At 41.0% G+C, this 565,121-nt stretch overlaps 3 protein-coding genes, 2 long non-coding RNA genes and 1 other non-coding gene across 11 annotated transcripts; 2 read left to right on the top strand and 4 right to left on the bottom strand.

Annotated features, from left to right (window-relative positions):
- Positions 1-20,758: 20,758 nt before the first annotated feature.
- Positions 20,759-20,895, bottom strand: LOC111757927 (small nucleolar RNA SNORA2/SNORA34 family). The gene has a single exon (XR_002792174.1). It is a non-coding gene; the product is annotated as a small nucleolar RNA SNORA2/SNORA34 family (small nucleolar RNA).
- A 107,174-nt stretch (positions 20,896-128,069) lies between these two features.
- On the top strand, positions 128,070-129,228 carry LOC111757870 (sperm motility kinase X-like). Its single transcript, XM_023566521.1, is given in 4 exon segments — positions 128,070-128,097; positions 128,100-128,257; positions 128,259-128,451; positions 128,648-129,228. Coding segments are annotated over 4 exon segments (960 nt in total).
- A 57,415-nt stretch (positions 129,229-186,643) lies between these two features.
- Positions 186,644-521,320, top strand: Frmd4b (FERM domain containing 4B). 6 transcript variants are annotated; one of them, XM_063260238.1, is made up of 25 exons: positions 186,644-186,783; positions 288,092-288,218; positions 395,420-395,485; positions 397,422-397,516; positions 403,861-403,953; positions 419,433-419,517; positions 451,771-451,827; positions 452,641-452,663; positions 474,320-474,403; positions 476,546-476,611; positions 479,217-479,274; positions 481,189-481,275; positions 496,464-496,540; positions 498,104-498,242; positions 498,660-498,801; positions 499,745-499,878; positions 499,971-500,090; positions 501,021-501,237; positions 505,109-505,162; positions 506,631-506,778; positions 509,569-509,688; positions 511,110-511,924; positions 515,146-515,278; positions 518,396-518,475; positions 519,605-521,320. In XM_063260238.1, the coding sequence occupies exons 3-25, from the start codon at positions 395,420-395,422 to the stop codon at positions 519,721-519,723; spliced, it is 3,012 nt and encodes a 1,003-aa protein (XP_063116308.1). In that variant the 5' UTR covers positions 186,644-186,783; positions 288,092-288,218; the 3' UTR covers positions 519,724-521,320. The 6 variants fall into 6 exon arrangements, with proteins under 6 accessions (XP_063116308.1, XP_063116305.1, XP_063116307.1 ...); XM_063260235.1 differs by lacking the exons at positions 186,644-186,783; positions 288,092-288,218 and adding an exon at positions 335,983-336,386; XM_013156387.3 differs by lacking the exons at positions 186,644-186,783; positions 288,092-288,218 and adding an exon at positions 363,503-364,225.
- Positions 314,474-316,065, bottom strand: LOC100732310 (actin-related protein 2/3 complex subunit 1A-like). Its single transcript, XM_063260239.1, has one exon. It carries the CDS (start codon positions 315,934-315,936, stop codon positions 314,824-314,826), a length of 1,113 nt encoding a protein of 370 aa, XP_063116309.1. The 5' UTR covers positions 315,937-316,065; the 3' UTR covers positions 314,474-314,823.
- LOC106028454 (uncharacterized) lies at positions 383,520-386,380 on the bottom strand. The gene is made up of 3 exons (XR_001202073.2): positions 386,033-386,380; positions 384,405-384,458; positions 383,520-383,803 (listed from the first exon to the last, which is right to left on the bottom strand). It is a non-coding gene; the product is annotated as an uncharacterized LOC106028454 (long non-coding RNA).
- On the bottom strand, positions 477,218-530,254 carry LOC106028453 (uncharacterized). Its single transcript, XR_002792125.2, has 4 exons — positions 530,115-530,254; positions 524,960-525,123; positions 504,263-504,353; positions 477,218-478,186 (listed from the first exon to the last, which is right to left on the bottom strand). It is a non-coding gene; the product is annotated as an uncharacterized LOC106028453 (long non-coding RNA).
- Between the last annotated feature and the right edge of the window lie 34,867 nt (positions 530,255-565,121).

The following is a 565,121-nucleotide window of genomic DNA, read 5'->3' as shown; positions in this document are numbered from 1 at the left end:
GTGGCATTTGAACTTAAAAAACTCAGAGGTGAAGTCCTGAGTCTTTCCAAGAAGTACTATGCAATCATGGGTATGTCCCCTGATTCCTAGAAGCCTCGATTTCTCCATCTAGAAAAGAGATTGAGAAACCTGTTTTAAAAGGTATTGTAAAGTCAAGTCTAAGAGAAAGTGATTTGTAATGAGTTTAATTAAAGCTTCTCAGTAGACATCGATCTTCAAGCTACCTTTTTTTTTGTATTTGATCTTGAAACTAGGTTTACAGAATAACTTTCAGAAGTGATGTTTTTTCCTTCCAGAAGTAATAAAACTAAATGATCTTTCTCATTATTTGGGGCTTTGTGCCTGAAATCACAACACTGGAAGGCAGAGGCAGGAAGATGGAAAGCTAGAGCTGAGCCTAGTTACTTAGTGAAGCCTATGTCAAAATTAAAAATTTTTAAAAGCGTTGGAGATGCAGCCCAGAGCAAAGGGCCTGAGTTCACTTTCCAGTATCAATAAGTTAAATAAATAATCATTCTAAGAGGAGATGCCAAGAAGGCTACCCCGGGGATTAGGAATCGCAAGAGTTGCCCTTTTGTGCATGTTCCCTCACAGTGAAACATTTAATATCTCATCAGGAAAGATCTTCAGTAGATGAGCTGGTTTCAGAGCAGAAGATGTCAAGGAAATGTGGGAAAAGTGCAGGGGCACACTGTATTGCAGTAAAAGTTACCAAAACCCCAAAATGAAGTTTAGTGCGTAAAATACTTCTGTATGTTCCTTCACTCTGAGCACTAAAATATGACACAAAACTTGAAAACAGCCCCAGGGAAAGCATAATATTCCTTGATAGACAAATTACTGGAATTTAAATGTTCACAATGACTACCAGAGGAAAAAGAAAAGTAAAATAGGAAGGGAACATGTAATCCAGATTTCTAATCTCATTAAGGTTCTCCACTATCAGTGCATGGTATGCTGGATGAGAGATTGATTTGCATAAATTGAAGCTGATCTAGCGCTCAATGGGTATGGGCCAGAGAAACTATACATTCTCCACAATAACAGACCAAATGTCAGTAGCAACTCCCCCAACAAACACTAGAGTCTTCTTAAACTTATGGCTCACCAGAACCCAACTCCTGCCCTTATAATGGAGATTGAACCCAGGAACCTTGTACATGCTTACTTAGGCAGGTACTCTACTATTGAGCCATATCACACCCCCAGTCTTCTAAATTTTGAGACAGCATCTCGTGAAACTGTCTGGATTGGCCTCAAACTTGTGGTCCTTATTTCTCAGCCTCCCAAGTGAATGGTATTACATGAATGCGTAACTATGCTTAGTATCAGACACTTTTAATCTGAGGAAAATAATGAATATTTTAATATGGACTTCTTAGGAAATCTAGACAGAAACAAAATGCTGTGTACAATTTTGATCTCTGACCTTTTGAAGGCCATCACAGACATCATGATAGAACTGAGGATTATAACCTCCTTAGAGCTATAACGAATAGTCTGTTATGTCGTTCATTATATTGAACAGGCACCTCCCAAATCTGTCAGGAAAGCTGGGACTGCTAAACTATCTCTAAGGGCACCTCCCTGAAAATCTCTGGGGTGCAAAGCTCTGAGTTAAGGTGTACACAGATTAACTGCTGTTGTTTTCCCTAAACCTTCCCAGTGTTTTCCACTACAGTGCTATCTGGAGTGGGTGTATGACTTTATCCTGACCAATTAGCAGGCCTCATTTGCTTGACACAGGGTTTCCTTTGGACAAAGGGTCCTAACCGTAACTAAAAATCTTCCTTGAGATTTTCCTGCTAGAGCTGCTGAAGAAGAAGATCTGACTTGGGAAGCATGATATTGGAAGGAAGAAAACACAGAACTCCATACGCTGGCCAAGTTGATGGAAGATATAAGAGAATAGGAATTGGACAAGAGAAACAGAGGCCAGCAGAGCCTAAGCATTGGCAAGTATAATAATTTTGCTTCAATTCTTTATTCCAAGTATACCTTAGACTTTCAACACCTTTTTATTAGAACTATTTTGGGCTTTTTGTCACTTGTGGCCAAAAGGGCTTTATTACAGCACCATAAAAAATCTTTCACTCCTTTAAATGGATAATTTTCTACGGGCTACCACATCATTGATCTATATAATAAAAAAAGTTTACCACTTGATAGATTTCCCCTGTAAATTTCTCTTCATAATGAGTTTAAAAACTTAGAGTAACATCTCTAGAAATAGATAGTAAATCAATAACTTTATACATTTAAACTGAGGACTATAACTATTAAATGTATAAAAATAGTTACTAGATATTATACTTTTTTTTTTGTCTTTTTCTTTTTTATTGGTACCAGGGATTGAACTCATGACCACACACTTGCAAGGCAGGTGCTTATGCCGCTGAGCTAAATCCCTAGCCCCTAGAGATTATACTTAACGTCACTAATTTTATTTGCAGTTGCATAGTACTTTGTATATAGTTGTCACACAAACCTCCTGTCTTAGTTACTTTTTCTTGTTGCTGAGACAAATTACTCAACACTCAAAGTTAAAGGGGTAAAGTTTTATTTAGCTCAGTTTGTAGAGGTTTCAGTCCATAACTGGCTGGTTCCAAGGCAGGGTGGCACATAGCAGAGGGACAACCGGTCATGAAAATGGAAGACAGCAAAAACAACAGTGGAGGAGAGGTCTCTTTTTGGCCCTTATATTATAAGCAGGCTATCTTCCCTGCAGCAGGTATAGCATTCACCCCCCATTATCTCAACATTAAACCATGACTCAATCACAAACTAGATTTCAGCCATCTCTGAAAAGTCTGCCCCCTATCTGCATGAGGTTTTGGGGGGAAACCCAGACACAAGCCATAACACCTCTTTTTGAAACTGACATAAATCATGCAAGGACAGATAAGCAAGAATTCCCAAGTTATATGTGTTGAACATATACTAGGTGTGAGCATAGAGTTGTTAGGTACTTGGGGTACAAAAAAGTATTAAACCCTTCCCTTTTGAGGTACACAGTCCAGGAGTTTAATCAACACTTGTGTAACACAGTGAGGAAAACCACATACAGCAGCAAGCCTAAGCAGCAGATAGCTGGTTGTGGTATGTGCTTCCATAGCCAGCTAGCTCAGGAACAATTTATGAAGCATGTACTTTATGCCAAGGACAGTGTGCATTAAGTATGGAGGAAAGAATGACATATAGACGGTCTCTGTGCACATGATTTCTGCCTTTTTTTTTTTATTGGTACCGGGGATCAAACTCATGACTGCCTGCTTGCAAGGCAGGTGCTTATGCCGCTGAGCTAAATCCCCAGCCCCTATTTCTGCCTTTTTGGAAATAGGAATGGAGATATTTAATCCATAGGGTACATTAGTATTTTTCCATTGTTGGAGCACAGTATCCTTAAATACTTGCAACTTCAAGGAAGAAAGGATCATTTGGCTTGCAGTTTCCTTTGGGTTCAGTGTAAAGTCAGCCGGCTCCAAGATAGAAGTACATGGTGGAAAAGCTACTCCCCCACAGCAGTTAGAAAGCAGATAAAGAAAGGACAAGAATACAACTTCCTGAGTCACAACCCTACTGACCAACTCTATCCACGCTGGACCTCCTAACAGCTTGTGCAGCTACTGAACTCATTATAGATGAATCCACTGATGAGCATGGCACCCCTATGATCTAATCACCTTACATACACAAGTGACTTTGGGGAGACACTGTAGATCTAAACTATAACATAAAGGGAATGATAGCTAGGTAAAGGCAATGTATGCCTAAGAAAAAAGTGCCAAGGGTAGAGGTAAGTAATGAAGAATTCTTGGGGAAATTAAGACAAAGCTAGATCTTAAAAAGAAAATGAAAGGAAATAAAAAAACCTAAAGTGTATGAAAATAGAATGTATTCAATACCCTAGAACTAACCACAAATTTACAGGGAAAAATGAGCAAATCAACATGATAACAACATCACAAGGATATAGTCAGATGACCCAGAGATTTAGAAATTCTATGGCACATTAAGAAATTCTCCAAAAATAAGTAGTATGAAATAAAGGGGAAGGAAGAACTCTTATAGTTTTTAAGAGATTTAAGAGACATATTAGGCTTGTGGATTTTAGCTTAATAAAAATAAATTTAGGGACATAAAACTTATCCCTTAAATACATTGTATGGACTATATTTGAAGCCTCATTCAAAAAACCGATTATAAAAATCCATTTGGAGGAAAACCGAGATATTAACTAATACGCTGCTTTTAATTAGTTTTGGTAATGGTAGTGTTTATTTTTAAGTTACCATCTGTTAGAAGTACATACAAAGTATGGATGAGATAATATAAGCTCTGTAACCACCATTAAATTACTCCATTTCCTCTCTTTCACTCTCACAAGGATAAGGAAAAAGGAAAGATGAAAAATGAGTGGCAAAATTTTGGAACTGCATGATGAGTTATAGAACTCACAGTAATATTCTCTCTTCTTTTGCATAAGTTTGGAAATTTCCAAAATCAAGTGAGAAAGCAAAGAAATAAGCACCTGTTCTACTAATTTGTAAATGGCTTACCACTTATGATGAAATTAGATAAAAATTCATGTCATTCAGAAAAGGAAAATGAACATGAGGAAGATACAGAGGCATGGTTGAACATGGTATGTTTGGGAAAAGAGGCCAATAGAAATTGACTGTGGCTGGTTTTAGCAGAAAGGAAATTATTGAAAATGCTCTGAGTAGCTCATGAACCCTCAGTAAGGGCCACTGAACCCAGCATAGCTGTGCAACTAGGAAAAAAAATCTCAAAACCTAAGCCATAGATGTGGTCTATGTGAAGGCATCACCCACACCCCCACTGTGACACTAAATTCACAGTTTATACTTATGACACTGGATACAGGATGCTGTTGAAATGCTGCCTCTGAGAACTGGATATGTCCACAACCACTGACTGCCAAAATGGATTCTGCAAAGTGACCACTACTCTACCTCTCTATCTTCTAGTCCCAACTCAAAGCTTGATTTGAGTGGTGGATCCAGGTTTTGTGCTCAAGCCCTAACTGTAAAAGATGCTAACTACATGAATCCAGTGAGTACTCTCTTTGTCTCTATTTTAGAGTCTATAAAACAACAAAAAAATTATGTTGCAGTCCCCCTGGCAGCAATAAATTCAGGCATTTTTGCAAAAACCTATAAATCTTTTCATGCAGCCTCTTTTTAGCATATTTCAATTTTTGTTTGTGCTATTTGAAATATATTCTAATGAGCACAGGAGTGAACAATAAGGATAGTCAGCTGCTGAAGAAAGAGGGTGAGAAAGGCCCAGATGAAAACCCATGTAAATACCATAAAATGCCAAGGGAAAAGGCTGATGAGGACAAAGGGCCAGCAGGCGCCTTTTCTGTATCTCCTCCTCACATATGTTCTTCTCACACTTGCCGAGGCAGTAAAATCCATGCCAAGATGGGTCATGACCCAAGAAAGCAATTGAAGTTGCACAATGTTTAGACCTGAAGCATATCAAATGGGAAACTAATTCATTTTCAAATCATAAATCTATTTAATAACATTGTAGGATTCCTTTAACATTTTGGATAGTAGATGTTCTTCAGTCATCAGGTGGAAGTTGTAAACCTTCTTACTGGAAAATAAGTACACACTCAAAATGTCCCTGGCAGCTCCAACGGTGGCAAGGACCACTCTGCAGTCACCTGCTCTTCTAGGAGCCTGTGGCTCCAGTACATCACTTCTTCCCATATTGTTCTTGTAAGTGCTGTAGAGTGTAGTTTTCTAGAGCTAATGGAGAGGTAAAAGGACAGGGAGAGCGAACTATGTTGTGCAAACTAGGAGAGAAATACGTTGCCCTTTCTCAACATACTGCCCATGAGCGGTAGTCATCAGAATTACTTGGAGGTGTCAGTTAAACTGCAGATTGCCACTCCCAGAGCCAGAACTACTACATCAGGATCTCCAAGGAGTGCGGATTAAGAATGTGAATTCATAGCAAGGTCTCCAGCTAGGTTTTTTTTTTTGTTTTTGTTTTGTTTTGTTTTGTTTTGTTTTTTTTTTTGACATGGAAACTTTAGAGCTACTATTTTAAGGAATGTCATCCATCTAGAAGAAGCACAACCAGAGGAAGGCACGAGCATGAGGCTAGGAGAAAGGTAAGAATAAGATAATTCAAAAACAATCCAAAGTAAGATTCTGTGGGCTTGCATTCAGGAGGCAGAATATAGAGATTAGGAAAGCACCAGCTGAGGTCTGGAGGGTGGTTTAAATGGCTTCAGAACAATACTCTGAGGAGTTTCTCTGATTGCAGTGGATCAGTTGGGAAGATTCAACAGGGTTAAGGGGATGATTTACCTTCTTCAAAGCAGGTAAGTGCCTTTGGAAGCTCATGAACCCAAAATCCAAGCAGTTGGCAATAGATATATGTCACCAATCAAGACAGAAGAGAAAGAATGATTTGACCCTCATGTGGTCTTGGTGACCCCAAACCTAATGCTTAGAAATAACTGAAGATCCTGCTTTTAATTCTTGTTCCAAAGTGTCTGAAGTCACAGGAATTAGACTAAGAAGGGGAAACACAGAGCATGCACAAGAAAAAATACAAATTTCAAAGTGAGCATTTCTGCTTCCCTATCTTCCTTTTAACAGTTACTTACTTTCATGTAAAATATTTTAAAGACATTTATTTTCAGGTTAGTAATCACATGTATTTTTAAAAATTTTAAAATCCAGATAAGCAAAAAGAAACCAATTTAAGTATGCCTTACCCCACTATCCAGAGATATCCATACTTAAACATGTTAATGTGTGAGGGGCTGGGGATTTAGCTCAGCGGCATAAATGCCTGCCTTGCAAGCCGGCAGTCGTGAGTTCGATCCCCAGTACCAATAAAAAGGAAAAAGACAAAAAAAAAAAAAAAAAAAAGACAACTCAAACATGTTAGTGTGTGTGTGTGTGTGTGTGTGTGTGTGTGTGTGTGTGTCTGAAGAAGTAGCCAAAAGGTCACATAGAAAATATTATTTTGCCACTTACTTTTCCCTTCCATATATTTACTATGAATTTCCTTGTCAACAAAACTCTTCTAATATTTTTAAATGTATACATTGCATCATAGAAATTTGCTAATATTTATTTTTCAAATCTCTTTCTTGTTAGATCTAGTTGAGATTGCCACTAAGTTATCACTATAAGAAATAAAGATAATTTCACTATTTTTCTAACAGGTGAATATTTTCTCTCATCCACTGTAATTTCCTAAAAATTCTATTGCTAGGCCAAAAAGAATTCATGTGCTTACCAATTTTTGCCTAGAGAGATCTTTCTGGAACACAAATCTCACCTTGCCTTTTCCTTGTTTTAAGCACTTTCTAAACTCCTATTGCTACAAAAATAAAGGCCAAGCTTGCTTAACCCTGAGGACCTAGCTCTCAATGTCATGAGTCCATCTACCCACACTGTATCCTTCAAATCATCCTCTGAGTTTCATATTATGCAACTCCAATTACCCTGATCTACTTGAAGCTCTAAGAGAAAGCAAGCTGTTTCTCTCTGCTCTTTCATTTCTCAGCCCATTAAGCTCAACACAATTATTTGGAATTTTCATCTCAGCTCAATTTTCCACTTTCAGGAAGATCTGCCCAGCACATTCTCCTCATTTACCATATCTCCAGATGGATTCGAGAGCCCAGTTACTAAATTCCCACATATACTGCTTGCAATCCACTGTCTTTAATTGTCTGCTTGCTTTTCCATTCTCATTCACCATCATTGCCACGATGGTATACACATCCTTAAATAGGCCCCTCCCCCTCCCCAGAGCTCACTGATGTCTGGCACCATGTCTGTGATAAATAGTCAACAGATATCTTTTGAATAAATGAATAGATTACTCATATGTAAAAGAAATTAGTCAGCTTTTCTTGATCATAATGAGATTCCTGAGATAAACAACTTATAAGGAGGAAAGGTTTATGCTGCCTCACAGTTTCAGAGGTTTCCAGAATCACTTGGCCCTGTTGCTTTGGACCTGTGGTGATTCAGTACGAAATGGTAGGAGTCACCTGACAATGGAGGCCTGTTCACCTCATGATGGTCCAGAAGCAATGAAAAACAGGAAGGGCCAGGGACTCAATAGCCCATTTAAGAACATGCCCCTAATCACAAAATTCCTTACAAAGTCCTAACTCCTCAAGATTCCACCACTCCCAAAAGCTCAACAGGCCGGGGACAAAGTCTCTTTGGAAGACATCCAAATCACAGCTGTCACATTTGCTCATTTTGTGTTGGTAACAAGGACAATACCAAAGAAAATGGGATTTTTAAAACTAGGTTTCTGTTGTGTTCATGTGTACAGCAGGCAAATATTGTTTGAACAAAACAACTAACTTCTCTATCAATAGAGCCTTATCTTAGTCTGAATTGATTTATCAGGGTAGAATTTAGCCTGTGTCCCTGTAGCACTACTGACAAGAAGGCTGAGATCTCTTCATTAAAACAACAAACAGGCAAGTTAAGACTTGCTACTTGACGATTTGGAGAAATAGCACGCTGGAAAATAACTGAATGAAGCATTTTTAGCACTTATTAAAGGAACTAAAACTAGAAGCAGAAATAAACCAAAATGCAATGCAAATTTCCTGTTGTGAAGGTACAGGGATTAAATCTCAAAGGATTTGCTGTTCCCATCCAAATTAATTTAAAAAACTGTCAGAAAGTTTTACAAGACAAGCACTCATACGTAGGTAACAGATAAAATGTATTTACCTTTCTTTTCCACTAGAACCTAGTAATTATGGAATCAGTGCTTATTCTAGTGCTGTTGGATTGACTTACAAAAGCAGTTTGCTGAACTATCAAGAACCAAATGCTAAAGTTGAAGAAAAAGAAACTAGAGCTGTATCCCTGGCCCTCAGCTGCAACATTTTATGTAGTTTAACTTATTTCATTTCATTACTCTCTACCATTCCATTGTACGAATACATTTTGATTTAATTTTCATAAACATTTCTGGTTCTAGGAGAAATTCTTAACCTACAGGGCTACAAAAGAAGTATTTTTTTTTTAATTTGCAGGGAAGTGTATACAAATGTAGTAAGGAAGGATAAATAGCTATTGATCATTGTTTGATGCCAAATTTAGCACTAGTATTTTAATAATCCAAACAATTTTAGTCATCTAAATAAGAAATTTGTGGAATAATTCTTACCTCTTTTCACTGCCAACATAGTCAATTGGCATCTTGAGTGTCAACCAGACTAGTCTTTCTATCTCACCAGCTTTTCTTTTCTTTTTTTTTTTAAATTTTGAGACAAGGTCTCACTAAGTTGCTCGGGTTGGCCTCAAACTGCCCATCCTCGTACTTCGGGCTTCCGAGTGGATGGGAAAGCACGTGTGCACCACTAAGCCTGGCTCTGACCAGTCCTTTTATATTGTCTCAGGCATGCTGCTTCTCTTTCTTTCATACAAAGATCAGTACAGGGTCTGGAAAGGAAATAGATACTCTCTAATAGAATAGTTTTTCCTATGATTAAACCAAAGCACTGTTGCAGACTTAGTAGTGTTCTCTTAACATTTAAGCTGGTTGGTCATATAGGAGTCTTGAGCATCCTCAATTCCCAACCAACTGGACAGCTCAGCTCTTCCCACCCTGTCCCTATTTCAGTAGGACTCACAGGTTAGTTAAGAAAGTGGGACTGAAGTCGTGTAAGTGGTGAGAAATTAATTAAGAACAAGAATTCCATCTCTTACGGAATCCATACCATAGAAACATTCTTGCAAAGATGCAAAAGTATACATATAAGAAGTTTCCTTGCAATATTTTTCATACTATTTTAAAACTAGGTGCATAACATGGAGGTTATAGATACATTATAATGCATCCTGAAAGTTGAGTTCTAGCAAATCTTGAAAGAATGAAACTGAGCTCTAGGAGCTGATATAGCAAGATGTCCAGGATAAAGTTTAGACATGAAAGGGCATGATGCAAAACAATGACTGCCAATTCTATTTTCATTTGAGAAATAAAATCTCTCTGTGTGTATGCATGTAATGTTTATAGATTACACCATGTACCATTAAAGCATGTGCCATGGGGCTGAGGAGGGAAGTGTAAAGAAATTTGACTTTCAAAGACATAAATTTTATTAATATGCCATTTAGGTCAGTGACCAGAACAATGATTGTGTTGACAAAAAGTTATAAGTTACAGACTTAACTTTTATCCTAGATTTATATATTTGTGTTTACTGCTTGATATAGGCCCTCATATATATATATATATATATATATATATATATTCTTAAATTATTTGCACTCTTGGTCAAAGGGCCATGAAAATCAGGTGGCATAAAAATCAACAGGTAAATACTTATCTCCAAACTTATCAAATCATATACCAGAAACATATAGCTTTCTATGTGTCAATCATATTTCAGTAAAATAATTTTTTGGAAGCTAAGCAATAAGTGACTAGAGAATATTTTTCTTTATTAACCCTAATATCTTTTAAATTTTTCACAGATATATTAATTTTTGAAGAATTAAAAAATACTATAATAAAGAAATAGAAAAATTTATAATCGACGTACCAGAAGGAAATGCTTTCAGTATATTTGTACTGTAGTCCAATTCCTAGTGTTACTATACACACAGATGCATAAGCACACAGACATACAGGCACACAAACACACACACATCGTTCTCTTCTACAAAAAAGAAATCATGCTATGTACATTATTTTTCATATACATTGTTTTGCAACTTTTTTCACATTATTTTAAATAACTTTTTATATTTAATATATTCATATCATGATTATGCCTTCCCTTTAGTTCATTACGTTAGGAATATGTAAAATGATTACAAAGTACCCCTAGATTCACAGGTAAACTCTTCATGGATCTGCACCTTCGAAAATATTTATGAGACATTTTATGCTAAATGTACGTGCATTTTTCTAGAAAGAGAGTACACTACCTCTTCTCTATTTCTGCAGATTTCTGTCATTAAAACAATAATGTCACTGGGTGATATGGCTGTGATTTATCAAAACAACCCTTTCACTATTTCATTATTACAAGTGAATTTATGCATTTTCAATTTTACTGCTCAGAAAAACATGAAAGGCGTGAAGCACTGCTGCTGTGGTGCCTCCGTATGTTTAAATGTTGGTACAGACGTACAAGTTCTACCATCCCTTTAGTAGGCACCCTGACTGGCACCCACCGGCACTTTGATTCCATCAGTTTAGGAACATAAAGCTAGCCAGTGGCTGCTAATGTTGTACTATTTTTCAAAAAACATTCATAGAAGAAAAGTAGATGGTTGAATAAATTCATAATTGAAGAGAATGAGAAATATAAGCCAGAGAAAGAGGAATTAGTCTGAAATCCATTTTAAAATGTTGTTTACTTCCTTAACTCCTATCTTCCTTCTGTCCTTCATGGCCTGAAAGAGCCTGTCTTCACCTGTGCAGAACTGCCTGGCTCCTTCCCAGATGGCAGTGGTAGTCAACAACAGGACTGACTCCCTCTCCTCAGAGGAGTAAGCTGCTGACCTAAGCTAGACCAGGAAGCTGAGTCTCCTACTGAGAAACTCTTCTATCTCAGGAAGCTGAATCTCCTACTAAGAAACCCTAGGAGAGAAGGCATTTGCAACTGAGTTACCCTATAGCAGCTCCCTGCTGAACTGACCATAGGTTCCTGCTGTTAAGATCAGCTGTGGTTCCTGCTCTTGCCCAGACCTGATTGTTTGACTACTATGCCTGGACTCTGAACCACACAACATTCCCCCAGTTAATCTCTTCTTCTTGCTTAAATTGGTGAGGGCTAGGGTTTGTTATTGAAACAGAAACCAAAATTCTAGTACAGTTCTAATTGGACCCATAAAGACAATTAAAACTTAAGGTCCATCCAATGATTTTTGTTGATGTAAATAAAAACGTAAATATATAAATAAATCCAAATAGCATCAAAATGCTTCATGAAATTCTTGTAAGTCTTTAAGAGAGGTAGAACCAGACACAGATCCCCTCTAAGTAAAATATGGAATTCTTGCAGACAGACACTTGTCTTGATTGGAAGTGGAAATTTCTTTCCTAAAACAGTAAGAAGTACAAAACAGCTGTTCAGTAAATGGTTTTTTCGATGTTATGTCATTGTTGTGTTTTCTGACTGAAAATCAAGGATGGGTATTCAAGATGTCGTATTAAATAAAAAAAGCAAGGTGTTAAGTACTATATGATTTGTGAACCAATTTTTATAATTTTAAAATATCCTGTGAAATTTATAATCCTTTATATGAAAAATGCCTCCGAGTTATGTTACCCACACCACTGGATAGAAGCACTCATCTCTGTCAGGAGAGGAGAAATGAGTAATTTTTTAAAAAGTATTTTGATTTTATTTGAATTTTTTGCAGTTTAAATATATTATTTTTCATAGTTATCAGTAGCTGGAATTGAGATGTTATCTCACTGTGGTTTTGATTTACATTATGGTGATAAAAATGTTGAGTATTAAAGTATGTTCTAAGCTGAGGATTTGGCTCAGTGGCATAAGTACCTGCCTGGCAAGTGCTAGATCGTGAGTTCAATTCCCGGTACCAAAAAAAAAAAAAATCCACACATAAAGTATTTTCCAGTCACAAAAATGTAGGTGAGTGTAAATATGTTTACCACCTATTTTAATCAGTATATGTCTGTGATACATAATAATTATATTCATTTTGATGAATTGGTACACATAAGTATTCAAGCTTCATTACATTTACTCTTCCCATTTATTTTTTAAATATTTAAAATTAAATTTATTTTAACTGATACATAAAAAGTTTATTTTTATGGGGTGCCATGTGATATTTTCATAGATGCATATGTTAATGCTTAAATAATGATAAACATATCTATTTCCTCAAACATTATAATTTCTTTGTGGTAAAAACATTCACTTCTAATCTTTTGAGATATACAGTACATAACTGTCTTCTTACTTTGCAGTAGTTACCAGTACATTTTACCCCTTTCTTCTTTTTTTTTTTTTTTGGTCTTCTTCTTTTTTATCGGTACCGGGTATGGAACTCATGACCACACACTTGCAAGGCAGGCGCTCATGCTGCTGAGCTAAATCTCCAGCCCCACCCCTTTCAACTATTACTTAGTACCCACTGAAGAACATCCTTATAGACTTCTGAAACAAATAAACCCACATCCATGTAACTGGATTGTTTCCACCAGAAATACAAGGAAGAAAAATATTTTTTCAACAAGAGTGACTTCAAGAGACAGATATATGAAATGAAGCTAGTTATGTTATTGACAATGAAGTTCACAGCTACATAAACCTAGGATCCATACACATCTAGGGATATTTCACCCCAATATCCAGTGAGTCTTTGATCTGTTTGCCAGGAATGTGATACTTCTTGCAAAGACTGGGATAACAACAAATAAGTGAACTCTTTCAGCAAAGCATGAACACCTGAGCAAGGGTCAGGCTGAGTTAATGCTAGGCTTGGAAGGAGTCCCTTCAGGGTTTTTCTGTGTTCAAGTCTGGCTCACTTTACCAGCTGGCATCCAGCATTTGCAGGATGTTAATAGGCAGTCATGTTGAGATTCACCTCTCTCTGTGAAGCAATAGAAGTGGCAAAATCTGTGTCACCCAGTAACGTTCTACAAGTGGATACAATTTCTGATGCTGCAAAGATGAACTAAAATTAACTTTTACAGTATCAGAGCTGCTTGATGTTCAATTACTTCGATATTTTAATTAAGAGGCAGTTACAAACAGATGCAAAGACACACATCCCAGAGAGGATAGGGAGTTAATAGAGTGATTTCATAACATATCAAAATTTGGAATACATCACCAACTGTGGGTTACGTGCAAACATTTAGTTGAATGATATTTAAGATATCCTTGAGATTAAGGATATAAAACGAATCTTTTTGAAGTGCAAAGTTATCTAGATCAGGTCACAAGTAGCCTCTTTCTAATCATTTCCTCCAGGTTCTAGAGAGAACTGATAATGTTGGTAATCAAGATTTGATGAAACAAAGCTAAAAAAAAAAAAAAAACCTTCTGAATCATCGAGTTGTAGCTGGAAAATATTAGCCAAGAGTTGCAGAGTTCTATGAGTTTAAAATTATCTTTTTTACTTTTAGGCTGTTCTCTTGAATTTGACTGTGGAACTACAGTGCTCCTCATCTTATAGTTCTTATGTTTACTTTTTAAAATTTTTAAAAACATTTTTGGTACTGAGAATGGTACTCAGGACCTTGCACTTGCCAGGCAGGTGCCTGTGCCACTGAGCTAATTTCCCAGCCTTAAAGCTCTTATTTTTAAAGAGAGAATCACACTTCAAACAGAGGCAGGGATAACATGTTTATCACAAAACTTATGCTTGTATCATCTACAGAGAGAGCATCCAGCAGATGACAGTACTTAGTACCCTGTATCAGTTTACTGTGAATCTAAATATACTGCAAATTATTAAATTTTTACATGTTTAAAGTAGAAGACACATTGCAATTAATCTCCCTCAAAATATTCTTGCTCTCTTTAAATACATTGTCTCATCGTTCTTACCATGTTAAGGAGTAGTTCTGAATGCCTGCTTTCACGAGTATCATTAGTTGAGTGGTAGTGGCTGCTTTGATGTCTTGAATCAAGTCAAAATGTTTACCTTTCATGGTCATTTTGACTTTGAGGAAAAGGCAGAAGTCATATAGTTCCAGATTCAGAGAATCACGTGAATCAGGACACATCATGATGTTTTTATGAGCCAGTCTTTCTGTTGGATGACACTTGTCAACAGCATTTGTAGTAGTTTTGATCGTATCTGAGAAAGGCACTCATGAAAAGGACATCCAGACCCGCTTCAGAAAGTGAAGATGATGGAAATGATGAGGGGATTAATAGCAATGTGGCTTTTACTGTAATAATTTTTAAATTGAAACATTCACTGTATAGTTTGATCACCCCTTGTATATGGTAAGGCCTTGCTAAGCATGTGCCATTTACGCTCAACTCGCATGCTTGTCTCAGTGAACGGATTGCTAGCCTTCAAAGCTCTAAAAGGTTCATCCATCACATCCCGCGGAATACCATTCCTCAGGCTCTTTGACTTTCAGGGATTTGGCCACTGGGAGATGCTGGTGCAAAAACCAAAGGACAAGCAGAGGACAAAAGCCAGAGGTCTTCACTCTGTTTCAGGGTGCCTTTGGCCATGGATGCAATCCTTTCTGCAGAAAAGACATCAGTGGAGTTCTGTTTCTGTGGGGCAGACGTCTCTTACTCAGACTACTGTATCCTGCCTAGTGACCTATTATGATTCCTGCTTCCAGCAGCCCTGAATCCCGGGCCATGGTGCCTTCTGCCTGCTCTAGTTCCAGTTCTAGCTTCCTGCTCTTGCTAATCTCATATTCCTGCTTCGCTTTTCACTCTCTTTTCATGAAGAAATGGTTGCCGATTTTCAGTCATGTCTGAGATATCTGGAGCCCTTGCAATTGCTTTGTTTAAATCCTAAATGATACAGGGACCCAAAAATCACACTCTCAATTCAGAAAGTCAAAACTAATAAAATTATACACATAAGTGGGTATATTGGGTAGTCTAAACAGTGTTCACACAAAGCAGGGGTCAGAGAGTTTTAGAATTTGAGCTTGCCTCTGGATCTTCATTTTCCAGCATGACCTTTCTTCTGTCTTTACCTTTCATCTTCAGCTTCTTTAAGAAATAACCAGGGCTGGGGATTTAGCTCAGCGGCATAAGCACCTGCCTTGCAAGCAGGCAGTCGTCAGTTCAATCCCGGGTACCCATAAAAAAGAAAAAGACAAAAAAAAAAAAAAAAAAAAAAAAAAAAAAATAGAAAAGAAATAACCTTTCACTCTTATTCTTTCACAGTCAATTTGCTGAGAAAGCTCATTCAGTTAAGCAATCCTTAACACAGTTTGCTTGGTTAGTTTATTCTTTGGTTTCTTTCACTCATGGTCTAGTTAATCCTGGCTAAGAAAGGACTGAATCGAACATAATCATAACTGACATTAATTGAACATTGACTGTGGTGCAGGGCCTTTCATGTATTATCTCATTTAATGTGAAAAACAACTTCATGGTGTATGTGTTACTATCATCTCCATTTTAATATGGTGACCTTGAAGCAGAGAGATGAAATATTCTGCCTCCAGACACAGTTGCCTACTACTTCATCTTCTATAGGGATTGCATTTCCTAGTGTCCTCGTCTCTCTTAGAAGGGAGAGGAGCAGGTAGCCAAGAGATGGAAAATTCTAGTAAATACCGAGGCTAGTCATAGTTATATAGGAGTGAGCCAGGCCTTGAAGGCCTTGTAAACTTGGACCTGGAGGTACATTTAAACATTCATTAGAGTCTCCATGAATGGAATGATATTAACATAAAAGATAGTCTTTGGGAGTTAGTGAAAATTGATTCAATTTGGATTCGTTTTTATAGGACAAATCTTGACCTACTTCTAGAAAGATCTAAAGGCCTTTTCTTGTTTGAAGTAAACACAACAACCATACTGTGCTAGTCAGACCTACCAAAAGAGCACTATTATTATTTGAGGGTCATTTATAATTCCTATGATTAAAAAAAGCAGAGTTGCTAGATTTAGAAACCGAAATTAGCACACCCATCTGAAGTAAACATCATTACCACCGGCCTCCACCTCCACATAAAATGTATAGAAAAACAATATTGTTTGTTTTTATTGGGTGTCCTAACCACAGTTCAACACATTTTGATGATCTTGCCTGCATATTATGTTGAAAAGAGTAAATATCCAATTCTTACATACAGTGCTGAGTAAAACCGTCTTCCTATGTAAGTATCTGCTAAGGGTTGTTTTATTTGGGGTTTAGGTTCTTTATTTTAATTGCACCTGTTCAAAGTTAGAACCTCTGAGGTTTTCAAATGTGTTAGCAAAAAGAAAAATTGATTCCACAGTCCCTCATAGATATAAAATTACACACACATACACACATACACACAACACACACACATACGCACACACTCAGGTGCATGCCTAGACTTGACTCCTTTGATGGAAGGCATAAAATGCCAACTTGTACCTCCACCCAGGGATCTACTTTTTAAACAAAAAAATGTAAAAATACTGCATGGTGAGAACAGCAGCTTCTGTGCGTCCAAGCTGCAAGGGATAAGGACAGAAGATGAGGGAGAAAGAAGCCACAGACTCCCTTTGGTGTTGACTTGGAGAAAAGCACTCCTGCAGAAAGACAGAGTCTTATGTTAGAAAATAGAAAGATGCATTTTCCTATTTCATGTATGTCAAAACTCACAAGAGAAATGTCTTTGCTTCCCTCATAAGCAGAAAGTCTTATTAATGTGTCGTGAGTCAATTTGAGCATCTTTGTCTCAGAACTCAAATACAACAATGTACCATTTCTCACGCAACGAGTTCTGAGAAAAGCTCCAAGAAAAGGTGCTTCTGAGTCTGGTTTGGGTTAAAAAACAAATCCTTTTCCTTAACTTCCAGTTTTTATGTTGCAATAAAACATTGTACGTCTGGAAAGCTCAAAACTTCTCTCCAGTTCTGCGCTTTTGACACATTATTGGGCTGAATTTATAAAACGTATATAAAAATACTTGCCTGATAGATACAGAATACAGGAATGCCTCCTCTCACTGCCCTTTCACCTGTTCTCAAGTCCCTCTGGATCTGCACATCTACAGCCCCTGAGGAATTGGACCTGACCTGGCAGGGAGTCCCTAGAACCTTGCTCCACTGCCAAGACTAACTTAGGTCCTGAATTGTTGATGGTGCTCAGCCAATATTTATTTCAAACATCTCGTTATGGCGGGTCATGGAGATAAAACAGCATCATACAAAAGGATGGGCTTCATAAATTGCTAAACACTCTACAAAGGTGAAGTGCTATCCTAGACAAAGGTTGCTCCTTGTGAAATCCCACACTGGAGTATTTGCTTAGGCAGAAACACAGCTTGAACTTTGTTTTAGCTTCCAACCCAGTGGTATCTATAGAAAAGATATTTTCCATTCTGCAAAGGTAAGGAAGGCATGGTCCCTGCTGCCTAAATTTCTGGAGCTGAGTCTAGAGGGGAGACAGGAGCCAGCCAGAAAGATCTGGAACAACGTGAGCTGCAAATTGAAAAACCATAGCACTCACTGGATTACAACCCAAAGGATAAAATACAAATTTATGCTTCTACAATGCCTCAAATAAATTATGGTATAAATAAATAAATAAATAAATAAATAAATAAATGGGACAAAAAGGGTTTGTTTTCCCATTTGAATAATGCAAATTATGTTTATAGAGATTTCCCCAACCTATCTCCTAACATCATTCGACAGGATTTTCCACTTTGGAAACAATTGTACTAAAGAATATGGGACACTTGAGGGCTTGTGGGTGCATGTGAGTGGGTGAACCTGTGAGGATGTCTGAGAAATGTACATGTGGGAGAACACGTATGCTAGGTGTGTGAATACGTGATAAGGTCTGATAGGGAACGTTAGGGTGTGTGCATGCTAGACTTTGCCAATATACTTTTAAAGCAAAATTGAAATGTGCAGTTTTTCCATCATGATATTCCCTAAGGTAAACTGTTATTTGATTTCTTTATTTCCTCATGAAAATTGCACTCTTCCAATGAATACTTTAAATTTCTCACATTTTCCCTTAAAGAAGAATCATGAAACAACTGTCTACGTGGAATAAAAATTTCAGCATAGTTTTCTGCCTGCTTTTGTAGCTGTAGTAATGTTAATACAGTGAAGGTTAATGGAAGAAATACCAGAAGTTACCCACTTGGCAAAAATAATAATTAAAAAGCATACATTAAACTCCTTCAGATTTAATGATTAGAATGATATGATATATTTAAGAGTTGAGGTTCTGCCAAATTTTCCTTCTTATTTTTAGGATTTAAACTGAAAATCCAAGGCACTGCCGTCCTTCAAATAATTCTGAATCATCTTCCAACACGCAGCATGTTATTAACACAATTGTTTTCACTATAATAAAGTTAGGAATACACTGCAAAGGAAGCATGATGAGACAGATCCCAGAAGAGGGAAAGACTTTGAATTTCCAACATTGTGTATGTCCTTAACTTGGTCTATAGGATGGGAATGTAGCCAAACAGGTCCCTGAGATGCTCATTAGTACTAATGGGAGGGTTGTGGCCAAAGTGCCTAATAAACATGTACAGCGCTTGAAGTGTTAGATTATTTGGAAAGGCCAATTAATATCTCAGTGATCAACATTTTAATGCTTGTCTTTTGAAAACTCTTCTTTTTCAGAATGTCTTCCTGTCATTTTTAGTTGGTTTTTATGCCACTGTTTGAAAGCAGAATTCTTTCCTACAAAAGGATAAAATTGTACGTTAACTACATTACAATGAGCACCCAGTGGGAAGAAAGAGCCGAAAGATTCTTAATCCCTTTCCATGTTGTCTTTATATTCAAGAGTAGGTATGTTTAAACAAACAAACAAACAAACATGTGATATTGTTTAATAATCAATGGCAGACTCATTTGGACTTCACTGTAGAAATTTGATGACAAAGATGACTCTTCTGCCAGATACTCTGATTGATCATCAGAGCTTGGATTTGGTGCAGGCCACTGTTGGCAACATGATGTTGGACCAAATGAAACGGATGATCCAACCCAAAAGCACAGATGGAGCCAAGTTTTCATGTTCTGATGTGACCACATGACTCACGGTGTGACCTTAGATAGCCTTTTTCAAGCTCCACTTCCTAATCTGTTCAATGCACAACAAATTCATGCCATGGAGTATTGAAGCTTAACTAGTTAGTGCACATAAACCAATATTGGAACAATCTTTATATTATTTATCATTTAGATAGTTGGATCTGGAAGCAGGGAGAACGCAGCTCACAGAACACAGAGACAGAGACTCTTCAGTAGTTTGTAAGTACCACAAATAAATTTGCTGTTTACAATTTTCTGTGTTTTAATAGCTGTGTCAGTGGCACTAGCCTTCAATGCAAAGCCACTTCCACTGATGCATCTAAGCGATCAGTGCTTACCCTAACTGGCACAATGATGTTTTTCATTAATCTAAGTGATCAGAGTATGCAGTTTTTAGACTGATACTACCAAGAGTTCAAAACAGGAAAACATCTATGTCATGAATTTAGTGAAAAGAGTAACTATACTCTAAAATATGCTTTCTTTTTTTATTTTTATTTTAATTTTAAAGGAGGTAAAATTAAACACAACAAAACAGAAAAAAATAGTACATAAGACAGCAATGTAAGTGATACAAATTTCAAAGCTAGACGACCTGAGATCTTCACTGTCTATCATATTGTCTCTTATTTTCTACCAAATAGTTGTCCATGTCATCGCATACAGAGAACTCATACAAAACAGCATAGTATAAAACTGATCTGAACAGAATGAGGAAGGTGTTTTAGGTCTTCAAAACCAGACAATAGGGAAGTCACTAATGGCTGTCTTGGAGTCTCTCCTTCTCTTCAAAATAGCTGTCCATTCTTTCATGTATACTGAAGTTCGCCAAAACAAAGCAGGCTAAATTAACACCATTAATTAGAACAAAGCAAAACAGGGATAAAGGTATTTCCCTTTCAAAGAGATGGTAGAAGGAAATCCCCCCTATTTGCTACATTGCCTATGGTCAGCCTCTCAAGGGATGTCCAGATCACTGGCTCCCACTTGCTAACTGAGGTGGGGGGTGTGGTAGGGGGTGAGGGTGGGGTTGCTTCAAGCTGTTTCTTTCTAATGAATTGACCATTTCACTGCCCAAGTTCTGGAATGGCCAACAGACCATAGAAAGACATCTCTTTAGGTTCCTGCTTGAAACCAACAGCATCAGGAAGCTGCAGGCCTTGATTAAGGGCCAGTAAAATATGCTTTCTAATACTAGATATCTAACATTAGCATTTTTGTTGTTGTTGTCATTGGTTTGTTTTATTTTGTTTGATACAGGGTCTGTCAATATAGCTGAGCCTTGCATCAAATTTGCAGCCGTTCTCCCGCCTCAGCCTTCCAAGTGCTAGGGTTGCAGGTATGCACCACCAAGTCCAACCTAGATAGTATATATGAAAAAATATCAGATGGAAAAATTGACTTTAACTGGCTGTTTTGTATAAATGTCCAAAGTGAATTAGACTTCTCATTTTTAGGGTGTGTGGGTGTGGGTGTGTCTATATGTGTGTGTTGTCACATACATTGGTTGAATTTGCTAAGGCTAAAACTCTTCCATAAGTACCAGAAAGGTCAAGAAGTATGCTTTTAATGTTCACTGAATAAGAGCAAGTATTTAGTGGATGCTTATTAATAGTTTTTGTTATTTATGTAATAAATAATTGTAGCTTTTAACATATTACTAATTAAAACTGGTTTTTCTGAGGCAAACATGTATTGGCTCAGTGCTCTGGAGTCCTTGACAAATGCACAGGAAGATTCTTAATCATCTCACTAGCTTTTGATTCAGAATCCTCCCCTTTATCTCAGTGCCCAAATTCAGCATAATGGTGTTCCCATCCTATTCCCCCTATCCAGATCAGGCCCTGGGTTACCTATTAGGCAGCAGATAATCAATAGTGCCACTCTGTCTGCTACTGGCTAATGTCTGGCCCTGTGTCAGCCTCTAGTTCCTCAGCCTTCCCTTATGGACTCTCTGGTCTCACTTGGGATTTCAGCTTTCCAGTTTCACAGGCCAATCTGGAACCTGGTCAATCGTGATTTCCCTAGATGGGATGTGGTGACTCAAGACCTCCAATCATGAGGAATATTGTTAACAAAGGTCCCCAGTTGCTATATTCTGCAACACGTCACTGTACTAGCACCAAGATTTCCACCACTGTGCGTGAGCATGGCCAATAACACTGAGGCTCACCCAGTCCCAGGTGGTATAAGACACCTCTGATGGTTGATCTGAGCTTGAGGACTCACCAGTGGCTTTGTCCAACTTTCCTTGTAACTTCTCTAATAACTTGTCTTTCTTCATCATTGGCAGCAGATTTCCCCCTCTATGTCTCTTAACGAATGAATGTACATTCCATCTTTTTCTTAGCATCTGTTTCTCAAAGAAACTATATGTATGTAGAGAAAGTGGCCTTTTATCTTAGTGATGTAGGAGGTAGGGCATGACAAAACTGGGTGGAGAAGTGGGTGGAATCTGTCAATTGCTCTATCCCAGGGTGGTGCCAGATGATTCTCAGGACTTGGTATGCAGAACATCTCCCAGGAGACGTGGATAGCATAAAGGAGACCAGATACCAGGAGGAGCCTGCTATTGTGACTCTTTGAGGTAGTCTACCCAGAATCCTCCAGGGTATACTTTTATTTTCGTTCTTTTTCACATGTGGTCAGCCCAAGTTTGCTTTGCAGAGCCAGTTTTTCACTTACCCCTTAATTCCTCATTTTTAAAATAAACTTTTGGCATCATTTTTGGCTTGTCTCATCCAATCCTTTGTTTGAGGCAAAAAGAACCTGAAATACTTTTGATTGGCAAGGCATTTTTAAAGGGACTACCTGACAATCCTAGGAATGGAAATTCTCATATAGCATGTCAGTCCTGTCAGTTTAGGAACTGGAAATTTCCTGTGGAATCATCCCACTCTCCCAATGATATGGTCATCAAGTTTTCTTTTGAGAAGGTCTGTGAGGCCATTAAGGTTGTGGTGAACACGCTGCCCTTTCTCCTCTTTGTGCCCATGATGGATATTGCTAACCGATTGTACCTGTGTATGAAACACCACTGTGCAAGTTGGAATGTTTGCCATGAGTGCAAGTGGTTATGATAGAACAGATGGCAGGTACTCGCATTATGGTTCAAACCTATCAGCAGGATCAAAGTGTAAAACTGGGGAGCCCTAAGAGGAGGTTCTTCCTTCCCCAGGATCCCTTTGTCCTGGGAATGTGTGCGTGTTCTGTGAGTTGATGCCAGTTACTGTCCCATGAGTCTTCCAGCTCAGCATCCTGGCATACTCACCACTGTCGTCCTGTAGCAGACCATCTTCTGCCACTTCTAAATTTTTTATTATATAATTTTTAATTTTTATTTAAGGAATGTATATGTATGTTTTCCTTTCTTCCAGTACTAGAGACTGAACCCGGGTCCTCTCCATGGAGCTACATCTACAACGCTTTCTTTACTTTTTATTTTATTTTGAGACCATGTCCAGGCTAGGCTCAAACTTGTGATACTCCTGCCTCAGCTTCCCAGAGTGCAGGGGTTACAGGCCCAGCTTATGTGTTTTCTTTAAAGGTCTAACAAGCAGTCTTTGGAGGTTTTTAAAGAAAACCAGCCATTCTATAATGCCCTTCTTTTTCACTCCCCCAAATCACCCTCTACTAAATCTTCCTCTACCATTTACTTTTGTATTTCTAAAATTTTACATATATTGCCATTTCATGGTTCATCAGTGTAAATCAGCCACTGACTTCACTATATTATACACAAGGATTTAGTTCACCACGCTTTCATATCCTGCCATTCCCCTTTTTCTTACACACTAACATAGTCTTTTGCTTCATGAAACAAATAGTTAGCATTTATATTTATATGTGACTATGTAGCTACTGCTCAGTTTAGTAGAATCATGCCTCCTTTTGAGTATAAGTGTGTCTTTCTGAGGGAGTTCATAGCTATTTTATCTATTGTTATCCCTCTTATTATCATTCATTTTCTTGGTTCCTAGAGCCCTCCTTACTGGAACTCTCAGTCCTCCTGTGCTATGTGGGCTGCCTTTTCTCTTAGCTTGCTGGTTAGCTTCATTCCTAAGGATGTGTCTGGGGTAACACCCTCTACCTTCCTACACTTCATGTTTCTCTTTGTCTTCGTTAGTGCTTCATTTTACTCACTCTGTGCACATACATAATCCGCTGCTGTTTCTCCTTGTCCTACTTTGCTCCAATGACTTCCAAAGAAAGATTGAGCCAGATGTATGTAGACTTACTGCGAACTCGTCTTTAGGAAAATACCTTCATGCCATCCTTGCATTTGTTCTGGCAGCAGCCAGATTTCCATCACTGCAGTAAGTACAGCTTACACAGAGAAAAGGTTGCTTTGGGGCTTGGGGAAGGAAACACTTGTGTGTGACAGAGCAAACTTCTCACCTCAGCGCCAGAAGCAACACAGATAAGGGGAAAGGGGCTGAAGTTCCCCATGCCCTTTTGAGGGCAAGCCTCACCTCCAGAAGCTCCCCCACTGCTGGGCAGCCTTTAACATCAAGGTCTTTGATAGACAGATGAAACATATATTTAAGGATAAGATCTAAATCTAGAGAGGAAATATTATCTCCTTGCTATTTAAAATGTACTTTTCTGGATTCTAATACCACTGCTGAGAACTCTAATGTCATTTTCTTTCCTGTTCATTTGTTTGACTGTTTTTTTCTCTGTGAAATACATTTATTCCCTCTGAATGCTGAGTGCTGAAATTTTAACCCCAGTATGCCTTGGTATGGTTTTAGTTCGGGCTCAGAAGCAGATTGTTGTGCAGGAAGTTTACCAGGACCTGCTCTTGAAAACATTTGTCAGGGACAGGCAGAGTCAGAAGGTCAACTGTGATCCAGGTGCTGCAGAGACTTCAGCCAGTCCCAAGGTGAGCTCTGGAACTGGAAAAACCCTTCAGAGTGGGTTGAGCTGAGCTGAGCTGAGCTGAGCTAGGCTTTTATGCCCTGTTCCTTTGTTAACCAATCATGAATTCAGGGAGTTCCTCAAAAAAGATTGAGCCTGGATTAGCCAGAAGCTTGGGTCAACAGCAGTTGCCCAAAAGAGAATCATCAGAAAACCAGCAGTTAGCAACGTACTCTTAGTATGAAGAAGTATGTGCCTTGGTTCTGAAGCAAATTCTGTGTGGCACACAACAGTGTTCCAATATGGTTCTTTTAATCACTGTGCCAAGTTTTGGCTGAACTCATTCATTCTGAACAGCTACGTCCTTCAAGTTTGTGAGGAATTTCCTTGAGTTAATTCTTTGATAATTTCTTCTCCTTTTTCTTCTTTCTCTCCTCCGCCCTGGATCATATTTTGTTCCTTTGGGACTGATCTCCTCTTCTGCTACTGACCATCTTTTGATCACTCCATTTTATATCCTGCAATGTTTTTTTTTTTTTCTTCTTTGTTTTACAGTGTGTTTGCTGTGACCATCTAAAGGTGGGGAGAGTCCCAAAAAATGTAAGTGGGCATCAACCACATCTGCTGTGTGTATTAATAATTTACGTAACCTGTGCTGTCATTTTGGAGAATTTGGGGAGGAAGCATCCATAAATGGTACACGATCTATCAAACAGTTGACACAGAAATTATCAGACACAGACTGTTTTACTCAGCCTGTCATTGATTCTCCTCAAGACCCTTCACTTGATGCATAATCAGAGACTGTCTACTCAACTCAAAGGGAAAGCAGAGAGCAAGCTGTGCTGCCTTTGGGACGCTTTACCAAAGACCTCATAGTAAGGAAAACGCATCACCACACAGAGAAATCTAAAACTAGCCGTTAAACTTGGTTGCTCTCAGAGGCTACGGGTCTAATTCATTTCCAGAGGCATCATTTGGGTGTTTTATTAGTCCCCACTTTGCCTCATGTTTCGGGACATAGTTCACATATTCTCATTTAGGATTCTTTGAGTACGTGTCCCCTACCTGTGCCTACAAGAACCAAAGTGAAGAAAAAGTTTTCCTTCTACATCTAAAATCTTAGATTTTCCAAGAAAGTCCTTATTTTTAACTCAGGACTGACATCTTTCTAGGATGACTTTCTGCACCTCCAAGATCTTCAATAAGGTTGTACATTCCAAAATTGATTTCATGAAATCTTTCTCAGCACCACTGTCAGATACTAACAGTTCAACATAGTTCAGGAAAGCACAAATAGCCTATGATCTGAACACTGTGTCCCCCCAAAAAAGGTGTAAGTTGAAACTTAATCTACAATGTACCTGCATTAAAAGGTGGAACAGCTGGGAGCTGATTAAGTCACGAGGGCTACACTCTTATGAATGGTATTAGGGCCCTTACAAAAGAGGTTCTCGGGATCTTAGCTGCCCTTTCCATCATATGAGGACATATCATGAATTTTTTATGAGAAAACTGGGTCCTCATCAGACACTGAATCTGCTAGTGCCTTGACCTTGGCCTTTCCAGCCTTTAGAACTGTGAGCCACGATTTTTAAATTGTTTGTAAATTACTCATACTAAGGTATTTTGTTAAGCACAGACTGATACTGTGATATTTTGCCAAGCAGTATGAATTGACATAATAAAGAGGATATCATCTGCTTCATTTTGAAAATGAAGTCTTCACATTCCTCCTGCCATTTTGTATTCTTGACTCTCCTTCTCCAGTGGGCAAGCATTGTGGGAATGATATGAAAGTCAAAATTTAAGACTTCATAATTTACGTATTTGTAGCAAACATATACAAGTGCACACATGTATCCACCAAAAAAAGCCAGGCAATAATATAGAAAGATTGTAAAAATTATAGTTTGCAGAGATGAACATTTTCATTGAGCAGCATAGCTTTATCTCTGCAGAACAGTTAAACTCTTGAAACCATAATTCCTCCAGAAAAGAATCTTCTATCTTATTTGTATAATCAATACTTTTTTCATACTGAGAAACACTTAGCTACAAAATTACATCATCATCCACCTTCTGCAAACAGAAAAATGGTTCCATTTGGGAGAGCTGTAAAAGTAGGATTTATTTTTCTGGGCATGAGTGCTTCATATACATAGTCACTATCAAGACAACAATGGGTTCACATCCCAGCTTTTCCTAATACTGTGTTCCTGAAACAGCTATTTAATTTTTTTGTGCTTCAATTTTCTCATCCATAAAATGGACATAGTGAACTTACCTCAAAGAATTGTTGCTGAACGTATGTAAGGAAATCCATGTAAACGATCTTCACACATCTTTTGCTTAATGAAAAAGAAAGTGTCCAGTAAATATTAACTACCATTGTTATTCATTCAAGTGTGGCTGATTTTTCTCCCTCACGATTGTAATATGGTTAGTCACTTGCTATGTTTAAAGATAGAACACAAATGATGTAACTGGAAAAATTCAGACTGTTATATGGAGATTACTGATTCTTAACTCCCAGGTCCTATGTTGCCTCCTTATTTGGTCTGAATCCCTTATTTCAGTTATTTGACAGAGGATCCCTGAATTCTGCATCTCCGTTCTCTCCCTGACCTGAGGGACAGGCTTCAGGAACCCTTGACCAACTTAAAGCTGATAATTGCCTGCCAGACTTCACTGTTCAAAAGATGAGTAGTAATGAGCAGCCTCCTAATTACCAGGGTTTCAGCCTTGTCAGATTATACATCTCTTCATGAGATGTAGCTAATTGGTATTGCCAAAGAAAGAAATTTATAAAGACCTAGACAATAAGCATATAGTGCATTCAGTTAGGGTGGCTATTTTCTGTTGTTTTCATTCACAGTCCTCTTACATAATAAAACTTTCATCTCTCCGTTCACATGTTGGAAGAAAGGGAAATGTGTCTTTTTGAAGATGTGTTGGTGAGATGGGAGCTTAGTGGAAGGTTATTCTTGCTTCTCACTGCTGGAGCGTGTTTAATACCTCAACCTGAACTCCATAGATAACATTCAATTAGGTGAATCCTTGACTTCGAGATCAGGTCAGTGAAAAGAAGTTGGCTTTTTCAAATGTAAACTGAGGTTTCACATCCAAATCTGTTACTCATAATGTTTGTAAATGTCTTCCGTCATTTTTCAGAATCTCAGTTTCTCAGTAAAAGAAAACACACTGATTTCACAAAGGTTTAAATATTAGTTAGATGGAACCGTTAAGTATGGTGGCTGTGCACAGTAGATGGTCAGTAATTTTTCTCCTTTCTTCCTCTGACTCTCCCTCTCTCTTTCTTTCTCCTCTTTCCTTCCTCCCTTTCTTTTTCCCTCCTTCTTTTTCTCTTTCCCTCCCTCCCTCCTACTTCTTTCCTTCTTTCTTCCTTCCTTTTCAACAAAATAATTACAGTTCTTCTTAGGTATATTTTTAAACTTTTTGTTATACAGATTAATGGATTTCATTTGACAGATTTGTATGTGTACATTACATATTTTGTTCATTTTCACAGTCATATCCCCCTTCTCGAAATACCCTTTCCCCTAGTTTCACATTTGGGGGGTTCAATGTTTATAATATATTTTGCTCATATTCATCCCCCTAGTACCATCCTTTCACATACTTTCTCCTCTTCCTTTTCCTCTTCTTGTTGTCTAATAGTCTCCCTTCACTTTCTTCTCATCTTTTTTAGATTCTACATATTAAGGAGAACATGCAATATTTATCTTTCTATTTCTGGCTTGTTTTACTCACTATGATGATCTCCAGAACTATCTATTTTCTTAGGTAGAGTTTTTAAAATAAAAACATCAGGTACTTACATTACTAGACCTTGTTACTAGTATAAAGCCAAAGAATTATACTTGAAAAAATATTTACCTGGAAAGAGGTTATTTCAAGTTCCCATCTGTGACATGAGAAAATAAATTTGAAATGCACTCTTCAGGTATAATTGCATATGTAAGCAAACATTTATGATCAAGTATACTTCTATGACACACAAAAACACATACATAGTACATTAGAGACTGAGAACCTAAACATCTTTCAATAGAAACAATATTCTTAATGAAATTAAAATATTATAGACAGTAAAAATGATTAAATAACTATATTTGGGCATCATAATTATCTCAAAGATAATATTGAGTGAAATACAGCCAGTCTGTATGTTTTCCTAGCTTTAGTATAAAAAGGAGTTGACACAATACTCTTGTAAGCTATAGATGGGAGAACAAACAAAAAAATTTCAAATATGTATTTCCTCTCGGAGGAAACTGGAGGATTGGCATATCAGAAAGCAACTTGCTTCTGTAGACTATGAATTTATAGAGGCACACAATTATTTTAAAGAGAAAGAAGAGGAAAAGTTTGAGATGATTTGTAGAATCTCTGTCTTCAGGAAACTTTCTTGAAAATGTCAAGGTCCTAGAGTTGAGAAATTTCAGAATTGGCAAGAACTGTAAGCTTATCTTTAACATGGAATCCAATCCTGGACACTTACTAGAATCACTTGCAGAGTGTGCTAAACATACAGGTCTGACAAATCTCCAAAAATGCTGACACCCAAATGAGGCATGTGGCAGAAAAATATGTGGAATTCACATTTAAAAGTAACATCATTGCTTTCAGATACACAGACAGTTTTGAAGATCACTTGTGTAGGGTGAAAAGTTCTCTGTAGTTTTCAAACATCCTGGTATTAGAAATACCTTCAGGTATCACACAGTTGATACTCATGGTACATGGCAGGGGTAGCATGATGGCAGAAAAATGAAAGACGGTAGACAAGGCTACAAACAAACACAAAATTCTGCTTTCCACGGCCACACACCTGGAGACTACTGGCAATTTCCTTTAATAAAGGAATTTTACTGCTAAAAATACTTGAAAATGATCTTTTGCATTTTAAGAAAAATGTGATGGCATCCCTTCCAAGTGATAGTTCAGCTGTAGGTAGACTAAGAGCCATATTTTCCTTTGTTCCTTGTTCTCCCAACATGTCTGCATAAATATGTACATGGATGTGTGTAAATATATAAACAGATTATGTGTGTACATGTAGATATCCTGCTTATATGAACAGAATTATTTTCATATGTATATCTTCCATCAAAAAACTCCAGTGAACTTTTTCGATAAAGAGCAAGAAAGTACATTTTTTTAAAAAAATTCAAGCCAATCTCTCTCTCACCCACTCTGCTATTATAGCATAAAAGCATTTCTAAGTAATATTTAAATAAGCAGGAATGGTTGTGTTTCAATAAAAATTCATCTAGGGGCTTTGAAATTTGAACTTCAGTTCACTTTCATGTGTGATGAAATACTGTTCACTTTTTTATTTCTCTCCTTCCATTTAAAATCATTCCTAACTTGTGGCATATATATTAACGAGTGATAAAAAAAAACCAACAAATCAAGTGAACACTGGAGTGGAGCATAACCCCTCCCACCATCTTTCCGTTAGATAGGAGTCCAGAGAGACTCTAGGTGAGCACTGTGGAATACAGTAGCCCCTCCAACCCTTCTCTGCCACCACAACTGAGTGAACCACACTGGAAGGCCCAAAGAACGACCTCTCTCTTCACTACTGCCATGACTGAGGTGAACTGCTTGGGAAGGCCCGGAGACCAGAGGGAAATGCCAGCTGCATAGAAGGGTTCCAGCAAGGGTGCACAGAATGGACAGGCGAAACTAATGGCGTGAAAAGTTCAAAGCAATATAACAGTATGAGCCGACAGGTGACTGAGGCCTGCAGACCAACTCAAAAAGAAGCCCAAGACTTGGTAACTGCCCTTTTATCTCAATTTATTTTATACTTTCTTATTTTTTGGATTTTTTTCTATTTCTTTCTCTTCCTTTTCTTTTCTTTTCCTTTTTCTTCTTTTTTCCCTCCTAAATGGCTGGGGAAAATTTCAGCCACAGAAAACTAATCTCATCCTCCAAATCCAGAGAACAAGTTTGGATAATCCTTTGAAAACCTCTTTATTCTTTCTTTTCTATCCCCTTCTCTAGTTTCCCAAGCCTTGTGTGATCATACTTTGTTCTCTAGCCTTGGTTCTACTTCCTTTCCAGTTATATTTGTTTTATATACTGTTCTCCCTACAACTTCCTAACACATGGTAAATGCGCACTACCAAGGGGAAACACTTTACATAAAAACTCATAATTTGTGATTAGTTCTACTATATAACTCTGCTCTTATGGACTGAAGTTCAAAATCAGTAGTTACTACAGTTTCTAAATTGTGCTTGATGCTATTGTTATTGCTAATTTTACCTAGATTGATGTACCCAGCAAAACTATCTCAAAGTTAATGGAGAAATAAGATACTTTTATGACAAAGAACAAGTGAAGAAATTCATGACCACTAAACCAACACTACAAAGGGTACTAGAAGATATTCTAGACAGAGACAAAAATGACCACAATTCCAACAACAAGAGAAAGAAACCACCAAGCAGAGCAAACAATTAAACAGAACAGAAAAGTAGAGAACCAACAGTAAGAAAATATCATGACAAAGACAAGCTAATATGTATCTGTTATAACCATCACTGTAAATGATCTCAATTCATCAATCAAACAGACTGGCAGAGTAGATCAAGAGACAACATCCAACAATATGCTGTCTATGAGAAACACATTTAACTCAAAAAGAAATCCATAGACTAAAGTCAGAGGATGGAAAACAATACTCCATGAAACTCCATGCAACCCTGAAAAAAGTAGGGGTAGAGCCAGGGATTTAGCTCAGCAGCATAAGCACCTGCCTGGTATGTGCAAAGTCTTGATCCCTGGTACCAAAAAAAAAAAAAAAAGAAAAGCAGGGGTAGTAATTTTGTCTGCAGACAAAGTGACCTTCAATCCAACAATGATCAAAAGCAATAAAGAAGTCACTATATACTTGTTAGAGGAGAACTTCAAGAGAAGGAGATAACGATTATATATACATATAAATAAGCAGGAATGGTTGTGTTCCAATAAAAATTCATCTAGGGGGCTTTGAAATTTGAACTTCAGTTCACTTTCATGTGCTTACACTTTCATATATATATATATATATGCCAAATACAGGAGCACCCAAATATGTAAAACAAATATTAATAGACTTGAAAAATCAACTAAGCAATAACACAATTGTAATGGGAAACCTTAGTATCCCATTGTCACAAAGAGATAGATCAACCAGATGAAAAATCTGCAAAGATAGCAGAATTGAGCCAAACCTGCAAACAACTTTACTTAGTAGATGTTTACCAAGTGTTCTACAGAGCACAAATTCTTCTCAGCTGCACAAGGATGTTCTTTAAAACAGATGGCCTGCTAACCTTCATACTAAACATACTTGTAAATGCAGAGGTATTCAGATTACCCCATTCATATTATCTGTCCACAGTACAATACAATTGGAAACTAATGACAAAAGAAAACACAAAAACTCCATAAACACATGAAAGTTAAATAACAGATTAGAAGATGCAGACACAACTACAAACCTATCCAACCACTTTACCATTTGCAAAGGAGCCAAACATATCCACTGGAAGAAAGCTAAGCTCTTTAATAAATGGTGATGGAAAAGCTGGCTTTCCACATGTGGAAGACTATAACTAGACCCATGTCTAGAATCGTGTACTAAACTAAAAGTCAAAATAGATCAAAAATTTAAATATTAAAACAGAAACACTGAATCTACCAAAAGAGGAAGTAAGTAGAAATCTAGAAGACGTACAGTCAGAAAGAGAGTTCCTGAAGAAAAACCAAACTACCTGGAAAGTACTTCAAAGAATCAAAATCTGGGATCTCATCTTATTAAAATAATTTCTGTACATCAAAAGAAATCACAAAGTGAAAAGAAAACACATGGTGGAAAAAAATTTTAGCTAACTGTCCCTTAGGCAAAGGACTTCTATCTAGAACATTAAAAAAAAAAAAATTGAAAAAAATTATCCCCGGGGGCTGGGGATTTAGCTCAGCGGCATAAGCGCCTGCCTTGCAAGCAGGCAGTTGTGAGTTCAATCCCCAGTATCGATAAAAAGGAAAAAGACAAAAAAAAAAAAAAAAAAATCCCCCCAACCAAATTCGATTACCCAATCCAAAAATGGAAATGTGAGATGAATATACACTTTTCAGATGAAAAATATAAATGGCAAATAAATACATGAAGAAATGTTCAACATCATTAGTCAATCCAAAAAATGAAATTCAAACAACACTGAGATTCCATCTCACCCCAGAAAGAATGAAAATCATCAAGAAATCAACCAATAATGAATGCTGGTGGGAGTATGGGAAAAAAAGGAGCCCTTCTCCATTGTTGGTAGAAGTGTAGACTGGTACAACTATTGTGGAAATCAGTGTGGAGATTCCTCAAAAAATTAGGATTGGAGGTCCCATTTGACTAAGCTATACTTCTTTTAGGAATTTTCCCAAAATAATTAAAAACATTATACCACAGTGATGTATGTGTACTGTGTTTATAGCTGCACAATTTGTAATAGCCAAATCTTGGAAACAACCAGTCTTTTCTTGTGAATGTCTTTAGTCAATGTCATAGCTGTCTCAATGTCTTGAATTAGTTTATCTTTCATGGTTATACTACTATTTGGAAAACCTAGAATTTGGACCTGGTGAATATAGTTGATAAGGACACATCATAATATTTTTACAACCCTGCCTTTCTGTTGGATGGTACATAACAGCACCATTCACCATATTTTTTGTCATATCTTTTTTTTTTATTTTAAAGAGGGTAAAATTAAACACAACAAAACAGAACATAAGAAAGCAATGTAAGAGATATAAATTTCAAAGCAAGACAATCAGAGATCTTCCTTATCTATATTGTCTCTTGTTTTCTTCCAAATAGTTGTCCATATCTTCACATATAGTGAATTTATACAAAACAACATAGTATAAAACTGATCCAAACAGGATGATGAAGGCAGTTTAGGTCTTCAAGACCAGATAATAGGGAAGTCAGCAATGGCTGTCATACTGTCTTTCATCCTCATTCAAAATAGTTGTCCATACCTTCACGTATATTGAAATTAAACAAAACAAAACAGACTAAAATCTGAACAAAGAATAATAGTATTGCTAGATTTCATATCATGACACTATGGAATCAGCACTGGATACCGTAGTGTCTCTTTTTTTCCAAAGTAGTTGTTCATTTCATTGTGCATTATATAATCAGTTCTCATAAACTGTTTATAAGTTCTACACATGCATGAGTCTCTACATGTATGTCTATTCTTTCTGTTTTAGAGGGAAAAACAAAACAAAGCAAGACAAAACACAACAAATTCCTAGAAAAACATGAAAGGAGAAAGTCATACAAAATTGCAATACAAGGTGATTATTATGATGTCTCTTGTTATCTTCAATAGAATTGTCTATATCATCAGGTATAGCATAATTGAATATAGCAGTATATAATAATATTAATAAAAATGAAACATTGGAGATATTATAAGACTTCAAAAGCAGGTAATAATCAAACCAGAATGGGTATCCTAGTGAATCTTGTCACCTTCCGTGTAGTTGCCTATACTCTCAGATTTGATACTATCAATCATAACAAATTCAAATAAAATCGGTCAATACAAAACAGCAATCTAACAAACCAGATTCAAATAAGATCAGTCATAATAAGACAGTGTAAGTTATATAGGGCTTCAGATTAATTAATAGGAAATTAAGGATGATTACTGTACTATATCCTGCTATTTTGGGGATAGCTGTCTGTGCCCTCAAATCTAGAACAAGTAGACAAATTGGAACAGAATATAATCCATCTAAACAGAGCAGTGAGAGTAATGTGAATTTTAAATCCTGATACACTATTAACAATATCCTCTGCCTTCCTTTTATAGACAATTCCTCCCCTTTCACTCCCACAGGGTACACTGCACATTTTGGGTCCCACCAACTCCCTCAGTTTTTAGATTGGAGGGGCAACCTGCTATTTACCTAAGTGGTTCCAAACCTTCTCACTCCTGGTCTTGATCTCAAGTTGTATTCCTTTAGCTAAAAAAGCCTCAAGGTTTCCCTTCCTTATAGCTGAGTAGTTCTCTACTGCACAAAAGTATCATGCCTTTTCAACCTATTTGCGGGTGCTGGTCGAGTTGCCCCTATTTCTCTCTGGTTCCCTGTCACATAGAGTGTTGTTTTCTTATATTTGATTTTCAGTCCATAAAGTCTCTTTCAGGTTCATTATATTTCCTATTCAGAGCATCTCGATATACCCTACCTCCTGATCTACTCTGCCAGGGCTTATTTTGTATCAAGACCATCTACATTAGAGATTACAGTCAACCTTCTCTGCCTCATTTATGCTATGCTATTTTTTTGCCATTGGTTGTCTACTTTTCTCCTCCATTCCACTGTCTGCCCCATTCATTGAGGCCTCTCTACACTGTTTCTGAAATCCTGGTATTTCTCTCTCTCTCTCTCTCTCCTTTCATGTTTTTCTCTTTCTCTCCTCTTCAGTATTTTTGTAGGATTGGATTAGTGGTCATGAATTCCTTTTTGTCATGGAAGCATCTTGTTTCTCCATTAATTTTCAGAGACAGTTTTTCAGGGTAAATCAATCTGGATTGGAGATTATTTTCTTTCAGGGCTTGGAATACTTCAAGTGATTTGGAGTTTGACGGTTTGTATCAAGAAGTCTGCCATAATTTTGATGGCTTTTGCTTTATAGGTGATCTGTTTCTTTTCTCCGATGGCTTTAATATTCTGTCCTTGTGATGAATTTCTGGGATCTTGATTATTATATATCTGGGTGTAGCTCTGCTTTAGTTGTAGGTGGCTGGAGTTCTGTATGCCTCATATATCTGAATATCATTTCCTTTTCTTGTGCTTGGGAAGTTTCCCTAAATTATTTCTGTGAATAGCCTTCATATTTCATTTGTGTTTACTTCTTCTTCACTCACTCTGCTTTTTCACTCACTTTTTTTATTCTTAAGTTATAGATCCTCTTGTGTCATCTAGCCTTTGTATTATTACTGCCTATTTCCTAAGTATTTTTAAGAGATCTTTCCTTTCACAATCAGCCACTGAAAACCTATCTTCAAGTTTTGTTAATCTATCTCTAGTTTCTGCCAGGCAATTTTTCCAGCTTTTGATGGAGTTTTTAATTTCCTGGTAATCTCTTTAAATCTGTTTCATGTATTCAAAGTTTACATTATATTCATACGTTACATTCATTGAACGTTTCTCTCCTTTTTTTGTGTTCCTCCATCCTTCCATCTGTGTCTTCTTGAGAGGTGCTTAGCATTTTTTTATTAATCTTCTTATATCTTGCTTTACTTGAATTAATATTTCAGTTTTGAGCTCATCTATGATGTCATGAAGATATCTCTTTATGTCCACTGAGGCTGTGTCTGATATTGCATGTTTGCTGCCCTCAATCTCTTCTGTATTTACTTCTCTTGGCTCAATATTTGCAGGGTTGGTGGTTGCAGGGTCTCATTTTTCTTTATTTCTTTCTCTTTCCATGTTTTTGGTTTCTTCCATACAGGTGTATAGTGGAGGTCCCAACTCCTTTCCTTATTGTTTATGGTTCTTCTGAAGTGCACTGGTTAGGGATTTCTGCCCTCTCCAGTTTGCTGTTGGTCACTGAGGTACAAGCAGGGGTGGCATGTGCTGGCCCCTCCCCTCTGAGCCAGTCTACCAGTGGGGGCCTTCACCACATTAGAATGTGTCATATGTATGGAATCAGTTTGGGACAACTCACTGGACCCTGACCAGGGGTGTGACCCAGGCCAAGCAGATCCCACCAATCTGCTCTGGGTAGGGAGCAAACAACTGAAGTCACTGCCATTCCTTGTTCATGCCTATCCTGCCCAATTCCAACATGTTGCCCAGTTGGTTGCCACTTTCCCGTGGGAGGGTCATATTCCAAGCACTCATCATGGGTTAGTGCAGGTCTTCATGCTGGCTCCATTCTCTGTTGGGCTCGCGGACAACCAACTTTAGTGCAACCGCAGCTCCAACAGCGAGTGTGCCACAATCACGAGTTTGGGCTGCTCCACCAAGAGCACAATGGCCGTGAATCTGAGCTGCTCAATGGTAGCCCTGCAGCTGTGCATATGACCAGATCTTCTCCCTTTAATTCCTTCCTGGGTCAAGAGGATCCATCTCCCACTGTCTGATCCTCTCCAGGATGTTTTATTTCAGCATCTGAGTGGTTTCTCTCAGGGAGGCTCTGTGTTTTGCTGTTTACTGATCTGCCATCTTGAGCTCTGCCTGTCACATCTCATAAAGACACTCAGGAAAGACTTTCAAAACTGCTTCCAAAAGGGGGCAGTAACAATGGGATAAGTAGGTCTGATGCAAGAGGTAGTACTTTGAGGGGGATTAAAGCCAATGTCTTTTACTGTGACCAACTAAAATTTAACATTCATCACATTTTTTGATCACTCCTTATACATTTCCTCCTTTTAGGAAATCTATTTGAAGCTGAGTGCCTAACCACACAAAGTTTAAAGTATCTCCTTATCAATACCAGGCACTCATCTAACATTATTATGGGTAAAAGAAATCCCTTCTTACCTATGATCTTACCTTAGGATATATCTAGGTCACCCACAATATTCTCATCTTTTTCTTCAAATATTTTCCTAGTAACATTCCTGGACCAATGTCTGAGATTCAATAAACACACAAAACTACAGGCTATAAACTGTACTATTAAGGATAGCAGTATTGACTTGTCTCATTCTTGGAAATTTGCCCTTTTTTATTCATTAAAATGTGCACTGTCTTTTTTTTTCTGTTATGCCAGTTGATCTCATTCTTTCCTGTTTTCTCTCTGTCTGTCTCTGTCTCTGTCTCTCTCTGTCTCTCTCTCTCAATTGTTTTCTTTTTTCTACTCTCTATCTTGGTGATATATTGAAAGTCACCAAGGCAGTATTTGAGACAACTGAAGTTCAAGTTTAATTTTTCTGATTTGAAAGTACATTTCCACAATACTTCAGAGTGTTTATTCATTATCTTATTATACTTATCAGCATGGATCTCTTGGGCTCAGCTTTGATCCAGGTATAATGTATTAAGAATAAAATGATATTTAGTCCACATGTTTAAAGATCTCACAGTCTAGTGAAGAACACAGTCAATTTAATTATAGTATAACTGCTATGTCCTTTTAGACCATTTTGGGTTGCTGTAACAAAATACACAAGATTGGATACTTTATAAAGAAAAGAGGTTTATTTATCTCATAGATCTGGAGGTGAAAGAGAGTGGCTGGCATTTACTTTGCTCTCCTGAGAGCCTATGGCAGATGGCATAACAGTGGGAGTGAGGGGAGAGGTATCACAGGATAAAACAAAAGGCAAATGACCAGAAGGCACCAGGCATGCTCTTTACAACAGCCTGCTATTGAGGAAATAAACCCACTCCTGCCAGATTTGGTTCAGTCTCAAAGGGCAGCATTAATCCCACGTTTGAAGTCTCTTCCACCTCAGTTCCACACTGGGTACCAAGCTGATAGAATATGAAATTTGAGGAACACACTCAAAACATATCAAGCCAGAGCACAAGAATATGTTGCAGAATTATACCTAAGGCCCAGATCTCTCACCTGAACTCCAGGGCCCAGCTCTTAGATCACCAGGATCATTAAGTATTTTTACTCACACGTTGTTTGCATTATCTATTTCTGTCTAACAAAACACCCAAAGTGTATTGGCTTTGTCAACAATGATTTATTTCACATCAAATTTTGGACCAACTGAGCTCAGCTGGGTGATTCTTCTGCTGAGGTCTCTCCAGTGTTACCCTTTAGCTAGGAGCTGGGCTGGAGTTGTCATTTCATGTGCTGCCTCTCTGCCCATCCACCGCCTCACAGGACTCCAAGGGTAGAGCTTGAGCTTTCTGACAGCATGGTGGCTGTTTCCAAGAGAGCAACGCACAACCACTCTTTGAGCCTCTCTATGCTTATAGCATGTGAATATCTAATTGCCAAACAAGTCACATAACTAAGCCAGTGCAGGAAGGAACCACACAAGAGCATGAGGACCAAGGCTGTGGGTTCAGCCTTCCCATCAATGTCTTTGACTGAAATAACCATATCACTTCAAAATAACCTCTCATTGGTATTTTTATTTCTGGTATTACTACTTTCAAACCTAGAAGTAAGCAACTATGATATCTACTCCAACTGTCTTAGTTACTTTTTACTCATAGCTGAGACAAAATACCTGAAGCCCAAGTTGGGAAAGGAAAGGTTTATTTCTTACAGTTTTTGGAGGTTTCAGTCCACACTCAGTTGGCTCCAAGGCAGGCGGGCATGGCTGGGCCCCAGTTCATGGCAGCTGCAAACAGCAAGGAACCAGCAAAGGGCAAGACACACCTTCTTCCTGCCATTACATCACATCCTGGCTCCACCCCTATGTGGGTGGAGCACTGACACTATCAATCCAAGCACTGGACAATGAACCATCACAAATGAACAATGCAAACTCATGAGGCCTTGGGGACACAGACATAAACCATGATACCAACCATCTCTAGTTAGTTCCTGAACCCTTTCAACACTCTCCTCTCTTTGTTTCCTCTTTTCATATATACCACTGCACCACTATCTAACTCAGTGTCCTGAGTGTGTGCCAGTGCCCACTGCTATTCTGTAGAAATGTTCTAAGTGGAGGAGATCATGATCCTTGTGTGAGGATTCAGGGGGAATGTAGTACCCAGCACAGCTGGAGTCTGAGCTGCTGATCACTGCTCACTTGCTCTAGCGAGCGCATTTTCCAGATGAGCTGTAATATGGAAAATACTGTCATAACTGAGTTTCTCATTCTCTGTTCATCTTTTTTTCATCATGCCTAAGTTCCAATTCATATCTTATCCTTCTTTTAATAAGTGTCACCTATAGCTCATAGTTCAAGCTGATTGATATTCAAGTTACTGAGTTGAGCTCACTATTTTGGCTTTTGCTCATTTTCCCACAAAAACAAAGCAAAACAAAGACAAATAAATGAACAAAAACTATTTCTGCCAACCTGCTCAGATGAGCACCTCCTAGGTAAGAATGTCTTACGTTTTCCAATTCTGTGTCTTAGGACAAGCCTATTCCCTTAGGAAAAACTTCCAATGTCAGTTCTCCTTTAAATTTTAAGTCCCTCATGCACTATGAAGGCTACCAGAATGTTCCAGTCCATAGTGATTCTTCTGACTTCCAAGAGCATATCTTCAAGAAGGTACTATATACAGTTACCTACTCCAATAGTGGCCACTTGTTTCATATGCCTATTTAAATTTAAATTAATTACCTTGAAATAAAAATTAAAAATTTAGGTTCTTAGTCACTAACCCTATTTCTAGTCCTCAGTAGCCATGGAAGGTTCAAGGCTGTGTACTGGACAGCAATGCTATGGAGACATTTTCATAACCTCAGAAAGTCTTCTTGGACATTTAGGTCTATATCACTTAATTGGCAGTAAAATGTTATTTCTAACTTCTGATTGGCTTTGCAACAGCCAAATCTCAGCTCCTTAATTTCTTAGTTACCTCCTATTATATAACCTGAAACCTCCAGATACTTCCTTTTCCAGATTCCTCAGCCAACAGCAACCTCAAGGGATGCCCATTGGGAGGTTTTCAAGGCAGGAACTTTTACATGATAAGGGAGAGAATTACATAAGGAGAACTGTCTCACCACACACGCTTTTGTCTTTGGAAACAGATATGTGAGAATGTTTTGTCCAAGTCTACAACAGCCATCTTGTGACTGTGAGGAAAACACCAAGACCATCTCAGACATCTGCCCTGGGCTGGGGATTTAGCTCAATGGCATAAGTGCCTGGCTGGCAAGCGTGAGGTAATGAGTTTGATCCCCAGGACCAAAACAAACAAACAATTGTGCTTATAGAAACCTAAGTGGGATAAATCAGACATCTATCCAGAACCCTGAAATGGTTAAGCAACTGAATCAACCCAGGGACCACCTACTCTAAGACATCCAAATATAGGGTTAATAATAATATCATATTCTTTAAGCCTCTTTAGCTAATTTTAGGGTTATTTTCAGCCCTTAAGCATTCCTACTAATAAAACCATATTAATGCAGAGAACCCATATGGAACTTCCTACATAGCCCACTTTCCTGACCCATGTGGAGAGAGACAGTATCCCCAAGGATGTCTGTACAAGTGACCTTGGCTTTGTGCTCAGAGCTAGGCATTTAAATGAAGCTGGGAAATTAAGCCCTAAGATTTGGAATTCAGGCTTAGAAATTCCAGGACATATTCAGTTTTTTTTCTTCTGAACAGAGAGAATATATGTTTTGGAATTGTAAGGTGACTTGTTATACCACGGGGTATGGGGGTTAGAATATGAGAAGATAAAAGCAAAGAAGAAAAGCATTCTAATAGAGCTGGAGTTTTAATCTGAGATTAAGCCTTCAGCACCAGTGTTTTGGATATTCCAGGGTCTATTCCCATGTTTTAAGTTCTGCTCCTACAGTATGATAAATTCCTCGGTAAGAGATCATGGGGAGCTTTAACACTTGCAGTTAAAACCTCTGAATTCTGATGTATGATCTGCATTGTTAGTAAACTGGCCTGTGTTTATGGCTTGGCTCTTCAACCACATTGTGAATATATAAAGAACATCTTGAAATCAACCATCTCTTGGACACACTTGCAGCACATAGTAGATGTTCAGTAAAATCGAGTGAGCTGATTGACTTTTTCCAGTTTAGAAAATCAGCAATGAGGGGCTCCTCCGCTGGACCACAGGCTTGTGAATTTGTTTTTTGAAATTCTCTAATCTTAGCCTATGTGAAGAAGTGTGTCATTTTAACAACAGCAACACTTCAATCTATATTTGTACCTGAAAATTACACTAGAAAGGTGAGAAAAGAGGAAATATAGTTCTTCATCATTACTTCCAACATACGCCTAAGACAGATAAATTAAAATTTTTTAATCTGGTAGTGTAATGTCAGTGACAATTTGAAAGGAAGTCCTTGGGTCTCACTGAAAGCTTTGCCAAGCCACCCAGTCACACTTATATTTGAGAATCGTTTGCAGTGTATGGTGTATGGGGCATGGTGTGCATGTGTGTGTGTGTTCTGCTTTATGGTTTGTTGTCAAAGAACTTAAACTAAAATAAAATATTTAGTTTACTTATTTGTTTTCATTTGCCTGCTGTTTCCCAATGCCTAAGCTCTAGGTCCTGAGCCAATAGTGACTCTCATTTCATTTATTTATTTAGCATCCTTAATCAAGCCCTAAGTAAACACTAAAGAAACAGAACTGAAGATGCTATGTATTCTGCTCCATTAACATTTTCATGGTGCTACTATCATTTAAAGAATCACCTTCAGTCCATGAGCAAGAAAGGCAATATGGAGCTTGTTCCCAGCTCGTGTTACATGGGCCTGTCTAAGGCTAGTCGTGACTTCCCCAGTGAAGACCACAAAATAAGGCTCAGAGCTGAGCACTTGATTTCCAAATGCTGGTTCTCTCCACCTGCCATCTTGGGAGGTATTTCAGCACAAGTGTGCAAGACCTTGTTTCTGGCTTTGGAGCCAAGATCCCAGATCAGTCATAGATGAGTTCTATGGCAAGGGTGTATTTCAAAACTGGTGTAAGCCTTCATCCCTCTCTCTATAAAGTGGGACAGTATTGGATATAGCCCACAGAGTTGACAGGATTGTACAAGATCCCATCTTTTGGGTGAGCATACAGTATGAGCTCACTAAATAATACACAGCTTCTATAGCTTCAGTTAATGTGAACCCGGATGTGTGGGCCAAGATGCAAAAATGTCTGGAGGTGGCTTGTGCCTTCAGCCCAGATGAAGTGGACAGCAAGCTAGTTGGCATCAGGCCAGAAATATCTTTTTCTTCTCCAAGGAGATGCACTGGAGCACAGATTTCAGTGGCCGCAAGCCTTCTTGTCCCGTATGAGAAAGGAAGTAATATCCCACCGGTTCCCAGGTCTCCCGGCATGGAGCAGCTGGCACTGCTGATGACCCTTCCTGAAGTTCTTCTCTCTGAATCTAAATGCCTCGTACTGAGAAACCCATGGCATCCTTGCATGGAAGAGAACATGACAGAAGGCTCTAATCTGCACGTTCATGTAGGATATTGAGAGAATGCAGGTGCATGTTTCTTTTGCTAGGCCTGCTCTGTGGAAATCTCCCTTTCCCCAACAAAGGCTCTTCTCCCAACCACGGTATTTGTCCTGGACTCTAGTGCCCGACAGGACACCTTCTCTAACAAGTTGGGACACGACAAATGCTAACTAACTGGGTGGTGATTGAGCTGTAAGAGCCTGTGTCTGAAGAAAAACCAAGCATGCACTGAGAGAAAAAACATCCAGAGAACTCTGGCAACTCCCCAGAGAAGCTCATCTGCTGTTTCTCACTCTGGGACTATGTTCACTTTCATACAGAACTTTTGTGCTGGAGATTGTATATTCTTTATCTTAAAAGGGATTCCTCCGTGGCACTGGTTTTAAGCTCCACAGACCTTGATTACATGTCATTTCTAGGCAAAGGGAAGGACAATGCTTGCTCAAATGTTGCAAATGGAGTACCACGGTGCTATCTAACCTCCTTGCTTTGCACATGAGGAAACTGAGGTCTGGGGAGAAGGGAGTTATTCTTGCTTAGCCCCACAACGAAGGACAATGATGGAACTTTAATATCCCCTCACATCTCTAGGCAATACTAGGGAAATAACACTTCGTTTCCTTCATTCTTCCTCTTCCTTCTTTCTTCCCAGTAGACAGGTAACACTTCCGAAGCAGTGTGGCAAATGATTAAATGTGAGCCCCTGGAACCAGACTGGTTTCAGATCTCAAGGTCACCACTTGCCAACCAGAGACTTAATCTCTCCCTGCCTTAATCATTTCCTCAGCTGCAAAACTTGCTAAGATTCCTAAGAAAATTAAAAAGAGATAAGCCACACACTGTGCCCATTTCCAGCTACACAAATGCACACCCTTCTCTTCACATCCAAACACGAGATAACCATTGGCGCTAGACAACGAGAGGACTTTGATAGTGACAAAGCCTGTCTTGCTCCACCCTGCTAGTCAGAAGTTTGAGGAAATGATTGATTTTGATTTTATACCCTGGATGAAACTGGCTGGAAGACATTCAAATCAAACTCCTGGACTAATGGTGTTTTTTTTAAAGCATATTTTCCCAGATCTTTCCATTTCTCTGCAAACAGGGGTTCCCTAGAAACGGTTTGTCTTTAAATACAATGAGGAAATTTTTGGGGAAAAAAGAAAGACTTGAACAATGAGGTGTTCATTTAAATTCATTTCTATCAAACTGCTTCAGATTAGGCTTCTCTTGCGAACCTGGGGCAGCTAATCAATAAAGACGTAAGGTCCAATTACACCCAGATATCGTGCAAAGGAAGTAACTGGGTGGCTTAGTTTTTTGGGACTTGATTCCTGCTTCTCTTCTGCTTTCTGCAGGGGTTTAGAAAAATTCTGATCTCTCTGTCTTGATTTCTATCTTATAAAAGGGATTATAGCGTGTTTTCCCCATGCCTTGGGTGAGCTGTGGGAATTGGTTAGGATGTGGCACAGGAGAGCCTGAATGGGATGATACAAGCCTTAGCTGCAGAGGACAAGTGGGGCGGGGGGACAGTTTCCACTCTGCACAGTTTTGGCTTCAGTGTTTAATGATTCTTTGTCCTTATCTTTCAAAATCCTACATGCACATCTCTCCAGTTAGATTCCTTGTGGCTTGAGTTGAGGGTGCCAATATGCAACCGCAACCTGAGATGTATGACAAGTAACAAATTTCATTTTTAAAAAGTCTGGCCCTAGGGGCTGGGGATTTAGCTCAGCGGCATAAGCGCCTGCCTTGCAAGTGTGTGGTCGTGACTTTGATCCCTGGTACTGGTAAAAATACAAAATACCGAAAAAAAAAAAAAAAAAAGTCTGGCCCTTATTTCTCACAAAAACAAAAGCAGATGAAACAGTATAATAATCTCCATATATTTCTCATCTAGCTTCCATGATTATCAGCTCATTTTTCAGTCCTGTTTGATTGATACTCCCATCCGAAACAATTTGTTTCTTCCTTTAAAAAAATAGCTAAATTCAACTGCTCACCCCCATCAAGTCACACTATCAGAAATTCAATTCCTCTCTTTGGGTTGTTCAAAAGTCCTGAGGTCTTGATCAGAATGAGTTGTTGGAAGAGGCACCTTTGGAGTTTGTTCTGTATGGGATACTGCAGAGCTTCTCATTTGTGACAACTGAAAAATGCTTATTTCTTTGGAGTTGGGGTTCTCTGCTCCCCCTGCACATTCCAGAGCAGAAGAAATGTTGATGTGGCCACAGATCCCAGGATAAGAGCCTGGGTGCAGCTTCTCTGGGGTCCCTACAGCCGTTTCCTGCTGAAATTTTGTCCTGCTACATTCCCTGGTGGAGGGCGCTGCCCACCAGCGGGTGTGGGTCCTTGCCATAAGAGTGGGACACAGTCCTCTAGCGCTTTCCTAGACATCTAACAGCAAGTGTGGTCAATAAACCATGACCTAACTGTTCTTTCCTGCTCTTGCTCACTGCCTTTGCCCCCCAAGGGATTTTATTCCACACCGTGAGTACCAATCTGACCTCCTTCTTGGTTTCTGGAGCATGAACCCTGAAGAGACAGAGAGTCTGTGTTTTATCACAGTTCTAGCCCTTCCTGGCCGTGTGACTCAGTCGAGTTACTTAACCTCTCTGTGCTCATTCTCCGCATTTATGGAATACCACAGTGCAGACCTCAGGAGGTTTCTTTCAAGAAGAGCAAGTTAATATATAAAAAGCACTTGGAAAAGCCTAGAATTCAGTCAGTAGCTGATTATCGCACTCAGCCTTCAGCAACCCCAGGAGGTTAGCATTGTAACACTAATTTTATAGACTACAGTAAGGATATACTGCTATTCTGGGAATTGTGTAGACACTGATTTCATTTATATTCTAGTATTTTCCCATTGGGGCTTAAAAAAGGATATTTAAAAAATATCCAGGTTTATTTATAAAGCTGGAGCAAATTATTCTGTAAGTATAATTAAGCATTTGGAGAGTCCAATAGGAAATGATTATTCACTACTAAATGGTAATCTTAATAATTCAAGATAATTAAAAAAAAAAAAAAAGAACTTCCTCTGGCTGATCCTTGGGGAGGGACACCTTTCTTGAATAGCTGTGAGATAGTCTGTAAATCCCAGGTAATGTTATTCCTGTAATTCATTATTTATTTATGTGCAAGGAGGCGCTGACTCAACAGGCCAGAGTTAGGCAATTGCTTCATTAATGTCTCCTTGTTAATCTCATTACTTCCAATATCTCCATCCTGGTGGCAGGTTTTTAGATTTTCTGGGACAGTTCTGATTTTAAAGATACTACATGTTCTTCAGCAAACCATCAAAGTCCCTCTCAAGGAAGCATTAATCTTAGTGTCACAAATCACCTTGGCCCCAGACAGTGGTACCCACAAGAAGCAGAATCATCCTTTTTTGCGTTTTAATTTTAACATAGAAAAGATCTTCACAAGCTCCATAGAGAGCAGAGGTGTTCTGCTCAAGAACATGACTGTCAGAGATGTCTCTCTGTAAGGAGAAAGCCCTGATAATTGCAGGACAGAGGACCTGCAGTACGATCCTCTGGTTATTTCAATGTGCTTAATTTCTGGAGGCTCGGGTTTGTATTTGGAAGGTAGCAGCCAATGGGTGCCTACATTTGTTCTTTTCTACTTTAAAGCAAAATTCCCAGGTTCATCTACAGATCAGCACGGGGGGAAAAGGCTGAGTTTGTTGCATAGGCTGAGTCACAAGTTCTTGGCTGAGATGGGTCTGCTAAGCATCTGGGATACACTGGTAATACCAGCTGTCTTTCTTTTGATTAGGCTAGTCTGAGCTATTGTGTCTTCTTGTGCTCATTCTGTATCAAATTCTAAGTCTCTGAACCACATCTCTCCACTCCCATCACTCCACTCCCAGTTACCAAGGTTAGGGCTGCAAAGCTCTGAAGTCAGAGACCTGAGTTCAAGCGTTAGCTCTGAGATCATAGGCAAGTCACTGAGCTCCACTGCCTCCGCAGTGTCCCACCCGGGACAGTGGGGACAATGGTGGGTGCAGCTCAGCATTCAGAGCAGCAGTGCACACCCAGCAAATGCCTGCTGCTGTCCTTCCAGTGGGGGCCGAGGAACCTCAAAGTCCTTTGTATGAAAAGGAAATAAAAATATTTGACTGAAGGAAGGAACAAGGGAAAATCCAGCAATTAAAACTCACAGATACAAAAAGAAGAATATGAAGAGAAAGAAAAGTAGGAGGAAAAAGAAAAAAATTGGAAGCAAAATTGTTTGCTTCATCAGTGAATATTTATGGAATCATACCCATATTTGAAAAACTGCAATTTAACAATAGACCGTGACAAAACTATATTGGGAAGTGAGTAATGGAAAGAAAGATTTTCAAGAGTAAAATCCTCATAGATCATAAAAAATAGTTTATAAACTGGGAGTTGTAGTGCATGCCTGTAATGTACGCTACAAAGGAGGCTGATGCAGGAGGATCTTCCAGTCTGATAGCACCCTGGTCGACAATGCAAGACTCCATCTCAAAAGCTAAAAAAAAAAATTGTGACACTTCCGAAACTAACAAAGAAAGAGAAGCAAGAGCATATTATTTAGAAAAATGAACACAAATGTGGAAATTGGCAGGAAAGTGTGTTACAATAGCTAGAGAACAGGATGTGGGCATGGAAACTGCTTTATTTATTATTAAGTCTCTTAGAACTGCATTAATTAGAATTACAGCAGGTGGAAAAAGCACAAAATACACACAAATAAAAATAATTTTGCAGTTGTTTTTGGATGTGTGTCATCACTCAAAGTTTCATGTGCTGGAAACCTGGCATAACACTGTTGAGTGGTGGGGATTTTCAGACCAAAAACCTCAAGCAGTGATAGCAAACCTATCAGAGGCCAAGAGCCAAACTGCAACCCCAAACACACTTATTTATTGCCAAGTGCCAATATTGCTGTTAAACCTGAATACTGAGGTTTTTATTTACAAAAAAAAAAAATAACTTTACTTGAACACCTTGTGTCTTAAAAGAAAAAACACAATACATGCACGTCATAGGTTTGCCACCACTGGTCTAGTGGAAGAAGTTAAGTCATGGGACCTGAACATTCATGAATGGATTAATCTGGTCCGGACATGGTGGGAGCTTGTAGGATCAAGTCATCCTTCTTAGAGTGAGTTGTTACAAGAGGCTGCCCTACCTGCCGGGTCCCTTCTGTGCTCTCCAACTCTCTTCCTGCTTCACCATCATGCTGTGATGCAGCCAAGCCTCCCTTATCAGGGTGCTGCCATGGTGTTTGAACCCTGCAATCACCAGAACCATAAACCAAATGAACCTCTCCACTTAGAAGATCACCAGCCTCAGGGATTTTGTTATAGCAACACAAAACAGACAAGCTTAAGTAAGAATTTTTTTTCCTGGTTCCTGTAAATATGCATGGGGAGGAACTCAGCATTGGTGTGGTAGATTTGGTCCATGGAGCACGGAGGGGAATAAGAGTCCTCCTCACAGTTCAAAGTTACCCTGGCCAAGCATAGTGGTACATGCCTGTGATCCCAGCATTTGAGAAGTTAGGACAGGAGGCTCACTGTGAGTCTGAGGCTAGCCTGGGCTACAAAATGAGTTCAAGGCCAGCTTGAACTGCATAGTGAGACCTTGTCTCAAAAAAACAAAACAAAACACCACTAATCTGATCTACCCCAAGTAAAGATGGGACAACAGAAGATACAGGCTACTGGCTTCCCTAAAATGTTTCCCTGAAGCAGCTGTGTAGCAGCTCTGCACACAAGCTGTCACCCAGAACCCAGCACCTGCCCACATGCCTCTGCAGGAAATCCTGGAAGCACAGCCCTGTACCTGCCTAAAAGAGCTCCAACTGTGTGTGGACAGATGAATGGGGTGAGGGACAGCTAGAAGTTTTTCCTGTGAGCATTGCTGATGGCTGAAATACTCTTGCATCTCTTTAACTAAAGTATACTCTAAAAGCAAATCAAACATAAGGCCATATGTTAAGCGCTGGTGATGAGCTCATGCTGTAAGGTCAGAAACTTGAGGCTTAAAATCCTGAGTTTTCCCCTCACCAGCTAACATTTGGGTCCCCCTTTCTTTACTTGGAAAATGAACATAAAAGTAGGACCAGACACATAACTTGTGGTGGTTGGTAACTGGTGCTGAGTGTGGATGGCCCACCTGAGCACCATTGCCAAGATAAAAAGCAGAACTGGAGAGGAAGAGTTGTGTTTTGTTGGTTCTCCTGTTGCCAGTGCCTCTCCTAGAGTAGCTTGTCAAGCTTCTTTCCTCGTGTGAACTTGGCTGTTCTAATCCTCAGAGGAGCTCTGGACACTGTTGTTGCTAAGAATGGCTGTGATTCACTTTGGGGAGCTCTGGTCCTTATGGTAAACGTTGCGTCCAGGCTCCGGAGGAGAAAATGGGCATGCTGCTCAATTTCCAGGAGAAGCTCATCATGCTGGTTCCCTGATGTGAACTCGGCTGTCCTCACCATTGGAAGAATTCATTGTCACTGAGGATGGCTGTGGTACTTTTCAGGGGAGCTCTGGTTCTTACCTTGAGCGTTGCTTGCTGGCTCCAGTGCAGATCCCTCAGCCTACTGGCACAGATCCTTCATTGCACTGGTACCAACTGTCTAGCTGATCTTGGGACCTTCCCAGTGCAGATCCATGACACTGACTTGTATGGTTCATTGTGGGCTCTAGGCCTCTAGATGGACTTGTGGGAGGCATTGTCACGGGCTCAGGTCTTCAGCTGAACTCATGCAGGATGTTGCCATGGGATTCAAGTCCTCAGCTGGATTCTCTAGGACTTTAGGATGTAGATAGATTTCCTGCACATTTTTGTATTTGACTCTTTGGGTGACCATTATAAATAAAACTATAAATTACATGTCTTTGTTCTCCTTGTAAACCTTAACTACAGCATAACTGTAATGCCAGCTACTTAGGAGACTGAGGCAAAAGAATCACAAGTTCAAAACTAAACTGGGCAAATCCTGTCTCAAAATAAAATTTTAAGTAAATGTTCCAGGATATAGCTCAATGGTAGGGTGCATACACAAAGCCCTGAATTCTATCCCAGCACACAACACACACACACACACACACACACACACACACGCACGCACACACACACAAAGGAACAAAATTCTCAGATGTGATAACTAGAGGAGTTGATGCTAAAAGGCACTTATGGTAATTTCTGGCTCTGAGAAGCATTTGTAAAGTGTTTGTTATTGTTATCATAAATATTCTACTATTATTAAAATAACCAAGTACCTCAACCTCAGCCATCTGAGGAAATCCAATAAAAAGAAGATTAAAATAAACAGATCCAAGACCCATATAAACCTTTAGAGAATCATTCAAACAAAGAGAATGGAAGATTAACACATTTAAATGAACAGCTTTAATAATATTCAAGAAAAGAATTGCATGTATAAAACAAGAAAATGGTACATAAAGGAGGCCAGTCAGATAGTATTGTGATAATTATCACAGGGAACACACAACCTCAGATTCTCTGAGCCTCATCCATGTCTCTGGGGTGCAATAGCTGCTGGGCCTCAGTCTCACCCAGGCTGCAAAGCTGCTGTTATGCTCCTCCAACCTGAGCCAACCCCTTGCACACCCATAGCTTCTGGCTCCACCCTCAGCTATGGATGCACCAAGAGTATGGGGTTTCCCAAGCTGCTGCCCAAGAGATTAGATGAAAACATGCTTTGGCATGAATTAACTTCTATTTAAACCAACTTTGGAGCCACACACTGAACCACAGGAGATGGAATAAATTCAAGGTAAGACTATAAAATATGGTGACTACCTAAATTAAACAAAAAAATAAACTATTACAGTAAAAGATGCATTGCCATGAATCCCTCTCAGAATACTTTCCCCATTGTTCTTTGCCACTTTCTTACACAGTTCTGCAAGTCCTGTTTCCTGTCTTCAGTTGTGCTGTTGCGGCTGCCTTGACGTTCTGAATCAATGCAAAACATTGACCTTTCATGATCATTTTGACTTTGAGGAAAAGCCAACAATCGCATGTACCAGAGCTGGTGAATAAGTGTTTACATGCCTGCCTTTTCACTGGATGACACTCAGCAACAACATTCACTGTATTTTTGATCACACCTCAAAAAGATATTCATGAAAGAGCTCTTCCAGAAAGCTTCAGAAAGTGATAAGTGTGATCCTGTGATAAGTGTGTTCAAAAGAAGGAGGAGTATCCTGAGGGGGGATGAATGGCAATGTGTCTTTTACTGGAACAATTTTTTAGATCTCAACATTCACCATAGGCTTCAGTTACCCCTTTTATGTAAAGTATTCATCATAGGGTACTGCTCTCTGATCAGGTCATTTCTGCCTGATCTGCCTGTTGCTCTTCGAGGTTCTGCCTTGCAGTTTCACTGAGGCACTTCCCACCTCACTCAGTGTGCTTCACAGAAACTCTGATGAGAGTCTTTCCTCCATCAACTCTAGGTCCAGAGATTTTCAAAGACTGCTCAGTACATCCCGGTTCCCACCTTCGCTTGTGATTCAGAGCCTTACCTGAGTGTCCACCTGAGGAATGGAGACACCATTACTAGATGAAGCTCAGAATTATAGGGAGGGTCCGTGGGATGATTCACCTCACATGCAGCACAGTCAGTTCTCAAAAGGGGAAAACTAGTGTTGGTCATGTCACTACAAAGAGCCTTGTCGCCACCTCCACCTGCCATTTTGAATTGAGCAAAAAGAGAAAGGTTTGGATATACACTCAGGCCAAAGACTGACTCCTTGAGACTTCCCACGGCCATCAGAAGCAAAGCTGTGGTCTTGTGTGTCCCTTAAGGCGGCCAGCATCACTAGGATGTGCTGCCTCCCTGTGGAATTTCTCAGACACGGTCAGGAGACAGGCAAGCCTTCCAGCCCAGAATATCAAGGCCACTCTGTTCTCAGAACATTCCCTGGGCTTCCTAGTCATTTTGTTTACACATTATTATTAGTCAAGTCACAAAGGAGCTTCTCCATGAGGCCTAGTCAGGCTAGCCTGTTGCAAAAGCAACTCTGCCCACCCACTCCAGCCTCTTTCAAGCTGATCTAGACTTTCTCTTTCGCTACATCGATCACCTTTTAAAATATTGTACAATTATCTGTTCTCAGGCTTACTGTTTCTCTCAGCTTTTCTCCATTACTTCACAAGGGCAGGAGGTCTTGGTCCAATTTCATCCCAAGTGCCTAAATCCGTGCACAATGAACCAAAGGTCCATTTAATGAATAAATGCTTTCTCTTGTAACACAATAACAATATACTTGGGAGCCTACTGTAGAAGACACTGGATATTTTTTTTATTGTATTGAGCATGTGGATGGAAGACCAAAGTCCATGTTGTTCTTTTCTGACACAGTTCAAAGATAAGACAGATGTCATTTCAGCAATAGTCATTCCCATACATAGGACCCAAGCAAACATTTGTACTTTATTGTCAATAAAAATGCAGCAGCCTACATGCAACTTTAGTTTGCCTTGTCCAAGTATCCTGTGTGTGTGTGTGTGTGTGTGTGTGTGTGTGTGTGTGTGTGTATGCATGTGGGGTGGGTGATCCACTCAGAATTTTGAAAATATAAAGTGCACAAGGAAGAACTATATTCTTTTTGAATGAGCAGAATTTAAAAGGTGAACGAATTTGATGATTCTACTAATCCAATATTCTATAGTTTTAGCCGACATGACAAATACCTGAAACCAGGGCTTCAAAAAACACAGACCAAAATGGGAGGGACAGATGCAAGAACTGAGTCATTTTCTAATATCACAAAGTTGACTACAGCATGCTTGGTGTGTAGCCATCAGAATTGGGCTCAAAGCACACCTTTGAGACCTCATACTTAACTCCTCTAAACTTCAATATCCTAATTTACCTATGTAGCCACTGAGAATTAAATTAGATAGTACAATTATAATCCAACCATTTAGTCTTCCCCAACCCCTAACACTCAACTCTTTAAGTAATTTTCCCTTATAAAAATTTCTGAGCCAGGCATAGTGGTGTATGCCTGTAATCCCAGCACTCTAGGAAGCTGAGGCAGAAGGATCCTAAGTTCAAACCCAGCTTGGGCAATATAAACAACTTCTCAAGACCCTGTTTCAAAATAAAGATGAAAAATGCACTGCATGTAGTTCAGTATGAAGACTCTGGCTTCAGTTCCCAGTGCTAAAGGGAAAAAGTTTAGTCTTCACCTCTTCTACACCTGAATAAAAGGTCTTGTGATGTGGCAGTGGAGGAAAATTAACTCCCAGTAAACACAATCGTGTGAACTCACCTGTACTTAACATTGCAATAGACACCCCCAAGTTGAAGCGGTCACTGCTGGAATTTCTCCCTATCTTTACCTCCTGTTCTCACCCAATGAGTCTTTCTAATGTTTTGCATTTTTAACTCTTCAATCCTCACCCTAAATTAACGCCTACCTTGCATTTCCAAAAGCAGGTTGAAAGGCTGTGCTCTAGAAGTCATGTAGCCAAGGACCTTCATCCTCTAAAATGTCAAAGGAGCCACCTAGATTTAGGGCATTCTGTACATTTTTCTTGCTTGTGTATTTATTTATTTATTTGAAGATCTATGGATTGAACCCAGGGTCTTCACAATGAGCTACACCCCCAACCTTTTAAAAAATTAATTTTATTTTGAGAGTCTCACTAAATTGGGCTTGAAATTGTGGCGTTCCTCAGCCTCCTGGAGTGGGGAATTACCTGCCTGCACCACCATACCTGGCTTGCGTTCTTTAACATGACTAAATTCTGAAGTCTGTCCAGTTTTTCCTTTTGTTCTCTGCATAAAAAAAAGAGGAGGTAGAAAGTATTTTTACACCAGTGATATGACTTACAGCAGTATCATAAGGAGGAAGGTCTAAAATTTGTGAGCCATGTTAGGCTTGCATTGTTAACTTTTTCCTCTTTGAACATTGCCTGACACACGGTTTGTGCCTACTAATGGAAACCTTCATTATATGCTCATCTTGGCCTGAGGTACTTACTCATAGTCCTAAAAATAAAGGGCAGAATGCAAAGCCATGCAGATCCCTTAAGATTAACATGGTAAACAATGGGTGCTTTCATTGGGTTTCACACTGTGGGACTGGAAACAAGGATTTGGTGTAGGTGATTTATTCAGAATCCAAGGAACAGGAGGAGGCAGCAGGGAGGGTAAGACAGGAAAAAAGGATCCGAGCCAACTTCTTTTAGAGAAGAAAAAGAGGCAAGTAAATGCTTTGGGCAAATGGGGCTCAGTAATACTGGGGATCCTCTGAGGCACCAAGACAATAAACCTGGAGTCATTTATCCAGTGACTTCTCACCTTTGTTAGTGGCAGGTGGTGATATGTTAGCCCCTCTCCTGCCTGCACGTCCATGTTTGTCCGGCCGAAAGTAGAGTCACTTCTACCCACTATGTCACAGAAAGTCCTAAAGCAGAGAGCTGCCATTGAAGCCTTCAACTGTGGGACCCGCTCACACCTAAAGGCTTCAGCCACGGCTGCCACGAGAGAACAGAGGGCTGCGGGAGACGGGCAGGTGCAGATTGGCGCCTATGCTGAAGGTCACACTAACTTAGCTATGGAGGACTGTTTGACTGTAAGGACTCAGGTTTTCTGTGCCTTCTACCTTTCTTTTTCTACTATGAAAATGGGAAAGCAGCAGCAATGATTGCAAGCACATACTCTATGCTAGAGCATTCTGGAATTCCCAGGAGCTATTTCCACCTTCGTAAGTATCCAGAGAAGTGATGTTTTTCTTCATTTATGGACAAGAAAACTAAAGCCAAAAGGTGTGTGCCTAGGGCCACTCAGCCACCAAGCAAAACCCAAACCAAACCGGAACAAAACCAAAGCCCAAACTTTGAATCTAGCCCCTTAAGATTCTAAAGCACTCCTTCCTACACAGATGGAAAGAGGAGGGCAGTCACAATCGATTCTACAATAAAGGGCAGCGCTGCTTGCAGAACACTGCAACTCACAGGAAGCAAAAGTTCTCTCGGAGTATCTCAAGGCTTGCTGTGATTAGCAGACCGTCCTTCCTTCCTCCTTCACTCATTAAGCACCCTGCTCAGAGCCTCACACCACCTTGGCTGCTTGCAACACCTGCAGTGAGAAGCAGCTGGTATTTACTCTCGGCCCCCACCCCCCACGGCCTCCAGCCCTCAGCACTGCAGGGGCCCAGCCAGGCAGGCAGACTGAGCACTGGGAGTTGGGGATCCAGGGAGGCTGGGAATTAAAGAACTCCTTTGCTAAGCTGTGGGCAGCTCCGCGTTTATCTTGCTCAGCTACACACAAATACACACACACACACACACACACACACACACACACACACACAGGCCATCTGCCTAGCCTGCTCCTGCCCGTGGAACAGTGGAGCAGCCCCATGCTGGATGCAGCATTCACAGCTCACCCCTGCGTCTGTGACCACATAGACCACAAGAAACCTTCTGCTGGCCGGGACCCCAAACTAGTAGACTTCATTTTCTTTGGAAGCCTCTCTGTTTTTCTGTCACTTTCTTTTTTCAGGGGTATTTTTATGACTCATTTGCTGGCCTTTGTTCTCCTAAGTCATCTGATTTGCATTTAGAGTTTGCTCCTGCTTCAAGACACATTTTCTTGTAGACCCATTTCAGTGGGACGTAAGTCATCTGCTGCGAGCTCTCTCTGAGGTTTTGTGTGGCTGCTTGTTTTATCAGTGCTGAGTGTTTAAGATACGTTTGACTTAACTAAGTCTATTTTGTCTCACGTCCTTTCTTTTTCCTCACTCCCCTATTAAGTTTGGCCATCAACTAACTTTAAATATTCTTGGCTACTTCACTTGGCTAGGTATTTTTTTTTCCAGTGAAGTTTTTATTTCTCAATATGCTTTGTTCCTATCTTGCTTTGGACATCACTGAACAGTGTGGCTTTTCAGTCTCCCAATAAGAGGTTTTACAAGTAGATCGTGTGTCCTCACTTGCTTCGACAGCCCCCCTCTGGCCCGCAGTTCTGGTGCGCGGCCCAAGTATCCTTTTGAAGAGGTCCCTGGCTGGGAGGGATTGACATGGTCACCCCCTCTGCAAGGTGCTGCTCCATTTAGCTGAGCACACTGGGATTTCATCTACCTACTCAGATCTCCTCCGGGACAGATGCATTCCTATACCATGTTGCTTTCTGGGTTTAAACCTGGGAAAGTCCTGTTTTCCTTTCCTTTTCCTGAGAATATACGTTAGGATAAAGTTGTTGATTTACCTTGTAGTTAAATTTAAACTTGTGATTGGGCCCCTGGGTAGAACACAGGAATGGACTGAGGGAGGCACCCGGATAGGCACGGGGTGGGGTGGGGGGGAACCACAGCTCACACCTGTGGATTAATATGGTATAAATAAAGTGGATGTCACAAAGGGCGAGGTTCCACTTCAGCGTTTTTCATGAAAATAGGGAATCCCCAGGGCCCCTCCTTGTGCTCCTGTATCCAAAAGGGCTTTGGATGGTTGATAGGGATTGATTCCAGTTTCAACACTTGGGAAGGATCCAGTCTTGGACGAATTATTAAAGCTCTTCACACCTTCCTCCTGCCACTTGGAAATGTGGATAAACAAATATTTGATCTCTTGGAATGCTGTGAGGCTTAAATAAAGATAACATGTGTGGAACTAGAGAGAGGCCGAGTTGCTCAACACTGTAATTAGTAAATGCCGCTGCTGCATGTAAACTTTAAAATGGTGAGCCTTATGTTTCTTGAATTTCGCCTAAAAAAAGAAGAAAAGAGAAAGCATATGTGAAAAATTCTAATGCACAGCAGGTGCTGAGCAGGAGTTCATGGCCCTTTTGTTATGAGCAGAGGGTCAAGGCCCTCTCTGACAGTTTTCAGTTGGGCCTGATTGTCACAGGGCCAGGCCTGAACAGCTCCAGATGCGGCTGTCCCCTCCGCAGAACGAGCGAATGGCGCCCCCTGTCGTCGTGTCGGCTTAGATCAGCTCACAATGAGGATGGTTTTCTCTGGCATTCCCAGGGAGCACAGAATGGAAACAACACACAGGTTTCACTGTTGGAGAATCCGATGCAAGAACTCTGCACTGGAGCTGCTCACGTTTGTATTTACCAGTGTCCTTGGGTGAATCCTATACATGTTCAGATGTGAGAACTGGGTTAGACACTTTTACCGCCTTAGGATGTTGTGATCACTTTGAAAACTGACAGCAAATGCTTTGGGACGGATGATAATGCCTTGTGTCTGTACAATTTATCAGGGCACTTTATAATTACTCAGTCTTCACAGGGCCATTCTCTGGTTGGCCACACTGTTCCCATTTTACTGATGTGGAAGCTGAGAGGCAGAGTCATCACGGTTCCAGCCCCAACAGAGATAGAGTCAGAGCTTGAGTCCTGATCTGCCTCCATCCACTGAATAAGACTTTCTTTCTTCTGAAAATAAAATTATTCTCATTGTCTGACACAACTTCCTACCTTCATTCTCCTTTTAGAGATTACTGTTATCATTTCTTTTATTTTCTCCTTAAACAATTGTCTTTTCCTCAAATATCAACAGTCATCCTTCTTCACTTACAATCTATTTTCCCCTAATAGAGCACTGTGGGAGGGCGGGCGGGTGTCTGAGTGACCAGCCTTTCTTACACAGAAACTTACAAAGTCATAAAGAGAGAGGAGAGGGCGGCTTCTTACACTGAGACTCTAAAGAAATAGGACACAGGGGAGCATGCTCGTGTGTACAAATTTATGAAAGTAATTTACATATTGACAGAAAAGATGCAAAAGAAGCTTCACATGTGGTAGGGTGATCAGCCACTGAGACTGCCCACAACTGGGGGGTCACAGGAAACAAGACTTTTGATTTATACACTGGCAAAGCAGCAAGCAGAGAGCACTGCATTGATCTCCGTCCCTGTGGACCGTGGGGGGAGCGGGGTGTTGCCCCTGGGCCATGTGGAGCGGCATCTCCTTCCGCCTGTACCCTCTCCAGACTTCAGGAAATCGTAGGAGTTGTCCTTACTGTAAACTTTTGAGTTTAACTGCCTGGTATGGGACAATGAGAATAATTTTATTTTCAAAAGAAAGAAAGTCTCATTCAATGAATGGAGGCAGATCAGGACTCAAGCTTTGACTCCATCCCTGTGGAGCTGGGACCATGACGACTCTGCCTCTGTTTCCACATCAGTAAAATGGGAACAGTGTGGCCAACCAGAGAGAGGCCCTGGGCTTTCATTATATACCCAGTAAAATAGCACTAGTGACAATAACTACCTTTGCACAATCCAGAGAACTGAAAGCATTAATGTGTTAAGAATATTAGTTAGGGGGAAAAAAAAGAATGTTAGTAACACACAATAGGTCCTCAAATTGGTAGCTATTATCATATTCCTGTGCTCTTTATTCTATCGATAGTATTAACTGTATTAAGATCACAAAGTTATTGCTTTTTATTTCATGGAAGTAAGATTTTAAAAAGGAGGACTGGGAGTATAGCTCAGTGATAGAGGGCCTGCTTAGTATGGTTCATCCTCAGTACTGCAAAGAAAAAGAGAGAGAAAGAGAAAAAGAAAGGAAAACTACCCAGATGTGGTGGCACATTTCTATAATCTCAATACTCTGGGAAGCTGAGGCAGGAGAATCACAACTTCAGACCCAGGCTGGCAACCTAGTGAAGTAGCTATACCTTGTGTGACAAATTTATTTTAAATAGTTTTAAAACGGGCTAGGTGTATGTAACTCAGTGCAATTCCCAGGACTGGGGAAGAGGAGAGGAATGAAAAAGAAAAACCCTTTGGTAACCTAACTCTGTTCTTTTTTTTTTTTTTTTTTGGTCTTTTTCGTTTTTATCGGTACCGGGGATTGAACTCATGACTGCCTGCTTGCAAGGCAGGCGCTTATGCCGCTGAGCGGAAACCCCCAGCCCCCCCAACTCTGTTCTTATGTCTTTGCTGTGACTATATCTCCGCATAATCCTCTGAGCATCATTTTCCAAATGTTTTCACAACTTTTCTCTTCTAGGCTGTCATTAAATGAGCATTTTAAGCAGGTTTCACGATGGCATTTGCATACCTGCATGCAGCCCACTGTGCTCATATCCAGCCCTCATTCCCTCAAGTGAGTCTTATTTTAGTTTTATTTCAGCTCTCAAAACACAAAGTAGCAGAGCCCCTCTTTCCGTCACACAGAGAAACCAGCCTAGCACCCCACATTCTTCTTACTTGCTATTTAAACAGTGTCTGTCTCCCTTATTCAATAGGATGGGATGTTTGACCAAAACCAGCAGAATTTCACTTTACTTAACTACCAGCTGTGGCGTTTTCTTTGTCCAAAAACCTGTTTCTCACCCAGGGGTGCTTTGAGCAAAACCCGACTGGGAGACAATAGACTCATTCATGCCGCTGGTCGGGTGTGTTTGCCCTTCTTTTGTGCAGGAAGATGACCTGTGTGCTTAGCCCCAGGTCCCCGAGAAACCAGTGGGGAAGAGCTGCCAGCACGTAAGGTCCAAAATGTGGGAGAATTGCTAGACTCGGTTCCTCAAAGATTCCTGCCTCCTAGCCTCTCCAAGTTTTCAATGGGACCCAGGAACTTAAAGTTAGGAAAGTGTAACTATTTATTCAAGCTAACAAACATTTACTTTTTGTAATGGAACTGCAAACACAACCGTTTTTCTTGGCTTTGCTGCTGCTTTATAGACAGCCTGGCCGTAAGGCACAATCGGTTACATTCTTGGGCTCTCAAAAAGATATGGTTCTGTTGGCTTTATTTTAAAGCCAGTATAAATGGCACCTGTGCATACTGCCCCGTTTTGTTCTGTTTCCTTTTCATCAACTTGCTTTAATGCTGCTAAGGAGATGGCGATGGGGCTGAAGGGTGGAGAATTCTAGTTTCAGAGAAAACTGGGATCACGTCCCAGCCAGGCTCTGTGACCTCGCTGGCCTCTGGTTGCTATTTTATTTTAATTGAGCTATTTTATTTTACAAGGTTCCAAAGGAACAAGTAACATAATAAACATCAAAGTTTAAAAGCATGCCTGGTACACAATGAAGCAGTAATCTCAACTGTAAGTGTGTACGGATTTCTAACAGAGTGCAGCAGAATCCTGGGGACACTTGGTAGTGGCAGGAAGTGGATGCCTAGCCATTCTAAGGTGCAACTGCCCAGCACCCCAACTCCCTCTTCTTGCTAACTGACCTCCTCTTTTGTGAGAGCTTCTCTGACAAGTCTCTTCTCTGACAATGGGCTTACGCAAATTCACTGACCCATGCCTGCCCAATCAAGTCATTCTCCTGAATTTTATATAAAATAAATAGAATAAATCTGTGTTTTTTTGATGCAGGATCTTGCTGAATTGACCAGGTTTCTCTTAACCTTGCAATAGCCCTGGCTCAACCTACCAAGTAGCTGGGATCACAAACATGGGGCACCACATCAGGCTCTCCCTCTACTACTAAGAGATGATCTGATTGTGACAATGACAGGGATAATGAGAAAGGTAAGCTCTTATAGCATGTACCCTGTCCCAGGTCTCATTTGACCCCCATGACCCCCAAGGAGGGAGATACTGTGATTATCCCCCTTTTCAGATAAGAAACTGAGGCTCAAAGAGATGACACCGCTGGCTCATGATCACACAGCTGGTAGGACAGGAGCCCTTCTTCTCAGGGCCACTTACCCGCTCTCTGTAACCTCTGTTCCTGTCCCAGAAGTAAAGGGGGGCCAGCATGGCACAGGGATTGTATCAGAGATTTCAAATATAGGGGAAATATATTTAACTTTCAGTCTTTTAGATGTCTGATAGGCCGAGTTCGTTTTCTCTAAAATTGAAGAATGACTTCTAGGAGTAACAGAGTTTAAGAGTAGGAAATATTTACTGAGGACAGAAAGCTCCTTGTTATGGTTGATATATTGTGTCAGCTTGAGAAGTTTAGAAGTTTAACTAAGAGACTCAGCAGGGAGCCAAAGCCCTTATTTTGTAAATATCCTCACCCTGTGCAGAGATTTTGCCAGTGCTGCATCTGCCCAGGGGGTAGAGGGGTCCCCTGCGTACATTATAAGGGAGGAAAAGAGGCTTGCTCTTCCCGGCTTTTGCTCAGTCTGCTGCCTTAAAGGACTGCCCCTGTGCCATGCCACCCTGGCTTGGAGTCGGCTCATTATGAACTGAAACCTCCAAAAACTGTAAGCTAAATAAACCTTTCCTAATTTCGGGGATGGGGTATTTTGTTCAGCAACGAAAGGTAACCAAGACACTCCTAGCTGAGCAGGACAGGAGGAGTCACACAGAATGTGGGTTGCCCAGGACCCTACTTCTTTTGGGAAGTTTGATAGAGCACACCCACGTGCGTACAGTGTGAGTTATAGCTATGATCAACCAATAAAATTATAAGTATAATAAGTTAATAAGGAAGCAAGTCGTGTAGCAAGCAGGCATGGAAAGTAGATATTGGATCCAAGGGGCCTTGGTTGCTCACTAAGATGACTGAAGCCGATCTAGATTTTATTAGACCAAGTGTTATCACTTATTTATCCCTTGGGATGAATGTAGGCCTGGTCCTTTTGTTGTTATCCTGAGGCCTGGCCTCCAATTGATGCCACAGTTGTGAATTGTGGTGTGTTTTCACCTATTGTCCTGACTCTGCAGTACCCAGCCTTACCTGACAGCCTGTAATATTGCTATGTTAGTTGCCTATAATAAGGGAAAGGCGGCCCTTGCTGGTGACAGAAGCCTAGATCTTCCACCTGAGTGGAGTCTGAGAGGATTTTGCCCTAAACACTGCAGTAGTTGGAGGCTGGGAGGTAGAACCAAGGGGCTCTATCTTGAGGTCACCTTCCCCGCCCCTAGGCTATTTACTATGGCTTGAAATGAATTCCAATGGGCTACCTGTGCATCAGTAATGCCCTTTAGGCACCACTCCAAACCTAAGCTATATGTATGCCCTCTACAACACGTGCCTGGGCAAAGAGAAAGCCAGACCTCAGTGGTGGGGAGGCTTCTCTCTCTCCGCATTCTTAAAATAAAGGCCGCTTTATTTCATATTTCTATTTTTTTAGCCATGCCAAAAATTCTATCAGAGTCTATGAGCTGCTTTGCTGCCCTGCTGCACAGAAAGAGGCCACTGTCACAGGAGAGGGTCGGTTGATATATTGTGTCAGCTTGAGAAGTTTAGAAGTTGTACAATGTACAAAGGAGAGTGAAGGGAGGAGACAGGAAGAAAGGCACAGAGAGAAGCTTGGTGACATTGTGTCTGTGTTCCTGAAAATGGTGCGTAAGGTCATCATCTCAGTTTTGTGAGATAATGAATTCTCTCCTTGACATCCTTTCTAAAATGGTTTTATTTGAATAAATCTCTTGCAAATAAAGATTTCCTGATAAATTTAGGTAATAAGACATAAGTTTTATTTTCTGTTGTGATATAATACACATAATATAAAATTTACCGTGCTATATAACACCACACTGTCTAGTTTCTGGACACTGATATCACCCTGGAAGGAGACTGTGTATCCATAAAACAGTAACTCACCATAACTCACTCCCCACAGCCCTAGAAGACATTAATCTCCTCCTCATCTCTCTGCGTATTTCACATAAATAGAATTATATCACTGCGAGGCTCTCTTTGGTGGGTAGCTATTTGCACTTTGCGTTTTTTTGAAGTTTATCCACACATGGTCTTTTGGTCTGACCTCTGTCATTTAGCACAGGGTTACCAAGCTTCATCCATGATCAGTATTTCACTGACATCCTGAGAAAACTACCCTGTTGTATAGATACACCACATTCTGTTGGTCTGTTCAGCAATTTTGTGGATGTCTGGGTTGTTTATTTTTGCAGGTGATTGAGAGTAGCACTACAAATATTTTTGTACATATATGTGTTTGAACGGCTGTTTTCAAACCTTTTGGGTCTATATCCAAGAATGGAATTGCTGGCTCATATGCTAACTCTTGAATACACTGAGGAACTGCCAAAATTTTCACAGTGGGTGTACCTTTTACTCCCACTGGCAATATAGAGACATAGTTATTTTTAGGCACAAGAAAAGTTCCCTTAGAGACTTTGTGGATTTGCTGGCTTGAGTAGCCACAGAGGAACACATATGTGGATGTGCAAGCTGGTGTTCCACGATTAAGCATGGCCTCTGCAAAGCTCTCAGCCCGCTTTCCAGGTGGTATATGTGGAACAAGAATGTAGTGGCACAAGCTTGTAATCTCAGCACTCTGAAACAGGAAGAGCACAAGGGCCAGCCCATGCCGGCCAAATTAGCAACTTTGCAAGATGCTATCCCAAAGCAGAAATTAAAAAGGACTAGGGATGTAGCTCAGTGTGAAGGTCCTGGGCTCAATTTTCAGTACCACAAAAAATAAAATTTACAGAGAAACAAGATTCACTTGAAGCTTTAAGGATCATGAGATATAATAGATGCTATCATCAAATGGTCACCTTTTAGGTAAAAAATAAAGTTAAATAGGCAATTTCATGTATATCACTTGACACATAAGCAGTCCTATAAGGTAAACTTGTGTTCTTTGAGTCTTCAGTGGTGTGCTATCTTTATATAATTTTGCAGGCTAATGCACAAAATGAATGAAGAATGCAGTTAGCCTGAAATAAACATTTTTCCAGGAGGGTTTACCCAAAACATGCTAGATGTGGTATAAGATGAATACAGACTCATAAGCCTGCCTGGTCTAGTACAAAAGTCTGAAGAAGGAAGCTTAGCCTCTAAGAATATTCGTGAGAGAGCACAAGAGAAGTGTGCTGAAAATTTAAAATGTCTATCTCTAGGTTACTAGCTTTTGGGGTATTTTACATGATTTCTCCTTTTTATTCTATTACATTTACTAAGTTTTTTAGTATATACTTGTACTACTTTAAGAAGATAAAAAAGATATAATTCTATAATTTCCCGTCCCAGGGAACTGTGGTACCATCCAGAGACATTTTTGATAGTCGTAACTGAGGAGTGCCTTCACTCTGGCAAGCAAAAATCCAAAATCAATTTGTAGTACAGATAAATAAACGTTTTATGACATTATTATGATCAGCTCTTATACCTATAGAAAGGACATTTGGAGTACTTTTTGTTTGCTTGTTTTGTTCTGTTCAGCCCAATGTAATTGCCAGGCTATTAATCTTGAACATTCTTTTAAAGTGTTTTCAAGATATGGCATCAATATGTCCCAGTTTAAACATTGTTCACATATATTCATATTCTTGTATCTTCTAATGCTGATTTATATGAGTTATTGTTTTGAAGAATGTGGTTGTTCCAGTTAAAGTCCTTAGAATAAGAAAGTCCTGCTGTGAGAAGTGTGTGCTTTATTTGATTTCTCATTTTGATGCGAAAAAAGCAATTCAGAAGTTCAGTAAGCACTTGTTGATTATTACATAAGTGCATCTGAATGCCAAGCTTTCTTTGAACACCCATATTACTACCTATAGAGGGGCTACTGCCCTGGCACTGGACACTGGCTAGCTCGTCATACAGTGCAATCCCTCAGGTCACAGTTCAACATTTGAAGGCTCCATCGACTTTTTTGAGGGGGATGAGTAAGACACTGGGGCCCAAACTTGGCCTTTGAACTGAGCCACATCCCCAGCACTTCCTTTATTTTTCAATTTTAGGTCTTATTAGGTTACTAAGTTGCCCACAAGGGGCTCAAACTTGAGATCCTTCTGCCTCAGCCTCCCAGAATGATGGGATTACAAGTGTGCACAGCTTCGCCAACTTCTTCTCCTTCTCCTCCTCCTTCTCTTCCTCCTCTTGCTCTTTCTCCTCCTTCTTCTTCTTTTGCAGTATGTAAACTTTTTGTTCTTCATATAATGTCAAAACATGAACAATAAGCTCTTTATAAACAAGAGGTACAACTAGACAGACAGACAGCAAAGCAGAACTGTCTGCTCCCTGCCCACCCCACTGCAGCTTGTGGCCAGGAACAAACATCACACAAGAACCCTGGGCTCTTCTAAAGTCTTTTCTGAAGATGCACCTACCCGGGCATATGGGAGGCTCATTATCAAGAATGAATGGAAGATCATTGTGGGTAAATAACCCCTAAAGCAGTTCTTGTCGCTTTACTAGGCTAAAAGTATCCTTCTTTGGAACACGGTCACTCCCCGTTTTCTGCCAGTGCAGAGTAGCCAGCCTACCAGAGGATCCCTGCATGGGGAAATTTGCCATTGAAAGATTTTTGCCTGAGATAGGACATTGTAGCCAGTGGAAGCTTGGAGGCAGAACCAAGGGGCTCTATCTTTCCTGCCCCTAGGCAATTTACCTGTGGTGCGAAATGAATACCAATGGACTACCTGTGCATCACTAATGCCCCTTAGGCACCACCCCAAACCTAAGCTACATGTGTGCCCCCACACCACGTGTCTGGTGGAGAGAATGCCAGACCCCAGAGGGTCAGGGGGTCTCCCCCCACATTCTTAAAATAAAGGTCTCTTTTATTTCATACTTCTTATCTTTTCAGGCATGCCAAAATCCTATCAGGTGGTTCCCTTCCACTCCGAAAATTCTATCAGCCATGTATTCCACAAACAAACCCAGGGCTGGGCCAGAGGACAGATACTTCATCTCAAAGTTAAGCCAAGCAAGGGTGGCGGGCAGAAGGGACAGGCTGGTGCAACAGCTCAGTAAATGGGTGGGAGCCACAGAAAAAAGCCACAGAAGCTTTTTCCTAAGTATGGGTATCGCCCGAGGCACAGTGCAGCCTCCCAATTCCAGGTAAGCCAACTGCTCCAGCATGGCCTAGGCCAGGCCCGTGAGCAGGGCAGTCCCAGTCCTACAGTTCACCAGAGGTTTTTGTCCTAGGGTCTTCTAATATGGTTCAGGACGAGGGGAGGATGGCAGGAAGGCTGAGGGCGGCAGCTTGGGCAGACCCTTAGCTGAGGGGTGAGGGGTGAGAGGAAAACAAACAGCAGAATTCTTCAACCTTCATTCTGGGTCTCTGACAGAGCCATCTGTGTGCTCAGCAGGAGGCAGGGGAGAGGTCTACAGCCGGAAGCTGTTGACTCCACCCACGAAAGGCACATTTTAATTGGTTTCCAAAAATTCAAACCCTGCCAGAGCACAGAGTTCTGGCATCGGGAAGGTAACAAGAACAGACCGGAAGCTTGATCCCCCAAGCAGCCTGATGCCCTGACCTGGCAGGGCTCACACATCACAGTGGGAACTTGAAGAGTTCAAAGGGGCTCCCCTGTACCTTCACTCTCACACCTGACACCCAGCAGAAAGCCTGAAGAGGGGCAGGAGCAGCACAGGCAACGCCTATCACCTACTCCATCCAACTGCGCCGGCTCCACAAGATCTCAAGGCAAAAACACTCATTAGACCGAGCCACGCACGCCCCCTGCTCTCGGGGGGATGAGCGGTGCACAGCTGAGAAGTAGGCACCAGGCTTGCACACAACTTGGACAAATGGGCAGCTTGGTCCCTATCCCAGTCCCAATAATACTAGACCCCTCTAGGGGCTGGAGAGAAGGGAAGAGGATGAGGGACTGCGTGGGGAGGGATGGCAGGTCATCCTTGGCAGGTAAGAAAGTCTCTGCTAGCAACAGTCTCTCCCAGACCCACCAAGCCGCAGCCTCCTCCTGCTTGTCTTGAGGACTAACTTCTTTATTCCATTCACTGGGGCCCTCAAAGCTGGAGAGCAGGAAAAGATTCAGGTGGGAAAGAGCCAGAGCCCTCACAGACACGCAAACCCTACATGGAACCTCATACCTCCAGTGGGGGCCCAAGGCCCCTTTCAGAGAAGCAGGAGTAGGACAGTAAGGGGTGACCACGGGGATGGGTGTGATGTGCTACCAGATGTGACTATTTTGAGCTTCTTCAGCCTACTTTTCAGAGCCCTGCTCAAACTGGAGCAGGGACAGTGCTGAGGGGCTTCACGGGCCGGGGACTGGATCTGGGTTGTGGCTCCTCAGCTGGCCACATTGTCAAGGGCAGAAGCACAAGTGGAAAGCCTGGGGTGGCTGCAGTGTGGTCCTCCCTGAATGGGACAGGGGACCCTTCAGAGCAGGGAGGAATCGTAGGAGTCCGGGGCAAGGTGGCTCCCCCAGGGGTAGAAAGGAAGAGGTCAGGGCCAGGTTCCCGGCAGAGGAGAGCATGGAGGGCCAGGACCTCCATGGTGGCAGTTGGCCCAGAGAAGGGGTGGGAGTGGTGGAAAAGCAGGCTCTGGATGTGGGAGGCTTTTCTGGACCAGGGTGGATGAAAGATTCCCTGGATCCTGGAAGCAATGTGGATGAGAGGCTGGAGAGATCTCATTCTCTCTCCTTCAGACAAATAGGGGCTCAAGGCATGTTCCTCCAGGTTCACAGATCAGCCTACTGATGGGTATCTGAGAGAGGCCTGAGGGCCTCTTCTACTGGCTACTGGCTCTGGACCTTAAGGCCTTTTCTCTTTGGAGGCCCCCAGATGTGCTAACTTGAAAGAGCTGAACTCCATGAATAATAACATGGTGGAGGGACAGACCCCTCAGGGCAGCTGGTGGCCTCAGCCAGGCTGGCTCTGCACTCAGGGATCTGGCATCCTCCCCTGACTCTTCCAGGCCTGGCCCACTCAGCAGGGCTCCAGGACACTGGCTGGCTGACTGCTGCACTCAGGTTTCTGCCCTTCTCCTTGGCTTGCTGAGGACCCACAGAAGGAACACTTCGGGGAGTGTCTTCTGCTTCCTTTATCCCTAGTGACTCAGCACCCCCCCCACCCCACCTCTCCTCCTCCTCCTCCTCCTCCTCCTCTTCCTCCTCCTCCTCCTCCTCCTCTGGAGAGTGCAAGGGCATGAGGAGGCATGGTGGCTTGGCAGGACTTGTCAGATCCCTCTCTCGGTTAGGCTCTGCCTCCAGCTCTAGCTGATAAGACCCTCGCACCCTGTGGAGTTCAGAGTTTTGGGTGATCTGGCTGTAGCTGGGGAGAAGTTAGCCCATCAGACTCTCCCCAGAAGACTGGTGAGTCCATCTTAGCTGCGGGAGAAGTGGTGAACACATCACCAGGCCAGGAATCGGCAGCTGTATGAGCTGGTGGAAAAGCTGGTTTCCCTTTCAGTGATCCTCTATGTCTTAGCCCCCAGTGGTGTCATCCAAACCAAGGAGCTTCTCCACACATTCATGCTTCTCGTGAGCTACAGGGACTTCCATGTATCTGCTGGACTTTGCCCACCTCTACTTTCCAGGGCCAGTCGCTCAGTCTGGTGCTGAGGCTGCGGCTTGCAGGTACAGCTCGAGGGCAGCACACAGTTCCTGCTCCAGTCAGACACATTTGAGCTCCGCTGGTCCAGCCCCAAACCCAGAGGAGCCCTGGACTCTGGCCACATGATGTTCCCACTGCTTTCTCCCTCAAGGTCTCCTTGGGGCTCAATTATCTTCTCTGCCACAGCTCCTGGGCCTGAGTTGTGCACACAGCCACAAGCCTGCAGTCAGCAAAGATGTTGAAGGTTTTCCCATTCAGGTTGGGGGGCCTCCCAGGGGAGGGCAGGGAGGCAGAGCTGACCCTCAAGGCACTGGGGAGGAAGGGAGCAGGTGAAGGGGAGTTTAGTGTTGCGTCAGGTTTTGCTCTGGAGGAGGTGAGAAGTGGGTTGGTGACACTTGAGAATTCAGATGAATTGGCTTCTGCAGTGGCAGCAGCAGCAGGAGAGGAAGCAGCTGGGAAAAATATTAGTGCTTAGCATGAGAGCAGCAGTAGGAGCAGAAGTGGGGGAGCTGGAGCCCAGGGGACAGGGGAGGCGGTGAGGAGGCTGGGTTCTGAGTTTATTCCTTGATTCTCTCAAGCTAAACCAGCTATATTCTTGGCCTGTTCCTTCCCGACTGAATGTGCTGGTGCAGCCTGGGGAGCACCTTTCTCCCACACAGAGCTGCAAAGCCCCAACTCACTCCAAATCAGGCCTTGGTGAAGAGGCCCGGGTGGGGTTTACTCTCCTTGTGCTGTGCTCCTCCTTCTCCATCACAGCCTCAGAGGAGGCCACTGAGGGCAGCACCCCGAACTGGCTTCCCCCCTGGGGCTGATGCCTTCTCCTCCACTACCAGCACTTAGGTGAACACTCAGGTCCAGGCAACAACCCCGACCGCTGCGGATGCTATGGCTGCGGTGTCCACGAGGGACTGGGGCTCTCTGTTGTAAATACAACTCTCATGGACACAAAGGGAAGAGCAGGGCCAGTATCCAGGTGGCCCCGGAAGTCAAGAGGAGCCCGGCTGTCTGTCTTAGTCACTGTAGGTCCTCTTGTGGGTGAACAATTTGGAGGACTATGTAGGGTCCCAGCCTGCTTTGCTGGACAGCCAGCTGCTATGGTTCAGCAAGTGGAAAAGGACCTCAGCACCGGGACCCTGGTAGGCTGGCAGGTGAAAAGGTCTGTCCCTGGGTTAGGAATGATTTGTATAGTTCGTTGCGGTGGAGACTTTGGCTTTGCCGTCTTACCCAGCTTGCTCAGTTAGGATCCTTCAGGCACTGCTCGGGAGGCATGCAGGGGCAGTTCCAGGTCATACTTTGTGCCCTTCATCTTGTGTGTCCTTGTCCTTGGCGGGGGCGGACCTTGACTTGTCTTTCACAGACAGGTCAAACATGCTGGGCTCAAGTTGTCACAAGGGAACTAACAGTAACTTGGATCATCTGTATTCCTTCTCCTGCTCACCTGCTCTGGAATGCAGGTTGTGCCACTGTGTGTGTTCTGGATGCAACATGTGTCAAAGACCTTGTGCAGTGCCAACGAACTGTCTGGAGCCAATGAACAAGGATGTATGGTGGTGATCAGCACCCGGGCAGTGGCCAAGCCTTTGCGTACTTATTAACCATGTTCCTAGTAGAGGAAAGAAGCAGGATTTAAATTCCAATCATAGAGACTCCCAATCTGAGGCTTTAACTATTGTGGAATGGAATAATGCACAACAATTTTAAGCCCATCCCACCATATTAATATTTCAACTCAGACAGCTCTTTGCTGTGGACGGCTGTCCCGTGCTTTGTAGGATGTCTGGTGGCATCCCTGCTTTCTACCTACCCGATGGCAGGAGCCCCCTCCCCCAGTTAGGACAACACAAAATGTTTCCAGGTGGTGCCAAAGTTTCTTGGGGTGGCAGGAGGCATTGAAATAATACCTGGTGTAGAAGGAAAATGGGCAGTTTTGAGTTTTCATTAAGACCCACCTAGCAGAATTTCACAGTTATCAAGAATTTCTATGTTTTATTCACCAAGTTGCACAACTGCACAAAGTCAGATGCGCACAGGTTTGGATTCAGCTGACTCTGTGTGGTGGATGAGGATACAGGAGGCGGAGTTGGAGCTGTGCTCACCCTTCCCTTCACACCTCCCATTGTCAACTACACAGCTGGCTCAGCCCCAAGCAGTAGAGTCATAAAAAATATTGCTAAACCTCACAAAATGTTAGAAGTGTGCAATCTTGTAGGGGTGCACTACCAGCTGTCCAGGGTTGCATGCAGCCCATAGGACCATGTGTTGGACGCACACGCTGTGCAGCTTCCCAAATGGTGACAGTGACTGTAAATCTAAGAATGCTAAGACTGAGCTAGAAAGACTGCTCACACAAAGACTGCAAAGATCTTTAAGGAAGATCATCACTGTTACAAAACTTCCTTAGCCTTGGGGACTGTGCATCTGCTTTGTAACTCAAAAAGAGGGAGAAGTCCCTCTTTTTGTTCAGAAAATCCCACCAATCTGTGTGAGTGGGTGCATCCCACAGAAGGGCATTTTGCATGGTTCTTGGGCCTGGTCCCAGCTTTGCCGTCCACCTGCACACCCAGCACACGCGCAGCCTTCGCCCTTGCCACTGACCTCTACAGACCTCAGGGCCTGGGCATCAACAGTGCCCAGATGCTGCTGAGCATCTCTGGACAGGGCTCACCAAGGACTGTAGTTACCAGTGGGCTCCAGATCAGTGCTAAACAAACGCAGGACTCAGAGTTTAGACTTGTCAGTTTTTATTATCTCCACCGAAGTGAAGAGGGAGAGTGCTGTGATGGGCGCTTCACCAAGAAAATTAAACTAATTTAGTTTTAATATGTAAACCGTGGCAAGGATAGGGCTCTGGGCTTTTTAATTTGCTGATATGACACCAGGCAGATGGTTAAATGATAGAAACAATCACTTTCTTAATAGGGGATTTAAAAAAAAAATCTAGAATTGACACTTCTAACTTTGAGGAAAGTATCCAGTTGTTTTGATAGCTTGAGATGTTATTTATACATCATTAATATTGCAACATAATTCTAATCTGAATCCCAAATTTTACTTGAATTTAAATAACTGAATTATATTTTTGATGAGCCCAAAGTTGCATTTTGGTAATTCACCAGCAGATGGCAGTAGGAGACAAAGAGTTTTTGCAATTCGGTTTCCTTCCCCTCCCCCATGCCAACAACAGTTGTTTTCAAAAGCAATGTTTTTTTAAAGGTATTGCTTACTTGTTACCATTGAGTATTGCAAAGTAATCAGGTGTGGTGAATTAACTAATGGGCAACTTGTGACACCCAGTTGAACTGAATCAGTGTGGTTCTGGGAGTAGAAGGCCCACCTGAGGATTGTGGCAGACATCATAAAAGAGGACTAGCCATGAATATGGTGAGCTGTTGGTTCTCAGAGAGAAGATGTCATGTTGGTTTTCCTGATACGAACTCAGCTGTTCTCATTGACAGAGAAGCTTGGGTCTTCGCAGTTGCTAAGGATGCCTGTGGTTCTTTTCTGGGAAGCTCAAATCCTTACGTTGAGCTTCCTGGCTCCAGGGCAAATCCCTCAGCCCACTGCACAGATCCTTCTCGCTGGCATAGACTTTTGAGCCTTCCCAGGGCAGATCCTTGATACAGGCTTGAATGAGACAGTGTTGTAGGTCTTCTGCTGGACTTGCACAGGACATTACCATGGGATCCAGGCCCTCAGATGGATTTTTTAGGTCTCTAGTGTGTGGACCGATCTCCCACATTCTTTTGCATTTAACTCTTTGGAAGAATGTTATAAAATAATCCTATAAATTGTGTGTCCTGTATTAAATTTTTTCCTTCGTAAACCCTGGCAACAACACCAGGTGTTTGAATCCTTTGGAAAAGTAAAAATGATTATTTTAACTGTTTATTTTAAATTAAGGGGCTCAATTTATTTCAATAAATTGGATTAATTATAGGTTATTACAGATACAGAATTACACAACTATAGGTTAATTTATGGTAATATGAATGAATTTGCACCAGTGAAGATGGTTTTAAAAAACTAATTGGACAGAGCCATTCTCTCCTTTCTCTTTTGCCTCATGAATTTCCAATAACAATACTATTACATTTTGCTATTATTTCAATTCAATTTACTATTACTGTATGCCAGGCAATAAATCAGACTCTATTTAAAAGATTATTCCCTTTCCTGTGAAAACCAAGTGCTAATAAGCAGAAATAGAAAAATTGAGTTGTTAAGAAGAATGTAGAATCTTTTTATTCTGGCTAGAACCCCAGTTTTACGTACCCTGATTATAAAATTATTACTACTTTCTTAATATCTGCTTTTATTTATTTTATTTATCTGTTTCATTTAACCTGTGTCTCAGGAACTGTGCTTACACGCATTACATCTGTAATACACACGAATACTACAAAAGGACACCATTTCACCAAGAAGTTCACTGAAGATCACCCAGCAGGAAGGAACAGCTTGATACAGGCCAGGACTTCTCTCGTGTAAGTGTGTAACATATATTCATTAAAAGCTACACTGAGAGCTGGGGACAATAAAAAACGATGCGTCCTTGCCTTTTACTTTAAAATCCAAAGAAATGAGAGAGATTCAGAAAGAAGACACAACTTAAATAAAAATAGGCACAGATCAGTTGATACAAATGACATAAAGAGGCAACTAGAAGAAATCACCTATCAGATTTCGGTTCTGCCAAAGAAAACAATATATAACTCAGGATTTTAGAAAACGTACTGTCGCAGATACACCTTAAAGTGACCCATAGTGATCTGCGCCATATGTGATTCCCTCTCCGTGAGTTAGCCCAGGACCTGTGACTTGCTTCTAACCAATCAATAGAACACAGCATAGCTAACAGGTAGTCACTTCTGCAATGACGCTGCAGAATCAGGGGAAGATTTCCTGCTGGCTTTGAAGACGCAAACAGACATGACTTCTACAGTTGCAAGGAAATGAATACAGCGGTCCCTGCTTATTGGTGCAGCATAGGTTGCAAGACCTCCAGTGCGTGCCTGAAACCATAATAATACTCTTTATGTGTGTATTTATCATACAGATTAGGCACAGTAAAAGACCAATAATAATCAAATAGCACAATTATAGCAGTAGACTGCAATGAAATTGCCATCATCACTATTCTTATACTTTGGGGTTGTTATAAAGTAAATTAAGGGATACTTGAACACTGGCATGGGATACTGTGACAGTCAGTGTGATAACCGACATGGATACTAAATGACTAATGGGCAGTTAGCATATACAACATAAATACCATGGTCAAAGGCACAGTTCAAGTCTTAGGCAGTGCGTAATAAGATGATGTAAGATTTCATCATGCTACTCGGAAAAACACAAATAAAACTGGTGCATTATTTCTATAATTTTCCATTTAATATTTTCAGACCACAGCTGACCACAGATGGCTAAAAGCATATAAAGCGAAACCACGGATAATGGGGACCACTATACTGCCAAGAACCTACGAAGTCTGGAAGCCAACTCTTTGCTAACTGAGCCTCTGCCAAGATTCCAGCCCTTGGACTGCACAAGAGCAGGGAGCCCAGTTAAGTCATGCTCAGTTTTGATACACAGAAATGGTAAGAAAACCAAGTGCGTTGTTTAAAACTGTTCAGTTGGTTATATTACATAGAATTGACAACTAATACATGCACAAATTTTTCAGGAAATGCTTTGGGGTTCTGATACTTTTACCTCACATTTTCTGTGACTCTTGCCACTTGACTATGACCCCATGATGTTACATTCTTCAGGCAAGAAAGCCCAGATGCCTCTACACAAACAGGAAATCTTTGGGAAGATTTTGCCAAAGCAATTATGGAAACCCAGGATCCAAAAGATTTTCTGCTTTAACCTGAGATCACTAAGACTTCAAATAATGCCAGATTTCCATTTCCAAAGGACTAATTCAATTGAAATTACTGTTCAAAGTATAAAACAATGCTTCCCAAAGTGGACTGAGCAATGTACTAGTTCCTGAAGTACTGTGTAAAGAAAAGATAGGAAACATTTCATATTATAGCCCTTGTTGGAGATTGCCAGCACATATTATTATATTAAAGACCTACATAAAATAAACCTCATGACATTTGTTTTATGAAGAATTTCGCAAATTTAACCTGCGATCCCTTCCTTTTTTCATATATTTTCTGCTGATCTTCAGGTCGTTGGAACTTACCCTGAGGAATGCTAGTAATAGGCATGCATCAGATGCTTAGGTAAGCTGGGCATGGTGGCTCACACCTGCAATCCCAGCACTCATGAAGCTGAGACAGCAGGATTGCTGCAATTCTAAGACCTGTCTCGGCTACACAAAGTGAGTGTAAGGCCAGCCTGCACTACATAGTGAGACCCTGCCTCAAAAACAAAAACAAAAGACAGACCCTTAGGTAACAGGAGCGGGAGAAGGAGTTCCATAATATTTAGTAAGTAACAAACATGTTCATTATTTGTATAACATACGTAACTCACTGTGTAGTGGACCTGTGCTTTACAACTTCTTAAAAAGCCCAAATAATCGATGTCGGACTACTCAGTGTGATAATAATAGGTTGTTTCGAGTGAAGTAGACTCACAGGAAATAATTATGTGATTATTATTGAAATAGAGTTTACCATATGCCAGATGCCATTCTAAGTAATTTATAGGCATTAAAATCTCTGCAGTTTGTGTATCGAAAAACTGAAAAACAAGATTAATACATGAGGAATTTCCTCTCAGTTATATAGCTAGAAAGTGGGAGATCTGGAATTTGGAACCGAAAAAGATATAGAAATCTAATGAATAATTTTTATATTGATTACATGATGAGAGGGTTATGTCTTATGTAATTATGAAAATTAAATGCACCCTGTTTCTTGTTGCTGTGTTTACTACGGCTCCTAGAACATGTATAATGACACCTATGGCTCACATTCTTGCTCAGTTGGGCACCCGTCTGCCTTCTGTACAGATGCATATCTCATACATGTTCTCGGAAACTTCAGTCCTAGCTCAGCCTCTTCAGTACTACAAGGTGAAAGGAGAAGAATGACCCCATTTCCTGAATTCGGGTCTCCCCATATTATCAGGGACTGGCCCTCCACTGGGGCTAGAAAACTTGCAGAAAGCTTCTGATGCCCTGAGTCCTAACTGCGTGTGAGTAAACCCCTCCAGCTATGCATCTATGCCACACCAGATGCTACTGCAGTGACCTGTGGGAAGCACATGTGATCCCACTGCCTACATTTGGTGACTCTTTCAACCCAGGAACAGAAACGAAGGCTGTGTCAAAATGTGGCAAGGTCTGGAGCTCATTTCCCCCTCCAGGGCATTATCAGGATTTATATTTCCTGTGATTCACACCGTTTCCTATCCACACCCAACCAGCTTCCTAGTCCCTAGGGCAGCAGCCTGTCTGTGAACCACTTTCCCATAATGTGTACTTGTTTCCCAGGAGCCAGAGGCAAACCCTGATGTTTGCTACTCCATCCTGAATAACATCTGTGATGGTTAGTGCTGAGAGGCTCCTCCCAAAGCTTTGTGCAGCCATGGATGGGGCTTTTTCAGAGGTGGCTGAATCGGTACTGGGGATCGAACTCGCGACCATGCACTTGCAAGGCAGGTGCTTATGCTGCTGAGCTAAATCCCCAGCCCCTGAATCTAGAGTATGTGACTGATTCATGGTGTAGTGCTAGAAGGTGGACTTCTTAGTACTGCTGAAACTATTAGGACTTCAGCAACTTGTGGAGAATTTGAAAGAGATGGCTTTTGCATAAAGGGATATGCAAGAATCTTGGTGGGGGAAGCAGGAGCAAAATGTTATGGCTTGTGTCTAAATGTCTCCCCAAAGCCTCATGTCATGATAGGTGGGGCTTTTTCAGAGGTGGCTGGATCTAGAAGGTGTGACACTGGAATTGATTCATGATGCAGTGCTGCAGTCAAGGGCACTAGGATTCAGGGTGTGAGTACTACCTGCCTTAAGTAGCTTGGATAAGATCTAAGGGATAGAAACAGCCATGGTCTTCCCTTGCTGGCTTTGCCATCTTTGCTACTGCCATGAAGTGCTTCTCCTCCGAGATGCCTGTCTACTGTGCCGCCTAGACTTTGAACCAGCTGGTCACTGACTAAAACCTCTACAAACTGTGAGCTAAGTAATCCTTTCCTCCTTAAACTTTGGGTGTCAAATATTTTGATCAGCAATGAGAGAAGTAACTAAGACACTTTCCAAAGGCCTTTCCTCTGATACATCACCTTCAGATTCTGATTTCCATGCATGAATTATGACAGACATTTTCAGACCCCAACAGTCAATGAGAAGCTAATTTGTTTTGCTGCCAATGATCAATCTAGTATAATGAAAGCTCTGACATCTGGAAACATGAAGAGGTTTCCATGCCTGGCTTCAGGCTTCTGCGGTGACTTTGATGGTGTATTCCTCCCAGGGACAGCCATTGTCCCCATAGCCTCACAGTGGTTTGATGGTTGCCTAATGCTTGGCAACCTCCTCAGTGACAAGAATTGAACTTGAACTGCATGAGGATGTTAGGAAATCCTGCCCCAGGAGGAAATCTCTATGGATGATGTCAGAACAATTAGATAATAAAAGTTGCCAACTGCACAATTATTAACAAGCTTAGGAAAACTAATTAAAAATTGTCAGTTGATGCTCAACATTAAAATCCTTTTTCACACCTAAACCTATTTTTATTTCCAGGTTTTTTCCCTCCTTGAAGTTCTAAGAGTCTTAAAGATAAAGTTGCCTGACAAGCATGAGGTCCTGAGGTCCTGAGTTCTGTCCCAGAACAACAACAACAACAAAAAGATAAAATAAGTCAATAAGTTAGGCTTGTACTTTTTCCCCTAAAGTATTAATTCATAGATTCCACAGACTTCAACTCTGAAGGAAATGGCACTATTAATTTGGAATCACATCTCTAAACTTCAAACACACAAACGATTTGCATCTTAACCTAGTCCACTAATGGGTAACCTGACAGATGCTAAGAATGCACATCCGAGCTCAGTGGTGGCAAACCTTTGCCTCACATAGTGCAGCAGGCTTTTTGTTACCATTGAAAGATCTAAATTTTTACCATCACTGTCTTAGATCATTATCTTGAGGACACCCCCAAGACCACACAAGTATCCCCTATCCTGTACCATAATGTAGTTGTAGGAAACAACCTGGGTGAGTCCTCCTGAATGCAGAACAATTGCTTCAGCATTAGTTAAACTAAACCCTGTCTCCATGCACTGATATGTACGGAGCTGGCTATGCTATTTCCTTCTCCCCTCAATTGGCTCTAAGTAATGCAATAAGGCTAGCTAAGGTACTGATTGGTTGAGCCCAGTGGGATGGCAGAGCCAAATATCTCCAGGAATGTCAACTGGGTTTAGGCCACAAGAGTTTATGATTTCCTAGGGCACAAAAGTTTACATATCAGAAACTGAAGCAACAGCCTCCTAAAACCATTCAAACGCTACCCTAATTGAGTTATGCACACTGGTCTTTCTGCATATCATTCTCCCTGCATATTGCAGAGGTATTTGCTCTCCATCTGGCCAGTTCAGCTCACCTTGCTCATGTAATTCCCACCATCCTCGCTGTCACTCAGCCTTAAGCCACTTCATTCTTCATGAGGTAATAAATTCCAGGGAGGCCTTGGATCAAGGCCTTTGTTCTGTGTATTCTTTGGTGGACCTGACTCAGGATCTCTTGGCTGCCCATAGTTATAGATATGTCTTAGTGTCCTTAGTCTCTCCATGAGTTGCACTGGAGATGGTAGATTGGAGTTAACTGGACAGATTTCCAATAATGTATCAGTGGCATTATACAGCAAATGTAACTTTCTAGACTGTAAAGTGCATAGGAAAAGGGATTATAACATTTGGTTTACAATATTTTAAGGGATTATAATATTCAATATTACAATAGTGGTCTCCTTCTGGAGCTCCTGCTCTCGTTTCTGAGTGCAATTCTTTGATCCTAATAAACTGCCTGTGCCTCTTACAGATGTGTCCTGAAATGCTTTTCTTTTTCTTTCTTTTTTGGTACCAGGGATTGAACTCACGACCTCATGCTTGCCAGGCAGGTGCTTATGCCACTGAGCTAAATCCCTGGCCCTGAAATGCTTTTCTTGACAAGAGTTGGTAAACGTACTCTGGAGGGGGGAGGAGGAAGGTGATGACCCCATCTCTTCTTTGGAAGGACCTCCTTGCACCCTAACTGATTACAACATCAGACTCCAAATATGGTGAGTGTCACAAATGATGCAGACGCAAATGCCTGAGAATCCCTGGTCCCGACTGACACCAAGCGTAGCTACCATAACCTAATGCCGTGAAGTTCCATCAGGTTTTTTCTAACAAAGACAAGCCCTTGGAATTCCTTCATAACATCACAAGACCTGCAAAGAGTGCCCTACCTGTCCCTGCCTTATCCCCACAGATGTCTAACAGTGCCGGGTATCTAAAGATTCTCAGGCTTGCATACACACAGACTTGCATAATGCTAATAACAGCTGATGCTTTAAAGCCTATTTGACAGGTTAGTTTTCCCTCAATTCTACCAAAAATGTAATCTCCCAGAAAAGGGAGACTCCATGCATTGAAGAGATTAACAATGACTTTTATATGTAACCTTTGAATATCATAAACTGTTTCACGCCAGAAATTATTTGTATGTAAGTAACAAAATACACATACAAACTAAATAGATTGCAGAACCCCTTGAGGAGTTTTAGTTTGTGTTTACCCCGTGCCTGGGGTAAAGTTCTTTCACTTCCTAACAGACCTGATGTCCTGGTCACATACTCAGGTTCAAGAGTGTGAAGACACTGGCTCCCAGTCTCTCTTTGGCCTGATCTTGTTTGTACCTGTTTCTTTTAAAATATTTACAATGGAGAATTTTGAATAAATGTTAAAGTTGGGAGAATAGCTTAATGTATGTGTGTGTACTCCTCCAATTGTTTCCAGATGGTATTTCATTTATTCTACAGTAAATCCCACAGGTCGCGTCACATCACTTCATAGATATTACAGTATTATAATATTTATGTCAAAGCAGTTAGGCCTTTAAAATGTAATCTCAGTGTTATTATCTTGATAATAAAATGAATAATAGTTTTTTACTGTCATCAGATATCTAAACAATGAAATTTTTCGAAAGGTCCTATTAGAGTGACACTTTATAAAATGTGAATCAGTATCTAAACGGAAACTACCTATTAAGATTGGTTAATAAGCTTAAGTTTTAAAAAAAACTTCAAATTCTCCCCATCATATATCATATTCCTCCTGACGTAGTTCAGAAAGAGTTCTTTGGTTTCTACAGATGATGGAAATAACTTTTCATCATAAAACATTTTCACATATGTTATATTGATGCTTTGTGAACCCTATGCTATGCCTCAGTGTCCGAATGAATGACAAATTAATTTACTCTTTTTTTGACTGCTATGTATACAGGTACTTCTTTGGCCTCATGGAAAACACTGCGAAGGAAATACTGTTATCTCAACTTCATAGCTCAGGAAACAAAGCAATAGAATGGTTAAACTGTTTGTCCAACATGTAAAGGAATGAGCCAGGTGCTCTGGTTTGACAGGTTGTGTCCCTAATTCTCAAGCCATAATACCTCTCAAATGCCTCCGGGGACACACCACTGAAGACCCAAGTCATAGCTCTAGGCGCATATAGAGACTTTTCAGGCTTTCTGTTTTCATTTTGTTGATAAGTTTTACTTATCCTGGTTTTACTGAAAGGTCTAGTTTTTCTCCAATTTCAGCCTGGGGCAGAATTTACAGCCTGCGTGTTATCCAATGAGCACTGTCTACAGTGATCAGGTGTGTTTCCTAAGCTGGTTCAGTGAGTCGTGAGCTTTATGAGGATACTACGAGGGTGGCCCTTTTCCTCTGGTTTGGAACTGCTGTCCCCATCTTACTGTCCCTTACAGTCTGAGAAGAGAAGTAATACACAGAGGATAGCTGAGCCAAGTTGGAGAGGAATGAGGGCCTAGATACTTTGAGCCCTGGACAAACCATGCCTGAAATTAGATTAACATTGGTCTTTTGGGTTGTATGATTCGATAACTTTCTTTTGGGATGAATGTAATTTACTTGAGTTTTTCCTTCACTCAAAGTAAAATTTACCCTGACAGAGAACACCATAAAATCAAAACAGTAGAACAACTTCATCCACTTCTTCCACATGACCTGACTTTCAATTGGTGGGCAGCAGAATCACAGATAAAATTCTGGCTTTGTGTGATATTATCACACACAAAGACTAAACAATCTGCAGGCAAATAGCTCATGACTCCCAAAATACTGTGCACATCTACCAAAGCACACACATGTTATTGCCTGTATCTTGTTGCCACTTTGAGATATGAATTTAATATTTTCTTGCAGTGGATGGAATATTCTTTTTACTATGTGGCTAATTCTTTTCCATATCATTGTCAATGTAAGCACTATTTGGTCTTTGAGTAGATCTTAAGTAATGCAGTCTGTCCTGAATGAGTCACTGTTCATTTGCTAAGCATGTCTTGCATATACCTCACAAGGTATATTTTGATTAGTGTTGATTTTTTACACTTGCAGGGCTATACTATGGCTTTTGTGGGCTCTAGATACTTCCACCTTTATGAGCCTTTCCTTCATAAAAAAGCAATAAAGATTATATTTGATCACTAGTTGAGTATTAAGACAAACATAATTCAAGACTATATTGATTTTATAATCTGATTTTATGAGAAATTACAACATTTCACAGTCTCCTAAATGTACCCTGGGCCATAGGCACTGTGTTTGTCATGCTTCATGACAAGCCTGCCCTGCACACTTATCAAGCACTAATCACTGCAATTCAGAAATAGTATGGTTCCTAGGCCTGGAACCTAAAAATGATTCCCTCTACATACTGTACACTGCCATGATTCAGCAGACATTTCTCTTTTCTTGGTGTAAGGAGCAGGGACTTTGCAACCAGATCAAACTGAGTTCCAAGTACCAGCTCCCACAGTCACCAGCTGTGAAGTTTTCATGGTGGCTTCAGAGTCTCAAGTGTACCATTGGAGATCACAATGGTGCTGACCTTGCAAAGTTGAGAGTTAGAAAATGGGATGCACGTAGCTGCAGATTTGGCCCCCTAAAAAGCGCTTCATCATAATCTGAGTAGTGTAGCACCTGTGACCACTCCACATGCACTTAGTGTGACATGGGACTGAGAGTGTGGGCTTCAAGATCGGGCTGCCAAGATTTGATTCCAGTGTCTGCTCCTAGACAGTAAAATGACCATGGGCGAGTAACTTAATCTCTCTCTGCCTCTGTTACTCTGCTTAAAGAGAACATCTTTCCAGATGGCTCCTGTCTTGGTTTTCTCATTGCTGAGGCAAAATACCTGATGACCAAGATTAAGGAAGGAAAGTTTATTTAGCTAACAGTTTGTAGAAGTTTCAGTCCATAAACAGTTGGCTCCAAGGCAGGGTGGCACATGGCAGAGGGGCAACAGTTCACAGCAGCTGAACATACCAAAAACAGTAAGAGCAAAAGGAAGAAAGCAAACCTCTCTTCCTCCCTTCTATTGTATGCAGACTACCCATCCTAGGGTGGGTATAGCACTCACACCCCCAATCCCAGCACTAGACAATGAGCCAATCACAAACTCTAGATTCAGCCATCCAGGAAAAGCCCACCCTTCCCTTGACTGTATGAGACTTTGGGGGAGAGCCAGACACAAATCATAACAACTCCTCTAAGAATAAGAAATATATTATTACAGTGCTTGGTATGTAAGTGGTGGAATATAACATTATTTATTTTACTATTTTTAATATTCTATTTAAAAACATGGCTGGTCTCCCTCTATAATTGTTCAAACTTTCTAAAAATAACTTTAAAAAACAATTTTATAAAAATAACTTTGCCAAAAACAATTTAAAAATGTTCTGGATATCCTTCTCTTGGACTTCATCACTACTATCTTACATTGAGGCTATCTCCTGGGCTGTATGGTTCATTTCCATTATCATTAGTGTTTTGAACCTGAGAGAAAACCATACGGAATGTCCCATTGTCCTTAAATACCCCAGTGTATAATTGAGAAAAACAATGACATTCTATAAAATTAGCATCCCACTCTCCCAAATGGCTCAGTGGATCCAGTATGCAGATCCTTTTCAAATTTTGTCAGCTTTGCAGTATGTTTATTTTCCTTTCTGGTCCAGGGATTTGTTTTGCATCTAGCCTTCATGTTTTGGACTCTTCTGATCTAAAATGGTCTCTCAGTCGCTCCTCATATTTCACATCCCTTGCACTTTTAGGGAGCATAGTCTTTTCACTCTGTTTGGGATCACACAAAGTTTCCTCATGATAATCTCTGGCCACACATTCCAGACTGGAATATCTTGGAAAGGATTTTGTGCTCTTTTGGGTGCATTACAAAAGGAGACCCATGATGTCAATGTGTCCCTTCACTAATGACACCAACTTTAATTCGTTGGGTTAAGTTGCTGTCTATGGTTATTCCACTTTAAGTTCACCACTGTAATTGATTAGTATTTTATAGGTGAGGTTTCTGAACATTACATCTAAATCCCATTTCTTACCAGATCTCCACTCACCACCACTGGTACCCTTCCGTGAGTCACACTGCAGTGTTTCATCTCTACCCTCTCATTTATTATTTGCTTACGTATGTTGCTATAGAGCTATCAATCCCTATTTTATTTGATAGATTTTACTTTCTTGTCTTCTTTGTTTTTAAGCTCACCATCTGCACTACTGGCAAGTGGCAGCTCTTGAATTCTTTGATCCAGTCTTCCTTGATATTTACTTACATTCTGGCATAACAAGATGTTCCAGGTTTATCTTGAACCTTCTCTGTCTCAACCCTGGAATCAGTCATTTAACCAGAAACACTTTGGAAACAGATGACATTTAGATACCAAGATCTGAGCACTCATTGACTCACTGCTACTGGGGTATAGATGCTTGTAGGCTCTCTCAATAGAGCTAGAAAATGTACATACGGATATATATTTATAAATGTCAGTGTATATCATGCACATGTCCTAAAACAATGGGTTAATACATGAACTCCAATATTTCAATTTCAATCTAGCACCACTAGGTTCCATCTAGGCATCCTCCACACCATAAGGAGCTACTTGGGCAGTAAGAAATTAGGTTCCCATCACCTTCAATGTGGTTAATTTATTTACTTTTCCAGCCATCATGCTGATTTCAAGCCATGGAAGAAAGACAGAAGAAAAGGAGGGCCTGGGGATTTAGCTCAGGGGCGTAAGTGCCTGCCTTGGAAGCATGCAATTGTGAGTTCGATCCCCAGTACCGTCTCCCCCCCCCCCCAAAAAAAAACAAAGTAGAAGAAAAGGAAAGGAAAGATAAATGCTGAAGCTGGGCATGGTGATGCACACCTGTAACACCAGCACTCTGGAAGGCCAAGGCAGGAAGATCACAAATTCAAACAGTGCCTATGTAACTTAGTGATTTGGCATGACCCTGTCCCCAAATTAAACATTTTATTTATTTATTTATTTTTTTAATTTTATTTAAGGATAAAAGAAAAAAAAAGCAGGGAAAGGGTACAAGTTATACAGATTTACAGAAAAAAATGAACAGTAGGAAATCACTAGTTAATGGATTACATATTGTCATCTTAGAAATAATTGTTCAAGTCACAAAATTAAAGCTTGTAAAGTGGACATTCCATCAATGATACTGCAAACAGTTCTGTTCATTGATCCAATAAAACTCTGTGATATCATTTTCTATCTTATACACTTAAATATACATGCAGTTATATAGTTTGGAGCACTTTCTTTTCCTCTCTTTTGTACCATGACTATTACACATTTTGGGTTTCATTGCTCCCACGGTTCTTATTACTTTTTTGGAAGAGAGTAAAACCAAATGTGATATAACAGAACAGAATCGGTCAAGTCAAAAGGGTGGACATAATAGATAATGTAAAAACATAATACAAGGTGATCAACAATGGTTACCATAATGCCTCCCGCTATCTCTAATAGAATTGCCTATATCATTAGTTATAATACAATTGAACAAAACAGTAAAGAATAAAACCGACAAAACCAAAACATTGGAGACATTGTAGGTCTTCAAAAGTAGATAAAAGTCAACAAGAATGGGCGTCATAATGAATCTCATTATCTTCACAGCTGATGCCTAAACTTTCGAACCTGATACTATCCAGCAAAACAGAATAGGGGAACATCAGTTAAAAACCAGATGGTGAGAGTAATACAGGGCTTTAAATCAAGGTAATGAAAAGTCAAAGTGGGTTACTATAATATATCCTGCTATTTTTTTTCCTTTAATTAAAAGGATAAAGATAAAAAAGTAAATAATGGAGTGGAGATTGAGATAAAAGAGGGCATAACAATGAAACAGCGCAGATCAAAACATAACCATTTAAGCAGAATAGTGTTTCACCACCAGATAATCCTAACCTAAAAGTAGTTACCATATTGTTTCTTTCTTTGAAATCCTTGAGTACAACTTCGTATACTGTAGCATTAAGTATATCAAAACAATGTAAAACCATTCAAGAGAATGACAGCATTACAGAGTATTTAGAATCGACTAACAAAATGAACAATGGTTTCTGTATAATCTCCTTGTCTTTAAAAGGTTTTTGCTTATACTATCGTACATAATAAAATCCAATAAGATACAGCCTATTTAGACCATTGGAGACAGAAGGACAAAAGCTAGATGAGACTTCAAAACAAGATGATACTAAATCTGTATTACCTATTAAGATGTCATTTTCTCCAAAATAGCTGTTCCTATCATCCAATCTTCTCTGCCTCATTTCTGTTAAGCTCTTTTTCTGTCAGTAGCTGTCAGTTTGTCTTCTTCATTTTGTTCTCTGCTCCATTCGTTGTGGCCTCTCTGCCATTATTTCTGCATTCTTTGTATTTTTCTTTTTTTAGAATATCCTGCAATACTCTCTGTAGAGTTGAATTGGTGGTTGCAAATTCCCCCAGTTCCTCTTTATCCTGGAAGCACCTTGTTTTTCCATCAATTTCCAGGGACAGTTGTGCAGGATATCTCAATCTTGGCTGGAGATTATTATCTTTCAATGCTTGAATTATTTCCCCCCACGCTCTTCGTGATTTGATGGTTTGTGCAGAGAAATCTGCTGTAATTCTGATGGGTGTTCCCTTGTAAGTGGTCTGTTTCTTGTCTCTTACAGCTTTTAATATTCTGTTCTTGTATTGAATTTCTGGAATTTTTATTATTATATGCCTGGGTGTAGCTCTGTTTGGGTTGTAGGTAACTGGGGTCCTGTATGCCTCATACATCTGAGTATCTTTACCTTTTGCTAAATTAGGAAAATTCTCCTGGATTATTTCTGTGAGTAGCTTTTGTAGTTCACTTGTTTGTGTTCCTACTTCTTCTTTTATGTTCTTAATCCTTAAGTTATGGATCCTCTTATCATCTTCTTGTCTTTGTATTATTGCTGTTTGTTTCTTTGTTATTTTTAAGAAGTTTTTAATTTCATTCTCCCATATTACAAGTCTGCCCTCCAGTTCAGATAGTCTGTCCTTAGTTTCTTTCAAGCTGTTATGCCAGTCTTCTATAGACTTCTTAGTATCTTGGTAGTCCCTTTGAACCTGCTTCACGTATTCTATGCTTTCTCTGTATTCTCCATCAAACAATTCTCCCCTTTTTTTCTGTTCTTCCATTCCACCACCTGTTTTTTCTTGGGTGGTACTTAGCATTTCTCTAACTATTCTGCATACTTCTAGCTTCAGGTCATTGATAACTTCATTCCTGAATTGGTCTATGAGGCTCTCTATATGGTGCCTTATGTGTATTGGTGTGGTGTCTGCTATTGCCTGTTTCTCAGAATTGGGGGCCGAGGAGCCTTTCTTGTTGCTGCCTCTTCCCATGCTGCCTCTTCTTCTCTGTTCCTTATATATGCAAGCTTATATAAGAGGCCCAGCTTCTCTCCCAGTCAGCCACAGCCTGATCGAATTGCGCCAGTTAGGTGTTCCCGCTCACTGCTGCGCACCAGGGAGTTACGGACCAGGCAGCCTACGCGTCTCCCCTCCCGGCCACCGTCAGGCTCTGGGATCTGGGTTGGGACAGCCTACCAGGTCCGCTGGCAGCGTCACGCAGGCCAGGAACTTTTTACCAATCCCGCCCGAGAGGGGGATGTGTGACTGGAGTCGCCACCGCGCCCTGCTCCCGCAGGACTGCTCGGGCCCAGAAAGTCCTCTGCTGGAGTCAAACTGTGGTAGAGTGTCAGTTTCTCTCACTCACCTCACCACAAGTCAGTGCACACCTCCCTGCTGTTCGCAGATTGCCGTTCTCAGAGCTTCCGCGCGTCTCTCTCCTTGCCGAGCCGCTGTAGAGGCAGCCAGCCGCCGCGCGGCGGGAAACCCAAATCGCCGCTTACAATGGCGCGGTTCTAGCCTCCACACCGAGTCTTTTCTGTTCCTGTTTTAGCACCAGGACTGCATTCCAAGTTGGCTTCTCTCAGCCCAGTTCGTTCCTGAGTCAGCAGAGCATATCTCCACCGACTTATGTCTCCTTAGTCCGCACCATTCCTGGCTTCTGAGCCGAGTCTTTCAGAGAGCCTCCGGTAGTTGCTGTTATCTGTCTGCCATGTTCTCCCGGAAGTCAAAATTAAACATTTTTAAAAAGGGTTGGGGATGTAGCTCGTGCAAACACCCTAAGTTCAATCCCCAGTACTGCAAAATAAACAAGCAAGTGGACAAATGAATAAGTAGATGACTTGTGACTTCTTGAATTCAAACTGAACAAATCCTAAATTCTACGGGAAACCTGAGGGTACATCTGTCACATCTGGTTTGAAATTCTGCCTCCGAATGTCTCAGTAAGAAAGGTGTTCTTGGGCCAAGGCTTTAGCTCAGCAGCATAAGTGCCTGCCTGGCAAGCGTGAGGTTGTGAGTTCAATCCCTGGTACCACAAAAAAAAAGAAAGCTGTTCTTCACAAATGGCAAGTATTATCTTAATGAAGTAAAAGAGAGAGCGGATTCATGTCAGCCAGTGTGGGAAGGGCATTTTCTTCGATGTGTATGTAATGTTTCATATTTCTGGGAAATTACTTTGAGAAAGTCTGATCAATTTCAATAGAAATAAATATGATATTCCCAAATAGTGCTCTTATGGAGGCTTGAAACTTTGTTTTTCAGTTAGAGAGTTTTTTTGATTTGAGAGAAAAGTCAGAATATCTTTAATTATAATTTAATATCTTACATATTCAATATTTACTATAAATATTATAAAAATTTATTGGCATATTAGTAAAATGATGTTAGTAAGTCACTGAAAGATGACTTTGTTCTGAGCTGTTCACCTCGAGGCCACTCCTTTTCCAGGAGGTTGGTCCTCATGGGTCCAGGGACCCAGGACTTTGTGATACAGTTGTACACGTTGGGCACTGCACATCTTCAGAGAGCCATCATTCACATAGTAAATGATTTTAAATATAAACTGAACCCCTGGTCCCCAGGAGATGCACAAAGCTCAACCTACACAGTTGCACAAAATGGTCCTGGAACTGGCCAGTATTTGATACTCGTTGAGTATGTATATATGTATGTATGTATGTGTGTGTGCGCATGCATGCGTGTATGTACTGTACTCTCTTTGCCTTTCTATGAAGCCTTCCTGCATCCCTTTGGCCAATGGCAGTGAATTATGCCCACCTTTCGTATCTGAAAGCACCACTGTCCACACCAGCATCAATCAGGTCCTAGAAGCAGAGCTTCTGGATGATTAGCATAACCACTCTATTATTCTGTTGTACTTTAAATAAATGTTTTCTGAGGGTGATAGGTTTTTACAGTTACAGGCTCTCTAAGAAACACTCATGATAGAGCAGGACGGTGATTTGTGCTTTGCTAATAAAGAAAGTCACATTAAAAAAAAGAAATTCCTTTCTTCAGAGGAGGCAGAAGAGCATTGTCTAGTACCAGGCCTATAAGACTGTAATCTCCAGAAGATATGCTCTTTTAAAAAAAGAAGAAAACAATAAAATTTAATAATAAAAAACCAGTGTTTTTTTTTAATTTCACTATTTACATTCCATAGAATCTTGTGGATCAGAAGCAGACTGTGTTTAAGAAAGACACATTCATGCTTAACTCTGCCTGATGAAGAGGTGGACTGTACTTAACTCCATCTTGCATTGGAATCCCAGGTCTCGCTCCTATCAGCTACACAGCCTTGGGGACAGCGAGTGTCTGAATCCAGTCTCCTGCTCTGTAAAGGGCCTAATAGTGCCCCATTGCAGAGTAGGAGGAGGGTCAGATGAAGCCGCCTTAGTCTGATCACACTGCTCCAACAGAACACCACACCCTGGGCAGGGTGTGAAGAACAGAAATGTGTTTCCTGTAGTTCTGAAAGCCAGGAAATCCAAGACCAGTGCGCCAGTATTGGTGTCTGGTGAGAGCTGTTTTCTGCTTCCCAAATGGCACTTTGAGGCCACATCTCCACATGACAAAGGGCAGAAGGGCCAATTTCTCTGCAACCTCTCTCATAAGGGGAACATCCACTCATAGACTCAATCACTCCTTCAAAGGCCTCATTTTTTTTCCTTGGTACTGAGGATTGAACTCAAAGACTTAATACTAAGCTACATCTCTAGACTTTTTTTTTTTTTAAGAGAAAGAATCTTAGTTGCTAAATTCCCCTAATTGGGTTCAAATTTTTTATCCTCTGCCTCAATCTCCAAGAGACCTAAGATTATAGATGCATGCCACCATGCTTGGCCCCAACTCTTAAGACCACAGCATTGGAGATTAAGCTTCAATAAAAACTGGGAGGAGAGAAAATGCAACATTCAAACCACAATACAGGTAATGAATGAAAGTACTTAGCATAGAGTTGAGAGTACAGCTCAGTGGTAGAGTGCTGCCTAACTTGTGTAAGGTTCTGGGTTCAAGTCCAAGTATTGTGCAGTAAAAAAAAGTACTCAATGCCATACTAGTCATTAATATGTGCTTAATAAATGATATTACTCTTATCACAATGTTCTTGCTCATCTCCATGTTACCTCAAGTTTTTGGAACTGAATTAGAACATCATGCCCAGCAGCAACATTCCAGTAAAAGGCTTACGTGGCAGAACACTTATCCTTTATTATATGAGGTTACAAACTTAACTAAATTTAGATGGAAGCTCTCCTCCTGTGGGTGACTCACTCGCCTCCTTTCCCATCCAGAACTGAGCTGCAACGAGCAGATAAAGGAAGACTGCAGAGCCAGAACCCAGAGCCTTCAGAGCCACATGGATTTCCTGTCCCCTTCCATCCCTTCATCTCCAAGCAGATTGTTTCCTTTTTATTTGTCCATCCCTCAAACATACACATACCATCCTCCTAAAAAGCAAGGTGGAAAAATAGCTGATATTTTATTTGGAGAAAAATAATAGCCCATGAGTTTGGGGAAAAGGAAATCCTTGATAAGGTGGAACCTAAGCAACCATCTGCATCCTTCAGCTCACTTTTAAACTGCTTTTTAGAAAGCATAATCCAAGTGCTATTTGCAAATAAGTGCTTCTCCTTAGAATACTCAAGGTGATGTTAAATATGGAATTTAAAGTCAAGAAGAACCAGGCTTAAATATTGCCGCTATTGTGTGTGGATCCCAGAAAAGTTACTTCATGTCTCTAAGCCTCGATTTCTTTATTTGCAAAATACAGCAAGTCTAACATGATGTTACTGTTAATCATGACAAAGTTTGAATGGAGGAAGAAATGCCTGGCAGATCAGTAAAGCACAGTTCTGGGTGTGTCTATGGATGACTGATATATTAGCCAGCAAAGAGAGAGAATGTCGGCCTTAAAATAAGTGTTAACAACCAAAGGGTTTGTAGCCTGGATGGAATAAGAAGGGAAGGAAGGAGGAAGTATGCTTTTTTGAAGCGCTCTGGTCTTCCTGAGCTGGAGTGTATTTTGCTGCTGCATCCTGTGGACTTTAGTCTCCAGGTCTCCAATTTCTTAAGATTTCAAAAGCAGACCCTCACTGGGGACCCTCTTGCAGGTTTCCAGACCTTTGATCTTGGGGTGGTGCTGAGTCCTTGATCCTCTTGTCAACTGGCTTCTATCTTCTTGATCTGAGCAGTTACTGCATTCTCCAGCTTTCCTGAGTACATTTGCCTATTGTGGACTCTCCCATCTCTGATCGTATAAGCCCAGATAATGAATCCCCTTGCATAATTATACATATAATCTACTGATTATACTTCTTTAGAGAAATACATAAAACTAATCTGCAGAAAGGATACCAAGGTGCTTCGTGACAGCGTATATGAGCAGTTTGTGCAAAAGTACCCTATAGACTCCACACTCAACGCAGAACAGCTTTTGCTCTTCTCTCAGCTCTTTATCCCTATTGTTTTTAGAGTGTCCCTTGAAAAATCCTCAGGTGATTGTGTTTTTTAGATTCACCTCAGAGGCCTTCAGTGATATTGCTATGAAACTCTGAGGCTTTAGAATGAATTCTGGATTTAAACACTGGCCCTGCTACTTAAAAGCTGGGGTGGCTGAGCAGTCACTTAAGCTCTGTGAGCTAGTTTCCCTCATCATACTGTGTATCACGTTTTCCCTAAAGTGTTATTAGAGGTAATTGAGGCCCCGTGCAGCTCCCAGGATACACTGAAAGCTCAGGAAAGAATAACTGATGATGTTGATGAGGAGGAGGAGGATAGGAAAGATTATTCTGATGTCTGCATCAGAATAAGAGTTTGGCTTTTAGTTATGCCTCACACATTCACTACATATTACATGTGCTTGAAGACAGGGCCGATACCTGCTTTCCATTTTAGTTGTTGCACTTAGCAACTAAATTACAGTAGGTGTTCAATGAATTTGGTTGAATCGATGAGTTGAATAAATGGATTGTTTGGTGATAGAAAAGGATGTTATTTCACGTATGCATGACGCTAGCTGTGAAGTTGGACAAACATGTTTTTGTATCTTGACTCAGTTGAGCTCTGTGTGAACGTGGCAAACTTGCTTGCTTTCTCTGTCTCAGATTCCCTACCTGTACAGAAGGAATGCTACTAGAATCTCTAGATCCCTGGAGGGATGAGAGAGTTAAGTGACATGATGTATTTAAAGACCTTAACATTGTACCTGAACCACAGGTGGTGCTCAGTATTGACTTGGAAGAAAAAGTAGTGCATAGAAAGCTCCCCTTTGAAATAAACTCCCAGGGAAAGATGGGCAGTGGAACTCCCCCACTGGAACTCATGTCGTGTTTCCCTAATTTCCCATAAACACTCTTCCACATTGGGCTGCACAAACATTTAGGAAGACTGGCCATCTTCTTATGTGACCAAGACAGCAAAAATAAATGTAAGGACCAGTTACCTTTCTAAAGCACCATAGCCTCCACTTGATAATTCTGTACCACTCACTGTACCATTATTATGAAGCGTGCAAGTAGCCGGTTTTGGATTCTTGTCATTTCTTGAAAGGATGAGCATTTCAATCTGCTGCTGTTTGCATCCATTTAGATAATGACACTAATGCCAACAGATCCTTTCAACTCTACTGTGCCTTCCATTCAAGAACTGGGCCTGGAGGTGCTTTTAGAGACCACATCCATAGACTAATTCTATCATTAAGGAGCTAGAGAAATCCCTGGGGCAGCCAGAAGCAAATGCTAACTTTTGCTAGCGACAATACACAAACACCAGATTAGGAAAGTAAATGGCAAATAATTCACTCCATTGAAAATGCAAAGAAAATTGATGAAGCCAAAAAGAAAGGAAGAAAAAAACCACAGTGAGTGGCACCATAATTTAGATGTTAGCATCAAATAGCGAAGAATCCACTAACCAAAATTACCTCCTGTGGGCTCTGAACATCATGGAGGCACTGGGGAATGACTCAACAGTAAGAGGAAAGAATCTAATTGTTGGCACCTACCTCTTTCTTATCATTGGCTAAGCTCGAGATTTGTACGCTACTGGGGTCCAAATTGATCTGAACTTCTGGGGCACTCACATCTACTCTTATTCCTTTCAAAAGCCTTCATTCCCCTTGGCTTTATTTTTTGTCATGCAGCAAAGAGCAAATAGGACTTAGCTTTTTGAGGAGACTCAATTATATCGGAAATTTGCAACCTTACTATTACCTCATAAATACCTTGGGGAACACGAGGGACGCTATGAACCAGTCACCTGTATAAATGTGTTCACAAACAGACACACTCAGACTCAGTCAGTCTCAGGTTCATTTTATAGGAAATGTATGGCAAGCTTGCTTATCTCAGTATCATGCTAGCTACTGAGAAAACAGGAGAAATAAAGCTAAATTCATCCTCTAGATGTTTAAAGATGCCATTTCACTTATGGTTGATATGGAGATATAAAAATGTACAGAACATATGCAAGAGAAATCATGGCTAAATCTGATTCAGGACTACAGTGGAAGGGATTGTTGACCACAGCATTCAAGATCCATCAGCTCACCAGGGACCTGGAGGATCATGGCATTCCTTTCAGAGAGAAAAGTAGTGGCAGAGGGTTGGAGTTGGGAAACACAACCAGCATACGCTATGCAGCCCTCCCTGGGTATGCAAAAGGGACTGGGGTTAGGATGCCCTCAGATGGATATTAATTAATATGTGCAGATGCTGAAAGCCCTTCTATAAAAGTCATAGCACCTGCATGTAACAGCATCTCTACATGGCTTACCATACCTAATACAATGTAACTGTTACTTATAGATTATAATAATGACAAAAAATCTGAAAATATTGTACAGATGCAAGATTTTTTAAAATACTGTTTCTGATCTGAGGTTGGGTGAACCTTCAAGGCAGAGTCCAGTGACCCAGGGGGCAGACTATGCTGTGAGTCTGCTGTGAACACAACAAAGTGGACATAAGGGAGAGACACACTGGGAGGAGAAGGGAAGAACACACAGAGTTTGTAAGTCATGTGTAAGTAAAATTTGGACTTCATCCTGTGGGGAACAAATCTTGTGACATCGGTGAACAACAAAATCAGATTTATGTTTGCAAAGATAATGTTATGGTTCCGTGTAGGAAAAATAAACCCAAGCCCCCATATATCACAGAGACTATCCTCACACTCTATTTGCATGTGCACACACACACACACACGCACACACACACTCACATGCATACATGTGTGCAATTCAATTTTCAGGTCACTCAAAAGCCTGAATGGAAAAGGAAGTGTATTTTTATAGGACGGCAATGTCTAGTTCCCAGTGGGGATGAACTGGAAATATGAACAGATGATGACGTGAGCTTCACAGATTTGTACCAAAAAAAAAAAAAAAAACCAGCCGCTATCTTTACTGAGTCATGAATAATATCTAACACTGGCTGATGGCATTTGTGGATCCTGCAGCCATGGGTGAAAAGTACGGAAAGCGATCCATCATAATCACGGGGGTGGGGTGAGGGTGGGGGTGAGGGGGTGGGGAGGGTGGGGGGAGTGAAGATGAGGGAGGGAAGATGCTGCCTAAAGCAAAATTGGATGTAGCCAAAATTACAGTGGAAATTCCTTAAATTACCCATAAAGTGCAATTCGCATATGCAGTGTAGATTTGCATTATTTAGAAAAGCAATCTGTAGACTATAAGGTTTCTAAAAGGGTGCATGTTGAGACAACTTTTGTACTATTTGCACCGCACTAATGCACACTGAATTGGCATGAGCTGAGCGCATGTAAGATGTGAACAGCACTGCAACATTTCAAGGGGCAAAGTGCTCAATGAAGTGGATTTGTAAAACTTTAATTAGAATTTTGAATTTTTCTCTTCAAAAAAAAAAGCAATAAGAACTGTGGGAGTAATAAAACCCAAAATGTGTAATTGTCATTGTACAAAAGAGAGGAAAAGAAAGTGCTCTAAAGGATATAACAGCATGTATATTTAAGTATATAAGATAGATAACCATATTACTGAGTTTTGTTGGATCATTGAACAGAACTGTTTGCAGTCTCACTGTTTGAAAGTCCACTTTATATGCTTTAATTTTGTAACTTGAACGATTTCTGAGATGACAATATGTAATCTATTAACTAGTGATTTCCTACTGCTTATTTTTTCTGAAATTCTGTATAACTTGTACCCTTTTTCTGTATTTTTCTTTTTCTCCTTAAATAAAATTTTAAAAAAACCTTAATTAGAATAGCTTCAAGGTTGTTCCGTTGTTGCTATTACCGATCAGAAACCTCATCAGCTGTTTAAGTGGTAAGCAGCCAGCACCACCAGAACTGGGGCAAGTCCTACAAACCTGAAAGGCTTACAAGCCAGACCCTGTCTTGTGCCTCAGGCTGTAATTAGTACTTGGTACTTCTGTATGGTTAGTACGTATCATGAGGATCCCAGACAATTGTAACCTTTTATTTCTTTTCTAAATATTTTGGGTTTCAGTCAGAATTTGGAAAAATACATGGGAGAATATATTGTACTTTAAAAGCATTTGTCATGCTTGTGCACGGTGACATGATTGCAATTCCAGCACTCTGGAAGGCTGAGGCAGGAAGATTGCCAGGCAGGCAATTTAGCAAGATCCTATTTCAAAATAAAGAAAAACACGAGGGCTGAGGATGTAACTTACAGTGCTGGTTTTGGGTTCAATTACCAGTACAAAAAAAGAGTCACATGTCCTATCAATAGAAACTGACAATAATTAGTAACTAGGGCTTGATAACTAAGCCTGTGACAGAGAGTAGGATGCCAGGGAAATTGACAGGAAATTGTGTACAGTGAATGCCCTGTCTGAGGTAACAGGGCAACCTGAGCGTCTCCATCTGCCTGCTCTGTGGGTCCCTGACAGGTCACTCTCACGAGCCTCCTCCCCAGCACAACCCCCAGCATCAGGCCCACAGGTGGCTGAAGTTCACCACTGCCTGGTGGAGGCCTGAAAATCCCGCTGGGCAGCCCCAGGGAGACTCTGCTGCCAGGACTGCCATGGCCGTGTCACTCAATTTCAGGGAATAATATCTTTTTCTGAAATTTAGGAGGTGAACTTCAAAGGCTTGCTCTTATGTAAATTTGAGTTCAGGGATACCTGGAAGCTGATTTTGAAAGTCTCTTAAGGAGAGTGTTGTTGCCTCTTACTATAATTGGTCTGTCAGCTACAGAGAGGCTGATTCAACTTGAAAAATACAACACCGTCTCATGCTCAACTTTCCCCTCCTTCCCAGCAGGGCTGCTTTCTGTACACACCCACATCGCCAAGTGTGCAGAGTCTGGTCCTAAATTTCAATGCTTTGAACTCTAACCCCTGCCAGGGCTGCACCAGGTCCTCACAGTCCACCTTGGTCATCTGTGACCTGGGGACAATAATGCTAGCCTGTACCTCCTGGGCTTGTTCTGAGCAGTTAACAAGAATATATATATATACTGTGCCCATCACAGAGCCTGTCACAGGGAAAACAATAGATACCCTGACTTCTTATTCTTGTTATTTTCATTGTAGTATGCCAATTTTTAATTAAAATACATGCTGTGAACATATTACATATTTTCATTTCAAGTTTATCTTCTAAGATATAAGATTGGATGGTGGCCCAAGATTCTGTTGTAAAGGAAGCAAAATTAACAATATGACTTAATGTCTCCTTCATTCTGTCTCTTTTTCTTAGTAAATGAGAAGAAACATTACTCAGCCTTCAATATTCTTGGTCAGATGGACCTAATATAAGGATTTGGTTTCTTTCACTGCATTTTGATGAAGAAGCAAAAGCTATTTTTCCTAAGTTACTTTTCACTATGGGCCAGTACGGATTCATTGCAAAAGATACAGTTTTTGGCTTCCTCAAAAAACTTTAACATCTGTTTCTGTTTTGTGCTGCTCCACAGAGTATCACAAACAGTAATTCATAAATAACAGAAGTTCATTTGGCTCTGGAAACTGGGAAGCTTGGAAAAGAGGCTGAAACTGTGAAACTAGCCAGTCATGAAGGAAACCTCAAACTGTGAGCCAGAATAAATCTCTAAGTTGATTATCTCAGGCGCTTTGTCACAGTTGTGGAAAGCTGACAGACATACCTGATCTCATTTAGATTTTGCTGCCTCTGCAGCTATTGCTGCTAGTGCTGGGCAGCCTATTAAATAACGACAAACTTCTAGGATAGGAGTGTTGATCTAGGAGTTTACACATTGCCCTGGAGCTACAGGGCCTGAGATTTGGAGCCCTCCAGAGGGCAGCACAGTGAAGACCTACAGGGTGGGGCACTTGTGTGTAGAGTAGACATGGGAAGGCAGGCCCTGTCTGATTCAAGGATGTCCAGACTGCAGACTCCTGTTCATCACCCCGTGAGAACTCAGACCTGGGTCAGGCCTCTTGGAGGGACTGGTCCGCCCCTGCTCTAAAGAAGGAGCAAACTCTACAGGTGATACAGTTAGGGAACTCAGCAGCATAGACAGGTGTCCCCTAGGCCACTCTAGAGAAGCATGCAGGCCACTTCCCTGCTTTCCAACATGGCCTGGACCCAGGTTCCTTGTGCCATGGGAGACTCCTGGGCAGAATGAAGATAGGCTGGCAGCTCCTGATGGGTCAGTGACAATGGCAGCTAGACAAGGTCAGCATCATGCACAAGGTCTGCATTTCTGCCCTGTAGGCAGCTAGGAGCCTTGTCCCTTCAGATGCACAACACTGCGGGGAGGCTAGCCCTGGGGAAAGTGGAGGTAAGTGTGGAGGGCAGAGAACTGGGTGACTGTAGTCCCGTTCAGGTGAGCCTCCAGGACTGAGGGCTGCAGGCAGGGAGGGCACTTTTCCTCCTGAGGAGAGTGCAGCACGCACAGGCTGGCACATAGGGCAGGAATGGCCCTGAGTGCTAACAGATATTTTGCTCAGTGTCTCAAAGCCAGGGACCACAGGGGACGGGGTGTGCCACAGGTGCGCCTCCTCAACGGGACTCCGCTGGTAATGAACAGAGCAACACTTGAGTCCACTCTGCTGCCAGGCACTGTTCTGAGCTTTTTCTGTGTTGTGTCCTGACTTGTGGCCAGGTGTCAGAATAAGGAAGGCACAGAATGCACACAGCTACACACACCTGTATGTATGTGTGTGTATATACACATGAAAATGTGTGAGGTTAGCATGTGGCAGAGCCAAAGTCTGAGCTCTGGCTTGACTCAGGAGTCCTCTCTTAGGGACAGAAATCCGCCACCAGGTCCTGTAGGTGCAGATCTCTGCAGCTTCACTGTCAAGTGGTCTCTTTTCATCTGTCCAGCCCTGCCAATTTTCCTCCGCGGTCTTGACAGCTGACACCTCCATGGAAGGTGTAGCCTTGTTTAAGCATTGTTTATGGAGGCAAGCAGCCAGCTGCAGTTTACTACCTCTGCTCGAGCATTCAGTTCTGTTTTTCTCCTAATTCATTAAAAACTTATGCTGAGATTTGTAAACAGCGACATTCAGCCATGGGCACTGGTAAGACTCAGTGGTCTACTCACGAAGTCGCGTGCCACCATCGCTGTTTCATTTTACAACATTCTCATCAGCAGAGCACACAAACCCCAGCGCCAATGAGTAGTCATTGCCAGGGATCCTTGCTCATCAGCCCCTGTCACCACCAGTCTCCTTCCGGTCTCTATGCCATTCCCTCTGGCGGACATGTCACAGGAGGAATAGACTCATACAGCCTGAACAGCCATCTGCATGTGCAGTCTTCTGTGGTGGCTCTGTCACTGAGCATGATGGTTAAAGTTCATGGGTGATGTAGCAGAGTATTTCTTTCCTTTTTATTGCAGACCAACTTTCCATTGTGGAGGTGGAACACATTTTATTCCTCCCACTGCAGGCCATTGGTCACACAGGTGTGATCCATCAGCTCCCCTCCACCTGCATATTCCATCACCATGTACACTTTCTCCTCTGTTTCACTGACTTGATAATGTTTGGATGCTGCAATCATCTCATGATGTCGACCTCCGACATGCTGTGGTTAGGATTCTCTCCCTTTGGCAATACTTTGACAACAAATGTCATTCCAGTAGACAAACACTCACCAGTATTACCTTGGTAAAATTGCCCTGGCCAATTTTCCATAAGAGATGGTAATGATCTTTGCACTTATGGGGAGAGCTGGTTGGGAAGCTCAGCTTTGAGCTTCTGAAGTTTCGTAAAACTGATAGCATGGACTGTGGAGTCATAGGAAGTCAACTCTAAACATGGCCTATTTGTTTCTGGTCTAGCCTTAGTTTCCTAGGCCAAGGCTGAGTCAGGGCCAGGAATCTGCAACTTTTCAAAGGACTTTAATAGTTCTGATATAGGAAGTTTGAGGGTCATATTTATTTCTGAGTAGCAGTGGCTGGGGAGGGGACCACTAACTAAGTATTGCAGTGTCTTAATGACGTGGAAGGTACCCATAATGGTGAATGCTCATGTTCAGGCTTGAGGACATTTCTTTTTCCAGAATCCTCACCTTCTCATAGACTGTATACCTATCTCCTTCCTACATCTCAGACCATGGAAAAGGCAGCCTGCGGAACACTACCTTGGTGTCCCAGATGAAGGGTGGGAGCTCCAAGCTCAAGGCTCATATCCAAGACAAATCTGCAAAGTGGGCTGAGGGGTGCTGGGCAGGTGAAGTGGAGTCTGGGTGCCTGTTCCTGCTCAGGTCATGGAAGCACTGGGTATGGAAAATGGCTCTGGGGCACAGTAACATTTATTTGTTGGTTTGGTTTACTCGAGTCATGAAAAATAGGAAAGTCAAGTGGAGGTTCCAGAGGTTCCAATTCTCAATTTTAAGAGGCTTTCCAAAGCAGCAAGATTCTCCACACGTAGTTCATTTTCAACTGGTGCCCTATTGCAACACAGGGACACGCCAAGGCAAGACTCTGTCAGAACATGGAGCCCCAGTGTTGCCCCTGCCATCTTTCCCTGTGCCCCAGCAGAAGCCGTTACACTGGTTACAAGGTGGTCCCACATGTGGAGGGCAAGTCTCTTCCCACATCCTCCCAGCCTCACCCAGTGTCTGCGTGATGGGAGGGGTGTGTGACCATGTCCCATTCTCAGCAGGTGGGAGAGACAGCCAGGAGCAGGCCTGGCCCAAGTCCTGGTTCTTTCCCAGTCCCTGTGGGTAGATGTCTGCCAGTCCAAGCTTCATCTGGATGATAGCCCTGAGATCTTTCTTTCATCTTTCTGGTTCTGAAACACAAACAGGAGGATCAGGGAACTTGGTCTGCCACTGAATTTTGTGAAGCAATAGACAAGACAAATCCTCAGCTGACCCATCACTGTGCTTAATGGTTTAGCCAGTAGTTGAAGCGTTCTGGAGGGCTCATGAGACCTGTTATGTCACAAGGGCTAATCCTATAGGACCCCTCAGATACTATCGAGAGAGTTTGCCTATGTGTGGTGCTGGGGTAGGATTCCTGCTCAGCTAGAAAAAACAAAACAAAACAACCATTGTCTTGCCCCAGTAAGTGGAATTCCCACTCAGTCTGTTGTGCTATAAAGCACCTTCCATGTTGGTTGAAAGTATTGGATATGTTCCTTTTTCTTCTTTTTAATGTGTCAGAGATACCATTCACCATAGTGTTAAGTGAAGAAATCCAGGGGGAGGAGCAAAGAGGGCGGATAGATAACAACTGGCTACAGAGGCTCTCTGAGACAGTCAACTTAGAATTCAACATAATACAGAATGGGGAACCCCAGAGAGAGATGAGTTCTCTCATCCCAAGAAGAAATTAAGGTGACTTGCCAGCCATCTAAGGTCCTGCCACAACTTGTTGAGGTCCTGCTGCGACTTGCTGGGGTCCCATCGTGACTTGCCAAGGTCCTGCCGCAACTTCCCAAGGTCCTGCCACGACTCACCAATGTCCCACTGTGATTTGCTGAGCCGTCAGAGGTCTACCGCTTCGACTCATTGGAGGCGCAGTTACATTGAGATCGGGGGTCAGCGAGCTGAACAGAGGGCTGAGTTGGCAGGGTGCCTACATTGACCTGTGGTGAGTGATGGCACTGGAGCCATTCCATAAAAAGGGGGGCTCCGGCGGACGACATTCTGGGACCAGGCAGGACTGGTAAGTACAATGGGCAGCAGTGACTTCAGTCAATTGTTCCCTTCCTGAACGGGATTGGTGGAGTGAGGTAGGCCTGGGTCACGTGACCTGGATGAGCCCCAATAGGTTATCTGTGGTCAAGTCCCTGCGGTGGTGGCACAAACTAACCACAATGGCCCACTGGGGCCTCAGAGGTTTGGCTGGTCTGGAGGGGAGGAGGCGCAAAGTGATACAGTGCAGACCACAGCAGCTTGACTGATCCAGAGGGGAGGGGCCAGCATATACTGTCTCTGTCTGCAACTCACTAGCACACAGTAGTGTGAAGGGTCATCTAGCTAGAGGGCTTCAGAAGAATTGTAACCAACAAAGAAAGAAACTGGGGCCTCCTGGAAGAAGCAAAAAAGGTGGGAAGAGGAAGCAACAACAAAAAGTTCTCGGGCCCCAACCCTGAGAACATTGACTCAGGACAGGTAAATACAAAGGAAAATGAGAACAGAAAACATGCAATATCAGACACAGTGCCAGTGGACATAAAGAGATATATTCAGGACCTCATAGACGAGTTCAAAAGTGAAATATTTAGCCAAATAAAGCAAGATATAAGAAGATTAATAAAAGAGATACTAAGCATCCCTCAAGCAGACACAGATGGAGGAAGGGAGGAACTCAAACACAGGAGAGAACCATTTGGTGAAGAATAAAAAAAATATAGAATACATGAAGCAGATTCAAGGAGGTCACCAGGAAAATAAAAATTCTATAGAAAAATGGCAAATCAACTTGAAAGAAACTAAGGATAGATTATCCAAACTGGAGGACAATTTTGCAATGTGGGAGTATGAAAGGGAAAAATTTTTAAAAATAAGGAAACAAACAGTAACAGTACAAAGGCTAGAAGACGACAAAAGGATCTATAACTCAAGAATAAAGAATGTGAATGAAGAAGCTGTGATACAAACAAAGGAACTACAAAGGTTATTTACAGAAATAATTAAAGAAAACATCCCAAACATAGGAAAAGGAAATGATATTCTGATATATGAGGCATACAGAACTCCAGCCACCTACAACCAAAACAGAGCTCCACCCAGGTGTATAATAATCAAGAACCCAGAAATTCAATATAAGAACAGAATATTAAAAGCTGTTAGAGACAAAAAACCAGACAACTTACAGAGGTAGGCCCATCAGAATAACAACAGACTTCTCGACCCAAACCATCAAGTCAAGAAGAGCCTGGAGTGAAATATTCCAAGCCCTGAAAGGAAATAACCTCCTTTCCAGATTGATATACCATGCTAAACTGTCTCTAGAAATTAATGGAGAAACAAGATGCTTCCAAGACAAAGAGGAACCTGGGAAATTTGCAACCACCAATCCAACTCTACAGAGTATACTGCAGGACGTTCTAGACAAAGAGAAAAATACTAGGATCCCAGGAACAGTGGCAGAGAGGCCTCAAAGAATGGAGCAGAATACAGAATGAAAAGGATAAGCAGACAACTGATGGCAAAAAAAAGAGCATAACAGAAATGAGGCAGAGAAGATTTGATTCAAAACTGATATGACTGATAGTATCAAGTCTGAGAGTATATATAGGCAACTACACTGAAGATGACAAGATTCTACGATACACATTCTGGTTTGATAACTGCTGGTTTTTGAAGTTCTATACTATACACAAAGTTGTGTTTTTATCAATACTGTTATGTACTGATATATTCAATTATACTATATCTGATGATATAGCCAATTCTATTGGAGATAACAAGAGACAACACAGGAACCATGGTAGAACTCTTTGTACAATGGTCTTACATGTTTATTTCATTTCATGTGTTTATAGGAATATGTTTTGTTTTGCCTTGCTTTGCTTTGTTTCTCCCTCTAATAAAGGATATAAATATATGTTAAGACTCATGCATGTGTAGAATTTATAAACAGTTTATGAGAAGTGATCTTACGACATATGATGAAATGAACAGATACTTTGAAGAAGAAGAGACACTAAAATACCCAGTGCTGATCCTGGAGTGTCATAATGTGAAACCCAGCAATATTATTCTTTGTTCAAAGTGATATTAGTCTGCTTGGGTTTATTCAATCCCAACATAATTGAAGATATGGATAACTGCATGTATGTTTAAGTGTATAGGACTGATAACCATATTTCTAAGTTTTTGTTGGATAGTTGAACAGAACTGGTTGCAATCTCACTATTTGAACCCCCACTTTATGTGCTCCACGGTAGTATCTTGAATAACTATTTGTAAGAAGACAATCTGTAATCATCAACTAGTGATTTCTTACTGTTTATTTTTTTCTTTGAAATTATGTATTATTTCTACCCATTTTCTGTTTTGTTTAATCTTTCTTTAAATTAAATTTTAAAAAAAGACACTACAGTACCCAGTGCTGATCCCAGAGTGTTATGATGTGAAATCCAGCAATACTATTATTCTTTGTTCAGAATGATTTTAACCTGCTTTAATTTGTTTAATCTAAACATCAATGAAGATATGAGTAACTGCATGTATGTTTAAGTGTATAGGATTGACAACCATGTTATTAAGTTTTTGTGAGACAGTTGAACAGAGCTGTTTGCAGTCTTGCTGTTTGAATTCCCACTTAATATGTTCCATTTTTGTATCTTGATCAACTATTTGTAAAACGACAATATGTAAACATCAACTAGTGATTTCTTATTGTTTATTTTTTTCTCCGAACATATATATTATTTCTACCTATTTTGTTTTGTTTAGTCTTTCTTTAAATAAAATTTTTAAAAAAGTGAAGAAATCTGAAAGCTTTCATTGTTCTATTGGCTCAAAGGAGAATGCAAGGATCAGACATGTGTTCAGGTCATCAGGGATGTTGAAGTAAAAACTGCCAATATCCACAGAGCAGTGAGCAGCTGTGCCTGTAGCAGGGACAGTGCATTTGCATTTCTGCCCAGGGCATCATTTGCAGGCATGGTGCCTGCCTGGTGCCTCACTGTGCCCACAGCAGTCATTGCTGGTCAGTCCTAGCACCCTCCTTTGCTTGGTGCTGACCTGCAGCTCCTGCCAAGTGATCCGCACAGCTCTGTTAGGCGACAAATGTGCAACCAACATTGAGCGCTGTGGGGTTAAGGAATCATTTAGTCCATCCAGGGAGTGTACAGTGGGTCACACTGGGATGGCAATCTGCCCATCAGGCTGCAGGCCTTGTCCTCATGTTTGTGACTTAATTTTACTTTCCAAATATGCAACTTATTTATGTGACTCAAAGTCAAACCTAGGTTAAAAGGACACTCAAAATTTGCACTTCTGTCCCTGTCCCCTCTGGTCTCCCTCATCCCCTGTGGGTATCTGTTTTGCTTAGTTTTCATCTTACTTTTTCAGTGTTCTTTTTATAGTACTTGGCAAGAATGATGAAATTCTTAAGTTCTCCCTCCTTGGCAGAACAGAGAGTATATATAGTTTCTGTCTACCCTTGCTTCTTTTGGGCCTGCACAGAATGACCACCTTTTATTTCATGCAAACCCCGTGATGGACATTCTGGCTGTGTCCTCACTCTGGCTGTTAACACTGCCGCAGGCAGTGGCTCAGGGCCTCTAGTTGACACAGAAATACATCTTCAGTATCCAGTCTAATCAGGATACTGATTTGTACAAATAGTGACTATATCTGTGATTCTAGGAGACAAGGCCACCTTCTGTTCCACAGCAACTGCACTATTTAGCCATCTCCGGCAGATATAAGAGCCCAAGTTTCTCTACAGATTCCTCAGCAGATGTATGGTTGAACTTAGGAGCTTTTGCGTACTATCAGGGTACTTGGAATTTCTTTTGTCCCTTTTTGGTAAAGATTGAGATGCTGGAATAGCGACACAAGGAAACACATTGTGTCCTTCGGGACCCTGTGGCCTGGTCAGGGAGATGGATGCCCAAACTGATCATTCCCCCTCCGTGCGAGGCTCATCAGGAAAAGCAGGGATGGAGGAGTGAGTGGTGTGTCGCCAGGTGAGAGAGGTGGCAGGAAAGCTGAGCCCTGTGCTGTGGCCACAGTGAAGAGGGGCAGGGACAGCAGGGCAGCCTCTACAAAGGCCTGGGGAGGAGAATGTGCAGGACACTAAGGAGACGGCATTGCCTCTGTCCCAAGGGCAGAGGGCACCGTGGAACAGTTTATTGCAGAAGGGCCCAGGTGGGTCTGTATCTCAGAAAGTACCATCTGAGAGCTCTTGCAGGGGCAAGTTGACAAGCAGAGAACTCTGTGGTCACCTCCCTGAGACTCTCTGCAGCAGGAGATAAGCCAAGCCTGAGAAGAGGTCCAAAGCAGGGCTGGGGAGCTCTTAGGGTGACTCCCTTTCCTCAGCACCTCAGGTCTGTGCTGGAGGAAGGTGTCTACAAATGGAGTGGCCCACGGAGGCTGGATGGGAACGTACTGTGTTCCACATTGCCCACCACTGCCATTCGTCCATGCAGTAAGGCCTTCAATGGTTCCCCTTGGGAGCTTTGTGTAAGGATTATTTTCATTCTTCATTTATTTATCAACAATGAAGGATTCTATGGGTTTACTGGGTGACTCACTCTTTAATTCCAAACGTAATGATTGTGTACCTGCCATGGACCAGGCACTGTCGGAAGCTGGGCACAGAGCAGGGCCAAAGGCTTACCCTGGATGCCTGTGCAGACCTCTGCAGAAGGGAGGAAAGCACAGTGGAGCTAATAATGGGGAAGGAAAGCTCTCATGGTTATGCCAGCAAGGATCCTGAAGCCTGCATTTTCCTCAGTCATCTGATATAATTCCTTTTTGGATTCTTTGTTGATTTTAAAGCCACAGAAGCATTGGGATCAAAGTGCACAGTCAATGTGTGTTCTGCACTTACAGCGCGTGGTCAGCCCTGCATCAGGGACCTGTCTGAGGGGCTGTCATCTGGCTACAGTGTGTTCTAGTCAGCAGCCCCTCCTGTGGACTTCAGTTCGGTGCTGGCTACCAGCTATGATGAGTAATTATGTGAGGAACATGTGTCTGCATGAGCTTGTTTTTCTCTTATCTATTCTATTGAGAAGGTTAATCCCAGAGGGGAGTTAAAGGGAGGAGGGTTTTTTAAGATTGTTTTCCAAAATAGGCAAATCAGTTTAGATTCCCTGCTCCCAAGAGCCTAGCAAAGAGGGTGGACTTAATTCTTTCAAAAGTACCCTGACATCTTAGGGTTGTGAAGACTTAAATTGAGTGCTGCCAGTGAGAAGATCAACTCCTCACTCCATACTGGGTAAGGAGCTATGGCCTGGATGCCCAGCCCTGCCCACCACTGCCTCCTACAGAAATGCTGAGTCTTCTCCCTTTTCCTTTCCTAGTCTGTGGACCCTTCTTGTGTTGCCATGGTAACCCTGGACTCCTTAAGGAGATGCTATGGGAAGGAATCCCACCTCCCTGGGTCCTGGAGGCCTCTAAGTTTTTCAGAATGTCACCTTCAAGGACATGGGCAGTATCAGCATGAATCTCTTCTTGGCATTTCAGGTTATGCTACAGCTAAGAGAGACGCCTCTCAGCAATTCCAGGTTTAATGCTAGCGTTGCAATCCCAGAAGAAGATAAGACATCTTTCCCAATGGATTTGATTACCAAGTCCTTGGGAAGTGCTCACCCCCCTGTCAGGGATCTTGTTTCCCTTCTTGGAAAATTCCTAAACTTAGAAGCTGCAGAATTACTCAACTAGCTTACCCCAAAGCCCCCTTCCAGCTTAAAAATTCTAAAACTAGTCTAATGTCATTTGTCATTTCCTGTTTGAGTTAAAGTAGACTTTACAATTGGAAACAGTAGGAGCCAAAGTGTTACATTAAAAAAATTAGCACATAAAATGCCCCATTTACTACAGAAACCAGCAATATAAGTATAGTAAGCCTCCAAAGTCACTTGGATGCAGGCTACAACAGGAGATAGAATAAAGTCAAGAGTTCTTCCAACCTTACTATGTTCATGAAAGGAAATAGTAATACTAAAATATCTATTGTGATAGAACTATATTGCCAATAAAATTAGTTTACAGAAATCTTAATTTGCCATTTGATATTATATGCATGTTGATAACTTGTACTAGATCTAGTCAAAGGAAAATCCTAGCTTTTTAACAACCAAGTTTATTGGTACAATTTAGATTTGTACAATGACCACATTCATCATAAGGAATTTGTATCTGTACATAATGTATCTTAGCTCCTCTTTCTTCCCCACCCCCCTTCTCTCTCTTCAATGCTTCTTCCCTCCTTACTCACAAAGATTTGTTTTCCATTTTATCCTTTTTTCCTCATTTTTCCTTTTCCCTTCCAGTCTCCTCCCATCCCCCTTTCCCTTTGAACAATTATTTCCCGTTTCACAATATCTCTTATGCATTTTGGTTCTTATTTACACTTTCAGTTTCTCACACCAGACAATGTGATATTTATACATACGTGTCAAATTTATTTCACTTAAGAGCATAGTCTCAAGATTGATCCATTCAGCTATAAATGTCTCAAGTTTATCCTTCTTTATGGCTGAGCAGTACCATCGTATGGGGAGAGAATAAATAGCTTTCTCTTTTGGGCAAATCCTAGTCAACTGGTAATAGTTTCCAGGACGCCCAGATTGTGAAGAATCTAGAGGCTAGAGATAAATCTGTGTTGATTGGAGATGTCTGCCACAGATACAGAGAGGAGGGGTGGTGTGTGTGCTGGTCATAGTTTAGGTTGCTTTTGCCTTCAGATCTAAATGAAACACCAGATATCTTTCAGAGTCATATAAGAAATATTAAAAGCATAAGTATTTTACAAGTCACATAGAGGGAACTATTCAGTGAAAAATTTTACAATTGAAGCAGAAGTAAGTAACAGTTACTGAAGGAACTTTCATAAACCAAATGCTACAAATGTCCTGTTCATTCAGTACACGTTTATTAGAAGCCTACCTTCATTGTATATTATGTCAGGTCCAAGAGAAACCAAAATTTATAAAATTTTTTCAGTTTTATAAAATTATAAAATTTTTTCTGGTTCTATATAGGCTAAGACTAAAAATGCTAAAGCTTTGCATATGTATGTATATATATATATGATATGATATCCCAGTATATATATATGATATCCCTGGTCTTAGGTAAGTTTGAAGGTCATATTGTAGTTCACTAATGGTGAGTAATAAAGCTCCAAGCTAAAGAAATAGCAAGGAATTGACTAACCCAAAATGCATCTAAATGGCCACAATAGCTTTCTGTTCCAAGACTGCACACATTTGGCAGAAGCTCTGCAGGAAATTGCATGTACACAGTCAATTACCTTCATAGGTACAAACTATCTTTTGCTGTGCTCTCTAATGAGAATATGACTTATGTTTACTTGAGACCCATTATACCCTCTAGCAGACACGCTGCTGGATGAATTAGCATTAGCTCTTAAACTCTGACAGCTCGTATGCTTCTGTTGTGACATATCTCACTGCTGTGCGTTACAAACAGAAGGAATACCCAGGGTAGTCTTCATGCCACTTGTGCCGTATGCGGTGGCTGGTTTCTACATTCTAATTAATATTTTGGATCCTTGTTGTAGGTTTGGCAAAGATAAAATAGCAACCCATATTTGATAGCTGTGATTCCGACTGGCCAACTCAATTATGTTGGAAGAGAATACTAGTTTCCCAGCTGGTGACGTGGTTTATGAAGTCTCTACCTCCCACACCATAGTAGTTATACAGCATGTGTTATTTCACCTTTGCAGTAGTCTTGCTGAAACCTGAACATGCACAAAAATGTTTCCAGAATGCTCAGTTGAGCCAGCTGTGCTTATCTATGTCCCACTATTTGGCTATCATAGGGACAGACATATAATAAACAGCAGGAAAGATAATAATATTTTTGAATCTTGACTCTTTAGCTGTATTGTCTGTTAAGTTTTTCCCAAATTTTTATTTATTTATTTATTTATTTGTGGCTAGAAGGTGGCATGCTTTGAGGAAAGGTCACCTTTTTGCAGTCAAGCTGGTATAGATTCCAACACTGGTTCCCTAATTACCAGATGTGTGCCCTTCCACTGGATTCTTAAACGGATGAGCCTAGTTCCTCAGTATAAAAGGAGATAGACTTAACCTGACAGGGACTTTGGAAAGGTTCAGTTATATCCTATGTGTTATACGTTTGGCATCATGCTGGTCTTCAATAGATCATTTTCTCTTTCTTTTGGATCTGTATCATTTTGTAGAACTCCCACGTTAAGGGACATTTTCGTTGGCTCACCAACTCTTTATGGTTTTTTCAATGCCTTAAATAACTAAAGACTGGTTGTTTACTATACAAAAGCAATTAAAACATGGGAGTGGAATGTTTTAAGCATTTTGTTGTATTATTTTTAACATGGCATCTATGATTATTTGTCCTGCCTTGCCCTTCTGCTCTTGTATGTAGACAAACCCTCAAGCAACAGGCTTTTATGAGGTGTGATAAAAACTATGATAAATGTTTAAATTTTTAAAAATTGTTACAGTAAAGAGCACATTGCAATTAATCCTCCTCATTCAAATAAACACTTACCCATCATTTTTGCTACTTTCTAAGCACTCTGAAAGTCCTCTTTCCTGAATGTCTTAGTTGCACTGCCATCGCTGCCTCAATGTTCTAAATTGTTTCAAACAGTTTATGTTTTATGGTCATTTTGCCTTTAGGGAATGTTCAGAAGTCAGATGGTACCAGACCTGTCAACAAAGTGGCTGAGGATATTGTAATGTTTGTGTGAGCCTGCTGGCTGCACGGGGCAGTAACATTCCCCAGATGTATAATCACACCTCATAAAGACGTGAAAGAAGGCTCTCAGAGCGGCTTCAGAAAGGGGCAAGAAAAATGGGATAAGTAAATTTGAAGTAAGGGGGTGTTTTGAGAAGGATTAGTGGCAATGTGTCTCTCACTATAATAATTTTTAGAAATGTAAGATTTAACTTACATCTTTTATATTTCTCACTTTTCTTTCCAGCAGAATGGCTTGCCTCAAGTGTGACAGCAACTGAAAAGAACAGACCTGGTCTTTCCACCCAGTTCAGGACTTCTCTGTCTTCTGGTCAGTAAATCCAGCTGCTGTTTGTAACTCATTGTTGGGCAGAGCTGGAGTGGTTTCGCAATAGCAAGCAGAAACACTGAAAGGACACTCACAATTTGGAGGCAGGTTTAATTTACATCAACAGGCACTGACCAGGGTCATTCCCAAAACTGTCAGGCCTCGGAGGCTCTGGGAGGAAAGTTTTATCAAATTGCAAAGGGGAGAAACAGAGGCAGAGTACTTGGCTGTCTTTGATCTGTTCCTACAGCACGCATCATAATTACCAGCTAGGCATGCATCGCAGTGACCAGTCATTTCTAGGAGTTAATAGTGACAGGAACTATTTTCTGGGCAATCAACAGATGGGCTAGGGCAGGGGACATTTTCTGCTACAGTTTCAGAACTCATAGGGGAAATGCAGGTCATTTGCCTTTTTTATCTAGTTCTTTTGGGAAGCCAAGACCATTTTTACTGTGGCAAACAGAGCATTTCTAGGATGGACCATGGGGTGCTTCCACATACAGCTCCTAGCTTCGACTGGTGCTCATCCTCAGAAAGCCCAGGGAAGTCATTTCAGGTGAAAACACTGAAGATAGCTGTTTGCTATGACATGGAGAGTTCAAGTCTCTCTTAGCGTAAGCACCAGAACTTTCGCTCATGGCCCCAAATAGGCCATGTAGAATTACTCAAAGGGCCCAAGAGGGATTGACTGTGGCTTAGTGACTACTCTGGAAGAGTAGGAAAGATAGGGAGGGAGGTTTCTAAAGTATTCCAGGTGCAGGGGGAATGTGAGGGACCCTCAAACACATCCAATTACAATTCTTCTTGGTCTCCTCTTCCTGTCAGCTTGGGTGTGGTCAGGGGAGGGAAAGTTTTTTCCAGACCCTTGCCCACATAGGAAAACATCTTAAAACATCATTAGGGGTCAGTCAATTATTTACTTTCAGTGAAAAAAGAATTCCTAAATTGTGCAATGAATTGTTTCTATTTTAACAAGAATTCTTCAGGAGAAATTTCCTTCCAGTGGTCTTTATTTCTCTTTCCCATCAGTGCTTTGAGAAGCAGGGTATGTATAGTTTTTCACATTTTAGTAAGTATAGCTTAGATTTCTAATGTGCTGTATTGGGCTGTCAGAAAGTTGTTGCTGTAGGCAAGCAGCCCTGAGCAATGGAAAGAGTTCAGATTTTAAAGCCAGAAGGATTATGCTTCAAACCTCAGCTCCTGGCGACTTTGCTATGTGTTGCTTTGGCAAATCATTCCACCCCTCAGGAATCTTATTCCTTGAGATTCTTTGTCTTGATCTATAAAATGGAAATAATGTTACTCGGGAGATTCACATGGTTTGTATATCCAAAATCCTTCCCTTGGGGCATCTTTTACACAACATTTTGTAGGATTCAAGACAAATGAATCCATGTGGGTCAGAAGCTGACTTGATCTCGGTCAGGGGTCTCATCTTCCTGACCATCATTTGTTCAGGAATAGATAGATACACAATCCAGGCCAGGCTCATGAAAGTCTGCCAAGAGACTTTTCTCCTGAATCCATGGGGGAAATGCCTTTTCTTTTTCTGGGAATGCAAATGGGATGACCAACTCATTCACATTTTTCTGTTATTTTCTTGGTTCTAGTATATCCCTGGAAACCTCTCTATCACTGCAGGATGGTTATTCACCTAACTGAAGCTATGAGGGAATTGTGGGAATAGCTGTCTCCAGAATGGATGGCACACACAGAGGACAACAGAGTTAAAAGGTAGAGACAGAAAGATCAACTGGGGACCCTGTTCTTAGCTGTGCCGTAACTTAGACATGTTAAGCAAGCCTTCCCAGTTAAATGAATTTTTGCTTGAAATTCTTGTCTGGTATCTCTGTTATTTGCAATCAAGAATTTTTATTATCATACTACAGGATGATTATCAAGATCTATCCTGACTTAGGCAAAACATCTAGCACAGACAGAGGCTCCAGGATCATCAGAGCTCTAACCAGTAACTAAATGGTTACTGCCCCTCCTTGTGTCTGTGTCTGTGTCTGCTACCACAGAACCCTGGACTGACCTCGCACTCTGACTTGTCATTTCTCTTGAATATCAGGAGGCTGGCAGGCATGATACTTGGGAAACCACTTGCTCTGACTCTGTCTTCCACCATCATGAGAAGGCTATGCCTGAGCTGATCTGTTGGAAAATGAGACCCGTGGAGCAGAACCTATCTGCAACAGGCAGGGGAATCTCACAAACACATCAAGCAAATAAGTGTTTAATGATGCTAGCTTTGGCATTTTGGGGTGACTTATGCAGCACTATTGTGGCCATGGGTAGCTGATAAAAGGGCTAACATTTATGGAATGTTTGCCATGTGCAGGGAACTATCCTAGAAGCTTTCTGTGTATTACAATCAGACCTCTGTATTCACAGCTTTTGTATTCATGTATTCAAACAGCTGAATATGGAAAATATATTTAAAAGAATTATGCCTGTATTAAACACAGGCAGACTTTTTTTCTTGCCATTTTGTGAACAGCAGAGTATAAGAATTATTTGCATAATACTCACATTGCAGTGGATACTGCCCACAACATAGAGATGATTTAAAGTACAGTGGAGGTGGATAGGTGATATCAAATACTATATTATTTTATATAAAGGGACTTGAGTGTTCACAGATTTTGGTATTCAAATAAGGTCTCAGAACTGATTTCCTATAGGCACTGAAAGATAACTGTATTTCATTTAATCTTTATAAACCTCCATGGTATATTATTAATTCTCCTTTATAGACGAGGGTACTGAGCACAGTTAAGGGAGGAAACTTGCCTTTATGCAGCAAGTCGAATTCCATTATGGACATTCTGCTTCTAGAGGACTTTCAACCAAGGTGCCCGCTCCTTGGTCACTGCTATTCACCCCATTACAGTTGCAATATAAATCTGTGTTTTCAGGACTGTGGGTCATGGTTCATTAGTGAGTAATGAAATTGATGAGTCAATTCTGTACAAACAGAACAGAATAGAAAAACAAGAATATTAATTCAGGAAACTTTGATGTGTTTACATGTATTCATATTTATATTTGTACATCTCAATTTATAATGCAAAGTGTATTTTTCATTGTGAGTTATGGTCAGCAAACTCGAAAGCCACTGCAATAAATATTTTCTATTCCTATTACTACTTGGAAATAATATTAGTTAATAAAATAACTATTGATACCAAGGTGATTTTAATTTTCTTTTTTTGAAACAAGGTCTTGCTAATTCATTAGCTTGCCCAGGCTGGGTTCAAACTTCAATTCTCCTACCTCAGATGCCCAGAATACTGGGATTACAGCTATGTATCAACTGCACCCTGCTACCACTGAGATTTTTGTCCCACTTCCAACATCCTCCACTGGTTAGTTCTCTAGTCATGGAAGTCTGCTGCTTTGCTCTCTCTGGAACATTGGTGGTAGTGTCTTGCATACCTGCAGGAGCTGTCATGACCTGGATGCTCCACTCTGAGACAGCTCTTTCTCTTCTCAGAGAAAGAGAGGACGTCCTGTTGCTGAGTGAGCCAGGAGATTCCTCTGTATGGAATGACTATTGCCTAACAAACCCAGACAATCACAGCAGGCAGGTAACTCCACCCCACAAAGTTCGTGCGTTGGCTTGGCCAGGTGTATTTCTAAGTTAAATGAGATTTTTAGATTGCTATTGTCCCTCAAGAAGCCTCTAGTGGCTTATACATAATAATCAGTCAGAGAATCTGTAACTAAAATTTATAAGCAGTGATCTACATCTAGAGGAGTCATTAAGATCGTTGTAATTAATTGGCAGTGAAGGATCATTTTGGGCACATGATTTTGTTCATTTACTCTCTGTTAAATAGTGCCAGCCAAGCAGAAAAACAGGAAAAGATGTGAAAGGTAAGAAATTAGAACATAAATAATTCTCTACTGTCCTGGGGTCTCCTCTTCCCTAGACTGAAAGGGCTATTGCTAGCACTTTTTCTCTTCATTGATACTAAATCTTCTCTTGTATATAAAGCTATTTGATGACTGTGTTTTGAAGTTCAGTTTAGACCAGTATAATGCATATATGATGGCAAATGTAGCATACTGTCAGGATGCTGTCTGCATACGGCATCTTCCTGTGGAAAGCTATCAGGGAGATAAATGAAGTTGCCCTAGCTTCCTAAGACAAGGTGTTTTGACATTTACACTGACAGTTACATAATGAAACACTGGTGTTTTGGTGGTGATCCAGGCAGTGGTGGTGACCTTGCACCATAGCCATTTCAGTTTTGATTACCTAAGAGAATTATTCTGCCTGTTCGCTGCTGTGTGGTAATGGGACTGACTTCCATCTAATACATATCTTTCTCAGCTTTCACAAGAATGTGTTGGAAGGATTCTATTGTCATCTGGGTTTCCTCTGAGTCATCTGAACACGTTCAGGAACAATGGCTGTTTCTTGGACAGAAGTTAACATTCTATTTGATATTCTCATTCTGCTTTCTATAGACCAGAATCCCATTTTATGTGAGATTAAGAAAATTGTATCAAGAGAAAATCCCTTTGAAAGATCTCTGAAATTAGCCATAAGGCATGCTGTTTTCTAGCCTTCATTAAGGCCAACAGTTAGGTTTTCTTCCAATCCTGGAGCAGATGGCGATTCTGTGGTTGACACCAGATGAAGTAGTTGGCTTACACCGACAGGCCATGTTGCTTGAGAAATATATAGTTCCCTCCACACAAATCACACCTCAGGACAAGAACATTCTCACTCTCACGGCCACCGCAGGAAAAGAAGCCAAATGAAGGATATAGATTAGTGTCAGCCGCCTCGGGCTTGTTATTGTTGGGCAGTATTCACTTAGTGATTGTTCATTGCTTTTAAATTGTTCACCCCCCACTTCTTCCCTCATTTTTCTCTAGTCCAGCACAGCGGTGAGACTCCACACAGAAATTCTGGCAGCCTTCAGAAGAATTAGAAAACTCACCATGACACTAAACGTCAGGAACAATTACAACACCGTCACCTCCACATTGGAGGTCATCTTGCAGTGTCTAGAGGAGTATGTTGTTACCACACATAATGGTAGCATCATGCCTCTCTTGAAACGCAGTCTTCAAAGGACTATCATGAGTCCCCCAGAGAGAACTGGGTTCCAGAGACATATTTCTCATGTAGTCTTCAGTCAGCCCAGCTTCCTTTCAAGTAATAGTCAGTAGTAGCTGGTAAATCAGCTAGCTCTTTGAAGAAAACATAAAACCTTTTTTGCATTGTTTTCTGATTTGCATAGTATAAATACCCCTAGCAAGGAGAATTTGATGCTACCACTACAAGGTCCCTGAACATGAATTTAAAAAGGGATGAGCATAATTCAACCTCCTGAGCTGGCTACGGTAGCTACTGGCTCCTTTGTCTGGTCTTACAAATCAGTAGACACAGTGTTCTTGATCCACTCAGCTTGGTGTGCAGGTGCTATAACAAATATATCTTTTAGATACTGAGCATGATTTCACAACAGATCTCTGTATGCTCTTTAACACACAAGCACTATTTGATACATGAGCTGAGAGTCATTGCCCTGGGGAGTTGCTCTTTGAGCTGTTCTAAAATTAACTTTGGATCAAAGCAGAATGGCACATAACTGGTCATCTACTGTGACAGCCTTCTCTGAAGAACCATCCAAAACTGTCAAAGGAAAAACTGCACATGTTAGGACATGCACGAGGCGGCATCCTCTTTACAGATCACTTGGGGAAATTGTCATTGGTACTCAATAACAGGAATGGTTATTCAACTGAGCAATTTCCTTTTTCACGTTATAGATCTTGATATGTTTTATTGATCAGAGCTCTAAATTTTTAGGGGCAGCCAGGAAATGTGGTGTCAAATTTTCACTCTACCTTTAATAAATGTGTTAGTTTATTGTGACATGTTTTCCCTTGGCTTTGGTGCTGCTTCCTGTTTGATACATTTGTTCATTCAACAGATATTCAAGTACGTGTGTACCAAATACTGCCCGAGATTGAGATGTTCTGTTGAAAAAATGTGCCCTATCCCCTGATCCCCTGAGACTTTTGGAATAGTGAAATCAGGCATTAAGCAAATCATCATATAACAAATACGTAATTCTGAATGGAACTCTACCTTAGAAACAAAACTCAAGATGCTTAGATTGGGTTATCACTTTGTACCACTGTCCTTGGTTTTCTCCCTTGCAACCTCATTATTGACTATTGGGATCATCTATTTTATGTACTTATAAGTTTTAGAATTTTGTTTGTTGAATGACTAGATAAATTAATCTAACTATCATAGTAGATTCCATTTAAATGAAAAACACTATTCTTCACAATTTGACATGCATGAAATGGATTATAATGAAAATAATTTGCAATAACTGGTACCACTTTAGCAGAAGATACCCCACCCCAGCCAGTATACTTCAGTTCATTAGTTACCCAGGTAATAGTTCCAGATTTCTTGTTACTTTTGTTTCTTAAAAACGACTGATCACTGTGATGCATAGCTGGTCATATTGTAAGAATCAATCCCTAACTGACAAGCCATTCTACCTCTGTGCTTCCTGCTTGCTTATCCTATATAAGCCCTAGACCACCAGAGATCAGAGCCTGACATTCTGGGAATATCCTGTGATCCTGATCAGTACTCATCAAATTAATAAATAAATGTGTCTCCACATCCTAGGGGGTCATTCTGGTGTTTCTGCTTGTCATTGTACCTGACCACATACAGCCCTTCCCACGTGCCATTCTAGAGAAGCTGTGCTAGGCTCCTGGCCATGCAATCCTATCATAGGGCTTCTCCCCAAGAGTCTGCTCCCTCCCATCTGCTGAAGCAGAATCCAGCTGATATAGTGTAATCATGGGAATGACAGCTCATCCGTCCCTTTCTTCTATTCTATTGGTTAGAAGCAAATCTCAGGTCTGCCCATACCCAAAGGGAAGAGATTATACACAGGTGGCAAAGCATTGAGGGTCATTCCATATAGATGTGCAAAAACTATCCTTGAGATTCATGCATCATGATGTTGATGGTACGGCCCAGAAACTAGCACTTTTAACAAGTACTCAGAGCTGCTCATGGTTCTGGTGGGCCAGAGCCCACATGGAGAAATAGGCAATACATTTGTCCCAGGTACACATACAGAAATTCTTTTTTTCTCTCTCCTTAGGGAAATTTTAAAACCTCTGATTACTATTTATTAAAAATCATCCTATTAAATATTTTGCCTTTGTTTTTGTCTTCCTTGGGACATTAACCTTGTTTTCAAGTTTAATACTGGCGGTTAATAGCAATCTACTTTGTAAGTTGCTTCTGATATTTCCCCAGCATCATTTTGCCTAAGGCCTGAATCTAAAAATTTGGAAGTAGTCTCTGCTATGGGAAAGAGTTTAAAAAGGACAACCTTCCCCAGCTGGTGCTCTGAAACAGAGACAGAGTTAGCCTGGAACTGAGGGACAGGACTTTCCAGGCATAAAACTCAAAGGGTAAGTAATTGAGTCATCCGTCACCCTCCTGTTTCTAGTGCATGGAAGTTTGAGGAACAAACAAACAAGTCCAAGTTTGTTGGGGACGGAGGGTTTTCCTGGTGTGTAAAGTTTTTAGGGCTAAAACCAAGATAATCATTGGTCATTATAAGATGTTGGAAAATAGTGCTCCCAAAATATTTATTCTCTAATCCCTGGTACCTGTAAACATTATCTTATTTAGAAAAGGGGCTCTAGAGATGTGGTTAAATATCTAAAGATGAGATTATCTTGGATCACCTAGAGGCAGAGATAAAACTAATATGGCCACAAACCAAAGAATGTGACCAGGAAGAGGTGGGACTCTGGTTTTCCTCTATAGGGCAAGAGACTTTTTCCCCATCTTTTGTCACTTTTACTGCTTTATATTTTGAAATATATTTTACCTTTTAAAAATCCTTTCTAACTGTAACATATTCTGAAAAGTAGATGCAACCTAAATGCATAACTTAGTTATGAAGCATCTCTGTAACCAACACGAGTCAAGAATTAGGGCTTTGTCAGCAAATCAGAAGTTTACCATCTGCACAGTGAGATACTTCACATCCACTAGGATGACTAGAATCAAAAAGTCAAGATAGCAAGGTCCTGGCAAGAATGTGGAGAAATCAGAACCCCTGAACTCTGCAAATCAGCATGTAAAACGGTGCAGAAGACTTGAAAGACAGTCTGGTGGTTTCTCAAATGATTAAGCACAAAGTTACCATGTGATGCAGAAGTTACACCCCACTAAGAGAAATGAAAACATCTATCTGCAAAAGAAATACACACGTGAATATGTGTGGTACTTTATTCATTTAACCAAAAGTTGGAATAAGTGGATGTACAAACCAAACACAATGTATCTAAATAATGGCACGCCATTCAGCCACAGGAAGGAATGAAATACACATGCTACCACATAGATGAACCTTGAAAACATTGTTAAGTGAGAGAAACCAGTCACAGAGATCATGATTCTGCTCATGTGAGTTATGCAGAATACAGAAGGAAATCGAGACAGACAGAAAGTAGAAAAGTGCTTGAGTATGTGTATGTGTGAGGGGGTGGCATCTGCAGGGTATGAGATTTACTTCTGAGGTGAAACAAATGTTTTAAAATGCATTGCATATGTCTTTGAATATACTAAACACATTAAATCGTACACTTTGGATGATTACGTGGAATGTACACTGGAGCTCAGAAAAACTCTTCGAAATGTGTTTAAAAAGAATAAAAAGAAGTTCATTGTCTATTGCCTGTCAAAATACTTCCCTCCTACCTGGAGTGAGTGATACCTATTTCTTTATCCTGCTTCTTCATGCTGCATTAGTCGGGAAACTATAGAAAATATTGTTTTCAGTGATTACTTACAATTTTCACATATAAGTCAAACGGTAACATCCCAACAGTAGGAAGTTACGTAGCATCTCCATCCTCCTAGAAAACAGAAAGGGGCATCTGCACCCTTCCTTGCTGCTGTAACCCCTTTTTAATTGAAGGTGCCTTTAAATGTAAATATGCACTAACTGTACCAGCACCCTTGTACAGTTTCCGTTTGTGCTAGCTTTCTGCAGCCTACTCTTTCCTTGGGGTGTCGTCTGTCTCTTCCTAAAGTTCATTCATTGATAGGTCTCTCAGTGAGGGTCCATGGATGTAAAGGCTTCCTGACTCTGAATGTGTTAGACTGAATTATTCTCACTTGGAAGGTGTTTAGTTGAGTATAGGACTCTAGGAGGACAGTTATTTCCCTCGTTCTTTGAAAAATAGTACTTTCTTCATATTTTTATTGATCTTTTTTCCTCCTAATTCACTTTTACTCAGCAGATTCAGCTGTGAACAATTCTCAGCTGCTATCTTTTAAAATATTCTTTCTCCTTTTTATCTTTGTTGTTCTCTAAAAATTTTATGAGCTGCATATCAGACATCATTCATCCATTGTCCATGTTTCAATTTCTCCTTCAATGGTATTTATCTTGGTTTCCCTGTTCTGCATTTTCTTAAGCCCTCAGCTTATCTTTTAATATACAAATGTTCTCAATGGCTAGTCACTGAGGTTATGCTATTTTAATAACTATGTTGTTCCTTTGTGTGATTTCTAAATTTTCAAATCCTCTTTTTGTTGTTCCATTCCTTCCTGGTTTCATTTCATAATTTTTGAAGTGCTTTTTCCCTTGAAAATACTAAGCATAATTGTTTTAAATCTATTTATGGATTTCTTTACTATTTCTATTCTGTATGAAATGGAGTCTCTTAACTGGATTTCATCATCTGTCCTGGTGTCTCTTTCCTCTTGTGTTTTGAAATTTGGTCTTCAAGCATACCTTCAGTGGGAAATTTTTTAAATCTCCATGAATTTATCTCTGTATCTATATCTATGTATATCTGTATGTGTATGCTTTTTTCTTTTCTGTTATTTATATTGTTACCATGAAGCAACCTCAGTTCTTCTAGCCCACATCAGGGTTATGTTGTCATCTGTGTTTCTTGTTCTTTAAAGATAGAACATACATATCGCACACTCAATTTTCAAGCTTTCTCAGGTCGTGGTTGTGAGCCTGAGTCTGCTTCTTGCCATAGCTCTGGGGTTCTTGTCTTCACGAGAGCTCAACTTCCATCCTTGGCAGGGTGATTAAGGTGGCCTTCATCTGCTCCTGGGCACATTATTCTATTGTGTACCTGTCTTAGTTACTTTTTCCCCTCGCTGAGACAAAATACATAATGCCCAAAGTTGGGAAAGGAAAGGTTTTTATTACAGTTTTTGGAGGTTTTAGTCCATACTCAGTTGGCTCCAAGGCAGGGTGGCATGGCAAGGCTGCAGTTCATGGTGGCTGCAAGGTGGAAACTGGCAAAAAGGAAAGACACACCTTTTTCCTGACATTACATTGTATGCTGGCTCCACCCCTAGGCAGGTGTAGCCCTGACACCATCAATCTAAGCGCTAGACAATGAACCAATCACAAACACACAATGCAAACGCATGAGGTCTGGGGGCCACTGACATAAACCATGACAATACCATTCATATGACTGTCTCTCTTAGTAGACTGAATTTCTGGAGAAGACTGTGACTTAGTCCTGTCTTGCACAATATCTAGATGTCTTATGTAACTGAACCAATCAAAAGATGCATAATGGGATAAAAAGTGGTAGAAATAACTATTACCTTTACTGTTTTATGATTATGCACTATGAACAACATCTAGAATTCGCTTGACTCATAAAATGTCAACCTTCCTAAATTTCTTATCATTGCATAATATTACCCTAGTGTTGCATATAGAACAAATGATTTTTCCTCAGTTTTGCAACATTTTACCAAGTGAATTGATGTTACCTCTTTCATTGTTTCATAAAATTTCTAGGTTTACTGAGGCCAGGATGTTGGAATTTCAATGAATGTTATCAGTGAAACAAAGTCCAGATAGAAAATTAGTTTTCTAAGAATAGTAAATTAGTAGTACAGAGCAGCTCATATACATGTGGGACTTTTTAAGTAGGGTTGAACGCCAAGATTTCTATGAATTTTGTCTAAATAGCCAACAAAATTTTTTATTTTCTAGCCAGATTTGCTGTAAGTAGTAAAAGCCATTGGATCGTTAGGTGTCTTTGGCAAAGATCTCCCAGAAAAAAACAAGTGCTTAAATTTTCCCAGAATCCATGTGCATGATAAAATTGCAGCCAAATCTGAATGCATCAGATGTAAACTTTTCACACTCAGTGGATTCTAAGTGTGAAATGTCTTCATCCTTCTATTTTGCCTTTAATCTGAGCCCTGATAACTTTGCTACCATTAGGGAAACATTATTAGTTAAAAATAAAGTTGAGGATTGCTTTACTATTTGTTTACTTATTGTCTCTCCTCTTTTAAAAACTGGTGGAAAAAAACTGCCATGGAAGTAAGAAAAATTGTTAAAAGTGTACTTTGATTCATGTTTGAAAACATGATCATAAAAACATTTACATAAAAGTTCAGAAAATTTAGAGTTGTATTACCTGGATATTGAATGGACACTAGGAAACTGGATGATCATTTTAGTTTGATTATGGGATTACAGCTGTGTAGGAGATGCCTTATTCTTAGGAGGTAAAGGCTGCCGTGTTTGTGGGGAAAGAATATGCTGCCTAAAGTTTACCTGGAAACAGTTCAGTTAGAGAGGAAAGAGAGGAGGAGGGGAAGGAAGTGAAAGAAAACAGAGAATAAAGAAAAGACTGATAGTATTAAATCTATTTGATGAATAAGCAGGGTTTTGTTGTGTTATTTTTTCACCTCTTGTGAATGTTTTGAAAATAGTAAATAGATTTGAAAAAAAGAGCAGGCATCCTGGAGGTGAGCCTGCCTTCCAGCTCTGCTACATAGTACCTTCATAAATTATTTCAGTTAGTTTGCTGAACCTTGATCTTCTCACCTGTAAACATAGAATCATCATAATTTTCATTCCATAGAATTGTTTAAAAAGTACATGAGATGAGACTAAAAGTGCACGTGAGGGATCAGTTCTCCCATGCATAGACAATTTTAAAATAATAGTAGTAATAATAGGTTGCCTGTTTTCCCCACACACAGCAGGAACGTGGTACCTAAAACATTCAGCACCCTACCCTGCCCAGTGGGCTCCCACAGGTGGATGGAGGTACTCAGTAATGCTTAGCTGAGAAGGGCAGAAGGAATGAAAACCAGTTCTGTGACAAAACTGGAAAATGACATGATTCTCTGGGAGTCAGGAGAGAGAAAGAGCACCCTCTGCCATTTCTGTTGGCAGACCTGAAACAGGCATCCATGATTAGAACCTGCAACTGTGCCTTTTTGGCTGTATAATAGGCAAGAAAAACCCAAGAAGGAAAGATAAGAGTCCTTAATATTTACCCTCTGAACCTATCAAGGTAACTGGATCCACAGAGGTCTGCCAGGAGGCTTGAAGTTGTGTCACGGGTTCCATGGACTTTGGGTCACTCCAATGTGTCCATGCAGAACCATCATTTAGACAAGGAGTTCTTCTGGTTGAGGGTGTTGATAAATGGGGAGCTGTATGAGAGGGACACGGGGACACATGGGAGTGTTCCTGAACTTTCTCTAAATAGGAGACTGTTTATTTCATTGCTTAAATCAAAACATCCCTTTAATAATTTCAACAACTCCACTTTGGGAATGCGGAAGCACCACCAACCTGTACTACAAAATCTATATTTGATAAAACTAAAGACAGAGAAACGTAATTTTTAAAAGCAGGATATCACCATGATATGATATTAAAAATTTGGTGGAGCAAATTTGTTGCTCGTCTTTGAAACTGAAAAAGTTCCATTTCAATTATATTGTGCCAAACCCAGGAAATCTTGGCAATATCTATAAGCCTTGTCAATCTACAGACAGGAACAAGGATTTAGGGAAGTTAAGTCACCCAATGAAAGTTACTGAAAAAGATACTAAATTCGCTGCTTTTAAAATAAATTGTTTGCTTCAAGCAGCTTTGAATAGCGTATTATTATATACATTGTTTGCTATGAATTTTCATATTAAAGAGTTTCTTCTTAATTGTATTAATTACATTCTAATCACTCATTTCTCTGGTGTAATGCTATATTTTCTTTCATTGAGTATTGTATTGAGTACAGTATTGTATTGCCCAGCCAAATACGACAGTCACACAAAGGGGAAATTCACAAATAAATCACATAAAATTAAAATTCATAAATAAATCACATAAAAATTAAATATTCATGTCAAATCAAAATAGGCGCCTATTACTGCTAGACAGGTATTTATATTTCATCATAGTTTACAGTATTTGCTAAAATAGCTCTTCTCTCTGTTGCATAGCTTACTTCCAAGAAGCCCTTGATTCTTAACAGCATTCATGAGGGTTACAATGATTTTTCTGTGTTCAAGATTCTGCAGAAAACAGATTGCCTAAAATGTAGACAAACTTTTAAGTTTTGTTCACTGGGACTAATTTTGTTTTTTTTTTTTTTTTTTTTTTTGTCTTTTTCATTTTTACCGGTACCAGGGATCAAACTCACGACCGCCTGCTTGCAAGTCAGGTGCTTATGCCACTGAGCTAAATCCCCAGTCCCCGGGACTAATTTTCTTTAGATGTTGATCATCTATTTTTAATAGCATTCCAAAATATTTAGCAAAAGATTGAAAATGTCTGAATATTTTGCCTAAAAATGGAATATAAAATTTCAAAAGATTACTAAGAAAGCTGATTTACCCCATTTAGGTTTAAAAACAGAATATAAAGCATCAAGTTACAAAACTACCACATATCCTGAAGTTGGCAACCCAACATTCAGAAAGGTTCCCATGGCCCTTGTTCTAGCTCAAGCTTGGGGATGTGTGGACACAGAAGTGCTTGGTTTAGGTCTTAAGGGATCAGACCAGCTGCTGTCCGTTAACTGTTAACCCTAAACTTCAAACTTCAGAGTTCAGGCCTGACTCGGGGGTGCCTCCATAGAAGGCTTTCGCTGACAGCTAGAATCCCATCTGTGGAGACGGGAGCTGGAAGTACATGCCCAGTAGGTAAAACAGGCTGCAGGGACAAGGATGGAAATAAGAAGGGCCTGTAGGTGTTGGGCCCCAATCTTGGGTGGGTTTAGAGTCTGCCATGCAGTCCCTGCCATCAGTCAGGTCCCAGATCCTGCAGATGGTAGGAATGGAGGGTGGCCGACAGGTCTTTAAACCAGCTAAAAGCTCTGGAGTGGGTCAAGAAGTTTCTTAGAAGGCTGGCAGGCAGAACCCTGGGTGAAGGCCCAAGAACTTTCTGTAGGAGCCCAACATCTCCAAGAGGCAGCCCAGTCCTCAGCACCATCAGTTCTTCAGCCAGGAAGCCCAGGAAGGCACTACTGGTGGAGCTAAGAATGGCTGCCACTTACATCAGATGCCAGGCCACAAGGCCACCAGACACACTACAGTAGCCACTGGGTCCTCTGTAGGTACTGGTAGGTGAAATGTCCCTGAGGTTGCCTTTCTATACTGGGTCCCCAGGTGTACCTCCAACTGCACCTGAGTCCCACATTCATGCAGAGTGGGGATGTTCAGAGGATCCAGCCACCAGGCTAGTGGTTTGCATTGCTATTAGAGTGCCTGGCTCTGCATGGCACTGCAGCTGGGGTGCTTGTGGCTGGGGTTCTTAGACAGTGGCCATCAGGGCTTGTTGTTCCTGGGTTGGGGCCAAGCCCAAAGGACATACAGGATAACTGGGTATCCCATGGAGTACTGAAGGGCTCAGAGGCTGGAATGAAAAGCAAGTGGCCAAGTTCTCCAGGTGGCTTCACAGGTCTGGGGATAGCACCCCGGGTGTCCTGTGGCTCTAGTTGTAGTCAGGTGTAGTCTAGTGTAGTCAGTCCTCTGGTGGCTCCATCAGCTGCTGGGCTGAGGACAGGCATAGCACTCATATTAAGAGACACCTGCAGCAGGTCTGGTGCTACAGGGACGGGGTGTATGATGCTGTGTCTTGGGGCACTGAGCTTCTCTGCAGCATCGTATATTTGACCCTGGGAACTCCTTCACCATGGTCACTTGGCAGCTCCAGTGCTTGAGAGCTGTGCGGAACTGGTCCAGCAGCTGCTGGAAGCTGCTCTGCAGTTCACATCGCACATCTTCCTGCTGCGCTGTGCAGGGGACCCAGTGAGGACCCTGGTCAGCCTCTGCTGGCCTTGGTTCTGGGATGCTGGGGCAGGTGGATGCTCATAGCTACCTGGTTCCTGTGAGATCTGTGGTCCCAGTAGTGAACACTGCCTCGGTCCTGCTCACTTGGTGGTTTCCCCTGAAACTAGACCCCAGTCATATCCACCCCACTGCATCAGGATGGATCCCTGAGAAGAAATCCTGGACCTCAAGGGATATCTTTCTGCATTTATATTCTGTCCAGTGGGTTCTAGCCTTTCTCTCCCGTGCAAAGTGTTCAAAAGTGCCTCTCCTGAAGTTTTGACTTAATTTTGCTTTGAACATAATCCTGCCCTAAAGAGATAAAGTATATTTTAAAACAATTCATCTTTCCCTACTCCTGCATCTGAGAGCCAGGAGTATAGGGCTCCCAGCCTGAGTTGTGAATCCCAGCCCCATTCTAAGATCCAGTGTCTTCAAGAATCGGTGGGAACAGACCTCTCTCTTCTTGGGCACCTGCAGCAGGAAATCAATCTCAGAGAGCATCTCAATAAACAGACAAGGGCAGACCTACCCTGGTCCAAGCTGGAAAGGTCTGCATTTCTCCCTCTCTGACCCAACCCCTTCCACGGGCCACCACTCGGGTGCTCTAGCACCCTCGGGAGCCTGGTTTCCAACTCAGTCCTTCTGTTCCTATGTGTATACAGCAGGGTTGTGCTGAGATGGATACTGGCCCCAGGTTGCCCTGCACAACAGAAATGCAAAGCAAACCAACACAAGTTTACTGCCTTGAAAAACTGATGTCAATGAGACTAATTTTTAAGTAAAATTTCTTATTTCAGGCAGTTTTACGTGTACCCCAAAAGTCCACAGAGCATAGCTTTCCCCTTCACTCCTGTCCTGCCTTGCCCTGCCTGCTGTCATTAGCCCTGCCCACAATATCCCTCTGTTACAAATGGCGGACCCCCATTGACCTCACAATCACTCAAGGCCCAAAGGTTACAGTGGAATTCACTCATTATCGTGTACAGCCTGAGTGAGGACAAACATGGACTCACATTACAAGGCCACACGGAATAGTGTGACTTCCTTAATTTCCTCAGTAAGTGTTCTGCCTATTTCTATTCGTTTAAATCCCCATGTAAAAGCCTTGTATGTAACTTTCAGTCATTCAAAATATCTGTGGCGCATCATGATGCCATTCTACACACAGCAGTGCTGGCTTGTGCAAGCAGAGGTGTCCATTTGTCTAGCAAGTTTACCGGAAGCCGTAGGCCACTTGCTACAAAGGTGTGGGACAGGGTGAGGGAGCTTCTAGTAGCTTCTGCTCCAGAAACCAGTCTGCATACTACTGAGGACTTGACAGAAACAACTTCCCCTGAAGGGGCTTAGAATTTGTGGTATAAACAACTTCCCTTGAAGGGGCTTAGAATTTGTGGTGTGAAATGTAACATGGGCAGTTTGGACTAGATGGCCTCTGTATGCAACAGTCCAATTATTTGAGGCATTAATCAAGAAATAAAATTAACTGAACTGCTGGCTCAGGAAGAGGGCAATTTTAGTGCACATACTACTCCCTACACACTCAAAGGATGAGCAGATATTCTCCCAGTATTTGGGGAAGCTTGTAATTTTCTTTGTGCTTCAATGAACTTCTTTCATAGTGGGGCTATTTCCTCCCAGATTGAGGTGAGTAACAGATACAGAGCTCCCTACTCAGCAGGATGTGGGTGAATCTCCAGGAATGGCTTCAAAATTAAAACAATGGATGACACACTTGTCAGGTCTCTGAATTAGACCCCCACCCAACTAGGAGAGAAAAACTCTCCCAAAGAGATCTGTTATTCGCACATAGTGGGCATGGCATTCAACAGGAAGCCAGCAGCTGACCCTGCCCAGCTCAACCTGTAAACAGCTGGTTCCATGAAAAAACCACAAGAGTCATGCTGTGCCTGCCAGCATCCCCTGTTCCCAACCCTGTCTGACATCTAGTCTTAGACCCCTACTCAGAGACCCAAAATTTTGTACCCCTCTCAGCAATACCTCCCTCCCCTACCTAAACTCCCCTATAAAACCATGTCCCCATCCATTGCTCTTTTCACCCTTGACCTGACCACACCCAGTCTTTGCCTGCCTCAATGGTCTCAGTTGTGCCTTGGTTTAGTGTAACAACACTCAGAATAGAATCACTATGAATAAGCCATTTCCTGTGATTGACTGTTATCTATGCTTGATTGTTATCTTCTTGCTTAACTGAGCTTTTGTTCACATGTCCCTCTTTGTCCTCCTGTACCCTTTGGATTTAAAATCTATTTTGTCTGGCAGTATAGCCACTCTTTTCTATTTTCATTGCAATTTACCTGGAAGGTCATTCAGTCACACTTGCCTGTTCCAGTTTTGGCCTTTGGATTTGCTTGGATCCTGTTTTCCCATCCCTTCTCCAGGCTCCGTCTTCCAAGTGGAAGGTGGTGGCTCCCTGGGAAGGAAAGAAGTTAGTGCTAAGGAGGAGCTTGCCTTTGTCCTTTGGTTGTCATCTCCCACCCACCTCATAATTCACAGTCCCTGGTTTCTTGAATCATTCTTTTCGGAGGAAAGTATCTGAATTTCTTTTTCCCTTGTCCATACTCTATAGATATTTCTTTTGAGGATACCATGGACTTTACATTGAACACCCTCAACTCACAATGCTTTGATGTGAACTTGTTCCAGCTAAACTCAGAGACCAATAAAATGCTGCTCCATGCCACTCCCACATCCATTCCCTGTTGGGTACTGAATTTGTAAAGTTTCATTCCTGTGGGTCACATAGTGTGTTTAAAAAAACATATAGTAGTATTTGAGTTTTAGTTTTTTGATACATGAACCTCTTAAAGCATGTAGCAAATAAAACTAGTCCCGACTTTCATAAATAGCCATGTATTTAGCTCTTATTATTTATGTCTTCAGAGAGCTTTGAGTTCCTGCCTAATGTCCTTTCTTTCAACCTCAAGGATCCCTTTATGCCCAATAAGTCTAGTAATAGGGAAACAAATTCTTCAATACTTGAATGTTAGAATGACTTAATTTCTCCATTTTGTAGGGAGAGTTTTCCTGGGTATAGAGAATTTGTAGCTGACAGAGGTTTTATTTTGCTTTGCTTTTTCATCCAACATTGCACATATCAACCCATTTCCTTCTGACACCCAAGGTGCTTCTATGATAAACTTAATGATTATCTTCTGGGGAGGTGATGATGAAAGATATTTGCCAGCTGATTAGGTATTAATATGCCTTACTGAGTTTCATAAAGAACATCCTCTACATTATAATGTCATCCTCTACATTGTAATGTCAGCGAGGTTGTAAAATCAGTTTGAGACCAATCAGTGAGAATTTAAAGAAAAAGGAATTATTGAGTGTAGATATAATAAGGTCTTTCAAAACAGAAGGTATCACAAATTATCAAGCCAGATATAAAAAAGACTTTTCAAATATTCCAGGTTTTTAATTCTAAGAAACTTAAGTGTCAAGCTCTGTAAGCCATGTTAGTGAAAAATTGTTATAACTTCTTTTAATTATAGCATGAAAAGTCCTAGGGACCAAAAAGTGATATAACTACACATATTAGAGACAGCCATGACCAGACCATTTTGTGCTCTGGCCTCACAAGGAACCACTGTGAGGCCACTTGAAAGGTAAATTTTGTAAGGCCATGACCAGAGGTTTCATGCCATTGTGAAGTCCCTTCAGAGGTTATAAATAAGGCTCTGGCTGGGGTGGCTTTTTTGGTCCTAAAGAGATCTCTTGTTTGAGGTAGCCTCTTAGATAACTTGCTCATTTTAGGGCTGTTGTCGTACAGAGATTGTAAAACTTGGTAATCCATCATGCCTACATTTGGGACTGAGCATAGTGAACTAACATCAGCTCTAGACTTCCGGGTCAGCTCTCCCCATTTGGAGACGCTCAAAGACCAGTATCATATCCTATGGAAGATAAGCTAGAGAAGTTTTGCTAATGTAGTGCTGGCCAAGCATTTGTCCACTGGAATGACAGTGCCCATCAAAATACTGCCAAAGGGAGAGACCGCAGCGTGTCGGAGGTCGACATTATGAAATCATTGCAGCATCCAAATATCATCGAGTTACTACAGGTTATTGAAACAAAGGAAAATGTGTACATGGTGATGGAATATGCAGGTGGAGAAGAGCTGACAAGTCACATCTGTGAGACCAATGGACCTACAGGAGGAGGAGGCCAGAATATTTTGGCAGATCATCTGTGCCATACAATACTTCCATGAGCAAGGCATCGTTCACAGGGACCTCAAATTGGATAGCGTCTTGTTAGACGAAGATGGCACAGTTAAAATCTGTGACTTTGGATTAGGGACCAAGATCACTCCTGATCAGAAACTGAAAGAGATCTGCAGTACATTTCGCTGCCAGACACTGTGGCTGAAAATTGTTGCACAAAAGACAGCTATTAGCTGGGGACATTTGGAAGCTTGGCATTATCCTCTATGAGATAATGGTGGGGTTCACACCATTTAAAGAGCTCCGTCCCTTGCATCTGAAGCAGCTGATCCTGCATGGAAGGCACTACTGTCCCTGTTCCTTCTCCACAGATCTGCAAAATCTCATTAGCATGCTTCTCACCACTGACTCACAATGGCCAACACTAGAGGAAATCCTGTGGCACGCATGGCTCTGCCAGAGTGAACCACCTTCTTGTCCTCCTCCTGATCTGCTTCCAGAATATCCCAAACCTGAGATCCTAAAGTTGATGTCAGCCTTAGGACATAACCCTGAAGAAATCAAAGAATCCCTCCGGTTAAAAAAATATGATCACCGGATGGCCACTTATCTTATTATGGAGCACCAAGCAAGCCAGGGAACAAACATTTGCATCAGAGTGAAGCCAGAAGATAAGGGTGTTACACCATCTCCACACCCTACAGATCCCACCACCTCAGCTCTCCTCCAAAACAGTGGTGAACCTGTCTCCAACAGTGACTCCTTTCTCTCAGGGAATCGCTTTGACAGGAAACATGAGCTCTGCAAGACCACCCAATCCAGCACAACCCACCAGCTTTGCCCTAAGTCAACCCCCTGCAGCTCCTGTAAGAAAAAGATGTGCTGGGAGAGGATGAACAGGGGGATTGCAGCATTCATGCAGAAGCTGAACAATTGCTGCCTGCCAGCCTAGAAAAAGAACCATGTGGTTCTAATGTAAGTATGGTATTAGACAGCAGAGACATGGACAAAAATAAGTGACAGGGTGGTCCAGCTGCCTGTTCTGTATTTTATTCTATTTTCAGAAGCTAGAGGAGGGAAAGGTAGGAAGGAAGGAAGGGAAAAAGATAAAGTGTGATAAGATATGATAAACAATAAGACAGCTCAGCTGGACTAAAGTCCAGAATTTAGAGGGTGGGAGAGGAGAAACCCCAGTCCATGCCTGGATCTCAGTACACAAAGCCCCACCCCTCAGAGATAGTCTGGTGGGTCAAACAAACCCAGAGGAAAGCTGTTGTTCCCACGTAACTCTAACCCAGGGGCCCAAAGAATTAATAAGTAGAAGCGAGCAAAATGTAATTGCTAGGCTCCATTGCACCTGTCTCCAGGGATTACAGGGGACAAGACACAGGGGAGAGAGGAGATTTCCCCAATACATATAATTTTAACAACAACAACAACAGTAAGCCACCTATCTCTCCCACGTGCATTGGGAGTACAGTATAAGAAACATTCAGTATGTCGGGATATCTTGTGGTGAAACACTATGTTGTTTAAATCGTTATGTTCTGACCTGTGCTGTTGTGTTGTTATGTCCTCTTTTATCTCAATTTCCTTATTTATTTATTTTTAATTAAGGGAAAAATAAATAAAAATAGCAGGACATATTATAGTAACCATTTTGATTTCCTGTTAACTTGATTTGAAACCCTGTATTGCTCTCACCATCTTGTTTTGACTGATTTTACTCTATTCTGTTTTGCTTGATAGTATCAAGTTTGAGGGTATAGGCAACTACTTTGAAGACAATAAGATTCACTATAATGCCCTTTTCTGGTTTGACTATTGTCTTCTCTTGAAGTCCTGTAACGTCTCCAATGTTTAGGTTTTATTGGTTTTGTTCTGTACTGCTGGGTTCAATTTTATTATAACTGATGAGATAGGCAATTCTTTTTAAGATAGCAAGAGGCATTATGGTAAACATTGTTGATCACCTTGTATTCTGTTTTTACATCATGTACTATGTCCATCCTTTTGATTTGACTGACTTTTTTTTGGTCACATTTGGTTTTATTCTCTTCAAAACAAAGTAATAAGAACTGTGGGAGTAATAAACCCCCAAATGTGTAATTGTTATTGTAAGAGAGGAAAAGAAAGTGCTCTAAAGGATATAATTGCATGTATATTTAAGTGTAGAAGATAGATAACCATATTACTGAGTTGTGTTGGATCACTGAACAGAACTGTTTGCAGTCTCACTGTTTGAATGTCTATTTTGTATCCTTTAATTTTGTAACTTGAACAACTATTTCTAAGCTGACAATATGTAATCTATTAACTAGTGATTCCCCACTGTTTATTTTTTTTGAAATTCTGTATTACTTGTACCCTTTTTCTGTTTTTTTTTTTCTCTTCCTCCTTTAATAAAATTAAAAAAAAAAAAGAAAGAAAGAAACGTTCAGCACCCTGCCCATTTCGTCAGCAGGCTCCCATGGGTGGATGAGGGCATCCAAAATGTCAACTGAGAAGGGCAGTTTTGCCACAAAGTCAGAAAACAATGCTGTGACTCCTGGGAGGAGCTAGAAGAGAGAAAGAGTGCTTCTTGTTTTTATGGGCAGACAGGAAACAGACCGCAGTGATTGATATCTGCTACAGAGCCTTTTGACAATATTATAGGCAAGAAAATCCTGTGGAAGGAAGACTGGAAAAGTCTAAAATATTTATCCTCCAAATTGACCAAGATAATCAGTTGAGTCCATGGAGTTCTGAAGTGAAGCATGACTGGAGTTCAAAACTATAACCTAGTTAGGAGAGTGCAAGGGTCCTCAGGCCTCCTGCTCTGAAAGCTCTGGATCAAGGAGTAGCTGGAGCCCAAACTCCTGCAGATATGGTAAGAATAGTGAGCTCTGAAATGCACTCTTTGTCTTAAACTAAGCTTCTTAATCTTTGCAGCATAAAGATTCATGGTTGAAATATCATCTATAATTTCCCCACCATAAACAAGTGGAGCATTATTGTACTCATTTTATATCTGAAGATAGTAACTCTCAGAGAAAATTATTGCAGATGAAAGATGAATTTTAAGTTGTCTGCAGTCCTTATTATCAAGCTGTATGCCAGCATTTCCCACAGTATGGTCCATGAATCTCTGAGGAGAGATATTGTGATTCTTTGAAGAAATCCAAAAAGGTAAAACTATTCAGTGTAATACCAAAGTGATATTTGCCTTTTCTACTCTCAATCTATTGTAGAGTAGTAGGGTTTTCCAGAGGCTTCATGAATTGTGATGATGTCGTTTCCCTGACATTAATGGAATATGAGCTAGTAACACACCAAATTTTCTAAGGTAGGCTCTTTAAAGTTTTAAACACTAGAGTGCTAAGGGGTTCTCAGACCACAAGTTTGAGAACTGCTGCTCACAGCTGCACTGTGTGATCAAAACCCTCCCAGTACTAGCAATAAAACCTTTATCTACCATGAATAACATGGAAATATCTTGCATAAATTGTATGTCATTACCATCTCATGAAAAGAGAAATGAGTAATCCACTAGATTTTACTTTTATTGTATAGTCTTACCCTGGAATTGTAGAACTTTTGAAATTTAGAAAACAGGAGACCTTTTCTAAACCTCTTGGGTTCTAAGTTTTATATTACTTTTATGGTTGAAATAAAAACTGTCCAAGATCAGTTCTTCAGAACAAGCATGTATATGAATGTTGAGGTTTAGCTGAAAAACGTACTCCCCACTGACACATGCAAACCTCCTGAACTCAAAGGCAGGACTTACAGAAGGTGCTTGGATCGCGAGGGTGCTTTCCTCACCAGTGAATTAATACACTGATGAATCCGTAGCTGACTCTTGTAGGGAGGCGGGACTTGGTCTGAAGAGGAGGTGGGGACATGTCCCTCTCTCCATGGCACCTCGCTTCACTCTGTTTCCTGGCCTCTAGGACAGGAGCAGCTTCTCTCTGCCAGACACTTCCATTAGGACTTCCTGCCTTGGAGCCAGCTGACCGCAGACTAAAATCATGAGCTAAAATAAGCCTCTCCTCCTCCTGTAAGCCGTGAGTGTGGGGAATTGTGTCTCACTGATGAGAAAGCAGCTAAAATGCGAAGTGAGCACAGTAAGCCTGGCTGTGGGCAATAAAAGGGACATTTTCTGTCAGAAATTTAAAATGATAGCAAAAGCAACTAAAAGCTGTCTCCTTTTTATTACTATCATAGTTTAACAATTCTAAACAGGGTCAATGATCAAATATTCCTCTGATCACTACATTGAAGTGAAAAGTACTTGGATCTGCAAGGCTTCCTTAGAGTCTGAACTGGTATCAGAAGTCCTGAAGCCCATCCCAGCAGGGTGGTGTCTCTGAAACCACTTTCTGGGCTGTTTGCTGGGGAACCTCATCAGGATCCCCCAGCCTCCATGTCACCTCTGTGCCAGGCTGCAGGACATTCCTAATGCTTATTTTAGCCACCATGGAAATGCCAGACCCACAGACATCAGGATTAATATCTGTCAGGTACCCAGATACAAATTGCAGAGTCTCTGAGTGTCCTGTCTTTTCCCATTCTCTGGTTTAATTTCAAGCCTTTTCCCTGGCTCAACAGGCAGTGGGCGGGCGGGCTTCCTCTGGATCCCTGTGCGGGCAGGGCTCCTACCGCAGGCCTCGGCCCATGCTGTTTCTCTACCTGCCTGGCTGCTTCTCATCCTCCAGGCTTCCACTGAAATCTCATTCCCCAGACCCCGCCTGACAACCCATGGAAATGACATTCCCACTGTGCACTGTCCTCATATCCTTCACCCCTAGGCCACTTATCCCCAGTTGTGCATTGGCCTGATTCTTGTCTATCTTTGCCACTAGATTACAAATTCCTAAAGCTCACTATTTCTCATCCTCCCAGAAACACATGTGCTTGGCACATGGTAGATGCTTGGTACATATTTTATGAGTGAATAAATAAATGAGTGAATGATTTTTTTTTCTCCAAAGAGAGCAAAATTTGGACTTTGTGAGGAAAAGACCATCTATTTTTTCAGTATCTAGGCTGCTGTTAGATCTCTTAAAAATCACAGAAACTAGAAATTCATATGATTTCAATCAGAGAAGAGTTGAGTGAAAAGAAATCAGCCAATAAGCACAGTGGGGCATCCCTGTAATTCTGGTACTCTAGGAGGCTGAGGCAGGAGGGTTTCAAATTCTATTCCAACCTGGGAAATTTAGCAAGACACTGTCTCAAAATAAATAAAAGGCTGGGAATGTAATTCAATGCAAAGGTCCTGAGTTCAATCCCTGACAATATCCACACACAAAGTCAGTCCGATGTCTGCCTCCTATGGTAACATAGACATGATTTCATAATGTATGAAGCATGATCAAAAAATGAATAAATGTTTAAATGTAAAATTTTATTACAGTAAAAGACACATATGATTTCCCCCTCAAGACACTACCTTATTTCAAACACACTTCATCATTCATGTCACTTTCCAAACCAGTTTACAGTTTATGTTTATGGCAATTTCTGTCACATAAAAACATTACAGTGTGTCTTCATCCATCTTATCACCAAATCTGGCACCTTATGACTTCTGGTTTTTCCCTAAAGTCAAAATGGTCATGAAAGGCAAAGATTTTGAATCAACTCAGGACATGAAAGCAGTTGTGACTGCACAAATGAAGACACCCCTTCATTCCAGAACTGCTTCAGAAAGCCCCAAGGACCATCGGATAACTGCCTTCTAAATGAGAAGAGAGTACTTTGAGGGGGATTAATGGCAATGTGTCTCAGTAATAATTCTTTTAAGTAAACATTTACTGTATATTTTTATCACACCTCACAGATTCTATTTATAAAAAGTTCAGAAACAAAAAACTAAGTGAGAAAGGGATGAAAGTGTGGTTAAATCTTGCAGAAAAGGTGAGTGAGTCTTCTAGGTGACTGGAAATGTTTACATCATGATCTGATACTAGTTATATAATTATAGGAGGATATATAAATATCCATAAAACTGCACACTTAGAATTTATGCATATTGTGGTATGTGTGCTATAACTCAGTTTTAAAAACCTTTTCCTAAACTGACAAAAGATTTGATCAAAAAAAGCTGACCTGAAAAAATTGATGCTACTGGCACCAGGAAAAAAATATCAACTAAAATCCATTAAAATTGTCCCTACAATGTATCACATCGTTTAGGTATCTGCTTCAAGAAAAAGTATGCATAATTTTTAGGGATTAATAAATTCAGACCAATATATAGTAACCAAGAGGAACTCTGGTCTGAAAGAAATAATTTAGTGATCACTCTTGAAACCTTTTTCTCTTTTCTCAAAGAGCAAGCGTACATAGCAAAACTTTGAACTTGTACTGTTCAAAAGAGAAAAACTGCAATTCAGTGACGCCCTCATTGCTTACAAACAAAGTGCATCTCTGGTAGACAGGTGGCTCATAAAGTGATCTTACATGCAAATACATTGCACATTATTTTTCTCAGGATCAAAGTTGTAAATGGAAACAAGTCATTGTATCATGACGATAAATTATTATTTGTGAACACTGAAGCTGAGAGAGTGACTTGCCTTCATAAATTATTCTTTCTCCATGATTCACTGAATTATTCCCAAACTGTGAATAATGACTTCCCTAACCTCCTACAAAGAGGTGGACACATGAAGACAAAGCAAGAATAGGAGGGGCTAGGGGAGAATTATCGAATTAGAAATTTACATTTTTACATAGCAGGTTTATGAAAAATGTTCCTTGGAAGTCTACGTGACAGCAATATGAAAAATAGCATAATTTGAAAAATAGCCACCTGGTACCTCTTTATTTCATTTGACAAGTGTAAATGCTATTATTTTGACAGTAGCACTGTCTACTTTTTTGGCCTGCTTGTTACATGAAAAAAAAATGGCCTTTCAGAAACTCATATGTTCATAGCATGTGCCTCTCAGCCATCTTTCACACTATCCCAGAAAAAGTCTGGGTTTTCTCTCAACTCACAAATAAGCATTTTAAAGGGTATTTCTGCTAAAATCATAAAAGGTTCAGAGAACTGAACTCTAATCTATAAAAAAAACCAGTCAACAACAGAAAAAACACTGTAATTAAGTGTAGTCTATGAGTTTATTATATGATCTCAAGAAGGCAGGAAAGAAATGCTGAGCATTTTCCTTAAAATATGTACCAATAAATTCATTAAAAATTGAGGTGTTAGGGTCAGTTTTTGTTTCCACTAAAGCATCAGACATGCAAGATAAGCATCAGCAGAAGACAAATGAATAACACTTTTATAAAATATTCCTACCATATTTATGATGTTAGTAAATTCTTATAATGTCATGATCATTTCTAATTTATAGAAGACCTGCAATAAAATAAAAAACAAAATAACAATGAGGTTTCTTTCCTTTTAGAAGCACTGTTGAATCCATTACAGAATTTCATTTTTTGCCAACAAAGGGAAAACAGATGCAGTGAAGCTGAGACCCTTTGTAATGAAAAAAGATCATTTTTCTGTTCTTATACCATACTATCTTCATCTTTCAGGCTCTGTTAACTTGATATTCATCATCATTTAAGGAAGTGCTCAATTAAAGTTTTCCTTTATGGTTTCTGATTTAGAATGCATTGGAAGAGCAACCTCCTGATTCCCAATCTTACAACTCCCTGTTAAAATACAGTTGAGAACATGATAACAGCGTAAGAAATTAGAGCAATAAACCAAACTAGGGAAGCTGGTCAATCCTGGGCCACTAATGTTACATAAACTCCCACATAGAGTAACGACTAACAAAAACTAGAAGAGCATTTATGTCAGATCCCTTGAAATACCAAATAGATTTACTAGTAAAGTACACATATGTCCCCTTCCCTGAAGGTATTTCTACTTGAATCAGTCATGTTGGTAGTGGTATCTTTCCATGTATCCTCACTCCCTTCTTAACCCTGTATAATCCAACAAGAGACCAAATCTCCAGTAATCAAATGGACAAGAAGCTGAGAGTAATGACAAGAGTAGACACAGGAAATGCACCCTAGTGCTACCTGGGAATTGTAGTTTTTTCTGTATCTTATGGTGGTAATGGGATAAGATCATATTGCACCTAAGGAGCTGCACTGGAGGAAAATTTCCAAGTCACAGGATGAAGGTGAGCCCTGGCATAAGAGTTTGTTTTCCAGTGTTGCATCTTAGTTCATTTTAGAAATGACTTTGCACATAAGACATTCAGAGTATAAGTGGACATTAACTTGCATGCTAATACGAGATGCAATCATATGATAAAATTTAGATTTGTTAGCAGTCTTCATACCTTGGAGGATGCATGGAGGATCAAGTTGAGACGCCCTCCCAGAAGTAAAGGACGGGGACAGTAAGATAACTCCATGGATTCAGAATGGGAGTTATGCCTAATCCTTAATAGATACCACTGAGGAAAAGCTGGAGCATGTTAAAGAGAAGCATCCTGAGAATGAAATAAGCCTCTTATTGTAGAAACAAAAAACCACGCAAAACCCTGCCTGCACAGGTGTGAAAGGGGTCACCACTAACAACTCAAGGGAGTCAGCAGAACATTTAACCATTCTGGAAGACTTACAGGCCTGTGGGAGGGGTCGAACAGCAAAAATAGAGGAAGAAAGCTAAGTACAAAACAGCAAATTGAGTTAAGCATCAGACTTGCTTCCAGCAGTAAAGCAGTAAATATCACCGTCTGGTCATTTTATGGGAAAGTATGATCTATCACAACATCAGTCCCCAAGGAAAAACAGGAAAAATGTCCACTTTTCTTTTTCCTGTAAAGGGGATTAAAACTAGGGCCATCTCACTGAGCTACATCCCCAGTGCCTTTTTATTTTTTTGAGAAAGAGTCTCACTAAATTGCTGAGGCTAGGTTCAGATTTGTGATCCTCCTGTCTCAGCTTCCTAGAGAGGGAGGGTGTGACCACTCCAGGCTAAAACATAAATCTTTATTAACTGTTCTTTCAAGTTTCAGAGGAATCTTCAGCCTTGCCAGAAGAGGGAAGATGCAGAAAAGGGTGGAGAGCAGAATGGTTATTATTTTCCTGACAATTTCAGTAGCCTGTTTGGTATAAAATTTGGAAGGAAATGCTTCCAACTTTTGTGTTATACAATTCAGTTATGGTATTTTCAGCACAAAAACCTGAGACTTTGTGTCTTCCACTCTGGTAGTCTGAGCAATTCTCCGTTTGGCTTTTGACTCCAGAGCTAGTAATACGTTAGTTAACAGTGCTTGGTTCTGATGAGAGCGGCAAGGAAGTTCAGGCCTGAGCTCAGGGAGCTGGGCCAGTTTTAACATGAGTGGGGCCACTGTAATGCAGGGTAGTCAAACTGATCATGGGATCAAATTGATCATAGATTTGACTGTGGTTCAGGCCACCCAGTTCCCTGTGTTTCTGAGTCTGCTTTCTGGACTTGACTTTACCCAGTTAATTCAGGAAGCTACCTGTCTCTTCAGGGAATCTCTTCCTTGCCTAAGGAAACCAGATCTGGTTCCTTTGCTTGCAGCCAAGAGTATCAATAGAAACTCATCTTTATCAAGCTGAGCTGAGCTACAGCCAGACACCACCGTACTCTCCAATATTAAACCAACCTTGCATTACTAGTGTAAATCTCACTCGATCATGATATATACTTTTTATATGCTGCTGGATTCTACTCTTGTCTACTCTCTTAGCAGTTTTCAAATACATAGTGTATATCGACATGCATTATAGTCACCAGGTTGTACAGTAGATTCCCTGAAATTATTTTTCTGCCTGGCTGAAATTTTGTATGCTTTAATCAGCGTGTTCCACACTGCAGCCCCAAACCTGCAGCCTCTGGCAGCCCTACCTGCTACTCTCTGTCTTATGAGTTTGATTTATTTGCATTCCTCACGTAAATGAGACCATGCAGTATTCGTTTGCCTGGCTTATTTCACTTAAGAGGATCTCTTCTATGTTCATCTATATTGTCACAGATGACAGGATTTCCCATTTTAAAAGCCAGATAATAGTCCTTTGTGTAAAAATGTACCACATTTTCATTGGTCACTCATCCATTGATGGTCACTTTTGTTGGCTCCACGTCCTGGCGCTGAGGTGTATTGAGTATGGAGTCCAGGTGGATTTTTTGACATATCAGTTTTATTTCCTTTGGCTGTATTAATTCCATTTCAGATTTTCCTCCAATTTTTTCTGTCTACCCTTCATACTGTGTAAGTTCTTTTGATCTATCTTCAAGTTCGCAGATTTCTCCCGCTATCTCCATTCAGCTATTAAGTCAATCTTCGATCAGTTATTATGTTTTTCAGCTCTAGGATTTTAATTTTTTTTAGTCAGTGCCTTTAACAGTACTCCCTTGTTTGTGGGGAGGGGAATTCCGTGTAACATGCATGCTTAGCATGCAGGAGGCCCTGGTTTGAATCCTAGCACTGCCAGAAAAAAAATTTATTTGTTGAATCTTCTTGTTATTCGTTTGTTTTTGTTTTTGTTCTTTGTGATTTCTTTCAATTACCTAAAATGTTTATAATAGATTCTTTGAAGACGTCTCTGTTAATTCCAACATCTGTGCCCACAGATAGTTTTTCCCCTGAATATGGATCATGAGCTCCTATTTTTCCAGATCTTGTAATTTTTTGTTAAAAATTTGATATTTTCAGTACTATATTATAGCAAATCTGGATTCTATTTTCCCTCAATAGCTTTTACTGTTACTGTTTTAAGTAATTTACTAGTACTTATTCTGCAGCATCAGATTGTCATGCCACAGTGTGAACCTCTGATGTCCCTGCTCAGCTTTTCTCTAACTTTTAGTGTGTCTGCACAACTCAGAGGGCACAAGTGACTGCCATGTGATTGTGCTCAAACACTCCGATCCCATAAGGCTTCTGCCCTCAGCTGGTGGATCCGTGTTTGGTTTGAGGAGGACATTTAAAGGCTGGGCAGTTTCCAGACTGCTTCAGTATTTGCTTTTCTCCTGGCTCAACCCTCCATTATACATACACATAAGCCCGCAGACAATCAGGGATTGTGGAATGCTTACCCAGCTTCTCAATGGCAAATGCATCTCTCAGTTTCATCTGCTACTCATCCCTGTTGGGACCACAGCAGCAGGCTTGGATTGTGCACAGGCTTTTTCATTCACCACAGGGCACACATTTCCCCTCTCCACTCTAAGGCACTGAGGTCCCTCTAGCCACAGTCAGTCCTGATAGCACTGGATGTGGCGGTGGCCACAGGCAAGAATGTCCCACCCTTCTATTCTCCAAAGTTCAGGAGCCTGTAGTCACGGGTATGTTTCTCAATTTACTGTCTCCTTTCTGTTATTTCTAGAACTCTGAAATGATTGCTCTTATAATTCTGCCTGGTTTTATAATTATTGTTTGGCGAGAGAATGGAGTTCCTTAATCCTTCACCGTTTGATTCCACACCACCTCCATCTCCCCGTGCTTCATGATTGTTGCTTCTAGGTTCCTCAAACCCTGGCATTGTCCAAGCAAGTCCTAGCTCACCAGTGCTTTTGTAAATTGTAAACTCTCTCTCAGAAACATTCTATTACTTCTTTTTGCTTCCCTAGTGACTGATATAACCCATTAGAGAGCACCACTGTATCCAACTCTTTCAGTGTACCCTTCTCTGCTCTCCCTGCACAAATAAATGTCAATTTTTCCCAAGCAGAAAAGAATAATTGGACATGTATAGATACTTTTTCAGGGAAGACTGTAGGGAAGAAAGAGCTATTATTTTTTTAAAAATGCACTTTTCAGCAGAAAAGAAAGAAAATATATAATAAATCTCCAAGTGTTAATATTTTAGATTTTATTGAGATATAATGAACAAAAATTATATTTACTCCAGATGTTTAACGTGATTAATTTGTTATTTGTATATATTATGAAATGATTGCCAAAGTCAGTCTAATAAACATATCTATCACTTTGCATAATTTCTTTTTTGTGGTGAGAATATTCTCAGAAAATTTTAAGTTCGTAATACATCATCACTATTACTAGCATTACTATTATTTTTGCAGAACTAGGGAATGAACCCATGGCCTTTGCACTGAGTAACATCCTCAATCCTCGTTTATTTTTATTTTGAAACAGGATTTTGTTAAGTCACTGAATTCCCCAGGCTGGGTCAGAATTTGCAATCCTCCTGCCTCCGGCTCCCAGAACGCTGGGATTATAGCCATAACAGCAAACCTAAAGTCATTCCCAGAAGAGAACTTCCAGAACTACTTCAAAAAGTGATAAGAATGATGGGATGTGTGTTCAAAACAAGGGGAAGTGTTTTCAGAGGGAATAATGACAATGTGCCTTTTACTGTAATACACACTTTTAAAAATTTAAACACAGCCCTAATTTCGGACCACACTATATAATTCCCTTTCCCTTTAGAAAACTTCTCTAAAGTTTGCAACTGGCTTAGTCAAAGCATGTTCTCAACATGTCAAATCTCTTTACAGAGATTTGTTACAGATGAGTCAAGGAGATAAAAATATTTTCAACTATTTGGCACTTTTACAATCACATTCTACCACTTTACGTTTGATAATCAATTTTTTTAACTTTGCTAAAATCTTGAATCCATTGTCTGTCTGTAACCCTAACATTTCTCTCTATTCTTCTCTACAAAGCAAGGAGTTTTTATATCAGCATGTAGAGCCCTTGTTTGTGTACCAGTGTTCTTTCTACTGCATTTAACTTAATGTTTCTGGCTAGGTAGGCAAAAATCAAAATCTGGTCAAATATGGTGGCAAATATCACTAATCCCAACACTCTGGGACACTGAAGCAGGAGGATTCCGATTTACAACCCAGCCTGTGCAAATTGTCAAGAGGCTGCCTCTAAATAAAAACGTAAGACGGACTTGGTGTATAGCTCTGTGCAAAGCCCCTGAGTTCAACCCCTAGAATCACAAACAAAACAAAATAACCTCAAAACTAAAGACCTTGGCAGTGGAGGCTGTTTTTTTTTCCCCCTGTGTGGTGGCAACATTAAAATCAGTGTCAAAACTGGGCGTGGTGGCACACTCCTGTAATCCCAGCACTCGGGAAACTGAGGCAGGCGGATTGTCACAAGTTTAAGACCAGCCTGGGCTACAAAGTGAGCCCAAGGCCAGCTTGAACCGCATAGTGAGACCCTGTCTCAAAAAGACCAAAAAATAAATAGTAAAATGAAATAATAAAATAAAAATAAAATTGCAGTGTCAGGCTTCTCTGGATTTCTGTTCAAGCTTCAAAAAGTTCTCAAGAGAAATAATCTGATTGGCTGGCTAGGTTAGATCCTCCCCCCAAAATAGACCAATCACTCTGAAGTGAGATACAATGAGTGAATCAGCCACTAAAGAAAAGGAGAGGAGCAAGTAGGGTGGATAAGAAGCGTGTACTACAGTAAGGCTGATGTTTCTGGGTTTTCCTGGGTTGTGTCCGTATCTCTCCTCTATAAATGGCTCCTCCTTTGAGTCTTTAGTTTTAAAGCAATTACTTGCAACTTTATAATTTTATCTTCTCTCTCTTTTTCCCCTTTACATCAGAATGCTCCAGCAAACCATCTACTCCCTAAAGAGGGCACGTATGTATTATCCCTCTTAACCTTCTTTACTATGTTAAACCCTAGTCCTTACCTGAAAATCACATCTGCATCTGACACCTGTTTTCCCTACTTCTTCTTCTGACCAACATCTTCTGAAGTACTGTTAGCTTTCAGGAGAAAACATTGTTGAATATATTAAATGAATACTGTTCACTTGCATTTGATTGATTGTGGAGCTTGTATTAAATTTCTTTATTTGCTTTTGTTTTATAGCTACCTGAGAGTGAAGAAGAGTTTAAGCATGCTTTTATATTTGTATTCAAGTCAATCCTGAGTTCCTGAGAGAACGCTTCTAAAAAAATCTAAGACTCAAGAATTATAGAGGTGAGGCATAAATGTATCACTTTATCACACAATTCCTGTTAGCATACTTAACCTCACTGAATATGTTCTCCAGAAACTGGTAAACTCTTGGGAGGTAGGAACAGTGGAATCTGTACTTCTTTGTCTATCCACCTCCACAAATCCAGTAGTACCTCAAAACAATGTTTTATTGAGTGAACACTTGGGAACTATTTTTGAAGCTCTAAGTGCTAGGGATTATGTTAAATTCTTTGGATAAAGTACTCCATCTCCAAAACAAGTTTATAGAGTCTAATATAATTAAGCTAGCCCTTTATAGTTAAGAAAACAGCATATTTCAATAAATTGCCCAAGGTCAGATACATGGTAAATCCAACAGCTGGGGTTGCATATAAAAAATAATTGTTAGATAACTGAAAGGAAGATTCTTATAGTATAATTCACATGATAATTTAAATCCTTTGGTATCATATTTATGTTTACTTCAATCCCCAGTCTGTAAAAATGTTGATAGTTGTATCTTTCCCCCACTGGATGTTTGCCAAAGTGGAATAAAGTTAAGCTAGTGTTTCTGTAGTCACAAATAGCATTTCCCCTAGATTTTCTACAGAGTTGTTCTATCCTTATCATTAAGAAATTTATACTCATGTAGTAGGACAAGTTTTAAAATGTTTAACTCTGCATGTGATAAGAGGATATTTTAATTCCTCAGTCTGTTTCATAATGTAGGAAATGCTGTGCCAACACATCGTTAATAACATATTTCTGCCCACTGACTTTCCATCCCAAACAAAGAAATCTTGTGTTGTGGTGATTACTGTGCAGAAAGAATTAGTGTGAATTATGTTTCAAGCTGTGAGTACCTGTGTAAAACACACCATAAACAAAACCTTAGCTTAAATGAAATGGGCATGTCTCAGCTCAATCTTTGCCTGATAGTTACTATACTTGTCAATTTTCAGGCAGTTACACATTATAAAAAAATAATTCCCACAATTTTACCTCTCATTGACTTCATTTCACCTTCCTGAAGGTGGGAGTGAGCTAATTGGAAGAAGAGGGGCCCATGTGGTTACAGGATGTTAACACACAGTTTCATCACACTTGGGTTTTTCAGTGCCCACGGCTGTTCCCAAACATCTGGTCAAAATCTCTCTGGCCTAGTAGCGATGTGAAGTTTGGAGGAAATAAAGTGATCTTTGATCTAAAGAGTAAAGAGAGGATTAACTTTCTGACTTGTAAAGGGAAAGTTCTTAGCTGAATCTACAAGTTTCTACTTGTTGGAGGCTGCTGTATCAGCGTGGGAGGCACCGTCTACCTCATCTGGCAGCCAGCTTGAAGAATGCTGCTTCCAAAGGAGTGCAGTGTACACCTGCGATCCCACGCTCCTCAAGGCTGCAGCAGAAAGATCACTGAGACACAGTAGTGAGATCTTATCTAAAAAAAAAAAAAAAAGTTGGGGGAGATAATTCAGTGCGAAGGCCCTAGGTTCAATCCCCAGTGCTGGAGAATGGGGTTAGGGAATGCATTTTCCTCTGCCTGGAGTTTTCTTCCTTAGATTTCAGCTTAAATGTTTCTCCTCAGAGAAAGAATCCTCAATCACAGAGGCTCACTGCACAAGGAACCCTTACTCTCCTACTCACTGGCATTTGTAAGTAGAATTACTTACTGTTAGAGCAGTCTCTGTCTCAGTCAAACTAACAGACCCTCCTTTAAATTAACCAATAACAGAAGCAGGGGATGAGAGAAAATGAGAAGGGAAAATGATTTAGTTGTCTAGGAAAAAACAGAGACAGATGAGAGAGAGAGAGAGAGAGAGAGAGAGAGAGAGAGAGAGAGAGAGAGAGAAATGAGAATTATTGCTAGAGTTTCTAAATGTTACTCGCACATCTTTATTTGTTAGAGACCATTAGTATTTCCCAGAACCCCGACTTGTTTATGGACTAGAGTTATGATACACCCTCAGCCTCCCTGACGTGAAGCAACGTCATGTGACTGAGTTCTAGCCAAGAAATGCTGATAGAAGTTATACATGCCACTTTCAGACATGGCTCCATCTTCTCCCCTAGGCCCTTTAACCTCTCTCTCTCTCTCTCTCTCTCTCTCTCTCTCTCTCTCTCTCTCTGTCTCTTTCTCCCACTGTCTTGCCAAAGATCATCATCCAGCAGAAGACTCAAGGCCCAGGAGAGCCATCAGCCAGAAGCAGCCTGTGTCCTTGACCCATCTATGGAAGGCCACCTGGTGAACACTCTGTTGTTCTGTGAGGTGAGGGAGAGGAACACCTTGCTTTGTCAGGCTGTCAAGATTTTTTCCCACTATTTCTTATTTTGAAAAAAGACACTTTCTTTTTTTAAATTTTTTTATTTTAAAAAGCAAAATAATAAAGGATAGAAATGATACAGAATTTCAAAAAATAATAGAAAATTAACACGAGTTAATATATTGCATATTGTTATCTTAGAAGTAGTTAGGTTACAAGATCTAGGCACCAAAAATGATCAAACCAACAATGACACACAAACTATTCTTCCTGATGAACTAACGAAGACCAGTAGTATAGTTATCTGTCTTGCATATATATATATACACACACATACATTTATATATGTATACCTTCATACATATAATCTTCTCCTTTCTTCTTTTATCCTTTTCTGTATCCCAGTTGATCTTTCCTTTTGAGTACTTTCTTTGGAGTGTAGGCTGGTGCAACCACTGTGGAAATCAGTGTGGAGATTCCTCAAACATTCTGGGTATTTTCCCAGAAAAACTGAAAATGTCACACCACAGCATTATATGTGCCCCCATGTTTACAGCAGTGCAATTTGTAATAGCTAAATCTTGGAAATAACCTAAATGCCCATCAACCATAGAATGGATAAAAAAGATACAGTATTTTTTTATACAATGGACTGTTAGCTATAAAAATGATAATCTTAAAGCTTTTATAGGTAAATGGAGGCAATTTGACGCCATACTCATAAGTGAAATAAATTAAACTCACATTTATAAATATTGTATTGTCTCCCTACTGTAAAAAAAAAAAAAAAAACTGAAAGAGCAATAAGATCCAAAATGTATAATAGATAGGGGCCACCAAGATTTTAATTAACGCCTATTGTAGAATTGTACATTACTGCTATCAAAAGTATGTGGTTTTTGTTTTTCATTTTGCTTACATAACAGGTGTGCATGATGCAGAGCTGAGAGGACAGGAAAGCATTTGGATCAAACAATGCATGTTTTTCTTAACTCTTCTCTGCAAGAGACAGACTTTCTGTCTTAAAGCTGAGAGAAAATTAGCTTCTTTTGTATCCTTTCATGCTAACATTGAAATATATATTGTAATTTTATTTTTATGCATCACACCTGGTATTTGCTGGTCTACTTTATATTTTGTGTGTGTATAGCTCCATATAAACAGAAAAGAAAAACTACACTGGCCGATTTTAAAGCAAAAAGGAGCTAAAGCCGTGATGCTTTAAAAATCAAGTAAGTTTGCATTGAACTATATAGGCTATGCTAATTAATCTAGATCCATGAGAACAGGATTTGTAGCAAGGAGAACTTCAACCTGAATCCAACTTTGATAGCTTCCAACTTCATTTCCACTCTCCTGGCAGGGATTCTAGGGATCTTTTCCTCCTTCCTTCCCACTCCTCTGATTCCTACTCCAAAGCAAAATTTATGAAGCATCAATGCAGTGTGTGTGTGTGTGTGTGTGTGTGTGTGTGTGTGTGTGTGTGACTGGGTGTGTGGTGTGCAGGTAGGAAATGGTCCTAAGGAGGGTGATGGGAGGAGCAGGCCACACAGGCATCACAACGCACCGATGGCAGTTGTGCTCTGCTGCCCGGTGACCACCGCAGCATCCTCTATCCCACCCCACCCCCAGGAGCCTATGAAATGCATCTCAGCCTCAGCACCACGTCTGCCAGGGGGAAAATCGAGGACACGTTTCCTCCGCAGCACCCATCGCCCATTGTGTTCCCTGCTCTTTCGGATTTGTTGTTTCTTAATGGTCCCGAGGCGAAGCTGTCTGGTTGCACAGACGTTAATTATTCACCACTGCTCTTAATTAGTTGTGTGAGTTATTCATTCTGGAGCTGTGACGGAAAGCCTCAGCGATTTGGTCCCTGTAGACATCACCCGGAGAGCTTGTCAGGAGGTGGTTTGTGACCCCTCTCCCATGCTGTCTTCCCTCTTGAACCTGAACACTGGGGTTTGGGCAGGCTCGTAGAGGCCAGCCCCTGTGCGGACCTAGGAAATGAAACGCTAAGGATGTACATAATTTTTCAGAGCTCCTTGCACACACGCACAGAACTGCAGTTTGGCTGCCCGGTGAAATGATTCAGCTGGAAGTCAAGTCATATGTCTGAAGAGGGACCTGGCAGATGGGGTGGGTGTCTGGCCTGGAGCTGACCATTCGTTTCTCTTTGACGTGTAATTTCCCTTGCTCCCATGATTTGTGCGTCTCTCTGAATCATGTATTAAGCTCACTGGCTGTCTTCAAGATCATCTAAATAATTAAAGCTTTATTGAGGAGAGCATTGCACAGATTAGTGCATTAAATACGAATCTGCTTGATCATTACTTTCCTGCACATAAAACTGGGAGAAGGACTTGTTCTCCACTGTTTTGTCCGGCTTTATAATATCTAATGAGATGGACAATTCCTTTTAAGGAAACAAGAGACAATGTTGATAACCATTGTTGATGACCTTGTACTCTGTTCTACATCATGTGCTATGTCTATCCTTGGTTTGGACTTACAGCTTTGTTTTGCCATATTTGACTTTATTCTCTCCCCCCCCAAGAGAGTAATGAGAACTGAGGAGTAATAAAATCCAAAATGTGTAAATTTTGTTATAAAAAAGAGAGGGAGGGGAAAAAAAAAAAAGAGCTCTAACGGATATAACAACAAGTGTGTTTAGGGATGTTAAATAGCTGACTATATTAATGTTTTTGGATCATTGAACACAGCTGTTTGCAGTCTCTCCGTTTGAATGTCTACTTTGTATTCTTTGATACTGTGATTTGAGCAACTATTTCCAAGATGATATTATGTAATCTATTAACAGGTGATTTCTTACTGTTATGTTTTTTTTTTTTTGTAGTTCTGTATTATGTGTAACCTTACACTGCTTTGTTTTGTTTTGTGTTTTTCTCTTTTTCCTCTTAAATAAAAAAAAAAAAAAAAAAAAACTGGGAGAAGGGGAGGCCCCTACTCATTTAAATTATCTGCTGAGCACATAATACTCACTTTGATGAATTTGCTTGCATAGATAGTTGTTTTTGAAAGTTTGTTGAAAGATACTGCTGATCTATTATTTATCTAGAAACTCTACTTCTTTATTTTTCTCTTTCTTTCTTTCTTTCTTTCTTTCTTTCTTTCTTTCTTCCTTTCTTCCTTTCTTCCTTTCTTCTTTTCTTTCTTTCCTTCTTGTCACACTGAAGACCAGCTCCAGGCAGGAATAAATGTAGCACACTCTAGCTAATGCAAAGAACAGTGACTTCCACTAGAGGTAGAGGGGAGGAAATTAATCAGTGCTCATTGAGGAACTTCAGACTGACTTGTTTTCATGATCTGGTATGAGTGTCTTGACTCAGGGGCAAAGGCGATTGTGAGATACAATAATTTATTTTTTCTTCCTAAATTAAATTTTGCTAGTAAAATTTGCAGTACGTAATGTTTACATTCCTTGTGTGAATTTGGACTTCCACATAATACATCTTAATCCCTTTTCACTTTTCCCTCCTCTTCCTACCCTTTCCCTCCATCTCTTGATCCCCTTCCTGAGAATGAAACCTCCCTACTTCTTATTGTCTATCTTTTATGTTTTTGTTTGCTTATGTTTGTGCTGTTTAAACTTGCATCTGATTTATTTCACCTGTCTGATTTAAACTGTTTTAGAGAATAAACTATATAATGAGCTAGTTGTGTATCTCTTCACCATGGAAAGATATCTGTAAAATAAAAGAATAAGCAAGGAACAAAGCAGTTAACGTAATATAATCCTATTTGTGTGAAATTCTTGAAAAATTTATACAGTGTATATATGTGTTTATAAATATGTCGATACCTGGAAGGTAATACATCCACTTGTTTTAACATTTCCTTTGGGAGAAGTAATTGATATTAGACGAAGGGATGGAAGATTTTTATTTGTTATTTTACACCAAGAGGTAAAACATAAACTTAGAGACAAATCAATGTTTTAAAATTAGCAAAATAATTTTTATTGCAAAACATGACAGCTACAGTCTTTGCAATAAAGAAAGGAACTATAGAGAAAATAGAAATGAATTTTATAATTTTGAAAAACTCTTAGGAAAATGGAACTTATCAATTTTAAGAATGTCAAACTTCAAATGACACTTTTGCTTGTTTTTGTTTGTGTGTTTCCATTTTGATTTTTTTTTGTTTTTGTTTTTGCAAAAAAAAAATCTCTCTCAGGGAGATTCCATTGATATTAAAAATAGTGAACCGGCCATGATGATACAAACTTTTAATCCAGGCTGTCTGGGAGATGGAAGCAGGAGAATCACAAGTTCAAGCCCAGCCTGGGGAATTTAGTGAGCCCTTGTCTCAAACTAAAATATGAAAAAGCGGGGGAAGGATGTAGCCTAATGTGAAACCTCTGTGTTCATTTCCCAGTATTCCAGAATGAAAAATGAAAGGAAGGAAGGAAAGAATTAAAAGAAAACGAAGAGAAGAAAGAGAAATCGTTTAAAAGGAAGCATTCGTGGGCTTTGGAATCAAAGAGAACTATGCCAAATCCTGTGTACAGCACTTACTGTGGACTCAGGACAAGACACTCAAGCAGTAAAGCCTCCGTCTTGGCATTGTAAATAGGGAGTGAAGCAAAATCGGGTCACTGCAAAATGTAATGAAGACAATGTACAGAAAGGGCTTAGCCCATTGGCTGGTGTAACATAAGCACAGAAAAATGTCAGCTATTTGTAGATGTGGTAGAGTAGCAGATAGGACATACTGTTGTTCAAAATAGGCTTCAAAGTATGCCTCCCTGGGGAAGTTTACATCTCCCAATTCTATCCAATGAAACTTGGCCAAGAGACTTCCACTCAAAAGCACCTAAAGAGCCAGTTTGTGGCTCACCATGTTTCTCTCTGGTCTCGTCCATTGTTATAGGTAACTGAGTTAGATAAAATTATCATAGGCAGGGTCCAGGAATTTGGCACACAAAGTCATGAGTTCAATCCCCAATACCAAAAAAAACAAAAAACAAAAAATTATTGTAGGCAGTCAGACAGAGCTTAGCCCTCAAAGGAGCCAGTGCAAAAAGCCAGGTATCTTACAACTGTTGGGGAGACAGACACCTCAGCTGTGAGCTACTGCTCAAGACAAAAGATAAATCAAATAAACCCACATACATCCTAAGGATAAGCACCAGGAATTGATATTCTAAATAGGTCTCTATCACCCTGAGGAAGCCAGGAGTCACTATCCCAACCCCCTACAGGGAGACTCACTGTTCTGTATTCTTGTCTGCTTGCTACTAGACTGGCTTCCCTTTTTGTCCCCAATTTAATTAATTTTATCCAACCAATTAATCTTATTGGTTGGTCGCAGCTCTGTTCCGCCTCATGCCCGCCTTGTGAGTTCCCATGTCTTCCCCACCTTAGACCTGCTGTTTCACTTTGTGGCTTTACACTGTTAAAGTCCCTAGAAATGACACAGTCTTTGACAACCTAATGGGGACCCCTTCTCTTTCTTTCTCAGACAGAAGCTTTCTTTCTCTCAATAAATACATTCTTCTTTTAATCTCTGCTGTTCCTAAAATTCATTCTTCAGTTTTAGAGAACATGACTTCGTATGGACATCTAGTAGGTTGGAAGTTTCATTCCCCTATGTCACCATGACACCATCAACAAAGACTTTCTCCTACAGCTTATATCCTTGAGCCAAGATGGGCATGGAACAAAGAGCCAACCTACAAAAATGAGAATGTGTGGGCAAGAGGGGAAAAACAACTGTGCAGGCATTACACACTGAGATATGGGATCATTTATTACTGCAGCTAAACCTAAGCTAGCTGATTAATATATCCACTTTCCCTCTTGATGGCTGGACATATAGCACAGGACTATAATCCCAGCACTCTAGCAGGCTGAGGCAGGACGTCGACAAGTTCAACCCAACCTGGGCAACTTAACAACTTAGTGAGACAGTGTTTCAAAACTAAAACATTAAAAGGGCTTGGGGATGTAGTTCAGTGCAATAGCCCTGGTGTAAGCCCTGGTATCACAAGTAATAATAATAGAGATAGTTCCTGAGTGTGTGTTGTGCTGTGATTAGAGTTCTTAGTTGTGAACATTAGCAATGTCTCTACCTAGTTAAGCAGACATGGATGGAGGTTATTGGCAAGTGTTTGATAGCTCACTCCACCTCTACATGACCCAAAAATGAAGTTTATAGACTGCATATCCAGAATTTTATATTATTTTGCAAGGCTGCAGTAGTGGAGCGAGCACAGCTAATGGCCCTGGGCTCAGCCTGTGTAGCTTGTAGTATGTTTGGGCCTGGTCTGGAGCTTTTGATCGAACCCTCTGCCACACCTGCTTTTAGAAGCTGAAAGTATCTACAACCACCTCAGCCAGCTAGATCACACCAGCTGCCTGCATCAGAGGGTGAGAGCTGTGTCACAGCCTGCACTCAGACCCAAGGGAGCCTGAGAAAGTATACTCCTGACTTCCACCTAGGCGAGATGCCAATGTACAGACTAGAACATTCTTCAGGTCTATGAGAAGTGCTCCAGTGTGAGGATGGGAAAAAAGGAACTGACATATATCCACAATGCAGCACTCTTAAGAGATGTACAGCTGGCTACAGTATAGACTGTGGGGCCCAAAATAGTAGCCACTAGCCACATAATTCCATTTAAATCTAATTTTAATTAAGTTAAATTAAAACTTCAGTTTTTCCACCTCCCTAACACATTCAAGTGCCTCAACAGCCACCCCTCACTATGGGTAATACACTGAACAGCACAGTTAGGAAACATTTCTGTCATTGCAGAAAGTGCCTTTGGACAGCACTGATAAAGAGAATTGAGTTTGATAGTATTCAGAGCTAATTGGCCTGAGAGAACAGGACTATGACTGGTTGAGGGGCCAACGTAGAGACTGAGACTCCAGTTTCCCGGGACAACACTACCTCTTTTCAATCAGGCAGATCTCTTAGCTTTTTCAGAATTTGATTTCCACTTCTGTCAGACACAGGGGCATGTAATTGTAATGGAATAAGTCCCCTTAGGCAGCTCCCAAACAAAACTTCCCTAAATTGGCCTCCTGCTGCCACTTGTTCTGGTTACAGCTCTGATTCACAGGGTGATGTTTTAAAGAGGAACGGGGTGAGGGGCTGGATTTCCAGTATACCAGTGAATCCTCATTGTTTACCAAGATTGTCACCTTGGCTGGCTTTCTCTTTCAGGCAGGTACCTTTGACCCATTTCCCCTGCAGAGCTGAAGCTATCGCTTATTTTAGCTAGGTATGAGGAAGTTTCCAGACCTGCAGTTCAGTCTAGATAAGGTTTACAGATTGAACATTACAGACTGAACATTCGTAATCCAAAAGTTCAAAATCTAAAAAACTCCAAACCAAAAAGCATAATGCTACAAGTGGAAAATTCCACACCATGAAACTTTGGTATATGTACAATATTATCCATGCAACATATCCATGCAATGTAAACACAAAATTCACTTATGTTGCATGGATTAATTCTAGTATATTTTATTACGTATATGCAAATATTCCAAAATCTGGAAAGAAAACCTCAGAAAATTGAAACACTTCTGGTCCTAATCATTTTGGGTAAGAGATATTCAACCTGCATTATCAACCACTTCATCCAATTCTCTTGGTGCAGATTTCAGGCTTCAGTGTCATTAGCCTTGTTTCACTCCCTTTTTCAAAATCAGGTGCTTTCAAGGGCCTGCTCGGTTCTTTCTTGCTAAATCACCTGGCTGTGGGTCCCAGACAAAGATCTTCTCCGGTACACTCACCTGAAGGTCCGAGGTCCTTTCTCCTTTGAGTATCAGTTATCAACAAGGTCTCCAAATAAAAACAAGAGACAGTTCTTCCAGCTCAAATTCTGCACCCATCCTGAATCCATCCATCCATTTCCCACCATATGTCCTGCCATCTACAAACCATCATTGTCCTTCATGTGTACAGTTAACAAATAAAACCCTTAACAAGTGTTGGTTTTGTATATCCAAGCGCACGATTTTGCCCTGTTTTGAAAGTTATTGCTTAACATAACATTTCAGTCCCTTGGTCGAATCTACATCCCATAACAATTTGTCCTTCACTCAGTTGCCAAAGTGATCTTTATCAAATGGAAAAGGCATAATGTGCTTCTCCTTGACTTTAAAACCTTCTCATAGTTTCCTGTTACTTTTAAGATAAAACTGACAGTCACTATGCAGTTCCAGAGGTCATAGAAGAGCTGTGTGCTAACTTCTTCCATCTCACCTCCTGGTATTATTCTCCTGAATTTGTGCTTCAGTGGAAAAGTATACATTATCTAGATCCTTGAGGACATTCTCCCCAGGCTATTTGAATCTGATTTTGCAGATGTTAGATTGCGACAACTGTAATTTTACAATGCAAAATCATTCTTGGCTCTAGACGTGTGAATCTGTCCTGTCCCATAAATGTTCAAGGGCCACCCCTTCCCACCCATCAAGAAATTGTGTTACCCCACTTGTGTTAGATTTCGATATTCACTTACTTCATATAAATCGATGCAGTTGTGATTTCTCTTTTGAACACCTCCCAGGTTCTTTCACTAATAAATAAATTATTTTTAATTTTTTGTTAACATATAATTATTGTACATATTCATGTAGTATAGTGTGGTATTTCAATACAGTATATAATGTATGCTAATCTGTAATTAGTATTTACATGCCCTTATAATTATATTGTGCTTGGAGCCTTGGAGTGGCTCTCTTCCAGTTACTCATAAAAAATAAAATAGTTTATTGTGAAGTGTAGAGACCCCAATGTATTAACAATGGAAATTATTACTTCTACTACTTTGGTACCCATTTTCCTATTCACTATTCTATATTGTGATTGGCACTTTTAAAAACCACTCACTGATTAATAAATTAAAATCCATAACAAGTGTTTACTTTGCATCTATATGAGTTACACTCCTGCTCTTTTTTGTTTTTTGTTTTTTGGAGGGTTTTGGTACTGGGAATTGAATTCATGACCTTGCACTTGCCAGGCAGTTGCTATGCTACAGAGCTACATCCTCAGCCTTCCTTCTTTCTCTCAAAAAAAAAAAAAAAACAAACAAAAAATCATCCTTTAACACTAGTACTAGTAACTTTGTGTTCTTTTTAATCAAACATTCTGGCTGGTTTGCGCCTTGCAATCTCTGTGCTTGTTTTAGGAGTATAATACTTGATGGGCAAAGTGACCTCAAAAGCTCAAGGTCAGGAATCAATAGGCACATGTCGGAACTCAATAAATATGTGGTGATTCCACATATTTATTGAGACCATTGTGCTAAGCACTTGGCAAGTACTGCAGGCACCATGGACAACAGGAGGAAGGTGGGTTCTGCCCCCAAGAAGCTTGCAGTCCTCACCATTTCTTACAAGGCAGAGATGTGAGTGCCGGCTCCAAACACGCCATAGCATACTGCACTGCCTCAGCCTTGGGAGTTGGAAAGGTTTGCCAAAAGGAAGGTGAGGTTTGAAGAATGAGGAATGGTGACAGCTAAGACACTGTAAGCTCCTTAACTCTGCTGGGTAATGAACTGGGCATCTGACATGTTTTAACTTGTTCATCCTCGTATGCATTAGCTGAGGAAACATTAATTCTTTTAGTCAAAGTCACACGCAGTAAGAAGCAACCTGGCCTGAAGTCCACACTTCTCTAAGATACCACGAGGCCCCCAAGTGGAGTTCATGAGGCTGGGGAGGATGGAAGAGCCAAAACAACACCATTGAAGCTGTGGAGAGCACAGGACACCAGACTGGAGTTAAGGAAATGTGGTGGGACATTGATGAGAGAGCCTGGCAGAGACGACAAGGTAGGGGAAGCTCTCAGACAAGGGCAAGTGCTGAGCATGAGCGGGCAAAGTGACGTTGGAGGGCAGTGCCATTTGGGAGGAATCTTCTGTTTTTGGGTTTCATTTTATTTTGCTTAGTTTTGTCATTAGACAAGGTCCTAGTAAATTGCTCAGGCTGGTCTTGAACTCATGATCCTATTGCTTTAGCTTCCTGAGTGTTGGGATTACAAGCATGCACCACTATGCCCCACTAGAACAAATCTGTGAGCCAGAGTGTATGCAGCATGTGTTCCTGAACATTCTCCACCCACACAGCCAAAGCAAGTTCTTTGTAAGCTGCAATTTCCTTTGCTCTCAAGTTTCCACCAGTTCTGTCCTTTGTCTCCCATTCCTTCCTGGTAGCACGAGCTTCTTCCATGGCAGATTATTTGGTAGTTAACAGCACAGGCTTGAGACCAAACGCTGTTTTGATTTGCATCTAGAGTGTGTGACTACCTACTTGAGCCTAGGCAAGCATTTCAGCCTCTCTGACTTTCAGTCTCCTTAGGTCAACGATGAGCCAGATAGCTTGGAGTTGGGGGTCTGGGGGAACCTGAGTAAGACAACGTATGTGAAGAATTTAGCCATTAGCTAGCATGCAGGCAGTACTTAATAGGTCAGGACTATTGGCCCACTTTACTGTAGCTTGGTTCTTTCCCATGCTTCAGCCTCTCTCTGACCACCTTCAGGGAAATTACATTAGATGTCATGGAAATTTAGGTCTCTGAATTTGAAAAGCCAGTCCTTGTTATCAGGTGTGAAAAACTTGCATCCTGCCTCACTCAGGACATAATAATGAAGCATATGTGAGACATTTCTCCCTAAAGTGTCCCCAGGACAATAGATCTGCCACTTCATTCTTCATAATTATCCCAAGGTCTTTTATTCCTGGGTCTCTACTCTGGGTACATCAGTACCTCAGAACTAAGTCAGCAGGTAGGACAGAAGAAAGTTTATTTTAATCTTCGTGGAGTAGAAAAAATTTGTGATGATAAAAGGACATTGGCAGATGAGATAGGGAGGAGGTTTGATGAAAGAGGAGTTGAGTGTTTGGAAAACAGCTTGATGGGGTGGGGGAACTGACATCAATTTTCATTTCAAAGTCAAGGCTAGAATTTAATATGCTGTAAATCCATCTTTTGCTCCCCAGCAAGCATATTGAATAGGACTAGTTGTGTTCCTAGAAAGGGAAGCATATGGTCACGTTCCCACTCTGAAAACCCTGGCAGCCAAGAGAAATAAACGTGAATATTACATCTGCAAGTAATATGTGAGGACTTGTACTTCTATTCTTCTTTACAAGCTTATGATTCTCAAATACAATGTAAATGCTACAATCCTGCCTTTGTTCCAAGTGTTCCAGCCTAAGTGAACTTTTTCTCATATCTAAGTATTCATGTTATTTTCATGTCTAAGTTCCATTCCATGATAACACAGGACTAAATCCGTGTACTAATGAGTTTAGAGTATCACTATTACTATGAATAAAATGAATAAATAAAATTATATCTTTCATACATGTTTATTTTCAAACTTTCTTAAAATAATATATTTATATGCATGTTTATTTTCATGCTTTCATCCATAGAACATAGCTTTTTGATGATGGGAAGATGAGGAAGAAACGAAGGTGTCTGGTTGGATTTTGTGTTTTGCAAAAACAAGGTAAAGAGCACAGAGAAAATGCCACTGAGCCTGCCGCAGTCACTTTCTGCAATTGTAGTTACTGATAAGCACACACTCCCTGCTGATATGTTGGAAAGGAACAAGGGTCTCATCCCAGGGGCTTCTTTTTTCTCTCTAATCAACATAGCCCTGAACCTCACTTCTTGGGTCATTTCCAATGGAATTTTGGTCCTCACAGTGACCTCCAGGATGCATCATATATTCCCTGCATCAACATTTTTTTATCTGTAAAACAAAATGAGAAAATTGAATTCCTTGTTTATCTCAGCCCTAAGTCCAATTTTACATGATGTCTTTTGTTTACTTAGATCTAAAAAATATAATTGTCTATCATTTGAACCAGAGTTGAAGGGTTAGTACAAAGGAAAGCTTTTATATTACATTACTTTATTTTAGATGCTATGAAAAAGTCTCTTTGCTTTTGTTTCTTGTTTTTCTAGTAATTTGTTTTGTTTTGTTTTTCCCTCTAACAGAGAAAGGATAGCTGTACATGTAGAGGCTTACACATGCCTAGAACTTCTCCTAAGCAGTTAACAACAATCAATTGTATTATACGTGATGATATGAACAGCTACTTTGAAGAAAAAGAGACATTATGGTATCCATTGTTGATTTCCTGTCATCATGCTGTGAAATTCAGTAATGTTCTTATTCTTTGTTTAGAGTGGTTTTAGACTGTTTTGTATTATTTAATTTCAACATATAAGAAGGTATGGACAGCTATTTTGAAGAGAACAAGAGACATTATGGTAGACATTGTTGATTTTCCTATTGTTTGGTTTTGAAGGCCTGTAATACCTTCATTATTCTGTTTTGATCAGTTTTATACTATTTTGTCTTATATGAATTCATTGTGTGTGAAGATATAGACAACTATCTAGAAGAAAACAAGAGACAGTATGGTAGCCAATACTGATCCCTTGTTGTCTTGCTTTGAAACCTGTGCCACTTACATTGTTTTCTTCTGATCTGCTTTGTTCTGTTTTGTTATTACTTGTTTTATCCTTTTTAAAATAAAAAAAAAATTCCACAAAGTAAGCAATGATGATATAAATCATCATATAGCAGCAATTTAAAATAACACTTATGAAGAGTTTTAGGAGTCTGGAAGAATCTTCTAGTCAAGCTTGTCCAACCTGTGGCCCACCTTATTTTTCCCTCTGTTTTTTTGAGTGAAGAGGAATTATCTTGGGCTACATATAACATATATGAAATACTTAATGCACATAAACTTAAAAACCTGCCTTTTCATATTTTATACTTTTATATTACTTATAAATTATAACATTAAAAAGGCAGGCTATAGGTTGGACACTTCTGCTTCACTGCATGTATAGAATCATAGCAATGAGGAAAATTCTAGAAAAAAAAATCCCTGGCTATATTTTCACATGATTGCCTTTTGTAGGCAGAATTACAGCTAAATTCTTTTCTCTATGTTTATTTTTCTATACTAGTCTGTACGCTAAATATTCTTTCTTATATGCTGTATATTCCTATCAGGAGTATATTCTTTTTCCTCATCAGAGGCAAGGGTTTTGAACACTTTTCCCTAGCCATGGGTGATAGATTTCTATGTCTGGAGTCTGCAGTTCCTTGTGACAAACGACAAAAAATTTATCTCCAGCTGGCTTGAAGATAAAACCTGTGGTCATTGGGCAGAGCAAAGTCCTCTCAACTCAATAGCCATTGAATCCCTAGCCTTGGTATTGTTAGAGCCATGTGCCACTCAAAGAAACTGCCATCCATAAACAATGGTCAAACTATTAAAATTGAATAGATCTGTTTCAGCTGGAAATAGGCCATTGACTCTGGGTGGTGAGCTAGCAATACAGGTGTCTCAAAGATCTTATTTATAACAATACTCTTCCATTTGTCATGAAGAATAAATAGTGCCACTATTAAGTGCCAGTCAGCATTTATTACATGTGAACACTGGGCCAAGCTCTGTACCAATTACCGAGACCATGGGATGAATAGGACCCAGGTCTGCTTATCAAAGGACTCACTGTCAGATTTGAACTTAGAAAAAATAATTATTAGACAGTGCGAGACAGGATGGTGGAAACAAATACAATGAATTAGGAGAGATCAGAAAGTAATCTCTAAATTAGCAAGAGATACTGGAAAGTCTAGAAATTCTCCCTAGAGGGAGCTGAGCCTTTAGCTGAGCTGCAGAGGATCTGAGAGTAAAGGGAAGTACAAGTGGCGGAGGGAACAAAGTAAACAAAGCCTGGGGGGTGGTGTGGGGGTGGTGACCCTACCCATTATGTAGTTCTGCTGCAGCTTAAAAGCAGGAGGCAAAGAGAAGAAAACAATGAGAAACAGGGACAGATCAGTTCATGCAGGGCTATGTGTGTCCCCTGAGGGGAGAGTTCAGACCAGGAACCAGCAAGTAGGTGCTGCAGGCCTTATCTGGCACACCACTGGTTTTTGTAGGTGAACTTAAATGGCTTTACCATTTTAAATAGCTATCTACTAATTGTTTACATAAGTATTTACATAATATCTTTAGTTTTGCCTCTTGGTCTATAAAGCTATAATATTTACTATTTGGCTTCTAAAAAAGAGTTGTATCCACCCTGGACTAGTGTATACCCTGAAGATAATGGGGAGCCATAGAAGGGCAGGAACTTGGGTGGGCCTGGAGAATGTGATTATATCCAGGGAGATAGCCGGGGAGGCTGCTGAGGTGAGAGACAACATCTGCTTTAAGGCATGGTAGAGGAGGTGCAAATGGATTTCTGCATAAGCTCCTCAGTTCAGGTTTGAATGTGTTATCCCTGGAATGAGTGTGGAATGTGCCTGGAGAAGGCCCCCATCCACTGCATCTGGAGGTCTGAAGTGGTTTCTGCAGAGGCCAGACTGGAAAGTATCAGCACATAGGTGAGGCCTAGAAATGCACAAGTGGATAAGATCACCCAGACATAGTGTGTGGGAGAGGTGAGGAGGGAGAGGGCTGAGGGGAGGACTTTGTGGACAACATCCCGAGTGCCAGAAAAGGATGAGGAAGTCACAGAGAGGCCAACAAATGAGTGAGCAAAGAGGTAGGAGAATCAAGCACATTTTAAAGAATTGCAAGAAGCTGAGGATTTAGCTCAGCGGCACAATGCCTGCCTGGCAATCATGAGGTCCTGAGTTTGATTCCCAGTGTGCCACCCCCCACCCCGCAAAAAAAAGAATTGCAAGAAGGAAGTGAATTGACACATATTTCCAAAGCAGCAAAGATTTGCAAAGAGTTAAAGACTGAGCACATATCCTCTGGATTTAACAACAGGCTGATATTGCAAATTTACAGAACTGCCATGAAGTCTAAGGAAAAAGACTGAATGAAATTTTCCTCTAAAATTTCTTTCTAGATTCTCGAAGGTACTGGTTGATCTTGAGGTTTAGAGAGTGAAAGAATTTGTTTATTACTATTTGTAAGATGTGTTTGAAGGCTACCACAAAAAGTACTGAAGCGTCCTGGATTAGCAAATGGATCAAGGGTATGAATCATTATTTTGGGGATTAGTGTCAAATTACTATCATACATGTGGTAAACTCCTCATACAAAGATAATAACTTTGATAACTTACCTAAAGCACAATTTAAAAATATTACTTAAAAACAAAATAAATATAAGATGGTATAAACCAGAAGGCTACCAGCAGTAAATTCTTTGAGAAGAACAAAGAAATAACCAACATTAAGAATGCGATAATAAATTAAGTTGAAAATAATAATTAAGAAAGCAAATTGGACAGGAAGGAGATTGGAAACTAACAAGTAGAATAACTTATGAAGAAGTTTATTTATTTATTTATTGCTTGCCCAAAATCCCATCCTGAAATAAACCCTAAACATCCCCTCTGGGGAGTCATCTTTCACTCAGTCCAAGAGAAACAGATGCCATTTGTAGGACCAGGTAGAAATGCTCAGTTTCCAGTCAAGGAGACCCCTCAGGCACAATGATTGGTTCAGTAATGAGCTTGAAATCTCAGTGTGAGTCAATGGGAATCGGGCATGGGTTCTTCCCTGGCACTAATTGGAAAATGGCCCTCTCAGCACTGCGATTGCTAGGCTAATAGAACAGATGCATGGAGCCACCACTGCAGGCTGAATTTATCACTACAGTGGCTGCCTGAGAATGAAGCTCTAGGAGAAGCAAATGAAGTGGAAGGAGGGTGTTTTCCTAATGGCATCATTTAGGTCATGAGATCTAGCCATTCTGAAAGTGAGCCTTGGAAATTTCAGTCACAGAAGCCAAAGAAATTTATTCTTTTTGTTTAATCTGGTTTAATTTCAATTTCTCATTTGTAATCAAAATTTTTCAGACAGAACACGCTATGGGTATTTGGTAATGTTATCTACTGTAATGAAACCTAAAATTATAAACCTTGTGTGTTTTCCAAAATATGGCCATTAATTTAGTCAAAGATTGTTTAAGGCAGCAGCAATGTACTCAATTTGTTCAAATAATAAGGAAATTTCTGTATCAAGTCAAGAGTGCTAAAAAAAAAAAAAACCTCAAAAAGTCAGGAGTGCTCAAAAAACCCAAGGACAAAAATTAAGGCTGGACACTACAATGGAGAATAAATGGCCTCTGAAAGTCAGCAGAAGTTGAAAGAGTGTCTTTCAGGGTTCACAGGGCCGCTGTATTGCTCCATGAACATCCCTTCCATCATCTGTCCCTGGCACCTATGAAACCATCCCAATGTAATTTCATCATCTACTGAGGTATACTGTCATATAGATTCAACTCTCAGAAGAGATAGAACTGACCCAGTCTTTTCAAGTCCTAATTCTAAGAACCTGGGGTGGCGTTGAGGGGTGAGGAGAATGAATGAAAGGAATTTGATTGGCCCAGTTTAGGACAGATGTCCACTTTTGATTCAATCAGCTATGGCCAGAGGACAGTGTGACCAGCTCTGGTGCTCATTTATTGGGCCAAAGCAGTTACTACTTCCTAAACCTCTGAATGAGAACACGACAAAGAAATGAGGAACATGGCACAGTAGAAGCTCCTGGGATCCTGTCTGAGTTCCAGGCAGGATGAGCTGAGTAGCTTTCAGGAGCCCTAAGACTTCCGTCGTTTCCTGACAGCATTTTAAAAGTAAAAGAATATAAAGTAAAGGTGGCCTTTATTTTAAGGATGTGGAGAGAAACTCCATGACCGCCGGGTCTGGCTTTCTCTGCCACACACGTGGTGCGGGGGGCATACATATAGCTTTGGTCTTTGCCCTAAAGGGGCATTGCTGATGTGCAAGCAGTGGACTGGAATTCATTTCACACCACAGATAAATTACCTAAGGGCGGGGAAAATGACCTCAAAGTAAATGTCCCTTGGTCCCACCTCTCTCTGCTGTATTGCCCTATCTAGGGCAAAATCCTTTCATTTCCTACAAATATTTCAATGTATTCTAGTGAATGTTATATAAATGCCAAAATTATAGTGAGTGAGCAGAGTTGCAAAACACAGCTTTGAAGTCAGACATGGAGATTTCAAATCCCAATAGCTAAATACCTTCACCTGTGTGAAGTTAGGTACACTCTCTGAATATCTTTTCCTCAATGCAGACAGGAATAATAATAATATCTGGCTTATGCGGCTGATATGGAGATTAGGTATAACCTAGTCCCATTTGCTGATGTGGCAATGTGGGCACCTGGCTACTTGGGGAGTGCTGGCCTAAAGTAAACACAGGACCTTAGGGGTAACGGATTCCTCCAGCCATTCCTAGAAATCCAAGTACTGGAACACCCCACCCCTGACAGTGCGTAAGCCCCGAGGAGACCTGTGGTCTACCCTGCCTCTCTCCACTGTGTCTGCTGTGTTCCATCCATGAGCGGGGGAAACAGGTGGGAATACTTGCTCTCCTCCCCCTGTGCCTGTCCCAAAGCAGGCTGCAATCCCAGCTAGTGTGGGTTCTCACTTGCCAGTGGACAAGTCTTGCAGACAGCTGTGAGAACTAGGTAGGCAGTGGGGCTCTTAGGCTGAGTGTGGATGCAGCCGACAGAGGCTCCGCCCAGACTCATGCAAGGTCGTGGGCACTGTAGACTTCATTGCTAGAAAGAACCTGCCTGGCCCTGTGCCAGGCCTGTCTGGTCTGATTTGACTGCCCCATTTTCACACAGACACTTATTTCTTTCTAAAAAGAACTGACAGTGGCACACAAGAGTCAATGCCAGGGAGACAGGGCATGACAGACTTAAGCAGTGGGGTGCCCTTCTCTATGGAGAGGAATGTCTGGGTCCATGCTATAGGAATTGTTGGGCAGAGGATGCATGGTGCTTGTGTGTGGAACTGTTTCAGAATTCAGGCTCAGACAGACCTGAATGTGTTCTGTATAACTGTTATATATGATTTATACTATACCTGTTGGCCACCCTGATGAGAATAGGCTATGTTAGTCTCTTGAGAGAGAGCAAAATTTACACGGGATCTGACTTTCTGGAGGTCATGAAATGTTTTATTGATATAGTGGTGCAAGATGCAGTTATGATGCCTGATGGATTTTTAAAGCAAAAAATGTCAACTTGCTTTAATCTTCATCACTCTAATCCACAGCCTTTTTGTGCTCCATTGTTTGATTGAATCCAAGCTCTCCTGGAGGGAGCTGGTGTGCACAGCAAAGGGTCTTGAAACAGAGTTACCAGAAATCATGGATCACAATTTTTGCCAGCTGCAAAACTCTCATGAGATGAAAGATCTGATCCTAGCAGATGTTCTCAGGGCATGATCATGGCCACAGGGTCGGGAAGTAGGGCCGGGAAGAGGCATTCAAACTTCACTAACTTACTAAGAAGGCATATGATTTTGTGTGTCACGATGACAGATCTTCTAAGTTTGGCGCTTATTTTCCCACTTGAGAAGTAATAATATATAGTGTATTTAAGGTAACTGGCCTGTTTTAGTTGTGCCTTTCAGCTTTGATGGTTTAAAGGATAATAAAAGCTCATAATAATATTCAGGTTTGGTTATCAGCCTGAATAGCTGTGGTTTCTCCAGAAGTTTTTTTTCTTCTACTGAAGAGTTGTGTGATTTTTATTATGTAAATTGTATGCTTTTTTTGCATGTTTGATGTTCTTTTTTTTCTAGTTTTCTTATAGTTTCTTATGATGATACTATTTTTTGATTCTGATGCTAACTGCAAATTATGTTTGTCTCTTCCATTTATTTTATTTATTTTTTATTGTATTTTAAGGGCAAGTATAAGTCTTGACCAGCATTTTTTTTTTTTTTTCTTTTGTACCAGAGATCTTGCGCTTACTAGACAGGCACTTGAGCCACTGAGCTAAAAACCCCAGCCCTGTCTAGCATCTTGCAAAAAACTTACAATATTGCTCTGCTTCCCCTTTTTGCTGATTACACTATAAATTGATAATTTCTGACCATACAACATAATGTAAAATCAAACTATTTTGTGGTACATTATCTCCTACTTCTGTAAATTTTAATAAATTTTGTCTATGGCTTTCTACAGAGAGACAGAGAGAGAGAGAAATGGGAAGGCAAAGCAGAAAATAAATTAGGTGTCATGTTTGTGATACCTAGCCATGCTCATGGTATTCAGTGAATGTTAACTGTTATCTTTACTATTTATTAAGTCACACTATTATTACGTATGTCAAGGCAAGTTCACACTTAATCTAAAAAAAGAAATCTATCATTATAGTAGTTCATATAATCACTTCTATCTGAAAAAAGATCAACAAAACCTAAATTCCCCTTAAACACTGGTTGTTTTGAACTTACAACCTTGCACTTGCCAAGCAGGTACTTAAGCCACTGAGTTAAATCCTTAGCACTATGCATTGGTTCTTTTTTTTTTTTTTGGTACTGGGGATTGAACTCATGACTTTGTACTTGCAAGGGAGGCACTTATGCCACTGAGCTAAATCCCTGGCCCCTACACACTGGTTCTTAATCAGCAGAAATACCTGGAGATCTTTTTAGGTTTATCAATGCTTGGGTCCCACCAAACCAAATCTCTGAGACCAAGGCCCTGTCATTTGTACTTTTTAAAATTCCAGTGAGGAAGACTAATCAAAAGCAAAAGCAAAAAATAGCCCACTAAATTGTTTGTAGAGGGATTGAGTATGTGAATGAAGAAACAAATACATGCATAAGGGAGAAAACACTATTATAAATAGAATATTCTATAATAAATTGGGGCAAAAGTTTTCCTTTCTATACTACACAATTTATGTTTCAAAAGTAGATTTACATACACACACACACACACACACACACACACACACATGTGTGCGCGCGCACACACGCACACACACAGTAGCAACCCAAAAGTAAGGGTTAGGTTGGATGTATCAAACCGTAGCCACTTGTTTTCCCTTAAATAGTCTGTGTTTCTGCAGTTAGTTAGATGTTGCCTGAAAGCCAGATGTGGCTGGTGAAAAGCACATTACCACGGTGACATTTGCTCCCAGGAGGGAAACACCTCCTCTTGCTGGCTGTTGTCTTCGCTGCACATTTGTTTGTTGGATCCTCATGCTTCCCTCACATTGCAGCTGTTGACAGACAAGAATGCCCCCGACTAATTATACTATGAGTGCTTCCTCCTCCTTCCTGATCACGTACTTGAAGTTCATTTACAATTGGCATGCAGTCCACTTCTTTCTCAAGCACGTAATCTACCAAGTACCACAAGTCAAAATAAAGTTACTTGCAAGGAAAGAATTCAAGAGGAAAGAGCTTTATATAGACCCACCAGCTCCATTTAACCCATAAAAGGTCAAGGAGGAGAAAGTCCTCACATCGTCACTAATCAGAAGTCTGAACTATGAGGTAAAATTAATGTGTCCTTGCTGAGCAGCTCCCAACTGCAGCTGGAGAGAATGAATATTCTCAGGCTTAGCAGCATATGAATTTCAGATATGGAGATCCTGAGGAAATAAGCAATGAATTAGAAAGACTTTCAGATGAAATATAACATAGGTATAGTAAGAAGAATAAAAGGAAATCGGTTTCCTTTTATGGAAAATAAGTGAGAAAGTTGGTCTCTTAGAAGGAGATAGAAAGCCAGAAAGATTAGGATAGTAAATTAAAATGAACTTACAAATCACTCTTTAAAATTATTGTATGGTTGAGTGAGAAGGAAAGTAGGATTTAAACCTACTGGCACTTATCATCTCAGGGGAAGTTGGAAATCCAGGTGTTTCTGTGTGAGGATCACCCAGCTTTTAAATATTGACCACAAATTCAAATATTTTAAGTACACTAAGTTAGCAAACAAACAAAAATGAACTGTGTCCGTGGACTATACTGACCAGTGGGCCACTATTTTAAGAATTCAGGAATAGTAGATCAAATATGCACAGGCTTTGGATCCTTCCAGAACTGAATTTTAAACCAAGTCCACCACAAACTAGCTATGAGGCAAAGAGAAATGAACAACTTTATCTTTCAAAACATTGGTCTCCTCATTTATAAAAGAGGGACAGTCACTTTTTCCTTCTCTGATAGCCTGAGAATCTTATACATGAACCCAGGAGGGCAGATTTCAAGGTTGGGTGGGAAATTGAGGTGCTGCACAGTACTGATACAATGTGCTCCTAGTTCATTGTCACATCCCTAGAAGTCAGGGAAAGAAAGTTTTTAAAATTTTCTGAGGCATAAAAGAATAATTTTTAATTGTTTAATCAATGATTAATTATTTGCAGTAGTAGGGGTTTGTTGTAGACAGGGGTTGCAAGGTCAAGGAGGTCACAATCACATAGAGGACAGATAATTTATAGTATTAGCTATAATAATCATCCAAGGTGTCAAATACAAAGAAAGTGCAGGAAATCTGTCCACAATACTAACAACCCAGAAAATCCAGTTGAGGGCCTGGATTGCATGGCAACAGCCTGCATGAGTTCAGCTGAAAAAACCTATGACAATGATTCATGCAAGTCATTGGGTCTGTGCTAGAAGGACCAAAGGTCAGCAACGGAAGATAGAAAGTCTGTGCCAGTGGAGTGAAGGATCTATGCCAGCAGGCTGAAAGTTCTGTACTGGAGTCATGAAGCAATGCTCCAAATAAGAACTAGGGCTCCCCTGAAAAGTACCACAGCCATCCTCAGCAACAAGGAGGTCCCTAGCTCCTCCAACAATAGAACAGACAAGGACATATGGAAGTACATCAGGAAGCCAGCATGACAAGCTTCTCCTGGAAATTAAACAGCATACATCTTCCCCTCCAGAGCAAGGAAGAGATGCTCAAAGTAAGGACCAAAGCTCCCCCAAAGTGAACCCCGGTCCCTCTTAGTCACAAGGTCCTGAGCTCCTCTGATGACAGTACTTAAGTTCGTATGGGGGAGCCATCATGACAACCAACAGCTCTAAACAACAACACTTCCCACAATGCTAATTTCCTTTTTATTCTGGCCCCTTAGGTGGGCCATCCACACTCAGCACCACTCTGATTCAGTTCAGCTGGTGTTTAAGTTGACCAGTAGTGGATTGTAACAGGGAATTCACACTGAGTTACTTTCCCAGTACTTTAATTTTTTACTTTTTTTTAAATTTGGAGGTAGGGCCTTAATTTACCCAGGCTAAACTTGAACTTGTGACCCTCCTGCCTCTGCTTCTTAGAGTGCTAGGATTACAGAATTTTTAGCATCACAGCATACAAAAACAACTATACAAATTAAAAATTTCAAGTCACATTTTACTGGATAACTGTAAAAAAGTAGTTCAGAAAATGTTGTCACATTTGAAAATAAAAACAATGAAATTCACTGGGAGTTGGTGATGTTTTAAAGAAGTGTTTCTCAACTTTTTTCCCGCATAATTGCCTACTAAGGAAACTTTCTACACATTTTTCTCTCTAACCACTACCCCTCATAAAAATTTAATACCCGAAATGCACTGCATCTCTGTTTGAGCTCTATCTATATATCTCTGCTTTATATGTAAACAGAGTAAGTCCTCTCCTTTCCCCTAAGCACATTTCCATCCCTCTGGGGATGATATATTTTCACTGAGAATGCCCATCTCAAAGACATCCACAAAACAGATTGCGTTCCAACATTTTTGCCTCTCTTTCTGATTAGCAATAACTCTCCTTGTATAGTGTGTGGCAGAGAGCAGATGCTCAACAACTGGCAGTTCATGGAGTGAATGTTAGTAAGACACCTGGAGAGTTGACGGGGTTTTTCCACAGCGCCCTGGTTCTTCTGCAAATGTGCCTCACTTCCCTGTTTTATTGCTTGGCTCTCAGGTCTTTATCTCCAGCAGTCTCTGGAGAGATTACTTCCCAGCAAACTATGTTGTTCTCCAGAGAATGTTAGCTGCATTACGTTGCATCCTTCCAACTCTCAGAGTACTTGTGAAATGTCAGGGAGAAATAGTCTCAACAAATATGTCAAGTATAAGAATCATTTTTGCTAGTATTTATCTTTAGCTGCTGTCTTAGACCACTGAGGCTACTATAATAAAATGCCATATACTCAGTGGCATATAAGCAAAAGGAATTGATTTCTTATAGTGCTGGAGACTGGGAAGTCTGGGATTAAGCTGCTGACAAGAGTGTCTAGTGAGGGTCTACTTCCTTGTTTATAGAGGGCACTATTTTAGCTGTGTCCCCATGGTGAGCGGGACTGGATAACTCTCTTAGTTCCTTTTACAAGAGGACTGATCACCTTCTGCTATGGCTTGTTTTTAGATGTTCTCCATCATGGGGTTGTAAGTGAGCTTTTTCAGGGGTGGTTGGATCTAAAGTGTCTGACACTGGTATTAATTCATGATGTAAAGCTAGGATCAAGAGCACTAGGATTAAGGATGTGAGTGCTATCCACACTTTAAGTATCCTGGATAAGATAAGAGATAGAACTGGCATCGTTCCTTATTGTTTTGTTTTGTTTTTTGCTACCTTCTGCTCAACAGGAACTGTTTCTCCTTTGAGCCAGCCCTTTATGGACTAAAACCTCTGAAAACAGCAAGCCAAATAAGTATTTCCTCCTTTAAATTTAAGTGTAGGGTATTTTGTCCCAGCAATGAGAAAAGTAAGTAAGAATTTGGTACCAGATAAGTGGCGTCATTGCTATGACTGTACATGACTATTGGTTTAGGAGCCTTGGAGCTGGCTTGTGGGAGGAGGAGAGTTACCAAATGTTTTGGAGATACTGACTGAGAAAGTAGAGCTGGAGTGCCTTAGGCTGCTCTGTATGGATGATTCTGGTCAGAATATAGAAGACCAAATTGCTGATAGAAATCCCACTGGTAAAGACCAGGCTTGGGGCTTTCTACAGGGAAGGACTGAATTGGCTGTTGGACCCCAAACAATGTATATTATGCCTTGGCAGAAAGTTTGTCTGAATTTTGCTCATGTCCAGAGACTGAACCTGAGATTGAGATTAAGAGTGGTGGGCTAATCTGGCACAAGAAATTTCAAAGAAGTCTAAAGCTAAGGCCAAGGTATGACCACTGCTGGGGACTTTTAGCCCTATCTATGTTGAGAATCAGGAGTAAAAAGTTCAGCAGAATGATTTAAAATCTTTTGAGTTTGGCTGGAAAGCTCCAGTAAAGTTTTAGCCTACAAAGATGAAACAGAGGAGAAATTGATTGCTGAAAAATCTGGAAGAAAAAAACCAAGAATTTCAGAACAGGAAAATAGAAAAGATGGCCTAAGGACACCATAAAACCAGGAGAATTCCACACTTTGCAGCTTTAAAATTGCAAAATAAAAGAATTTGCTTTGAGAAGAGAACCCCTAGAACCATATTCCACAATGGATTTAGCCTAGGTAAGGTTTTCATTGGGATTTGGCTCATAGGCACTCAGCCCCTACTGCCAAGAGAGAAAGAAGCCTGGTTACTGCTCTAGTTGGCAGCAGTCCCTTGCATCCTCTGTGTGGTACTGGTTTTAGGTGACTGCAGAATGCAAGAGCTGTGGGGTCAGGAAGGCATCCATTCAGACTTCTGAATAAGACCTGGGAGATGAGGCAGTGTACCCCTGAGAGGGCAGTGTGTAAAGCTGTGAGTGTGAAGCCAAAGATGCAGTGGAGACCTCAGAAATTTGGAGACACCAAGAATGTAGTTTGTCTGGGGATAACTGCAAAGAAGGAGCCAAGCCAGCCCCAGAGAGAAGCCATGGGAGCTATAACCACACACTGTGCCATAGGGGCAGACCTACACAAGCCATTTGGAGTGTACAACTTGCTACATATTGCCTTGGATGATGGAAATGGAATAGTAAGATTTAATATTTGTCTTGCTGGATGTTGGTCTTGCTTTGTTCTTTACTACCCCCCTGTTGTAACTTTTGGAATATTAATGTCTATCTTGTGCCATTGAATATTGGAGTATTTAACTTTCATTAGTACAGGGGTTTGCAGCTAAGAATTTGCCTTAAATCTCAGAGGAAACTTTGGATTTGGACTTTTCAGCAATGCTGAAACTGTTAGGACTTTGGTGACTTTTGGAGGAGATGGACTAAATGCCTTTTGCATAAAGAGATGTGCTTGAGTTTTTGGGATCCAGAGGTGGAGTGTTAAGGCTTGTGTTTTGATGTCCTCCCAAAGCCTCATGTGATCACAGGCAGAGATTTTTCAGAGGTTGCTGAATCTAGAACGTGTGTCTCTGGAATTCATTCATGGTGCAGTGCTAGGATTAAAGGCCTTAGGAGTAAAGGTGTGAGTGCTACCTGCCCCAAGTAGCCTGGATTAGATGTATGGGATAGAAAGATCTGTGGTCATCTCTCGTTGCTTGCTACCTTCTGCCTGCCGTGAACTGTTTCACCCCTGTGATTCCTGTCTGCTGTGCCACACTGCCTTGGAGCCAGCTGATTATGGACTGAAACCTCTACAAACTGTGAGCTAAATATATCTTTCTTTCTTTAGCTATCAGGCGTTTTGTCTCAGCACCAAGAAAAGTAACTAAGACACCTTCCAAGCCTTTCCTCTGATATATCATCTTTGGGTTAGGACTCCATGTATAAATTATGGCAGACATATTCAGACCACAACAGTTAGTGAGAAGCTAATTTGTTTTGCAGCTGATGGTCAATCTAGTATAATAGAACCTAACATCTAGAAATGCAAAAAAGTTTCCATGCCTGGTATCATGTTTGGCCATGCAGTGACTTTAATGGTCTATTCCTTCCAGGGACAGCCATTGTCCTCGTAGCCCCACAGTGATTTGATGGTCTGTGGAAGGGTTTTCACCTTAGTGGCCTAATGTTTGGCAGCCTTCTCAGTGGCAAGAGTTGGACTTGAAATGTGTGAGAACATTAGGAAATCCTGCCCCAGGAGGAAATCTCTACGGGTGATGTCAACAATTAGATAATAAAAAGTGCAAACTTCACAGTTATTAACAAGCTCAGGAAAACTAATTAAGAAAGATGAATAGATGCTATCTGACTTGCTCAGAGGTACAGTTTGGCAATGAAGACCCCAGTTAGAGAGTTGAGGAGATAACTATGAATTTTCAACTGGTCTAATGGGTGAGGCTGCAATTGATTAACAGTGCACATTCAGAAGACACTTGAAGAGTTCTTGTTCTGGGGAAACATCTGTTCCAGCTCTCATTTTTTATTTTAATCACTTATTTTATTTATATCTCATTTTATTTTTGTTGTTGTTGTTCTCAGCCAAATTCAAAACTCAAGGTTCAACTGTATCTCACTGTTTACTACCTGGTGCACTGCTGTTAGTAAGGACTTATTTCAGTATTATTATTAAACAAATAAGTCTTCATTACCATTGACAAGATAGCTGTTAATATTCCCTTCAAAAATGTAAACTCTCAGATTAAATGAGTTGAATTTGAACCTACGCTCTGTTGTTTATTGCCATGTGGCCTTACACTGGTTACTGCAGATGTGCGTGTTTTCTCATCTGTAAAATGGAAGTAGAATTCCTCAGAAGATTAAATAAGTTGATGTATATGAACTTTACATTGTAATGTGTTTACCTCATTGTGATATGGTGCAGAGAAGATACTGAATACTTCATAGTTATTATGACTACAGTTATTACTTTAATTATCAACATGGTTTATTTTATAAGGACATTTTTGGGAGTCTAAAAATACAGAACAACATATATGCTCTGTGTTTTCCCTGAAAATCCATTAGTTTCTTTTACATTGGCAGGGCTCAGGCTCCTAGTGTGAACAGACTGCCCCCCACCATCTGATGCACACTGGAGCTGCTCCCTGGCCAGTGTCAGCACCCACCATGAGGAAGAGCGATCTCTCAGTTCAAGGAAGTGGCCACCCCAGCTCTTCAGCCCCAGAGAATTCTAGAAACTGCAGGAAGAGACAGAGGGAGAAAGTGAAGAGCAGCCAGACAGGGAATCACTTGTTGGGGAGCTAAAGATTTGCATACCAGTGACTCACAGAACAAATCCAGACAGCAGATATTTCCTTTGGTCCAGATAGTGTTAAAACTATTTATTTTTAAATTGGCTGCCAACGTCTGAAAACCAGGAGATATCTTTTTAAGATTCAAGTTTTTGGCTTCCCTTGAAAAAGCAGAAGTTTTGGCTATGCTAGGCCTACAGTCCCACATCTCCCTAATTGGCTTCAGCTGAGTAGCAGTTGTTCAGATTAGGTAAAAATCTTTAGTTTATCAGAGACCCCAGCACTTCTTATTATTACATTTATATTTGAGTATCAATACTACAGTTACACTTACATGCCAGCATGTGAAACACAAGTGTTATACTATTGCTTTTCTGTCTTTGTGTGTATGTATGTGCAGTGTGTTTTGTTGTTATATGTTTTGTTTTGCAGTATGAAGGTTTGAATCCAGGGTCTTCAAACTGAGCTATATCCCCAAGCTCTTTTTTAAAATATATTTTATTTTGAGTTAGTATCTCACTAAATAGCCAAGCTGCCCAAGCTAGACTTGAACTTGAGATCCTCCTGCCTCAGCTTTCCAAGCACTCTTGCTTGTTTTTCTTATAGTAAGGAGAAGAATAAAATGTTCCATGTACTGATGTATTTATCAAAGGCAGGGAATAGAAACGATTATGACTCACGACCTCTTTTTATTTTTTTTTTTTAATCTTACATCCATCTACTTTTGTTCATATAATGTTCAGCTAAAACACAATCATGAGGCCCTGCCAGTATTTAAAATAGTGAAACACTTCTATATTTGGCAAAAACTTTTGCCCTCAAGTCTCTTTGTCCTCTGCTGCCACAACCATTCTTGCCCCTCTCTTGGGAATCCGTGACTAGTGTCAAGGCCCAGGAGAGGGTCCTTAGTGCCTGCTCCTGTGCTGGGCATCCACAATAATAGTCCGCAGAGAGCAGCCGGTTCCATGAATATATATGGTATTGACTCCTATTCCTTCAAGAGGTGTCTTATTTCTGGCAAATTCCAAGCTGCTAATCAAACCCTTAATGCTTTGGCTTAGCCTAACTCTCCAATCTACAGCCCTCAAGAGCTGCCTGACCCTCACTGACAACTACACTGCTTGGAAAGTCCTGAAAAGAGGGCATTTCCAGAAAATACAGCAACAAAGTCCCCAGCTTCAAGGAGGAAAGAACCAACGAGTATTCACTTGAAGACTCACAATTTAAATATGCAACTTTGCCTCTACATCTAACTATTTCTAGTTCCCATAGAGGGCCCCAGTTTGGGAGCACCCCGTCCTCCTACTGCCAGATCCTGAATTCTCACCAAGCTCACTCCTACTTAGCTTTCGGCGCTCAGGCTCAGTGCTGCCTGCTGCAGGCTCAGCTCCCCAGGGTGGTCAGAGTCCCTCCCCACCCTCACTCCTGACCCAGAGCTGCCTTGCGATGCCCAGGTTGCTGCACACACTTCACGCACCCCAACCCATGGCACGCAGTAGAAACTCAATAAGAGCCTATTCAATGAAGGATTATCCAATCAACAGTGTCTTCAATTGCACAAATTGCTCTCGTTGCCACACTTGAAGACATTGAAGCAGCAGACATTGCTGTTGCCCTTAGATCCCGGCTACAAGTGTCTGCCTCTCCATCTCCAGCTCCTCCCAGTGGCTCCTTCTTCAAAGGATTGACTGACTGCCAGAACTGTAAGCCTTTCCCAGATGGAAAGCCAATGTGTCTGGAAGTTTCCACACATCCCAGGAAGCTAGCAACAGCCTGGTATGGAGGTAGTAAAACCTGGCTCTACTGCCACTGAGTGGGATGACACCTGAGGCCGAGAATACAGTCTGGGATCCCCCTCTGAGTCAAGGCTACCACAAGGGAGTTTGCTCCCTGGCCTGGGCTTGTAGTTTTTCCTGCCCGCCTTGCTGTGACTGCCTTTGTGGTTTTTCATGCCAACTCTGTGTCTGCCTTGGGAGAAACTTGTCCAAGAAAAATCAGTTGTCTTGCATTTGAGGATGTAGCTAGAACATCGGTCTCAGATAATGCTGCCTGTCAGGCTGGCTTAACTTCATTTCCTCTAGGCACATACCTTTAGGGACAGTTCAGCCCTAAGAATATTGGACTCCCAGGATGAAGTCCCAGAGAAAGTGACAGCTCTGAAGTTCCTTGACGACTTTTTCTGGAGGCACTTTGTGGGCTATAATTACATGGTTTTCCCAGGTACAAAAATAGATGAGTTATTTTGAAGGGTCAATAACAGAGGCTTGATGCTGGGAGGCTCAACTGAGGAAATCATTGATTTCCCCATTAATATTTTAACCTGCTTGAAAGATTAAAAAAGGTGAAGACTGAACTTATTTTAAAAATACTCTCTTAAAAACTCTCTCAGGCATACACACATCTCATTCAGTTAAGGCTGATGATAAAAGTCTTAGATGGAATTCCTCATTCAACCTCAGCATTTGGACATGTGGGGCTGGCTGCCTAGGTGGGGGTGTGGGGCCTCGCCCAGGCACCGTAGGAGCTTTGCAGGACCTCTCCCCCCACCCGCCACACACTTCCATTTGGGCAATTGTGACCACAAAGTCATGTCCAGGCACTGTAAGCGTCTCAGGGGGACAAAATTCTTCCTCATTGGAGCAGTTGATGATAACTAGGATATCCCTTAAACCTATGGCCATAGGTGGGGTGGAAGTAGAAATGTTTATTTATGTTACTTTAAGCATAATCAAAAAGAATAAAAGATGCCACGTGGATTATACATAGAGCCTTCCAGAAACTGGCACCCATGTGAGTAGTTGAAATCTATCCCTAGACCATGCTGTGTGGTGTTACAGAGTCCTCCTTCACAGAAGAAGTTCACCTTGTGAAGAAGAGTATTTTAAAATGTGTGTCATGATTCACCTTGAATGATTAAGAAATTGTCTGGAACTCAGCAAATTGATCAAGTTGCTGATGAACCACATTTTTTCCTAACATGTGGAGGCTGGTTCCTCTTGCTGACCAAAACATGCACACATGCACGTGCACACACACACGCAGTTTGCAAACATCTGTTTAGAGTCCTTGGAAACTTACAAAGATGAAAACCAAAAATAAGAAAATAAACAAGTTTCTTTGGCCATCTGTTTTCTAACAGTCTCTCACCTCAAGTTATTGCATTTGTGGAAAAGGACAGAGATATTAAGTCTTTTGAATTCCTGAAGGAGCCAGGAAAGAGGCCTTTGTGGATAACTTTAAAGGCTGTGAGGATTAAAATAAATCTTTTAAAAATCCCATTCAAAGCCTGCATTATATTTTCCTGCTGATATGCATGTTTCAGTGATACAGTCGGTTTGCAAAATAGTCTGTGCTATGTCCAGCCTGTGGCACCCTAGATAAAATCTCTTAGTTAAAGAGAGTTTAGCCTAGAATCTAAAAACCAATGTGTGGATGTAGTGGTTTATTATTGAAAATGTCAAGAATCACCCTGAAAGACACATGAACTTTCCTTATTTTATTTTGATACTTTTAATGGCATAACAGATAAAATGGTCATCCTCTTTAGACCAACCAAAAATCAAAGAGCAAGTTTTGCCCCTTTTTTTGTTTGGCAACTCATGCCTTTCACACTGAGCTGCATTTCCAGGTCCTCGTTTTAAAATTTTTTGACTACGTTGCTAAATTTTCCAAGGTGTGCTCAAAATTAAAATCCTCTTGCCTTGGTTTCCCAGAGCACTAGCTTTATGGGAGTGTGCTACTATGCATGTGGTTTAAAGAGTTAATATTTTCTAATACGGCTTTCTTTCAATCAGTACATAAACTTTTTTCTATCTTTTTTTTAAAAATCTCTGGTGGAGGTGAACATTTGTCCTTCCTCATTGAACTATCAGTGTCTCAAAAGGAGAGTAACACCTAGCTGTTGTATAAGTATATATTTTGTCTAAGTTTTTGTGAAGTTGATTTACTTAACCCAACCCTACCACATAACACACATACCCAAAGCTGTAGGTCTGGCAGGTCTTATATATAGTAGGGCCATTATGAAATCCTTTCAAGTGTTCCTGTGACTAACCACTTTGTATGTTAACTCTTGAATCCATTCTAGTACTTAATTGTTTGTGTTTTAGACCTTGCTTCTTAGATTCAGTTCTTTATAGTTAAATGGTTAAATATCCACTCTGCTTTGTTCTTACCGAACATGACTGATGTTGGCTTGTTTCTAAGTATACTTCATTATCAGCTCCATCTAAGAACTGGCAAGGCCAACAGCCAAGTGAGCTGCTGGGTGGTCTTAATTGTCTGGGTAAGGTTTCGTGCACTTTGAATTCCAAATTCTAATCATTATTTGATAGTCTAGCAAAGGAGACAGACATTAAGCAACGAATTACACAAATGAATGTAATATCACCAGGCTGAGTAGAGCAGGTTCCTCCACCTCAGCATCCACATCGTTTTGGGCTGGATAATCCCTTATATCAAAAAGCTCTCCTGTGCACTACCCTGTGTGTTGTGGCATTTCTGGCCTCTACCTACTTGGTGACAGCAGTAACTGCTGCGTATCTGTTCCTCAGCTATGACTATCAAAATGTTCCCACACATTGCCACATGTCCCTGGGGGACGAAGTCAACCTAAATGAGACCCAAGAAAGAGCCAAGAGGAGAAAGAGAGAGTCATGGTATCTGAGTGTACAATCAGATGCTAGGACAGAGCGTGAACCACCAGGAAAGATTTCCTTCAGGCTATGTTCTGAAATCCCAACAATTATTAGGAGCTCAAACAAGGAGAGAACAGATAGCACGTAATTAATTCTTTCAAGTTCTTAATGACTACCTTCTATGTACTAATTCTAGCCTAGCTGCAGATGATACAATAAATAATCTCAAGGCTCCCTCCTTACAGAGTTTCACTAGGGTAAGATAGTAAAAAACCAAGCAAATAAGGCAGAGAATGTAAAAGGCTGCTGGATCCAGGCAAATGGAGAGTGGTGATGAGTCTCCACCTATTCATCCCATTGCTCTTCTGTGTGTTAAAAAAGAACACACAAAAGAGCTGTCCCTCTTATTGGTCCTCACATAAAAAGGCAGAGGCAGCTGGGCAACAACTTGGGAGGAGTGAATTCCAGACAGGGGTAGCATGGCAGCACATGCATATGTTACCACAGGAAAGAGTCTGAGAATGTCCACTACCAAACCTCCTTGCCATCCATTTGGAATCTTGACCATATGATTAGAAGCTAAAAGTCAGAGCTCTTTAATAAATAACCAATTGCTTTACCCATTCTGATTTCCATCAACGTACAAATGAACTTGAACTTTTATCACTGTTGACACAGCAGAAATCAAAGATATATTGTTAGTGGAGTTGGCATTACTGTATTTTTTAGGATGCTTCCTTCAAAATCATATAGATTGAGTGATCTAGAGAAGCTTTCATTAGCTGTGTCTGTTTTGTGGCTAAAAGAAGAAACTTTCATTGGCTATTAATCTGGGTCCCTTTCTTGAAGGTCAAATTTACCAGACAGACAAACAGCCAACAATTCCTGTTAATAGTCTATAAGATTCTAATGAGGAAGGAAATTGGTAAGATCATTTTAAAAAGTCAGGATGGTAAAATGATCCAGTGACTATGCTTTCTAATAAAAAGGTTGCTTATGATGATATCTGATATTTAGTGGAGTGCTTTCAGTGTTTATTTTTCCTAAAATAGTAGTAACTTCCAGACACTCACCTACCCTCATAATTCAGCAAGGACTCTGATGTCGGGGATGTCACAGGATTTTCAGCTAGAGAACCCCAACTATCCTAATGCGCAAAGAAAGGAACTGAAGCTCAGAAATGTCAAATGACTTATCCAATGTGACAAAATAATGTGTGATATTGCCAAGACAAGAGCATCCTTCTTCAGCCACCCTGGTCAGGGACTTTCCTGAAAGAATGCAGGCCTCCATTTTGTATAGATGGCCCATTGAAGGAAACTTGTTACAGATGGAAACCCACACTTTGGGTGCTTCTCATCATTTTAAACCAGTGATTCTCACCTGGCCAGATTCCTCCTCTATGAAGGGCATACTTTTGATAATGTCTGCAGACATTTTTGTTGTTATGACTTGTGGACAGAGGGAGATCACTACATCTAATCAGTAGAGGGGAAAGATGGTGCTAAATATATACTGTCCTGCACAGAACAGCCCCATAACAAATGCTTACCCAACACAAATGTACCTAGTGCCACATTTGAGAAACAGCACTTGGGCTTTTGCATTATTGTCAAATTAGCGGGAATTGGGGCTTTTCTTGGCCTGTTTTTTGTTTTTGTTTTTGTTTTTCCCCACTACTGGCAATTTTTCTTTGCTGTTGATATTCAGTATATTCTCATTATTTAACTTAATTGTAAGTCACAGTAAAAGATGGCAATTCCTTAAAAGCGATGTTAAGAGGCACAGCTGACCCAGGCCTAATGATGCATGCATGCCTGTAATCCAGCTACTCAGGAGACTGAAGTGGGGGATTGCACTTTAGAGGCCAGCCTAGGCAACACAGTCTCAAAATAAAATAACAAAGTAACAGAGAGCAACACTTCAGGAAGCCAGTTATTGTTTTTCATGGTAAGTGGGAGACATTTAAAAGTAGTGTTTTTTTGTCCTTTTTGGGTGGCATAGATATGGCTTCCAGGAATCTTGCAGAAGATAGGCATTCTTCCTCTAGAAAAAAGAAATTCCATCGTAACAAATGTTTCACCACTAGGCCAGTGGACTTCCTTCAGTGCTAGAGGGATGAGGAGTCCTGGGCTTAGAAGAAAGAGTAGTGTTCTCTGTCTTATCCTTTAGACAACACATTAAACTACTATTTTAATATTTTTTGGTCATTCTTTGAAGGAAAATTGCTTCCAGTTTAAATATTTTAAAGTAAAATTAAAATATTGGAAATGTCCTACTAGCCATCTACTGAAATAAATAATATGTAATGTATCATGCACTAGTTTAAAAAACGAGATTCAACCCACCAATTTAGGTAAATTTTTACAAAGCCGTCACTAAATGAAACACACTGGCTGTAACATGGTACCCTACATATTGTCTGATACCATGCATATATTTTTAAAAACAAAGATAACTTAGAACATGTCCTATTTATGGTTATTTATATTTATTCAGAAGTTTAAAAGGAGTCATACAAAATTCATAATGGCAGTTACTTCTGGAGAGTTTGAAATACAAATAAAATTGGGAGCAGGAAACAAAGGGAACTTCAACTTTTCTGTACAGTTTCATTTGTCTGATTAAAAACAAAGAACAATGAGCATTCCTGAGGGTGGCTGTAGGGGTGTTTGCTGGTGTGTTCTGAACTGATCTGTATTCTTAAATTTTTTTCTGAAAAAGGAAGAATGAGAACAATCTCAGATACATAATGGGAGGTTTTAGTTACTAAAACGCCTAGAAAAATTATTTCTGCTCCTTCTCCAAATGTCCTGGAGTCCTTGAAAGTTGACTGTGTATTTTGTTTGCTTTGGCAAAACAAGCAAACTGCCCTGCAATCCTTCATATGCATGGCTTAGTTTGTACAGTCGTTGATTCACAAGTGTATTTTTCTTTTTGTGCCCACCTAGTTCTTATTCATAGCAGAGTGGGCAACGTGGTTCCTCTTTAATATTTTACTCTTCTCTATATTTGGCCAGATTTAATAACAAAAAAGAGACAAATGGAAGTAGAGATGAAGAAAGTTGTACATAAATAGAAGTAGAATTGCACTGGCTTCATAAAAATTAGAGCTCATTTACATAATGTGATCATGTGACCGAAAAATCATTTACTGTAAATTACATTCGCTAAAGTCAATGAATATTATCATCTTTTAAACAATGTACAATACTTGAAATTATGTAATTAGGAACATTACTTAGCAAGAAAATAGAAGCAGATGGCTATATTGGAAAAGCCCTAGGCCAGAAAACAAGCATCTCAGATTCAATTTCCTGTAATATTATTGTATACTCTTATGCAAGTCACCCTTTTATTCTCTGAACCTCAGTTTCCTGATCTTCAAAAGGAAGAGGTGGCAATGGATCAGCAGTTGCAAGCTGGGCACTCTTGGGTCCTACTAGGCCTGCATGTCTATTTTTGTTTAGCTAAGTAAACAAAACATAGTTTCTTCTTCTTTTTTTTTGTTTTTTTGTCTTTTTCCTTTTTATCGGTACCAGGGATCAAACTCACGACTGCCTGCTTGCAAGGCAGGCGCTTATGCCGCTGAGCTAAATCCCCAGCCCCAAAACATAGTTTCAATAGTTGCTAACATTCAATTATTAAACTAGTCTTAATGAACATGTAGATTTCTGGCTTCTTGGGAAAAACAAATCTGCCGACACTCTCATCCCGATAGGGGGCTGTGATTGAGTAATGGGGCACACTGTGGACAGAGCACGCGCTCTCCAGTTCACCATGACTGCTGTCATTCTCTGCTGTCATACTCCGACCCACTGTGCTCAACTTATGTTCTTGCCTGTTCTCTCTAGGCAGTGGTATTTGTAAATTTTGGGCCCAAAGTTTTCTAAAATCCTCAGGTTTTATCAATTTTTTTTTTATTCTAAGAGAAAAAGATGTGCGGCAAGCCAATAGGATGCCTGCACTGAAGCAGGCCTATGGAGAACGGTAATAAAGCCATCAGTGGATCAGAAGAGCACCTGTCTTTATTTCTGAGTGTTAGGGAACACTTTTGTTTCATTGGCTTCTTATTTTTTAAAGAAAGTCATGCATTTTTGATGAAATAATCCTAAAAGTATGAAAAGGAGGTCTTTTTTTTGAGTCAGGGTCTCCCTGTGTAGTTCAGGCTGGTCTTGAGCTCACTTTGTAGCCCAGGCTGGTCTTGAACTTGCAGTGAGCCCCTTGCCTCTGCCTCCCAAGTTCTGAGATTACAGGCACGCACCACCACGCCTGACTCTTGGATGTCTAGTTTTATAGGGTGACATGTTCATAGAGAATCGGCACATCTAGAGTAACATTATAAATGTTCATGAACCACGTCACCCTTTAATAATTAGAGCTATTTTTCATTCTCCCTCAGATGGATGGACTTGGGGACATGATTAGGAAGAATTCCAGGCACAGGAGGACAAACACCACATGTTCTCTCTCTTTTGCAGAATCTAACGCCTTGACATAGCGGTACAGGGTAGAATAACAATTACCAGAGGCTGGGGAGGTAGAAATGGAATGAGGGCAGTGTGGTCAACAGACACCAAGTTACCGTCAGATAGGAAGAATTAGTTCTCATTTTCTTTTGTAGGATGGAGTGAGTACTATTAAGAGTTATGTACTGTAAACTTCAAACTAGCTAGAGAGGGTTTTGAATGTTCTCACCAAAGAAATGACCAATGTTTCAGGTGATGAATTTCTCATTCCCTCATTTGACCATTATACATGGGACTCACATTTCAAAATATCACACTGTACTCTACAAATATGTGTAATTACTATTTGTCAATTAAAAATAAAATTTAAAGCAATCTCCTTTTAGAAATAATGATATAGCAGCAAAGGTCTACATGACCTGGATTTTGATATTCCCTCCAAAATGAAGCACAGGTACATACAAATTCACATGTTTATGTTAAAAATCTCCAAATTTGAGCCATCAACCATTAAAAAAAATCCATACTGCCTGAATTGCATGCTAATTTTCACCCTCTCTAGTGGAAAGGAATCCTTTCCAGTGTTGGTACCAAATTATTCCCACTAACCATTTGGGGACTTTGTGACGAGGTAACATGGCTGCAGAATAGTTGAAGAATATTGGTTTTATTTCTTGGGGTGTGTCCTTGACTGTTGGAAAGAAAGATACTACTCTCTCAATACTTTGATTTAAGGTTCCAGGAGCCCCCAGCACTCAGGTCATCCACTAAGGGACTGGATTGCATACATGGCCTCTTTCCAAGGCATTTTAGCCAGTTAAGAGCCCAAAGGACATTATTAAAAAGCATTTTCACATGTAAGAAGACCTTAGCGATAGGCCCTTGTGGGAGTTATGCATTCATTATGCTAAGGCTCACTCTCGATTATATTGCTTGTGTAATAGGAAGCAACTGAGACACCTACCCTCATGACTCAGGTTCATAGTCACAGGTGATCACCAGCAACACCTGGTACTTGACCTTTAAACCACAGAATGGCAAGTTCTTATTATTTAACCTAATATCAGCCTTTGTTTAAGTGTCATTAATTTTTCTTATTTTCTTTTAACTTGAGGGCATCATATTTAGTGATCACCAAGAATTTATTTCATGTTTATTTGTATCATGTGACATTCAGATTGGAGATGGTGACTTGATGCTTCTGTGCTGCATTGGAATCCAAAACACAATAGTGTTGGTTAGGCTAGTGAAAGGAGAGGCTTGGATTTCACCTCAATGTATGTGAAAAGCCCTGGGGTTAAATGGATTGACATGGTCTCAGGCATGACAAACACTCACAAGGAGGTAGGAAGTCTGTCTTAGTTACGTTTCTTGCTGCTGACAAAATACACAATCCCAAAAGTTAAAGGAGGAAAGCATTATTTCAGTCCACAGTACTTTGGCTCCAAGGCAGGGCAGAACATCACAGGGATGTGGTAGAGGAGAAACAGTTCACAGCAAAGCAGGTGGGAAACAGAAAGTAGTAAGCAAGCCTCTCTTTCCCTTTTATCCCATCAGGGCTACAAAGCTTTTGGGTGGTGCCACCTACAACCAGGGTGTGTCTTCCCATTATCCACACCCAGAACTATGATAAACCAATTAGTAGACTAATCCAGTACTATACACCCTCACTTCCATATCACACAGCCTAAATTCAGCCACCTTCGAAAAGCCTTAACCATGAATGCATGGAGTTTTAGGGGAACAGATAAATACAAGCCATAACAAAGTCACAGATCACTCTTTTGTCAACTACATTATGTAAAGTCTTGGGGTTCAGTGTGTCCGGAGCTTGCCGAGAAATGTGTGAGACTATGTACTCTTGGAGAAGGGACAAATAACCTGGAGTATATCCATGATGGCGCTATTCTCATCAGAAGCTTTTAGTTTTATCTCAAAAGTGCTTTAACAGCCAGGCATGGTGGTGCATGCCTATAATCCTAGCACTTGGGAGGCTGAGGCAGGAGGACTGTTGCAAGTTCGAAACCAGCCTGGGATACAAAAGTGAGTTCAAGGCCAGCCTGAACTGCATAGTGAGACCCTGCCTCAAAAGGATCAAAAGAAAAAAAAATGCTTTAGAATCTATGATCCTAGCATTTAGGGGGCTGAAGTAGAAGAATATAAAGTTTAACAACAGTCTGGGAAAGTTAGTGACAGTGAGACCCTGTCTCAAAAAAAAAAAAAATGCAAGAAAATACAACTGACTTTGAACAATAGAGTAGCTATAAGGTAAGGTTTTTATATGTACCACATTGTGATTTGTTCTTTAAAAAAAAAAAAACTCCCTATTGAAAACCTACAAATCAGTGAAACCTACCCAAGCCACTAGACTACTAAGAAAAATGCCAAAAAAGGCTGGGTTCCTGGGTAGAGAGATAGAACTTCCACTGAGTCAGACAGACCTGAGATCAAACCTTAGCCCCTGACTTGTTGGCTACATGAGTTTGAGTGAGTCATTTCACCTCTCTGCTTCTTTTCTCATGTGTTGAGCAAGGGCAGTTACTTCCAAAGAGTTATTAATTAAATGTGATTACACACAGAAACCAACTTAGCAAACTGAGCATGGTTATTTTTACTACAAATGAATAAATATTTGCTTATTTATGACTTTATGTGAAATATGCAAGCAATACATGTACATTTTTACCTGAGTTTGAGTAATCAGCAGGCAATCGTTGGAAAGTGCAAATTTGCTGAAATTAAGATAACCATATTGCTGCAGGGATGGTATGACCTCCCTTTAACCTTGGTTTTAAAATTGTACATAAAACAAACTCAAAGAAGCCTAATTGGCTTAACTGAATAAATTATAGCACATCAACATAGAAGATGAGTTGTATGTATTTTTGCATACACATTATATACATCATGTATGTAAAATGCAATCATTTAGGGTGATGAACTCAAATGGAACATTTCCATTTATATCACATGTATTTTCTGCATTGTAAAAAACTTATCCAATGAGCATAGATCTATATTTTAGCACAAATAAATAAATACATAGAAGCTGTTTTAATTTGGAAAATAAAAGATTTATGGGACATGTTCTTAAGAACACAATAGCTGAGTCTTAAGATGCACATATCCAAACATACTTTTTTATCCTAGGAAAAACCAAGATAAAGGTCTTGAAATGGGGATTGTCACTTTTCTCATTACTGAGACACAATACCCAGCACCTGCGAGTTAAAGGTGGAAAGATTTACTTCAGCTCGCAGTCTGTAGTGTTTTCAGTCCACAGTCAGCAGACGTCAAGGCAGGGAGGCCGGCAGAGAAGCATCATAGGCAAGAAACAGCCCGTGGCAGGCAGGCAGGGGCGGCAAGCTGCAGCAGCCACTGCCTTTCCCGCTTATCCCATTCAGGCCACAAGCCTTTTGGGTGGTATCGCTCACATCCAGAGTGGGCCTTCCCTTTATCCACACCCAGAACCATGATAAATTGGATTAATGGGCTAATCTAGTACCACACCCTTAATCCCAGTATTACACACCCTAATCTATGGTATATGAGGCTTTGGGGGGCACATCCAGATATAAGCCATAACAGCAGTCGTGGGGATTTCTAGCACCATCTTTCATCAAAAGCACTCATGTATAGAGCATTTGCTGAGCCTATGACTTGTCACCTGTAATGTTTACATTTTAGAATAGGATTGTTTTCTGTTGGGGTTCATTGCTGTCATTTTGTTCATATGTTTCTCCCACAGCAATTAAATTATGAGTTTCTAAAGGGCAAGAACCAGTTCTTTTATCATTTGTCACAATATTTTTCCATGCCACCCAGGCGAGAGTTAGGTATTTACTGGTAATACAAAAAGTACAGGCAATGTCAATTACATTCCCAGAGCATGGCTCCTCTGGCCAAACCCCTAATAGAGAATGCAGATGGGTAGCCGGATAGTTCCTATGGACGGCAACCTTTCTGTGGTTGTCAGTCATGGTTATGTACTAATTTTACCCATGTAGCAGATGAAGCATTCTGATGCCCCAATCCCAAACCCAGAGATGCCAATATGATTATTAGTTTACTTTAAAAATATCTTTTCCAAACTCTAATATGTAGCAAGAGTTGAAAATTCTCTAGTAGGGTAAAAATAAAGGAAAATGTTTGGGAAGTTCTGTTACACTGTGTTTTTAATTTTGCCATTTGGCTATTTCAGAAAAAGATAAAAAAAAACCCCACAAATATTCCACATTTTCACTATGTCATCGAGACTATAACTGAGTAGGCTAGATCAGGCTTACTGAAGTCTCTTACATTGTATTTTTCATGTTGCAGTCTGCATCTAGTTTTGTTTCCCTCCAAACATATGCCAAGCACTTTCTAGGTGCTCAGCCTTATGTGCTCCAGGGTTGATTCATTTTGCCCTACACTCTCTGTGTTGTTCTGAGTGACTGTGACACATGTACTTCTTTTCTTTCCAAAGAAATTGTGTGCATTTCTTTAAGGGCTAAGCAAGCCGTTCCTCTTTGCTGCACTGGGTTTTTGGGGCTGTACACCTAAATAGTACCATGCAACGGTCAGGGAGTTGTCCAACTTGATTTTAGAGACAGGCACTACCTCTTTCTAGTTTCCTGCTCTCTAACTGGTCAACCAACTTCTCTAAGGCTTATGCTTTGCTCAGTACAAGAGGAGTCTATCAACTGGGTGTTAGGTGCTTAAAAAGGCAACCATAGCACCTAGTCACAAGAGGCTTCCAGGTCACTCTTTCTCTCCCAGAAGTAAATGAGATGATGCTAGCTGAAGCACTTACAAAGCTCAGGTCTGGGGGGCGTGTAATTACCACTCCATAAATGTTAGCTATTCATCCAATATATTCTATTTAATTGAAAGCAAACAGACCACTCAAGATCAGAAGAAAATTTAATTAAATCCATACTGCATACATATAATATTACACATCACATCACCTCAAGCTTCTGTCATTTGAGGTCCTGCTTTCTACCTGCATCCACCTGTTCAGCATGGACACCAGAGTCTGAGAAATGAAGCTACAAGTGCAAGAAAACACAGACACACATACCCATAACCTCCTGCTCTTTTCTTCAATTTTTCCTAATAAAGGAGAGGGAGGTAGGAAGAGAAGGCGAGGGGGAGCCAAATCAGGGTTGTAGAATCTGTAATTTTTATAAAATATTGACATTGCATACACCAACTAAGTATTTAACAAAATGCTAAGTAATATAATTATGGAGTTAGGAGGTAATTCTTTTTTTAATGGCTTTTTGACTTTGAGAAATGAATTAACATAGTATATATAGGGAAGTGAGGTCGGGGAAAGGGACGCACATTTAAAACAGATTTCCTCCCAGCCCTGTCGGTGGACCTCTGTGGCTCTGTCTCTACTCATTTACAGATAATGGAAAAATCTAACAGGAGGTCCTCCGTGAATGGTCTCCTCCCTCCTGCTCCTGTTTACTCTGCATCAGATCAAGTTGGAATCTGTGCCGTGCCACTTAATAGCTATTTCTGACTTAACCTCGGAGCCTCCCAAGTATTTTTGTCTGTAAAGAAAGCCATGAAAGCATAATACACTTTTGAATCAAAGAATGCTTAAATACTTGGTATGGGATAGTCTCCTTTTTTCTCGCCTGATTTCCTCTTTCTTTTTGAAAAGGCCGGTACATCTTATTTGCAGAAATCTCAGACCAAATCCTGCGCCCAGACATTAGGGTCCCCAAGTACATTCTGCGCCTCCTGCATCCGCCAGCGCCTCATTCCTTTTATTCTAGGGTCCTGGGATGCTTGGAGTCCGGGAGGCGGAAGAATCAAGTCTCTCCCAGCGGTTTTCAGAGCCTGAGCGGAGAAGCGGCGCGGGCTCCTGACCCAGCCCCTAGGGCTCCGGGGGACCGCGCCCCGCGCCCCCACCCGCGCCTCCTGCGGGGACGCCGACCCGCCGCAGCCCCCTCCGGCTCGCGCTCCCTCCCCTTCCTCCCTCCCGATACAATGGCGGGGCCGGAACAGCGCCGCAGCCGAGCCTCATTGGCAGCGGCCGCCCCAGCCCCCGAGAAGCGGCGGGCGGGGGCAGCTGGGGAGAAAGGAGTCGAGCGCCAGGCTGACAGCGGGACCTGGCAGCGGGCGGGACAGCAGCGCGAGGACGCAGCAGGCGGCCGGGCGCAGCCCGAGTGCGGATCAAGCCAAGGCGCGCGGCGAGCGCAGCCCCGGGCCGGGGATGCGGCGGGCGCTGACCGCCCAGCCAGCCGGGCAGTCGGGCAGGAGCGTGGGCAGACCCGAGGGCGAGGAGGAGGCGGCTCCAGAGGCGGGCGGCCGCCGGGGAAGGCGCGGCGGCGCGCGGAGTTGCTGGACCCGCGCCCAGCCGGGTCCCCGGGTTCCCCGCCGTGCACCGCGGAGACAATAAAGTAGCTGGCGACAGCCCGGCGCACCGGAGCGCGCTGGCAGCGGAGCAGGTAGGAGACGGCCGGCGCCGGCCCGCAAGCCCCGAGCGCGGCCGCCGAGCGGCGCCACTGCGGGCACTCGGTGCGCCCGGGCGCAGCGCGCAGGTTCGGAGACCCCCAGCGGATGCGGGTCCCCCGCGCCCTGCCGGACGCCGCGCCCCGGCTCGGGGCTAACTGCAGCCCGCGCGGGAGTCCCGGGGGCGCCCGGCGCGGCGTTCCTGGCGCTTTGGTGGCGTGGAGACAGGAAGTTTGGCGGTTCCGAGGCGTTGGCGCGGGTGGGGTTTACACACGCGTCCCCTGAGACCCGGGGCTTTGGTTGCCGCGGGTTCGTGGGAGGCAGGGAGAAGAGCTGATGAGTCCCAGATCCGGCTGCCGGGAGATACTTTCCGAAGGCAGCGAAAGGAGTGGGAGGGATTTAGCAGAGGATGCAAAAGGTTTGGTTTGGCTGCCCTTTTTAAAAAATAGGCGGGTCGCACCCTCGCCGCTCCTGTGCTGAGCCGTCCCTTATCTGTGTTATTTAATTTTTCATTTTCATCTGGAGAGGGAAGAGTTACGATGATATATGGCTCTTTGTTTTGACAAGTGCCATTTCTTTTAGACTAGAGGGTAAATTCTTCCTTTGCCCTGAATGCCCTGTGCTCTAATACTGACCAGTAGCTGCCCTTATTCCCAAAGCAAGAGAGCTTGGGTTAAATCTTTCCTGGTCTGAGATGTCAGCCTCAAGTGGAGGTCTGTCTTTCGCTTGCCTTTGTGCGGACGCCTCCTTCCAGATGTGAGAGGGTTGGGCTGAAGCTTCGGGGTGGGGGTAATAATTATCCTGAGCATTCCTGGGATCTGCTAGGACTTGTAAACACACCAAAGCCAACTCCTCTGAACTTTTCGAACTGACACAATCTGTTTGCTAGTACCCAGACGTCTATGTCTGGAAGGTGATCCCTTTCTGAAGAAAAGACACGGCGGTGCTGACCGCAGCAGTATTTCAGGAAAGCTGGTTTATCCCTCAGTGTTAGCTCCTGTTAACCCCCAGAAACTTCCCAGTCTGTTGGGAGGATGAGTGTGAGAGATTATAGGACAATCCCTGACACGCTGTCTTCTGTCCTGATGGGAACAGATCTGCTAGGCTTCCAAATCAAACGTCTGGAGGGGAAGCAAAGCGCCCTGCCTGCTTTAACCTAGTCAACCTGCACTTTGATCTGGCTTCAAAGAGGGTGGAGAGAGAACCTATGTGGTATCCCACTAGGTACTTTACGGAGGGCATCATTAGTAGTCTTCTAAGTGGTAAACCAAGTCCTAGGAGAGAGGAATAACTTGCTGTGATTCTCCGTAGACTCTAGAGCCCGATTTCAGTTTGTGGGGCTCATAACCAGGACAGCACCTTTCAAAGGAAATCAGTGAGGTGGTGGTATTAATGAAGATGAAAATAACAAATAACTTCTGTATTTTTCATTTATTTAAATAGAATAATGTTTAACAGTGACTGACTCATGAGAAGCATAATGCTTTTGTCTCTTTAAAAAAAGTCATAAACTAGGTGTCTTGATGAGTCTACAATTCTACTTTTTTTTTCTTTTTGGTAGTGGGAATTGGACTCAGGGACTTTGTATTAAGCTACATCCTCAGCCTGTTTTGTTTTGTTTTGAAATACCATCTTGCTAAATTGCTTAATTGCTGAGCTCAAAGTTATGATCCTCCTGCTCCAGCCTCCCAGAATACTGGAATTATACCTGGCTTGATTATGTCTTCCTTTTCTTTGCATGTCTGAGAATTTTGTCATGAACAATAACATACATGTACAAGCCTCTAGAACAGTACTTGTGTTTCCTCGAAGAGGTCAAGACAGACACATCCAAGGACTTCTTAAACAGGAAGGGTTTAACATTTCTTTGTGATATCTGCACATACTAATCAAACAGTTCACGTGCTTAAATTCAGTACTGCAGGTGGGATGTTTTTGAAAAATACGCTGATGAAAAATGAAGAAATCTACCTATAGTGCATTGTCGTGAGGTTTGCTTGTCATTGTTGCTGAGAAAGTTCTCAGATGAGAATTCTGGTCTTGCAAGTGCTTGCTTGTTTCAAACTTCACTCTCTGTTTTGAAATTCGTGAGTTTCCCTCTTGGTGGCAGAAAAGTTAATGGGCTTCTCCAACAACCAGAAGATTGCACTCCAACCTCAGCATTGGAAAAGCATGGGAGGAGCCAACCTCACAGCCACTCCAGAGTGAAAGCAGCTGAAGGTTTCTCAGTAATATTTACCATCCCTGGCCTCGATTTCCAGCAAGCCTGAGAAATCTCATTCTCCATTTGATTCCACAGATTTAATTAGGGCTCTGCATTGCTTTTGAGCAAACAAAAAGCAAGTTTTGGCTGGCTGATAATATAAATAAGGTGCATGGAAAAGTTAAATGCCCCGTCTTATCCTGCCTGCAGTATCTTCTAGAATTTTATAGTTATCTTACACAGGTAAAGGTTTATACTGCAAGTTCTGTCATTAATTTATCATCATATACGTATTCACTCTCCTCACCCTGTCTGCCTTTCGACATTTGAACCTAACGTAAAGGCACGTGCTGGTGTACTCAGCTCTTGCCGTGCTTTAGTGCCATAACTAACTCCAGCCTATAGATAATGTGTCAGGCTCTCAGCAGGATTCAGGCGCTTCCTTCTTAGCTTTTCTGTCTCTTTTTTGCTGTACTGGGTACTCAAGCCAGGGCTCCAGCATCCTAGACAAGTGCTCTACCAATAAGGTACTACTTTTTTGCAGCCCTTTTTAGTTTTTATTTTGAAGGAGAGTCTTGAAAAGTTGCTCTTTTTGGTCTTGAAGTTGGAGTCTTCCTGCTTCAGCCACCTGAGTGTCTGGAATTATAGACGTGCATCACCATGCTCAGCCGTCTCCCTCTCTTTATGTGTACCTTTAATCATGTTTTGGAAGGGTTGCTTTTTGTAAGTAATTGATTTCTAATTCATTACGATTTTTCTTCTCCACTTAACATGAGCCCTGGGCAATCAGAAGTGGTAAGATAGCATTTTTCTGTTGCTAGGTGCTTGATAAAACATCTAGGTAATTTAGGGGCCAATCTTATTTTCCTCAGTAACCTGATTTACTGAAATTATCCTGTCATTTTTTATTTCATTCTTCTGACGAAATCAATTTTTAACCTAATCTCATGAGGCAGTGTTTTTCAAAATAAAGGTCATAAAATCCATTTAGGGGGTCACAATGAGTCTTAAAAGAATATCTAACAAGACAGAGGCTAGCACATCATCATGTTAGTGAAGACCATGGTTTTGTAAAACTGGGTCAGTTCTAGAGATAGGATACATGCACATTTTGGGTTTCAGTATAAAAGGTAATCCTTAGTATAAGCTGCTTTCAAGAAGTTTGAAAGGCACTGTCACCAGGTGCATGTATCTGATGGTGTGTGGAGTGAGGATACAGAGAGTGTATCTATGTATTTCATTTACATGTGGGTTCTGACGGGTGCATGGGTGAGCCTGGCTTGCCCAGCATCTTGCTGAAGGCTGAAAAAATGACTTTAGGATCTCATTTCTTTCTTCTCATTTTTGTAGCTCTGCTTTCCTGTGTGTATTGGGTTCTGTCTTGGATGTTAAGATGACTGTGTAGCATTTGCTAGTTGGTGAGGTTTCAGGTTCATTTGGAGTCTGATTAAAAAGTCTAATAAAAAAAATAAACTCCCTGCTATTATGTGGGTTTTGCTTTGTGTGTGCCTCCAAAGCTCCACGTGCTGGCCTCCTAGTGTGGCAGGGTTGGGCGGTGGTAGGAGTTAAGGGGCTGGGATCGTGAAAGGTGCTTAGGTCACAGGACACCGCTCTTGGAAAGGGTCAATGTAATCTTACAGGACTCTGGTTGGTTCCTTAGAGAGTGAGTTGTTATAAAACCAGTGAGCCTGGTCCCCGAATCTCTAGTTTCTGTCTTGCCTGTAATCTCTTCCACATGATCCTTTACTGTTATGGGATGTTTTGACCATGAGGCCCTAACCGGACAGAACCTATAGGATCACTTGATACTGGACTTTTAGCCATGAAAACTGAAATAAATAACAAATTTTTTTTCTTTGTAAAGTGTCCAGATTTGGGTATTGTGTTATAGCAACAGAAAGTGGACAAAGACAATCCCACTTCCCCAGTTACTGAATAGACAAGTCTCAAAATTTGTTCTGCTTGGCCTCACTGTCTCATCTGGAGGAAATTTCTGTGCTGACCGGCTTCCGCTGAAGTTGAGGGTTGTGCCCCAACAGTTCAGAAGTTCCCAGACTGTACAGATTTAGGATGCTGGTGAGCTAGACTGCCAGTGAATATAATTGCTGAAAATAGGGGGAAATACATGCTGAAGAAGTCAAAAATAAACCTTCAGTGCAGTGTAAAAGTTCCTAATGAAGAACAAAATACCTCTTCTCTTCCAAATAGTGCAAGATGAACTGAGTTACCCTGAGGCAAACAGGTTATGAATATGATCCTCACGTGTGTAAGGGAAACCTTGCCATTTCTTTTACCAATCACTATCAGTACTTATGAGATCAAATGCAGGACGAGTCAGATAGGTAGTAGCTGCCTTTCCAGTGACCGAGGCAAACAAACAAAAAACAAAACAGATACATCAATTAAAAACCCACAACAGACCAAAACCTCTTACAAGGGTGACCATGATCCTTTTTGCATATATGCAAATATTGGAAACGTTTATTTAGATCAATTTGTGTGCTGGTATGGCAAATATAGTTTTTTAAGTAGTGTCTTAGAGAAAATCACTTAAAGAATATATTTCCAGAGGTCTAAGGCAAATGAGTACTTGGTTCTGCCACTTCTCAGTCTTGAGGTGTTTATTTGGGTCTGTGTTGCTTTGCCTGTGGGGATGTGCTGGCTTTAATTGTTGTCTGGCACTCCAGTTACAATTAGCCAGTGTGAATACACACAGCCCTAATTGTATATGGCTGGGAGCGTAATGTCTGCTCACAGTGAAGTTGCCTGGAAGCCGTGTGAGCATGCTAGCTTGCCCAGACAGTATTACCTACAGGCTGAGGCTTCAGTTTGGACAGTAAAGTATTTAGCCACTCTGCCTACAAAGGCCATTTTAGTGGGCCATGATTAGGGGTCATTTAATATATTAAATTATTTGACAAGAATTATTCTCACCAGGAAATCTGAAATAATAATGTTTAAGGAGGCATTCTTATGTGGTAAAAAAAATAATGGCCACTTAGAAAGTGCCTACCCTTTAACAGTCTGGTAGTTCTTAACCTAAGGTCACTTTTGTCCCTAAGGAATGTTGGTTAATGTCCAGAGAAATTGTCAGTCATCACCACATGGGGTGAGAGGATTCTGGAATCCAGTGGCTACAGGACCAGGCTGCTGATGACCAGTCTGCAGTGTGCATGATGGTCCCCACACTGAAGAACTGACCAGCCCCAAATGTCAGTTGTACTTAGGAGATGAAACACTGGTGGGTAAATTACATTTGAAGAAGAAGAAGAGAAAGTGCCTGGAGCTCCCAGGGGGCTGGAGTGACAGCTGCATGGATGTTTACCTTGAGATAGTTAACTGAACTCTGTAATGCTATTTTGTATTTCAAGTTATATTGCGAAGCTATAGTCATACAAACAACATGGTACTGGCACAAAAAATAGACAGGTATACTAGTACAATATATGACACAGAAAACATCACTAGCACCTTTAACCATCTAATTTTTTAAATAAAGGGGCTAAAACATATGTTGGAAAAAATGTAGTGTTTCTGACAAACAGTGTTGGGAAAAATGGTTATCCATGTGCTGGAGATACAAACTAAGATTCATATCCTTTGTACTAACATCTATCAACATGGATTAGATACTTAGGTATAAAAATGAACATTGAAATTGCTGAAAGATAATTTAGGGGAAACGCTTGAAGCCAAAGCCACAGGCAAGGATTCTAGTAGCACACAAATGAATATCAAGAATCAACAAATTGGATTCCATCAAATTTAAAAAGCATCTGCAGAACAAAAGAAACAATCAACAGAGTGAAGAGATGGCCTACAGATGGGAGAAAAATTTTACCAGCTACTCTTCTGATGAAGGGCTAATATTTAGAATAAGTAATAAACTGATCAGTGTTAATCCCCAAAATCAAATGACTCAATCCAAAAATTACAAATGAACTGAGTAGACCCTTGTCCAAAGAAAGAGTACAAATGTTTAATAATTTCATGAAAAAAAGTTCATAATCTTTAGCCAATAGGGAAATACAACTCAAATAACACCTGAGATTCCATTTTACCCTGGACAGAATGCTTTGCATCTAGAACACAAAAACCAACAAATGCTAATATGAATATGGGCTTAAATGAACTCTTATACACTGGTTTATTAACTAACTAACTTATTTTTTTACAGGCAGAGTCTCACGATGTGTTTTAGGCTGGCCTTGAACTTATATATAGCCCAGGCTGGCCTTGAACTTGTAGTGGCTCCCCCTCCCTCCTCCTCCCGAGTGGCAGGACTACAGGTGTGCACCACCACACCTGACACCTGCTGTATTAGAATTTTTAAAAATGCACTCAGTGTTATAGTCTGAGGGGGAAAGTGTGCTTACTATAGCCATAGGCTACTCCTGATGCCTGGTGGGGTCTTGTGCCCATGTAAGGCTCAGTAGATGACAGAGCTCACGGTAACAAGAGCAGCACATGGTCACCAGGTGCTCCTCCGTGAGCGGAATGACCCTGTGATGTCTGTGCGGGACCCTTGTCAGTGCTCACCACCCTCTGCAAGGGGCAGCTCTTGCCCCTATATTGTTCTGTTTTTATGACAAGAGGTGACTGGGTAAGATAGGAAGTAAAGGGGTTTATTTAGCTCACAGTTCTGGAGGGTTCAAGAGAGTGGTGCAGGCTTCGCTCAGCTCTGGGTAAGGCTCACGAAGAAGGCATCGTGGTGAGAATGTGGAAGTCCTCGAGATCACACGGAGAGACGGGAAGCAGCCGGGCGAGAGAGGGGCCAGTCATGCCCCAGCTGCTTCCCCTGGTACTGGGAAGCCAGGGCCTCAGCGTAGACACACGTTCTATCATTGAGCTACATCTCAGTGCTTTTTATATTTTGCTTTGAGACAGCGTCTTGTTAAATTTCCGGGGCCAACCTTGAACTTGTGATCTGCCTGTATCAGCCTCCTGTGTTGCTGGTGTTAAATATGTCTTGGATACCTGTTGTTACACATCCAGCTGAACTTACTGTTATTATGACAGTTCATTCCTGTGGTCATTAAAGCATTAAACCCTTCCAAGGGCAGTGCCCCCAATGATCCAGTCCCCTTCCACTCGGCCCTATCTCTTCAAGTTGCAATTATCTCCCAGCAGTGCCACCCTGGGGCCCACTCTTCCAATACAGAAGCCACATCCAAACAACCAGACCTTCCCATCTCCTATTACAGTCCAGGAAACTGATTCTGAGGCTGCCGCTTGGCTAAAATCACATGGTAGTTGTTGCCTTGGCAAAATCCGCATGTAGACAATTATTGTATAGAGAGGCAACGTGGGTTATTGCTGCAAATTCTAGTTCTCATGTTCCATGTGCTAGCATCACACAGTCTGCTCTCAAATCTTCCTGGGCCACTTACTAAATGTGTGCTTGAGCAAGCGACTTGACCTTTGTGCCTCAGTTTCCTCATCCGTGAAAGGGAGATAAGATTTTCTACTTCACTGGGTTATTGTGAGGATTCAAAGACAAAATATAACTTGTCTCACACTGTGTTTGCTGTCTGTTAAGTACTCAATAAATGCTGTTAGTCTGTTGTAGGCTCAACGGGAAATAACACTAGCTGTATTATTTGTTGAGAAACAACTATGTGCTAGATTTTTATCTAGCTGTTTTCCAGTTATTGTTCTTTCTTCTTACAAATCCTGTGAAATGGGTACAATATCCATGTATTGTTATTACCTTCACTTTACATATAAGAAAAATTGAGATGCAGTGAAATCCAGGTCATTCTGCTCCCAAAGTCTCTGTTGTTATTTATTATGTCACATTGTTTGACTTAGAGGAAAGCTAGGATTAGAACAGCATAAAAATGAGCTCTCAAGATAGGCTATAACATAGCAAGCTATAAAGAGACAGTGCAGGGACAGAACCCAGGTTTTCTTTCTTCCATGGCCCTATCTGTTTTCAAGACAAATATACCCACCCGTGGGGCATCTGTGCTGGTAGGCGTGAACACAGATCAAGAGTATGGGATCAGTGATTGAGAGGTTGTCTTCGAATCCAGCTTAAGAATTCTAGAACTATATTTACTCAAGTAAGCCAGGTGTATCCCAGGGAGAACACGAATTGATTTTGGTAAACACTTTACTTGAATGCCTGTCTGTTTTAATGTGTATCAGAAAAAAAAGTTCATCTGGACCTTCCAGTCTTAGAAAAGGTGATATTCCTTTCTGGCTTGTTAAATAAATTATTAACAGGTTTGATGTCGTTGTTTAGTATTAGGCTAAGCAAGAAAGTCCCTGTAAAATAATTTAAAAACACATACTAAGTAAAACACAGTGTAGTTAGTATTGAAAATGGCACAGCCTCCGAATGACTCCGAAAGGCTGGAGGAGAGTGATGTGCCTTGACTTAGTGCACACCAGTCACCTGGGGCTCAGTTCTTGCGTCAGCAGGTCTGGGGAGAAGCCCCAGTCTGCCTCTGACAAGCTGCATGTGATGCCAAGAAGGCTGCTCTGGGGACCTCACTGTTTGTAGCAAGAATCAGAGGACCTGGGAGACTTCTGTGCATGTGCTGGGGGCTGTAGAGGCTGCAGAGACACACAGGCAATATCCTGTCTGCTAGAAGCTGCGTGTAGGTGGAGAAATCATGTGTGAATGAGCCTGCAAAGCCAGCTATCCCCTCTTTCCAAAGTGGGGCTCCAAATACAGGGAAGATCCCTGCCCCAGGGCTGCAGCGTCGTCATGGGAGACGGGGATGCGTGGCCTGGGATTTCACTTGAGTGTGAAAAGTTCACAGCAGCAAATGGGGAGTTCTAGGACAGGGCCAATACGTAGGAGGAGGACACAAGAAACAGGAAAGACAGGAGGAATAAAAGATTATAGCAGGAAAACTGGAGAATGTATCTGATCAACATGAAGGATCAATCTGGACCATCAGATCAAATTAGCCTCTCTTGTCTTCAAGGAAGCAGCCCAGCTTCCTGGTGAAGACAGCCATTTATTGATCCCAGTAAGTGCCAGACCCTTGCCGCGAGCACTTCCCACATAGTATTTCATTTGTCTACACAATAGCCCAGTGACCCAGGTTTTGCAGAGCTGGAGACGCAGCCCTGGAAGGCTTCATGACTTGTTCACGCAGCTACTCAGTAACAGACCCCGGGCTCCAGCTCAGAGCCGCTTCTGCATTGTGCTGCCACCCTGCCAGACTTCCCTCTTTGTTGTGTCTGATAGTCACAACAGAAGAGCGTGGCTTTCTGTCCAGACAGTGCGCCTGCTGAGTCTGGTGGCTCATCTTGTCTCAAATTAGAATGTTGCTTGTACAACAGATCCTGAGAAAACCTGCAAGCACACTCACCAAGCAGTTTGTCCTTAATCATTATTTATAGAAATTGTTGTTCTTTTCTGCTTTGCTCTATAAGCTAGGAACAGAGTGGTGTTTACAGCATTGTGATCTTACATGGAAATGAGGTACAACAGTGCCTCTAGAGTAAGCACGGTCTGTTTTGTTACGGTGAGGAGGTGCTTGGCTTTGGAAATCACTGAGTAGCCTAGACAGACAGTTATTGGAAATAATTATGCCCTGCCACAGCAAGGGGCCTGTCACAGCCCTTCCCGATTCAAAAGGTCTTTCTGGAAATACCAGCATCCATTCTCCAGCTGGTGCTTATAACAGCCGACAGCGTCAGTGGGGGACCCGACAATGGAGGAGGCGGAGGATTGTTTTGGGGCTTCCCTGGTTGCACCTGACTGAGTGCATCACATTAATCCAGCCACTGCAGAAGGGCCATATGTGACCTGAATGCCAGGCAATCACATGCATGAGGCTTCTCGCCAGCCTGGCCCTACTCACCCAAGTTTCGTACTGTGGCAGGGTTCCTCCAGGTAAAGGAGGCCCTGGCGAGAAGCAGGAGTGGCAGTAGTGTGGACTAGAATGGTGCTGGGTGGACAATCAAGAAGGCCGAGTCCTGATCCTGCCTTAGCAGCAGACTGATGTGAGATGCATTAATGAGGTTCCTTGATTTGTCACATCGCAGCAGTAACCCATTTCTCACTTCAGCTTAAAACAACGACAACAACAACAGAAACCAGATAAATGCACTTAAAATGGGTTCCTTCACTGTAGCGCATGAGTGGGAATTTTAGGTGAAGTTATTTGCTATGCAGTAAAAATGCTATTTGGATCTAATAACCTTTGAGTATTCAGGCAAATCTCAAAATGAGATTGCGGCGCATCTAGTAAGTCGGCAAAGATAAGGGTATTTGAGGCCATCACAGATGAACTAATTGCATCCATTTCCATGTGCAAAGTGAAAAGCAAGATCCTGATAAGCTAATGAAAACCGTGTGGCCCCACAATAGGAACATGGAACCCGTTCCCAGTGGGGCTGTTAGGCTTAAATTGAGGATGTAGCATGGTCATTTGCTCTGACTGTGCTAAATTAATTCAATGTGTGTTTTGAAGAGAATAAAGAGGAGTGCTGTTTTAGGTGTCTCCACCTTCCCAGGCAAGCTGCACTTTCCCTGCCTAAAAAAAAAAAAAAAGCACAGGACATCCAGTTTACTAGAGGTCAAAAGTTTGGTTGAAACAGAAAAAGAAAAAGAAATCATTTCTGCAATGATTCAGCTGCTTTGGGGATTTCGTATGCAGTGGTTCTCATTGTGCTTTCTAGCATGTGGCTTAATTACACTTGGAAATGCAGCCTGAAAACAACCGTTGGAATTTTTAAGATCTTAGAGCAGAGCTGTGGAAGTAAGATGATAAAGGATGTTTAAAAATTGAGTTTGTCAGCAGGTGTTTGTGCTATCTGGCAGATGCTTTTTCAACACTATAATAAGAAAGAAGTGTAACTTTGGCTTCTCTCAGAGTGTGCAGTGCCAACCTTTCTCCCCACCCTGTGTACAGTTCATGTATACAGCATTGTTAAGGAGTACGTACTTTCTGTGGTAGTGGGGACTGAACACAGGGCCTTCTCACTGAGCTACATCCCCAACTCCTTCTTACTTTAAAATAGAGTCTCACAAAATTGTCTAGTCTGAGCTCTAATTTGTAATCTTCCTGCCTCAGCCTCCCAGAGTGCTGGGATTACAGATGTGCCACCACACCCTGCTAGGAAATAAGTGCTTTATTTCACTTAAGTGATTTTTCTAGCTGATTAAACTTACCTCTTTTACCCACATACTTTTAAAAAAACTACCTTTAATGAAAACATGCCCCCCTAACTTTGGATTATATTAAGGTTGTGCCATTTTTCCTGTAGTTGGGTTCCTCATGTTAAATATTGCTTTTTGCTCCTTATTAAAAGCCTGTTATTTTTTGACAGCTGAATTTTGTGGGGTTGAGTGCCTATTTATAAATATTACAGGTTTGGTCCCTTTGTTATTCTTATCCCAGGCAGCAGGCTGAGAACTTCGTATCCATTGTAACCTTCTACTAATCTGTCCAACCCCCGAGGAAATGTGAACATTATTATTCCTCCCATTTTACAGTTGACAAAAATGATTAAGAGATTGGTAGTAAGTGGCAGAACTGGGATTTGAACCTGTCTGTACCTCAGGTATCTGTTGTCAGCTGTTAATCTAAACTGCTTCTTTTCATCTGGAGTGTCCTTTCTGCCCTTCTTTGGGTATTTCTCTTCCTCTCACTTTACAAACCCTCACCCTGATGAGGGCTCTAGGTGAGATCTCTACCTCTTTTGTGGTGCATTTTGGATGTCTTTTTCCTTACCAAGTTATGTGAGGATATTTTTGCTGATCCCTGGGTTCCCAGACATCTGCACAGTTGCAGTTTCCGGAAGTTTAACCTGGGAACTCATCATTAGGCATGCTAAGGCTTTGGGTGGGATTATAGGATTTCCTACATTATGATTAAGCAGCAGCATCAAGAAACCTGCAATCAGAGGAGTGTTCGGCAAGTCTGTATGTGTATGTCGGCAAGGCTTTTCAACAAGCAGCCAGAAACTAAAAGTGTTAGGCTTTGCAAGGCACATGGCCCGGGTTGCATGTTTCAGCTCCCCTTTGTAGGGCCATAGAGAATATATGGAACAGCAGTGGTGAACTGATGGCACCCAGGTCATAGCAGGCTGTTATTGAAAGCTCTAAAAGTTTTGCCATCACTGACTTAGACATTAGTGACATAGAATAATGGTGACTTTGATCTGGGAAAACTTTATTTACAAAGAACAGTTGTGGGCAGGAGGGGGCCCAAGGGCCATCCCTTGCCAACTCTTAAAAGAAAAAAGGACCAACTACGAGTTTAAAAAAATCAACTAGATAGATGACTGAGAGGCAGAGTAGAGGAATGGTCCCAGGAGAGAATACCTGAGTTTGTCTCTTAGTCTAAAACCAGTGATTCTAATTTAGGCAAGGATGTTAGCCCCTGGCCTTCATGTTACATCTCTAAGATTGGGAAGCTAGCTAATAGGCCTTACTGCTGAAAAATAACAGAGTTATAGTCCTGCTTCACCCCTTGACAACCTGAACAGCATGTCATTAGGTGGGTGAGTGGTGCAGACCTGACAGAGCACACACACAGACCTGGAGAGTCATCACTCCTAGAGCTGTCAAGAGGTGTGTACAGATGCCTGGATAACACATTGCTGTACAGTCAACTGTTTAAATACATAGTAGTTCATTCTAAATTATAAAAAGAATAGCAGAGTAAATATATAAACCAGTGACATGATTGCTACCAAGTGCTATGCACGTACATAATTGGATGTGTTTCATGGGCGACACCATGGGATTGCTTAAGCCAGCGTCACCAGAGGCATGTGAGCAATGGCCTTCAAAATAGCCTGTCAACCATGACACCAGCCAATAGGAATTTTTACCTCCATTATAATCTTACAGAGCCCCTGCTCCATATGCAGTCTGTTGTCAAACGAAATGTTTTACAGAGCATGACTGTGCAGGCAGGTGTGCCTTGTTTTATTGTGCTGTGCTTTATTGCACTTTGCAGATGTTGCATTTACATATTGAAGGTTTTACAGCAGCCCCGTGTAGAGCACATCTGTGGGCATTGTTTTCCCAACAGCAGGTGCTCACTCTGTGTCTCTGTACCACATTTCAGTAGTCAGTACAGTATTTCATACTTCTTCACTATTACTATATCTGTGATTAGGGATCTTTCATGTTATTATTGTAATTGTTTCTGAGTGCCACCAATATTGCCCATAAGAGATGGTGGACTTAACCAGTCATATGTCATATGTGTACTGACTGACTACCAACACCCAGCTGTCCCAATCTCTTACCCTCTACCTGGACCTCCTTATTTCCTGGGACACTTGTGACTTCTAAATGAGGCCCACTAATAATCTTACAAGGACTTCTTAATAGTTCTCTCACTTTAAAAAACTGGAAATTAATACGCTTAGTGAAGAAGGCATGTCAAAAGCCAATAAAGCCTAAAAACTAGGTTATTCACACTAGCTAACCAAGTTGTAAAGCCAGGGAAAAATTCTTGAAGGCAAAGTACTGTTCCAGTGAACACAAGAATGATAAAAAACTAAAGTATCCTGGTTGTTGATATGGAGAAAGTCTTAGTGATCTGCGTAGAATATCAGACCAGCCACAACTTCCCTTAAGCTAGTCTGGGGCAAGATCTTTTTTTTTTTTTTTTAATCGGTACTGGAGATTGAACTCATGACTGCCTGCTTGCAAGGCAGGTGCTTATACCACTGAGCTAAATCCCCAGCCCCATGGGGCAAAATCTTAATCTCTTCAATTTTGCAAATGCTCAGTAAGGTGTAGAAGCTGCAGAAGAAAAGTTTGGAGCTAATAGGGTTGGTTTGGAGGCTTCAGGAAGTCAGCCATCTGCATCACGTGCATCTGTATTACAGTGCCAGATAAAGCTGCAGGGGCTGATGGAGAAGTTGCAGTGGGTTCCCCCAAAGATGCAACTGATTCAAAGATGAAGATGGCTGCACTGAACAACAGAATCTCAACGCAGATGAAACAGTCTGTATCAGAAAAAGGTTCCATATAGGACTTTCATAGCTAGAGAAGCTAGGTCAATGTCCAGCTTCAAAGCTGTCAAGGGCAGGAGGACCCTTTTATTAGGGTCTTCTGTAGCTGTTTATTTGAAGCTGAAGCCAAGGCTCATTTGCCATTCCAGAAATCCTGGGGCCCTGAAGAATTCTACAGAATCTACTCTGCCTGTGGTCTATAAATGGAGCAACAAAATCTAGATGTCAGCACATCTGCTTACAACATGGTTCACTGAATACTGAACACTGTAAAGACCTACTGCTCAGAAAAAGATTCCTTTCAAAGTATTATTGCTGAATGACCATATACCTGGCCTCCCCTGAGCTCTGATGGAGATATACAATGAGACAAAGGTTGTTTTCATGCTTACTACCTCAGTATCCATTTTGTACCCCATGGATCAGAAGCAATTTCAACTTTCAATTCTCATGTTTTAAAGAAACACAGTTTGTAAAGCTGTCGCTTCTGTGGACAGTGATTCTTCTGATGGATCTGAACAAAGTCATTTGAAAGGAAAAATTCAGTCCTTTGGGAAAGGATTCACTGTTGTGAATGCTTAAGAGCGTTGATGATTTGAGGGCGGAAGTCAAAATAACAGAATGAACGGGAGCTTGGAAGGAGGGTTGGTTCCAGCCTTCATGGATTACTTTGAGGAGTTCGAGATTCCAGAAGAGGAAGTAACTGCAGATATGGTGGAACCAGAAAGAGAACTAGAATTAGAAGTGGAGCCTGAGGGTGAGACTGCTTTGCCACAGTCTCGTGGTGAACTTTAATGCACGAGGAGTTCTTTTTATGGATGAGTAAAGAAAATGGTTTCTTGAAATGGAATCAACTCGTGGTGAAAATACTGTGAAGCTTGTTGAAATGCCAACAAAGGATTTAGAACATTACATACATTTAGTTGATAAAGCTGCAGCAGGATTTTAGAAGATTGACTCCAGTTTTGATGGAAGTTGTCTCATGAGAGCATGATATTATTTGCCACAAAGAAAAATTTCATGAAAGGAAGAATTAGTGAAGGCAGTAAACTGCGTTGTTGTTTTATTTTGAGAAGTTGCCACAGCCACTCCGACCTTCAGCAAGTACCACCTTGGTCACCCAGCAGTCACCAACATTGAACCCAGACCCTCCACCAGCAAAATGACTATGCTTCACTGAAGCTCAGGGAACCATTAGAATTTTTTTTTTTAGCAATAAGGCAATAAATAAGGTATATAAATTGTTTCTTTATGATATAGGGCAATGAAACTCCCAACCTACTAGGCCCGTGAGTTTGTGTTCTCTCAAACTGAAAAATGAATTTTAAAAACAACGGAGGTTAACAGTAGAATACATTTATTGAGGGAAAGAAAGCTTCTGTCTGAAGAGAGACAGAAGGGGATCCCGAAAGGGTTGCCCAAGACTCTGTCTTTTCCAGGGACTTTTATAGAGTAAAACCATGGGTTCACGGTGGGACATAACTATAGTTAGCCAATAAGATCAGTAGTTTGGGTAAAATTGATTAAATTGGGGACAAATGGGGAAGTGAGTCACATAGGAAGTGGGCATTCTTAGAGATCCTTGACTCCTCCTATAGGGATTGGGATGGTGACTCTTGGCTTCTCAAGGTGATCCAGATTTAATCCCTAAAGATTATATTTAAGGGTGTGGTTGCATTTGTTTTTCCTTTTGAGATCTGGCCCACAGCAAGAGGTATGTGTGTTCCCTTCCAAGGTCATCAGATATCTGGTCCTCTGTGCCAGCTTCCTCGAGAGCCTAACCCTGTCTGACTGCCTGTAATGTTTCTAACTAACTCAGCTGCCTGCAACACTTACATATACTCATGCACATTTAACAGACTGTAGTATCATGTCAACATAATTAACTGGGCCTAGTGGTGCAGGGCTGTAATTCTAGTACCTAGGAGGCTGAGACAGGAGGATCATTGTGTTGTCAAGGCCAGCCTGGGAATGATGAGTTCAAGACCTCTCTGAACTACACTGTGAGACGCTGGGCTGTAAGGAGGAGGGGTTCAGTTGAGGAAGAAGATCACGGATGATGCCTATTGGAGGGGTGTGTCTAGCCCCAATGTCCCTCCAGCCCTTCTTGGCTGCCTTGAGATAAGTAGCTTTCCTCTGCCTTAGCTTTCTATGAGGCTATGTTCACCTCACCACACGCCTACGTCAGTGGAGCCAATGACTGTAGACTAAGACTTCTGAAGCCGTGAGCCTGGAGAAACCCTTCCTCCGTTAGCTGTTTTTCTTATGTATTTTGTCACAGTCGTGGGAAATAGACTAACATAATATTCTGTACCATTTACCAGAGTTTGCCATAGGAATTAAGCTTCAGTTATCTCAGATCAGTGATAGTTGACTTAAGAGGACACTTTAAAAATAAAGGCCCTTTCTTTCTGGTCTTCTGTCCCTGCCCCTGACTGGGAAAGCAAGATCATCCTGGGATGATCTCAGATACACACTTGCATCCTTGCCCTGGTTTGGCTTTTGGGGAAAATGAAACAAAAACAAAACCAAAACCCCCCAAAATAACCATAGTCCCTCCTACAGAGGCCAAATGAGAATTGCCTGTGTATGTTGGAGTGGGGTAAAAGTTTGTTTTTAGCAGTTTTCTAAAATAATCATGCTTGGGCAGTTTTTGTTGGGTAGAGAAATGCTTATCTATTCCGTGTCTATCAAAAGGAGAGAAGGTAATGGAATGCTTATCCTGTGGGTTTCTAGAAGAATGGAGACTATTTCCTTGTGTAAGTAATGAATAAACCAAATGATTTTATACAAATGACTCTTTTTGCTTACAAAAATATTTTCCCTTTTCTTCTTTTTTTTAGTTGTAGGGGGAACAACCCAGAGCCACCTGCATGTGAAACACATAGTCTACCATTAAGCCACACCCCAGCCTCAAGTATTGAAATTTTGGTGTGTGAATGGGAGATTCTTTCCCTAGAAGATACTTGTGGTTCTAAAGTGAGCCAGTTTACTGGATTGTGTTATGAGAAATAGTCAGAACGGCATACATTGTGACTGATGAATTGTGTGATACTGCCTGAGAACATTTGTATTTTAAAAGAGGACATTTGAAAATCAGTTTTGTTTTCTAAGAGTATAACCAGCCATCCTGACTTGCCCAGGGCTAAGACATTCCTGGGATGAGGGACTCCTAGTCATAAACCAGGACAAATTAATCTACCTTAGTCTAAGCAAAGGTCACACAAAGTTTACCCCCTGGAAGGTTAGGCTCTTTTAATGTCTATATAACATCATATTTTTAAAATGAGTCCAAATTTAAACATACAAGGCATAATAAAGAAGATGGGGAATGTTTAAATTTTAAAAATTCATTGCAATAAAATACACATGGCCATTAATTACCCTTTGCATATCCCCCTCGCTTCAAATGTATGTGTCCCAGTGGTGGATATGGAAGTCCTTTTTTTGTATTCAGTTGTATTGTTGTGGCTGCCTAGATATACTAAATTGGTTAAAACTTCTATCTTTTATGATAGTTGGACTTTGGGCAAAGCCAGGAGTAATACTGTACCAGATCCAGTAAATAAGGTAGACAGGATATGCTGAAATGTTTTTATAAGCCTGCCTTTCTATTAAATGGCAGTTGGTACCTGCATTCACTATATTTTTGATCATGCTTCATAAAGACATTCGTAATAGAAACTGCTTCAAGAAAATGGCAAGAATGATAAGAGTGGTAAAGTGTGTTTGAAGGGGAGGCAGTATTTTGAGAGGATTAATAGCAATGTGCCTTTTATTGTAATGTTTGTAAAATGTAAACACAGACCTTATTTTTGGATCCGTATACTTTCTAGATTTCTAATTGAAAAAGTTTGAGTGAATGTCACACAATGACTTGGGTTTTCCTTTGTGTGTGTATACGTGGGCGTTACTTCTGGATAAGACTGTCCTGGCTGTGTGGTCCCTCAGCACTGTTTCAAGGGGCAGTGGGTTTGGAAACTGTGGCATCTCTTTCCTTTGACAGCCTCCATTTCACTCACCAAGAAGCAGTGGGCCCCTCCGCTGGAAGGGCTCTCGGTACCTGCAAAGGTGGGCAGGGAAAGGACTCCACCGCCGGGCAAGCATAAAACACCAGTGTCCGCTTGCTCTCCACTTAGTTATCTGTCATCCTCCCAGCCTCCTTCTGCGGCAGGATCATCTATTTTTAGTGATGTTGGGTCTTAAGCAGGGACGAACTTGTGAAAATTTTTGCTTGCAGATTAGACGGGTGTGGCTATGTGAAGTGAAGGAGAACAAGTACCATGCCCCAGCATGAAAGGCAGAAATAACTCAATGTGCAAACCATGCCAGGGAGCGGGACTCAGAGGACTGGGAGCCAGATATGTGTAGAGCAGCCTGTGAGAGGACGACCTGGAATTTGAGCTTAAAATGATTTTATGTATCAAACCAGGCAATTTAGGCCCTGAGATGGATACTTGAGGCTCAATGGAAAAGTTAATGAATTGATTTGGTACAAAAAAGTAATAGAGTTTGAAACCAAGTTATGTCACGTAGCTACCTTATAATGGGTACAGGTCCCTTGTTTGCTCAGATGTAACATGGAGACAGGAAAGGAAGGAACCTAACTTTTGTTGGGCATCTGCTGTGTTCTAGAGATAGTGTTAGGAGTGAAGAGGAATTGTTTCATTTAAAGCTTTTCAGTCCTGCAGGATGGGTGTGCTTGGCTCCATCACATCAGGAAACTAAGGCACAAAACACATTGTTTTCTTAGCTTTGCTCAAGTAAGTGAGGAAGCCAGAATTCAAAACTGGGTTAGTCTGATCCAGCGACAGTGCAGTTTTTATTGCGCCAGCCGGTCTGTTACCTCCTCGGGGCTGCAACGCAGTGTGCCAGAAACAGATCCTGAGATCAACTGGAAGTAGTTGATTTGTGAAGAACAGAAAATACCTCTAGTGAGGAAAAGTAACAAGGAATGGAATGGAAGGTGGCCCCCAAAAGTGTTTTATTTGACGTAGCTGTGACAGTGGACCGATGGAAATTATTCCCACCAAAAAGAATTCCAGGCACCAGCATAGCGTGTGCCTCCCTATTTCCCATCTGACAGAGGAGGTAGCCAGGGTGTCCACACACCAGCTACTGAGCCGTTCCCTGAGGGCTACTTTCGGGAACTTTCGTTCCTCTGTGTATATCTTGAGCATAGCAGCATGGAACTTGAGCAGTAGAAGAAAGTTCTGGGTAGGGAAATGCAGGTGCTGCAGTTGGGAGCACCTGCGTGCCCTGTGGGGAGGAGTGTGGGAGGCACCTGGACAGCACCTACCGTGGTGTTCTTAAGAGTCAGAGGCAGTGTGTACTGTGGCAGGCTTTGGCCACCTCATGTAGAGAGGGTCTATGATAAGTGTGCAAATAATTCATGGGGGAGGCCTCTAAATTTAGCCAGGGCCTTTCTGAATGCTTGCTTGACCCAAAATTGTTCTCAGGAACCCATAGCAAGGCCTAACAGAGATCATTTGCCTGTGTTGGTCATGAATTTATGGTAAATCCCAGGCTTGCCAAGCCTCCCATTCTAACAGTATACTGTGTGATACTTTTCAGCAGGAGCTCCCTCACATGGGACACCTTCAAGATATATGTTGTCATGATCTGAATCCAGAGGGAAGAGCCAGAATGGTGGTTTTGTCACAAAGACTATCTCCCATCCAAAAGCCCAAAGCCCACACACTCTGTGTGCCGAGGAAAGGGAGTTTGAAAAAAAACAGTGCCAGCCCTATCATGGCCAAAGCAGGAAGAATAAATGCAACGTGGGCAGGATGAGATTAGCTAGAAATTTTGTTTTTCTTAAAATGTTAATGGTTAATTACTTCAAGCACTTAACCTCACTTATTCTTCCCAGTATGTCATTACTGAACACTATATCTATTATAGTTGGAGGCTTTTATGGGTTGGATCTAAAATGTCCCCCCAAAGTCACATGTCATCTGGTCAGAAGGGGTGGACCATTGGGGCCATGATCTTTAAAGGGTGTGTTCTTGTCCCTGGCTTCTCCCTTCTTCCTCTACTTTCTGGATGCCACAGGTTGAGTAGCTTTCCTCCACCACACCCTTCCTCCATGCTATTTCTGCCTTGGAGCCACCAACCATGAACTTAACCCTCTGAAACTGTGAGCCAACTGAACCTCTCCTGTTTTAAATTGTGAGTGTTGGGCTCTTTGTCCCAGTGACAGGAAAGTGACTAATACAGGGGCTATGCCATTTCCATCCTGGTTCTCTCTGTCAGAGGAATTCCCTATTTCCTGTGGTCTTGGTGGGGCCATGCCCAACTCTTCTTTTGAACCACGGAATAGGAAAGGGATGGTCCATAGCTCAGTTTCCAGCAGTGCTTTTCAGAGGATGGTCCCAAGCCAACAGCAACAACCTCTTTTGGGTCTTGTCAGAAATGCATATCCTTAGGCCCCACTCCTGGACCTGCAGACCAGAAATAGCAGGAAGGGGCCAGGAACATATGTATCAGTGCCCTCCACATCTGCTGAGGAACCATCTAGTAGGACAACGACAACTGAGGCGGCCCAAGGGTTTCTATTGATGGGCAGCTTGGGTGGATTTGGGTGATGATGGAGACCTGTGTGGCCCAACACTCGAGTCACAAGCAGGTGAAGAATCACAAAGACACTTGCAGCTGCTCCAGTGTTTTCTAAGAAGAAACAAGGTGACCATGCAGGATGGACTTGAAAGCAGCACACTGGAATGCAGGGCCTTTCTTACAACAGTTCTCTGGAGGACCCACTGTCATTACACATGTAAGAAAGGGTTGTACCCACTTGTTTAGGGCCTTCAAGAGTTCTAGATTCTGTGTTTATTATCTTAGAATGAGATTTAATGATCAGGCTGTTTTTTTCCCCTCTGCAAGGCTTTGGGTCATGTTGCTAATCCTAATGCTACTTTCATTAAAATAAATGTGTTTGTCTCCTTTTTAACTCTTCCTTCACATTTGTGATATTTGTTGTAAAATTTCGTTGTGTGACTTGGTGTTTATTTTTCACAAAGATGCAGGACTGAACAACAGAGATGTAACTGGACAATTCAAAGGAAAGGGGAATTAGGGGTACGCTGAGCAGACTGTTTGCTCCTGGAAAAGCAAGGAATATACACTTAAATTCTAGCTTCAGGAATGATTCCAGCCTGCACAGGGTTGGTCAGCGAATTAAGCTTGAGGCAAGGGAGGTAGAGAGGTATGTGAATGCTTTAGAGGGACATTTGAGTGAAACCATCAGGCATTAACAAAGGTTAGTCAAACCTTGGGAATGCTGCAGAAAGATTACCATGGGTCTTTTTGGCATTGTGTTAGAACGCTGTCCCGTCACACTCACTCAGGGCTCATCTAGCTGCCCAGGGAAGTGACGGTGTGTAATTCCTGATAAACTTTTGCTTGGAGTCCAGATTCTTCAAAAGCAGATGCTAGCCTATAGAAAACATTGTCTTGATGTGTTTGATACTGTAGTATATGAAGGTATACTCAAATATTTCAAGGAAAGAGACACTATAGTAACTACTGTTATGTCGGGTTATCTTGTGGTGAAACACTATGTTGCTTAAATTGTTCTGTTCTGACCTGTGCTGTTGTGTTGTTATGTCCTCTTTTATCTCCTTATTTATTTTTTTAATTAAGGGAAAAAATAAATAAAAATAGCAGGATATATTATAGTAACCATTTTTGATTTCCTATTAACTTGATTTGAAGCCCTGTATTGCTCTCACCATCTTGTTTTGACTGATTTTACTCTATTCTGTTTTGCTTGATAGTATCAGGTTTGAGAGTATAGGCAACTACTTTGAAGACAGTAAGATTCACTATGATGCCCATTCTGGTTTGACTATTATCTTCTTTTGAAGTCCTGTAATGTCTCCAGTGTTTAGGTTTTAATGGTTTTGTTCTGTACTGCTGTGTTCAATTTTATTATAACTGATGATATAGGCAAATCTTTTTAAGATAGCAAGAGGCTTTATGGTAACCGTTGTTGATCACCTTGTATTCTGTTTTTACATCATGTACTATGTCCATCCTTTTGATTTGACTGACTCTGTTTTGTTTTGTCACATTTGGTTTTATTCTCTTCAAAAAAAGTAATAAGAACTGTGGAAGTAATAAACCCCAAAATGTGTAATTGTTATTGTAAAAAAGAGAGGAAAAGAAAGTGCTCTAAAAGATATAACTGCATGTATATTTAAGTGTATAAGATAGATAACCGTATTACTGAGTTTTTGCTGGATCATTGAACACAGCTGTTGGCAGTCTCACTGTTTGAATGTCCACTTTGTATGCTTTAATTTTGTAACTTGAGCAACTATTTCTAAGATGACAATATGTAATATATTAACTAGTGATTTCTTACGGTTTAGTTTTTTGAAATTCTGTATTACTCGTACCCTTTTACTGTTTTTTTTTTCCTTTTTCTCTTTAAATAAAATTAAAAAAAAAGAAAACAAGTAAGATCCAAACAAGTTCTATCTGGTAGAGGCTGCATTCATTTCCTATTGCTGCTGTAATGAAAGAAATTTACACAAATGTAATAGTTTATAAGATACACATTTATTATAGTTCTAAAGATGAGCAGTCCGCCATGAGTTTCACTAGGCTAAAATCAAGGTCCTGGCATGGTTACATTTCTCCTGCAGGTTTCCACAGGAAGAATCTGTTCCTTGTGTTTTCTGGCTTCTAGAAGCTACCTACATCTCGTAGCTTTTGGCTTCTTCTCCTTCTAAATCAACAGTGTTGATTCTCTCTCTGATTCTGACCCACTTACCTTATTCTTTCTCTTATTAGGGCTCTTGGCCCATGTGGATAAGCCAGAATAATCACCCATATCAAGACATGATAACCTAATCTCAAACGCAGAACCCCTTTGCCGCTGGGGATGCATATTGATGAGTTCTAGGGACCCGGACATCGGCTACTATTCTGCTGAGTACAAAGATGCAGGTGATTTGATTTGTGAGAAAACCCTAATAGTATGAGGAAAATTTTTGATGTACTGTATCACATTAAGCAGTTTCATATTTGATGTAGCAATCTTATTTCAACCTTTTTTCCATTTAAAATTGTATGCACACCATTTTCTTGTGTTCACCTTTGAGCCAGCTTTCTTATCTTCTTAGCTCCTTAAATGTATACTATGACAATACACATTTTTATAATAATTGTTTTGGGTGAGTTTGAAAATTAAATTTAAACTTCCAGGAAAATATGGCAGATAGCAGCAGCTATGGAGGTTCTCTGAGATACCTCGCTTAAAATCCAGGAATGGTGCTGTACAAGGAGTCCTAAGCAAGGGGAGATAAACCCTGCTGACCCAGGTATGAACTAAGCTGAGAGAAACCAACTGGAAATCCAATCCTGGTACTATAACAGGAACAGATAAAATCTCAGCATGGGAAGCTAGAACCTGTGCCACTGGAAGCCATGATTTGAATTTCCTGCTGCCACTGCTGCATCCAAATCTGCAGGGCAGGGAGAGAGACGCGTGAAAGCTCTGAGACCTGGAATCTGTGAACGGAGTTGAGAGCAGGACTAGCAGGGAGCCCTACATCAAGTTGCAGTGAGTGAGCCGAACGGGGACCCTTTCATAGAGTAGGAGGCTCTAGCAAAGGACATACTGGGACTAGGCAGACTTGCTGGAACAGGACACTGCAGTGACATTAGCTGCATATTCCCCTCAAGCAGGATTGGTGGGGAGTGCCTGGCTTGCGTGATGTGGCTGACTAAGATCCAGTAGGCTAGCCCAAACCAGGTCCCTGAGCCTGGAGGTGTACCCTAGCAGTGAAGCCTTCCATAGGTTGACCTGGAGGGGCGGGCCAGCAGAGGCTGCCCAGGTCTGTGTCTCCCTAGTACACTGCAGTGGGCAAGAACACTTAACCGGTGCAATTCAAAGAAACTGTAACTGACAAAGAGAAAAAAATTGGGCCTCCTACATTTGCTTGTATGGAAGGAACAAAAAGTATGGGAAGAGGAAGCAACAAGAAAGGGTCCTCAGTCCCCAATCCTGAGAACACTGATCCAGGAAAGGTAAATGCAAAAGAGAATGAAGACAGAAAACATGCAATATCATACATGGCACCAATAGACACATAAAGCGATATCTCCAGAGCCTCATAGACGAGTTTAAAAATGAAGTATTTAATGAAATAAAGCAAGATATAACTAGAATAATTAGAGAAATGCTAAACACCGCCCAAGAAAAAGCAGGTGGTGGAATAGAAGAACAGAAAAAAAGGGGAGACTTGTTTGATGGAGAAAATGGAGAAAACATAGAATATGTGAAGCAGGTTCAAAGAGATTACCAGGAAACTAAAAACTCTATCGAAAGCTGGCATAACAGCTTGAAAGAAACTAAGGATAGATTATCTGAACTGGAGGGCAGATTTGTAATATGGGAGCATGAAATGAAAAACTTCTTAAAAATAACAAGAAAACAAACAGCAATAATACAAAGGCTAGAAGATGATAAGAGGATCTATAACTTAAGAATTAAGAACATAGAAGAAGAAGTAGGGACACAAACAAATGGACTACAAAAGCTATTCACAGAAATAATCCAAGAGAATTTCCCTAATTTAGCAAAAGGTAAAGGTACTCAGATGTATGAGGCATACAGGACCCCAGCCACCTACAACCCAAACAGAGCTACACCCAGGCATATAATAATCAAAATTCCAGAAATCCAATATAAGAACAGAATACTAAAAGCCATCAGAGACAAGAAACAGATCACTTACAAGGGAACACCCATCAGAATTACAGCAGACTTCTCGGCACAAATCATCAAATCATGAAGAGCATGGGGGGAAATAATTCAAGCTTTGAAAGATAACAACCTCCAGCCAAGATTGATATATCCTGCACAACTGTCCCTAGAAATTGATGGAAAAGCAAGGTGCTTCCAGGATAAAGAGGAACTAGGGGAATTTGCAACCACAAATTCAACTCTACAGAGAATACTGCAGGATATTCTAAAAAAGGAAAATACCAAGACTTCAGAAACAGTGGCAGAGAGGCCACAATGAATGGAGCAGAAAGCGAAATGAAGAAGACAAACTGACAACAAACGACAGAAAAAGAGCTCAACAGAAATGAGCAGAGAAGGTTGGATGGTAGCAACAGCCATTTTGGAGAAAACAAGACATCATAATAGGTAGTACTGATTTAGTATCATCTTGCTTTGAAGTCCCATCAAGCTTTTATTCTTGTCTCCATCAGTCTTAACAGGATGTATCTTATTGGATTTTATTATATATGATAATATAAGCAAAAACTTTTATAGACAAGGAGATTATACAGAAACCATTGTTCATTTTCTGATAGTTGGTTCTAAGTACCCTGTAATACTGTCATTCTCTTGAATGATTTTACATTGTCTTGATATGTTTGGTGCTACAGTATATGAAGTTATACTCAAAGATTTCAAGGAAAGAGACACTATGGTAACTACTTTTATGTCACGGTATCTTGTGGTGAAACACTATTTTGCTTAAATGGTTATGTTTTGACCTGCGCTGTTTTGTTGTTATGCCCTCTTTTATCTCAATCTCCTTTTTTAAAAATTATTTACTTTTTAATTTTTATCTTTTTAAGTAAGGGAAAAACAAAAAAAAGCAGGATACATTATAGTAACCCACTTTGATTTCCTATTAACTTGATTTGAAACCCTGTATAGCCCCACCATCTTGTTTTCACTGATTTTCCCCTATTCTGCTTTGCTTGATAGTACCAAGTTCGAAAGTATAGGCAACAACTGTGAAGACAATAAGATTCATTATGATGCCCATTCTGGTTGACTATTATCTTCATTTAAAGTCCTGTAATGTCTCCAATGTTTTGGTTTTATTCTTTACTGTTTCGTTCAATTTTATTATAACTGATGATACGCAATTCTTTTTAAGATAGCAAGAGGCAGTATGGTAACCACTGTTGATCACCTAGTATTTTGTTTTTACATTATCTATTATGTCCATCCTTTTGATTTTACTGACTGTTCTGTTATGGCACATTTGGTTTTACTGTCTTCAAAAAAAAGTAATAAGAACTGTGAGAGTAATAAAACCCAAAATGTGTAATTGTCATTGTACAAAAGAAAGGAAAAGAAAGTGCTCTAAACAATATAACTGCATGTATATTTAAGTGTATAAAATAAATAACCATGTTAGTGAGTTTTGTTGGATCATTGAACAAAACTGTTTGCAGTGTCACTGTTTGAAAGTCCACTTTATATGCTTTAATTTTGTAACTTGAACAATTATTTCTAAGATAACAATATGTAATCTATTAACTAGTGATTTCCTACTGTTTATGTTTTCTGGAATTCTGTATAACTTGTACCATTTTCTATTTTTGTCTTTTTCTCCTTAAATAAAAAAAAACTAACAACAACAACAAAAAAGAAAATTAAACTCTACTGTAGTGATAGGAGTATATCAAAGGGACACTAGAACCAAATGAAAGATTCCACTAGCCAAAACTGCAAAAATTTGAGCAACAAAATAAAGATAGTAACACTGGACTTTAACCCAAAGTGTAGTGTACCAATATGTCCATGCTGACAAAAAATAAATGACTGGATAGGTAAATAAATGGGGGAGAACAGACAACTCTCACGTGCAAAAGAATTCAAAATGATTGTAGTAGATACTGCAGTTTCAAGTCCTTACTCCTTTAGTATGAGCTGAGTGTTGTGACTCTCTTCCAAAGAGTACTAAGTATGGAAAGAGGGGGAAAAAGTGATTATGGGGCAGCATGACAATCAGGTCAACATCAGTGATGATTAGTTTAGGTGTGGTATGATGGAAATGGCACTTTGTCCCCATGGTCTTTCTCTCTAGGACATATGAAAGTGACGCTTTTTTCTCCCTTGTGTCTAGTAAAATAATTGATATTTGGGGGACATGCATCCATTGGAGGCTTTGATAAATCCAAGAAAACTGAAAACATGAATAAATATATAATAATTAATCAACAATTTAAGAGCCTCATAGCCTTGACATGGTGTCAAGAGAATATTAGCTATTTCATAAAAGTTATGTTAAGTGACTGAATCCAATTGATGTTTTAATAATCATCTGTCTTACTTTTTACTTGTTGCTGAGACAAAATACCTGAAGCCCAAAGTTGGGAAAGGAAAACTTTCCTTTCCTTAATGTTTTTGGAGGTTTCAGTCCACACTCAGTTGGCTCCCAGGCAGGCGGGCATGGCTGGGCCGCAGTTCATGGCAGCTGCCAACAACAAGCAGGAACCAGCAAAGAGCAAGACACACCTTCTTCCTGCCATTACATCACATCCTGGCTCCACCCCTATGTGGGTGGAGCACTGACATCATCAATCCAAGCACTAGACAATGAACCAATCACAAATGCACAATGCAAACTCATGAGGCCTGGGGGGCCACAGACATAAACCATGACATCATCTGAGGCGTATGTATGGTGCTTTATACTCGTACTGCACTTCTATGCACATTATCCTTAATCCTTCCTGTGGCTGTTTTCTGTTGCTCAGGTATTGGTAATCCCATTTGTGACAAATTAACCGTGTTCTCAGGTGATTGGTTAGCATGTTACTGATGGAGCCAAGACCCTACACTCTTATCATAGCACTGTTTCTTTGGAACTGTAAACAACTATTTTTTCCTGCTTCTCCCTCCTTTCTAGTTGTTTTCCTTTGAGATAATATTTAAAGTAGGAAGAAGACTTATAGTAATTCGTCTCATAGCTAATAATGTTAGAGGGCTTATTATGCATCATCTATCATTTTCATGTCCATTTTTATAAATGAATTTGAAAAATTGAGATCCTACAACCTCTTGTATTTCCCTGGGTTGCATTTATCCTGCTGGAGAAAAAAAATTGACTCTCAAAGTAATTTGCCCAAGATTGCACAGCTAATAAGATTTAGAATCAGGATTCACCTCTAGTGTTGTGATTCTACAGCCGCTAAGTCTGAGGTGGGTTCTGTTATTGTTTCGTATGGTTAACACTTCAGACTTTGGTGTCTGAGAAATGAGCGTTCAGATCCTCGCTCTGTCATGTTTGAGCTGCTGTGTGACTTTGGTCATCCTATTTAAACATGGCTATTTGCAAGTAGTTACTTCACACAATTGTAGTAGGGATGATAAATCGTGATAATGAAGGCCAAGTTCACAACATGCTGCTGGGTTAAGGATGGACATCCAGCAGCATGGCACAAACCCCTCAGCACCCTGAAAGGCCCTTCATAACCCAGACGTCCGCAGTGACTTCTCAGCACCGCCTTCTCGCACTGTGAACGCTAGCCACGTTGAGCCATGGCATATTTGCCGTAGAGTTTGTCATCTGTCCTCACCTGCCTGCAGACCTTTGCTCAGGATGTGCGTACCTGTCCTTATCTGGTGAGCACCTGCTTCTCCCTTTTGTCATAGTGTAGATAGCACTTCCAGGGATCATTTTTTTTTTTTTTAATTGGTACTTGAGATCGAACTCACGACAGTGCGCTTGCAAGGCAGGCGCTTATGCCTGAGCTAAATCCCTGGCCCCAGGAAGCATTTCTTGACCATTTCCCTTTTGCATCCCTGGAATTGCATGGGAATTGCATCTTGGCTGTTGCATGTGGCTGAGTTGCCTCCACAGCCCGAATGTCATTTTGTGTCTCCACACAGGCTGTAGGCTCTGTGAGGGCGAGGGCTGTGTTGTGGTCCCTGCTGTATCCCGGTGCCTGGGGCTGTGTCTGCCTTGGAGAAGACACAGAAATCAAGGAATGAATGAAGAAAGCCTCACTGTGCCACAGTAACTTCCTCTCACAACTGTTTACTCTTGTCTTTTTTCTCCAGTGAACCTTTTACAACTCTAATTCTATACACAAACATGCACAGGTGAAAATAAAATTGAGAAAATCTGAAAAAACGTTGGTCAGAAAATAGTTCCTTAAGATCAATATCTGTATCCCAGTTTGTGATACCATACTATTTTCCCTGTTTGGTAGCTTTTTTAAAAAATGTAGTAAAGAATACATAATATTAAAGTTAACACCCACTGTAAGAATGCACTTTAGTAGTGTTAAGTATATCACATTGTTATGCAACTGTTGTCTTTATTATATTGCAAAACTGAAATGCATTATCAATTAAACAATAACACCCGAGCCCCAGCTCCAGTCCGTGGCACCTACTATGCTACTTTATCTGTAGGAATTTGACCTCTCTGGATACCTCACATAAAGTAAATTCATACAGTATTTATCCTCTTCCATATAGTTTATTTCATTTAATGTGATGTACTGAAGGTTCATCCATGCTGTAACAATACTTTTTGTTTTTTGTCTTTTTGAGACAGGGTCTCACTACGCTGTTGAGGCTGGCCTTGGGCTCACGTTGTAGCCCAGGCTGGTCTTGAACTTACAATGATCCTCGTGCCTCAGACTTCCGAGTGCTGGGATTAAAGGAATGTGCCACTATACGCGGCTATTATTTTGTGTTTTTTTGAAAGATAAATAATATTGTGAATATTACTTATATTATATATATACGTATATATGTTATGTCTTATTTACCCATTTATCTGTTGTTGAACATTTGAATCATTTGTGTCTCTTGTCTGTTGCAAACTGTGTTGCTAATAACAGAGATGTGCTGTCGACTATTTTGGATATATACCCAGAAGTGAGATTTCTGGATCGTGTGGTAGTTTTATTATTTTTAGTTTTTTGAGGAGCTGCCATACTGTTTTCCACAGAAGTTACACCATTTTGAGTCTTATGAACAGCTCAAAAGAGTTTCCCCCCTCTTAAAATCCTAGCTTATTTTTTTAGTTTTAGAATGATAGCCATCCTATTGGATGTGAGAGGGAATCTTGTTGTGGTTTTGCTCTGCGTTTCCCTAGCAATTAATGACATTTATGTTTATTTGTAAGTATTTTAGTGTTTTGGATGCCACTGTAAATTTAATTGTTTTAAATGCCTTCTTTGAGTTGTTCATTGTGACTGTATAGAAATATTTTTACAGGCTTGTTGGTCACTTGTATATAATTTTTGGAGAAAAGTCATTTGCCTATTTTTAATTAGATTATTTGATTTTGTTGCTATTATTGAGTTGTAAGAGTTATTTATATTTATATTAGATGTTATCCATTTGTCAAGTACATAATTTGCAAGTATTTTTTACCACTCTGTAAAATGAGTAAAAGTTTTTAAATTTGGTATAATCCCATTTGACTATTTTGACTTTGGTTTTCTATACCAGTAAATCATTGTCAACTTCAAAGTCATGAAACTTACACCTTACGTTCCTTCTACAAGTTTTTGTAGTTTGTAGTTTTATGTTTAGATTTTTAGTCCATTTTGTTCTTTCTATATGATATAAGGTCTCAACTTCCTTCTTTTGCATGTGGATATGCAGTCTTCCCTCCACCCTGTGTGAAGACAGCGTCCTTTTCCCTGTTGAGTGGCCTAGGCTCCTTTGTTGAAAATCACTGAGCCGTATACATGAGTTTAATTCTGGAGTGTTTATTCTACTGATCTATTTGTGTATCTCTATATCAATACCATACTGGTTTGATTGTTGTAGTTTTCTACTAAGTTTTGAATTTGGAAAATGTGGGTCTTCCAACATGCCCTTTTTCAAAATTGTTTTGGCTATTCCAATCCCTTGAGAGTTCACATAAATTTTTAAAAAAAATTTTTTTTGGGGGGGTACTGGGGATCAAGTCACAACCTTGAGCTTGCCAGACAGGCGCTTATGCCACTGAGCTAAATCCCCAGCCCAGAGTTCACATAAATTTTAAGGTGGAGTTTTCTGTGTTTTTAAAAAGTGTAGTTGGGATTTTGATAATGATTGTATTGAATTGTAGAGAATTTAAGAGTATTATTGACATTTAATATTAAGCCATCTAATCTGTGGACATATGTATCATTCCATTTATTTGGGTGTTTAATTTTATTAGCAAGATTAAGTTTTCAGTGTACAAATTTTCACCTCCTTGGTTAGATTTATTTGTTAAGTACTTTGTTGTTTTTGATATTATTGTAAAGGAAATTATTTTTTTAATTTTCTTTTGAATTGCTCATTGTGAATATTTAGAAATGAAGCTGATTTTTCTGTGTTGATTTTTGTATCCCGTTACTTTGCCCAGCTTATTTTTTCTAGCTTGTTTATTAATTCTAACAATTTTTGTGGAATTTTCAGGGTTATCTATATATAAGATCACATTAGCTGTGAACCGAGATAATTTCTAATGTGGATACATTTTGTATTATTTCCTTGCCTAATTGCTGTGGCTAAGACTTCCAAAACTATAACTTAGGAGCTACAAGGGTTGACATCCCTTGTCTGTGATATCAGAGCATTTCGTATATGATCTTAGCTATGTTGGCTTCCTTCTTTCCTACTTGTTGAATATTTTTACTCAAAGTACTGAATCTTATCAGATACTTTTTCACATTAATTGAGCAGTGGATCACATAGTTTTTGCCCTTTAATCTAAAATGTGGTATTATGTTGCTTGATTTGCATATGTTGAATCATCCTTGTATTGCAAGAATAAATACCAGTTGAATATATTATATAATCCTTTTAATGTGCTGCTTTGTTTGCTAGGATTTTTGATGAAGGTTTTGCATCAATATTTATTAGGAATATTGATGAGTAGTTTGCTTGTAGAATCTTTGCTAACTTTGATATCAGAGCAGTGCTGGTTTCCTAGAATGCATCTGGAAGTGTCTCCTATTCTTAATTCTTTTGGAGGCATTTGGCAAAGATTGGTGTTATATCGTTGGCAGAATTTTCCATTGAAGCCATCTGGTCCTGGTTTTCTTTGTTTGGAGGTTTTTGATTACTTAATTCATTCTCCTTGCTAGTTGTTGGTTTGTTCAGATTTTTAAATTTTTTTCCATAATTCAGTCTTGATAGCTTTGTATGTCTAAGACATCTCCATTCCAGGTTATTTAATTTGTTGTTATACCATTGTTCATAGTACACAAGAGACTGCTTGCGTAATTCTTTTATTTCTGTAGTCTTGGTTATAATGCCTCCTTTTTCATTTCTGATTTTTGTTTTTTGAGTCTTATCTTTTTTCTTAGTTAACCTAAGAGATTGTCTAATTTGATTATCTTTGTAAAAATCTTTTCTCTGATCTTTTGTTTCATTGGCCTTTTTTGTTTATTAATCACTGATCTTTTTCTTTTATTTTCCTGTTCTCTATTGTGTTTATCCCTGCCCTAATTTTATTTCCTTCTGTTAACCTTGGGTTTAGTTTGTTTTTTTCTTAGTTCCTTGAGATATAGTTAGGTCACTGATTGGAGATCTTACTTTCAGATGAAAGTGTTTAGAGCTATAAACTTTTTTCACTGCTTGTCTTAAGATTTTGTGTGTAGTATTAGCATTTTCATTTTCTCAAGATATTTAAAAGTTTCCTTTGTAATTTCTTCTTTGATCCATTGACTGCTTATTTTTTGTTCCTAATAATAGACTATTTTTCTAAGTTTTATATGGGCACATGAATGCCCAGTTACAAACTGTTTTCCCCAGCCCACTTCACAGCCAGCTATCTCCGTGTGTCAGTTTGGACTAGCAGAGGGCACTTCCTTCCTCACTATTCTCCCTGGCCAGGAAATCAGGAAATAGCACTTTTGGGGGGCCATGTAGGATTCATGTTTGAAAGACGGCAGTCAATTCACCGTCAGGGATCCCCTGGAGACCCTAATAGCAGAACTACCCACTGTCCTAGAGTCTCTGCATTTTTCTGAGCCAGTTATTTTTTAAAAATTATTTATCTATTTATATTTTTGGTACCAGAGATTGAACTCACGACCTAGCACTTGCCAGGCAAGTGCTTACACCACTGAGCTAAATCCCCGGCCCTCAGTATTTTAAGATATATGTGTTTAGCTCAAATAGACTATTGTATTTTGAGGATCTCTTTGTCATGGTAGCTTAACTTATTTTATATATATATAAAATATATAAAAATATATATATTTTATATATTAAAATATATATATTTAAGCTTTAGCAAATGTGCTTCATTGACTCAAGGAAGTAAACAATATTGGCTTTCTTCTTCATTTTCCTGCTTTATTAAGGCATTAAAAGCAAATGGGCCCTAGACTTTTTTGTCTCCTGACTGCTGTATCATAAAGTGCCTCTATATGGTACGGGCGAATGTATTTTTACTTGTATTTTGTCTTTCCTTATGTCTGCAGCTTGTCTCTCTTGATTTACAAAGTATATAAAATTCTCTTTTCTGCCTTTGCCTTTTTCTCCAACTGGCCACATCTTCTTTGGTGACAAAGGATCTTTGTACATGCTTATTTCTGGATCTAAAATGTTCTTCTCTTCTGAGTTTCATGGCTTTTTATATGTACTCTTTTCTCAGCTCATTTATCATCTCTTCCAAGGAAAACCTTTGCTGACCCTTCAGAGTAGGTCTTGCTCCTCTCTTAGTATAAATTCTCCAAAAATCAAACTCTAAAGAGGATTCAGTGTACAGGGGATTTATTAGAGGAAACTTCTATGCAGTATATTACAAGGGTTCTCTAGAGGAAGTGAACCAAAAGAATGCATACGTAATTATGGGAGGATTTACTGATTTGGCTTACATGATCAGAGCATGCCATGATGGCTATCTGCAGGCTGCAGAGCTGGGAGACCAGTAGCTGCTCAGGCCGAGTCTGGAAGTATTAGAACAAGAGTAACCAGGATTACAGCTCTAGTCCAAAGCTGCGGGTCTAGAAGCCCCCTTGGGAGTCATTGATGTCATTCCTGGCCAGAGGCTGACAAATCTGGAGTCAGATATCCACAAATGATGGGGGAAAAGAGAAAAATAAAAGCCTCAAAAAGAATCTAGCGTATGTAGGTTCCATCTTTTCTCTTCCTCTTTTGTTCTGTCTCTGCCCCACCCTGTTGGATGTGGGGCTTACATTCAGGGTGGTCTTCCCCTCTCAGTTTGCTGGCCTGCATACCACTTATCTCTGGAGACACTCTTCCAGACACCTCAGAAATGGACTTTACCAGTTTTCCAGCTGTCTCTCAATCTAGTAAAGTTGACAGCCAACATTAATGTCACAGCGGGATTGGAGGAGCAAGAGTAGAGAGCGAGATCTGTCATACTGTAGGGTAGACCTGGTTCTTGAGACAGGAGAACAGGAAGGAAGGATAGATGGGAAGAATCTCAGACTCTGCTTAGCTCTATGAATGGTTCAGCGATGCCTACAGGGGATCCTTGGGACTAGGTTGTCCACTAGGGTCTGGCCTCCCACAGAAATGGGAGCCATTGGCTGGGAGCAGCCCCCGGGATCAGGAGGGGCAGCTGCCCTCTCAGCCAGCTGTGCTTGCTGCAGCTGGAGATGCAGGTGGGCTTTGTGTGCTCTCTGAGGCCTGTGTCTGTGACAGACAGCGTGTGCACCCACACAGATGCTCTTCTTCCTTCTGCTTCCCTCTGGGATCTAAGCGCCAGGAGCACAGCGACTGGTGTGTTTCGCTTGTTGTCCCTTGGGCATGGTACAGTGTTAGGCACATTTGAACAAAGACAGCCTGAATGGTTTTGAAAAAAAAAAAAAAAAAAAAAGGTTTCAAATGTTTTCAAATCTTGAAAGATTTTTATTTAAAAATTTGTAAACCTTGTTCCAGAAAAGGATGTATGGGATGAAAAGTATGAAATTTAAAATGAATAGCCTCTGCAGCGATGGTTCTATACCAGCTGGGAGCCTGAACCAGAAAATCTCTGTCAGGTGAAATTTAATGAAACAGATGTCCCTGTGGCAGTTGATCAGGTGAAGTCCTGGAAATATCTAATCTCAAGCAAATCTGAAGCCCACAAATTCATTAAATGTGCTTGGAAAGATAGTGTTTCTTCTGAGATATCTTTATTAGCTTAATAAAACACTCTATTTATAAATGACCGCACATGTAAATAAAAGGCTTTGTCTGTAGGGAAAAAAAGGTTAGATTTATTGGCCAAACTATAAAAATGTAGAAGATTCTCCCATGCTGACTGCTTTGAAGTTATGCAAAGAGGAAGCATCAGAGTCTTCTCAAGAGTGAAGGGCCAGGGAACTGGGTACCAAGAGAATCCTGCATGAGGATCATCCTGTGGTTGATTTCCTGGTGTGAGTGTGGGTGGTCTGGAAGGAACTTCACCTAGAGAGTAAAGTTTAGGGCCACAGGTGGCAGTACAAATGTTAACCGCCTGCTGTCATCCATGCCTTTTCTTTCCTGTTCCCACTTTGAGCTCTTTGCCCCTAGATATGTAAATTTAGATCTGTCATTGCAGGTGCATGCATGAACTTGGGCTTGTTTCCTGAGAAAAACCAAGAAAATCACTTGTTTCAAAGTTAAGTTTGATTTTCCCCTTGCTTTGTAATGTAAGAAATGCTCCAACTCCATCTCATTGTTTTTACTCCAAATGGAAATGGTTTTATCGTTCTGTTTGTTAATAAAAGTAACACAAAGCAATTAGGGTATCCGGGAGAAAAATGGAACATCTAGAGACTATTACCATATGACAAACTGCTTACTACTTTGAGGATTTCTGGTTGACTTCTTTTCTGATCTTCATTTTGACATGGCTTCTGATGCTACCATTTGATGTTATGACATTACCATCAATCTAATTTTTTTAAGAATTTTGAAGGAATAGCAGAATGAATATTATTATAATCAGTTTGCTAAATATTAAATGCTTTATGGAGATTGTATAATTTAATCCCACCACCACCTGTTGAAGTAGCAAGACTGTTGTAGGAAAATACTCAAAAGAAAATGGAGAACTTGTGAGGTATAATATTAGCTAAATAGGAAACTGACATCTTAACTTTGTACGTATCCGATTTGCAAGGAAAGAAGAGCCTTATTTTATGCCATCTGATTGCATTTGATCATTCTAGGCTGTTTGCAAATGCTCCTGGGACAAGGCCTCAGATGTATTCATCATATACATACATGTCTGAAGTTACTTGGGACCTTGCTTTCTGAATAAACACATCCTCTTCCCTCCTATGACCCAGAAAGAACCATTTTATTAGGGAATCACTCCTCCCTAATTTACTTGACTTGTGATTTCAGCATTTCATAAAGCAAGGGCTGCTCTGTAATTACCCTGAGTGCCCCATTTAGGCGGCTGTGATCTTTGACAAGGTCTGTGCTTAGTAGCCTTCTCCTTCTAGCATGTCAGGAATGTCTTATGCATCCATCTGCCGAGTTACTTTCTAAGTAAACCTTCACTGCTTCATGCCTGGTGAGTATTCCCACTTAGATTTTGTGCTCTTGTTCTTCTGAATATGAGTGACATTGGTTCTGTGTTTTACAGATGAGTGTTTCCATGACAAAGGGTATTTCTGAGCAGTTCTCTGTGTTTCAAGTTTAGGTGCTCCATTAGGATTCTTAAGTGACTGGCCATGGTCATTATCAAAGCATGAGCTGTACTTGAAGAACTGCAAGCTTAAATTCTGTCTTGCACTTGGAAGCAAGCAACGATGTGCTTTCTTTACTATGCTCTGAAGAGCAGAGACTTGCACTCATACACGATTTTTGCTGACTGTTCAGTTTGCTAATAATATAATAATATAATTATATCATAGTATAATTATAATATATTTAATAATATATAATTATAATAATAAAAGGAGTACTCTTAGTCAAATAAAATTGTAAGTTTATCAGATAGGATCAAGTGAAGTAATCTTATCACCTTGAGTGTTGGAAGGACTGAGCTTAGAGTTACAAACTCAAAATTCTAGTAAGGGCCAACAAGAGAGATAATGTCAGTTTATAAACAAGGCCAAGTGGAGCAGTGTGTGTGGGGGTGGGGTAGGCTGGGAAAAACTGGAGAATCAAGAATCATGTCTCATCACACACACACACACACACACACACACACACACACACACGCTAGTCAAACAAAACACTGAGATTTGCATTAAATCTAGAAGTGATTGCCATTGAGAAATTTGTATGGCAGGTTATATTAAAGTTGGGGAGACATTTTAAGGTTCCAGAAGTTTGACTGTCTTATCCAAGTGGATCTTTCTTTGATTCTTTATGTGAACACTCACTGTCTCTTCTTTTCTCTCTCTCTCTCCTGTATGCTTCACGAAGATAGGAACTGAGTTTATTTTGCATATGATTGTAATTGTCAGCACTAGCCAGGGCCAGGCCTATAATTGGACCTTGTGAGAACCGTTTCGTGGATGAAGCAAGGCATGTGACATGTCTTGTCACCCTGTGATGTATCCTGCTCCTCCTGGTATCCCAGTTCTTAGTATAGTGGTAGTGATATGATGAGTATTTATTGAATGAAATTGTTGGGGATCATGGTCCAGCACATATGGTTAACCACAGGGAGGTTGTTTCCACTGGGTGGAGCCAGTGTCTAGAAATAGATGTGGTTACGGTTAGCAGACTGGGAAGATGCATGGGCGAGAGACCCAGCTCCGCAAGAAAGTTCAGTAGGACAGAAAATAGCATGCTTTATGACACTAATAAGATAAGACTAGTGATCCCAGGCAGTTGTTGGTATCAGGTAATTCTGGTGGTGGCTAAAAATAGGGAACACAGGAAGGGACAGTGCATCTGCCTCAAATAAGCAACTAAAATGGGAACTGAAGCCTGAGCTCACACACATGCTGAGAGGTGGTGGGCAGAGAGTTCCAGCAGAGAAGAGGATGCTGAGAAGCAATCTAGGCAGCCCCCCAAAAAACTTCATGATTCTAAAATTCCTGAAGTTGTTGGAAGGTGTACAAGGGGGTGATCAAAACATATGATACATATTTATATTTTTAAAAAATGATTACAGTAAATGACACTGGTTGCCATTCATCCCCTTCACTTTGAGCACCCTTATCATTGGTTCTCACCACTTTTTGAAGCACTCCCGGAAGTCTTCTTTCCTGAGCATCTCTAAGTCTTTTGCATGGTCATTTGACCTGAGGAAGAGCCGGAAGTCACAACGTGCCACTCTAGTGAGGAAGGTGCGGGGCACTCAACAGCAGCATTCACGGTCTTTGGGATCACAGCTTGTGAAGTCATGAGAGAACTTCCAGAGCTGCTTCAGACAGAGGGAAGAGCAACAAGATAAATGTGTTTGAAGCACCAGGGACTGTTTTCAGGGAGATTAATGACAATGATTCTCTTACTGTAATAAATTTTTAAAAGTTTGGCATGCACAGTATATTTTGATTACACCTTGTATTAAGTAGAGAACAGGGTAGTTGTTCAAAGAACTCTTTGGTACTGAATGGGCTGAGATTGAAAAATCCTGCCCTAGTACATTGGAGAGCCAGAGGCTAAGAGATGGAAGAGGCTTGGATGGCTGAATTCCTGCAGACAGGCGACCAGGAGCACCCACCTTGGGGAGTTATCTGAATGAACAATAAACCTTTGCTGTGGAAAGTCATCTAAATAAGGGGCCTGTTTTTTACAACACCTACTGCTATTCAAGTAACACAAGAAAAATTACACACTGAAGGGACCGAGACTTGTTAGCCTATGACATCGACATACAATATATTTTTTTGTTGTCTGCTTAAGTTGCAATACATATTTGAATTGAGGACTAGTATTTTACTTAAAATTTGCTAGTAATTCACAGCACAGATTTCCCCCATTAAAACCACCACCTGTGTCAATATGTAGTGATTTTCTGGCATAGAAATGGATTAGGAGTATTTAGTTTATATCATGGGAAGAAAATATTTGGGGTCTGATCTGAGTAAGTAGGCTAGGTTATGTTTCAAAGAAAAAATTCGTTATTTATATTATTTCTTGTCTTTTAGTCAGTAAATGTTAAATTAATCTTCCACATCATGGCTGTTAGCTATTGTTTGGGATGAAGATAAATTAGATTTGTAAAATAGGAGTAGAAAAATTGTTACAGATGGTGGCTTTAGTAAATATTGTAAAGATGCCAGACTCTCAAATCTGTTTGACTGTGTAGGCAAGTTAATGTGAATTCTCTGAAATTGGTTATTACTGAATCTCTTCAGGAGTTTTGTTATTTTTGCAGGAATTTGAGAGAGAGAGTCAGTATTATCAGTGCATAGGGTCCAGAAGGGTCTACCTCTGGCTCCAGGCGGGGCTCCAGAAGTCTGGCATTTGGCATCCCTGAGCTGGTAGGAATACTGACTGACTTAGCCATGGGGTCACCCTGCTCATCCAACTAGCACTGGTCTTGGAACAGGTGTGGAATGTATCAGACACATGCTCTTGTTTTTTAGTTTGTACCAAGAAATCTGCAAATGCTATGCACAGGCAGCCATCTTACCTATGAATGAAGCCAGCATAAAGAAGAGGAGAGGAGAGGTCCACATGAGCCCCTTTGACAGTGTCTAGGACAAACCATACAGGAATCTTTTTTTTTTTTTCCCATATGGGAATATTCATGGATTTTATTATTCATCCAAGCTGATAAAACCCATCATTTCACTTACGCTTGTTTGTGTTATCACTTGTAGCTGTTTTCAACTAGTATTGGTGATATATTGGTCATACACAATTGGTGATTGTGTATGACCCCAGAAGTTTACATTTCCACTTGTTTTGGTAAGTTATACACAGTGCATTATTGTTGGTTATTTGCTGTCATTTCAGTCATAGCTTCCTTCCCCATCTATTGCCACATGGCTAGTGCTGACCCCTTGGGGAAGGGCACTTCTTTAACCCACTACTGTTAAGTTTGCCCATGTGACTTGATTTGGCCAATAGGATGAGGAAGAAATGACATGTTATCTCTAAGCAAAAGCTTTAAGGCCTATCACAGGGCCCTGTCATTTTTCCTGTTTTCCTCGGCCAAGTGGCCATTACATCCCAGAATGAATCCCAGAAAAAAGAAAATATTTGAAGCAGTAAGAGCTAATGCACTTTCTCACATTAGAATGCTTGCTAACATTTATACTTGGGTATAAATCTAAAGCATCTATAATGTTGTTAATGAGCCATAAAAATGAATTTCGGCTGACTGGTTGCTTCTCCCTTTTTTAGTGTTTGTGGCTTTGTTCTGTGCAGTGATGGCCACAGATGTGAGCTTTATCTCCAACTGATCGCTGAGCTTCTCTGGGCCTCAGGGTCCTCCTGACAATAATAATATGTTCCTTGGAGAACTTTTGTACTTGCAGAGTTAAAATCAGTGTAAGACACATAGTAAGATGCTCAGTAAATAGTAATCAAAACTTGTAGCATTATGAAAGAAAATTTGTTGATGAACTTTTTTTTTTTTTTTTTAGTGTGCTTCAAAGAAGAACCTAGCCCCTTTGAGTGGGTCCAAAGTCAGCCTAACTAATGTTAAACACCACTGCCCAAACAGATGGAGCCTGGGGAAGGTTCCAGAACATAGCTCTTAAAACTGGTGTCTGTACCATTCCAGGAAGCAGTAGCTGGGGCAGCCCTGTCAAGAAAGTTTCATGCAGGAGCAGGGAGCCTGCTGAGGCCAGGCAGCCGTGCATCCTCCACATGGCTGTGTACCCTGAAGCTCAGCAGAAGGAGTGGGCGTCCTGAGAAGGTGACCGTCACATCAGATTGGAGGACAGCAACCGTGGTGTGAAGTTAGGCTCATGTGTCGTCTTCTGATTGTCTCCATCCGGACCCCCAAGGAAGTGTCTTTAGGGTCTCACAAATTCACTGTGGAAAACAAAATGAAATACAAGCCCCAACGAGAAGCAAAATTATGATAGAGAAAAATACTCTGGCTGTTAGGCAGCACTGCTGGACACATTTGAGTGCTCAGCCCTGGTTGTCCTCTGGTCTTCTTTGTCCCAGCCCAGACGCTGGATGCTCGTGTTTGAGCTGTGTATAACTCTTGAGTCGTCATCAGTGGTGTGCTCTTGAGGGAAGTGGCTTTGCAGATTAATGAAGAGAACTTTCATGACATCAGCTGGTTTTTGTGTTCATTATTTTCCAGACTATATTATAGTTACAAATAAATAAAAGTATAACTGTAATATCCTAAGTGTAAACACTTAATGGGCCCTTAATCATATCTCTCATAGAGAAGAATACTGAGTGTGATAAATATTAACTAACTTGATTATATGCTCACAGGCATTATTCAACACTTGTATTTACACCCAGGATTTGTCCCCTCAACAAATATTTACTGATTATGTACTATATGCCAGAAATATTTCCAAGTTAATGGTATAATCTGATAAATTTACTGTTTCTAGAGTGTTAGACCCTATTTGGAAAGGTAAATAAACCAATTTCATTGAATATCATGAAGAATAACACAAGACAAGGAATAGAAGGAGATAGAGCACATTAAAAAGGATGTTCAATCAAAGAAATTTTTTTTAAGAAAGAATGTACCTGAACTGAGACAGGATTGGCAAGAAGGGATTCTGGGAGTAGAAAGCATCGCTAGAGAGGAACAGCAAGTGTAAAGGTCCTGAGGCAGGAAATAGTACAGCACCTTTTACAAGAGAAGACAAACCTGAATGCCTCAAAACAGAAAAGAGGGTGGAACCAGAGGCCAATGAATTGGAGACTTTTTTTAGGCTGTGGTAAAAGGTTTGGATCTTATTCTAAGTACATTGGGAAGCTTCTCACATGAATAGTATTTAAGATCCTTCTGGTTCTGTGTGGAGAGTGGAAGACAGAGTATAATAAAAAACAGTCAGCTGAGGAGAGACTGGTAGTTTTGGACCATGGCCGTGGCAGTAGGGAGCACAAAGGAGAAACCCTTGAGATGTGACAGTTGGCAGGGTTTGCTGGGGAATTATGTGTGGCAGATAGGAATAAAGCAGAAACAGGGCACTTTGAGGTTTATGATCAAAGTAATTAAATCTTGAAGCTCTGTACTGAGGAATCAGGCCAGATCTCCTAACACTCTGCATTATCTTGTGACAGACGGGCATCTAACTGCCTGTGCTGCTGAGAAATCTCCTTATTGAAGTGTTATCTTGTTATTCTGTCTGTAGGTGGGGGAGGAAAGAGAGAGAAAAAGAGAGAGAGAGAGAGAGAAAGAGGGAGAGAGAGAGAGTGAACATTTGAATGCAAGCTTCCTGTCCCTTATGTGTGTACTCTAAGCCTTCTTACAAGGTTGACAGCTGTTGACACTGACCGCCTGTGGGCGTTGGTGCTGCCAATGATAGTGTCCATCTTGGTGTTCTGTTCCTTAGATTTCAAGAAAAAAAGGAGTCTGACAGTATCAGCTCAGCTGGCCTTCCTGTTGCCCAGTGCTGACCTTTGTCTGCAGCCCACTTCCTGGATCCGGCTTCATGACTTGGCAAGTTGTGTACTTGGCCTGACAGCTTGTGTGATGACAGATTGGGTTCCAGAATGGGCTCTGGACCGAGGTCAGGGGCGTTGGACAGTCTCCAGAGGCCAGTGGATGACAGCCTGGCCCTTTGGCTCCCTGCCTCTGCACTCAGTGTAGGCTGGACCCCAGCACCCAGGGCTAGAGATGCTGGGTCACCATTGTGGCTTGGAGAGAGAGCAGGGCAGGTTGGGATGTCCCTGGGCTGCTCTGCAGTTGGCTTTGGACAAGAGACTGAGATCAGGCATGTGGTTGAAATTACACATGTGTTTCTGGAAGAACTCACATCAGGATTTGTGAAAATAGATTTTATAACTTCAGCTGCACTTGGCAATGATAATTTCTTGATCAAAGTGGGTATGAAGGGCCTCTGGGCTCTATTCTCACAGAGGAACGGAGTCACAACTCTGCACTGAAGTGTCACCTTACTCTTTGACGCCTCTTCACTCAAGCCTCTTGTTTGGGCACAGAGCAGTCAGGTGGGAAAAGAAATTCCTCTGTGATGGGTCCAGTACACTAACCCAGAACTAGCAAGGACCAGGACCAAGGCAGCAGCCGGACAGGCTGTGAATACTCCAGAGCAGAGGGTTAGAAGAAGCAAATGTGGTTGCCTGAGCCTGGTGGCAACTAGAATCTCAAGAAGGCATCTCTAACCAGGCCAGAGACACACAGGAAAGTAGTTACTGCCAGGAAATGGCCCAGACATACAAAGAAGCATCAAATTGGAAGAAAATGGGCAGAGAATGGCAAAAGAAAAATCATCAGCACAAGAGGGAAAGTCAGGGTAGGCCTGATGGTGCTCTCCTATAATCCCAGCTCTCTGGGAAGCTGAACCAGGAGATCACAGATTCAAGCCCAGCAAGGTGACTCAGCAAGGCTGTGTTTCAAAAAATACAAAGGGCTGGGGACATAGCTCAGTGCAAAAGCCTTGGGTTCAATCACCAGTTGTGATATTCTATGAAAATCACCAAAAAGAAAAAAAGTTCTCCATAATCTCCATGTATGATTGCTGTAAAAATATTTGCATATGCTTTTGCATTTGCATATGCTTTTGCATTTGCATATGCTTTCTTAAAGAACTTATGTACACACACATATTTCGCCTCTGTCATACACTGTGCTGTGACATTCTTTTCAATGACTGAAATATGCCTTGTTAGAGTCACAGAACAATTTATGGCCCCAGCCCTACGGTTTGTCATTTATTTGTTTTTTTTTCAACGTTTTTCATTTTAAGAAACATTGGAATAATTTTTTAAACACCTTTAATGGGATATAAGTGGCACCTCACAAAATTCATGCATTGTGATTTTTAGTGTTTTCGGAGTAGTGCGCCATCACCACAGTCTAATTTTAGTACATTTTTGTCTTTCCCAAAAGAAACTTGAACCCATGATAGTCATCACCGTCCCCACCCTTCCCACAGCCAGGAAACCTCCAATTTACGTTCTTTTTCTACAGATTTTGTCTCTTCTGGATGGCCTAGATAAATGGAGTACTATATTTCTTGCCCTTTATTTAGCTCTACAGGAGGTTGAACCCAGGATATTTACGCTGAGCTACATCCTTGCCCACCATCACCACACACAACTTTTTTTTTATTGAATTAGGGACTCAGTAAATCCCTAAATTGCCCAGGCTGGATTTTAACTCCCCACCCTCCTGTCTCAGCTTCCAGAGTTCTAGGATTACAGGCCTGTGCCATCACACCTGGTTTAATATGTGAATTATTGTGTGTGGTCTCTTTTCAGGTAACATAATGGTTTTAACATTTGTCCATCTGTCAGAACTTCATTTCTGTTGATGGACATTCCATAGTGCATATACACCACAGTTTATTTGTTTATTAACCAGAGATAGATATTTGGATGGTTTCCAAGGTGAATGATCTTACAGGTTAATCGTTGCACACATCTTAATTAGTTCTTTTGAATGCATTCCTGGACTTGAAAATACTAAGTCAAAGATTATACACACAATCTTAGACTTTTGAATATGAAACACATCTTGCTAATCTTTGTCTCTTGCTTGAGCATATAAACTACCTCCATTATCATCTGAGTGGTCACTACTGTGACTCTCCATCCTGTAAACTACAAAATTTCTTTGAGTTCTTTGAGATATCTGGAGATGCTTGCGTTTTTAACTGTCTGAGGGTTCCATCCTGTTCTGGGTGCCAGGGACCCTCATGAAAGTGATACTATGTAAGGGAACGATAGTATTTATGTGTATGATTCTTTACTATTTATAACTAGAAACTCCCTGCAATCTGGCATTAATGAAAATCAACAGAGGCTTGTAAATGGCTCATCTCTCTGTATGGCCTCACTTTGTTCTTTTAATTGAAGTGCGTGTTTCTGCTGTTTACCCCTCCAAAGTGCTTACTGTTCAAAAAAAATCATTTAGGTTAGTGTCATTTTGACCCCAAGCTTCATAGTACATAGGAAGTTAAGTATAAGGAAGCTCATCATCTTATTTATTTAAAGTATGTTAATAGATGAACTGGCTTTTCCACTCCTTAGGAACTGGAAGGTAAGTGAAAATTTGTATGCTATATGCTGGGATTTTTAATCTGTCACAGAGGTGGCCTCCTGAGTGAAGTCACACTTCTGCATTATTATTTGTGAGGAGCCTGTGGGGAAGGCAGCTGGAGATAAGCACCAAGCTTAAGCCTTGGCCAGTGTGAGTCCTGCGTTGTGTTTACAAGTACAGTGGTCTCTGCAGAAACCAGCTAGGGGTAGATCAGAGAGCAGCTCGTTCACAGCTTCATCTAATCTTACTGGAGTCTGGAGACATTCCTGAATGATAGAGAGGGCTCCTTGTGTCCTCATGCTCACTGCTGGGCAGTCTTCCTCCACTGGGCTTTCTGGTCCCAAGCTGCAAAGGTGGTTAACACACCCACTTCTTTGCTCAAAGACCCTTTGCTGCACTCCCCAAGACTACCCAGGATGGACAGCTTGACAGTGATGGATTTGCCCTGATCTTTATTCCACTCCCCTTTGGAAACAAAGTCCGGTGGGGAATAATAAGCATTTCTTTTCTTTCTTGAGACATGTTCTTGTTGACTTTCCTGGGCAGGACTCAAATTTGTGATCATCTTGCATCAGCCTCCCAGAGTGCTGGAATTAGAGGCACGCGTCATCAAGCCTTGCTGATGTTGTGGTTCCTTCATGTGTCAATTATAAGAGGCTCTTTTATGTAGGATATCCAGTTTTGACCATCGACAAAACTCACAGTAGGTACTATTGTGCCCATTTTAAAGGTGGGAAGGTTTAAGCACATTTGTGCTAAATATGTAAAAAGACATTCTAATTATAGACATCTGATGAAGCACAGTATTCTTAAGAGTAAATAAAGAGAATCCTGTTAAATTCTCCCTCTCAGTTGGAGCCACTGCACACTGTGGTGGTTAGAGTCTTTTATAAAACAAATGCTGCAATGCTGTACTTCCCAAGGTATGGCTTTCAGAGAAAGCGTCCTGCAACAAAGGTTGGGGAATGTTTCAATGATCAAGAAATGAAGAGCCAGACGTGGCAGTGCATGCCTGTACTCTGGGAGGTTGACATAAGAGGATTGCAAGTTTGAGCCCAGCTTGGACTACTTAGCGAGAGCCTGTCCCAAAACAAAAAATTAATAAAAAGGACTGACGATATAGCTCAGTGCAAAGGCTCTGGGTTCAGGCCCTAGTATGGGGTGGGAGGGAATTGGGGAGAGAAGAGGGGACAGGAGGAAGAGGGAAGGGGAGAAGAAGGAAAGCTGGAAGAAGAGAAAAAAAAATCAACTTAGGAAATGTTGAGTTAAATTCAGTTACACAAGATTCCTGATTGGAGACCTCCTTGGAGACTCTTAGTACATGTGCATTGTGAACTCCAAGGTGGGTAAAGCATCGATCCTGTTTTTGTGGAGCATCAGTTAGCATTTTAAGGAGCTTTTGCTTTGACATGTACAACCAAGGGAATACATAATGGCCATTCTATTTTGGTTTGATTTTTTAAATTACAGTGTATATGGGCACAAATTATTTAATAAAATTCTGTCTCCTTTTCACCTTTGTCAATGAGATTTTCTCTTAAGAAACAACTATTAATTTCAAATTCTGAGGTAGTCTGTGCTTACGCAAACTTCTGTGTTTGTGTGTATGTGTCTATGTGTAAGCACATATTTGAGTCCCAGTTTTGATTCTTACTCTGTTCTGTACTCATTTGCATAATATATTAGATATCATTGTGTATCAGTACACATGAAGCTGTAACATTTGTATTACTGTCTGTATGGTTTTCTATGGTATAGATGTGTCAAGTCCACAAACATTTCTAACCTTTAACTGCTACAGACAGTGCTGAACGTGTGTCCTTGTGCATTTATCTTGGCCACCATTGTGTTTCTTGTACCAACTTTTAAATGCAAATGAGTCTATCTCAGTGATACAGCATTACCTTAGGATGCAGAGGCCTTGGATTCGATCCCCAGCACTATGAAACACAAGAGCAAGGGCATAATTCTATAATATGAAATCAAGTTCTGTGAAATCAAGAATGCCTCAAGGATTTTTTGTTTATTTGGTTTTTCTTTTTTCTTTTTTTTTTGGAGACAGGGTCTCACTATGCAGTGTAGGTTGGCCTTCAACCCACTGTGTATGAGCCCAAGTGGGCCTGGAACTCACAGCAATCCTCCTGCCTCAACTTCCTGAGTGCTGGGTTATGGGGATGCACCACCACAACTGGTTTAAGAATGCCTTAAGTTTACAGCCTTCTAATGGTCAGTTTTCCACCCAGAGAGAAAATAATTTAGAACTTTTTGAGAACCAATAGATCCAAACCCCAGCGAAAATACAGGAACACCTTGATTAATGAATGCTTCTGTTCACAAATAGTTTAGTTCTCGGACAAAGCATTCGACAGAATTTTGCTGGAGTTCACTAACCTCACACTGGGTGACAAACACGACCACAGGCATCCCATCTTCCCCACACTAACACAAACGTAGCTATCTTCTACAAAGTCATGGGCAAATTACATTCCTGTACCATTGTATTATCAGAGGTTATTTAAAATAGAGGGGGAAAAGTGTAGTACATGTAATATTTTTCAAAGATAACAAAATGTAAGGTTTTAAAACATTGTGTTTCCTTCCGGAAGTGAAGAAATTTGAAGTTAATGAGTATATACAGGTTCCTACCTAATGGCAAAATGAACCTCAGGGCACAAAGCCCTGGGAACAAGGCCTCTTTCCATGTGGCTCACACTGGGTTCTTTTAGTTGAGAACTTGAAGCACATCGCTTTGTTCACCCTGGTTCAGAAGCACTGGTTTTGCTTTTTTACTGGCTTGTACTACATTTCATTTCTACCAATAGTATTCAACTCCGACTTTAAAATTTGTTCCAGTTCCTGGCTGTATTTCTTTTGTGTGTGTGTATAGAGTGTAAAAGCAGTATAATAAGGGTCACTTTCTGTGAAACAAGGAATGAAACGTCTCCCTTCTTTTAACTAAGATGCTGATGTCTCACTGAAATTCAACTATAGAACATGAGAGAAGAAGGCTTAACATGTTTAGTTAAACAGCTTCGTTGAGGACGTCTCTCATGTTCAATTTTATCACAGTGTTCCATCTCAAAGCAGGCTGAGCAGATCTTTTTGAGGACAAGTTGTAACTGAGTATGATCCTCGGTATGACAAATTATGATCTCAGGAAATTTGAGCATATTTAACCTCACCCGGTTGTCCTTTAGAATAAATAGTACACAGCATTATATCATAGCCCCTCCCACCCTAAGGTGCTACCTCTGGGGGCAGAATGTCATTTGATCCTCACAACAAACTATACTGTTGTTTTCCAGATTTTATAGGAGAGGAAACAGACATGAGACAATCAGGTGGCTCCTTCACGTTGACATAGATAAGATGGTAAGGAGCAGAAGCTGAGCCCAACGTGTTTTTTTTTTGTTCTGGGTATTTTTTTTTTTTTTTTGGTACTGGAATTTGAACTCATGACCTTATGCTTGCCAGCCTAGTGCTGTGCCACTGAGCTATATCCTTGGCCCTTCAACCCGAGGTTTTAAAGCCCCTTCCAAACCTGAAGTAGCTTTCTGCTCCAGGACAGTTTGGAATTCATTTTAACCCAAAGGGATAGAGCCAAGGGTAGAGAACAAATTTATCACAGCTGTCTACAGCAGGGGGCTTTGTTCTCCATCCAAGCACTTCTGCCTCAGCACTGGCACAGCTCCCTAGGCTTGGAGAGGCCTTGGTGGCATAGTGGGTGGTACTGAGCTTTATATTACCTTTCCTGGGATGGAAGTGATCATCTGTGGTGACATCTCATCATAGGTCTGTGTCCTCATTGGAGTCCAGTTGAGTGGGCAGGTCTACCTTCTGACAGAAGTAGTCACCAGAATTTTCCCATGAAAAGTTTTGCAAGCATGAGCCATATGCAGCCTATCAGGGTAATCGAAATATATGGTAAATGCTTAAAATGTTCAAAATTATTAAAATATAAAACACTGCCTTGCTGAATGTGGTAGTGCACAACTGTGAAATTGTGGGAGGCTGAGGCAGGAGAATCATGAGTTCGAGACCAACCTTGGCTACAAAGTGAACTCAAGGCCAGCCTGAGCTGCATGGTGAAAGCCGGTCTCAAAAAAATAAGTAAATAAAACATATTGCCAATAATCCCCCTTAAAACACTCCTCTTCATTTCAGACATATTTAGCCCATCATTTTTGCCACTTTCTGATGGAGTTCTAGAAGTCCCTTTTCATGAGTCTTTATTTGATAAAAAATACAGTGACTGCTGCTGTCTAATGACATCCAACAGAAAGATGGGTATATAAAAATATCACCGTGTGTCCTCATCCATCTGATTCACTGGATCCAGCACTGTGATCTTATTCTGGTTCTTTCTAAAAGTTAAAGTGACCATGAAGGTTAAATGTTTTGAATCAGTTTAGGACGTGGAGGCAGCCACAACAGCACAACTAAAGACACTCATGAAAGAGGACTTCGGCAGTGCTTCAGAAAGTGACAAGAATGAACAGATAAACAGTTCAGTGTGAAAGGGGTGTGTTTTAAGAGGGATTAATGGCAATGTGTCTTCGCTGTAATGTTTTTGAATTTAAAGATTTGCCACACTTTTCAATCACACCATAACAAGTTCTCAGTTTTCTCTTTTTGTCAAGGATCTGGAATTGAGTCACTATGTACATCTTAACTGTTAGGACATCTTGGAATGTATAAGGAGGAATTCCACCAAAGGAGTCCCTAAAACACAAGCCTACTTAGATTCTAGTCCTGTAGGCATCTGGTCACTTGCATATGTCCTCTCTGGCTATTTCAGCTGCTGCTGGGAAAGCTCAGAAGTCTTCTAGAAGGGAAGCTGACATTTACTGAGCATCTCCCAAGTGCTAGGAATAGTTAGATGCTTATATACGTTCAAAGAGGGATTTCTGGCCCCAGTTCACTCGTGAGAAACAGGCCCTCAGAGGTTCAGCAGGCTGCCAGCGCATGAGAGATGTGCCAGCACCAGGCCGGGGTGCAGGCCTTGCAAACTCTCACTTATGAGGGGTCGCACCACATACTCTGCTGCCTCCTGAGATATGCCGGCTGTCCAAACAGAGATGAGAGGGAGTCTGCATTGCCAGGCTCAGCTTCCTGCCAGGCCAGGATGTGATTGCAGCGCTAAGCCGGACCAATGATAAGCTGATCCCAAATGTGTTCTTGGCAGGACATTTGGGGACAAGTCGGGGTGGGATGGAGGAGGGAAAAGTGGGGGCTGTGATGCTAGGATCCTCCTGTGAACTCCGAGGTCTGTCCGAGCATGAGAACGTTTCCTGCGTGATGGGCCTAAATATTTAGTGGCTGATCTTTGGCTGCTACCTGCAGACGTGGTCACAGCGGTGCAAGCTGCTCTGCTGGACCTGACCTCGGGCTTCAGTCTCTTGGGAAGCTGCTGGCGGCAGCACATCAGCAGCCGCTTGGATGTGCCGTCCCTGGGGTCTTGCAGGTACATAGTGATGGCCTGTTGACATTTTTATTTCTTTTGAGAATTATTTATGAGTATATGTTTGTGTATGTAATAAATATATTCATGGTGGGGTACTGGTAGATATACATACCACATTTTGGTCCTTTCGTCTTACGGATTCTGTTCAGCAAGACTGTTTTTAGGTTAAAAGTAAAATGAACAGAGTTTGAACAGCTTTATGTTCATAACTTTCATGCTCCATCACTCTTTCTTCCCTCTTTTTGGTCATCTTCAGAAATTCTAGAAATTACGTAAGATTTGTGGTTTTCTATAGTTTTAAAAATTCCATATATGTGTCATGTCCTTTCTTTTGAGTCTCCTCGTATGTTTTACCTGGAAAATTACTCAGTGAGGAAATGTTTTTCTTATTTTTAGAAAATTTGTTTCATCTTTTTCTTTTTTCTTCCTCCATCTCTATGTTCCCCTCTTTCCTCCTCACTCCTCCCTCTGTCCCTTTCTCCTTGACTCGCCTCCTTTCTTCCTCACCGATTTCCTTTCCTCCTTCCTTCTTTCCCTCCTCCCTCCCCTTCTCTGCTTCCTTCCCTCCGTATTTGAAGGGATCTAGTGTTTTGTGACGGTCACCTCCCAGAGGGCACAGTGAGCCCAGGGACAAGCTCCACGGTGGCCATGCACCTTCTTTTTGGAAAGTAACCTCACTTCGTTCAGGATGATCGCTAACCTGAGCTGCCTCACTGACAGCAGGAGCGATTCACAGCTCTGTGTGGCTGCAGGACACCGATTGGGTTGTCTTAGCTGTCCCCTGGGACAGGCTCCGCTTTGATTCTCTTTTATTATGAGTGCCAGCAACCTTGTCACTTGCCTTTCTCTCTTCTTCTCTCATTCACATTGCTTGAGACTCTAGTTTTATAGAAACACTTCGCTCTGAGCTGGGGCTGGACTTTTAGGTGGAGAGCAATCTATTTTCCTGAAAACTCTCTTGAGGAAAAATTTCCAGCATCTCAATTGTTGAGAATGTCTTGTTTTTTCTTGGAATGGAAGAATGAATGAACGTTAGAGATCCAGAGAAGAAAAAGGGTTATTTTTTCTTTTTCAGAGGTGCTAGGAATTACACTCAGGGCTTTAGCTGCACCCTGACCTCAGGGATTGGGTCTTTCTCCTCCTTTACAAGGACAGAGACAGGCAATCTTACCTTTTTGCTGACTTAAAAAAAAAAAAAAAAAAAAAAAAAGGCTTTCAAACAGCAGCTGTTCATTACAGATGGGGACACCTCTAAAGAGTTCCTGTTTCTGGGGAGTTTGTGTTCTGATGAGAAAGATAGGCAGTAATTCTCAAACCAAAAGGGTGCTTGCATGCAAACACACATGAACACACACACACACATACACATACACATGCGTGTGTAAGCACAGGGCCTATGTTAGGTGCAGGACTCCGTGACACAAATGTGGTGAGTAATAAGTAGTGATCACAAGCAGAGGAAGAGCAAGCCTTTTCTTCTGAGTTGTACCTTAGTGTCAAGAAAGAGGTAGCCATGCAAAGGCTGAGAGGGAGAAAAGCTTTCCAAGTGAAAGAAGCACTACTGCAAATGTGGAAAACAGGAGTAAGTCTTGCGTATTTGTGAGCCAGGACCTGTGAGATGTCCTGAGAGAGAAGAGATGCCAGTCTGCTGCAGATGGCAGGAGTCAGGTATGACAAAGCAGAGCACTAGCACTAAGTGCTGCCTGGCTAGTGTTGAAAACTTCAGGCAACCTGTGGTGGATGTGCATTTTTTCCTTAAGCTTTTATTGGGATATCATTTACCACCATCCATTTAAAGTGTTATCCATTTAAATGTACAATTCACTGGCTTTTTATTTATATGGGGGCAACCGACACCATAATCTTACTTTAGAACACTGGATCAACTGACCAGTAAGTTTGTTTCTCAAATACGTATATTGAATGAAAGAGTTTCTTTCTAGACATTTATACTAACATCAAATGTCAAAATATGTTAATTAACAAGATATTGTTCTGATTCGTGTAGTAAAAAGGAATTGAAGACACGTATGAGTCCAACATAGTGTGACCAGCTCCTCTCTCCTGATCATGTGCTTTGCTTTACTTTTGTCCTGTAAGGACTTGATCTTTTGGACATACGCACCAAGAGGTCACATGTAATCTGAATTGGGGCCCCTGTGGTTACTCTGAGCATGTTGGACACTGAAGAGAAGCAGAATGTTGTTACATGCATCAAATGAATCAAAGTGACTGGCATAGCAGGCTGAACTCTGCGCTGCAAACTTTGGGCAGAAGGGTTGCCAGCAATTTCTAGAGAAACAGTGGCTAATTGGGAAGTAATATCTATGATACTCAAAACCCATATTTTCCTCTCCAGAGCATGATATTTGGTTTTATGATTAAAATAGGACTTGTCCATTTGTAAGCACTGACATAAATCACTAATCATTTCAAAGTATTGCTTGTATATTTTGAGACAGAAATTGCAGCTATTGGCCATAGTGTGGGCTGATATTCCAGTGATAACAGTGGCTGACCTCACTGTGACTTCTGCAGAACCTAAGAATAGGAAGTGAAGACATATTTTCAGGGAAATGTTGAATTTTGGAGAGAAAAAAAGACCACTCATGCTTTTTAAACCAGTCAGTGACTACAAGATTTGAGCCACTTGACAATTATAGTCTGCTTTCTATCTTGTGAAATGACTGTGTGTCCATTGGGATAGATGGAATGAAAATTATCTTACTAACAAAGCTTTTAAAATAAAGTTTAGGGGCTGGGGATTTAGCTCAGTGGCATAAGCACCTGCCTGGCAAGCAGGCGGTCGTGACTTCGATCCCTGGTACCGGAAAAAAATACATAAAATAAAGTTAGATTTGACCGACAGACTTTATCGCAACGGAGTGATTGTACCTATAGAGACAAAATGGCCAACTGATCAAGATAGTTCTTGTCATTCCTAACAGCGCCCGTGTGGATTAGCAGTCACTCGTGTCCTCAGCAGCCTCTTCGTGCTTCTGCCCTCTGTAGACTTGCCTTTTCCGTACACTTCATGTAGATGACACTAAAAGATTTTTAGTCTTTTTTCTGACTCAGAATGTTTTTGGAGACTCATATTGTAGCTTTGTTAGTACCCCTCATATCTTTTTTTTTTCCCCTCATATCTTTTAATTGCCAAGGAATACGCTGTCATTCAATTATGATTTGGGGGTACACCACACTTTGTTTGTGTTTATTTGTCCATTTAGAGATGATGGACATTTAGGCTGTTTTCATTTTTTAGATTTTGTGAATAATGGTATCATGAACGATTTTATAGAAGTCCTTGTGTGGGCAATATGTTTGTGCTTCTCTTTAGTGGACATCTAGCAGAAATTCTGGGCCACATGGCAACTGTGTGTTTAACATTTTGAAGGACTACCAAACTGCCTTCCAAAACGGCTAAACCATTACATTCACACTAGCAAGGTACAAAGGCTTTCTTTCTTGCCACCTCTTTGCCAACTAGTGCTTCTTCTACCTTTTTTATTGTGGTCTTTTGTGGATGTGAAGTGGCATCTCCCTGTGATTTTGGTTTCCATTTCCCTAGTGACTAAAGATACTGAGCATCTTTTCATATGCTTGTCAGTCATTTACCTTGAAAAAATGTCTCTCCAAGAGCCGAGGTTATAGCTCAGCAGCACCTGGTAAGCATGAGGTCATGTTTGATCCCCGGTACCCCAAAAAGAAAGAAAGGAAAAGAAAGAAATGTCCCTCTAAATACGTTGCCAATTTTTAAATTGGGTTTTTGTCATTTTATTATTAATTTATAGACATTCTTTATATATTCTGGATATAAGTGCATTATTAGATATATGATTTCCAAATATTTCTCCCAGTCAGTGGATTGGTGTCTTATGACACACCAAATTGTTACAAGTTCTCATGAAATTGTATTTCTTCATCTTCTCTTTTATTGATTATCTTTTGGTATCTAAAGGAATTGTTGGCTAGCAAGATCACAAAAATTTTATATTACGTTTTCTTCTAAGAATTTTATGTGTTAAACTCTTTTTTTTTTTAGTGTGTTAAACTCTTATACTGTTAAACTCTTACATCTATGACACTATCTCTTGCTGCGGTTGTATGATATGAGGTAGGGATCCAACTTTATTATTTTTATCTAGGATATCCAGTTATTCCAGCATGATTTGTTGAAAGACTACTCTTTCCCTGTTGAATTGGTTTGGCCCCTTTATAGAAAATCAGTTGGTCTTGAAAGTTTGTTTATTTCTGGACTCTTGAGTGAATCTGTTTTTAATTGTATCTTTCTAACATGGTGTGAAGCCTCCAGAAAGCCAAGTTATGGCTGCAGCTAGAATTTGGAACATGAGTTCTGGATTGCAGGGCTTTCATTGTCTCTGGCTATCAAGTGAGTTTTGGGATAAAGGTGTTAGTATTATCTACTTATAGGATAGCAAAGAGCCTTCCGGTAATTTGAAGACTCTTAACAGGGCTTCATCTGAACCACACTTTACAAGTCAATAGCTAAAGCTCTTTTATTTATTTCTTTTTCCTTATAAAAACATAATACGAGTTGAAGAGATGAGATTTATTATCACAATGTAATGCACACACTTAAATGAACTGATACAATAACCTGACTATAACAATGTATTTTCATTTGAGATCACTTGTCACACAAGCTCAAGGTAATGATTTTTCCATTCAGCAAAGTTTGTGAAGTAAGCTATAAGAAACATAAATGTTGGATATTCATCCCTCAAGATTCAGGCTTCTTTTTTCTCTAAATTGTTTGACTTAGGATGTTTCCTCATGGGCCAACCCAATGTGGATAGTGCATCAAACTGCATCAGAATGCCTCTGAAATAGTCTGTTTTCATCACTATCACAAAATACCTAAGATAGGCTAACTTTCTTTATCTTGCTAATTCTGGAGATTCAAGCTGGCTTTGACCCGGCTCTGGTGAAGGTCCTGTGGGCTGAATCTCATTATGGCAGAAGCATGTGGGAAACAGGGATCTCATGTTGAAACAGGAAGTCAGTCTGTAGGCTCACAGTCTCTTCTGGAGGCATGTCCCCTTGACCTAAGAATGTCCTACTTAGGTCCTACCTCTTGAAGATACCACCACTTCCCATTACCACCATCCTATGGGCCGGGTGTCCAACACATGATAACCTTTAGCAGGACACATGTAAATAGAATCTAAACCACAGTGTCCCCTAAACTCAGGTTCCAAATATCCTACTAGGTATTTGTATTTGAACACCTACCAATACTAATGCTCCTAAACAAAAGAATTATATTTGACCACTTCTAAGAGGAAACAGTTTACTAGTCTGTGAGTTTATCCTTGCCATGGGTCTTATCTCATCTCCTAACTTCCTGGTCCTCTGATATCCTCCATTCCCAGCTGGTTCTCCTAAAATAGTACAGTAATCTCCTGGCCAGTCTTCTCTCCTACATTCCCTTCTCTTCCAGTGGGGCTGGGTTAGTTTTGTTGGAAAATCTGCTTGATTGTCTCTAGGCCAAATTTTCATTGCCAATGAGATACAGCACAAACTTAACTTAATATTTGAGGTCTGTTTACCCTTCATTTACCTTTCAAGCTTTATATCTAACTTTCTCTGTATGAGTTTTCTAAGTGAGCTAAGCTCTTCAGTGTTTCCTGAATATACCTTGAACTTTCCTGCTTTGGACTTTAACTTTCTCCTGCTCCAACCTCCCAGGAATGCATGTCTTTCTCCCTCTCTGCCTCCCTCATTCTCATACTAATCTCTCCTTCATTTTAAGATTTGATATAAATCTCCTGACCAGTGCTTACTTCACAGTGAAATTATGAGTTCCAGTCCCAAGCCTTAAGTACTTAGTTACATGGCAGAGATGGCAAACAGGCCATCCATACGCTGAATCCAGCTTGCAGATAAGTTTTCTTTTGTCCATATAATGTTTTAAAAGTCTTTTTAAAAAATTAGTTGCCTACGGTTAGAAACCTGAGGCTTGGCATTAATGACAAAACAAAACATACATTTCTGGACACCTTTTAAAAATTCAAAGCAGGACTCTGTGTGCTCCCTTGGCAAATCCACGGTTGCTGTATTGAACCCTTTCATTCAGCCATGTCTGTGCATTTATACTTCCACTACTGCGCTGTATCCTCTGCCAGGTCTCCTCCCTCACTCAGGAGTATTCCTCATCTAGCCTCTGTGTTAATCTGGTGACTCAACTCCAGCCTGCAGTTAATCTTTGGTCTGACAGCCACCTTTTCTTTGTTGTTCTGAGTTGTTAAACTATTTTTTCCCATTGCTCCACACTCCTTGTGTGCTTGCCTTTAATCACCATTAAAATTAAAATGCTCCTTCATGATACCTCTCATGAGATCTTGTATTTGTAAGGTGCTAACTAAATTCATGGAGCAGATTGTGACTTCCCATCTCTTGCTGAAATATCCGACCCCTAGCTCAAAAGGTTTTGAGATACTATTTCTAATAACCCCATTCTGGTAGAAAGAGAGAACAGAAAGCCATATGAAGAACCAGGATAAAGAAATAAGGGGGATATATTAAATGTGCCTTTCATAATATGTTTTATACGAAAGAAAAAGCAAGTTAAGGTAACTTTTATTCCAAAGAGACCCAGATCTGTGAGCTGAACCTGCAGAAGCCTCACCGAGCAGTGTTCTTGTCTCATTATTTATGTGTTGGAGGCAATGGCTTTTACTTTTAAATGACCTTTTCTTTCAAATAAAGTAACTCAGGGCTTCAGATTGGGTCACCATAATGGAAATTAAGTGTTTCATTTTATTTCTGTCGATTTTAAAAATAGCCACATGGGTCCACAGTTGGTTAACATTTCTTGCCTTTTATTTTTAGGAATTGGCTGAGAGAGCTGGCATTCTTTTTCCACCAGCAGTTTCCAGGTTTTCTGTGTCTTCTCCTCCTCATGAAGTTTCCCAGCATGAACTATAAGGGAAAGGTCTCGTGGGTGACCATTTCCCAACACGGGACCGTCTTTTCCAGCGTTTGCAGGAGAAGAGGCAATTCTATAATCAATTTTAAGCTTCCCATTAGTCAAATTGGAAACTATCTTATTTTCCTTCTATTGTGGACTCCACAATATCTTTTTGGATTGCTGATTTTAAGAGGAAATCTCTTTGAAATTCTAAATCGTGGGGCTGGGGATTTAGCTCAGCGACATAAGCACCTGCCTTGCAAGCAGGCGGTCATGAGTTCAATCCCTGGTACCGATAAAAATGAAAAAGACAAAAATGAAAAAGACAAAAAAAAAAAGAAATTCTAAATCGTTATAATCATTACTGTCCCCAAGGCAAGTCCTTCAGAAGGCAACACATGATGTTGGACTAAAGGAAAACTTATTTCAATACACGTAAACTGCAGCAGAAGTCTTAGAGCACACAGGCCCTCCTCCTCCTAAGAGATTGCCTGTCGCTCGCTTACTGACGTGGACTGGACACACAGGACTCTTTTCTGACCCAGGGACCTCATGTGCATACATAAGTGAGGACTGAGAAAGTCCGTCCTGTATCTCTTTGCTATATCTAGTGCCATTGCTTTCATAATATTGCTTCATATTTCCTGTCATTTTGGAACTAGAATAAATATTTCAAAGGGAATTTTGCATGCCTATTTGCAAAAGAAGACCAAATATTCCTAGCTTAAAACTGAATATTATTATCATATTTGGTGCAATGAATCCGCTATCATGTTACTATATTCTCTTGGCCAACCTAAGGCCTTGCTTTCTCTTGTACACTAAAGAACAGGGTTGGTGCCAGGCATGGTGGTACACACCTGTAATCCCAGCACTTAGGAGGCAGAGGCAGGAGAGTTGCTGTGAGTTTGAGACCAGCCTGGACTACATAGCAAGACCTATTGAGAGAGACACAGAGAGAGAGAGAGAGAAAGAGAGAGAGAGAGAGAGAGAGAGAGAGAGAGAGGAGTTGATGTTACAGAAATGTTAAATATATAACTGCAATAGAGTCCTGTGCAGATGGCTATAAGAATTGCTCATAAATGAACTGAAAAGGAATGAATGTTTCCCTGGGATGCCCTGTTATTTAGGGTCTCCTGTGTGGGTTATCTGGAGTCATTTTAGGCAGTGGCACCCCACAATTTAGCAATCCCTGGAAAAGGATACACTTCCTCCCCCTTCGGATATATGAGGTGTGATTAAAAAAATACAGTGTGTGTTTAACTAAAAAATTATAATAAAAAACCACACTGCCACGAATCCCCCTGAAATCCTCCCCTTGGCTTTGAAAAAAAACACTTAGCCCGTTATCCTTGCCACCTTCTGAAGCAGTTCTGGAGATGCTTTACTGCGGATATCTTTAGTTGCTCTGTCTTGGCTGCCTGGATATAATTCAAGACATTTAATTTACATGGTCATTTTGACTTTGGGAAAGAGCTGGAAAGCACACAGTGCCAGACCTGGTGAATAAGAGGGATGAGGAGACACACAGTAATGTTTTTATGAGCTTGCCTTTCTGTTCTGTGGCACTCAGCAGGAGTATTCATTGCAGTTTTTATCACACCTTGTAAAGACACTCACAAAAGAGGATTTCCAGAACTGCTGCAGAAAGTGGCACAGATGATGGGATGAGTGCAATCAAAGCAAGGAGAGTATTCTGAGGGAGATAAATAGCAATGTGTCATTTACTACAACCAATTCAAGTTTAGCCATTTACTGTACTTTTTGATCACCCCTTGTATTTCAGGAAATGCTAGTGAAAAATCTGGTTCTTATAGTCACCAGTCAGACTAAAGTGATCTAGAAAAATCTCGCCTGTGTGAAACATTTGCATGAAATTTTCTTGCTGAAAGATTATGTAGAAGTCTCACATCAAATGGATTTAGCTTGCCTGCCTTTCATTTCCACATACCCCCCACTTCCATTCTTCCTGTCCTTTCTCTCCCCTTGTTAGTCATCTTTGCAGTGCGGTACCTGTGGGAGTGTGTTTTTGATCATTAAGTGAGTGAGCAGACACACTCCAGATGTCTCCAGGGATGGTCCGTAATTCCCAGTTTACCAGTGTCTGTGATATTTTTAGTGAGGGCCACAGAGAAGCTATTAGCAATGATGTTTGTTTAGGATATTTTTAAAATGCTGTATCTCACGGCAACCTTCACTCCTGTTCCATCCCCCTATCCCCAAGAAAGCAGACTAAAGTCTAAGAAAATGGAACTTGAGCATTTAGCGACAGGTCCATGAGGAAACTTTTGCCTGAACAAAGTAAATGACTATAGCTCAGTGACTTCTGAGATCTAAATTTTCCTCTCCAGATAGAGTTTCAGCTTTAGAAATAATTTGTTTTGCTTCCTTAGTTATTTGTGGCTATGTAGTTGTTTTAGGGGAGCAGTAAACAGTCAACAATTGTAAGATTTTCTGCTGTATTTCCTTCGTTTTAGAATTGCCTAAGCAAAGCAGCTTCCCGGCAGATGTGCTGTAGCTATTTTACACAGATGTCTGGCTTCTGGTTCGTCCAGAGGTGACCACTGGACCCCAGCTGTGCTGACCAGAATCTTTTCCTGGGATCAGATCAGGTTTGAAAATACTAATACAGATTCCCATTTTGATTAAGCTTCCTGTCCTTTCAATCTCGCAGTACGGCAAGTCCCTGAAATGTCCTCTTAAAATTGGACTAGTAATTTGAAGAATTTGAAAAAATAGTGTCTTTCTATGTAAAATATATTTCCAAGAAAAAGTGCCGTTTGAAATGAGAATCCAAATATTTTATTATCTCCTTGAAAACTCATCAAGAGTATAGTCTGCAAAGAAATACACATGTTGGCCAAAGGGTGACTTTTTCTATTAATGTAAATATGATTTTTATAATGGGCTGCATGATTGTGCCTTCTGATTAAATTGCGAGAAGTCACCTCAACTGCCCTGAGAAATCTTGTTCACTACCATAAATAATAAACTTGTTTTCTGCAAAAGCAGCCTTGTTGGAGAACGTCAGTCAGAAATATCTCCATCATCTTGGAATCTTTAATGTGTTTTGTGGCTAGATATCTTGGGGTATATTTCAACAAATCTTTGAAATAGATTTTCTGATTCTGTCCCACAGAGAACTGTGCTGTACAGCTATTAATCTGAAGCATTCACTGCAACACAGCAATTTGGTGAAATTATAATCGAAACATGGTACTTGACCCTGAGGGGACCATGGAGAAAGTGATTCGCTTTGGTGGCTTCTCATGCATCATTTAAAACCTGCTGCTGCTAAATCAAAGTCTCGCTTATACCTAACTATATAAACCTTTTATCAACAGCCATTTCAGATGACTATAGAATAGTTGTGCTCCTTACCAGATCTAGTATTTTTCTGTATTTGTCTGTCTTTATTTTTCCATAAATTGGATTATCCTTATAAATAATCTTATGAAATAGGAGGTTATAATGAGATTCTGGTGAATCCCATTAGACTATGATTAAAACACCATTGTGGTGCTTAATTGATGGGAAGACATTTAAATTAAGAGAAACTAGTAAGGTTTGGTTGTTAATTTCACATTCACAGGGTCATAAACTGGGATAATAAGGCATTGCCAATTGTTGGAAACCTTCTGGGATTTACCTTAAAGTAAGAAATGAAAGATGTCTTGGTTACCTTTCTTGTTGCTGAGACAAAACACCTAACATCCAAAGTTAAAGAAGGGAAGATTTATTTGTCTAAGTTTGTAGAGGTTTCAGTCCATCACTGGCTGGCTTCAGGACGGGGTGGGGTGGCATAGCAGAAGGTCACTGCAGAGAAGACAGTTCACAGAAAAGCAGGGCAGGCAGAAGACCATAGAAAGTAAACAGCAATAAGCAACAAGCAACCAGCAGCCTCTTTCTGTCTCTTATGTTTTTTCAGGATACCCGCCCCCACTCACACCCTTAATCTTAGCATTGCACCATGCATTAATCCCAGCATCACATTCTTGATCCCAGCGTCAGACATCCTCGTTGCAGCCACCTCTGAAAAGCCCTGCTTATGATCACACAGGGATTTGGGGGGCATCTAGATACAAGCCATAACAGAAAACATGTGTAATTTTATCTGTTTATAAGCAGGTTCTGATAAATCATTTGGGAAATGTTTAAGAACATTTCTTGTCAATCTTGTTTACATTCTGAAGTGTTAATTAAAAACAATCAGTTAAACCAGATCAAGAATCATCTCTGCTTCTTCTCTAATAACAATTGCTAGCTATATCCTACTATTTACTTTTATTCTTTTTCTAGTAATGAATGTGACAAACACTATAATAATTTCATTTTCCAGTCTCCCTTGCGCTTGGCTTATTGTTGTCATGTGACTAATTTCTGGCCAGTGATGTGAAATGTGGGCATTGATTTCTAGACTGTATCCTGGAAGGGACTGGGTGAGTACATGTCTCTTTCTTCTGTCCAGTGTATGGAAGATGTACCGGCAAGAGCCAGAACAGCTGAGTGAAATGAGGAGATGGACTCTAAAGTTAGAGATGACCACAGAGTCTGCACCCCATGACTGCGACACTGATTTAGCCTGCCCAGACCAACCAAGGCAACTCTTTTTTTTTTTTTTTTTTTTGTCTTTTTCCTTTTTATCGGTACCAGGGATCGAACTGACGACTGCCTGCTTGCAAGGCAGGCGCTTATGCCACTGAGCTAAATCCCCAGCCCCCAAGGCAACTCTTACGTGAGAAACGATCATCTGAAGTCCTGTTGAAGCCACTGTATTTTAGAGTAACTGCTACCTTCATCTAGATTTGCTTTCTTAGTTTTGTTAGTTTTTTTAATGTCAACAAATAGAAATACTAATATATTTTACATTGCTCAAAAAAGGCTGAAAGTAAACAAAAACAGGAGGACAGATACATGAGAAAAAATTTAAATAAAAGCACAAATTAGTGATATTTGTATTAATATTGATTAATATTGGTATTAATAGTGGCATTAATATTGATTGGGGAGACTTAGCAGCTTACAGGTCTGTAGTGATAGTAAAGCCAAATATTTTCAGCAGCAAATGACAGATACCTGGACTCAAAACAGCCACACACCATGAACAGATACTCAACTCCAAGAACAGTGCATTCAGAGATGAGGCAGGCCTTTGAGTTACTTGACTCAGAGGCTTCGGAACATCCTCAAGAACTCAGCTTCCTGTCTTCCATCTTCTGCCATTTCTGCTAGTTGCTTAATTGCCATGTTGGTTGCAAATATGGCTGCACTAATTCTGTTTTATCACATCCAGAGAGGACTATGGTCACAGCAAAAAAAAAAAAAAAAAAAAAAAAAGGGACCAGCTGTTTTGTCACTGCCTTTTAGGAGAGCAGAAAATTGAGAAGTCTCTTCCTTCCCTAGTAGCGTCCCCTTCATGTTTCAATGGCCAGAACTGAATATCGTTCCTAACCCTGTTACTGCCGAAGAGAATCAAAGTACCCCAAACAAGTCCACCTCAGAGGTCTGGCTGGGGTTTGTATCTCCAGCTGCATTGGGTAGGGCTTAAAAATAAACATCACTGGGTGCAAGAGTTGAGGAAATAGGTGGTGGATAGAGTGCCATCTTTGTCTTCTACACAAGAAAACATAAAGAGAACTAAAGTAATTATGAATGAAAAGATATACATTGTTTATTTGCTTCATAATAATCTGGGAAAGGGGAAGTAAGAGGGGCCGGAGCAAATGAGACTACCCATGAGTTTTGAGTTGCTGGGCTTAGTGGGAATTCATTTTCAGTTTTTTCCTGCTTTTGGATAAATTGCAATCCACTGTAATTTTAAAAGTTAAACAGAAAATAAATAACAAAAGCAAAGTGACAGAAGGAAAAGTAGGAGAAATTTGGCCTGTTTTTATGTTAGCAGTGATTCTGGAGAACATTTACTGAGTATTTGTTCTTTTCAAAAACTCAGTTAATCAGCTCAGAATGACTGAGGCCAGGAGGGGAACCAATTTGCTTGAGTGGCTGGAGCACGCAGGACAGACTCAGGCCTAGTGGAGAGCTTTTCTCCAGTTTGGTGGGTTCCTTTTGTGCAGAGGCTTAACAGCTCCCTTTGTTCATGTGCATGCCTCTCCTTTGCAGTGTACAGTGTTTGCACTAGAAAGTCCAGCACTGGGATCCCATTTACCTGGCGTGGATTCTGTAGCATGGTCAGGAGAACGTAGTGTTTTGACAGATGAGTCCTGTTCTGCTGTAGAGCTGGGGTGTGTGAGTAACACCTTAGAATAGAGGTGGACTCAAGCACCATGGTTGTGATCAGTTTACTAATTGGTCATAAAAAGCCATGGCACATTCTTTCCTTAACCCATTTCACAGATTTAAAAAAACTGAGGCTTGAGGTCATGTGCCTTGTCCACAGTCTCAAGGCCAGATTTGGAGGAAGTAGAATTGAAACACAAGGCCACATGCATTACTGTCTACACTGAGTGAAGTTTCCTTTTGAGGCCAGGTCTCTGCTAGTTGTGAGTCCATAGCTGATTAATAGACAGTGAGATCTCACTGTTGAAGACTGTGCAGTTTAGTGGTCAGGATTTTGTAGGCCTGGATTTTGTAGGCAGAGGGTTTGGGATCTGAGTTGTGCCACTGACTGTTCACCAAGAGCTCAGGCTAGTAGTCTTAGTTTCCTTCCAGAGATGGGAAAAGTTGAACTCAAAGAACCAAAGTGACTCATGAAATTGCAAAGCCAATGTACAGGTCTACCTCCCCCTGGCCCTGGACCCTATGCTGTTTCCATCGCACTCCTGCCTTAGAAAGTGTCCCTGGAACCTCTGGGACAGCAGGATGTCCACAAGTGAGCCTGGTCAGGTCCCCAGCTTTCAGCAGGTTACAACTCTATTAAAAAACTGAGCTTCCGAGGGGCGTGGTGGCATAGGCCTGAAATCCCAGCCCTCTGGGACACTGAGGCAGGAGGAGCTCAAATTCCAGCCCAACCTGGGCAGTTTAGTGACTGTCTGTATTAGACCCTGTATCAAAACAAAAAAGAAATATTAAAAAGAGCTAGCTCAGTGTAAAGGCCGTGGGTTTAATTCCAAGTGCTGTAGAAAGAAAAAACAAAACTGGGTTTCTACTATGCAGAAACTCTGAATTTTATTTCTTAAGAAAGTTCTCTGCTTTTCTTACATTTGCTTGTGTGTTTAAGTTTGTGTTATGGGAAAATGTAAACATATAACAAAAGACAAAGCCAATGATGGCCCTGGTAACCTGCAGCCTGCTTTAGCAGTTAGCTTGTGGCCAACCTCACTGTGTTATTTTGAAGTGACTCTCAGGTCTCACTTCACACGGTATCATAAATATTTCAGTGTGTATCTCTGAAAGAAAGGCAATATTTATCCACAAAAATAATCTCACACCTCTAAAAATTTAAGAACATTCCAGTCAATTTTTAAATTTTAGTGTTTTAAAGAATTGTATACATATATGTATTTTTGCAGATTACTTGAATCAGGATAACCTGTTGGGACTATTAGCTATGTCTGTAAAGTGTCCTTTATTCTATAAATCCTGCTCCACCTCTTTTGTTTTTTCCTTTGCTATTTACATGTTGAAGAACCCGGGTTATCTGTGCACCTTCTAGGTTTTGCTGTCATCGTCTTCATGATGTAATTTGCAGTGCTCTTCTGTTTGTTGCTCACCGGTAATTGGATTCAGTTGTCTTCTTTCAAGGCTGATTTCTGGATGGTGTGTTGTTCCCTCAGGAGCCCCAGGGGAACAGGTGGTTTCTTTGATGCTGACAGTCCATAGAGTCTGTTCATTCATTATGGGTTGCCAAAGAGTGATATTCTGATTTTATCGTTCCTTCTTCCTGCATTAGCAGGTTTGCCTTCGTAAGTGGTCTGCACGTTTAAAACATTTGCAAATTATTCCTATTGAGTAGCTGATGATCTTTGCTTAATCTTTAGCTCCAGTTGTATGTTTATAAATCATTTTTTCAGATCTTACCATCTGTGATGATCACACACAGAGGACCGTTTACTCCCTGGCCTCCAGACACTCTTAGTGGAAGGCACTGATAATGTGCTATGCTCCTCCCACATTCACTTACCAAGCCAGCAGGCTTTGGTGATCCTCTTGAAATGGTCAGTATGTACCTCTGTTCTATAGTCACAAAACCCCTTCTCCAACAAAATGGGTATTGATAGCCAGAGAACATGACCAGAAGATGTTTAAAACACTAAGAAAAGTTTAATTCAAATCAGTTAATCATTTGTTCAGTAATTTAGTCTTGTTTACTGCTATGACCTTAGAATCAGCAGTTAATTGATAATAGTTGCCCCCAAAATAATTCTGAATGAATGAGTTAAATAAAGGGTAGAGTGTACATTTCCAAGTTGAGGCTTTGTGAGGCTTTGCCTCCTTATCGTGCGTGCCCTCTTGCTTCCACTGAGCATTCCAGCAACCTCCTGCTGAGGGAGGGGTGGTGACCTCTGCCATCCTCCATTCTCCCAGTGATCTCCTGCAGCCCCCAGGAACCTTCCTGGTCGTAGACCTCCAGTACTGTAGCAAGCCTCTCAAAACTCTGCTCTAGAGGTGAGGCAGTTTTTGAAAGAGTACCCCTGAGACACATTTCATGTGCCAGTGTTTGCTTTGGGCTTTGGGACTTCCATAGACTTCTGGTTACCAAATTAATTGGGACTTATGTTCAGATAAACTGTAAGTAGAGTATTTTATGAAAGAGTTTAGGACTGAAATTAAGTGCAGTCTAGTTTACATTCCAGCCCTGCCATTTTTAGGTTGCATCCCTTTGAGTCATCACTTAAGAGGAGGGTTTCTGTGAGTCAGAATAATATTTGTCAAACACTTATGAGGGTTTTAAAAATTAGGGTATATAATAATGCACTTAAGTCATTGTGTCACATATCATTCATTAAGTAAAAATACTTTGATAGTGAATCTTAAATGCCAGTATTTGTAAGTCTTGGCTCCCTCTTGGTCCCCTGGATGTTGTCTGCCTACTTCTGCAGAGGAGAGCTATTGAAGTAGGAGCTGAGGGCGTGGCAAAGAGGCTGGACAATCAGGTGTGACCTGTCAATCATGGAGAGCTGTCAAATCACACCCTGGTCTGATGTCAGCGAAAGATAGGAAGAAAAGGGCAACCATTGGCTTTGGGAACCGCCCTCCTGCGCTTGCAGTTGCCCGTATGAATGCAGGATGTATCTTTACTTTTCTTCAGAGCACTTCTTCTTAAGTAGTTCTTTTCTTCTTTTACCTTTAAATAAGTGTAAACCTTTCAAATTCATCTCCTGTCCTGTGTAATTCTTTGTAAAGAACCTTTGCAACTGCTGGCCCTCTCCATCTGGGAAGAGTATGACAAAGATTTAAAATGCATCAAGCCAGGGCAGAGATTAGCCCAGACTCCCTGGGAAACAGAGCCCCAGGCAAAAGCTTGAGATAGACTATAATTACATTTACTTAAGAGGTGATCAAAAGTACAATGAATGTTGAAATTTAAAAATTTATTACAGTAAAAGATACATAGTCATTAATGTCCTCTCACAATACTCAAACTACTCCCCTTTACTTCACACAAACTTACTCCATTGTTCGTGGCAATGTGTCTTTTACTGAATACATTTTTAAAAAATAACATTCACTGCATTTTCCATCACCTTTTGTCTGTAAAGGCACAACTTCATGGTAAAAGAAGGCAGAATATTGGTTGCCTTGTGAGTGACAATGGTAGTTGACAAGAGGAGGACTCAGAGCAAGTTGCAGGGCTGGTGGTTTTGTCCTAGAACTGACACACATGTGAATGTTACATAGGTATGAGTATTTATGAAAATCTGCTGTGCATAAATTATGCTCAGTTACAGAATAAAACCTGGGATACTAACACTTGTAGGGAGAGTAATGCCAGGGAAACAGAAGTAAAGAAGAAGAATAAAAAAGCAGAGGAAGGTAGGAAAGATACAAGGGGAAATAAGAAATGTGGTATGTCTAAGGTCGCTGGTCACTGCTTTGGGACTGGCTGGTTAAGTGGTCTCATGAGGAAGTCTTGGAAGAAGCTATATGAAATTACTGTGTCTCTGAAGAGTACTGGGGGAGAGGGGAATACGTGGTGAGTCCCTCAGAGGCCAGAATCTCCTGCCACAGTTCCCTTAGTTGTGACTGTGGCAAAGGCTATCGCTGTGCACCATGGGAACTTTGTAACCATTACTAGGGCTCCTGCCCCAGAGAGCAAGTCCAGTGCCCAGGTTCTGGGTGGTACACAGCTGATTTCAGTGTGAGCACAGAAGGTGTTTGCTGTGGTTAAGCATAAACTCTGCAAAACCAAAATGCATGTGTCAAAATAGCATCTTATCGCTTACAAATGATACAGCTTTGGGCAAGTGACATCACCTGTTTCGGTCTCTGTCTCCTTGTAGCTGACTGCAGGAGCCTGCAAGCCTGCCCAAGAAGTTGTCTGCAAACATTTCTCACGCTCATTCACTTTGTGCCTTCTGGTTACAGGCTCAGTGTCGTCACAGGCAGGAGCTCCTTCTGACTGTGGGGTGCTGATGTGGGAGGGGAGCAGTGAACAGAGGCAGCAGTGGCCCTCACCAAGGAAGAATGGGGTCAGTGGGATGAGACTGCAGCTTCCTTGCCCTCCCTGCTCTCACAGGGTCTCAGGTTTCTAGTGGGAGGACATTACGGAGTGGAGTGTGTCACTCACAGTGGTACCCAACCAGAGGCACTGTGTTTTGACTTCTTGCCTTTCCCTGTTTTAACTTCTCAGTCCTCTATCTATTCTTCCTGTGAATATGAAGAGCATGTGAATATATTCTTCGTGATTCTTGCCCCAACTGTTTGTCTTAGGGTCTGCTTTTGGGGAAACCTTATGATGGACATCACCTGCCAGTAAACCATTGTGCAGGTTAATTAGGATAGGTCAGATAAGATCCTCGGAGCAAGGCCTGCTCCCAGGAAATTGAAACAAAATGGAGCAAAGATCACCTATAAAGAAAGATGCATATTTTATTTAGTATCCCTATTGGATACTTTTGAGAGAGCAAAGTGTCTCTGTGTGAATTACTTAGGGAACATTGGTGAAGACTGGGGCTGTCCTGGAAAGTCAGAATGTATTGTCACCCTAAAGTCATGATTTTCAGTAATAAAGGGGCTTCCTGTACAAAGGGAATTCCAGCGCAAGCACCATCAACATTCTCCTGTTTTGCAGTTTTCACATTTTTGCGTATTCTCTTAAAGTGCAGGCTTACCTGTATTGTGTTACTTTAGTGCATAAGAGATAATATTCAACTTACAATTTGCAACTTAGCAATGAAATTGTCACAAAAAACACAGCAGTGCTTGAGATCTAAAGACAAAAGTACTAAAACTTTTCATAAGGGAGAGAATCTAGTTCTGAGTGAAAACTTCAGGTATAGAAAGCTACTACCTGAATGCTATGGGCTTGAAAGAATATTAGAATCACTGAACAGTGCTGACTGTGTGTAGTGTTTTCTTGCTGTGAAAGTTAAAATTGTAGGATCTCAGCTCTACTTAGAACTGGAAGTAACTTTATGTGTCCTCTAACATGGTGGTTCCCAAGTATATCTGCTCCCCTTAGTCACATAGAGCAGGTTTTGAAAATACGTAGAGAACCAGCCCTTAGGCCAGGCAGCCGCAAATGTCCTGGGCTGGGGTCAGCAAACGATGGCCCATGGCAGCTGACCCAGTCCTGTCACCTCATTGTCTCGCATGCTTGTGGCTGCTTTGGCTGCACTGTGCAAAGCTGAGCATGAGTAGTTGCAACAGAAATCACGTAACCTGCAAAGCTCAAAATATTGACCCCACCCCCTTTTATAGAAGTTTGAGAATGTCTGCCTTGGAGGGAACTATTTTAAAAAGCTTTCCAGAAGACTCTGGTGCACAAACATATTTGGGGGAAACTGATGATAATTTGTGTCCTCTGTGCACAAAAACAGTAAACTAAAAGGCCTGGAGAGGTAATGACTTGCCCAATGTGGTGACTCGATGTAAGACTGAGAAGGGTCTTACATTTAAGCCCTGGTCCTCCTGCCACCTCCGTATCTATTTAGCGTGCTACTGGCTTCTGTTATGGATATAGTGGTACATGCTTGTAATTCCAGCATTCTGGGAGGTTGAGGCAGGAAGATCACAAGTTCAAGCCCAGCCTAGGCAACTTAGCAAGATCCTATCTCAAATATTTTTTTTAAAGGCTGGGGATAAAGCTAAGTATAAAAGTCTGGGTTCAATCCCTAGTACCCTCCAAGTCAGCTCTTTCCTCATCTATTGGAGAGCTCAGCTGACAGCAGTCAGCTCTCTGGCCAGCAACATTTGATGATGAATAATACAGTGAATTGGCTTGTCTTCTGGCATGGCAACTTTCGTGCATGCCAGAACACTGTCCCTTTGTCACAGGCACCATCTGGATATAAAGCCATGTAGACTTTTCAACAAATGGCATTTGATAGGCACATGTGATGGAAATCTCTGAAGCGTAAGGCTTACGGAGAGTGAGTGGGGTCTTGTGTCCTGAGAGAGGACCGCTAATTTTTGCTTTGTTCATTTAGCAAACATTGATTGCTGCCTCACTAATAAGCCAAATGCAATGCCAGGCTCCCAGCATGTAATTCCTGTCTTCATGGATCCTACAATTCGATGAAGGAAGCAAGCAATAAAGAAGAATAAATAATAAATAACTAATTAAATAACTAGGTAGCCATAAGATACAAAATTTTGATTGCTATGTGTTAAGTTACAGTTAAGCACCATACGGTAATAACAAAAAGAGGCCTAAAGGTTGTGCTCTGTGCAAGCTTTTACATATTTTGTTTATAGTGACTTATTTAATGTCCACAACAGTTCTGTGGCTATAGATGCTATTTAAGCCCCCACTTTACAGACAGGGAAACTGAGGTACTAATGGTTAATTGGCATGCCGAAAGTCTTCAGGCTAAGAAATAGGTGGCCAGGATTAATGTACAGTGGGACAGAGTCTCTGTATATTCTTAAGTTATGTCCCATAGACCCCACCAAATACATCAAGGCTATTTTTAGAACATCACATCTGTACTAAACATGTGCAGACTTTTGTTCTTGTCATTATTCCCTAAACAGGACAACAGTGATATCACATTGACATTTAGTTAAGTATCATAAGTAATCTGGAGATAAAGTATAGGGGAGATGGAAGCCAGGTTCTGTGACATGTGCCTGTAGTCCCAGTGACTCAGGAGGCTGAGGCAGGAGGAGGACTTGAGTCTCGGAGCTCAAGCCCAACCTGGTAACATTGTGAGCCCATTTCAAAACCAAAACAACCAATCAGTGAAAAATAAAATACATGGGAGGATATGCATAGATTACACACAAAAGCCCTACAATTTTATATAAAGGACTTGAGGATCTATGGATTGTGGTACATGAGAGGGTCATGGAACCGTCTTCATAGATCCATCCGACACCTGCACCCTGAGAAGCTCAGAGGTCCTCAGCAGCTGTGTTAATGCCCCCACCAGAGTGACTCTGTCCTAAGAAAGTGCCATTGAATCAGCTCTGCTCTCTTTCACAGTGCCTGGCGCATGCAAGCATTTTACAAATATGTAATAAATTATGAATGAGTGAATTAATTAAGATATATACACATAATTTCCCTACATTCTTAAGAATTCTGTCTGGTGTAAAATGAACTCTTGTGGGCCATGCATTCCCCATCCTCATTATTTTTCCTCTCTGGTGTTTGAGCTACTACCAACCATTTCAGCCCAAACACCGCTGCACTCTGCGGTGAGAGGTGAAACACGGTAATTAGACAGAGCTCATTAAGTCGGTTAACGATTCTGGAGTAGGAACCAGAGAACCATAATTTACTAAAATGTTTGAAAAATTAGTATGCAGTGAGAATAATAAAAATACGAAGCAAAACTCTTACAAGATTGCTGCAGGAAAAAGGCCATCGATCACAAACACAGAAGCACCAAAGATGTATTTATGGCGTTTTCTTAGCACATAAAACACGGTGTGAAAGTACATGTGTTTAGAAAGAAGCGAAGCTCATTTAAACTGACACAAAGTCTCGGGAAGTGTCTGAGCCTTGCAGCGTTGTAAGCATCACATTCTTCTGTAGGTATTTCAGGGAGCATCAGCAGGTGGGTGCTCTTCAAACCAATTTTAGGCGACATCTTTGTGACCCTGAAGCTGCGGGTTTCTGAAAGAAGCTAGAGTACTTTTGTGCCACTTGGTAGGAATCAGACTGCAGTTCTCAGTAGAATCCAAAAAGCGTGCTGCCTCTGATTACAAGGATGATTCCCCAGGCCTTGTTTAAATCTTAATGGCAGCCTTGGTCCTCTCGTTAATTAATACCCTGAAGATATCCAAGTGCTTGTCCAGCTCTTGGGGTAGTTGATGCATATGAGATGAAAGGGCAGACTGTTAGCTAGCTATACACTTCTGTTGTTCTCAGAAACCCTTCACTTGTTTAATCAGCCCATCAAACCCTCACCCTCCATTTTCAGTTTTTGTTCATGGAGGAGCAGCATGGCACTTCCCCGCTCTTTGGCTAACTCCTGTTTTCAGGCCCACATTCAGTGTTTTCTTCTCAAAAACCCTGAGCCAAGTATCACACAGATTTTCTTACATTTTCTCATCTTCCCTATACTTCCACAGAATAGCTTGCATGACCATTGCTTAATGTCCTGTGCTTTGTGGAGATCTCTTTGTAGTTCACTGTCTCATACCCAGCATGTGTGTGGCCCCATGTAGACATCTAATAAATAACTGAACATTAAATGAATGTGTCCTAGAAACCGAGGGGTCTTTTTGACACTACCTATGAAAGCTTTCTGGGGTTCTGTAGTATAGTTAAAATTATCGACTTGATATTTCTTATCAACTGTTTCACTAAAGGTCCATCAAAACACAGCCCAAATTGACAGTGGAGTACAGAAAGCGAATTTGGAAGAGAAGTCTCTGGAAGCAGGTGGGAGAGTTGGGGGTAGCGAACAAGGGAGTGGGGAAAAGCCAAGAAAGATGGTCTCTCAGGGCACCAGGGGCACCTCTCTGCCAGGACCTCATTGTTGAGGTATGCCCCAAGGTTTTCCCTTCCCTGACCCCATACTAAGCAGAAGAGCTGAAAGCTACGTGGTTGCAGCAGGAAGTGGGAGCTGTTAGTGTTCCCCCAAGATCAACTAAAACTGAAGTCAGGGAATTGAACTAGGGAGTGTGTTAGGTAGTTTCCAATTACTGTAACAAATATCTAAGATGAATAAACTTATTGAGAGAAAAGGTCCATTTTCATTTACAGTCTGGAATGTCTCAATCCATGGCCAGTTGGTCCTACCGCTTTGGGCCTAAGGCGGATGCCATGGCAGGAGCAAATGGTGGAACAAAGCTATTCACCTCTTAGCCAAGATGCAAAACAGTGAGGAAGAGGAAGGGTCTGTAGGCTCAGGGTCCCTTTCAAAGGCACACCTACCATGACCAGAAGACTTAACACCGAGTCCTACCTCTTAGGAATTCCACCACCTCAAGCAGTGCCATTCTCAGGAACAAGCCCTGCACACATAGACCCTGGACAGGAGTGGGGGGCGGGAGGGTGGAGGGAGACACAACATGTGTTGACCACTAAGACAGAAAACATCTTTCCTGATCTAGGTAGAGATGCTAAACTGGGTTTTGGAAGGAATGAAGCTGTACTTTTGGAAGTATTATTTTTAAAAAATAAAAAGACAAAGCATTCGTATCAGGTTGGGGCCATGGACACATAAATACTTTAGGGAATAAAGTGACCCTGAGTTTTAACTCCTCCACGTTGGCCACGTTAGCAGTTTAGTGGAGTGCAGGGAGGACAGGCAGTGTGCCCAGAAGCACTCACTTTGGGACCCCAAGCAGCTGTTCCCTAGCTATCATTGGAGACCGGTAGAAATACTTCTGCTCTTAGGTAGCTGATATTTTCTTTCTCTTCAATATCACCTATTTTTTCTCTTTTCTGTTATTTCAAAAGTAAATCATTTATTCTGGAAAATTTGGAAAATAACACCTAAAATAAAAAAAGCCATTTATAGTTCCATTACCCAAACACAGCCATAAAATTCTTTTTGTATATGTTCTTCTAGTTCTTTATCTAGACATTACAAAAATATATTGATTTTGTTTGGATCATTCTCAAAATTTTTGCTGATAGTGGGCAAATTTTCCATATTATTAAAATATGGACAACCAATCCCCTTCCTTTCTCTTTCTCTTTGTTCTTTTATTCTTTTTTATCTTTTTGTGAGGATAACTAACTTTCTCTGGTAATAAAAATAGTGTATGCTCATTGTACCCTCATGTGTGCATACACATATTCACACATGTGTATATGTGTGTGTCTGTGTAAAGTAGACTCCTCAGAAGGACAGTCCACCATCTAGAGCATAATCAGCAAATATTTTTTCCAAAGGTTCAAATAATGAATATTTTTATTTTGGCAGGGGGAGTATCAGGAATCGAACTCAGGACCTTGTGCTTGCCAGGCAGGCACTTTGCTGCTGAGCCATATCCCTGGTCCAAATATTTTAAAGTTTGTGAACCAAGCAGTCACCATTGCAACTACTTAGCCCTGCCATTTTGGCACAAAAGCAACCGTAGACAATATGTAAAGGTGGAGTACAGCTATGTTCTGGTGAAATTTTTTTTTTTTTGCCAGTCCAAGAACAATAGTCTTCTGACGCCTAATCTAGGGAAGAGCGCTAATAACATACTCCCATAAATACGTGTATTGTTTTCATAAAAATGGAGCCATGCTACATAAACCACCCTGTATATTTACATATTTATTGGCATCGGTTATGTGACAGCTCTTAAACAATGGTAAATAAGATGGTCATGGTCTCTGCTCTTGTGGAGTTTACTGCAGGAGATGCAGTTAGCATAATAAGTGCTCCAAAGTCACAGGGGTTGTGATGGAGAAAAACCAGCGTAAGTCTTGCAAGCAATCCCATACTTATGGGCATTTAATTTCCCTAACTGTTTCTATTATGAAGTGCACTATTATAAACATTCATGGGACTAAACTTATGAGAAACTATCATTTTTTTCCTTAAACTAAATTCCTCAGATGGATTAACCAAGTCAAAAAGATGTAAATCATTCTGGTCATTTCCAAGGCATTGTCAAACTACTTTCTAGAAACCTTGTACTTCCATTTAGGTTGTTCTTTTTTCCCTTACTTTCCTTTTTTTGAACACATTGGTTTTGATGAATTGACTAAGTAACGTGGAAATTCATTCGTCTGAACTTTGAAACAGAAATGAAGAGGTAGGGAATCACTCTTGTGAAAGGAGCCCTGCTTCAGATGTGTGCCTCTGGGGGCATTCTGTGATTTGATCCCTACATGATAGTTAGAAATAAATTTCAGAAGTTCTTTAGAGTTAGCTGACACCAGTTATTAACTGCCTTTATCAGGTGCCAAAAACCATGCTAAACTCTTTGCATTCATAATCTGAGCTAAACCTCAAAGAAAAATGGAACTGGTGTCCGGTGGCTCTGATTTAAGCTTCAGAACAAAATAGAACTGAATAACTACAACAAGTGGTGGAGGACGAAGGATTGACACTGTCCTTGTCTCCTTGATTCTAGAGTAGAAGTCTCAAGCTGGCAGCTCTAGAGCCTGTTTCCTTTGACTCATGTTGTTTAGGCTGGATTGTGATAGAACTGTGGGGGACCGGCGGCGGCTGAAAAGATAAGAAGTATGAAATATAAAAGACCTTTATTTTGAGAATGCGGGGAGAGACACCCCCGACCCCCTGGGGCGTGGCATCTCCACCCCAGGGTCGGTGATCTCTCTGTGGAACACGTGGAGTGAGGCACATAAGTAACCTCGGTTTGGGGTGGAACCTAAGGGGGCATTAGGGATGCACAGGTAGCCTGTTGGTCTTTGACACCAGAGGTAGATTCCTAGGAGAGGAGGAGATAGGAGCTCCTTGGTTTTACCAGCTACAGTGTCCTGTATGGGCCAAAACCCTTTCAGATTGTATCAACATAACCAAAAACATTCAAAAATGGGAAAGTGCCACATAAAATCTATGCTTCAAAATTTGGGAAAATTAGAAGACTTGGACAGACTGGAATCACTTTCCCATTTGCCAACATTTCGATGAATGAGAAGGTAGCTGCTTCTATACACAGCCTGTACTCCTGTGATGATGGTGACGAGCTAGGTTAGAGGTCTCTCAGAAACTGAGCTTCGTTTTTGGGATTGGGATTGTTGGCAGCACAGCAGGGAGCTGTGGAAGAAGGGTGTCCTGACTTCTAACCCAACCAGCTTCCCTGATGGATTTGCTTGCCCAAGTTTGGTGCTGTGCTCTTAATGCCTGAGCAACAGGAAGGGCCAGGACTGAGAAGGAGGCAAATGGGGCCAGGCCCACACTGGGGTCCATGTGGGTTTACTACAGGGGTTGTTTCAAGCACTCACTTAGGTATTCTGTGCTGTTGGGCGACTCTTGGTTCACACGCTTCTGCCTTTCTCCTCTAAAATCCATCTTTCCCGGTATCTTTCATTTATTTTTAATAATAATAGTTTTGCATTATTTTGGTATTTTTCACTGCATACTTCATTGCCATGTGGCTGTCCTTACTCCATCTCACCGGAAAAAACACACTTGGTCAGGCCCTGTCACAAAAAGATGCTTCTGTCTCTTCCTTTCTTAGATCATCTCTGACAATGCGACACCCCAGAACCAAGCCACGTGTCCTTCTTTCCTGTGGGGAGCCCATGCTCACCCTGGTCTTCTGCTGAGGATGTTCCTGACCTTTGATTAACTTGTGACCATTTGTGTATCTTGCTAGATTGGGGGTAAACCAGGGCTCTGGCAGTCTGGAGAGAACCTGGCCCCCTCACATCTGTACTTTCTATTTTATTTATTTAGAGTTGTCTCATACTTTGCACCACAGTAAGCCAGAGAATTCCCTGAAACAAAGGACAATCTAAGTGTCCAAAGGTGCCAACAGAAAGTTGGCATCATGTCCAAGAGTATGGGCCCTCCACCAGTAGGGGTAGATCCAGAGAGTCCTTGAGTCAGGGTTGGCCATGGGAAGGGGTGTCGGTGCAGTGCTTTGATGTAAGATTGTTATTGCTATTAGAAACACCTCATCTAGCCTTTAAACACCCATTTCTAGTAGTCAGACACAGTACCTAACATCCACAATTTAAAGGAAAAGAGGTCACAGTTGAGGTGATTCATTCCATGGTTGACTGACTCCAAAGCAGGAACATCATGGCAGAAGACATGAGCAAACCTGCTTAGTTCCTAGTGACCAGGAAGCAAAGCCGGGAAACAGTGCCAGAGAGGAACCAGCTAGAGAACAACTATACCACCCAAGGCCATACCTCTGTGCCAGACATACTTGGAGCATGCTTCACTAATCTGCCAGGCATTCCTTAATCCAAGAAATCTGACAAGTTGAGATTAACAGCCCACCATCCTACCCAAGCCCATCGCCTCTCACTGTCCCCCGACTGTCTGTGCCTTAGCAAACTCTGTCATCTCCAGACTTCTGGAACCATGTTGCCTGGTACAGAAGTCACTGGCTCCATGTGGCTACTGAGCATCTGAAACATGAGGCCGAGTTAGAATATAGTACAAATGTGAGACATGGGACACAAAGCAGAACACAAAGGACTGCATCAATACACTTGATGTTGATTATATGTGAAATTAATAACATTGTGGCTGTGTTGCATTACGTACATGAGTAAGCTTACTTTACATTTTCCTTTTTTTTATTTAAGGAGAAAAAGAAAAAAAAAATAGAAAAAGGGTACAAGTTATACAGAATTCCAGAAAACATAAACAGTAGGAAATCACTAGTTAATAGATTACATATTGTTATCTTAGAAATAGTTGTTCAAGTTACAAAATTAAAGCATCTAAAGTGGACTTTCAAACAGTGAGACTGGAAACAGTTTTGTTCAATGATCCAACAAAACTCAGTAATATGGTTATCTATCTTATACACTTAAATATATAGAGCACTTTCTTTTCCTTTCTTTCATACAGTGACAATTACACATTTTGGGTTTTATTACTTCCACAGTTCTTATTACTTTTTTTTGAAGAGAGTAAAACCAAATGTGCCATAACAGGACAGAGTCAGTCAAATCAAAAGAATGGACATAATAGATAATGTAAAAACAAAATACTAGGTGATCAACAATGGTTACCATACTGCCTCTTGCTATCTTAAAAAGAATAAAATTGAACAAAACAGTAAAGAATAAAACCAATAACACCAAAACATTGGAGACATTACAGGACTTTAAAAGAAGATAATAGTCAACCGGAATGGACTTTGTAATGAATCTTACTGTCTTCACAGTTTTGCCTGTACTTTCGAACTTGGTACTATCAAGCAAAGCAGAATAGGGGAAAATCAGTCAAAACAAGATGGTGAGGGCAATACAGGGTTTCAAATCAAGTTAATAGGAAATCAAAATGGGTTACTATAATGTATCCTGCTTTTTAAAAATTTTTCCCTTAATTAAAAAGATAAAAATAAAAAAGTAAATAATTTTTAAAAAAGGAGATTGACATACAAGAGGGCATAACAACAAACCAGCGCAGGTCAAAGCATAAACATTTAAGCAAAATCGTGTTTCACCACAAGATATCCTGACATAAAAGTAGTTATCATAATGTCTCTTTCCTTGAAATCTTTGAGTATAACTTCATATACTGTAGCACCAAACATATCAAGACAATGTAAAATCATTCAAGAAAATGACAGTATTACAGGGTACTTAGAACCAACTATCAGAAAATGAACAATGGCTTCTGTATAATCTCCTTGTCTATAAAAGTTTTTGCTTATATTATCATATATAATAAAATCCAATAAGATACAACCTGTTGAGACCGATGGAGACAGAAGAATAAAAGCTTGATGGGACTTCAAAGCAAGATGATACTAAATCAGTATTACCTATTATGATGTCTTGTTTTCTCCAAAATAGCTGTTCCTACCATCCAACCTTCTTTGCCTCATTTCTGTTGAACTCTTTTTCTGTGATTAGTTGTCAGTTTGTCTTCTTCAGTTTGCTTTCTGCTCCATTCATTGTGGTCTCTCTGCCACTGTTTCTGAAGTCTTGGTATTTTCTTTTTTTAGAATATCCTACAGTATTCTCTGTAGAGTTGAATTGGTCGTTGCAAATTCCCCTAGTTCCTCTTTATCCTGGAAGCACCTTGCTTTTCCATCAATTTCTAGGGACAGTTGTGCTGGATATATCAATCTTGGCTGGAGGTTGTTATCTTTCAAAGCTTGCGTTATTTCCCCCCACACTCTTCATGATTTGATGGTTTGTGCCAAGAAGTCTGCTGTAATTCTGATGGGTGTTCCCTTGTAAGTGATCTGTTTCTTGTCTCGGATGGCTTTTAGTATTCTGTTCTTATATTGGATTTCTGGAATTTTGATTATTATATGCATGGGTGTAGCTCTGTTTGGGTTGTAGGTGGCTGGGGTCCTGTATGCCTCATACATCTGAGTATCTTTATCTTTTGCTAAATTAGGGAAATTCTCTTGGATTATTTCTGTGAATAGCTTTTGTAATCCATTTGTTTGTGTCCCTACTTCTTCTTTTATGTTCTTAATTCTTAAGTTATAGATCCTCTTATCATCTTCTAGCCTTTGTATTATTGCTGTTTGTTTTCTTGTTATTTTTAAGAAGTTTTTCATTTCATACTCCCATATTACAAATCTGCCCTGCAATTCAGATAATCTATCCTTAGTTTCTTTCAAACTGTTATGCCAGCTTTTGATAGTTTTTAGTTTCCTGGTAATCTCTTTGAACCTTCTTCATGTATTCTATGTTTTCTCCATTTTCTCCATCAAACAATTCTCCCCTTTTTGTCTGTTCTTCCATCCCACCATCTGTTTTTTCTTGGGTGGTGCTTAGCATTTCTCTAACTATTCTACTTATATCTTGCTTTATTTCGTTAAATACTGCGCCTCTGAACTCATCTATGAGGCCCTGGAGATAGCGCTTTATGTCTATTGGTGCCGTGTATGATATTGCATGTTTTCTGTCTTCCTTTGCGTTTCCCTTTCCTGGATTAGTGTTCTCAGGATTGGGGACTGAGGACCCTTTCTTGTTGCTTCCTCTTCCCATACGTTTTGTTCCTTCCATACAAGCGAATGTAGGAGGCCCAATTTTTTTCTCTTTGTCAGTTACAGTTTGTTTGAATTGCGCCGGTTAGGTGTTTCCACCCACTTGCAGTGTACTAGGGAGACACAGACCTGGGAAGCCTCTGCTGGGCCTGCTCCTCCAGGTCAACCTACGGAAAGCTTCACTGATAGGGTGCATCTCCAGGTGCTGGGACCTGGTTTGGGCTAGCCTACTGGGTCTTAGTCAGCGGCGTCATGCAGGCCAGGCACTCCCCACCAATCCCACTTGAGAGGGGAATATGCAGCTAATGTCACTGCAGCGTCCTGTTCCAGCAAGTCTGCCTGGTACCAGTATGTCCTTTGCTAGAGCCTTTTACTCTATGAAAGGGTCCCCGTTCCTCTTACTCACTGCAAGTCGATGTAGGACTCCCTGCTAGTCCTGCTCTCAACTCTGTTTGCGGATTCCTGCTCTCAGAGCTTTCGCGCGTCTCTCTCCCTGCCCTGCAGATTTGGACGCATCAGCTGCAGCAGGAAATTCAAATCACGACTTCCAGTGGTGCGGGTTCTAGCTTCCCGTGCTGAGATTTTATCTGTCCCTGTTATAGCACCAGGATTGGATTTCCAGTTGGTTTCTCTTAGCTTAGTTCATTCCTGGGTCGGCAGGGTGTATCTCCCCTTGCTTAGGACTTCTCATACCACACCATTCCTGGATTTTAAGTGGGGTATCTCAGAGAGCCTCCATAGCTGCTGCTATCTATCTGCCATGTTCTCCCAGAAGCTACATGTTTCCTTTTACTTTTATTAATATCTGCACCAGAAATTGCAAAGTTCCGCAGGTGCTTCTCCCTTGTCCGATGTTACAGTTCTGTTGAGCAGTTCTGTTGAGGAACACTCTGACCTGGCCGCATGGAAGGTGCTCCTTTGTGACTTTGCTATCCAGCCTCTGTCTATTTTCAGTCTCTAACTAGGTACAAGGTAGGACTAATGTTTCATTACTTCCTGCTTCATCCCTCTCTGCCAAAGGGACTCTTTTTTTATTAAATACCAAATATATATTTAATAATGATTCTTTCATTCACTTGCTACATATTTGTGAACCTAAACTTTATGCCAGGATTCCCTGGGAACTTAATAACCTTTAATTCAAAACCTGGTGTCCTAGCAGGGTAGGAATTATTTGCCTTGCTTTACAAATAAGGAAATTGGAGTAAAAAGTTTAAGTGACTTGTTCAAGGTCACTCCCTAGGTAAATGGCGGGAAACAAAGTTCTAACACTCTTGCCTGGCCCCTAAGCTTAAGCACTTGTCTGGTTTCCTTTCTTAAGCACTCTGATCTTGTTGAGGATCCTTCATCCCCACTCACTTGCTCTCTAAATACTCTCTTCTTGTTTATATGAGGTAAGATAGGAAATAAGGTGAATAAGTTTTAAAAATTATTCCAGGAAAAGACTTACTGCCAATTATCCCCCTCAAGTTACCACCACCCCTGAAAATATTTATCTCATTGTTCTTGGCACTTGCTTAAGCAGTTCCGGAAATTCTCTTTTGGGAGAATCTTTAGTTGTGCTGTTGTGGCTGCTTTGGTGTCCTGAGCTGATTCACAGTGTTGACCTTTCATGGTCATTTTAGTTTTGGGGAAGACCCTGGAGTTGCACAGTGCCAGATCCAGTGAAGAAAGTTAACGAGGATGCATTGTAAAGCCTGCTTTTCCATTGGACACCATTCAGATCAGCACTCACCACGGTTTTTAATCTCTCCCTGTAAAAACACTTAGGACTTCCAGAAATGCTTCAGAAATGGCAAGAATGGTGGGATAAGTGTGTTTGGTGTGTGTGTGGGATTCTGAGTGGGATTAGTGACCAGGTGTTTTCTACTTCAACTTTTTAAATTTAAATACACACTGTGTCTTTTACTCAGCGTTGGTGTGTACGCATTTATTACAATGCTTAATCCAATCTACATTACCAATAGCTTTGTGTGTCCTTGGAGCCCTACATGTGCCTGGTGTTTAGTAAATAATGAACATATGATGATGCTTTTCTATTCCCACTGTTATAAAGGTTCATGTTAAATTCTATTTTCCTGCAGAGAGTTAGAATAAATTAGAAAAAAAAAACTCTACAGCCATTTCTTCACAACTGCTATAAACATTCATTTTACATTTTATTTATTTAAAACTCCATCATTCAAAGAAGAAACCTATTTATGTGAGTCTAGGGAAGAAATCTCTCGTTCCTTGATTGTCTGACTTCTGCATATTATGGTATCTCTGACCAAAATGACAAAACTGGCTCCCTGTCTTTTATGAGAATATGCATCTTCACAACAACTGTATGCTGTCTATTGCCATATTCTTTAGGCAAACCTGGGAACAGCGGGTTTTTAAAAAAATGATCTTGGCATAATCTATTCATTCCAGAAGTGATCTGAATGGGTTGAACATGCTAGGACCACCTAATGATTATGAGACAGAAAACCATCCAACTCCCAGAGATGAAAGGCAACCAAGCATGGAGAGAAAAATGCTAAGCAGCAGACCATGAAGATTAGTCACTAATCTTAGTTTTTCCATATTCTTTTTCTGCATCTTGGATGAGCCCTGATTCTTTATTTTCCATCAACCATAGTTTTCTGTCTATAAAGAGAGGGCATTTAAATAGATGAAGGATAAAAACATGCATGTGTACCACCCTGCTGTTGCTGACTTCCTTTGCAGACATTGCTAATCACCCACAGCGTGCTTCCCCACTGATCCAGGGTGCAGCTTCATAGACTTCATCTCAGTCACCCCTACAACTTTCACCCACCAGTCACTGGTTATCCCAAGACCAGTATTTCTTTCTGGAGTCTTACAAATATAAGTATGGGTGAGTATTGTTTGTTTGTTTTTATTTGTTTGATGCAGGGTAGCAAGAAAAGAGATTGGAGTAAAAAACTTCTATTTTCAAAACCCTCCCCTGATTCACCTGGAAATCACCACTCTGGCCATGCTGATATCACAAAGCATCCTGTAAGATGACACTGGAGAGGGTATATCATGGAGCTTCTCTGGTCACTGTCAGCCCTGAGGTGGCAGACACTGAATGGACTTTGTGTATCTCTGCGGAGGCATCATTATTAGGATATGACTGGGAAGAAGCATTAGCCTTGTTTTTTGAGATGTAACCTGAAACTCTGAGATATTTGTTGACTTGCAAAGATTTCTTCTTAATAATCAGAACCCCGGTATGTGACTCTCCGGGTTACTGTTTATATTTGAACTGCTCTGAGCTAGTTTGGTTCAGTGGAAAGGCCACTGAAAAATGTGGGCATTTTTCACCTAATAGAAATGGCTACTGGAGAATAGCTTTTTACGGCATGTTACAGTATTTTTTTTTTCATGTAATAGGACAAGGCAGATGTGCTATTAGGTGAAAAAAGTCCACAGAACTTGTTTTTTCTTTTATCTCCTTCTTGTCTTCTGTGCTGGGGATGACACCAGAGCTGTTTGCATGCTAGTGAAGCACCCTACCACTAAGTCATACTGAGACCCCTGGTTTTAAAGAATAAAAGTGTGTAGATACAAATGAATCTCTGGAAGGGTACAAGCATGATGGCTAATGTCACTAATGTCTGCTATGTGTCAGGTTCTGTGTGAAATTGCTTAAAGGTTTTACCCTAATTTGTTTTCATAACAACTGTAGCAAAGTGGTCTCATCCTCCACATTATACTCATGAGGGAACTGAGGCCAGGGGAGGTTGAGTATCATTATTAGGATATGTTTAATCACCTGCCTGCCAACCCAAAGAAATCAGGGCGTGACTCTACGAGCTTTCTTTGATTTTTCATCACTCTGCCCTCCTGGAAGCTTGAGAGTTGTTATTTCAGAGTTAGGTTTAGAAAGTGACTCAAATTTTTTTTCTTCACACTGGTCTGAAGTTTTTAAAAAATTATTTAAATCAAACCTGTATGATTAATGAAAACAAAAAAATCTTAAAGAGAATCACTACTCAGTCTTAAACAGAAGGCTTACATTTAGTGGCTAGCTCCTTTTCACTGTCAGATCTTAGGCTGGCAATCTGTTTTTCTGGGCTTTTGTTTCTCTTCTACAAAATATGATCATAGGACTGAAGGATTTACGAAACTCCTTGTAGTGGGAAATTGTTTCAGTGGGGACAGGAGACTATATCTAAATGAATTCATCAGCTTTTTCGTCGTGGGAAGTGATGATAACTTAAAGAGTATAAAAATTTGTAGTGGTTCTTATGTGAGTACTCTGGAAGCAAAATAAGCTGCTTTTTATTAGAAACATGAGTTTCTCAAAATAAACACATTAGGACACAGCCGTGGTTTCATCATGTGAATCTCTGTGCAGAATCTGGCCTCTTATGCACAGCCCATTTCTGTCATCACTGTCTGTGGGGTTGTCTGGTCTAAATTTAGTGTTTTTGTTGTGTAGAGATCATGGAGGTAGTTCTTGGAGTTAAAATATATGGTATCTTATTAAATTGGTTACATTAATAGATATTGAGAGGCCTTGAGGTGATAAAAGTCTGAGTTATGCATTGCATTAAGTAGAATTATATAAAGCCTGTTGAATATTAATTTTGTAATGATTCACCTCACAGTTTTATGAGACTGGATATAAAAAGATGCTGTGAATAATTGATCCCAAGATCTATAAAATGAAGCCTAGGGAAGAGGGTATAATTGGAACCGAAATGAGCAAAACCTTTTCCTTCTTTGCTGAGATCAAAGTCCGCCTGACTCCCTGCCTGCTAATTCATCCCTTCTAATGTCCTAGAACATTACATAAATGTACACAGTCATCCCTTGGTCCAGACTTCGGATCGTTACCAGAACCTGAAGATGCTCACATCCCTTATATAAAATGGCAAAATGCTTGCACTTCCTCCCTGATATTTTATGTCATCTCTGGATTAGTTACTGTGGCTAATAATGTGTAAGTGTAATGTAAATGACTATAGTGACAAGAAAAAAAACTTGTACATTTTGAGAACAAATGCAGTTTAAAAACTTTTTTTTTTTTTTTTTGCCATGGATTGGTTAAATCCATGGATGTAAAATCTGACCACACTAAAGAGTACAAAGATGTATGAGAAAGAAAAAGTAAAATGTGGATATTTTCTGCCCTATTGTTCTGAATTTAGCTGCTAAATGTATTTGATACATTTAGTCTTCATATTTTATAAATCATTTTCTTGGATACATTTTTAAGTTTTCTCTAAAATAAAACAAATTCTTACACATGAGACATAAAATTATTTATATTTTTTGCCTCTTAAATTACCCTTTGCAGAAGTTACTCAAATGGGCAAAAAGCAGATAAAATGATTCTCAGTGTTATTATTCATGAAGGAAATGCAAATTTGAATCTCAGTGACATACCACGCCATACCTGTTAAAATGGCTAAATTTAAACACTGAAAATACTGAATTCAGTGAGGATGTGAAGCACCTGGAACTCATATACACTGCTGATAGAAATATAAAATCAGAACTCCACTATGGAACACAATTTTCAGTGTTTATAAAATGGAAAGCCTTGATCATATAAGACCTAGCAATTCCACTAAAAGGCACTTACTGAAGGGCAATGAATATATATAGCCATGTAAATATTTGTATTGGAAAGTTCACACAGCTACATTCATGTTAACCACAAACTGCACCAATCCAAATGTCCATCAAAAGTGAATGGAATACAAATTATATTCAAGTCCTCCAATAGAAAACTATCAAAGAACAGCAAGAAGGGAGAGTAGCTCAGTGATGAGTACTTGCCTAATTTATGCGAGGTCCTGGGTCTTTGATGCTCAGCATTATCAAAATGAAGAAGAAAGAGGAGTGGGGAGACAAAGGGGAAAGGGAAAGAGAAGGGGCACAGGAGGAGGAGTAAGAAGAGGGAAAGAAAAGAAAACTCCAATATATATCTTACATGGAAGAGTCTCAGAAACATTGTGCTAAACAGTTGAGTGGCTACTAATATTTCAGAATAATTACAGACAGGAATTTTAAGTTCTCAGCACATAGAAATGATAATACTATACAAGACTGAAATGCTGACTTGATCATTTCACATTTTATACATTAATTTAGCATACTATATCCTAAAAATAGCTATTATATGTCAATTAAAATTAATAATGTTTTTAAAATATTGTGCTAAGCAAAGGGACACATACACACAAATCAGACCCTGTGATTCCATTCGTGTGAAGTTCTAGAACAAGCACTTCATAGATAGCAACAGAAATCAGCTCGTAGATTGGCTGGGACAGGGGTAGGAGGTGAGAGGGAGAACGGAGTGCAAAGAAACATGGAGAAACTTTTCAGGGGATGGAATGTTCTTTTTCTGGATTAGTGGTAGTAATAGATACAGGAGCATACATACATATTTGTCATGGTTTGTTGTTGAATTATATATTTAAAATGGGACAATTTCATCACATATGTGTTATTCCCTGCTAACAGATTTCCTTAGCTCTTTACAAATATAAACTGGCATTAGTTTCTGTGCCATGCAAATCAACCTGCTCAGATATGAAGCCCTTCTCTTCCAGCAGAGCAACCTACACAATTGTTCCTTCAAGTGAAGCATCACTGAAAGTCATCCCAGCTTGTCAATGATGTTTAAATTTCATTTGACCGATGTCTCCAAAGGATGTTTTTGGAGGAATGAGCTCCACATTCGAGATTCTAACCTAGTCTTGGGGTGACAGTGAGAATATTCACAGAGCAACATGGGGTTATTTTGCAGATTAACAAATTAACTTCCAGGCAAGAAGTGGAGTTTTGACTTTGAATGGAAGAACACTGAAGAATTGGATTCTGACTTAATCTAAGGTAGCACGTACATTCAACTTGACAAATAGTCACTGCATATCTGTTATGTGCGTATCCCAGGCTATGGAAATGTAGCAGAGATTAGAACAGAACAGCATTCCCTCCTTGCAGAGCTGGCATTCTAGAGGAGGGAGGAAACTAGCAAGTAGGTAAACAGTGTGGTTTTGGGACCACACAGAAAACAAACAGGAATGCAGGACAGTACAAATGGAGGCTGATAAGATTAAGGATCCAGAGGTCAGGGAAGGTCATGTGAATTGAGATGTGACAATGGATGGAGCCAACTATGAGATGATCTGGAGATATAATGACCAAAGCATTGTGACCTTTGAGTGCAAAGGCTCTACAGCTTGGAAAGGAAGGTAGGAAAGAAAAACCAGAAGGGAATGTGGGGGGGATCTAGAGCAAGGGGAAGACTAGAGTGAGACGAAACCCTTGTAGAGGATGGAGTTTAGTCTGTGTATAGTTTTAGTCTGTATGAAAGAAGACACAGTAGAGCTTTAAGTGGGAGAGAGAAGTAAATCCAATGTCAACAGAGCCATCAGGAGAAAAGACAATCTCGGGTCACGTGAGGAAATTTGTAAGAAAGCTGCCAAAGTAGTCTAGGGAATGATGCCCATAGGTTGCTCTGTGATGAGGGCATTGGCAATAAGGAGACAGGAAGAAATAGAGGGGTGTGTTTTGCAGGAAAAGGTGTTGGGGTTTGATGAATGAGTGACAGGATGATGCAGGGAAAGAACGCGTAAGTTGGTGGCCTGATGGAGTGGGTGGATGACCTGGTGTGACTGGGTAGGGGGTCTGCATCTTTGTGAGCCCTTACAGCAGTGACTGAATAACTTCAAAAAGTGAAATAGCAGTGTTTGTAAGTATCCTGTGAAGGAAACTCTACTTGTAAAGACCTCATCATTCCCTTCTGTGATTCTCCAGACACACTAATAAGTGGGTGCTGGAAATGTTGTGATCTTCTAATCACAGCTTTCCTTGGGAACAGACATTTTCAGCAGACACCAGGTCAGGGCAGGCTGTAAACCCGCTCCTGCTTCTGTTTTTTATGGTTGATGACATTTGTATTTGGTTAGTGCCCTGAAGAAATTACTTTTTGCTCTGAGAGACTTATTGGAAGGTTGCCTGTTTTTGTTCATTATGGTTTAGGAATCACTTTGTCAATAATTTTGGAGCCCAAGAGTCTCAAATATTGCAGGATATTATTAAATATTTAAAAATGCTTAATTTCTCTACATGATATGAGATTTCAGCTGAAAATGGGTTCCTTGAGCAGTTTCTCATTGTGTTCAGAGTCACAGATCCACTTTTGCGTGTGAAAATGAATTTTAGTATGGTTTTAAAAATTGTACTAGATAAGGGTGTACAGAGATTTTACCATTTCTATTTCTGCCTGTTCATGTACTGAATTCAGTACTATAACCGAAACAATCATCTTAGCTTATGAAAATCCTCTTTGAGTAATATTAAACCAAAGTGTGTGTGTGTGTGTGTGTGTGTGTGTGTGTGTGTGTGTGTGTGTGTTCTGTTACTGGAGATTCAACTCAAGGAAATTGCACTGAGCTGCATCCCTGTAGGTGTTTATTTTTATTTTTATTTTTATTTTTATTTTTGACATAGTGTCTCACCAAGGATCACTCAGGCTGATTTCAAACTTTGAATCGTGCTACTTCAGCCTCTCAGAATGTTCAGATTATGGGTGCCACCATGCTTGGCTTAAACCCACACATCTGAGAGTGAGAGATCTCTGAAATACAATGGTGACAAATGCTAGCCAGAAGTGGGCCAGAATTAGGGATAAATCCCACAGATATTAGTGGCAGGGCTAGATATCAGTTGGAAATATGTATGCTAGAACTAATGAGCATTTTTATAATGAAAATTAGTGGAAAGGAAAGCATGAATTTTCTGCGTTGAACCTTCGTTGACTATAGGCAGGAAAGACAGAATAATGTAAAGCAGCAGTGGGGTGGGTAGACAGCTCAAAAGAAGCACTGTTACTTCTGGATTGCTTGGGGTGGAGACCCCCATGCAGTAGGTGTCTGTTGAGTAGAGGTTTAATATACATGCAGTCAGATGGAGCACTCTTCTGGTCTGGCCCCAAGCGCTTATTGGTTAACCCCCTTACTCCATCCTCCAGCCTTAGTAGTTAAATTTAGGACATTTCAGCATTTTTCTCTTATCAGTAGCAAGGACAAACATTTTGTTATTTTCTTTTTCATTATAAAAATAACATAAGCTAATCTTTGAAAATTTGGAAAGTGTAGAAGAAAATACAGCCATTACTATCACAAAGAAAATCGTGAGATGTATTTTCCCATACAATCTTTGAGCTGGAGTAGACTTTTACAATTATCTTCTTCAGTATAATACTTTAACTCTAAATGCACAGGTTTTCCACACCATGTGATCAATTCTCTAACTCTCCAGACACCAGTTGAGTGAGTGTCCATTCTGTTCCATTCTGACTCTGTCTACCTGGAGCTCACCTCAGAGTCCACAGATTAAGAACTCAGTCCCATTACACTCCCTATATTCTATACACCATGTGTAAGTCCCAGGCTTCTGGAATTTATGACCAACTTAACTACAAATTAGGGATTCTTTTGTGCTCATCAGCTTTGATAACTTGCTATCAGGCTTAGGGAACTCAGGAAAACATTTCATTTTCTATTTCTAGTTTATTATAAAGTTTGCACGTGAATAGCTGGTTCTAGACTAGAGATCCTCACACAAGGTCGAGGGGTCTCCAGAGCAGGAGCTTCCATTGCAATGGAATTTGGGGTACCATCCTCCTGGCAAATGGATACCTTCACCAAACCAGATGCTGTCCAAACCCCATTGTCTAGGGGTTCATGGAGGTCCCATTATGCAGGCATGATTAAATAAATCATTAGCTGTCACCTGCCTTCCGCACCGCATTCCCCCCAGATCAGGGACTAGTTCTAAAAATTCTAATCCTTTAATCACATGGTTCAGTTCTTTGGCCACCAGTCCCTACTCCCAGCCAATCCTGAAGCTATCTGGGGGCCAATAATGAACATAAACTCAGAACTGTTTAAGGGGGGTTATTATGAACAATAAAACACATTCTTGTTACCCTATCACTCTGCAATTGGTAAGACTTTTAGAAGTCTGTACCAGAAATTCAGGAAGAAGACCAAATACAGGTTTCTAATTGGATTCTTGTCACAACATCACAATAGCCCAGCTTCTCATCACATGTCTGAGGCTCAGAGCAGCAGAGCCTAGAACCCAGGTCTCCTTCTTATCAATGTTGAACCATTTTTGAATTGTCTGTGTGGCTTCATAGGCTCCTCTGCTTCTCAGGCCATCTGCACCTTGGTGTCTGAGAAGCTACATGGACTTAAATAAGGATGGCATAAAATTGCTTTAATTTAGGGGAGTATTTTTCAAAGAATGGTTTTTGGATTGCTTGTGTTAGAATGATCTAGAACATTTTTTGTGTGTAGGTGTGATACTGGGGATTGAACCCAGGGCCTTTGCACTGAGATATTTCTCTGATCCTTTTACATTTTATTTGAAGACAAGTTGTCACCAAGTCTCTGATTTTTCCAGGCTAGCTTGAACTTGAGATCCTCCTACCTCTGTCTCCCAGAGTACTGATATTACATATGTGTGCCGCCACCCTCTTAGACCACTTACTGAAAAACAAAGACTCATAGGCCTCATTCCAGTTCTGTGGAATCAGAACATGTAGGGCTGGATGGATAATTTTCTTTATTAATAAAAATAAAAGTTCTTACGTGGAAGCATTCAAATTGTCTAATCTGTAATAAGCAGGTAGATACATAGGCAGGCAGACAGATGGTAGATGGCTACATAGATGTTTGTAAGTGGGTAAAAAGTTCCTGGCTCAGTGAAAAGAAACTCTTAATGGCCATCTCTTAGAGGAGAAATGGGGTGACTAGGGAGTGAGACTCTCACTGTTCTGAGCCATTTAGAAATGTGGATGCACAGAACATAATGTTTTAGAGTCCCTTTTATTAGTACTTCTGCAGTTCAGCTATTCCTTTGAGAGACTACAAGTGTCTACATAATGTTTATTTGTTAATGTGTGTGTGGCCAGAGAAAGGAAATGACTCTTTGCTAATACCAGAGAACACAGGAGGGAAAATAGGAGGATGTGGGGGCAAGCAGTTCACTCTTTTACTCATTTATCTCTTTGACAAATGTTTGTTGAACACCTACTGTGTATCAGGCACTGTTGGGTGCTGAGGACACAGGAAAGAATAAATGCAGCTCTGGGGTACAGCTCTTGCTTAGTGTACACAAGACCCTTGGTTTGAGGCCTAGCAGAGAGAAATAATGAGAGAAAGAAAGGGAGGAATGAAACACCAACACATGATGGTTCTCAATCCTGTGAAACTTATGCCTTGTCATGGTCAATACCAATAAAAAGCTTAAAAAGATCATTAAATGCCAAGCACAGTGACGACATAAAGGAGCTGTGTCACTGTGGATGACTGTGGTGCTGTTCTCCAGTGGGCACGGATGGTTTCTGTGACAGAGGATGAGCATGTCTCCGCTGGAGTCCAAACAGCAGCAAAAAGCCAGCCCTGTGCATATCTGGGGAACAAGACTCTGGGAAAAGGAACTTAAGGACAAGGGTCCCAAGGTGAAATTACCTCAGGGAGTCTGGAATACATAAAGAAAACTAGTGTGGCTAAAGTTTAATAACTAAAAGAACACAGAAGATAAAGTCCAAAAGGAAGACAAGGGCCAAAATATGTACTATAATCATTCTAAGTAAGTTTGAATTTCATTTTGAGTTCAACAGAAAGTCTGAGGAGGGCTACATTTGGGGAGGAATAAGGTGATACCTTTAAACTCAGGTTTTTAAAAAGTCACACCAGCTATGCTTGATAGTGTCAAGTCTGAGAGTATACTCTGAAGATGACAAGATGCAATACGATAACCATTCTGGTTTGATTATTAACTGCTTTTGAAGTCCTATAATGCCAATTTTGTTTTTATTAATATTGCTATGTACTGCTATGTTCAATTACACTATGCCTGATAATGTAGACAATTCTATTGAAAATAACAAGAGACAACATAGTAACTACTGTAGATCACCTACTATTGTAGTTTTATGTCTTTTTTGTTCCATGTTTTTCTAAGAATTTGTTTTGTTATCTTGTTTTGATTTGTTTTTCCCTCTAATACAGAAAGGAGAGGTATACATGTAGAGACTCATGCATGTGTAAAACTTCTAAATAGTTTACAAGAATTGATTATATCATGCACAATATAATGAACAGATACTTTGAAGAAAAAGAGACACTGAGGTATCCAGTGCTAATTCTGTAGCATCATGATATAAAATCTAGTAATACTATTATTCTTTGTTCAGAATTATGTTAGTCTGTTTTGTTTTGTTTAATTTCAACATATGTAAAGGTATGGACCGCCATTTTGAAGAGAACAAGAGACATTATGGCAGCCATTGTTGACTCCCCTATTGTCTGGTCTTGAAGATCTAAAATACCTTCATCATCCTGTTTTGATTAGTTTAGTACTATATTGTTCAGTATGTATTCATTGTGTGTGAAGATGTGGACAACTCTTTGGAAGAAAACAAGGGATAATATGATAGACAGTGAAGATCTCTGGTAGCCTTACTTTGAAATCTGTGTTTCTTAAATTGTTTTCTTATGATCAGTTTTGTTGTGTTTAATTTTACCCTCTTTAAAATAAAAAAAAATCACATCGGCACTCAACACTGTATGGAAATTTAGAGTACATTTTCAAAAGATGTATAAGATTGTTGAAAATCACAAAAGAACTAAATTAAGACAAAATATAGCATAAATGGAAAGAAATCATGACATAAATGTTGTGGATTTATAAGTATTTGTAAATTACAGATCTAAGCAAAATACCAATAATATTCTAAATAACAATAATTTTAACTAGAGTTTAGCAAAGTAAAGTATGCTATCAAAACTTATTATAAAACCATAGTAATTAAGACACTGTCTTATTGGTGAAAGGAAATGGAAAAAAAATACATCAAGTCTATCAGAACAGTCTAGCAATAGATGAAAGAAATATGGACCTTTTTGTATTTACAGGACACCCTGGAAGTCAAAATGGAAAGCACACTTTACATTAGAAGTAAGTGTTATTGTTACAACTTATTTTGCACAAGAAGAAAACTCTCAAATTCTTAATTCACACTTTGTACAAAAATAAATTGTGGGAGGTGAATTAAAGACCCAAGTATAACAAATAAAAATATTAAACGTTAAATGGGAGGAGGAGGAGGTTATTTTACGATATTAGAATAGATTTATAAACTAGAGACACAAAAATCACTCGAGATTGGATAGATATCACAATAAAGTGTGTGAAGCACAGTGAACTATGCATAAAATTAAAAGCAAATACAAACTGTGAGAAAACATTTGCAACCCCAAATGACTAGCAAAATCTCTGCCTAACTGCTACAAATCAAACACAAAATTTAAACTACCCAACCGGAAGAAAAAAAAAAAAAAGAAAGAAAGAAAAAGACTATATCAACATGTACTTCCAAAAGGGAGAGACAGGAATGAGCAATAAAAATATGGAAATATTTTCCATATCACTCCTAAAAGGAGAAACCACAACACGATAGCATTTATACCCACCAGAGCTGCTGCAATTCACAGGGCTGACTGTGAGGCTTGGCAAGGAATTAAGTAAGCACACACTCAGCTGTGGCGGAGGGCGGCTTGGAGAGCGCAGTCTCATTCCCTCTCTAGATATATGTGCATGTGACCTCCAACACAGGGATTCCACTTCCCATTGGCAGCCTTTCTCGAAGACGGGCTTGGTGGTTTGTTAGTTAGGACTCTGGACAAGATTTAACATCCTTGTCCTACCCCATACTCATCTCTCCAGAAATTCTCCCACATTTCTAAATACCTAGGAGAGTTAACCTGCCCCCAAAGTCCACCAGGAGAAATTCCTGCTCCTGTCTGCCCAGTGCTGTATGTCGCCCAACATGCGCTATACTGCATGTGGCCTCTGCAGCTGCCCAGAGGACCTGTGCACAGCAGCACCATGAAGGATGTTCCCTGTGCTGCCCAGTGTTGTGACTAAACAGTGGACACTGCCTTACTAGTCATCAGTTCAGAAATGGAGAATTCAAGGCTGACGTAGTCATATGTCAGAGTGCCAAGCAACAGTCAAAGCTCTGGTGAGGCCTGTATGGAGCAAAATGAAAATATAATGTTGAGGAAAATGTAGCATACGGTATGATGCATTTTACAAAAAGTTTGGGGCCAAGGTTATATCTCAGCAGCACGGCTCCTGCCTGGCAAGTGGGAGGTCTTGAGTTTGATTCCTGACTCAAAAAAAGGTGTATGAATGACAAGATCATAGGATTCATTATTTTGGGGACATACACACACACACACACACACACCTAATAAATATGTAGCAGTGGTTGCTTCCAAAGGCCTAGGAAGAATTGAGCTGGAGAAAGTCACTGAAGGAATTAAAATTCTATTTAATTCTGTCTTTTAAAATAGTAAGGACAGGATATGAAATCAATAGGGAAAAGCACAACTGGGGATCATTCTTAGTGGTGGCATGGATAGCAGTTCATCTTGTTATATTTTATATGTTGCTGTATCTTTGTTTTGTTATTACATTTTTACAGGACACAATGATTACCCCACAGAGGCTGTACAGCAAGGAGAAGGAGGCGGGGCTGGCAGCTGCAGGGAACCAGGCATGGGCTCTAAAACCTTGGGCCACTTTTTTTTTACCTCATTTGTCTACATAGAATGACACTTACCGTTGCTATTTCCCCCAAGCTATGAAATTGTTACCTAAGCAAGCCAAGAATTTGCCAACTGCTAGGTTTTTTTTTGCATCTTTATTTTTTGGACAGGGTTTCTTGTGCAGTTCAGGTTGGCCTTGAACTACTTTGTAGCCCAGGCTGGCCTCAAACATAACAATCTTCCTGCCTCAGCCTCCCAAGTGCTAGAATTACAGGCATGTGCCACCACGCCTGCTGTTAATTTCACCTCTCCCCCAAGCAAAATAGTACATTCAACTGACTCTATGAGAGTTTAAGTCTGCTTCATCCCTAGCCCTGCAGTTTTGCTCCTGTGCTTTTTTAAAGTGTTCTTTTTCCCTTCCCCCTTCCTTCATCACAGTTTGTCTTTCCTTTCGGTTTCTTCTCAAAGGGAAAAAAAATGTATATTTATATACAAGGTAGTTAAGATAGCTATATAGCTAGTTTCTCTTAGATCATTGAAAAGAAAGGTTTGTGCTAATATTTTTGGACAGGATTCCATGCCTATATCTTGTACTCTGAATAACTATTGTGAAGATAACACATATGCAATGTATTAATTATTATTACTCTCCTACTAGCCTGTTTTGAAATACTGTTTTATTGTTATTTTTATGTTTTTTTCTCATTAAAATAAAGAAGCATTCTTGTTATGGTAAAATATACATTTTAAAGTTCCACTTTAACCATTTAAAAATGCACAATTTGGTCCTATTAAGTAAATTCACAAATGTGCAAACATCACCTATATCCACCTCCAGATATTTTTGGTCCTCCCAAACTGAAACTTAGTACCCATTCCTCAGTCCATTACCTCCTGGTAACCTCTCTATTCTCTGTGTCTCTGAGATCTCTCATAGGTAGAATTACACAATATTTGCCTTTTTTGTCTGATTCAATTTGCATTGTGTTTTCAAGTTTCACTCATGTTGTTTTTTGCTATATGTCACAATTTCATTCTTTTGAGGCTTAGATAATTTTCCACTGAGTAGATATACCTCATTTTTGATTATCTATTTATTTGTCAAAGGACTCATGGTTTGTCTCTATGTTGTGAGTAATGCTGCTATGGTGGATACATATTTGTTCAAATTCTTTCTTACAGTTGTTTGAGGCATCTTCCCACCGGTGGAACTTCTAGATCATGTATGATTTAATTTTTAACACTTTAGAGGACTCAAAACATTTTTATAGCAACTGCACAATTTTACGTTCACATCAGCAACACATACTGGCTTCAGGTTTTCATTCTCAAGCAGCCATTCTAGTGAAGGTAGAGTGATACTTAACTGTGGTTTACTCTCAATTTTTGAAATCTGCTTTTTGTGTTTAGAAACACTGTATTTGTTTTTCACTGATTGGTTTGATCTGTAACACCCATAGAGAAATGATTTCAGCATTTCTCAAAGTGTGTCCTAGGTACTACAGATCCTAATAGAGGTTTCAGTGGTGACAGAAGTCGGGGAAGGAGACTGTGGCTCTGAAGCCAGCTTCAATGGAGTCTTTTCGCGTGCATGTATAACTTCTGCAAATTCAGGAGGGAAGTAGGAGACAGCGGGCTGAGTCTCCTCTGCCTTGGTTCCTCTCGGTTCCTCCAAGTGGTTTATGTTGAAAGTGATTCTGTTCTCTGAAGATAACACCTCACTTTTATACAGATGATCCATTTATAAAGCCAACTTTTTCACATGGTGCTTAAAGAAAATTTTATATTTTATAATTTTGGAAGCAAAATTGCCCTATAGATGTTATAGTATGGTCGGCTTTATTCTGGCACTCTCCTCAAAGGATTTTTCAGTGTTAATTTTAACTATGCATAGTTTTCACTTTCAACTGGCTTTAGAAGCTTGCTCCCTCTTAAGATGCAATTTTGTTTTCTGTCCTCCCTTTATGGCATGGTAACCCTGAGGAGTCTTACACTAAAGCCAGTTTATAGCAGGAATTTGGATCAGATAGCGGATGCTTTGAGCCTGATAGGTCAGCTGTCCAGCCCTGCAGTGGTAATTCTATAACACCCTTAGGCATTACGTTAATTAGTGGGTTAGACTGTGTGCTAATAAAACTTTATTTACAAAGAGAAGCAGCAGGCTGGGTGTGACCAAGGGGCAGAAGTATTTTGATCACTAGTTAGTGACCTACGTTTTTGACTCATGACCTCCCTTTTCTTTTTTAAAACAAACTTAAAAAGATTTATTAAACAAATTAATATCAAGTCTAAACCTGACAAAATAAAGATAACTGAAAATCATGTGATGACCGCAGGGCAAGTGTAAGTTGCCTGCCTTCAAACCCATCACTTTCCAGATGTTGCCTCATTTACTGTCACCCTGAGGAGAGAGGAAAATTCTGGCAAGTTGTGGAGATGTCCTTTCCTTGGTCAGAATGGAAAAGTATGGCTGATGTTGGAAAACCTGCTTCATAAAAAGCACAGCAAGATTTGCTCAGCTAAGAATTAGTGGACTAGATTGAATGCAAGAACAAAGAAGCAGTGATGAGACTGCAGATGCCACCGAGGGCAGACAGTTGCAGACAGCCTTGTACAGGGGCCAGTGTCAGATGATGCTGGTGACGCCTGCGGTGTCTCGCCCAGGAGAGCTCCTCACAGGCTCTCCCTTGCGAGGCACTACTCCAGTGTGTCCGGGGGAGCTGGTCCACCCTGAGGCTGCAGCTCTGCACGACGATGACAGAGGGTCAGTCAGCAGCCTGTCGGCGGCTTCAGAGCCTCTAAATTCAGCCAGTGTGCTTTATAGTTTGTTCTGGTCCACTGCCAGAACACTGTATAGGTTTTGAAGATACCCAGTGACCGAGCAGTTTGTGAATTATAAACAGGTGGGTGAGTTATGATTTCTGTAGATAAGAAAGTGCTAAATCACTAAAATTTTCTTGGGACTTTTGGGATTTTATATTTTAGTATGATTGTGGTACATAATGATTATTTTCATCATGAGGAGTTCAGTATATGTACAGAGCACATTTTAAGTCTTTGTACTTTCCTTCTTCTTCCCTTCCTTTCCATCTCAAAATCCCTTCTCCATTTGCAAAAAATCTGTCCTGTTTCCTACTATCCACCCTCAATTTTGCTATTTGTGTTTTGTGTTTTTCATATAAGAGAAACTATGCACTATTTAAGATTGTGTATCTGACTTATTTCACTTACCATCGTGGTCTCAAGGAGCATCATTTTCCTATAAATGACTCAAAATGTTCCTCTTTATGGCAGAGTAGTACTTCATTGTGTGTAAATACTACATTTTTTTTTTTTACCCATTCATTTACTGAGGGACACACAGGCTGCTTCTAAGATTTAGCTATTGTGAATTGTGCTGCTCGAAACATGATTATGTATGAATCACTGTAATTTGGTGTCTTTAACTTTTCCCACAAGGTACCTAGAAGAAGAATAGCTGGACTGAATAGAATTTCTATTGTTAGTTTTCTTAAGAATGTGTATACAGATTTCCGTAGTGGTTGTATTTTTTGCTTTCCTACTATCTATGTAGAAGGGTTCCTTTTTCCCCACAACCTCACCAGCATTTGTTATTATTTGATTTCTCAATGATAGCCATTCTTTTTGGAGTAAGGTGGAATCTTAGTGTTATTTTAATTTGGATTTCTCTAATGGGCAGAGATGTTGGGCATTTTTTCATGTATTTATTGATCACTTTTACTTCTTCTGAGAAGTGACTATTCATTTCATGCTCATTTTTTGACTGGGTCTTTTGTTCTTGGGGAGGGGGTCTAACTTTTTTAGGTCTTCACATATTCTAGATATTAGTCTCTATGAGAATAGTTGGCAAAAAAATTTTTTCCCATTCTGTGATTTGTCTTTTCACTGCATTGGTTGTTTCCTTTGCTTACAAAAGTTTTAATATGATATAATCTCTTTGTTGATTATTGTTATTTCTTGTGCAATTGGATTCTGTTCAGAAAATCCTTGCTTATGCCTATATTTTCAAGAGTTTTACCTACTTTATCTTTCAGAAGATTGTTTGTTTTAATATTTTTTTGTTTTTTATTTGTTTGTTTGTTTGTTTATATATACCTGGGATTGAATTTACAACCTTGTGCTTGCCAGGCAGGCACTTTACTGCTGAGCTAAATCCCCAGTCCATGTTTGTTTTAATATTAAGTCTTTGATCCATTTCAGTTTTATTATATTTTAGTACATCATGAGACATGTTGATCTAGATTTAATTTCTACATGTGCATAACCAGTTTTCTCAGCCTCACTTATTGAAGTGGCTATCTTTCCTCCAATGCATGTTTTTGACTCCTTGTCAGGCATCAGATAGATAAATGTTCTGGAGGTTGTTTCTACCTCCTCTGTTCTGTTCCATTGATCCTCATGTCTGTTTTTGTGCCAGTAACTGTGCTATTTTATCACTGTTGCTTTGTAATATAATGAAATCTGGGCTTGTGATGCCTCCTGCTTCCTTCTTCTTTTTTGTTTTTTAACCTAAAACCTATAGTGAATTCCTGGCTTAGAATTCAAATATTAGAGTCCATCAATATTTTATGAATGATGCTATGAGTTCATGATGTATAACAGGTCGTCACTTTTCTGGTCCCTGGATTTTCATTGCTGACTAGTGAATATTGTTAGCTGCATTTTTCTCTCAAAATTCATATTTGAATTCCTAATCTGTAGTACCTCAGTAACTGGGTTTGAATATAGAACCTTTAACATGGTGATTAGACAAAATGAGACTGTTAGGTCAAGCTCTGATACAGTCTGACTCATGTCCTTGCAAAAAGAGAAAATGTAGACACCAAAAGAGACACTAGGGCTGTGTGTATGGAAGGAAGATTGTGTGAGGAGACAGTGAGAGGACAGTGATCTGCGAATCAAGAAGAGAGACTGCAGAGAACGGCACCCCTGCCACCCCTTTGATCTTGAACGTTCAGCCTCCAGAATCATGTTGTTTAAGTCACTTAGTCTGTGATAAATTGTTTTGGCATCCCTACCAAACTAATATGGTGGAGGATGCAAAATCACGGACCCTAATTCATCAAGACCTTGAACTTCTATGTCCATCTTCAGTACCTAGTATCACAAGTATCTTTTTTGGGGGGAGGGAATCTTTTTCCTTTTTATCGGTACCGGGGATCCAACTCACGACTGCCTGCTTGCAAGGCAGGCGCTTATGCCGCTGAGCTAAATCCCCAGCCCCTCACAAGTATCTTTTACTGCATTTTATAGATGAAACTATGTGCTCTAATTCCATTTGCTGTAAGAGAGTTTAAAACATACTCTTCATTCATGTTTAATCATAGAGTACGTTTCCAGAATGCTCTCAGTTTAGTTCTCTTCTCCTCTTCTCTTCAGTTTCCTTCCAAATACTGCCCTCTTTATCTCTATTCCTGGCCCTGGGGTTTTCAGATAAATGCATGTTTCTTTGGCTTACTGTATTGCTTATTGAAAACAAAACATTGATGTCCACGGGACCACGGGATCAGAGAGCCTACTAGCTTGTGTCACGTCAGACAATGTATCTGATTTCCCTGACTCAATTTCCTCATCTTCATAGTATAATAAAACCTCTATCTATTTTTGGAGTTCTTGGAAGCATTAGTGGCAGTGTAAGTGCTGGCATACAATATGGCTTATGGCTGGCATTCAATGAATGATAGCTATTCTAGTCATCAGGAAGTATCTGTTGATTCTTCTTTTTTCTAGCCTTGAGATCTGAGTTGGCATAACTCAGAGTTGCTGTGTAGTCTCTGTTAGAAAAGTAAGGGATTCAACTAGATCCTTATACTTGTATGTAATACTAGATACTTCTTGGCGTATCTATGTGTACAGGGTTTAACCCCTCGTCATGCCTTTGTTTCCTGGTAGATACAGAAAGAAATGGAGATCCTACATGATAAAACTGAGAAATGAACTGGATCATTCCAGGGCCACCTCTGCCCTATGGAACCTTTTGCAACCAACCAAGCTATTACTCCCTCCCCATGACTACCCTCTATGAACATCAATTCTCACTATTTAAATCTAATTTTGTTGGAATTTTGATGTTTAATTAAAAAATCCTAGTATAAAATTTGCCTCATTAGCTTTGAGAGATTGAGATAAATGAGCTATTTTTTCTTTCTTTTCTTTTTCTATGTTTTTTTTTTCCTAAGGCAGTCTCTGTTTTCCTTTGAAAGAATACTGAAAAGATGTTTTCTGCAATGAGCTCCCAGCCTTTACCACACTTCATTGTGGCCGAGGCCCTGGAATACTGAGTTCCTGTTAGAACAGAGGAGCTTGTCACAAGGCATCAGTGAGAGAGCGAGGCAAATATGCTTGTGGAGGAATCGCTTGGGTTCCTTTCGCCTCCGGCGCCATCTTGCATCTCAAGTTTGCATCCACATCCGGGGACGCTGCAGTGGGCCAAGTGGGGTGGGACGGTGCCAGGAGATGTGTGACAGGAGTTTCATTTAACCATGGTGGAAGAATAAAGACCACGTCTGCTGTTGTAACGTTCATTGTTGGTTTTTCCACCCTGATGCATGTGGAGCATTTTGGCCTTGCAGTTGAGGAGGGAGGAGCAGGTATCCTGACTGAAGCAGAGCTTCCAAGGAAAAGCTGTTTTCTTCTCTTCTACAGAGAGAGTGATAAATACATATAAATAAGGATGTCCTGTAGCACAGTACACACACTAAATTTCATTAGTATTCATGACATGTTTAATTCCTGCCATAACTGATATCTGTTAAAAACCAGATTTGAGCACACAATGCTGGTCTCCATAAAACTAAAATATGGAGTCTGAGGTGATGTTTCCCTGAGTTCTCTTTTCTACTCTGTTTGTTTGTTTTACTGGGAACTGAACTCACAACCTTACGCATGCCAGGCAGACAGTGTGCCGCTGAGCTAAACCCTCAGCCCTCTCTTGCACCCTGATAGCCTTGATCTTGTTGCTGATTTCAGGTAACTTGGAGCACATCAGCATCTCTTTCAACAGATGCAGAGAACACGATGTGTTCAGTGTTATGTGTCTCTTGAGAGGCGAGTTGGTGTCACATCTTCAGTTGTTAAGGAGACCAACCTCTGTTTCATCTGGATTTTGAGAGAGCTCTATTCTAAATCTTACCTAATTATGTGCATTTCTAAAACTGTGATTAAACTGTAGCCATCCAGGGGCAAATTGGAAATAAATTGAAAGTGTCACTGACTTGAGATTTATAGTCCTTCCCATGTGCCTCCTAAAAATGAAAGAGCCTCTTTCTGTGTTACAGGCTTTGATGAGGAATTCAGAGGAGAGAATGAGTGACAGAAAAAGATGACATCTGTGCAAACCAAGCAGAATCTGAAGATTTTTACAGTGAAAACAAAAGAAAGCAAGAGAACACTTATTAGTTAAAGGTAAGTGCATAGTTATACAAATGAGGAGTTAAAGCGTGAAAGTGAGTTCGTGTATGTTTGTGTGTGGGTGCACACTGACTGGTGGTGTAGTAGCAAAGAAGAAAGAAATCAGCACTACAGTGCTCCCCTGTTCAACTAAAAGCTAAACACCCAAAAGTAGACATCCATTTTGTAGAGGCTTTCTTCCCAGAGAGAAAAGTAAATGAACAAAACACAAATAAACGATGTGCAAATCACGCTGTGCCTTAGACAAATTTCCTGAAATGCATGTTTAATATTTTATATTCACACTTGTGAAATTTCTTCCCTTTTATTCATAGTCAAACACTTAAACCAGCATAAGTCCATGAGACTGTGCATAAAGCTATTGGTTAATTATCTTTATGAGTACAGTAATTTTCATCCTTAACTTAACTGTAATAAGGTGTGCTTTCTACCTTTAGTGTCATAAGTACTTGCCCCCCACCCCATTTTCCAGTGTTTTGGGAAAACATTGTTTTGGGGAATATAATAAAAAGGAAATGAAATATTGGAATGGTGGAGCATTGTTACGAAAATCTTTTAGAACCTTAACCATCAGGCATGTGCGGAGCCCTACAATATGGCACTGCAAGATGTTTCTTCATGAGCTGATCTCAGAAGTTTGTATTTGATGAAGGTGATTTGAAGGGTGTGGATGTGAAATGTGCAGCCGTGTGCATTGCACATAACTAAAGTGCACAACGGTTAAGGACAGCATTGACAAAATTCTTCTTAAAATGCTTTCTTGAGCAAAACCAACAGAAGGATTGCAGTTCTAGACATTAGCACCTGCTTGGGAGATGTGCTCACAGTAGTTACAGATGCGGATTCTGGAGACTTCTGCTCCAGAATCCGCATCACCATTTGTCACCATTGTTTTACCGTGGTCCAAATGGTTAATCTGCCATTGCGTCCATTTGCTGGGAAATGTGGCAATATTAGTACCAACTGCATAGGGTTGTTGAGTAGAAAAAATAAGTTGATTTAGGCCATCCTTGGGAGAATGCTAAGCGTGTAAAAAGTGCTCAATGATTATTAATGATTTTATCATTAAATAAAGTGTACTTCAGGGGTAGAAATGTGTTGTTTGTTATAAGGGAGATAAAAATGTAGAACAGTATAAACAATGTGGAAGGAACAGAAGATGGTATTTCTACTCCACACATATTGGCACTGTTCATTTGGCTATCTCAGGGACAGAGGGGCCCTAGGAAGTGACAGGAGACTACAGGTGGGTCAGTGCATTTCTCAAACTCTTGCTGATTATCTCCTTGATTCAAGTTCTTTGAGGACTATTGGAGACACTGTCTTAAATCATACAAGATCTCTTAGATTACGAGTCAAACAACCTCAAACACTTGGCTAAATCTTCATTCCCTACCGCAGGTCCCTCTGACTTATGAGCTCTTGTCCACTGTGAGCCTCCGTGCACAATGACAGTGTAGCTGGATTCTCCCCCTTCCTCACCCTGCCCCTCTGCTCTGTTGTCATCTTCTGATTGCTGAAACAAAGCACCCAGAACCCACAACTTAAAGGAAGAGACGCTTACTTTGGCTCACAGTGGAGGGGTCTGATGCATAGTCAGCTGGTTCTAAAGAGCAGCATGGCAGCCAGGAAAGAGCAGGGTGGTGGAGGAGATATACTTGCTAAAGGCACACCCCCAGTGACACACTTCTCCCACTTAGGCCCCACCATATAATGGCACATTCAGCTATGAATTCATCAGTGGATCTGCGGAGTGCAGCACCTCCATGATTCAGTTGCCTTCCAAAAGGCCATCCTCTGAACACGTGAGACATTCTAGATCTAAACCATAATAGCAACTTTTCCTTCAGTTCTTATATTGGGGCTTCTTCTAAAGCTCCAGGAAATTGGCTTCCAAAACTGTTACTCATACTGGTATTCTCATCACCAGCATCTATGAGATCTGGTTGGAGTTTTTCATACTTGTGTAACCCGGAGTGTTCAAACAGGGTTTTGTCTTTACATTTTACAGATGTTGATCTTGATTACTTAAAGAAGCAAAAAGGTGGCCTTGTAGACATGTAAGGAGGACAGGAGCTGACCCGCTCATGGATTCACCTCAAGAGCCTAGCTACTACTGGGAATTATTTCTGTATTTGACTCTTCAGGTGTTTTTCACCTGCTTGCCCTGTGGTCCATAAGTTCCATGAGACCCAGGACATGAGATCCTGGTCTGGACACTTCTATATACAAAGTGCTCAGAAATATGTTGGGAGTGGATGGATGAATGAGACAGAGTCCCTCCACAAGATCTCTTGATTGAAATGATTGTTATATGGGGCTAGACAGGTTCAGAATAGGAGAAAGGAATCAGTAGGTCTCACATGCACACAAAAAATTAAACCCATGTAAGCAGTAGTGAGGTTCAAAGTATTTGCAACAAATCAGCACAAATAAGTACCAACCTGAATAGTCACTGGCCATAGTACTGAGCAGGGCTGAGAAGTGGTTTTTTGAGTAGGGGCTACCAGTGAGGTGCTGGATTGTAGGGTGGTGGGGTGGGACTTGAGACTGAGACTCAGAGAACTGGCCAGTCTCAACCACTCTGGAGAAATTGTCAAAATTCTATCATGACTTACTCATTCTTCCCTACTGAATCTCAGCTCTGACCATAATACCATGCAGAATGTGTCTGGTACCGTTTGTATGGGAATCCTAGTCTCTGACTCAGATTCACAACCAAAGTTACCCAGCCCAGATTGGAGGGGAACTCTGACACCCTCAGAACTCATCCCTGATTTGCTTCCCCTCATTGTAAACCTGTGAGTTCTCCCTTACACACCTACATTAAACAGCCAAACCCATCACCTGTGAAAGCGGAAAGGACAAAGAAAGTATTGTAACTATTGCTTTTTGGAAGAACACAGAGAAGAAAGACTCTCATATTCACTGCTGATGAAAATGTCCATGGAAACAATATGTTTGGAAGCTAACTTGGTAGCATTTATCAAAATTCTGTGTGTTCTAATAAATTATTTAGGAATTTATTTCTTGAATAAACTGGTTCAAATACAAAACAATATATACCTAATTATGTCCAATCTAGCACTGTTTTAATAGCAAAAACATAGCAGCCACTTATCTGTCTATTAATGGGAGAGTAGTAAATAAATGGTATTTCTGTCCAGCAACACATTATGAGGCCTTTAAAAAGTGTTAGGGTAGATTTCTAAAATGTATTAATTGAAAAGGAGAAAGCTGACAAAACTGTATGGTCATGTTTGTTAAAAGTGAATGAACCTAGCTGGAGTGTCCTGTAGCAGATAAATACACAAACAACATGAGAGTGCTTTTCAGCCACAGAAAGAGAAGTTCTGATATGTGCTTTAAGATGAATGTCCACTAAAGCATTGTGCTGAGTGACATGAAAGGACAGATGCCCTATGACTCTACTTACATGAAATGTCCAGGCAAATTCAGAGACAGAAAGTAGACTAGAAATTACCAGCGGTTACCACAGGGAGGAATGGGGAGGTATTGTTAAATGGATATAGAGTTTCTGTTTGGAAATAGTGGGGATGGTCTTACAACATTACGAAAGTCATTTTGTCATGTATTAATAGAACACTTCAAAATGGTTAAAGTGCTGAATTTGATGTCTTATATATTTTACCATAATTGTTGAAATTGTTAACGTAATAAATTAAATATATGACAAACAGAAAAAGCACATGAACTCATCAAAAGTAGAAGCAGGAACTGTGGGTGCCAGTGCACACCTATAATCCCGGCGCTCTGGGAGGCAGAGCAAGGAAAATTGCAAGTTCAAGCACATCCTGGGCAACATGGCAATTTAGCAAGACCGAGTCTCAAATGAAATGTAACAACTGGCTGGAGATGCGCTCAGAGAGGCAGCCCCAGGATCAGTCCCTGGTACTACAAAGCAAAACACTGGGAGAACAGATACGCACACACATTCACATCACATGGTCTGGCGCGATCCTCAGATTGTTGGTGGTGCTTATGTCTAACAGACAGAACTGGGGAGGCGTAGCAAAGAAGCAAATGCTTGTGCCAATGCTTGTGTACTTTTGTTTTCTTTTTTCCCAATGAACATATACTTTCAACATTTTAAAACTGATGAATTTTTAAGTCAGCGTGACTTACAGTAAGACTTAAGAGTTGATGTATTTTTCTAGTTTCTACAACCAAACAGTCTTGAAAAATCTGTTCACAGCTGAGTTTGCTGTGCAAAGTTTAGCTGAATGTGAAAATTTCATTGTAGTTTAATACAGAAAATAGTTCTCCCCATTCTACATTAATTTTGTGGAAAACAGATTCTCAATCCAGAGACTTCTCCTCCCCTGACCTCTCGAGTAATTTACTACATAGTAAGTTACTTCTATTTGTAGTTTTACAGCTTCTTATTTGGTGAAGTATTTAAGGCATGTTGGTTATTGAAAATAAAAAGCTAGGCACAATATCAGAACACCTTGAAGTTTTTATGCATAATAAAATACCTTTTTAAAAACCCTCATAAAGTTGCAAGAGAACTTTTTGTAAAAATTTAAGCCATATAATGTGATCGTAAATTTGTAAAGTGAAAAGAAATTGTGCTGGGGTGCACAACCAGGGTGGTCCTGTTGATGACTGAGAACATTACTTGCTAGACAGCATCAAATGAAAGGCGATTATTCTTTATATTCTGTGTATTATTAAATTATTAAATTTTTTGACTGCTTTTCTTGACAGCTTTTGAGAAATAAATGACCTTTAATAAAGGGCACATTTATAAAGTGTGCAGTGATACATTTTCACCCATCCAAAAGATGGTTCTTATTTTTTAAATTTTCTTAAGAGAAGTTCTATTTTATTTCAAAACTAATACGGGATTTTGTAAAAACTTTCAGGCAGTAGAAGTGTTTTGTGCTATGGAAAATTAAAAGCTCTTATCGTCCGTGCCTTGATTTTTTCTGTGAAACGTGTTTCCCTAATTATGATAATAGGCAACAGACATATGCATTTTTTCCCTCCAAAGAAAGAGATAACTTTGAAGTCATCAAAGATGAAAATGCATACTGGAAAGCCAGAATGTCAAAAGAGGGCCTCCGCTAATATTTCATGCTCTGCTTATGGAAGTCTGCTTGAAAGACATTAAAATATGTTCAGTGCTCCACTAATGCATTTATTAATGCATCATTAGGGAAATACAAATTAAACCAAACTGAGATAGCACTTCATATCAAAATCAGAACAATGGAAAACATCAAGTGTTGATGAGGACGTGGAGAAACTAGAATCCCTGTACACTATTGGTGGCGAGGTAAAATGATGTAGCTACTCTGGAACATAATATTGCAGTTTCTCAAAATATTTAACATAGAATTACCGTATGATGCAGTAATCCTGCCACCATAAACCCAGAAGCACTGAAGGCAGGGAGAGACATGGGTGCTACAATTGCTCATAGAATTCTTGTTACCAGTAACCAAATGTGGTGAGCATCCAGAGGTCCCTCAGCGGAAGCACGAGTAAACAGAATGTGACTTGTCCATCCAATGGTGTAGTAGTCAGTCTTTAAAAGGATTAAAATTCTAACCCCTGCACAATGTGGATGCAGCTTGATGACGTCATGCTGAGTGAAAGAGGCAGTGAGAAGTGGTTCTTTTATTAGTTATATATTCTATCACAATCTTTTAAATAGTTGAAAGAGGAAAAAATACCTTAGTTTTCCCAAAGAAGACATATTAATATTTAAAATAATAGCCCAATATATTTTAGTGAGAGCCCACGCCACTTAGTGATCTCAGGACCTAAAACAAAAGTATAGAAATTTTCAAAGAGAAAAAAAAATGTGTTGTTTCTTAAATGATGCTTCATACTCATAACTTTAGAAGCACAACGTGAGAAGCAACAAATTACTAGCCAGCTGCCAGCCACTCTGCTAAGAACTTTATAAGCATTAACCCAATTAGTCCTTATGAGAACGAGGAGATATTATTTTTTTCTCAGATGAGGATGATGAGAACAGAGAGGCTGTGTAACCTGCCCAAGGTCACAGAGCAGGAGGCAGAGCTGGTCATCAACAGACAGTGGAAGAATGGCTCAGAGCCACAGTATCTGTTTTACCCACCGCTGTTCTGAAGAACTTTAAAGTGAAGAAAGCTGTCTGCTAATTATGTGGGCATTTCTAAATTTTTTTAGACTTTTTGGCAGTACCGGGAATTAAACTCAGAACCTTGGCACTGAGCTACATTGCCAGAGCTCTTTGGTTTTTTAATTTGAGACAGGATCTCACTAAGTGGTTCAGGCCAAGCTCAAATTTGCAGTTCTGTTGCCTTAGCCTCCCAAGTGCTGGGATCACCGATGTGACCACCATGCCTGCCTGCATTTCTAGCTTTGTATTGCATAGTCAACACTAAAACATTGCCTGCCTTGATAAAGTAATTAGCTTGCTTCAGAAGAAGCTTGTGACTTGCGTATACAAATGATTTGTTTATAGCTATTAAAATATTCAGTAACATACTCCCAGTTTTTACTAAATACTATCAAAAAGAAACCAAGGCATGCTGGGTATCACAATTAAATTCTTCAAAGGTTTTTAGCAGGGAAGAGCTCTGAGAAAATATCTACTCTGAGAAAACCTCATATTCTTCACTTCTTCCTAAGATTCATATCTCCCAAAATGTTAGGTTAATCATGAAAAAAAAAAAAGATTTTATGTCTATGTTCAAAAAATTTAGGAAATGCTGAATTAAAGGAAGTTAAAGTTTCTTTGTTGCAGTAATTCCTAGAAACTTAAATAACATTGTGAATTGCCAAGAAAGTGATATAATATGTATAATGATTTCTATAGTACATAGTAATATATATTATATAACATGGCATTGTTTCCCAGAATTATTTATTTTCTGCAACAATTTTTAGGGACCGTTGCACTGGGGATTTTTCAGTCTACCTGCCTCCGGAGGGGAGTTTATCCCTGCCCTTTTTATATTCTCACTAAACAGTTGCCAAAACATTCTTTGTCTTCCAGGAGCACCCCTGAGACAGACTGACATTTTCAAGGAGGCTTTGCTAACATCTTTCAAAGGATGAGTGAAAGAGATAATAAAGAACCCTATAAATAGTCGCATTTTCAAGATCCCCGAGGCTGGAGTCTTGAGACCCAAGCCCCCAGTCATATCGCTGCCTCTCCTGTCCTGCCCCTGCCAGGTGGCCTTTCTGTCACCTCAAGACCCACAGTGCCTGGGGACTTATCTCACTGCAACTAAGGATGAGCCCCACAGACCCTGTGCCTTCACGTGTTGGATTCTTTGCTGACTTCCGTTTCATGGGTCTGTGCTGGCCTCTTTCCTCTTAGTCTTAGCTGACAGCTTTGAGGTCCTCCTGTGTCTCCCCATGAATGTTCCAGTCATGACCACTGCAAATATGCAGTCAATACGCTGCCCTTGTGCTCCTGGCTGGGACCGGCACCATCAGTCAGCACAGCATACCTTCACCAGACTCTGCGCCTCCTTCACTCTCCTGACACAGGATCAGGTATGGGGTTAACTGTAGTGTTCATCTTAGTGGTAAAACTGTCCTCTGAGTCTAAGATGCAAATCCCTTCCACTTCTGGAGCCTTGATTGATGACTATCTTAAGTGGATGTTATTGCTCTGATCACACACACACACACACACACACACATGCACTGTCTCTATTTAAAAGTCTGTTTCAGACTCCCAACACTGACAGTCTCTCCATGAAAACCCCCCAGAGGTCTGTCTTATCCATAACACATACCTTACGGGTGCTATACTTAATTGGAAGAAGGGATCTGTTGTACCCTAGCATGTGCCAGGAGTCCAGGCCATTCTGCTGCTTAAATTCTGGTGCCTGGTGATGTCAGAGTGTGCACCCCGATTTAATTAGCGGAGCTTTGGAGGATCTCTAGAAACATTCTGTGTTTGTGAGATTCCAGCAAAAGTAGCATCAGGTATGCAGAGCCTGACCTGTGCTGGTGGACTTAGAAGCTAACTGTCATCTGGCACACTTGCATCTTTTTAATGTCTATTTTTAAATGTATTGGGATGAAAAGTATTTTAAGCTACTTAGAGGAGGCCGTGTAGTGTAGTCATTAAGCGTCCCTCTGGAGTTAGATGGGGTTCAACTCTTGACTTCCCCACTTTCTTGCTTTGGGGTCCTTAGTAAGTTACTTCTTAATCCCTCTGAGCCTTCTGAAAATATATGTAATAACAGTGTATGTCTCATTGTGTGTCATTTGCATAGTAAATGTAGGGCAGCCAGGTTGGGTAAAGTAATAAAAGACTTCATGATGATTGAATGGAATCTGGCATCAAATTCACCAGACACCAAAATGGTATTATAATTATCAGTCCTTTAATACTCCGATATTTTATCTGAAGCTAGCCATCTTCATGAGCGGTAGGAGCAAAGGAAAGACATGTGTTTTTCAACTCCAGATCCATTAGAGATGAGATTTAGCAGGCAGGCCCTAGGGTCAAGATTTAATTTTTAAATTGTGCATTGGAGGTGAACTTTCCCAAATGGCCAGTGGAGGGTGCTGTGTGAACAGAACACTTCCAATGCCGGCTTCAGTGACACTATCTCTACACCTCGGGAGTTTGAAGTAAAGGGCAGCAATTCCAGCTTTGCTGCTGATTGTCTAGATCCTACTTCCTGTGACATTGTATTCCATCCACATTTCTTTTTTGCAGTGGTGGGTACTGAACCCAGGGCTTTTGCGCTGAGCTACAATCCCCACCCCTTTTTAAATTAAAAAAGTGTTTTTTTAGTCAGGGTCTCACTGAGTAGTCATTAGACTGGGCTGAATTTGTGATCCTCCTGCCTCGGCCTCTCAGAGTGCTGGGATGACAGGTGTGTGTTTCTATACCAGGCTTAATCTAAAGTCTTATGGCAGCAGAATTGCTTAACATTTATTAAATGTCCTCTCCAATACGCTTTGAAATGAAAATGATGTGCCTGCAGAATTTACAATGAAAGCCATTGATACATTGGATGCTGTGAAAAAAGCATTATGGAAATAATGTGAGAGATTAAATACTGATAAAAAGTAACATCATTGCAAAAAGCTGTGAAAGATGATGAAAGCTTTTTAAAGCAGTAGCATGTCTCCCACCTTCCTGTTTGCTCACATTACCATCTGGCTAAAATTGAGGTAGGAGGAAAAAAGGCTATCCAGCTCCTGATTACCAAAAAGTAAAGTCAGTCGTGGCATGTGTGATTTAATTTTATTGTTGATGGTTCTGGTGTGAAATCCAAGGCTTTATGCATGCTAGGCAAGGAACACCCCCAGCCTGGCATCTATAATTCTTGTGTTGCTTCTGTGGAGTCTTTGATTTAGAATCTTTCATTCTTTTAGCTTTGCCTCTTGAAAGTAACTTCAGAAATTAACCTTATACTTTAAATGCATTTCTTTATTTAAAAAGTTTTATTTCAATAGCTATGAACTTCCATATTAGTATTTACAGTAGCAAACTTATGCATGATAGTCATTTTCATCTTCTAGAAATAATCTCTGGCAATCTGATAAGAGAAAAATTTACCATTGGGTTAGTATTCTTTTTTATAATTGTCATTATTAGGACTTTTTCACATACTTTTGACCATTTGTATTTCTGATGAAAAATGCTTATTTCCATCTCTCTAATAAGCTGAGAATGAAAAAGTTAATTTGGAAGTGACAGAGGGAAGGACTTCAGTAGTACAATCCTGACCAGAAAATACAAGTTCAGCATCTTTTGTCCAAAATGCTTGGGGCCAAAGATTTTTGGATTTCAGATTTTGGAATATTTGCATGTATATAAGCAGATATCTGAGGGATCAGGCACAAGCCTCAACACAAAATTCGTTTACCTTTTGAATATCTTATACCCAAAACCTATGGGTGATTTTATACACTTCCTTTAATAATTTTGTATGTGAAACCAAATTTTATGGTGTGGCACTCTCCGCTTGTAGCTTCATGATAGTGCTCCAAAAGTTTCTGATTTGGGAGCATTTTGGTTTTCATATTTTCACATTAATAAGTTCAGTCTATAGTTCAAATAACTGGGGAATATGAATGCTCAGCTTCTGTTCAATCTTTTTTTTTTTTCCTTTTTTGTGGTACACAGGGTCTTCACACTGAGCTACATGCCCAAACCACTTTATTTTTGAGACAGGATCTTGCTGAATTGCCCAGGTGGGACTCAGTCTTCCTGAGTCAGCCTCCTGGAGGACTTCTGTCTGTCTTTACAGTTGGCTGTGTGGTTGGTAAACCAGTCTGGATATCTCACTCCCCTTGGAATCAGTCTGGAGCTCAGATACCTGGTTCCCCTTTTTGAGGTCCTTGGCAGCCTGGGGGCGGATGCTAAGGGCTCAGGCAGCCTTCTTTGTAGTCCATGCACATTCCTCTAGAGGAGCCAGATGGCGCTGTTGAGCAGTCCGACTGCAGAGAAGCACAGTTCAACTTCCAATCAATTTTTAAAAAAACATCTGTAATTCCTCCATCAGGCTGGGTAACAACGGAATCTTACTCATTTCTGTGTCCTGCACTCAGCAGAAGTGTTCGCTTGATGAATTGCAAGTGGTGTTTGCATGTTTTGTTTTTTCTGACTAGGATGATGGAGTCTATTCCCAGTGACGGACTTTGCCTACTGATGATTTCTCTCAGGGCCATGGACTGGAGAGCTGACACCTTTATTACGCTGGCAAAACTTAGGGATTCCTTCTTAAGGAGACACAACTGTTTTAAATTTAAATTTACATAAATTACATTGAAATACAGTTATTAAAATGTTAAGCACATTTGTGATATAAAAACAAAGATATTTATTGCAATAAAAAAAGAAAAGTTTTAGGGATGGGCCTATACCTGTCCTCATTTCAGAGCTGTCAGAGTGATAGGTACCACCAATATATCTGTAGTCTGGTACCTACATTCATAATTGAAAGAGTGCTAAATTTCAGTTAGAGATTAGTGATTTTTTATAAATGTAATTTCCTCCTATAACCCAGATTTTGTTCTTGGATTCCATTCAAGGATCCTTTGGGAGTCATGAATGCATTACTAAAGTCCTGTGGTCTCTGGATTGGGGTAGGGAACAAAGAGACATGAAGGAAGTCTTTGAGGTGCTGTAACCCTGCAGTCTTAATTATGGTGATGGTAACATGAGTTTATCCCATTTGTCAAAAGCCTACAGACTGTGTGCCAAAAGGATGTGTTTGGGGGTATGTAAATTTGACAGTAATAAAAGAGGTAAAGAAAGAAAGGAAGGGAGGGAGAATAAAATAAAGGAGAATGTGTTGAATATTTCTGCTTACCCGAAGCAGCCACTGTAAAAATCTGTCATGTGAGAGCTGATAAAAAGTAATGCTATAATGTCATGCTATATTCAGAAATGCTTGGGGAAGAAGGCAAGGCCACGATGAAGAGCTTAACACCGGTGATCACATCTGCAGTACAGAAAGATAGTAAAGCTAGTGCCGTCCACACAGGGGGAGGGCAGGTGTGTGTGTCCCAGAGGCACGTCAGCATACTTCCTAATTATTTGCCTAAATGCATGTGAAACTTCCTTGTGGCTCTACCTGAATCTCAGCTCTCACAAGAATCAGCTCCCCAACATTCTGTTTTCCAAATAACTTCCCCTGCTGGGCCACCCATGTGATGCATTCTCAAATGACAATGCCAGTGCATCTGATGCTGTGTTTGCAGATGAAAATTACATCCAGAGCCAATAATAAAGGTGACAGGTCTCCTGTAAGACCCTGGTTGCTACATGCAGTGAATGCTTCCTATGACTGATGTGTCGTGCCATTCACACAGACTGTGAAACTACATTGAGTATTTATAACAGGGCAAAATGGTCATCAGCCAAGTTCTGGCGTGCTGCATGAAATATCTCACTATTTGGAACATAGTTTGTGAGCTGGCAAATAAATTACCTATAAGCACAGAATATTTTGAAAATTGTTTCCTATGTCATCTATCAGATAATTTCATTTAAGTGGGAAACCAGATCCAGGGAATTGTGGAAGCCTAACATTATGAAAAAACCCAAACCCTCATTTAAAATAGCTTCAACTGTTTTTGCTAAACCTTAAATATAATTTACAAGATCGAGGAGGGGAAAAGACAGAATATCACAGTAACTTCTCATTATGTCATTAAAAATATGTATAATTTTCATTATTTGAGGAAGCTATATTCTATAAAGTCACCACAACCACTGAATTAGCCAATACTGAAACATCAGTCCTGGGGGAACTACAACATTCTCTTTAGCCAATCAGTACATAACCTTGCTTTGAATGTGTTTCTGTTAAAAACGCTTTGTTAAATATACATTGTTAACTTAAAGGGCTTTGAACTCATTGGCCAGCAGCTCTACAACTCATTCCTGAATGAAACTTATTGAGTTTGAATTGTTTTGTTGGTTTTGGGTTTTGTTGCAAGCACTCTATGGCCTTTTATTTAAAAATTGACTTGGTATGTTTAGGCTGCTAAAACAAAATGCCATATACTGGATGTCTTATAAACAGCACAGAGATAGGGAAGATCAAACCCAAGACACCGCTGATGCGATGTGGGGTGAGGGCTTGCATTCACACACGCTGCCTTCTGGTTGTGCCCTCACTTGGCGGAGGAGGCGAGGCCTCTTTTATAAGGGCAGAAATCGCATTCATGAGACCTCTGTCCTCAGGACCTAGGTGGCGATTAGGCTTCAATATATGAATTTTTTAGGGGGACGTACGTATTCTGCTCCGAGCTAATTCAGCAGCTGAGCAATATGCTTGCAGGCCATTTTAAATGTCAAAATTAGCAAGAAGAAGCTCAAAAGTATGGAAAACATGCATTAAATAGACCCAGAAAAGAACACATGCGTAACATGAACACGAAAACGAGAAGGCAGGGCATACTCTAGTTAGGCCTCAGTTGGAAGTGAGAGCTCAGAGGTTTTGCTGCTGTAGCACAAGTCAGAAAGTGACCACAGAAGGACCTCAGGTTTTGATTAGGTGGCACAAATGAATTTTAGAAAGCAGGCAGATATACAATCCATGAAAAACGTGGATTGACTATGTCAGTAAAATCATGTGACGGAAAAGGGCCTGTGCGGTGCTTTTCCCCACTCCTGAGCAGCATCGGCTCAGTCTGAATCTACACTGGTCAGGTGTCTGTAGGATCGCATGCATGTGGCAGCACTCAGCTTCCCTGCCTTGCCGCGGCCGCAGCTCTCCAGGACAGAGCTCACAGGCTGCAGTCAGGGCTCTGCAGCTACTGCTGGTGGGCCAGGCCCTGCACACTTCCTGCTTTGGTACCATCCTCAGCTGACAATTGTGCTTTCATTTTTAAATGGTAGTGTTGAGGATCAAATGACTATTCATTTGACAGATGAAAATTACATGAAATTTACACTGTAGTTCTACAATAGAGGTTTATTGGAACACAGCCGCACCCATTTGTTTACATATTGTCTCTGGCTGCTTTCAGACCTAGGACATGTATAGCAGTTGCCTTAAGAGACCTCATTACTCACAAAGCTGAAAATAACTGCTATCTAGTTCTTTATAGCAAAGTCTGATACAGCCTATGGGAAGTTAAGGCATGAGGATGGCAAGTTTGAGCCCAACTTGGGCAACTTAATAACTTAATAAGCCCCTGCCTCAAAAACAAAAAATAAAAGAGCCTGGAGATGTAACTCAGTGCAAAGGTCCCACTTCAGCCCCTAGTACCACGGGGGGAAAAAAAGAAAAATTAGCTGGTTTGATGCCCATGGATCTAAGAGTGGTATTTGTCACATTGAAGGGTGTTCTTGCAGGAGTTACAAGCTCTATCTGGAAATGAGGTCTCACCTGGCAGAGGATGGATAAGTGCTAAGAGCATAAAACAGGGCTTCTGCCTTCTCCATACCCCACCTCTTCCTCTTAATATAAATTTAAATTCCAGACTCCTGCAAGTTACAAAACCCTATATCCTTCCTATGCTGGAATAGACAAGAAAGCTTGAGGCCGTTTCTGTTAGAAAATCTGTAGGCACTAACTGAAACGCCCATCAGGGTGAGGATAAATCTGGGGCCCAGTCTGCTCTGCACTGGGATTATGCAGTGAAACCCCAGCAGCTTGATTTTATATTGATGGAAACATTAAAGCTTGGTCCATTCTGTCTTTGAGTCTCAGTAGCTGAAAGTTATCTTAGTGATCATTTAGACCTACGCTATCTGAGAATGTTCTGTGAAGATGGATGCGGGCCACACCTGTGTCATTCAATATGGCAGCCATGAACGCCTGTGGCTGATAACAGTTGGGCGCGCTGGTGTAACGGAGGGGCTAGAGTTTTTATTTTTGTTCAGTTTTAATTAAGTAGATATAATTATGTGACTAGTGGCTGTGAAACAATTCCCTTTAGATTCACTCTTGCAAACTGGCCCAAAGGCCTGATTTCTTGCCAACATATAGAGATTGGGGAAAGTTATATAAAGGTTGGAACTCTGGCCTATCGTAGAAAATCAGAACATTTGGAAGCACCAAGGATGTCCTGGCTGAAAAAGGAATGTGGTCTTTGGTCTCCATGACTCCCTCCATTGTGCTCCTCAGTCTGGCTGCCTGGCTTCTGTGGACATTTGCATGTGGACTCTTGTCTCAGTTACTTTTCTTTTACTGAAAGGTGTATTTAGCTCACAGTTTGAGGAGATTTAAGTCCATAATCAGCTGGTTCCAAGGCAGGGTGGCATGGCACAGGGGCAAGAGTTGAAGGTGGCAGAAAACAGGAGCAGAGAAGAAGCCTGTTCTCCTCCCTTATACCCTAAGCAGGCACTCAAGCCAGGCCTTCTCTGCCCCTCCTCTTGCACACTGCTGAGGGTGTTTACAAAGTAAGGACATTGGCTCCCTGCTGAGTCACTTAGTTGCTTAAACTTCTGATCCTTTCAAGTTGACACAATGTATCAACCATCAGGGACTCCTACTCTGATGCAACTTCAGCTTCTCCCCTGGGAAACTGAGGTCATCATGTGATGAACAGTTATGCTGGTACCAGAATCCTGGTCTGTGTTACCACCCTCTCTCCATGGGGCGCTGATAGAAATCTCTGGTGTGCTGGGCTGGGGCAGGAGTACCACACTCTGCTTGGGTGTGTGGAGGTGTGGACATGGTATCTGGCCATATGGAGAGGATGGGGGATGCTACACCTGGCTGTGCATCAGTGTGGTCTTGCTTCTTAGTCTCCCTATTTCCTGGCCGTGAGCTGGCTGGCCATGGGGCGGGTGAGGTTTCTGTGTTCTTCCCCTCTGTGCTGACCCAGTGGAAGCCACAATGGAGTGAGGGCGTGGGAGGGAGGGAGTCCTGAATTTCCCTGGCTGTTTCCACCCTGACTTCCCCTCCATGGTTTCCTCTGACGTTTCCATAGGTCCCCACCACAGAATAGCTGCCAGCTGCATTCTCTAGGGTTCCTGCTTTACACAGTTCCTCTGCTTCTTGGGGTGCAGCTTGCTTTTTCTGAAGAACTTCTGACTTTCTTCCAGAGTTCTGGTCAACTGAATCTTAGCCTGATATAAAAGTAGCAACTTTAATCCCCAAAGGCAGCTTTCAAATAGTCTTTCACAGCTGGGGAGTTCATTGTTGTTGGGTGTTTCTCCATTCTCATGACCTGATCAGGTCAGCCTGATTCAGAAGGAGAATGCTCAGCTTGGTGGCTCTGGAGACACAGTCACCTGGACTGGACCTCACTCTGCCAATTGCTTGGTCAGGTGACCTCAGGAAAGTCACTTAACCTCCTGAGCCTGAATTTCCTCAAATGTCCAAATGCCTACTATTGTTTGTAGAAATAAATATGACACTGAATGTAAAATAAAATAGCAATTGTTTATAGATGTGAAAGATACAGCGCTTTTTGAGGGCATCCCTTTTCATAAATCTTAAAGGCTTTTGCTAGAAAGGGGTTCTGCTTTTTTAACTCTGTTTGTTTGAGGCTTCCCTTCTAGAAGCCTTCCCAGTGGCCACCTTGTAAGCTCCAGCAGGCCAACTCCCTGAACCCACTTTTATCCGCCATATCACTTCCTACATTTCCATCTGCAAGCTTTACTAGGCACATTATGTGTAGGAGCCTCCACTTACCTCTTAACTCTTGGGTTGTTGGTTTGAAACAGCTTCTCTCAGCCTTTTTCCAAACATAGAGCTAGCAACCAGGAAATTCGGCCGTGCTGCATGGTAGGCTGTGGTCACCTGTGAATTTGCCAGCCCAGCATCTAGGTAGAGAACCTCACCCTTCCTTTTGATTTAAGTAGTGCTATTCCCTTGGTTCCTTGTGTCAGAGGTGGACATGTGTCTCAGATATGGCCAGGCAGAGCCAGTAGCAGATAACAGAAGAACTTGCAGTCAGCTGCACCTACAAGTGACTGACCACTGGCTCCATTGGAATGCTCTGGGGAGAGTGGGGTCAACACCAAAGAAAAAGAACTGAGAGACAAGGAAAGATGGAGAAGTACCAGTGCCTAAAGCCAGGTACCTCAACTTTGCAGTTAAGCCAGCCAACAAACTTTCCACATTCCTGTTTTTTGGACTTATTTATTAATGCTTGTGTTGGCCCGTTCCATTGGATTTCTAGCCCTAACTGAAAAGAGCTGGCTGAAACTCTCTTTTCCATTTCTAAATTTTCCTCACATCCATCCCCCAGTATATTTTCCAGTTAATGTAAATCCATTTTCTGGCTCTCAGTCATCTCACTTATGCAACACATGTTTCTTCCTAAGTACTTTGCTGTGTGGGCATTTGATGCAGTTGACTCTTTACTTGGTGCTTACCCTTCCCTGCTGCTCATCTGGTAATAAACACTTTGCAAACCACATACCAAACTACCACAAATTTAAAGGCATAAACAACACACCGTTATTATCTCACAGTTGCTGTGAGTCAGGAGCCTGGACACAGCTTAACTGAGTCCTCTGCTTAGGGTCTCACCAGGCTTAGTGGCATTCCTTCATCTTTGTCACCTTCTTTTGGCTAGAAGCAAGTCACAAACTCTAACTGCATGGTTTACACTGGTATGGATATCTAGGGCCCGTGCTAGAAATCTGCCTACCACTGTAGTGGGTAATGTATTTATAGTATATGTTTATGGTTGAAAAAGATGGAGGTAGTAGTTGGAAGAGCGGTCCCAGAGATATCAGATCCTAATTCTTGGTACCAGTGCATGTTGCTGTACATACCAAAGGCCTGGTAGATGGGACTTAAGTTACAGTTCTTGCGATGGGGAGATTACCCTAAATTATCTGAATGGGCCCTACACGCCATCACAAGTGTCCTATAAGAGAGAGTTAGAGAAGCACACAGAAGGCGATGTGAAGACAGAGGCAGAGATTGGGGTGATGTGACCACAAGTCAGGGCCTGCTAGCAGCTACCGGAAGCTGGAAGATGCAAGGACTTGATTCTTCCTGGAGCCTGGGAAGGAGAATGGCCTTGATTTCAGCCCAGCCAAGCTCATCTTGGGCTTTTCACTGTCAGAACTATGAGAGAATGATTTTCTGCTTTTCAAGCCACTCATTTTATAGTACTTTGTTGCAGTAGTCGTAAGAAACTAATGCCATGGCCAGATCTGACTTAGAATCAGTGTTCCATTTGAGATTTTTGATCCTGAAGACAACCTGATTGACTAAATTCCAACACATTTCAACTTAATTTACAAAACAATATTTCTTCCGATAAGATTTGGAGCGTGTGCTTTGCATCATTCAGAACGCTTGTATAGAAATTCACTCCACAAAGCCAGCTGTAAAACGATGCCCTTATTTAAAAGTAGGCAGAAAATTTGGTCTTGTGTTGCTTAGCATCAAATGATGGTCAAAGCCAAAAGTGCTCTCCCCATATAGAACTCCAAATTTAATGTTTCTCATTGGAGGGATGGAGTGCTGTACTGAGCTACTTTACTTTTGTATAAGTGATTATACAAGATGAGTTGCTAGCCTTTCTTTGTCCCTCTCCCTCCCCCTCCCTTCTTCTTCACCCTTTTCCTCTCCCCTTTCCTTTTCTGGGCCAGGAAAAGAACCCAGGGCCTCACCCATTCTAACCAGGTGCACTGCATTGAATACACTCTCAGTCCACGCACTACTATTTTTTTTAAAAATCTGTTTCTTACTAAATCAAACAAATGCTTTGAGTATGTCTTCACAAATATGTCTTGATCCTGCAAAGAAGTCATGAGGGATGGAGATACAATAGAGAACAAAATCAGAAAGTAGTCCCTACTCTCTAAAAACCCATAGCTCCACGAAAAAGACAAAAAACTCAGCAGTCTTGTGAATGATTGTGTAATTGCAAACTAAGATGAATCTGGAGGAAAAGTGCAATTCTAGGAGGTTATTTAGCAAGTGAAGTTGGCCTTGGTTGGTCAAAAACAGCTTCCTGCTGAGCATAAGAGTTAACAATTGAGTAGGACTCAACCAGAAGGGGCAAAAAGTTAAGGGTCCCACTTGGAAGTGCAAGCCTGTGCAGAGGCTGTGGGACCATGTGATCTTGTGCACTGGAGGACTGGAGGGAAGTGGGGAGCCAGGCAAAGGGATACTGAAGAGGTGTTTGGGAACTGACCGTGGACACAGAAGACACTTGAAGGCCAGGTATATAAGGCTTGAAATGATATAACAAGTAGGGATGTAGATCTGTTTGCCAGTTGACCAGGCTCCCTTTGTAGGCAATTGACCAACCTCGAATAGCTGTCCTGGAGATTTTCTACCTCCATTTGAATGGTTGACTCATAGCTACCTGTTTGCAAGGTACAGATCTGAATAATCCTTTTTCCCACTGAACAGTGGTAAGTGCCTTAAAACGCTTGTGAGTTGTGGGTCGCACTCTATGTAGAAGTCAAAGTTAGAAAGACCTCCACCATGGATGACCCTCGAAGAGGACTCATCTGCTTCCCAAAAGACTGGCTGAGTCCAGTCCCTGAACATAGGCCCTCCCCCAGGCAGTGGCTGTGATGGTGTTAAAATGCAGTCCCTTGAAATGTGCTACATATCACCTCAACTTAATGTACCACTCACCTGCAGCAATGAATAGCATCTATCGATTCCACCTAGTAGGAGATCTATGATTACCATTGACTTCCTTGGCCATTGCACTACGGGACTCGCATTGAAGGAACACCTTCTAATTAAAAGGAAGCATTATTTTCCTTTGCTGAAAGGAAGAACCATCTATTTTCTGAGAAATGTGGCTCTCGGCCACATAAAATAAATTCATTAAAGGAGAAAGGGAGCATACTTTCTGCACAGAACTGTTTGGTGCTTTTTCCCCAAGTCTGGTTTGTGTTATTGTCTACTTGATGGACAGTCATGTTTTGTCTGTGCTTTCCTGTTGTTAAAGCAGTGTATTATTTCCTCTTGCATGTGGTATCTGAGGAGGATATTGTGTGTTTTATACAGGATTTTATGGTTCTTTCTTGATAAGCATCTGTTACCTGTAACCACCTTTTTCTGGAAGCGCGCTCTTTGTGTGTATGAATGAAATACAACTGTGTTTTCCACTCTGCCTCTGGAAATGAAGCATGTGTCTTGAGAAATATAGTTGAAATCATTCCACGTGTATATTTCTTCTCCAGGCTAACGTCACGCTTATTAAAATAAATCACATTCAGTGTAATGGAAATCCCAACAAAGCCCAGAATCCAGAAATTCCAGCAGGTTTCAAATCCCTGAGGGAATAGAATGGCATTAGTGTACACAGAAAAAATTAAACAAATAGAAAATTCTCTCCCCTTCTTTTTCAAGCCTTTTGCATAATTTTCTTTTCCTCTGGAGCTGTAAGCGTGTGAGATGCAGGGTTTTATTGTCTTAATTTTGTGACTTCGTGGAATGCTGCATATCTTTTTGATATGTGGTGAATTTTCACATTCCCTTGAGATTATTAAAGCAATCAAGACAAGTTCTAAACCTTAAAGGATGAAGATAGGAACGTTTGTTATTTCATGTATGCTGTATATTTGTTCACTCTTTATGGAGGACCACCTGAATAGCTGTCCTTGAAAAAATAGCAATTATCTCCATTTTGGCTAAACTGGACCCTATGTCCATGAGTTGATATGTACAGAGCTGGTCAGGCCATTTCCTTAGCCTGTCAATTGGCTTTAAGCAATGTAAATCTGTCTGGCCAAGGTGCTGATGTGTAGGCTTTGAAGCAAGGTGACTGTCGCTGTTTCTCTGCCCCACAATTCCCAAAAAACGTGTGAGAAAGAGGCTGTGACTTAACAGGGCCTAAAAGATTGCACATCAGAGCTGATGCACCAGCCCCAAAACATTAGATACTACCTCAAAATTGTGTTATGCAGATTATTCCTTCTGCGTATCCTTCTTTCTGCATTTTGCAGATGTAATTCCAGGCCAGAATTCCAGGCCAGCTACTAGCCCAGCTCATGGTACTCAGGTACTTCACGCCACTCTTCTACCCACTCATCAAGCCACTCCCCTTGTCAAGAAGTAATAAAGCCGGGGGTTGGCCCTGCGTTGAGACCATTGTTCCAGTGAACCACAATCTTGGCTGGACTTAGAATGCCTTTGACTCCGCATAACTATAAATATGTCTTAGCGTCTTTATTCTCAACATGGGTTGCACTGAAAGTGATAGATTGGAATTAACTTACTGGAATTCCAGTAACTTTTCCATGGGATTGCAAATATAAACTTCCTAGACCAAAATGGGCACCAGGCAGGGCTCTCTGTACCTCACAAAAGCACTTCTGAGATTTGATGACATTTGGTGAAGCTTTGTTATAAAGCTTTGTTATGAAGTGGGGTTATAGTGACTTGTAGCCATATAGAAACAGTTTTGAGAAAAGCAGTGTGGTGGAAAAGGATTTGAGATTTGATGAGAACCCAAGCATGATTGCTCTTCAGGATAAGATAAAGAGAAATACAGTGCAAGATTTTACCTAACTCTAACATCAGATTGCCAGGCATCAAGACCAGGCTAAGTAATTTTAAGGAAGTTATTTCACATCTGTGTGCCTCAGTTTCCTTAACTGTAAAATGAAGAGAGATAATAATGTCTACATTATAGTCATTAGGAGAGTACATGAGATGATAAAACGTATAAGCATTTAGGTCATTAGTGCTCAGTGAATATTAATGATTACTTTTATCAATATTACTGACTGGCTTCATAGTTTCATGTGTTGATCTAGTTTAGTGTCTTTAATCCACTCATTCAAAAAAATTGCCCTTGATTCAACATGGCTGAATAGAGGCAAAGGCTGTGTTGGGTGACTCAGAAAATCAACTAAAAACACACTAAGGAAAAGACCTACATCTGGATGCCAAAGTGAGTCTGAAATAAGACACTTGTAGGTAAAACAAAACATAGACACAAGACTTAATAAAGTGGTGATCCAGCCCACAGGGCTGCAGGCAGAGCAGGACCACCACACTGGGAAGTTTGAAAAAAAAAATGGATGGACAGAAATAGTGCCGCTAACTCAAGCCACACAGTATAGGTTTGGGATATAAGGCCCCGTGACTCTTTTGCCTTCTGCCAAGCAGAGGACACTGCAGCCTGGCAGCAGATTTCACCAGCACACACAAGGGCAAGTGACCAGGGAACTGCTCCCTCTCAGTGGGCCAACAGGTTATTTTCTTCTGGCAAGGGGAAGTGTTTGGTGTTTTTGTTTTTGTTGTTCACTGGAGAGGCTAACTGGAAACTCTAGGGGCAGCAAGGTTAGGGAACAGAGTGGTGGTGGTAAAGGTGGGCCAGCATGACCTCTCCTGCCCTGTGACCAGTGGTGTGAGAGTGGGATGCCCACATGTGGAATTTAAGCAGCCTTGGGCGCGGAGGAGCAATGAGTGGAGGTGAGCACTCCCTCTGTTGGAGAGGAGATCTTGTTTCTATGGTTTAAGGTATCAAATTAATCTTTGTCAGTTTGTCAGTTTTTAGCTGTACTTGATGCGATTGTGGTTGCTAATTGTACTACTTTAGCCAGGGTGTTGTACCGTTGTAAATCAGTTTTTCTCCTTTATGTGGCAACACTATGATTGTCTATGCCCATCACCATAGTCCAGTACCAAAGCACTGGGTAGTGAGCCAAATAGACAGCAACTACTCATCCCTAATAAATTGGGAAGGTAGGATTTGGGAACAGACACAAAGACAAAGAGCCAGCTACACATAGAAGACATGTCTGGGGACTGGAATTTCCTAGGGAGCCTCAATACCAGTGACAAAGCTATCTACAAGAGGCAATTTATAGGCATCAACACAGAAAACAAATTAAAATAAAAAATAGAAAATGACAAGACACACAAGCAAAATGCAACCCAGACCAGCACACCCAGGACAAGTCCAGAAGGAAATGAAATAGAAGAAATCAGAAGTCATCTGTTTAAACTTTCTGCATTGATAGCAGCAGAGAGAAAGAAAGAAAGAAAGAAAAAAAAAGAAAGAAAGAAAGAAAGAAAGAAAGAAAGAAAGAAAGAAAGAAAGGAGAAAGAAACACTCATATTAATGGGGACATAGAGAAAATGAAATTAGAAAAAAAAATCTCTCAGGTGAAAAAAAGGATGATGTTGCTGGGCTGGTGGCACACCCTTGTAATGCCAGCACTTAGGTCACTGAGGCAGGAGAAACATCACGAATTTGAGACCAGCCTTGGCTACAAAGTGAGTTCAAGGCCAGCCTGAACTGCACAATGACACCCTGTCTTAAAAAGACAAAAAAAAAAAAAAAAAAAAGAGCCAGGCATGGTGGCACATGGCTATAATCCCAGCACTTGGGAGGCTGAAGCAGGAGGAGCATTGTGAGTTTGAGACCAGCCTGAACTAGTTAGTTCAGCCAGCCTGAACTAGTTTGAGACCAGCCTGAACTAGTTAGTTCATGTTGAATGCATGAGACCCTGTCTGAAAAAAACAAAGAAAAAATAAAAAAAGAAAAGAAAAAGAGAGAAAGTTATGCTGATCAAAATGAAGGATAGACACAGATTTAAAAAATAGAAGAGTTTAGTGGAAAAAATGGAAACCATAAATGCCCAACATAGGAAAGAAAGAAAATCTGTGAAACAGATGCAAACAGATATCCAGGAAATTAAAAATTCTTGAAAGTATATGCAGCTGATTAAACCAAGTTAAGGACAGAACATCAGACCTAAAAGACAGGGTAGTGGTTAGTGACCATGAAAAGAAATATTTGTTAAAAATAGCAAGAAGCCACTGGGGATATAGCTCAGCTGCACGGCACCTGCCAAAAAGCATGAGGTCCTGAGTTCAATTCCTGTTACCAAAAAAAAAAAAAAATTATTTTTATATAGCTAAGGGCCATGAAAAATCAATCCAATAGCTGCTAGATGGTACAAAGAGAAACCAAATAAGATTGATCAGAATCAGTGAGAAAGCAAGAGACAGTAAACATCATAAAAGTCATGGTCACAGAAGACAGAAGTAATGGCAGAAAACTTCCTAAACATGGAAAAAGACATTGACAAATAAGTGAGGCGTATAGAACTCCAATTAGCCATGACCAGTATAAATGTACACCAAAGCATATAATAATTAAGATTTAAGAAATTCAGCACAAGAGCAGAGTATTAAAAGCTATTAGAGAAAAGAAATGAATCACTTCTCCATCTCAGTATATTCCTGTATATTCTAGGCAGTAGATAAGGTATCAAGAATATGGGAGTGAACCATTTTCACAGACCACGGGCATTGCTGTAATAGAGGTATAACTAAACTACTGTATGGGACCAGAGGACCCATGATCACTCTGAGACTCACCACTGGTAAGGTAACCTCAGACAAGGCTGTGGTATCTGCAGGCCTGCTGAACCTGGAGGATCTGGCACAGTTGAGGAGCTTGTCACCAGCATTCTCCATCATCGTTACTCTCAGAGATCCTCTGATTGCCTCTTCTTCCAGCCCTGGGCCCCAACTTCAGCATTCATCCGAGTTCACCCCTTCCTAGTGAAACCTAAATTATTAGGGGGACTAATTTTAAGGTCTGAATCTCAGACAACCTGAGTAATTTGTTGCCTAGAATATATGAATTCCTGGTGAGCTTGTAGCCATTTGTAGCTTAAACAGAAAATCAAATGAATTTCTCTTTGACCTCTAGAGGGAATATCTTTGAACAAAGGACTATCTTATTCATCCAGGGGTTTGTTCTGATTTGATGTAGATAACAGTTCAAATGCCTAGGCCTTGCATATCTTACATTGTAAGAAATGTATCCTGGAACTCTATTTGATGTAAGTTTATCATTACAGGAATTTCAGTGTGAATTATATTATAATCACATCCCTAGACAGTTATCCACAGTATGTGAATTGCTCCCTCCTTTATTGAGCGGACTGTTAAAAGTTCCCTCTAGCAAGAGTCTGGCAGAATCTGCCTTGGAACTGGAGACTTTACTCAGTAGTCAAATATTTTTATGAAGTCACGAGACAGAGCATTTTGGATTCCTCATGCTTCTGACAAAGAGATTTACTCTGCTGAGGGATTAGGCTTGGAATGATTCATATCCTGTGGGAAGAAAAATACAGTTCAGAAAGCCACTGCTGTCAGCGCATCCTTCTCCATCTCAGGTACAAACAGTGTTACTCAATGCATTCATATTACCCAGGCGTACCTGGGCGCACGCAGAGCTGCAGGTAGGCAATGGTAGTTTTCCTGAGTTGAGTCATATCTGTAAGAACAAGAACTTAAAGTCCTAACTTAAACTTTCTCCAAGCAAAAGAAGCAATAGAGAATTTATAGCATCGGTAATATCTTGTTGAGTTACTGTTCAGGCAGCATGTGAGTTAGTATTGCTGTGCAGAAAATTGGAATCATTTCTAATTGGGATGGCTTGTCCTGATGGAGTTGGCTTTAAAATCAGAGTTCTGGCTACACGGGGCCATTTTGTTGGCTTGGCTGCTCGCAGAGCTGAATAAGTGCTCCCCTCTCGACCAGGTCTGCTCTTTCACTTATCTCAGAAGACAGTTCCTGAGCCTTGGGAATTCTACCTGCTCCTTGGGTTTCTTTTTCTGTAGACCACGTATAGATTTTTCAACCATTTGTCTAAAGTAGTTTTCCATTATAATAAAAAAGTGATTTCTTTCTTCTGTTTTCCCACAACTTCCCAGGCTCTACTATTATTAAAGGGGACATTGTGACTTAAACATAAAATGCATGCTGTTTTCCTTCTTTGTGGCAATTTCTAGGTCCGTCCTACTTCCTGTCTTCAGAAGGTGTCAGTTGACAGCCTGCCCCTGGTGGCACACTTTTCCACAACAGCTGGTTTGCACCTTGTCTATAGTCACACACATTCCCACATACACTCACACTGATGCTTGTTCATCTGCTCATGCACTGTCTCATGCACACATCTTTTACACACTCATGCACGTATACTTTCTGACACAGGATGCCAAGACCCTGGCACAGGAATTACCAGAATTTCAGAGCTGGAATCAGCCCTACTTTTGGAAATTTGAAGTTAATCAGGTGATGGAAAGCATTCCCAAAGGAGTGTCAGGATAGAGAGGAATGGTCAGGGGCAAGATGTGGCAGAGGGACAGAGGTGGGAAGCTGCCCAAGTTGGGCTTTTCCCCTTTGTCCTTTTGCTGTGCAGCCGGTGGGCCTCGGGCCAGGACCGCCACTGTGTACTAGGAAATTGCATTGCTGTCAGGAAATACGATCCTTTAGAGGAAAGGGTGGGGTTCTTGTTGGCATGGGGCATTCTGAAAGTAGAAGAACCCATATGAACTATAGAAACCCCAATTAAAACTGTTTAAGCAGTAGAGAGTATTATTGGCTTGTGTAATTGAGAAATCCAAAGAGTTTGGGCTTTAGGTGAGGTGTGATCAAGAGGCTGACCCTGTCTCCACTCCAGGCTCCCACACGTAGACTTTGTTGTCAAACTGTCTTCCTTATAATATCAAGACTAGATGTGGTCTATTAGTCCCTACTTCTGTACTTTACATATGGAGAGAAGAAGCTTACCCTGAATTCCAAGTGGATAGACCTGAGATTCTTCCCAGTGGGCTGGTTTATGCCCCATATCAGCTCACACCCTAACTGGCTTTTTTTATACCAATGAGGCTTCCTCCCAAAGTGGAGAGTGAGGTCACAACCTGATTGTGAAGGGCAAGGGTAGATAATGTGTAAACATCTGGATGTAAAGGTGACTGGATGGTGGTGGCCACTGTGCCACTTGGTCAGCCCCTTGACTATCTAAAGAGCAATGGCATGGTAATGGCCCTGCTTTCTGAGGCACACAGAGAAGTGAGCTGTGTCGAGCCATCTCTGTGTTTGTCTTGGTTTTTATGTTTTGTTTTTTTTTTTTAACATTCAGGATTTTTATTTAATTTTCTAGCAGACAATTTACATACCTTCTTCAACCTTTCCTTTAAGTTAGTGTGACAATTCCATAATAAACTATTTAAAGAGAAACTTTGGTCAAGAATGGAATGAAATGGCGAAAACAAAACCAAACCATTGCTGCTTTTTAAAAAACCAACACTTTCACCAATTATATTCAAACAAAAACACACAATATTTGCACGGTATGTGTTACAGTGTTTCCTTGGGCTGGCTTTCCTCACCATCATGCGAATGGCAGGGCTGGGCTCAGCCGCCGTTCTCATGCTGGATGACAGGGTCGCTCAGCTTCACATTATTCGGAGGCCTTGGATTGAAGACTCTAAGGTCTTAAAGTCCCAAATTGTCATGGCTCCATCGATGCCAGTAGTGCAAAATTTGCGACAATCTTGCTTGTCCACCTCATAAATAGACACTTGAGTGATGCTATTCTGGTGCAGTGTCTCCAAAGCGGTATTACGGTCCTCAGTCGTCGCCCTTTTGTCCATGTTGCGGAAGCGTTCCATGGCAGACATGTTGCGCTGGATGCTCTGTTTTGGAATGTCAAGCTTGGAGACAAAGGTCAAGCAGCCGCGGTCATCATAGTTAAAGAGCATCGGACAACAGTCATGGCCAGCAGCCACAACACTGTTCTCAGAGACAAATGACACACTCAGGAGTGGCAGGAACTCGGTTTTCAGAGTGGAGACCTGTACACTTTTTGAGGCATCAGCAACAGACACCGTACTGTCATGGCTGACCCAAGCCAGACGACTCCCACTGGCAGAGAAGCTGACTCCATGGACCCAGCCACCAGTGCCACTGCCACCAAACTCTGACATCAGTTGGCCAAAAGGCATCTTGCTGCCCCAGGGTGTACTGGCTGGCTTTTCATCCACTTCTTTAATGTAGGCAGAAAACACTCTGCACTTGAAATCACAGGATCCTGCTGCAAGTAAAACATTGTTGGGATGCCAATCCAAGCTGAGGACTGTAGAGCGAATCGGCTTTTTAATGTGCTTGCTTACCCACCAGTCATTTTCAGATTCAAAGTAACAAACAGAAATGAGTCGTGCTCCACTTCCCACAGCAAATTTGTTCTCTAGAGGGGACCACTTCACAAAAGTGGCTGCGCGGTTAATCCTCAGGATCACCAAGGTTGGCTTCCAGACACCATCTTTCTGACTCCAGACATAGGCATTGCGGTCGGCTTCACAAGTGACAATGCGATCGCTCTTGGGAGCCCAGTCAATTCCTGTGATGTGTCCGTTGTGCTCCTTGAGTTCATGAGCTTTCACCCACTGGCTCCCATTCTTCTTATAGATGTGAACTTCGTGATTATTGGGGCTAAGGGCAATTTGGGTACGGTCTCTGTTCCAGGCATGACAGGTGATTGGCTCTAGTAAAAACTGATGCAGGGACATATTCTTAGTGTTTTCAAAGGATAGAAAGCAATGCTGCTCTTTACTTGAGGTCTGGGCGGTCTGGAGGGGCTCGCAGCGGAGAATTCGCGGACTCTGGTCAGTCGACGAGAACAAGCTCTGGCGGGCGCGGGCGTATGTTTATGAATTCTTGTTTAACGTTTCTCTACTGTGCAAGTGAGAAATTACATTGAGCTCCAAGGTAAAGATCAAGCCAGAATTTGTTAGCAATCTATTACTTCTTCTTTTTGTGGCCTCTGCCTCACAAAGAAGTGCTGAACCAAGCGAGAGGCTACTTCCTGCTGAGACAGGGATAATGGCGGAATGATCACAAGCACCGTTTACAGAAAAACCACTCTGCCTTGAGTTGTCCCTTTAGATGCAACACGCGTGTTTTTCATGAGGAACCTGAGGGTAAAGGTGTTTTTCTTCTCAGTTTTTACAAAGAACAAGCCAGAGCCTTAAAAGGGGTAAAAGCTCTCCATGGTCATAAGGCAGGCCAGGGCAGAGGCGGGTGCTACATAGGTTGGGTGGAATCTGTCTGCAAAGCTATGCTTCACGTGGCCACTGTAAAAAGTCATGCCAAGCCATAGTCTTCCTGTGGACCTGGGTGGACTTCCAGACTTCTGCCTTCTCTACTTGAAATTTTTCCCATTTGGAGCCATCCTCGCTGTAAGAGTGGCTCTGTCCTGCCAGAAATCTGCAGCTGTCTCCAAATGCTGCTGGCCCTTCTCAGGACAGCTGCCTCTGTCTGGCCCCACCCAGACCCACCTGTCCAGCTCCTGCAATGCACCTGACACATGTGTGACTTTGTTTTCTCATTTTATTCTTCACTGAAAATGCCCATGTGCTATGTTTTGTTTCATCATAGCTCAGCATCATGGCTCAGCACTTTGTTCTGTTCCCCAAGTGCCAGTGGAGTTTTGTATTACAGGGGTTCCATGGTTTACTTTTCAACAAACCTAGAGAGAGCTCATGGAGGAGTCCAGAATTGCACTATTGATTGGTAGTCAGAAGGAATATGTGACAGGATCAAAAATATGATGAATATTTAAATTTTAAAAATGTATTACAGTAAAAGACACATTGCCATTAATGCCCCTCAGAATATGCTCTGTCACTCTGGACACATCTCATCGTTCCTGCCACTTTTTGAAGCCACTCTTAAAGTCCTTTCTCATGTCTGTAGTCACAGTGTTGTGGTTACCTCAGTGTCCTGAACTAAGTCAACGATTTACCTCTCACATCACTTTAACTTTGGGGAAGAGCCAAAATCTGCAAAAGGCCAGTGAATAAGGTGTAACAAGGACACCACCGTGTCTTTATTTGACAGAAATATCTGTAAACAGTTTGAATCAATTCAGGACATTGAGGCAGCCAGGAAAAGCCACTCACCAAAGAGGATTTCCAGAACGGCTCAGAAAGTGGCAAGAATGATGAGATAACTGTGTTGGAAGTTGACAGAGGAGGAAGGGAGAAAAGGGGAAGGGGAAGGCAAATGAATTAAGATGTGTTATATTCAGGTTCCAGCTCCCCACAATGAGTGTAATCATCATGCCCTGCAAACGTGTACTAATAAAATATTTAAAATGCTTTTTAAAAATTGTGTCCCAAGTGAGGGGTAGTATTTTGAAGAGAATTAATGAAATATGTCTTTTACTCTAATAAATTTTAATTTTTACTTAAACATGCACTGCATGTTTTAAAAATCACACTGCATATTTCAGGTCTCAGAACTACAGGATTCTCCATCACTTCAAAAGGCACTTTCCAGGCTTGCATCTAAATTCCTTCCCAAACAGAAATTTTCTCCTGGCTTCACAATCCCTTTCCATTCATGCATTACAACCTGGACATATTTCTCATAATCCAAATGGCAAAGGACTGGATTTAGCCTGTTTTTGTCAATAAAGTTTTATTGACATGCAGCCTACCCTATTTGTGTGTCTGTTGTCTCTGGCTACTTTCCTACCACAGCAGCGGAGTTGAGTCATCACACCTGAGCCCACTGGCCTGCAAAGTCTAAAATAGTTAAAGAAAACATAGGCTAACCTTGATCTAAGCCCATGCACTGTGGATTCTCCTCCACAAGCCACAGGAGATCCTTTTCCTCAATGTAGACAGGAGTAAAAACCTCAGCGCCTGGTCTTCAGCAGGAAAAAATAAAATCAAATTCTGAATGTTTGTAGAAGTGGAGCAGCATCCACTCTCCTTTCACTTAAAGGAACATCAACAACTGACTGCAGCAGCCACCCTGGGACTCTGGCCCACATCCCTGATCAGTCAGCATCAGTCACCCCCACCCCTTTTGAGGTACTAAGAATTGAACCCAGGGCCTTCACACTCAACTGCATCCCCATGCCCTCCTCCATGTTATTGGAATTTTGAGAAAGGTCTCATCATGTTGCCCAAGCTGGGCTCAAACTTGTAATCCTCTTGCCTTAGCCTCCCAAAGTGCTGGGACTACAGGCATGTTCTGTGGTGGCCTAGGCACTCAAGTGGAAAACTACTTTCCCTCCCAGACTCAGTAGATACCATCACATCAGAATGTCTCACAAAGCAACAGTCCTGTCACCTGTGAACATTCATGGATTGTCCTCTCTGCGGCAGACAGAGCATTTCTTATGAGGCCCAGACTCAATGAAACATAATTCATTGTTTCTGTTTCTTTGATTAAGCATTGCATAAAGTCTCTGCTTGCCATTAGGGACAATGCTGAGTGAGAAATGCCTCCCTGTGAATAGTAGCTCCATTCCACTCTACAGTGCTCACACTATTAAAGACCCCGGGAACTAAGCCCAGAGCCCACGGCTGCTCACCCTTTGAAGGGAGTTGTTGACAGTGTTGTCCTGTTTTCTTTCTCTCCCATGGCTAGCCCCTACTCTGTGTCACAGCCTATCTCCTGTTGCCTGATTTGTATTGGGTAACACCAGGAGGATGTTGTAGGGGAAGGGTCCCTACATTACCCTATCTTCCTTAAAGCAGCCACATCCACCCTTTTCTGATTTATGCCCATTTCAGGGAGACCCTGGAAGACACTCTTTTCACATGCAGATGTTATTATTGGTAATAGGTAAGCACTGCTAATCAGGGCATTGTTGACAGCTGTGAAGACCTGTCCCGAGGGCCACACCTCTGCAGCAAAGCTGCCAGTTGAGCTTCCTTGGAGGAGGAGGGAGAAGAGGAGGCGCTAGGGAAACTGTAAAGGAGGGGGCGGCATTACTTTAGTCATTCCTTGCTGCTTTTTTCCTCTAGAAGTGAGCATTTCACGAAGAAAATGTGCAACAGTATGCAAAGTGAGGGGAGAGATTCTGGTTGGAGCTCTGAGCCTGTAAGGGTGGTGGTGACTCTTGACTGAGAGGAGCTGGCTGCTCTGTGGAGCCCTGCATGGGACCTTAGGCCGTGGCATCCTGACAGCAAAGATTTAAGCAGTGAGTGTCAAGCTGCAGTCCAGCGCAGGGTTCTCCAGAGCCATCGTTCTTGGAGTCTACAGCTCTAGAAGTTGAGTTGGGCTGGTGAGAGTACGAGGTACTTTTGGCCATTTAAAAGCCTGGAGGTGTCTGTGGCAAAGGGCTTTGCCTGTTGATGCTTTGTCTTTTTGTTTGGGTATATGGAAAAGAGAATGACAAGTGACCTCCCAGATGGCAAGAGTGAGGGTCCTTTTAATAATGTTTTAAACTTTTGGACTCATGGGATCCAAATAAAATTGATAATGTGTTATTACTGATATTCTTGGATGAATATACAAGAGGAATATGTCCCTTTGCTTTGAAACAGCTGGGAGAACTTAGGTATTATTCCCAAGGTGCCTTGTAACCAAGTCAATTAAATGCAAGAATATATATATGTACATATATATACATATAATTTGAATTCATATTAATAAAAGGCAATTCCTGTTAATATAGTTCCTATCTGTGCTACTATTTCACTAAGTAACATCAGGCTAAATTAAATTCCATGTGAATGGGCTGACAAGGAACTAAAAGGCCTTTTCTGCAGGCTAGAAAGCAAATCACAATGGTTTATTATATTTCTGATACAAATGAAAAAAGAATGGGAAATATGATATCAGAGGCAGCTAGACAGTGTGTCCCAGAACAGGGATGTCACAGCTGGGCAGTGGGTCCTACCATAGCTTGGATATGGATTTGCTTCAAAAACAAGAGCTCAAACCAGTGTGGGGGTACATGCCTGTAACTGGAGAATGAGGCAGGAGAATTGTGAGGTAGAGGCTTGCACTAGATACTGACTTCAGGGCCAGCCTGGACTGCATAGCAAGACCCCTTCTTTAAAAACCATTTGTTTTAGAAAGCACGAGCCCTTTTCAAGATTCTGTTAACTGTTCCTGCTTGCCCACTTCCTTTTACCCCTGTCATCTGAAGGCAGGAACTCCTTTATTCCACAGTTGTTCTGGAGGAAGCTGGCACTCTGCTCTCCTGGGCCCAGGTTGGTGCCTTCTTCAGGAGCCCATCTCCTTCACCCTGGCCACAGTGCTCATGAGTCAGTCTGCATTCTTCCCCTTGATGTGGCTGCCAGAACTGACAGGGAGGAGCTCTCTCTCCTCTCTGATTGTGAGGCTATAACGACCTGCACTTGACGGTACTTTACTTGCAGTTTGTACCCTGTTGGATGCACACCCAACTGAAAGATTGAAATGTGCAAGGGACCAGGCTCAGCATGAATGAGCCAGTTTTAAACAGAAGTAGCAAAGCAAGATGAGCAAAATCATGCTCAGCATCACAAGGCCCGCTGGACTCTGCCTGTTCCCTTTTTAGTCAGACAGCCATGAATTCCAGTTTACCTAAATTAGTAAGTGGTGTGTTTCCATCAGCTGTAGTCCAAGCCCCCTGTCTACGACATGGCAGTGTTTGGTAACTGGCACCCACATTTTCCTCCCAGGCTGCTGAACCATATTCTAGCCCCTGTGCTACCTGCTTCAGCAAGCTTTTGTGGAGTGTTTTTATGTCCAGACCCTGTGATAAGCCCTAAGGATATGACTGTGAAGAACACAGCCAAGGTCTCTGGTCGTGGTCCCTGTTCTCTTAGTAAACACTTCTGAGGATAGCTGACCTCTTCTATTCTCTGATCCTTTGGAGTTTTGGATTCTGAACTGGCTGGCTCACCTTTTCTCAGTCTTCTCCTTTTGTTGGTGTGCTTATCCCCAACTGCTTATATAAACTTGACTTTCAATTTTTCCAGTCCTGGCCTATTTGTACCCAAACTTCACCCAGTACGAAGCAATAAACTGTCCACTCTGCTTAAATTGTTAGCCTCCAAGGATCCCCGTGTCTGGTCTCTCCAATGGCCGGTCTAATCACCATTCCCGTAAGTTCTTTGATAAACCTGGTTTTACATCTACAAAGTAGAGGCAACAGTAAGTATAGTAACAGCCATTTCATAGATGATGTTGATGACTGAGTGACTAAGGGCTGCTTCATAAAAGCAAATCAACATATACTCAACTAAAGTTATTGTCCAGTGTTTCTAACCCTAATAATCAGGTCTCAGGTGGTAGAGGTCTGGTTCACACCCTAATATTACAGAAAATAGTGCTGTGAAGAGGAATTTCTAGATCAGAAAAATATGTACCTTTTTAAAACTTGTTTCAGAATTCTATTAAAGGACTAAATCTCATTTTTTTAAAAAAAATTGTTCTGGATTTCTCTTATTTGGACTTTTCTTAAAGAAAACATTCTTAGGGATTGACTTACCTCCAATCCTGGTTAGAATAAACTGTGCAAAGAGAAATTTGTGTGTGTGTGTGTGTGTGTGTGTGTGTGTGTGTGTGTCTGCATATGTGTGCATACATGTGTGTATCTATATGTATATTCTTGCACACGTGCTTGGAGGAGAGCGAGAATGTTCTTCTGTGTTTCACACATGGGATGCATGTGGGGTGCACTTGAGCTTGTACGTTTCAAATGTCCTTAAGCCACTTTTATCTTCATGCTGTTGTATTGGGTGCAAACCTGTCTAGCCTGTTTCTCCTCTCTGGGAAGGTTCCTGTGACTGTGTTTGAATAGTGCCCAGGCTTTCAGTCTCTGGAGTAAGCAGCAATGGCAGGAAGGGGTCTGCTTTTCACTTATCTGATTGGCAAAGGTTCTTTATTGAAACGTCTCTAACATTGAACACTTTCACTTTGCCAGCAAAAGACCCCTGTTAGAAGCCATGTTCCTTAACCTTCCGTGTATTTGCCATTCATTGAATTCCTTGACTAATGGTAGTAATTGCCCAATTAGGATAGTTTTAAAATGAGGAGGTAGCCAAGCATGATGGCACCTGCCTGTAATCTTAGCATTTTGGAAGGGTGAGGAAGGAGGACCACAAGTTAGAGCCCAGAAGTGTAAATTAGCATTTTAGTGAGACTGTCTTAAAATTGAAAAACAGAAAAGGAAGATGCTGGGAATGTAGCTCAGTGCAAGAGCCTCGGGTCCAACTCCTAGCCACCCACCGAGGGGTGATAAAATTTTTAAGTTGTTGAGGACAGGAAGATGGGCTGTGAAACCCCGATGTGAATAACTGACAAGGTTTGTTTTTAAGGACTATCAAGAAGGAATAAAGCTCCCTTTTCTAAGGACTATCAGGGTGCCCACTGGTCTAAGGAGCTCTTATCAGTGAAGTGCTGGGGCCGCTGTGTAGCCTTTGCATTGCGTTGTGTGGGTGCACACAAGCATCATCATATCATCCACACATTTAGCTACTCTGGCATATCCCCAGGTGTTCTACGCACACACAAGCTCCTCCCTGATTTTGTCTGTGCGTGCTTATTTTCATAACCCAAAAATGTCAAGACTGCATTTTATTTAGACTAAATTATCACCTTAATCCTTTTCAGTCACCCTTCAGTCAGTGATACCTATGCTTCCGTCTCATTGTTGTCTTTGCTTTCAATTCCTCCAGTTATACACAACATCAGGATCAGCAGTTGTGCCATCTCCTGACACCATAATCCTCACCTGCCTCTGTGCCACTGTGTTCATGACCTGGGTTGCTTAGTTACATATCAGGTAACCAGGAGCACTAGAGTCGACTGGGAAACTCATGTTGTACATCTTAAGTTGGGTATTTGTTTCAATTTACCCCTGCACGTGTGAATTAGGCACCTGATACATGTAAGATTTTGTGTTAGGCTATGAGGAACAAAGGTAAATGACAGGCTTTTAGTCTAATGTGATGTGTGCAGCAAAGAACCCACACATTAACTGGCTCAGTTGATAAGCAGATACATTATGTCATATTTCATAAGGAATGTATTATTTCAGGATATCCTAAGACAGAACAGCTCATGTGCAATTCTTGCAGGCTCTGACTTTTCTTCTTGATGACTGCCTTGTTTAAATAAACTCTTTATGTTGACTTCAGGATGCCTCCAAAATTCAAGTGAGGTTTCCCAGAAGTCCCCTAAGTACATTCCCCTTTTGGCCAAGAATGGGTCCCCTGCATGTCCCTAAACCAGCCACTGGTGGAAGAATGTGATTATCATAATGAGTCTAAATTCATCTTTTTTGGGTACAGTGGATGCTGGGTGATCACTGATGTCCACACCAGACAGGGGAAATGAAAGAATCACTGTGATGTGTAATGTGCTGAGATCCCCTGTGTAGACTATGTGACTGGATGCCTCGCGTGGATTCTATGTGGTTGGATCTCCTGTGTAGACTCTGTGTGTTCAGATCCCTGTGTAAATTCTATGAAATTGGATTCCCTGTGTAGACTCTGTGATCAGATCTCCTGCCACAATGCCTCTTTCACTCAGACATATACTCTTTTTATATGGAGGCATTGAGAGCCCGAGAGATTATGATAAAACAGACATAAACATGGCTTGTCTTCCTCAAGCAATAGTTTTAATAATGTATATTTAGGAAAAAAATCTCCAAAATATAAAGAATAAAAAATCTATAGGACTCATTAAGGTAAAATAGGTGACTAAATTCTGGAGCATTGGGACATCTACCTGGCTCTTGAGGTACACAGTTCTCTCCTTTGTTGTGTACTTTCTTGGGTAGAATAGTTAAATAGACCATATCTCCATAAATCTTGATTGCTATAAAAAGAAATGAGGTTAATCTGAATGCTTTACAGGCCACACAACTATATTTTAGTGGTTGTGGGCTTTTGGAGATTCTTCCCCAGCCTAGTTGTGATCTGATGTTTGTATAGTTGTGCTCTATCATGTAAATACAATGTTTGCATTTTATTTTTCATGCTGTGTATCTTACTTATTTAAATTACTTATCCTCTCTATAACCACATAGTAGTGTACATGGAAAGTGCCATTCAAAATGGGAATGAAACTTGCCAGTAAGAGTTGAGATTCCCTGCACCCTGTACTAAATCAGTTAGCAGACTCAAGTATTCTGCTTTAAAAATAGAAACAAAGAACAGATCCACAAGGCAAATAAGTTCACATCGTCTTATCCTGCTTCTAGCATAACTTGGAAAGAGCTTTTGAACTCTAAGCCACTTAGAAGGGGGCAAATGTGTGTCAGATAATCCTTGCCACTGCTGTTGAGACCAATCGGAATCAGGTCATAGGATTAAAGTGGTTTGGACCAGAGATGTTGACCACCATCTTCTTTCTTAGCAGCCATTGTTCCCATCTTTTAGGAATATTTCACACTGAAGCATCTCTGATCACTTTTCTAGATCTCCCTGCTTTATCCCAGGGTCGTTTTCTTTTTCTCACTTTTTTTCTCCCATCCTTCTTCCTTCTCCCTTCCTCTAGACCTAAGCAGTAGGTTCCAAACTTTATTATTCTTAATTCTTGATCAATTCTAAGCTCTCTCTTAAGCTGTACCCAACTTTTAAAAATGAGGATAAATTCTCCTTGTGTCCATGTATAGCTTTTATACTTCCTTCTGCTCATTGGAAATTTATTGAGCACTTGCCAGAAGTCAGACACTATGCTAAGCAGTAACAGTACAGTAATAACAAGGCAAGCATGAGTCCTTTGCTCAGGAGACTTATAGTCTGATGTCAAAAGCAGGCACTAAGCAGATAATTTTAAATGCGATGGTGCTATGAAAGAGGAAGTTCAAGCTGTTGAGATGAGATGCTAACCTGCCTTGGAGGATCCAATGTTAAAGCTGAAGTTTGAAAGGTAAAGGATGGGAGTTCATCGTATGGAACCACCTGATGGAGAAGAATATTCAAGACTGAAGGAATAGAAAATACTGAGAGGCTGAGGCAAAAGGGTTAAAACTCAAAAAAAAGAGCAGTGTGGCCTTCTGTAATGAGACAAAGCATCAAACAGACATGGGCATGTTGCTATATACCTGTGATCCCGGCTAGATGGGACACTGAGGCAGGAAGACTGCAGGTTGGAGCCCAGTCTAGATAAGTTAGTGACTTGGTGAAAAATTGTCTCAAAATAAAACATTGGACTGGGGGTGTAGCTGTGGACTGCAGTACCATAAAACAACAACAAAAAGAAACATGAAATAGACTCAGTGAGCTTACAGTGTTCACAGTGACAGAGTAATCCTTGAAATCAGATCCCTTAATCTGACTTATTTACTGATTTAACCCATCATTTTGCTCGAACGAGTGCAAACTTCAGCCCAGACTGAACACATACAGAAGTATGAGAGTAGAGTGCTCTGGGAGTGCCATTGGAGCAATTCTTCTTGCATTGAAGGACACTGGAGAACATGAAAGCTCCAGGCTTTCTGTGGGGACACTCATCAGAAAGTCTCTCAGCAGATTAAAACCCTAAAGCTCTGCTCAGGGAAAGCTGAACTGAGCCCGCACCACTCTCTGCTGAGCCGTGGGGAATGTGGGCAACCCAGTTCCAGACATCAGCTCACTTGGAAATGGAGACGACCAGTTCCATCTGCTGCTTAAACAACGTGTGTGAACTGGGGACTGATAAGGTAGAAACAATCCAACAATATAACTTTTAGGGTCCCTTCCTTAAAACTTATTTGTTCCATATAGTTTTTTTTTTCCTTTTAAATTCAGTTTGTGCTGACATTAATGATTTCTCTAGAAATGCTTGAATTCTGGTTATATCGCCTTTTGCTGCCACCATATTGCCATTTGCTTGCTCATTTAAAATAACTTTTCCATATGGACAGTACAAGTTATACATCTGGATAAGAGTAAAGATGTCAGGAGGGATGCTCAAGAAACTAGGAAGAGGTAAATTGGGGGAGGGGAAATGTGCAGGGCTGCATATAGTCACATCAAGCTTTGGGTGGTTTAGATGAGCAGGAATCTTCTCTCAGAGTCATGAGTTATGGTTTAGCAGAGCACTAGCTAGATAACACCTCTCACTAATGCTCTCACGGGGGCCTCGGAGCAGTGAACAACTTGGGCTGTCTTACATGGCAACTGTGGAAATGCAGATGTGAGAGAGGCTGTGTGTATTCACTGACTCACCTTTTGTATGATTGCACATGCATTTCAAAATTAGAAATAAAAGAGTAATGTTGTTGATACAGAAAACCAGCAGGAAAGGCACCTCCACCAAAATAAATAAAAATCTTTCTGTGATTGCATCAACTCAGACATCATTTCTGTTAATGATTTTCTATATTTTCCTCCAGTTTACAATTTTTTCCTTTTATTTTTATATAATTGGCATTTTTTTAAATCAAGAGAAATTTGAATACCATTTTTTCCCCCGCAGATGTAAGTTTCACATGCTCATAGTAGAATACTTGCAAAAATACAGTGGTACCTTAATTCGTTCCACAATTCTGGCCACAGAATTCATCCCAAGATTCTGGTTGCAACCGAATTGCAAGCAAATTAAGATATGTTCTACCTGTTTACCTTTTGTTGTGGTGGTACCAGTTTTATTGAGATATATAACGCATGTCATAAAGTTCACCTGTTTTTAATGTGAAATTCAATGGCTTTCCCTATATTTTGGAGTTATACTTCCACAACTGTAACTGACATGGTGTTTATAAAATTCATCCATGTCATAGTATAGATTTCATTCCCTTTTTGTGATTTATTTTTGTTAATTCCCTATTTAGGTTTTATTGGTTAACTGGTTTTTAGTCACATGCCATAAAATTTACTTTCTGGTGATTTTTGACACCAGGTCAAAATTTCATCTGGCTCCTTTTACTTAGCATAATATTTTCAAGATTCATAAAAGTTGCAGCATATATTCATACTTCATTTTATAGCTGAATAAACCTTCCATTGTGTAGAGTATCATATTCTGTGTGTCTATTCATTTAGTGATGGAAAGTTGAGTTTTTCACTTTTTGGCTATCATAATAATGCTGCTAAGAATATGTTTGTTCAAATTTTTGTGCAAGCATATGTTTTAAACTCTCGTGTATACCACAAGCCTTTTACTACTAAATATTCCATTGTATGTATCAAATTTTCAAAATCTATTGATCAGTTGAAAGATGTGTATTGTTTCTGAAATTTGGCTATAACATGTAATAATGCCATGAGTTCTGTGTGTAGTTTTTACAGATCTGTTTTCACTTCTATGGATTGTATATCTGAGAAATTTATTGAGGAATCCTGTTCTTATCCATAAAGGCTGCCCTACTTTACATTCCTGCCAGCAATGGAGGAGAGTTCAGATTTATCTTAGACTTCACCAACAATTGTTATTACCCATCTTTTTATTGTAGTGAATAACACTGTGGTTTTGATTTACATTTACTCAGTAACTAGTGATACTGATTTTATTTTGAGGTGCTACAATTTGGTGTTGTTCCATCTCTTCAGAAAGCGCATCTTTTCTGAAACTCTTTAGAATGCTTCCCTTTGTTTCCTCTTATCAGAGTGGAGCCCACACTGGATCAACAGCGATTCATCCCAGCAGCAGAGAAAATGGCCACCCACAAACACCAAATACTCTGGAAAAGGGGGAAATAGGTGGTGTATAGACAATCACCATTGTCCACCAAAATACATAAACAAGTAATAACCCAAAATCATCTGTAAGCCCAGTAGTCAGAGATGATAATGACACCTTTTTAGGATGAGGAAGCCTACTTTAAATTTCTATGATGCTACCTCTTTTAGGACTGAAATACCCCTTCTTTCTCTACTGTTGCTTAAGAGCAGGTCGTGGTCTTCTCTCTCACAGACTGTCCACCATGCGCTGAAGGCTTGGTCTGGAGGATTCACAGCAGTTTTTGCAACTTCCCTGGCCCTCAAAGCTGTGGCATACTGGTTTGGCTGCTTTTCCTCCTTGTGGACCATCCAATTAGTAGTTAAGAACAGTATGTCACTACTTTCAACTCTGAAGTTAATTTTAGGATAACAAGATGGAAGAAATACTTTTCCGCCCCTCTTTTAGACTTTGCTTTCCCTTTGTTCTTTCTGCTACTAGCCAAATATTTGAAATTCCTAGCAATAATCTTACCAGATTATTCTCTGTTTTTTAGTAATAATGGGGAAGTGCCCTATTTTTATAACCTGTTGTCCAAACTTGTCTGGTGGTCAGGATGTACCTGGCCTTGACGATGTTTTCTGTTTTTCATTTTCTTGTAGTTGTCTGTCCCCCTTAGTAGTGTGGTTGGTCTTCAAGGGATCAAGATTTTGCATATATGTGTTTCTTTTTCTTTTACCATTTGTTGTACAGGAATGAAAAGTCACTGAGTTTTCAGTAATGGCTCTCTTAACTTCCATAAAAATATTCTGTTGCTTTTTATCATTAACTGTTCTTTTTCTTTAAGACAAATTGGATAAACCCGCAAGGGTAGACTTTGTGTTACATTCACAAAGTGAACGTGAGTAATAAAATATATCTTAGAGCCATGAGTAGCTATGCTATGAGCTGAGTGCTTGCTACAAATTGAAGTCCTAATCCCCAGTATGATGGCATGTGGAGGTGGGGCTTTGGGGGCAGTTAGATTTGGATGGGGTCATAGGGATGAGACCCTCATGGTAGAGCTTGTGACCAAATTGGCAGCACCTTCATCTTGGACTCTCAAGCCTCCAGAACTGTGAGAAATCAACTTCTATTGTCTAAGCCACGCAGTCTACAAGACTTCTGTTACAGCAGCTGGAACCGAGTAAAACATAAACTTTCGTATGAGGCCAAAGTTAATTATAACTTCTAAATACAAAAGAAATTTGTTCTTTTCTCTCTCAAAGTAGGACTGAAAGTTTTGCAGCAAGACCATGTAAAAAAGCCTTTATAAATCCTTCCAGTTTCTTCATCCATGATAGGACCAAAATAACTCTCTCCACTTTACCTTGGGAAAATACTGTGAAAATCAACTGATGATATAAATGAAGCTGCCTTCATTTACTTAGAAAAAAAGAGGTGATTATAAGCCAATGAATTACAGTTTTATTTTTGTCTTTGTTGATATGCATATAAATTAGGTATAAATATAAGGCGACAAATTACAGGGGTGGGAGGTCAGTCACAAGATTGATCGCGTTTCTTTCTCAAAGTCCAGCCTGCCGCTGCTGAGCTACACAGGCTTCCTTGGAACTATGATCACCGTCAAGAGCTTCTATACCAGTGACTTCAAAAAACTGACCAATGTCTGTTCAGTGGACTAAAAGTAAAATTGGGCATAATGTAAAGTCTTATCCACACTACTTTTTTGTAGTTGTTAATACAAAAAAAAAAAAAAAAAGGTAGCATGCTTCCTTTTTCTTTTGAGCAGGAATTTAGTAAAGTTCCATTTAGTAAACTAAATTTAGTAAATGGATGAAGTTTTTAGGAAAATGAGACAGTTTTGCTCCATTTTCTTTTCCATTCCTCTAGGAGTAAATAAGTTTGCCAAAGATCAGAAGCTGAATAGATGCCTTAGAGCTGGATATGATTTCTTTGCTAGTGGTTTTATTCCTTTGCAATGCCAAAAATCCATTCACAGTCCTGAAGGCAGCTGGGAAGGGGAGCCACATGGGGTTCCTACTGAGTCCCCAGGCTTCCTTCCCTTTCCTCCTGCTTGAGTCCATGACTGGAGGGTGCTCCACAGGGAAGAGAAGAGGCAGGAGACGGGAGATGACACAGACTACCTAGGCCCCCTCCAGGGGGAATGAAGTGGCATTTGTGCTCTCCCAAGCCCTCCTGCCTCCTTCTTGGTAAGGTCAAGTAAAAAGAGCAAGCAACCCCTAAATGAGCATCCACTGATGCCCAGCTCGGAGGAGTGGCACCTTTGCCCACCAAGCTCTTTATACTGCTCAGGCCAGAGAACCCCATGATTGAAGCAGATGGACTTTCTTAACCTCGTTATCTGGACATGTCCCTGACCTGCACAAGCTCTCCCTCCACACCTGTGGAATTTCGCACCTGACCCCGCCAGGGTTCCCTGGTCTTCCACCACTCTGCCACCCGCTTTGGCCCTTTGCCCTTCGGTTCTATAAGTGTCAGGCCCTTCTTGCTCCTGGGCTTTACTTGTCATATACCATGACTGTTTTTATGTCTTCCTTCTGTCACTAGATTTCTTCGACTCAGCCTTCAGGTCTCACCCTAAATGTCATGTCCTCAAAAAGGTGATCCTGACCCCATTGTATATTCCAGGTCCCCCGTTATAACCCTCTGTGGTAGTGCTTTGATGTCACTTGTTTAAATGTCTGACACACCCCTCCCTATTCCTCTGAGACCCCCCTCTGTCAGCAATCATCTCCATTTTGTTACAGTACGTTCTAAGTATTTAGTTCCCTGCCTCATGCATAATGCAAGTGCAGTAATACATATTCTTCTTTTTTGGGGTGCTGGGAATCAATCCCAGGGCCTTGTATATGCTAGGCAAGCACTCTGCCACAGAGCTACAGACCAGCTCCACAACACATAATTTTTAGTGAGAGTATATATTTTACGAATAGACAAACTCCTTCCTACATTCACTACTGAGATAAATATTCGTTGTTCAGTTCAATAAATGTTTACTGATTGTCTGTTGTATGCCAGCCCCTAGGAAATAGATATGAGTAAAACCTTTCCCTAGCTTTCACCCGTGACCGTGACTTCTGAATAGGGCTCATTGCCACCCTGCCTAGCAGTGTTTGGAAATCTGCAGAGGCACTCTTTGTTGCCGCTGTCATGATGATCAGGGGCACGACTGGCATTCAGGTCACTAAACCCCTCTCGGTGCATGTGATACTTCCCCCCAGGAAAGCCATCCTAGCCAGCCCCATCTCCACTGTGAGTCCCTCATAATGCAGGAGAGAAAAGCGAGGGGGGTGGGGGGGGTGGCCAGTGCCTGGTCCTGTGTACTGCAAGACACTTGTAGCCACGCATGGTCCAGGAAAGGGGATAACCTTTGATACTGGGGTCTGTGCTGGGGGTATTTTCTTAGACATACAAAAGAAGGGCTTTGCCCCTCCTAAGGAGCTTCTAATGTAAATTAAAATAAAGTGTGAAAATATAAACAGCTTATGTTGAAAATCATTACTCCTCTTTATGGCAAATGTTTTTTAAACTACAAGAAAATAATGGGAAAATTTATTCCAGTTATTTCTCAAAAAACTTTGAGTTCATTAGGCAAGGGTGATCAAACTACAAGACAAATGTTTACATTTTAAAAAATTTATTATAGTAAAAGGCACATTGCCATTAATCCATCTCCAAACCTCCCCTAATTTGTAACATACTTACCTCATCATACTTGCCACTTGCTGAAGCAGTTCTGAAGTCTCTTCATGAGTGGCTTTAAGGAGTGTGATTCTAAGTACAGTGAATGCGGCTCCCAGTGCCATTCAACAGAAAAGCAAGCTCGTAAAAACATCACGGTCTCTCTTCATCGGCCTTATTCACTGGATCTGACATCTTGCAACTTCTGGATCTCTCCCAGAGTCAAAAGACTGTATAGCATAAACATTTTGTGTCCAGGCAGCCATGACAATTCAGCTACAGACCCTCATGAAAGAGGGCTTCCAGCAGTGCTTCAAAAGGCAGTGAGAAAGGTGTGACAACTGTATTCAAAGCAAGAGAGAATATTTTGAGGGAAAGTCATAGCAATGTGTCTTTTACTATAATTATTTAAAAATTGTAGTCATTCACTCTATTTTGTAATCCCACCACATACTTCTTTGTGTAAAAATTGTGACAGAGTGATTGTTTCATTTTGTTCCCACTCTGACTTGGGGGAGAAAATATCAAGAGAGGGGCATGTTTTCGGACAGTAAGAATCACATGAGGGAGAGTAGGGTGGCTGTAGTGTTTAAGTACAGTGGGGTTCCCCTGACTCCCTCTCAGCCTCTATGTGGACACTCCTGTGCATTTTAGGTGGTTCAGCAGAACCCACACTTCTGCCCAATGGATGCCGGTAGCACCCCTCAGTTGTGACAACTGCAAATGTCTCTAGATATTGCCAGATGTCCCAGGGTGGCTTGGAGGGGTTCAGAATTGCTTCTGGTTGATATTCGTTGAACTAGACTTTGTGTTCAGGAACCTCTAGTCCTGGGTCAGACATTCCTGGTCCATCAACATTTAGCCATACAGGCTTTTCAGGTGGAGACAGGGATTTCTACAGACATCAGGTGGACTCTTTTTTTTTTTTTTTTTTGTCTTTTTCTTTTTTATCGGTACCGGGAATCGAACTCATGACTGCCTGCTTGCAAGGCAGGCACTTATGCAGCTGAGCTAAATCCCCAGCCCCCAGATGGACTCTTTTTTGATGAGCAGAGAGATCTGTAGGAACCTGCAAGTTTCCTGGTTTTCTGTCTGTTTCAGATAAGGTCAGCTCTTTATGCTGTCTTCCTGGAACTGGATTCTCTTCTTCCAACTGATTGCTCAAAAGAGAACCTGTAGGAGCCTTGGGGATCGTGACAATTTCTCTTTGAGGTTCACAACTGAACTCCCAGGTGTATGAGTAATGCTGTCACCTGAAACATTCCCCTAAGCCACAAGAGAGAGCTGCAGGAAATTACAGTGTATTGCAGGGAATACAGAAGCTGGAGAAGAAGGAAGCCTCCCTTAAAAAAAAAAGAAAAAAAGAAAAAAGCAAGATAATTTTGAAATGTGCTCAATTTAGCTCTCTTTCCATGGAAGACTTTAGCTCATCCTCAAAGTGTGTGTCCACAAGCCATAGTGTCTCTTGTGGCCGGTCCATTTTAAGACTCATGCACCACCTCAGTCGCTCTTTTATCTACCGAGACACATCTGAGTTCACTGCCATTCACTGTCAAACCCTGGAATGGAGGAATTTACTTCCTTCCCTCTAAAGCCCTCCTTTTCCTCAAACTTCAAACTGGCTTCCACTGGAGAAGCAAGCCATTTGATTAAAGAAACAGCATCTGCATATATATTGGCAGAAGGATATTTCTTCTCCTGTCTAACAGCTAGTTTTGAGCTCACTCAACTTCCTGGAGTCCACAGTCAGGGTTGGTATTTGTGGGGAAGATCAAGTTGCAGAAAGCTTTTTGGGAATTTGGGAATTTAAATAATAGCAACAAAACTGTATCCCCTTCCCCAAACAAATCAGTGCAGCTTTCTTCCCCAGCAAGCAGAAAGGGTCAGGAAAACCGAGCTAGACAATCAGTTGAATTAAAGCTGTTTTATCTGAATATAATAGCTGGAACAAATCCTAACTTTGGTGGAGATGGTGGTTGGTTTTCCTTGGCTGTCTCCCTTTGTCAGCCACCATTTAAACAATTCATGAAGAATCGTTTACCTAATCCTCCCCAAACTCTAAATTGTGGATTCTAATGTCATCTCCATTGTACACTTGAGGACATTGAGACATATTTAAGGTCCTGTGGGTCGTGTGGAGAAGGGATTTGAAACCAGGTGTGTCAGCCAGCTGGAGTGGTGCTCACCTATAATCCCTGTGAAGGCAGGAGGATTGCAAATTTGAGCCCAGCTTGGGCAACTTGGCAAGACCTCATCTCAACAAGGAGTCAGGATGTAGCTGAGGGCCTAAGATGGGGGATCAATCCCAAGTCCTAGAAACAAAAAAGAAAAAGAAACTAGATGTGTCTGTCTTGGAGAGTTAACTCCTGAACACTGTCCTCTGCTTCCATGGCTCTCCAGTTTGAGCATAAATTTGAGTAAAACTCAAATCTCTGGTCTTATTCCCATAGTTTCTTTCTCCTGGGTGGCCTGAAAACTTGTTTCTCTCACAGTTTTCCCAGATGATGTCTGCCTACTGGCCCAATAACTACATCTGGGAATTCTTCTTACACCAGTTCCTGTTTTCTGAAAAACAGTACAAGCACTGACTTTGGAAACCTTCAGTGAAAATGACCAAGTTGAAACTGACCACTGAGAGCAGACCTATGTAAAGATTGCTTCCTACCAAGGTGTTTCTATCTGCGTCTTGTCTCAGAGGACAGTGTCATGGGACAGAAGTAATTGATCTGCTAGAGGTGTTATTGTGGTATTCCCTTGGCTATCTGACATTTCCGAGAACACATTCAAACTTCATTAGAAAAGTACATTAGAAAAAGTGTATCACCACCATTGACTCTTACCGCATGAATAGACCATGTTTGAAAGTCACTTGTTTTCAATCAGCGTGATGACATTTCTTTTTCAAACTACATTTACTTCATTCTATTTCTTTTAGTAAAAGTTTATATACTCAGTGTCTGTGTAAACATTGTGATGGAAAATACTGTCAGAACGTTAATATTAATGTGCATATACAATATATTTACTGCAAAGAATGGCAAATTTTGGATACAGTCTTTGGTCTTAATAACTAATCCAACAAAACCTCTTATGTGACTTTTTTATTTGTAAAAGAAAAGTCCCTCAAGATTTCTGATTACTGTCACTTGGAAAACAACAGGCACTTTGAGGACAGATTTTATGTTCTTCTTCTTTTGACTGACTGAGTTCACCTGAATAAGTATTCTAAAGGCACATTTGAAACCTGAAATAAAGCTGATTTACTTGTTGATAATCTGTTCTGAAACCTCTTGAGCTAGTTGGGGAGAAAGGCACTGGCGTCTTACTTGTATGCCACTTAATAGTAAAGATAACAAACCCAGGTGTGAAACCACCCATAAAATCCAAACTGCTGTCTTGTAGATGGATGCAGGAAAAAAAAAAAAAGGCACCCTTCCCCCAAATTTGCTGGAGTATTTTTGCTATGAGAAGTGTTCGAGATGATATGGGACTGAATTTTACAACTCTTTGACAGGAAGTTAGAGTTGGGTGGCATGTGGTAACCTTCTGGGTCCCTTTTCCAAATTCCTTAAACAATATCAATTCCTGAAAGAGAACCTTTAAAAAGCATTTTTGTTGTTGTTGTTGTTGCTGTTGTTTGGTGTTGGTTGGTTTTGAGAGGAGAAAAACCTATCCATGTAAGCTGAGCTAGCAGCTGAGGCTAGACATGTCCAGAGGCTGAATTTTCTAGAAACAAATCAAGGATTCTCACATGGGCTATTTTGCAGCAAATAGCAGAAAATTGTTTGCTAGGGATCAAAAACTCCTGTTTTCCTCCTGCACTGACAGCTGCACTGGAATCAGCAGCATGCAAGTGCAAAAAAAGGTCCTCGTAGCAACAGCAGCAGGTTGTCATGTTCAGGGAGACCCTGGCGTCAGGAGCAGAGGGTTCTGGAGGGCACACGCGCTGTCCCTTAGAGGCTAATCGCTTCATCTCCTGACTCCAGCAGAACCAAGGAAACATGCAGGGCCATCCCCCAGGAGCAAAGTCCGAAGAGATGCTTTGGCGGATTATTGTTTTCCTTCTGCACGTCTGGCTTCCTTAGAGGGGTTTTTAAAGTGTGGATAGAGCAAGATGCCAAAAGCCCTGGAAGACACAGTCATGGAGAGTAAGGCGCTCCCCAGGCAGTTAAAGAGCTGGTCGTGTGTGTGTGTGTGTGTGTGTGTGTGTGTGTGTGTGTGTGTGTGTGGTGTGGCGTGGCGTGTTTGGCGTGTGTGTGTGTGTGTGTGTGTGTGGCGTGTATGGTGTGTGTGTGTGCACGCGCGCGCGTGTGTGTGCTCGCGAGTGTGTGCGCGCGCGCAGGACGTGCTAGCCAAGTGCGCTGAAATGCAGCTCCCCTCTTTGCCTGCAAAGAGTTGCGCGGCTTCCCTTCCCTGCCCGCGCCCTGGGGGAGCGCCAGAGGGAGTCCTCACCGGCCAGGGCTTCCCGCGCCCGGGGGCGCCCAGGGCTCGCCTGGTGGAGCTTAGCGCAGCTCGCTCGGCGGGCGGGCGGGCGGGGTAGACACTGGGCTTCTGTGTGCCAGCCGCAGCCGTGGGCTGGCTGGCGCCCAACCCCGGGGCATGCCGCCCGAGCTTGGCCGGGACGCACGGTGAGAGCCGAGTTTTGTGGCAGACTTGACCTCCGGCTGTCCCAGTAGAAACCGGCGCGGGGAGCCGGGCGGACGGGCTGCGGGGGTCGGGGCTGCAGCTGCGGGAGCAGAGACCCCGCGCTCGGCGGGCAGGGGGAGGCATGGCCTCGGTGTTCACGTGCGGGGTGGAAGACTTGCTGTTCAGCGGAAGCCGCTTCGTGTGGAACCTGACTGTGTCCACGCTGCGGAGATGGTACACAGAGAGGCTGCGGGCGTGCCACCAGGTGCTGCGGACGTGGTGCGGGCTGCGGGACGTGTACCAGGTGAGCGAGCAGGGCACCGGGCCGCACCGATGCCGGCACTCGGGAAGCCGACTCCACCTGTATGATTTCATATTCCCTCTCTCCTCCACGCTTTTCTTTTCAAACTCCTAGTGGATTGCTTGGCCCTTGGGTGCAATGCTTACCAGCTCTAGGTAACGGCCGCCTGACAAGTGAATTTTTGCAGTCAGATATGGGGGCACCTGGGAGTGACTCTCAGCTTTTGCAAACGTCTGTACTGGCTGGGGCTTTGCAGCAGAGGGTCTACAGGAAGTGACTTTGGCATTCAGATGATTCCTTCTCTTCTATTTCATTGGGATGGGGGTGGCCGGTTCAGAAGCTGCGTTTCACATTCTTATTGTCAGAGGGACTGCTTAGTGGATTTGCTTTTCTTGCTTTTGATTTTATTTCAGTTTTTTCCGTCAGGCAGCCCCAACTTGCAGACAGAGCCAGAAAAAGCTGATTCTGTGTCTCCTGGCTTTTGGAAGGGAAGACAGTGAATTGTGAATACTTTGCAGGAGGCTGACAGGCTGGAGAAAAAAACCGTGGCCTGGCTGAGCAATGGAATACTTACTTACTCCCTGTCACACAACACAGCCTCTTTATTTCTTCACTGTGTCCCATCCTGCAGGCACAGCAACTTTGTTAAGCTAGGAGACCGTTCATACTCTCTGGGTCTGCAGCTTGCCTGGGTATTTTTTTAAACAGTAATTTATGGATTTATAAGTCCTGAAGGTTGGTTAATATCTTTGAGGTTTAAGAAAAATTTGCATTGTTAAATTAGGAAATTATACCTGTGTTTGTGGGAACATAGGTTCACATCTGCCTGTGATGTGGAATAGGGTTTCTGTGTGTCGTATCTCCTTCCCTCCCGACCCCATTCTAATGTGGCTGGATTTATATATCATTATATTGTGCCCTGTTTGTGATCAAATGCATGGTTTTGACAAGCCAGTCTTCCAGCATCCCAGCAAGATGAAAATGTGCGCGCACCTAAGGTTAAACCACAGAAGTCTGACAATTCAGTGACCCCTTATCACCCTTGTTAAAATGTGAGGGACATTTTAACTTGTGCTTCCTGGGGTCCAGCTTTGTATAACATGCCTGTGATGTCATGCATTTTAAAATGGAATCCAAAAGCCAGACTGAGAACCGGGGCAGCACGTGGGGTTTGAGGGTATTAGGGAACTGTAGATAGATCCCATCTGGCCACATGAGACAGCCCTTCTGGTGTTTTGGAGCCAGAGGTGTGTCTGTCTTTCAGCACTTTTCTCTCCTGGGGAATCCCTGCTCAGTTTGGTTTACTGTTTAAGTGCCCCTTTTGCTTTTTCTTATGAATGTCTGGGAAACTTTCAAAAAGAGAACACGAATACTGTAGCCAATCAGACAGGCTCTGTGCCCCTCTCCCCGAAGCTTCAAGGGATTTGTGGATAATCTCTAATGCTGTTACTGGCCAATTCAAATTATGAAGGTTCCAGAAACCCAGGCCTCTTTGAGTTCTTTATAAGGTTGATCAATAGTTATTTTTAAGTAGAGCAGCAATTTAAAGGTGTGACTAAATATGCTGTTAAAATATATTTCGTCTCTTATGTGAAATGAATGATGACTGATCAGAGAGAACATCTAGAACACTGATGGCTTGTAAGAGTATTGAGTCATAAATAGGGAAAATGATCTCTAATTTTAAAGTGTCCTGTGTCTGTGGAGAAATAAGATTTTTAAAAAATCTTCTGCTTAAGGAAAGCCATACTATCTCTAATTGTGAAGCATACTCATTTACAAAGACAGATCATTTTAAAATGCTTTTCTAATATTGAGTAAAAAAAAAAAAAGCAGTGACTTAAATGGTATAGAATGGAAAGGTAATTTTTTTAAAAAGTGATTTATACCTTAAGGCTGGGTTAAATACACAAGTAAGAGAATCTAGCCTTTGCCTGTGTGTGACAATGTCAGTCTTACCATGCTTCAGCTTCATCATCTGTAAAGTAGGGAATATAATAGTACTCATCTCAGAGGCTGATAAGAGAAGAAATTGACATGTAGCATATTTAGCACACTACCTGGCGCTTAGGAAACATTCAATGAATGTTACCTATTCTAGCAACTAGAATTTTTAAAAAGCTAAAATAGGAACCCAACTCAACTTCTGCAGTAGAATGAACTTCAGGAAGGATTTGATCAGGGCACTATACTTATTCTCCGTAATTCTTTTGGCCCTGTTTTTTTTCCATTGGATTTCTTCCCTCATGATAGCAGATAACCCCCGAAGACTAGGCCTTAGATCCACATAGCAGTGGACCCAGAAAGAAAGAGATTTTCTTTTTTTTTTTTATTTATTTAAAGAAAAGGAAACGAAAAAAAAAAAACATGGAGATTAAAGAAAAAAAGGGTAGAAATAATACTAAATTACAGACAAACAAAAGGTAAGAAATTGCCAGTTGATAAGTTACAAATTGTCTTTTTCGAAATGGCTGTTCAGGTTATAGAATTAAAGTATTTAGAATGACATTCAAAAAAGTGACCCTACAAACCATTCTGCTCTATGGCCGAACAAAAGCTCCGTAATATGATTATCAGTCCCACCTATTTGTTTTACATCTGAAAGAGATTTTCTTGTATTCACCAAACAAGCATCAGTGTGAACTCTGAGAGTCCTATGTGCGATCTCTGCCCACCTCAATACTAAACACTGACTGGAAAAGGAGCTAAGATAATTCAGGTATTCTGGATGGAATGATAGGGCCCAAAAGTAGCAAAGATTGTTTGAAGAGAGAGGAGTCCAACAGGCTTCCTCCTTCTAAGCACAAATATACATACAGTGCCTAAGCACCAATAAAGTATGTCTGTGGCATTAAAATTTGGCAGAGGCATAACTGGCAAAAAAAAAAAAAAATTATATATATATATACTTAAAATACAAGAATAATAATAAAAGGTTGAGAAACACTGAGTTATACTAATTGATTAATGGGGCAGATCTGTTTCTGAAATTGGGAGTGGAGTCGGGTCCAGTCAAACCATATTTCTGCCAAATACTAGGGAAGGGACACACTCTTGATTAAAATGCAACACGCAATGTGTACTGCACTATTAGATCTCAAATCTAGTACTCTCTCAAATAAAAATAGTTATTTTCCAAGATAAGCACAAAGATGAATCCATAAATACTTTGTATTTTACCCCAGTAATTTGAGTTAAACGTGTGGGGCTTCTCCGTAGTGTAGTGAGGCTACTACCTCAATAATCCTGAATTCTAAGCCACAGAGAGGACGGTCTCACTGTGCAGCCCAGGTTTCTGGCATATAAAACAGAAGCACATGCCAGAGAGTAACATATTTTACTGAACACAGTTTTTTAAATCATCTGCTTGATTAAAAAAAAAAAAAAGTAAAAGTGTCATTTTTCTTACTTGTAATCTGAACAGCCTTGTTAGTAAAGAAATCCAAAGCTCAATAATCCTAGAGAGGAATCAGGGTGGGGTGGGAGAGATCCATTACATGAAATACCTGGCAGTCCCCTGGGGGTGTTCTGTTTATTCATATACTGTAAGTGAAATAAGATCTTCCACCTATTCATAGGGTATTTGGCAATGACAGTATTGCCTGGCTAGCAAAGCCAGGAAGGCATAATTTCTTTGGAATTGAACATTTCCTCCACATCTAGATATTAGAGCGGCAAGTGACTTAATTTGCCAACAAACCATGAGTAAGTAAGATGCTAGCTATAAAGGCATTCTGTAGTAATGCTACCAGATAAAAAGCAGGCAGAGGCTTCATTTAGGCAGCCTTTATCAAACCCTTACTTTGGAAGTGAAGGCTTGAATTTGGTTCAAGCAGCAGACATCAGAATTCACCTTTCATTCAAGCTAAATTCTAAAAACTGATTCGTCAGCCCCATGCCTATCCTGCGTCTATCTTTGCTGGGCGGGTTGTACTAGAGCAGTTAATTATGCTCAACAAACAAGGAAGATAGAAAATGTTGGGAGAAAGCTGCTGGAAAAAGATCAACACCTTTTGCTTTTTATTAAGTGTGACATGTTCATACAAAGCCCTCAGTTTATTACTTGGGGTTAGATTTTCTGCTTCTCCCCAGTGACCCAAAGGTAGAATTTCTTCCAAACTCTGAATAGAATCATTGCCTCAAAGAGGAGGCAACACGAACAGAATCGGGGATATTTAAGTGACTAGAAGAGGCTGGGTCAGCTCCTGTAACCAGACAGCTGGCGCCGAGGGCACAGTGTACAGTGCAAGACACAGGGAGTCTGTAAGCTCAACTTGAAGGAACTTGACCTTGAGCAGATTACTTCCCCTTTCTGAGCTTCATTTCCTCCTGGATAAGAAGGAGAACAGTAGCAGCTGCCTTATGAGGTAGGGTGAGAAATTCATGAGATAATAATGTATGAATGTCACATTTAGCACTCACAAACTGATGCTCAGTAAATGTTAGCCCTTGATTATACAGAGCCCCTAACACTGAACTCAGAAAAGGCACATGACAAAAGGTAGCTAAGGGTATCACTGTTCCTTTTATCAGCAAGACTACTCTGCAAGGAAACTCAGTTTTCACCTGTACATAGTGGACGCTCATTAGAAGTGAAGGTGGGGATTCCCACACAGAGTGTGGGGTACATCTCGGGTACTAGGATTGTGTTGCCCTCAGGAGATACAGACCCTCTTTTAATCAAGCCCATCTATAAATCTAGGAAAGCCCAGTCATTTCGCACTAGGGTTTCTGAGAAGATAATCTCTCATGATCCACATGCTGGTGTCACTTGACTCTGTACACCACCTCCTTGGTTGATAAAGGCCACATTCCCCAAGGGACAGCACCCCTCTGAACATTCAGTGATTTGTCAAAGATATACACATGGCTTGTTCCCACCTCTCCCTCTCCACCAGCAAAATCTTCCCTAGCTCGTTTTTGTAAATAAAGTCTTATGGGAATTTACACTCATTTACGTGGCTATAACTGATCACAAACTACCTTGGCAAAAGCAGAATGGAAAAGCTGTGACTCGGCTGCTGACCGTAGAGGAATTGGTATAAAACTGGAGCTTGTTACTATCTAATCTAACCCTCTGCAGAAAATGTTTGGCAGCCCTGGACTACAAAAAAAGAAAAGCAGTGTGGAGCAGAGAATGTTAGAGAAAGAAGGGCCCACAGTTCTGGCACTGACAAGCTAAACTTAAAAAAATATGGAAGAATTATTTCATCTAAAATCTAGTCACTAGGAAGTTAGGATAGTCAAAATTAGTGTTCAGTTTGCTTTTTCTTGGTCCTTTATGTACAACATAATGATTGGCATTCTTGGTTGGTTTGTTAATGTGTTCACTCATTCATACAGAAAGTAAATGTCAAACACTCAGCATGTCCAGTTACTATGCCTAGATATTAGGAACACAAAATCAAAATAATTTTTTCCCTGCTCTCAACAAACATGTTATCAAGTTGGGAAGACCATTACAGAAGTCAAACTCCAGCAGAGTTCCATTCTTCCGATGAACAGGAGAGGCAAGTGGAGGCTGCTTCCTGGAGAAGGCATTTCTTTAGGACAAGTAGGATGAGGTTGATGAAGAAAAACAGGCTGTTTCAGGCAGGAACATGACTTTTGTGGGTGCCTAGTAAGAAGGTTTTTAAAAAGCTTGATGAATAGAAAGAGAAACAGACTAACAGAATGATTTTGGTTGAGAAGGACACCTGACTTTGATCTTGTACTTTGGAATGCTGATGCTTTCCTTCAGACCTCTGGGGAGAGGGGAAAGTGGACGTGGCACCGTCCCTGGCAGCACTGAATGCACTGGGGTGTCCGCGGGTTACCCAAGGGAGGGTGGAAGGGAGGGGAAGTGAGACAGCTGTGGCAGTGACTTCATGTATGAATCAGGACAGGCCAGTTTTAGCTGTGACAACGAGCAGCCTCTAGAGCCTTGGGCCTTACTGCAGGACAGACCTGAGTTTTGCTCATGCCCCCTTTGTAAACACAGCGGGGTCACAAGCTGGACTCCACTGTCGTTGATCATTGCTGTCATTTAGGTTCACAGAATGCTCCTAAACACTACCATTTGCCGTAATGGAAAGCCAGGATCTCTTCACGTCTGGTGCTAGCGGAGTGCTAGATCCATATGTCACTTCACGCAGGTCATCGATCAGAACTGGTCACGCAACCCCGCCATCCATGGAGACCAAAAAAAGCAGTGTACCTGCTATACAACAGCATAAAACAGATGCAGATGTGGTTCCTTAGGAGACCAGTTCTGAGGGGAGACGAAGAAGCAGGAGGCCTCCAGAGAGTCAGCACCTGTGCAAGGAAATAGAAAGATGTGTTTCATCACAGGAAGACACTGGCTGCAGTTCATCCTCAACAAAGGTCACCGCCGATGTCACAGGGAGCTCTGCAGCCAACAGTGGTCCCAAGTTGGAACAAGAGGGCTGGGCTTCTCCTGGCCTCATCAACCTATCTTTGGAGATGGGCTGTTGAAAGTGGGGGTGACCTTGAGGTAGGTGGCTGTGTTTAAGAAAGGGCAGTCCCCAGAGGAGGCAGAGAGCTGACGGAACTCCTAACAGCTGGGGGAGAAGCCTGGGCAGCACGTCACACCATCTCCAACAAATGCCTCCCCAGCAGGTGCCAGAGCCATAGCCGGAACCAAATCAGGGCCAGTGGGAAGGAAGTGGAGGGCATTGATGGGAGGGCATGGAATTTAGCTGCAAAATATGATGCAAGGCCCAGTGGTTGCCTGACTGAGTCTTACATTCTGTTGAAGATAGGACAGCACGGAATCAGCTGTGAGTGGTGCATAGCACATACACAGAGAGTGGGCAGTTATCTGATAAGTGAAGTAAGAGTCCACTTCATACTGAGAAAATTCATTTTCCACTGTTTTTTGTAACCAAGGACTGGGATTCTATGGCAGGGAGCTTAAGTTGCTGAAAAGGAAAACCAATTTCATTTTTTAACCCATCACTTGACATAAATGCATTTCTCAAAGACCTGTGTCATTTAAGGTCAACAAGATTAGTCTCGGGATCTTTGAAAAGCATTTTTGAACCTTTATAGCACAGCTTGAAAAACATCAGGTTCAAGCAGACCCACCTACCATTCCAAAGGGGTGTTTGTTTTTCTCATTCCATCTTTCCTAGGTAGAGTTGCAGCAGGAAATAATTTCCTTGCTCATCCCTTTACTTAAGTTTATTCTGAATGCTGTGTTTTGGTGTTCTGGTTGGTTGTTGCAGGAAAGTTTAAATGACTAAAATGAAGAATAAGTTCTGTAGTTCCAAATTTTGTAAACAAGACCATATGACTTACAGCATGCAGAGGAGACAAAAATTAAGCTCCGATGGAAAAAAAATCAAGTTAACATCCATATGTAATTACATATGTATTGTGTATATATGTACATTCATACCATATTGTCGCCTTTGAAATAAACATTTTTATGAAAGAGGCTAAAATGGTAAATTGAGCACTCTTTTTCTCCTAATATCCTAATCACATTTCTTCTGTTGAATTTTGTGTTTTAGTAAAGCTTTTTGCTTAACTAGTTGTTTTTCCTTTATCCTGTACTGTTAGAGAATCTCGGTCTGAACATGACTAATAGGTATTAATTTTTAAGCAGCTGTTACACTCGAGGCCTTCCATTTGGCACTTTTCTTAGCTTTATTAACTTTAAGAAAAAAAAACCTTGCAGGGTTTATATGTCAATATAACAAATATATAAAAGATAATATAGATAGAATGCATGTTCCCACCTCTCAGCTTTAAAGTATCTTACTAATATTTGCCATGTTTGCTTTGGATACCTTTTGCAATAAAATAATTGCATAGAATCATTTGAAACTGCCTTTGTTACTCCTCCCTATTCCTGGAAGCAGTCCTTTCTTTTTTCTTTCTCAGACTTTTTTGTTATTGTGCTGCACTGGTTCATATCTGTAAACAATATATACTACTTCACACAGTCCCGAAATGTGTGTGTGTGTGTGATTCTGCTTTATTTTTCTCTCAATCAGTTTTTGATTCCTCTGTAAACTCATTTCAACCCCTGTGAGAATAAACCAACCTTCCCTTGATGGATAGTCAAGTTTTTTTCCAAATTTTCAGCACGTCCAAGTACTAGAGTAAAATTTTGTGTGTTTATCTCTCTGTGTATAAACAAGAATTTCTCTATGATATATATTGAAAGGATGAGTGGTGGATTTTGCTGCTTTATGAAATGTTGTGCCTTATTTTTGTTCTGTTCAAGATGCTATTACGAACCCCTTTTTATTGATTTTGTGGATATGTGAGCTAATAAACCCCAGTGTTAGCATGGGGGTAAGTTCAAGCTCCCTCTGCTGTCCCAGCTCTGGCCACCAACTTGGAGTTTTACTTTTTTAAAAGGCAAAGGACTGGGGACTTAGGTCAGTGGCACAACACCTGCCTGGCAAGTGTGAATTCCAGACTTTAATTCCTGGTTAACCCCCCCCCCAAACAAAGAAATAAAAAAGCAAAAACATACAAACATCAAGTCATATGCTTTTCTGGTATTCATTCACTCAACTCATATTGGGGGAAACACATTGTACTTAAACATGAATTTGTAAATTCAGACTTCCAAGAGTACAAATCCCACTTTGACTTTTGTTAGCCACATGAATTTTCTCCAGCTCCACTTTTTTTCAACTGGAAAATGTGGACAATTATAGTACCTACCTCAAAAAGTAGCTATTATTATATAAATTAAGTGTAGTGATATTTAAAAGTATTAAAACAGTATTAGATGTGTGGGCGGATGTATGAATAGTTGATGGGTAAAGAATGGATGGAAGGGTAGTTGGATAGATGATAGGTGGATGGTTGGATGGATGGAAGCCTGCCAATTAATTATCTTCAGACATGCCTTGTTCTCAATTTCTTATGTACATGAATAACATTCAGAGCTTCTAGAATCCACAGGCTCTCTGACTCTTTCTGTTTCCCTTTCGTGACCCCAGATCAAAAATTATATTGTAGGTGACAACCAGGAGAGGGGCCCAGTGACCACCGTTTGGAGACAGCAGACCCACATAGTTTTTATTGCTTAGCTTTTTATTAGGTGATGTGTGTGTGTGGCACTAGGATTGAACCCAGGACCTTCTCACAGAGCTACTCCCCAGCCTTTTTATTTTTATTTTTTATTTTGAGACAAAGTCTCACTAAGTCCCTAAGCTACCCCAGCTGGACTTGAACTCAGAATCTTCCTGCCTTACCCTCCCAAGGTGCTGGAATGATGGGTGTGTCCTGCCACATCTGACTTAGCTCTACACCTTAGTGATAGGTTTTTTACTGCTTTCTCAATTTATTCTATGAAATCAAAAATGTTTACAACTATTTAATTCTGTCTCTCCAAGAGGAAGTAATTAAGCTTTCTTCTTCCCTACCCTGAATCCCTTTTGTACGATTGTGAGCCCCTTGCCCAGATTCCTGGTCACAGCGCCTCTAAACCCTGGCTGATACCCTCTTTCGTGTGCGTGTGTGTGTGTATGTGTGTGTGTGTGTATGTGTGTATGTGTTATCCCTGCCCTGACCCTGAGATGTTTAACTGTGAGGGAGACCCAGTCATTACAAGGGCCACACTACCCTTGGGTAGTGTGGCCAACAAATATTTCTTTGGAAATTAATTTCTCTCATTAAAATGCAATTAGATGATTAGATGCTTATTATCCAAGACAGAAAAGGTCCTCAATAAAATAGGAAGATAGAATGTTCTAGTCAGCAGGATTCAAATCAAGTCCCTATCACCAGCCAGCTGTGTGACCCTCGGCCCATCTACTTAACTCTGAGCTTATTTTGTTTTGTTTACTTTTTTAAAAAAAGGTAAAATAAGATCTAAGTTTTATGTTTGGTGTAATGGTTAAAAATAACATTGATTGAAGTATAATAACTCTTCAAACCTGAAAATTTGGGCCCTCTTACACAAAATTGGGTGGTGCTAGAGCATAAACTGATCGGTTTTTAACCCTGGACATTTCTGCTTAATAGCTCTGTGACAAGAGCTCATGACTAGACCTCTCTGTGCTCGGATTCCCATATGAAATGGGGGCGCCGTCCTTCCAGTTTAGATTGTGTAAATGCAGATCTCAGGAGGAAGCCCGGCACCTTATCAGCGTTTGTTAGCCATAGTTTTTTTGGATTTTTAAAAACAATGAACATTGTGCTATGTGTTAGAGAGTGCTAAGTACTTTATATTTATCATTTTATTTAATTCTCTTAACGGGGTGTGAAATACATACAATCAAACCCACTTGATATGCACAGAAATTCTTTTCAACTGTAAGGTTACTTATCCAAGAACCAAGATTGGACCTCAGAGAGCGAGCTCAGTCTAAAACTCATTCACTTGAGCCAATGAACAGAGTGAACTTGGTTTGCAGTCAGCCTTTTTCATGTTTGCCTTCATGGATCGCTTTCTACAGCTCTTCCAGCCTCTAATCTCTCCCTCTGTTAGAATTTGTAGCCGTAACAGGATTTCAAACACTCATTTAGACTAAAGTAAAAATGGCTTTATGAGACTGCCTACTCTGTTTCTTTAAGGCGCCATCTTGCTTTAAAGAAGGCAGGGTCTTAGGGGAAAAGTTGATATCTAATTGCAAACATGTAAACACATGACCATCAGGCCTTTCCCCTCCTCCTACCCTATCTATCCCTAACGATGAATCCCAGAGGAGTTCATTGGCTCACAAGAAGATCCTCATGCCTCTCCATGCACAGGTGCTAGAGCCACGCTGCCTGGATTTAGATTCAGCCTTGCTGCCCGTTCCTGTGTAAACCTGGGCGGGTCGTGCACCCTCTCTGCACCCCATTTTTATATTTATGTATTGTGAATATTAATATTATACCTAATGCTGGGGTAAGTGCGAGAAATGAGGAAAAGCCTAGGTTTTCATCTGGACATCTGGAAAGATGGTGTTCCCATTAAAAGAAGGAGAAGATGGAGAGTTCACATTTGTCCAAGTATGAGTGGAGGCAGCTAGAGATAAAGGCTGGATTTTGTTATAAAGGACCAGGCTGGATAGACAAATAACCAACTAGAAGGTGAGTTTCAAGAGGCAGGTTGTTTTGTTTTTGCTTATCACTAACCCCCTGCTTAGACCAGACCTAGAGTATAATAGGCCCTCTGTACATGTTGAATGAATGAATAAGTTATGCCTACACTCAAACACCTGCAGTGGCTTGCTGCTGTACCTGGAGCAAACTCTAGAATACTGGAGCACTGTGTGATCCAGGCCCCACCATTTTGCCCAACCCACACTTGAGACCCTCCCAGTGCCTTGCTATACTTTGGACACTGCTCTTCTCTCCATTCCTCCAACTTGCCAGGCCCTTTTCTGACCCCAGTGCCTTTGTGCATGCTGTTACCTCACTTTGGGATGCTGTTTCTATCAGCACACATGTTTCTTCTCACCCTTTAGTGTCAGAATCTTAGCAGTGAGCCAAACTCTGTGGTGTATGCTATGTCTGTAACCCCAGCTGCTGAGGTGGGAGGATGGCTTGAGCCCAAGAGTAACATAGTGAGACCCTGAGTCAAAATGACAATAAAACAGAACTTCCTGGAAACAAGCCCTTTGTCACCTCCCACCCCTTCCTGCCTGGGGTCTAGTGGACTTTGAGCCCCATGAGGGCAGGGCTTGCCCATGTTTATGTTGTTGAATTCCAAGCATCATATGAGTGCCTAAGAGATAATAAATATTACTCAAAAACAAAAAATGCTCAGTAAATAATGGATGAGGATAACTGTGCTGTGCATTTCCACTGCCGGCCAGCCATCTCCACCAGAGTCCCGCACACAGCCTCAGCCTCTGGTGCCAGCTCCCTGCTCCCCACTCGTTTCCAGTGACACTGACCTCACTGTCACTCACACATTCCAGTCCTGCCACCTGGAAACTGGAAGCCACCAGGTGCATCCCCCGACTTCTTGCAGATCCTTCTTCAGATTTTACTAACCAGAGGGCAACCCCAGGCCTTCCTCTGAGCCAGCCTTATCTTTCTCTGTAATCCTTGTTTCTCCAGGCAGGATCAGACCTCACAGTAGCATCCTCAGTACCAGAACAGTATCTGGTCCTTATGTGCATTCTTGACAAGCAGGGTGTACAATCTCTTGGCCTGCCTGGGCTGTATTGAGTGGGGAGAAACTGTCGCTTATAGAATATCATAACTTCCTTATTTTTAAATTCTTTATTAAGTTATCTTACCAAATAACACATTTAATAGTTAAGAAAATGTACATGTTTGTTTAATGACAATAAACACTTGTCTTTGCAGCCACCCACATGTCTAGGTCAGGTGAATACTGTTACCAGGACTCACTGCACTTTACTCAGAGCTCAGATCATGTTTGAGACGCTCAGATGGGGGTTTGACTTACTGTGGTGTGTGCAACAGGTGGATTTAGCATGGCGCTCCTCCTTACACGGAAATCTGGTATCACCTGTGCAGTCTGCTCAGCGTTTTGCAATTAAGTCCTGAAAAAAATCACAGAAAGTTTAAAGTTTACAATCTTGTGGGGCTGCATCTGTTGCTGTCGAGGGCCATGAGTGTCCTGTGCGGTGTGGGTTGGACACACCTGCTCTGGATATCTTTGTGGCCTGGAATGTGCCAGAGAGTTGGCTGCTTCCATTTTCAGAAGCAGACTCTGGTCAGTCTGGGGCGAGTGGCAAGGGAGGCGTCACAGCAGACAGGAGCTGTGGTTTCCATGTCTGGCTGAGTGCATGGTTCCAGAGAGGGCAGTGGCAGATGTGGCACAGGACGGCTGAGGGTGTGTTCGGAGGGAGAAGCTCCATGAGCACAGCTCTGCCCAAAAAGAATGTTTGAATTTTGAAAGGTTGTGGAAGCCTTATATGGGGAAAAGGCCATGCATTTAAAATATATGTTTGCATGTGTGTCTGTTGTTTTCTGTTATTGAAAATAGCCCCAGGTCAGGGCAAGGTACTCGGGAACACATGTGCTAGGCTTCTCCTACATCTGTTCCACCAGGGCAGCAGCACCACGGCCCCCGTCTGTGGAAAGACACTCACTCAAGGACCTAGCATTGGTGTTTCTGCCAGCTGCGTGGACTAGCCTGTGCCCGCCCAGGGTGGGGAGGTTGACAGATTCAGTTGTTTCTGACAACTCCAGATGTCAAGGGATCGCTATTTCCTGCACCCAGCCCTGTGGTTAGGCACTGGAAGGTGCCCTGTTTTCCTTGACCAGTGCTGACAGAAGTTCCGGACCACTTGCTTTCTTCCTCTGGCATTTTTTGAGTATCTGGTATCATTCAGACTCTGTCTCAGGTCACTCCCATTCTTTAAAGTTGAAGGGTGGAAGGACTTTTTCGATTTGATTTGCTTGGATTCTTAGGAGCAAAAACCAAAAAAAAAAAACACCTTTTTCTGGTCTCTATTAGTGTTTAATTAAAAGCTTGCTTTCCCCAGTTCTTTGGCTTCCTTCAAGTTTTTAAAAATTCTGTAAGCACAGAAAATATAAAGAGAATTTGACCCTGTAAATTATTGTGTTTAATTATCAACCTCAGGTAATGGTAGAATCATAATCCCTGGAACAAAATGTGGTACTTGGCATTTCCCAAATATTTCCTGAAGAGAAAATACATTTACTTTTAATAAGCAGGCGAATCCCACTTTTGAAGTACATGAAAACAATGTGGCCTAGGATATAAAGTATCTTAACTCTCAGCTCATGTTTACATTTATGGGGCTGTTTTCTCCCTACGAGTTTTTATAGATTAAACTTTCTAGGTATTGATGCCAGATAGAATTCCAGCCGAACTTGTACAATTTTGCCCTTAAATTCTTTTTTGGAAATGAATTTTTCAAGTGAATGAGTTTTTCCTTTAATAAACTTCAGAATCCAACTATGATTCCAAAATTCTTTTTTTATATTTTAGGATGCAAGGGCCAGTATATAACAGTGCCCTGTCTCTCTGCCCACTTGCATTGGTTTAATATTTTCAGTCATATATATATATAAAAAATATGTATATATATTTTACATTAGGTTACAAATATAACAAAAGTTCATCATACATCTATCTGTATATTGTGTGTTTTGAATAAATCGTATTTAATTGTGTCTGGTCCTCTCTTTTATCTTCCGGATATTTTCCTTTTTTTTTTTTTTCTTTTTTTTTTACCGTAAGCTGAATAAGTCATACCTAAGTATATAAGTAAGTCATGTATATGTATAGTGAAAGTATATGTGAAATACATGTCAATATGCTTCTGTGTATATGCGTGTGACTCTGAAGTTTTTCAGTAAGTGAAACCATGAGCCCAACCTATTTGCTAAACATAGCTGTGCTTTCTTTCTCTGCCTTCAACATCACTGCTAAATTCATTGTATGACTCTTGAAATAGTTTATCAGACTCCATAATAGGTACCTAATTTAGAAAATTGCTGTCAGTTTTAATGAAATTCCCATGAAACCTTGTGAATGATTTCATCTGTTTCCACTGGTTAAAAAGAAGGAGATAGAAAACCAGAAGAACGGGAAGGTGTAAGGCTTGAAAGACCTCCTCCTAGCTTGGCTGGCCCATTTACCTGTGAATTTGGGGAAAGCCATCAGCTATGGGTCACATCACATGGGGGACTGAACATCAGGTAGAATTCCAAAAAGCCAGTCATTTAAAATGTAGCAGTGAGCTGGATATGGTGTAATCCCAGCATTCTGGGAGGCTGAGGCAGGAAGGTCACAAATTGCTGGTCTTGAGTAACTTAGTGATTTAATGAGACCATGTTTCAAAGTTTACAAAAAAGGAGGGTCTAGAGCTGAATGAAGCTTGGTGTGAAGGTGCTGGGAAGGGGAAGGGACCTGAGAGGGCAGCAATGGAGGGAGGGAGCACCCTGGGGAAGCCCTGCTCCTCCCCATGCCAAAGCTTCTTCACTCCTGTTTACAGAGAGTGGGGAGCATTTGCCTGTTCACATGCACAAATGAGACCAGTGCTTTGTCCGTTCCCTTAAGCCATGTGCTGGGAGGCTAGAGCCAGCTACACCAGGTTCCATATCTCAGCCTCTTTCCTTACTGCCTACGTGACCTGGAGCAGCGCCCAGCACTGCCCTGGAGCCTGGGTTCCTCATCTACCAGACGGTAGTGTAACATCCCAGAATGCTGTGCCTGGGCTTAAATGAGGGAACACACATGAGCAAAAGAGATGCCTTGAACTTGACAAGACTTCAGTAAGGACAAAGGCCCCAGCACCATCATGGGCACAGACAAAAGGAAAACCATTCTAAACATGGGATTCTCTCTTCTTCTGTCATATAATGACAATGAAAGGCCAGGCATGGTGGTGCATGTCTACCATCTGAGTATTTGCGAGGCTGTGGCGGGGATCACCTTGAGTTTGAGGCCAGCCTGGGCCATGTAATGAGTTCAGGGCCAGCCTGAACTGTATAGCAAGACCCTACCTAAAAACCTACCAGAAGTGGAAGAGGAGGAAGAGAAAGAGGAGGAGGAGGAGGAAGAAAAGAAGACAACAATAACCATAGTGAAATCCTATCTTAAAACAGAAAAAAAAAATGAGAGGAGATATTTTGAAGCAAAAAATTTTTAATTTTAAAAGTTTATCTGGTAAATTCTTACAACCTTTTTGTTGGACAGTGTATGGTTATATGCAAGCAAAATGTAAGCCATGTGGCCCCTTCAGCCAGTTATTCCATTTCAGGAACTATTTTCATTGTACCATTATGTGAAGTAGCAAACCAATGAGAATTAATGTGGTGAATTAAATGATAATTTCTCTGTATCGTGGAACTCTGTGATATCACTAGCAAGAATAAAGTAGTTATATGCCCTGACCCAGAAAATTGTCTGTAATTCATTTTTGATGAAGGCAAAGTGAAGTACAGGACAATATATTGGAGGCATGTGTGCACGTACATCTGTGTGTATGTGCATGTATATGTTGACATAGATAAGTAGATCCAGATAAATGCAAGAAATATGCATACATGTAGATGAGTGAATGGAATTAGGAATGGAAACACCAAACCAATAATACTGCTCCTGGGGAGTGCAGGAAGAGATTTTTCCTTTTACTTTCATAATTTGAAGTTTAAATTTTTTATAGCAAAACTCTCTGTATTTTTTGTAATTTTGTAAACTTTCCCACTCAGAACATTTGATCTAGAGCATTGTGCAAACCACTGGAGCAGAGATCTGTCTATTTCCCCTCGTGTGTGCTTGTATCACCAGTGTGAAGTAGTGACTCCAACTGTTACCTAGTGTGTAATTATTATTGATGTGATTGCAGTTGAACAAAGGTAATATATACACTCCTTTGAGAATGATAGAGTTGTCATTAAAATGACATGTGTCTCTGCATTTAATTGTTATAGATAGGCATGACTTAGAAAAAGCTTTCAATAGCTGTTAGCAGTAATATATATTAACTAAATATTTTCTAAACAGTGACCTACATATTACATTATTATAATACAAACTTTTACAGTGGTAAGATCATCCTATACATTATTTCCTGAAAGTGTTTGTTTACTTATTGATAAAGCTTACTTACTGATCTATCTCATTATGACTTGTATGCTCACTAATATGGATGCACCATAATTAATCTTGTCAGTGGGCTGTTATTGGATAGCTAGATGTTTCCAGTTTTTACCAAGACATTACTGCAATAAACATCCTTATGCATAAAACATGTGTGGGAGAATGTCTATAAGATAAATACCTTCAAGTGCTATTGCTGGAATTTGGAAGGGTTTTGGCTTTCCAAAAAGACTACCAATTTATACTGACATTGAGTGAACCAGAATCCTTTTTTATTGGAGTAGCCAAGAACTTGATTTATCCCACTGCACTAGCCAAAACTGTATGCTTCATATCTGTTTCCATTTTACTTCATTTATTAGGAAAGCTGTCCAATTTCCATAACTTTCTTAAGTGCCATCATGCTTGGAGCATTGGAATTGTTCTTGCCTGATAACATCAGGGGAAGCATATTCTGTACTTTATCATGGTATGAATTGGTTTATATATGTTTTCAGAGCCAGACTTGAGAGCGAATTTTAGTCTCTTAGAAAATGTTTGTCATGTCAGAGTGATATGGAATTTCCTTGTATAGTTAAATAAGTTTATGTAGAGTGCTGGTTAGGATCCAAGTGTCACAGTGATGCATAACCCGCTGCCCTGCACTAAATCTTCCCTGAGAATAGTTATTTCTTCTTTCGGTTGTTACACTGTTTCATGTCATACTGCAGTTTCTCTATGTAGTATTTAGTGGATTTCAGCAGTTTTGTTACATCTGTCCTGTAGATGCTCTAACCTTCACTTGGATAAACAGAAAAGACCCTGCCTTTCTTTCTTCTTTTCTTCCTTCTTTCCTCCTTTCCTTCCTTCCTTCCTGCCTGGGAGAAAGCACCAGCCCTCCCCCCAAAATGTGTCTTATGCTTTCTGTTTTTCATCTTAGATGCCTGAGGCCTTTGAAATTATTTGACCTTCTAAATCCATATCTATTGCTTTAAACATAATTTTTTAGCCAGGCTAGAATTGTCTCAAGATTTCATTATTGGTACATGTTTGCAATATATAATGAATACATCATGGGGGGAGTGTTGGTACATTTGTGTATCACACCCTAATCTTCCCTTTCTCCTCCCTTCTCTCCATCCATAGATCCCGTCCCCAGTTATGTAAAATCCTCCTTTGTGTTTCCTATCCTATATCTTTTATTTTGCTCTTTAAATTATTTCTACTTTGGATTTTTCATTAATAAAGACTATGACTCTTTTAACTTTCTATGTCTGATTTATACCATTTATGGAATAAATTATGGTGTCAAAATACAACCATTTTCCTATAAGTGACTCAAATTACCCTTCTTTAGGGCTGAGTAGTCCTCCACTGTCTATACCAGATTTTCTTTATCCATTCATCTGTCAGTGGACTTCTAGGCCATTTCTAAGAGTTAGCTGTTGAGTTGTGCTGCTATATTTCACAGTGTAGCTACCTGTGGAATTGTTATTGGTCTCATTTAGGGAGCTACCAGAACTTATTCCTGGAAAGGTGAGCAAGTTTCTGGACTTGTATGCCCAAGGTTTTTCCAGTTAGTACTCATGGGTTGAGGGTGGATTGTTTGCATACATATTTTGATCAAAGGCAGAATAACTCAGAGATAAATTGAAATTACATATAGGAAGTCCCTCAGCTTCCTGGGCTTTTGGCAAGGTGGGCTGCCCAGTACATCAGTCTTGGTTAAGGTTCAGTCTGCCTGAAGGCAGGACCAGGCAAATGGTAGCTAAGCAGACTTGGGTGCCCACTCATCATCTCTGCCGCCTGGTACAGCCTCTCCAGCCTCCTGCTTGCAAACTGCTGGCCTCAGAGGCTAGCATGAAGAAGCCATTGGAAGGAAGAATCATAAGGCCAGCAGCTACAGTGGGTGGACACCTACAAGACAGTTGTGTCACACGATGCCGCTGTGTTTATCCCCTACCAGATCCTCTTGTTTTGTACTTTTTTCCAAGCTGGCTTCCAACAGCCGTCTCTTCAACTCCCACTGTGGAAGCCCAGCTTGGTTCAGCAATAAGTATGGCTCACAGTTCTTGGGCAAATCCTGGCTGGTCTGTAAGCTAAGGATTTTCTACTCTTCTTCATATCTTAGAATGCACAGACTGGGATATTTGTCAGCACCAGGATAAGTGGATGAGGCTGCTCAGTGCTAGAGGTGACCCCTGCAGGTGTTCTGGTTGCCTTCAGGGCTTAAAGCACCAATAACCCAGGACATCTGTTTCCTGCTGCCCTACACATTGGGTGAAGCTGCGCTTGGAGCTAGTCATGGTGACCTTATTCTTTTGCCAGTGACGAACTGAGGTAAATACGTGACTTATCTCTAGCCTAGGAGGAGGCAGGTTCTTAAAAAAGCTTACCACTGTTTACAAGAATGTAGATAATAGGAAATTAACAATGGTTGCCACCTTCTCTTTTTAAATTCTTTCACAATATGTGTTGTACATTTTTTATCTAACGCACACCTTTAGTTTTTTATGTTAGGGAGGTAATATGATGTTCACCCTTATGAATTCAAACAGTTTCACTCATGAAGCAAAAAAAAAGAACATAGGAAAAAAAGTAGTGCATTTTTTGCAATGAGGCTGTGATGGTTGGGAGAGAATGTAAGCTTGACAGAAATGTGTCAGACATGGGGGATCCTGAGTGTACTGCTAATCTGTAGCCCTCACTAACATTAGAAATGCTCTGCCTCTAGGTATTGAGATAATAGGCTTGTACTATTAAAATGATTTCCCGTTAATAAAGCATTCTTATGCAACATCTCAGTGGTCAGGAAGATCAGTACTTATAGGAAAATTGTCCAACAACAGCAAAAATAGGTGACTACGAATCTCATGAGGAAAGAATGGAAGAAAAGCTAGAGACGTGGTGATGATGGAAAACATTTAAGTTCAAGGGAGATCGATAGAAGTAGAAGAAACTAAAAACATCTATGCCCTTCACATTCTTACAATACTGTTTTAAAGACATGATAGTTATATGGACTGGGAATATTTGCCGGCCTCTTAGTAAAACGTTGGAGACAGGAAAAGATTCTAATGAACAGTGTGCGAAACTCAATAGCGGGGACCTGGAGGCAAACTACATAGCTTCACACCCGCATCTGCTGCTTCCAGTTGCTTTGTGGAAGTTGTGTTAACTCTTTGTGTGTCAATTTTCTTGTCTGTAACATGGAAACAATGATAATTGTCTCCCTCTTCGGAGGTTTATACTTGTAAAGAATCGTATCAATTGCTGGTATACATTACTATATCAATGCTGACTATTATTAATCTATAATTATCATCCAAACCTATATTAATGACCAAGTCACTTATACTTAGGTGTTTCCCTTTGGTTATAAAAATGACTAAAATTAGGACAAGCTATGGTGCCAACTTTTGGAGAAGATGTGGGATAACCAGATGTCTCACAGGTTGTTGCTGGAAGGGTAAAGTGGTACATCCTTTGGGGGAACTTTTTGGTAGTTTCATAAAATATTAAACATTTATCTACACTATGATCTGCATTCTACTCTGGCACAATTATTCAGGAGAAATGAAAATATATATCTTCAAGGACACACTCAGGTTCATTCACATAAACCTTGTAAAACATGTTCATAACATATTTGTTCATCTGACTCTCAATGCAGAGATAACTCAGATTTCCACTAACCAGAGAGGAAGTGGAGTGAATCCATGTAATGGATTACCACCCAGCAATACAAAATGAATCACCTGCTCCTAATGCCACACTATGACTGAATATCAGAAACATTTTACTCTGCGAATGAAACCATGCATAAAAGAATATACACCACATAATTCAATTTATATGAAGTTCTACAACAGGAAAAATTAATCGTGGTGGTAGATATCTGAATAATGGTTACTTTTAGGGAGACCAGAAAATATTGGTAGAAGTAACTTTCTAGAAATATTCTTTATCTTGGTAGGTATGGATAGCATGGAGATTGTATGTTTTGTTATGTGTATTATAACTTGTTTTTTCTCAGTGAAACAAAAGCAATAGCAGATGCTGCATTGGTCTTGAGTAGTGGTGAGTGTACGCGATGTGCATCTTTGAGAGGGTACCGGGAACTGAACTCAGTTCCTCATGTTTGCCAGGCAGGCACTGCACAGCTGAACTATGCCCCCAGCTGGATGAGCTGCTTTTCATACTTGGTACTAAGGATGCTGTCACAACTGCCAGGGTCTTGTTTGGCTTGCAAAGATTCCCACTGCAGAAAGGAAGCATTGCTATTGTCCATCAGCAATGACAATACCTTCAATGAATCAAAGAAACATAAAACACTTACATTTGTAAGTGTTCATAATAACTTAAAAACCATTTGGCACTAGAAGCGCCAACTCACAATTTTGAAAACTGGTAAATAAAGGCAAAGAATGCAGCAACGTTTATGCTTTTCTTGAATGAATTATGCTACTGGGTCACCAGTTGGTTAGTGAGGGAACTCTCTCAATAGAAGCAGTCAAGCTAATAAATATTGGATGATAGCATTAGAAAGTCACCATGTTGTAACTAACCCCTGACTGATTCAGCGATCCACTGCTGAGCATCAGTAGCTGCTGCCATCACAAAAAAAGACATGGCATGAAAGAACACACAGGACACAAGTAAGACAGTTTTGATAAAACGTGATTCAACCATAATCTGATGAAGCCTATAGGAACTGCAACAGCCAGAGAAACATGTTAAATAGCACTGTGGGAATGCAATGGGGGGGGATTATTACAGAATTTACAGGATAAATATCTTGATTTCTTCAGAAAATATTTTGCAATGAAAGAAAAAGAAGAAAAAAGAGATGGATGGATGGATGGATGGATGGATGGGAGCTTATGTATTAGCAGAAACCTAAGAGAAATACAAACCAATTGCAATATGTGAACTTTTTTTTCTTTCTTTTTTTTTTTTTTTTTTTTGATCTTGGTCTCAACACATTTGAAAGAAAGACATTTATCAGATAATTGGAGATCTGAACTCTTAATATCTGAGGATATTAAGAAATTATTATTATTTTCCCCCTCTTAGCTATTTGGGGTTATGTTTTAGAAGAGCACTTAGCTGGGTATGGTGGTGAGCCTGCTGTCCCAGCATTCTGGGAGCCTGAAAATGGAGAACTGCAAGTTTGAGCCCCACTCAGACAACTTAGCAACTTAGGGATACCCTGTTTTAAAATTTGAAAAGAAAGAGGAAAAAAGAAAAGGGCTAAGGATACACTGCAGTGTAAAGGCCCTGGGTTCAATCCCAGTGCCATAAAAATGGATAGTCGATAAATGAATGGATAGACACAAGACAGATAGTAGATAAAATACAAAGGTGAAAATTTTTGTCTTAGGACAGAAAGCTGTAAAATAGATGAGACGGGATTAGCTGCATAAACACAACTTTGAAACAGGGTGAATACATGGCTGGTTGTTAAACCTCTGCTATTTTTTCTGTGTGATTAAAATTTTAAGACATAAAAGTTTTGTTTTTAATGGAATGCTGCTATGGCTTGGGTGTAGATGTCCCCCTAAAGCTCATGTTGTCATAGGTGGGGATTTTTGAGAGGTGGCTGGATTACAGTGTGTGATGCTGGGATTAAGGGTGTGTGATTACTAAATCAGCCCATTAATTGTCTTGGCACCACTCTAGTCCCAGCAGTTGTATACAGCATAAAAGGGACTGAAAGATGCTATTGAGGTCCATCGTTGCTTTGCTACATTCTGCCTGCCATGCACTGTTCTCCTCTGCCAAGCCACCCTGGAGCCAGCTGATTATGAAGTGAAATTTCTACCAACTCAGCTAAATAAATCTTTCCTCCCTTAACTTTGGGCATTGGGTGTTTTGTTTCAGCAACAAAAGAAACATTAACTAAGGAAAATGCAAAGGGAAAAAGAGAAGGAAAATGGGAAAAAACCACTCCAGAGTCTGCAGAAAGATAGGAAGGAATCTATCAGAATGTCCAAATATTAACACTGGCCGAGTTTCACATTCTCCACAGTAGCCACCTGAGAAGGCTGTACTCAAAAATGTGGATTCAGGACTCAAGTTCTATTCTGTCTTCAGTGGAGTACTTTTGGTACTGAGTTCAATTTCTCATGTATAAAAATATATTTCTATATTTAGGAATCAGTCTAACAAAGGAAGTAACAGATCTATACAGTGAAAATTACAGTACTCTGTAAAAAGATTTCAGAAAATGGAAAGACATTCCTTGTTCATGGAAGAACAAACATTGTGAAAATGCCCATTCTCCCAAAATTTAATGCAATTCCAATCAAAATATAGTTACGTATCTCACAGGTCTAGAGAAATCATTCCTAAAATTCATCTGAAACCAGAAGAGACCTAGAATAGCGAAGGCAATTTTGGGCAACAAAGGCAAGGCAGGAGCCATCACAATCCCTCAGTTGAAGTTATACTACAAAGCTATTGTGATAAAATCAGCATGATAAAACAGACTGAAGATCAGTAGAATAGATTAGAAGATACAACTACAGCTACAAACACATTCAGCCACCTTATCTTTGACAAAGGGACCAAACATGTTCACTGGAAGAAAGAGAGCATCTTTAATAAGTGGTTCTGGAAAAACTGGCTTTCCATATGTCAAAAACTAAACTAGACCCATGCCCATCACCATGCACTAAACTAAAGTCAAAATGGATCAAAGATCTAAATATTAGAACAGAAACACTAAATCTGCTGGAAGACAAGATAAGTAGAAACCTTGAAGACATAGGGGTAGGCAAAGAGTTCATGAACAAAAATCAAATGCACAGAAAATACTTTCAGAATGAATAACTGGGATCTTGTCTTATTAAAAAAAGTGTTTACATGTCAAAAGAAATCTCCAACTAAGTGAAAAGAAAATCTATGAATTGGGAAAAAAATCTCAGTCAACTGTCCCTCAGACAAAGGACTTCTATCTAGAACGTGTAGAGAATTTAAAAAGTCAGGTGCCCAAAATTCAAAGACTCAATCCAAAAATGGGAATATGAGAGGAACACACACTTCTCAGTTGAAATACAAGTGGCAAATAAATATGTGAAAAATGTTTAGTATCACTGATCATTAGAGAAATGCAAATTAAAACAACATTGGATTCCTTCTCACTCTAGAAAGAATGGCCAGGATCAAGAAAACCATCAATAACAAATGCTGGAGAGGCTGTGGGGAAAAAGGAACACTTCTACCCTGCTGGTAGGAGTGTAGACTGGTGGAACCATTGTGGAAACGAGTGCAGAGATTCTGCAAAAAGCTGGGATTGGAGGTCCCACTTGACCCAGCTATCCTGCTTCTGGGCATATTTCCATAAGAATTGAAAACATCATACCAGAGTGTTATATGTGTACCTATGTTTATAGCAGAACAATTTGTAACAGCCAAATCTTGGAAACAACACAAATACCCATTAATTGAGGAATGGATTTTTAAAAACAGCTATTTTTATACAATGGAGTACTACTCAGCTATAAAGAGAGATCACATTGAGGCTTTTATAAGTAAATGGATGCAACATCAGACTGTACTCATAAGTGAAATAAATCAACTCACATGTGTAAATACTGTGGTGTCTCTCTAGTGCAAGAAACTGAAAGAATAAATAAGATACAAAATCTTAAATAAATATTGTGAAAGGGTAAGAAACTGCTCAAAGGGGAAAACTAACTTGGATAGGGAAAAAGAGAAAGAAGAAAAGGAAAAGAAAAAAGATATAAATTTGTATATACACTTAAGATAACTAATATGATTGTACTACTAATTAATTCTTGGAACAAAACAGTCAACACTCAGGATTAGATCAATTTTACATGTCTATATCTGGTAATCGGAATAACTCTTGAAGATAACTATACAGAATAACAACCTTTGTTAAGTTCCTACCACTTTGTTTTGAAAGTCTGTGTTGTTATTGTTTTGGGTTTTTTTTATTATTGTTATTTATTTATCCCTTTTGTTTCTTGTTTTTCTTGTATTTTGTTTTCGCCTCTTTAAAATAAATAGATTTCTAAATTGAAATTAAGTGGCTTTTATATTTATGTTTCACATATATAGAAGTGCTTGGATTTTCCTAAATTCCTTTCCATCACCTGAAAACTGCACATACCTATGGTAAAGCTAAATCAGAAGTCATGGCCTCCCCTGAAAGACAGACAAAAAGGAAAGCCCGCCATGCCCGCCTCTCTCCCAAATGCTTTTCACTTCTGTTTTTCCCTTTGTGGTTAAGAAAGCAAGAGAATCCACCCGAAGCAAGGAACTTCCCTCTTTTTCTGCCTGGAAGGGAGTGTGAGTAACGGACTTTTCCATGTGGCTGTTTTTCCTGGACAGGGTGTACCCCTCCAACTGCTAAAACATGCCATCTCTAAGAGACCTTAAGTAAACTTGGAGTGTTCCTTATCGATCAGTCCCAGCTCCTAGTAAATTATGAGTTGTTTTTCTGTATTTGGTGATTTTTCTTTTTAAACAGAAGTTCTATTCATTCAAAATAGTAGTTGAGAGCTTTCCAGGTGCCGTGTACTGTAGCTTTGAGGGGAACAGAACGATCCTGTGTTTGGCCCCAGCTGCCTCTGTTGCTAGCTCTTCTGTCACCTCCAGTCATAGCCTACCATGTCACCCGCACCACCCAGCACCCTGAACCTTCTTTATCTTGGCCTCTGGCTCTGTTTGTTTCCTAGCTCTTGCCCTTATGTGAAATCAGCATGCATACTGCTTACTTCTATCCCTAGCCTCCTCTCCTGCATACTCCTGTGTCCCTGCCACCTGACCCAGTGCCAAGGAGAACTAGCCACATAATCTACAGTGCCTGATGCAAAATGAGGAGGTGGAGCCCCTGTTCAAAAATTAGTATAAATTATAGCCAGGCATGGTAGCACATTCCTATAATCCCAGCACTCTTAGAGGCTAAAGCAGGAGGATCACAAGTTCAAGTACAGCCTGAACAATTAACAAGACTATCTCAAAATAAAGAAAAAGCTTTATAAAGGACTTCAGGTGTAACTCAGTGTGAAGGCCCTGGGTTCAGTCTAGTATCCCTCTACACCGTTGGTGGGGAGGGGGGCAGATTAAAAATAATGTAGTAAGAGCAGAAGACATCACTGCATTGTCTTGATTGGCTTTGTCCTGTCTTGTTTTGTTATATTTTACTATCTTTAAAATAAAAAAAAATCTAAGAGCAGAACACCAGACCAAGCATGAGGCCCTTCTGAGCACAGCGTCCTTTGGGATCACAAGTTCCCTGTTGCTTAACACCTAATAGATACCCAAAGAAGTCTTTGCTGGAATGAATGTAAATCTAAGGAGAACACCAGGTACAGACGGATGACAGATGAGCAGCAGAAACCAGCGTGAGTGAGAGGGGTCTGTGGTGTTCCTCAGAGCACAGTTGCAGCTGAGGTAACAGATACATCCATCACTGGATTCCTCGGAGACAGCAGGCCCGGGCAGAAAACTGGTTGCTGGTTGGAATGTGGTGTTTTCATCTCTGACTGCCCTGCAGGTCCTCTTGTGCGCTTGGCACCTAGGGAATATTTGAACTGAACCAGACTAGCTCTAGCAGCAGAGCTGGAGGAGTTGAGGCGCTATGAAGGGAACGGTCGTTTCTTTAGAGGGACCCTACTACATTTAGGAGGAGATAAGCCAATCTAACACTTCACTCTTCGTTTATGACAGATGGTTTGGTGCTGTATTGGCTGTTAGTCTTGGGAAAATGCTGTGCGACACTGTATTGGGATTTTATGGTGTGTCTGGCAGTCCTTTGGCAGTGTTCTGGGGTGGAAGCAATCATTTTGTGACAAATGCAAAGCTTCTCATAAAAACTCCCTAAGATCTTCTATTCCTTTAAAAATTGAGACCCTATACCCACATATTTTTCCCTAAATTGGTGTGCATATTTCTCTTATGTCACTTCCAGGGAAAGTAAAATATAGCAGAAAATCACTAGGACACCTGTCCAAGCCCACCAACAAGGTGGTCATCCAACTGGGTCACACTTTGTATTTTATGGTCATAGTTTCCCATATGCTTATCTTTCATTTGGACCTACTCCAGGACATCATTTCATTTTTTTTTATCAGTACCGGGGATTGAACTCACGACCGCCTGCTTACAAGGCAGGCGCTTAAGCCGCTGAGCTAAATCTCCAGCCCCCATCATTTCATTTTTGATGGAATTTTTCTAGAGTTTAAACATTTACCCCCTAGAATTCACATGTTGGGAACATGATCTCCATACTTACATGATGATGGTATTTGGAAAATGGGCCTTGGGGATGTCATTAGGATTGGTACTCTGATGGCATTCGTGGCTTACAAGAACAGGAGGAGACACTTGAGTTAGCACACTTGCTCTTTATATGCCTTAAAAATTCTTTGTTTTTTGCATCCATCATCTCATTTAATTCCCCCAATTTCCTTATGAGGTGGGGATTTTTGTCTTCATTTCGCAGAGGAGAGAACTGGTTCAGAGAAACAGTCACTTTCCCTTAACACCTCCTCACATAAAATTTCAGAAGCTCCATTTTTCAGGTCGGAGAAGCATGATATACCATTTCATGAGCTTTTACTTAACGATTCTATAAAGGAAAAAAGTGAATGTATTATTTTCCTGGATTCTATATATTTTCTCTTGCTTCATCTTAAAGTATAAAGTATTTTGATTGTTTTCTATTCACTGAGTAATTTCAACAGTAAATGACAATTGTGAAATTCAGATAAAAAAAAATAAATCCTTTCTAAGTCTGCAGTCATTCCCTCAAGATTTCTGGTTCAAGGCTGACATCTCTGATGCCAACTGACATGACAAGGTGATCTCGTGGAATTCTGAGTGGTAAAGCTATTGACATGAAATGCTTGCAGGGAACTTAGTTCGGTTACATAGTATTTTCATTTCCACCCATAAATCCCCTTGCCCAGAGTCTGCACACAACGATGAGCTGGAATTTAGGTTTAAACCGGTACCTCTGAGTAATCACCCAGCTTCCATCACACATTAACACTGAAGTTGGGAAACGAGTAACATTTCATCGTGTGTTTTAAATTTAAAACGAAGAGAAACTTTAGGTGGCCAAAGGAAACAGCAGACTTTTGCAGTTGGTTTTTTCCCCTCCTGACTTGTGTTGAAAGGCTTTTGTTTCTAATCAAAGCAACAAACGCTAAGGTCATTTCCTTGAGATTATATGGCAGCGGAAGGCGTCGGGGGTTTTAGGTCCCACTTGCAGCAGCCCGTAGTTGGAGAACACACACACCCCACGGTGCGTAATACATGTGTCCTTTGTCCCACGCGTTCTCTCCAGTCCCTTTAAATGAGCTGCGAGCATGGTTCAGAGGTAAGAATAATTTTTCTTATCATCTTCCAGCTTCAGACAGTGTAGTGGGGCTTCTTGAGGATTTGCTGATATTTCTTAGCAAAATCTTGGGTAGAGTGTATAGTTATGAGGAAGATGGACTCACCTAAATACAGTATTTCCAAAACCAACTTTCAGAGAAGAGAATTACAAGAAATGTTTAGTTTCACTTATTTCAAAAAACTGTTCTTTCCAAAACAGATGTGAGGAAGCTCAGATGGGTACCCCGTGCAGGCAGACCTGGACGCCCCATTTCGGAGAGTTTGCCTGGCGTTGTTGTTCATGCTGTCTTAGCTCCTTGCAGTGTCTGCAGAGGGTGCTTTGTGGTTTTACTTTAAAACTTTGTGAACTGTTACTGAAGTGGGTAACTCCACCCCCCCCCACCCTTTTGCTTTTCTTTCTTTATTATTGTTTGTATGTTAAAGACTCGAGCTCCTTTACCCATGTGGAAAGCTATCCACACAGAGCACAAAAATGCTTTTGGATCTGTAATTGTTAATCATCTCGTCCGCAAGATGGAGGAGGCTCATCCATTTTTGTGAGCGCTCGCTTGGCAGCACAGACCCTGCTGTCCTAGAACTCATTAGTGGCTCCTCTGAAAGGACCCTTTGATGTATGTCCCTGTTTTGCCTTGAGAAAGAAGCAGGAAGACTGAATCATGTTCCCGAGTTGACTGTTTTGTGAAGACTGTAAGATCAGAAAGTAGCAGCTCAAGGTAGAGACCTCGGAAATGCCATTTTTGGGAATAGCTATCAATTAATTAATAAAACTTTTATGATTTGCCAGAGGAAGTCCTACATCCTTATTAAAGGGAAGCATTTTGTTCTTTCTTCCCTTGTAATGTGGTTATGGCAAACTCATTAAGTCCAACGCCTCGGGTCCATTTTTCTTTACTGATAGGTGGATGTTAGCAGTGGGGGAGGGGAGGGAAATCTGTGTAGACTTTGGAAAACAAAGGAAATTATCTCATTCAGTGGGTTGCAAAACTCTTGGGGATAGAAGGAAATCTGTAGAGGAAGTAGGTAGAATGGGATAGTGCAGGGAAACATCAAGGCAGTAAATATATCACATTAGGGACTAGGATAATGACTCCTTGCCATAATATAACACAATAGTACAGCCTTAAAAATAAATTGGTTGTCTCTAAATCAGTCCTATCTAAAGATGTCTAATATCTGAGGAGTGGAAAAGAATAGTATACTATCCAAAATTCAGTGTTGTGACCTGTTTTCTCAGAGTAACATTCTAGTGACCCAAGAACTCACTTGAAACAATGTAGACCCCCTTAGAAGTAAGACAATCTTGTTATGCCTCCCTCTTAGGAATGAGAAACTACGGAGTCTAAACCATTCTCTGACACACAAAGTTGCACTGCAGAGCATATTCTGTGTATGCCACTGTGCTGTGTACTTAGTTCCCTATTTGGACTATAGGTCCATTAATATCGGGAAGGTGTCACCGCTGGAATGGAGGTCCTGCAGACAGGTGCCCTGTCCCACCCACAGAGAAAGTGCCCCATAACCACAGGGATGGAGAGGAGTAGAAATGAAAAAATACCCTGGGTGGATTAGAGTTGTTAAATACATGTAGGCCTTAGGATAGGTAAGCAAGAAGAAAACTTGTAAGTCAATTTATCCAGTTTCCTCACTGTGTCACTGAAGAGAATAAAATCCAGTGAAGTAGTGGAATTTTCCTAAGACTTCATACCCTTTAGGGACACAGTACAGCCTACAGTCTGGTTCTCCTGAGTCCCAGTGCTGTGTAGCTGTCCGTACAGTGCTATTTTGATGTCATCTGGTTGCTCTGCCTAATTTCTAATATCTCTGAGGTTTGTGCAGCAAGAATTTCTTATGATGGGTATGTGCATCTTGGAACAGAAATGTGGGACCTGCATTCCAAATAAGATGCTTCCTCTTAGAGGTGGTTTCCAACTGCTGGCAGAAAACACTGCAAATTGTAGTACTGGATGGAAACTGAAGTGCTAAAACCCTTTCTCTTTGCTTTGAGCGTCTCGTGGGAGCCTGAAAATGTTAGTAAGTTCTCAACATCGGTGTGTCTCGGGGATCAAAATTAGAGTTCAAGACTTTTCTTCAATAGGATTTCATGGAGCTTTATTTTTGCTTAATGTTGGGAGTTTTTAAGGGGAAATACTTCTCTAAACTGGAAAGATAAAACTGAGTACAGGTAAACTATACGTGACATATGTCAGTGTAATTTGGCAAGGTTAGGTGCACACTATGGTAGGAACAGCAACCTGAGAAAAGCAAAACATTACACAGATTCCATGTTTACTTAATGCTTTTTTTTCTTTAAAATAAATCCCTGTAAATGAGGCTGAACGTTATGTTATACTTCGATTCTCATATTTATTTTCGCTTCTGGTTTTCTTCTTTCCAGCTAAGTGAAAATGAACAAGTCAGCAGAGTTTGTATTTGGTCTTTCAACACTGTACTTTCTTTGCACCATCTTTTCTACTAGACGTTGCTGTGGTTTGAGGGGATCCCCCCACCTAGTTCATTTTTTGGAAGCTTAATTCCTAGCACAAGAGTGTCGGGAGGTCAGGTCCTTGTGAGCTGATTAGGTTAAAAAGGATTAATGCTACTCTCATGGAGATCGACTACCTCCAGATGGAGTTGTTATACCTCAAAGCCACCCTTCCTGTTCTCTTCCTTCTGTTTGCACCCACTTACCCTTCTGCTTTTCTGCCATGTTGTGAGGCAGCATGAGGCCTTTGCCAGATGTCACCAAATCTTGACAATAGAAACAAACCAAGAGAGATATTTTAGATTCATGTTTTCCCGTAAGAGTCGGAGTAGCCCAGATGCCAGCCTTCCATATCTTTGTCCCACAGAGCAATCTGGCATTGCCTCAAAGAGTAGCAGAGGAGGAGAGAAGGAGGGAGAGAGAGACAGACAGACAAACAGAGACAGAGACAGACCAAACCAATTCATGCTGTTCTTCTGCCCTATATGGATGGGCTCTGTGGCCAGGGGAGCTAATTTTTCTGATTCAGTGTTTAGAATCCTTGAGCTAGATAACTCAAAACTAGCCTAATACTGAGGCTCCTTTGCAGCTTAGAAATATTCTGTATGAAGAAAAAGAGATATTCTCTTTGACTCCGTGTTGTTTGCAGGTACTTCTTTTCACTCTGATAAACTGCGCCACGTCTGCCTCGCTGCTTACCCCGTCTCTCTCCCCTGCTCCCTTCCCTTCTCTCCTCTCCTCTTTCTTGTCTCCACAGAAATATATATAACACATACATATTTTTTCCAGCCTCATCTACAGGGACTTATTTTAAAGAAAAAAAGCATTAAATAAACACAGAATCTGTAATAATTTTATTTTTCTCAGGCTGCTGTTGCTGGTGCAATATACTGTTCACCTAACCTTGCCAGATTACACGGACAGATGTCATATATGTTTACATGTGCATATATATCTATATGTACATATATATATATATATAGAGAGAGAGAGACAGAGAGAGACAGAGAGACAGATACTCAGGAGGATGGGTGCTAGTGATCCCACAGTCTGTAGACACAATGGCAGTGTATGGGTAGGAGTAAACCAAATAAAGTGAAGTTGGGAACAGAGAAATTAATCCAGTGGTAAACTGGGATCAGACATTGAGATACTCCTTAGTAAGAGATTAGGATCTTGTGGGTAATGGATACAACTCCACAATCGAAATTAGATACTATTTTTTAGATTCCAAACTTACAAAAAAAGTCATTGTAAGGCTGAGCACAATCATGTACCGCTGTAGTGCAGATATGTAAGAGGTTAAGGCAAGAGGATCACTTGAGCCCAGACATCTGGAGCCATCCTAGGAAACACAGGTAGACATTGTCTCTTTAAATAAACAACAAACAACTCGCAGGTGTGTTGGGCAGCAGCAATGTGTTAGGCTTGGCCTTTCAAAAGTGAGGGAGACTCAGCTTCTGCCCTGGAAGGCGCCCTTCCGTGCAGGGGTGCGATAGCAACCACTCAGTGATTCTGTGCACCTCTTACAAGCCTTACTTCTAATTCCTTTGCCGCACACTTAGGAAGTGTAAAAAGTATTGGCATGAAATGGCTATAAGTAGTAGAGTTTAATTAATATTATTCTGAGGTCAGAAGACTGAAGAATCCAGTCTGTCTGATTAGGAATCAATAATGTCAACTAGGATGAAGAGTGATTCACGGGTGAGTCAGGAGCCCAGGAGGAACTGACAGGCTGTATCCACAGGAAGAGACAAAGGACATGCGAGCGGTGCAGTGTTAGCTGGAGTATTTGGAGTTCTAACTCCTGCTTTGTCAGAGACCCCTGAGCTTCTTATGGGAACAGTTAAAACGCTTTATAGCATTGAGGGGGTGAGAGCTAGTATCTGGCACTGAAGATATGCCTAATGAGCAGCAGTTACCGTTACTTAATAATATGATTATACATCTATCCCCAATGCAGCAAATTAGGCAGCAGTGCCATGAAAATGTGTAGTACCACCAGAAGAGTGCGTAATGAGTGGGTGATTTATTTCAGGGTCTGCAGTGTTCGTGATCACATAAATAGGAACCAGTTATTCCTTTGGCTCCACATTTGGCTCTCAGCATCTTAACCTTGTGGGACACCCATCAGTCAGCCTGCTGTCATCTGGGTACATGAGACCACTTGACCCAGTGGACTTGTGTCTGGATTCACTGGCCAGAAATTCATGAAGTTTGCCTTTTGTGGACTTTGGTCTTGGATTGTAGTCAGATGCTAATATTTTAAGGTCTTGTGTTTCAGTCATTTCTAGGACATGAATGCAATACAAGTTAATGGAAAGTTCTCAACACCATTCTAAGTACTGCACGCTCTTCTGACCTCATTAGTAGATCTGTGAGCCATCTCAGCCTAGGGACTAAGTCTTCAGTTAACTGTGTGTGTGTGCTTCAGAGAATGGTAAGACACTGGGTCTCTGTGTGTGATGCCTGACTTAGTCGTTTTTGTGTCGCTGAACACAGGAATTTACTTCTTACAATTTTGGAGTCTAGGGATCCCAAGGTCAAGGTGCCAACATTTGATCTGCCAAGGCCCTTCTTGGTGCATCCTTGCAGGGGAGGAGGCAGAAAGTCATGGGAGCGCAGTGCTGCTGGAAGCCTCCTCTAAGGGCCTTGATCCCATTAAGGAGGAGAGCCACCAAAGCCTAATCATCTCTTAGAGGCCCCTCTTACTTCTGTCACACTGGGAACACCTGGAGTTAGGTGGGGGCCAGTTCAAACCAGAGCAATGTCTCAGAAATGGATTTTTCTGGAATGGTAGCATTTACCCTGTTGAGCTGTTAGGAGTGGGGTGACCTGGCATTTACCTGGGTTCTCTCAAAGGTGTTTAGTGAGAGTCTAAGAGCAAGCCCTGATGCCTCCTTTCTGCAGTTATTTATACCACTGCTCTGGGAGTAGGAACCATACCTTTAGCAACAACCAGGTACAAAGGTTAGCAGGTTCCCTCTGGGTTCTTGATCTGGTACTGAGCTGAGACTAAGGTCACTCTAGTGGGACCTAAAAGTAATTGCTGTATTCACCATTAGACCAGCCATCTTGCTTTAGGGGATTTGTGTGTAAATCTGCAGAGATTTCAGGGTAGCCTTGGTACTTCAGTTGGAAGAACGGAAGATTGTTCTGAGTAACTGTGTATGGCCCAAGTGTCCCCCTCAAGGTGCAAATACACCTCCATAAGAACTCAGGTCTGCCACACCCGTTCTCTTGCTTTGTGTTACTGTTTTCCTTCTTTTTAAAGTAAATTAGTCATCAACACACACTATTAAATATTTCTTATGGAAAAAGTACAATGTTACTTTCCAAATTTGGCATTGGTTTATTTGTTTATTTGTTGCATTTAGTGTTTATGTAGTCAAGGCTAGCCTCCAATTCATTATCCTTATGCTTCAGCTCCCCAAGTGCTAGGATTATAAATATGTGCCTCTGCACACCCAGCTTTGCTTTCCCAAATTTTGTAAAATAAACAGGCAACTGCATTTTTTTCACTTAACAGATGCTACTTAAGTAGTGTCTTTTGCAAACTGCAGGCTACAAACTAGGTGTATAGTGATTGGGAAGACAGATATATCCCTAAAGGCAGATATTAAATAACTATATATTGTTATTTAATTATAATTATGAGTAGTGCTGCAAAAGAAAAGTATAAAAAGCCAAAACAACAACTAGCCCTCATAATGAGAGTTATGGAGCTCAAAGCTCTCCCTGCACTCTGGGCCTCTGCTCAGTTAAACTCGGTGGCCTGACACCAGTGATATTACCATTGTGCAGATCAGGAAGTCAAGGAAGCAAAGAGATGAAGCTTTTGCCTCGTGTCATTAATAAAACCTCTAAGCCTGGGCTTGAGCTCCAGGTGGTTGGACCCCGATTCAGCCACGAACACTGGCATTTGAGGGGAAATGGCTTTTCATGTAGGTGTGTGGGCACCCGTTGGGCTAGCCAACACCTTCCCCAGCACTGATGTTTTGAGGAGAGAAGCAACTAGGACAGAGGAGACCTGAGAAGAGGACCCACGTGCCCGGAGCCCAGGGAATGAGGAAAATGAGCAGAACACAGCGAGAGGCGGGGAGGGCCAACCCAGAAGGGCTTGATAGACTTAAAGGGTGACTGTTGCTCTCTGAGTTAGGTCAGCTCTGGCCCTGACTGTGCTCGCTTGTAGAGAAGCCCCTTCCAGGGCCTTCAAGTTCCAGGTGTGTGGAGATGTGGGAGTGGCGCTCTCCAGAGCCAGCTGTTAGTTCAGATCGGTTTGATATTGTGCCTGAGGTATGATAGAAATACAGGGTGAATGTTTAAAGTTTTAAAAATATATTACAATAAAAGCTGCCTTTCCAACGTGTGCCTTCATTGCACTCCCTCTCACTTTGGACACACTTATCCCGTCCTTACTCCTCGTTTCTGAAATAGTTTTGGAAGTCCTGTTTGGTAAATGGCTTTAAAGGTGTGATAGAAATTATGATGAGTGCTGCTGGCGAGTGCCATCCAATGGAAAGACAGATTTGTGAAAACTTTGTAGTGTTTCTCATCCACTTATTCACTGGATCTGACACCATGTGACTTCTGGCTCTTTACCAAAGCCAAAGTGACCATGAACAATAACCATTTTTAATCAAGTCAGTGCCTTGAGGTAGCCAACACAACTAAAGATGCCCGTAAAAGAAAGCTTCCAGAACTGCTTAAGAGAGTGGCCAAAACAATGGGAGAAGTGTGTTCAAAGAAAGGGGGAGCACTGGTAATGTGTGTTTTACTATAATACATTCATTTAAATTTAAACTGTATTTTCCGATCACACTCATACAGTATTGAAGTGGCCTGGCAAGTTTTATCTGTTTCATCCATGTCTCCTGAGCCAAAGTGTGGGACACCTTTTCTGGAAGCCTGCAGAACTGTATTTTCTTTACAGGTTCTGCAGGTTGGGAATTAATAGTCACAGCTAAAGCCAAATGGCAGGCTCTGGGCTGGATGCCCTCCACGTAGTCTCCACTTATAGCCCCAGCCCTGTGAGCTGTCACTATCCATGTTAATCAGATGAAGACAGATTTAAAGGGATTAAATGACTTGTCCAAGGTCCCACCAGCTCGTGCTAGCCAGGCCTTGCATGTAGGCTTGCTGGATGCCACAACCCATGCTGAGCCCTACACACCGTTCCTTGTTACCTGGCACATTTTACCTGCCTAATAGCAATTCTGAGTTAATCATGGAACTGACCAGAAAACTTGGATTTTACATTAAGTTCCATTTCCTAGGCCAACAGTTGAATTTCACTGGGACAGGGATGAAAGAGGCAAGGAAACAGAATAGAAAGAACATTAAGGACCTTCACCCGGGCTAACCCAAGTCACAGATTTACCAGCTTATGAAGGTCTTTTACCAGCTCACCAGCCCATATCTGAACTGATCACGTGGGCACAGATAGTGCGGTCAAAACATGAAGTGAGAGAATGAGTCTTTGCATATTAGGCCAGAGAAATTTGGAAGACAGAATGAAGAGGCAAAGCAGAATTATCTTAATGTTTATTGTGCCCAGATTGTGCTGAGTTCTTACATCTGTTCACCTGTTTAATTCCTATATAGCCTTATAAAGTTTTCACTATTTTTTGGCATTTGAGATTGTGCATTTCTTTAAACGGCTTTATGGAGATTTCATTGACCTATCATGCAGTTCATCCAGTTAAAACTGCATATTCCCCTGGTTTTTAGTATGTTCATATATTGTGTCCCCACTTCACAAGAGAGGAGCAGAACAGATGCCTCCCGTGGCTTCTCATTCTTTTTGTTTTTTGCCCAACTATGTCCAATCTCTTTCTTAAGGTAACCAGCCACCCTTGTGAGGGTCCCTAGAGCTTCTCAACAGACCCTCAGAGCTTCCAGTGGGTTTGCGCTGCAGTGACTGTTCCAGTAGCGGCCTTAGACTCCAGCAAGCCTCTAGAGCCACCTGAAAGCTATGCAACCACAGGCTGCAGGATGCCACTCTGACTTTCCAATGGCCTCTAGGTGTTGCTGTTGCCATCTAGGCCCCACCTTTTGCGGTCACTGGTGCCTCTTCGGCCTTCTGACCTTGTCTTCTGTCCTCACTCTCAGTGACCAGGCTCCAGCCTCATTTACTGCCATTTATTCTTCAACTGTGCATTCTCAATGGGCCACTGTGCCCCAAGAGCAATGAGAACTGGTTCTAGAAGGGCAAAGAAAAAAATCTTGAGACATTACAATAGTCTATGGCCCTTCAAAACTTAATTCTACCCAAAAGATAAAGTTGGTGCTACTACAGTTTCAAGGGAGGCCAGAGTATGGGGTTGGGGAGTCTAGAAAGTTGCCTAAGGGTACAATAATGAGGGGGAAAGTCTACAACATCATAAAGCAGGCACATTCCTGCCTCAGTGCCTTTGCACTTCTTGGGCCCTTAGTCTGAAGTGTTCTTTTTTCAGCTCTTCCCAAGACTCATTCTTCACTGTCGTCAGAGATTAAATATTACCTCCTCAAGTAGCCCTCTGACCTCTGTCTAAAGTACCAACTCTCCCATCGCGTCATCTGTGTTCCCTCTTAGAGAAGCCCTGTCAGGGCCTTCACATTCCTGGTATGTGAAGATGTGGGATGTCTGCATGACCTGAAATCGTCCTCATATTGGTTGATTTAAACACCTGCTGGTTTTTGGTCTCCTTCCCTAGCACTAGTGAGTCTGTAGGAGGAGAATGATTTGACTGGTATGTCACTGTTGAATCCTCAGAGTGTGTTATAAAGTCCAGCACACAGAAAGAGCTTGATAAATACTTGTGAATGTGAACAGATGCTAATTCCATAGCTGATAAAGTCACAGAGCTGAGATTGGAGCCCAGGGCTCCTTGGGTTTGTTTTCTGAAGGTTGCCGGCTGGAGAATGAGTCGTAGTTTACCAATGTCTGTGCTCACACTGTGAGTCATCTAACAGGCAAGGCAAAGGAGCAACATTTCTTCCAAACAGTTTTCAAATGATTTCTCCCAATCCCACTCCCTTAGGAGAAAATACTCCTGTGCTTTATCTCAACTGGGAATAAAGAGGACAGAGCAGGAAACACCCACAGTTTGAAGTGAGGAGTTCTGTGCTAAAATGACAGTTGATAGCACCCTCCCATTTTATAAATAAGGAAACTGAGACTCAGAAAGGTCAATTTAAAGCTTGCTGTGGTTTGGATTTAGTGATCCCCAAAAGTCTCTTGCATTCAGTGATGGGGAAGATGATTGGATCCTGGCAGTGCTGTAATCATCACCTCAGGTGCTGGTGCCCTCGCTGGAGGGATGCCCTGGAGAGACACATCTCCCTCCCTAGCTGGCTCTTCCCTGCTTCCTGGCTGTCCTGCCACCGCCCTGCCTCTCTAACATGCTATTCCTGCCGTCAAGCCAGCCAGCTATGGACTGAATCCTCTAAAAGCCAGAATCCAAATAAACCTCTCCTCCTCTGAGTTGTAAGTGTTGGGCATTTTCTCCTACAAAAAAGAAAAGTGACTAAGACATTGCCCCAGGTCACATAGCTGCTATCAGAGAGGATGTGAAGCTAGACTGTTATTTCTCGGCAGCCTCTCCTGGAGACTGACACATCTGATTATATTTCCAGTATTTTTAGTGTCAACTGTACACAACATCTAGCACATTGTAGAACATTTCCATTATCTGAGAAATGTCTTGGACATGGACACAGAAGATTTGCTTTTTTTCAGCCTTATATCTGCCCTGTCTTGGGAAAGTGGAAAGTTACTTAAAAAGATATATCTCATGATCCATAAATAAAACACTAATAGAATTTGGCCACTACATCTATGGCATGAGATTTAGCTATGGGACACTCACCTGCTGTACACGTGCAGTCAGTCTCTCCTCCTGAAGAGCCCGGCACGAAGTAGGTTAGATACTCAAAAAAAAAATACCCATTTACTGAAAGCAAATAGAACAAAATATGAATGAAGTCAACGTAGTGAAACATGTTTACAATTTAGTGAAAATTGGATATTTTATAATTGGCAGCCAGAAATGATAAAAATAGAAGGTGACATTGGTCAATCTTTAATTCTTAAAGATGCATTGTGTCAGAAGACATATCGCCATTACTTTGCTTTAGGATAGTCTATGTCCCTTTGAACACACTTAGCCCATTATCCTCACTACTTTCTGAAACAGTTCCAGGAGACCTCTTTCCTGAGTGTCTTTAGTTGCCCTGTCCTTGTTATTCCACCTCCTGATTCAATTCAAAATGCTTACTTTTCATTGTCATTTTGGCTTTGGAGAATAGCAGAAGATACGTGGGGCCAGCTCCAGTGAGCAAGGTGGACGGGGACACACCAGAGTGTTTATGAGCCTGCCTGTCCATCAGGTGGCACTCAGCACCAAGCACTGTGTTTTACATCACACCCCATAAAAACACACACAGGTGAGGACTTCCAGAGCTGCTTCAGACAGTGGCAAGAATGGTGGGATAAAGTGTTCGAAGAAAGGGGGGATATTCTGAGAGGGTTTAATGGCAATATGTCTTACTGCAACAGATTTTTCAATTCAAACATTTACTGTGTATTTTGATCATAGCTCATAGAATATTGTCCAGTTATGGGAATGAATACTATTGGTTGCCCCGATGCAGTTTTAATTCATAACCCTATCATGCTGCAGAGGGAGAGACATGTGCAAATTTCCTTAGTCTCTGAGCAGAACTCAGATTGGCTGAAACACAAAAAAGACACAGCTATGGAACAAAACTGAGAGTTTGACAAATATTTCTAATTATCTGCCAAAATATTCATGGAAGTCTGGGAATAACAGAGCTCGTCTGATTCTCCAAGTCCATCTTTTCTTTTCCCACCTTTCATCTTTGTCATAGAAACCACTTTTTTGTTTAAACAAATCACTTCTGTGATAAGCATCTTCCTTGCTCCAGTGCATTAAACCCTCCAGGACTTTAAAGGAGTGACAGTCCTTAGAACAACAGTTCCCAAGCCAGGAAATCAGAGTGTTTTGTTTTGTTTTTTCTTTTAGGACTGTTGTAAAATTCTGCAGTTTTTTTTAAAATGCATTTATTTTCATTGACTTCAGAGTAATAACAGTTTTGGGGGCTGGCACGCTGAGCCACTGAGGCCACCAGACCCTTAAGATGGAGTCTGCACCTCCCCCAGAGCGCCCCAGGTCAGAAGAACTGCATTCACGTTATAATCTCCACTTCCCGGGGCAGAAGCCTTCCCACTGTAGCAGGCACCAAAGGAAGCTTCGTGCCTAGAAGCTGGCTTGTGAGGTGAGATCGAAAAATATGGTGAATGATTAAATCTGTTTGATTGTAGAAAAAGACCCATTGCCATGAATTCCCCTCAAAACACTGTCCCTCCCTTTGAACACACTTAGCACATGGTTCTTGCCACTTTCTGAAGCAGTTCTGCAAGTCTTACTTTGTGAGTATCTCTAGTTGTGTCTTGGCTGCCTCTGTGTCCTGAACTGCTTTAAAACCTTTACCCTGCGTGTCATTTTCTCTTTGAAGAAGAGCCACAAGTTGTACGGTGTTGATATGGTGAATAAGGTGGAGGAGGACACATGGTAATTTATTTATTTTTATCAGTCTGCCTGGCACTCAGCAGCAGCATTCACCATAGTTTTGACCACACCTTGTCAAGACACAAATGAACTTTCAGAACTGCTTCAGAAGATGACAATAACAGCGGGATAAGTGTAGCTGAAGCAAGGGAGAGGATTTGAGAGGGACTGATGGCGATGTGTCTTTCTCTGTAATAATTTAATTTAATGCACTATATATTTGATCGCACCTCATGCATTACAGTGTGTTTCGACTTTACTGTTTAGTGAATACTCCTGGAAGCACTAGGAGACCATCTGGGCGTGCATACTGAGGGAGCCTCCCCGCTGGAAGTCTCTGCTCTGTGTAACTGTGTGACCTTACAGCCCTCAGTGGCCACACTTGAAAAATGGGAGAATAACCTGTTGTAAAGATCAAAAGAGGAAATAGAGGTAGAAGTCACTTGAAAGTTTAGGTTCCCCAGGCAAACGAGGTGACAGTGGGGCACCCAGATCAAGTTTAAATGTGGCTGTGTTACTCCGTCTTTCTCTTCTGCAGGGTTCAAGAACAGAGTAGAACGGCTCACCTCCTACCCAGTAGCGCTCAGACACAGCCTTGGACAGTGTCCACCCTAGAGGAGTCTGTAGCAATAGCTTAGTTTTTAGCTAATGAAAATATATTAGTAATAATATTGTCAAAGCTCCAATGAAGCCTTGATAAAATTATTTTATGTGACTCTTGCACAAGGCCGCACAGGTCACGGAGACCACCCAGTCCTGTGGTTTGACCTTCCCAAGCTTCTTAACAAATACCCTATACTTCAAAAGAATAATAATAGCTGCTGTTTCAGATTGCTCATAATGCACTACACAGAATTATCCCCATTTTACTGCAGCTACTTTGAGAGGTAAATGATTTGACCAAAAGCACCAACTATTTGAGATAGGGCCAGGGTCAAACATCGTGCTGACCTGACACTGGAGAGCTGAGCAACCAGCCCCAGCTTAGTAGGTTATGTGATGAAATTCTGGAATCCAGTGACCTCCTGGGCAGTTTGCATGATCCCACTGTCCAGGCCACTCTTAGCAGAGCATCAACACTTTCTCGCTTTCCCCGTCCTTTCCAAAACACTGCGCCATAGAGGCGAATGTCAGACACAGCGCTGAGGCAGGCCACGGGGGAAAACATTTGGTTCCCTGGATACAGCCCAGTGCTGGGTGAGATTTCCTCTCACATGTCCCTTCTGGTGGGGGCAGAACGGAACTGAGAGTAGAAAAGAGCAGGAACCAAAGTGGGGAGAAACTTGCCGACAGAGCAGAACACAGCTTGATCATTTCTGCTTGTGAATGAAAAAGCTGTAAACAGTTTCACGGAGGCTTTAAGGTCACAGCAGCTTTTGTGAGCAGGAAAAAGATTGAAAAAGGATAGCAGCAATACAGCTGGTGAATCTGGCAATTCAGTGGCAAAGGAATCCAGCATCACAATGTATATTTTGAATCTGTGCATTTGTCTGTGTGGCGCTAGGGGCTGAATTCAGGGCCTTTGCACTGAGCTACATCCCCAGCTCCCATTTTTAATTTGAATTTTTATTTTGAGACAGGGTCTCACTAAGTTGCTAAGTTTCCAGGGTGCTAAGTTTCATATATATATGAAAAGCAGATGGCGCAGCATTTGATATGAGAGTTGATGTCTTGGGTCAGGAGAACCTGGTCTGAGGATATACTATAAGTACAGTGATAAAGGATAATGATCCACTCCATTGTTGCGTTGATTTATTTTTTCCAAGCTCCATTCCTGACATACATAAGCACACATTCTAATTTTAATAATGGACTAAAGTAAGCCCTACCAAAGTTAAGAAAACCAGGCTATAAACACAGTCCAGTGCTGAGGACTGTGTTTTCATCTTTTTCTCATGGTCTGCCTGTGACCTTGGCACCTGGATGCTCCAAACATCACACTTTCCCCAGACATCCTCCTGCCCTTCAACTTTGCCAGTGAGACACTAGCAGGTGTTTCACTGTCAGCTTTCTGGGGCAAGGGTGCTGACCGATAGCATGTGCCAATTTTACTTAGTTTAAATCTTTTCACCTTCACCAGTTAGGTGAAGGTGAGCAGTATCACCGCATTAGGTTATGTGGCTTTCATGTCCACTCAGCAGGTATGAATATGATCAAAAAGGAAGATAATAGTAGAGAGAGAGTAGATGATGGGAAAGGGGAGAGTTAGCTCTCTTGCTTTAATGCATGTATTTTCCTGTGAGTGCATACATGTACTTTGATTTAAATATCAGCTATGCCTAACTTTCTGCAACTCAGCCTGCAGGAGCAACAAGGAGTGTCATGACTAATGTTATGGGCCTCCAAGTTGAGAGGGAATGTTTTACTTGCAGTGGTACAAGAAGTCCTAGACATCAAGAATTTTCTGGAAGGACCTTAAGGCTAAGCAAAATAAATCAGACATGGAAAGTTAAATATCACACGGTTTTTCGTATATGAAAAGCCTACAGTATAAATAGCTTAAAGAACAAAATGAAAGACAAACAGTGGGAAACAACAAGGTAGACCGTTTGCAGATGGGAAGAGGACCTAGGATTGGGTGGAAAGGGAAAAGAGGAGAGAGAAAGGGAAGTAAAAAGGATTAAGATGCAATAAGTATGTGTGCCTGTCTTAGTCACTTTTCTTGTTGCTGAGACAAAATATCCCACACCCAGAGTTAAAGAAGGAGAAGTTTATTTAGCTCAATTTATAGAGGTTTCAGTCCATAACTGACTGGTTTCAAGGCTGGGGGGCATGGCAGGGGGGCATTAAAGAGGACAAACAGTTCACAGTAGGTGGAAGAAAGCAAAACAGCAAAGTAAGAAGCAACAAGCGACCACTGTAGCCCCGTCTCTTAGGGAGGGTAGCACTCACACCCGGTGTGGGCCTTACCATTCCCAGAACTATACCAAACCAACCAGGGCACTAATTCAGTAATCACACACCCTTGATCCCAGCATCACACTTTTAATCTCAGCATCACACATTCTAGATCCAGCCACCTCTGAAAAGTGCCACCCATGACTGCATGAGGTTTTGGGGAGACACCTAGACACAAGCCATAACAGTACCAGCTCCCCACAAAGCATGTAATCATCATGTAATGAGAACATGCATTAATTTTTTTAAAGATTTTTCTGGAAACTGCATGGTGACTCATATCTGTAATCCCAGCTACTTGAAAGGCTGAGGCTTGAAGATTGGGAGTTCAAGCTTAACCTAGATAACTTAGTGAGAGCTTATCTCAAAAAAAAAAAAAAAAAAAAAGTATTTTCGCAGTTGTGAGTGTAGCTCATGATGGAGTACTTACCTAGCATGTTCAAGGCTCTGGATTCCCTCCCAAGTGCCTCCAAAAAGAATTTTTCCATATATTCCAAGTATGTTTTTATATTTTCACAATTTAGTAACACTTTTCTAAATCCCCTTCTTACATAGTACATTTCTATCAACCAGTTGCAGGATAGGACTCTGGAACTAAAACAACCCATTTTATTAGCTATAAATTTCCTACATAATTTTTAGGCTCTACTTTCATGTAGATTACAAAGAACAGAGATTTATAAAGCATAAATCACAGATTCAAAAAGGATTGATGGGGAACAGTAACATGAAAACTCCAACAATAATTGTGTCCTCCAAAATTAGTGTAAAATTGATCAGGTAATTGATAGTGTAAAATTAGTGTAAAATTTCTGATTGAGGTTGTTAACTTTGCAATTTTCAGAGCAGCATATGCAATTTGTGGTGGCATATAGTCAGAATTTCCAAATGTGTCATAGAGTTGGTAAATAGGACCCAGAATAACTTTAAATTATGACTACTGCATTTTAGAACTTCCTTCCCTGATTTTCCCTTGTCTTTACTTTTAAATTTTTGAAAGATGCAGTACTTCTGTTCCTTCTTATAGGCTGTTTTTCATAGGAATAGAGAAAACAGCCAGTTGGCAAAGCAAAAAATTTCCAGACCACAGGGTGTCTGCCACTTACATAATCATCGAAGCCAAAATTTCCACTTTCTCCAAATTGACCAAAGAACTTCATTTCTCATTAACCTGAGCTGCAGATAAAAGTGAAAACCTCTCCTTTCTAAATGTGAGCACGCGCGTGCACACACACACACACACACACACACACACACACATCTCAGCTTTTCTTGGTTACACTTCTGGGACTTTTCCTGTTTACACTATTTGTACCTCTGTGTTTGTACCTTTTTTGGGTTTTGTTTTTAGACTCACTGATACTGTACCATGCTGTCTAAAAATACAGGCTAACAACTGGTTTTCAGTAAAGAGGATTTTTTTTTCCTGTAGAAGAAACAGTAAAAACATTCTGCATGGTTTTATAAAAATACACATTTGACAGTCTCCCATTAGTGCCCGTTATGAGTTGATAATAGGGAAGGTACAGTTAGAATATTTTTAAAGAGAACCCTGGTTGTAACTGCCATCCCTTCCCGGAAGTTATATCCCTGCTTTTTACCTCTCCTGATGCCCAGTGAGTCCCTTGTTGTGCTTAGCTCAACTGGATTGCCTGTCAGATGCAGAAAACATAGATGAAGCTATCTGCACATATTCATGTTCATTGGGTGTTGGTGACAACAAAGGTGGCCTGGGCCAAGCCACACCTGACCCTGATCAGACAGGTAGCAAGTGTGTGTTGTCTCCATTCCCCGACTTAAGGCACATGGGTGGGCACGTCTGCGGGGTGGCTCTGAGTTAGTCTGTTGATTAACACTGGGAATTTGGGATGGAATTAAACCCTGGCTGTTATCGCTAGGATTTAATTGGTAGGATGATTTTCAACTTAAATGTGACAGAGAGCCTGGCATTTTAATAATCTAGAAGAAACTTTCTCATAGGAAAAGTAATCATTTAATCAACTTAACTATTTGTGGTAAACAGAATCATACTCAACAGCTTGCAAATCGTCTGCAGTATCAATAGAACACATTGCATAAGGATAAGGGTGAAGAGGGTAACATATGTCAGGCATTTAGAGCAGACCCTAACCCCCGAGCTATGTACAGTAACTAGGGTAGTACTGGTGATACGGTTTTCATTGGTGCCTTTAAGGTAGATTTTAGGTTCAACCCAGTTTAATACAAGAGACAAAGCTACCTGAGAGGGGTTGGAGGTGTGCTTTGGGGACAGTGTGTGCTTAACATGCACAAGGCCCTGAGTTCAATTCCCAGATCAAAGGAAGTTTTAAAAGTTAAATGAGATCAATTCTGATTCTTCCCATTTTCAAATTCAGAAAGACACCATGATGTTCAGGTCGTATTCTCATATATAAATGGCAGAGTTGGGATACAAACCCAAGACTCCTGTTTCTAAATCCTGGGTACCGCCCATGATGTGTCCTCATGACCTTCAGCTCCAAACATAAGTGGTTTGTGTCTCTCTTCTCTAAACCAGGTTTCCCTTTTCACCAACCTTATGAGATCAGGCTACAGTCCATAAGGGCTACTCTTCTGCCAGACGCCCTCCAAGGGCATGTCTGCTTGAAGCTGGCTGGAATTGCTGGCCAGGTGATAGCAGAGCTCTGGAAATGACTCTGCAGTATCTAGGCAGCCTTTCTTTTCCACTTTCCTCTGACTTCTGCCAGGCAGAAAGGAGTTTGCAACTGAATGCTGATGTCCCCAAAACAGGGTTTGCTCCAATCTACTGGGAGCCACATGTCAAGAGCCATGGACCAGTAAGAGTTCTTTCCAGCAGTACCCTCATTTCCTCTGCTTTCTGTGTCAGGAAAAGTGTTATTTGCTCAAACTTGGGTTGTATTGCCAGTACAGAGCCCATACTGTTATCTGAAAATATCGTATTTCATGTTCATAGTTTAACTTCAGTAATTGTTCTCAAAAGGAGTGATTTTGTCCCACAGGAAACATTTGGAGGAGCAATGTTTGGAGATCTATTGGTGTCACAGTGGTGTCTTGGCATCTAGTCAATAGCAGGGAGGCTGCTTAAGACTCTAGAGTGTACAGAGCAGCAAAGAATGGCCCAGTTGCCAAGTGTCTAGCATTGAGGCTGGGGACTCCGCAACAAGCTCTGGAGACAGGGGCCTATCCATCTCATCTGCTGATCTACGTTAGTATCAAGAGCCTGCTTTCACGTAGAACGTGCAGTAAGTATTAGCCGAGTGATTGACCGAGCACGTGACTCAGAGCCTTGCCCCACTGAATGAACTGCTTGATGTACTGGGTTACAGCATAAGCCCAGATTAGCATGGACTCGGGCTCCAGAGGCTGTGTAACTGACAAGTAACTGCCTGTACTCCATGGGTTCCCATAAATGTGACTGAGCCAGCCCAAGGGTGGGGCTTAATTCCATCCTGGCTTTCAGTGAAACCACTGGCAAGCACAGGCACTGATCCTAGGAGCTGCCTGTGCTTCTTGAGGGAGTGCCAGGAAATGGCCAGGAGTTGGTGCTTGCAAAAACCTTCATTCTTTGTTTTTTTCTAATCAGATTTTATCAGTATGTTTTAGATATACACAATGATTACATTCATTATAGAAAATTCAAACCTATCATATAGCTTGTTTTTTCTCCATTCCTGTACCCTCCTCTCAACCCTTCCTGCCTCCCCAACAAGAGCTTTGTTTCTGTTTTCCTTCTTTTCTCTTTTTTTTTTTACTTTTCTCTTCTTGCCTTTCCTCCTCCCCTCTCTGTCCCCCATTTGAACATTTGCTTCCTATTTCACAACACCTATTGTACATTTTGGTCCTTACTTACACTTTCAGTTTCTCATACCAGGGAAATAGTGTGGTCTTTGTTTCACTTAAAGAGCACTGTCTCAAAGTGCATCCATCTTCCAAGAAATGTCTCCAGTGTACCTTTCTTCATGGCAGGATAGTAATCCACTGTACAAAAAACCCCACATCTTCTTTATTCATTCACCACTTGTTTGGCATTTGGGCTGTTTCCAAGATTTAGCTATTACAAACTGTGCCACTGTAAACATAGGTGTGCATATATTGCTATGTATGACGTTTTCAATTCTTTCAGGAAGATACCAGAAGGATACTGGCTGGGTCAAATGGAACCTCTAGTCCAAGAGCAAAAACATTGATTCTCTTCTTGGTGTGGTTCCAGAGAGTGGCCAGAACCAACCCAATGTGGCCTGGGTGAATCTAGATGAGCTTTTCCTGAATGGTATTATAGTTTACAATGAAGATGCTAGAGAGTGATCAAAATAAACAGCGAATATTTAGAATTAACATTTATTACAGTGAAAAACACATTTCTGTTAGTCCCCCTCAAAATACCCACCCTTACTTTGAGTACACATCTTGGTTTTCTTGCCACTTTCTGAAACAGTTCTGGAAGTCTTCTTTTAAGTGTCTACAAGGTGTGATGAAGAGCAGTGAATGTTGCTGCCAATGCCGTGTAACCCTAAGGCAGGCCTACGAAGACACGGCGTGTTCCCATCCATGGTTTGCACCGTGTCGGTACCATGGAACTTCTGGCTCTTGCCCCAGGTCCAAATGACTGTGAAAGGTAAATGCTTTGGATCAGTTCACGCCATCAAGACAGCCACAACAGCACAAATAAAGATACTCATCAAAGAAGTCGTCCAAATCTGCTTCAGAACATGGCAAGAATGATGAAATAAGTGTGTTCAAAGTGTGCTTGTCAGAGGGGGGATAATTTAAAGGGACTGATGGCAGTGTATCTTTTAGTGCAATAATTTTTTTAAAAATTATTCATTCGCCATATTTTTATCACATTTCCAAACTAGGTGGGATTTAATATGTAAGATGTCTTGGCATTAGACGGAAGATACTCTGTACCAGAAGTTGTGTGATACAGCATGAAGAGCATGGATTGTGGGGTTGAGCGCCTTGATTTACGTCAAGCTCTGCCTCTCCCCAGCTCGGTGATCTTGTAGGGTGAGGTTAGACATTCACTTTAATTGAGCCTCAGTTCTTTCATCCACAAAATGAAACCAGGCGTAGAATCCATCTTATAGGGTTGGCTCACATAAGGAAAGGAAAGGACTTGTCTCTGTTTCCTTCACCTCTAGTGAAGAGCAGAGAGTGTAAGGAAGGTTACTTTGGTCCGATGAATGGAACCTGAGATTCTAACTTACCTTGTAGCAGTACATCCAGAACAACTTAACCCGGTTTCACCTCAGTTTTGCTACCTGTGAAATATAAAAAGATGCACTTACTACCTCAGGGGGAGGGGGAGCAGAAGGAAAAAAGAGCCCGCACGTTGGAATTGCTTAGCTCTCAGGTGAGGCGCAGTGAGCACTCAAAGCCATCTGGGCAGTTACACTGGGGGGCAGGCAGCATCTTGCAAGAACTGGAGAATCCCAGCTGACTGTCTGGAGACATCTGTGTCAGCCCAGGCCATTCTCTGGACGGGAGTGTCAATAGCTCATCCTCAGTCACCACCCAGAGATGATATAAAAGAGCCCTGTTCAACTGGGATTGACATCATTTGGGTGAAATATAAAACTTCATCCCCTCAATAGATCTCAGAGTAAGGATGCCCTAGATACATCCATCACGCTGTCTCTGGTTCCTCCAGAATGTCTCATCTGATGAGGAGTTTAATAGCTCACCTTGTTTTTGGGTGGAAAGCTTGATTCTTGTGTGTAAGTTTTTCTGGGCCAAGCCTTGGGAGTTGTTTGGAGCACCTCTGCTTTAGATTCTGCTGTCTTTTTAAGTCACTTGGGACTGTATTACAGTGTGAACTGTGTCTAGATTCTGAATAGTGTAGGTGTTACTTCCTTTACTTGGAACACATCTTAGCCTCTGTTCTCCTCATCCATGAAGCCCCAGGTTATAGTGGGGAGGAAAGCTTATCAAGGCCTCCCGTCCCATGGAGCTTACATGGTGTCTTCATGGTGCAAGACTGGCAGACAAACAAGTAACTAAAACAGAAATATGTAAGTTCTGTAGGAAAACAGAGAAGCATTTGTGACAGGAAATGCCAGGTCTACCTCATGTGAGGACAAGGACAGAGCCCTTGAGATAGTGACATGATTTCAAACCAGAAAAAAAAGTAAAAGACTGCAACATGCCTCTATCTGGGGCTAGGCATTCCAGATGGGGAGCAGCACAGGCAGAGCCCCCAAATTGGCTTCAGGCTTCAACATGAGGAAGATGAGGAGGCTTGTGTGACTGCTGTTTTAGAGGCAGGACAACTGAGATAGAAGGAGTATGATCAAAGAATATAATGACTATTTAAACTCAAACTGTTGACACTCGAAATCATTCCCTCCCTTTGTACAGACTTCCTGCATCATTCTTGCCACTTTCCGAAGCACTTCTGGAAGCCTTCTTTCGTGAGGGTCTTTAATTACACTGTTGTGGCTGTTTCCGTGTCCTGAATTCATTCAAAGCTTTCACCTTTCATGGTTATTATGAGTGAAGAAACAGCAAGAAGTCACACAGTCACACGGTGCTAGATGATGAGGAAAATAGATGGGGACACGTTGTGATGTTTTTGGGAGCCTGCCTTTCCACTGGATGGCCCTTGGCAGAAACAGTCACTGTTTTTGCATTCACTGTATTTTTTTAATCACATCTCATAAAGACACTCAGGAAAGAGGACGTCCAGAACTGCCGCTGAAAGTGGCAAGAAGGGGTTTAATAACGTATGGTGTCTTTTACATAATACATTTTTAAAAATTTTGATCATCCCTTGGAAATGAAATCAGAGAGGTTGGATTTTTATCAGAGTAATGAGTCAGCGTCCCCGCACACTTACACTTTCCAGAAGTGAGCAGATGATTCCAAGCAGAACAATGAAGGGATGTGACTGTGCTTTCAAGACGGCCTTCCCTGGCATGCAGTGGTCAGATCGTCCTGCAGCTCCCTGGTTAGAAAGCTGGCTTTGTACACACACATGGAACTTAGATCTTGGTAAGGAGGGTCCACTCCACAGAAAGCCTGCACGAGCCGTTTTTATGAGGCAGCGCCTCTAGTGCTAAGCTTTAGGAGGAGACTGGGGGACAAAAAACATCTTGCTTCCTTCTCAGACTTTCATAGTTCTGTGTTCCAAAGCAAAGCTAAAGTTGACTGGGGGTTGGCTTTTCTTGGGTTCTTAGTTCCTGCTGCTGTTTCATCTGAACCCATTTCTCAGGGATGGTCTTGTTCCACCCTGTCTGGAAATGACTCTAAGTTTCTTCCCAACCCTCTCTCCTCTCTCACCTCCTAAGTCATGGGATTGGGGCAGAGGCAAGGCTGGGGTGTGTTCTCCTACTTATTTGAATCCTCCTTACCAACTGCTACAGCTGGGTGCTCTGGGAACTAAAAGTCAGGCCATAGTGGCTTTCACTTCCTTGTAAATCTTCCTCATTTGACCGCTGACCAGCTGACATAGCCTTGCCACCAGCCAGCCAGCCACCCTGGCCCGTCGAGGACGATTCTTATCAGCTGGGATCAAACGCAGGGCAGCCACAGACTGAGGTGGGAATTCCAATCTGACCTGCACTTCTAACCTCTGAATCCCTAGGGTCAGATGGGGTGGAGAGTGGGTATCGGGTGGGGTGAATGCAGAGAGACCATTTCTTAAATATGTGTGTGGTTTTTATTGCTGGAGAGGCCTCGCTGTTATTAGCTGCCTTTGGATCAGAAGTCAATTCTGAAATTATACGCCCCAGTCTGGTAGGATTCAAAAATGATTTCGAGGGCCAGGAATTTAAGCACAAAGTTGTGAGTTCGATCCCCTGTACCAAAAAAAAGGAGTTCTACCCATGGGCTGGGAGTTTAGCTCAGCAGCACAGTCACCTGCCTGGCAAGTGCAAAGTCATGAGTTTGATCCCCCATACCAAAAAAGAAAAAAAATGTGATTCCATACTTAGTGATAATCATAATGCTCTATGTACGGGTCCCATAATGTAAAACCCTGGTTGTTGAAATTAGAAGATGCAGCGTTGATGGGGGCCATGCCTAAAGTACATAAGAAATGACTACTTTGGTGGGGTTCTTTTTCTTTTGTTTTTGTTGTTAAATCTATTAAAAATTTAAAAGTGACATGTTGAAAAGAAGTTTGAATAAGATGATATTTATTAGCGGAGGATGTTGGGCACATTGTGTGGGTCCTTTGCACCCTGGCCTGGGAGCCGCGGCTGAGTCCCATCCCAGGGCTGGTGTAAACTAGCTGTGCGGCTTGGATTGCATCTGTTCCTAAATGCCCCATATCTCAAATGAGTGGCCGTTAATAGATGCTGTCTGTGATTCTTTCTATTTTAAGTTCCACAATTCTATTTCTAGTAAAATTATTTCTCTTTGGAAGTGATGTGAATTTTGTGCCTCTTTATAATACTTCCTTTTCCCTTTCCTACCTGCTAATGTAGCTCAGGACCCCGAGCCTTCCCATGCAAAGGCAGCTAATAGCAGCAAGACCTCTCCAGCCATAAAAAGGCACATATTTAAATGGGAAGGCTTTCCTACCATCTGTCACTGTGTGCTGTAGCATTGCTAGGTGTATCTCTGTGCCGTTACAACCTGAGGCTTTGTGTTGGTTTTTTTTTTTTTTTGAGGCAGGGTCTGAATATGTAATGCAGGCTGGTCTTGAACTCACTTGTATAGCCTAGGCTTGCCTCAAACCTGTGGCAGTTCTGCCTCAGCCTCCAGAGTGTCGGGATTACCAGCGTGCACCACTGCACCTGGCTGGGGTTGGGGTTTAGCTCCACCATTAATGAATCCTGTTATTTAATCATCTAATGTCACTTTATCCCATAATATTGGAGTGAAGAGAATACTTACCTTGGGGAGCACCCTGAGTCCTGATGTGAAAGGGCTAAGTTTCACACCTGGATGTTAGAAAGTCCTATGAGTGACAGAACCAGTCTTATTAAAATGCCCTTGCCAGGCTGGCGATATAGCTTAGCAGCACAGCACCTGCCTGGCAAACATGAGGATGTGAGTTTGATTCCAATACAAAAAAAATGCCCTTGCCGGTGCCAGGCATACATAAGGAGACACAAAGAAACCAGTGATTGCTTGTCTTCATTTCCCCTCCATTCAATCTGGGGAATGTTTTTGCTGTTGTGTTTGTTAATAGATTTTTCACTGTCACTTGTGTCTTCTTGAAAATGGCGTAGTGATAGTCTTCTCATTTAAAAGCTTCTTTAAAAAAAACTGGGAACATGTACAAATTACAGAAGGGCTTAACCATTTGTCAACTTTTACACAAATAGGGACCACAAAAGTGATTTATTTCATTCCTAGCATATCATTTAAAGGCGTGTGTGTGTGTGTGTCTGTGTGTGTGTGGCAGTACTGGAGGGTTGAATCAATACCTTTTGCATGCTAGGCAAGCCCTCTACCTCTGAGCTATGTTTTTGGGTTTTTTTCACTGAGTTGTCTTTCCAGCCCTTATATTTTTTATTCTGAGACAAAGCCTTACTAAGTTTACCAGGCTGGCTTTGAACTCACCATCCTCATGCCTCCATCTCCTTAGTAGCTGGGATTACAGGTATGAGCCAGCATGCCCATATGTTAGACTTTGTTATGAGACTCAGAGGGGTTAAGAAATTCTGCAAGGTAACATAGCAAATAAGAGATAAAATATGATGTCAAGCCAAAGCTTTATTGACGTAGAACTCCTGTGCAAGTTATATCACCTCTCAGGCCTCAATTTGCTGGTACTTACAGTGAGTCTACAGATTAATGAGCACTGTGCCATGCCCTTCGCCTGTGGCACAGTCATGCATCTGTTGGTGTGGTTGTGTGTCTTCTCTGGTATCACATGAACTTACTGAATTAGGGTTTTCTCACTCCAACAACCACTCTGTCAGATCCAGGCAGTTCTGTGCCTGGGTGAACCAGAGCCTAGACTCCTGGTCTAAAGAGGGAGTTACTCTGCCACACTCTGGAGAAAATCAAACCCAGTGTTTCAGACTTTACCATTAGTTAAAAGAAGCTCTCCAATTGGGCATGGTAGTACACACCCATAATCCCAGCACTGTGGGAAGCTGAGGCAGGAGATTAGCAAATTGAAACCCCACCTAGGCAATTTAGCAGTTTAGCCAGACCCTTTCTCAAAATAAAAAAATGAAAAGGACTGGGGTATGGGTCAATGCAAAGGCCCTGGCCGGAGGGGAGGGAGCAGCGACAAAAAAGAACCTCTTTTATTGGGTATTGTTTCCTGATTTCTTATATTATCACTAAAATTTATTCCTAAGCATTTTTGATGAACAGTATACATCTACCACTTTTAATAAGTGACAAGGGGCAGGTCTTTCTATTACTAGTGACAATCAGATTCGCTCCTGACCTCCAGAGAACCATCCTCACACAGAGGAAGGGGTACAGTGAATCCTGAGCCAGATGGACATACTGCTGCCCATTGCTGGGGACCATCTGTCCTCTGTAGGGTGCGCCTTGTGCTCTGTATTACACCTTATAGGCAGATGTTGGTTCACAGCCCTTCCCAGATGTCCGCCTGTCATGGTATTTGTGTTGTCATATCAGTGTTCACAGGTAGACAGCGCTCCTTGACAAGTGACATCATTTGGGCAGTCTGTCTGTTGGAAGGATTTTGCTTCCGTTTGGGTATAGAAACCTGTATCTTATAAAAGATGCTCTTGCTTGCAAAAAGTGGAATCCAACTCAGTTTAGATTAAGAGAGAAACAAATGGATTGTTCTAGGAATTCAACTGTCTCATCAAACTCAAAGACAATTTGACCAGGCTGGTAGAAAGAATGAAAGTGACTATGAAGACATTAGGAATCCTGACAATAATTCTTCAACTTTTCTTCACAGCCCACTTGATTTTTCATGCCTCCTTCTAGCTACTTACTTGAGACACTTGTGTGTCTCATTCTTTCTGCAGAATTTTCCCCACACATAGCACCCAAAGGATACCCCATAGGTTTTCATCCTGACAGATTCAATTCCAGATTCTCTGACTAAAATTCTGATTGGCCAGCTTCAGTCAGGTGTCTAGTCTTGGTCCAATCAGTAGAAGCCAAAGGACAGATCAAATTGTAGAAACATAGTCACCATTGCCTTTGTTTGTAATAAGGTGATTAGATACATCAGTAAAGATATTTATTGCTTAGTAGGTTATAATAAAATTATGTTGACAAAAAGGATATTAATTACTTGGAGGGAGATCCAAAAGAAAAAATAAATGCAAAAAAACATGACTGTTGAAGTCAAACAATAAATTTATTTGGATTATGGGACAACAGAGTGGCTTGAATTATTGCACTGTCTTTAGTGGATTCATATTTTTAAATTGTTCCGGTTTTATTATATTTTTCTGTAAGGTATGCACTTGGAGTTAACTTTTGTAGGTGGTTTTATAAAAGAAGTAGAACAATATAAGCTGGCACATTTACTTACCTATCTTTCCCTCCTATAATGTAGATAATTGGAAGAAAAGGTGGCTTCTTTGGGGGAGGCAGTGAAATAGGGTCTTACCATGTATTACAGCCTGGCATTCAACTCACTGTGTAGCCCAGGCTGGCCTCCAACTCATGGTGATCTTCCTGCCTCAGCTTCCCAAATGCTGAAATTATAGATTTGAGCCACCATGCCCAGCAGAAGGAAGGCTTTTTTCCTTTATGTTTTCTTTTCTTTCTTGTAGTGCTGGGAATTCAGCCCAGGGTCTCACATTAACCTTTGATCAGTGAACAATACCTCCAGTTTCCTTATTCAAGTTTGACTTGAATTTTTTCTTTCCCAGGTAACTTTGAATAGATAATACTGAAATACGTATTTTGATTTATTAATCTGTAAAATGAGAATATTTTTCTGTCATTGATTTTTTTAAATAAAGCTTTAGTAGGTAGAGAATTCATGAACAGGAATCAAACCACATGGGAAATACTTCCCAGAATCAATAGCTGGGATCACATCTTATTAAAAAGTTTCTGCATGTCAAAAGAAATCTCCAGCACAGTGAAAAGAAAACCCACAAACTTGGAAAAAAAGTCTTAGTGAACTGTCCCTCAGACAGAGGACTTCTATCTAAAACATATAAAGGATTAAAAAAAATCAGACCCCCAAAATTCAAAGACCCAATCCAAAAATGGGCATCTGAGATGAATACACAGTTCTCAGATGAAAAAATACAAATGGAAAATAAATACATGAAAAAAGGTTCATCGTCATTGGTCATTAGAGAAATGCAAATTAAAAACAACACTGAGATTCCATCTCACTCCAGAAAGAGTGGCCAGGTTCAAGAAAACTACCAACAACAAATGCTGGAGAGGCTGTGGGGAAAAAGAAACACTCCTGCACTGTTGGTGGGACTGTAGGCTGGTGCAACCACTGTGGAGATAAGTCTGGAGATTCCTCAAAAAGCTGGGATTGGAAGTCCTATTCAACCTAGCTATTCCACTTCTAGGCATATTCCCAGAAGAACTGAAAACATCATACCACAGTGATATATGATGTGCACCCATGTTTACAGCAGCATAGTTTGTAATAGCCAGATCTTGGAAATAACCTAAGTGCCCATCAACTGAGGAATAGACAAAAAAGTTGTGGTATTTTTATACAATGGAGTACTACTCAGCTATAAAGAATGATCACATTGATATATTTATAAATAAATGGATGCAACTTAAGACCGTACTCATAAGTGAAATAAATCAAACTCACATGTATAAATCCCATATAGTCTCCCTAATGTAAGTAATGGTAACAGTACATAAGAGTTTATGATAATCATGATTTTCCATTACATTGCTTTGAAGCCTTATAATGTTTTCATTCATTAGCTGGAATGGTTTTACCCTGGTTTGTTTGATTTTATTATCTCTGATAGTATGAACAGCTATTTTGAAGAAAACAAGACATTAGAATAGCCAGTGCTGATTTAATATCATCTTACTCTGAAGTCCTACCATGCTTTTGTTCTTCTGTTTCCTTTGGTTCTATCATGTTATATCTTATTGGACATTATTATGTGTGATAGTATAAACAAATTTTCTATGGAAAATGAGATAATATAGTAGCCATTGTTCATTCTCTGTTATTTGGTTCTGAAAGCCTGTAATGCTTTCATTCTCTTGAATGGTTTTATACTGTTTTGTTATGTTTGATACTAACGTATATGAAGTTATGCTCAACTATTTCAAAGAAAGAGACATTATGGTAGTTACTGTTAATTATGGGTTGTCTTATGGTAAAATGCTGTGTTGCTTACATTGTTCTGATCTGAAAAAAAAAAAGGAGATCAGATGGGAAATTTTCAACCTGAGGTGTTATGTCAGTACTCAAAATGGTTTGAATTTTGGAACTTTTTAAAATATTAAGCTCCATGTGTGTGTGTGTGTGTGTTCAGATTAAGTAAAGTTACTATAAAATAAAAAAACAAATGGAGCTTTAATGATTATAATCATTAAATAATATATGTAAATTGACTAGCTCAGTTCCTAGAACTTCCAAAATTTCATTCATTTCCCTTTGCTACTCAAGGTGTGTATTTGACCTTGCCATTGCAGAGTTAAGGAAATAATCTGTGGCCGTGGGACAAAGTAAACTTGCCCAATTACTTAGCACTACTTCAGCAATTCTCATGGGCCGTACCTTCGTAATAGTACAGAGGCATAACCAGCTGAGCTAGACTGAGGTTCAGAACAGAGTTCAATCAAACATGCAAGTGCAAAAAAAGTACTGTTTTTTACATTGAAAACAAGATACTGTACTCATCCTCCATTTCCTTATCAGTTAAATGGGAATAATGATACCAATTCTAGAAGGTAGCTGAGCCACTCAGAGATAATATTCAAAAAATACTTAGAGCCATGCTGAGTACACAGTCAGTGCTCAGTTGACCCTTTTTAAATTTCTTCTTTGTCTCCTTCTCCTTCCTCCTCTTCTTCCTTCTCCTCTTTCTCCTCCTCCTCCTCTTCTTCTTCTTCTCTCTCCATCTTCCTTCTTTCCTTCCTTTTTTTTCTCAAATGGAGTGATTTCACTGTATTGCCTAAGCTGGCTTACACTCCTGGACTCAAGTGATCCTCCTGTCTCAGCTTCTTGAGCAGCTGGATTACAGGCACATGCACAGCACCTAGCTTTTCTTTTTAACTTGAGCTCATACGTGCTTGAATTCGATACAAAACACTGCCCCGGCTCCCTTCTTCAAATGTCACGCAGCAGTTCACACCTGTGGATGAAGCTAGATGTGCACAGTTCACTGTGACATTTCTCGTACCAGCAAAACGGGGCAACTCAGCAGGGACTCATTACTTTATTATACACCTACGTGATGGTCTGATGCTATGGAACCTTTGAAAAAGAAGGAAGTCTGTCTCTCTGCGCTGACTGTAGGGAGATCACCAAGAAATACTGGAGTAAAAACATAGGAGACAGAACAGTGAGTGCAGCATAATTCACCTCGAATCAAAAAAGAAATTTTATAGATATTAAATGTGTGCAGACACACATACATATGTATTACATTTTCAAATGGTTATATACATAAAATGCTATACATACAAATATCCAATATATTAAAAAATTTAATGTCAAATATGTATTTTTAAAGCTCAGCATGATGGTACACACCTGTAATCTCAGCACTATAGGAGGCTGAGGCAAGAGGATCACAAGTTGGAGCTCAGCCCAGGCAACTCAGTCACTTAGTGAGACCTTGGACTAGCTGAACTCAGTGCAAAGATGCTGGATTCAATCTTAAATACTGTAAAAATGTATATGTATACTGATATACTTTCTGTACGTGTGTGCTGTATGTATATGTGTTGTATAATCCATAAATGCATATCTGAAAAAATTATATATAGTCTGTAAGGATTCTCAAACCACCAAGGTAGTGATTTTTGCAGATAAAATGGTTTGGACCATTGAGTTAATCAATAGGAGGGGGATGCCATCTTTACATTCAGTGTATTGTTTAAATATTTTAAAGAATATTAAAATTTTAAGGGATAAAATTAACATATCGTTGAAAATTTATACATCAAACTGTTCTTAAGTATGTGTCTGAACTGCTCTTAACTGTAGCTGATGTACTGGTTAGTTTTCCCATTGCTGGAACAAATACTTGATACAGTTCCAAGTAGAAAAGGTTTGCTTTGGCTCATGGTTTCAAAGGTTCCCTCCGTGGTCAGCTGGCTCCAAGGAAGAATCATTGTTATGAAGGACACGGTGGAGAAAAGCTGTTCAACTCATGGTGACCGGGGAGCAAAGCAGGTTGGAAGGACCAGAGAGGATGGGGTTCAGAACCAGACAGAGGTCCCCAGGGTCACAGCCTTCATGCCCCACTTCCGCCAGCCAGGCCCCCTCTTATAATAGCCCATTTGGATGTGAACTCACTGGGCACATGCCCACAAATGATGTTACAACCTGCATGGTCCAGTCACTTTTCCAAGGGATCTTGGTTGAGTTGACTCGGTTAATCAGCACATCAGGTGATGCCTAAAAAAAAAACAACAAACTTTCTGAAAAGTAAAATGCTCCATTTTAACTTTACGTAATATTTTTCTTCTTATGAGTGCATCACATTTATGCAAGCACACCCACAATTAAAGGTATTTCCAGTTGAAAAATACTTTCTTTTGGGAAGGAGACCTACTTTACATAGTGTAATTTTGTATGTATTTAGGACTATGGTATACTGAATGGGCATTATTTTTCAATACAGAGTGACCTTTGCCTTTCATTCTTTTGTCTTTTAATCCCATGTTAATGTTCCATAAGAAATCTTTTATTTTGAGGTATCCTGGTCTACGTAAGCAAGTTCAAGCCCAGCCTGCGCTACCTAGTAAGACTGTGTCTCAAATAAACAAAAACAAACCAAAAAACAAGGGGGAAGGAAACCCACTCTGGACCCTGCCTGTCTCTCAGGAGCTGTTCCTTTTCCCCATTCCTTTTCTTCAGTGAAATTTCCCACTATTTAAAAAGAGAGAGAAAGAAATCTGTGTCTAGCAGGACTTGTTGGTGCATGCCTGTAATCCCAGAATTTGGGAGGCTGAGGTAGGAGGCTCACTGAGAGTTCAAGGCCAGCCTGAACTCCATAGCAAGACTGCTGCTAGCCTAGCATGTTGATGAGCTCAGCTGAGCTGAAGCTACTTCAGGCTGAGCACATCCCCTACAAATTAAATGATAAAGTGAGTTGATAGATGTGTGACCAATACTAGCTCTGACACTTGTACTGTCTTGTCCCCACAGATGACAGAAGGCAGGCACTGCCAGGTGCACCTCCTGGATGACAGGAGACTGGAGCTGCTGGTTCAGGTAGGTGTCGCCCACCTCCTCTGAGTCCCTGCAGGCTGCTGTAGCCTGCACATGCACATTTGGAGATACGGGTTCATCTCAGCTTGAGCATTTCTGGGCTGTGTGACCCTGAGCGAGTGACTGAACTGTGACTCTCTTGTTGGTCAGTTGAGGGCACAGTGCCTATGCAGAAGAGTTGGTGTGCGGTGGTTCCTGCCTTCTGTCACTTTCCAGCCATGTGGCCTTGTGTGAGTGAGACACCAGTTTCACCAGCTGTGTCCAGAGGTTCAGACAGCTGTGACCACAGAATTAGGGTTAAGTAGATGATGCTCTATGAGTGATGATATTTCAGTTTTTAGTGTTTTCTGTCTGCTTGCCCAGCATTCTGGACCAAAATCCTATGAGCTTATGGAAGACCTTGCAGACAGACTGTGCCTCAGCAGGCCAGACTTCTTTCCTCTGGCCACTCTGCACTCTTGTCCCTCTGAGGCGTGTCCCCAGCCCACTCTGCATGGACTTCAATTAGAATGAAAACAGTACAGCTGACTGCAGTTTCTCCAGAGTACAAGTTTTAGTCTGCACTTCTGCCTTTTCTCCTCTCCTTTCTTCCCTTTCCTTTCTCCCTTTCACTATCCCTCCCCTTCCTTTTTTCCTTCCTACTTTCCTTTAAGTCATGCCCCATCTTTTCTTCTCCAGCAGAAGAGCCCTCACCTTCATCATGATCATGCTGTCCCGTGGCTTAGAGTTGAGAGGAATCTGTCCTGATTCCCTCCTGCAGAGACCCGTTCCTTCCCTAGTTCCTTCAAAGCCAGCATCAGCCTCCCCCTGCACATGCTGGCAGATTCTTACATCCTCTGCCAGGTGCAGAGCTCACCCCAAACTCATAGGTTAGATCCCCCTGCTTGGTACACACCGCTACTGATGCTGAGCAGACTGGGCACAGTGGCTCCATCCACAGAGAGAAATAGAGTCCTGGACTCCATTGGCTTCAGAATGAGGCAGAAGCAGGTTCAAAACACTGAGCAAAACACTGCAAAGTCAAGTGAGACACCAACCTCTTTGGCTTGGTTGGCTTATTTATAAGATGGGGGTGGAAAAAAAAGCCCCATCTCATGAGCTTATTATTGTAAGTGAAAGCATATAAGCTCAGGATGATGAATGGTAGCCACACTTGTTACTGTTGTTAGTCTTGCCTGTGGCCCTGCACCCTTAAGTTTTGAACCTCGTAAGTTTTGAGCCTCTTTAATTGGCCACCACCAGGTGAAATTACATCTATAACCATTTATAATATTGCAGGGAACTAGAAATAAAGTGTTTAATTATTAATTTCACAACTTGGTCACCAGCATCATACTGAAAAAATTTTTTTTCCAAACACCAACATATTAGTAAGCTTACTGTTGCCTTAGAGGGAAAAAAGTAAGATATTCAAGTGAATTGCAAATCCATGAAGGAGAAAATATCTCACTGATATTCCTGGTCCCATCTCTGTTCTTTCCCATAACTCTAAGAAAAGAACCTTCTATTGCGTCTGACCCTACTTAACAAATGGGGCAGGTATTTAAAAACAAACAGGCAAGCCATGGCTGCTTTAAGTTACATCGACTTTGGGAGACTGAGGCAAGAGGATCACTGTGAATTTGAGGCCAGCTTGGGCTAGATAGTGAATTCAAGGCCAGCTTAAAGTTCATAGCAAGGCCTTATCTTTAAAAAATTTACATATGGCCAAAGAAGATGGTAGCAGAAAGAACAGGAGATATCTGAGGCGGGGCATGGTGGCACATGGCTGTAATTCCAGCACTCAGGAGGCTGAGGCAAGAGGATTACTCCAAGTTCGAGGCCAGTCTGGGTTGCAGAATGAGTTCAATTCAAGCCTGAACTGCATAGTGAAACCCTGTCTCAAAAGGACAAAAAAAAGTAACCAAATTGCTTCTAATCAAATTTTTTATTTTAACAGCCCAAACTTTTATCAAGGGAATTGCTGGACCTTGTGGCTTCGCATTTCAACCTGAAAGAAAAGGAGTACTTTGGAATAACATTTATAGATGACACGTAAGTGTTCAATAATTTCTATTTGCCTTTTGCCTATCCACTGGCTGTCATTCATTATTAACAGAAATTAACAAACAACAAAGACACATTAAGGACTTGAGGGTGTCCTGCTTAGTTAAAGATTGCTTACTACAGGATTTTTCCCCCTAGGACAAATGCAAAGGGAGAAGAAAAGGAATATTAGCCATTTGAAAAACTCAAAACATTACCCTCAGTGTTATATGGACTTGCTAACTTAGCTTATGTATCAATGATAGAAATACTAAACGTTTCTTCACTCATCTCAAAACTACATTAATGTTATGGTGTTGGTGGCCAGCAGGTTTAAAGGCATGCGTGTGACCTATCTAAAAAATATGTGTATAGTTTAATGTGGAATGAACTTCCTGACAGAAACCAAGGTCTGTTGTATGTTCCCCTTTTGCTTTCATATTCTTCTTTTTTTTCCCCATTTGATGCTTTGTTAGTTTTGGTGTGTATGTATATATGTATATATTTTTCTCATCAATTCAAATCATTTTTGAAATGAGGTCAGTACAATATGTAAGAACAAATTCCTAGGGGCTGGGGATTTAGCTCAGCGGCATAAGCGCCTGCCTTGCAAGCAGGCAGTCATGAGTTCGATCCCTGGTACCGATAAAAATGAAAAAGACAAAAAAAAAAAAAAAAAAAAAAAAAAAAAGAACAAATTCCTAAAAGTGTAAAACGCTATGTCACTGAGTATGTTTGGAGTTACTAGCTCTTTTCTTTGCCCTGTGTGTGTGTGTGTGTGTGTGTGTGTGTGTGTGTGGGTGTGTGTGTGAGCGCACGTGCCTCTGTGTGTATCTGTTTCACAGCAGCCTAATTTGCATACATTTTATGTGACCAGATATATTATCAGACAAATTCTTTCGCTTTCTGGACATGATCTCCAAAGAGTCCTTAAATATTAACATTTAAGAAAATATGTTCCAGACCCAAAATCTGTTGTCCAGCCGCCTCAACATTCTTTCCGTAACTGTCTCATTTTAAGTGTTTTTTTCATTTCTTCAGGTCAACCAGGTGGAAAATAATTTCCAGAAGGGGGAGTCATTTGTTTTCCACCCCAGGTGGCTTTTAGGCGTTTCCAGCCTTGGGTGGGCTGTTTGCCGAGGACCTCCAGGAGGTGCTAGAAACCTTGGGACCTGGGGCTGGGGCCGGCTAAAATTCAGACAGCTGTCAGGAGCTGTAGAAAACCCGGCAAGCTCAGGTTCTAGCCTCTTGATGTTTCCTGAAGATAGGGAAGCAACGCAGGAGAAAGTCAGGGAGCGCTGCCTGCCTCCTAAGGCACACGGAAACGTCTTTTCATCATCCTCCCCCTGCTGGGTGAAATGGGAAATGCAGCCATTCCTTGGCCACCGTTCTGGCCAGAAAGCCAAAACCAGTTCATGTGAATCTGTGATGCCTCACACACACACAGACACACACGCGTGCACGCACACACACACCCACTGTATCTGGAAGTGAATGAAAGAATAGCAAACCGTGAAAGACCTAAAACCATAAATACACAATGGCTAAGTGATATGTTACGAACTGTAATTGTTATAAGCACTATAATTTAGGAGAAGGTCACACAGAGTTGAGACTAAAAGCATGGATACTGGAGTCATTTATTTGTTCAACAAATATTTCTTAAGTGCCCACGGAAGACCAGATGTAGCTCTGTGTCTGTGGATTCAGCTGTGAGCGACACAGACAAAGTTTCTGCGTCTATATAGAGAGTTTCTGTGGCAGAGATCTGATCTACCATAGTAAGTAGACATGGATAAGTGAGAAAATCCTAATTATAACTAAAGAACATAAAATAAGGGGCCACATCAGGAAAAGTGGAGGATGAGCTATGTTAAGCAGTGGGCCAGGATGGTGTCTATGGGGGGCTGTGTAATGAATAGAAAGCAGGAACCAACTCTGCTTTCCCAGACTGTCCTCTCATTGTCAGGCCTATGACTGTCATCAATCACTGCTCACCAGTGGTGTACCAGCTGCTTTGGGGGCTGAGGCAGAAACATCACAAGTTTGAGCTCAACCTGGGCAATTTAGCAATTTAGTGAGACCCTAATCCCCATTACCAAAAGGGGAAAACAAAGATGAGGGCCGAGAGGGAGACGAGGGGCAGGCATCGTGGAATATTAGTAGCTGTGTGGTTTTAGAGCAGTTATCTGACATCTCCAACACGCAAGTTTTCTCATCTGTACCATGGACATCTAATAGTACCTATATAGTAAATACCGCATAGGGCCTTTATAATAGGGCACTGGGGTTATATGCTGCTAGTCAGTCAAATCAGATATGTAGAGCCACAGTATAGCCACATAATGAAAGGGCACTCACTTCCTGTTGTTAGTAGTCATGGTGATCAGAGAATGTGCACAGTGGTGCAGGGGTACACGATGGCCTTCTCACAGGAGGGTCAGTAGAGTGGGGCCTAGGAGGTGGACTTTAGATAGAAGAGGAGGACATGGTCTTGCAGGTAAGAGTCATTTGGGGACGGAGGTGCAGACACTGCAGTAAACACGGTGCATTTGCCCATTGTGAAGATACCAGCCCAATCATGGTGCAAGAGGTGAACAGAGGACAAGTTCACAGGTGACCCTGTGAGTCACAGAGATGGAGGAGGCACCCTCAAGCTGGAAGAATGCCACACAGAGGAGGAACAGATTTATGAGCGCAGTGCCAAAGGCTCCTCAGGCTGCAGGACTCATGCTGGGCTGGGAAAGAAGGTTCTGGACACCTGAGGGCTTCTGGGAAAGCTCTAAGGTCAGATGAACAACAGCCAGGCAGTGCATAGATCAGGCATCCAGCCTCCTTCAGAAAGAAAAGGAATGACAGCAGTGACTTTCCTTGAGGCCCTGGGCCACCCTTCTCCTTCTCTGCCTAGGGGTTTCTCTCTGAAACTGTACCAGCAGAAGAGTGGCCAAGTCCTCCCCCGGGTGTCTCCTTGGGCTCCCACAGGCCAGGCGCAGACTTCTCCAGAACCTGGCCCTAACATATCCTCTCCGTGCAGCACTTGCTGGCAGGTGACAGCACCATCTATTTCTGGCTCTGGCTACATCAGTTTTCAGAAGTATGAGGTGATCTTTCTGGAGGAAGGGAAGAATTTGCCATTTCCCTCTTGCTGGGGAACAGGCCTGGAAAATTGCTTATGTCTAAGGGTGTCTTCTTGGAATTTCTTGGTCACAAGGCTACCTTTTTTTTTTTTTTTTCTTTTTTCCTTTGTCTGGTAAATATATTTGGAAAGCATTTTTTCAGCACTCCCCTCCTCCACCCACATGGAACCACTGAATCAGATCCCTCCCAGAGTGCACCTAAATGGACTTTTCCAGTCCAAATGCCACATCAGCCTTGTGCCATTGGTAAACTTCTTTAAATAGAGTAAGCTGGGGCTGAACGGGACATTTGGTCAGTGAAACTAGCGGGTGTCTCTGCCCCGCCCCCCCCCCCGGCAGAAATGGAAAAATAGACTGCAGTTACATAACGAGAGCAGTAATGACAGCCAGCAGAAACAAATCCAGCGGAAAATTAGAGGGAAGAGATGATTTCCCATCCCAGACTGTCTTAGGGATCTGGGTGCAGGGCGCATCTCCCTCCCCTAGAGGGCAGTCTCGCTCTCCTGAGGTGGCCCCTTCAATTCCCCATCGATTTTTTTCAATCACTTTTTTCTTTTCTTTCTCTTTTCTTTTTCTTCCTTCCTTCCTCCCTCCTTCCGTTCCTTCCTTCCTCCCTCCCTCATTCCTTCCCTCCCTCCCTCCCTTCCTTTCCTTTCCTCTTTCCATGTTTTGAAAGATTTTGCTGAGTAAGCTTCGTTCACGCGGAATCAACACAGAGGCTTCACTGCACACCTCTGACTTCTGATCACTGTCCTTTCGGTAGCCTGAAGTGACATACTTCCCACTGATGTAATTCTGTCCAAAATGAAAACTTCAATTTTTGGGGTTGGTCTGCATAGTCCGGTAGGGTCAAGGTGATTGGATCTGTTACATTTCCTAGTGAAAACACTAAAAGGAACAGGTTGTAAACAATAAGCAATCTCACTGTTATCTTAATGGGATGACTATGAGTAATAATTTCTTAGACTTCAGGACTTTTTCTTGCTAGTGAGAAATTATATTACATACACATGGACATCTTTTTAGAGAAATGTTGAATGTCATAGTTGAAGCCAGGTCCTTTTTACTTCCTACTCCAATTGTAGTTTAGTCATGAGAGACAACTTGTGCTAGTAATTGACTTTAAGTCCTACCAGAACTAAACCAAAAAATTTTCATCCATGTTTAACAGTGTTTTAACTGTACCTCTGTGTCTAACCTAATTGGCTTGTGCTGTACACGTCATCATAAACTTGCTTCTTTCATTCTTACCCATGCAACTTCGTATAAATTATGCCTTTTAAACAATGCAACATCTTCTCTATAATAAAAGAATGAAGGACAATTCAAAGTTAGTTCCACTTGTCATAAAACTTTTGAGGCCAGATACTCAACAATACAGTTTTTTGCGTATTTTAAGACACATATTTGAACATCTCAAATTGGGGTGTCTTTAAATCAGTGGCCTCCTGACAGGCGTGGTAGCAGGTGCCTGTAATCCCAGCACTTGGAAGGCTGAGGTAGGAGGATCATGGTGAGTTTGGGGCCACCCTCGGCTACATGGTGAGTTCAAGCCCAGCCTGAACCATGTAGTAAGACCCTGTCTAAATAAATAAACAAGTAAACATCAGTGGCATCCTACACTTGAAATATGGTATAAGTATTCCTTAACCTGAACCCTTTGAACTTCCTCCCGCCCTCTCACACACAAAAGCAGTTCTAAAATGTTCTTACGTTATGTACATCAGCTTATTTACCTTCATTGTATTCCTCCAAGCAAATCAAGAAGTAATTATGAGCAATCTTACTTGTAATTATGGAACCAAAGATGCATTTTTCCAGTGTTAAAACTGATGACAGAGACTCATCTAAAGTGATTATAAGTGCTAATTAATCCTCTAGCTTTATTTTCTCCTGTATTAGAAGTTGTGGGTTCAAATCCTAGCTCTACCACTGTCCTTGCAGACGTAGCATAAAATAACAGTATCAAGGTAAAAAGTTTTATGATGGTGAACAAAGACTAGCTACTCAATAAAGAGTACTCTACCTGTTTTTCTGAGCCCTTCCTTCCCCCAGTAAAGGGGACTGAACTCAGGGCGCCTCTGAGCTAAGCTACATCCCTAGCAATTTTTTTTTAAACAGGGTTTCTCTAAGTCTGTAAATTGCCCTGGCTGGACTTAAACGTGTGTTCTTTCTGCCTCAGCCTCTCAGAGAACTTGAGATTATAGGCTACCACAGCTACCTTGATAGTTTTTATTTAATTATTTTACTCAAGAACCAAAATAGTTTGAAAAATGTCTTCCAGCCCATTATAGATTTTGCTGCAAATTGACACTGCATTTCATCTATATGAGCCACAGTGGCATGTTCTTAAATTGAATTTTATGTAAGCAAATAAAGTGGTCTCTAAAATGCATGGACTTAGTAAGACAGCCTCGGAAAAGTCATATAAACAGTCCACACTGTCATCAGTCCCTTTGATCCTCAGAGATGGAAATCTAGAGAAAGTTATTTACACCCATGAACTTGATAAGGCTCTTGAGTAAATAAACACCTGCTTAAATATTGGTGAGTCCGTTAGCTGCAGACAGAAATAGCAGACAGTTATTTGTCCTTGTACATTTTTAAAGGCTATGATATCGGGATCTGTGTCTGTTTGATTTCATTAAACAGGAAGTTTTCCCCTTCTTGACAAAAATATTTATTATTTAATAAGAATGTAAAGATTAATAAATGTTGCCCAGTTTTTGACCTCCCCAAAGTAGCCAGTGTTACCAGCCTCTTATCCCCTCGGAGAATTTTGATATGTGGGTGCACCTATATATCAATTCTTTTCATTAATTTATAGCAATGGCAATATCCTGTGCTTATTGTTATGCATCTTGCTTTTTTAAATTTAGTATTTTGTCTCAAAAGTTGTTCCTAGTAAGTTTATAAACAGGCTCTGCGGCCTAGTTAAGACTGCATTTTAGCTCGCTGTAGAGTTTTAGGTAACTATTTTAACAAAACTCTACAGGACATTTAGGAGATTGCCTGTTCTTTTGTGAATGCTGCCAATGATCACTTTTGAAATGTGCGTGCTGGCCCCATGAACCCACGGAGTTGGAAATGTGGCTCAGAGGCAGGTGTGTCTGACTGCTCCCGGGGTCTGAGAGTAGCTGCTTCCCTCCAGCTTTGCCCACACTGTGTGTTAGGAGGCTTTTCACTCAATCCTGGTTCTTTGCTTTGCTCTCACAGTGGTCAGCAGAACTGGCTGCAGTTAGATCACCGGGTTCTTGACCACGATTTGCCCAAGAAGCCAGGCCCAGCAGTTTTGCACTTTGCTGTCAGGTATGTATGCAGAAGCTTCCTTTTGTTTTTCTGATGACCAGAGATGAAGATAAAAGGATGAGACTTACCAAGACATCATGTGCTGGGGTGCACTACTATCTTGATCTGGGGACCAAGTTACCATAGATACTGTGTAGAGCTGTTTTCGTTAAGATAGAATTGCTTCCCTTACTTCCTCAAACCTGCTAAGATCAACTAAAGGCTGAAAAACATGATGCCTGATATATTTTAATACATAAGCCTGTTTCTTAATATGCTCTCAGGATTCCCATTATTTGAAACATGGCAAACATGTGGTACTGTATTTTGTGTTAGAATAATGTTTTTGAGAGACTTAGAAATCATTGAACTTTATACCGTTTCATGCCTTATTGGAATGGGAGATAAAGTACAAAAAATGCCCATGGAAAGAATTATCTTAACAGTTCAGAGATCAGAGCTCTGTTTGCATGTAGAGAGACTGCTGAAAATAATCCCCGGGCTCCATGCTTGATTCATTCTCTGAGCTCTGGGTGGGCAAGTGACTTAACCATATCCTGAAGTGGATGGATGCGTTTAACTAATGCAGTGGTCTTGCAAAGCCAGCTTATTGTGGGAATGTTTAACACTAATTACTGCCATCTGGCGTAAGTCAGACGCTGTAAGAGGTGGACACCCATGTTCCTCTGCCTAGTTTATGTGATATACAAAACACTACCAATTGAGCTGAGAGCCCTCCCTAAATTCTGGCACTCCCATCATCCTAAATTTGATAAAAGGATCATGATAAATTTAATTTTCTGCCTCAGAGGCAAATAATGATTTTTAAAAAGTAAACATATCTTTCTCACCAATGTTTATTTTCGTAAACCTATATCAATATGAAGAATGGCCCAGTATTCTGAGATCATGTTAATTTTTGGTTGATGAAAATGTACTTTATATCATGATGGTAAAAGATTTCTTTTCTTTTGTTTTCTATAATGACTTGGAAAAAATCTTTTGTTGTTTTTTTTTTTTTTTTCTTTTGAGACAGAGTCTCACCATGTAGTCTAGGCTGGTCTTGAACTCACTATGTAGCCCAGGCTCAAACTCAAGGTCATCTTCCTAAATCAGCCCCTCAGCCCCAACCAAGGGCTAGAATTACAGGTGTACACCCCCATACCCAGCTCTTTTTTTTTTTTTTTTTCCTAATCTAGTCTGCTTCGTGAAATCCAAAAGGATGAGAATAATACGTTCTACCATTTTTTTAGGTATCATTTTTATGTGAATTGTTGTTGATTATAGAAGATTGCTCTTTCTTAATCAGCAAACAAAGTATTGACAACAATCCCCAATTTCAATGTTTTGCCTCCTAGGAATCTTGGTCTGTCTTTCTTCTTTCCTTCTTTTTTTCTCTTTCTTTCTTTCTTTCTTTCTTTTTTTCTTTCTTTCATGTGTCTGTGTGGTGCTAAGGACAAAACCCATGGCCCCACACATTCTGCACATGTGCTGTACCACTTAGCTACACCCCCAGCCCTCAGAAGTCAAACCCAGGAAGGAGGAAGCATAGTGATGATTTGTGCAGGAACAAATCATCAGTGTGAAAAAGTGCACAGAAATCCTAAAGGAAAAACATCAGAGATTCTTGTAAAGATAAGACATGAATGCTTTGCTCTTTGGAAGTGGAGGAAAAGAAAAACCACCAACATGTGGAAAAGTTACATATTAATCAAGCATCGGGGGATAGAAAAGTTTGTTTTATTTAAGAAAAACACTTCCATATAAACAAAATATTTTTTTCACAAAGAATTACATTATTTTTCTAAATGTTTAAAAATGTGAGAATGTGCAAAGTACAAGGTAGTTATCACTCTTCCTGAACACTGAAGTCCACCACCCCCACCACCCCGCTCTAATTTGTTCCTATTTCTTGGCATGGTATGGTGGCACACATCTGTGATCGTGGCACTGGGGAGGCCAATGTAGAAGGATTGCAAGTTTGAACCCAACCTGGGCAATTTATCAAGACCTTGTCTCAAGATCTGAAAAGAGGGACTAAGAATATGACTCAGTGCAAAAGTCCTGGGTTCAGTAGTTCCTCAATAATAACAGCAACAGCAGCAATAAGAGTAATCTATTTTGTTACCCTCCCATAATTCAGCTCTCCAGTCTCCTACTCAGCACTCAGGCTATTCCCAATCATTTATATTAAATTTAGGTTGCAGTTAACGTCCCTGCCCTTTTGTCTGCTAGCGTGTGTTCAATAGTATCATGAGTAGTGAAAGTTTATGTCCCTGGAGACTCTAGCTAGTACTGTTCGTTTAGTGTAGGTCTTTGCCAGCTGTTATCTGATTTATTTTGGGTCTAAAAACGGCAAAAGAGAAAACCCTCTGCTCCCTCCTGATACTGGAGGGAGCATCTTTACCAGCAGGTTCCTGGGATTCCAGAGGGGCCTACTACTTGTGCAGGAGCCTCAGCACCTACTTAGAGCCTTATCTCAAGAGTGTCCATAATGGCTTGGCATCACAGTGTACTTTCCCTTAACTACTTGCATATTTGAGCCTCTTATCAAGGTTTTAATTATTCACTTAATTCATCCTCCCAACAGGATAATGAGGTCATTTTAGTCTTTGTTATTATTCCAATTAAGTAATTGTTGTTACTCCATTTAAATTAATGATAAAGTAAAACCACACACCAGAGACCTAGTGAACTGACAGAGGTCACTGGGTGTAACAGCTCTGGGCAGGGTGAATGAATGGAGCTGTCACACAGCCCTGTGAAATCAGTTACCTCTTGAAGGGGTTTCTAGACTCCCATTAGGAGAAAACAGAATTGGTTGTTTTCATTCCAAGAGTCGCTACCAGCTACCCTCTGGGTTGCCTGTGATAGCTAAAGAATAAAACAAAATGTGATTTGGTTCTCTTTGGATGTTTGGTCATCAAAGAGCCTCTGGAAGTGCAGGGGACCCTCTTGAGATAAAGTTGCCCTCTCCTCCTGTCCCCCAGTGTGTCTATGTTGCTGGAGCCTGGAGCCCCTCAGCCGTAACACTGAGGTGTGCGATCATGGAGTAGTTAACACATAGTGAGAAGGAATTCCCTTCAGGGGTCTGGTGTTACGAGAATCTGCATCACTGCTATTTTTTAATGCAATTACCAATATCCAAATGCCCACAATGCAGAGAGGGTCAGTAAATTATGATGTTCTGACAGTAAACAATGAATCACTTTAACAAAAACAACTACATGAAAAATTGCACTGCATTACATTTCACAGGTTTTCCAGGAGATGGTGAAGCTTATTCAAATCATCTTGGGAAATTTTTCCAGCTATGCAATGACTCCCCTCCAGCTCCAAATCCCCCAACTTGCCCTCATTCCTGGCCCAGATTTTGCTACAGTGCACGATGGGGGAGGTGTGTTGCTAAGACCCTCTTTCCACCCATCTGTCCCCTTGTAAATCACCTCTTCAGTTAGTCATTGTTATCAGGAATGTTGTCATGTATCCGGCTCTCGGACTCTTGGGTGACAAGATGCACTATATCTGAGAAAAAAGATAATCAACAGAAGTAGTCAAATATAGTTAAACTGATACAATGCCATGGGAAGAAGTTCAGTTTATCATATTGGGTTTTATTTTTAAGTTACTGTGGTTTCTTCCTTGCTTGCTTTATTCCCTACTTTTTGACCAGCTATGTGCTGCCGCTGTTCCAGCTCTGGGAGAACAATAGCGCACGAGACTAATGAACACTAAAATTCCCAGCGCTCTCTCACTGTGTTCATTCATCTGCCGAATGGCTGCTGGATTCCCATCGTGTGTCTGGCCCCCATGCTACACACATGCCAGGGATGCAGCAGTGGCCAAAGACAAGAACACAGTCCTGCTGTTGTTACAGCCCAGTAGGAGGAGGCTGACGCCAAAGAAATAACGGTAGTTTCTCAAAAGGTTGTCACTCACGTATGTGAAGTTGGCCATCTCTCCAAGGGTCTCTAGCCTCCAATTTGGGAAGAACAGAATGGGTGGTATTCTGGGGGGTGAAGGATACATTAGGGAAGAATAATCAAGAATGTTGGTGAAAAGGGGCTATCATTTGAATAGAAAGGACCGAGGTGACTTCTCAGGAAATTGGCACTGAGGAAAGACAGGAGGAGATGAGACAGGAAGCCGTGCAGGGCTCTGGGAGGTTTACTTCAGGCTGAGAGACCAGCAGGTGAGTGGTCTGTGGAGGAGGATACCTGGTGTGTACCAGCCTGAGGAAGGAGTCATGTGGCTGCAAAGAACCCATAGAAAGGAGATGCGTGGAAAAAGCATGGGCTTAGGCTGAAGGCTGCCGGGACCTATGGCTTGGTCCTTCAGGGAGTCCTCTGATTTTCATATTAGACACCCTCCCAATCTTACTGTTGAGAAGGAATCATGGGGGATGGCATGGGATTAATTAGGAAGCTGTTGCAAGTGCAAGAAGCAAGTGGCATGGACAAGACCATGTCTCCCCCACTCCACAGCCACTGGAGAGGGGGAATGCGGTCTCAGGCAGGTCTATCGTGAGAATTCAAGAGAGTAGGGACACAAAATGACTGCAAAACCTTATACAAATAAAGAACACACACATACACACTCACACACACGCACACACTAGTTGTAAGTTTTATGCAAAAGAAAAAGACTGTCCAGTTTTGCTCTCAAAAAGTTTCTTCAAGGCCAGGTGTGCTGGCTCACTCCTATAATCTCAGCACTCTTGGAGGCTGAGGCAGGAAGATTGTAAATTCGAGTCCGGCCTGGACAATTTAGAAACTTAGCAAGAACCTGTCTCAAAATAAAAATAAATAAGTAAAAAGAGCTGGGGGTGTAGCTGGCACGAAAGCATTAGGTTTAATCCCTAGAACGACAAAATAACATAGCATAAACCCTGTGGTAGGCACGAATTAAAAAGTGTGTTGTCTCCTTTACTCCTAACCTGAACCCTGAGATCCTACAGATGTGAGGGGTACAGCCTCTGGTTTATGTCCTCACCATGTAGGGAGCAGCTTGGAAACCATCTGCTTCTAAAGACACAAAATACGAAAGGTGAGACCCATAGCTTTTCCATCGTGACTTCAGCCTTTATTTGACATACGCCTTTTCTCTGATTCCAAAGTCTCTACAACACAGTCTAAAAATGTGTGCATTTTGTGTATGTACAGGCACACAGTAATTTATTAATGTAATTTATTTAACCAGCTCTCCATTTCCATGAGCCCAAACTCCTCCAGCTTTCTGGGGACTTCTGTGGGCTGAGGCTTGTTATCTCACAGCTGTAAATTATCTTCCTTGAACACACAGGCCTCGTGGGTAATGCAGCCCAGATGTGAGCATTTGAAAAGCTTGATAGTGAGTGGGCAGGCATCTAAATCGCAGTGCAGGGACTTGGCCTGACCTTGCTGGAAACCTCCCCTCCCCTCAGGGAGGGCGATGGGAAGCATAGGCTGGTACCACCCAGCTCTTGCCCCACCAGGATTTTGCTTGGCGTCTTCCATCTGCCTGACTCTGGAACTGCTTCCTGCAACCCTTTCCTGTTGTTCTTCTTTCCTTTTCTCCCTTGTTTTCTTCCCTTACTTTTTAGGTCACTTTCACGGGCTCTGGGATTTTAAGAGTGGCAACAAGCTGAGGACTCTCCATCTTGGTGGAGAATGCTAGCAGGAAGCAATTTGGAAGGTGCTAGCTTTTGTCAGAATTGCTGAAAATCAAGAGCCCCGGAAGGGCTGTCCCTGGCTTGGCTTTGGAACGTTAGCTTGCTTGCTTGCTTTCTTGATTCCTGTACTGCAGATTGAACCCAGGGCCTTCACAATGAACTACATTCCCAGCACATACTTTCATTTGAGAAAGGGTCTTGCTAAATCACTAAGTTGCACAGACTAGGCTCAATGTTGTGATCCTTCCCTGGCCTCCCAGAATGCTGGCATTATAGGCCCCTGGCACCAGGCCCAGTTGGAACACTAGGCTTTTAGAAAGAGCTTAACTCAAAGGAACATTATGTCTGTAGCACGTGGGGCCTTTGTCTTTCCAACACATACTTTTTTTTAAGTAAACCAAAGGTGTGCAAGAGGTAGAGACTATGGTGAAGAAATAGTCACTGAGGCAGAAAGATACATTCTTTCTGATATATTCTAGGTCAAGAAGTAGACTACTAAAACATCGGTACAGCATGGTAGCTCTTTTGTAAAATAGTTGTGCACCTACAAAAACATGTAAAATGTTAACGGGTGTTAGCTTCCAAATAGCATGGCTGCAGTACCTATTTTTCTTTTGATTTCTTTTTTCCTACAATAAACTCATTGAGTAAATCTTTCTTTTTAATGCTATATAAAGAGTAATAAAGAGAGAGAGAAGTGTTTGTGACTAGACAGCCGTGAGTTACTTTAAAGCTCTCAGAGAGTATGTGATTTGTAATAACAAGAGGATGGGAAGAGGTCAACTTTTCAGGAAGAAATGTGATTTAAAAGCCCAGAGAAATAATGCATCCCTGCTGTCCAGATTCAGCAGAGGCTTCTTGAAGGGACTTGTGGGTCAGCTGGAGCTCTCTGTCCTCCACCAACTCCCATCCGGATACAGGAGATTCCAGAGCTGACATGCAACTGTTAGTCACCTTAGCATCACCCATCACCACCCCCAGCCCACTCATTTTGAACGTTCAGGCAGTTGGTGAGTAGCTCCATCTGTGAGCACCTTATCTCAGAACTCAAGAAAGATTCAAAACTCATCCCCAATCCTGATTCTGATTTCTACATGACTATAATTTTCAATGTGCTCCTTGATTAAATGTCAGAAATTATAGAAATCTGCTCACCCTTCTTTCTGTCTTTCAGGTCTTGTCTTTTGGTGAGTGTACCAAGTATTTCTGTGGTTTTAAGATCTCAGCCGTGGGAATCTAGTGTGCATGCATACTTGTGTGTGATCAAGGTCAACGAGGAAGGAGTAACATAAAAGAATTAGTGTTATAAGAGACAGAAGAAGCTATAGAATAGAAACTTAAATGCTGGCCTCTGGTGCAGGATTTTTCCATAGAACTCCTAACATTCTGGACCAAGCCTTTCTTGTAGTAAGGAGTCATGCTGTGCTGTAGGAAGCTTAGTAGGATCCCTGCTCCCCATCCACTGATGCTGGTATCGCTCCCCCAGTTATCAACCAAAACACATCAACACTGCCAAACCCCACCCCGCCACTGAGAGCGGTGCATTAGCATCATTCTTGGTCCACATCCCCCATCTCTGCTGCTACGCTGTGGGGCTTTTGGCACCCACTGGGGCCAATTTGCTCACCTGTAGAAACAGCGGGGGAGAGCATCTGTCTAGGGGTAGGGCACCGGTAGAGGATCTCGTGTGTTAACATGTAATGCAAACTCTCAGTCCATGTTAACTATGTGTGTTATAAATAACAGAGCCCGCCTCCGCTGTGTGTAGATCATCCCTCCATGTGATGTACGGCCTTCCAGTGTGGAAGCTCAGGGACCATCTGGCTCGGGGCTGACCCGCTCACCTCTGCCCTGGCTGGTCTCATTGTTCATCTTCCTGTTCACCATGCCCAGCTGTTTCCTCCCTGAAGGGCTTTTCTCCACGCTCCTCTCAGAGCATTACCCCGCTCTCCTCTGAGAGGACAGGAACAGGCAGTTTTGAAGAGGCCAGCCCTTAGAATTCACTGGGTCCTGACCCTTGAGGGTGTCTGGGAAGGAAGGCTCCCACCTGTTCCTGAAAGGTCACAGCCTGGCCATCACTGCCCTGGCCTCCAGCCCTTCTGGAGAATGCAGAACAGTGTGGAAGACAGGAGCAGGAGGGCAGGTTTGGACAAGCTCCCTGGGGCGCTCTCTGGCTCTCCCACCTGTCTGGAAATTCAGAAAGGAGAAAGGGCACTCCTGGGAGGGGAAACACATAATAGATGCAAATAGTGTTTCTTTTGGGATTTCTCCAAGACTACTCCCCTCCCAGAGATGAAAGGGAACCCACTGGACTCCTTAATAGCTTAGAGAAAAGTGATGCGCTTGGAAAAAGTGAAATACAACTCAATGACATTGACGCCTTCAGTGAGCGTTATGAAGTGAGACTGTGACTCCAGAGCAGGGTCATTAGCAGCAATAAGCAGAGACTTCCCTGCTCAGAATGTGAACTGGGAGCTGATAGGAATCAACAGCTGCCCGTGAGTTCCTGAAATTACCCCCGCGATGGCTAAAGGAAACCGAGAGCAAGGCACTTGGATTTAGCCTTTGCTTCTTGCCAGTGCCATACTCAGCACTGTTCAAAATGCAAAACAATTGAGCAATGTTTGCCCAATCCAGGTCTTGATTATTATTATTCAGACACAGAAATGCCTTGGAAAATAAAGAAAATCTGCTTAGTTGGGGAGAAAAGTCAAAACTAGTCAGAAGAACATTGGTTGCTCAGAATTTTCCCATTCTGTATTAGAACAACCATTTTTTTCCAGCACTTGCTTACTTGAGTGAACGAATTTGGGAATGAATTTGAAATTTCCATTCTGGTTGTTACTGATAAAGTTTGAAAGATGTTCCGAAGTCAGTGCCTTTTATTATAGTCCAGTCAGTAACATACTAATGAGCAATAATGGTCCCTGCCACTCACTGGCTGCTGAACTCTATGCTGCCCAATATTTTCCACATGAGTAAAACAATACTCATTTTCCCAATCTGGGGTCCAGAGACGTAAGAGAGGTCCTGAGGGTGAAGTAGCTGACCCAATTCCCAAGACGGAGCAAGGTTGGAGATGGAATTCAAGATAGCATCTGCAGATTCTGTGGAGTAGACCTTGATCATACTGAAGGAATGCCACAGAATGAAAGTGTTGGTCATCTAGATGACGACTCGGATGATAACCTACCCAGACTCCCACCCCAGGGCTCTGCTCATTGACACCTGTGTCTTGTCATCTAGCAGACAAGCCTGCTCCCCTCTAGGCCTGCAGATTGTCTCTGTCATGTCTTTGGGAAGTGATGTTCTGTCATCACTGATTGGTGGTTAGGAGAACTATCAAGAAAGGACAAAGGTGCCAAGGGTATCTCAAAGGTTGAGACAAAACCTCCCCATACAATTTCTCTTCTAAGAAATTATTGTTTGTTAAGCTGTTGGAGGTTTGTCTTCAAAGCCCATACTTCTTCAGAAAGGCTGGATTCATTCTGAATTTTTTGTTTGTTTGGTTGTTTTGATTTTTGTTTTGTTTTGTTTTGTTTTGTTTTGGTGATACTAGAGATTAAACTCATGACCTTCACACTGAGCTACATCGCCAGAGCTTTTTAAAATTATTTATTTATTTATTTTTATTTTAAGACAAGGTCTCACTAAAGCTCTGTGTTACCCAGGCTGGAACTGAATTTGTGATTCTCCTGCCTCAGCCTCCCAGAGTGCTGAGATTACAGGCCTGTGCCACCATGCTCAAAATCTCAAAATTTAACCCTAGGGTATCAATTGAACAAAATACTAATGAACTCACAGCAAGCATGCAGAGAAGCAGTTGTTCTTTGGCAGAAAGGGCTAGAACAAAAGGGCTTTATTCTGCATGGCTGGGACAGTCTGTTCCCTTTCCCTGAGGAGGTTTGTTTCAGGTCAAGGCACGTCCTGATGGGTGTGCCTAGAGAGCCGTTGTCCACGAGGCCCATACACTCCGTGGCCAGGAAGTCAGTGTGGGACCCTGGTAGAGGCAGAGCTGGGCTGGCAGTCAGAGCACAGGTAACCAGATGCCTCGGTAGCAGCAGGCACCAGGGCAGGTCATCAGAGTGGAGGGGAAATTAGATAGGGACCTGTTTACTAGATCTGGGATATAGTCGGGGCCTAGACTTCAGAAACTAGGTGACCCCTGTGTCTGGTATCTGCTCAGACACGGATGAGCCATGAACCCTTGTTCCCCGGCCACCTGGCCACCTATGTGGGGTTCTCCAGTTCTCAGAGAAGGAGAGAGAGAGAGAGTCTGTCTGCTGCGCCCTGGTGAACTGCCCTTCCCCACCTGGTGAACTCATGCATTCTTTAAGACCCTGCTCAGTTGTCCATCTCCTGTGGCACCCTGGGTTTCATCTTGGCCACGCTCCCCTCCTTGGTTCATAAGTTGCGTCAGCCACACCTTTCTCATGGCCCCCAGCACTGTGCACGCGTTCTGTGTCATGTGATGTTGTTGTTGCAGGAAGGCATTGTATCAGTCCTGGTTAGGAATATGAACATCGAAGTCAAACAGTCCTCTCTGTTTGAATCTTAGCTCCACCACTCTGTAGCTGTGTGTGCTGGAGAAAATGATTTTACATCTGTTTATCTCAGCTTTCTCATCTGTACAATGGGTTCGTACTTTGCTTTCTACTGTATGTGGTTTCACTGGAGGCTGAAAGAAATGATGCCTAGAGAATTCTGATTGCTCCCTAGCGTAAGAGACCTTCTGTTAATCTGATTCTTTGATTGCAGCAAGACCCCAGCTGTGGCAAACATAATTGTACACAAAAGAAAAGGAAAGCTGAACCAAGGAGGCCTTGGAACAGACAGGAATCAGAGATTCAAAGATGCTTCTCTTTCTTCCTTTTTCCTTTGGGCAGGAGAGTGCTTGTTGTTTTTTGAGATATGGTCTCATTGTCTACTCCTATATTCTTGGTTTTCCTGAATTTGCCTGGCCTTCAATTTTTGATCCTCCTGCCTCAGCCTCCCAAGTGCTGGGATATTGGGTGTGTGCCACCAAGCCCTGGCTGAGTCAAGACTTCTGAAGGGACCCAAAGAAATTGTCCAGAAGTGGACAATTTCATCAGGGTGTTGTTGGCAGAACAAATGCGTGCCTGCCAGTTTTGGGCGTCAGGCCATTGTCCTCATACTAGACCTGTCTGGTCTAGTTCAGGCCACACTCCCTCAGGGGCAGAAGGGGCTCCAGCTGAGGGAAGGGTGTGCTCGGCCCGCCCCCAGGGGGTGCCCCTTGGTGTCACCTGCTCATATCCAGCCAGCCACCTTACAACTTTTATCCCCCTGCTGCAAACGAATGCATCTTTACCAATTAAACACAGTCCCAATTTTAAAAGAACATGGGCAATTTTTAAAGAAAATGGGAAAATTTGAATAGGACCTGTATTTCGATTAATGTGAAGTAATTATTGAACTTTGTTAGAACAAAAATCCATTGAGCTTATAGTTTTAGTGTGATCCTTATCTGTTAGAGATATGTGTGGAAATAATTAAGTAAAACTGTCCCTGCATCACAGCAGTCGCTACGTTGCATCGTAACTATTTATGTATCCGTTTCCCTTATGGCCTATCATCTTTGAAGGACAGCATGTCCACCTTCTATGTCTTTGTATGAGAACAGCATGATGTGATTGAACATCTTTACAGAAAAGCAGATCATAATTTCAATTGCCTTCCCTGCCGATAGATCTGAACATTTGTGTTAGAGACTTAATTTCTCTGCTCCTCTGTTCTTAAACTGAAAAAAAGGATTAAACAAGGTAGAGAATTCTTACACAGTATTTGGCTCATAGACAGCTCTTGATAAATAGTTGCTATTATCACTTCTATTATTATTATTATTATTATATTTTGTATTTTTGAGACAGGGTCTCGCTGTGCAGTTCAGGTTGGCCTTGAGCTCACCTTGTAGCCCAGGGTGGTCTTGAACTCGCAGTGATCCTCCTGCTTAAGCCTCCCAAGTGCTGGGATTACAAGCGTTATTATTATTATTATTATTATTTCCCCAGCAGCCTTCTCAGTGTCTAGACCTACTATGTATTCAGTAAATTTTTGATAAATGAATCCATTATAATCATATTCATATATATGCTTAATTTTTAATTATTGTTCTGCTGACATTGGCTGTATCTTATTTACTGGTATACTCCCAAGAATTCTAAAATTACTCTTTTCAAATAGCAAGTATTCGTTAAATATTGGGGAGGGTGCTAAATGGAAAAAAGAGGAAGCATAGAATCTTGGGGTTGAAAACAGACTTGGAGTTCTGCTACTCTGCCTGGGAACCCTGAGTGGGTAGGAAAGTCACTCCACTGGGAAAGCTTTTAAAACTTTATAAAAGAGGTTTCTGGCCAAAGCAAAGTCTATCCCCTGCTGACTTCTGGTCATAAATGCTGGTTTCTTTTTGAAGCAGTAAACAACTATTTCTGCATAGGAAATGTGATCAAAAATATGATATGTTTAAGTTTTTTTAAAAATTACTAAAGAAAAAACAACTATTACAGTAAAAGACCCCTTATCATTAACGCCCCTGTCTTTGAACACACCCATCATTCTTGCCACTTTCTGAAGCAGTTCTGGAAGTCCTCTTTCGTGAATGTCTTTAGTTGCACTTTGGTGACTGCCTCAGTGTCCTGGACCAATTAAAAATGTTTGCCTTTGATGGTTATTTTGACTTTTGGGAAAAATCAGAAGTCACAGTTCCAGATCCAGGGAACAAGGTAGATGAAGTCACTGTAATGCTTTTTATGAGCTTGCCTTTCTGATGGATGACACTCAGCAACAGGTGTCATTGTTCTGCTTTTTGTTTTGTTTGATTTTTAATCATACCTTGTAAAATTATGTGGCTCACAGAGGAAGACATCCCGAGCTGCTTCAGCAACTGGCGAGAGTGATAGGATAGGGATCTTTGAAGCCAAAGGGAGTATTCTGAGAGGGATAAGTGGCAATGTCCCAGTCTTTTACTGTCTTGACCCAAATCAAGACCTAAGCCTAACCCTAACCCTAAATTTCTAATCTACATGATTGCATCTGTGAAATGGGGCAGTAACAGGTATGTTCAGTCCAAAATGGTTGAAATCAATGAAAAAATGCACAGGAAACGTTTAACACTTTGCCTAGCACACAAGTACAAACCCAGTAAATGTTAGCCAGGATCCTGCTGCTACTTCTGAGAGACAGGGATAAAAAATAGACGGTAATGTCAGGCATGGTGGCTCATGCCTGTAATCCCAGCACTCTGGGAGCTGAGGCACAAAGCCTCTATGTTAGAACCCAGTCTTAGCAACTTAGTGAGTCCCTGTCTCAGAAATGGGAACTATTAAGGTCTGGGGTTATTGGTCAGCTAAAAACCCTGGGTTCAATTCCCGGTGCTGAAAAACAAAAACAAATAGGGGCTGGAGATTTAGCTCAGCGGCATAAGCACCTGCCTTGCAAGCAGGTGGTCGTGAGTTCAATCCCTGGTGGGGGGGGGGGGACAAACAAACAAATAAACAAGCAAAAGAATAAAAGGAGGTGTGAAGCAGGAAACAGCCCCAGGACTTAACTGAGTGGAAGTACAGGGAAAGTGAGTCAGACAGATCATCACAGCCACGCACAGCAGCCAACCTCTGGGCCTCCTCCCTTAGCATCCACGTCATAATGGCTCAGCCCCTCTCTGCTTTGAGCCTATCCGCTTCTGCTTCTATCTGTCTCTGTCTGTCTGTCTGACTGTCAGTCTCTCTCTCTCTCCCCCCTTCCCTCTGTCCCCTGGCTAATAACAAGTGCCTTTCTCTGCCTCCCTTGAGTCCCTCTTGGACCTCTTCTTTATTTGTCTGAGAGCACAGGTGATGGGTTTGTCCCTTCATCCAGATTTCTTTGTATTTGGCAGGATCCTGTGTCCACCTTTCAGGTATAATTCAAATTTCATTGCATCACTGAAGATTTTTAACAAAATGTGAGGTCTGCTGAGCCTCACAAGTTAGAGTTTGCTGAATTTCTACCCGTGCCAGGGATTGTACTGGGCACATTATATATAATTAATTTAATTTGCATAAGAGACCTGCTAGGTAAACATCGTTACCTCCACTTTATTACAAAGGATCTTAGATTATATAATTTCCCCCATGATGCCAGGCTCTAAATTCTCAGGCTAACAAAGATTTTATTAGCAATATGAATATTTTAAAGCATTTTACATATATTGTTTCAGTTAATCTTTCCAGAATTCTATGAAGCCATATAATCCTGATGCTCATTTTAGACACAACGAAGGCAGGCCTGGTGGTACCCGCCAGTAATCCCAGCACCTTGGGGGGCTGATGCAGCAGCACAAGTTCAAGTCCAGCCTAGGAAGTTTAGCAATTTAGGGGAAAAAAAAAAAAAAAAAAGAAAGGAAGGAAGGAAAGAAAAAGAAAGAAAGAAAGAAAGAAAGAAAGAAAGAAAGAAAGAAAGAAAGCAGTCAGACACAGAGAAGCTAACTTCCCCCACCCACATATCTAATAAATGATAGAGGGGAGATTTCATATTCTAGATCTTTCTGATCTTAAAGCCTTTTACTATCAACACCTCATTTCCTTCCCTTCCTTTGTACCTCAAAACCTGACAGGCTTCAATCTTCATTCGGGGTTATCATTCAGTGAGATAACTCCTTGTCTATAAAAACATAAAGGATTTGTTCTCCTGTTGGAACTTCTCTTGATTATTTATCATTATGGGATGGAAGTTTTCAAATGCTTTTGCCATCTTAGTGAGTAATAAACTTTACAGCCTTTAAATTATTTATGTATTTATGGCACTAGAAATGGAACTCAGGCCCTTGTGCATTCAGGCAAGTGCCGGACCACTGAGCTCCATCCCCAGGCCCTTTTGCAGCTTTTTTTTTTTTTTGGCTGTACTTGTTTATCAGATGTTTCATTACTATTGAATAAAGCAAACCCACATGGAACGCATGCCAAGTCCTTATGGTTTTACAGAGCCACTCTAACCCTGGTTTGTCTTGACCATCACCACTCTGAGCTTGAGTTCTGCCCCTCAAACCCGAGACTGAACTGCTGGGCATTGTGTGTTACTCATGTATTATTCATCAAGAGAGAATCCAGGGCAGACAACAGCTGTGGGCCTCAACCTGCTGCTCACTCACCGCCCAGGGCCGTATTTACCCGCCCAGAAGTGATGAGAACTGACCTTGTTAAAGCCTCAGTCTCCGCCCCTCCGCTGGCCATTGTGGAGTTCAGAAAGGGGAAGCGGGCCAGCAGCCCCTGGCCTCACAGACTGAATTAGCAAACTCCTAGAAACAGCCTAGAGAAGGAGGCCCAGAATAGCCTGATTTGCATGAGAAAAGAGCTAGATTGAAGGCTGGGAGAGCTTGGCTTGCAGCCAAAGGGAACCCCTGGTGCGTAAGAAAAGAGTGGAGGGAGGGCCTCACTGAAATCACCCAGGGAATAGAGGGAGTGGACATGAGCCCTAGGCCCCCTTTGGGTCTGGAAACCACCGAAGCACTCCCAGGCCTGTAGGTTCAGTTACTTGCCTTTCCCCTCTCACTTCACCTGAAGATGCCTGAGGCATTAGAAACTCCCAGGACCCGTGTCACAGACTGAGCAGCACTGATAAGTGTGTTTGCAGCTGAATGCATTTTGCTTTTGCCTTCAACTTGCCTCCCAACACAGACGAGTTCTGTAGGAGTGTGTCTCTGCAGGTATGCGTGTGTGCACACACATCCCTGATGGTCCTAAGGAAAAGAAAGCCTATTCCTCAAAATTCTGTCTGTTTTGGGGGAACATCAAATGAGGAAATGAATTCATGCCAACAGAAGGAAGTAAATCTGAAGAAACAAACCACTACTGTTTTTCAGGTTCTACATTGAGAGTATATCATTTCTAAAGGAGAAAACCACCGTGGAGCTGTTTTTCCTGAATGCAAAGTCCTGTGTGCACAAGGTAAGATGCCCCTGTGTCCTGTTCATGGAGTGCCTGCCTGCCTGGGACAGGAATTGTGGTGGCAAAGGAGCTCATCTGTGTTCTCACATTCAAACCAAAACGAGTACACAGTCTTTCTCACAGATGTTTCCTTCCCCAGCAGCCCTCCAAATGTGGTAATTCTTGTCCAGGTTTGACTGGTAAGTATGCCCACCCACAAGAAATAAGGCTGGTACCTCCTGCACTGCTCAGTCACCACTTCCCACATGACTGATATTCTACACAGAATGATGCAGGGAGACACAAGGATGGAGCAGATCACATTGGGATCTGAATCTCTTAAGCCAGAAATCTTTTCTTGAAACAGGGTATGCCTTCCATTTACTTGAATGCAAAATCAGTCTTATTTAGTGTCTTACTTTAGTTGTTTTTCTTGTTGTCAAGACAAAACACTTGACACCTAAAGTTAAGGGAAGAAAGATATATTTCATCTCCAGTTTGTAGAGGTTTCAGTCCATCGTCAGCTGGCTCCAAGGCAGGATTGGGTGGGGGAGGGGCACCGCAGAGGAAAAAAATTTATGGCAGGCAGAAGGTAGCAAAGCAAGCAAGGGACTTTAGCAGTTTCTTTCTGCCCCTTTTATATTCTATTTAGGGTACTGGGAATAGGGCAGTGCCAAGATAATCAGTGGACTGATTTAATAATCACCCACTCTTCATCCCAGCATCACACATTCTAGATTTAAGTATCTCTGAAAAAGCCCCATCTATGACTGCATTAGGGCTTGGGGGACATGCAGACATAAACCCTAACACTTAGGCTGACACTGTCCCTTTTCATCCCTCACACCTTTAGCACCTGCAAGCCAAGGAAGTGGTTGCTCAGAGCCATCCACCTTCCACAGGTATCTCAGGTACCAGTGTTATTTTGTGTTACTGGGCTTTACTTTTATTTAATATATTGAGGACAGATCACTTCTGCAGAGTTCAATTAAAACTCCATGCTAGGGTATTACAACCATATGGCAAACTGTCATAAAAGTTTGTATGTTTGTGGTACTAGGAATTATATCCAGGGCCTTTGTGCCAAGTTGCATTCCCAAGCCCCCAACCCCAACCCCTGCCCTTGCTCTGACCTTTTTGTTCTTTTTTCTTCTTTCTGTCTGAGACAAGATCTTGCTAAGTTGCCAAGGCAGGACTCCAGCTTATGATCCTCCTGCCTCCGTCCCCCTAGTGCTGGGATTACATGCATGCACCATCATGACACCCCTATAAAAGCTTTTAAACACTGTCAATTGTTTCATCACCTTGCAGGCTGGCATCACTTTAAAAGACTCCACTCAAGCCATGGGCCAAAAGATGTCCTTTAGAACAAAGCTCCATTCTAGCTATGGTCTTAATGCTCAGACTCTCAGAATTTCCTGTCCAGACCCCAGGCCTACATGTATGTGTAGTGAAAGCTCCTCTGTCCATAGGCATGTCCCTAAATCTAAGAGTGATTAGAGGGTGGTCCTTGGCTTAGAAACACAAGACAGCAGGCTGGGAATGGAGGACCTCCATTCATACTCTTTCTTGGCCCACCAGTGTTAAAGGCAATCGCTGTAGACACACAGCTTTATATCACAGAAGAACCATAAGGATTGAGTTGATTATGTTGATTTTTTAATAGCTCTGTCACAATACACAGTAATTGACTATATATAAAGTGTATAATTTTATATTTAAATTTCTGATACCCAGGAAACAAGTATATCCAAGGTAGTAAATATACACAATAACCAAAGATCTGCTTTTATTCACAATGTATTAGGTTGTAGATAATGAAAATCATTAGAGTTTCATATAAGTGGAATCACAGAAGGTAATATTTTTGTCATATTTAAGAGCTATACTTAATGTGAGGTTCATCTGTGCTGTGTGTATCAACAGTCTATCCCTTTTAATTGCTGAGTAGTAGTCCCTATTCTGAATAGTTTATATTTTTATATTTATACTGAACAGATACATAGAAAATTCTTTATACTTTCACTTGTTAATGGGAATTTATATTGTACCATTTGGGGGATTATTACAAATAAACTGCAATAAACATTTATGTGCAAGTGTTGGTAAGCACATTGTTTGGTTTTTGTTTTAGTTTTTCTCTGGGGTAAATACTTAGGAGAGAAATGACTAAATCACATAGTAGATATATATTTAGGTCTTTAAGGTACTGAGCAACTGTTTTCTAAAGCAGTTGTGCTGTGTTAAGTTCCTACAGCACTGTATGAGGCTTCTGGTCCTTCCCTATCTCTGCCACTTAATATGACAAGCTTTTTCATTTTAGCCATTCTACTAAGTATGTAGTTATAGTTTCTCATTGCGGTTTTAATTTGCATTTCCTTATAACTGGTACTAAGCCTCATCCATGTGGATGATGAAAGTATGGACTGAAATTCACTTATCAGCGTGTGTATATTCAATTGTTCTCTCACCAGCAGTTGAAAACAATATGCCTTCTCCACCGTGTTACTTTGCACATTTGTCAAAAATCAATTGTCTATACATATGTTGGTTTGTTTCTGAACTCCGTTTTCTGTTCCCTTGATCTATTTGTCAGTCTACTCATGCCAATAACATATTGTTTTGATTACTATAGCTCTATAGTGGGCCTTGAAACCAGAATAGCTTTCAAATCTGATCTTCTTCAAAGATTTTTTTATTGTTTTTTGTATTCTCATATGAATTTTAGTTAGTTTAGCCTCCCAATTTCTAAAAATAAAACACGGTGGGATTTTGATTTGAACTGCCCTGAATCCATTGATCTAGGTTGATATGGAGAAAATTGGCAGCTTAACAATATGGTTATCAGGCCCATGAACAAGTACATTGTTGTAGATATTTCCCCTTTCTTTTAGCAGTACTTTGTTATTTTCAATGCACAAGTCCTCAGTCAGCTTTGTCCCTAAATATTTCCTATTATGTGATACAGTTGTAATGGTACCTTTTTCTGAATGTTTATTGCTGGTGTATAGAAATATAACTGATTTTGTATATCAATCTCATATCATACAACCTTGTTAACTTTGTATGCCTGACAGCTTTTTTGTAGATTCCATCAGATTTTAGTCAATGATCATGCTAATAGACTAATAATTTTCCCTTTTCCTTTTCTGTCTGCGTGTATTTATTTGTTCATGCATTCATTTACTCATTTTGCCTGATTATACCAGCTAAATTATCTCATAGATTCTGATTTGGGCTTTTGTTTTCATTTATATCAAAGTATTTTCAAATTTCCTTTTTGATTTGTCTTCATTAATCCATTGTTGTTTAGAAGAAGATAGTTTGATTTCCAAATATTTGGGAATTTTTAGAAATGTTTCTGTTATGGATTTCTAATATGACAAGAGAACACATTTTGTGTGAATTGAATCCTTTTTAAATTTACCGAGAGTTGTTTCATGGCCTGAAACACACTCCATCTTTGTGGATAGCCCGTGTACACACCAGAAGAAAGTTTATTCTGCTGCCATTGATGAAATGTTTTAAAAATGTCAATGAGGACCTCTTGGTTATTAGTTTTGCAAGTCTGCTGTCTGTCAAATTGCCAGCTTGTATCAGTTATTGAGAGAACGGTTTAATAACCTCTATCTATTATGGTGGGTTTTTCTGTTTCTCTTTGGAGTTTTATCAGTGTTTGCCTCATTGGAAGCTCTTCTTTTTAGAACCTAAACATTTCATGTTGCTATGTCTTTTTGATTAATTGACACTATTATTGCTGCAGGATTTTCATGTAGAGACAGAACACCAAGGTCTTTTTCACAGGAAATGAGTTTATTCCTGCTGGCACTGACTCAACAGATTTGTATCCAAAGGCTGAGAACAAAACATGGCATAGTTGTAATCTTTTATACAATTTTTGTGTCTCCGTCTCCCTTATATGGGCAAACACTAATATTTTACAGTCTGGTTGGGTACGTTAACATTCTACATTCTGATTAGGTATGACTTTCGTTACAGAGTTACATCACAACTATATATGGGTACATTGTAAAAAGTTCCTGCCCCAACACAGCAGGCGGGGCCCTATTACACTATCATTATAAAATCATCTTTGTTTTGAGACAGGTTTTCAGTATGTCATTCATACTGTGTAGCCCAGACTAGTCTTGAACTTGCTGTGATCCTCCTGCCTCAGTCCCCAAAGTGCTGAGATTACCAGTGTGCACCAACATACCTGTCTTAAATTGTCTTCTTTATCTTGTGTAATAGTCTTTGTTTTAAAATCTTCTTCATTAGCTATTAAGAAAGCCACTTTAAGTTTCTTTTGCTGGTGCTACCATATTTTTTTTGAGTTTTACTCTATTTCTATCTATGTATTAAAGTGTCCTTTATGTAGTTACGCAGCACATAGTTATATCTTGATTTTTTAAAAATTCAAATTCATTTTCATCTGTCATTTAACTGGGATTTTTACAGTTTACACTTGATACAATTATTAGCACAATTAGGTTTAAGTCCAACTCTTTACTAATTTGTTTTGTATTTGTCCCATCTGTTGTTTTTTTCCTTTTTTCTGCCGCCTTTTGAATTTATTGAGCATTTTCTGACTTCATTTTACCCTGTTTGTTGGAATATTAGCTGTAACTCTGTTTTGCCATTTCTAAGGTTGCTTTAGGGTACACTGGAGTTTTTGTCATTAGAGGTTTTATTTGAATGATTTTTGCATTGTACATGTGACCATTTCTGAGCACATAAAATGCAGTTACAATAATGGTCTTAATATCTTTGTCTGCTAATTCCAATATCCATGTTAATTTCAGTTGGTTTAGATTGATTTCTCTTTCTCCTTTTTATGGATCATGTTTTCCAGCCTATCTACATGCTTGTTAATATTTGACTTTGTGCTAGATATTATAAATTGTCTTTTTGAATGCTAGATAATTTTGATATTCCTGCAGATATCCTTGATGTTTGTTCTAGGATACAGTTTAGTTACTTGGGTACAGTTTAACTTTTATTCAGGTTTTTTTGTTTTGATTTTTTTATGGTTAGGTTGGCCCAGAAGAATGCTTGTTCGACTACTGAGCTAGTTCTCATTATTCCCCATTACTGAGGCAACACCTTCCTCAGAACTCTGCTAGATGCCCCGGAATTATGAATTTTTAATTCAGTTCATGGGAACAGGCACCATTTCCAGCCCTGTGTGAGGACCAGTCACGCTTCCCTCTCATTTGTCCAGATCCCTCCCTGCACTGGATAATCTCCTTCCATTGCACAGAAGACTTGGTACCGTGCTGACTATTGGAAGGAGTCCCTCTGCAGATCTTCAGGGTTCCTCTGTACAGCGGGCTTTCTGTGACACTCTTTTCAGCAAATTGTGTTCATCATAATCTCTTCAATTTCTCAGCTCTTTCTTCTCGCATCGGGGAATCTGCTGCATCCTGTTGCTTCTCCCCTTCTATAATCTGCACCTTTCTAGTGCGGCCAGTTATGGGGCTCAGCTCATTTGCGGTTCACCATCCTGTATTGTGGTTGTTCAGCCTTGAAAGCTGTTGGTTTATATATTCTAGGTGAGTTGATTTGGCTTGTTGATGTTGTTATTTTTGATAAGAGAATACATTCAGTCCCTATTACTTCCTATTACCCCATCTTGACCAGAAGCACTACTCAAAGGAGAAATTTTGGTCAGTTTTAGCTGGTAAAATGCCCAAGTACCAACTCTTTTACTATATAGTCCTCTCTTTTGAGATTTGGGGTTCCCAAAGAACTCCAAGGGCTGACTAATAAGTGGAAACTGATATAGCAAACTGTGTTTACTGAGTCAGGAAAACATTCCTAAGCCACAGCTGGCCATTGCCTTCTATGTGGAGGAACACAATTACCCCTTGTGATATTTCTCACTGTCCAGCTGGCCATGGTCCAATAAAATAATCTCTTTGATTGCTTGTTTATTTGGTTGCTAATGCAAAGAAAGTTAGCCTGTGGATTTTTAACTCATGATATTTGTCTCATAGCTTTGTATGCTAAATCCTGTTTGTCCTGAGGAATAATGATAAGCAGAACTCCTTTAAATTCTACTCTGTCTTACAAATGTCAGTTGCTGGGAGCTCCTTTTTATATGGGAGTGTTTCATGATCTGCCAAAGAATTTAGAAGTTCTACAAGACATAATATTATAGGGGCATTATGACCATTACTGAGAATTTTTTAAAATTCAGTTGTAGAAACTTAAAGCTGGGTTTTCTTTTGGTATCTAATTAATACACAGACAGTAGGCAACAAAGAATCCTGGGAGATGTTATAGAATCAGAAAAATGATAACAGCATTAAGCAGCCATTTAGGAATGCAGCTTCTGAGTACTTTCTAAAAACACATGATTATTTTAAAGAATATTTTACCTAAGAAAGCTCTTCTGAACCATGGCTATAGAGTAAATAAATTTTACAAGAGCACCACCTCAGCCATAGAACACTCGTAGGTGGATTTATTGATTGGTAAAAGTGAGTCACTGGTGGCTGTGAGCTGCTGGTTACTCAGGCTCAGTGCTGGATCTGCAAGCAAGTGAGGTTTCTTCCCACCTGACACCCTGGGCATTTTTAACAGCCCCTTCACACACTTCACCCTCTCCACCAGCCTGCTTTCCTTACTTCTGGTTCCTTTCTTGTGCTGAGAACAGAAAACTACAAACAGGAAAAGAGCTTGTAGGTGCAAATTCTAACAAAGCCACAGTGCCTTTTCACGTCATCATTGAGAAATAACACTCCTGATCAGTTTTAGTAGAGTTATTAAAGCTCTGCATAGCTGTGTAACAATGTATATTCACCAAATTCAGTTTCGTGAGTATGTGGTTCTCAGTGGTTTTGCAAATATCATTGACCTTACTGGATAAAGAGTATACCATTGGTGACCCTGAAATATGGTGAAAGAAATAGCATGTTCTAAGTTAGGGTACTCAGAATAATCTAACAAAGACATAAATGTTCTTTACTTTTGTTTATTCCAAAGCAAACCCCTGCCTGTATGTACAATATAACACAAATTGGGTATCCGATGAATTGATAACTATTTTAATAAATGAAGGAGTATTGTTGATGCTCGACTCTTAGCTCCCAAGAAGCCAATAGTAAACAAACATATATAATTTGATGAAGGGGGAAATACTCCATAGTACCTACATTTACTGAGAAAGTAAACATCTGTAATGGTAAGGAATTGGCTTTACAGGGACAACAGAGTAAATTAGCTGTGCTGAGGTCGACATTAATTATACGCTTCATCAAAAAAATGAATGAGAAACCAAGTGTGAAGGTGCACACATATACTGTTAGCACTCTGGGAGGCTGAGAACTGAGAAGGACTGAGCCCAGCCTGGGAAATATAGAACCTTAATGAGACTTTGTCTCAAAATAAAAAATAAAATAAAATAGGACTGAAAATGTAGCTCAGTGCAAAGGCCCTGGGTTCAATCTCAAATACCACACATACATACACATAAAACCCTTTTAAGATTTTTCTGTAACCAATTAAATGTCAACAGTTGCCTTATAGAAAACTAGTTCTGTAGTCAGTAGTCAATGATTGAATTCAAACACAACAAGAGCTGAGTAATATATAAGAGTCTTTATCCAGCAGTTATTTATTGGGTACCTGCTAAGTGGTAGCACTGTCTTAAGTTCTTTATAATTGAGAATGCTCAGAGGACTTCTTTATTTTACTTCTGATATATTAAATCTAATTTAAACATCAGTGGAAATGAAGTTTGTTCTCTCAGTAGTAGGTCTGTTCTCAATAGTAGTTTTAACAAAGTCTGACTTGATAAATGTTACATGGCTGTGTGACCTTGGGGAAAGTTCCTAACCTCCCTGAAACCCCGTATCTCCTATTTCAGAACGATTTGGTGACATGAGGGCAGCACTTCTTGCCACATGATCTATGACTGCTTTTATCAGATTTACCACAACAGGTTCATTCTAATGAGCAGCTCCTTCCTCTCTGCCCCTCTCCAGACTAAAGACTCACAACCACGGAGAGACTGAAAACCAGTCCTCCTCACAACGTTTTCTCTTTAAGTCTTCTACTTTGTTTTTTTTTTTTTGGGGGGGGGCGGGGTGGTTTGGTTGTGGTCTTGGTTTTATGTGTGTGTGTGTGATGGGGATCAAACACACAACCTTGAGTTTGCCAGGCAGGCACTTAACACCGCTGAGCTAAACCCCCCCGCAGTCCTCACAAGGTTTTCAAGTGATTCTTCTGTATAACTGAGTTGAGGAACTCAACTCAGTGGCTTTGGGAGTATGTTAACCCTGCAGCATGTTTAACACTTGTTCAGATTTGTTTTGAGAACTATCAACTGAGGTCCAGAGGCAAGAAACATTTTCAATTCTCTTTCTCATTTTTATGGAGGGTGGACAGAAAGAGTGACAGAAAGGTTTCACTTTAAGAAGGCATGGAATCTATTTCTATCTCTGAGGCTCATGGGAAGGAAACATCCAAAAGCTCCCTGTGTGTGTTCACTGCCTGCTGCCACTATGCTAGAAACTTTGGATCCTACTTCCAGAAAAAGAACTGAGGCAGAGTGGCTAAGTAGCATGCTTACTGTCACAGAATGACTATATGGGAAAAGGCTCCTTAGCCGGTTATCCCACCAGGAGACCGTGGCCCTTAAAAGCAACTCTCATGTGTCTTACTTGCGTTTTGGTGGCTGCTCTTGGGAGATAAAAGGGCTGTCTGTACCTTGGAACTCAGGGACTGCTGTTTCCAGTCCTTACAGAGTGGAGCCCATCCAAGCAGCCGTTAATTATTAAGCATGGATGGATTTCTGGATGCTTGCTGTATTAATTCACTTAGTTCCCAGCCTAACCCTGTTACGTAAGTTCTGTTATTGTCTCTATTTTACAGATGGGGATACTGAGGCTCGAGGTTATGTAAGGTGTGCGGTATCACATAGCTAATAAGTGGAAGAGCCATGGTTCATCCCTAGCACCGGAATCCCAGAGGTGCCTGGTGCCGAGGAACCCATGACGGGAAGGCGTGTCCAAGGCATCTTGCATTTGGGCTCCCTATTCCCCTTAATTCTGAATACTGTACAAGTCAGTACTCTTAGCCTGTGGTGGTTAATGAGGTGCCTCTGTAATGAAGTGTGATAAAAAATTATTGCATATTTAAATTAAATTTAAATTTAAAACATTATTGCAATAATAGACACATTGCCATGAATCCCCCTCAACATATCTTCCCTCACTTCCAACACACTGACGCCATCATTCTCGCCACTCTGTGAATCACACTTCATGTCTTTGATCGCACTGGCTGCCCCAATGTCCTGAATCAATTCAAAATGTCACCTTTTGTAGTCATTTCAACTTGGTGGCCACCTTAACTCTTTTGCTGTGTATAACGTTACAATAATAATGAAAAGACAGAAAACGGGAGAAGTGAGGGGGTTCATGAGGTGGCCAGAAGGCCAACACCAGGCACAGCAATAGCTCCTTTTTCTGCAGACATGGGAAGGATCAGATCTGGTGGATAAGAACACACTGTACTTTTTATAGAAACCTGCTTTCTATTGGAGGGGACTCAACAGCAGCATATACTATGTTTTTATCACACCTCATAAAATCTTTCATGAAAGAGGACTTCAAAACTGCTTCAGAAAGTGGCAGGAGCAATGGGATAAACATGTTTGGAACAAGGAAGAGTGTTTTGAAGGCGAGAATAATGTGTCTTCTACTGTAATCAATTTTTAACATTTAAATATTCTCCATATATTTCAACCACCCCTGGTATATTAGAGACCAGATGCCTTCTACGGGCTAGGATAGGGCACAAAGCCTCCCTTCCAGAAGGACACCACAGGAGTGCATCAGCCTGGCGTCAGAACAGAGCCTACAGGAAGGCCAGAAATGGCCACTGCTGCTCAGCATTCCTGCGGGTGCCTGGCCTCCCATGAGTTGGCGTGCCATGGAGAGTCCTTGAACCTGTTTAGCTTCCCTGGTGAGAGTGCAGAGGGCACACCTTGCCTTTGCCAAACAACCACCTGTGCGGGTGATGCTGATGTCGCAACCCCGAAACCAACACTGAGGAGGCCCAGAAGTGCTCCGCATGCGGGCTGAGGTCCGCTTGGACAGACTGCTGCTGTCGAGGTGAAGCTGGGCTGCTGGAGTGGGACTGGAGGCTGCCCCAGGTTCCCATGCTTGCACGTCTTCTTCCCCAGATTTGTCATTTAAGTAGTCAACCAGCACTCACCATCACCTTCCTTTACACGTTCATGATCTGAAGACAGGCCTGGAAAATGATACCAGTGGTGGCCACCTTGACTCTTTTGCTATGTATAACATTACAGTAATAATGAAAAGACAGAAAACAGGGGAGAAGTGAGGGGGTTCATGAGGTGCTTTCCGGCCAACACCAGGCACAGCAATGGCTCCTTTTTCTGCAGACATGGGAAGAACAGGAGGAAGACCAAAAGGAGGAGAAGCAGGAGGAAGAGGAAGAAGGCAATTTGCTACAATTAGATCTTGAAATGTCCTCCAAAGTCCCATGTATTAAGGGCGTGGTCCTGAGTGTGGTGCTCTTGGGAGGTGGTGGTACCTTAGGAGAAGGGGTCTAATGAAAGCTGGGTGCACTTGAAGGGGGTTGTGGGCCTGCTCCTGTTCTCTCTCTCTGTCTGTCTGCCTGTCTGTCTTTGTCTCTGTATGTCTGTGTCTGTCTGTCTGTCTGTCTGTCTGTCTGTCTGTCTCTCTCTCTCTCTCTCTCTCTCTCTGCTTTTTGGACACTAGGTGAATGGTTTTGCATTGCCATTGTCTCCTGCCACCTCACCGGCAGCTCCAAAGCTGTGAGGCAAAAATGTACCTTTACTCTTTATAATTTGATCATCTCAGGTATTTTGTTTCAGTGATAGAAAGTTAATTAACCCAGTTCAATTCTACGGAGAGTTTTTCAAGTAGTAAACAGTGTCTTGGCATATTTAACCCTCACAACAACTGATCCTAATACTTATTATTACTTTGACAAGTGAGAAAACATAAGTATAAATAGATTAAATAATTTGGCCAAAGTTAAGTAGCTCATCAGTGGAGTAATCAAACCTAGGGAGTCTGGCTGAAGTGGACTAGCATTTTTCTTTATTCATTTATTCAGTTAAAAAATAACATTCTCATTGAAGGCCAGGATCTCTTATAAATATTGCCTTATCATTAAAATGCTTAGCATCATAAGTTCTTACAGGCTAAAAAACTTACGGATTTTTTTTTCACTTGTACATTGCTATGTAGTGTGTGCTGTGTTTATTTTAAATGCAGTATATTCAATGATATTTTCTAAGACATATTTCTACAACATGCTTAGGGAGCTTGAAGAGGCTGAGTCTGCTCCAGTCCTTTGATGTTACAAATTACTCTTTCCTGAAGTAATATAAGGAGCAGTTTAGGAGATTTTCTTAGCCCTGCAGTACCAAATCTTACAAACCAGCATTAGAGTTTTATAATCAAACACAAATATACACAAATATTGTGCTACAAATGTTTGGCTCAATTATTTATCTCATGACCATATTTTCATATCAAAAAGAGTTTAAGACACCAGGTGTGGTGGTGCACAGTCGTAATCCAGCACTCTGTGAGGCAGAAGCAGGAGGATCACAACTTTGAGTCCTGCCGAGGTGACTTTGCAACTTAATGAGACTGTCTCAAAATTTAAAAAGCAGAACAATACAACAACAACAATAACAAAAAACTATCCTAGAGCAAAGACCCTGGGTTCAATCCCTGGTACTGCCAAAATAAAAGTTTAAGGCGCTGAATGTTATATACTTCCACAGGAATTCAGCACCTGCCTTGATACACTAAAAGGCCTAATAAAGCCCAAAAGACCACTGTAAACCACCAAGATGTGTCCTTTTATTAGCTTTGACCCCAGCATTAAGCTGAGGTCTCTTCTAATGCTTAACTAAAACATCTTTGGAGTCAAGTAAGAAACGCTGACCTGGCTGCCACACCAATTAGAGCCTCCTCCATGCCAGGCTTAGTGGGAGGAGATGACATGTCAGCCTGGAGGGGACTTCACCGCATACCCTCTTCTCTCCTAATAAGTACTTATCTCTTTGTACCGTGAATAAATATGAAATATAAGTGAGCCAAATGTTAATAACCCTATTAAAAAGCAAAGTTATTACAACACTAAGCTATCATGTTTATTTTTATCCTCCCTCTTATCCCATTTCTTGACCGAGACCTTGTTGGGTGTGGCCTTTCATTAGCAGACTTGGTGAGAGTCTCAGCCTGTCCTTCCAAAGCGTGCCCTCACCACACGCTCTTATAGTGGGACAGCCTGTTGCATAATGTCCGTAGCATCTTAATGCCATTTGCATGTAGGCTGTGACTCTGGAGTCATTCGTACTTTCTGAAAGCCTACGCAGCTTTGGAGAGCAGTTCACCTCCTTTCAAACTAAAAGTCCATCTTTTCTCCCAGCATTCCACCAACTGTACAGATGTAGTCCCTGGAAGATTTTATTGAACTATGAAAAGATACATATAAAAAATTCTTCACTAAGGATTTTTTTAAACAAGTAAAACGTCTTTCACATTATTATTTCTAGTACTATGAAGCTGGAAACTGCTTATATACACTTCAACATAAATTAGTTAAATAAATGACAAATCATTCATGATAGGCTATTGTGCAGCCATTCAAAAAATATAGGATAGGGGCTGGGGATTTAGCTCAGTGGCACAAGCACTTGCCTAGCAAGGGCAGGGTTATAAGTTTGATCCCCGGCACCCTCCCCCCAAAATATATATATAGGATAACCCTCTATGACTGACATGATTCATTAGATTTAAAACAGTGAAAATAATATAGTTCTGGTGAGGCTAAGGCAAAAGGCTCCTGAGTTCAAGCCCTGCCTGACAATTTAGTGACTTAGCAAGACCCTTTCTAGAAATAAAAACATGTCGAGTGGCAATTGTGGGCTGCCAGGGGGAGAAACAAGAAGTCACCCCCTTACTGTGAGCCAGCTGGCACATGGGCTGGGAGACAAGAAAAGCTGAGCAGCTCCACCACCATCACGCCATAAACAACCGGCTGATGTGGAGAAACACAGGCTGAGTTGATAGCTCCTGATGGAAAAAAAATAAAAACTGGTTAATATTTACAGTGTTTAGTATTTGACTGACTTTGCAGACCTAAAGCTGGTAGTTTGAACATCTATTTAGAGGCTAACGATACAGTAAATATAGCAACTGTGGGAGATTCTCTTCTGAAGGTGTTAGCCATTGTTAATTCCCTATTATCTTGTTTTAAAATCCTGTATTGTTTTCATTGTTTTGTTTGGTTTGGTTTTATTCTGTTTTGTTTGATTTTATTATATCTGAAGGCATGTTTCAGAGATAACAAGGTATATTATGGTAGCCATCTTGGATTTACTATTATCTTGTTTTGAAGTCCTGAATCACTTTTATTGTTTTGTTTTGATTGGTTTTATTCCGTTCCATTTTGTTTGATTTTATTATGTACGATGGTATAGATAGCTGTTTTGAAGCTAACAAAAACATTATGGTGGCCTTTATTGATTTCCTATTATCTTGTTTTAAAGTCCTGTATCACTTTCACTATTTTATTTTGATGGTTTTATTTTGTTTGGTTTTATTCTTTTTAAAATTAAAAAAAAAAGGAGGTTTAGCTCAGCAGCGTAAGTATCTGCTTGGCAAACACAAGGTTGGGAGTTCAATCTCTAGGTCCAAAAAAATTGAAAAACAGTAAAATAAAATAAAAATAAATTAAACTAAAAAAAAAATGTTAAAGGTCTGGGAATATAGCTCAGTGCTATAGAGTTAAACCCCCTGGGCCCAGTTCCCTATACTGAAAAATATAAATAAGCAAATAAATAAAAATTTAAAAATAAGTCACCACATTATAAAGACCAGGTTTTATGTTGGAATCTCTAGGACCTAGATATAGTAGGTAAAATGTTGTTGAGTGTTTAAATGAGTGAGTAAAGGATGAACAGACTGAAGAAAAAGTTGAGAAATTTTACAATGTGAAATCAACAAAACTTGGGGCCAGGGGTGTAGCCCAGTGGTGAGGAACTTGCCTAGGGTATGCAAGAGCCTCGATTTAATCTGAGCACCAGAAAAATAAAATAAAATAAAATGAGCAGAACTGAGCACTTCCATGTCCTCTACTACCATCTTAGCTGGCCCCTTGTACCCTACACTAGGGGTGGCAGAGAGCTTGGACTCTAAAACTCAGCAACCTGTTTTCAACTACTGGCCTTGGCACTGAGCTGGGCACATCCCTGACATTTTGAAGCCTTGTTTCATTGGCCATATGGAGGGGATAATAATAATAGGTTAGTGTACAGTATATGCAAAATATGTAGCCCAGGTTGGTCTCAAACTCAGAGCAGTTGTCCTGCCTCTGACCCCCTTGTGTTGGATTATAGGGATGTACCACAATGCCCAGCACTATTAATATTCTTGCTAATATTACTGCAGTAGTTCCCTCTTATTCATGGGGAATATGTTTCAACACCCTAGTGGATGCCCGAACATCCTGGTACTAAGGACAGTACAAACCCTACACATACTATTTTTTTCTATACATGTAGGCCTATGATATAGTTTAATTTATAAATTAGGCAGTTTGGTATAAATGCCTATAATTCCAGGACTCTGGGAGGCTGAAGCAGGAGGATTAAAAGTTCCATCCCAGCCTGGGCAACTTAGTGACTTAGCAAGACCCTAACTCAGAAAGAGGCCTGGGGCTGTGGCTCAGTGTGAAGACCCTGAGTTTAATCCTCAGTACCATTATATAATTGATTGATTGATTGAACAGTTTAAGAGATTAATGATGGTAGCTAATAATAAAATAGTACAATTATATGATAGATTGTAATAAAGGTCATGTGAATGTGATGTGCGTATCTCTCTCCCTCTCTTGCAAGCTGATAACTGAAGTAGCCACTCAGTGGGTGGGTAACATACATCATGTGGGCTGCACTGGGCAAAAGGATGGTTCATGGGCAAGAGCAAGACTGCGCAAGACTTTGTCACACTACTCAGAATGGTGCACATTTTAAACTTACGAATTATTCTGACATTTTCCATTTAAGATTTTCAGATTCGCAGCCAGCTGTGGTGGCGAATGCCTATAATCTCAATACTCAGGAGACTGAGGCAGGGAGGGACATGAGCTCACGCCCACCTTGGGCTATGTAGTGAGACTATGTCTGAAAAATTTTTTTTAAAAAATGTTTTTTTTAGGCTATGACTGATCCCAGGAAACTGAAACCACAGAAGGGAACCCTCAGATAAGGGACCCCTCAGACTATTCTTACACATCAAGCTCCTTAACAGGACATGCAAGCCCTCTCCTAGTGGTCATACTGAAATAAATCCTCATTGCTTAAGAAGATGTACTAGGCTTGCTCCATGTCTGCCTCCCCTCAGCAGCCGGCATTGAAGACAGGGCCTTCTCACTGAGCTCCATCCCCAGCCCTTTCTTATTGTTTATTTTGAAACAAGACCTCATAAATGCCTAGGCTGGACTCTAGCCTGCAGTCCTCCTGGCTCAGCCACCCACGTGCTGGAGTTCCAGGGGTGCTCCAACACACCCAGCATCCTTGCCTTTTTCTATGTTTTTCTCTCCATTAAATATCCTCTTTTTTCTGTACCCATTCTCCTGAGGGCCTCTGTCTTCCTTCCTCTAGCACGTTCCCATTACCTTTCAAAACTCAGCTCCAGAATCCGGCTTCTTAAGAAGTGCTACCTTTGCTTGTGTCACTGCCACCATTCCCTACAGAGGGTTCACTTCTTCCAGCTTCGGAACATCCTTTAAATACTTAAGCTGATTCATCCTGTCCCCTTGAATTGCTCTTTATTCAGCTGCTACTCCCCCATGTGCATTAACCTTTTTTGTTTAATTTTCTTTTTATTAATATATTCAAATTGATACATAGTACTTCTACATATTTATGGGGTACAGTGTGACACTTCAGTACATGTATACCCTGGGTAATGGTCAGATCAAGTATCATGTCAGACCTACCTCATTTCTTTCTGTTAGAAACATTCAAAATCCTCTTTGCTAGCTACTGGGAAGTATTCAGTAAATTATTCTCACCCATACTTAGCTACTGTTCTGTAGAATACTAGCAGTTACTCTCCCATGCAGCTCTGCCCCTGTGCCTACGACCCACGTTCCCTCCCAAGCAGCTCTCCCCATGCCCTCTTCCCAGGCTCTGACGACCACTCTTGTACTTTACTCCGTGTGTTGACTTTTAGCCCTGGGAATTGAATTCAGGACCTGGTGTTTGCCGTGCGGGCCTCACACTGACTTCTGAGGCATGGGTTCATCTTTATCTCCCCATTGTTGTGAAGAGTCTACATAAGGGGCCCTCAGTCAGCTACAAAATAAGTGCAGTTCACACGAGCAACTAAATCAATCAAATTTCGCAAAACGGGCTTGTGAAAAGATCAAGCCAAACTGAAAATCAATTCTGAGCAACAACTCGAAAATTAGTCATTTTCAGCTTTCAATCTTACTTTGTTTTCATGACCTACAATGAAACTACTGTTGCTAAATTCAATTTTCCAGAGTTGATACTGTACTTGTAACCTTGAAATTTAATATACTGAACCTACTGGAATATGATTTTAGCACTGCACGATTGGATTGTAAAGCATAGGGGCTCAGCATAGCTGTCACGCCCTTTGCTGCTGTTCTTGCTGTCAGTAACTTTTGGAGACATTTCAGAGAATCACTGTAAAATCAGCTGCAAGGTTAGACTGACATACTTCTCTGCTCTTCAGAGTCAAACATGTTTTTCTTACTGTTCCAGGGAAATACTTAAACATTTGATTGCCTCCAAGAGGAAGGGACATTGAATGAGTGTATGCACAAAGACAATCTGGTTAATACTAAAAGCTTATTAGCTGAGTCTTCCAAAATATTCCATTCCAACCATTCAGTCAATCTGCCCTGACTGTAACTACTTTCCTTTTGCCTTCTTGGTAAATTGAAGTCACCAGGCGAGCAGTAAAAAAGCAGGATGGGGGATAAGTTGGATACATCAATCACCCCAAGTCAGTGACAAGCTCCTAAATTATCAAAATGTGACTGTGTTTGGGAAGGCAGTGTTTTCCTAAAAGTTAGAAGATACTTGGATAATTTAGCACAGTTCCAGTTGTCTGTGCATAGAAGAGACTTTTTTGAAAAGTACACATTCATGGAAGGCTTGATATTATCCATATTTATAGTACCTTAAAAAAGACTCATCTAAGCTGGATTTAACCTAACAGGACATGAAGCAGATTCCTCTGTAACTAATCCTTAACTGTCAGAAGCACTTCCATGGTTTTTATCTTGGAATTATTCCAGATTGTTGGCCCAGTAGCCAACAATCTGATAGTAACCAAGAAATAAAACACAAGGAATGATTTAAAAAATGGTGAATATTACATTTTTAAAAAATCGTTACAGGATAAGACATTTCCCTGAATCCTCCTCAAAATGCTTTCCCTTGCTTTGAACACACTTACCCATTATTTTTCCCACCCTCTGAAGCAGTTTTGGAAACGTCTTTATGAGGTGTGATCAAAAATACAGTAAATGCGGCTGCTGAGTGCCATCCGACAGAAAAGGAAACTCATAAAACCATTGCAGTGTGCCCTCACCCACCTTATTCAGGGGCCCACAAAGCATACCCCAAATCAAAATGACTGTGAAAGGCAAATGTTCTAAGTTGATTGATTCAGGACCTTGAGGCAGCCAGGACAGTGCAACTACAAACATTCATGAAAGGGAATTCACGGAGTTGCTTCAGGAAGTAAAATTAAGCATGGGATAAGTGTGTGGAGAGCGAGGGGTGTGTTTTGAGAGGGATTAACAGCTATGCAACTTTTCCTGTATTTTTTTAAAAATTTAAACACACACCGTATTTTTCAGTTACACTTTGTTTATTCAGCATATCTGCTAACCTTGGTAGGGCTTTTAGCGTTTGAGATTTGAATGTTTATACATGTGAATGTGTGTGTGTGTGTGTATGCACACATGTGTGGATATGTTTTAATCCTCAGCCCACTTTAAGATACAGAAATAATTGAAAGGGTCAGCAGCAGAAATTGAATTTTGCAAGCTGTAAGTTTTGACTACAGACTGGTGAACATGCCTTCCCCAAAACCCAGTCATTCCCAGGCCAATATTTACCAAGTGTAATCAGTAAACCAAACATCAGAGCTAGTTTGGAAACTAGCCAGTATATGAGGAACAAAGAAATGCAAAGCTTTATTTTAAAGAGCGGCTGGAAGTTTTGTAATAAATATTTCACCTTTCCATGTTTCATGTGGTTTTCCCAACATTGAAATTGTGTGTGTCTTAAACGTTGAGCATTAGGATGTATGCTACATTGTGCATTTGTGGGAATCAAAGTTTTTGTAATAATAGCTTATAGCACATACTATGTTTAACATTATGTCCTGAAGATCTTTTCATCTGTGCTGTATCATTTGCCTTTACCACCTCCTTGAGAGGATGGGAAGAATTATAAATGTTATGCTTTTCACAGGTAAAAAGCTGAAGGCCTACCAAGATAAAAGAACACAATTATAAAGTAAAAGGCCAGGAAAATGCCCTTCAGCTGTCATTATTCAAGGTAAATTTCCAAAGGCTGAATTATTTGGCCATTGGTGTATTGCCAGCACAAGGAGCCACTCAAATATTTGTTGAATACATTGAGAAGAGTTTCTAAAACTCCAACTGGAAAACCCATATTTCACAGTAATATAGTTTAATATGGATCATCCAAAGCCATTTAAGCCTAGTAACTGATGTTTTGGGGACAGCATCATCTCAGAAATGAGCTCTAAGAATTGCATTATAGCTAAATTGTGCCCCAGAAATAAACCATGTAAAAATATTACAATAAATACTTGAAAGAAGAGAATAAATACTTGAAAAGAGAGATGAGGGTGTAGAGGTCCCATTCAGCTGAAAACAGAACCTTTAAATCAGAGAATTTGGATAAAAGAGCTTGCCAGGCATTTCCCTATTACTTTAGAAATAATTTACCAGAGCTGAGAATTTAACTCAGTGGAAGAGCACCTTCCTGCTAAGTGTGAGGTCCCTAAGTTCAGTGTCATCACCCCTCCCCACTGCCTCCAGCACCCCTGCCAAAAAAAAGGAAAGAAATTACCAGCCAGATGTAGTGGCTCGTACCTGTAGTCTCAGCAGTTGGGAGCTGAGGCAGAAGAATTGCCATGAGTTCAAGGCCAGTCTGGGCTGCATAGTGAGTGAAGATAGCCTGAACTGCACAGTGAGACCCTGGCACAGAGAAAGAGAGAGAGAGAAGAGGGGAGGGGAGGGGAGGGGAGGGGAGAAGCAAGCAGAAGGAAAAACAAGGAAATTTGAAGGACTACGTTCCATTTTCACAAAGAAGAAATTGAGCTGAAGACCTCCATTTCATAATTAACTAGGCCTAAGATGAATGCCATTTTGGAGAACCTTTGCAGTGTGAATTCATTAAGAAATAAACAAAGGTATTCATTTGAGGTGAACCCGTGAAATTGGCCACAAATGGTACAATTTTAAATTTACGAAGAACACTGTAATATGTGCCTTAGAAAAGTACAGTTTACTGTTGACTAAAGTGATGTGTGGGACACCAACCGAGATTGTTTACTCGCTTACTGGGAAGACAGATCATAGTCTGGTTTGAGTCATGATGCAGAGGAGGGATGGGTAAGGGGGTCTGAATGTCTTTGAATCCCTGAACATCCCTGGTGGGCAGGGTGACTTTAAGCAACAACCTGCTTTATCACATAAGCTTTGGTTCCCTCCCCTGTAAAGCAGAGATATGACTATTAGCTCTCGCAGAGTTGCCCTAAGGATTCTGTGAAATTAATAGGTAATAAGCCTGTCAGACCAGATAGTAAACACTGAATAAGGCTTCCTTGTTTTGTTGTCACTGACATTGTTTTCTACAATTCCCAAGAGGGTGATGTTATAAAATTTACTCACCTGTCAGAAGTGTTTGAGTGAACATAAATAACCACAATTAGAACGTAGGAAGAGAATGCAACCAAAAATAATTTAACTTTGGTATACACTATGTTGAAAAAAAATTAAACACCTTTACTCAGAGGCTTAATTTTAACATCATGATCACAACTTTCTTTCTCCTGATTCATCTTTTTCTCTCTCTAATCATCCTTGATTATCTTATAAGCACCTTGAACTTTTTCTTTCTTTTTTTTTTTTTTTTTTTAAATGACTGGTATTCCATCACAACACTCTGATACTACAAATTCAAACTGTCCTCGTAAATTGGTGCCAGGGTGCATTTAAGCAATTAGAATGCTGTAATTAAAGTCTGCTGTGTGTGTAATCTTATAATGTGTAAATGCTCATACAGGAGTCGAGAGGGTGGTTCCAAGTGTTTGTTTAATCATGGTTATTCGTCTGTTCTCCAGTTGTCTCCCGTGTGTGGATCACATGTGGGTGCCTTGGAACTTCCAAGCTTGTTAGTGCAGCCTGACCCAGTTAGGTTCTCTGCCGCTCTTGCATCGTCTAACAATTTGGCTGTAGATCACCACGCCTCTAATTTCCAGGGCAGTCTCATAAACATTCACTCGCTTGCTTTGAAATTGTGTTGGCGCAAGAGTTCATAAAGAGGGCCTGGATGTTGGCAGGATGATGGAGCCAGCCTTCAACATTTGACTGTGTGACAGTTTCTTCTTCCTGAGCTTAACAGGAATAAAATGGAACCTCAAAAACACGGAGAAGTGAAAATGAGAAACAAGGAAAAGAGGACTCATGAGCCTGATGATATGTTTTCCAGCATCGCCTGGGTTGGCATTGGCATCAAAAAATTATTTTAAAACTATAGATTCGTTCATTTAAAAATGTGTATTGTTTGTCCCAAATGGGGGATGAATTTTTCTTCAGTAAAAATACTTTTGATTAGAATTTTGTTCAGACCACAAAGAATCATGTAAACATAATAGGATCATGTAACAGGAACTTATCCTAACTCCTTAGCCTTCTGTTTAACACAAAAATTTGAAAAAGGGGGAGAGAGAGAGAGAGAGGCGATTTCAGGATCCTGGCAATAGGGCTTAATTTTCAAATTGTTTGTATGAAATGTTTGCATTTCTTAATAAAAATACACTGTGTTTGTTTATAGAAATTTAATCAGCATTTTGAAAAACAAATGTGTGCTTACTGATTGTCTCTTATGTACTAGTCATTATACAGGTGCTAGGCATTCATTGATGAGTTAAGTGATTGCCTTTGTCCATGTGGAATGTAGATTTTCATGAACTAATAGCATGCTTTACCACCTCTATATATCTATTATGTAGCCTTATTCAAATTTTTCTGGTACTTCATGTTCTCTGTATCCTTTTCTCCCCTTTTCTGGCTCAGGGTCCAATCCAGGAACATACACTGCATTCACTTGTCATGACTCCAAAGACTCCTCTACAGTTAGGAACAGGGGTCTAGTCTTCCTTTGGTCTTTATTACACTGAAGAGTTTGAAGAATATGGGTCAATGCTTTGCAAAATGTGTATCAAATTGTGAAGTATGCATTTGTCTGTTTCAACACGTATAACATCAGGCGTGTCTCCAAATCAGTGAAACCTGGAATAGTTAGAGAGATCCCCACATCCTATCCTTAACATCCAGTCCCACTTTGCTGAGTCTGGCTTCTGTGTCCCCTGGTAGCTCAGTGGACATTTCTGCTTCACATCAACGTTTAAGGACCACTAGGTTAATAATATCCTCACTGTGAGATGCTGCCTGGATGGTGCGGTGTCTTGCTGAGTGTGCCTCAATGGAGGCAGGTGACATCGGTTTGTCTTGCCTCCAGTTAAGCTATCATCCACCAGGTTTCTCTATGGTGAATCCACTTTTTCCACTTATAATTAACAAAGGGACTGTTTGACCATCCTCTTTGCCTGACAATCGTTAACCCAAAGATTTAGCCTGTACTGGTAACCTTCTCTAAGTCATTATTACTATGGCAATTAAGAAAGGTGATTTTGCTGGGTGGGGTGGTGCACGTCTGTAATCCCAGTCCTTAGGAGGCTGAGGCAGAAGGATCATTGCAAATTTGAGGGCAGCCTCAGCTACATAGTGAGTTCAAGGCCAGGCAGAACTGCATAGTGAGACCTTGTCTCAAAAAACAAAACACAGCAAAACAAGAAAAGCAATTTTCTAACTTGTTACCTTTAATGTTCATCTGAAAATAATAATTATCCCTTCTCCTTCATCAGTATCCTTTAAAGCTTTTTTCAGCAATTAGCTTGGATTCAATAATTTCTTTTTATTCAGTGATTTATAATTCATCCCTGTGATTCATTTCATTGCTCAAATTGCTCCCACGTTGGCCAGTGGAATCCCCTTGAAATTGAATCCTGGGTCCCCTTGGCTTACCCCATCACTTTAGACCTCTTCTTGATTTTATGAAACAGTAAGAAAGATCCAGATTTTCTTGGTACTGTTGCTGCCATAACTTTGGAATCAGCTACTTTTTCTTTCAGTAGAGAATGTTCTCTAGAAAACTATGATATGGTTTAAATTAATCAGAATTTCACCCTAAGAACAAAATTCTCCCCACCTCTCTGCCTAAAAATAAAAATACCTTGCACAAACTGCCTGGGCTGAAGCTAGGGAAGAGTGGTCCCTAGTTTCCCTCCTGCCTTGTTTCCAGTCCATGTGGTCATCTGTATTGTGCCCCTGCAGCCCAGCACTAACTCATGCACTGCTGCTCCTGCCCACTGTCTCCTATCTTCACTGGGATCAGGTTTCTGAGAAATGGTCTGCCCAGATAGGCTGATCCTGATGCTTATGTCTTTGAAACTATGATACACACCTATACTTGTTTATCTTTCTGCTAATACTTTTTATCTTTTCAGAGTATCTTTGTATCTCATTTTTCCTCAATCATCGGTGAAGTATAGGGGCAGGTAATACAGTTTACCTGTTACATATGTAACAAGTGAAACCAGAGACTAAGTGATCTTTGATGTTTAACCTCTCTTTGTGTGTAGTGTCTCAGATTTGCATATGTGGAATTGCTGCGTCAGTAGTCTGCCTGTGGTGCTCGCCAATGGTGAAGCCAGGTCTCAATCCTTAGTTTGAAAAACTGGAATTTTTCTTCTACATTGAAGATCAACATGAATCAATTATGCAGTAAATCAAGAAAGACAAAAAGCATTCCCTTTCCACAGAGAAAGGTACAAATACCGTCATCAGCTTTATATTTCAGCACTCTTTTAGTTGGCTGGCAATCTATAAATATTGTAGAGCACCTGATGTATTTCAGGAAGTTTTTTAGGTCTTACAGGTACAGCTGTGGCCAAAATAGCTTCAAAATTCATGCCCTTAAGGATCCAACCTAGTAGGCAGGAGTGACAGCAGATAGGACAATGAACAATAAAGAAAGTATATAAGGTTTATAATGTATAGAAGTTGTAAACAGAAACATCAAATATATATTATAACAGGTTAATCATTGCATAAGCCTGGGCCTGATGCTGCCTTTGGAGGGTGCAGCTGCCATGAAGTAAGAGGGGAAAAGGCCACTGGTAATATTAGGTGTAATAAACTTACAGAAAAATACATGAAATCAGAGTATGCAGCTCGTGTGTGTTCACAAATGGAACACATCAGTGGAGCCACTATCATCAAGAGACATGCACATTACTAGCATTTCAGAAGCCTCTTGCATGTTCTCTTCTAGGTATCCGTTCTCCTGCTACATGACTTTTAAGTGCACTTACTATTTTAGCTGACAGGGTGCATCCAGTATGTGCCCTTTTAAGGTCTGGCTTCTTGTTCAAATTGTGTTTGAGATTGTTCCATCTTGTTTGTGTGTAGTTGCTGCCAGTCAGTTCATTTTCACTGCTGAGCCGTAGTCCACAGTGTGAACCCCCATCATGCATGTACCCATCAGTGGCGTTGAGTACCTTGCAGTGTTTGACTGTCATAAAGAGCACTTCCTCGAAGATGTTGGTGTCTGTCTTTTAGTGGGCAAATGTACAAATGCCTAGGAGAACTACTGGACTGTAATGGGAATCTGGTAAGTTTTAGTGCATGCAGGGTTTGTCCAAAATCAATGTATAGCCCACCAGTGGTGTAGGAGAGGGATGCAGTTAAAATGTGCTAAGTAAAGTGTCTATTTTGTACAGTGTAATTATGTGTACCATATATATTGCAAAGAATTACGGAAAAATACTATTTGGAGATTATTTTTTATCACATGTCTAGAAATGAAAGTAAATTGACTAAACTTTATTAAAATTAATAACTTTGGTGAAGAGATAAAATACAAAGCAGTACACTCAAAATAATAATAATCCGGGGCTGGGGATTTAGTTCAGCGGCATAAGTGCCTGCCTTGTAAGCACATGGTCGTGAATCGATCCCCAGTACCGATAAAAAATATAATAATAATAATAATCCTGCATAATAATAACAACCAGATAAATAGTAGGATGAAAAAAGAGTCCCATTTATAAAGGAAAATGTAAAATAGTTAATATTAATCCTATCAGGATATATGTGATATGTATATCACAAAACTTTATGATTGCTGTTCAGCAATTTCAGCAGATACCTGGTATGCTTCCCAAGAAGACAATCATAATATCTTTTTTTAAAAAAAAACTGTCAAAATTATTTTTAAATTTCTTTGAAATAAGTGAAATGTCGAAGATTACAGCATTTATCCTATAAGACATTTAGACACAATAAAGTGATTTAGTGTTATAAAACCACCCACCAAAAATGTGAACAAAATGTTCTAGAACAAAGTGGATAGTGTAGAAATGTGTGTAATTATATAAAGAATTCACGAAATTCTGTTAAGCCAGGTATGGTTGTGCACATCTGTAATTCCAGCACTTACGAGGCTGAGGCAGGAGGATTTCAACAAGTTTGAGGTCATCTGGGCTATGCAGATTAATTCAAGACTGGCTTAAACTGCATAGCGAGATCCTATTTCAAAAATATATTCTAAGCATTAGTGCAGAGGATAGCATTAAGAGAGACTTGGAGTGTGAAGCTTTGTGATAAATATGCATTTGCACTTTATTTAATGCCCTAAACAACCCAGTAAAGTTAGTAGCATTTTCTGTCATTTTACAGTTGCAGAACTGAGTTTAAAAAACAATGTTACCCAACTCCCCATGGGTTCTTCCAGTGGGGAGGAGAGACCTCAGACCAATCTCCTTTACAGGCTAGAAGAGGGACATATCAGAGGAAGAGAGTGAAGGACACAATTTTCACCCAATAAATGAGACAAAAGGTTGATATTGGTAAGAATATACAACTCAAAATCAAACAGATTCTCAAAGAGGCAAGTAGAACAAAGGTCATTTCACAAAGAGGTAATAGCAAATGACACTCCATTTCAAAAGAAACACTTGAAAGGGTTAGTAATCAGAGATTGCCCATTCTTACTAATTATAACAAACATTCTCCTAAAATGAAGAGATTAGTGAGAATGTTTGTTGTCCTGGGTGGTGATTTCCTGAGTAACATGTGTGTGTTAGTATTCACTGAGGTGTGTGCTAAGATCTGTCACTTGTACATACAAATGTGTGGCTCTGCTGTACACACCACAATAAAAATTCTTTAAAACCCACAAATACAGTCAAAATAGTGATGAAGTAAAAAACAACAACAAAGAAATCAGGGTTATATTTTAGTATGAAATAAAGTAGAAATAGTTCAGTTCTGCTGAGATTAAGATTAGCATAAAATACTTATTATTGCCAGTATAAAGCATTTAGCCCACAAATTTGAAAGTCAGCTTAAGAACCAAAGTAATTAGGGCGTTCTAATCATTTACGTAACTCACCGTGGTCATTAAGGCAAAACAGAGGAGACCAGACGTTCAGCAGGAATACAGTCAACACTGGTGCTGAAGCCAGCAGCTTCTCCCACAAGTCCTCGTAAAGAGCTGTCATATGATGTAATAAACAGTGTCCTCAATAACGTACCTGGACTCATTAAAATAATAACAACTTGAGAGTTGTTTCTTACATTATTTCTCAACATAAAACAGTAGAGTAATGCTAAAACACAGTTTCCACAAAGCTATTTTACCTGGGTTCAAGTTTGTGGTTCAATATGTGGGCCTCTGAAGAGTCTAGCTTAATCCAAGAATAAAACAGAGATGCTGGGGCTGTGGTTCTTAACTAGGGATAGTTTGCCCCCAGCTCTGCCCCAGGAAACATTTGACAGGTCTGGAGACATTTTTTGTCATCACAAGGGAGAGGCTGTTTAAGGGTACTGCTTAGCATCCTACAATGCACAACCCAGCTCCCCACAGTAAGAATTACCTTACTCACAAAAATATCAATTGCTCCAAAGTTGCAAAACCCTGACCTAGAAGAATGAATGGGCAATATATCACAGATGTTACTCACCAATGTTACTTCTGACAGCTAACTTACCGAAGAGGGAAAATGTATTGGTTTCTGTCCTCGAAGGATGTAGGTAGGAGCTAGGTGCAGATATGGTAATTATGACGTGACCTTCTAGAAGTAGAGTAGTTTACAACATCCCCAGAAAAAACGAACCAGGCCAGGGAAGAGTGCTTCCATTGTCAAGGAAGAATTGACCTGGAACGTAATGGGGAGATTTTAAGTGTTGGTTTATCTCCTCCACCAGCCTGATTATATGGAAACCGCCATGCTCTCCTCTGTCCTCCCATATAGATTGTATTCAGGAAGGATCAGGCAGTGTTCAGGGAACTGCACCACACATTTACTGGTATCTTTATCCCATCTGTTCATTGCACTCTTTGGTGGCTTAGTGGTAATGGATGAGGGTCCCCTAACTGCATCTAAGACATCATTCTCATCAAGGTTTGGATTTTAGCTCGACTTTAATGTTGGCCCTGCTCATCAGTGGACATAGTTGATAACCAGTCCCAAGAAAGCTTCTTTCTATGTGTAGTCATTGGTGTCCTCTGGGTTACATCTTCCTTTCTCCAGGGATGTGGGGACTTTCTTTCCCTTGTTCCAATCTGCAGAATCTCTGGAAAGATCCTCAGATCAGCTTCCATCATTTGCCCAAAAAACAGTGATTGTGTGTCTACTAGAGAATAGGAAAACAAATAAATCTCCCTACAAAATAAGATATTATGTCCAGGAAATGAGAACGGTACTTGTTAGGCAAGATAGCTGGCTATCTACCACTTAAGGAAAATTGAATAGTGAAAACACATCTCAAACTTTTTGTTTAGAGATAACTTTAAGCTTTCAAAATTGTTATAAGTATGGTACAACAATGCCAGTATGTCTATCAAATCAAATTCATTGGTTTGTAACATTCAAGCACATTTTTTCTTTCTCCCCTCATATGTGTAATTTTATTCTGAACTGTTTGAGAGTAAATTATGTAAAGTATCCCAGTTTGCCCTAAATATTTTATTGTGAATTTCCTAAGATCATCCCTGGTGTGGCCATATCATTATATCATACTCAGAATATTTAACAATGAGCCCATACTGTTGCCTAATACATGATTCAGTGGCTGCTCCTCTCAGAAGAAAGGCTCTACATTTAGCTGTGATGGCCCAACAGTCCTTTACTTTGGCCTTCGTCATATTGGCATTTTTGAAAAGTATAGGCCAGATGTTTTATAGCATCTCTTTCAGCCTGGGTTTGCAGCGTGGTTCCTTATGGTTAGATCTAGTGATGGTTTGGTTTGGTTTGGTTTGGTTTGGCTTGGCTTGGCTTGGCTTGGGTTGAGTTGGGTTTTGGCTTTTTGAGACAAAGCTTTTCTTTGTAGTGCAGGTTGGCCTTGAACCCACTATGTAGTCCAGGCTGGCCTCAAATTCATGACAGTCCTGCCTTCACCTCCTGAATTCTAGAATTACAGGGATACACCACCATGCCTGGATAGGGATTTGTTTTTGACAGAATTATGACACAGTGTTGTGCTGGAGACAGCTTGTACCCAGCGCCATGAGAGCCGATTATCACATCTCTTTCCAACCCCATGTTCTGTGAACTGATATTGGAGGCTTGGAATCAGCCATGGTGAGAGTGTTTTACACCATGGAAACCAGCAAGTGCTGCCAATCAGAGCTCCCTCTGCCCAGCTTTCCAGCTGTAGGGCTTTTGCATTTAGCAGCACAGCACCTTGTAGGGGTGAGTGTGTCCTTCTCAGTGCACCCCGTCCGAAGGCACGTGGTGCTGCTGTATCATGGGTGCTCCTCAGTACCTGGTCAAGGTGGTATCTATCAGATTCTCCAGTGAAGAGCTACAGTGTTCCCCTTTGTAATTAATAAGTAACATATGGCAAGATACACTGTGGTTATGGAAATATTCTGTCCTATTCTAATCAAACTTGGACTAAAGTTGTTGTTTATTGAAGGTTTTTGTGTCGAGCTCATGCATGAAGCCACGGATGTGATCGCCAAATGGCACTCACTCTTTTGTTAGTGTTGCTGCTTTTGTTCAGGTGCTTTGTTTTGAGTCAAGGTCTTGCTATGTAGTTTCGACTGGTGTTGAAGTCACTTTGTAGCTCAGGCTGGCCTCAAACTCAAGGCTATCCTCCTGCCTCAGCCTCCCAAGTGCTGGAATCTCAGCTGTGCGCCACCACACCCCATGGCACTGCATTCTTGTGGGGATTGCATGTCATCAATAAACCATTTGGGGTCATTTTTCCACAGTGTGGCCTGATTCCTGTTTTTACCAAAAGCATGCTTTTGGAAAATTTCTGGTAAAAATCTGCCCTGGAGTCATAGAAAGTTAACTAGGGCATGGTAGAATACACACATACCAACTCCCCACAATGAATGCAAGCATTATGTATGGCAAACATGTAATAAAAAAAATAAAAACTTTAAAAACTAGAGCATAGTGGGGTGGAAAGAACCCTGAACTGCAAGTCTGGGATCCCCACACACAGGGGATAAGATGGTCCCCTTCCTCTCCCTGGCACTCAGTGCTGTCATCTGTGACATAAGCAGATCATATTTCCCCCGAGCTCCCCTTCAGGTTCTAGCACTTTGTTTTACTTTGTTCTCTTCCTTCGGACTAGCTTTTAATTTACCTCATTAGCATGGTGTCTTGGTGTCCTGACAAAACAAGGACAAACATGAGCCGTCCAGCACGGATCCCGCACCCAGTGACCTGCTGACTGAATTCATAATGCTGCCCCAGAGGCTGCGCAGGTGCAGCCTGGGACCTGACGCTGCTGCGTCTTACCCAGGGCCTCCAGCCACCTCATCATCTCCCTCCTCTCCTCTTTGTTTGTCCTGATAGTCATGAAAGCCCACGACAGGATCTTCTTACATCACTCTTGCCGATCCTCTCTCGTGTATTAACTTGCCCAGGGCCTATAAGGTTACCTCTGTTGCCATGGCTGGAAGTAAAGAAATCTAGGGCAGCCTGCAGTTCCCAAGGAACATCTACCCTTCAGGCATGAAATCTTCATTAAATTTCACCAAATGAAATTGCTGAGAATCAGGGAAATAGTGTTATTCTGCACTGATGTACTGTTTCGTGAACAAGTCCCGTAATGCCAGCAATCAGCATTAGGATTCAGGATTTGCTGTCTTAGATTTCTAGAAAAATGGCCACTACATGGACGGTTAGGTAAGGGGGACAAAGGGCTTTTGAAAAATGTGGAGGCCGGGCATGGTGGCACATACCTGTAATCCTAGCACTCTGGAAGGCTGAGACAAGAGGATTGCATGTTTGAGCCCAGCCTGAGCAATTTAGCAACTTAGCAAGAACTTGTGTCAAAATAAAAAAAGTACAAAAGCACTGGGAATTTAGCTCAGCAGCGTAAGCCCCTGCGTTGCAAGCATATAGCCATGAGTTCGATCCCCGGCACCAAAAATAAATAAATAAGATAAAGTACGAAAGAAATGACAATGTAGCACAGTACAAAGGCCCTGGATTTGATCCCCAGAACTGGGGTGGAGGTCGGGGAGAGAATGTGGGGCATTGCTGAACTATCTATTCTCCTGTCTCCCTGGCGTGAGATTTTGAGAGACCCCTCCCGTTCACCCCACCTTCTCCCTGCTCTGACAGGCTGTGTTTGAACCAAGGGTGTGTTGGGGATTGGCACCCAGGCTTTCGGAGCTGTCTGAACCCGGTACTCTTCATGGTCCACCTGCTCATTTCAGCATTTTTAATGTTTAATACACCTCCCAAAGTAGAGAATTGTTTGGCAACTTCATGAAGCTTATCTGCTTCAATTTCTTTTATCAGTCTGCTTAACTTCCATTTACTAAATTGAAAAGTTGGCATCTAGAATATTCTTCAGATGATTCATCTAAAGCTCTGGGAGGGAAAGGGAGTCACTGGATGTCAAAGGAGTGGGGAGCCCTTTTCCAATTATTTAATCATCTTTAGTTTTCATTTTTAAATATCCTCAAATAATGCCCTTTTTCTCATCTTTAACTTGTACAGACAAATTTGACTTTAATCCTTGAATTGTGATTTGAAACTGAAAGATGCTTGTGAGTTCTTCTCTCTGCCCCCTCCCATGGTGTGTTTTTTTTTTCTCCTGACCTTCAGGAATTTAATCTCTAAAATTTCATCTGCTCGACATCCACCTCATCTGTTGGATTAAGTGCTTCATCATCTTTCACCAGATTAGAAAACCTGTCTCTTGCTGGACAAATAGAAACCCCTTCCTGCCTACAGTCAGCCAGGCTCCTCTGTGATTGGATAATCTGTTCCCAGAGATGATAGGCAAGTTTTGAATTCCAAGGCTGGGGTCTGACTACTTCAGAAACAAAAACTCTGTAGCAGATCCTCTGCCTCGGGTGTCAAAAGGCAGGTCTGTGTGCTGGGAGGTGAAAGTAATTTGTTTTCATTTTGCAAGATCAGGGAAACACAAGTAATTATCACTGCTAGCACTGTAGTTCCCTGGGCTTCTCTGTTTATTTTATGGCTTGTATAAGAATTATTATTAGTGGGATAGTTTTAAAGAACCCTGATCAAATCACTTAGAACCTGAGAAATAAGCTTAATCGTTTCAGAAGTCCTCACTGGCGATAGCTACCTCTTAAACCTCCCTACTGCATCTTCATTTAAAGCCACTTGTTTATCCACCTTGATGCACTTGGGATAACTACAGAATGCTCCAGCTCAGATTCACCAGGAAAAAGGGAACAAAAACAGAGAGAACAAGGCAATTTTCAGACCCAGGAGTCTCATGTGTTAAGGCTTCTGCATTTTCAAGAACAAATTATACTTGGACCTAGGCCAGGAGAGGAGCTTGGTGGAATTGTTTTTGTATGTGTAATTCTTACAATCTCACATGCCACCAAAAAATAATTATTTTTAAATAAAAATTCCAAGCCAGGTGTGGTGGCACAAGTTCATAACCTTAGCGTTCTGAGAGGCTGAGGCAGGAGGCTCACAAGTGTGAGCCCAGAGGTAATTTAGAAACTTAGGAGGCCCTGTCTCAAAAATTAAAAATAAAAATAAAGGCCTTAGGATGTAGCTCAGTGTTAAGGCTCGGTTTGATACTGCCCCTCCACCTCTATAAACTGAAGTATAGTTGTAATATTACATAATACAGTAATTATGTGCATATGTTACTGCATTTAAAGACAGATATTACTGATAGAGGCAACTCTCACTCACCTATGCCTCCCACTAGGCTACTGAAACAACATTCTGTTAACCAAGGCCCACAATTGCAATTTTTTTCCTTGGGAATCCTACAGAATGAAAAAATAAAACAATGAGAAAATGATAAATTAGAGTTCATCTGAATTCAGTGGAGAAAGCATCAGAATTTTAGTTTTTTAAGTATTTGCTGTGACTGATTTTTTCAGACTTCTCATTTTATCTAGAATAAACAAATATTAACTGAATAACATGTCATGGTCTCAGAAATGAATTTGTGTTTTAATAATATTTGTATCATGTGTACTGAACTTACCATGCTGAGACACAGAGAAAGACAATATTTCAGGAAAATCCATGACAAATAAATCTAGGACAATCTGTGTAGCTTGAAAATGAATATGAAGAGATTAAAAAAATTGTTCACTTAAAAATTGTCTGAATTTTCAGCCTCAGAGTCCTTTGTGTTTCTTTCCAAATAGCATTCTCTAAACAAAATTCCCCACAGTTTAAACACACACACACACACACACACACACACACACACACACTTCCCCTGCAATGGTATGATCTGCATTTAATCGTAAACTGGAGGTGCCAAGCTGTGACAGTTTCCTGCACTCCATAGCCATTTGCTCCAATCTGAGACAGCCCTGAGTTCAGTGACGTTTTCTTTCTCCCCCAACAGGGTCAAATTGAAGTGGACAGCGAGACCATCTTCAAGTTAGCAGCCCTTGTTTTGCAGGTAAGAATTAACCAAGTGCCTCCGGCCAGCTCCCTTTTGTTTGGTGTTTTTGTTAAGTGCCTGCAACCCTGAAACTTTTGCATGGGCCAGTGCCTGATGGATTTTTTAAGTTGTTTGCTAGTGGAAAATGTGAGCCACTGTCTTCACCTTTAAAAGAGACTTGTGTGCATGCACTAAAGATTATGGTATTGTATATTGCCAATCAAAATGAAATTTAGGCTGCTCTGGGGCAAAAAGAGTTAAGAACATATTCCTGGAAAAGAGCTCTGAGTTGCTTGAATTTGGGAAGCAGCAGTTGTTAGAACAGCTGTAAATTTCATTTAAATTTAGTAATTTCTGTATACACCTCCTTGAGCTTGTGTAGGACCTCTTTAATTTGTAAAGAAACTAGTAGCCAAAAAATAGTCTGTTTCTGTGCTATTTTAAAAAGAAAAAAGAAAACAAATAGTGTCTGTCAATATACCTATGTCGTGGTTTAAAAGGTCAGCATCCAGTCTACTAAGTAAGTATGCCCCTTGCATGGAAAAGCGTTTGTCAAGCAATCTTAGAAATGCAAAGAGAGAATAGTGATCTGTATTTTTTCATATATGTGTATTTGTCTCTTCTGCTAAAAATAAGAACTAATTTATGGACACTAGCATTTTCTGATCAGTGCTACATTTTTGTCCTTGGCCATAGGGAAAGTGTTCCTTACCTTCATTCTTTAATACTAAACTTGGGGACTTAATGATGGGAAAATAACCCAGAGTGAATAATTCATTTAGCTTAGCATAAATACATATTGATCATCTGTCTTTTTTTTTTTTTTTTCAGGAAGCCAAGGGAGATTATACCAGGTAATGATTTCTTTTCTGAGATTACTATGCAAAATAACTCTAGCTGAATCATTGTCTGTGTTATTTTAAATAACAATGGTTGCAAAATCAAAAGAAAGTAGATCCCACCCTGACTAAGATCTCTTCCCTCTTCAGATAAAGACCTATTCTTTCTGTGAATGAATCTAAGAATGAACCTTTCTTACAATTTTTCTAGCCAGATTGACAGTGAATTGTAATCAGAAGCTTTCCAAAGTTCTGTTTTCTATCATCTGTTAGTTAGCAAGATGAAGAATTCCATAAAACTTTCAGTAGCTTGTGTTGATTTTTTTTAAAGAAAACCTGTAATGGTACATGTGTCTAAAGAGTTGTAAGTATGCGCAAAAAGATTAAAACCATCAGCTGCTTAGTCAAGGGATTAATAGAGGCTTTCTTTTGCAGCTGCCTTGAAGGGGCCTCTCCCTGCATACACTTGACCTAACAGTTGTGTTGTTACTGAGACACTTTGGGTTTTAACTGCCTCAGGGCCACATCTTCCATCTTTATGTTTGAATTTGCCCTCTACCTGCTCCATTTTGTCCCTTAAATGTAGGAGATGGGAGTGGAGTAGTTGAAGTCCATTAAGGTGGATGGGAGGCCTCTGATTAGAAACAGGTCCCAGGCCAGTGACCCATTGAAAGCCTGGCTTCTATCGTGTTAATGTTTGACTCCTGGTAAACTTTACTCGTTACAGATCACCTAGTCCTGATTCCCAGCCCAGTCTTTGAACAATGTGCTCCTTAACAGACTGATAAAATAACGCCTTGCAACTTCCGGCCACTGAATAATAACTTGGAAAACCGCTTTTTCATTATATATCTGTATCTTTACCTGTATCTATAACTGAGTCTATGTCCATATCTGTATCTATATCTATATATCTATGTCCCCCTGAGGTTAAGAAATACTTTGAAAGATTAATAAAAATCAACAGATACCAATTTTTTTAAATTAAAAAAGTGAATACTTACTTTATGGAATAATGTATTATCTGATCCTAGAATTGCAAATAAAGACAATTTAATAAAGACAATTAAGGTCTTTAAAAGACAATCAAATAAAGACAACTAAGATCTTTAAATGATTAAAAAGAAAGAAAGAAAGAAACTGGTGGACACACCCCTGTAATCCCAGCCCTCTGCAAGGCTGAGGCTAAAGGATTGCAAATTCAACCTAAACTAGGTAATTTTGCAATTTAGTGATAACCTATCTCAAGATAAAAAATAATGCTCTGGGATGTAGTGAAGGGCCTGGATTGAGTTTTTAGTACTGGGGGGAAAAATTGCAAGAAAGGCACAGTGTGGGAGGATAAATCCATGTCTAGATTATTAGTAACATCTAGAGCTGTTGCATCCTGGTGTCACCTTTGTCCGAGGAGTCATGTTCCTAGGAATATGGGGAATGTGATCATTTTATGGAGAGATTCATAAGCCAGCTTCAAGCCCCAGAACTCATACTCTGCATTCATGGATTACTAACTTTTCTCCCCTGATTCCTCACTGTTAATTAGAGGCCTCACACCCTGAGCCTCAGTTTTCTCATCAATAAAATAGGACAATCCCATAGGACTATAGTAAGAATTAAATGTAACACATTGCCCACAGCAGTGCTTGTCATGAAATAAGCTCTTATTACATTTTGGCTATTATTATTATTAATGTAGAGTCATTATCTTCTATGCTTTTCATCCTAATCAAAATGCAGTCTGGGCTCTTGGCGACCTCTTGAAGAGACTTTTGAGCCCAAGGCAGTTCGGAAAAAGCTTAACAAGGTGTTGGGGGAAATGAGAGAAAAGCAAAGGTTAATTTAGAGCAGCTAAGTAGGGAAGATCCCTGTCTGAGGCAGGAAAAAGCTTCCAGGGCTCCTCCTGGAATAATCCAGACATTTTAGTCCCAGAACTTCAAGTTTGGTGAATTAATTCTGGCCAAGCCCAGTCCTGTTCTTTTCTGTAACCCCAGCTGCCTAGAAGTTTGCTGAGGGCCCTAGAAGTGTCCCACGCCATTGTGAAATTGTCCAACTACACTACGCAGTAGAGAAAGCATAAAACTAAGTCTTACACAAAGCAGCAACATCACTTTGAAGGAGCCATTCATCCTTTTGAGCCTCAGTTTCCTTGTCTGTAAATTGGGATTAATCAAAACAGTGATTCTGGCTGAGTGTGGTAGCACAGGCCTGTCACGCTAGTTACTCCAGAGGCTGAGGCAGAAGGATGACAAATTCCAACCCAGGCTGGGCAGTTGATCTACTTCGCAAGACACTGTCTCAAACTAAAAAAATTAAAAGGGCAGAAGATGTAGCTAAGCGCAAAGGCCCTGGGTTCAATCTTTAAGACCAAAAAAAGAAAATAAATGGAATTTGTGCATGTTGATGCACTAGGTAGCTCATACCTTTATCCCATATGTATCTGCTGAGGCCTAAAATGTTTGCACACCTGTCTAGGTCAGGAGGATGGTAAGATCTATACACGGCTGCTGGCTTCTGCCGGGGAACTGGACTTCGGTCCTGGACCACTTTGGGGGGCAATTCCCGTCACACTTTTCGGTTGGTTGCTGCAGCTCCTGGCTTGAGAACATCGTGATATTTTCTCACAGGCTGTGAGCATTGCTGGAATATGTCCTCAGGCAGCTTCTTAGACCAGGGCAGCGTGACTTTTCAGTGAAAATGGTGACTGAACACTTAGGTCAGGAGGCAGCTCTGGGGCACTCTTTGAGTCTGTCTCTCTCAGTGTCCGCATCTCCTGAGCCTGCCTGGCCAGTGTCACAGCCTCCGGACCATCCTTCAGCACCTCCCCTCGAAGGACATCACCATTCCTCTTGGCCCTTCTCTGGGGAACTCTTCCATCCCCCCAGCTTTTGTCCACTGTCCCGAAGCCCCCTCCTTTCCCACTTCCTCAGTCCTTGCCTTCCTCCCCTCGACCTGACTGGGAAGGCACACATGTGCACCTTGTCAGCACTGACACTTGAGTGCTCCTTACTTAAAATGTCCAGGCAGGGTGTGGTGGTGCATACTTGTGATCCCAGCACTCAAGAGGCTGAGGCAAGGGGACTGCTGCCAGTCTGAGCTACATAATTCAAGGCCAGCCTGAACTGCATAGTGAAACCTGTCTCAAAACTAAATAAAATAAAATAAGATGCCTGTGCCCAGTTCCAACCAATCCCACCACAATAATTATCACTCTCATGTAACACAATCATGGTTGTGCACAGTTCAAACCTGTGCAAAATAAGGCAGGAAGGAAAACAAGCAAGAGACTGTCCCTCCCTGCTTATCTCCCTCCCTCTGTCTCTCTGTCGCTCTCTCTTTTTCTCTCTCGTGGTGCAGGCTGGGCTCCAACTTGTGATCCTCCTGCTTCTGCCTCCCACAGTCTTGAGATTACGGGTATGCACCACCATACCCAACTTGGCTAGTTTTTAAAAGCATTGTAGGTCTGTTCTCATTCTGTTGCATGCTCCGACCTGCACAAACCCCTTGCTGCCAGGCTAAGGCGTAGATTTGACCGCTATTGTTTACTTCTGAAGCCTCTTAGTTTCTTGCAGCATCCACATACCTGCCATTCAACATCCCATCTTGGCATTCATGGATACTAGGTCCACAATCTGCTGCTCCTGCTCTTTATATCTGCTAATGCCTCTCTTCTTTTTCTCTTCCACATAACCTTTGCTATTTTGCCTTTATCTCTTTATTCAAGCTCTACTTCCTAGGATGGCTTTATGATTGTCTTGTGTTTATAGAGCTGGGGGTTGAACCCAGGGTCTTGTGCATGCTAGTCAAGTAGTCGGTCACTGAGTCTAGGATGCTTTTAAAAACTAGCCGAGCTGGACATGGTGGTGCACACCTGTAATCTCAACAGTGCGGGAGGCTGAGGCAGGAGGATCACAAGTTGGAGCCAACAGAGAAAAAGAGACACAAACAGACTGATTGACTGACTGACTGACTCCCTTGCCTATTCTGCTTCCTGACATGTTTCCTTGAGAGTATTTTAAGTCAACATTATCATAAGTGGTAGGAAATCCAGCTGTCTGAAAGTTAATTAAAGTAGTGGAGTGGGGCTCCCATTCTCTTTAAATAGCTAAGTCTGAATTTCAAGTTAGCCCTCACCCTGCAAAGATAAGAGCTACTGGAGAATTCCCAAAAGCTGACACAGGGAGAAGGAGCCTTTGTCACCAAGCCACCTGGCCAGCTGCAAGTGACTTTGCAAAAGCAGAAGGTTTTGTTTTAAGATCCTAGTTCACAAGTGATGACGTCCTTAGGTGCTACAGCTTATGAGAAAAAATTTGTGACCATTCTGCTGGGCTAGAATGAGAGTATAGGTCCCACCTTCAAATGGGAAGGAAGCATTGCCAATTTAGATCTGTGCTGTAAAAACACTGCGATTTCCCATGGGAAAGGAACTTCCCTGGGTGCCCTGAGAGTAGCTGACTGAAGTTTACCCCTCAGTTGTTATACCCCTGAAACACTTATGGCTCTAAAATATAATTTCATTTCCAGATCCTTCAAAGTGAGTTACAGTAGGAAAAACAGCAGCTCGGCAGGGCATGCTGGCACGTGTCTATAATCCCAGCACTCTGGAAAGTTGAGGCAGGAGGATCACAAAATTAACCCCGGCCTTGTCAGCTTAGTGAGTTTGTAAGATATTTCTCAAAATAAAAAAAGGGCTGGGCTGTAGCTCGGAGTGAAGACCCTGGGTTCTGTCCACAGTACAGCCAAGGAAGGAGGAAAGAGGGGAAAGGGGGGGGGGGGGAGAAAGGCAGACCCCAGGAGCCAGGTGCTCAGTACTGCATCGGCAGGGAGGGAAGAGTGCAGTGGAGCTTTAGAATTTGACTCTGTAGGTTCACATCCAGGCCCAGCCACTTGATAGACAACTGTGGGTAACTTCTCTACCCTCAGTGGACCAGGTTCGTCTCAGTTAACATTTCATCATTAACAGTGATGTTGTCATCATTGTTAATGCCTTCGATCCTCACAGCAACCCTGTGAACACAGACACTATGATTGTCCCCATTTTCCAGGTAGGAAAACTGAGCTTTGGTGCTCTTAAGTAGCCTGTCTGGGGTGCATAGCTAGAGAGTGGCCAGTGGGGCTCCATACTTTGTGCACTTTACCACTGCTAGGAGTTGCCTTGTGTCTCAGAAGGAACACAAACCTGTAAGAGTCCTTCCTTACTAGCTTGGTAAAGAAAGCTATCTGACAGAAATTGAATATGCCTGTCTTATTTTAGACAAAGACTTTCATGAATTAAAAAAAAAAAATCCCTTTTGTGAACAGCAAAAGCAATTGGGCAAGGACTTCTCTCTGGGATACTTGGTAAAAGTTAAACAAAGCCAGACAGACTCGGTAGCCACTCTTGTAATCCTGACTAGTTAGGCGACTGAGACAGGAGGACTGCAAGTTCCAAACCAGCCCGGAAAGCTTAGCAAAATCCTGTCTCATATATAAAACAAAATGGACTGGAGATATAAATCAGTGGTAGAGAGCCCTATGTATCTAAAAAAAAATCCTGAGTACCTTAAGAAAAAAAAGTTAAAATTCATCAAGTTCTCTTTATTAGATTTTGTGTCTGTTCATTGGCCCTGCACATGTCCTCAAAGGAAGCATGCTGGCAGCCTCTTCCACATTCTTTTGTTCCTGATATCTGAGCCCTTGCTGGACTCGTGTGTTCTATGGACCTCACTTCGATAACCACAGAGTTTTGCTGGAAATCAAGGAGTTTGCATTTCATGGCTTACATATTTTGCATTTCAAAATACTTGGCTTTCATAGCACTAATGCTAAATGCAAGTATATGAAAACTGAAACCCCAAGTTTCACTTCAGTTCATCTCTAAACCTGCTAGCCCCTGGAGGCTCAGCCCTACGCAGGCGGTGGCTCTGGACCATTTGGGTTGTTTTCCTCTGCACCGAGCTGCCCAGGCTATAATGCTCATCGCCACTACATGAGTCCGAGTGAAACTCAGCCTGTTGGTCCTCTTAGGTACTGGCTTAGGTACTTAGTTGAGACACTGGCATGCATAGTATTTAGAAGGAATTGACATTAGTATGCCCCTCCTCAGAGTGCAAGCATCTACGGATGACCCTGTGGGGAGGAAACCTATAAGCCTTTGCTGATAGCTCTCTCGGTGCCTTTCCGTGCAGTTCTAGAAACACTGAGTGCTAACATAACACATAACACAGTGCTGCTGTCTGTGTTTATATGGCTAATGCAGTTGATCTGGGTTTTGTGTGATCAAGAGGGACACACTGAGCGACAACACATACAGGAAGAGGGGATAAAGCTTTGGGGCTTCAAGTTGACCATGAGTAATTTTCATTTGTCCAGTGGGAAGTTTCCCAGGAGAGGAACAGATTTCTTACTGTCCATTCTTTAATAAGAAAACACCGCCTATATTGCTCAATTTTCTTCCAGATGCTCATTTTTCTAATCCTAGATATGAAGGAGAGGTAATGTTTTTATCATGATAAAAATACATGTCACAAAAAGTCCACTATCTCTACCTCCTAGTTATTTTTAGTAGTACTAGGGATTAAACTCAGGACCTCTACAGTGAGCTACATTATCAGCCCCTTTCTCTCTTTTTTTTTTTTTTGAGACAGACAGGAAGTCATGCAAGCTAGGTTTGATCTTTATTTTATGAATTGATTGATTTTTTGCTACCAGGGATTGAACTCACAATCTTGCACTTGCCAGACAGTGCTTATGCCACTGAGCTAAATCCCTGGTCCTAGGTTTAATCTTTCATTCCTCCTCTCCTAGCCTCCCCGAGTGCTGGGCGTACAGGCATGTGCTGCTGCGCCAGGCTCACCTCCACCAGTTTAAGAACACAGCTCTGCAGTGCTACGTGCATTCATCTTGTGTTGCAGCCAACTCCCAGGACATTCACTTTGCAAAACTGAAACCCCGTACCTATTAAATAATTCCCTATCCCCTAGTCCCAGAATCCTCAGCGACCATCTTTCTCCTTTCTATTTCTAACAGTTTGGCATGAGGTAAAACATTTTTATTAAAAATATTCACAGATTTCCACATTAACCTGTTTCTCAGTACAAGTCATTCTTATGGATTATATTTCTCCTACCAAATATTAAAAAGAGGTAAGCACTCAAAGTAGATATGATCGGGAATCCTTAACGAGTTGGCTAATGTTTAGAAAAATCTCTCATCGCATTTTCATTCTAATTTGAAATTCTTTAGTCTTAAAAAAAAGTTAGTTTGGGAGTTGATCTCCCTGAGGTGTGCACATGGGCAGTGATTTGGCCTGGGTCACTTGGTAGGCCACAGGTAGAAATGTCATGACAGGAATTCCGGCAGAGCACTAGCAGAGTTTCTAGTGCAGGACGCATCTGATAGAATGCTGGGAAAGGGGTGTGGCACAAACTGCAGGGTGGGACAAGGTATTGGAAGAGGTTTCAGGTCCAAATTTCCACCGGTGACCAACATCTCAGAGATCTGTCATACCAACCCTGAAACTGCTTGCAACTTAGAAGTGGCAACTTTCTTCTAAAGTTTTTTTCCCCTGTGGCATATTACAAACCCTTGGGGTTGCCAGGTTTAGCAAATAAAAATACAGGGTGCATAGTTACATTGCAATTTCAGATAGACAACTAATCATTCTTTTTTAAGTATAAGCATGTCCTACATGTTTATTTTGGTAACTCAAACCTTAGTTGACCCCTGGGAATGGTTTTCAAATGGGAGAAATCCACTGCCAGCCTGCTCTAAGTGGTAGGAGTTAAATGTTGGGTAAAATCTTGGGTTTGGAGCCAGGCATGGTGATGGCACCTGTAGTCTTAGTAGTGTGAGAGGCTGAGACAGGAGAATCCCAAGTTCAAACCTATTCTGGGTAACTTGGTGACTTACTGAGACCCTGTCTCAAAGGAAAGAGGAGGTAACTCCGTGCAAAGGCCCTGGATATATAAGCTTGGGTTTGGTGTGCCACAATGAAAAGGAGGTCCTCACTTGTTGAATACAAGCAGTACTATTATAGCAGTCTACTATAACCTCCCCAAGAACTGTTTGAGACGTGTCACTAATGCTGCTTTTAGAGTGCAGAAACCCAGGCTCATAAAAATTAGGTTATCTCAGACCACAAAACTGGGAACAGGGAACCTGTGACAGAGTCTAGTTCTAAATCACAGCCCTCATTATATTATAGGGTTTGGGCTGATCGGGTGGTGTTTTGATTTTTGGTCCAGGTGTGCTCTGTCTGCCTGTGGGCTTGTTCTAGTTGAAGGTGGGCTTGAACCTCAGGTTCCTTATCTGAAGGTTAGAAAGAGCATCTTCCCTTTGGCTTGGAATGAGGACAATGATATACAATTGTCACCCACAGCAAGTCCTCAGGGGAGTCTCCTTTGAAGCCAGCAGGGTTTCTTGATTCTGTGTTTTGCTCAGTTGTCATATGAAGGAGGAGCTGAGAGGTCCAGGAGCTGGGAACCAGAGACAGCTTAGGAATGCAGGGTCTCACCTCAATCTTCACAAGGGACCTTCTGTTTTCCACATGAAAAGAGAGCTCCACAGGTTTCCAAAAAGAAAGGGGAGCTGGAGGGAGGGTGAGCCTGGCTTTATCCAGGCTTGGAGAATGACTGCTACGATCTTTTTAGCTCTCATTCTGCTTTGTAAATAGCTACAATATGATTGGCTTAAGGTATGATAAGGAAGCCCTCCGTAACCCCAGCACTGTGGAAGCCTGAGGCAGGAAGATCACAAGTTCAAGCCCAGTTTGGACAACACAGTGTGACTTAGCAAGACCCTGTCTCAAAATAAAAAAAATTGAAAAAATTGCTGAAGATGTACTTGATGCAAAAGATTCTAGGTTCAACCTCCACTACTGGGAAAAAAAGAAGAGAAAAAGATGTGGTCAAGAACTGTTTCGAGGGAGTGGAGAGGAAATTCCAAGAATGGAAAGGCTCCTGGTTTAGGCGGCCAGGCCCCTCCCCTCCCTCCTGTCCTCCACAAAATCCTCTCCTCCCCTTGTCCCTCCTTTTCCTCTGGTGCTTGGGCCTGAAGTTTTCCCCAGCTCAGACCTCTGGGGTTTTGGATCTATTACCGCCTACCACAGGGCCTTGGTAAGTCTTCAGATACCTTTCCACCTCATTTTCCCCGTCAGTGAACTCACACTTCGATGCAATGAATTCACCTCAGTTCCTTGGATGGTTGGAGCTACTTTTTTTAAAAATTTGGTTTGGACAGGTGAAAGATGAGGAGGATGCTTTTATTTTAGTGAATGCAAGCCTAGCTCGGCCTCTAAGCAGTCCTTTAAATTGCAGTAATCAGCGGTGGTGTTGGAGGTTGAATGACTTTGAGCCCTAGGGTTTCTAACTTGGCCTGGGACTGACTGGGAAGGAACGTGTCAGCTTCCCATGCCAGGCAGTGGTGTCCAGAACAGGAACCCATAGCTCCAGAGGGACAGAGGTTTGTTTTGTTTTAATTTTTTATTACTACAAGAGTTTGGGCATCAGGAATTGCTCATGTGGTTAGTGAGACTTTTTGGAGATGTTGGGCTTCTCAAGTAAAGCAGTTTGGACTCCCTATTTACAGTTCTGCTGATAGTACCTGGAATCTGTTTGTTTCGTTTTGTTTGTTTGTTGGTTGGTTGGTAGCTCACTTAAAAATACAATTTAACCAGGGACGTGGGGCAATTTAAGAAGACTGTGTCTCAAAAAAAAGGTATTGAGGATGAGGTTCAATTCCTAGGACCATCATAAAGACAGACACAGACAACAGCCAAAATTTGGTGTCTTTATTACTGCAGGGCAGCTATAGCCTGTAGTTTGGATTTGGTTTGGTTTGGTTCAAGAAGCACAGAGTGCTGGGTAAAACTTTAAGTCTTAATATGTGTTTAGCTTCTTTATGTGATTAATCCAGGTTGGGGTAGTGCAGTTTAATCTAGTTTAAAAAGGTTGACTGCCGCCACCCAAGAAGGACACATTCTAGTGGAATTAATCAGAGGAATCGGAAGCCTGCGGTAGCTGGACTAGGCTTCTCCTTCCTCTCGTCCCTTGCTTGTGGACCCACAGGAGGAGTCCGACAGAGTGGGCTCCTCCTGTCCATTTCTTCCTTGCTGGGTGGATGTAAATTACTTCATCTCTTAAACCTCACTTTTCACACCTGTGAAACAAGGATGTAAATGATAATAAGTTCAACATGCCTGTGGAGAATGGGTTTGGCACGGTCCCAGCCACCTGGTAACACCCATGAGCCTCTGTAAAAGCACTTCTCTCGGGGGATCAAGTGACATTGCATTACTGCAGGTCACTTAGCAGTGTCTCCTGGAAGTGATCTGTGCTGTTGACCACTAGATGTGGCTCAACCTCCTCTACCATCTCTTATTTACTGTTTATTCATTTTTATTTTAGTACTGAGGGCCAAACCCAGAGGTGCTGTACCACTGAGCTGTGTTCCCAAGAAACCTTTTATTTTTATTACAGTATCTTTTTTTGTTTGGTTTTTTTTTTTTTTTTTTTGTGGTACCGGGGATCAAACTCATGACCTTGCATTTGCCAGAAAGGCACTTGTGCCACTGAGCTAAATCCCCAGCCCAGCCTTTTCATTTTTTATTTTGAGACAGTATTACCAAATTTGCTCAGGTGGGATTTGGATTTGTGATCCTCCTACCTCATCTTCCCAGAGCACTAGATTATAGGTCTGAACTCCCATCTAGCTCTATCTCTCCATTTTTAATGGTAAATTCCTATTTTTGGTTTGAAAATCTCTGCTTTGTGCTGTTTATTGTATTGCTGTGGCTTTTAAATCATTTGCTGAATGCAGATGGCTGGACCCCACCCTCAGCCATCTGATTCAGCAGGTCTGGGTGGAACCTGACAATCTGCATTGCATCTCACACTGACACTGCTGGTCAGGGCCCTAGGAGAGATGCTTTCTGACCGAGGATAGGACTATACCCCAATAAATCTATTATAAGTTGAAAACATAAATCAGAAATGCATTGCATACACCCAGCTTCCTGAATGTCCAGCCTGGTAGCTCAGGGCAGGGTAGTGTTGGTTGCCTCCCATGGTGACAGAGGAGCTGGCTGGGAGCTGAAGCTCCATGCTACTGTCCAGCATAGCCAGAGATCAGAGTGTGTCTCTCTGGCCTTGGAAAAGGTTAATGATTAAGATTCAAAACATGATTTCTACATTGCTTTCACACCATGGCAAGTTGGAAAATCATAAATTGAGCCATCATAAATCAGGGACTGCCTGTATTGTTTTGTGTTTGTTTCCTTTAATAGTTCTTTATGTAGAAATTAGGAAAGAAGAATTTACCATTCGAAATCTCTAATTAAGCCCTAAAGGCCATCACTAAAGGCCAAGTTTCACAGACTACTGAGACCAAAAGGCTATTTTACAAAGGCCAAGTGGAAGGCAGTCTGCCCAGGAAAGAACTTGCTCTAAACAAACTCACCCAGAGGGGCACTGGTGTCTGTAGAGTACTTGATAAAAGTGGAGTTTATAAAAACTAACCAAAATCCTCTTAATAGTTTTATATGTAGGCAAGTTGTCATGGCATGTGGATCCAGTTCACACAGTTTAGTAGTTAAATTAGCACCTTTTACACGTATTTACCAGACAATCAATATACTGTCCTGTTAGGGTCCCTAGTGCTGTGCCATTCCTTCATCAGAGATGAAAACATTGATGGGTCACCAGCAAGCAGAGACGAGGAAGAGATTTATCAGAGCCCATATGAGACCACAGCCATCACCTGCCTTTCCTCCTCCATTTCCCTTTCTCATTTGAACATTTTCTTCCCATTTTGGTTCTTATTTGGTTCTGCCAACTGCATGGTTTTCTCTTTGTATAGTGAAGTTTCTGCAGACGTTTTTCACTTGGCCATTTTATTTATGTGTTTGTCAATACCACTGTTGCTCTCACACCAAGGCAAGTTGACATACATGCTGGGCAAGTACTGAACTACATCCCTAGCCCTATTTATTTATTTAGGGGCTTTTGTTTTGTTTTTGCTTTGTTTTGTTTATTTTAAGACGGTTTCACTATATAGTGCACAGTGGTTTTGTACTTGCTGTGTAGTCCAGGCTGCCCTCAAGGTTGTGATTCTCCTGCCTCAGCCTTCCAAATGCTGGGATCACAGGCGTGTACCACCATGCTTTCATTCAGTACTTTGTATTTTGCTTTTATTTGTTTAGCAGGGATTGCTGGGGATTTTCTAAGACCCTGTGCATGCTCTGCAAAAACTCCATTGAGCTACATCCCCAGTTCTACATATTATTTTGAGTCAGGTTCTTTCTAAATTTCCTAGGCTGGCCCTTAGCTTGAGACCCTCCTGCCTCAACAGCTGGTAACAGCTGGCTTAAAAGTGCCCACAGGAATAATACCCTCCATTATACATAATTTGATCATCATCTATAACTTGCACTTTTAGTGCACATTTGGTTTGTATTTCCCATAAGAAAGAGCTTTGGCACTGATAAGAAAAGTGAACTTTAGGGTATGGACTTTTTTTTCTTTCTCCCTTTCTTCCCTAGGAACCTAGGGACAGTGTCACACCAAGCCCAAACAGAGGGGTCTCCAATTTTTCTAGGTTGAGGAAGTGCCAGCAGGCGTCCTCTGCTAATTGGTGACCCTCCTTCCACCCCAGCCTCCGAATGGCAGGTGGCTCGCTGTTGCTGTAAGCGAGCCTGCAGTTAGCCACAGCAGGTGCACACATTTGCTGGGGGTGGCTTTTTCCACACAAGCGCTCCAGCACACACAGACTCGTGTTGGTTCTGCCAACCATGTGGCTTTCTCAAAAATGAGTGGGGCTGGCACATTCCAGCAGGGCTTTTGAGGTCAGTAAAGAAAAACAACAGCCCGTGAAAGGGGGCTTGAAAGTGCCTAGAGGAATCATATCCTGAAAAATACTTGTTATGGCTAAATAGAGGGCCAGGACAGCTTTCTTTTGGAAACCTATTGAGAGACGAATCTGGAATGCCTAAGGGAAGGGCTCAGCCTCGATACTCAGATAAAATGCAAGCATATTCTTGGCAGTGACATTTAAATTCTTACTGAAACGCTAGAGAAAAGCCATCGCTGACTTGGTCACTGAGAAGTAGTGAGTGATGTAGATTTATGGGCCTTCTCTCTGGCTGGGACCTGGAGAAACCAGTCCCTCAAGACAGTTCCGGTCAAGTGCAGCTTTAAAATAACATATCCATTTCCATTAGGGTCAGGAATGTCCAGGCAGGGTGAGTGTGTTTATTGCTAGTGAAAGGCAGAGACATCCCGATGGAGGCTTCTCTCCTCCCAGCGGCTCTCAGTCCAGCTCTCCCCCAGACGCTGAGGCTGATCCTGGTTCATATTAGCTGTGCTGCCTGCCCCGCTAGCCAGGGAGGGGCCCTCTGTGTCCCCCTGCAAGCTCACGTGGTGCAGGCTCAGGCTCTCAGACAGATTGGCCAGGAGGGCAAACAAACAAGCGCCCAGTTGCTGTCTGTCCATTCAAACATGAAATCCTGTTTGAGCCTAAACTCTGAAAATGATCGGAATTAACCCTGTAGACTAATATGCCTGTGCTGTGCACACCCTGGAGGGGTCAGGTCTTGGTCACCAAGTTCTAACCTCTTGCGTTAGCTCTGCAGCACATTAGGTCTAAACAGTATTCGGCTTGTTCTTCCACACCCACATCCACTCACTGGTCACGTCTAACTTAGATTTGGTGTGAATGATTATACAGAAAAATGCATGAAACATACATGAAATAGAAAGAACAATCTGGAAAGCGTACCCTTGTAACCCCAGCCATGAGGAATGTCGTCAGGTCCCTAGAAGCTTCCTCGCCTTCACTGTGATCATACCTCCTACAGCAGTAAAGTGCTCCCCCTTTCCTCAGAGGTACTTTTTTTTAAAACTATAGCGTATATTTTCTTGTCTTGCTTTACCATTTTGTCACCTATATAAAATTGTAGCTTCATTTTGCTTACTTGGGACCTGCGTTCATGGAATCATGGTGTGTTCCTTGTGTAGGGTCTTGTGTCTTTGCTCTATATTTATGAAATTTACCCATGTTGTTTTCTCTTCCTCTTCTTCTTGCCTTTCCTCCTCCTTCTTGTTCCTCCTCTTTCTCTTCTTTTTCCTTCTCCTTCTTCCCTTTTAGTTAGTCTGGGCCAGACATGAATCTGTTTTTTTTAGCCCAAACTGACCTCAAATTCAAGACCCCTCTGCTTTAGCTTCTTCCACCACCACACCTGGCTCCTTTTTGTCTTATTGTAAGCAATGCGGCTATAAACCTTATTCTTGTGCAGAAGTTTCTCTTGAGCTATAACTAACAAATGTTTCCTAGGCCAGAGAGGCATGCAAATTTCCAAAACAGTAGACCATTTTACACTCTGATTAGTAAAGGAATAGAGTTCCTGTTACTCTACATCTTCATATAAACAGTCAAAGTTTCATGCGTTTGATAGTCTGGTGCCTTTGAATAATTCATTGAAGATACAATTTGTAATTCTCTGAATTCATACAAAGTTGAACACATTTCTCTTATCTGTTAGTCATTTGGATTTATACTTCCATGCACAATTTGTTCAAGGGTTTAGCATATTTTTCTACAGCCTGCCTGTTCCAATCATGTTTTAATTCTTCTGTGGGCTTTCTTTTGTGGCAGTGTAACCAAACTCGTAACTCAGACACATTATGAGGACTTACTGGAAATTTTCTGTAATAAATAGGTCCTTAAAATTGATGTTATCGGCAATTGCACAAAAGACCAGACTTGCAGACTCATAATAGGCAAGTTTTCCATTGCAAAGGAATAAAGCTATGTTATTTTCTGAAAACATATTCTTTTGGAATGATCCAGACTCCATGTTTCTCTAAATTACTAATGTATCTCTTTCATTCATATGCTACTAACAATTTGTGTTATTAATAAATTACCTGAAACTAGCAACTAAGTTGAAAAATAGAAAATACCTCCCTCCATCCTTTACTAAAACAGGTAGCTTATATTAGAAATTACAAACCGAGGGTGATAGGCTGCTGTGTACTGATGTCCTCAGTTTGTAATTCTGACATATTTTATAAAACACTAGGACTTTGAACTTTTTAAAAATACATTTGTTAGACAATGACGGATTGACATTCCTGTGTGGCAGAAATAACCTGACTCTGAGTGGGGGCTCTTTAAAATGGATAAAATAAGATTGTGTTCCCACCTAATCTTCCTTTTCTCCAACCTATTATAATGTGTAATATGTATATAAAGTATTATAATCTTTGCCTGTGGTTGAGCAAAATAAAGACTACATATCCCAGCCACCCTTGCAGCTACGGCTAGCATGTTAACAACGACGTTCTGGCCACTGAGGTTAGGGAAGCCAGAGGTTCCCGCCTCTGCTCCTACAGGAGTGAGTGTGTTCTTGACCCCTGCTTAGTGCACCCAGTGCTGAGCTATCATAGGCGCTGTGAGGGGAAGCAACATGCTGGGAGTGGTAGAGCTGCCAAAGAGATTTATTCCTCAACATTTCCGGCTATTCTGGCTCTATTTATGGAAAGAGAAATTAGTTACAATTTTGATCTCCGTCATACATAGTCAAATCTATATCCTGACTACTACGAACAGTTCTCAATTTATAATGGTTAACTTAGGATTTTCTAATTTTACAGTGATGCAAAAATGATACCTATTGAATATGTGCTCTGAATTTTGATGTTGGTTTTTTAAAAAAATTTTTCCTCCAGTACTGGAATTGATTTCAAGGGCCTCACACTGAGCAACCCTCAGCCCTTTTTTATTATTTTATTTTATGAGAAGTTTCCCAGGCTGAGGTTAAATTTGAGATTCTCCTGCCTCAGCCTCCCAGAATGCTGAGATTACAGTATATGCCACCATACCCAGCTTGATTTTTGATGGTTTCTGATTCTGGTGACATGCAGTGCAGCCTTCTTGTGTTCCTGGGCAGCCGCAGCTTTAAGTTTACTGTGCAACCAAAGCATTTTTTGGACATAGTTATTGAGTTGTCTGAGATACTTAACACTTTATTGTCAAAGGATTTTAGATGATTTTACCCAAATGTAGGATAATATAAGTGTCCTAAAAATTGGTAAGGCAAGCTTGACTATGCTATATTGTCCAGTAGGGTGAGTATAGTCAATAATTTTTTTTCTTGGTAATGGGGATTGAACTTATGACCTCGTGATTGCCAGGCAGGCACTTATGCCGCTGAGCTAAACCCCTGACCCAAGTCAACAAATTTTAACTTACGATATTTTCAACTTATGATGGGTAACTGAAGGACCCTCTGTCCTTCAATGGGCTATGGCTTTTCTCTTTCTCTTAGTCTCTTCCCTTTCTTTTGTGTCCTGTACCTGATGCTTTGTACGACTTGCTGTTTTTTGGCTAGTCAGTTTTCTAATGCCTGCCTCACTTGGCTGCTATTGGGCCTTTGCCTCTGAGATCTCTGATACTCATAATCTGAGTGACATAAGAAAAACATCTCTTAAGTGTAAAAGAGATACAATTGAAAAATGCATTAAGGGGGGATTTAGCTCAGCAGCATAAGTGCCCTGCCTGGCAAGTGCGAGGTCATGAGTTCGATCCCTGGTACAAAAAAACAAAAAGAAAATCTAATAGGGTGGAATTCTAAGCTATATTTGTCTAGCTAACTTGCTTGCTGGTGGCACTAGGTAACAAACCCAGGACCTCATGTTTACTAGGCACATGTCCCCAGTCACCTCAGAATTGTTTAAATAATCGAATGTGGAGTTCCTCAACATTGGCATTATTGACATTTGGGGTGAGCTAATTCTCTGTTGCTGAGGCTGTCTGGTGCATGTGGGATGTCAGCAGCATCATGACCTCTATCCAAGGACTACCATGAACACCTTCTTCCTCAGCTGTATCAAGAATTGCCAAATTCGGGACAAAATTGTCCCAATTGAAAACCACTAATCTAAAGTATATTCTTGTTCTTTTTGTTCTCAACAGACTATTTTTTAGAGCAGTTTTAAGCTTACCGAAAAATGGAGCAGAAAGTGCGGAGTTCCTACGCAGCTCCTCTCCTTCCTCACACACTGCTTACCTTACTATTAACAGCTTGTGTTAGTGTGGTGCATGTTACAGAAGCCTGGAGACAGACTAGGGTTTACTCTTCCTGCTGTGTGTTCCAGGTTCCTGCCATTTTGACAAATCTTTGTGTCATCTTAGAATAAGAATAATTTTAGAATAAGAATAGAATAAGAATAATTTTAAATAAATAGAATAAGAATAATTTTACCACGTTAAAAAACACTCCCTGTGCTCCATCTGCTGAAGTAGAATGGTCCCATAGTATTCATGGAGAACTGGATCTAGGACCACCACCACCCCCATGACAAAATTTGAAGATTCTCAGGTCCTTTGCATAGAATGGTGTGGTATTTTAATGTCCCCTACACACGCGCTCCCATGCACTTGGAATCTTCTCTAGATGGTTTATACCTACTATGATGTAAATGCTATGTAAATAGTTATTACTATTTTGTTTTGAGAATAATGATAAAGGAAAAGGCAGTATGTATTCAAAACAAACCTAAATTTATTTTAATGTGTTCAGCCTATAATTGATTGAATTCACAGATGTGAAACCCATGGTGGATCAATAGGACTGACTAAATTTCTCTTTAAAGTAATATAATTCTCCTTAAAATGATCGCTAAGCCACTTTTCTGATAATACGTATTTCAGTTGTTTTGCAGTGATTGATTATACAACAAAAGGTCTCAGTGAATATTCATTGTTCTCTAGGGTGCTGGGTCATGATTAATCTCTAATAATTTATGGATTTATTCAGCCAATATTTCTAGATAAATAATGCTGTATCACTTCTTATAAATTGTATAAGTTCTAATTGTGTAGAGTAAAAATTTTTCTAGAAAAGATTCGATAATATGATGTGTTGAAGACCAAAATTTATCTTTCAAAAACTCCAACTCTAGCTGGGTGTGGAGGCACACACCTGTACTCCCAGCACCTGAGAAGCTGAAGCAGGAGAATCTCCATGAGTTCAAGGCCAGCCTGGACTACATGTTGAGTTCAAGGCTAGCCTCAGCTACACATCGAGACCCTGACTCCACCCACCCCGCCCCCCCAAAACTCCTCCAGTACAGGCAATATTTCTCTCCACTTGAAGCATACAACTATTTACTTCTCTAGTTACACCCTAGACCCACAAGTTGCTGCATTCAGCCCCTGCATTAAGTGCTTAAATGCTAGGAAATGCTTATGATCTGAGGGGCACAGCACAAAAACCATCCTAAAGGGCAGGAGATACAAGTCTCCCATTTTGTGCTTCTTCTCAACTGTGAGCTTTTGAGTAGCATTTGAATAATTTTTCTCATACTCTTTGTTCCTGTTTTTTTTTTTTTTTTTTTTTTTTTTTTGTCTCACTACCTTTGTGTGAGTTAAAAGTCACACCAACATATGACACTTGGTTCTATATTAGGCATGCAGTAGAGACTTACACATACTTGTTAAATGAGTAAGTCGGGGCTGGGGATTTAGCTCAGTGGCATAAGCACCTGCCTTGCAAGTGTGCGGTCATGAGTTCGATCCCTGGTACCGATAAAAACGAAAAAGACAAAAAAATAAATAAATAAAAATAAATGAATAAGTCAAATTATGATACATAGCAATATCTAACAAACTAGGATCTTGATTACCACAGCAGTTTCTATAACCTAAGGCCATAAGTGAATAGTAGGCTGGATTCTTGGAATACATTCACTTGAATCCAAAAATATAACAATGTGTGTGTGATTGGTGGTGATGAAAACAGTGTTGTCTTTAGTTTATTGCTTTAGAAAATATATGTGTATTTGCCCCTCATAAGAAGGAAACCACCACAGCAGCCTTCTATTAAATGTAAATGGCCATAGCAGGGGGAAGGAGCGGGCGGCTGAGCACTTGCCTCGCATGCTTGAGGCCCTGGTTCCACCCTTTGCACTGCAAAAAGAAAAACAGGCTTTTTAGAACAGAGCATGAGAGAAATTATTAAGCAAAATAAATATTAACCCTGGAAGTTGACGGTTGACCTTTAATATGGATAAATTGGATTGTGGTATATTTTGATTTTCCGGAAACCCAAACCAGTTTCCCAAGATTGTCAGTGTGATTAAGATTAACCGCTCACATTTTAAATGAATAGAGAGGTTTATTCTTATGTAATAACAGGAGCCTAGTGACTTCGTATTTCCTGCAGTAATTTAGAAAGCTAAATCATTCACCTGCAGGAAGGGCCATAACCCTGCTTTTAAAATGTAATGTTGACTGCACAAATATATACATATATGTTATATACACATACAAAATAGATAACTATACTACTAATCTATTAGTTTATCAAAAAGAACAGTTTGTGCTTTCATTGTTTGATTGTTTGATCATTTGATCATTTTTTATGCCTAAGTCTTGTAACCTGAACAAGCACTTCTAAGATAGCAATATGCATTATATTAACTAGTATTAATTTCCTACTATTATTTTTGAAATTCAGTATCGTTTCTATCCTTTTTTCTGTTTTGATTTTTTTTGTTTGTTTGTTTTTGTCTTTTTGAGACAGGGTCTCACTATGTAGCTCAGACTGGCCTTGAGCTCATTTTGTAGCTGAGGCTGGTCTCAGACTTGTAAGGATCCTCCTGCCTCAGCCTCCCAAGTGCTGTGATTATGGGCATGCAACACCACCCCTGGCTCTGTTTTGATTTTTAAAATAATATTTTTTTAAATATGGGAAAGTTCTTCACCTCATGCCTAATCAAGTAAATACAACTTTAAAGCAAAAAAAAAAAAAATAATAATAATAACATTGACAGGTACAAATCACAATGTCTCCAAGCAAGATGCCAGGCTCTCTCGTCTTATCTATTCTTAAGAAAAGACAGTAAATTATGTAGAGCCTGCTCAGCGGGCTCACTTCCTTGTCCTGTGGCGTGGTCATGAAACTTGGTGACAGAACCAGAACATAAACTTTGTGCAGGCACTAAAGGAGAAACCCACAAGCTGATGAGGGATGGATGGCAGTGAGCGGTTTCCAGGGCAGCAGAGTGTGGCTGGGCTGAGCCCCTGCAGGCCATGGCTGGACCCCAGGGTGACCTGGGCGTAGTAGCACTTGATTTGAGTGTGGCATTGATGCTTTGGGAGGAAATTCATCTCGAATCCACATTTGTCCTCTGCTTGCTGGGGCGGGGGCGGGATGATCCACTACTTCAGTGTCATGATCCCCTTTGGGCAAACCCAGGGAAACTAAATAAAACCGCATACATGATGGAGTGTGAAACTTGATTTGTTATTGTTTTTATTTGGCCCTTGGGGTTGGGTAGAAGCAGAGCGGAGTCTTCCCAGAGACCAGAGTGTTCCTGTCTGCACTTGGGACACCTCCCTAAAGTCTGCCTGAGACTCCAGTAATGCGGTGGTTAAGAGCCTGGTCTCCAGAGGCTCAGTGGTAGAGTATCTGGCCAGCATGTTGGAGGCCCTGACTTCCATCCCCAGTACCCCCCACACAAACACATGCACACCGAAAATGAACTTAGGGCCAACCAGACTGGTTCCTTCTGGGTCCCCTACAGAGTAGCAGTGAAACATGGAGACGTCTTCTCTCTAAACATCCCACAGAGCATGGGTTATAACAGCACTCTGCATGGGAAGGCTAGTGGTGAGCCTTCCGTGAGGAAAATAACCTTTTAAACATGGTGCTGATGCTTGTAACCTCTCCACAAGGGCTGGTAAGAGTGGGAGGAGGAAGAGTCAGCATCGTGCTGTGCCATGAGCACAGTGGGTCGAGGACTGTGAGCAGCGTCTTCTTGGGTTTCTCTGAGGCCTCGCAGCTCCCACAGAGTCCCATCTGTTTCCTCAGATTGTCTCCTCCAACCCTAGTGCCAGTCAGAGTCTTTTCTCTCACACAGTGCAGGACCACCTATAACCGGCTCTTCTTACTTCTTCATAGACTCGTTCCTTCTCAGTTTCATGAAGGCCACACCTTTCTCTGAACAACTGTTGTCTTGCCATTTTATAACGAGAGAACAGCAAAACTTCACACAAGATGCATTTGAGCCCAATTGATGCAGTTTGAGGGCTATCTTGGGTTTCATCAGACACATTCTCCAGTCCTCTTCTATTTCCAGAAATTTCCACAGAAATGAAATTTCCACAGAGAGTTCTGACTTGGTCCATTTTATTTCCAAGTCTGGTGGAAAACCAACAAAGGGTAGTAGAAAGTTCTACTACCAAAACCATCTTATTGCAGTATCTATGGTGAAAGGTTGACAATGCTATGCGAATGAATGGATGTATGATAACCTGTATTCCAACATGGTGAATGTTGTGTAGCCACTAAAGATAAGTGACCAGATGCTACACAAATGTGGAGATATGGAGTTCACAAAGAAGTGTGAAGACTGCTGTATAAAAACACAATAGGAAAAATGCACAATTCTAATTGTGATATAATAAAATAGATACATACAGGAAGTATTATAATCTCCAGATACCACTGCATGTCTTGACTGTCAAATCCGAGGGCTGTTTCTCCTCAGAGCACAGTACTTTGTATGTGTGGACATGTTAAGAGAACCCAACATCCCATGAGCTGTGACTTTTCAGGTCTCATTCTTTTGGTAGGCAGCTTGAGTAACTTTAGGTGAAGGTGCCTGACATTACCGTATTATGTTTCTTTTCAGTGATGAAAATGCCAGGAAAGATTTAAAGACACTGCCAGCCTTCCCAACAAAAACTCTCCAGGAGCACCCTTCCCTGGCATACTGGTGAGTCCGGATCCCCCTGCTGGGAGCTGTCAGGATGGAAACTCACAGGAGATTGTCATGCCAAGCCATGCCTTGCAGGGCAGTGTAAGAGTGGCTGTCCCTGTGCATCTCCCTGAAGTGGCTGAGCTGCCCTTTGAAGCATTGTTGGGTGAACTGTGCTCAGTACCTGTCACTGTGTGGCTCAGGCTTCATCGAGCAGAACACGGTATGGTATAAAATACAGATATTCTTGACCAGAGCACTTCTAAAGGGTCTGCTGCTGGACATCATTGTATGTTTTGAGTTGTTTTCATTTGTATTTTAGCAAGTCCATCGTACTTATTTAACACTCCCAATTCGTTCCCAGAAACCATTTTTTTTTTCTTTTCAAATGACTTACATTCCCTTTAAATATAAGCTCCTTGGTTTCACTTTTCAAGTCTTGAAAATGATTTCCCATAATAAGGCTGGCTAAATAGCTTGGTGGTAGAGGATTTGCCTAACATGATTGAGACCCTGAGTTTGATACCTACACTGCACACCAAAAAATTACAAAATAAAAATTATAAAATATTCGACTTTGAAAGCTTAATATGAAGATTGGAATTGGTTTCTCAAATATATAGTGAAGTTGAGTGTAAGGACCACATTCTACTCTAACTCTTGAACTTTCTAACAAGTTACTAGTTTTCATTTTGGATTTTTTTTTGTATGTGTGTATTTTGTTTTTATTTTTATTTTGCTTGTTTGAAGAGGGGACTTGTGATTGAACTCAGGGTCTTCACATTGAGCTGTATCTTCAGCCTCTTTTTATTTATTTTGAGACAGGATCTCATGGAATCTCCAGATTGCCCAGGGTGGGGGCTAAAATTTGCAGGCCTCCTGCCTCAGCCTCCCAGAGTTCTGGGATCACAGGCATGTACCTCCATACCCAACTAAATCATTGTTAAAAGTATTCTTTTAAAAGACATATAAAAATAAACATTTTTAGTTTTCTAGGTTACTCTTTAGATAGGATAAGAAAAGTTGCCTGTCTGAAAATGGGGTGAGGCAGTTGATTTTAGCCAGGTGGGAAGGGTTTTCTCCTGAAGCCCTGTGTCACTGTGCCAACAATAAGAGTAGTCTGGATTGCACACTGACTCAAAGCAGTTTTACTTTTAAATCTGTCTAAATAATTCAAGGAAAAAGTCTGTAACACCTAATACTTGCTGATCCATCCCCCTTTCCTAACCAAAAGGAGGAGGCCAGCTCTTAGGTTCAATGTTCTCCAACTAGGATTTAATTTTTTTTGTATTTATCATTTTCCATCCAAGATATTAATTTTCCATTAGAGAAACTTACCTCGTTTCCTTTTCTAGTGAATGATATTTTTATAACTTAAGGGCATGTCATGTAAATATCTTTAAATATCATAATGGAGGCCATCAAATTGTTACCAGGTAGCTTGCTTCTGAAGTGGATCCCCCACTAAAGGTTACTGGATTCTGGGTTGCTCACCTCTCCCTCTGGAGTTGGATTCCCCATTCTTCTCATCTTGAATAAAGAATTGAACGGATATGGAAAACCAGTGGCCTAGTTTATTCAAGAAAGCATAAGTTGAAGAGCGAGGGGATAAACTGGCTCTGCAGAGTGAACTTGGGTCAATTAAAGAGAAAAAGATGCTAAAGGCAAAAATAAACACAGCATGGCTATCATGGAAGGTTACGCTAGCAAGCTCTTCGTGGCACTGAAGTGGCCTTTATATTGTCCAAATCTCAAGAGAACTTCTCCATACAGGTCCTGAAAGGCAGTGCTGGGATCCTACATCTCAGGCTAGGGACAGGTCTAGGCCATCCCGTTGAAAACCTGCTCGAGTTCTTGCACAAGTCCACATGTGGGGGTTTGGGAACTGTTCTGCACAGGTATCCGTGTCTGGGATTTTGTAATTAACAGGTCATGCCTGCTTCCCCAGCCAGCTTTGCCACACCCTAATCTCCTATCTCAAAATGTCTGAAATCCAGAAATCCGTGTGCTACAGAACAGAAGTTGACCCCACTGTGTCTTCTGAACGGGTTGGTTAGGGCCTCGTCTAGTAGCCACCTAGTAGCCACTCAGAGATCTGCAAGTAGAGTCTGTGCCTCAGGTAATCATGAGTTGCTGTGCTTTTTATTTCCTTTTTTACAGTGAGGACAGAGTGATCGAGCATTATCTGAAAATCAAAGGTCTGACTCGAGGACAGGCTGTGGTGCAGTAAGTATCTTCGCCGTCCTTTTGCTGAGATACCATTCTAACGGCTCCACTGGAAGAAGTCATTTAAAATCATTGTTGTGGTGTAGTTTTTGTGTACACGGTTTTCAGTTAGAAATAGCTTTCCACAATTAGAAAATGCCTTCGGTTGTCCCATATCCTGGTGCTACCTTCACAGGTGCTTACCCTGGCAGGTGGCTATTGGAACTGACCCGCAGGTCGGGTGGGAACCGTGGGAAGAATCAGACAGCTCTCACCACACATAGGAGTGGGTTTGCTTAGCTTCAGAGTCCAGACCCGAGGATGCCAGGTCCTCCAGTATATGCAAAGAGAAGCTCAAAATTCAGTTTTTGATTCTACTTGAGTGGAGCACATAGCATATTGGTGTTGATTAATTGGTTTCTTCCTGCTGTGAAGAACTAGAGGGATACATTTCTGTATTTCACCATTGTGGAGTCAGGTACTGACTTATTAAGAACTTTCACTTAGATAGGCATAGTGACACACCCCTGTATTCCCAGTACTTTGGAAGGCTGAGGCAGGAGGATCCTAATTTTGAGCCAGCCTGGATAAATTAGTGATTTACCAAGACCCTATATCAAAAAGAAAAGTTAAAAATTAAAAATGATCTGAGAATATGGCTCAGTGCAAATGAAAGTCCTCAGATCAGTCCGAGTACTCCACCAAGGAAAAAAATCATTCACCTATACATTAAATTTCTAAAACTTATTAAAAACGATCAATTTAAGTGCATTATTAGTGTAGTAATTGACGAGTAGAACTTTAACTATACAATTAAAAAAAAAAAAAAACAATCTTCCAAGCCTAGCACAGGGCATATGAGAGCTGGGCTAAAGGCCCACCTCCCCCATCCTGATCCAGGCATATTCTTTCCTTGCATTCCCACTGCCATCTGGTTTTTACTGTGACACACCTGTGGTGGTCTTCAGGGCAGATGTCACATTGAAGTCTTGACCTTTTAACTCATTACTCTGTTTCTTGTGCTGGACATAGAGAAAGATGAAGGAAAGGAGGCAGGAAAGAAGGGAGAAGGAAAGAAGGTAGTAACTACTAAGGGTTTTAGTGAGGCCGATAAGCATGTTACAAAATAGCCTTTATTTTTTTTTTCTTTCTCTCCTTTTTTTTACTTTAAAGAGAATAAAACAGAACAAAGCAGATCAGAGCAAAACAATGCAGGCAACACAGGATTTCAAAACAAGACAACAGGAAATCAACACTGCCTACCAAAATGTCTCCTGTTTTCTTTGAAATAGTTGTACATATCTTCACACACAATGAATTTAAACAAGACAAACTAGTATAAAACCTATCAAAAGAATGAAAGCATTATAGGCCTTTAAAACCAGACAATAGGAAAATCACCAGTGACTGCCGTAGTATCTCTTGTTCTCAAAATAGCTGTTCGTACCTTCACACATAAAGTGTCCTTTCTTACTTGCAGGGTCTGTTTGTTTCTCCTCCCCTTGATCAGTGTGGTGTGGCTCCAACCAGGGATTGTTTAATGCAGCTGCTCAGACCCTGCTGTGGAGTCCAGATCGTTTACACGAAGGCCATTTGCTTAGAAAAAAAAAAAAAAAGTATTACATTATTGATTACCATGTCCAGAGAAATTGGTCTTTGGAATATCATTTTAAAGTCCACTTGAATTGAACAAGAACCTCATTTCCTTGAAGGCAGAGAGGAATCTTATACAAGTCAATCTACTCCAAAACCTGAAAAGTATAAATGATTTTTATTGTTGTTGTTTGTTTTTTCTTTTTCTTTCTTTCTTTCTCTTTTTTTTTTTTGTACTAGGATTGAAATCAAAATCTCAGGCTTGCCAGGCAGGTGCTTGTGCCACTGAGCTAAATCCCTGGCTGTTGTTTGTTTTTAAACACAAGTTCTCAGTACATAGCCCAAGCTGGCCTCCTGCCTTCGCCTCCCATGGATTGGGAATACAGAAGTGCACCGCCTCTCCTGAGTTCATTCAAAGATTTCTTGAATTAAAAATAGCAAGTGTTAGCTTCTTTTTGCCATAGTCTTTATTTTTGAAATACATAGGAGTGCTCCACCACGCCTGGCTTTCCCCATACCTAGTTTTTAAATCAGGTTTACAACCACAAAGCTCATCTTTTTATTTATTTATTTTTGTTTGTTTGTTTGTTTTGAGACAGGGTCTCACTATGTAGTTCAGGCTGATTTTGAACTATATAGCCCTGGCTTGCCTTGAATTCATAGCAATCCTCCTGCCTCAGCCTCACAAGGGCTGGGAATCACAGGCATAGGCCACCACACCTTGTTTAATTTTTATTTTGAGATAGGGTCTTGCTAAATCTTTAAGTTGCCCATTCTAGGCTTGAACTTACACAGAAAATAACATTTCCTATAGCTCTTTGAAATTAATACTTGGTTAGAAAGTTCCTATGTATGAATAAGGTATAAACTACATTAATCCCCATAATGGTTTGTTCTATTTCTGCTTGCGTCAAAGACATTAGTCACAGTTTAAATGAGGAAAATAGAAACCAATCGTATTTCCTTAAATCACTTTTCTGGAAAGAGCCCTTTGACTCGTTTAATGAGGATGATATATATTCCTCTTCCATAGGTATATGAAAATAGTAGAGGCTCTGCCAACTTACGGAGTCCATTACTACGCAGTAAAGGTAAATACTTTCTACATTACAAAGCTTTCAAATGACCGTGACTCTTGGAGTTACTGGACAAAAGCCAGCTTTCTAAAATCACTTAACAATGTGCATGTACGTGTAAACTGTCTGTAGGAATGTTTACAGCATTTCAAATAGAAATGGCTTTCTTCAAACTTTACGGCTTGATGATATCTTACACTTTTAGTAAACTATGAAGCATTTCATTTTTGCAAAGTACTTGATACGTTCAGGTGTTTTACCCAGGCCTCTTACAAGCCTGAGGTACTGTGAGGGAGGAGGGCTTGGGGGGACTGGACCCAGGGTCTCATGTCGCTCAGTTCATGCTGGGCACTGAGCTACACCCAGCCCTAGACCTTTCTTTTTTCTTACCCCCGCTGATTTTCTTTTCCAATTGTTCACCCTATAATTCCATCAGGCCTTCCTTTCATTGTGCTGCTTGTGAGAATCGTGCCTTCTCCACTGTTCTTTCAACGGCTTCAAGAGGTGCTGACATTTTTGCAAGATTCGCGATCCCACTTTTCACACAATATATTTTGTATTTGCATAGAATTTTCCGGTGTTTGCAAGCAGAAAGAGGCTAAGAAATATTTTTGAAATGTTAAGAGACAGAGCATAGTTTAAGAAGAGAGTCTGGTTTGAAAGAGAAATAACTTTTTATTTATTTACAGTACTTACTATTTATTTTTATTTTTGCAGTGGTAGGGATTAAACCAGGGGCTCAGTGGTGTTTTACTACTGTAAGCTACATCCTAGACCAGGAATAATTATAACATTGACCGGTTCTTGAGGGTTTTGATGCTAAAAAGCCTTTACTATCAAAGATTTAGGAAACTAGATAATAACTACTTGTATAATGAAAATACCCTGTTCTAAAAATGTTTGCCAATTAAATTTTGTTTCCACTGATCTTGATTTGCATATAGGTATATGATGAAGCCTAAATTTTTCTGTCCCTAGGTCAAAATATCCTTTCCTTTGGCAAGAGCTAAAACAAATTTATGAAAAAATAAATCACTTCCCTGCTCATAAGTACCTCAGACTGATTATGCAAACATCCTGGTATTGAATTGTACATTCCCTCAAAATGTTTTTTAAAAAATATTTTTACCTTCATTGTTCATTGTATTATAAACATCAAGATTTGGAAACCACTTCTTTTCATCTTTGTAATTCTTTGGAAACTTCCCCAACCTTTATAACTGGTTATGGGGATTGAGAGAACACTCATCTTTTTATTAGTTTATAACTAGCTTGCTTGCATGCTTTCCTTCTTTCATCTTTTCTTTGCTTCTTTCTTTCTTTCATTTTTTGAGACTGGGTGTCAATGTGTCATTCAGGGTGGCCTTGAACTCATTCTGTAGCCCAGGCTTGAACTGTGATTCTTCTGCCTCATCCTCCTAAGCGCTGGGATTACAAGTGTGTCCTACCAAACCCAGGTGGGATTGATTATTTGTTGAATCATTTACATTTTATTTGTCTTAAAATGTTTGATCAAAGCAATACTGTTTCATGCCAGTGTAGTGGTGCAGGCCTGTAATCCTAGCACTTGGGAGGCTGAGGCAGGAGGATCACAAGTTCAAGGCCAGTCTAGGCTACATAAGTGAATTCAAGGTCAGCCTGAAGTACACAGTGAGACCCTGTCTCCAAAACAAACACAAAAAACCTTAGAATACTGTTTCATTCTTTATTGATAGATTACCAGTGTTGGTTTCTTTTGATTTAAAATGTTTCATCACAAGAAACACTAAGAAAGCATTTTTGTAAAGAGGTTAAAAGTAGTGCTTTGTTTACCAAACAATGTTATTTTGAACGTCTTGATACTTGTTGAGGGAGAAAATTGGTAAATATTATCTCACCTTAAGAAGACGTAATAACAGGGTGCTGTTCTCATGCTTTTCCATCTCCTAGGATAAACAAGGACTTCCTTGGTGGCTTGGAATCAGTTATAAAGGAATTGGCCAGTATGACTTGCAAGATAAGGTGAAGCCTCGGAAGGTAAGTATGAATCGTTTCAGATGTTTAGGAGAAGGCTGTATTGTTCTAGAGCTTGTGATGTCCCTTTAAGGGGTACCTTGAGCAGTCTTGGGCCGAGGACCTTGCTTATTGAAGCCATTTTCAGAGAGGACTCCGATTCAATGAAATGAAATTGGTTGAATTCAATTCAATGAAATTGGTTATTAGGGTGGAGAATGCAGGCATTTTCTTCTAGAATTCATTTATGCCCTGTTTACATAATTCCGTGTCTGACCTATTGTTCTGAGGTGGTAAGATGCAGCCACAAGACATCAGCCAAGCGTAGTTCACAAGCACCTGCAGTTAGGTCTCTATTCTAAATTAGTACAAGAAAGATGTGGCCAGGGATTTAGCTCAGCAGGCATAAGTGCCTACCTGGCAAGTGTGAGGTCGTGATTCCTGGTCCAAAAAAAAAGAAAAGATGCTGTCATTTGTTTTATAAATATGAACTGATGCATATGTGTACGTATTTGCATCAGATGGGTATACAATGGATAAATTCTGAAGGCATAAGCCAAAATCTTTGGTGCTGATTATAACTCAGTGGTATAGTTACAAAAACCTCCTTTCTATGGGTTTTAGTTTTTACTTAACTTTGTTTTACAGTTTTCTGCAATAAACGTACTTTTTGTAAAGAAAAATAAGCAATGTGCTATTCATTAAAAAGAGTCCTAGTCCACCAAGTTGGGGTGTCCAAGAACTAAAAAAGTTATCATTTTTCTCTTTAAATTTGACTTGACTCGGCCTAAGTGCACAGCACACTTTTGAACTGACGCATCCCAATGGGTGACCGTGCAGCTGCCTCTGGTCTCTTTAGTGTTCCAGTGAAAAGAGAACTGACTCGTGGTACCCTCTGGGTGTTGATACCCCCCCCTCCCATGTTCCACTGCTGTCACTAGGGACTGCAGGAGTGAGCCAGTGGCCTCTAATAACAGACCATGGTCAGCCAACCTGTATTATCACACCTCGACGTGACAGCCCTAAGCACCTCCTATCATATCTGCCTGTCTCATGCTTCAGTCCTCATAAAGCAACCCTGCAATCATCGTGTGGCATGGTGCACCTTAGTGTTCTTCTAGTTCCAGTGCTCAGTCTTCGCTGAGTTCTGAAAATAAAGCTCCTTTCTTATCCCCATCATATTGTTATGACACTGACACAAGAAGAGGCCCAAAATAAACCTTCCATTGAAGACTAGTTGGATATTTAGGTTTCTTATCAGAAATTATTAGTGAAAACCTGGCATGTAGTTGTAACACCTATAATCCCAGCTACTGAGAAGCTGTCACAGAAGAATTACAAGTCCAAGGCTAGCCTTGGCAATTTACTGGGACCCTGTCTCAAAATAAAAAGTTTTAAAACCAACTGGGGATATAGTTCAGTGGGAGAGTGTTTGCCTAGCATGCTCATGGCCCTCGGTTTAATCTCCCCAGCATCACCACCAAAAAAGAAAGCAAGTAAGCAATTGTCAATGCGAACAAGAAAGCATCGTTCAGCAGTGATATCCACCAGTCTGAGGGTAGCAAAGGAATATTCATGTAGTTCTACAACTTGCATTGTGTTTCTTTTTTTTTTTTTTTTTTGAGACAGTGTCTTGCTATGTAGTCCAGGCTGGCTTTGAACTCACTATGTAGCCCAGGCTGGCCTCAAACTCATGGCAATCCTATCTCAGCTTCCCAGGTCCTAGAATTACAGACACATGCCACCATGCCCAGCAACACTTTTTCTGTAATCCTTGAGAACAAAAGCAATTTCAGAAAAAAATGTACAACTTCCAAGAGGAATATGCCTGTATTTGAAAATCTACTTTTAATAATGTGCTTGCCTAGTAAGCACAAGGTCATGAGTTCAATTGCTGATACCAAAATAATAATAATAATAATAATAATAATGTTACTTCTAATGAGTAACATTGAAAATGAAAGTTACCCATTTTCAAATGATTCTTCAAGTCGTTTTCACTTATAGGTTCATATTTTTATTTAAACGAAGGTCATGCATATTCATCATTTTTTTAAAAAGCAAACAGTATAGACAGGGCAGGAAGCCTTTCTGCAGCCTCTCCCCATCCCTGGTAACCAGTGCAAAGAAAGTGATACTGACCTCACTACAATCTCGCTGCACGCATTCTTCTGTACTTTGAGGTGTTTCTCCAGCTGTCGAGTAAACCAGTTTCACTTGTCTCTTTCTAAAAACTACGAAGTGTTCTGTTATGTGGATATGCATAACTTAGTTAACCAGTGCTCCTCTGACGGACACCACAGTTCCCATTGTAGAGAGGGCAGAAATTTAGATGGTGCAGAGGATAATAAAGAATCCCAGCCAAGGCAGAGAACTGTCCCTGTCTCATGAGTTACTGACTGTCATGTTTTCTGAAGGCGGACACCCCTTATATTAATACTGTAGATCTCTTGTTAATTTACTTTTTTCCTGAATGTTACATTAAGAAAGAGCACTCAGGAGTCTTTCTGGTCTTGCTGAATGTTGCGTGTAAAATACAATTTATAAGCTGTGATCAATTTATACAGTGAATGTTTACATTTTTAAAAAATGATTACAGTAAAAGATACATTGCTATATATACATACATTTTATGTATCCTCCTCAAAATCTCTCTTTTGCTTTAAACACACTTCGTCATTCTTACAAATTTCTGACATAATTCTGGAAGTCCTTTTCTTTACCAGGTATGATAAAAAATCTGATGAATGCTGCTATTCTGTGCTAGCCAGGCAAAAGGCAGGCTTGTAAAAACATTAGTGTGGCCTCCTCCAGCTGAGTGACCAGATCTGGCTAACTTCTGGCTCTTCCCTAAAGTCAGAATGACAAGGGGAGTTACACATTTCAAATCAATTCAGGACATCCAGGCAGCCAGGACAGTGGAACTAAAAATGCTCACAAAAGGGGACTTCTGGAACTGCTTCAGAAAGTGGCAAGAATGACCCAGTGTGTGTGAAGTGAGGGGTTCATAGCAGTGTGTCTTTCGATGTAATACATTTTTTTTTCTTTTGTCTTTTTCCTTTTTATCGGTATCAGGGACCAAACTCAAGACTGCCTGCTTGCAAGGCAGGTGCTTATGCCGCTGAGCTAAATCCCCAGCCCCTGATGTAATACATTTTTAATTTGTGACATTCACCGTATTTTATCCACCCCACCTATCAACTCATTAGTAGCTTGTCAGCTAACACAGCTTGATAAGATTAAGATTCGAGGGTATTAAAATCATCTAGAAAAGCAATCTGACTTTCTCCTAAAATAATGGTGAGTCAGAATCTGTACAACCAACATTGAACTTAATTTCTTCTGGGCTCATGATTCAGGGGCTCTTTTTTATATTCATAGCTTCACAGAAATTGGTAAACACTGCTTCACACTGTTCCTTATCAGATTGGTTTGCTCATTTCAGAGTCTAGACAAGGGTCAGAAGGCACTTCCTTTATTCAACTTCCAGAGGTTCCTTTCCTGTTTCATTTTCAAGATGAGTCACTTCAAGAGGGACCCTAGCAGGCCATCTTCATTGTTACTTTCTTGCCTTCTCTTTTTTCATTATATTATTACGAGTTTACTGTCTACCATTGCCTTCTTCCTCCTTTCTTTTATCTTTCAGTAAAAGTTAACGGTGAACTTTGCTTCCATATACCTTGTTTGTGTGCTTGTTCATCTGTTTGTTTATGTGTCACGATCTTGCTATGCTCTTCAGGCTGGCCTTGAACTCACTGTGTAGCCAGGCTGGCCTGGAAATCACAATCGTCCTGCCCCAGCCTCCTGAGTCCTGGGATTACAGGCATGTGTCACTGTGCCTAGATCTTACCATCTTCTGTGCCTGAATAACTTTTTCACAAGTCCAGAGGCCTACCGATTTATTTTCCATCAGTGTAGTGTAATATTTCAGGAAATGAGTTTGAGGCATCCCAGACCCTGCCCCTGGGGTCTCTGCCATGTGACCTTTGGCATGTTGTTTGGTCTCTCTTTAAACCTAGTGTCCTCATCTGCAGGAAGATAATACTACCTACTCCACAGGGTGTTTTTAGAACTAAATAAGATTATATTTAGCATCGCCCCTTAAAAACAGTCATCATTAGGTAACCTTAAGTTGTTCCTTAGTAGTAAGAAAGACAGAACAATCAAAAGACGGTATGAGAAATATTTCTGGACTACTGTTTGCTTAGAGAAGGACCTCAGTTTATCATGAACCCTTGGTCCATCATGAAGGAGGAAGTCCTTGTTTTCAGGGGTTTTAAGCCCTTCTCCCAACTCATCCACCATCATGCACATGAAGAGAAAACGTTTAAGTTACAAACTTTACAACTTACAACTTACAAAGCTCAAAAATTTGTGTTATTAAAAATTCAGACCACAAGCAGTTCTATTTTTTAATCCTCCCTTCATGCAAGAACTTTGTATTGTAAACTCCCAAGAAAGGTGAAAGCATACCAGATCTCAGCCCAGTTCCACATGGGATGGCATTTGGACTTAAAAATGGATGAAGTTTTACTTAGAAAAAAACCTCATGTTTCTTCTAGATGTTTATTGTTCATTTAGGGTTAAAGGAAAATGGCTCTTTTTCACAAAGCAGTCGGCAGGAGGTCAGTGACGGAGTGGATTACTAGCATGTGCTTGGGACTGACTTCTGTCCCTTTGGCAGCATCTCACCTGGGAGAACCAGAGCCTGTGGCAGACAGGAGAGCCAGACGGCATGCAAATCAAGGCCTCCTGGTAGAGCAGCCTGGGATAAAATGCCTTTCAAGATTAGAATCTTTTGCATTATAACATGCTAAGAAAGACTTGTGATAGATGTCATCACCGCAGGGCCTTTAGGGTGGGAAAAGATTTTTGGCCTTCAGTTAACTGATTTATTTTTTTTTTAACTGTTGGAATTCCCTGGTGCCTACAGCCAGAGGAGTTAAGTAAGAAGCACAAAAGCCATTCTGTTCCCTTGTCATAGAAATACAGGGTTCAAAAAAAAAAAAAAAAAAAAAAAAAAAGAAATACAGGATTCCTTGCATTTCAAGGCACTGACTGACTCGCTTATTTTTTAAAGCTTAGCCCTCTTGACCATTCTGACTCCTCCTTACTCTATCACCGTGGACTTTGATTAGAAGATGCTTCTAATACTCTTTAAATTCCAGATGAATTTAACTGTAGGAAGAGAAATGTGCTATCTAATCGCACTTTTTACATTAATACAAAACAAAATACGATGTGCAAAAAAAAAGTGAATTACCAAATGTCTTCTAGAGACCAGTCCATCCTGTTTCTAAAGGGTATAATTAAGCTCCAGCCACACCAATAATCAATCTGATTATTAAAACCTGCAGAGTCAGTGGGAGGAGAACGTCAGTCCTACAGCATGGATTCGAAATAAGAACCAGTTCTAAATTCCCACTGATCAGCTGGCTGACCACTGAGGTGTCACTCAGCCTTTCTGGGCCTCCATTTTCTCCTCTAAGTCAAGTAATTCTGGCTACTCTCTACTTCGCAGGGTACTGTGAGCACCCAGTGCACTGGAAAAGTTGTTCCACTGAGTAGATGTATTGCCTTCCACACAATATTCTAATTTGTAGAAAGTGTACTAGATAGTATTGTATTTTTCCCAAAGTTAATTATAATTAGAATTAGTATTTTAAGCAGTTCTAAGACAAGAATCTTTCAAAAATTGGTTGCATACTGGTGAATAAGGTGGAGAGAACTCAGAGTAAGCCCCCTAATCATTTGTAAAGTCACGAGGTTTAATTACAAGGGAAGTATTGTCTGTAGGTGGATAGCTATGACCCAGACCATAACTCCAAGTGTTCTGTTACCAAATGGAAATACAAAAACAGGCCCTGGGGGAGATAAGTCTTTTCTGTCACACTGTATTTCTGTCCCTTCAAGTCTTTTATGGGGCTGGCTGGTGAGAAATAGGTAAATAAAAAAGACCTAAGGTTTGAATTGCTCTGATGGCAGCAGACAAGATGGGACAGTAATGAGGTAGAAGGAGAGAGTGTTCAGGGTAGGCCTCTCTGGGAAAGGCAACGTTTAAGCCAGGACCTTAGGAGTGATACATTCATAAAGAATGGGGTAGCTTGCTCTGGCCCAAGACTAGGATGTGCTTTTGAGGAGGCAGCATGTGGGAAAACGTGAGAGCAGGCTGTGCTAGCTCAAGCTTGAAGAGGAGAGTGTTCCTTTGGGGCCAGAAGGTGCTCTTGGATGAGGAAAGGATGTCCTACACAGACAGAACTGTCAGCTGGCTGTGGGTAGCCATTGCACCTACTATAACTTGATATATCTGGGCCTTTATCAAGTACTTTAATTGCTGGCACATGAAGAAAAATGAAACAGCATCTTTCAAATAGAATTGACTAGTCTGAACACAGAAGCACTGAGCAACTGTGGCAAATTGTTCTGTGAAGAGGCGTCAACAGTAATGATTTCTTTACTATATACTTGTGACCAGTGATTGACAAGTTTGAGGGATTTTTCTTTTTTAAAAAAATTTTTTATTATTTTGAAGGTAGTAAAATACAACAGAACAAAGCCAATTTAGACAGTGTAGTCAAATTGGTACAGAACTCACAGCAGGCTACCGGGATAACAGTAATAATTACCACAGTATATCTTGTTACCTTCACAATAGTTGTTCTTTCAATCAGGTATTGCAAAATAAAATGAAATACAGAACATTATAGAACTTATCAAAACAGAATATTGAATAGAGCAGTACCATTAATCAAAATAAAGCAAAACAGTAGTAAAAATATTTGCCTTCAAAGAGATGGTAGTAGGAAATCCCCCTTATTTGCTGTATTGCACATGGTCAACCTCCCAAGAGATGCTCAGATCTCTGGCTCCCATTTGCTAAGGGGGGTGGTAGGTGGGAAGTTTGATTCTCAGCCCATGTGCCAGTAGACTCGCTACCGCTTACCAGAGAGGCAAACTGGTGGCTTGGTTTCCCAGCATCCTGAGGTCCGACATGGCGTGGATCTCAGGTGTTGCTGGTGATTCTCGCCCTGGGGTGGCCACATCCTACAGAGCCACAGCCACTAACCAAGGGGGTGAGCTGGTTGCTTGGTTTCCCAGCACTCTTAAGTGCCAACATGACACAGATCTCAGGAGTCACTGTCGGTTCTCCCCCTGGGGTGGCTACAGCCTCTTTTTTTTTTTTATGGTAGCAAGGTTTTAGTGATAAGCTAAATATATCAAATTCACCCATCCATCCTTACAAGTTTCTAACAGTAGAGTGTAATGTACATGACTTTATGCATTTCTAAGAACAAACATTTATTGAGCACATTGCTTTTGTAAGGGCCCTGAGCTGGTACTTTATTTTTCTCATCTTTGTTCTTGCTCAGGGACCCAGCAATTCATCTGGAAAGAAGAAATCTATTCAAAACTAGTGGTTTTATTGAAAATATTTAGTAAGTAGACTAGATACCTACCCTTAAGAGACACCAGCTAGAAGTTCCAAATCAGCACTGTGGTTCTAAGAGGTACGAGTCAGCCATGGTTATTCGTATGCCTGGTAAGCATGCCGATGCAGGAAGTCTTGAATTCAGTCCTGGGAAGCCAGAGATTTGGCCACAGGAAACGGTGAAATGACATTCTTGTAGAGGTCAGTGTTGTTTTGATTTGTTTTGTTTTTGGTGGTACTGTGGGTTGAAACACTGAGCTACATCCCTAGCCCTTTTGCTTTTTTAGTTTGAGATTAGGTCTTACCAGATTGCCCAGGTAAGCGCCAGTGATCGTCCTCCTCCTCCTCCTCCTCCTGCTCTTCCTCCTCCTCCTCCTCCTCCTCCTCCTGCTCCTCCTCCTCCTCCTGCTTCTCCTCTTCCTCCTCTTCCTCTTCCTCCTCCTTATTCTTCTTCATCTTTTTTGGTCTTTTTGAGTCAAGGTTTCACTATTCGGTTCAGGCTGGCCTTGGGCTCACTTTGTAGCCCAGGCTGGTCTCAAACTTGCAATGATCCTCCCACCTCAGCCTCCCGAGTGCTGGGATTATAGGAATGCACCACTATGCCCAGCTCTTTCAATGATCCTTTTGCCTCAGCCTTCCACAGTGCTTCCTTTTTAAGGGCTTACCCTGCTTACCACTGTTTAGATTTACAACCTGTCACTCACACTTAGGCCCCATCCTTTTTTTTTTTTTTTTTTTTTTTTGGTACCGTTTTATACATCTTGTTTACAGAGTCTCAATGTCTTTTTTTGTACTACCTTGTTTATATAGTATTGCAAGTTTTTCTGATTGTACTGTACAGTACAGTCCTGCAGTTTTATGTTCTGTTATATATTATGATATTGCATATATGAGTTATGCAAATAAAAGCAAAGTCATCAAGTTGGGGTTTCTTTTGGCCATTTCTTTGTTCTGAATATTGTAATGTGTATACTGTGCACAGTTCTTCATTTAGTAGCCAAATCATTTAAGGAATGGGACCCGGTCGTTAATGAGGAGTGTCTGTGTAGGCACGCACTACCATGGCCTGGCCACTATCAGATTTTTACACTACACATTTCTTTTAGAACTCAAAATTTTTATCTAAATTTTTTTTGGCAAATACTCAATGTGTTTTACTCTTTGCATTTAAGATGTGATGTTTTATGTGTATATGATAACGAGATCACTTCTGACAAAGGAAGTTTCACTCCCTGAGTATTGACTACTTGGATGCATTATGAAACTTCAGTTCATCACAGCTGACACTGTTAGCAGACTCTCTTCCAACAGGTCAGTTGTTGGGAGGCCCTCCAGCAGGTGATAATGGCACTAGGAAAGCAGTCTGGACACTTGTTTGTTCCTGAAGGCACTACCTAGTCAAAAGAAATAGAACTCCAAAACTCGTTATTTTAGAGGGAAATTTTATAGCGTCTCTATTAACACACAGCTGCCAGAGCATCAGCACACTGTCAACTTCTTGTCCTCTACGACCGGGTTTCTCCTGGCCAGCAGTAGTGACACTGCTCCGTGGGGACTGTCCTGCATGCGGCAGGCTATCCAGCAACATTGCTGCTGTGTGCCAGCAGCGCCTTCCCCTGCAGGTGGTAACCAGAAAGTCTCTAGACATCCCCAGATGTCTCAGCCATGGGGTTGGCAGGGCTGGGAGTGGTGCACAATCATCATGAGGTAAGAACCACAAGTCTAACTAAAATTGCAGGGACTCAAAAGTCCTAGCCCATGAATGGCTACCTTAATTCCTGCTTTCTTTTTTACCTGAGATATAATTGGACATTACCTTTTTTTGTGGTGGTGGTGGCGGTGGTGATGGTACTAAGAACTGAACCAGGGCCTCACACTGGGCCACATCCCTAGCCTTTTAAAAAACCTCTGAGACAGGGTCTCTAAGTCACTAAATTGCCCAGGCTGGTTGGGACTTGCAGTCCTCTTGCCTCAGTCTCCAAGGGTGCTGCGATTACAGGCGCGCACCACCACACCCAACTTCATTTTTTCCTTGTTTCTTTTCATTTCTTTTCTTTAAAAAAATGCATAACAGATACCCATCCTTATAGCACTCTGCCCACCTAAGGAAAGTAGAGTGATGTGTTGTGGATTTTTGAAGCATGGCTGAGACTGTAAACTGCAGGTCAGCCCCTATTTGGCTGTGTGACTTTGGTCAATATATTTAAATCTTGGTGTGCCTCAGTTTGCTCTTTTGCCAACTGGGGCTACATGTGAATCTTCTGCTTCTGGCTGTTGGAAAAACTCAAGAAGACAGTGCATGAAATACTGTTAACACCTGAGCACTTAGTATATGTCAGCCGGCACTGCTGCTGCTTGCTGTAGACAGTTACCGTATGACTGTGCAGTCTGCTGCCTCGAGGAAGAGACCTCATGTCAGTCACAGAACATTTCATAGATGGTGGGTGGCTGGAAAGAGGAAGGTTGGCTAGACTTTGCAAAAACCCCTAGTCCTCCAAGATTTCACTGTTGTGGTACTCCAAGAAGGTCATCAAATGTAACCTATCTAAATGAGAAAAAAATAAATAATATGTGATTTCTTTTGTTTCAGGCAATAGCAGGGGATCACCCCATGTGAGTCATTGTTTAATGTACTATGAATGTGACTGTTCCAAATTTAGTCATTTCCAGGTGAATTTGCAGTTAAATGATTAACCAATAACATAAGAGCAATTAAAAAGCCAAGCCTCTGTGACATCGTCTTTCCTATCCAAGTCTCTGTGACATTGTGTCTTTACTTAGTGTCACATTGTGGATAACATCTACTTTCAGTTTGCTGAGATTTAAAAGCAGTTTGATCCTCTGTTGGAGGTTTCTCTGGGTCTTTCAGGGTCCAAAGAGTCTCCCCAGGCCCCAGGGAGGTCCCCTCTGCCCATGGCAGGTGCACACTGCTGGGTGTTATGTACCTGCTGGGGCACGTTTCTTTTGGCCCAGACTCCAGATGGGGCACTTGCCACCTGCATGGGCCTGTGGGGCGTGCCTGGGTCTCGCCCCTCCCTCCTCATCTGTGACCTCCAAGGTGCAGGATGAGGAACAGATTTCCTACCTACAGGGCGTTATCAGGAAAACACCGATGAAATCAACAAACACAGTATTGGGCTGGTACAGAGCCCGAAACTCACAGGATGGGCAGACTGAGTGACACACATAGGTCAACAAAATAACTCAGCTGTGGAGAGACAGATCAGAGGTCCCGGCTAGCTGTTTCGAGTCCTGTTTCTGTTCTCCAGTGACTGTCTTCTGTGTGTTAAAATGAGAGACATGGACAGAGTCCTTCCTCCCAAACACAACCAGCTTCCCCACGTTGGAGAAGGTGTTTTATCCAGGAACTGGGCCAAGTGTTTCCAAACAGAATCACACTGAATGCGTGTGACCACCTCTGAGTTGGGTTTTCTTGGCCCATTTTATAGATGAGGTAATGGAGGCTCAGGAAAATCATCTCACCAGACAGCACAACTACAAGTGACAAAATCAAGTATAAATAAACCTAGACAATCTGATTGTGATTCTGCTGGGTCACATGGGCCCCACTAAAGAAGAGACTTGTTCCTTATTGAGCAGTAAGACCAGGACCCCACTGTGCAAGGTGCTTAACAAATTCTGTTGATTGAAAAGGAGGGATTCTGAAAGCAACTGGAGTAATGTTACTCTGTTTCCTAGAAGTTCCTTGACTTTTCTTCAGTTTTTTTTAAAATTCCCTTAGGTTTGCCAGTAACCTTCAATATTCACGAACTATTGTTAATAATAGAGTGGAGTGGGGAGAAGGTTTTTTTCTTTCCTAGTTTTTAAGTCAAAACATGTGAGTTGATTGTATCAGTGAACTGGCTTAAATAGCTAGCACATTTAGTTAACTTAATAAAGTATAATAATGTGTGACAAATTCTTCTGAAAACATCAGTCAATCTTATATCCAAGGAAAAAGAGAATTTCTTCTAATTACAATATTTGACCTAAGTTCATTTCCAAAATAGGGGTTTGATTTCACCTTGGCTGTCAGTCTTAAATTTTGGGGTATTTTTTAAGATTACTACCCTTAATATATGTTCACTTTCTATTGTAATTTGTTATCCCTTTGTTAATATTGTTTAAATTGTTTCTTTTTCTGTTTTGTCTGTTTACTTTTCCATATCAAAGTAATCCCAAATTGCTGCTTACTATTTATTGTATCTACTTCTTTGTCATACCAAAAGGTTTAACTAAGCATTCTAGATGGGTGTGGAGAAGAAAGAGACCAGGAAGACCTTAAACATTTTCACCTTATAGCTGTTTTTCTTTTGGTACTACCAGCAACAGCTTCTCAAACTCGTACTTCTAAGGAATGCCACAGAAACAATAAGTGCTTATTGTTATGCTTCTAGAATGATCATTTGAGAAAACTTTTCTGTTTCAAATTCTTAACATTTGTTGCAAGATGAATAATAACTTTTCCCCCAATCTTTAAGAGGAAATTTTTGGGACTTGCAAGGCTGAGGCAGGAGGATCACTAAATTTGCAGACAGCCTGAACAATAGAGATCCTGTAGAAAAATTATAAGGGTTTGTATATATACACATGTATATATAAAAATATTCTAGACCACCCCATCCCTCACAATATTCCTGCCCTGCCCAAATGCTCTCCAAGTAATAGAAAATGTGACTTGCACTGTGCTTGCTTCTGCATTCCTTTGTGCCTTGTCTCTTTCTTCTTTGTGTTTTATCTCTTTCCTCTTTCTTTGCAACTTTCTGTATCTTCCCAGCAATTTAGAGTATTTGTTATATGACAGGCTGTTTCTCTCATACAGAGCCTTCCACAAGTCAAGTTTGCTGGTGGCTATTTCTTTAACCAATTTTCTTTCTCTTTTCTTTGATCTGAAATCTCCACCTGATTTTGACCTGAGGAGACCTCTGATTTATCCTTTAAGTTGAGCACTGGCAGAAGAGAAGGGAATGTTCTTCATTTATTTGTTGTGTTCAGATCCAGGGTCTTTTAGGAGACGAGTTCACTTTTCCTCCGCTTGTTGCCAGTTTTAGAACTTTATCCAGCTAGATCAAGTGCTGCTACGTTAGAGGGATTTCGGTAGCAAGGGCAGATGTAGATCTAAATCACAACAGTAATGCCAGGGGCGGTGGTGCATGCCTGTAACCCCAGCACTCTGGGAGGCTCACACTGGAGGGTCACAAGTTCCAGCCCCTTGAGCTTCCAGTCTCAAAATAAGCCTCGGGATGTATCTTAGTGCAAAGGCCTTGGGTTCAATTCCCAGTACTTCCTCTCTACACACACACATGCAAAGAAATCACAATGATAACAATATGAAATATTAAAGAACTTCCCCAAATTCGAGACGGGAAATCTAACTCTTGAGAAAATAGATCAATTTATGTTCATTTTATATAAACACTCATTATTTTGGGTAATAAATACAGACAAGTACCAATATAATAATATGTACAGATCCACAGTGAAGCAGACATTGCTACTACTGGGTCCATATTTGCTTCACCTTATTTTTATTAATAAAAAATGACACTCATGGTGATGCTGACATATTCTGTCCCACTTCTCATACATTGTCACCCTCCCCAGAGGTAACCAGTGTCAGAGTATGGTTTGGGTTTTTCTAGTCCAGCCTTATACTGGCACAAACCTGAAATCATATTTTGCATAAACTTTTAAGATTTCAGGTGGGGAAACAAATGGCTGTGTCTTTGAAACCTAAGAAGCCTGTAACTTCTTTTGTGAATCCAGGTGTCATCTGATTATTCCAAATTCTCTATTTAGAGTTAAAACTCTTCACCTTTTAAGTGGGGTCTTTGCCTGGTGGAGCCTGGTTTCTCCCAGCACCAGGGCGAGTGGAATGGAGCCAAAGTACTAGTATTTCCTATTTGTAAGTGATAAGAGGGGGAGGTGGCGGCTTTCAGAGATCAGGTTTCAAGTGGAGCCCTGGTTTTTATGTGTGTGGGAATGGCCGCAAAGGAAAACACAGCTGAGCTGCCTTCTGACTCTTCCTGTGAAACCTGTTCCTGCAGCCCGTGAGTAGACCTGGGTAAAAAGGTTTCCCTAAAACAGCCTGGGGTGAAATTCATGTCTGGATTCTAAGTAACTTGCTTCCCCCGGGAAGAATAGTTGGGAGTCCCTCCTCCCCCACCTCCACTTGAGAAAAGTCTGTCTTCTGGGAGAATCTATCAGTGAGAACTTTGCTCTCTTCTCCTGCCTGAGAAGAAGGAGTAGACCGGGGAGGTGTCACCCGCCAGAGTTGCTGATGTCAGTGGCGTATCAGCCGTGGGAGGCTTGGTTTGTGAAATTGAGTTACACCTAAGTGTCTTATGAAACTCGGTTCAGAGCACACCAGAGCTGCTGTCCGCGAGAGGGGGAGGTGGAGAAAACCCTGAGATTTCCCCCTCCCATTTCTGTTCCATGCTTGGAATTTCTGGATTTAAAGAAGTGAAAGCCTCAAATCTACAGACATTGTAGAAAATCGGTATGTAGCCTTATACTTTCACTAATTGCTCTTTGAACTGGGTGAGGGTTATAGTTCAGACACCTACATGCTTGAACCACGGACGGATGTGTTCTCAGTGTCTGCTGATTTGTTTTACTCAGCTTGGACTCTTGGGTCATCAGGGGTCCGGTGTGAGCGCTTTTGTCCCATGGCTGGATCTGTCTACACAGGAACCTTCAGCTTACCCTGTTCTTTTCCGTGAGCTTTGCGTGTCTGTGGGAAGTCTTGGTTCCTGTCCTTCAGGAAATGCTTTTGCCGATTGTACACTGCCAAGGAGTTCTTAGTATTTAGACAATTTAACAGTGTCCGTTTAAGATTCTTTGAACATTATTTAAAGATCCAACCTGAGACTTAAAATGAAATGAAACTGCTCTGCTGACCTTTTTCCCTAATCATCAAAACTGGGGACACAGAGGAGACACTGACTACAAAGTCCACACTGAGAGCTTTGTAAACCTCAGGCCAGTACGAGGTCGTAGTATAAAGATTTGGTAAATTACAGCAAAGCAGGCTTAGTTCTGTGAATGGGCTTCTTTTACCAAATTATTTGCCTTTCAAATGCACATTTCTGGCAGCAAAGTTTGTTTCTCCCAATCAAATGATAATCTACATTGAGTCTAGCAGCAGAGTATCAGCAGCGGGAATACAGAGGTTCAGGTCTCTACACAAACTGGAGGCTTTCACTTGGAAACCTAGAGAGTAGCTCAAGTGTGAATTCACCCCATGCTCTCTCACACACCCCCTCCCCCCAGTTCCTGGTGCTTGACTTCTATGACATTTAGGGGAATTTTGCTAGGTGAGAAACTACTGTCTCGCATATTCACCTCTGCGTGGGGGAGGTCTCTTTTACTTTCACTTTGCATTCGTTTGAAATTTAATCTCTGATCTTACTGCAACATCCTTTTGAGTATTTTCCATTTAAACGCGAAATCAACATCTTTGAGCAGAACGCTTGTGCTTACTGGAATCTATGCAGATTTCCTTATTATACAGTTGAGTCAGAGGAAATATTGTATGCATGTGATGCTTCATTTCATTGTTCAAGGAAGATTTATTGGTGAAGTTGTTGTTAAAGATTACTGTCAGCAGAAGGAATAAAATGGTTTCAGGTTATAGTTGATTTGTAAAAAGATGAATCATGTTTTGGGCTTAACCTTATCCCTCGTGGGAACTTAAAATCATTTGATTATTAAGCTGATTTATAGACAGTAGAAATAATAGTCATTAAACCTATATGGTTTTCTCATTTCTTTAATGTTTTAGTTATTCCAATGGAAGCAGCTGGAGAATTTATATTTTCGTGAGAAAAAATTTGCTGTTGAGGTTCATGATCCACGAAGGTAAGGATCAGAGATTTTTGCGTGGTCTCAGTCACCCTACTAATAATGCTGCTATAAACATTTGAATGTGAGTTTTTGTGTGAATATTTGCTTTCATTTCTCTTGGGTCTATACCAAACCTAGAAGTGGAATTTCAGAGCTGAACAGTAGCTCTGTCTTTAACTTTTAAGGGAACTGCCAGACTTTTCCAAAACTCTAAGTGACATTTCTGCCAGCAATATATGTGGTTCTAAGTCCCCACATCGTAATACTTGCTGTCTTTAGAGTGTGTGCGTGTGTGTGTGTGTGTGTGTGTGTGTGTGTGTGTGTGTGTGTTCATGCATGTTTTATAGCCATCCTAGTGATGTGAAGTGGTTTCCTCCTGGTTTTTTGATTTTCATCTCCCTCAAGACTAATGATGACCAAGCCTCTTTTTGTGGGTTTATTGTCCATTGTTTTAAGTTCTTTAGAGAAGTATCTATTTAGATCTTCACTCTTTATGTTTTCTTGGTCTTTTCTCTTTTCTTTCTTCCTTTCTTTCTTTCTTTATCCTGGTACTGGGGATTGAACCCCAGCAGTACCTCTACCCCATCCATTTTATGCGACAGGGTCGAAGTGGCCCAGGTTGGCCTTGAACTTGTGACTTCCCTACCTCACCCTCCCACAGTGCTGGGACTGTAGACCTGCACCACCACAGTGGGCTCCTTTGCTCAATTTTAATTTTAGTGTTCTTGGTTATTTAAAAAGGCAATAAAACAGTTGCCAGGTTATCAACACGACTCTGAATACAGGATGTAAGATCTCCAAGCTTTTAAAAGAACTTAATCATTCCCCAGATGTTTGGAGGGCAGGGCAGAGGGATGGGAGGAAACAGCTGTGACAAAAGATGACCAAAGGAGGTAAGCCAGATTCTTACAAAGAACATTAGTACCCTCACTGTATCTTACAAACATACACACATGTATATGCATACACATGCACACACACACACTCCACAGGTGCCTGCATCCATTGACTGCCCCCTCGTCCGTTCTGTCTTGCTCTTCTGGCTTCTTCCTTCCCCCACACTTTCTCTCCTCCTCTTTTCTGGTGCAAAGGTAACCCTCTGGACCACTTGGAGGTTTGCGTCTTTTCAGCCATTATCATTGTGTTCATCCTGGATAATGTCAGTGCAGGCCACATCTACTTAGACTTGAAATGCTCTTTATTTCGAAGCGGGTGCTCATCCCTTGGGTCCTGGTCACTCCATTTTTAAAATATCACCTTTATTCTCTTCTAATTAAGGTGCTCACACACTTCCGTGGTTTCTAACTAGTAAATGGTTTTATACAGCTCTTTGCTTGCCTAATTCTTTATCTGCTTTTGAGTGCATGTTTTTAATGTGCTAGTTGGTACAGAAAGAGATTGCGTAGGTCTGAGTAGTTTCATCATAAAAGAATAAAATCAGAAATTAGCCCCCGTCAGCCTAAACATGTACAACAGGAAGGCAGGGAAAGGGTGCTTTGTTACCACATTGCTCATGAGTACATTTTGTGTCGGGCTGGGCAGAGGCAAGGAATGTGAGTATTTTCCATAATCTTTCAGGATTTCAGTGTCTAGAAGAACCTTTGGGCAAAGTGGACTCTTTGTGCAAACCTGGTATGCAAACTCTTCTCTCATCAAGTCCATCTGGGTAATGGCCATTAGCCAACACCAGTTTTACCTGGACCGAAAGCAGAGCAAAGTAAGTCCTTGGAAGCATTTCCACCCCAGCAAACGCTGGGCCATCTTTTGCTTTATTTTTTAGAAGATAAGCTTTTTCAGAAAACACACAAGCACATAGATTTTTGTTCTTTGAGTTTTTTTTTAACTTTATACCAACTGTTTTACTTTTTCATGCATTTAAAAGATAGCCAATGTATATATAGCTGATTTAAAAGTTATAAGATTGGCATGCATATGTATGTACATGAGTGACATTTTAAAGTTAGGGACTAAATTGTGCCATGAGAGTTTTGTTTAATTATGAAAACATTTTAGGTACAAAGTTTAAATCTCATGGCTTTTTTTTTTCTGGAGTGTCAGTTGAATATTAATCGTGTCATTAATGTAAAGTGTGTTTAACTGCATTGATTTCATTTCAATATTGTTTGCATCACAGGCAAAAATTCCTTCTGCCAGAAGTTTAGACGATATTGCAATGGACCTAACAGAGACAGGAGTGCAGAGGGTGTCTAAACTGGTGACGCTGGAGGCCAAAAGTCAGTTCATTATGGCCAGCAACGGCAGCTTAATATCCTCAGGTAACATCATAACATCACGAAAAAGTTCAAACCATTTTTTTTCATTGTAAGTCATTTTAAACTTATATTTTAACCTATTATTCTGAGAATTAAAAGTTTACCAAAACCTACTATATGCACCCGTTTTTAATACAATATTAAAGAATATAAAGAAAGTTAAAGTATAAATAGTCAGGCTGTCTAAGCAACATTAGATGTAAAGATAGGGAGTACCTAATGGTGACTTGGATATTTTCTTCCCTTAAATCCTGTCACCTTGGGGCTGGGGATTTAGCTCAGCGGCATAAGCACCTGCCTTGCAAGCAGGCAGTCGTGAGTTCAATCCCTGGTACTGATAAAAAGGAAAAAGACAAAAAAAAAAAAAAAAAAAAAAAAAAAATCCTGTCACCTTCTTCTTTGAATAGTTTTTCCTGACTAATTATCCATATGATATGAAATGCTATACAAACATGACTACAAGACCCGCATCTCAAAATGTAACTGCTGCTCCTCAGCTCTTCTAGAAATTCAGAATTTATGAGAAATTTCATGGTGTGTCCCATCTAAATCTCACTGTTGCTTTGGAAACACGAAGCGTGAGCTTCTCTCTTTGTGTGGAGCATTCTCTGGCCTTGCCTGCTTTCCTACCCAAATGACTGTCTCAGGGAATGTCTTCCTTTCCCTTCTGCTTACAAAAAGGATGCTTGTCCTTGGGTGAAGCATTTTATCCTCACTTCCAACGTGGCTGAGCCAAAATGCCCAAGGAAGGTCCATTTTCCTACCAGCCTCTATTTGATGCCCAGAAGCATGAGAAAATATTCTCCAGTTTCCTTTTATTATTTCAAAAACAAGGAGAAAAGAGGCAAACTCGCATTTAATAGCACATTTAGCTTCCCGGTCCTTTGTCCATCCCAAAGGAAGGAAACATGCTTTGCGTAAACCTCCCACCCCTCCCCCACGGCAGGTTCTCAAGACTCAGAAGTCAGTGAAGAGCAGAAGCGGGAGAAAATCCTGGAGCTCAAGAAGAAGGAGAAAGTGTTACAAGAAAAACTCTTAAAAAAAGTTGAGGAGCTGAAGAAGATCTGTTTGCGTGAGGCTGTGAGTGTCCTCGATTCTGGGGTTCTTCAGCTTGTGTTGGACAGCTGTGGCCTGGGTCAGTTGTGAGCTCTTGACCCTGTCCTGTTTTACAGGAGCTCACAGGCAAAATGCCAAAGGAATATCCGCTGAATGTCGGCGAGAAGCCGCCTCAGGTCAGGAGGCGCGTGGGGACCGCGTTCAAGTTAGATGACAACTTGTTGCCAAGTGAAGAGGTATGAGCACCAGCACTGAGCCTTTCTGTGAACCACGAGACAGAAACTGTACTCCCCAAATCACAGAGGGCCTTAAAGGAACCCTAAATGTTTATAAGCTGAGCAACAGTATTGTAAGAATTAAGAACATCAGCCTAAGTTAAGAACATTCCTTTACTTATAACTCAAGTAGCTTTTTGTAAATAGCTTAATCTCTCTAAAGTCTCATTTATGAGGTTTCAGTTTTTCCATCTGTAAAATGGAAATAAGGGTATAACTTTCCTACAAGGAATGTGATGAATATTAAATGCTATAATACATGATAACTTAGTTAAAAATTTTGACAATCGGCCAATGCACGCTTATACATGGTTCTTGTACAAATGTTGTTATAGAAAACAAAAGCTGTGTCTTCCAGTAATAGAGTGAGCTTTGTAATGTTGAGTGCTCCCCTGTGTACCTAGATGTGTGCTGTGCAATACGCAATATCAGGTCATCTTCAGCACCTGTTATAAGATGGGTACTATCTTCCTTTTACAAATAAAAAAACTGCAGCATTAAAAAAATTCACTAGTAATCAGTGTCATGTAACCATGAACTACTAGAAAAAGAATCAAACCCAGATTTATCTCTCTAATGCTGTGCTTATCAATATAGCGTCCTGTGCCCATCAGTCTTAAGAATCTGTCCTTGGAAACTATGATCTGCAGCCAGGGAACTGCATGAATGAAAAATCATTTTCTTCTTTAAGAAAGGAAGAGATTGGGGTAATGAAAAGTTCAAGCTAAGATGGGTAAAGAGTATCTAATCTTCTTGAAAAGTGTTTGAGATATCCCTGCATTAGAACTTAGACTTTATTCTAAAGAGCATCCAATTCAAGAATACACAAGAAATTTTGTTATTCAATACTTGAGAGAGTGATTGTAAAACAATATCATTGTAAAAATGCAGGATCCAGCTTTACAAGAACTGGAGAGCAATTTTCTAATACAGCAAAAACTGGTTGAAGCTGCAAAGAAACTTGCCAATGAGCCAGACCTTTGCAAAACTGTGAAGAAGAAACGAAAGCAAGATTACATAGATGCGGTGAGAAAGCTCCAGGACATTGAAAATGCAATAAATGAATACCGAATTCGATGTGGAAAGAAACCCAGCCAGAAAGCAACAGGTATTTTACCAAGTTAGAAAAAAGTTACGATTTTTGTGAGTCCTATTGTCAGTACTCTTGATGACAGCATGTACTATTTCTAAGCCTGCTCATTTGATGAAAGATAGAAGAAAGCTAAGGATAAAAAGTGAGTCTCTTAGGATAATAATGGCTTGGAATTTCAGTCTTGTAAGTATGTAAACTTAATTATCAGTTTCACTGTTGTAATACTACACTGTTGGTTTACTCTAATTTTCTGGATGACGCACTTTCACTATCATAGTTCATAATAAGACAGATTCACTTTTAGTTGGGTTGAAGTCATTGCCAAAAATAGTATCAGCGCAACATATTGAGAGAGCTGAGCCTGCTCCCATAGTTCATGAAGGTTTTTTGTTTTTGTTTTTGTTTTTTTTTGGTACCGGGGATCGAACTCATGCACACTGTGGCAAAGCAGGTGCTTATGCCACTGAGCTTAATCTCCAGCCCCTTGTAAAGGTTTTTAATGCAGCAGAACGTGCATTTTCATAAGGGCTTATCCCTCTGTAGACAAAGAAGGCTAAAGACTTATCCTTCCATGTGGATAGGGATAAGCTCAAAATTACTGTCATTTAAGGAAGCTGTTTAAAGACATGGATAGAAATATTATAGAGAGCTAAGTTAGGTAGCAATATAGTAGATAGTCAAACAGGACTGTGCTCTCTAGATTGTCAGTGCAGGAGGTAAAAATGCATCAGCACTGTGGCTGGAGGTGCATTTCAAGATTAAAGTCACAATGGCTAGTTTTACATACTTTCCTAAGGAATGATCGGAGACCTAGGATTAATGGTATCACCCTTTTGAGATTTCCCATTATCTCATTAGAGGTGGGTTATCCTGACCTACTATGACTAAGGCTAAGACTAAAACTAAGACTTCTAAAGACTAAAGAAAATTTACCATTGATTATTGACCAAGGTTAATGATGTCATTCATGTACCCTTGCTACCATTAGATCAATATTACCTAAGGGACTATCCTTGCAGTCTTATTGATCATAATAATTGACCCATGTTGTACTTGCCTCGTGATTTTGCTCTATAAAACTTTCTTTGAGAGGTGGGCTCATTAGCAACCCATTTGGAACTCTTCCTGTCTCTCAAGAGGTGTTCCTGTTCCCTAGTACCCCACTTCTATTCCATATTCCTTTTCTCCAATAGATTTTCCTACTCTTAAAAAAATCAGGAAATGATCATGATATAACATGGCCTGTGGAAAGGTGAAATACAGCATCAGAACCACAGTGCGATCCAACTTTGAGAAATATTTCAAACCCTAATAGCTGTCATTTAAGTAACTTAATTTGCTTAATACCCCTCTGTATTTTCAGATTCTCAATATCATGTAACCATAATTTTTATATCTGGCAAAAAAGGAAGCCAAGAGACCTCATTTAGGGAGAATTTAAGTGCAGCTTGGCTTAGCTGTATATTGACATGGTTTTCGGCCCTTGTTGTTGATTAAAATATGGTTACATTCTTTGATTTCAAGATTTCATTTTTTGTTCACATTTTAACATTTATGAAATTGAGATAATTCTCATACAGGGTGGTGTGTTACAATCGTAATTGGCAGTCCTTTTTCTACTGCAGCATAAAATAATTACACATCTTAGATTTGATGAAATATGGTAACTAGGCTTAAAATACACTCAGGTTTAGGACATAGGATCTGCAGTTCAGTGATACAGCTTTTGGAAAAAGAATGTACAGACATCAACACACAAGTGTTAGTCAACTACAGCTGGAGAATTTTGGGTGGCTTTGGCTCTAAATGTGCAGCCCAGCTGGCCTTGGCAACGGTTATATTCTCAGCCTACAGAGATGAGTGATTAACAGCAAACTTAACGTTCATGGCCATTTGTTGTAGCTCATTCATCCTCAAACCGCGCAAGATTCTAGTGCGCTCCTTTTCAGTGACTGACATTTGGATAGCAGATGGTGTCAATGTGCAAGCAGATATTGGATAGATTTTTTAAGCGTGCCCAACAGCTGACTACACTGGCATCTCGCCTTCAGCCTCCACTGTGTGTCTAATGAAGAGATGGTTCACCCAGCCCTGCTACAGATTAACATGTGCCTTCATGCTGGCTAGGCAGCTTACACTGGGTGTCATGTTTGCCTGCAACCTTTGGCCAATACTGAGTATAGAATGATGTGTGAAAACCTATCAACACATCTGAGATGCCCTTTTTTACTAAATACTGTGTATTATTTAACATTTAATGGGAACCAGTAATACCCAGAGCATTATGAATGTCATTTCTAACCAGAGCAGTAAGTATCGCTCACAGAAGTAAGGGTATTAGTAATATTTATTGAGTATTTGTCATGTGCCAGCAGCTGGGCCAGGCTCTTCACATCATTATTTCATTTAATGATTCACCTCAGCACTCTCTGATAGGTGCTGTTGTAATCCCCATTTTGAAGCTGAGCCAAATGATGCTTAAGTGAAGAAATTTGCACTCACAGCCAATACATGGCAAAAACAAGGGCCTGCACTCCCCACCCCAACACTTTCTGCAGATCTGAGCCCTCACACGTGCTAGGCAAATGCTTTACCACTGAGTTACATTTCTGGCCTTTTTTGTTATTTATTTTGAGTCAAGGTGTCACTAAGTTGCCCAGGCTGCATTTGAACTTGTAATCCTCTTGCTTCAGCCTCCTAAGTAGCTGGGACTAGAGGTGTGCCTGGCTAAAACCAATGTTTAAACCCAGGTCTTCCTCTTCTGTGGTTCTTAACTAGGGGCAGTCTTGTTGTCCAGAAATATCTGACAATATTTACAGGCATTTTCGATTGTAAAAACTGAGGATGGGGTTACTACTGATCCTACAGTGCATAAGACAGCTGTCCAGCGCAGAGAATTACCCATTCCCAAGGGCCAGTGGTGCCACCACTGAAAAAGCCTGGTCTCACTGGAAGGCTCAGACAGCACAAAATGAGTACCTGCTATTAACTTCAGGCTCTTTTCTCTCTGAGGGATCAAAAATAAGCAAGCGGTACTCACAGTTGATTCTCAAATGAGGCTCCAAGTGAGTTTCATGTAGCATTTCATGTTTACGACAAAAATGGCATCATTTTTCATTCCAGTAGGTTGGCTGTAAGTTAAAAACATAGAGGGCAAAGTTTTCTTTCAGTGTAAAGGACACATTGCAAAGCTTTTTAGAACCCGAACTCCCAGACTACCTCTTCCATTTTGTTACGATTCACTATCTATTTCTCTTTCTTTGTTTTTTTTTTTTTTTTTTTTGTTTGTTTGTTTTTTTTTTGGTACTGGGGATCATGACCTTAGGCTTGCCAGGAAGCACTTATGCCACTGTGCCAAATCCCTGGCCCTATCTCTTCCATTTTAAGGACACAGTCAGCGCCCATTATCCTTGCCTTTCACATCGACACATTTAACCAACCTCAGATGGAAGATATTCGGGGGTTTGCCTCATCAGACTTTTTTTTCTATTGTTCCCTAAATACCCAACGTAACAACTAGTCAGACACCATTTACATCGTAGTGGATGTTACAAGTAATCCTGAAATATTTAAAGTAGACAGGAATGTGCAAACATGACGCAATTTCATATAAGGGACTTGAGCATCCCTGGAGGGGTCCTGGAGCCAACCTGACACAGGGGCTGAGGGAGCACTGTGATCCATGGTAATGTGTGTACAATATGTAAGTACACACATATGTAAGTACTCAGCAGTAAATGAGTCAATCCTTGCAACAGTTTATTATTCTTAATGTACTGTAATTAATTATACTTATCTAAATGAAAATAAAATGCACCCCACTGAAAATTGCTTCACTGAGCTCACACCAGTGATGTAAATGCACATTGATACTTTTTATTCACAGAAGACATCATCCCATCAGAGAGCAGCTCCTTGTCTGACACCACCTATGATGATCGTAAGTGCTAACTTCTCTTTTGATTTAAATATTTTAAGTATTCTGAAATACTAAGATAATATTTGAGTACAGCCTACTTGGTTTTATTTTGGAAAAAGCAGAATAAACTAACATGTAATAAAATAACTTACGCAAAATATTTAGGAAAGGAGATGTATAATTTACCATCAACTCCATTTAACTCAGTGTTAAGAACAGGACCATCCAAATCACATTACTTCAGGGAATGAGAAAACCACAGCATCAGTAAGCCTCCCTGAGAATTTTAAGGCTCTGTAATTGTGTGTGTGTGTGTGTGTGTGTGTGTGTGTGTGTGTGTGTGTGTAACTGGGCACTGGGTCTTCTTACAGAGCTACATCTGCAGACCTTTTTTTTTTTTTGAGACAGGTACTAAATTGCTTAGACTGGGCTTGAACTTGTGATCCTCTTGACTCAGCCTCCCACAGCACTGGGATTGCAGGCATATGCCATCATGTTTAGCTTTTTTTTTTTAAAAAAAATCTTCTTAAACTAATTATAAACTCGCAGAGAACTGTACTAATAACACAGAATCCTTCACTTTTCCAGTGGTGATATTTTACATATTTGGAGTCTAGTATCAAAACCAGGAAACTATTCTCTAGATTTAGATTATCACTGTTTTCAGGAGAGCGTGGAATTTATTTTATTTTCTGTCAAAAGAAAGTCACATTCTATAAATTGGGTTACATGGCATCTTGTCATTTTACACAGGTAGATTCCATTTCGTGTGGGAACTGGTTTCATTATCAAGTGACTCAGTATTTCTTTGTAGTCTTTGATGCTTAGCTGAGTTGGTGAACTATGTGATGCGATTCAAAGAATTCCAGGAAGCTGCCACCTCCCAGCCCCCCACCCCTGCTTTACCTTCCCCTGAGTTTTATGGTGCATAAAATTCTGCCGTTTCAGAATTCTTCCTGTGGGCAGAGGCTTGGTCATGCTTGGCACTCTCTTTGAAAATGCAAATATCCGTGGTAGAATTAACAAGTACAGGATGATGCAGCATAAATCAGCTGCTTCACTCTTGGTGACAGGATGAGGCTGTAGCACACAAACCTAAGGACAGAAATGACCTGCCTTTTTGCTCTTGGCCTTTGGCATTTTAGGGATTTTTGTTAATTAACATTTAAAAGATGGTCTCTCTCTCTCTCTCTCTCTCTCTCTCTCTCTCTCTCTCTCTCTCTCTCACACACACACACACACACACACACCCCTCCGTAAGTCCCTTCCTATTGAATTGACAAAAGTCACTTCTAACAGGGAAGAGTATTCAGTAATGTCTTTATCTAGAGTATAAAATGTAAAAAGTAATTTCTGGAAAGCTATGTGTGTCTGAAAACATTGTCTTTGGAAGAACACATTATCAAATCTTCCAGTTTCTTTTTTTGAGATATTGGTAAGGCATTAATTTACTTATTTATGTATCCATCCATTTGTTTACTTTTTTCAGCCAATGATGCCTTCAGTCCTGCTGGGCAGCGACCTAGTTCAGTACCCCATTCTCCAAGAATTCTTCCCCCCAAGTCTCTGGGTATTGAGCGAATTCATTTCAGAAAGTCGTCCATCAGTGAACAGCTTGGGGACACCAGGCAGTCCAGGTGAGATGCATCTTGCTTTGTTTTTTTTTTTTTTGTTTTTTTTTTTGTTGTTGTTTTTTTTGTACTAGGGATCGAATTCATGACCTGGTGCTTGCAAGTGAGATGTATCTTAATAAGGTGAGTGCCTCACAGTGAGCAAATCTTCCCTCCCAAATGATGACAGACGTGTTTTTATTCTTTCAAAAGATATTCTTTCATAAAACTGAGGCATAGGAACTGACCCAGAGATTTGTTGTTGACAGCAAGTGGAAATATTAAAAGGTCTTTTTTTTTTCTTAAATATTCAGTTCTTTCCTTGATTTTAAAGTCAGTTTGATTTATGAAGTTTTACGGACACTGTTGTCATCTGGAACTGGGTAGTGTGTTACCCAGTTTTGCATTACTATTTCAAAATACCTAAAATAAATGATAAGGAAGAAATATTTATTTTGGCTGTTACACATTGTTCGGTTTGATCTGTTGGCTCTGTCACCTTTGAGTCTGTGACAAGGCAAAACATGTGATGGCTGGGAAGTTAAAAGACAGAGGAAGAAGACCCCAACTTCCTCTTCAAGGGTGCGTCCCCAGTGGCCTAACGTCCTCCCACCAGACCACCTCCTGGGGTATCTAGTTGAAATGCTCAAAGGAAAACTTCCATGAAATATTAATTAAAAAGTTTTTTAAAATTTTTAAAAATTAATGAAATAAATAGTATTTAAGTATCAAAAATATACCCACTGACATCAATGTCATAATAATAATAATGAAATGAAATTCACATCTATCGATGTGCCAGGTGCTGTTGGAAGCGTTTCTATGTGTATTAAAAATGAAATTCCCAACACAACCCTGATAAGTATTCTGTCTGCCATTACTATGTAATACACTGAGGACCAAAATCCATGAATAACTTCTTTTATATATCCTAAGTATAGGAGTCAACCTTTATACTTAGGTTGATTCCAGAGATCCTGATACGAGTTTAGACAAAATGTTAGTATTTAGCCAATAAATTATCTCACAATTAAAAGATTACTCGGATTAAATAAATTTTTACTTAATGAAAATGTCATGAAATTTTATATTTCTAATTTGGCAAAGACCAGTTAAAACTTTCTCACATTATCAGGCCTGGTTTATGGGTTAGCACTTGGAAACTTTTCCCTGAAACAGCAGAGATCCAAAGGACTGGCATGCATGTGCTATCTGATCTAATTAAAAGTCAATTCAGCTGAAAATTCAGTTCCCCAGTTGTGCTAACCACATATCAAGAGCCCTCTGTGACTTGTGGCTGTCCTGCTGGGCAGCACAGAAATGGAACATTGCAGTCACAGCGGAAAGTCCTATCAGAGAACGCCAAGCAAGTGTGTTTATTATACCAGGGAAAGCAAAGCTGTCCCAGCAAAAGGAAGAGTTATAAATGGGAATCATTATGTTAAAAATTATTATTCCTCCTTTCCAGGAGCTTAAGATGGATTTGCTTTTTGATCCAGCAGTTTCACGCGTAGGAATCTTTACTATTGAGTTCATTCCCTAATGACAGCATTGCCAGTCCTTCACTGTTCACACTGGTGACGAATGGAAACAGCCTAAATGCACAATTAAGGTTAAAAACCATCCGGTGGAATGATGTGTAGTAATTAAAGTAACACTATAGGCAAATGTTAGGCAGTATGACACATTAGATTCACATTGTATCGATAGGAAATACACATACAGTAAGATCTCAGTTTTTATTATTAAAAATGTATAGAAGCTTGTCAGTATCTATGCTTACAAAAATGTACAAAAGCATTCAGTATTACATCTGAGGCTATATCTGAGATTTTGGACACCTAAATTTTTATTTTGAACTTTTTTTTTTGTCTTTTTCATTTTTATCAGTACCAGGGATCGAACTCACAATTGCCTGCTTGCAAGGCAGGCGCTTATGCCGCTGAGCTAAATCCCCAGCCCCTATTTTGAACTTTTCTATAATAAATATGACTCACCTTTGTAACAAGTAGAATTTTGTTTGGAAGGTTCCTTTTGGGTTGAGAGGTTGTGCCAGAGACAGAACTCAGAGCCGCGTGTTTGCTAAGCATGTGCTCTACCAAAAAGTCACTCCCTCAGCCCCTTAGAAAGGTACTTTAATTTTTTAAAAAATTAAACATAAGTCGTCTTCTCACAATACTGAAAAATGAACAAAAGGATTTAAGGAAGTTGCTAGTCCAAGGGCCAGCAAACAACAGTCCAGGGACCAGACCAGTTTCAGTATTATTTGTGATCCAAGACTGCTTTTTATATTTTTAAATAGTTGGGGAGGAGAAATCAACAGCCATAATACTTATGACATGTGAAAATTACATGAAATTGACATTTTGGTATCCAGGAATAAGATTGTATTCACATTCACTGACACATTATGTATGGCTACTTTTGTACTGTAACAAGGACAGAGTTAAGTAGTAGCTTACACTGACCACCTAACCTTCAAAGCCAACAATATTTATTATTAGAATATTTTTAAATGATTTTCTGGTCCCTATTTGCTTTCAGCCTACAGTGTTTTATTTAGTTCACTATTTTACAAAAATCTTCCATTTTTTTCCTACATATTTATGATCCAGAGTCAGACTACAAATACTTCCCCTAAAGTTCATCTAGGAGCCAGCAGGATTCTAACCCATGGAGACCCCTTTGGCATCTTTCTCCTTACCCACCCTTTCTATCAGCTTCCACTAAATTTCTTATAGGCTGATGACAAGGTTACCAGAGGAGCTGAGAGACTCACTGTTTCTTGAATTCTTTTTTTGTTTTCCTTTATCACAGAGAAATGCTGTCAACGCATAGCAGCCCTTACAAAACCCTGGAGAGGCGGCCCCAGGGTGGACGGAGCATGCCCACCACGCCGGTCCTCACCCGCAACGCCTACAGCAGTAGCCACTTGGAGTAAGAGCTTTCTGCCTTCGTCTTTGGATCTCTTGATTTGGGCTTTGAGCATTTCTCTTATTTTGTTTTTTTTTTTTTTTTTAGAAATCATTTTAAGTGACTCTTTGTGACTTAAAGTGACTCTTATTCTTCCATACATTCAAATATACATCACATACAGTTTGAATACATGGGCAAAGGAAATACATTTGTCCAGGTGTATATTGGATTGTTAGTAATTTCCCCAAGAAGATATTACTATTCATTATTCAATGGTGAGGATAAAGAGAATAACAGCGATCTTTAATGTGTTTACTGAGCACTGTGCTACATGTTTTATACATGCTATGTTATTTAATCCCCGTCATGACCCTTGTGTGAATTGATTACTAGGTACTATCTTTATCCCATTTTACAAAGAGGGAAGCAAGATTCTGAAAGGTCGGATATGTTGCCCTAAATTGGGCATGGTGACTCACACCTATAATCCTAGCACTTGGTGGGGTGAGGCAAGAGAGTTATAAATTTGATATTTTCCTGGGACTAACTACCAAGTTGAAGGCAACCTTGGACTACAATGGCAAGATCTGTCAAAAAAAAAAAGAAAAAAAAGATATGATGGGACATTGCTATAATTCCAGCATGCTGGGAAACTAGGGCAGGAATTTTGTAAGTTCTGTCCCAGCCTGGGCACTTCAGCCACTTAGCTATAAATAAATAAATGGCTGGGGATGTGGCATAATGCTAAGGCCCTGGGTTTAATCACCAGTACTCCTAAATGAATAAGAAATCTTGCCCCAGATCAGACAGCTGGAAAAAGACAGAGTCATGATTCACAGAGATACCTGGGGCTCCAAGGTCCACACTATGCTCCATCGTGCAATGTTACCTCCACTCAGCCTAATTTTCCTTAAGGACCCTCCAAAGACCCAACAGATGATGTTTTCAGGCTTTGAGTCTGGTCAAGGGAAACCATTTTTGTCTTCCCTGCCCTCGAGGAATGATTTGGTTTGCATGCCTGAAAGTGCCTTGTTCTTTCTCATTTTGTCTGCGGTGAAGAACTCCGTGGCCTCCAGCACATTATTTGGACCCAGGGGTTCTTATGCACTGTCAGCCTTGGAAGCTTTAAGAAATCCTCTTGCACCTTAGCAGCCATGAAATCATTTGACATGGTATTCTCCTCTCCTCCCGGGATCCTCCTTTCCCTCTTTTTTTTTTTTCAAATCGGTACCAGAGATCGAACTCAGGACCAACTGCTTGCAAAGCAGGTGCTTATGCCACTGAGCTAAATCCCCAGCCCCTAAAAAAATTTTTTTCATTTTATCGGTACTGGGATCAAACTCATGACCATATGCTTGCAAGGCAAGCGCTTATGCTGCTGAGCTAAATCTCCAGCCCCTTTCCCTCTTTTCATGTCCACATTTGCTTTTCTCCTCTTGCAGACCTGAATCTGCATCTCAGCACTGCCGCCAGCGGAGTGGGAGCCTCGAGTCCCAGTCCCACCTGCTCTCCGAGATGGACGAGAAGCCATTTTTCTCCCTCTCCAAATCCCAAAGAAGCAGCAGCACCGAGATCCTGGATGATGGGTCTTCCTACACCAGCCAGTCCAGCACCGAGTATTACTGTGTGACTCCCGCTGCCTCTGCTGGACCCTATTACACCACCCAGACTCTGGACACACGTGCCAGGGGCCGGAGGAGGTCTAGAAAACAGAATGTTGCTACTTCCAATTCAGGAAGCATGCCCAACCTGGCACAGAAAGATAGTGTGAGGAACGGGGTCTACTCAAAGGGTCAGGAGCCACCCTCTTGTAGTTACTATATCTCTGGTTATGCGCCATATGCAGAGTGTGACCTTTATTATGGTGGTGGCTATGTCTACGAGAATGACACTGAGGGACAGTATAGTGTCAATCCTTCCTACAGATCCTCAGCCCACTATGGATATGACCGCCCAAGGGACTATAGCAGATCCTTCCATGAAGACGAGGTGGACCGCGTGCCCCACAACCCGTATGCAACTCTGCGGCTGCCCAGGAAGGCTGCTGTGAAATCTGAGCACATCACCAAAAACATCCACAAGGCCTTAGTTGCGGAGCACCTCCGTGGCTGGTACCAGCGGGCCTCTGGGCAGAAGGATCAGGGGCACAGCCCACAGACTAGCTTTGACTCTGACAGAGGATCCCAGAGATGCCTGGGGTTTGCCGGGTTGCAGGTGGCCTGTTCGCCAAGCAGCCGAGCGTCTTCCTACTCTTCAGGTAAGGCAATTGTGAAAGCACCTGACACCTGGAGTTAATTTACATCAGCCAGCCACCTTTCCAGGCCACCTGGAAAGGCCACTCCTTTCCAGGATCCTGAAACCTGTGCCCAAGCCCAGAAGAGCAGTAGCCATTCAGCTGCACCACAGTAAGAACTGCCAACTTGAAAAGTTCTCTCCAAATTTCAAAAAATATAGGGTGTGTGAGTCTAGTGACACAAAGTATAGATTCAGGTATAACAAACATTTACTAAGCCCCTGCTGTGTATGTTGCTCCATTTTAAGGCTTTCTCCTGCTTTATCCTTCCTGGTTTTATGTTGACAGCTACATCTCTTCAATGTGCTTGGGTCATTGAGAGATCTTATATTCTGAAAGACTAGAGTAAACCCCTCGCGTTAGCAGGGAGTATTAGAATTAGACATGAATCCATCCAGTCACCATTAGGGTTCAATCAGTCTGAGGACTCTTTTATTCTTATGTCCTTTGCATTGACTTGAGCTGCTACCTTTCTGCTGATGTTTGTGGACTATGCACTGTCAACCTCTACCAGTGCTTTAATAGAAAATGGGGTTGGAGAGGGGCTTCCTTGTGAGTTCACAAATTCAGTGAATGAGCAGGTGCCCAAGAAGCTGAGGATTCTGTTGGAGCAGTTCCTGGCCTCCATGAGCTCAGGGTCTTGTCACAAGCCAGAGGAATGTGTGGAAATTCAGCAAGCTTTAAAACTGAGAAATGAATGAATTCTCTCTACTGCACAAAAACCTGAGGTCATGAGTCCTACCGCCTCCCTTAAACATGACACTTCAGTGAGATATAGTACGAGGATTCATGGTACAATCATCCTGAACTGTGCCTTTAAACATTTCATAAGTTTGTTGATAGGAGGCATTTCCATGGAGATTTTTATTTGGGTTCAACTTCTCTCTTGTTTATGCAGGACTTTGGACTTCCACTAGGGCTGCTCTGTCTGTGTATGATCGCACTGAACATATGCAAGGGCTTCTGTTATTTCTCATTATTTATGGCTCTGATCTAGAGGAACGCTTTTTTCCTCTTAAGACTCAGAGTGTTGAGTGAAAATCTACCATATACCAAGCCTGGGCAGAGTAGTCCAAGGACAAAGACAAGCAGATAGGCAGAGATATTGTGGACAATCATCAGGGTGTGGGGCTGGGCAGTGTCCGTGGAGGTGCCAGTGTCATTTGAGAACCTCAGCTTAGTGTCTGGCGCACTTGTGAAAACTGACACTGCCTGGTTCTGATATGGTACGAGCTTGCTGACACCACCAGGGTTTGGCCCCACAAATCTAGAGCTGCTATTGCTTTTTTTCTGGTGCTGGGGATTAAACCCAGGGCCTTTGCACTGAGCTGAACCACCAGGCCATTTATTATTTTTTATTTTGAGACAGGGCTGAGTTGCCCGGGTGGGGTTTGAATTTATGATCCTCCTGCTTCAGCCTACAAGAATATAGAGATTACAAGCATGGGTCACCATGCCCAGCAAGAGCTCTACTTCTTAAGGAGTTGGGTGGGATCAGTGCTTCCAAAAATCCCTTCTGAAATTTTCCTTATTCCTGTCCCCATTTTGTAGCTGCAGAACTATATTGTGATGGGTGTGTATATTCCTCATGGAGAGATACATTTTCAATTATTTGCCAGATTAGTCAGGGCTCTTGTAATTCCTTCCAGCTAGGCTCTCCTGGTGACTCAGTTGTGGTAGTAACAACAATGACTTGTTGGCAACTTCCTGTGTCTCAGTACTTGAAGGAGGCAACAGCTCTATCACATAGTGATGCTACTGTGAAGTTATTACTGATCCTATTTTGCAGCCTCTGCAGATCTGGCTTTAAGTTTAAATGAACCTGTCCAAACTCCAAGTGAGTGCTGGAGTGGGGCTTCTATCCCAGCTCTGACACCACAACTACCAAGCCCTAGAACTTCCTTTTAAATTTCTAGAACATTCTTGGTAGCTCAGAGTCAGTCTTCCATCTGCTGACAAAGCCATGTGGCATCCAGGGTCAGATGTTGGGTGGGTATGAGAGAAGAGAAGTAGGTCAGGACTCAGGAGCAGGAAGTGGAGGCCAGCAGGAAGTGCTGGTTTTGTGAGTCTTGGCATTGTGGCCACCGGCCGTGGAACAAGACTGGTTTTTAGAGAGAATAGCAAACAACCAGTGGCGAGGACCTCATCCGGCTTTACCCTCAGACTGTGCCCTTGTCTGGTTCCTGTTCTGCCCCTCTGTGAAGCTAAGTCTCTCCTTCCTGAGTGCCTCCCGATACCAGACACCATCCCCACCCCCACCTTTGTTGGAGAAAAAAGTATGCATTCATCTTCCAAGTGGCCTGTGTTGCCTTTGGCTGAGGGAGAGTCAAGTCCAAACAAGTTGACTAAGGGGTGCGTTTCCTCCAATAGGCCTCTGACAGACTCAGACTCATCATCTCCCTCATACCTAAGCTTTGCGTGTGCAGCCACCATGGCGTGGGTGCATTAAGGAATCTTACTCCTTAATACATGAGATTTTTTTGTTGTTCGTGGCTTTTTAGTTTTAATTTGGGGGGGTTTACTAGGAATAAGATTCATTAAAATACAAAGTTATCAATTAAAAATTTTAAAGCTATTTTAATTAAAAGAAAGTTATTAAGAAATTTTAAATTATTATTGGTTAAAATTTTTTAAATTATCAATTAAAATGTTTTAAATTATTATCAATTAAAATTTTTTAAATTATTTTTAATTAAGACAGTTATCAATTAAAAATTTTAAAATTATTTGTAATTGATAACTATCATTTAATGAATCTTATTCCTCTTAATGATAATATTAATAGTTATCATTCCTTAAGTGTTTACTCTGCAGTAGGCACTATGCTAAAGTTGTTTGTAATCATATCATTTAATCCCGGTTGCACACTTACATAGAATATATTTGTGTTGTCATCCTCACTCTGCAGATGAAAAAACTGAGTCTTCAAGAAAAGAAGCTGTCTGTCCAAGACTGCTTGGCCATTAAGTCACCAAATTGGAATTTCAAATCCTGCTTTGACGAGCAGTGTAGCCTAGTGGTGTTTAGCACAGGCAAGACTTAGGTTTAATCCCCAGCACCAGCCCAAAATGAAAAATCAAACCTGGGCTCTTCACCTCTGTTTATGATGTGCATCAAAATGACACGAATGGTTCTCACTTTGAGTATTTCAACTAATTTATCTTTTTTAAAATTTTTGTTTCTAGTGTCGTCGACAAATGCTTCTGGGAACTGGAGGACCCAAGTAACGGTAGGACTACCTGACTACGAGACTCCTGCACATTCTCCGTACGCCAGCTGCTACGGCAACATCTATAATGCTTTGCCCTCTCCGAGCAGGTGAGAAGCAGTGCTCACATGCCAGGAGCTTGATCCGTTCATCAGCACTTGAGGGCTCACCTAGCCCTCTGAACGTGAAGTAACAGCTCAGGGGTTGATAAATGAGAGCGTACAGGCTAAACCCAAAGAAAGCTTTATTTGAAAAATACCCACCCTTTTTCACATACACATTAACTGTGGTTGTTTGTCCACTCTGGACAGAGCTGAATAGTTGTCACAGGCACCATATAGCCAACAAAGTAAAAAATATCTGGCTTTTTAAGAAAAAGTTTACTACCTAGCATGGTGGTGCACAGCTGTAATCCCAGCACTTGGGAGGCTGATGCAGGAGGATTGTTTCGAATTCAAGGCCAGCCTGGGCTAGGGAGTTCAGGACCAGCCTGAACAACAGATGAAATGATACCCTGGTCTCAAAAAACAAAAAGTTCACTAACTTCTAGTGTGTTCAAATTTAATCTTTTTCTTGGAATCTGTACATTAAATTCTGAGTTTGTTGCTGTTTTTTTTAAAGGCAGTATTTGAAACTGTATTATTGATAATGTCTATTTAAGACATTTCCAGAGTCTTGTAGGGACTTTAACTCCAGAAAGGCTGTCCACACCAGTGCTCCTTGTGGACAGTTGGTCAGTTTGATGCCTGCCATTTGCTGCCTATTGTGTCTGAGCCTGTATGCACTAGAAACAACAGACACAGCCAGCTGTCCTGCTTAAAAAGCAGTTCTTTGTAAACAGTAGAGGGAACACATAAGAATAATGTGCTAAAATAGATTTTTAAAAATGAATATAAACAGAACTGTGTGGTTTTCAGTACCTATTGTGCAAAAGAGGAATGAAGTTTGAAGAAGTGTTTCTCCCTCTTACATTCCTACATAATTCACGCTCATGGTGCCAGGAAGCAGAGCATTCTGACTACTTTAAATCAGATTTCTGCAGACAGAGGTCTGCACACAAACCATAATGTGTAAAGCAGTCATTACTGGTGAATTGGAAGGATGAACATTTCCTTATTAAGACATGCAGGGTTACAAACTAATTGGAGATATGCAATCCTTTTACCTTGTTTTTAATCCGTATCCAGTGAGAGTTTTTCTTGGCTTCAAATATTAAGCCGATTGTCTTGACTCAACAAAGGGTGTGCTCAAAATAGACTTTTAATGAAAATGTACTTCAGAGGGTGTTCCATGGCTTGTACTTGTAAATAATGCTTACAAGTGAGGTAGGAGCAAGGACCAGAGTGACTGCATCTTTTTAGTGCAGCTCTCATGCCGCATACTACATTTGCAAACTGTTTTCATTTTTGACTTTCCTTTTTGTTGACTCAGAGCACAAGACAGTTCTAACATCTTCTTCTTTCATTGAGCTAAAAAACTGCTAAGCATTTTCTCTTTTTAGCAACTCTGCTGTATGGATTTCAGGCAGCCCAGGATGGCTTGATAGGGAAGACAGGTGTCAGAGAGGACATAATGCACAGGAGATCAGAAGTCAGTGAATATGTGTATGTGTGGACCCATATATGAGCTCATTTTGGAAAGTAATACGGAAACAAAATAATAATTTAGCTATAATTCCACCTTCCCAGAGATAGCAGTTACTAACATTCGGCATATTTTCTCCACTTTTGTGTGTCCATATTTAACTTGGTCATAATGGTCACATAAATACAATTTGAGTTCATATGTTGTATATATAATTCTACATCTAATTTCTTTCTTTCTTTCTTTTAGCTTTTGCTTTTTTGAGACAGAGTTTCACTATGTAGTCCAGGCTGGTCTTAAATGTCTTATGCAATCCAAGCTGGCCTTGAACTTGCAGTGATCCTTCTGCCTCAACCTCCTGAGTACTAGAATTATAGGCATGCACCATCGCACCCAGCTCATCCTGTTTCTTAAATTTAACATCACAACAAAAGCAGGTCCCTACTTTTTAAAAAATTCTTTAAATTTTATTTTATGTGGCCAGTATTATACTTATTAAATATGCCACACTTTGTTTAAAATCACCACAGTTTTTGAACAAGTGATGATTTTTAGGTCTTCCTTTTTTATTTTTAATTTTTAGTAGTGCCACTATTAGCATCTTTGTGCAAAATATTTGTCTGAATACCAGATTATTTCCTTAGAATACATTCTATAAGTAGAGGTGTACACTCAACAAGTGCTCTACCACTGAGCTGCATCCTCAGACCATTTTTATTTTTTATTTTGAGACAGACTGTCATCAAAGTTGTCCAGGCTTGCCCCAAACTTGTGATCCTCCTACTTTATCCTCCAGATAGCTGGGATTACAGATGTGCACCACTCTGCTGCCTGAAATGTGTACTTTTTAAAGATCTTGTGGTCTAGAGAAACTATCTAGCAGCCCAGCTACAAGATTTGGAAACACCTGTTTAAACCCATTTACTTTTTTAGGATTTTGATTGTTAGAATCTGATCAATTTAGCTTAATTTGTTAGCAAGGAAAGTGTTACGAATAGTTGTCATCATAAAAGCTTTAGAAAACTGCTTTAGGGCCAGGCATGTAACTCAGGAGCACAGCACCTGCCTGGAAAGCACAAAGTCCTGAATTTGATTTCTGCTGAAAGAAAAGAAAGAAGGAAGGAAGGAAGGAAGGAAAGAAGGAAGGAAGGAAGGAAGGAAGGAAGGAAGGAAGGAAGGAAGGAAGGAAGGAAGAAAGAAAGGAAGAAAGGAAGGAAGAAAGAAAGAAAAGAGAGAAAGAAAGAGAGAGAACTGCTTTTAAAAAAGAGACAAAGTAAGTTTCAAGATGCAGCTGAAAATCTTTACCAAGGATTTGAATGCTTAACAATGTGATACATGTCAAATGTGTATGACTTAAAAATTCTTTCCCCTAAATATCTAGGGGGGCTTAATATTACAGGAAGCTAAAAATTTTTACCAACAAAAAATATTCATCCCAATATGATTTGGTATTCTTTTGTCATTGACATAAACTTCCCAAAGTGAGAAAAAAATATTGAAATCTTTTATGCTGCTAAATGTGTAATGGAATCAAATTCTTGGCTCTATTGTTGCTGCAAATTGTGTTTTCAAGTAACTTTTTTTCTTTCACTTCTGTTTTCCGTTCCCTTTCCCCTTCCCTGTCTAACTCTACCTATTACTAGGCAAATGTCCCGGACAATGATTGTCTCTCCAGAAATGAAATCAGTTTTAAATTCTCTTTTGCTAAGCGTAGCCAGCTGTAGTAAGTACAGTCCCTGAAACTTGTGTGTTGCTTCTTGCTTAGCAGGAGTTTTGCTTGCTCTGACTGATAATGTAGTATAAAATATGATTTTTATGTTATATGAAAACACTAAAAAACTTGGGTTGATATAGTATGTATTTCCTAAGCTCTACTTCCAAGGCTTTTAAATCATCTTTACTAAAAGACTTTGAAATTTAAAGTAGAACAGAACTCTACTAACTCTCTAACCTATTTTAACCTACTATTACAATAATACAGTTTTGCTTATCAGAATGGTCTTTAATAGGGTGCATTCATTTGAATGTACCACCCATATCTTTCTATTATTTTAAATGTCACAATTTTCTAGGTCACTGACAGTTTATATTTAACTCATAAGCCTTGGGATATAAAATATGTGCCTAGATGCCCATGCTGTCTTTAAATATATTCCTTTGTCCCTGAGGAAAGCATGTATTATTTTAATTCAATGAATAAAATGTAATTGTCAAAATATACTTCTCGCTGGGGGCTTAGGTCAGCAGGGTAAGTGCCTGCTTGGCAAACGTGAGATTGTGACTTCAATTCTCAGTACCAAAATATACTTCTAGAAAAGTATAAAATATGATGAGCAAATTTAAAAATGAATATGCATTGAAGGTTTTTTTTCACTTATTAATATAGGAACCTAGCAGATTGGTTATATTGGTTCAAAGAGCATTCAAGGCATCAAAAGTTAGAACACTAGACTAAGATTATTAAATTAAATTAGGTACCAAACCAGCAACTTTCCCACAAAAGGCAATAAAACTATAACCCATAATCTTCTCTCCTAGACAGAAGTTATTTGTATTTCTTCCCAACAAAAAACTACAAGTTAACATGTAACTACATGTGATCTAGGTCCTAATCAAAGGTAAATGTAATTTAAACAAAGGTACCGCTCCCTAGAGAATTGAATAACCCTTTTATAGGTCTACTAGACAATGCTCCTCTATAATGTGGAAAGAACATTCAGTTATCCTTTGATTTACTTTGCTTTGGAAAGTTTCTTAACAGTGTTTCCTACTAACTTTTTTGAATGGCATACTCTTTGTATGGCGGGAATAAAAATGACTACAAGCAGTAATTCTCTGGTTCTCTTCAATAGGCCATACACAGAGACCGGGCACCTGGACAGCAGTGCAGATGGAAGCCAGTTGGAGGACGAGCTGGAGAGTGGCGAGCAGAGGCTCTTTTGGCATGAAGATTCAAAGCCTGGAACATTAGTTTGACGTGCAGTTGGACCTCCAGACCCAGCACTGCGTTCTTACACTGGTGTGCCTTGCAAAACTGTCCTCGTCTTCCCAGGAGGCTATTGGCTTTAGGAATCTAAAGACATCTGCAGTTGCAGAGATGACTCGCATTGCCCTAGAAAGGAACTGCACACTAAGCCCCAAGAGCCCCTGAATGAGGACGTGCCTTTCAAACTTCAGGCACTAACCTGACACCAAGGTCTGACCCTACAAGGAATCCCTGCCAAGAAAGGACTCAGTTTGAAGTCCTTATCTGTAGCAAGCACTTTTGAAAGGAATGGAAATTGTCAAAAGCAACCCTCCAAACTGTGAAAATGCATCCAGGGAGGGTTTTCCATTGGAAAGAAGGACAGGAGATTTCAGAGCACAATTCAGAATGATGACAGAAGGGTAACCAGAAGCTCCTAAGCTCACCAACACCAAACTTGAATTTGTGAGCTGATGAAAAAGGGCATGCTATTTCTACAAAGACTTGGACAATTTAGACAGTATTGGAAAATTACTTGAAGAGAAGTCAGATTTTCATGAATTTTTGAATGAGTGTAAATGTTTTTAGGATATTATGAAGAGTGATGTTTTTTATAAGCACCATAATATGGGTTCTAGACAGACTTCTTGCTGTAGCATCCCATAATATAACTTTATGGTAGCAGATTGGTGAAAATGAGGCAGCCGATTGAATAAGTGACCAACTCTGCTTGGACTCTTCCAAGGTATCTTATCCCTGAGCTCCTGCTTTCTTTCTCCACCACTTGTGTCATGAGCTGCTACTCAGACTGGTCACTCTCTACCTTGGTTTCATTTGAAATGGTAGAGTTTGGTGGGAAAAGTTGTCATAATCTTGAGTTTCGAAAAGTATCTTAAGGTGGTACAAAACGGGGCCCAAACAATAACAACAAAACAAAGCCACATCATTGTAGATGAATTGTGTGCCTTAAAATGGTGAACATTAAAAATTAAACATAATTTTTTGGATTCCACAAGTAGTTGTGAGTCACCAAGTGACAAAAACAAAATTAGCATTTAAAAAAAAAGATTCCAAGCTGCAGTGGATTGAATTATGAGGCTAACACTACCTCATATTTTCCTTGGAAGAATTAATGAGCTGTGGTATATTGTGTGGTTTTGTTTTCCTGTCTGTTTTTTTAGAACAAATGATTTCATTCTTCCAGATTGTTCTTTGTTGTCTTCCTTGCTTCAGAATTCCATGAAAGGTGCTCCTTGTCCCATCCCCTTTTATACGAGTTTCTTGTTCATATTGTGAATAGAGAAGTTTCTGAACAACTTTTTTGAACACCATTTTCTATCTGTATTCCAAAGCATGTAATATATACATGAAAGTGATTTGTCAAACTGGTCCCTACTCATTTGTATCATTAGAAATGAAATTTGGGGGAAATTTTTGGAAAAAGAAAGCCTCAAGCAAAAAATGATAACTTATTCCTTTTTGCATATTTGTATAGCCTTCTAGAAACAGAAATACCCTTTTGCATATTCTTTTACTGTTCTGACTTTTTCAGACCTATTATTTTTTTATGTAGGTCAATAAACTAAAGGTGTGCTACTGAGAACATGTGTGTATTCTTCCATTTGTGCAGAGGGTTTAACAAAGTAATTTAAAGGGCTCTATTTTAAGTAATGTGTTGGGTAAGATGTCAGATTTTTAGTTAAAGAGCGTTACCTTATTTTATTGATTTCAAGATGGGCTTTTTTCATATTTACATACACAGGGCTCATCTCTGATTGGCAGCTGGGCCTAGTTAGACTGCAATGTTTTTTCCTTTCTTAGTGATACACAACATAAATAATCCTGTGTCTTACAATAAAGTTGTAGAATTGATGAAATATAGCAGTTTATTGCCTCCCTCCCTGAGGATGACTGATGAGAATTTTTAGGTTTCTTAATCTTAAGGATGCTGTTTATTTGTAAGAAGTCATTCATCTTACTTTCGCAGACCAGCTTAACAGGCCTTTTATAAAACTGAGGGAAATACTTTATTTGACATTGTTTTAGACCTGTTCAATGGAGAGAGTCAGGTGGAAATTTAAATTCAGAAGAGCTGACATGAATATTTCCCATACATGTGTCTTGCATACAAATAATCTTTTCCTGTTCAAAAAATGGCAAGCTCAGAACTGCCAGTGTACCTCAAAAGAGCAGCTAGAACTTGGCTCCAAAAGAGAAAAAGAAGCCATAGGAATGGAAGCCTAGTAGGGTTTGCCATATGACTGCTATCTTTTTTTGGAAAACACCTCTTTACATATGTTGGTACAAGTATGTCTATGAAAAACCCAAAAGTGACACACTTATAATTTCAGGATTCTAGGCAGCTGAGGCAGGAGGATCACAAGTTTGATCTTGACCTGTTCTAATTAGTGACTTGAAAAGAGCCTGTCTCAAGATAAGGGCTGAGGATATAACTTAGTACAAAAGCTCTGGGTACAATCCCCAGGATTACAAAAAAAGGGCGAATTATCCAATATATAAATAACCATTTTTATTTTAAAAAATCCTATGCTTATAGTACAAATTATAAATGCAAATAAAAAATACGTAAGATTATAAAAAGCAATAGTGCTCTTACAAGTCTAACCCTCCTAGACAGGACAAATACTAATTTATTGTATATGAGCTCGGATTTTTTCTATGCATACCATAATGCTTTATTCTGGCATCACAGTACAAGTACAGTTGTACAGTAATTTTTTCCCCTAATATATCTTGGGCCTCACTCTGTATTAGTACATATTGATCTGCCTCAGAAAGATGTATGTTCTACAAGGTAGATTTTTCTTGCTTTCTTTGATGTCTGTTTTTCTATAGTTGAAAAAAAAATCTTCAAAACACTTCCTTTTATTCATGAAAGCTTAAATGTTACAGGCAATAAAGATCCTGGCCTGTTTTAGACTGCTAGTTTGGCCCATTGTTAAAACAGAGGTTCAGAGTAAGGCGTTTCCTCAAATGTTAGTCCCTAAAAAGCCTTCACAGTTGGAATTATGACTTTCTTCAATGTAGTATACAAATTTAGATTCTTTTTGGTTCATGCTGATACTGGGAATTGAACCCAGAGCCTTTGCATTGAGCTCTACATCCCTAGGTTCTTTTTGATAGTTTTCATTCTGAGACAGTGTCTCAGCAAGCCACGAAGCTGCCCACGCTGGGCCCACACTGTCGCCCCTCCTGTCTCCCAGAGGGTGAGAAAACAGGGTGCACTACCCCACCCAGCTTGGATGATCCTCCACACAGTGATGCTGTTCAGACTACTCATGGGAAAAGAACAATTTTTAAAATTTCCAAGCCATTGTGAATCTATGGTTTATAACTGTAGAATCTATCTATGGTTATAAAATAAACTGAATTATTTGGAAAAAATTCAGAAGAGAGTAAAATTCTAGATAATTAGGCAAGAGTTAGAAATATATATTCCTGCCTATTAGATTCTGCAGATATAAGACTACTCTATGATCTCTAAACACTGCCTCTGTTTCTGCATTTCCCTCGCTGAGTTCCAGTGACAGAGTTTTCAGATTGCCTTGCAATAGCACTGAGCTGGAGCTCCGGCCAAGGAGGGCGGGCTTTTACCCATGCTTGGCTTGGTGAGCAGGCAGGTTATTGGTGGTCCTTTGTAATCTTACAGGGCATGAAGGCATCATCCATTTCCATAGAAGAAAAACCTTTGACACTGAGTCAAGAAAATAATGCAGAACTGAACTCTTCAAGGTTTGGTCTGCCCCCTTATCCCTTGTTTTCACCCTGTTATTAGTTCCCTCTTCACCTGGCCCCCCACATCTCCGCTTCTGTTGTTTATTCTCTCTGCTTCCATCTTTGTGCCACTCCAGGGTAGAAAGAGAAAAGTATGTCCTGCCTCAAAAATGAGTTTGCATTTGTTCAGTTGTAGCTCGACATGTGCAAAGGTGTGCAAAAGGCCAGTGTGCAAAATGTTTTAGGTATATTTGCTCGTTTCATTACTGCAACAGGGAAACAGGGTACAAAGTGCTACAAAAATCTCCATTTTACAGATAAAGAATCTGAGAACTGGTAAGGTCAACTAACTCACCAAGTTACACCACTTTTGGAGCAAAACAGGATATAAATTCTGACTTTTTTTCTTTTTGGTGCCAGGGATGAAACTCAGAACCTTGCCAGGCAGGCACTTATAATAATTCTGACCTTTTAAACTCCAAATCCTAAACTACTAGAGATTGAGCATTCCTAATTCAAAAATCTGAAAGTTTTTGAGTGTTAACATGATGCCCCACGTAAAAAATCCTAAACCAAGAAGTTCCGTTTCTTTCTTTTTTTTTTTTTGTCTTTTTCCTTTTTTTTTTTATCGGTACCAGGGATCAAACTCACAACTGCCTGCTTTCAAGGCAGGCGCTTATGCCGCTGAGCTAATTCCCCAGCCCCTGAAGTTCTGTTTCTTACACACAGTTATTTACAAGACTGTATAAAGTTACCTTCATGCTATGTAATTAATAGGAATCGAACTCACGACCTCGCACTTGCCAGGCAGATGCTGCTGAGCTAAATCCTGGGCCCCATGCTATATATTTAAAATATACATGAAATGTAAATGAATTTCATGTAAAATATACATGAAATGTAAATGTAAATGAAACTCAGAGGCTCAAGGCCTCTCCCAAATATATTATGTATATGGAGTGATGGCAAAAATCTAAAATAATTGTAAAAATCTAAAATTTCTGGTTTCAGGCATTCTGATAAGGGGTACTAAACCTGTAACGCCTCTTTGAATGAGTGCTTTCTATGAATAACTTCTCTGAGAATGGCAAATATACTTTTTTATGGATTAATGAAACAAGTAAACACATGCTAAGCCAGCTCTTCTCCTTCATTATCACTTACAGATAGCAGCCCTAGTTTTCTTTCATTTACCAGCAGCAAAAGGCAGAACCAGGCCTACATACAAACATAAGTCAAGATAACCTCTAGCTAGGAGGCTACCTAGTCTCAAGTGGCTGCCCATCAGGCTGAATTATTTATTAGTGGATGAACTCAGCTGTGGATCAAGTACATTTCTTAAATTGTTTTCTAATCAATAAAACATCTTACCCCTGCAAATATACTTGTTACAATCACAGATAACCATAATGAACTAAGAATTGATTAGTAACACTGAAACTGTCAACTGATCCGTCCCCATTTTTGATTGTTCAGGGTCAGTATGATAACACGAAATCTAACATACTCTGCTGCAACACCTCTGAGACGCTGCCTTGGGCTGTGGCGCTCTGATGCCTGTGTTTGGAAACAGTGAGTCTGTGATGAGTTTCTCTGCAGTCTGAGCCTGCCACCAGCATCCTTGAAATACCTTCTCTTCTCTTGAGAGTGATTCAGTGAATGCATCAACTCCTGGCAGGAGAAAATGGGAAAAACTATGAGCAAGATGTGTCATGGCAATACTTGTCTGATCACTGTTCTTAATGCATGCACACACACACACACACACACACACACACACACACACACACACACACAGTTCTCTCCATGCCCTTCACTTCCAAATATCAGCAGCCTTGGCAAGAATGGTGCCCTGGGACTGGAAAGAGGATGGGAGTTGAGCCAACTCCTGCATTTCAGGTGATCTTCTTGAATCCTTGTCCTTCATAAAGTGCCCAAGTTTAAAAGATCTGAGATTTTCATCTATGCTGCACCTCTCCAGTGGAGCACTTGAAAATACATTTTGAATTCGCCCACTGATTAGGGAGGTGCACCCTGACTTTAGAGGACCAGGAACATTAAGCATACTGCAGTGTGTGAGATGATCCCACACAACAGAGTTGTCCACTCAAACTGCCCAAAGTAACTCCCTGGAGAAACTTGGTGGGCTGTGTCCATAGGACATTATATCTACTTCTCTGGGTAGTAGTGTTCTGGGTTTAAAGCAGAGATTTTAATTTCAGAGAGAGAAAGAAGGGAAGGGAAGGATACAATTGTTGGTGAACATCAGGGAAAATTGTGGGGGATTTTTTAAAACCATATAGCTAAGACACATCAGGACACCACCTCTGGGTCAGTGAGATGCTGTCCCAGGCAGTGAAGATGGGTGTGAACAGACTGTTTCCCCAAAGTTTCCTGTCCAGTTAGGGAAAAGCAGAAGTAATGTACCCGAATAGCTTAATGTGGTTGTTAATCTTGAAAACCAGCGGTGGTGAGGGAGAATGAAGGGGGTGTGGTGGTAACTGGGATGGGTGGAACATGGTGGTTCCCTTTGTGGGGAAGTGTGGCATAAACCAAGACTTGAGGTCAGCTCAGGAAGATCCAATTAAACAGAAAAGAATAGATGCCCTCTAGGGTTAAGAGAATAGCAGGTGGCATTTGCCAAAGCTGTGATGCCAGGAAATGTTGGACCACTTACAGAAACAAATGCTATATGAGGCTCAAATGTGCTATATTAAGAAATCTGGGTAATAGGAAAGGAAGCCCCCATTCTTGAACTCGCACCATAGTTCCAACAAGGGATGGCATTATCATGCCTTGCCTCATTTAAACCTCCCTACAACTGTGCAAGACAGAAGGTCTTCTTCCCTGATAAGGATGTAGATGGTGGCTCAGGAAGACCCTGATGCCTGTGGTTATGTGATCACACATTAAGTGGTAAAACTAAAATCCAACCTAGGTCTGTTTGACTCCATGTCTCATATCCTTTAGTAGCCATGACATTACACAAAAACAAATGTTAAGCCAGGTATGACAGTGCATTCCTACAGGCCTAGCTATTCAGGATGCTGAGACAAAAGGATCACTTGAGCCCAGATGTTCCAGGCCAGCCTGGAAAACAGCAAGAGCTTGTCTCCCCTACCCAAAACATTCACAGCACATCGGTGTTAAATGAAAACCAGTGAAAATGAAGAAGGGAGGGAAGGAGCAAACAGAAGACTTTTCCTATGCAATGCTAAAAACCAGGTCAGCAGGGCTGAAAAAGGACACGGTAGGGAAGGTGGGTTTTCTTTTTCTTTCTTTCTTTCTTTTTTTGGGGGGGCAGGGTGGGCACCAGGGATCAAACTCACAAACTTGTGCTTGCCAGGCAGGCACTTACACCACTGAGCTAAATCCCTGGCCCCTAAAGTGGGTCTTCAAAGTGTGCAGTTTTGATGTATCCGATCAGGGATTGACTTGAAGGTACATCTTAACAAGGACCCTTAACAGCCAGCTGTGTACAACGACCTTTGCAAACTGGCAGAAGAAAAGAGCTGGGATTTTGTGAAACACACGCAGAAGACTCCAGATGTAGTGCACAAGCGGCCCAGCACCCAGCCCAGGTCTCGCAACACACACATGCACCCACACCCACACACCCACACCCACCCACACACACACACACACACACACACACACACACACACACACACACACACACCTCTCAAGGACAGACCATTCAGTGTGTGGTGCTCTCCTTAACAGGTTTCCTGAGAGAATCAAAGACTGGAAAGCCCAGGTACAAAAGCTGTCATTGGGAATACTGGCTGCTCACAGCCTTTCAATTATCCTACAAGAAGCCTTTCAGGGAGTTGATATTGGGTGTCTGGCAGACAGCAGCATCTTTATAAAGTAGTGGTTAGACGTGCAGGCTTTGAAGTCAGGCAGACCTGGAGACAGACTGCTTGGCTTGGACTCTATCTGCCTCACCACTTACTGGTGATATGAACTAGGGTAAGTCCCCAGGCCTCCCTAAGCACAATAGCCTCTCTTCATCTCCTCTCAAGAATTGGGGATTAAACCCAGGACCTATGCACTGAGTTCTGTCCCCAGTCTGTCCTCCACCCCCGCACACACACTTTAGACACAGGGTCTAAGTTCCTAAATTCCCCTGGCTGGGTTCAAACTTAGGATCCTCTTGCCTCAGCCCCTCAAAATGCTAGGAATACAGGACCACCACGGCCAATTTCAGCTCCTCTTTACTCATCTACCAAGGGTATTGTGTAGCTGCACAAGATAATACAGCCAGCACAATATTAAATTTGCCCTAGGTGTTTCATATTGTACACTACTAACTTCCTAGAAGGGAAAAAAGGCAGTAAGTGAAGGCTGAGCACCGAATGTGATCTAGAAGGCGGAGGTTTCAAGGATTTGCACTGTATTGGCTGAGCCGCTAAATGACAATATTGAAATAAAATATCATCACATGGAAAGCTGATTCATGTCTCAAGCACTCTTATTTCCTTAGGGAATATTTTTTTTCTTCTTTAATTCTCACTGATAGTTTGCTGTGATTAATCTGAAACAGAAGCTTAGGGAGATTAAGGCATTTGCCCAAGTTTGCAGCTAGAAGGTATGAAGGGCTGGATGGCTGCTTATACACGCAAAAGACAGACTTCATCAAAGCAAATTCCTGCTATTCTGGAGTCTGTGGTCACGCTGATGGGGAGCTTTTCCAACTCCATCAGCCACAGCTCTCTTGAAAGGCCAGAAGTAGGACCAGGCACACTTACCAGCACCTGAGAGTGAGCCTATCCTACATGGGTGCCTGGTGCATCTGACCTCGCCCTGCTGTGGGCTTAAACTCAAGTACCTGCTCTTTCATTGTGCACAAGAATGCAGATTAGCTAGCCAGATTCAGCTGGTAAAATAACAAGATGCCAGTTAAATTTGAAAAGCACATCTCCCTGCCAATTTTTGTAATTTCTTTTTTGAAAATAAAACTTTTGGCACGATAAGAAGTAAAATCATTAAATAAAGGATGCGTCTTGTATATAAAGGACACTAGGTACACCTGCCTGCCTGGGCTCTGCCCAAACACAGGCTTGGGAGCCCCTGGGAGTCTTGGGGGCCCTCCAGAGAGAGGTGTGCCCTATGAAGAGGTGGTCCTGCCCAACCTCAGCGTCGTTCTTCAGAACAGAACCTTCCAGGTCAGGTCCAGGCTGGTCCTTAAGCATGCACAAAATGTGTGAAAGTTCTGGGAGAAAAGACCTGAGAAAACCTTTCCCAAAACACTTTCCTCTCACCTGTATAGAACTCCGGAGCTTACAAAATTGGTTAATGATGACCCCTAGAGGCCTTCCTGTGTTATTGCTGGCAGGAGGGTCTGACAGGCTACCCAGTCTGAATTGATGACCCCTTCACTCCATCGATACTGTCTAATACAAACAAGTTTCACTAGCTCTGCACAAAACAAAATAAGCTCAATTTCTAATTTCCAACAATTCTATTTACTAGACTTCTTCTGGAGGAAGTGGTTTAAGTTTTATAAAGTGCCATTTTAAACACAAATAGAAATAATTGTAAGATCATAGAATTTTAAGTACTTCATGAGTTTAGCACAATGCCTAAATGGAATAAAGTAAACCCATGAAAATGTTCACTGTCATTTTTTTTCAGTGATAAAGATGGACTGAGGATATGCTACCACTGACCTACCACTTTTTCCATCTCTCAGCTATTTTTATTTTGGGGTTCTTGGCAGTTTTTTCCTTATTTTTTAGAGAGGATCTTGCTAGATAGTTCAGGTTGGCCTTGAACTCCTGACTCAGCCTCCCAAGGGCTGGAATTACAGGCATGCTGTTGCCGAATGGGGCTGTTTTTATTTTTCTAATCAGGGTCTCACTAATTGCCCAGGCAGATGTCAAAATTTTAATGTTCCTGCCTTAGCCTCTCAGGGAGTAGGGATTACAGGCAGGTGCCACTGTGCCTGATTTAGTATTCCTGTGTCTGTGTGTGTTTGTGTCTGTGTATACACATGCAATACTGAGAATGAACCCAGGACCTTCACACTGAGCTACATCCCTAGCCCTTTTTATTTTCAGGTAAGATTTCCTTAATTGACTAAATTTCTCAGACTGGGCTTGACCTTGCCAGTCACCAGGGAGCTGGGATTCCAGGTGCACACCACTATGTACAGTTTGCTGTCATTTTTATTTCTAATGTGACACTACAAGGAAGTAGATTATAAAAGGGCTAGTAATATTTAAGAACATTAAACCTAAATAATAGTTTGAATATTAAATGTTAATAATATTTATTATTATTGAATGACTAAAAGCCAGGGTGTCATGAGTGACATACTTTCTCCATACAAAATCTGAAGGAGCACCAGAAAATCCAATTTCTGAAATAAATAACAATGCAGTCTTTTAGGGAGTCTACAGGTACACCTGCCCCACCCACCCACATGAACATAATAGAAACATTTTATATATAAAGACTGATGAATGTCACTGATCTTTCCTCTGCTCAGACTCCAGCGTGACTTGGCCCCACACCACCACCCTCTGGGGCTGAGCCACCAGAAGAGGCAGAGATGCCTGGGCTGCTCTGTGGGCACGAGAAGGAGCCCACGGGAGCTGTGGCACACACTAGTCTGGGTCATTGCAACAACCCCAAGCCCGAAAGCAATTCCAACTCACAGTGATTCCACAGCTCATGCTTTCTCTTCTCATCTGTTCACACTTCTCCTTTGTAAAACGAGTGAGGTTTCTTCTATCCCAGGACGTAATTTTACTGGTGTTGTTTAAGAATTTACTGGCACTGTATTTGGCCAATAAAAATAAAGAATGCCTAGTTATAAACAAGGGATGACCTTTAGCATGCATATGTCTCACGTGTGTCTGTTATTTTATTCAACCATGTCCTACTCCACCCCCGTCACCCAGGCAACCAAACATTTTAATAAATAGGGCTCCCAGTTTCAAAATGATGCGGTTCTCCAGACTGGGCCTGCCATTTCTGTACGGAGTGCCGATCTGGGATGGTACATGGCTTTAACTGAGTAATGAGGCCCAGTAAAATATTGGAAACTGGCTTAGTATTTTAGCCTTAGAGGCTAAGCTTCAGAGACTAAGCTTTACCAAACCCTCTTCTCGGCCCTTGCTGAGAAGCTTTGATGGAAGAAATTACAAGCCTGAGTTGGAATCAAACAAAGAAAATGCTTGAAGGTATTCTGTGTTGCCTGTCCTGCAAATGTTATTTATTATTTTGTAATCTCTAGGTCTAGGCAACATAAATCCTTTCTTTGGTAGAATAATATTCTGAACCCCAATGATTTGCTTCTATTTGCCAATGCAATGAAAATGACGGAGAACATGTGAAATTTGCTCTTTAAAAATACTAGTAATCATGCCGCCCACCTGGGACCGAAACATTAGTAAGTTTCAACCCCTGGGAACTTGGTAAATTAAATGTATTGTCAGCAATGGTTTCTTTTAAGAATGCTGCTATTAGAAGATGGAGAAGAGGAAAATATTTCAAGGGTAGCCTAAATGTTAGTTAATATTTGAGCGAAATGCAAGGGATTGGTTTTTTAATTACAGAAGAGCAACACATTAAAGTATGTTCAATGAACTTTTAGGAATTTGCAGGATTTGAAAAACCATTTCCATTTCTAATTCATACGTTGCCTACCTAGAGAGGTTTTTCCAGGTTTCTCCCAAATAAGCAAATCCTTCCCAGGCCACTAATTACCATTTCATACCATTATCGATTTCAGTGTTAGATGTGTGTGTTAGATTTCCAACCTTCACCAGACTTCTCCACTAGACAGAGTGAGCACTTAGAAACCAGGACTGAATCATATTTAGTCATATTTAAATACACGCTCCTTTCTTCTTCTCCTCCTCTTCCTCCTCCTTTTTTTGAGGCAAGGTGTTACTATATAACCCAAACTAGCCTCAAATTCACAGCGATCCTCAGCCTCCCAAGTGCAAGACTTACAGCACTATGTCACCATGTCTAGCAAGAGTACCATTTACATTTAGGCCCTCCAGTTGAGTCCCTACCCAGCGAGTGCTGTGGCACCGTCTAATGCAGTCATGTGTGTGTTAGTTGTGTTAGCTGTGTAGTTTGCTAGGGCTGCTGTGCACAAAGCCCCATACATCTAGTGACTTAACAGAAATCTATTGCCACTCAGCCTGGGGGCTGAGGTCAGGTGCTGGCAAGGGAGGCTCCTGCTGAAACTGGGACCTCTCTGGCTTGTGGTGGCCTGCTTCCCATCTCTGACATTCCTTGACTTGTGGAAACCCCTACCCAGACGCATGCAATCATAGTTTGCTTGTCTGCAAGACCCTCTGTGGATGCTGGAGCAAATGGGAATCCGAGAGCCTCACTCTGAGAACATCTTCATGTCGGCCTGAAGGCAGAAGTGACTGGGAAGGCACTCTCTCTCTCCCTGTGCCTTCTTTCACACAGGTGGACTGCAATTAGGCCTGGATACATTGTATCCATACAGAAAGACTTATTTTATTTTATCTTATTTTCTCTTTTTGTAGTAGCAGGGATGGAACCCAGTAACGCTGTACCATTGAACTACATCCCCAACTCTTAGGTTTTTTGAGACAAGGTCTCACTAAGTTGCCAGGTTGACTTCAAATTTGTGATCCTCCTGCTTTAGCTTCCCATGTAGCTCTGTGTGTGTGGAGGCTTTTTAAAAAGAGATATTTATGTTCCATTCCTACAATGAGCCAACTAACTCAGAATAGTTGAAGGTGAACCCAGTTGTGGATTATTTTGAGCCCTTTTCAGAATGCTGTGTGATGTATAAGGACCATGGACGTAGAGCCAATCTCTTGGCCCTCACTGGGGAAATCTCTCTCATTTCCTCCTCTTTCAGCCTCTAGGCTGCAGACAGGATGTGTTTTGGCCAGCTTCCCAATCCTGGTACAAACTTAGAAGGGTGATTTCTACAAGGCAGAATGCTGAGAGCGTTCTGGTGTCTGTTACCCAGAGTAGCAAAACTGCAAGTAGTTGACCCAAGCCCTGTCACTTGGAGACCTTGTCAACATGCCAACTGTCACTCAGGGTATAGGGGGATCTGGGAACCTGCATTTTCCCCAAGCTCCCCTGACATGCTGATGAGGAGCTAACTTCTAAACCCTCCTCTCAGACCCAGCATTTATCTGCTTTCTGTAATATACGCTCGGCTCTCATGTGTGACACCTGTGTCCTTATTCTGTACTGGGGTGAGAGGAGGGGAATTATTTATGGGGGAAAGCCAAAAACTCCTGTGACCCAGCTCCTCATGATTTTATACTGAATCAGTGATTCCTCTTCCACTGCGAACTGTTCCACCACAATCCTAAGCCATCCCACTACCCTTGACCAACAATTATTATTTGTTTTTGTTTGTTTGTTTGTTTTTATTTTTTCCGTGCTGGAAAACAAGCCCAGGGCCCAAGCACATACCAATCAAGCGCTCTAGTTACTAAGCTACATGCCTAGCCCACCATGCCTTAAGGTTGATGGTGTCAGGGGCTCTAGAGACGGGCAGTGTGGTTCAAAGCCCACTCTGATACCTGCTAGCCTTGTGGCCTCAGGAAATTCACTCAGTTTCTTCCCTCACTTCGAAAATTGATGTGCAGAATTTTTCTTTCGTACCAGGGATTGAACTCATCATGCTTGCCAGGCAGGCACTTATGCTACTGAGCTAAATCCCCAGGTGATGTGTAGAATAAGGGAGATTTTTTTCGTAAAATGCACAGCATAGCAACCAATTCACGACAAATACTCACTAAATGCTAGTGGTGGAGGTAATTTTGCCATTTTATGACCTGAGCCCCTGAGTGTGATGGCTGGATACAGGCATGCATGCCTTGCCCAAGTTAGGGCAACCACATCCAGTCTCAGGAATCAGGTGATGTGAAACGGAAACCTCAGAGCCTGAGGGGTGACCAGGTAGCAATGTTTGAACCATACTACCCAAATTGCCTTCAGAGGACCAGGGCATCCATATTATCTGGAAACTTGCTACAAGATACATAAACTTAGGCCCCAGGCAGAGCTGTGGATTTGGATTTGCATCTTCGTCAAAGTCTCCAGGTGATTGGTGACCCCATTGTAACTGCAGGCACACGTAGGCAAGAGTCTGCTGTCTTCTTGAAAGAAACTCATTGTTACCTGTGCATGGACAGATACAGGTTTTATGAAATACTCTTGTGGTGGATTAACTTGTAACACCTAGCTGAACTGAGTCAGTGTGGTTCTGGGTATGGGAGGCCACCTGAGGATTGTGGCCAACGCATAAAAGGAGAACTTCAGGGGAAGACTGTTAATTCTCCTGGAGAAGCTTGTCACGCTGGTCTTCCTCATATGAACTCAGCTGTTCTCATTGTCAGAGTTCAGGTCTTCGCAGTCTCTGAGGATGGCTACTGTTCTCTTCAGGGGAGCCCTGGTCCTTACTCTGAGCATCACTTCCTGGCTCCAGTGCAGACCCCTCAGCCTGTTGGCACAGATCTTTTATCCCACTGGTGCAGACTTTCTAGCTTCTACTGCTGACTTTTGAGCCTTCCCAGCGCAGATCCTTGATAGACTTGTATAAGACATTGTCATGGGCTCTAGGCCTCCAGCTGGACTTGTGGAGGACATTGCCATGGATTTGAGGTCTTTAGCTGGACTTGTGCAGGACATTGTGGTGGGAACCAGGGTCCTCAGCTGGATTCTTTGGATCTCTAGTATGTAGGCAGATCTCCCATACTCTTTTGTATTTGACTCTTTGGGTGAATATTATAAAATAATCCTATAAATTATGTATCCTGAATTAAATCTTTACCCTTGTGAAACCCTGACCACAACAACTCTTGACTAGTCCTCTAGTTTTTAAAACTTGAGGTCATTTTAGTGAGTTTCTGCTATTTGTAAACCTCACCTGAGTAGCATTGCACAGTACAACCAGGAAACCTGCAGGTTGCCACAACTTTTCCAGCTGCAAATGTGAGGCAGATCTAAAGTCAGAGGAAGAGTTGGGTCCAAAGTCAACCCTAAAGTGAAAATGTGTCTGCCTAATGTTACACCAGAAAACTGATTAGGAATATGCTGTATTGGAAAGTAATGTGCCACCTCTCACCTCACTGCATGTGGCTGGCTGGGGAATACACCATACTTCCTCCCCAGACTCCCAGCTGAAGTAGTAGCTTCGTATTCATATTAAAGTGGTATGAAAAAGAAAAAAATATTTTTGAGACAAGGTCTGGCTATGTAGTTAAGACTGGCCTTGAACTCACTGTGCAGCCTTGGTTGGCCTTGAATTTGCAGCAATTCTGCCTCAGCCTCCTTAGTGCTGAGATCATAGGTGTGTGCCACCATGGCCAGCAACATTCTTAGTTTAGACATTATGCTATTGTGCAGTGAGATAGCACAGAGGACTCAGAAAGTCAGTGTAGACTTCCCAGACTCCAGCGTCCCTGGGGCACAAGCTCCATGCAGGAACAGGGCAGCCAGAGTCACTTACAGCACTTAATGTGTGTTTTCTTTTCCTCTCAGGCTCTCTGCCTCTGGCATGAATAGTTGACTCTTCAAATGGGAGATACAATCCTTACAAGGCTGAGTGTTAGTGCTCAAATTTTTGTGTACGTAGAACACTCCAGCTCTAGTGTCTTTGGCAGGCCTGTTTTACAGACTCTATATCATAGTAAACAAGCCCACGGGGCTAAGGGTGTAGTTCAGTGGTAAAGTGCTTGCCTAGCATGGACAAGGCCCTAGATAGAATCCCCAGACACCCCCAAATAAATTAAAAAGCCAACAAATAATTAGCACATGACCGTGACTACAGCATAGTGATGCTTCCCTCTCAAAGAACTCCCAGTTGCCACACTCCACTTTCTTCCCACTGACAAACATTTGTCTTCTTTCTCCCAAATGAAGACCACTTTTTGCCATCTCATTATAACATGCATCAGGTTTGGCAGGTTTCAGTAAACTATATGTGTCCACAATTACGAAATGTTTCAATTTCCACCCACTATTAAAGTGTTAAAGGCTGTACCAAATAATGAGCAGGTCAGCAAAGTACCAAACAATTGGATTGAAGCCCTCAGCATATTACTTAGATATAACTCTGTCCTCCCAAGATATTGCGGTTCCCAAGTCACACCTCTGCTTAAAAACAGTTCCCAGGCTGGAAAATAGCTCCGTGATATCATGTATGTTTAGCATAAATGGCCCTGGGTTCATTTCATTTCCCAGCACTAAATTTTAAAGAAAGTTTTCAAGCTACAACAGAGATAGAATTTAAAATGTTATTTTGGTTAAGACACAAAAGGACAAACACATGTTTTATGATTCCATTTGTTATAGATTAAAAACTGGTGGTCAACTTAATGCCAGCAGAATTAATCACCACAGTGCTGAGCATAGATGCTCCACCTGAGGAAAGTTGTCAGCATAAATAGAGATGTGGAAAAGGAGAAGGTATTTAGCTGTTGAGGCATTGTGAGTTCTCCTACGTGTTGCTGTTTGAGCCGTTGGTTATCCTGGAGAAGCTCTGGTCCTCACATTGAGCATTGCTTCCTGGCTTCGGGGGGAAGACGTGTGCTACTTAATCTCCAGAATAAACTCATCACATTGGCTTCCTGGCATGTGCTTGATTATGCTTATTGGAGCTCAGGGCGTCCATGTTGCTGAGGATGGCTGTGGTGCTTTCCAGGACAGGCCTGGTCTTTGTTTTGAGTATGAATTCTCAGCTCCAGCATAGAACCCTCATTCCACTAGCACAGCTCCTTCATCCTGCTGGCACAGACTTTCTGGACTTCCACTGCTGACCTTCGGGCCTTCCCAGCACAGATCTGTAAAAGAGACTGATGTAAGTCCTTCTTATGGGCTTTAGATCTCCAATTGGATCCCTGGAGGCATTGTTATGAGCTCTAGGTCTTCATCTGGACTCATGCAGGACATTGCTGTGGTATTTGGGCCCTTGGCTGAATATTCTATGTCTTCAGTGTTGTGGATAGATTTCCTGCAGTTTCTTGTGTTAACTCTGGGTGACTATCATAAAATAATATTATAAACTGCATGTCCTGATTTTAATTGTTCTCCTCACAACCCCTGACTACAACACCATTTATCTGAAATAGCTAGATAGGCAAAGTCAAAAGAGAAAAAGTGAATCAGAGGTTGCCATGGGCTAGGGATGGGAAGAGGATGGGAAATTAATTCTTAATAGTTAGAGTTTCTTTCATAATGATAGGGTCCTGCCAGGGATTTGCCCAGTCCACATGGCAGCAGTGCAATGCTAAATCATCATGGTGGTCAGCTCCTATGGCTTCTTCCTCCTAAAAGTCTTTGCCAAAGCTCATGCATGTAAAGATTTACCTGATCCCCTATACTCTCACAAAATAAACTCGCTTCCATCAGTCCCCAAAGCCCTTCTCCCATCAGAGCCTATGTAAAGCAGAACTTGCCCTTTACAGACAGGTGCCACAGCTTTCTCTGTGGTGACTCCTTCTGTGCCCACATTGAACTCCTTATTATCTATTTGCCTTCTGTCTTTTAATATTCTGTGATGCTCTAGATTGAGTACAAAGTTTCAACTCAATCGCATAAAACATAAAAATTGGGAAACAGCAATGAATGATGAATTCAGTGATGAATGTAACTAGTGTCACTGAATTGTATTCTTGTTTATTTGTTTGTTTTGGCTGGTTGTTGAGACAAGCTCTCACTATGTCATCAGGCTAGTCTTAAACTCATAATGTAGCCCAGCTCAAACTCATGCCTAGCCTCCCAAGTGCTGGGATTACAGGTGTATGCTGCCACACCTGACTTGTATTCTTAAAAGTAGTTAAAATGATACATTTTATACAATGTATACTTTCCTGCAATTTAGGAAAAGAAGTGGAGAAACAGTTTTCTCCTGTCTTGTAGGGAGCGGCGCGGCAGCCCCCTTGCTGCCTCCCCGCCTCTACCTCCTATGGGCACATAATACACCTGCCTACATTAACCATAATCCTCTCCTGCTTATGTGACATACCTAGATGTGACGATGATGCATCAGAAACCACCCCATAGCCTCTTCCTGTCCCACTAGCCTGCCCTTGGCCCATAAAGGATCCAACCACTTCCTGAATAAATGAGACTTGATTGGACTCTTCAACTTGTCTCCATCTCTCTTTGTCTCCTGCCCTGTTTTATTCATGCCTGTTTCCTCTCCAGGTATGTACCCCATGGATTGATCCACGGGCCGGATCAAGTGGCGCCCAATGTGGGGGCTCCTGGCACGGGGGAGTCAATGAGGGAGCCATTTGAGAACGCCAGCTAAAAGTGAAAGCAAATTGAATCAAGGACTGAGGCCTGCGCAGACAACCACCTGACGTGCTGCCCGAGTCATGGTGAGTGAACGACAACCCCATCCCCTTTCCCCGACATGGTCAAGCATTGAGCAAACATGAATTGTTCATGGGAGGCCTTAGCAAGGCATTAAAGACAAGAGGGGTAAGGGTTAGAACAAAAGAATTATTGCAGTATTTTCAATTTATTCATAAGATTTGCCTTTGGTTCCCTTTAGAGGGCTCTATTGATGCAAAAAGATGGGGAAAGAGTAGGAGATGCATTAAAGGATTACTATCGGGTCTTTGGCCCTGAAAAGGTCCCAGTGACAGCCTTTGCATACTGGAACCTAATCTCAGAGCTACTTACACAGCACTGCTGAGACCCTCAAATTGATAAAACAATCACCCAAGGTGAAATAGCTTTACGCGCTTCTACTTCGCCAACATCGCTCCCTTCAGGAGACGAGTCTACACCTTCTTGCCCCTCCGGTGAGTCAAGTGATATGTTAAAAAAGCCCCAAGATAGCGATCCACCGCCATCTGAGCCCTATCACCCGAGGCCCACCACAACTCTCTATCTAAAATGGTGCTTGCCTCACTTCCACCCCAACAGGGTGGACCCCTCCCCAAAATGGCATTTCCAGTGATGAAAACAAAAGATAGCGGTTGCCCAATATGGCCTTACAGCTGCTTTCACTCTTGCTGTTTTAAATTCTCTGGCTGACAGCTGGCTCACACCTACAGATTGACAAAGATTGGCCTGAGTGACTTTATCGGGTGGGGATAATCTTTTATAAAAATCAGAATATACATAAACTTGCAAAGAGACCGCCAGGTGCAATACACAAGCTGGCAATGGGTGGGACCTTAATATGTTAATAGTGGAAGATGCCTATGCATGCAGAGAAGCTCAAAAGGAGTTTAATCCAGCACCTTTCGCTCAAATTCAAACAGCAGCTACTCGAGCATGGAGAAAGCTGCCTGCAAAAGATAATATGAGCTCCTTTCTCACTAGCATTAAGCAAGGCCAAGATAAACCCTTTTCAGAATTTGTCGATCGTTTGATTACTGCTGCTAACAGAATCTTTGGCCACGCTGATGCAGGCACTGATTTTATTAAACAGCTAGCTTTTAAAAATGCCAACACCGCCTGCCAGCCGCTATCAGTCCTCATAAAAATAAAACAGACCTAACAGGATATATACACCTTTGCTGTGACATTGGAACTGCTTGTCGGCAAGGCCTTGCTATGGCTGCTGCCTTGCAAGGGTTTACAGTTAAACAGTTCTTATCTCAAAAGCATAAACAGAACTGTTTTACCTATAGAGAGACTGGTCATTTTACAAAAAGACTCCAGAGATAGAGATTCCAATGTCAATTACTTTAACTCATTTAACTGATCCGAGTGATATTGGTCTGGTCTCTTGAGTTTAATTTCAGCATATATAAGGATGGGGACAACTACTGAGGAAAAAAAATGAGAGATACCACGTTGGGTGTTATTGTCTTCCCCAGTGTCAGATCTTAAAAACCTGAGGAGCCTTCATCATCCTGTGGTGGTTTGATTAGTCTATAATATGCAGTGTGTATTTAATGTGCATAAAGAGGGGGCCAACCAAAATATTCTATCTCATGCCTTATTCATCCTTAATTTTTTAAATTTGGATGCTTCTAGACAGTCAACAGCCATGTATTTTTGGCATACTGAGACACAAAAGCAATTTGCTTCTGTGCTATGGAGAAACCCCCCTGACTAACTCATGGCATGGCCCTGACCCCATCTCATATGGGGATGTGGTTCAGTGTGTGTATACTCCCGCCAAGACAAAGAGGCTAGATGGCTCCCCAAATGCCTCGTTAGGCAAATTAATGAGCCAAATAATAATAACCCCAAAAAGGCCCAGGAGTAAACATACCCTGAGGCAACTTCTTGTGCTTCCTTACAGAAAATGCCAAACCGATGGATTACATGGTGCCTTCTCGAGAACCTCCTTGGACCACCCCTGACCAATGTGGATTTAGACCTCCCATCACAAATGGCCTCTAACCCCTTCTCCACGCTCTGGGGAGCACTCTTCCCCTACCTAGTGCCCTTCCTGGGGCCCTCACTGCCTTGTTGCTTCTCCTCTCTGTGGGCCCTTGTATTTTTCAGAGGATTATGATGCTCATTAATAACTGGATAGACGCATTTATGGCAAAGCCCATTCAGGTACACTATCACCAGATGAAGGTGGCAGATCAACAAACCTACTGGGAAAGAATTCCCACAAGTGGCCCATATGACAATGTGGCCTAACCACCCTGGGGCAATGGACAGGCAGCCAGAGACAGGCAACTAGGACATACATGTTACACCACCGGCTGCCTAAGACAGGCACAAGACCAATTGCTGTCCTGCAAGCCCATGACAGGTAAGGCCCGGTTGGGTTCATGTAATGAGGTTCCTTGAACTAAGACAGGCGCTGTCCTCACGGGCCTGCCATACTCCTGATTAAATAATATAGAAAGGGAGGAGATGTAGGGAGTGACGCGACAGCCCCATTGCTGCCTCCCCGCCTCTCCCTCCTATGGGCACATAATGCACCTGCCTACATTAACCATAATCCTCTCCTGCTTACATCACATACTCGGACGTGACGATGACACATCAGAAACCACCCCATAGCCTCTTCCTGTCCCACCAGCCCGCCCTTGGCCCATAAAGGATCCAACCACTTCCTGAATAAACCAGACTTGATTGGATTCCTCAACTTGTCTCCATCTCTTTTTGTCTCCCGCCCTGTTTTATTCATCCCCGTTCCCCCTCCAGGTATGTACTCCATGGATTGATCCACAGGCCGGATCACTGTCTGGGTCACCAGGTCTGAATACCTGAGATCATCATGTGTGTGCTTACCTTCCTGCTCATTCTCTAAGGACCTTGGTCCACTGCACACAACATTCTCCCTCTCTTCTCCCTCTCCCCCCACATTTTCCTGCAGCCAGCGCAAGGATGCCCAACACACCAGGCATCTCTCTCTCTCTCTCTCTCTTTCTCTCTCTCAGTTTCTCACCTGCAACTCATTTGTTTATTAAATGAGGTACAATAAAAACTACAATGAATGTTGAAATTGGAAACAAATTTATTGCCATAAAAGACATATTAATCCATCTATTCACTTACTCTCCCTCCCTCAGAACACACATCCCATGCCACTTTCTGAAGCAGTTCTGGAAGTCATCTTTTGGGTCTATGAGTTGTGATAAAAATTAGTGAGTGCTGCCACTGCATGCCAACCAGCAGAAAGGAAGGCTTTACAACTTATAATGTACCCCTCCCTACCTTATTCGTATGGCACTATGTGATTCCTGGATCTTCTCCCAAGTCAAAATGACCAATGTTTGAACTGATTTGGGACTTTGAAAGAGCCACAGGAGCACAGCTAAAGACATCCATGAAAGAGGACTTCGAGAACTGCTTCAGAAAATGACAAGAATGATGGGATGAATGTGTGTGGAGTGAGGGGCAGTATTTTGAGGAGGATCAACGATGATGTGTCTTTAATGCTTTTTTTTTTTATAGTTTAACCAGACTGCAAGAGAAATAGTTCAGGGAGGCTGGGGATTTAGCTCAGCGGCATAAGCACCTGCCTTGCAAGTATGCAGTCATGAGTTCGATCCCTGGTACTGATAAAAATGAAAAAGACAAAAATAAAAAAAATAAAAAAAAAGAGAAATAGTTCGGAGACAAAACAAATGGGATCTCATTTTGAAACAAAGGGGATCTCAGCTCATAAAAAGCTTTTGTACCACAAAAGAAATCAACAGAGTTAAGAAAAAACTTTCATAGGAAAAAACTTTTGCCAGCTGTTTTTCAGACAAAGCACTAACATCAAGAATATATAAAGAACTCAAAAACTCAGACCCCCTAAATTTAAAGACCCAATCCAAAAATGAGCTTCTGAAATAAACAGACACTTCTCAAATGAAGCAGTAGAAATGGCAAATACAAGAAAAAAACAATATCACTGCCAATTCAAGAGATGCAAATTAAAACAGTGTTAAGATTCCATCTTACTCTAGAAAGAATGGCTGTTATCAAGAAATCAACCAATAACAAATGCCGGAGGGACTGTGGGGGAAAAGAAACCCTTCTCCACTGTTGGTGGGAATGTAGACTGGTGCAACCTCTGCAGAAAACAGTAAGGAGATTCCTCAGAAAATGGAAACTAGGCTGGGGATTTAGCTCAGTGATGTAAGTATCTGCCTGGCAAGTGCGAGGTCATAACTTTGATGCCTGGTACCAAAAAAAAAAAATAAAATAAAATAAAATAAAATTACCTACACATGTTTATAGCAGCACAGTTTGTAATAGCTAAATCTAGGAAACAGCCCAAATGTGCATCAACCAATGAATTGTGCTCCACACACTATTCAGCCATAAAGGACAAATATGAGACATTTTAGGTAAATGGATGGACCTTGAGACCATACTCTTAAGTGAAATAAATTGAACACATATGGGTAAATATTGTATTGTTTCTCTGGTGTAACAAACCGAAAGTGTAAATAAGGATCAGAATGTATACGAATTATTATGAAATAGGAAGAAAATGCTCAGTTGGGAAGGGGAACTAGAGAGGGAGAAAGGGAAATGAATGAAGGGGGAAAAAAGAAAAGAGGGAGAAATGGAAATAAAACGTTTATAAATGAGGGGAGAAGAGGGATTAAAAGGAGGATAAGGGAATGGGAAAAAGAAAAGAAGAACTGAGATAAGTCACACGCAGATACAAAGTTCTTAGGATGACAGTGATCAGTATGTATGTTTAAAATGTACCAACAGTGAGTTGGCGCCACGGGCATGCAGCTGGGGGGAGAAGCAGACACCAGCCCCTTCTGGCACACGGGCTGTGAGACAAGAAGTGCCAAAGTAACCCGCTGCCACCCCCACCCTATACGTGACAGGCTGATCCGGAAAAACACAGGCTGCGATGATAGCTATTGAGGTAAAATACAATCTAATGCTTGTAGTGTTTAGTGTTGCACTGCCTTTACAGTTCTAAAGCTGGTAGTCTAATCATCTACCAGGGGGATAACGGTGTGCAGTATAGCACCTATCGGGGTCTCCTTCTAAGTGTGGGGGCCATTGTTAATTCCTTGTCATCTTGTTTTGAAATCCCATATCACTCTCATTATTTTGTTTGGTTGGGTTTTATTCTGTTTTACCTTTTTGATTTTATTATATCTGATGGCATGGGCAGCTATTTCAACGATAACAAGGTATATTATGGTAGCCATTTTGGATTTACTATTATCTTGTTTTGAAGTCTTTTATTGCATTCATTGTTTTGTTTTTATTAGTTCTATTGTGTTCTGTTTTGTTTGATTTTACTATATCTGAAATTATGAGCGGCAATTTTGAAGGCAACAAGAGGCATTATGGCAACTGTTGTTGACTTCCTATTATCTTGTTTTGAAGTTCTGTGTCACACTGATTTATTTTGATTGGCTTTTTTTGTTTTATTTTGCTTGGTTTTATTTTCTTTAAAATAAAAATTACAAAAAAATAAAATGTGTAAATAAAATGTTATAAATAAAATGTACTAACAATAAAAGTAAAGTAAATATAACTTGTCAAATTAGATAGGAAAAAACCCATTACAGTTTAAATATTCACTGTACTTTTTAGTCATACTGTCTTAGTTACTATTTTCTGGTTGCTATGACAAAATACTTGATGCCCAAAATTAAAGAAGGGAAGGTTTATTTCTTAAAGTTCTTGGAGGTTTCAGTCCATACTCAGTTGGCTCCAAGGCAGCGTGGCATGGCAAGGCTGCTATAAACAGAAAGACAGGAACCAGCAACACAGAGAGAGACACATGAACCTTCTTCCCAACGTACATCAAATCCTAGCTCCACCCATAGGCGGGTGTAGCACTCACACCACCAGTCTGAGTGCTAGACAGTGAACCAATCACAAATGCTAGATTTGGTCACGTCCATAATTCATAAGGCTTGGGGGCCACTGACATAAACCATAACACATACTTTGTATAATGTGCAGGCATTTGAGAATACCACAAAGTTTTGTTCCCTAGGAATTTGTAGGCTAGGTAATTGTAATATAGTATTTGGTGATCTGATAAGAGACTTGATAGGAGACTGGAGGAACACAGCTACAGATCATGGTGGAGCCAAGAAAGTCTTCCTGCAGGAAGTGATCTCTGTTTGTATTGTTAAATTTAAAAAGAAGCAGAAGCAGATAAATTACTTTTGTCCTCCTCCTCCTTATCACCAAGTATCAGGGAGTATTGGGTGATAGCTATCCAAGAGCAGAGTTGGCAGAGAGATGTTGAGGGCATTAGAACAGCTCCTGGCCAGGCCTGGTAGCTGTAGGACCACCCTTCCTGTAATGGATCCTTTAATGTGTGTTAACCCCAGCATCTCAGCCTGAAAGAATCATGATTGTCTTAAAGTCAGAAAGGAAAGAAATCTTAGGACTAGAGAACAGGATGCACACAGTGTTTGGCCTGTGTGCTTTTTTCATCTTTGGGGGACTTGAAGGGTTTTTGGAGACTGGAAGAGGGGTTTTTGGAAATTAAACAGTAAGTTATATTTGGGATATGGCTCCATGGGCATAGTTCAGTGGCACAGCATCTGTCTGGCAAGCACAAGGTCCTGAGTTCAATTCTTAGCACCAACAAAATGTTTTGGGAAATAGAGAAAGGTCTCTGCGTAGGCAAATGTCCACCTGAGCTACACCCAGAACAAAAACAAAATTTTAAAAAAGATGTAGCTCCTGTTATTTGGAGGCTAGATGCTATAGTGTGGGTGGACTTTGGTCTAGTCTTATTAGAAATAATAAGATCTAATGGCAGTTAAGCCCTTATCACATTGCTAGATTCCTCATCTGTGCATTCTCACAACATTTCATGCAGGAAGTACTATTATTATTCCCATTCTGTAAATAAACAAACATGTTTTACTGAAAGATGTACCTAAGATCATTTTCTCCCTCTTTCTACTGGAAATAGGGAAGCTGATTTGTTGTAAAAAGTAGATAGAGCATGTACATTCTAGTAACTAACAGAGTAGATGATCTGTGTTTGCTGGTTCTTCTCCCTGGGATTAATGCCACTGGACCACTTTAGAAATGAGCCCTGTCTCTAATGATCCCCTTCAGTTACTTAAGTAACCAATATCCTTTGGCTAACATCCAATTTGGAAAAGCCCCATGGAACTCATGTGCTTAATAAGCTAAAATTTCTAGTTCTAGCTAATAGAAACCAAATGGTAATACCTAGATAACCAAATGGTAATTTATAAATCATGCTAGACCAGCAGGAGAGGTATAGCTTTTCAAGAGCAATTGGCTTGACATTTAGAGGCCCTGGCACAGCCTCAACAGAGGAATAAGGTTTGAGCTGGACATCTACCAAGGATCTCAAGGGATATAAACTCTAGCCCAGTGTCTCTGTTGGGGCAGTATCATGAGTTACCATGGCGTCGACTGGCAAGGTAATCAGACTCTGGACGAGAAAGAAAATAGTTCCAAACTTGGAGTCTCTAGATTCTGATCAACATTATATTTTTAACAAGCAGAATAATGGCTTAAATCTAGCTTTCTGCCCTTGATCTTTCATTATAGTCTATTCTCTAATAAAGCGACAGGCACCCCTTCTTTTAATATAATCTGTAAAAAGACAATATCTGCTTACCAAATTAAATAGAGCAATATTTAAGATTTATCAATAATCATTTTCTAACATAAACTGTTCTTGAATCTAAACAAAGTGAATCTGGGAAAAAATTTGTATTTTTCTGATCTTCTAAACTCCTACAGATATAATCGGAAGACTGTTGTAAGGTGACTGATCCAAAAGAACACAAACAGAATCTCTGGTTTTAAAGCAGAACTTTAAGTAGCCTACTTACTTCTACTTATGCTTAGCTCTAGTAAAGAAGTAAATGATGTTAAGTTCCTTGGGCACAAACTGTTACCAGTTTTCAACAAATAGTTCCTAATGACACTAATGACTATGTTCATAATTGTGAGTTCTAGAGTTCCTTGTGAGAGTCCTGGTCTCTCCTGCTTTGGAACATCTATCTTCTGGTATATTCTTTACTTCTGTGCTATAGGTAAAGTTAAATAAATGTTCATATCTATGGTGGAGTATAGCACGTGATCTGTTCTACTCTAAGACACAGATGCTGGGAGGAATCTCACCTATGGGTCTTTGTCTAAGCTTCCTATTTGTATATGGGGTGAAGACCAGTGGCAAGTGTTCCACACTTCTCTGTTCCTCAGTGTCCTCTAGGATCTCAGCACTGTCCATATTTCGGATCAGAACATCCTGTGCATTGTAGAACACTGAGCACCATCCCCAGCCTCCCCCTGTGGATATCAGTGGAACCCTTTCCCATTTGGGAAACCTGAACATGTTTCTGCTCATGGCCGGATGTTCCCTGGGGGAGTGACCCCTATCCCACATAGACAACCACTATTCTAAGAGGGGGTGTTTCTAATGTGACGGGAGACCATCTGACCTTCACGGGGACAGCCTACCTTCCATCAGACCACGTCTCATTTGTGGAATGATTACTGTGCCGAAGGGCTCTTAACCTGACCTCTTTTGCTTTTGGAGTCTCTTAATTCATTGAAGCTGAAAATACAACATTTAGAAGACACTGGATTTCCTCTAACTGGAATCTAATCCCAGCATTAGCATTTATTAACTATGTAACCTCGATGAAATTCCTCCCTTTCTCAGAGTGTTAGCTCTGAATCTGTTAATGAGAATAATTAAACTATTCCTCTGTTGCAGCTCTAAGATGTTCCTTACTCATTATTTAGATCTCCTTCCTAACACTAAAACTCCCAATTTTCTTGGGGCGACAATGCACTGAAGTTAGAGCTATCAGATTTAGCAAATAAAAATAGATTGCGCTCTCTTAAATTTTGTATTAAATAAATGACAAGTTTTAAGTAAAAGTAAGTCCCATTTATTAAGAATCTATTCTTGGGGCTGGGGATTTAACTCAGTGGCATAAGCGCCTGCCTTGCAAGTGCGTGGTCGTGAGTTCAATCCCTGGTACTGGTAAAAAAAAAAAAAAAAAAATCTATTCTTTACTTGAACTCCAGTTTATCAAGTGTCTCCATCCCAACTCAGAAACACTTCCCTCCCAACTCGGCCTCCACAGCCAAAGAAAGACCCACGACCCAAGTATGCCCCATGGGATGGAAACAAGAGCACAAATATCTTCCTGACACAGAAGGGACAGACTTTGGTGGAACTTGGCTTTTGCTCTGTGCCCTTCCTGTCCTGACCAGAGTCATGGTTAATAGCTGTGGGAGTGAAGACCTAGCAGGAGGCTAGTTACTTCCCCATTAAGCACCTGAAGTTTTCTTTCCAGAAATCTCCTAAATGGCTAAGTCATCGTTTGATGGGGTTTTCTGCCTCTGTGAGTGCTAAATGCCTTTCCCTTCAGATCCAGCTCTTGTTTATGAGCTGATGCTAAGCCCCTATTCCCGGGGAGGCTGACTTGTATAGGCCATATCAGAAGTGTCCTGGGGTTTCCAAAGAGCTTTGCTCAAGGGTGACAGTGGCAGAAGGTGGAAGAGAAGGAAAGAAAGAGGAAAGCTGGAGAGAGTACTTCCCAGGTGGTCCCCTCCCTCGCAGCTGTGAGACACACACTTCTCTGTACCACAAGCTACACCTCTGCTAGAATAACCTCTGCTGGAGCGTCAGTTCCTTCCCTGCGCTCCAAAGACCCCCTTCTGCTGCCCCTCAGATCCAGAGTAGGAACCTTTCCAAGCCCCACCCACTATGTCTCCTAGGCAGCTCCACCTCCTCCTGCCCTCACCTCTGGGGAAGGTTCTGATTTTGTTACCCATGCAATTTCTAGTTGATGAGCTTCTTCAGAGGGATTTTGGGATTATCCAACAAGATGATGATATCAAGTTTAGCATCAAGTTTACTGTGTAGTTGCCACACAGTAAGTATTCAAGAAATGTCTATGATTTATAAAGAGATATTATAAAATCAGTAAGCTAATTCAGGGCTCTTTTTAAAACATCACCAGCTCAAATTATTCTTTCCCTTCTCCTCCTCCTCTACTCCCCTTTATTTTCTCCACCTCTTGACCCCACACAGGTCCCAACATGCAGATTCTGTGAGAAGAAGTAGAAAAGAACGTTCGCATTTTGTGTTCCAGACTGAACCAGGTCCAAGAGTTTGGCGTGCAGTGTGGTTCTTTACCTAGCAGTAAACACACTTGCACTTTCCTTTTCTTTGTGGTCCGTGCAAATATCTTCCCTGGACCAGAACCTTAAAAGAGAACAGGAGTGAAACTGAAGGCTCTGAAATAATCTCACATATTGGCTCTATCTTCAAAACAAGGAGAAAAATGATTCCTACTTACTTTCGCTCATCTCTGGCACATTCTCACCTTAATGTACCTCAAAGAGTTCTAACAATATATGGTATAAAACCTAATCTTTTGATGAATGGTTTTAATTGGGACTGAATATAGATTTCATCTGAGACCCCAGCTTGATTGAGAGTAGCTGGTTAATATGTGGCTCTGTGGAGGATTCTGAGGTTACTCCTGGGCTGACAGAGAGCGTGTCGCCATCTGTTAGAAATGTCTCCTGTAGACATGACATAGGGGAGTGGCACAATTAATGCCACCATTTGTCATCCCTGATCTGTAATACAAGCCTTAGCCACTGGTTGTAGTTGTAATTTTCTACTAGGTCATGCCCTGACATGGCCTTAGCAGGTCGTTCAGACACCTTGGCAGTGTTTGGGTAGTTTTACTGTTTATTTATCTTGTCTAGTGTACAAGAACTCACTTGGCACTAATTAAAACTGGATTTAATTGCAATAACTGATTAATAGATTATATACATATATTTAAGCTCTTAAGAAGAGTTTCAGCTTTATTCATAGTAACCAATGTCAAAAAAGATGGAAAAAACTTATTAGAATCAATGCAAGAGATAGATTTATATTGACTCAAAATAGGATAATGATTATCTATTTTTATTTTTCCTTGAAACTTTAAAATACTATTTCTCTTTATTCTTGAAACATATTTTGATAAAAGAAGATCATAATCAAGAATCATACATGCTATCATATGTAAAAGCCCCAAAAATATTTTAGTAAAATCTACAATAGAATGTATCAACCACCCTCCAAATTAATACCTACGCTAACATTTAAATAACCGTCTCAGAGCATCGTCTCCTGTCCAGAGCCTCTCCCATATATTTCTCTAGTTGCCCAGTGCTTGTTGTTATACAGGCACCATCTGACACTCGATAATCCCCGGATTGCATTTCAGTGGGTTGCAGTTGGACAGAGATAGATAAATGGGGTTTTTTTTTTTTTTTTTTCAGTTTTAGAAGCTTCCACCACCACCAGTGTTTTTTAAAGTGATAACAATTTGTGTTACTTGGGAACATTTGCCAAGCCAACTCAGGGACTGTCTGGCAACCAAAGACAATAAGCAGTGGTTAAAACAATCATTTAATGATATCTTTCAGGGCAAAAAAAAAAAAAAACCCTGAAGCCAATGGGATGAAATTTTTTTTGAAGCACATAGCATATGACACTTTCATTCATTTAAAAATAGAGCCCACAAATTATGTGGAGTGCTTAAGGAATGACATTGGTCACAGGATTAGGGAGACAGTGACAAAAAAAATTAAGGTGGTGGAGTGACCCAAATAAACCTCTAGTTCTAATTCTCCTAATAGTTTTCGTGGTTGTTTCTCATTTCTGGATGGTTTAAATGTCCAAACCCCTGGGAAAATATCTATGTATTTTCAAACATAAAATTCTGAAGATAGTAGAAACTGTTTTGCTAAAATGTATTTGTGGAGACAAGGAAATAGTTTACTGAGAAATATAATATGAACAAGTGAAACTGTAAAAGCTCTGAAATAATCTCACATATTGGCTATACCTTCAAAACAAGGAGAAAAACTATTCCTACATACATCTCTGGCACTTTCTGACCTCTAATTCCACCATTTTATCTAGAATAACCAAAGTACACAAGGCAAATTGATTGGGGATTTTGCAGCTTGAAAGCCAGCTATAGTCTGTTTGACTATTTGGGGACTATGATTGTTTATTTTGGGTTCAAGTTGTCTAAAAGATGTCACACAACCTCCAAGTGACTTGCTGTATAAGCTGACACTCTGATTGCTCACCAACTTGCACACCATCACAAGGTGACAATATTCATGTCTGAGCAGAGTGGGAGGTGAAATTCCTCTGTTCATGCCCCATTGCACTGTAGAGAGTCTGATGAGAAGGGACCATACCAAATTTCAGGACAGAAATAGACACCTGAGTTGTGCCTTTCTTGTTGTTTTTATTGACCTTACCAATTTATCAAATTATTTTTAATATGTGCATCTTGTATTTCTCCTCAGCTCCTTATTAGCTCATTCATTCACTCAGTCAAAATGTTTAACTACTTTTTGTATGTGGTGAATCATGAAATTGCATAAAGAACAGATCTAGCTAATACCCTTATAAAGCTTTGTGAAACCTGAGACATTCACATATATTTGGTTATGAAGAAGGTAATGAAGAATACAAGGAATAATGAAGCATACTTCAATGCAAGGAATAATCAATCATACGTCAATAATCAAGCATAAATCATTTTACTGATGGTTAACTTTTAATTATTAGAATATCATTTCTCATAATCCCAGAATTCAGGAAGTTGAGTCAAGAGTATCTCTGAGTTCAAGTTCAGCCTGGGCTATATAGTAAGACTTCGCCTTAAAAAACACACACACACACACACACACACACAAACCTTTCCTTTATATAGTGAAGAAAGTGGAAAAACACATTAAGTAAAGACACTGTTGTTCAAAAGTTAACTACTGCACACACAGCAGCACGGCCAGCCCTTAATAATCACTGCCATCAGGCTGCAGTAGGGAGGTGATTAGTACTCACAACAGTTCATCCCAAATGCCTACATAGAAATCATTAGATGACAAAACTAACATCATGAGAGAAGATAAAATTACAAAATAAAATTAACACCAGATGAGATAGAGTTAGCAAGAGAAGTCCTTGCATTCGTGAAATAGTATTTAAATGGAAGTTCTAACAGAAGATGTGGAAGGTCCAGATGGAAAATACCTAAGACACATAGGTAAGGATTTTTGGAGAGGGTGATATTTAAGGTTCTTTTCATACTTCAGATTGGAGTCACCTGGGAAGACAGAAAACACCATAGTCTCTTCTGGATGCATGAACAAGGATGGGCAAGACTGAATATTTTAAAGAAAATATATAAAGGCCAGGATTCCTAATCCTGAAATCACCTACATTAATAATCATACCCTGAATGTGGATAGTTCTTCACCTTTTTTCAGTACTTATATGGACATGTTAACTGATAAGATGAACACATTTGGTAACACATCATGGATTGGAAAACTCCGTTTGGAGAAGGTGATTTGCCTAGGGGAACACGTGTATCAGAGACTGCATTTAGGCACCAATGCTAAGTGAATTTTCTTCTTTTTCTCCTGTCTCTACTTTGTATTACATGGCAAATACAAAATGCTGCCTATTGTATCAGCTGAATGAGAAAAAACAGAGACTGAGATGGAGAAAGCAACTCCTAGGATGCTCTAAGGAAAACGTGAGATCCTTGTCTAGCCTGGAGCCTCTACCTGAGTTCTGGAAACCATAAAGTTCGGAGGCTGTGTAAGGGACTTAACAGTAAACAATGTGGCACAAATGTTGTCAATTTGAACTTGATTAGAGAAGGCATTAAGGATTAATATGTTAGTTTTGTGCACTGTTATTTTACTTGTGTATTGCTTTAAATGTGTCATTAGCTAGTGTTAATGCGTTCAGTAGTTTAACATGCCATGTTATTTTTTCTGCAAAGTAGCAGTGATGTGATTATGAGCTTAGTTCACATTAAAATACACCTGTTACATTTTTGTTTCTGTTTTTACAGTGCTGGAGATAACCCCAAACCTCATGCATGCAAACAAACACTGTCACTAAGCTACAATCCAGCAAGGGCTTCTGGCTCATGTGCATTGAAGCCAATAATATGACACCAGGTTTGCAAAAAGATAAAGGTATCTTTGTGAGCTAAACCAATAGGGAGGCCAAGAGTTATAACTTCACACCTGCTCTCCCCATGAGTTAATAGATGAGAAATTTATATAGAGAGGGGAGATGCTGTTAAGTGTTGATAAAATGGCAAGAAGAGGGGATTTCAGAGCTCTTATGTGCAGGCATAGGCTGTCATCATGCTCTTTAAAAGCCATGTAATTATTTTCAGGGAGGGTTGTTATGTTCTGCTGGGAGGATTTGATATTAGGACAACAAAATTCATTAAACAGAGAAGCTGGCTGTTTCTGTGCATGTCGTTTGTTGTTTCCAGTACTGAAGGGTAACACAAGGCCTATGCACTAAGTACAGTCCTTCTTTATTTTTTTACTTTGAGACAGGATTTCACTAATTTGCCCAGTGTAGGCTTGAATTTGTAATCCTCCTACCTAAGTCTCCCAGAGTGCTGAGATTATAGTCATATGTCACCATGCCCAGATGCATGTCCACTCTTGAAAAGCCAATTCTACTTTGGTGGGTTCTGGAGGTGTCCCTTGACAGACAATTTAAACACAAGGAATTCATGTGCAGGCGTGCTCAAGCCTTAGTTGACTTTAGTTTTTTCTAACCCACCTTCCATTCCCTGTCCCAATTAACAACCCCTCAGCAATTTCCAGGGCACCGTCCTCTTGCTCACTAGATTGGAACACTTGTGGAACAGCCATTCTCGCCACACTCCCAGCCAAGCCAGTCAGATGTGCATTCACTGGATTTTGAATGTGAAACTGAAATGTGGGGACTGAGATGGCAGGAATTTGTTTCAGTAAGGCACACGGGAGTCATTTCTCCTATCAGGCTTGCTAACTAGACTTTTTTGCCTTTTTTTTTTTTTTGAGACAGGGTCTCGCTATGCAGTTCAGGCTGGCCTTGACTCTCTTTGTAGCCCAGGCTGGTCTCGAACTCACAATGATCCTCCTGCCTCAGCCTCCCGAGTGCTGGGATTACAGGCATGAGCCACCACACCCAGCTGCTAACAAGATTTTTACAACCCTGTCTGTTCCAAATTACATCCAGACACAATTCACTTTGCATCTTAGTATATTGACCCTTCTAATCCAACAACCATCTTCTCTCCTCTAGGTTTCTGCCGTGGTTTCCTGCGGATCCCTCTGCTTCCTCTTTTGTCTCCAGGAAATCCATTGTATTAACGCAATCAGAGAAATATTTTTAAAACAAAAGGCTTTTTTTTCTCCTTGCAGTTCTCTTGCAATGGCTTCCAAATGAATCTAGAATAAGATATTAACCCTGTCCTGTGTCCTACATGATCATACATTATCTGAGCCCCTTTCTACGTCCCCAAATCTGTCTCAATTCACTCTTCTCACACCCAATAGAAACACAGAGGGTCATGAAAGGGAAGGCAAGAAATAGTTATCTTGGGAAAATACAAATTAGTTCAGCATAAATTGTCCTTCAATAAGTGAAAATTTACTACCACTCGTTCAACCAGATGTTTTGAATCTCTCTGTACTCTTCAAGGCACTGGCGATAAGAAAGTAAATGAAACAGCCACAATCTCTGAACTGTTCTTGCAGTCTAGTGAAGAAGACTCTAACCTGAGAATGTTTAACCAAATTCACCATGAGCTAAAGACAGTTCTCAAAGAAATATTGCAAGAATGCTTTGACAAACAGCTGCACATTTGTATAAGCACGTATCTAAAGATGACCCAGGAGATCTAGCTCAAGCAGACTGGTATGTGCTGGTGTATGAAAAACCCCCAAGAACTTTCCAACTACTGGCTAAACCACTAAGGACAGCAGTGGGGAAGATTTGTCTTTTCCCATCATTCACAAATTCAGTGGCCAATCAAGTTCTCCAATCCTCCTGTTTGTGCTCTAGAACCAGGCAGATGAAAGGAAGATCTCAGGGCTGTGGTTCAAAATGAAGCCTGGATTGGCAGATATTCACCCATAGGAACTGGGAAAGAATCAGAAACTGGGCCAGGCCTGCTCCTGGCTGTCTCTTTCTCTGGACCACCTTGTGAGAATAGGACATGATCACACACCTCTCCCATTATTCAGCTGATAAGAGTCTATAGTCTGGACACCCTTGCGAGCAAACAATGCCTGCTATTCCACCTCCACTGTACACACAAGTGCCATACATCATAGGCCCTCGCCATGCCATCCTCTGGAAGGTCCCAAGTCACAGGCCCTAGAGTTCCAGGTCAAAGTGGAAACCCCGTATGGCCTGTGTCTACTGTCCCCCCAAAGCTTCATGCAGTCATAGGGCAAGACTTTTTTAGAAGTGGCTGAATCTAGATTTTGTGATCAATGAATGGTGCAATGCTAGGATTAAAGGTGCTAGGATTAAGGATGGTAATTACTTACCAGTCCATTGATTAATTTAACACAGCCCTAATGCCAGTAGCCTGGATACAATAAAAGGGACAGAAAAGGGTTTATCTTGTTGCTTTGCCACCTTCTGTCCACCAGACATTGTTTCTCCTCTTCAGTGCCCCTCTGCAAGTTTCCACCCTGCCTGGGAACTAGCTGACTACGGACTGAAACCTCTATGAACTGTGAACTAAATAAACTTTCCCACCCTTAACTTGTGAGTGTTAGATATTTAGTCTCAGCAATGAGAGAAAAATAACAAAGACACCTCTAGGGCAACACTCCCATCCCAGAAGCATGTGTCTATTTAACATGCTGCCAGCACTAGCAGCAGCTCCTGCAGAGTCTGCAAAATCTAAATGAGGTCAGGTGTATCAGTCAGCTTTCCATGGCTGTGACAATATGTCTGTGATAATCAATTTAAAGATTTATTTCGGCTTATGGTTTGAGATTTCTTTCCATGGCTGATGGGTAACACTGTTTCAGGTTCATTTCCAGGCTGAATGCCCTGGTGGGGAGAGCATTGTGGGAGAAAGTTGCTTGTCTGATGGCGCCAAGTAAAACAAGAGTGGACTTGCTTCTATAACACAGTCCCTGCCCACAGACCACTCATGAGGTCAGAACCCTCATGAGCCAGTCAACTCCAAAAGCTCTCCATCTGAACACTGCTACATTGAAAGGAAAGCTTTAAGACATTAGTTTTAGGGGACATTTAAGATCCAAACATCAAGCAGGAAAAGAGTTTGCCTTTTGCCTGGAAGATTTGACACATCGTAAATAGCCAGTGCTAAAACTACCACTGACACTACCAACAAAATTCTAAATGCAAAGTTGAGGGAAAAACACTTGGCATATCACGAGCATTATTACTTTGAAACTGGCCCAACCTTATGGACACTGTCTTATGAATATCTGCTTCTCTGTATATCTAGGCCAATGTAGGTGGTATGATAAAAATGTACACTGTGTGTTTAAGGAAAAACTACAAGTATTACAGCGAAAGACACATTACTATTAATCCCCTTGAAAATATTTCCCCTCGCCTAAACACTGTTATCCCTCCATGTTTGCCCCTGTCTGACGCAGCTCAGGAAGTCTTTCTCGTGTCTTTAGTTGCATTTTCATGGCTGCTTCTGTGTCTTGAATCTGTTCATAAGGTTTTACCCTTTGGGGTCATTTTGACTTGGAGCAGGAGCCATAATTCACACAGTGCCAAATCCAGTGTATAATGTAAACAAGGGCCACTGTATTTTTTTACAAGCCTGCCTTTCCAAGCATGGCACTAGGCCACAGCATTCACTGTATGTTTTATTACACTTCCCAAAGACATTCATGAAAGGAGACTTTTAGAACTGCTTCAGAAAGAGCAAGCGTGATGGGATAAGTATGTTTGAAAGGAAGAGGGCATCAGTGTCATTCTTCTCACTGTGATGACTTTATTGCAAGAAAACTTCCTCAGTCGTGATATAATAACCAATGGTGATAGGGTGTCAAGACTGACAACTGGCTGTGAAATATTTGGGGAATTCCTTTTTGTGTTGTACTAGAAAATTTCTGTAGCCTTACATTGTTACAAAATAAAAAACAATTAAGTCTTCTTGCTCTCAAACAGACTGTCATCCTCAAAGATTATTTTAACAAAGCATGAGTAACCATACTATAGCAAGGAATAGAACCTCAGACCTTGGATCTATACCAGAGAGGGCTCCCTGAGATGGGACCCACACACATGGAAATGTTACCTCCTGCTCAGTGCAGCACAGAGCAACCTCTAAGTGCGATTGGAGATGGAACTAATACATATCAGGAAGTGAGCTTTTATCAGAGTTAGAATTCAACACCCAGATTGGATTATGGTAACCACACTGGACAGCACAAATTTGGAAATGTCGGGTTTCTGTTCCACCTCTGCCACTTACCAACCCCAGACACATGGCACAACCTCTGTGTCTCGGTGTCTAGGACTGGAAATGGAGAGGAGAGAGGATGTGGCTGTTGGAAGGAAGAAATGAGTACCGACCATCCAGGTGTCTGCCTCTGTAGTCTGTGTGCTCCCTGTGCAGGAGAACCCAACTTGTTCTGCCTGGGAAAGACTGTCCCTGCCGGCTGCTCCTCCTTGTCTCCCCTTCTTCTTGCTTCCGGTGGAAATGATGCCACTCTGGAGACACACTCTATCCCCTGCACAAAAGACAGCACTGTGTTATCTGTGTCTCCTGTGTCTAGCGTCTCCGTCGAGTTCTCACACAGTGCACCGCAGAAGAAGCCAGCGGCCTGCACAGTACCTAAGCGTGCTGAAAGGTGCCAGTGCCATGACATGCCCAAGAGTGTTCCCTTTCCTGGGTCCCCTCAGAGTTAGCCAGGCCTCACCAGTGTGCACTGTGGGAGTCTGAGACCTTGTGGGGTTCGAGGTCCTCCTGAAACATCCATGCCAGGACCAATCTTACAAGGAGGTGTTTCCTGTAAGAACAAGCAGGGTAGGAGAAATGCACAGAGACCCTGTCTCAAAATTAAATGTAGAAGTTTTACAAAGGGCTGGAATGTTTCAATCCCCAGTGGTGGGAAAAAGAAAACCCAACTAGTCAGGCCTCACTTGCCTTCGGCAATGCACCAATAGCTGCATTCTGGGAAGTGCAACTCTACTGTGAAATCCTGAGCAATTTCTCAACCTGGACGCTGGAAAGAAGTTGGGAATCAGTTTAGTCTCAATTCCACAGAGGCCCACAGTTCCAAGGTTGTAGCGCCATCCAGTAGAGGTCGCTCACGCGGGAGGGGACCTGGAAGAGGCACTGGCGTCAGAGGACCGGCAGGGCGCAGGGTACGAACGCAATGTGAGGACCTGCATTTTTTTTTTTTTATTTTTATTTAAGGAGAAAAGAAAAGAAAGAAAAAAAAAACAGTGAAGGGGTACAAGTTATACAGATTTACAGAAGAAAAAAATGCGCAGTAGGAAATCACTAGTTAATGGATTACATATTGCCATCTTAGAAATAATTGTTCAAGTCACAAAATTAAAGCTTGTAGAGTGGACATTCCAACAATGATACTGCAAACAGTTCTGTTCAATGATCCAATAAAACTCTGTGATATCATTTTCTATCTTATACATTTAAATATACATGCAGTTATATAGTTCAGAGCACTTTCTTTTCCTCTCTTTTGTACAGTGACTATTACACATTTTGGGTTTCATTGCTCCCACGGTTCTTATTGCTTTTTTGGAAGAGAGTAAAACCAAATGTGACATAACAGAACAGAATCGGTCAAGTCAAAAGGGTGGACATAATAGATAATATAAAAACATAATACAAGGTGATCAACAATGGTTACCATAATGCCTCCCGCTATTTCTAATAGAATTGCCTATATCATTAGTTGTAATACAATTGAACAAAACCGTAAAGAATAAAACCGACAAAACCAAAACATTGGAGATATTGTAGGTCTTCAAAAGTAGATAAAAGTCAACGAGAATGGGCGTTATAATGAATCTCATTATCTTCTCAGCTGATGCCTAAACTTTCGAACCTGATACTATCCAGCAAAACAGAATAGAGGAACCTCAGTCAAAAACAAGATGGTGAGAGTAATACAGGGCTTCAAATCGAGATAATAGAAAGTCAAAGTGGGTTACTATATTATATCCTGCTATATTTTTCCCTTTAATTAAATGGATAAAAATAAAAAAGTAAATAATGGAGTCGAGATTGAGAAAAAAGAGGGCATAACAGCGAAACAGGGCAGATCAAAACATAACCATTTAAGCAGAATAGTGTTTCACCACCAGATAATCCTGACCCAAAAATAGTTACCATATTGACTCCCTCCCTGAAGTCCTTGAGTACAACTTCATATACTGTAGCATTAAGTATATCAAAACAATGTAAAACCATTTAAGAGAATGACAGCATTATAGAGTATTTAGAATCGACTAACAGAAAATGAACAATGGTCTCTGTATAATCTCCTTGTCTTTAAAAGGTTTTTGCTTATACTATCGTACATAACAAAATCCAATAAGATACAACCTGTTTAGACCATTGGAGACAGAAGAACAAAAGCTAGATGAGACTTCAAAACAAGATGGTACTAAATCAGCATTACCTATTAAGATGTCATTTTCTCCAAAAAAAGCTGTTCCTATCATCCAATCTTCTCTGTCTCATTTCTGTTGAGCTCTTTTTCTGTCAGTAGCTGTCAGTTTGTCTTCTTCATTTTGTTCTCTGCTCCATTCGTTGTGGCCTCCCCGCCACTATTTCTGGGTTCTTTGTACTTTTCTTTTTTTAGAATATCCTGCAATACTTTCTGTAGGGTTGAATTGGTGGTTGCAAATTCCCCCAGTTCCTCTTTATCCTGGAAGCACCTTGTTTTTCCATCAATTTCCAGGGACAGTTGTGCAGGATATCTCAATCTTGGCTGGAGATTATTATCTTTCAAAGCTTGAATTATTTCTCCCCATGCTCTTCGTGATTTGATGGTTTGTGAAGAGAAATCTGCTGTAATTCTGATGGGTATTCCCTTGTAAGTGATCTGTCTCTTGTCTCTTACAGCTTTTAATATTCTGTTCTTGTATTGAATTTCTGGAATTTTTATTATTATATGCCTGGGTGTTTCTCTGTTAGGGTTGTAGGTAGCTGGGGTCCTGTATGCCTCATACATCTGAGTATCTTTACCTTTTGCTAAATTAGGAAAATTCTCCTGGATTATTTCTGTGAGTAGCTTTTGTAGTTCACTTGTTTGTGTCCCTACTTCTTCTTTTATGTTCTTAATCCTTAAGTTATGGCTCCTCTTATCATATTCTTGTCTTTGTATTATTGCTGTGTGTTTCTTTGTTATTTTTAAGAAGTTTTTCATTTCATTCTCCCATGTTCCAAGTCTGCCCTCCAATTCAGATAGTCTGTCCTTAGTTTCTTTCAAGCTGTTATGCCAGTCTTGGGTAGACTTCTTGATTTCTTGATAGTCCCTTTGCACCTGCTTCACATACTCAATGCTTTCTCTGTTTTCTCCATCAAGCAATTCTCCCCTCTTTTTCTGTTCTTCCATTCCACCATCTGCTTTTTCCTGGGTGGTGCTTAGCATTTCTCTAACTATTCTGCATACTTCTAGCTTCAGGTCATTGATAACTTCATTCCTGAATTGGTCTATGAGGCTCTCTATATGGCACTTAATGTATATTGGTGCGGTGTCCACTATTGCCTGATTCTCAGGATTGGGGGCCGAGGAGCCTTTTTGTTGCTTCCCTTCCCCATATTTTCTGTTCCTTATAAAATGCAATCTTACATAGGAGGCCCAGCTTCCCTGCCTGTCAGCCACAGCCTGATCAAATTGCGCTGGCTAGTTGTTCCCACCCACCGCTGCGCCCCAGGGAGTTGCGGAGGAGGCAGCCTACGCAGGAGTCGGTCGCTCCTCCGGGCCACCGTCAGGCTCTGGGATCTGGGTTAGGCCAGCCTAGGGAGTCCGCCAGCAGCGTCACTCAGGCCAGGCACTTTTCACCAATCCCGTCCGAGAGGGGAATGTGTGGCTGGAGTTGCCACCGCGCCCTGCTCTTACAGGACTGCCTGAGCCCAGAAAAACCTCCGCTGGAGTCAAACTGTGGTAGGGAGTCAGTTTCTCGCTCACCTCACCACCAGTCAGTTTTCGTGTACGCCTCCTTGTCTGTCCTGTTTCTGACTCCGTTCGCAGACTCCCGTTTCCAAGCCTCTGCGTGTCTCTCCTTGCCGAGCCGCTGTGGAGGCAGCCAGCCGCCGGGTGGCGGGAAACCCAAATCGTGGTTTCCAATGGCGCGGGGTCGAGCCTCCACACCGAGACTTTTCTGTTCCTATTTTAGCGCCAGGACTGTATTCTAAGTTAGATTCTCTCAGCCCAGTTCGTTCCTGAGTCAGCAGAGCATATCTCTACTGGTTCGTATCTCCTTAGTCCGCATCATTCCTGGCCTCTGAGCCGAGCCTTTCAGAGAGCCTTCAGCAGTTGCTGTTGTCTGTCCGCCATGTTCTCCAGTCCTCGAGGACCTGCATTTTTGAACGGCTCCACGCAGAAACTTTTCTATCCCGGAGGTCACCGTGAGTAATTTAACAATCACTGGTTCCTTCTAGAAGCAAAGTTTACAGTGCAAGTATGAAAGCCACTTCCCACAGCAACCTGAAAAGACACACATTTTAAAAAAAGTTTTAAATGTATCAGTCAGCTGTCACAGTGCCTTCCTGCACTGGGATCCGTCGATTGTATTCCTAGCTCAAATCTCTCTACTACTGAACGCAATATTTCAAAGTCAGGCTATTGAGCGAATGCCAACTGCACACTCTTATCCATTTAGTAGACTTGACCTGGGACAGTAGGGGACAAAAAAGAATGAGCTGAATTCTCAGAGGTCTGGGGGCTGTGCCCTCAGAACTTGCTTATCTAGAAAATTGTAACCCAATGTTGCACAACTCCAGCTCTCAGCTGTCCATCAGAAACCAGAGAGAACTGGAAGCTCCCTTTTTCTGTCTGTGGAAAGTCCAATTATACAGATTTTAAGAACCTGTCTGCACACCTATCATCTCAGCACGCCGAGAGGCTGAGGCAGAAAGATCAGAAGTTGGAAACCAACCTGGACAATTTAATAACTTAACGAAATTCTGTACTAAAATTAAAAAAGAGATAGCAGTGTAGCTCAATGCAAGGTCTGTGGGTTCAATCCCCAGCACAGAAAAAAAGAAAAGAAAAAGAAAAAAGAAAGTAAAACATGCATATCTTCTTTTTTTTTTTTTTTGTCATCTTTTTCCTTTTTTTATCGGTACCGGGGATCGAACTCACGACTGCCTGCTTGCAAGGCAGGCGCTTATGCCGCTGAGCTAAACCTCCAGCCCCCATGCATATCTTCTGATTTATCAGTTCCACCTATAGGAGTTTAGGAAGGTAATCAGATGAATACAGAGGATTGTGTCAAAGTGGCTCACCAAATTTTATATAATATTAAAGAAAAAAGGGAACTAATACCATGCCCACCAATAGGGGATTAAATAAATTGTAGTTAGCTGAACTGTGCAGATATGAAATATGACGTAAATTAATATGTATTTGAGTTAATAATATAAATTGTTTAAAAACAACATTATTGAGTGAAAAACACATTGCAGAACTGCAGGATCCCAGACAAGAAAATATGAATTTCGGCATGTGTAACTACACAAACAAAATATTAATCATTAAAATATTTGTCAGCATCAGTTTCTGGGTGACAGAGGTAGGATTTTTAAATTTCTTCTTTGTATTTTGCTGTTTTATGAGATGTTTAGTAAAGATCATATGGCATCTTGATAACTGAAAATCATTTTTATTCAAAAAATTCTCTTTGCAAAAATCACACTACGGGAATTATTTGCTAAAGTGAGGCAGGAGTTTTTCCACTTGGTGAGGGTTTTCTTGCATTGTAAAGTAGAGAAACTTATGAAACTAGACAGAGTATGTGATATCAAAAAATCTGTGAACTGGGGAATTGAGACTTTGGTATAACCTGCAATTTTGTCGTTGCCATGTAAAAGACACGTTTCCCCAACTACAATAAGGCCATAGTGGTCGCTTTATGCCTATCATTAGATGCAGATACTACCAGAAGTTCCACTGCATTTGTGTTATCACAGCGTTTCCCTTCCACTGTGTCCTCCGTTGCCCACAAGGGGACAATAAGGTCCTCCCTTTACAGTTGATGAAACTGTATTTCTACTTCCTCACATATTAAAGATGAATAAATATCATAACTACCTCAAAGAGTTCTTAGGAGAAGCCAACAAAATTAATGCAGGCAAAATGCCTAAAACACTGGTTTGCATATAATAAATCCTCAAGCGTATCAGCTACCTTTCTATTATTGTTATCATTGTTACACGCAGTAGAGTTACACAGAGCAAAAATGGCTGTCATCTTTTCAAGTCGTGCATCTGCAATTCTCTCTAAAACGCCAAGGCTGAGCAGCTGTCAAGTGCACAGCTGACAGCTGGGTGCCTTGCTTGATGACCAGGATGTCGCCATGCTCTGCATTGCCCTCCCACATGCCTGAGAAACTGAGTCCTCAGTGCAGCCGTGGCAGGGGTGGGCTCTGGTGCAGACGATTAGGTCCTGGGGACTCTGCCACTGCTCTGAAGCCACGTTGCTGTTACTCGGGATTGGGGTAGGAATCTGGAGTCGGATAGTTACAAAAGGGAGCCTGCTCCTGTCCCTCTCTGTCTCTGCTGCTCACCCTCGGAGAGATGGCGCTGCACGAAATACTGTGTACTCTTTAACTTCTCAATCTCTAGAACCAAGCGCTGAATGTGGAATGGATTTCTATTATTTATGAATTACCCAGTCTACGATACTCACTGGTGGTGGCAGAAAACAGACAGATATTAAAACTTTTTAAGAAAGCTGAATGTATGTATTTTTGATAGTACGTCTACTGACCCATAGAGAAAAGTCACCTAGAAAAAGTAACTTTTGCTTCTTCATCTAGATGCAATGAAAGAAAACAAATCTTTGTATTAGGCCCATATGACTAAACATATAGCAGCAGCCTGAGTATTATTCCTTCTCATTTACTAAGAAAAAGAAATAGGATGAAGGAGGAATTAAGTCCTATTGTTAATTGTGTTACGTATAAACAACATAATCTTGGGCCACCATCCAATCTTATATTTTAGAATATAATGCCTGACATATGAATATATGCCTGTATTTGCATGAAATGCATGAATCTATGGGTAGAATATATACCTGATATAAGAATATGTTCACAGAATGTATTTCAATGAAAAATAATCCGCTACAAGAAGAATAAGAAATCATAGCATCTACTGTGACAGGCACTGTGATGGGCACAGGATGTAAATGTTCTTGCTGACCGCCCAGAACAAGCCCAGGAGATACAGACTGAGACAGGTGGACTGTGAGGACCTGGTGTAGGCCCCGGCAGGGGTCAGAGTTCAAAGCACTGATGTTCAAGACTCTGACTCTGACCACTGGGTCGTGTGGGTGTGTGTAGAAAGCAGCCCTGCCCAGGAAGGAGGGGAAAAAGTTGGGGGCAAAACGGTATTGTATTTTTCAAGTTGAATCAGTGTCTCTGGGGCTGATAGACCAATTATAATAAGAGGCGACAACACTTTTTCCTGAGAGTCTTTCAAAGTCAGCTTCCAAGCTGGGTATGGCGGTGAACTCCTGTAATCCCAGCACTTGGGAGGCTGAGGCAGAAGGCTTATTGCAAATTTAAGACTAGCCTCAGCTACAAAGTGAGCTCAAGGCCAGCCTGAATATCATAGAGAGACCCTGTCTCAGACAAAAATTTTTTAAAAGTCCTGCAAGTCAGCTTCCAGTCATCCCTGAACCCAAATTTACATAAAAGCAAGACTTTGAAGTCCACTTCTAAGTTTCAGGAAAAGATATTGCTCCCTGAAGTTGAGTGACATGGCCGTGGCATTCCTGGCAGCAGGGTCTCCCTGGGGCTGCCTAGTGGGCATCTGCCAGCCCCTGCTGGGCAGTGGGTGAACCTCAGCCACATATGGGCCTGATGCTGGAGGAGGCTCCGGAGAGTGAGTGACCTGTCACCCACAGAGCAGGCGGATGGAGATGCTCAGGTTGCCCTAATGTTACCTGGGACCCTGGCTTTCAGTGGACACAATTTTCCAGTCACCTTCACTGGCATCCTGCTCTCTGTCACAGGCTTAGTTATCAAGCCCAGGTACCAGTCACTTTCAGTTGCTGTTCCTAGGACATGTGATACACACATGGGCACACACGGACACACACAAATATGCACACACACACAGCACGCACTGGGAATTGTGACTGAACCCAGGACCTTCACATTAAGCTACATCCCCAGCCTTCTTTTTATTCTTTATTTTGAGACAAGGACTACTAAGTTGTTAAATTGCCTCAGCTGGGTTGTAACTTGGCGATCCTCCTGCCTCAGCCTGGAATTATAAGCATGTACCACTACATCCAGCTTGACAAATGCTTTTCAAGTACAATGCATTCTCCCATGTATTTATCCAAATTCTGACCAAAACCCAAAATATTTTGAAAGAAAACAAAAGCCTACAACAGTCTGGGTTCCACACAACAGCTACTAACCCATTTCTATGGGTTATTATAGCCCGAGGCACAGATTGGGTCTGGCTTGTAAGTCTTTCAGGTTTGTAGGACTTGCCCCAGTTCTGGTGGTGCTGGCTGCTTACCACTTAAGACAGCTTATGAGATTACTGATTGGTTATAGTAACAGTGGAGCAACCTTGAAGCTATTGTAATTAAGGTTTTAAGAATACACTTCATTGAGCACTTTGCCCCTTGAAATGTTGCAGTGCTGTTCACATCTTACATGCGCTCAGCTCATGCCAATTCAGTGTGCATTAGTGCGGTGCAAATAGTGCAAAAATCGTCTCAACGTGTGCCCTTTTAGAAACCTTATAGTCTACAGATTGCTTTTATAAATAATGCAAATCTATACTGCATATGCAAATTGCACTTTATGGGCAATTTAAGGAATTTCCACTGTAATTTTGGCTACATCCAATTTTGCTTTAGGCAGCATCTTCCCTCCCTCATCTTCACCCCCCACCCCGCTCCACCCCCCTGATTATGATGGATCGCTTTCCGCACTTTTCACCCATGGCTGCAGGATCCACAAATGCCATCAGGCAGTGTTAGATATTATTCATGACTCAGTAAAGATAGCAGCTGGGTTTTTGGGTTCAAATTTGTGACCCTCATATATCATCTGTTATTAATATTGCATATCCATCTCCACTGGGAGTCGTTGTATTACTATAAAAATATACTTCTTCTTTTATTCAGATTTTTGAGTAGTCTGAAAAGTGACTGTACTGAGTGTGTGTGTATGTGTGTGCATGTGTGTGTGCATGTGTGTGTGTGAATAGATTATG

The sequence above is a fragment of the Cavia porcellus genome, unplaced genomic scaffold (genome assembly GCF_034190915.1).
Source record: "Cavia porcellus strain 051 isolate PalLab524CR breed Dunkin Hartley unplaced genomic scaffold, mCavPor4.1 scaffold_13, whole genome shotgun sequence".
Classification (NCBI taxonomy): Eukaryota; Metazoa; Chordata; class Mammalia; order Rodentia; family Caviidae; genus Cavia; species Cavia porcellus.
Note: the sequence above shows the minus strand (reverse complement) of the source record. Positions and strands in the feature narration are given on the sequence as shown.

Bases quoted from the DNA above. Each gene is read 5' to 3' on its own strand.
- LOC100732310 (XM_063260239.1), bottom strand. From the start codon at position 315,936: ATGTCCCTGCATCAGTTTTTACTAGAGCCAATCACCTGTCATGCCTGG.
- Frmd4b (XM_063260235.1), top strand. From the start codon at position 336,225: ATGGCCTCGGTGTTCACGTGCGGGGTGGAAGACTTGCTGTTCAGCGGA. The intron at 397,517-403,860 runs GTAAGTGTTCAA...TTGCTCTCACAG, and splicing joins ATAACATTTATAGATGACAC to TGGTCAGCAGAACTGGCTGC. The intron at 500,091-501,020 runs GTATGAGCACCA...GTAAAAATGCAG, and splicing joins ACTTGTTGCCAAGTGAAGAG to GATCCAGCTTTACAAGAACT.